At 39.4% G+C, this 576,716-nt stretch overlaps 30 protein-coding genes and 2 long non-coding RNA genes across 57 annotated transcripts; 20 read left to right on the top strand and 12 right to left on the bottom strand.

Moving 5' to 3' along the window:
* Positions 1-2,248: 2,248 nt before the first annotated feature.
* Positions 2,249-14,857, bottom strand: aldh18a1 (aldehyde dehydrogenase 18 family, member A1). Of its 2 annotated transcripts, none has more exons than XM_051417309.1 (18): positions 14,466-14,857; positions 14,149-14,253; positions 12,503-12,654; positions 11,565-11,714; positions 11,136-11,240; positions 10,841-10,999; positions 10,022-10,112; positions 9,172-9,296; positions 8,491-8,635; positions 7,899-7,972; positions 7,554-7,653; positions 6,919-7,139; positions 6,664-6,801; positions 6,293-6,488; positions 5,961-6,082; positions 5,612-5,798; positions 4,267-4,362; positions 2,249-4,103 (listed from the first exon to the last, which is right to left on the bottom strand). In XM_051417309.1, exons 2-18 carry the CDS (start codon positions 14,237-14,239, stop codon positions 3,907-3,909), a joined length of 2,349 nt encoding a protein of 782 aa, XP_051273269.1. In that variant the 5' UTR covers positions 14,240-14,253; positions 14,466-14,857; the 3' UTR covers positions 2,249-3,906. The 2 variants fall into 2 exon arrangements, with proteins under 2 accessions (XP_051273269.1, XP_051273270.1); XM_051417310.1 differs by having other exon boundaries at positions 10,847-10,999; positions 14,466-14,856.
* Positions 14,858-17,043: 2,186 nt separating this feature from the next.
* Positions 17,044-18,598, top strand: LOC127373181 (uncharacterized). The gene is made up of 3 exons (XR_007886889.1): positions 17,044-17,232; positions 17,829-17,991; positions 18,217-18,598. It is a non-coding gene; the product is annotated as an uncharacterized LOC127373181 (long non-coding RNA).
* Positions 18,599-20,520: 1,922 nt separating this feature from the next.
* Positions 20,521-23,415, top strand: LOC127373171 (phenylethanolamine N-methyltransferase). 2 transcript variants are annotated; one of them, XM_051417363.1, is made up of 3 exons: positions 20,521-20,726; positions 21,353-21,563; positions 22,368-23,415. In XM_051417363.1, the coding sequence occupies exons 1-3, from the start codon at positions 20,555-20,557 to the stop codon at positions 22,804-22,806; spliced, it is 822 nt and encodes a 273-aa protein (XP_051273323.1). In that variant the 5' UTR covers positions 20,521-20,554; the 3' UTR covers positions 22,807-23,415. The 2 variants fall into 2 exon arrangements, with proteins under 2 accessions (XP_051273323.1, XP_051273322.1); XM_051417362.1 differs by having other exon boundaries at positions 22,365-23,415.
* A 622-nt stretch (positions 23,416-24,037) lies between these two features.
* Positions 24,038-37,306, bottom strand: LOC127373178 (protein phosphatase 1 regulatory subunit 1B). Its single transcript, XM_051417376.1, has 5 exons — positions 36,814-37,306; positions 29,643-29,726; positions 28,473-28,548; positions 25,375-25,503; positions 24,038-25,276 (listed from the first exon to the last, which is right to left on the bottom strand). The coding sequence occupies exons 1-5, from the start codon at positions 36,940-36,942 to the stop codon at positions 25,143-25,145; spliced, it is 552 nt and encodes a 183-aa protein (XP_051273336.1). The 5' UTR covers positions 36,943-37,306; the 3' UTR covers positions 24,038-25,142.
* A 4,266-nt stretch (positions 37,307-41,572) lies between these two features.
* LOC127373169 (neurogenic differentiation factor 2-like) lies at positions 41,573-45,160 on the top strand. 2 transcript variants are annotated; one of them, XM_051417358.1, is made up of 2 exons: positions 41,573-41,871; positions 43,803-45,160. In XM_051417358.1, exon 2 carries the CDS (start codon positions 43,816-43,818, stop codon positions 44,884-44,886), a length of 1,071 nt encoding a protein of 356 aa, XP_051273318.1. In that variant the 5' UTR covers positions 41,573-41,871; positions 43,803-43,815; the 3' UTR covers positions 44,887-45,160. The 2 variants fall into 2 exon arrangements, with proteins under 2 accessions (XP_051273318.1, XP_051273319.1); XM_051417359.1 differs by lacking the exon at positions 41,573-41,871 and adding an exon at positions 42,372-42,434.
* A 21,356-nt stretch (positions 45,161-66,516) lies between these two features.
* On the top strand, positions 66,517-77,814 carry med1 (mediator complex subunit 1). The gene is made up of 16 exons (XM_051417301.1): positions 66,517-66,701; positions 67,679-67,785; positions 68,721-68,799; positions 69,061-69,115; positions 69,459-69,591; positions 69,818-69,846; positions 69,961-70,032; positions 70,323-70,397; positions 70,779-70,942; positions 71,054-71,165; positions 71,351-71,475; positions 71,564-71,691; positions 72,495-72,696; positions 72,813-72,908; positions 73,075-73,180; positions 73,263-77,814. The coding sequence occupies exons 1-16, from the start codon at positions 66,581-66,583 to the stop codon at positions 77,092-77,094; spliced, it is 5,436 nt and encodes a 1,811-aa protein (XP_051273261.1). The 5' UTR covers positions 66,517-66,580; the 3' UTR covers positions 77,095-77,814.
* A 17,567-nt stretch (positions 77,815-95,381) lies between these two features.
* On the top strand, positions 95,382-121,720 carry LOC127373167 (SH3 and cysteine-rich domain-containing protein 2-like). The gene is made up of 11 exons (XM_051417354.1): positions 95,382-95,901; positions 107,296-107,671; positions 109,210-109,304; positions 115,039-115,123; positions 115,368-115,480; positions 115,600-115,663; positions 116,668-116,723; positions 116,923-117,011; positions 117,690-117,741; positions 119,121-119,258; positions 119,508-121,720. Exons 1-11 carry the CDS (start codon positions 95,812-95,814, stop codon positions 119,604-119,606), a joined length of 1,257 nt encoding a protein of 418 aa, XP_051273314.1. The 5' UTR covers positions 95,382-95,811; the 3' UTR covers positions 119,607-121,720.
* Positions 121,721-137,308: 15,588 nt separating this feature from the next.
* On the bottom strand, positions 137,309-139,871 carry LOC127373176 (60S ribosomal protein L19). The gene is made up of 6 exons (XM_051417373.1): positions 139,800-139,871; positions 138,503-138,609; positions 138,280-138,402; positions 137,887-138,007; positions 137,660-137,770; positions 137,309-137,501 (listed from the first exon to the last, which is right to left on the bottom strand). The coding sequence occupies exons 1-6, from the start codon at positions 139,802-139,804 to the stop codon at positions 137,375-137,377; spliced, it is 594 nt and encodes a 197-aa protein (XP_051273333.1). The 5' UTR covers positions 139,805-139,871; the 3' UTR covers positions 137,309-137,374.
* Positions 139,872-140,476: 605 nt separating this feature from the next.
* On the top strand, positions 140,477-158,979 carry gpam (glycerol-3-phosphate acyltransferase, mitochondrial). The gene is made up of 21 exons (XM_051417308.1): positions 140,477-140,687; positions 144,153-144,289; positions 144,481-144,600; positions 145,112-145,185; positions 146,220-146,333; positions 146,527-146,676; positions 146,935-147,034; positions 147,348-147,484; positions 147,996-148,095; positions 150,031-150,243; positions 150,470-150,583; positions 150,808-150,893; positions 151,792-151,904; positions 153,104-153,174; positions 153,666-153,933; positions 154,050-154,207; positions 154,420-154,497; positions 154,643-154,780; positions 154,913-155,102; positions 155,538-155,596; positions 155,727-158,979. Exons 2-21 carry the CDS (start codon positions 144,206-144,208, stop codon positions 155,841-155,843), a joined length of 2,484 nt encoding a protein of 827 aa, XP_051273268.1. The 5' UTR covers positions 140,477-140,687; positions 144,153-144,205; the 3' UTR covers positions 155,844-158,979.
* A 746-nt stretch (positions 158,980-159,725) lies between these two features.
* LOC127373850 (FERM domain-containing protein 6-like) lies at positions 159,726-164,729 on the top strand. The gene is made up of 13 exons (XM_051418690.1): positions 159,726-159,797; positions 160,441-160,531; positions 160,671-160,750; positions 161,004-161,062; positions 161,191-161,368; positions 161,698-161,853; positions 162,007-162,072; positions 162,171-162,239; positions 162,675-162,849; positions 163,458-163,619; positions 163,808-163,939; positions 164,031-164,053; positions 164,136-164,729. The coding sequence occupies exons 1-13, from the start codon at positions 159,726-159,728 to the stop codon at positions 164,175-164,177; spliced, it is 1,305 nt and encodes a 434-aa protein (XP_051274650.1). The 3' UTR covers positions 164,178-164,729.
* A 60-nt stretch (positions 164,730-164,789) lies between these two features.
* ghdc (GH3 domain containing) lies at positions 164,790-170,005 on the top strand. Its single transcript, XM_051417344.1, has 11 exons — positions 164,790-165,020; positions 165,222-165,512; positions 166,511-166,707; positions 166,810-167,004; positions 167,150-167,269; positions 167,751-168,048; positions 168,158-168,347; positions 168,836-168,907; positions 169,033-169,166; positions 169,266-169,354; positions 169,439-170,005. Exons 1-11 carry the CDS (start codon positions 164,936-164,938, stop codon positions 169,658-169,660), a joined length of 1,893 nt encoding a protein of 630 aa, XP_051273304.1. The 5' UTR covers positions 164,790-164,935; the 3' UTR covers positions 169,661-170,005.
* A 1,737-nt stretch (positions 170,006-171,742) lies between these two features.
* Positions 171,743-212,724, top strand: LOC127373153 (potassium voltage-gated channel subfamily H member 4-like). Its single transcript, XM_051417302.1, has 17 exons — positions 171,743-173,708; positions 175,243-175,775; positions 185,220-185,453; positions 187,067-187,198; positions 187,616-187,749; positions 197,009-197,249; positions 198,411-198,568; positions 198,907-199,108; positions 200,302-200,496; positions 200,991-201,190; positions 201,489-201,738; positions 201,830-202,044; positions 206,987-207,025; positions 207,716-208,098; positions 208,852-208,943; positions 209,722-209,798; positions 210,672-212,724. The coding sequence occupies exons 2-17, from the start codon at positions 175,700-175,702 to the stop codon at positions 211,692-211,694; spliced, it is 3,651 nt and encodes a 1,216-aa protein (XP_051273262.1). The 5' UTR covers positions 171,743-173,708; positions 175,243-175,699; the 3' UTR covers positions 211,695-212,724.
* A 4,748-nt stretch (positions 212,725-217,472) lies between these two features.
* Positions 217,473-218,451, top strand: LOC127373180 (uncharacterized). Its single transcript, XR_007886888.1, has 3 exons — positions 217,473-217,639; positions 217,835-217,893; positions 218,056-218,451. It is a non-coding gene; the product is annotated as an uncharacterized LOC127373180 (long non-coding RNA).
* Positions 218,452-220,163: 1,712 nt separating this feature from the next.
* On the top strand, positions 220,164-225,401 carry LOC127373173 (ras-related protein Rab-5C). 3 transcript variants are annotated; one of them, XM_051417372.1, is made up of 6 exons: positions 220,164-220,308; positions 221,399-221,739; positions 222,723-222,874; positions 223,327-223,449; positions 223,604-223,697; positions 224,391-225,401. In XM_051417372.1, the coding sequence occupies exons 2-6, from the start codon at positions 221,571-221,573 to the stop codon at positions 224,516-224,518; spliced, it is 666 nt and encodes a 221-aa protein (XP_051273332.1). In that variant the 5' UTR covers positions 220,164-220,308; positions 221,399-221,570; the 3' UTR covers positions 224,519-225,401. The 3 variants fall into 3 exon arrangements, with proteins under 3 accessions (XP_051273332.1, XP_051273330.1, XP_051273331.1); XM_051417370.1 differs by having other exon boundaries at positions 221,395-221,739; XM_051417371.1 differs by lacking the exon at positions 220,164-220,308 and adding an exon at positions 220,323-220,481 and having other exon boundaries at positions 221,395-221,739.
* Positions 225,402-233,421: 8,020 nt separating this feature from the next.
* On the top strand, positions 233,422-306,020 carry LOC127373163 (zinc finger protein 385B-like). 5 transcript variants are annotated; one of them, XM_051417349.1, is made up of 10 exons: positions 233,438-233,561; positions 234,463-234,573; positions 263,993-264,268; positions 294,441-294,595; positions 296,911-297,018; positions 301,302-301,485; positions 303,064-303,438; positions 303,548-303,750; positions 303,935-304,033; positions 304,564-306,020. In XM_051417349.1, exons 3-10 carry the CDS (start codon positions 263,995-263,997, stop codon positions 304,792-304,794), a joined length of 1,629 nt encoding a protein of 542 aa, XP_051273309.1. In that variant the 5' UTR covers positions 233,438-233,561; positions 234,463-234,573; positions 263,993-263,994; the 3' UTR covers positions 304,795-306,020. The 5 variants fall into 5 exon arrangements, with proteins under 5 accessions (XP_051273306.1, XP_051273309.1, XP_051273308.1 ...); XM_051417346.1 differs by lacking the exon at positions 234,463-234,573 and having other exon boundaries at positions 233,422-233,561; XM_051417348.1 differs by lacking the exons at positions 233,438-233,561; positions 234,463-234,573 and adding an exon at positions 241,924-242,026.
* A 2,032-nt stretch (positions 306,021-308,052) lies between these two features.
* On the top strand, positions 308,053-316,210 carry LOC127373165 (dnaJ homolog subfamily C member 7). Its single transcript, XM_051417351.1, has 14 exons — positions 308,053-308,153; positions 310,990-311,078; positions 311,486-311,610; positions 311,764-311,877; positions 312,060-312,134; positions 312,478-312,596; positions 313,164-313,317; positions 313,765-313,929; positions 314,112-314,203; positions 314,302-314,375; positions 314,477-314,623; positions 314,718-314,873; positions 315,284-315,358; positions 315,476-316,210. The coding sequence occupies exons 1-14, from the start codon at positions 308,083-308,085 to the stop codon at positions 315,511-315,513; spliced, it is 1,494 nt and encodes a 497-aa protein (XP_051273311.1). The 5' UTR covers positions 308,053-308,082; the 3' UTR covers positions 315,514-316,210.
* Positions 316,211-319,439: 3,229 nt separating this feature from the next.
* aclyb (ATP citrate lyase b) lies at positions 319,440-338,637 on the top strand. Of its 4 annotated transcripts, XM_051417304.1 has the most exons (30): positions 319,440-319,597; positions 322,217-322,398; positions 323,311-323,433; positions 324,620-324,682; positions 325,048-325,238; positions 326,082-326,161; positions 326,424-326,554; positions 326,946-327,064; positions 327,315-327,451; positions 327,635-327,696; positions 328,207-328,324; positions 328,555-328,709; positions 329,119-329,212; positions 329,460-329,516; positions 330,141-330,170; positions 332,131-332,272; positions 333,579-333,747; positions 333,861-333,965; positions 334,085-334,281; positions 334,413-334,494; positions 334,633-334,743; positions 334,851-334,978; positions 335,072-335,165; positions 335,468-335,622; positions 335,732-335,882; positions 335,990-336,133; positions 336,371-336,484; positions 336,625-336,707; positions 337,023-337,099; positions 337,183-338,637. In XM_051417304.1, the coding sequence occupies exons 2-30, from the start codon at positions 322,240-322,242 to the stop codon at positions 337,275-337,277; spliced, it is 3,366 nt and encodes a 1,121-aa protein (XP_051273264.1). In that variant the 5' UTR covers positions 319,440-319,597; positions 322,217-322,239; the 3' UTR covers positions 337,278-338,637. The 4 variants fall into 4 exon arrangements, with proteins under 4 accessions (XP_051273264.1, XP_051273266.1, XP_051273265.1 ...); XM_051417306.1 differs by lacking the exon at positions 329,460-329,516; XM_051417305.1 differs by lacking the exon at positions 330,141-330,170.
* Positions 338,638-339,558: 921 nt separating this feature from the next.
* Positions 339,559-345,224, top strand: klhl11 (kelch-like family member 11). Its single transcript, XM_051417312.1, has 2 exons — positions 339,559-340,135; positions 341,636-345,224. Exons 1-2 carry the CDS (start codon positions 339,582-339,584, stop codon positions 343,218-343,220), a joined length of 2,139 nt encoding a protein of 712 aa, XP_051273272.1. The 5' UTR covers positions 339,559-339,581; the 3' UTR covers positions 343,221-345,224.
* A 402-nt stretch (positions 345,225-345,626) lies between these two features.
* Positions 345,627-351,266, top strand: LOC127373170 (7-methylguanosine phosphate-specific 5'-nucleotidase-like). The gene is made up of 10 exons (XM_051417360.1): positions 345,627-345,828; positions 346,414-346,488; positions 346,693-346,791; positions 347,245-347,314; positions 347,430-347,476; positions 347,662-347,747; positions 347,960-348,049; positions 348,395-348,557; positions 349,270-349,470; positions 349,561-351,266. Exons 1-10 carry the CDS (start codon positions 345,826-345,828, stop codon positions 349,678-349,680), a joined length of 954 nt encoding a protein of 317 aa, XP_051273320.1. The 5' UTR covers positions 345,627-345,825; the 3' UTR covers positions 349,681-351,266.
* Positions 351,267-351,452: 186 nt separating this feature from the next.
* fkbp10b (FKBP prolyl isomerase 10b) lies at positions 351,453-358,397 on the bottom strand. Its single transcript, XM_051417345.1, has 10 exons — positions 357,993-358,397; positions 357,541-357,686; positions 356,643-356,832; positions 356,250-356,395; positions 355,209-355,398; positions 354,798-354,943; positions 353,986-354,175; positions 353,749-353,891; positions 353,298-353,461; positions 351,453-352,250 (listed from the first exon to the last, which is right to left on the bottom strand). The coding sequence occupies exons 1-10, from the start codon at positions 358,187-358,189 to the stop codon at positions 352,056-352,058; spliced, it is 1,707 nt and encodes a 568-aa protein (XP_051273305.1). The 5' UTR covers positions 358,190-358,397; the 3' UTR covers positions 351,453-352,055.
* Positions 358,398-358,527: 130 nt separating this feature from the next.
* Positions 358,528-363,140, top strand: LOC127373166 (endoplasmic reticulum protein SC65-like). The gene is made up of 7 exons (XM_051417353.1): positions 358,528-359,812; positions 360,272-360,421; positions 360,819-360,990; positions 361,397-361,525; positions 361,620-361,765; positions 362,083-362,166; positions 362,473-363,140. The coding sequence occupies exons 1-7, from the start codon at positions 359,351-359,353 to the stop codon at positions 362,626-362,628; spliced, it is 1,299 nt and encodes a 432-aa protein (XP_051273313.1). The 5' UTR covers positions 358,528-359,350; the 3' UTR covers positions 362,629-363,140.
* Positions 363,141-366,821: 3,681 nt separating this feature from the next.
* adam11 (ADAM metallopeptidase domain 11) lies at positions 366,822-394,677 on the bottom strand. Its single transcript, XM_051417311.1, is given in 27 exon segments — positions 366,822-367,332; positions 368,969-369,059; positions 370,168-370,282; positions 370,455-370,629; positions 371,273-371,386; positions 371,560-371,665; positions 371,859-371,922; positions 372,057-372,107; positions 372,221-372,301; positions 372,466-372,558; positions 373,073-373,144; positions 373,310-373,409; positions 373,610-373,661; positions 374,018-374,108; positions 374,224-374,308; positions 374,970-375,013; positions 375,015-375,137; positions 377,093-377,164; positions 377,365-377,439; positions 379,083-379,222; positions 380,071-380,134; positions 381,198-381,255; positions 381,998-382,080; positions 387,900-387,966; positions 388,534-388,610; positions 393,884-394,035; positions 394,336-394,677. Coding segments are annotated over 27 exon segments (2,346 nt in total). The 5' UTR covers positions 394,394-394,677; the 3' UTR covers positions 366,822-367,289.
* Positions 394,678-396,332: 1,655 nt separating this feature from the next.
* Positions 396,333-403,976, bottom strand: dbf4b (DBF4 zinc finger B). Of its 5 annotated transcripts, none has more exons than XM_051418335.1 (12): positions 403,835-403,976; positions 402,666-402,867; positions 401,845-402,036; positions 401,516-401,566; positions 401,336-401,405; positions 401,035-401,099; positions 400,752-400,788; positions 400,558-400,603; positions 399,353-399,481; positions 399,059-399,197; positions 398,829-398,962; positions 396,333-398,696 (listed from the first exon to the last, which is right to left on the bottom strand). In XM_051418335.1, exons 2-12 carry the CDS (start codon positions 402,813-402,815, stop codon positions 397,154-397,156), a joined length of 2,556 nt encoding a protein of 851 aa, XP_051274295.1. In that variant the 5' UTR covers positions 402,816-402,867; positions 403,835-403,976; the 3' UTR covers positions 396,333-397,153. The 5 variants fall into 5 exon arrangements, with proteins under 5 accessions (XP_051274295.1, XP_051274298.1, XP_051274297.1 ...); XM_051418338.1 differs by having other exon boundaries at positions 403,959-403,974; XM_051418337.1 differs by having other exon boundaries at positions 402,666-402,864; positions 403,835-403,950.
* Positions 403,977-404,306: 330 nt separating this feature from the next.
* Positions 404,307-412,862, bottom strand: LOC127373661 (gap junction gamma-1 protein-like). Of its 2 annotated transcripts, none has more exons than XM_051418324.1 (3): positions 412,584-412,862; positions 411,486-411,556; positions 404,307-407,363 (listed from the first exon to the last, which is right to left on the bottom strand). In XM_051418324.1, the coding sequence occupies exon 3, from the start codon at positions 407,308-407,310 to the stop codon at positions 405,934-405,936; it is 1,377 nt and encodes a 458-aa protein (XP_051274284.1). In that variant the 5' UTR covers positions 407,311-407,363; positions 411,486-411,556; positions 412,584-412,862; the 3' UTR covers positions 404,307-405,933. The 2 variants fall into 2 exon arrangements, with proteins under 2 accessions (XP_051274284.1, XP_051274285.1); XM_051418325.1 differs by having other exon boundaries at positions 404,307-407,210.
* Positions 412,863-418,533: 5,671 nt separating this feature from the next.
* LOC127373687 (probable phosphatase phospho1) lies at positions 418,534-423,882 on the bottom strand. 4 transcript variants are annotated; one of them, XM_051418376.1, is made up of 3 exons: positions 423,408-423,716; positions 422,899-422,939; positions 418,534-422,022 (listed from the first exon to the last, which is right to left on the bottom strand). In XM_051418376.1, the coding sequence occupies exon 3, from the start codon at positions 421,984-421,986 to the stop codon at positions 421,219-421,221; it is 768 nt and encodes a 255-aa protein (XP_051274336.1). In that variant the 5' UTR covers positions 421,987-422,022; positions 422,899-422,939; positions 423,408-423,716; the 3' UTR covers positions 418,534-421,218. The 4 variants fall into 4 exon arrangements, with proteins under 4 accessions (XP_051274336.1, XP_051274334.1, XP_051274335.1 ...); XM_051418374.1 differs by lacking the exons at positions 422,899-422,939; positions 423,408-423,716 and adding an exon at positions 423,787-423,882; XM_051418375.1 differs by lacking the exons at positions 422,899-422,939; positions 423,408-423,716 and adding an exon at positions 423,802-423,882.
* A 3,832-nt stretch (positions 423,883-427,714) lies between these two features.
* On the bottom strand, positions 427,715-445,881 carry LOC127373262 (synaptic vesicle membrane protein VAT-1 homolog). Its single transcript, XM_051417590.1, has 6 exons — positions 445,237-445,881; positions 438,067-438,274; positions 434,416-434,586; positions 434,097-434,186; positions 433,149-433,387; positions 427,715-430,756 (listed from the first exon to the last, which is right to left on the bottom strand). Exons 1-6 carry the CDS (start codon positions 445,633-445,635, stop codon positions 430,565-430,567), a joined length of 1,299 nt encoding a protein of 432 aa, XP_051273550.1. The 5' UTR covers positions 445,636-445,881; the 3' UTR covers positions 427,715-430,564.
* Positions 445,882-450,718: 4,837 nt separating this feature from the next.
* LOC127373261 (rho-related GTP-binding protein RhoN) lies at positions 450,719-479,133 on the top strand. The gene is made up of 5 exons (XM_051417588.1): positions 450,719-451,054; positions 452,177-452,264; positions 470,183-470,292; positions 474,795-474,929; positions 478,038-479,133. Exons 1-5 carry the CDS (start codon positions 450,950-450,952, stop codon positions 478,290-478,292), a joined length of 693 nt encoding a protein of 230 aa, XP_051273548.1. The 5' UTR covers positions 450,719-450,949; the 3' UTR covers positions 478,293-479,133.
* Positions 479,134-491,098: 11,965 nt separating this feature from the next.
* Positions 491,099-512,393, bottom strand: LOC127373594 (breast cancer type 1 susceptibility protein homolog). 5 transcript variants are annotated; one of them, XM_051418206.1, is made up of 21 exons: positions 512,326-512,393; positions 511,271-511,359; positions 511,093-511,146; positions 510,909-510,989; positions 510,738-510,826; positions 510,613-510,649; positions 510,385-510,512; positions 507,452-510,190; positions 507,170-507,243; positions 506,100-506,235; positions 505,688-505,745; positions 502,237-502,340; positions 501,865-502,070; positions 501,688-501,775; positions 500,327-500,404; positions 500,093-500,133; positions 499,459-499,542; positions 496,050-496,107; positions 494,272-494,345; positions 493,450-493,510; positions 491,099-491,359 (listed from the first exon to the last, which is right to left on the bottom strand). In XM_051418206.1, exons 2-21 carry the CDS (start codon positions 511,342-511,344, stop codon positions 491,265-491,267), a joined length of 4,359 nt encoding a protein of 1,452 aa, XP_051274166.1. In that variant the 5' UTR covers positions 511,345-511,359; positions 512,326-512,393; the 3' UTR covers positions 491,099-491,264. The 5 variants fall into 5 exon arrangements, with proteins under 5 accessions (XP_051274166.1, XP_051274167.1, XP_051274168.1 ...); XM_051418207.1 differs by having other exon boundaries at positions 501,865-502,067; XM_051418208.1 differs by having other exon boundaries at positions 502,270-502,340.
* Positions 512,394-513,568: 1,175 nt separating this feature from the next.
* Positions 513,569-519,558, top strand: becn1 (beclin 1, autophagy related). The gene is made up of 12 exons (XM_051417217.1): positions 513,569-513,728; positions 513,910-514,042; positions 514,158-514,222; positions 514,724-514,782; positions 514,876-514,966; positions 515,112-515,248; positions 515,401-515,595; positions 515,688-515,834; positions 516,026-516,175; positions 516,591-516,651; positions 516,757-516,899; positions 518,306-519,558. Exons 1-12 carry the CDS (start codon positions 513,726-513,728, stop codon positions 518,472-518,474), a joined length of 1,353 nt encoding a protein of 450 aa, XP_051273177.1. The 5' UTR covers positions 513,569-513,725; the 3' UTR covers positions 518,475-519,558.
* A 10-nt stretch (positions 519,559-519,568) lies between these two features.
* LOC127373114 (serine/threonine-protein kinase tousled-like 2) lies at positions 519,569-532,079 on the bottom strand. Of its 2 annotated transcripts, XM_051417215.1 has the most exons (21): positions 531,323-532,079; positions 529,817-529,911; positions 528,418-528,489; positions 527,961-528,033; positions 527,770-527,807; positions 527,447-527,539; positions 525,554-525,661; positions 524,948-525,040; positions 524,352-524,462; positions 523,962-524,098; positions 523,718-523,870; positions 523,274-523,340; positions 523,013-523,110; positions 522,817-522,898; positions 522,521-522,612; positions 522,260-522,349; positions 521,924-522,093; positions 521,525-521,663; positions 521,201-521,312; positions 520,979-521,086; positions 519,569-520,615 (listed from the first exon to the last, which is right to left on the bottom strand). In XM_051417215.1, the coding sequence occupies exons 2-21, from the start codon at positions 529,907-529,909 to the stop codon at positions 520,442-520,444; spliced, it is 2,103 nt and encodes a 700-aa protein (XP_051273175.1). In that variant the 5' UTR covers positions 529,910-529,911; positions 531,323-532,079; the 3' UTR covers positions 519,569-520,441. The 2 variants fall into 2 exon arrangements, with proteins under 2 accessions (XP_051273175.1, XP_051273176.1); XM_051417216.1 differs by lacking the exon at positions 527,447-527,539 and having other exon boundaries at positions 531,323-532,075.
* A 1,146-nt stretch (positions 532,080-533,225) lies between these two features.
* LOC127373113 (integrin beta-3) lies at positions 533,226-552,648 on the bottom strand. The gene is made up of 15 exons (XM_051417214.1): positions 552,424-552,648; positions 551,824-551,909; positions 550,980-551,184; positions 550,545-550,797; positions 548,354-548,516; positions 547,968-548,129; positions 547,749-547,844; positions 546,811-546,900; positions 546,055-546,189; positions 544,266-544,710; positions 538,655-538,877; positions 538,471-538,571; positions 538,067-538,186; positions 534,866-535,032; positions 533,226-534,283 (listed from the first exon to the last, which is right to left on the bottom strand). Exons 1-15 carry the CDS (start codon positions 552,572-552,574, stop codon positions 534,215-534,217), a joined length of 2,466 nt encoding a protein of 821 aa, XP_051273174.1. The 5' UTR covers positions 552,575-552,648; the 3' UTR covers positions 533,226-534,214.
* Positions 552,649-555,614: 2,966 nt separating this feature from the next.
* cpn1 (carboxypeptidase N, polypeptide 1) lies at positions 555,615-571,989 on the top strand. The gene is made up of 9 exons (XM_051418116.1): positions 555,615-556,079; positions 559,118-559,314; positions 561,128-561,283; positions 565,758-565,934; positions 566,086-566,197; positions 568,832-568,971; positions 569,947-570,046; positions 571,180-571,298; positions 571,510-571,989. Exons 1-9 carry the CDS (start codon positions 555,845-555,847, stop codon positions 571,618-571,620), a joined length of 1,347 nt encoding a protein of 448 aa, XP_051274076.1. The 5' UTR covers positions 555,615-555,844; the 3' UTR covers positions 571,621-571,989.
* Positions 571,990-576,716: the final 4,727 nt, after the last annotated feature.

The raw sequence follows: 576,716 nt of genomic DNA, 5'->3' as shown, positions 1-576,716 counted from the left end.
ACCAAAAAAGGGTATCTGAGGATGAGCATGTAGGAGTCTTTATGAGATCACATGGTACAGAGTAAGCGCGTTGGGTCCATGAAAGATGCCCATATTAGATCCACATCACAGGGCCAGTGCCAACTCAAAGAGTTGGAGTCAAAGTGGCCTGGTATTAGCCCCGAGCATCAAGCTCTCTCAGAACAAAAAACAAAACCCAGTCCACATCCCCGCTCATGCATTTTTCATCAGCCCAAGACACTGAACCCTTTCAGAAATAAATATCAATTATTGAAATTGTTAATTAGATGCTGCGTAATTGGCAAAGATACACATGAATAAATAACTTTGACCATTAATTATTGATTCAAAAAAATTTGAAGCCCAGTGGGGAGTGCATTTGAGAGTCTGTTAAGATCAAGCACAACAAGAAATATGAGTTTTGGCCTTGAGTAATGTCCAATTAAAGGACTGTCAGCTTTGCTGTACAAGTCCAGTGATTTGCCCTCATCATCCTTTTTATATCTGTGGACAACAATACACAGCAGACAACACAACATCAACAGGGTGTACGTAGGATCTGATCAGCTGGGGTCTGGGGGCAATGTCAGATAGGAGATGAGAGGAAATTCACAGGCTGCCAGGCCTCAGCCATAACTGGAAGTTAATTTAAGGTCATGAAGGGGCAGCAGCTTCAAATATTAACCAAATCCAGGAGGTAAGCACTTTAGACTTGCAGAGAACTACAGAAAACAAGTCTATGGTCATTTGTGGTTTAAAGTTTATGGTTAAAACCTTGCAAACTTCACATAAAAAGAACAGTAAAAGCAAAGAACCTGAAAACTCTGCAACTCAGCCTTGCTTAAATATTCAGTACAGTCACGTTGCAAAATCTACTGAGTTTTTCTTATGAGATCATTGAAATCTACCCTTAGTTCAGTTTTTAGGAGCCATAAAGTTGAGGAGAGAACTGGGGTCATCAAAACACTACGGCAATATAAAATATATTTCTTATGGACATGGTCAGCCTTCCTCAACTAAGATCATCAGTTTGTAACATTTTAGTGGAGCATGAGCATGAGACACTTTGCAAATGATTTCTCTGGGCATTCTGAGAATCGTATATACAGAGTTGTCGCAGTTCATTACCAGAATATGATTATTTCAATTCAGATTCTGAGTCCTGAGGAATTTCAGTCAGTAACCTGCCTATGGAAGCTTTACATTTCACAACAAAGCACTTATCGGTGTTCCGTTATTACTTAAAGGACCAATGGATTTACTGGCATATGGCAGTGAAGTTGTAGATTGCAACCATTTGAATACAAGAATCCAAGGGTGTAGAAGAAACTACAGTGGCCATGACACTCGCAGAAAGCCCTATCTAGAGCCACTGTTTGTCCATTCTGGGCTACTGTAGAAACCGGGCAGTTCAACATTGCAGCCTACATGGAAGCTCCCTCTGCAGATAAAAACGGCTCAATCTAAGGTAACAACTTTTTTAAGTAATTATACACTGATGAAAACATACCTATGAATACTAATACCAATAGATCCACCTAAATGTTACACACTGGAACTTTAAGTAGAAAACTGGTGTAAATACAGCATCTGGGTATAACACACTTGCACCTGAATAGCTATTGTTCGTAACAAACAACTTTGATGCATGTTATATTGTAAAATAAAATTCTATGCATCAAACAGGCAACACTCAATGTCCCAAGATTGTTCCATTTCTACCTCAAGTCATTTAGATGATATTTTCAATCGCTTCATACATAAAAAAGACTAAAGAGTGAGATCCGAGTTTTGTCTCCCTCTTCATCTCTGAACCCTTTGGACTTGGTGATGGGAAGCTGATTGAAGGGTAAGTAGTGCGTTTTGGAGAATGAATTCTTTAGATGCTAGAAAAGAGAAAGAAAACGAAAGAAAGAGAAACCAAGAACATAAGCCTGTGATTCCATTATTAGTCTCAGTTCTCCTTCTCCCTCTTTTCATTTCTGATGGCTGGATAATTAAACCTCTATAGTATTGTCTTCCATCTTCCTTGCCCCACTTCCAGCAATGCGAATTCCCCTATGGGCAACTTTAAAAAGGCCCTTTTTAGACATCTGTTTTTCAGATCAGTACGACTTTTTTTCCCCTATTAATTTGTGTTCTTTGTGAAAGTAGAAACACAAGTGCCAGGACAGAGATGAACATATGTGTGAAAATCTTCAACAATTCAACTGCAAAAATCAAAGAAAGTAAGGAATATATCCAAAAAAACCTTTTCAACCAATTTTTTTTATTCTACAATACTGCTATTAAACAACCCAAACCAATCCTTAAGTGTGCATTGCAAGACATCAGATAGGAGCTCAGAGGCTGGAATGTTACAGAGCTTAATTTAAAAGCAGTCGCACTCACCCCTCCAGCTTGAAGGAGGCAGCTTGTCAATTACTGTTCCTGCTCTGACAGGGGCTTTGGGCGCCACAAGGAACAAGCAGGAAAGCAGCAAAGCATAGAAAAATGAGCACAACTTGTAACAGTGATCAAATAAATAAAAAATAGTAAATAAAATGCATACAAGTTGGAGTGTATTTTAAAATACAAGAGTACATTTCTGACACTATGGCATTAATCTCATATTCTTTTTTATACCATGTAGTTTAATCATGTAATTTAGTTTCCTGGAAGCAGGACATTTTAAAATCTCTAATAAAGCAGGATTTGGTAAAACTAAGAAAAAGTAAAAATGTCTTCCATCAAATGCAAACTTGCAGTGACACCAGCACCACATCTAATCAAAATAACTGTACATTCAGAAACACAGAAAATTCAATCTGGAATTACAGCAAGAAAAGAAAAAAAACTGATGTTACATAAACAAAGAAAGCACTTACAGTACAATCAGTATGAATCTTGTGGGTAATGAGCCAATGCAATCAGATGAAACCAAATTGGGCCTTCGGTTATGTATAATTATATCTGAAACTTGATTTTCTGAGAGAATAGACCACGATTTACAATATCAAACAAATAAAATATATTTTTGATAAAGATAAACAAGCCCATCATCACAATATTTCAATATTTTGGGTGGCTTTACACAATAAAATTGGCAAAGTAAGCACATTTTGGTAATAAGGTTTCTCATTCACATTTTATGATGAAATAAAATAATGTTTGTGTGAATTAGTGTCAGTTTCAAAATCTTGTCCTGAGATTGCATTATTAGACAAGCACTTTGATCTCCTTGGATAACAATTGTAAGTAACAATTTACTGGCATTCATTGTCATTGTCCCAAATGGTGGCCTAAGCCCTTGCCGATTTTCTCTAGAGTTGCATTTGCAGATCAATTAACTGGTTTGATAAATTGATAAGGCGAGCTTAGTAAATTGACTCTCAGTCCTCATCAGCAGATTTGTCATAAGACCTTTGAGTGTTAATACCACGAACAGAAAAAACTACTTCCACACCCGCAATTCCAAATCAAATTGGTTCAACTTTGTACATGAAAATGACTAAAGGGGCAAATACACACCGCTATGTTATTCTATTGAAAGTGTCAATTTAACATGGATGTTCGTCAAGTATACAGAGTAGCCTTCTGGATAATTCTCTCCCTTTAGGTAGCCCTCACTCTCAAAACGGTGGAGACCCTGACCTAACTCATATAAAAATATCATAAGCTGAGGTAGAATTTAAAACATTTGTAAACTCTTGATCCCTGAACAAAAGTACAGTCTGAATAGGGACAACTTCCGATTATGCGAACCAATTGGTGTATTAAGCATCTCTCTCCATGCTTTGTGCTTCAGAGGTTTAAAAAAGTGACATCAGCCATTATCTGCACAAGACCCCGGTGGAGCTGCTGGTGGGAAATGCAAACCAGTTTGACCAATGTTAAGGCTAGATGAATGTTGTCAAAGTCTGTGGTCTAATTGCTATCCCTCTGTCCAGCAAGAGGCTGCCCAACAGGCTGGTTTTCATGGAGGTACTTCATGGTACCATGCTCAGAGAAGTCGGCTACAGTGTGCCCGTCACCTCTCAGGACCCACTTTGTGGTAAGCAGCCCCTCCAGGCCAACAGGGCCCCGGGCGTGGATACGAGCCGTGCTAATACCTACCTCTGCTCCTAAAGACAAAAGGCAAAGACAGAGGAAGAAAGTGAGGATTGTAAACATTATATCACATGCTCAAAGAGAGAGCGCAGTTCCCTGAGAGAAAATAACAAATTAATATGAGAATAAAAAGAGGCAATAAAAGACAAATGATATGCCAATAAGACTACCACATACCCAGTCCAAAGCGGTAGCCATCAGCGAAACGTGAGCTTGCGTTCCAGAAAACACAGGCGCTGTCCAGCTGCTGCAGGAACTGTTCTGCTGTGTCCTCTGTAAGAGAAAGACAGCTTATTAGTGCTACTACCTCACAACCTCGTATCTCTGATCCAACAGCCTTTCAGGCATTAACATGAGGTATGTGACAACAACAGCTATTTATTGTAGTTGTGCTTAAAGACCTAAATCTGCAGTTCTGAGGATGTCATAACATAATTACGGGTATTCGTTGCTGCCACTGCGGTTACAAATATGTCTGCCGACATACCCAGTGCTATAAGCTCTTTAATCATGTGAACCATGAACATCCACAGACAAAAGCACAATCTATCTATCTATCTATCTATCTATCTACTATCTATCTATCTATCTATCTATCTCGATACAAATAACTCAATTTTATGTACATTTTATTTAATTGAGGTACCTTCTGTGGTCACCAGATGGCAGCAGCACATCCTCCACTGCAGGTGAGAATAATCCTCAAAGTAGAAAAGTGAACTGCACACTTTCTCTTGCATTTTAAAATACTACTGTTTTATCCTGATCAGATGACCTAATATTGTGCACATTTGTATTTCAAGCTTTCACATTGAACTTGTACCACAGGATTGGTTCCTTTTTTATATCCATATTACAAACGCTACTATTTATGTGAGCAAAGAAAGTTAATAAAAAGTGATACCATTAGATAGACACTGTTAAAAAAATACCTTACAAATGAACATGTTGTAAAAATGGCAATGTGTTCACATGCAATATGACCAAAGCCTTTAAGTCAGGAAATACTACTGAAACTGGAGAGAATTGATTCAATCAACATGAGTTAGAGAGATGCAATGTGATGGCTCACTTGAAAGACAAAAACGTGTTTAAACATGATCCAAAGTCTTTTAAACTGTGTTTTAGCATCTGCTCTACATTTTAAACAAGCTCTGCCCCCTACATTGGAGTCACAGAGGGAGGCTGTGCACTCATCCTGACAACAAAGTATCACTACTCATTAGTCACTGTGGCAGAAAGTGAGATAGACAGGGACACAGCAATCAGGAGAGTGGGAAGGACAACTTAATGAATATCAGACACCTACATGAAGAGGTGTAGAAAAGGACAAGATTGACTAAGACTGACCAGTGCTGTTTAAGCCACAGTGGTATGGTATGAAGATATGGCCAAAATAAAAGAGAGATGGCACCTGTCAGGCATGAATTTTTAAAATAGAAATTAAAAATACAAAATAAATGTTTGAAAACGAAAAAAAGACAGCAATAAAACACTTTCTCTAGTACATTAGGCCACTTACCATTCTCTGTAATGATAACGTCAGTGTGGGAACTGCCATACTTGTGAATATGGTCCACAGCCTCCTGCATGCTGTCCACCACCTCCATACAGCACTCCAGGTCACCGTACTCTGTCCGCAGGGACTTTGCCTCTGATGGGCTGAACGTAAGGTAGGAGGCGAATCGAGGGCCTGCATGAATCCTTACCTAGACACACCACAAGGATTTTTTTTTTAAAAAAGAAAAGAAAAATAAGATAACAAGTCCTCCTGTTAAAATATATTTATTCAAATTCAGTATATATATTTTAATAATTCAGCTTATTTTGGATGACTAGTAAAATCAACTATAATGCATTCAGTGCTTTACCCGCTCAGTGCGCAACATGTCAATGATCTGGTCAAACAGTGGAGTTCTGAGGATGTCCCTGTGAATCAGTAGAGTTTCCATGGCATTACACGCAGCAGGGTAGTCACACTTGGAGTCTCTGACTAGAATGGGAAAATATCAGGCAATTACTGATACATTCATAGTAGGTTGTAATCTAACATAAATGTCTAGCAGAACCGGCCTGCCAGTACCACAACCATAATTTACTAACATTTTAGTAGTCATTAGCAGTCATGTTACTTTACTAAAACAGTATGTACACATAAACATCTACAGTATAACTCAGCAGGGAGATTTGTAAGTATGCTGACCAATTTTGAGGACTTTGTCGATGCTGGCATTTGCATCGACGTAGACGTGACAGATTCCTTCGCTGTGACCAAGCACCGGGATGCCCTTTGCCGCCCGCTGAATGTCGCGCACCAGCTGGGAGGAACCTCGAGGGACAATCAAGTCGATCATCTTGTCCAGTCGGCACAGATCCTCCACCTCCTCACGAGTGCTCACCTTGTAACGAATACATGTTTGTCAAAAACACACAAAAGGTTTTCTCAGGCTAATTTCTGATCAACCGATTGAGGTGATGCATTTTCATCAAGACTTCTGAGCTCCTATTGTCTATGAAAGGTGCTATATAAGGTTTGTATTGCCTTGTAATAAATGTGTAGGAAAACATTTTTACCAGCTGTACAGCCTCTTTGACTCCGTGCATGGAAAGGGCTTCCTGGGTGAGCTTGTGGAGGACATGGTTGGTGTTGGCTGCCTCCTTGCCTCCCTTCAGCAGGAGGGCATTGCCACTGGCTATGGCCAATGCTGACACCTGGAGAAAAACACGCAGGGTTTGTGATATTCCTGCAGTCATTTCAAGAAAGTCAAAGGTAAAAATGAATGAGAATCAAGAGGAGTTGTCTGTATTATGGCAGCTCTGCCTAAATACCTGTGGCAGGCAGTCAGGTCGAGCCTCAAAGATAACCAGAAGAACGCCAATGGGCACAGTGACCTGCTCCAACTCCAGGTTGTGAGCCACTCTGGTCCTGCGAAGCACACGACCCACACTGTCCTGGGCAGCCACAGATATCTGGCGCAGACCTATGGCCAAGCTGTTAAGTTTGGCTGGTGACAAGCTTAGACGGTTTAGCATGGCTGGTGGCAAATGGCCTGTAGAAAGGAGCGAGAGCTGGGTTACATTTTGTTATTAGGATTCAATACAGGACTTAACTTATTAACTGAGGCAATCTATAGAGAGGGAATGTGATAGAGCTGCCCTCTGGTGGTGACACACAATTTGTACAAAATTATCTCTTTCTCTTGCAATATTAAGAAAGCAACAATCAGATTTGACTATTTCCTGCAAGAAAAATCTGTTTATACATGAGATTATATTTCTCAGGGGGGACCAAAAACATCAGTCAGTCCACACTTTCCTCTGCAAAAGAATATGAGAACATAAAAAATATATTCCTAAGTAAATATTATGGACTGACTTAAAACAGTGCAGAAAACTTTGCTGGGTTCTACACTGTTACATCCTCTCTAAACCTGACAAACTGAGTTAATGTGACACTTTGTTACCTGCATTTACTGCCAGGTCCATGTCCATCTTGTTGGCAGCCAGAATCTCTTCCTGCCTCTCAGTCAACAGCTCTGCTAGATGGCAGATGATCTCACTCCTCTGACAACACAGTCAACCAAAATACAGACAGAATGAGCAAATAGCACATCTACCCACAAGAGGTCAGTGTTTCTCTTTATCTGATAAAGGTAAGCTTAGGCATAACCTTTCAATTTGTTTATAACCTATATTAACATATTTTTACAAATAAACTGAAGCACTTAACCAGCTAGTGACGTTGATTTAATAATGTTAACAGAAGGCAAGATTAGACATTTTTGTTCTTATTTAAAACAATGTGCCACCTGGTCTGGGTGCAGAGATGCAAGGGTTCTTCCAGAGTTGCGTGACATTTCTGTCTGCTGCTCCACAGTTGGGCCTGGAGAAGGGTCAAGGACCGGACAGACATCACTTAATATACACTCAGTTGCCAGTTTATTAGGTACACCTAACTAAAGTCATGTTGTCTGATACAACAGACTCTGAACAGATCCCACCCTCATGAAGGTTCTTGATTCAACTGTATGATCATTTTGGAGGTTGTAGTTAGTGGCGTTGATGAACTGTATTGTGTTATAATGTGAGGTGTTTCTAATCCTCATTGAGACTAACACGGTGGACAAAATATTACAAAAACTTCTCAGTATAATGCAAAACAACTCAACAGCACCACAAACTACAGTTTTAAAATGACCATAAAATTGAATCAACATCTCTTCACTGAATAGTTTCAACTAAACTGGACATTCTAAGATAAGATTCATTGCAGGACTTTTTATTTTAGCTAGCTGTACCTAATCAATTTGTGAATGATGCAGCTTTAGTATCTCTGCAATAATAATAACAATAATGTGAGAAGATGTTGAGAGAGAAAGCATGCAGACCAGGTGAACTCACCAGCAGGTTTGATCTCAGAGAAGAAGGTTCCCACCTTCTTGCCCTCCACAATGTCAGTGATGACATGACCTGTCACTTTGGGGTTGGTGCCATTTGCAATGACCACTGAAGTGCCACCTTGCAGGGCCCATAGGGCAGCCTTGACCTGCAGAAAAACAAGGATTTTTTTTAACATGGCAACTGTAACAAACCGGGCACATGAACACATGAACATTTGGCTACAATATAGGTTCACTTCATGTGGTGCAACAATGGTTAGTTGGTAGTGGCCAAGTAATTCTGACAATTAAAAATGGTAGGCAGTGTGGGAATACATGCTCAGATCTGTTACTTAGGTTAAAGTACCAGTTTAACGATGTAAAAATACCCCCTTACAAGTAACAACTTAATTAAAATGACATAAGTAATATAATCAAAATGTACTGAAAGTAAGAAAAGTAAAAGTACTTGTTCTGCAGAAAAATAGCCCCTGTGGCAGATATAATGTGTCTGTTTGACATTATTAGATTGTTAATACTGATGCATCAATGTGTAAGCAGCAACTAAACATTATTCGAAAAAAAATCCATAACACAATAAGCTTGCACTTTGCCCATGTGATGAATGTCTACTAAGATAAGGCTTTTAACTTGAATGTAAATAAACAGTTTTTAACAGATTGACTGAGGACATTTGACATACTTTTGCCTCCATGCCTCCAATCCCAACTCTGGACTTTGTACCATAGGTGATGGACTGCTGGTCTCCAGGGTAGAATATATCAATGAACTTGGCATCATCTGTTCCAGGGGGGCTGTCGTACAGTCCTAAGAAATCAACAATTCTTACACAACTTACTTGCTCATACATGTGTCTAAAATACACTAAGCAGCATGACAAAGAAGCCTAAATGACAATGTTAGCACTCCCCCTTGTGAGTTTTGGGAAGGTGGAAAAAAAGTTTTGAGCCCTGTACTATAACTCTCATGCATCATTCTGTAAACATTTGCTTAAAAATGTTCTTAATGTTAACACATTTATCCAATCCTAATGACAAATCTAGTCTAAAACTGTTATCGGTTTACATAAAATATACATTATGTTATAATGTATGGAATAATGCAGTTGAACGACATTGCATACATACTGTAGCCACATCTCCCTTTTAACATTCTGAAATCTACAGCATAACCCAATGTATTTTTCTATTCCATTAATGAATTTAAATTCCATCTAAACAACATTTTACTGGCTTAAATATCCATGTGTATTAGATTTTAATGTACTTGGAATAATACGTGACTTTCTTTTTGCTTTGATACTGACACAATATATCAGCATCAGCGATTAAAAAACCCATTTCAGTCGACAACTTGCGGCAACCCCATCAGCATCAATTTCAAACATAAAGGCAGAAGGTCCATGTTTGTCTCTCTCATATGACTCTCAGATGACCCTGACAGTGGTGTTTTTTTTCCTCTGTGAAGAGCTCAGACAGATGGTGTTGTTTCCTAACAGCTGACCCAGACTGTTGTTGCGGTAACACACATACCTTCCACGTCAGACAGTGCGATGAGCAGGTCAGCCTTCATCTCCACAGCTAGCCGCGCTGCCAGACTGTCGTTGTCCTTAATGCTGATCACCTACAGAACCAGAAAATTGCTGATGTAAGCGACGGCAAAAAGTCAAACGTCTGCCATTTACCCATTTGAGCCTTTTCTTAAGGGCTAGAGGCAAGCTGTTAAATTGAAACAAATACCTGAACACTTACATACTTTAAAACTGTGCAGAATGTTCTTCTATTACTGAACTGTCCCTCTGCAGGACATCAGGGCAAATTTTAGGGACCCCGCTGAAAAAATGAATTTATCAAGGGCCACAGGTCGGAATTCAACCCAGCTCTTACAGGTGAGCTACCAGGGCGCCCCATTTGAAAATAATTATATACAGCACATAACTCGAGCTGGCCCAAAAATTAAAAAGGAAATGATTGACTGAGAGTGAGAGTGGAATTATCTCTGAGAGAAAGATGGGTTAGTTATTTCTGCGGGAGAACAGGTAGTGGCGGCGTCTACCTACAGAAGTTAGTCAGGGCCCCTTTCGACAGCTCCTCATCCTAGTGACTTCATGCACCGCCATCCATCCCCTCACTGCATGCACATGCCTTAATGGTTGAGAGCAGAGCTGATGATGTGAGGCAGGGTGGCAGAGGTGCTTCAGCGTATGTGTGTGGATGACAGAAAATACTGTAGCTAATGAACAGTAACAGTCGACACTATATAAACACTGTCTCTACCAACTCCTTCAGAACCCCTGCTGCCATCGCCACCATCACTACTATCAGCGTCGCCCCCATGCTATCTATACCCACATTTACCCCCTGCAGGTCGCTGTTGGGCTCCGGTGGGGGCACCACAGCGTCATTGGTGTTGATGATGGGCACAATGTTCATGCGCAGCAGCTCCTGCAGTGTGCTATTCAAGTTCTGCCTCTTTTCATCATCATGGAAATCCAGATTTGTCACCAGGACCTGAGAGCACAGGAGGGAGACGAGAACAGAGAATTAAGCAGTGAGAGAGACAAAGATCAAAATATGTTATTCTGTATAAAACATACGCTTGTTGAGCGTTTCAATGGGATTATTTTCCTATGAAGTATGTAAGTACCTGTGCAGTGCAAGTGCTGTATTGGGTGAACATGGCCTCATACAGCGCCATCAGGCCACTCTGTCCAGCCGCAGCACAGGCCCGGGCTTCCAGCACTGGCAAAGACTGCAACACAAATGCAGTAGACGTCTGGTCACATTGATTCTCTGAATAAAGACATGACCTGTACAGCTTTTTGGCCGCTCAGAGACACACTAGAGGAGGTTACACCCGGCTTATCCAGGAAGATCAACTGTACATGTGAATAGGAAAAAAAAGCAGAAGAGCAGAACTGCTTGTTGACCGGTGTATGCTATTGTATTGTATTGACTTATATTGGACAGATGCCACCAGCACTGTGTAAAACCCACAAGTAGCAGCAGCAATTTCTTCTTTCTCTGTGCTTTAACATTCGAGGAAGCCGTAACACATTCCTCCACCTTTTCTTACCATGTCTTTGAGCTGATTGTGTCCTGAGTGCAGCGCCTGCCGGACACTCTGGGACAGCAGGATCTCATGTCTTAATCTTTGCTTGCCAAAGGCCACAGCTCCACTGGTGACAATCATCATCTCCCTGCCTTGATTCTGCAGCATGGCCACCTGGACAACAACACACCCAATTAGGACTCATACACACAGCTGGGCCCACAGATTTTCTTTTTCAGTTCAGCTTTAAAGGTTGGTTTACCCAATGTATAAAAAACTAACAAGCCACGATGTTAGTTGTTATTTTGTCGGTGTTTTTGAGATTTCTCTCTCTAACCCAATATAATAGGGTGAATGGAATTATGTTCTCAAAGCAAAAAAAGTTACATTTTAAAATTAAATGCAACTTGTCTTTGGAGAAACAGTGCAAATGTTTTTTTTTTTAATTGGGGCTAATTTCTACCAAAGCAACAATCCCTATGAAAACTGTTCCCATAATGTTTGGTGGATTATCCACACAGACAAGAATTAGGGTTTATTACTCATTGACAACAAAGGTCCAGTACTTACTGTTTTGTTATGGAAAAAAATCTCAAAACCTGGAAGAATAAAACTAAAACTATCTGCATGACCAGACACTACTGCAGGTAACAGAGTAAAATGGCTTTTTCGTTGAGATTGAGACCTTTTTCTAATCATGAAAAGTCACAGTGTCCCAAAGCATTTCATGGATGGGTAGTAAAGGAGAAGTAGGAGGGGAAAAAAAGACAAAATCACAAAAAATGAAATAAAATACAATCAGAAAAAAGTATATTGAAAAGTATATTGAAAAGAAAACCCCCACTCATGGGTTTATATATCACAGAACTTCTGATTTTCCTCCCTATCAAACCTTCTACGGGTCCCCAAATCCATTTTATACTTCATTCAAGTACAGATTGTCCCAGTACTTGGCCTCTCACCTGCTCCACAATGGAGGCCAGCCTCCCCAGAGCCAGGCCACATTCATCGCCACGGGTGACGACAGCACTGCCAAGCTTGACTACAATCCTCTTGGCCTGACGCAGTTCGCTGCGGTGTGCAAAGGAGCTGCCATGGGACCCAACCTGGGAAACTGTATAGTAGAAGAAGAAGTTTTATATCAAGTATTTCAATGTTAGTCGTCGGCAAAACACAAGGAGAACTAACTTTGACCAACAATGGCATGATACCCAAATAGAAAAAGATAATTTCACTGAGGTGAATTACAAAGCAGACTATTTTTTTGTAACTAATTAATCAACAGTTCCTAAAGAGTTAACTTTCCTCAGGTTCTGTAAAACTTTACCATGAAATTCACCCTCTCTTTCATCTAATTTACATGGGGAACTTAGTTAGGAGATCCATTTTTAATAAAAACCCAACTGAAAATGGAATCAGAAAGTAAAATAAGTAGAAATAAACAATGTGGTAGTGTAGACACCTTCAACTGTGCTTACAAATTAGCTGACGTATCAATATATTGGTTTATACATTTCCACACAGCCAACATTACATAACTGTGCAAACAAGAATGTTTTTCTGGCTTTTCGTTTCATTGATTATACGAGTGAGACAAAGTAAAAGCCCTCCCCAACATCCATCTGTAACCTGGGAAACTAGATAATCACAGCCTTTAAACTGCCACATCAGCAGTGCAAGCAGAAAAGCCCGTGCTGACATTACACATCTCTCTGGAGCAATGAGGCGCATGAGAGAGACAGGCAGAGACAGACGGGCAGAGAAAGAGATAGAGGGGCAAATCTCATCTCAGGCAAAGTTTGCACAGTACGTTACAACAGCAGTCTATCAGGTGTACCACAGCGGCCTGCAGATACTGTATTGACTATGCTGATACAATCAAAACACAATCCCGGATTCTTTCGAACTTTTAAACAATTACTTATTCTATTAGCACAAAGTAATTATTTACATTATTGGTGAATCTTTCTGTAATGTTTTTCTTTCTTTTCTCATTTATTCAATAAATCATGTGGCCATATATAAAGTGACAAAACTGTAAAAAAAAAAGTGCCCATTAACGTTTCCCCTAGCCTGAGGTGACCTCTTCTAATTGTTTATTTTCTCAGAGCAGTAAAAAACAAATGTTTTAATTTATAGAAACATAAAAAATAAATTAACTAACTTACTTAATTATTGTTTAATCTATCTTTTTTCAACAAATCAATGAATTGTTGGGTCAATAAAATGTCGGAAAACAGAGAATAACTTCCATCAAAGTTTGCTAAAGCCCCAAGGTGATTTTGTTTTGTCAAAAACAACAACAAAGATATTCAGAATAATGTCATAGAACATAAACAAATGCAGAAAATCTTCTAAAACGGAGACGCTACAACTGGAAAACTGTTGGTATTTTTTGTTTGTAACATGATGACATATCAAAACAGTTTAATATTGTGTCAACTGGCTAATCAAAGATCATTTCAGCAACAGAGACTTTATATTACATCAGAATCCATTTTATCTAAAAGATCTTGGTTAACAAATTTGCTGTTTTTTTGTAATCCTGGCTGCTGGATGACGGCATAATCTACAGTGTTTACATGGGAATTACTGCAGCATAGCTTGCCTTGTGTCAGTGGCCTGGTGAACAACCGGCATACGTGTCTCTGGAAATCCAGTGGGCTCCTTGAACACAGGGTCAGCCTTTGCAGCAGCATGGTTTGTTTAATGCCTTTACAAGCACAAAGAGACGCACAGAGAGTGAGGAAAAACACACACACAACATCAGCCAAGACCTTAAACTGTGGTATTTACCTGAAATATTAGAGATTATTATTATATTTAAAGGGCAACATAAAGGGTGATCCTTGTATCCCCATGCACAGTTGAAGTTTTTTACTGGTTTCCTTGATGGTAAAGTAATTAAAAGCCTTTTTTTCTTACTTGACCTGCTGAAGTCCCAGTTTAGCTTCTCCTGTGTGTGTACCTGGCCTTTCTAACGTCTTCTATTGAGTCTCCTTCATCTTCTTTAACCCGTTATTCTTTCATTTATCACACAAATACTTGAACAGAGGTGGTCTCTGCATGTGTACGACTCCTCCCCTCACTGAGAGAGCTGCTGATGAAACTGTCTCTGCAGTTTGCACCCGGCCGTCTCGCTAACGTTACCAAAGCGTCCGTAAATTACAGATAAAGTGGTTTAATGCGGATAAAATACAAAACAGTTAATTGCACACACTCGGTGAACGTTGACATACAAATTAAAAGTTGTTTTAATACAGATAAAGCCTCGTGGTGAAGTGGCAGGATGTGGCGTCAGGCCGGCCGGCGAAATGCGGAAAGGGGAACGGAAGTGTCGTTTAAAGTCTCATATTTCAGAATAAAATGAATTACATTCTTTGGTTGCATCATCTTTTTTAACCAACGATAACCAAACAAAATCCGTTAATAATTATAATGATGGACATATTATTTTCAATGTTTATTTCAATTTGTAATCATTTATAATTTACAGAAACACTCTTTCTTTTTTTTCACCCTATTGTATGGTAATAATAGTTTTATATTTATTTGACCTATCATTGTTCAGCTAGGTTGTCGGACTATTTCTATCTTTGTGTAAATATTTTTTGGAGCTGTGTATATGTAGTTTTAATTCTAATTTATAGTTTAAAATATAATTTGCAAAACACAATATTCTATATTAACATCACAGTACTTTTCTTCCTACTGTATTATTTATTTATTTTATAATATTCCTGAGTGGAAATTGTTGGTGTTTTGCAGGAACACTGATACACACAATGCTTGCAGCATGCAATAAGCAATGAGGCATGGTACTTAGCAAATTGAATGTACATTAACAAACAATACAATAGGGGCACACAACTCATGTTTAATCAATGCATAAAAAATCCTGACTCTGGTATCAGTGGTTATTGATAGCCATAATACATTTCACATTGCTTTTTACACAACAAGCTCCATATTTTACAGTATGTAGCACTATACAGCCACCATAGTTTAAAATAAAATGTTTTCCATAAAATTCTTAACTCTTTATTGGTAATTATTCTCAGTTTATTAATCTGAAACAAACAGGACGACATGGTTGTATCAAAGTTTCCGAATTAGTTCTTTAATTAAATTTCATTTGCACCATGTGGTGGGAAAATCACAAGGTTGCAATAGTGATGAAAGTTCTCTGTACCTGTACTGTCCTGCTGTGACAAAATGAAAAGTAACCCAGAGCAGAGTTGACTGACACTGTCGGACTCCCACTGCCCCTAGGACCGATAGATAACTAAATTGGCTCCTGTAGCTCTGGCTAAATGCGTATTATTCTATTAAATCTGTCCTGTTCTTTTCTCTGTTGTCCGCTTTTGCCCTTTATCTGTTCTTCTGTGTTCCTCCTCCTCTTCGCTCTTTTATCTGTCCATCTGACTCTGGGGAAGGAACTGACCCTTACCTTACTCCTGGCTCCACTAATCTACTGTGTGTGTGTGTGTGTGTGTGTGTGTGTGTGTGTGTGTGTGTGTGTGTGTGTGTGTGTGTGTGTGCACAACCTTTTAACTATTTGCAAGTCTGTTCATTTTGATCCCTTTGAATTGGTGGAAATATTGATTTTTATTACTGAAACAAACAGTGTAATTGGTAAAACTGAACCCCATATTAATTTACAAACCGAAACATGTTTTATATTCTGGTCATCATGACCAAAACAACATTCACAGAAGACATTTTATTAGGCAAGAACATTTCACAATTACATTCTAACAAACAGTACTGCACCTGAAATCAATATAACATTGCAATATCACTTTAAAAGTAACATATCCCTAAAACCTTAAAAAAAAAACAGCAGCATCTTATCTTGATGGAGTAAACAAATATAAATAATAATAAATAATATGAATATTTCAGTCCCACTAACGGTAATCTGTTGGTTGCTCCACCACTTTGGTCCAGGCTGAAATATCCCAACAGCAATTGGATGGATTGTCGTGAAATGAAACTTTAATTATCCCCTAATTTTACATCTATTGTATTACCACCATCTGTTCAAAATTGCACTTTGTCCAGTACGTTGGTTTCTGACTAAACACCCCCAAAGCTACTGATATTTACATCATCCTCAGCTGTACTTTGTTTTTGTTGCTAAATAGTGAATTTTACATGCTAACATGTTAAAATGTTAACATGGTATCCATTATACCTGCTCAACATCAGCATGTTAGCCTGCAAAGTTTAGCATTTAGCTCCAAGTACCTGTACTGTTCATTGTTGTTGTCATATATGTTTCTAAATGATAAAAATAGAGCTTGAGAACTTTATACAGTAATATATTAATCAGGTTGTGTTGCACTTCCTTCATTGTGTCTCAACTCATTATCTCCCTGGTCAAAGTGGCATCATGTGGATTGTTTCTAATATAAGCATGTCTAGATGGCAGCAGAGCCACTCTAAAATAGCTGCAGATACACAACTGTTTAAACCCAGATATTCAACCCCCACAGTCAAGCTGAGCAGTTATCCACTGGACAAAAAGCCGAAAAGATCAGAGGTGCTGTACTGTCTCCACTGAAGATTACATTTTATCAGTGGAAAAGACTAACTTCAAAGGTAAAGATTGCCAGAAGTAAACAGAAAAGTTGCAGCATAAAGAGTAAGTGGAAAGAAGGTTTGTTAGAAGAAAGGATCAGCGGAAAAAGTAAGTGCATGTTGTTTTATTATCCAGAAATTCAATTATTGTACTTATACATTATATGTGCAATTTCTTTCTTTTTTTCACCATAAAGACTGTCAGCAACATGAAATGACTTGTAGCCTCAAGACTTCACATTTTATATCACATGTAAATGGACTAAATTCACATGAAGTCTGTTGGATTCCTTTAAGGCAGAAAGGGAGATTTTCAGCAGAAGAACAAAGGAAAACAAGAACAGAGGAGGAATACTGTCAAAAAGGATAATCTTATGGCAAATTAGAATGGAAGTAAAGTATATTGGACTAATTTACTGATGAGCACAATAACTAATGTTGCCACATTTCATCCAAATTAACTGGGCAGTGATATATTAATGGTACAATCACCTCTCAGCTACAGTCCATATTTTTCAGTTCTCAGTTATTTCTAAGCACAAAAATACGCACAAAAGTAATGTCCAAGATGTTAAGTACGATTGATAAGAACACCAAACGCTGCTGTGTCCTCAACTTAGAACCACCACACAGTGTAGGAGCTTCTCTTTCTACATTTTATCTAAGAATTTTCTGACCTCTCTCATCCATACTGATCCAATCCAGACAGGATTGGTGGTTGGTTGGTGGAGGCAGCAGGGATGTGCAGTGTGGGTGGTACACGTAGAGCTGAGCTGGACTGTAGCGTCCTGGAGGAGGACTGGCAGCGAGGACAGAGCTACACGGCTCACTGGCACAGCCTCACCCTCTACCCACAGCATCACTGCAGGTTAGTGAAAATGTTCTCCATTTCAACAGATTTACACACTTTAACTGAATAATATTTAAACATGAAGAACGGGTGTAAATGTAGTGATAGAGGCAAACATGTTAGTGGTGGTATTTAACCAACATGCTGAGAAAGAAATGTCAAAATACTGTTACAGTTAGAGGCATTTTCATATAGGTTTTTTTGTGTGTGTGTGTGTGTGTGTGGCTTCTGACCCTTTTACAGGCCAACAGTGATAGAGGCAGAGTGCTCAACAAGGTACTGGGAGGCCAGGAGGCTCCTCCAGCGGTTCCTCTCAGGAGTCATCAGCAAGAATTACCCAAAGCCCAAAACACACTTAACCAGACGACCCCAGCAGCCCATCTCCGACCCCTTTGCCAAAGGGCCAAAAGTGCAACAAGGCCCAGTTCATATGCAGAAGGAAGTATGCTGTGTGACCATGAGACCGGATAGCACTGTGGTGAAGATAACAAAGTTGCCGAGGTTTCTGGGCTGAAACGTTTGTTGTCTCTTTAAACATGCAAGCACCATCTGTATTTTTCTTTGCAGCTTAATTAATTGTGATTGTTTGTGTTTGAAATAAAACTAGATTCTTGTTACAATGTAACTGTCTTGGCTAAATGGTTGTCATTAAAATATATTTAATTTTCATGAAAAAAAAAGTATTTTCATTGCAGACAGATTTCATCATTAGCATGAAAAGCTTTTTAGATTAATGCTCACAAAGGGTTATGTTGTTGGTTCTTTCAGGATATAGTTGTGACAGTTGTGTTTTCATTTTATCTGGAAAGAACAAAAATGATAACAGATTTTGTACAAATAATTGGACACTTTTAGAGACTGAGGCGTTAATTCTAATTCATATTTTATCTGTTAATCTAAACAAACATTTATAAATTCAAGTATTTCTTACAACAGCCGATTTGTGTACTCTAAATGCATTATAATCTGAAAATATATTGCATGCTTATATTTCTAGATGAAGCAGCTTCAGCCCTTCCGGAGTTTTATTTGCAAATGTGAAACTTCTCCAGCGTTTATAATCACATTTCTGTCCAAATACCATAAACACTGAATGTTTGAAGACTCAGAGGTAATGCCAAAAGTAAAGTATGCTTAAATAAAGAAAACTCTTAACCCCTTTTACTTAATCTACCTCTCACTGTAATCTCCAAATATCCTAATTTTAACTAATCACTTGGCAGAATTCCACATTGTAAATAACTTGTCTCCCTTGGACACTGTAATATTTTGGATGTCTGAAAAGGGGTCAGTGTGTGTGTGTGTGTGTGTGTGTGTGTGTGTGTGTGTGTGTGTGTGTGTGTGTGTCTGTTCTGGATTCAGGTTCAGCTGCCAGGGATGAGCGAGGTGTTAAGAGACTCCTGGGGAGAATACGTTTGATTACTACATGGCCATGTTCCACATTGGTTCAGCTGCTGCTTTGGGATTCACTGGGAATAGATGGAAAATGAATTCAATCAGGGGATGAAGCTCCCTGTTTTGTCAGCTGGCCACTGTGACTAGTGGTTTCAACATTTAGAAAGTCATTTTAATGGAGCGATAAAGAAGATTTGTGTCATTCCCTGGCACAAAATAAATGTATTGCTGAACATACAGTAAAGTGAGGAGATTTTTAGTCTGTTAAAACTGAAAATAAATGTGAGGAACTAATTTAATGTCATAGAGCACACTGTTAACACTGTCTATACATACATTTTAAATGTTAACCAGCATCAAATCAGTGTGAAGGTCTTTATTATTTTCACACATTTCCGTGATTTAAGTCAACAACAAGGCCATAAAATATGTTTGTTATATGTTCAAATTATTTAAATTTAAAAACTTTAATCTGTGTGTCAGTTCTTATACTTAATCTCCAATATACAAATATGCAGTTACACCAAAAAATTGTGTTTTTACTACCAAAAGATATCATTGCTCATTTTTCCTCTTGGCTATCATCTTGCTCGTCTTTGATGGACTTTATGAAACATTTATACTTTGAAAGTTGTTGCACAAAATAATAATAATAATAAACCTCTTCCTGTGCACCCTATGACAACCTCTAATTCTGTAATGATCTAATATTGCCTGTCGTCAATACAAACATCAGCAAAGTGAAATGTTTGTCCCAGAGATAGACCTGTTTGTGCCTTTCAAACAGGGTTGCCTGAGACCAAATCTGGTCTTTTGTTTGTGTGTAAAAGGCCCTGTAGAATGATTTTGGAGATATGGAAGGCCTTTGAGAGGTGGGTGAAAGACCTGAAAGCCATGTGAGGAGTCCATTAGTGGGTCTAGTGTTGGAGGAAGCCCCCTGATCTGATGGTATCAGTGCCTCAGGGCAGGGAGCATGAACAGAACAAATGCTATCAGGCAGCAACACGGGCCCAAAAATAGGATTGCTATCTCTTCTCAGGAAACTCAGAGTAGCCAAAGCACAGACACACACATAATGACACAGACGCACCCACATACATACACAGGTATATAAGGTGGTTGATGAGGTAGCAGTGCACCTGAAGGCTGACCAACAAACAGAGGTATTACATAAGTAAACGGGAGGATGGAAGAAAAGAGAACAGCGAGTGGAGTAGCGGCCATGGCAGCCTACTACCAGAGATTTGATCCCGCAGCATATCTACAGTATAACTACACGCCACCACGGGCTGATTTTGAAAGAAAGGACAGCATTGTGCCATGGAAACTGGCATGCCTGCATAGGGCTTTCAATGAAGGTAAGGAGAGTGATGGATCATATAAACTTTATTCCTTTGTTTTTTCTCTGTTTTTCTCTCTCACACAACTCTCTGAAATCTAATATAACAACTCCCTATTTCTCTTTTATTCTCAGTTGCTCTCATCTTGTTTGTGTAATTTTTTCTATCTAGATCTCAAGGTTTCCAAACACACCAAATACATCAATTTGAAACAAAAGAGAGAACTGTAAAAAATATATATATATTTTGCATTTTTATCAACAGATGTGATTTGAAACAAGCATTTCCAGAATATGTGACGGTTTATCAAAATTAGGTAAAATATAGGATTAGGCTTAACTGAAACTAATGCTGGAGTTTTCAGATTTGCTCGATCTAAAAAACATTTTTTAGGCCCATATTCCTCTTTTTAATTTATCTTTCTTCATATTCCACACATTATTCCTCAAAACTAAACATATTTTTCTTATATTCTTTCTTTGGATTTAGTTATCATTTAATAATGATAATAATAATAATAAATAATAAATATTGTGTCTCTCTATTGTCAATATATTTGAATAGGAGCTGCATATTAATCAAGATATTTGGGCAAAGAACACTTAATTAGGTCTTTCTCAGAGTGTCGCTTCTCCTCTTTCCAGGCGATGTGAGTGGAGAGCTGCTGGTGGACATAGGTTCGGGTCCCACCCTGTACCAGGTGCTGAGTGGCTGTGAGGTTTTCAGCAAGGTGCTCCTCACAGACTTCCTGGAGGTCAACAGGGAGGAGCTGAAGCACTGGCTCCAAGATGATGGAGGCTGCAACCTGGACTGGACTCCGTACCTGCAGCACGTCTGCAAGCTGGAGGGACGACGGTATGACCAGGTCCATTCAAACTCTGTTTGAAGACCTCAAATATCTGGAAATCTCAGTCACTAATGATTTACATTTGTAATGGACAGTATGTTCTAGAGATAATTACTCTTTATTGTGAAACAATAAAGACAATCATATACTTTTCAATAGCACTCTACACTACCTTCGTCTCTTTCCTTGTGGTAACATTTTTAGCTCATTCACTGACTTCTTTAAAGAGCCATAATTGTTTCATATTTTATTCTGGCACTCTCATTGAGCACAACTAATCCTTATACTGTCCCTATTGTGATAATAAAAGTGCCTTGATTTGGAGAGTCAGTTTGACAAGAAGGCATATAAAGGCATATTCATAAACCAAAAAATAATGTGTAGTTAGGGTCTACAGCTTTGTGAAGTTGAGCTACCGTTGGCATGCCAACATGCTTGCAGCAATGTTGAGCAAATAAAATGTTCACCATCTTAGTTTAACTTATTAGCATGCTAACATTTGATGATCAACACTAAACACAAAAGTGGAGCTGCGGCTGATGGGAATGTCATTAGTTCTGCAATTATTTGGTCATAAACCAAAGTAACACAAATTAACCAATAAAAGATAACCAAGCTGATTATAATCTATCCTGAGGGGGAGAAGAATGAATGAAAGTTTCACTCACTGCCAGCCTCATAGTGGGACCAAAATTAATGTCTGTACCAAATCTTGTGTAGAGTATAGTGTAGTTTAGATTAATGCTGTGTTGTGCATTTACAGTAGCTGTTTCATATGTAATGTGGCGAGTCATTTATATTGTTTCCAGCAGGCCCTCAGCATGGACAGAGAAAGCTGCTAAGCTACGTCAGGTCATCACCGACATCCTCCCCATTGACGTGCACCGCCCTCAGCCTCTGGCCCATGATGCCCTTCCTTCAGCAGGTGCCGACTGCCTCGTGTCCTGCTTCTGTTTGGAGAGCGTCAGCCCTGATTTGGCTGCTTTCACCAGGGCCTTGGGCCACATTGGTAGGCTTCTGCGGCCTGGTGGCCACCTCCTGCTCATCGGAGCCCTGGGAGAGAGTTACTATTTTGGAGGGCCTGGCGTAAAGATCCCTGTGGTCCCACTGACTGAGGCCCAGGTCTGTGATAGTTTGAAGGAGAGCGGCTACACCCTGATCAGGCTGGAGGTTTACACACTGCCTCAGGACATGAGGGTGGGGGTCGATGATGTGACTGGGGTGTTTTTTGCGAAGGCAAGAAAGGATTAAAAGATAAAGAGGGAGAAAAGGCAAAGGGTGAAGGGTATTAAAGTTAAAAGCGAAGAAATAGCTATCCAGATGAAAGTATTATAGATTAAGCCGAGGTAAATGCATGCTTAAGCACAGCAAACAATTGTTGGTAATGCTTTTATATTTTTTTACCAATCATTTTTTATTATTGGTAAAAATAATACCCACCAATATTTTTATTTTTTGTTTTGTTTTGGGCTAGAAGATGCTTTGTGATACTCAATAATTTTGCTAATATTGCTGATTCTCGTAGGAAAAGATTATTAGATGTGTTTTCTGAGGGTGAATAGTACTGACATTCCCTTTTGTTGCCAGAGGAGCTCTCAGTGTTAGAAATGTAATCACACATTGCCTCCTGCAGTTCAAACACAGCAACTACAGCATCAAGAATGTAATGCTTCAATTTTTGGTTTTCAGCACATCATATAAAATCATAACATAGCAATTTCCCAGCCGTTTATAAACAGTATATTTTGATATACTATATACTTCTTTTCAATTAACTGTTATTCAATTAAGAGGTTGATGAGTGGCCTATTGTGTTTTGTAATTTGTGATAAAGTGAATAAAGAAGCAAGGCTAAAACAATGCTTATTTCATTATGTTTTCTTATCTCAGAATGGTAACATCATGTTGATGTCAACCTGTTGTCGATATTGAAATATATGGAGGCCGAGATGGGTGGAAGCAGTGTAAATGTGATAGTAACGGTGTGTTAGAAAACATCATTGCAGTTTCATGGGTTAATCTTAATATTTGCTATATTATCAATCTTCTAAGAATGGGATTGTGTAATTAGAAGTATTGAACACTGGGCATCAGTACTTGGCCATCTTGAGTTGCTCACGAGATATCGACCGTGGACCCCAAAACAGAACTAAACTTGGATAATCTTGAAGGATATTAACAGTCTTTGGTACATCTAATCCGAGGCTGTTCACAAATGAACAAGAACAAAGATCATAAAAGTGCCAAAATGTGTTCAGGGCTCCTCGTTTAATAAAACTCTGCTGTCATTTGCTATATTCAAATGCATGCATTAAAGTATTTCTGATTCTGATACACTTTGTCACATGTTCAAATTACATGTTGACTCCAAGTGTTAACTGAAATGGCAAATAAAGCCTTTTATTTTCCTGTCCAAAATGGTTGGAGCATTGTACATTCCTACAGATTAATTCTACAGACACAATCACACAAACGCCAACGGTCCATTATGATTGTTTTATTAGCAACCAACACAAAACATAATTTATATACAAGGTTCACACTTGTTGTATATATATTGTTTTAGAAAAAATAGGTCTTCTTTCAGTTGCCATCTTTTATCTCTGCCATCCCAAAACAGATCATGTTTGCTAATCGCCCTGTTACAAAAAGCCTGTTCATAATATTAAACCAGAAAAACTGTCCTGCATTATCATGATTAGTTGGATTAGTCTGATATGATGTAATCTGACCTGCTATGGCTGTGACTGCGCTCAAACTGTTGGTAATCCATCCTACTTTGATTTCCTTGACCTTGCATGCGTATGTCTACAAGGCTGAAGAAAGCAAACTGAAAGCGTCGTTTTTTGGGTTAAATTCCAACAGGGATTGGCTCTCCACCTGTTTACTGTGTACTGTATATTCATCAGGTATATCATGTAATATAGTGTATTATATACTATAATAATCCACAACCTCTGGCCAAATTCTATGAGACATGCTATAAAATAACAACCTCATCAGGGCCCTCAAACATCACTGCAGACTACAGATAAAATTGAATCTTACATGTAAAATATGCATAAGATTGTGTATATGTGAACTGTAAATGTAAGTTTGTTACCTCTTGTAACACATGGAAGTCTTATCTTGAGCTGTGTGTTTCAGCACCAGTATCACTCAGTGACATAGGCAAGCCAAAATCAGATTCTTCACACATGGATATAGTTTTCTGGGAAAAACTACCCAAAGAGAAAGTCGAATCCTGTTGAACCTAAACAGCAACATATTTCTTGTACAGTGTCCTTGGCTGATTGGGATTTAGCCTTGGCTTCCTTGGCCGACCAAGACGTGACTTCCTTCACAAGTCTCAGGTTAAACTTTTCCTTATACCTGCTCATTAATATTCTGACCTTCCTCAAGGCCCGTCTGTTTTCCTCTCCCCCTTTTTTTCCACATTAAACTCTTCTGTCACATGCATGCACACACTCACAGACCCAAATAACACACACTCATACGTACACCCGTGCACACACACGTATGGCCCATATGTGCACTATGCAAGTCTGTTCCTCACTAACACTCTCCATCTGAGTCCTCTTCTTTTGTCATTCTCCTTTTCCTTCATCTCTTTCTTTGGCCTCCTCTTCATCTCCGTGGTGACTGCTGAGATCAGCACTTCCTGTAAAACTGGCCGGTGGAGCACACTGATCCCTGACTGGTTTGCTTTCTTCTCTTAGATCTGACAAGAAAGGTTTTTTTTAAGCAGTGTCTATGTGTGGTACAAATGCCAGCATAAGATAGATAAATGGCTTAATGTGAAAGATCTTTCTGACCCACTTGTGTCTGATGCTGTCTGCTGGATCTCCTTCTCACGTTCTTCCTCTTCCTCCCCAGAAGAGGGTTCCTCTTTGTCCACAGAAGACATATCTAGGGAGGACAGGTGGGCCTGGGCCATCCTCTGGACAGCTGAAAATAAAAATAAGGACATAGAGATGATCAGTTAACCCTTAAATGGCCATATGATGGATGGGTTACGATAAATATGGGGATGGAAGAGATTATGTATGTTTTGATTTACTTTCTTGCTATTTATTACATATTTAATGGAAACAAGTCGTTAACACAACATTGACATATCAACACCTTTGAAGTTGATATGGCAAACCTGTTAACAAACATTGCTTTTTTACACACCCAGTTAGTTACGGAGCATCATTATCATTCATTTAGAGTCATGCTTCTCGTCACCTGATAAATATGAGTCCAATATTCACTCTGTTTTAGCTCAGTTTTTGGTCTCTATCAACCCCTTAGAAAAATATCTGAATCTTCAGGTGCTAAATGTTCCACTATATCCGCCAACTAGTTGCTCACCTTTTGGTGCGAAGCTGGTAACGTTACATAATAATAACGTGGATATTTTTTGGTAGAAACAGCTACCTGCTATGGCCGAAAGAAACACTATCAGAGCAGTTGCTAGACAACAATGAGCTGAAACTTTCTCTACATTTCTGTAAGAATGATTGGATACACATGCATGTGCGGTATTTGGTTTGTTTGTCCATTAGTCCAGTGCAGTTTCACATACATATATTTATATAACTTCCTACATGCACTTTATTAGTATTAGACATGCACTGTATATTCATAGTAGCAGTAGTCGCAATTGTTTATTTTTATACCATGCCACTACCTCCTGCTGTGACCTGTACAATGTTCAATATCAATCACATCTGTATAAAAAAGCGTTATATAATCTCTCATATTCTATTTCCCCCCCTATTTTCATTATATCTTGTATTTTTCTGTTTAATTTTTATTTAATGTGTATTTTCTTATCGGTTGTGTTGTATATGGAGCTGCTGTAGCGAATTAATTTCTTCAGTGTGGGATCAATAAAGTCTGTCTTATGTTATCTTATGTTAGCTTTAAAGAGTTACCTATCACCTGGGTGATGTTTCACTGCCTCTCTGGTTGGCAGTTGTTTTAACTTTGACCACACCCAGCAACACCCTTTCAGACTAATAAAGACCACCAACTTTCTTCCTTAAGCAACCTGTTTTTTATCACTGGGTAAACTGACAAGCCCTGACTGATATATTTAATGGATGTTATTATTATATTATATTCAAGGGATAACAATAACAGTACAGAATAACTGATAAACTGTCAATTAACCCAAATAGTGATCATAATAACTGCAGGAAGTTTGTGTAAAATGAGTGATTTGGGTGAATTTTGAGCAGATTATTTCCTCCAAATACTGAATATTTTAAGGACATTTTTATACAGTCCTCTTTAGGGTATATATAAACTTTTCTTTTTACAATCATACATTGTCTTTTTGGACAAATTCAGTGTTTTCTTCACCCTGATGCTTGGCCATTGTTCTATTAGCTCTTTGGTTGTTTTATCTGAGTAGTTTTCTAATGCACAATGAGGCTGTTTGCACCTGTAACACCCTACCAACAGGGATGTTATGGGGTCGAGGAGTAAACTTATACGTCTCTGCTGCAAGGTGAGAAGTTAAAACAAGGTCAGCAAAAACAAAATGTTCTGGGGGTGTTATGGCAGTCTGTTGAAAGGCAAAAGAACAAACAAATGACGAGCTTAATTACCATGAATATGAATTATGTGCAGTAGTGCTGGGAGGTATGGCCAAAAAGTCCTTGGTGGAGGTCCTGGCAATTTCACTGTATATCATGGTATTTTTTTATATGAAGACTTTATGTAAGTTTATAGTGGTTTATTCTACTGTCAGGCGTACATAGTATATAAAAACAATTAAATGTCATTCTGTAAATGCTGAAATCTTTGAGTACTACAGGGATTGCTTGGCCCCACGAAATGATACAATATATGAAGGAATCTGAATGTAAACAATTTTTATTGTTCATTTTTACATTAAAAAAACATTTTTTTAAAAGTATTTAATGAGATATTTCTCAAATGTTCTATTGCACAAGAAACAAATGAGTAACAGCAGTATATGAGCAGTGGTATATAACAAATTCATGTCATACGGAAGATTTAAACCGGTATATCCGGTCATCTGGTAAATCGCCAGACACTAATGTGCAGTAATAATAATTCCTTTCAGTGAAAATAATCCAACCCTTCCTTTGTGCAATAAGGCAAAGCCATATGGATAGATTCTTTTCTTACTGGTCCTTTTTAATTTGGGCCACACTTGAGGTGAGAAACTCTCCTTGCCAGACAGACCAACAGTGTTTTACTACTGATTATTAAGATCTGGTTAAACAAAATAAGATGCCCCAGTGAAAAATGCATCATAAATAGATAGATGTCAGGAATCTGGAGGATTATAAGGTCGCATTTTTAGGTATTTCTGGTATTGCAGTATTTCATTTCACTGATCTGGAATGGATTGTGTTTATGTAAAACAAAAATATAGGCCTGTTGTCATGATGATGTTAAAGGCAATTTATAACACAATACATTTTCAGTAAAACAGTGTAGACATTTTAAGCAGCAACAGTTATGATTATGTCAAATTCACAACTGCCACAACACAGTAGATGAATAATAATATACTATATGTATATTTATATCAAATAGAAATGTTTTGTGTTTATATGTTTGTGACTCTGGGTGTATGTGTGTGAGACCAGGTTGCAGCTGTGAGCCCATCCTATAATCCAGGATGATCCAGAACAGACTCACAGCTGTCTCTGCTCCTAATCTCACATAACACACACACACACATACACACATACACACACAGACAGACACACAGACACACACCTCTCACTGTGTTTTTTGGATATGCACGTATTCCAAACAGATATAGACCACATGGCAGTTGCCACTGCAGAATTAAGTCTCACAAATTCTTTCTTTCTGTGTCATTTGTTATGTAAATAAAAACATATATGTGAAACACACACAAACTCATTCAAGACAGTTGCATTTACCTTTAAGTGAGGGTGGCTGGTAGGTCGATGCATGAACCAGTTTGGCTTTCAAGGCTCTGTTTTCTCCCAGAACCCACTGCAGAAGTCAAACATCCAAATCATTGTATATAACATACAGTAACAACATGTTTTAACATGTTTGTATGTTTTAATGTTATATCTGTGGATTCTGTACCCAAAGTGTTAAATCACAAAATATAGCATATTGCTATTATTTAGTTATTTTTTAACTCCTAGCATTATAGAAGAAAAGCAGCAGACATTCATTAAAGATGAAAAAGTCTAATACAAGAGAGATTCTAGAGAGAAACAATTACAGTCAGTCGTATTTAAAGGAAAGAGTCAAAATTAGGTTTTGGAGTCAATGAATACATTACTTACATGGGAAACTCCATTGCTGGTATTGAGATACTGTCATAATAGAGGGCTAAGTTTGTCTGTCTGTCTCTATGTCCTGGTCTCTAGGCCCTTCTCATTTTCCCAGGCCCATACATTTTCTAGACCTGCCATTCTCCACCTATCCACCAGATGCCCTCAGACTCTCCCACCAATCCTGTTCACCCCACTCCCACATCCACCTGCTCACCTGTTCACATTTCTAAAACATCCCCACCTGTGAACACACCTGCCTCTCATTATCTCAGTCCATTAGTGTGTAAAACAAGCTCACCAGCCCAGTTTGTAATTTTGTCATCTGTATCTGTTCTTTCTTGTTGCCTGTTCCTGACTTCTCACCAGTCGTGCCATCTTGGATTTGTTTGACAGTTTGGACTGTCATCTCATTGCCAGTTGTAAGCCTGTTCCTGACCATTTCTTTTAGCACACTTCCATCCACTACCTCCTTGACTTGTTTGTGTGTTTGTCCGCATTTAGGCCCTCAATCCTCTTGCTTTGTCATCCATGATACATACAGAATTGGCTCCGACAGGAATGTATTATTTTGGTGTGCACCCACGCACTTGCATCCCACAGAATATACAGCTCTAATGCAAATTTGCAACATTTTCCAGAATCCCCTTCGCCTAGAGAACAAGCTACACTTTGTATACATATAGAGCTTGATAGCAAAATGAGAATAAAAACTCACACGCCTTACTCAGAACATGCAAACCTGTCATTGCATTATTTTGTGATTTTTAAGTCCCAAATAGTGCACACCAGCTGATCTACCTGGTGAGGGCCAATGTCTTCCTCTGGTGACGGTGGGTCTGTCAATCTGAAGAGTGTGGCTGGTGTCGGCCTTCGACGTCGAATCTTAGCAAAGAGAGAAAAAGAGAGTCTTAGCTTGTATGAAACCGTGCAGTGTGTGTGAATTTGTGTATATTTGCATATGTGTGTGCTATGCAAAACATTATACAAACAGCCCCATCCATAAGAACAAGGTGTCACTGATATCCATTTCATCATCTACACACCTGTTCCCATTTCTCATGAGTCCTACAGTTACCTGGCCCACTCCATCATCATCATCATCATACCATCATCAGCTGTTGTTGTGTTACCTTGTGCATCACATTCATGTCTTTGCTTTGCAGCTTTTGTATCTGTATTGTGTTTCATGTGTTTTACCTAAGACCTGTTATTTTTGGACTTGAATTTTCTGCCTGTCCCCTTGGATTTGTTAGCCCGCATTGTACTGCTCTTCTGGTTTAGACCCATGTCAACATCCTGTAAGCCATTGTACCTCCATTTTGGTACAAATCAAATCATTGAACTGCATCAAACTCTGCTTCAGTTGTCTGCATTTGGGTCCTTCCTCTGTATACTTGTTATCTTGCTTGCACCAGCCGTGACATTTATTCAGCCATGCAGCTGTTATGTCTGCAGAGGTTTTTCTTTTTTCGCAACGAGACAATGCATATTGTTACATAACAACATTGAAAAGATTGTTGTCCTGAATGAGGATTACATCTTGTTATAGATGGCGACTGGATTACTTAAATTTGCTTACTATTTTACTGCGTGTTCCCATCACTTGGTTGTAATCATGTAGGCTTTTCAATTCCTTTGTCCGATGTGTAATTTTAGCAGTTTACCATCAGATGCATGACAACTTCGACTTAACACTCTTGAACATAGTACCAAATAATAGCCCTCTTACATTCTTTGATTGGTGCTGGGTGGTGGTTTGTTTAAATCTTGGTGTTCGGTTTCTTAGGTTTCATGCCTTTCAAACATCACTTCATTATCGAAGACTGTTTTTCTGTCCAGTAAATGTTGCAATCTTTCAGTTATGATTTCAGTGAAATTAGCATAAAGCAGTTAAAAATGTATCATAGCTCTGGCTGTTATTGCAGTTATGTTTTCTACAGATGTATTATACTAGTATACTTACAACCTGCTGTCTCGTCTCAGGTCACAAACTGTGGACTTTAAAGCAAATATTCTACATCTGCATTTCTGTTGATTCTTCATCTCTGTGTGAAGCAGAGTGAGTCATAGAAACCAACAGTTATGCAACTGACATGAAATGTTCTGAAATATAACCTTAAAATATCTTATGTAACACAACTTTAAAATAATATGTAATAAAAAATTAGATGATTCAAAATTTAGTAATTCAATCTGAATAGTTAAAGTTTAAATTGCACCTGAACACATTTTGAGGTACTTTGAGTATTTTCATTTTATGTTTCTACTTCTACTCCACTACATTTCAGAAGGAAATATTACTTTTTTACTACACAACATTTCACAGCTATAGTCCTAAAAGATATATGATTATTTTATAGAATATAATGCATTCCTACTGATTAAACTACCCAAACGTGTTAAAAGTAGTTAAAAATTTAGTCCACCTCAACCAACTAGAGCGTTGAAGTTTCCTACAAGGGGCCAATCAGTATTCTAAGTACTGACACTAGAACATTTTGTTTCCAATGCGTTTCTCCCCTGAAAATTTTATTTTCACCTATTCTATTCATGATTTAAGTCCAAGCTACACTAACCTTTGATTATTCATAGTAAAATAATAAACAATAATAAAACACCTTCTTGTGGATAACAATAACAAAACGTGTCATGAAATATACAATAGATTCATCACTCTCTCTGTTTTGTAACGTGTTTGGTAATAAGATTGTTTGGAGATACAAGTTGTGAAATACCAGTGGCTGCCAAGCCAATCACAGCTGAGAGTGTAGGCATGAAATGTGTGGGCAGCTTTCACTCTGGAGTAACTCTTACTGCTGCTGCTTCACTCTGTGTGCTGGATTCATAAATATTCATCATTCAGACACAAGAATTAAATATGCTGCCGTTGTGGGGGAGCAAATTTAAATATGAATTACAAGGCATTCAATTAGAGGTCAAAAATGTCTCAACATGAAAATCTGAATGTGGTAATCTAACAAACAAGAGCGCTTTCCACACAAATTGACATATACACATCTCTCAGCCAAAAAGCATGTGCAGTCAAAGGACCAAACCACAGGTTAAGCACCTGTCTGAGAGCCTTTTCAGACGCTGACCTTTTCTGAGTGTTTTGTTAACATGGTTGCCAGACGGTCAAGCACCTAGAGGGAACATAGTATTTTCATCCGATCCTTGTTGTGCATCTTTGAATTGTCTGTAAATACCTGTGGTAGCTCAGTGGACCTGCAATGCAAGACCGATTTGATTTGTTTGACATTCCTCAGCACATGCAGATATTTGGTAGTAGATTAATTTCCCCGGTTTTGTAAGGGAAATTTTAAGCGTATGTGAGCTGTATGTAACCTACTGGATTGTAGAATTTGGCTTCTATTGGGAGTTTATTTAGATTTTTGCTTTATCATTGTAGGGTTAGGGTTGCCAACTGCTCTTTCAGTACAATGCTGAATTGTTTTCATTAATTTTTAAACATTTATTGAAGCCGTCATCCTGATTTGCTAGACATATTTTCACTGACCCAATAATGTTTCAATAATTTAGTTTTCGTTCGGATGACAGCACACAAACATTGAATGAGACATCCCTTTAAGACATAATTTGATTCCTGGTTCTCAAACACAGTCAAAGTGGATGGACAGTTTATTTTTAGTGAAACCATATTATCATCACTATCTTGCTGCTGCTGTTGACATTTCCCCAGATGCAAATTCAAACGATGCACTTCAAAATTATTTCCTGGTTGTATAGGTGTATATATATAAATAACAGCAAATATTGTTGTTTTACTTTTTGTGTTATTCTATGAATTTGATTATCTTTCTCTATGTGTGTAGCATGAGGGAACTACAAACTTTTATTTCATTAAACAAACTTAGACTGCAATCTGAAGTTTACAGAAACATTTTTTTCAAGTTTCTCAATGACAACTGTCCTTTACTCAAAACTGGCTGTTTCAGTGGCCATAAACATCCAACTGTCTTCAAGCACCCAATTGACAGTGTGGTGTGTTTTGAAAACCAATGTAATCACAATGAAACCCACGAAAAACACCTATTCATACAGCTTAAAAACACTGAATTTTAAAAACAGACCTAATGCATTACTTTGTTACATGCCAAAATAGCAAATGTATGTATGTGAATTTACTGAACTATTGCTCAAGGTTTTATACACCAACACTTTGTTGTTACAGGTTCTATAACAAAAAATATCTGGTTAATAAAACTTGATGTGAAGTTAGCTGTATCAAAAAACAGCAAAGTACGTCATTCATTTTGGTGCGACCACTCACATAACACCATGCCGTGACCAGTGAAAGTGAGGACAGCTGGACCAAACACTCTACACCAACTGTGCATGTCTGATGTGTGTGTGTACATTTTCTGTTCTGATTCTTTGCATGTGCAGGACTTAAAGCAGCACAGGACTTCAGTATAGTGATCACATAGTAAATCTTTAATCCCCCACCTCATTTTTGGTAGGTGTGACCTTCATGGTTACCTAACATTCAGTTTCAATGCATTAATCTGGATGTTTATAATGCACAATGGCAGCACTGGGTGGGCACAATGTCCCAAAGAGCCGTTTATACAGAAATAACCTATCCACTTAACAATTAAGACCATGCAGTGAAAGCATAAATCCCTAGCTTTTGTTCATACAATGCTTTCAATTTATTCTGTGAATAATCCTGTGTAGAGCTTGATTTGATGTTCAAGAAAAGATAAATGGAACCCGCTACTGCCGTTTGACCTTTTGTTTTCCACTGAAGAATTTCTAAAATAAGATGAGAGTTGATTAAAGAACATCACATCAGAATTCTAACCCTTATAAACCAGGCAGCTTGACTGTAAATACAATCTTGTTGCAGCAATTGTCTCAACAGTCATTGATGGGATGGGAGGTCCACACACACACACACACACACACACACACACACACACACACACACACATACACACACACATACTGCACACATATGCACTTGAAACTGAAAACTTCCCATTGCAAACCCTCTACATTTAACTAGAGTTCCTGTCTCCCTAAATGGCAAGTAAATGTGTTTTTTTCCCCTGCTACTTGCTACCCAGACATATATTCTGATATCACCTTCTGTGTATAGGAATAATGTGTTAACAGGAGCAGAAGGGACTATGCTGAGTTTGTTGAATAAGACTCAGAAGTTCAGAGCTCTTGGCTGTCCTGCGGTAAAAATTTGTTCTTCGCATTAGCTGTCCTTGCCCTTGATTCAGGCCTCGGTCATCCACAGCTAATCTCTTTGGTTTTAATCAGTCATCTCCTTGGCTGATGATATTTTTTCTCTCTTTTCCTTTCTTACATGCCTTCTGTCAGTCTTCTTTCTCTTTTTTCCTCCCTCTTGTCCTTATCAACCCAGCACTTTGTTTTATTCATTCCCTCCTACTCTTTCTTCGTATCTCTACCTGTCTCCTTTTCCATGTTTTCCATTTAAATGCTAATGTTATTGCTGTGTTTTGGAAATGTTGTACATAAGAACTCACATATACCCCCTCTTTGTGTGGGCTGGTCCCACTTAAACTCACACAGGTTTTAGTCACTATCAGTGGGGAAGGGGCAGCATGGTCAGCCTTTAATGAGAGCAACAAAGGGATGAGATACCCTTGACCAATCCTCCCAGGGCTGTTGATGTGACTATGACCTTGATGAGCAACAACTTTCCAGACTCTTGAGCAGTCATGCTTTGGTAAATAATTCATTAACCAAATCCTCAGAATCTAAGCAGGGCAGTGGCAGATTACAGGGCAGGTGTCAAGTGACAAGTGCATTTGTGAAAGTTAAATCTCCAGTGTGGTTTGGGGAAAAAGAAATGCTCCTGGCCAGCTACCGTTAAAGTCCTCTGAATAAGAGTTGTTTCCCAGAAGCAACATGCTGGGGTCAATTATCCAGGAAGGAGGGTTGTGGTTTGCAGCATTCAGACATGTCTCAAGTACAGTTGAGTATTATCCCACATGACATGACCAGTAGGCAGTTTTACTAATCACCAGCGTGGCAGAAAAGGGCTGTTTTTGGGGGGGGGATTCTCATGCTCAGGCTGCCTAAATTAACAATTATAAAACTTATTCTGCAGCTGAATGACCCCTCAGTTGGATTGCTGGTATGTTAAGCATGAAGAAATTCCTCAAACTGTCCAGCTGTATTTCCTCCACTATGATTTTCAGCAACAGGTGATCCTATAAGTATTTTCCGTTCATTGCAACACAAGGGTTGCTTCAGTGGCTATAAGAAGACAAATCCTAAAACATATTATGACCTAAGAACCTTTGTAGCCTTTTGCATGCTTTACCAGGAAATGCTGCTGCTTTGATTCCCCTTAGATCTATGGAAGAAGATTTGCAGTAATCTTACTGGATCCTGATCTGGCAAAATGCCAGAGCATCTTATAGGGAAAAAACTGACTCAGCTGGTGCTTTCAATGAGCTATTACAGGTTGAAATGTATGTTGGAAAGGAGAGAACTGAATACTATATGGAAATAATGAGCTGCACTAGTAATGTGAACCTTTCCTGGATAGTTGTAACAAATTTGCATAAGGAAGTATTTAACTTAACAGAGCACGAAAAGTGGGTTTAACCCACATAGTGTTCAGAAGTGTTTCAGTTTTAATATGCTGAGATTTGACATGAAATCAACATGGGATTGGTTCAAAAACGCAAATGAAGGCTTAAAGAAAGTAAAGTAGCGCAAACCCTTTGAGACTGCAAGTTGGGCTGTAAACAACAGATGTGTGAGAAATATTTGAGTGCCTGAATATTATTGATTTATTAGTTTACATTCCAGACTGAAAAAGCTGTCCAAGCAGAAGCCCCATGAAATCTCAAAATCTTTTACTGGGAAGAGGATTACGGATATTGCACCTGCTCAGGGAGCAGCCGGTCATTAAGATGTTTTTTTGTCTCAAAAGCGGAAGTAATGGATAAACCTACATCTGGCTGTTATCCAAATGTTACTCAGTGTTACCTTGATGACCTTTATGGGCTGTCATTGCCAGACTAAATGCTGGTCTGCATCCATATTGCACAGGCCAACATTATTCCTGTTCACACTGCACTATTTCAGTAACACAATGTCTATACTACCAGGTCAGCATGTTTCACCTGCATTTGCTTTGGGACAATTCAGCATAAGCTACAGATAACCGAGTTATGCTTTATTTATTTTACATAACACACTCACCCACCTCCTTGTAACGTATGACTAACAATGTGACCTTTCTTTTTTTGTTTCACAGATGTGGTAAGGGTATTATTACTCAAGCACATAATCTCATTTTTTAATATTACTACAACAGTGCTTTATCTCTCACTTCCTTCTCCTCCTCCTCCTCCTCCTCCTCCTCCTCCTCCTCCTCCTGCACTCCTTTTGAAGGGCAGAGATGCCTCATCACTTTTAAGGGCTCCAGAAAACTGAGGCTGCACAGCTCAGCTTAATCCCAGTGCTGCCCATACCCTGCTGCCCACAGAGAAATATCCAACGTCAAAACATAGTTCTGTAAAGTCGTGCTAGACTGGTTATGTAACTGTCTGTCAACCTCAATGGTAAGACCGGATGCTTCAGATGCCACAGAAGAGGGCAACACTCACTTTTGTGTACTTAAACATCAGGATGAAAGTTAGTGTTTCAGATTTTTATCTTCACTTTTACTCATTTTACAAGTCAAACCATTGTACTTCCACTCCATATATCTACTGAAAACGTTCATAAAATAAAGCTGACAATGTTATTCTCACAGTCTAAAAGTGGTCTTTGTGAGATTAGATATCAGTTTTTAGGATGCATAAAAAAGGACACAAAGCAGCACTGGTGATCCAATGTGACCCAAGTTTGACCTCATTCTTCCACACACACACACACACACACACACACACACACACACACACACACACACACACACACACCACTACTGTCACCATCCATGTAGGCACTCCCTCACCATCTCCACCTGTCGCGGGTCCAGCTGGGTGGGCACGGAGGAAGGCACGGAGAACTGGATCTTCCTCCTCGCGTCCTTGTCCGCCTCTCGCTCCATCACCTCCGTCTCTGCGGGCAGCAGCGGGTCCATGGCATCCAGCCTGTCACCTCCACGCAGCCGAGCGCACGGGTGTCCAAAAGTCCAGGGTCCGATTCAAGTGCCTGTGAACTGTTAAGTGCGAACTGTGTGCCTCTGCAATACAAGTATAGATAGCTATATATATTCAAAACAATTCCGCTGTTAGTGACCAGCGGCATCCATCTGTCCCTCCGGTCCTCTTGAGTTGCGTTTGACAGCTTTGCGTGCTTCCTCCTCTCTCACGCCTCTTTCTGCCTCCCTCCCTCTTTCACACACTGTCCGTTTGTCTCTCTCTCCCACTGTGCCCGTACGGACCTGTGCTGTGTGATGAGGAAGAGAGAGAGGAGAGGAGAGGAGGTGGGGAGAGCGTGCTGAAGCTTTTACGATGCCTTCACTTACCGTCGGAAATGTGCAGCAAAAAGTGGCCCAGAAAGCATATTTCCCTTGAGATGGGATGGAAATAAGACGTTTCCAAAACTGCCGATATTCCTTTAATGTCACACAAGTTCAAAACATTTCGTGAGGATTATGTAGCCTATTTTAGAAAGTTCAACATTCACAGGGGAACTGCAGATGAAAGGATACTAAAACATACTCAAAAAAGATACTGAAAATAATACTTAAAAAACTAAAGAACAGAACAACTGAGTGCAGCATTGAGTCAAATTGAATCACCAAGTATTGTAATAATATCAGCACCTACTTCATAACTTTAATTATAAAGGCAAATTCAAAGAGATTATTACAATCTTCACAACTTTCTGACTAATATCGTGAACAAGACATCATTGAACATTTTGAGATTTGATAATGTACATACACATCTACAACTCATCAAGAAACAATTTATGAACCATACCAGTAACCAATTATGGCATTGTGTAGGCTATATTTAGAATTTTGTGGTTATCTGTTTATTGCTATTTTTTTATTCACACTCTTTATATTCAAACTCTGTCCTACTTTGTACAGCACCTGTTGCTAGACTATTTCTCCCTGAATAAATGAAGTTATATCTTGTCTTAAAAGAAATATTTAGAGATATCATTGCTACTGTTGACTGTTCTTGATTTTCTTGGCACAAGTGAACTGGATCTGAGATCTGAGAACATAGCAGACCAAATATCCTTTCTGTCAGTAGATCACAATTGTGAGGTATTGTATATGCACAATGTGTTCATTTGTATTCATTTGTAGTTGTCATGAAATCCCTGTTTTTTTCTTAAATGTTTCTCAGTTTCTACTATAGGTCAAAACTGCTCTTTTCCCAGTGGCTACCTATAGGCTACTATATATATATGAATAAATATAAAGGGTATTCAGTTGGGAAATTCATTGCCATGGCAACCAGTTTCTCTCCATGGTGTTGCGTGTTGGCAGTCAGTAAGTGTAGTATGCACTTTGTGTGAGTGCATTCAGATTAAGTTTGAGAAGAATAGAAATTTACATGCAAATGTATGACAAAAAGAAAAATCAGGGACAGAGAAAGGTGACAACAATGTATTGCTTTGACATGTGGCTGACAAATTCCTGCTTTTTATTTAATGTGAGATTATATGATGGAGGTTCCTAGCCAAATGTACACACACATAATGCTTCAGGGTGAATTTATTGTGCATTTAAAGATATGAATTCATAGAGGAGAGAATGAGAGAGAGAGAGGTAAGAGATGACACAAAGATGGAAAGGAAGAGAAACATAGAAGGCAAAACGTCTGTGTGAGAAGAAGGTGGCTTTCATTTGTGGGTATGATCTTAGCTCACTGAGTGTTTCACACATTTTTCTAATGGCTTGGTAAGTACATTGTCTTAGATCAAATACTTGTTAGACAGAAGAAGTAGCAGGCCGTCCTGTGTTCCCACGAGCTGCCCACAGGTTCACCCTGGACTGAAGTGAACTCAAGAAAGGCCTCTGGATCTCTGCCAGCTCTGGGGAGAGTTGCTGCTGACAGCAAACGCTGACCTGCTGCGTGAGGTCTTCAGATGAAAAGTAAAACTTCCACCTTGGATATTTAGAAACAGCCCATCTGTGGCTCAGTTCACTTCCAGTTCAACTGTTGTCCTTGAAAAATGAACATATGGAGTATTGATGAGCATTTGCAACGCTGTGTGACACACCTGAAACAAGGTGTGATATGAAGAGTTTGGCATCTAATGTTTAAAACAAAGGAACTATTTCCAAAGACAGGTGATATTTGCATATATGTAAATACACAACAACCTATGTTAAAATCAATCACTCGGATAACATTAGAAAGCAGAGAGAGCTGCAGATAGATAATCTATAGGATTACAGTATTATGACCACAAAAGATACAGTATAATCCATCATTGTCACTATATCAGTAATGTGCTGAGTATTGCTGTACAGAACAGTGTATTTTTTCACACCACCACTAGGAGCCACCAATTTACTTGCATAAATCCTTTATGACTAACTGTTGTATTAAACAGCCAATCACTGGTATCTGAACTCTGCAAAAGGCCATGATCAAAACATCTGAATTTTATGGAGGATAAAATGTGATTAACAATAAACATCAAAATTCAAATAATAAATGTCATCCTGAGTGAAAGTATGAACCATTCAGGTAATTTAAACCAATTAAAAAACATCAACTTTAGCACTACATCAAACCTGCTGGAATAAAATGAAGACAGACCAAACATTTTAAACAATATCATAATATTAAAAAAAAAATGTCTCCACAGACATTAGAAAAACAACAAAAAAACATCTTTGGAAGATGGACATATTGACATATTTCTGTCACACACTCATTACTAGAAAATGATAAACTATCATTAGCAAAATGTCTACAACCCATTCGTAAAGGCTTCACCCAGTATCTCGATTATTATTGAGCTAAAGGAATGACATCACTTCCAGTATTTTATTTCCCAGACATGCACTAGCTTTTAATTACCAGCAGATGTCACCCATATGTAGTCTGAGATAGCAGATAAAGCGAGAGTTCCTGCTCATGTGTGAACTCACTGTGCACAGAACATTATTATTTTAAGGTAACTTATAAAGCCCCAAAACCAAGAATTTATGACAGAAGGTTTAGTTTCACACTTGTTTTTAACCTAAAAAAACCTCTTGACCTTTAAGTGTTCCCCTTTAAATTAGATTACTCAAAGCCAGTCTGAATAAAACAACACAATAAACTCTCATCTCAGTTTTATTTGTTAAATTTAAAACTAAGTTTTTGTTATTCATGGCTGGGGAAAAAAGAGCACTCATCTGCAGATTCACACTGAGCTGTGGGAGCAATTGTATAACACGTTGTAACAGACGACATAAAGAAAACCTCAAAATTATAGAAGAAATTAATCATAATCAAATCCTAATTTTATTGGGGAACAGATATGAATCTGAAGCTCCTCATTAGCCTAGTGTCAATTTGATGTACAAAATCAGTCATGATGTCATGTTAAATGCAATTAAATTCCAACTTTTTTGTCTTTATATTGTTATTTAAAAAAGAAAACATGACTCTGGAAATACATTTTATTACAGCATGGAAAAATACTAGAGGAACTACATTTGAAACGAATAATGGACACAGAATTAGTCCAACTGAATAAGCAGTTCCTTACATTTATGTCCTTTAGGATGATAACACAGGGGCACCATGTTGAGGTGTGCCGTGCCTGTACAGTAAGTCTTCTTCAGCAGAGGATGGGACTGGACAGTCATGACCAGAAACACTTTGATCTCATTCAAGCATGTTGGTTGTTTCACTGAATAAAAAGGAAAAAAAGAAAAAGTGAGCCAATAAACTGAACCCCAACAACATTTTGGTGATGATAAAGCCTTACCCCTTTCTATTTTCTCATTCTTATTTTCTCTCTCTCTCTCTCTCTCTCTCTCTCTCTCTCTCTCTCTCTCGCTCTCTTGTCCTGCCCCATCTTCTGGCCCCTCTCTGCAATCTGTGCCTCTGCCACCTTTGGCACCAGCCCGCCCACCGGCACCTGTGCCAAGCCTGGCAACCCAAACCAAGACGCTCTGCTTGGCTCAGTTCAATTGACTCGTTTAGGCAATTGCACCCTGACTCTGATCTTTATGGCGGGTCCCTTATTTATCCCAGGCCTTTGTGTCTTCCTGTCTTATGAATTTCCTGTTGCAGGAAACTCGACTTCGCCTTGTAACATTTCTATAGGGATTTAGCTGTTCCTATTGGCCCTCTTCTAATTGTATCACTAAAACATTCAATAAATTGTGCGGATTATGTGTCGGTTCATTCATCAGCTTTTTCCTTATCCAACACAATCAGTAGCCTGTAAGTAATCCTATAACAATCCAATAATGTGTGAACGATAGCATTGTAAAATTGATAATTATAAGGATTGCTTTAATTATTTCTCGTAAGGGGATTGTTTTCCTAAACCTTCTATATGAGATTAACCCCGTTTTTTCCCAAAGATGGAGGCTAACAGAAGCTGTTTGAATCCAGTGCGTTTTTTTTTTTTCTGTGTGTGCCATTCACTCCTTATTCCATTTTCTCTTTCAGCTCAGTGACAGATGGCGAGTCCCTCTCCCCCAGGGGGAAGCCAGTCTCTGTGAATGCGGCCGCATGTCAATCACCGACTCTCATGTGATGGCTCTTGCCAATGACGTGCCAGCCATATGGGCCTGGCATCAGAGCTGGTATGTAACCCACCCAGTCCTGCCTCTGAGGTGCCACACGGCTCCCTCCACGCGTTTGGGCTCGGGATAGCAAGGAGCAGCAGCAGCAGCAGAGAGAGAGAGAGAGAAAGAGAGAGAGAGAGACAGAGCAGGGTGGCAGGAGAGGAGAGAGAGAGAGAGGTGTGAGAGCAGGAACACAGCGCCTCGCCTGCACAAGCATCCGTGCAGGGCGTGTGGATGTGATGCCCACCCGGAGAGAAATGGTGTAAACAAACCCGCTTTGCCCCGTCACTGAGCTCCACCGCGGAGGTAGGTTGCACGTTTCCAATCAATATCAGACTGATCGGAATGGATCAAGATTTGTTTTTTTTGTTTTCTTGTCTTTGTGTTAACGCCTGTTGTGTTGTGAGGGAGGAATTAGAGGCAGAGCTAATTGCATTTATCTAAATTAGGGGCTCCGATCTCTCCCATCTTTTTTTTTCCAGGCATGCTACGTGATCAGATAGATTTTAGTCTCTCTATCGCTTCTCTTATCGAAGATATTGATCCAGCTACGTTTAATTAGATAGATTTTGTCTAAATGAAACTACAGATCCATATTTATTCCTAAGAGATGGCAGTTTTGCATCCACAATTTGCTTTGTATTGCCTTAGAAAATGAGCACTGGAGAGTGTATTTTATCATATTTTATTTAGAAAATCGTATCTAAAGATGTTTGTGTGTTTGTGTGTGTGTGTGTGTGTGTGTGTGTGTGTGTGTGTGTGTGTGTGTGTGTGTGTGTGTGTGTGTGTGTGTGTGTGTCCTTCACGACGCGCGTCAGAGCACTGTGGGGGTAGAATTCTCCATAGAGATACACAGGCTAATTGACAAGGTATTGGTTGGCATTAATTACATTGTGCTTACAAGATTAGGAAAAAAAAATGCGTCCTTGGACTCCACACACACAGCTGAGCTCAGATTACTGGAGAGAGAAAAATCTGCGAAGATTTTGGGAATGTTACAGCTTTTATATTGGTTTTAAATTTCGCTTTAATAAATAACTTTAGTCTGTTTTTCCCCGAATTATTATTAGATTCGACACCAGGAATCTAAAGGGGTAAAGATCTCCAAAAAGTCAGCTTTCATACAAATTATGGTTCAAATATTTCATTAAAACATGGTCATGTGTCCGTTTAAATAAGGCTTTCATTAATCTAAAACCTGAATTTTTAATTAAGGGAAAGGATTGTCCAGGTCTACGTCTAAAGGCACACTCCACCGCTTTCTCCCAGACATGTAACTACTTTTTAGACTAAAGTTCAGAAAAGGAAATTGTAAGATAAAATGTTTTTTCTTGTGGCCTGTGTGGAAAATGGTCTGGTCCCGAATACATATTACAACAGTTATTGTTCCACTTTATGAAATATCTTTTGTCCCCTTAAAGCGCATTGTACAAAAAAAAAAAAAAAAAAAGAAACCTGTTAATTCAGAGACTTAAAAAAAATGTTTGGGATTCTGTGGTCCAGTGTGCGGCCTGGCTGCGCTGGAATTCCTCCAGGTTGGTAATTTATAGGACAGAGGAGGGACCCGCACTCTTAATGCGTCCCTGGGGGGCCATCTGAAGAAGGCCAGCACCGCTCCCTGGGCCGGAGCTGGAGTGCACAGACCGAGGCACATGTGGAGGCCGAAGGGTGGCCCAGGCTGTTGCTTTATGCCATTAAAATAATCTGATTTTAACGCACACAAAAAAGAAATAAAGAAAAAAGAAAAGACTTTTCACTCTTTCTGGACTCCTATAACAAAATAAAAAGGTCGAAAAAGATACCCACATTATTCACAAACCCTTGAGACGGAGATTTATACACATACAGACGGAGCATGAAAACCGGGGTTTACATTTTTCCACATTAATAAAAAAACATATTTCATACAGCCGTTTGTTGCCTGGATGTTGGGTTTACTAAATCTTATTCACTATAAGATAAGAGAAACAGGATGTAGTTTAAGATCTAAAAGCTGGTCTTGGTAAACTTATAAAAGGGAACTGGAAGGAGGTCTAAATAAGTATTGACCCTCATTAAAAAATGTTAAACTGAACTGAAACTGATAAAGATTATTAAAGATAACTGCAGTCTATTTCCCCCTGGGTACGGGGCATATATACAGCCTACGGCCTTGCAGAAACTCAGAGTCAGATTCTCTTGCTTTGACTGCGTAAACAACAGCAAAGCAGTCCAGCTAAACATTGTGTCTCTTGCAGGTTGCTTGCCACGATGTTGAGCCGTCTGTTCAGCGAGGTGCTGCCGGACGTCCAGAGGCTCGCGGCTGAATGGGTGGATGACAACGAGACCGACGACTGCAAGGACAAGGACGATGATGAACACGATCACCTCGGCGACGACGACCTGGACGAGCCACTGGAAGGCAGCAGTCGAGCTGAGTCTGAGATGGCCGGCGACGATGACGAGGATGATGATGCCGAGGAAGAGGAGTGCGAGGATGAGAACGGCGGAGACAAGCCCAAGAAGCGCGGCCCAAAGAAACGCAAGATGACGGCGGCGCGCGTGGAGCGCTCCAAGGTGCGTCGAATGAAGGCAAACGCGCGGGAGCGCACGCGCATGCACGACTTGAATTCAGCGCTGGACAATCTGCGCAAAGTGGTGCCGTGCTACTCCAAAACCCAGAAACTCTCCAAGATAGAGACTTTGAGGCTGGCCAAGAATTATATATTGGCCCTTGGGGAGATTTTACGCAACGGGAAACGTCCAGATGTGGTGACCTACGTGCAGATGTTGTGTAAAGGCCTGTCCCAGCCCACCACCAATCTGGTGGCTGGCTGTCTGCAGCTCAACACCAGGAACTTCCTGACTGAACAGTGTTCAGATGGATCCCGCTTCCACATGCCCAGCTCTCCTTTCTCCGTCCATCCCTACTCCTACCGGTGTTCCCGCCTCTCCAGCCCTCATTACCAGCCCGGATCCGGTGCGATTAACTTGCGGAGCCATTCCTACGGTCCTGGGTACGAGGGCGTGTACCCGCCGGGCGGAACGTCTCCTGATTATAACAGCCCGGACTACGAAGGCCAGCACAGCCCGCCCGTCTGCCTGAACGGCGGACTGTCCGGGAGACAGCAGGAGACTTCTGAGACAGACAGGAACTATCATTACTCTATGCATTATTCCGGACTGGCCACGTCTCGACCCAGCCACAGCATCCCTTTTGGGCCCTCGGGAGCGCGCAGCGGAGCTGCGCACTCTGAAAACATTCCACCTTTCCACGATGTGCACTTGCACCATGACAGGGCGCCCCCGTATGAGGATCTCAATGCTTTTTTCCACAACTGAGCCCTTTCAATCAGACGTATTGACCTTACAATGACAATCCTATAATGTGTAATATTGTTTGGGAAACAAGAGCTTCAGAAAGGATGAGAGACAGAAAGAGTCCCCTGATTACCTTCTGTATTCTACTGATGTCATCCCTATACTGTTACTGTACTTCCTATCAAAGTGTGTCCAGTAATATCCTGTATGCAGAATGAGTGCAACTGACATAAAAGATGTATAGGCCTAAACATGTTATGACACAAAGAACAGAAATAAAAAAAATGTTTTATAATTGTCTGATATGATTGAACAGATCTTCTGAACATGAGGGGGACATTCACTCTTGGGCTGTGTGAACATGTAGGCCTCAACCAGTGGCTCAGTCTTTTTCATCTATTAATCATAGATCAAAAACAAACAAAGAAATCCTTCTTTTTAAAAAAAAAAAAAAAAGAAGAAGCCTTCACACAAATGAAAACCTCCTCTGAAATAATATCGTCAGGAATCTTTGGCTTCAAAGGGGATTTATCCCAAAAAATCAAATAACAAATGTAGACAGTGGTTTCAACAGGCACATCTATTTTTAAAAACCTTTTTTCCCTTTAAATTAAACATCAAAATGGGTTTTTGTGCAGTTTTCCTTGTTAATAAATTTCACTAATATGATAAAAGTAATTTTACTTCACTTGATTTTCTGGTGAGGGTATTTTAATTCAATCTAAAAGAATATAAATGTGAAATTTGTCTTAATTCTAGCTTTACAAATTAAGAATTTATAGGCTTCTTCAAACTATAAGAAATAAAATGGATGATAGGAGGCACATAACACACAACACTATCATTTTTAAATTGATTATGGATAAGCTATAAATAAGTGCCTTGGCCTGTCGCAGCTAAGAACAGGACAAAAAAACAACCACTTATATTTGAAGGTAAATTTGGACAGTTAAAGTACAGAAATCAAACAAACATGTTAAAGAAATTGACAGAATTAGCACAATGCACATTAAAAATGATACCAACTTTAATATGTCTGTGACAAAAGAATCAGACTATATGTTTTACACCAAATATTTGCACTTTGTGTTTTAATCTCACACTCAGGCTTGGACATTAATGTTGGTTTGAACTCTGAAGTGGCCTTAATTAGACTTTACCACTCCTAAAGACCGTATCTGGCCAAATGTGCAAAAGGTATGCTTCCTTAGACGTCACGTTGTGTGACATTACAGTGAGACTGTACATGTTGTGCAACCTTTGGTTATGCACAGCAACAAGGAAGTATTGGAATAAACACACATGCATTAAAACAACAAATTATGTTCATGTAAAGTAATTTGAAATTCCATACCTGTTAATGAGCGAGTTAAGAAACTGAAATATATTTTTCTTGTTTTAATAGAAAACATTTCTGTGGATGATCATTTTGAAGCACTGATACATTCATCAAAACAACTGATGCTATGTAGCAGAAACGGACCGGCTCACATAAATGATTTTAAATCAGAATGAGCTCTTTAAAACCTGATCAAAAGCAAAAAGACATGTTCCTTGTGTGTTCTTTGACGTTAAGCCATCAGATATATTCAACAATATAATTAAAGTAAGTTAGAGACTGGTCAAAAGGCCTCCGTCACTCAGAGCAGGAGACAAAAAGCACCAACGCTTGACACACAAAGTGTATTTTTAGATTTGTTCTCCAGCACAGTGGAAGTGGATCTGGGCCTGCTCACAGCAGCATGGTTTGATTCAGACCTCTCAGACTTCCCAGGTGAGTGTAAATAATACAACGATCTGGTTAACGAATCACAGCACTCACATATGTTCATAATAATTAATTAAAATACCAACATTAACCAAAAAGGACTAAATGAGTAACAGCTTGATACACCTTTTATTTTATTTTTTTTAAAACCTGGTTGCAAAAACTAATATTTTCACTCAACCTGCAGCATTAAATACAAGAGTTTTGCAGATTCCTGGTATTCAAACAATTATTTACATTAAATCTTTGACCATTTATGTAGGCTTGATCACATCATTGGTGATTTCTCAAATCAATAGTGGGAGCAGGCTCCATCCTTGGACCACTGCCCTGGGTCCCATATGTTGTTGCGGACGTCCAGGGGAAATCAGCACCGGGCACCGCGGGGTGGAAACTGTCCCATCCAGCACTGACCCAGGCAAAAAAAAAAAAAAAGATGCAAGCAAATGCTACATGGCAAGGAGTTACACTGAAAAATATGCATTTCTTACAGTGAGAATAATAATACATATATTTTTAACATTTTTAATTTGATTTAATTTTTGCTTCAAAGGCCCATCTGACTCACCAGTCGGGCAGGTGCAAAATCAGGTAAATCAATGGCCCGTTGGTTTGAAATAAAGAAACCCAGGGATGGCATAATGGACACACACGTGCACATTATAACACAGACACACACCCACACACACTCATCTCTCACCACAGATTATATACACAGTCCAAATGGTTACTAGCAGCACCAATAATAAATGAATAGATAAATAAATAAACACATTTGAGTGCCTCATGTAATAATTGGACAGGCTGCAATTTTGTTGATAATCAAGGGCAAACAAGCAGGAAGCTGATTTCTTATTTTTAGATTATATATTTTTCTCCTAAAATAACAGGTTTGCTTTTCCGTATCAATAACAGGACAACCTTCATCAGTGTGTTATGAAAGATTCAGAGCCTAGTTAGCTTTTGTTTAAAATAAATTAGCTCACTTTATAGCTGAGACCCAATGAAATTAGGCATTTTGCATCAGACTACAAAAAAATAGTGTCTTCACTTTGTGCTAGTCCAAATGAACGAACATTAATAATTGTGAGGAAATTAACAATCTATGTATCCTGCAAACTGCTGCGAGGGTTCTTACTTTGCCTCATTCATTATAAAGGTAAGGTAATAAACTGAAGTTTATAATTTTGGCTATAGGCTACATCTTATTTTGAAAATTAACTTAACTTTGATATTTATTTCCCTAGATAGATAGACAGGTTTCTAGTTTTTAAAAAAAGAGCTCATCCATCCATCGACCCGCAGGTTGATTAAATAATAAGACACTTGTATGAGTGGTTGAATGCCTCAAAGCAAAGTGCAGTCATTTAAATATTTAAACATTTCGGTGTTTTGTACAGAATTAGGTCATCGAATAATCCTCTATATGACACCGAAAAGAGTCCGTCTGTGATATTTGCAGGATCCCTCTGTGTCACGTTTAGTCTACTTAAGTTCCCAGTCCCATGTGAAGGGCAGGCCTCGGAGGACAAGGTGAGAGGCACATTTCTGATTTTATTTTCTAACCTCTCAGTTAGACTGTGGAGTTTTTTTTTTTTTTTTTTTTTGTTTTAGTGAGGAGGGGCGGCGGCTGGCAGAGGATTTGATAGCGGTGCGCAGTGCCAAGTCGCTAAATGTCTGAGCACCAGTAAAGCCAGAGACCAGTAAAGCCCACCATCACCAACCCGGTGCCAGCTGCGCCACGTGGCAGCCAGGCGGCCCCTGCCAAAGTGGCCCTTGTGGGAGGGACCCAGTATTTCTTTCCTAATTCACTCAGCATCTGTTCATTATTCTCCACCGTTAGAGGAGGCTGAGTGTCCGCACGCGGCCCCCCGGACCAAAAAGAGACCTTTTTTTCCCCCGGTCACGCACTTTTGCGTTAGACCTCAGACAGACCCACGCGTGAAACTAATCGGACATTACATGCGGGGTTAAAGAGGTGTTCTTCAGATCCTGTCAGGCAGCTTCTGCAGCAAACTTTGAGACTGTGTCGGCGACTTTTAGGCTAAACTCACCTGTGGGTGCAACCTCATTTAGAAAATTACATTTTATCCAAAAACCCTACATCAGTAAAAACGCATAGTAATATTAAAGCTATTAGATTGATAATTATTATCATTACTACACATATAAAACCACGTGAAAGCGTGAATTAAAGTGAATTAACCTTTGTTAACCCTTAAAGACCTGCACAGATCTCGGACTAAACGAATAATCATATTAATTCCTTATTATGATGGAGGCTACTTTTACTCATATTTTTCTGAGCTTGGATTTACATGTCACATCCCAAGTGGGCTGTCACCGTCATAATGTAATGGTCAGTCAAAATATCTATAACAAATAGGCTTAACTGACGCAACTAAAGTCCATAAAATCAATTAATTGGGACTCCATTCAAGCGTAATTGTCCGAATGAATGTTTATAAAATAGCATGTAATTACTATAATTAAATAATCCAGCACAGGGCTCCATTTAACTGCTTTAAAACTGATCTGCTAAACTCGCAGCAGAAACAACACAAAGTAGGCCCAGGCCTACAGTAGCGTAAATCTCCATCTGGAGAGTTTTACTCCCATTTGTCAGATTAGGTACACATTTATCGGATTAATTATTTTGGGATTAATCTGAAAAAAATATTTCACGGCACTAATCAGTGTCATAATCATAACATAGAGCATGATGTTGTTGTGGGAGAGAGGACAGTGACTGAGGTGGGAAACCAGAAATAGACCAACCTCAAAATAACAATTTAAATATTAAAAGATGTGTGACAAAGTGCAGTGTTTGTGTTTGTGTGTCTGTGTGTGTGTGTGTGTGAGTGAGAGAGAGAGAGAGAGAGAGAGAGAGAGAGAGAGAGAGAGAAAAGCTCTATGATGTATATGCAACATGTTTTATTTGTCACATTCTCCCCTTTTTTTCCCACACACCAGTTGAAGAGAGGGCACAAGAACAAAAAACACCACTTAGATGAGCTTGTCTGGCTGCACACGGTACTAAATTTGGGAGTCACCTCCACCGCAACGGGCATTCGGTGCCACTGCATCATGCTCACCTACCCTGCACCCTCCCACCAACACCACCACTACCACCACCACCCTGCCAGCCTGAGCGCCACGCCCAGCTCTGTGAAGAGAGATGAAGCTGGCATAGGGTGAAATTCCACTGCATCTGTGGAACAATGGTAGTAGTGTGTGATTGTATACTCCCTGAATGCCCATCCCTGCTTGTGGCTAACTGTCTTTGTGTGTTAGAAGGAGAAAAAACATGCAGAAGGTGTGAAAGTATCAGACCTCATTGTGGTTTTTTGGTCATAAAAACAGTGAAACCGAACCGCTTGCAGACTTGCTGTCGAGTATAAAAGCACACAGAGCAGAGTGAGGATTTGTCATGTTTGATGTGTGTGTTTGCCCCAAGTGTGTGTGTGTGTGTGCAGTGTACAGTCTGTGTTGTGCATGGTAGGGTATAGAGGTTGTTGTCACTCTGCACAGATGGTGGGAGTGTTTTTTATTTATTTTTTTGGAGGGGGGGTGAGGAAATGAGAAGGGGAGGGGAGGAGGGGAGGCAGAGGAAAAGGGAAAGGAGAGGCGAGGCGAGGAGGAGGGTTGCATCTCTGATGCTGCCATGCCACGGTCACGCGGGCAGCAGTAATTGGCCTCCATATTGAGGGGTTTTGCGGTGCTGCGGGGTGGGCAAACTCCCAGCTGGACCTGTCAGATGGTATTCAATCCAGCTCATTGCCCTCGCATCCTCTGCTCCTTTCTCCTCTCTTTCCCTCTGTCTCCTCTCCTTCTCTGGCATGTTTGCTTCTTTTTGTTCCCCCTCCTCTCCATGCCCTTTTCCCATCTTTACCGTCTCGGCTTCATCCCACACACAAAACTTGCATTATAACTCCCTCTCTTCTTTAATCACACACCCATCGCTTCTCTCTTTTTCCACACAGCACTTTCCAATCCCAGCATATCACTTTTTTCCTCACCTTTTCTCTCCTCTTTACTTTCTTCTCTCCAGTTTTTCTCACCAATGGCACATGGTCACTTCTATCTAACACGTTCAACTTCTTAAAGTACATCACACCCTCGCCTAGCTCCTCCATCGCTGGTCACCCACATCACGTACACACACACACACACACACACACACACACACACACACACACACACACTCTCGCTCTCTCTCTTCACATAAACACACCCCATGCAATTGGTTCTCCCAAGAAACAGAACACCCCTGAAATTGTGTCTCTCTCTGTCCTCTTAGAGTAATATTTTACTGATCATTAACCAAGATACTGTCAAGAAAACGGTTGCTTTCTTTTTTTCAAGCATGATGAGGTAGAGATGTCTTGCCAGATGCTGATGCAGGTCAAGTTAGAGGGCAGGAAAAAACAGCTGGGTAGCTCGTATAAATTTTCATCCAGGTATTTAACATGTAATATCATGAACTGACGTTAACTGAGAAGACATTAGCTAAGAAAAAGTGGGGTTGCATTGCAGAACAAAACTTACTTGGATATGTGAGATGGTGAGTTTTTTGTTTGGTGCTGCCCTCATGTTTTTTTTTTTTTCAGGAAACAGTAAGAAATAAGCACCATATACTAGATTTCCAGGCTCCCTGCCAAAACTGCAAGGGTGGCATTATCAGGACATACAGATGGAAGCACGGACAAGATATTCTCAAAGAGCTTTAGGTGAAGCACAGAGGTGATAGCTGTAAGGCTAGAGGGGTGATCTGGTGACTGAGGGTTTTAATCTGTGAACGTCGATTAACATCTTCTCTGAATTCATCAAATAGCATCACAGCATCCTAACCTGACCTGCTCCTGCATCTCCCACATCAAACAATGATGTACAATATGACTTGCAAAGTGATTGCTGGACATACAATAACTAAAGAGGCTTAAAAAACAATAAGACTAGGTTTGTTGTTTACAGTAACAGTGGATGTGGCAGAAACCATTTCTCTGCCGATAATGATGATAATGAGGAATATATGCATCAAATACACCACTGCTGCTGTTAGCTGTCAACATGGTTAAATACAGTTATTTTCAAATAGTAAAATGTAGGGAAATTAAATTAAAAATACCTCAAACATACAGTAGATGTACTGTGTTCACAGGTATTGTGTCTTTGCTCTGCAGATTTTTCTTATAGGAATTTCATGGAGGGGAAAGGTAAAGAAAAATGAAGACAAGAGCTTGAATATCTCTATAAATTGTGCTTCTTCTATACATTTTTGTGTTGGATCAACTATAATATTCTTTTCCTCTGTTGGCTCACACTTCACACTACCTCTTATGAATGTATTTTTACATTATTGCATGTTTTCTGTGTCCAACCTTTTCATGAAATGAGCAATATGTGGAATCAAATGTAAAATAGGATAGAATTTTTTTTCCCCCAATGTACTTAAAGCAGAAAATTCCCATATATGAAAACATTTAGGTGCAACTACTGAAAAAACCTTTACTCTAAGTACAGTAAAACAGGTATCTGCCAGGTGTGTAGATTTAATTTAAAGTTCAGTGAAATAGACCCATGCTGGCCACTATCCATATGTTTCCATAATGTCCCACTCACACGCCACAGACAGCCCCCAGATGTAGCTACACACTGCACAGCGAATACAACATAGCATAACAGCAAATGGAAGAAAAATAAGAATAACAGGAGAAGAAGGTCCGTTATAGCTTCCAATTAAGACTGAGCAGAGGAACAAAGAGCACCACCTACAGAAAAGTGCAAGTGATACCACCATCCTGACCAGACAGATGCGGTGCCTTGTCAGTGAGATAATAAAATGTAAAAAATAAAATAAAATAAAAAGATATCAAGGTGCACATTTACAATTTGCCACTAAATTCTAGCCCCTTTTCCGACGCCACATCTCATAGAATTAAACTTCATCTTTCTCATAAATACATGTGAAAATCTGCAGAATAGAGACAAAACAAAACATAGCAACCAGTTTTTTCTGCGACTATGAACTGTGTCTTGCCCTTCCTGTAGAGATCGTGCCGTCATCACCATCGTCTCTTTCTGCTGGTGTCTGCTGCTTCGAGGAATCAGCAGTGTGGGGTTGTAATGGACTAATGAACAGCTGTCACTGAATTTAAACACTCTCTCACACATACAGAGACTACCACAGTGTCCCTCACACATGCAGATGCTCACAACACACACACACACACACACACACAGACACACACACACGCATCTACGCATCTCTTTAGTCGCTGGCCTTGACTTAGCAGCACACCCACAGGTTTTGACTTTGTGTGGATCTGACCTCTAAGTGTGCATATGTAACACTTGTTTGCCCAGTTAATATTGTCTTTGATCAAAAAGGGGGTCAGGGAATGTAGTAATTTACTACTGTTTTATTACATAGATCTATTCCTGCACATTCACATAGTTTTTTTGGGCACATTTACAGTAATATCTGTTATTATTATTAGGCTATAATTTAATTTTCTGCCTATTTTTGCCCTAGTTTTGTAGTTGTGACAAAGTCATGTTACAATCTGATTTTATTTAGTCAATTTCTAAGAGCTTTAGCTAATTTTGGTCACTTTGAAAACAATTTCCAAAAATCAAAGCAAAATTCAAAATCAAAAGAAGACACAACATCATAAAAACATAAAACTGACATGAGTTAAGACTAAGAAAGCAATGGACTTTATATTTTGGTAATCCAATTACAAATTACCAAGAGATTTGTAAGCTTAACTGTAGTCTACTTGTATCCAAACGACAAAACGGGAGGACTCATTTTGTAACTTCAGCTTTAAATAATTGACCGTATCTCCTCATTCTGCACTGACTTTAAAGACATATTGTGGTATCTATTCTAAACCTGTCTATAATACATGTATATACGTCTATCACAGCAAAATATTGCAAAAAGAACAATCTATTAAGTTATTAAGGAAAAATATGACAGCGTATTATTAACATACATTAAATATATCAATGTCACCATTTGTATATCTCATGTTCTGCTCCTTCTCCTCAGAATCGGATAAATTGTACAGGATGTCAAACAGGCTCTCGCTGTAGTGAAGTAATTAACAACAATTGCAGTGCTGTTAATCTTAATAGGCCTACATGTTTGGAGATATATGCTGAGTTGGTTTGTGATTTACAGGTTGAGTATTTTGTCTAACTGTGATTTTTACATGAGGTCTTCAGAGATTTTAATGTGTTTTGAAAGTGTATTAATGTATGTGAAATGAGAAATGTTTCCTCATGGTCATGATTTTCATTACATGATCCTGCATATAGGACATTCTGAGTTAACGGCTGTTGATTGTCACTATTTATCCTAATTACCCTGAGTTTGCCAAAGCTTGATAATTGGATGCAAAGTGGCAACTGACAAACAACTGGCAATCATGTTCTGGTAATTAGTTGGTATTGTTATTAGCAGAAGATCAACTCTCAGGCAGAAGTCAAACCTATATGTGACTGCCACTCTCATCCATACGTACATTTCCCGTGGGTTAATGCCCACTTTCTCCACTTTCTCCTCTTCTTTCACATCCCTCTCTCTCCACCTTATGCTCTGCCTCTCTTCCTCTATTTGTCTGCCGATCCGTCTCCCTCGACCCCTCCTTAGATGCTGAAAAGAAGTAAACAAAATGGAGTGTGTGTCCCGGTGGCAGCCTTGAGACGAGGTATTGACATAGCAGCCCACGCCTGCTTTCTCAGACTGAAAGAGATTATCAGAAGAGGAATGAAGAGAGGAGCTCTCTTCCCGTCACCGCATGGGGGGGGGAGGAGAGGACGGGGGGTCATCCATTGAATTAAAGAGAGACTTGAGGGTCGCATAGAGACATGATGGTATTGAACACATGCTCATACATATGCACACATGGATGCATCAATGTGTATGCGAACATACCGTAATTACTAGCACAGGAATGTTACCACTCAGCTGCAAGTGATGTATCAAGTTCTCTTAAACAAAAACATATTTATCGGAGTTGTGTAATAAGTGGTGAAGCCGGGTAAATTAACATGAGTGTTACAATTGATTTTAACTAGCAGAGTCATTGCACCTGCACTGAGCACCAGGAATAAATGTAAACACAAAAACTAAATAATGATTTTATTTGTACTACTACTACTTAAGAAACACTGAATACCTCGTATTGATGTCTTTAAAGGATATACGGCTTGTGATAGTGTACTATTTTCCTAATGTCAACAAATTCCATGAAAGGATCAAAGCCTACAATGCTTTTCTGACTTCCCTGTGACACTCAGCCCATTAATTTCAATTAAAGACATAAATCTATAAAAATGGGTCACAAATATATTCTTATAAGGTCCCTAACTATTGCTGACTGATACAGGAGTATTGAGGCTAATACCGATATTAATATATGACAGTTTATTCCGATAATGATACGTTCTTAATACAATTAATAGTGACATTTTTGATATCGGTCCCTTAAATTTGTTTTAAAAAGAAAGAAATCTCACAAACTACAGAATAAAGACACCGGTTAAAATCTCCGTAATTCAATATCTTGAATCATTTCATCATTTGAGTCATTTATTGGCTGACATATATAGGCCCATATTGATATATCTGCAATGAGCTAATATTGGCTAATATATTGGCTCTACCCTTAATCTTAAGAATTTTAAACCAAATCACAATTATTTTTAACCAAAACAACAATCTATACCCTAGCAAAGTTTTTATTTTTGTAATGAAACCTAACCAAACACTAACCACAGGACAGGTCACATCATAGACAGATTTATTCATCAACAGTGATTTGTAATGATTCAAGAAGGCACGGGCAAATGATTAGAAATCACTGTGTCGTTCTAGAAGATACAGACAACTTGGTTGTTTTTTTTTTAGAGGAGGTGATTGGTGTTATAGCAGCAGGGTGGTGTACGTGGGATTGACTCAAACTATGTTCAACATGTTCTTTGTAATGAAAGATAATATCATCCAGTGCAATGTTGTGGTTCACTAATGTGTTTTTAGGTAGATAATAAATAATAGTTTTTAGAGCTCTATGCGCTATATGAAGCTCTGGATAGATACGGACTAGATTTTCCTAGTCAACTAGTAGTTGTTAGTTAAAACCATTAGTTGACTAGTGATTGCATGTTTATGATATTAATTCAATTATTTTATTACATATATATCTATATTTTTAACAACCACCTGTTATGGAAAACGTGGAGACAGAACGTTTACATAGTATAACATCACTAGTCACGCTGATCAAAACACAGAACAAAAAATTTACAACTCGCAGACTTATCAGTTCGATGGATGATATATAACATTAACAGTTACTTACAAATTTGCTCCTATGCCATTTCATGCCTTTCCCGTCTCTTTCCCGGTGTAAATCAGCTGGCCTCTGTTTGTCTCAGGGGCTGTGAACCCGATTCCGTTGCCCGCTCGCTCGGCTCCAGTTCTGGTGCTCATTCGCCTATGCTAGTTTATATGCTAATAGTGTAAACAAACCTTCCCCGGTCCTTCGAGTTAAGTAGCTAATATGGCAACTAGTACACTTAACACATGCACAGTGCAGTGTTACAAGAGAAAACATTGATGTTGCAACAGTCCCCTGATACTTTAGTCCCGCTGAGAAGGCACAGTTCGAACATAGATTGACGTAAATTTTATTCTGCGACTATCCAACTAATAAAAAGTGGGTCGACTAAGACTCTAACAATAGTTTAGTCTACTATTAGGGGATAGCCAGACAGACAGACAGACAGACAGCTAGTAGGATCAATTCATTGTGGGTCTTTTCATGGGATTTGTTGACTGTAAGAAAAATGTAGCATATCACTAGACTGAAACTTATCCTGGGACAAAGACAGAAAAGGACAGCAGCAGCCACATTTCAACAGTGACATGGGTTGAAAAATGAAAACCAGTCAGCGAATGGGCAGCCATCACAGTTAGACATCAGAGCGAATGAGGAAGTGCATCAGTATCCACCAGGATGAATAAATCAACACTTTCCCCTGAATTAATCTCTCTCAAGTTGAAATTTTATTACAGATGAGCTTGGACATCTCCATGGAAACAGGAATTCCACAGCCATTCCCAAGTGAATTCACGACCAGCATGTACGGACTGACAGCGTGACATGCTGTGCACACTGCATACACTGTACACCTGCGCAGACATACAAAAAGGTACACACACACACACACACACACACACACACACACACACACACACACACAACACACACACACACACACACACACACATATATATATATTCCCATCTTCCACCGCACCATACGGGACATTTTAGTAGTTTTTCATGCTGGAAAATAAAATGTCAGATTCTCCTCTCTTAAGTTCTACATAAATAACAGTTACAATGACTGACAGCTCAAGTTTTACACCTTTGTGCTTCTTCAGGTACACACACACTTCTAGACACACAAAGAAACAGTCCACTTTGAGTCTGCTGCTTTCTTGGTCTTTCCAGTTGGCGGCGGCCAGACGCGGCAGAGTTGGCACAGCCAGAGTCGAAGTGCCAGGGGGAATGGAGCGCCACATGGCACGTTCATGGCAGGGCCAGCTGGGGGGGAGGGAGACAGTGAGGGTTTGTGTGTGTGTGTATATATATATGTGTGTGTGTGTGTGTGTTGGACAGGGGGGTGGTGGAGGGGTGCTTTTGCATCTTAAATTCCACAACATCTGTTCAATAGGCAGCACCATATATACCACTGAAGCTGGTGTGTTTACAGGCAGCCACTGTAATTGGGGGTTGGTGTGTGCATTTATGTGCATGTGTGTGAGCATGTGTGCCGTCTGTCTGTGCGTGCATAGGTGTTGTAGAAGAGAGGTGATGAGGGGAGGGTGTCGGGGGTAGTTCATCACAACAACTGGGTTACGAGTAATTTCAGCATCATCTTCATACAGTCTTGATGCCTGTGAACTAGCTGTGTACTGGTGCGTGGGGAGTCATCACTCTGTTCTCAAATGCTGGAAGTCCACAGACAGACAGACACTGAGTGGGCATGAAGCACTGGGGCAAAGGCTTCTCACCTCACTTGATGAGAAACTCAAGTCTGAATATGGCTCTTTCTTCACACATGCAAGCACACGCAGGGAGACGCAGGCATGCTACAAACACGCGAACACACACTCATACAGCTTGTCCCCCTCCTCGTCATCCCTGCTGGCACTTTGGGGAAAAGTACCCCCTCCCACCCCCATTTATCTGCCCCCACTCCACCTCCCCCCCCCACCCGTGGCAGCCGACGTCCCTCGCAGCGTGGCGTACCATCTGTTGCCCCCCCCCCCATTCCACCCTTCTCCCCCAAACCTCCTCCGCCTTCCTGCGCCATCCTACCCATACGACACCTCTCTAGGCCGGCTCTGGGCACCACTGAACAGGATTTTAAGATTCACATACACAACACTTTTAATGAAATTATGCATCCTTAAATAACACTTCAATATACTATGTTTCACAGGAAAACAGTTTGCTATTGCATCAGCATTGGCAAGTGGCAGTAAATTAAAAAGTGCATACTACATAAGTGCACCATTCAACAACATAAACCCACACGAACGTGACGCTACACACAAACTGCAGATGAAGTTGTACAGCAGGAGAGAACACATAGGGTCGACTGATTGCTCCCATGAATGTTTAATCTGCTCAGCTCTAAAAGGGATGAAGTCTGTAAAACCTCCTCCAACACCTCCAGGCTAAAAGTGAAGCCATGCCAAAAGCCTAATTAAATGTTTTTTAAACCTTCCCCCTTGGAGAGGACACAGAGTAGTTTCACCCTAAAGTGTCTTTGCCACTGAGAGGTTGGTTGATATGGACTGTACGTATCTCTCTCTCTTCATAAGGGCCATTTGTGATATTCTGTGTGTATTTGGAAACTTCCTTATAGCAACATGCCAAAGATCCTCTTTATCAGCATTTTTTTTTTTTAAACCAGGGGCAAAATGCAGTGAGTAGTCTTTTCAGGATGCAAACATCCAAAATCATATCAGTAAATCAAAAATGTTCCATTTTCCACCAACAAAAACAAGGCAGAGGACACTGATCACTTGCCTATTCACAAAAACAAGCCTATATTATTCGTAACACACTAACCAATTGTTCATGGGTTCTTTTGTGGTTGCTTTTTAAAGGAATGTAGTAAACACAATATGTTAAATGCATGGACTTAAGTCAGCATTTTTAATAATGCGTTAAATCAATTACCTTAATAATAATCTTACATATTCACCTAATTTCTTTCACTTGATACTCAACCACCATAAATCTTTAGATTAATTCCCCTTAACTGATATAACAACAAGATATTAAATTGAGGAAAACATTTCCAGGGTTTTAGCAGCTAATTCACCCCATTAGAACTTAAAAAAAAAAAAGGAAATCCATGCCTTATTATGGAGTCCTGCAACTTGTTTGTAATTTCCATAGAGTCGTGGCCTGAACAATATGCCAAGAAAACTAAAATCTGCAAAAAGATGCTGGCAATCAGGCTCAGGGTCATTCCAGTTGATTCAACTGATTAAAGCAACAAATTAAATTTTATACGCTGCATTTGCCAAATTAAAAAGTGGAGTGACTCCTGACCTTAATGACCAATCTTCCCTATTTCTGCTTTTAAAAAAGATATGAGCGAGCTGGAAATATGGACTGGAAGAGTTTGCTTGCAAGACATTCAAATATGCATGTTTGGGTGTAAAATGTAGACTGCCATATTGATTTGGTACTGATCTGATACTGGTCTTTTACCAGATATTGTCTAGTCAGTGATATCCATCTGAATTATTTTTGTACAATTTGTACAAATTAATTCTGCGTTTGAAGTCCGTATGTGTGTTCTTTGGTTGGTTGTCCCGCTGCCAACATACATCTCATTGGTTTCCTATGGTGTAAATGTATTTTTTTCATTCCATACAAATCTTGAAGAAACACTGAATCCTTGCCAGGTTTTGGCATTAAATGGTCAAATTAAAAGTGCAGTTAATGGCAGAAAATATTGGTTACTAGCAACTTTAGGCTAAAAATAACAGTATTAGTCTTCAAAAACTCACATCTGATGAGCCCCTTGTGTGTGTGGGTGGGGGACAAGTGTGGACAGCAGAATGTATCTAAACAGAGGAAGATGGATAGACAGCGAAAGGGCCACTGCTGTTTGTCCATTCATCTCAGGTGTACATGGAAGAGCTCAACAATGACAGCTCATCCATCAGCCACAGGGGTACTACTGAGTCTCCTGGAACAGAACCAAAAACCATCTCTCTCCATCATGCATCACTTCTCTCTTCTGTTCTGTTCTGTTCTTTCTTCTCTTCAGTTTCATATTTTTGTCTACAGCTTTTTGTTGAAAATTAAATTTTTCTGGGTAGGTTTTGGCTTTGCGTGTGTGTTTGAGTGTGTGTTCAGTGCTGACAAGTGGCCAAAGCTCAGCTCTCATGTTCTAGGGAAAAAAGATGGTTATGGAAACAGAGCCCAGTAGATAGTGCTAGTAGACGGGGAAACAAAAAAGGGGCAACCCAGGGGGCACAACAAAGATAGTGCAGTTTAAGAAAAAGGTGGAGGGTGAAAGAGTGAAATAAAAAAGAATCTCTATGAGAGTGTGTGAAGAACATGTGTGTATATGAGGAAGGGAGAGAGTGAGAGCAAGGTAAGCAGCGACACAGCAGCTGTCGACCTAATTCCTTCTTAACGCAGTGCTTGTGCTCTGATTAAGAAAGCGATCTGGCCTTTAATTTCCTCCTGACACCGGCTAATGCTCTGTATCTCAATCGCCTTTCCTAGCTCTTCCTCTCCCGACGGCTACACAACAACAACCTGCATCGGCCTGAGCTCGGCCAATCAGCATGGCCAAGGCTGACCTAAGAAGTGTAAGAGACACATGAGAAATTATTATTATAGAATAATAATCCAAAATAGTTTTTTGCAAGCACAGAGAAGGCCATCTTCTGAGTGACATAATCTGGATTGATGTCAAAACTGAACTCTTGCATTTAATCTCAGGGGAAGGCAGATGCCCTTAAGCCCCAGAGAAGAATGATGTTATTATGGTGAAGGAAATAATGTGGGAAACAACACACAAAATAAAATGATCCCAACCAATTTTAACCTGGAGTGTGTCAAAATATCTCATGGAGGGATGATTTGTGATCTTGTGTGAGTAGAATTTTTTCACTTTGGCATGAATAAAACTAAGCAAAACCTAAGAAAGACTTTTGAATTTCATGGTCATCATCTGGTTATCAGTGTCAAACCATTAGCTGATGCCCGATGAAAGTTCCCTCCACCAATCCAGTTACACAGACAGCCAGACAGAAATCATAGTGTGGGTGGGCAAAGAGAAAATAATTTAGATCAAACCCATTCAGGATCTTTAGATTCTCAAATGCTTGCAAAAAGTGGCCCATCGACCAACATGCTTACACCACAGTTTACTAAAGCAATGATTCACTATGTAGTTTTGAGCCTATATGTGTTGAATACTTCTGACTGGTTTGCACAACCCCTACCTTGACCCACCCATAACTATAATTATACACCAAGGTAAAAGAAACACTGTGCATAAAGTAACCTACTCTAACAACACTCTGAGAGAGGCCAGCAAGTGTTGCTATAACCAGCAAAATCCCAGCAAGTGACATCAAACTCAAACAGACTTGAGATGCCACAGCTGATGAGCAAATGCTCGGGTTGGCTCGCCACACGGCAGCGAGTCATTCAGCTTGGTTAGCCAAAATCCAAAGAGTTTGTCCAACTTGTGTTTCTCACCACACTGAAGAACATTGTTTCAGTGCAAGAAAATCCATACGGCACACACGCATTTAGACGGGAAATGTCTACCCACAACTCACAAGAAACACGTTGGTTTGTATGGGGAAAATGGTTAGTTAGGATTCATACTTTATCCACGTTCCTTCCATATAAATAGCAAAAGCAAGGTTGAAAGAACAGTTCAAAGAGTGGAAAAGATGGAGAAAATGCCTAATAAATAGGAAAAAATTGATTTTCAAGTGATTTTCAAGTACTCTTCATGCTGGACAACACTAATTGCCTCATTACAGACAGGGAGGTCTTGTTTTGTTCAAACAGTAGAGGAAACTTGTAGTCCATTAAGCCAATCGCTAATATTTGCATCCTCAAACGAATGCGAAGGATCTGATCAAGGCTGGGCCGACAGGAAAAAACAGAAAGCTCACAAGTTAACTGGAGAAACAACAGATCGTGTCCAATTCTATAATGGTTGTTTGTGGAATGCCTGGTTGTTGTTGTTGTTGACATTAAGAAAGAGGGAACTACATAATGTGATACCACAGATTAAATTCTCTTGTGTGTTAATATGTGAAATCAGCTGCTTTAGACTGGTTTGGAATAAAAACCTGTACATGAACGTGTATGTCTGGTTCTGTAAGGAACGATTTGTACACTGCAAAGACGTAGTCTAATTTGCAGATAATGCAAAGACAAAGAGGTAACATATAATCCCACTTCGCCCAGGCAAAAATATCAAGCTAAAATACTTATTTACTTATTTTAAGAGAGGATACCACAGTATGCAAAGCAACATCCCAGTAAGCCTCTCAAAACAGGACAAACATAGCAAAAAAGTCTATTTTGAGAGCTAAAACATAAAGGAATTGTAGAAAACTCATTCCAAATGCATAAAGCAATATTCTGAAAATGTGTAATGTATTTTGTGATGATAGAGGTAAAACTGTTGTGATTATGGAGTAATAAAGGGAATAAAGTGCAATAGAATTGTCTCACTTAACCTAGTAAATTATATTGTTCTGGCTGACACACGCTTAAAACAAAAGTAGAAAATATTCTATTATGGCTCAGTTATTCCAAACTAGAACAGACAGAAGTATTGACAGCACGCAGGGTTTATTGATTTTGACATTTTTCTTTTGTTTTCAGAATAAACATTCAGCTTATGCGCTGTAGACCAAGGATTTATGTTAGCACAGACACAAATATAAGAGTGGCAATAAACCTACGGTAAATATGAGGTGTGTGTGTTTAGTAAACACACACATGCGGCATTCGGACCGCCATGTGGAGTGTATGTGAGAGAGGTGGCGTTGCTAGGAGCACCAGGTTGTGTGCAGACAGTGGTAACAGAGTAGAGACGGCAGCAGCAGCCTGGCAGTAGAGAAGAAAGGAGTGGAGCAATGCCAAGAAGATTCCCCCTGAGAGACTGTAGGAAGGGGAGAGAGAGAGAGACAGACAGACAGAGAGGGAGAGAAACATGGAGAGGGCACGCTGATATGATCATGTGTTTGCCACTGAACGGTATAGGAACAATTTACCAAGGCAAACGTCTGAGGGGCGATATCACTGTACTCTGACTTGGATGTGACTCTAAAATGGTCATTAAAAAGCAAAAAATAAATAAAAAAAACAACAACACAGCTTTTAAGAAATATTATGGCGTGGATGCACGGAAATGGTGATGATGGAACAGCAGGAGGGGGAAGATGGTTTACAAGGTTGACTGGAGGGATGAGAAAGAGAGAGATGGAGTCAATCTGTTGGGGCTCATGTTTGCCGTCCCTCCTCATGTCACCCATCCGTCAGATAAACTGTTAGCCTATTTCCAACCAGCCCACGTCACTTCCTCACCTCTGCGTGTTACCCCGCTGCGCCTCTCCCTTGTTTTCTATTTGTTGTCTCCTTTTCCAATTTCTCTCTTCCTTCTTCTTCCTGTGCTCTTCCTTCCCTTATTTTGTCTTTAAACGGGGAGTCGTGTGAACAGGCTATGCAAATGAGATGGTTATTACCCCACTGCTCATCAAGCCGCGCAGAGGAGACATTAATAGGCTGATGAATATGCATGTGAATTTGTTAATTAAGTTAATTATTCTGCTGAAAATGCATTCGTCTTCCAAGGACATCTTCCCCAGGATTTCAACCTGCTCCACTCATTAGTCATGCGATATTTCATACACAGAGTGAGAAAGAGAGAGGGAGGCAGACAGTGGGAGGGAGAATGAAGGGGAGAGGAGACAATGCTGTTTTTGGAAAGTGGGTGCCATGAACAGTTGGGGTTGTAAAAGTATGGGGTAAAAATAATGTATCTTAATGTCATCAGTGCTCACAATGGGATGTGCAGTAACTACCCATAATAGCAAACCACATCCTGCTTTCCAGATATGGCACATTATTCCCAAAGAGTCCTAGCTGGAGTTTATACTTTCAGAGTTTTCAGCATCTTTTTTTTTTGTGGTTGCTTCTACCTCACTGGTTACTTCTCCCTAATTGCTTATTAAAACCCTCTTAAATTAACTTTTTGTGCCAACTTTCCAACACATTAATTAATTGTTGTAGCCAATTAAGTGCCGTTGTGCAAATGAGCCTCATCACAAATGGTCCTATAGGGCCGACCCCTCCTTTCTCTCTCCCCTCTCCCTCTGTCTCTTGCTCTCCCCTCCCTCTACCACCCTCCCAGCTAGTCTTCCCAGCTGCCCTTGCACTTCAAGGCACTCGGTGCCAAAGAAGCAGAAACTGTGTCCTGATAATGCTTCACTGTTTTCTGGACCGTTTCCAGCCTTCAGGCTCACTGATCTTAAACTTGTATGATAGGTGAAAAGCAAAATGCTCAGTCTATTCCTTTTGTTTGGCACGTTTGTACAAGACTCGACTTAATAAAACTGCTTGTGAACCAACCACAACAGCCATATTGCATTGTCTGATTAGTTTTCCTGGTAGAACGGTGAACTGTCAAGCAGGCACGCATGCACCAAAAAGGCTATCGTTATTCACGGCAGGTAAAATGTGAGTTCACCTAGAGAGATGATGAAAAAAGGAGGGTAGTCAACTTCAAAGCACTCGATAAGGTTGCCAAGCTGTTCACGCATCTCCATCCCCTGTGTTAAAACTGGAAACATGCAGAAGAAATGAAATACATGTGTTTATAGAGATGTTACAGCTCATTCATCACCATAAGATTTTAACAATATAAGAAAAGTAGGAAAAACGGCACGAGTATGATCAGTTTCTATGGTATCTATGTCCTGTATCTAGGTGTGTATACACTATTCACCACATCACATTTATATGTAGTGTGTATGTAGTATGTTATATGTGTATATGACTATGCAGATCTGTATATTCACTGTTTTACACTCAACAACAGGGGTTTTTTGTGTTTTGGTATCAGCCATCCACATTCGTTTGTTACAAAAGTCGTTTTTATGAGGAATAAATTTATTACATAAAATGAAAATGCAAAAATTACAGACTCTATACAACATATGGCGCAACATCTAATGAACAGATCGGTCTAATTTAGTTGAAGTCTTTCCAAAACTATTGACAAGAGAGTACTAAGAATGTCAAAGTAACAGAGTGGGCAAGATACCCTTTCTGGTCAATGTGACAATCCCTAAACTGCTTTTTTTATTACAAGCTGTGGCATTTTTCAGTCCTTCGTTTGAAATGACATTAACATTTACACATCAGGATGTTAACAACATGCAGTGACACCTCTTTCAGAATGGGGGCTGAACTTTCTTTTATTTTCCACGTGTCTGGCTCCGTCCACTCCACTGCCATTCGGACGCGGCACTGATACACCCACCAGGAGGATTAGGGAAGGTTTAGCAACTGTGCCAGCCTCACTCCCTGTGCCACCCCTTCCCTCGGCACAGAGGGGGGTCCCGCTTGGCATGGCAAGGTGAACTAGCCTCTGATTGATGGGCATGGTTTCAGCCCGCTACTGTGCTCCCCAAGGCCCGTGCCTCCCTTTCCTTTCTCCTACTGCTGTCTTGGCAGCGGTGCCCACCTCCTCTTCCATGCCAGGCAGCCAGCTAAAGCTCCTGGTGGGCACATCAATTACATAGCGGCACCTCCCCTCTTTTCTCATGTCTATCTGTGGGTCTGTCTACTGTCTCAGACGATGCCAATCTGCTCCCTCTCCATCTCCACTGCTGTCTATAGCTATCTCGTGTGTGTGTGTGTGTGTGTGTGTGTGTGTGTGTGTGGGAGTGTGTGGTTTTTATACTCATGTTCACAAATATATCTTTGCATATGCACAAATGCACATGTATTCATGCACACACTCCTGCTCCCTCTCTTAGGCAGGTCATAATGGTTGGTGGGAAAATCCTCCCCAGAGAGCACTCATTGCCACAGGCTCAGCTGTACAATAGGCTCAGGTGTGTGTGTGTGTGTGTGTGTGTGTGTGTGGTGTGTGTGTGTGTGTGTGTGTGTGTGTGGTTGCCTGTGCAGGGCATGGCTGCTTTTGCTGTTTAAAATGTCTTTATCTACTGCTTAATTATCTATTGCTTCGTGTGACTGCTTTATAAATGAGGGTATAGAAAGTACAAATTGTAGAGGGGAAGGAAAAAAAAAAACAATAAACATGTTTAGACTCTTCATTCTTCTGTTTCTTAAGTCGATTAACATGAATATTTCAACCTTCCTTTTGGATTTGGCTTTTAGCAGCTCTTGGCAAATCATGAATCATTTACTTGCAGCAATCGTACGCCATCTGGAGTCTTTATCAGACATTGTTTTTTGTTTTTTAAGCACGGATTTGAATTTTGCTTGAGAGGAAATAAAGGCAATGACACTCTTCCTCCTTAAATTGTGTCGATAAATAATCAGAAATAATTAGAAAAATGCTGCAAATTAGAAAAATCCGTCTGAAATTAACTTTTGTGTGTGTGTGTGTGTCCTGCTAAATTAGTTACATCAACAAATAACTGCACAACACATTTTATTCTGAAGCTACAGACGAAGTCAGCTTCATGTAAGTTTTGAAGTGTAAACAAATCACCGACGAGAAAAAAAAGGGGAAAAAAGCGTTTACCACTCACCAGGGTGCAGTACGGAAACTCGGATGGGTGTAGCGGGGAAAGGCGAAGCCGGGAAACTGTAACCGGGGAGAGACAATGGCGGCGGGGCCCGGTGTTTCTATGCAGAGCGGCAGCCCTGCGAGAGAATTGACTCTCTCGGTTCAGCAAGGAGTGAATCAGACTCATGGAGATCGGACCAAACCCGAAGAGGCAACAGGTGAAAACGAGACCGCGAGGTTTTATTTCCGTTTGACTTCTGGCTAACGGCCGGCTAACGGCTGGCTAACGGCTGGCTAACGGCTAACTTAGCCGAATATGTGACGTTATAGATTTTCATTCTCACGTTTTTTTTTTTTGTTGACATTTTAATTATGTTAATGTACGTGTCTTTGGGTTAAACAGACTCATATTTACTGGTGAATTGCGAGTCGATGTTGTGTTTGTGTCAGCTTGCAGAAAGCTTAATGTTAGCAACTCGCTAACATCAACTTTGTAGAAACACAAACACGACAGCGTCAGGGGCCTTTTGGAAGTCATTCACTGGCATCACACAATTGAGTTTATTTTTAATTAGTAATGTTGGCCCACCTACCTATTATAACTAACATACTGTAGCTCTGTAACTAGCTCGTTATGACAGATAATGTTAACAGGAGATTAGCCTCTGTTTGTGTTGACACCATTATGTCTCGACCCAGACTGACACAGTAGTTTGTGGTGCTGATTTTCTCTTTTGTTGTAGTTTGGATTCACTGAGTATGACAGGGATTATTGCTCTCAGGTTCACCAGAAGAAAAAGAAGAAGAAGTTTTTTTAATCCCCAGTGAGGAAATTCTTCTTTTTCCACTCAAATGTTTACACCGAAGACACAATTACAATCTGTAATCTATCTGTAAATAATACAAGAAACCACCCTTTTCTGTGCTAATTCTCTAAGTAATACAGTATACACTGAATTGCCAGTGTAATAGGTACACCTAGTTAAAATTGGCCTTAATTGTGTTTAAACGCAGGCAGGGAAACACGCAAATCATCTCCCATATTAAGATAAATTAGTTCTCTAAAAAGGACTGAAATGTGATGGAATCAGTGTGATGAGACTTTCAATATATTTAAACAAAACAGGACGAAACATATATGTAACTTGCATTTTTGTTTAACTGTTATATCTAATGTATATTGCATTTTTTTCAGAGTCAGAGAAGCAGAGTCGCATGGCTGCCTTGTTGGAGAAGCTTCATGCCAAACACAACGCTTCACGGCCATGGCAAGAGACCTGCAAGGTTGTGCGTCAAGCCATGGTGAGACGGAGAAAACTTAAGTTGTTTGAATTTACAAACCACGTTTTTAAACCTGTGACAAGTTTCAGTATTGGAGATTGCCTGAATGTCTGGAACCAGTAGACATGGGCCCAGTGAATAAGTGTTACTCTTCTTGGTTGGGCTTTTACAAACCAAACGAACTGGATGCCTCTGCTCAGACCTGAACTAACAAGGAGAAATTTAACAAACATTCGGTAGGGCAGGGAAAAATGTCAGCAGGTTTGCAAGAACAAGCTGCTAAGGTAGCTTGCTTCTTATTTTATTTTATTGTGAAAAGTCAACAATCAATACTTGATGAAGAAGACGTCACTCTGACATCTCACTCATACATTAGTGAGAGTGAGTATCTCGAGACGGGATAGAAATGCAGTTTCCCCCCTTCATTAAAATAGATGGGTTCCATCTGCAACTTTTAATTGGTAACGTGGTGGCACTACAGGTCGGTTGCAATACTGAAAGTAAAAAGGTTTTTGTCAGTACTTATGTGCACATTGCCTGCACTAAAAATAATGGATCCGTTCTGTACCTTTTTTAGGTGAGTGATAACATTGGAACCAGCAATTTTTAAAGACCTTGTATATAATTTACCATACAATGTTCATCTGCACCCAGCAGTGCAAGACTTGCATCTTGGAACAACCCCTCCTCATATCTTATTAAAGTACCCACAAGAGACTCTCACTACCAACATGCTCTTTTTACATTTGTAGCAATTAATCACTTACATTTTTTTTACTTTAATAACTTACCTGTTGGGCCAATGAAACTATAGTAGTGACATTTAAATGTCTGACCTATCGTGCTGACTAAGCCAATGAAAAGCAAACCTGAACACCAAATCTTGTTTATAAAGCACTTTTATCTTTTCCCAACTATTCTCTAATATCTCTGTTTTTCTTCACGCTGTGTCCCAGGAGAAACGCGGTGTGATGAATGCTACAGGTCACCAGCTCCTCCTCACCTGCTTGGAGACCCTGCAGAGAGCGCTGAAAGGTGAGACTGTCAACTTCAAGGACAGAAACACAAGGGAGAGCAGAGCAATATTTTCCATAGGAATGTGTTAGTTTCTATCAATAGACAGGGGAAACCGCTGTTATAGAGCAAACTAATAATGTAAAGGTATTTTCTTATAGCCAATCATTAATTGAAGCAGCAGGCCTCACATAGGCAGTAGTAACATTGTTCGACACTGTTATAACATAGTCACATTACATGATGGTACAGTTCTCCATTCTTCACTGCTTTCTTTTTCAGTCTCATCTCTGCCCTCCATGACGGATCGTCTGGAATCCATCGCTCGGCAAAACATGTGAGTTGTTTCCCTTCTTCTTGTGTTTTCTCACCCTCTCACCTGGTAACTCCCAACTAGGACTGATTCAGAAGGTAACCCTCAGTTTGGGAAGTAGAGGCTGATGGAGGATGAAAATGTAGTGAGGTTGATTAGAATTTTCTAAATTCAGCTGAGAATTGAAAAAGTTATTTTTTATTATTTGTACTGTTCTCTCTGTAATTAATAATTGTGGACTGGGTCATTAAGGATAATTACTAGCTTATCCAGTATACTAAAACCTTTTTTGAATTGACTTAAGTGAAACAGGTTACTTCTCTTTTGTTTCTTTCTTTCATTTTCTGTTTTTGTATTGTCTGAACAGGCTGGGCTCTCACCTCAGCCCATCAGGGACAGAGTGTTACATCACATCAGACATGTTTTATGTGGAGGTGCAGCTGGACACCAGTGGCCAGCTAGTGGACGTCAAGGTGGCTCATCAGGGAGAAAACCCTACGGTCAGTTTACTTCAACTTCCACATGACTCCATAAAGCTGAGTCAAATAAGGATCAAGTTGGTAATCAATCCTATACTTGTCTACTCCAATTTAAGAATCTCTTCACATGGTTCTCCAAAAGAAGCTACATACCTTTTTTTCCCTTTATTAATTTGATTCATGCACCTTGGTGAAGTTTTCCCAAAATCTGTATTATAATATTATTTTCTTGATTTCTTTGTTATAGAGTTGTCCTGAGCTGATTCAGCATCTAAGGTGAGTAGAAACACAAAGTGTAGGGTTTCTTATTTGTGATGCAGGCACCTTTTGAGAGATTCTTGTATTGGTCTGAAAGCTGTCTCAACCAACTCTTTTCCTGCTTTATATCAGAGAGAAGAACTTTGAAGAGTTTTCCAAACATCTAAAGGGACTGGTCGAACTATACAAGCTCCCTGGGGACAAGTAAGAAGACTTGTGCATTACAAATCGATAATTTCATTCCATTAATTTTGTGTTGTGGAGCCAAACTGTCTCTGTTCTGTTCTCCCAATTATCTGATTAACTGAATACAGTATATTTTCTAAAAAATAACAGTTTCCATATGTACTTAAGTATCAGGCTATGGTAAAGGGCCAAAATTGTTAATCCCAGCATTATGATTAGAGACAGTTATTTTATAAGATACATATACCACAAGTCTTTTATGATTGTTATTGTTTTCAGTTATGTATCATTTTGTTTCTGTGTTCCAGTAAGCTGAAGACCAAGATGTATATAGCACTGCAGTCTTTGGAGCTTGATCTCACCAAGATGATGCACATGTTTAGGTAAGATCACAAAATCTGTTTTTTTGTTACCTTGTACATCATCCTTAGTATCTTTAGTTCACTAGCGTTTTGCAAATGCTGGGGTGTCGTGATATATTGCGATGGCCTAATTAGGCTAAATTAGATAGCGCTTGGTTTTAATGTAATTGTATTATTTAAGTTGCACTGTGATCAATCAGAGTCATACAGCAGAGGGAGACCTATTCAGAAGGTATCAAGGGTACAATTTGTGTAATGTTAATAGACTGTAACCTAATAAATCAGTGCAACTGGTAAAATATACATCTACTAGTAGCATGAATGAATAATAATTAGGAGTAAAAAGCCTAATATGAGCATCTCTTTTTTTAATGCATACATTTTTGGTTGTGTGTTTTCTAGGTTGGCAACCAATGCTAATACAGTGGAGACTATTCTTCATGGCAGCGTGGGCTTGCTGACAGCCAGGAGTGGTGGCCATCTTGTTTCTCTTCAGTGTTACGTGTCCCCTTACGACATATTTGAGGAAGGAACGGGCACACAGCTCAACTTAACAGACAGCAATGGTAAGTGCAAAGAGGAATTAATAAATGTACATAAGAAGGAGAAAGTTACCCCAGCCCCAATCCATTTTCTAAATGATTGCAACTTTCTCCTTGTGTGGATAATCTTTGCAGTTCCACGTTCTCTGGGCGTCAGTGTTTCCGTGACAATCGAGGGAACCTCTGCCGTCTACAAGCTCCCAATCGCTCCACTCATCACTGGATCCCACCCAGTGGACAACAAGGGGTAAGCGAGTATACCGCATTTTATATGGGGGACTTATAAAGTTCTTCAAAGAGCAACTTCTAAATCTGAAAATCTAGATTTATTAAACGCTTTGCAGTCATCTGCGGGTTATTTTAGTATCCCAGTCCAGCGCTAGTAGAAAACAGAGAGAAAACGCTGATTAATTTATTTTTGGTGTATTTCAGGACACCTTCCTTTTCCACTGTGACCAACTCCAACTGTGTGGACCTGCCAGCTTGTTTTTTCCTCAAGATGAACCGCCCCATGCCTTTCTCGCTGTCCTTTATTCAAAAGATGGGCAGTGCTACTTGTGAGTTTACCTCATGAACATTGTATTCTTGAAGATGCTCCTTTTGTTTGATAAGTTGGACTTCAACCTCTCTCCATTTTGTTCACAGCAATCCCAGTGTTTGAGAGCCCCCCCAGCCTCTCGCCTCTCTACCAGTTAATCGTCAAGAGCCAACGTCAGCTCCTGGAAGAGGGCAGTTCCACGCCACCGCCCTCGCACAACATGCACTTCTATTCTGTGAGCAGACTCACACAATACCTCCACACACACGATTAATATGTTGAATCTCTCTTCTTACCTTTTAATTCAATTTCGTTAAACATACAGCCTGTTCTTTATGGTTTCTTGATTGTTCTTTGCTTACAGCAATATTGGTTGCTTGTAATTTTGGTTACCTATTTGAATTCAAGCCTGCTCTATTTTGGGTTATTGTGAGCTGCAATTAATGATTATTTCCATTAACAATTAATCTGTCAATCATTTTGTAGATTAATTGATTAGGTGTTCAGTTGATAAAGCCCAAACTCAAAAGTCTTGTTTTGTCCACAACTCAAAGATATTCAGTTTATTGTCATAAAGGACTAAAGAAACCAGAAAATATTAACATTTGAGAAATTAAATCCAGTAATTTCTTTCTTAAAAAATGACTCAAAAATGATTAATCAATTATCAAAATAGTTGGCTATTAATTTTGTCTGTGACAACTAACCGGTTAATCGGCTAAGTTAACGCATAATCATCAACATTACATTGTTACAGAGCTGTTCTTACAGGTATTTTGATTGTTTCTCTCTGTCACGATTACTGTTACAGGTGACGTTTAGTAAAATCTAACTTCTTGTCAATCTGCAACTAAATCTGTGACTTTAGATGGCACTTTGCTGCTCACGAAAGACACCTACATTTATGGTCTGGAAAGGGAAAAAAATGTATAGATAGAAAATAAAGATGAACAGCCAATACAAAAGCAACATTTTAGATTGTTAATCCACACAAATCACTGTTTGAGTAAGAAAACCGCTGTCTTTTTGCTTTCACAGGTGTTGCCAGATCAGCAGCACTGTTACTTCCTGAATGGTGATGCCCCGGTACAAGATGGTCATTCTCTTCAAGGAGCACTGGTGTCCAAGATCCCCTTCCGCCACCCAGCACAAGTGCCACCCTTGTTGGATATCATCCGGCACCAGGCAGCCTGTAACAACTTAATTGGCAGCTGTGTAAAACGAACTTCCATCAAAGAAGGTAGTCATCTGGATTCTGACTTACTGTATTTGGGGAATCAACAACATGTACTTTGTTGTGTTTCATGTGTCAAATTACTTTTGATGAGTGTAGCATTTTTGCTGTTGTTCCCTCAGACAGTTCAGGCCTCCTGCAGTTTGAAGTATGTCCTCTTACCGACTCCAGTTTCAGTGTGTCTTTCCAGCATCCAGTCAATGAGTCATTAGTCTGTGGTAAGCACTCAATTTTACAGAATTGTAATAAGCCATTATGTATTGATATTACTTAAACATCTTTGAATAACAGTGAAACCACAATGTATAAATTGTGGAATCACTTGCAATTCTGTTCTTTTGCTTATCTGAGTCGTCTTTACTATCTTACTTATCCTTCCTCTAGTGGTAATGGAGGTGATTGACTCCAGACAGGTATCCTGCAAATTATATAAAGGACTGTCAGATGCTCTGATCTGCACTGATGAATTCATCACCAAAGTTGTCCAGAGGTGAGATTCATAATTCCTCCTGAATGCATAAATTTGGACAGGATTTTTTTTATTAATAGTAATTGTTTTCTCCTCCTCGTAGATGCATGTCCATACCTGTAACCATGTGGGCCATTCGGAGGAAAGCAGAGACCATCCAGGCAGACACTCCAGCCCTCTCACTAATTGCACAAACAGTGGAGACCATGGTGAAGAATAACCTGCCACCCTCCAGTAGTCCCACCTACATGGCAACAGGCGATGGAACTAACCCCATGGGATTGCCTGGGCTTACAGGGGGTAACACACCTACTGGAGGAGGACCCCCTGGGGGACCTAATTTTACAGGTCCAATTACCTCTCTGTTTGGGATTTCCCGAACAGACAGGCAATCCCAAGGAGGAGAGTGCCCACCCCAAGGAGGCGTGCCTGGCCAGCAACAGTTGCAGCAACAACAACAGGCCGGTCAAGGCCATACAGATGACTACAACAAAGTCACCCAGAATCCTATACTGACAAGTCTATTACAGATAACTGGAAGTGTGGGTTCTAGTCCAAACTCCCAGAATGCACCACCACCCCACCAAACTCCACCTCCAACGTCTTCCCCTGCCAGCAACACAAAGAATCATCCTATGTTGATGAATTTGTTGAAAGAAAACCCCACACAAGATTTTGCCGCACTGTATGGTTCTAGTCCATTAGAGAGGCAGAATTCTTCATCTGGGTCTCCACGGACAGAAAGCATTAGTGGAACCTGCCCTGGAGGTAACGCGAAAGGCAAGAAGAAGCGCCCACGGGGTACAGAAAAGGGTGGCATGTTGCCAGGCACTGCTCCGGGTGGTGGAAGTGGTGGTTTAGGTATGAAATCACAACAAGGATCTTCAATGCCCCAGCACCATCAGCACCATCCAGTCACACATGAGGATGACTTTCACCGTGAGCTCCTCTCTATGGATGTGGACGCATCTCAGAATTCTATCTTTGATGTTAACCTGACTGGTGATGGCCTAGACACACCCCATAGCATCACTCCAGCACCTAGCCAGTGTGGAACACCGCCCTCTGGCCCCAGCATGCCTTATTCACAGTCTCATGGTCAGTCTCAGCAACAGCAACCACCAGGGACTGTACCGCCTCGTATGGTCCGTCTCTCTAGCTCTGACAGCATCGGGCCTGATATCACAGAAATCTTGTCAGATTTGCCTGAGCAGACAGGCAAAGGCAGCTGTGGGAGCCATGGGCAGCACCCCATGGGCAGTGGTGGGGAGGATGGAGGGCCCCTAGGTACCCCCATCCGTGACTCCTCCAGCTCTGGTCAGGGCAGCGCAGTGTTTGATTCAGCAGACATTTTCAATACCAATAGCAATGAAAATCCTTTTCCTGATGCCGCTGACCTGATTGCTGAGGCAACTGCAACTGCCGCCACTCCCACCAGTGATTCTTCTTCCACAAACTTCTTCCCTGATGCTGCTGACTTCAACCCCGATCTCCTGACCTCAGGCCATGGCTTCTCCCAGAACTACTTTGATGACAGCTCTCCAAGTGCCGATGGAGACATGGACCTGGTCAAGGGTTTTGGGGGAAGTAGCCAGCAGAATACCCCATCAGGAACACCTCAGAATCCAACTCCACATGGACAGAGCACCCCAGAGCCCTCACTGAAGGACCCTTTTGATATGGGTATAGTTTTTGGAGGCAGTGGTGGTGGTAAACCACTTCTAGGGCAAGCTCCTGATTTGGGAGACACACATGGTGGAGGGTCCCAGAGTCCCCTCATAATGGGACTTGGACCGGCATGTGGTGACTTTAAAAGTGCAGAACCCAAAGTTAAACAGTCACAGGGACTTATGCGGCCAAAGGATGAGAATGGGGGTAGCGGAGGGAGCAGTTCAACCGAGGGTAAACAAGTCAAACGTAGCAGGACCCCTTCTAGTGAGGGAAAGTCCAAAGAAAAGCCTCCTAAACGCAAAAAGCTGGACCCTGATGGGAAGTCCCCCTCTCACAGCTCAGGTGGACGACCATATACACCTCCAAGTGGTGGCTCAGGCTCTGGGGGAAGCATAAGTGGAGGAGGCTCCAAGTCTCCTGGTAGTTCAGGACGCTCGCAAACTCCTCCTGGTGGTGCCACACCCCCAATTCCCAAAATCACTATTCAGATCGCCAAAGGGACCATAACTGGGGGGAAAACATCATCCCATAGTGGATACACCTCCAGCAGCTCAGCCACAAGCAGCACAGGAGGAGCAGGGGGAACCAGCAGCAGCAAAAGCCATCATTCTCACTCATCTTCCTCTGGGAAGATCAAGTCCAAGGAAAGCTCCACGACACAAGGCAGCAGCTCCAAACCAGGGAGTGCAGGAATAGGGGGAGGAGGTGGGCCATCCCAGTCTAAAGGCTCCTCCCAAGGAATAGGTATTGGTAAACCAGGATCGTCCCCAATCACCAAACATGGGCTGTCAGGGCCTGGAGGTAGTGGGGGTGGAATGGGAAGTAGTAGTAAAATAAAGCCTCAGGGGGGCAAGCCTCCTGGGTCTCTAATGAATCCCAACATAAAGCCCAATATTTCCCCTTCTCACTCCCGCTCCAGTAGCTCTGGTGACAAATTGTCCTCTCCTATGAAAATCCAGCAGTCCCAGGTTCCAGGAACACCTCCTTCTTCTAAGGCTAAATCGCCAATGGGCTCAGGAGGTGGCAGCTCTGGAGGGTCCAAGTCTTCTTCAGGTGGAGGCATGAGCTCCCAGAAGCCAATGGGTGGGAGCTCTTCCTCTGGTTCCGCATCTTCCTCATCATCCTCTAGCTCCTCCTCATCCTCTGGCTCCATGGCCTTCTCAGGAGGCTCCCAGTCTCAGTATGGGGGTGGTGGAGGGGGAGGAGGGGCAGGTGGAGGGGGGGGAGGTGGAGGAAGTGGTGGTGGAGGGGCTGGACAGAACAATGCAAATAACCCCAATGCTAAAGGGAAATCTCCAAGTCGAAACAAGAAACCCTCTCTTACGGCAGTCATAGACAAACTGAAGAGTGTAGGTGGAGGAGGAGTTGGGGAGGATGGTTGTGAGATAGGTCCACCAGTAGGGGGAACTGGTTCAGGATCTGCTCCTGGTGGTGGAGGTCCTGGAAATGTTCCCAGCAGTGGACCTTCAAACATGGGTCCTTCCAAGCATGCCTCTTCCTCCCAAAGCGTGGAGTATAAGCGGGAAAAGTCTGACAAAGAGGCAAAAGCAAAAGTGTCTGTTTCAGGTGGGAACAGTGGGGATAAAAAGCTCATGGACCCAAAAACAGGAGGGGTGAGTACGACCGGTCTGGCCAAGATTATCATTAGCAAACCCGATGGTGGCTCACCAAGCATCAAGGCCAAAGTGACCCTTCAGAAAGCAGGGGAAGGATCTGGTGACTCTATGCGTCCTCAGATTTCTAGCCTCAAAGCTTCCCCCCTCTTCAGTGGCTCCACTCCCAAGCATGACCGCTCCTCCCCGAGCCACAGTCGCTCGCCAGGATACACCCCGCTCAACCATGACAGTGAGAGTGAGTCAGGCAGCAGCTCAGTGGCTGAGAAGTCCCACCAGAACAGCCCCAGCTCAGACGACGACCAGGCCATTCGCCCGCTTCCCCCCCAGGACTACATGAGCTCCATTTCCCTGAGCTCAGGGGAGAAGCACAAGAAGCACAAGAAGGAGAAGAAGAAGCAGAAAGAAAAGGAACGGGAACGGGACAGAGACCGAGAACGGGAAAGGGATAAAGAGAAGAAGAAGTCGTCTATGTCCATGGGTCCATCCTCGCATCCAATAAAAGCAGACAGTTGGTCTCGGTCGCCCATCGCAGCTTCAGATTCATCTTTGTCCATGCTGGGTTCAGAGCGTACATCCCGATCCAGTCCACTGTATATGAGAAATGAAGATGATGACCTTATGGACTCAGCCCTCACTGGCAACCTTTGATTTTATTTAGAAAGTCTCTTTATTTTACTTCAAATTTAACTTTTCTCACACATTTTAAACAAATGCCTTTTATCATATACATTTGTTTGTCTATTTATTTAATTCATGCCTCAAATTGGGATACAAGGATATTGTGGCGCTCTGTCTTGTTAAAGCTGTATTTTAATGTCATATTTTACTGCCTATCAGCATATGATATCCAGGGATTAGGATGCTGATTTTATTTTTCAAAGTGGTTGGTTCACTGTCATCTAAATCCACCCCCAGAATACCAACTTCCTTATGCTTCATTAAGGAAATGGCTTTATACAGTATATTTTCAGAGGAATTTACATCGTCTTTCCTGTGATTTCAAAAGGTCTTTACTGTCAGTAAATTTTATTTCATTTTCTTTTCATATGTAAAAGATCTGCGGCTGTTCGTATGTCATTGCTGTTAAAACAAACCAGACTGCCACAATAGTGTAAGTATGACATCTGTTAAAAAAAAGAAAAGTATTGTAAAGAAGAAGAAGGGTTCAGTGTTCAGTTGCCTTGTTTTCCAGATACAACTGGGAATGTTTAGATTTTGATACATTTTAAACTGTTGATGTGTAAATTAGTGTAGGTAAAGACTGCAAATGATGATGATGATGGAGAAAAAGTGAAATTCTGGTCATATGGATTTTAACTGTAGAAGTTTTAGAAGATTGAAATAAACATTTCACTTCTGGAAAAGTCACTGCCATATTTCTGTATCTTAAGTTTGTCGGGCAAGATGAAAGTAAAGTAAGTAAAAGTTTTATATAGCACTTTTTAAAATACAGTTTACACTTCACAAACAAATGAATATATATAATAGATACAGATACACATGCAAACAACTAATACTAACATAGATGAATAAATGAGGAAAAGAGTAACAAAAATAAGTAAAGTAACACTGGAAAGGAGATCTGTAAGTGATTGAGGTGGATGGTTCCTGAGGGTTGGGGCTACAACGGGCACGGTCACCTTTAATTTTGCAGTTGAAGTGGGGGATGGATAAAAGGCCAAGATTTTAGGAGCAGAGTGGTCGAGGAGTGGAATGAGGAACAAGGAGATCTGAATGTAACTGGGGGCAAGGTCACAAAGTGCTTTTATATTCAATCAGCAGAATCTTGTAAGTAATTCAGAATTTAACAGGAAACCAATGGAGGGAGGTGAGAACGGGGGTAATGTGGGACAGACAGCTGGTTCTGGTTAGAAGTCTGGCGGCTGCATTTTGGACTAATTGTAAACAATTCAAGGAAGCTTGACTGAGGCACATGTGGAGGGAATTGCAGTAATCTAGACGGGAGAAAATAAAGGTGTGAATTAATAGTTTGAGATCTCTGGAAGACAAGAAGCATCTGATTTTTGGAATATTTCGTAAGTTTTGTAACATGATGGTCAAAAGTCACGTACTGGTCAAAGATGATACCAAGATTCTTCATCGTCATCAGTCCAATGAACTGATCAGCTGCAGTGACAAAATTGTCAGGTCCAATTAAAAGAATTTCAGTTTTGTCAGGATTTAGGTGGAGGAAATTAAGAGACATCCAGAAGGGGAATATAAAGAGCAACAGTAGCAGCACATTCCTTGTAACATCTATTTCCCATATTAATTTAAAGTAAAAGTCATTGTAAATACTATATTTAAATTATTTTTTTAGTATATTTTTTCCTTGTGCAAGAGTCAATGGCTCAGCTACAAAGGTACACTAGATGGCAGCAGTGGATCAGGCTGCTCAATAGCAAAATTACATGTTACATGCAATGAGTTACCCACTCCCTGAGGTTAAAAAAATGTCACGCCTTTATTCACAGGTATTACTGAAGAAGATTTGAAATTGTGATGCAACCAGAGGGACTAAAAAGGGACAAAACAAATCAGTTAGGGCGGTCACAAGGATTCTTGTAATAAAAAAAAAGATACATTTAAAAAAATAATCTTACCTGCTTAAGGCATCATCTAGAGGACTTTTCTGTTCACTGAGACCAAGATATAACAGGACAGACAAATGTCTTCTCAAACTTAAAGCATGAAGAAATGTGGCTCAGGTGAAAAGGATGTCTGGCACTCAGTATTTGGATATGTGAGTTTTTAACTAACAGGCCTCAGATACTAAAATAAATTGCATGTGCTGACATTAAAAGGAGCTAAATTATTTACGTTGAACAGTCAAGAAAATCTAAATAGTTGAGGCTAACCAATGAGGATATGATGGTTGTATTATTACATGAAACCTAATGCGACAGCTTTGTAGTAGTTTCAATGGTAAGGTTTTCCTGCACATTGCAAAGAAGTAGAATAAAGATACACAAAGTCTTTCAGTATGAACACAAGTAGATGTAACACAAGTACATATTTTCTTTCTTATTCTGTTCATCATCTGGATTTCTGGTTTGGAGGGTAATGTCTGTTCCTTTTCGATGTATAGAAAATACAAACGTACAATATAGAAATAAATCAATAAAATATGTTCCGGAAAAGAAATACATGGTGACCTTTGTTGCCCTTCTCGTCCCAAGTGGCATCACATGAAACCAAAGGAGACGCAGAGGCTCCCAGTCAGCTGATCTTCTGACCCATCACCTCACTTTTCACCAGCTTTGCTGACTGGGCTGTATTTTTTGCCCCCAGAAGCCCCTGCTCAACTGCTTAGCTGACACAAACAAATGGAGTCTCTTTATATTAAAACAATCTCTTATTATGGAGTCAGTTACTTGGAAGAAACATGACACTCAGCTCAAACGGCACAAGTGTATCATCAACGATGTGCACTTTAATGGGCAGCAGCTTGCTCAGGGCAGCTGCTTAGCAGTTGGTCGACTTCCCATTCCTGTCAGTGTCCCAAAGAGCCCAGCTGAAGGGCCCCTGAGGGAGGTCATCTAACCCTTTGTACTGTATGTGTACTAACTCGCCCCAAGGATGGATGCCGAAAAGTGTCATATTCAGCTAAATACTATACAACATCAGTGCAGGAGGTTGCTTGAATGTCATCCCTGCCACTGTGGTTTTGTTTGTCCTTGTGAAAATTCCTGATATATTGAGCTGCAGTACAGTCTGCTCCTCAACTGCCTTGACTCTTGTGTTTTCTTGACATTGGCTTTACTTTCTCTATCTTATCTTATTCTAACATTTAGAAAAGTATTACAAAATAACTTTTCCGTTTGCCTTAAATTGAGCTTGCACATTTGAAAACTAGTGACAAAAATATTTGCTTAAATGTAAAGTATGACCTCAAAGTATTGTTATTCAGATCAGAATCAGAATCAGAAATACTTTAACATAGTGATAATATTTAAGTTTCGGGTCAATTTGAACAAACTGTTATCTTACTTTGGATTTCTGTTTCTTCCCAAATGCATCAATTTCAGTGAGTATCACATTGATAAAACAATATTTAACATGTTTCTTTAAAAAGAGGAGTTAAAATGAACGTTAATAAGAGAATCCAATAGACTTCAGCTCACTGGTATAAAAATATTGTGTATGTATTTACCCCATCCTGACCTCCGACAAAAGGTAGCAATAAACTTTTTTCCTGCTAGTGGACAACCCGGTTTTACAGTGGTGCGTGAAAAGGATGAAACAAAGCAACTCACAGTGAAATTGACACGGTGGTTTGAATTTGTCAACTTCATTCAGCCACATGAGTACAATCATAGCAGACAAGGCCTTGGAGGAAAAAAATATGCAAGACAGATAGAGGTGCCCCACTGAAAATGCTTGCATACTGCATAGAACTGGCTCAACTTTGGTATGTTGAAATGACACCAGGAAGTAGCCTTTAGCCGTGGACGCTTATTCACTTATTAAAATGTGATTTTGAGGCCATTTTTACCCGTCACACTGTAAAAAGAACAGGTATAAATAATAAAATTAGTGATGTCTGAATTCCATTTACCTGCACGCTCTCAGATAATACCGAGCACTTCATTACAGTCAATGGACTCATTTCTGCCAGACCTTCCAACCAATTTGTCAACTTCCAGGAAAATAAAAGAAAGCTTGAGACTGCAAGCTCCTCTCCTCTTTCCCCCCTTCCGCAGCTCCTTGACTCTCTATTCCCTGTCAACCTTTTCAAACTGCTGATCTGCGCTTTTCTTCAGCACGGCTAATTTCTCTATTGTAGACCCTGCCACTCAAACTTTCTGCCTGGCTTTACACTCAGTCTTACTGCTTGGAATATATCCACATTATTCCTTTTTTTCCCCCTCCTCATCCTTTCATCCTGTGCGCACTCTTTCATCGTTTCTCACACACAAGCCCGAGGCCCACTACAGGTCTCTGTGATGTTACTGAGCAGTTTCCGATCTGCTCGGCTGACATGAATACTGCTTATGACAATAATTTCCTCTATTTTAAGTCCTGTTATTTTCATAGTCACGTGCACAGAGTACATTGCAGCCAAGGTGGATTGGCACAGAAATGACAGGAAATGTCTTTGGAGATCCAATGATTCTTTTTATCTAGCGCCATCATCAGGTCAAAGCTTTGTTTTATGACCAAATACGTGCAAAACACCCTCGGCTGCAGTTTGTGTTTAGTTTGCGAATTGCTAAATGTTAGCATGCTAACAGGCTAAACTAAACATTAAACCTACTAAACGTCATGTTAGCTTGTTGTCATTATGTTGATGGTGGCGTTAGCAATTTAATTAAGCGCCACTGTGCCTAAGTACAGCCTCATAGGGCCGTTAGCATGGCTGAAGACTCTTACTCCCTCTGTTTTACCCCAAACTTACTGGTTGCGATTAAAACCAACCACAACTTGCCATGAGTTATCATTGCAACAACTAGTCTGTTCATTTTCATTTGTCACTTGTCTCTAGTTACTCCTTCTGTGGCAGCAGAGAAAAAAATGTTGGCCAAATTTCTTGTGCAGCTGATTCTCTTTAGTCCGATCTTGTAGTTCTCAAAGGTCCAATATCAATTCTCATGCCAGCTGTTGTGTGTTTAAAATTTCAACTCCACTTTAATCGAACTGACAGTTCCCCCTTTTCTCCTCTCACATACTATACTATATTCAGTTCTTTCTTCTTCTGCTATCTCAGCTTTACCATTAAGTCTCTCTCTCTCTCTCTCTCTCTCTCTCTCTCTCTCTCTCTCTCCATCGACAGCTCAAGTTTCAGTCCACAGGTTACTTCTGAACTCCTTTTCTATCCTTTTGCATTAAAGAGGTAGAGTTAGCAGTAATAACTAGATAGTGTGTGTGACAATCTCATCACTTTTCCAATCATTGAGTTACTGCGATGTACACATTTATCACATTTCGGGGATGTGAGATACAAAAGATGCAAACAGTGAGTTGAGTTCAGCAATTCGCCGTCTCCCCTTCAGCACATAAGGAAGGGCTGCAGTTCATGAGCTGTTGATGAGCTGTATAGCATGGAAATAACCTCCTCGCTTATCCTGTAGATAAGCAAGCAAGAGGAGGCAGTCATTTGCCAGTTAGTTAAGCTTTATAGCTGCACACTGCTTTGGGAGGCAACGGAGGGAGAGAAGGGGGGGGAAGAAGAGGAAGTAAGAATAAAGGCAAAAGAAGGAGGGAGGAGAAGAGAGATGTATTTTCAGCCTGAGAGTGCTACATCCTGAACTAAGGATATTATTATAGCAAGAGAGCCACAGAGAAACTCCAGCTATGCTCTCTGGAGTAAGGCTGCAGCTTACAGCATGAAGGCAGTGGAAAATTTTGTCTGTACTCAAAGGTTGCAGTTTGAGCAAATTGAGCTTTAATTTAATAATAAAGTTTTACTCAATAGTGGTAGAAATGTAACAGTGTCACTGTGTCACTTGTTTGTATTTGTCTATGTGCGTAGTCATGTAGATCAGCACCAGGCCCTGAATCATTATTGTTCAGACAAGAAATAGCAACCACAGCTGAATGGACTGTGACTGAAATTTAATTTAACTCACTTTTTCATTTACAAGTTCCTGCACCATGAAAATCCTTGATTAATTTGTTGACATCAAATTGATTTGCTTTTGCAAGTTCATCAGCAGTTTGCATTTTCTTTTTTCTTTTTTAAATCTGATATTAAAGTATTAAAATAATTCTGGCTTAAACTGGAAAGAACCAAGAAGCAAAAGCTCATTTTTCCTTTGTGACCTTACGTGCTTTGTGGGAACGGGTTATGGTTTTGTGGCTTTGCAGATCTTTTAAAATGCTGTGCTGAGGCAAGTTTCCCTGACTGTATCAAGCTGTAGAGTTATGCTGAGGCAAACTGAAGTAAGTGGCTGTAAAACTGTATTGCTTGCGACACATCAGCAAAACTGAAGGAAGTGAAGGTACACCTAGGTTCATGGGGCATGGATATGGAATTAAAAGCACTGCAAGAATTGTTTAACATATCATAAAAATGTAGCCCAAACGTGTGATATAAATAGACACATATGCTTGATAATGTTATGGTATTCTTCATGTAAAATGTTGTAAATATACGACTTGTACTTTGCAGGACTATGGCAAGATTTCAGCACCATGGAGAGTTACACACTGCACTCACTAACTGTATGCTACTGTGACAATATACACCGATCAGCCATAACATTAACACATGGGCAGCCTGGTGGTCATAATGTTAATAATGCAGCCCCATATGCAACAAATTATAATGCACTGTGTGTTCTGACACCTTTCTATCAGAACCAGTATTAACTTTTTTAGCAGTTTGAGCTACAGTAGCTCGTCTGTTGGATCGGACCACACGGGTCAGCCTTCGCTCCCCACATGCATCAGTGAGCCTTGGCCCCCCATGACCCTATCTCCAGTTAACCATTTTTCCTCCTTTGGACCACTGCAGACTGGGAACACACCACAAGAGCTACAGTTTTGGAGACCCAGTCGTCTAGCCATGACAGTTTGGCCCTTGTCAAAGTCGCTCAAATCCTCACGCAGCCCATTTTTCCTGCTTCTAACACTTCAACTTTGAGGACAAAATGTTCACTTGCTGCCTGATATATCCCACCCACTGACAGGTGCCATGATAACCAGATAATCAGTGTTATTCACTTCACCTGTCAGTGGTCATAATGTTGTGGCTGATCGGTATATACAGTATATTGAATTGGCAGATAAAAACTAATTCAGACACATTTTCTCCTATTTAATCAAAAAATAAATAAAACCAATAGAAAATGTTGAGCTTGACACTTTTATTCCATAGCATTTCTTACCAGAAGTCTTGTCGGCCCAGGGGCCTCAAACTGCCAGCCTGGGGGTCATTTCCAACCCTCCAGCCTACGTCATGATGTCAAATATATATATATAGCGCAGTCCGGCCCACAAGATTATTTTATTTCATAATTCAATTTAAATTCATATTCATATTAGACATTTATAAAAACATAATTACGTCAAAAGTGTCCACTAATGAATGCAAAGGGTTGATAAGAAGAAAGCAGGGCCTTCATTTGTTGTTTGGCTGCAAACATAGATGATATTTTACAGAAATATTTGTAGTACTTGAATGTTGAAGTGGCCCTCCTTTGAATATCAACCAATTTGAGTTTGAGACCCCTGGCATACTTGGTTTCTCCAGAGCTTTCAGCCACATCTCATGGCCTTCATACGTGCTTAGCTTCACAAACAGGCAAGCTGACCTTGTGATAAGAAAAAAATATATATTTTGACAAAAAATATAAAAATGGGTTTTTATTCATGTCAGGTCATGTCAATTTTATTCACCCCTCATCATTTCCTACAAGTGCCCCCCTAGATGAGCTACTTGAGTCGAGGCCACCTGACATACAGTGAGTGCTGGTAAAAGCTTAAGCCATGAAGAAAATCCATAATTTTGTGTTTTATTGGTTTAGTAATTCTTCACTGATTTCTAAGCAGGAAATATTTTTTTTCACCTCTTCAGGGGAAAGTCAGTGAGCAGAATCTAAATAACAATTAATTCGCCATTTCAAGTCACAAGATATATATTCCCTAAGCTGTGGCAATGAGGTGTCCCTCCATTGCATGCACCACATAAACCACACATGATTGTGGGCAACAGTTTAAAATGAAGGGCTTTAGTATCCGTGCTGGAGTGGGTCATTTGGCCTGTGTCCTCCACTCGTTTCTCCTGTCAGCAGCTGTATTTCTACACGATGATATGTCTGTAAGGCTATCTGTAGCACTCATTAAAAAGGAATGGAAGTCTATTGTCCTTATAATCCCTGTGGGGCCGGGGTGTGAGTCAGCAAATGGTAGTGCCAACCCCTTTTGGCATGTCCAACACAAACCCCAATGTCATTCTGGCCACCTGCCCACCCTCTCTGCGTGTCCCTACCTCTTCCCCCCCACCCTTCTCTCTCCCACAGACTCACTGCTGCTGCTGATAATCTTTTTTCCAACGTCTCTTTCTGAAAAGATATCACTGTATTACTCCTGTGGACACTTATAGGGCTGTACTGTGAGTGTGCTGATCCATTGTGGGTTTATAGACTCTATTGTTCTTTATAGCATGAGTCTCTTCTATTACTCTTAAGAGGATTTTAGTTCTGCTGTAACTTTTTAAATGTAGGCTACTACTATTATGCTAAAACTGATTAAAAAATTTAATTATTTTCTTTAAAGGCATATTAATGTCCCTGATCTTTCCTGCCCTAGAATAATTTCTGTGAGTGTAACACATCCTTTGTTAGGTGTAAATGTTACTATTTTAGTCTATTAATTATAAACTATTTATTTATTTAATACTAACTAACTATGTTGTTCTTTTAACTAAAGGCTTAGTACTTTTGCCACTACCTTTTATTAAATTAAATTCAGGACTGTTAATTCATATTTGGCACTGCGCTGTAAATTGTATTCTCTCTGTAATCAGTTTTATTCTATTCTAGCTTTTTTTTTTAATCTTATCATCTATTTCACCTCAATTCAATTGAAATGTTTCTTATATTATCTTGTGTTTCTTTAATATCTTGTCTTAATGCCTTTTTATGACTTGTAAAGCACTTAATTGCCTATAAAGTGCAGTAAATGTAAGTATTTAAATAGAGTTCCTTGTCACAACTACATCCAGAATCTTACTATTCATGCAGTTGTTTGCTTGGTTTTTCCCTGCCATCTTTTAACTTTCAAGTTGTTTCAGATCCAGCCGCTTCCTCCTGCCTTGCGGTAACCCTCTTCCCGCCATTCCCATCACCTGACCTTCCCCGCCCACCTGCTCACCCGTTCCCCATTTCCCTCATTAGTCTTGCAGTATACCGTCTCCTTTCAACTCATCCTTTGCCAGATTGTCTAGTTGGCATCTGTCCTAGCTTTCCAGCTTTTACCTGCCTGACCTGGCTCAGGATACGTTGGCCTGTTTTGACATCCTGGTTTTGAGTTTTGACCCTTGCTCGCCTTTTGACAAAGTAAATGTAAACGTTTTTGGGTTCAAGTGTGCTGTTTCACGGTGAAATTACATTCCTACGCCCCAGGTAGCCAGTGGCTTGCATTCATTTTACTGCAATATGAAAATTGATTTACATACCAATAAAGAAATTATTGGCATTGGCCTGACATCATCCTAAAACGTGAGGGAGTGAAAACTTTTTCCATCTTGAATTCTGGATGGTTAGTTTATTTATTTATTCTAAATCTTCCAAGCTCGTTTAGAGGATAGAAAAACGGATAAATATGTACATCAACATAGAAAATACACTTAATTCCTACAAGAATAAGGGGGTAATGTGGCAGTGATAAAAATTAATCAGGCACCTAAAGTTGGTGCTGTTACAGTATGAACTGTCTAAATAATGACAATAGAGAAACTCAAAATATGAAAAGGGAACACTCTCAGCATTGGCAGTTCATAAATGACTTGCTGCTATATAAGCCTATGATAATAGCTGGTCTTGTGACATCTGGTCTTGTCTTTCTCAGTCTGCTTCTCACTTACCAACACATGTAAATCCACTCACATTCCCATCCACTCATACACATTGTTTTCCACAAATGAAATACGTACCTTATCACATTTATTCACAAGTCGCTGTGAAGTATAAACACATAGGAGTAAAATGTGAGAATGACTTCAGGGCTAACAGATTTACTGCTAAATTCTGTTTTGTAAATGGAGTTTGCTCTTGTATGTCCAAAATCAGAGAGAGAGAGAGAGAGAGAGAGAGAGAGAGAGAGAGAGAGAGAGAGAGAGAGAGAGAGTGGTTGTAATTGTAAATGGTCAATGTTCACTTAAATATGGCCTTGTGTAGTATGAATAGATGGCATTTGGCTATTGTGAGTGCACACATATACCCAACATTCATTCAATAACCTTGACCCTAAAACGAGGTCCTCGTCCAAAACCCTTAAAGCTGTATAAGTACCAAACCAAATATCCTACCAAAAGGGTTGAATTTTAAACTGGGTCTCAAGGAGAAAAGAACAGCAACACATGTTGTCATTGGTCTGTGATGGTTGTAATTTAAGCTCATAGCGTCTAACAAAATATGACAAACAGCCATATATGATCAGGCACACACATCATCAGACACCAACAGTGTGTGAACCACTTGGCACAGTGAATCTGCCTCTGGAGTTAAATATATCTGTCATGTTTGCTGAGCAAATTATTTTGACTTTGGTTCTACAAGTGAATCTGACTTTCTGTCGCATGTGTGTCAAAATCAGCTAAATATTTACCTCCATTAGTAAACTATATAAACTAAACTATATCTCCTTTGGAAATGTAGCAGAGTGACACAAAATGGAAACATTAACTACTATCTGTTGTTTCCATGATAATAACACTGGCACTGTCTGCTTTGTGCAAGGTGTGCAAGTAGTTTGTTTTTTGTTACGGGACTCACTTCTAGCCATGCTAGAAGCATAGGATGACCATGTTGGTCAGTCCATGGAACAACTACTTGAAAGATATTCATGGTTCCCAGAGGTGATCCCTGACTTTTCCTATAAATCTCCCATGAGGTTCATTTTCAGTGAATCTCAAAAACTTTGAGATGGATCATCATAATATTTTGTTATGATTCCCAGAAGATGAATCTTAATGACTGCTTTTTCCTCTAGCGCCCCCATAAGGTTTGTTTTCAGTGAAATACCTCAACAGCTAATGGTTGGCGTTCATGTTGCCCTCCGGATGAATTGCACTGACTGCGACTTTTCATCGCCAGCGCCACCACCGGGTCATATTTCTAAATACTTGCTAAGCATTCTTAGTGCTTATTAGCACTAACCTGTGTAACATCAGCATGTTAGCACTGACACTGTGAGCATGTTAGCTTTTTGCTCAAAGCACCACTGTGCCGCAGAGCCACTAGAATGGCTGTAGACTCTCAGGCTTGTAAGGCTACATCTAAAGAGTGTTTTGTTGTAAATAACACTGAACCTCATGGCACAGTTTCCCCTGTCACAGTAACCTAAATATGGGAGAGAAAAATCTACATCATGATAGTGTTTCCTGCTACTTGTAAACTAACATACAGTATAGCAGCAATACAAACCCTCTCCAGATAGAAACAAGTATTTTTTCCCATACATTGTTTTATGTACATTATAAATACTTAGTGTAAGAGGAAGTGTATCTTAATCTCAGTGCTACCACATGTTCTCTTGGTTAACTGCATTATATTCATCTTCCTGGTACTGCCCTATTGAGCATGTAATGATCCATGTTATTTAGAGTGTGAGGCAGCACGTAATATGTTTTCTTACTATAATTAGGCCAGAATCATTTTGATATAATCAGGTTAAGGCCAGGCAATTTGATTTCTTGTTGTTATTAAGTTATAATCATTTTATTTTCTTATGATGAGGTTAAAGTCTGGGTTGTGATTGCTTCACCTGTCACTGCGTCTCACTGTTTGCTCCTGCGTCATAACACAAACACACAGATATAACTGAATCTCACGACATTCCTTGTGTTATGATGCCTATTCTGGTTTGCAAGTATTACATAACACACTGTGGTAATATCTGATGTCAGTATATATCGCTGTTTTGATGGCTGATGAAAAAAAAGCTTCGAGACTCTCTTTCTGTTCGGTCTATCGTTCTCTTTCTTTACTCTCTCCTCACATCTAATTTCCCTGACACCCTAAAAGCCTCACTTGTGCAGTTTTCTTTTTTTTGTGATATCTTACACCTTCATATATTTTATAATCAACAGCTAACCTGATGGAAAGGGTCTAACGTCAGTGCAACAGGGAATCAGTTTTCACATTGTCATCAGATTCTGACACAGTGTAAATGTTTTTTTTTTCTTGTCACATGCACATGATGCACATGTTAATGTCTATAAAAGCAACATAGATCCACCACATATACAAGACAAATCCACGCAGAAAAAAAGTGGGCCGTGTATTCCGCAAGGAGCTGGCTTACAGTGAAAAACCCTTCAAAGTGATAAATAAAAAACAAAGCAGTTTCGCACATGAGCAAACGTTTGCTTGTTACATCATGAAAGAGATTTGTCTCCTATCTGGAATTAGTAGGTTCACGTTTGACCCAGATAGAGCAGGGATCTCTGGATGTTCATTACATCAAAGAGTTTAAATTAAGCTTTCTCATTTAAATAGAAAAGAATCTTTAAAATAACACAATTTCTTCACCTGGGTTTACAGCTTCAAGTAAGGCTGAGTGATTTTTTTTGCTCTTTTCTGCTGTCATGAGACAACTAATAGTTTTCTCTGTGTTCAAATTTTTAGTAATTTTTTAATTCATGCTGTCCTTGAAACCTACTGAGCCACAATGTTATTTCCATCTCTGAACATTGTGCAAAGACAAAAAGAGGGACATTATAAGGGCATGTCAGCTTTTCTTTCAGAGGATGACAGCGGTCTAAGTACATATATACATCCCTAACCATGATGGCTGTGACTGCTACAAGGCTCAGTTGGGAGACAAGAAGAGATTTGCAGCCTAAACCCTAATGCACACGACAAGATAACATGACCTCTGGGACCTATCAGATATTGCACAGAAAAGAGCACACTCTCCAAGATCTTGAAAAACTCTGTTGTTATGGCCTGAGCCTGAGTTGGCCATAAGTGACATTTGTGACATATGGAAAATGTGGCAGCTGAAAGCATCTGGAACACTTGGCCGGAGATTCAGGTTACGCTAGTAGCCTCCAGCTGCAGCAGGCCACAGAGGTCTGGTAAGCTCACTTCTTTCTAATACAACACTCTCAGCTGTTTTTCAATTTCAAACATTAAGTCTTCAGCCCCCACCGACTCACCGTAACATCAGATTTATCAGTTTATCAGGCTGTTCACTACTATTTTTATATATGCAGTTTTACAACCTGTAAACAGACTTTACAGAGTGTAAAATCCGACCGGTGGATTTTCCCTTTCACCAACACAACCAGTCCTGAAGACTGCCTCTACTTACTACTCCTCTTGTCAGTCCCTTTTCCCTCCAAGCTATTGCAGAGTGCTGAACAAAGAAACAACCAATGTAAGTTTAAATTTCACTCTTACAATCGTATTATAGTTGGTTAATAGTGTTACATGGTGTTGTTTGAGTGTGTAAAGGATTGTTTCGTATTGCATTTACACTAGATAATTATGTTTAGTTTGGCCTAAGGAAGTATCTAAAAGCCAAGATTGTGGGTGAGGTAAGTGATATAAGCTAGGGTAATGACGGCTTGTTGATTCAATCTTTTGTTTACTGCTAGTGTTCTCATGTGTAATGTTTCCTCTGTAATATTTCCTATTATTGATATTTTCACAAAAAAACACCCATCTATCCAATCAGTTTGTTCTCCGAGCCACCCTTACTAAAGTGTTTTTGGTCTCAGTATATGAAAATAAGCACATTATGAATGAGCATTACTTACTCACTATAACATTTTTTTATTTTCACAGTTATTACCTTGAATCTACCACTATTTCATTTGCATATGACTTTTTTACTTTTAAGATGCTGGGCCCTCTGAGATCAATAAAGTATTTAGGTTGACAAGGTCAGTAGCTGACTAATGCATTTGTTACAACTTAATGTTACCCATATGAACTCTCTGGTATAATATAGTTTAATAAAATCTGCAGGCACCATGCAGGGAACATCACTGAGCCCGGCCTTAGATGTGTACATACTTCATTTACTTCCCTGCACTTCCTTTTGAAGTTAGGGATAAGATAATAGAGAGATAACATTTGAATTAGCAAGGTCATTTCCCAGTATAATGTTCTCATTATGGCCAAGATGTCCCCTTTAGTGGAATGTTAATGCACATAATGAAGAAGAATAAAGCATTTGGATGTGCTGCAGCAGGAAAGCAACCCACCAAAGTTACTCAAGGGATGATATGGTTTGTTTTATATAATAGTTTAAGGATTATGATAATGGTAGAGCTGTACACTCATCATACATTGAAATAAGGGCAGAATCATTTATTTATATGCAGTTACAGCATAGATTTCACAAAAGACCACACATCCAAGACAGTCAGCATCATAAGTACTTTCTCTGTTATTGTTGAGAAGGATCTGTGCTGAATTGTGGCCAAACAGCACCACATGGGAACCTGTCAGACACCAGATAAACCACAAACCAAGCAGAGCCTAACCATAGCCTCCCACAGCAAAAACTAAAATCTCTGACGGTCCTGCACTGAGAAACAGCTGACGTCAGCTGTCTCACTAGACTGCCTGCTGAGAGATGGCTCCTTTTCCACTGGAAATAGATGAGAAACAAAGTTGGCATAGATGACGAGTGATAACGAGCAAACATGGGGGAGTATTTGAATGCTGGATTTTAAAATGAGAGAGGAGAAGAAGAAATAGACAGGAAGCACAGAAAGAATAGGGTTATGCTAATTTGAGTGGATGGGGAGATTAAATAGAGTCATATCAGGTCGTGTGCCTTCCAGAGACGGTACCATAATCCCCTTGCTTGCTCCTTGCAGCTCCACTTTACACACATACAGTACAAACAGACACACTCACACACAAATGCATGTCGCTGCACTGTAGATGGTGAAATGGTGCAAGGTATATTTTAGGTGGCAGATGTGGAAATGCAGTCAGACACTTGGAGCTGCAAGGGGAAAGAACATGACTGGAGGTATACTTGGACCAATATAAGTTGTCTTTTCTCTGTGTTATACTTTTTTTGTTAAAAGTCTTGTGTGGAAGTGACAAGACATCAATGTGTTAAGTACTGCCCTTCAAACAGAGTTATATGTGATGTCAAATGTCCAGGGTGTACAAGCTTTAGCATATATGTGTGTGTGCGTGCATGTGTGTGTGTGTGTGTGTGTGTGTGTGTGTAAAAAAGACAGAGAGGGAGTGAGTGGATGGAGGGTGGCGTACCGTAAGTAGAGCGAAAAAAGTTCCCCTGAGCGGTTAATAAAAGATGATGCTGCAAAATGGATACCAGCTAGAGCAAAGGATATGGCTGTTTTTTTTCCTCTTTTATTTGTCTACCATGTGTGCCGTTGTGAAAGATTGATGCTGTCATTGATGTATTTCAGTGGCCAGCAGTTATGAAACTTGCATACATAATATATAAATGACCATGCGGGCATTGAGATCCAATAAAAAACACTAAAACTTTGTGTGGTATCTGCCTGACTGATAGAAATTGCATAAGAGGGACGGAAAATGAACATAAATCCGATCTGGGACATGTGAACACAGACGTAGCACCTTAAAGCATTAGGAAGTTACTGTGTGTAAAGTGCGATAACAAAATCATAAAGGGTATGGATAATAAAATGTGCACTACAATATATGCAGTAAGGTCACACTCTTAATACACAGTTTTAAAGCTGATACTAGCTCTGTCACTGGCACACACAATTACACGAGAAGCCCTTGAGAAGTCCTTATCAGCTTTTTTCATGCATTCATGATAAAATAATATGGTCTTTCATTTGCATAATTACCTGCTTGCACCACAACACAATATTGTTTCAGCGATGGAGAATGGCAGGGGCTTTTTTAGTGCACTGACAAGCTGCTGAAGGCCAGCCATGATTGTGTCAGACAACTGCCACTAAAAAAACTGGGACATGGTGTACAGACCTCCTCTGCCTCTGAGAGAATATCTTGCTCCACAGAAAAAGAAAGATGAGCTCTCATTTTACTTTATGACATTCACATCATAATTAGATTAGATTAGATTAGATTAGATAGATAGATAGATAGATAGATAGATAGATAGATAGATAGATAGATAGATAGATAGATAGATAGATAGATAGATAGATAGATAGATAGATAGATAGACAGATAGATAGATAGATGCTGAAGGATGAATTAACTGGTTTGTTTGAGAATATTATCTAAATATTAATGAAATCCAGCGCTAACGGCAGAATTGTAATGGACATTAATTATCATGCCACAATTGTCCTGTTAACGTCACATATCTGCTTGCGTGAGAAGCAGAAATTATTAGTAGTCAGTGCCACTCCTTAGTTCCAAGTTGTTTCTATACTTAGCCCAGAGTGGTGGGATACGCCGCACATACTGTACACAGGCTGTTAATGCAACACCCAAAACTGAACTGGCTCGATAACAGACGTTCAATGAGTATCCAGAATTAGAAATAGAAATAGAAATAAACATAATTTGGTGGGTATGAAACCATGCAGTTGTTCATGCAGGGAAGGCTGGTAATTAGTGACACACACACACACACACACACACACACAGAGGCAGGCAGAGAGGAGCTGTCCTTGGTGCTGAATCAGCCACCCATGCTTGGCTGCCGGTGCTCTCTGTAGACTGCTGTGTCTGTCTGGTGGCCTGTGGCTCTCAGCCATTGTGTTACCACCCTGACGTTGTTAGCTTGTAATGCTTTACCGTGTACTTTTAACTACTTTTAGATACATTCCAGCACTGGTATCAAAACTTAAAATGTGTTATATTCATGCTTGATTTTGATTGTTTTGTAAGAATTAGGTAGAAGGTTCATATAGGCAGAGAAAGAGAGGCAGCAGGAGCCACGATTTCCTTCTATTGTTTTCTTGCTTGCCAAGGATGAATAAACTAAAACAAGAAAACACATGTAAGGACAATCTTCCCATGTGCAATTCATCATTGGCCTTTTGATTTCCAGTTTGTTTCAAGATTTATTTTGGTTATGCATAAACAGGCTTCACATACATACTTATTTTTCTTACCACATCCTCTAAAATGATCCAGGTGGGTTCCTGCAGTTGTTGCAGTTACACAGGTCTTTGAAAGCAGTAAAAGTTCAAGAGCTTCAGATGTTTGGTAAATGAAAGGACAAACCCAAATAAATTTATTAAAGTAACTATAGGTGTCGAATCAATGTAGAAGAGTGAATAATAATATGTATCTCTGAAATGTAGTGAAGTATATAGTAGCATAAAATGGAAGTAAAGTGACTCAATCTCAAAATTTTGTTTAAGTACAAAGCAGTTCCACCACTGGATGCTTCTATGCCACTAGTGGTGTTAAGCACAAATTGGAGGTACTTTACTTGAGTATTTCCATTTTATGCTACCATATGGGCTACTACTTATCCTCCTTTTTTACTCCACTACAATTATTTGACAACATTAGTTACTGTAGTAATTTTACAGATTCAGATTATTAACACAAACTATGAACTAACTAATGAATTTAGATGTATTATTATGGATTAAACTACCAGGCAGTTGAAATTGGCTCTACCTTTACCAGCTGCAACATTAATGCATCAATAATCATAATCCAGTGATATACATTATCTGAAATGGGCTTTTTCTGTAATAAGTTCATTTAAATGGCAATACTTACTTACTTGAAACTGAGTATTTAACACAGTGGTATTGCAACTTATTGAGAACTTCTTCGAAATAAAGGAACATCATTCAACCTTCCATATTTATTTTTAGCATCCTTTGCACTCTGCACTATTGTCTACTGTTTGTTTATAGATATGTATAACTGCACATATAAGTCTATGTCTTTTTTGTTGAACTTGTTCTGTTTATTTATGCTGTTATTCTGTGGTTGTACATTGAGAGCACCATAAAACCAGAGTTAAACTCCTTGTAAGTGCACACATACCTGGCCAATAAACGTGATTCTGACAGTGACTGGTACACTAAAGACACTTTATGACTATGTTTCACCCATAACTATATTTAGTTGATGACAATCTCATTATATACCGTAAACAATGGCGTTTACTAAGCTGTGTCACCAAAGTTAAATACTGTAGAATTCATGCACGAATCTGGCACCGCCCACTTCCCCGCGCGTCATTACCTCCCAGCCAATCCCGACGCGCTCCACCTGTCCCCCCCTCCCCCAACCTACCTATGGCGTATATTTTGAGAAGCCTGGACCAATCAGATCGCGCGAACGGCGAAATCAAAGTTGTTGTAAGAGCACGTGTATGTGTGTGCGTGTGTGTGTGTGTGTATGTATGTATGTGTGTGCGTGCGTGCGCAGGGGGTGGATAACTGGCCAGTGGATGAGAGAGGAGGCAGCGGAGAGAAGTGGACCTGTACCGGCTGCTGGATATATCTCCTTCCACCGGATAAGTCATTATCGGGTCTTTCTGCTCCGGTTTAAGGTCTTAAAAGAAAGAAACACCGTGTTATCAGCTACTTAAACGCTAAATTCCCTGATGGATGCTGCCGGTGAAAGATGACTTGACAGTTAAAACTCGCTCTACCTCTTTGCATGAGACACCGTAGCGATGTTTAAACCCCTGTGCGCATAGCTCTCTCCCCTCGTTGCTCTGCCACCGTGGACTTACCGATTGCTTTCAGTTTTTGCCGTTGAAGGAGCTGTTGTCTCTGAGACCGAGATGACGGAAATCAGCGAAAAGGAGAACGAACCACAAAACCGGGACCTGCACCGATCGCATGCTACAGTTCCCTGCCAGCCCGAATCAAAGGTAACAGCACACCTGTGTACACACAGGCATGTATTGTGTTTGTGCATTTTAAAACAGAGAGAAACAAGGAGATTGTTTAGTTGTTAAAAGTTGGAGTGCGCTCTTTACGCACGTAGAACATTTTGAAGCGTTTAAAACCAAATATAACTTTTATTTATGCCTTTTAAATTTAAAGTGTGGCTTTGTTGTTGTCTGTATTTGCGAGGCTAATAATCTGTGGAGGCTGCAGGTCTTGCATAAGAACTTTAAGCCGCTTTAATTCTTGTAACTACTCTGACCTCAAAGTTAGAGGGCAGAGATTACAAGAAGGTGCGTGCTTTTCTGTGGCATGTGTAGTGAAATGCACGCAAAATAGGAAGGGAAAGATTTGTGAACTGCAGCGAGGAAATGAAAACCAGGTTGAGACTCTTACTGACTTCCCTTGATGCAGGTAGAGGCAGGCGAGTTCAGAGAGATGCTTTGGTGTTTTTGTTTGGTTTCAGTTGAGTTTTAAAGGAAGGTTTCGGAATATTTTGCACATGCAGTGAATGTGGGAGGTGCAGCATCCAAGCAGAGGAGTTATAAGCATCTACCTTTGCATCATTCCTCTTGCAAAAACCAGTGGGACCATCACAAAGGCTCACATTCCTCCCCTTTTCTGTGCAATATACAATATATTCTTTGCTAGACTATTACCTGGCACCAGATTGGCTGCAGAGGTAATCTGAGTAGATATAATGTTACTGTATAATGTTGCATTTTGGGTTTATCTTGCCATCATTATCTCAGATCATATCAATCTTTAATCTGTGGACAGATACAGGAAAGAAATGTTTTCTGCTCCAGGATTTTTTTTTTGTCTTGGCCACTTTTTTATTGACTAAAAATATGGGCAAAATACAGGTTAAATCACATTAAATAAGCACAAAACAAGGTTTAAAACCAGATTTTGGTCCTCTTCACAGAGCCACCTCAAGATAAGGAAGTAAAGTATGACCCAGCTCAAGGCATTTATCATGTCAGTAGATGTTTTGCTTTGGTTGTGCGTACTCCCAAACACATTTTCAGTTGAATAAATTCAAGCAAGTAAACGCAGTACACCTGAAGCTCTCGGGGGCCCCTGGAGGTTTTGGGCCCCTGAGCAGTTGCCTGCTTTTCAATCTTGTCTTTTTCTGTTGCTGATTGATTCTCCCTTTACTGACTTGACCTCAATCTCCTGCATCCCGTTTTAACATGTTACAAAATGAGCTTCAAGAACCAAGAATTGCAGCAGCAATCACAGCCACTAAAGAAAAAAACACATTAAGGCTGACTGTTGTTGGTCATCGCCACAGGGAACGAGCCCCTGGCAGGATGGGTCTCTTGTTGTTTCTATTTGACTACAGACAACACAATGGATGGTGGGCGTCGAGGTGCTGCGTGAATTTATGAGCCAATCAGCTAGCACATGTTTGCTGTGTCTCGCTAGGGGCCGGGTCATAATTCACACAAATGGCCGTCCAGACAAAACAGAACTGGGAGGAAACAATCCTCCGAGCTGCGTCAGCCGCGGAGCTCTGTGTTTGCCAAGCCCCTGCTGGCAGCCGGGGACCAGAAGAATGAAGAGGAGAGAAGAGGGGGAAAGATTAAATGTGTGTTACAACCAGGGTCTCTTTTAGAGAAGTCTGCTCGAGATTATCTCTAGAGCTTCACTTGTCTCTTTCTGCCACTCTCAATCTTCTCACTTCTCCTTTTTGCGCTATTCGTTTCATAACAATTTCCACCTTTTGCTTTCCATCTTCTGCTTCCATGTCTTTCCCTATTCACAGTTCCTCTTACCGCCTCTGTGTGTCTGCAATCGTTTCTCATCCCCTCATCAGCTCTTCCTCCTTCATCTCTCACTCTCCATTCCCTCTCTGTCTCCACTGTCCCTCGGCTCTCAGTATTTATTACAGTGCTAAGTGGGCCCACCAGCTTTCGAGAGTGCTTCTAATAGAGGCTGTGACAGACAATGAATAGTTATTCCACCTCCTCCACCTACGGGCAAGGTGATGGCTCCAAAAATATTATTTTCTAATCACTTGGAGCACACGCCATTCAAGTGTGTCGCGCTTAGTGAGGTACAGCCACGGGTAAGTGGATGACGTGGAAAGTTATGCGTTTGGAAAGACAAAGCAATGGTTAAAGGAATTATTAAAGATTTTGGGAGTGTAAGTATATTATTATACGCTTTCTTGCCGAGTTAAATGAGAAGATCAATAGCATTCATGTCTAGACGTTTAATATTAGGTTACAGCCAGCAGCCCGTTAGCTTAGCCTAGAATAAGTACTGGAAATAAGAGGGAAACAACTAGTGTGGCTCTGTCCAAAGGAAAACAAAATACACCCACGGCGACCTCCAAAGCTCAGTAATTATCACATTGTATCACATTTACTTAATCCATACAAAAACCTGAGCGTTAAAACAACATTTTCTTTGGGGGTTATGTGCCAGACTATTTTCTTGGCAGGGAGCAGTTGCCAGGCAACCAGCAGTGACTCCAGGAAAGTTACGGGTCTTGGCCAAGAAATAGTCCGGCACATAACCCCCAAGAAATGGCTAAGTGTCATTGGCTAGCTGTTTTCCCATGCTTCCAGTCTTTAGGTTACACGCTAACCAGCTGTAGCTTCATATGTGGCTTACTAACATGAGAGTGGCGTTGTGCATATTTCCCAAAATGTTGAACTATTCCTTTTTAAAGTCTAAATTGTTTATTAGTGGAGGAAATGAGCGTCAGAATCAGCTGCTTCATAAAGTTTAATATTCACAAAAGACAGTGGGTGTAAATGCTGATAATGCAAGGTGGTGCTGCGCCCGTGTCCGCAGGGCCTTCACACGGCTCATCGCTTTCTCAGCCAACACAAAGACGTTTTTATGAGGTAAAATAATGACGACGGTTTCTCGCCGACTTTGCCCTTCACACTTACTTTCTCAGAGATCTTCTCCTTCTGCTGTTCTTCCCAGTGATTTCCTTATCAGCCATTTTTTCCCTCCCCTCTTCATTAAATACATTTCTTGGTCTCCTCTTAGTATGTATTTCCTTTCTCTTTCTATTGACTGTGGACCCTTGAAATGAAACCCAAACATGTCTTTTTTTTCCACCTGCACTACACCTCTCTTCATATTTCTCGAGTTATGTCTCTCTTCTTACATTCCTCCCTCCTTTCCTACATTGACTTATTTCTCCATAGCTCTGAGTGGCTGGCTGGTGATGGTTGCCTGAGTGCCTGAGAGGATATGGATGATTTAAGAATAGGATAGCCAGCCAGAGATCCTGCCAGGAATGAGAGAAACAGTGAGAAATAGGAGATGAGTGAAGTACAAGTATCAGGAGAAAAGCGGGAAGAGAAGACAAGAAACAGCAGTGAGCAGATGTGTCTCTTCATTAGTATTTGCATTATAAGACTATGTGGTGGCCAGTTCAGTCAGAAAAACTAAACTACTATATATTCTTTATTGATTAAGACTTCTCCATTTCACACCTTTCTTATCTTCTTTCAGAAAAATTTCAGAAATGTGCAAATATGAAAACAGTCAAATTCCAACAAATGCGTAGCTGTAAATTGAAAAACGATTTGTTTTGACAGTGGTGACATTTAATTTCCCCTTCTGAATTCCTCCGTCAGTAGGTAATTAAACCTTTTTAATGAGCAAATACACCTTTTCTTCTGTGTATCAGCCTCAGTCTCTGTGCCATTCACATGTGTAGATGACATTTCTGAACAAAGCATATTCTGCCTTGTTGTGTTTGTTTCTTTGGTATCGCAGTTAGAAGGAGGATACATCACTCCCCCGCCTAACTTCTGACAGATGATGATATGTTTGTGTTTCTCCTGCCAGAATGATTGACTCGTACTGCTGACCTTTGGTTACAAACTATAGGTCTGCCCAGAGAACACAGATACACAGTGAGAGAGACGGGAAGAGACGGATATTCAGGCAGAAAACACACTAAGAATAGGACATCAGCACCGTCTTATCCATTAATGCGTGCAAACCAACATGTTCGTACTTGACAGTGTCACTGTGATGCTTGTGTATCCAATGTTGACCCAGCACTGTTGTGATTAGTGATGAAGTCATTGAATTACTGTCCTTGATTGAGTTCTAAAATGCTGCTGATCCAGCAGAGTCCCATGTGCGGTGTCAGGGTTAGAGCGGAGTCACTTGGGAATAAATACTGACTTTATTTAGTCCTTTTGTTTAGTACTGACCTTAGGCTGCTGCTTCAGTGAGTTAACTTCTGAGGTTATTCTGTCTCTAAAAGGCAAAGCTGTTGATGTAATGGAAAAAAAAAAAGTTTTATAATGGATAGTTCTGATCTTCAGCTTTGAATGGCAGACTCACCTTGAAAAACCTGATAAAAAAAAAAAGTCCACTTTTGACTGTAAGACTGATGGGACACTCATTCATATAGAGCTTGGGTTGCTTAGCAACTATGATGTAACTTTATTATAAATTCTTAAAGAGCATAGTGCTAGTAAGTTACTGGCACTGAAATAACATTTTAATTATTAAAGTTAAAATAAAATAAAAAACGGAGACTTTTAAAACTTGCAGTTTATCAGCTGAATAATTAATCCGCTGCATAGAAGGATTTCCACTTTTACATTTATCCCACATTTATCTGAAAGATTGCTGAAAGTACCTAAAAGTCAATAAAGAAGGTTATGCTGTGAATAAATATAATGATATTGTCCTGTCCCCTGCACATCTCATTGTCTCTCTCACAAAGACTTATGAAGGTGTTCAGTTCAGTGTGGGACTATGTAGCAAAAACCTACAGGGAAACAAATTGACTTACAGTTAGAGCCTGACTGAGTTTTTTGAGACCAATTATATGGGGGTAATAATTTAGTGATTACTGATACGGTGGTCTATATAGTGTATTTTAGAGCTAGAATGAAAGTAGACCTTTTCTATGTGCATTTTGCACCAATATTGAAAGGTACTAGAAGGCTGCTTTCTTAAACAAATAACTTTTATTACAGAATATTTAAGTTGAATATACTTGTTAAATAATTTTAGTTAACATTGCAGAGAACTGCTTCTTCTCTTTTACTCGGAGCAACTTGTGGCAGCAAATCACAGTGCACTCTGCTGGATAACCAATATTTTATCACAAGCATTTTATTCTGCATCATATACTGGGAAAATAACTGTTTTCACATTGGTGCATACCGGACAATACCTGTACAACACATGTATGTCTGAGATATATCTATAACAATATTGGACGGGCTCTGCCTGCAGTACTGACTCATTTAGATGTATACTAATACAGACAAAACAGGATGACATGAGTCATTTTATCTTTTTGTGTGTGTGTGTGTGTGTAAGTAAAACATTTAAGATAATGCAGACTTGTAGGTAATCAAACGGTAAACAATGTTATGTTATGAGCACCACAGCAGCTGTTGTTCTCTCAACCATTGCGTGGAAATCGGAGATCAGTTGTGGCAGTCACCTAATGCTAACTACAAAAGCTCCTTGTGTAGTTAAGCCTTTTGAATGGCTGGATTTGGAAATGAAAGCTTCTTTTGCTGCACACTCAGGCAGACAGCCTGTGAGCTGGCAACGTCTTTGCTAGCAAGAGTCTCTTGGATCCCTAAGAAACAGCCCTTCAAACAAGAGCCAGGTATTTAAGAGCCACACACAGAGCTGTGAAGGTGACAATGATAAGGGGATAGGAGAATAATTTATCTTCATTCGCCACCTTTTTCTTTCACCTAAGATATTAACATATACTATAATTGGTCACAGAGACACCTCTGGTTCACTTTAGGTTCCCTTCCCCATCTGAAAAATCCTTAAAAAAGAAGCCTTATTTTAGCCTGTCCTCCAATCTCTGAGTAATTGCCTCAATCTATAATCTCTTGAGTTATAAAGTTTTGACAGTAATTTGGTAAGAAATACTGTGGCAATCAAGGAAGCCATATGTCTGTAACAGATCAAATGAACCTCCCAAATGGCTTAAAACTGTTATACAAAGTTAATGTCATGACATGTGAGTATGATTTTCAGGATTAGTTTTTCAAACAAAGCAACATTACCAAGAACAACTTGCCCTCTCAGAAGTGCTTTTTGGATTCTATTTAAAATCCTTTAACTAGAGATGGAAATCTTTTTTCTGTACTGACAAACTGTAGTCAAACTGTCAGTTGTGCACAGTTTTAGGAAGTTTTCAGTTTGTTCCAAGCCCAATGACCAGCGATGCAGTGTGTGCAGTGAGGCATCACAACTTTCCATTCTCACAAAAGGTCATTTCAGTATGTGCACTTTTACCTAACCAGGTCCAGCTGGAACAATTCCTAATGAGGTCATCTTTAATTCAAAGCCCAGATCACTGCCAGAAGAATGCCAAACTTGATCAGGTTGCTGTGTGTTCAGTAATGCTTTGAATATCATCAGCAGCTAGAGATGTCCTGAGAAAAACACTGCAGTGGGCGTGTTATATTAAGAGTTGGCAAGACATTGGGGAGTAAGTTGCTCAACCATGTCCCAACTGCAGATAAGGATTTAAAAAAACAAACTGGTGGTTATTTAAAAGTGCATCACTGTGTCTACATTTACATACTAGCATCTTAACTGTTCAGTAAGTTGGTATTAAGAGTAATAAACGTGGTAATAACATGTACAATCACTGCACATTATTGTATTAATATTGTAGGAATTAGAGTAATGAATTTCACAGCTTTCAACATAATGTATACTGCGGTGCCACAAGGACACAAAGGCAGCTCTGGCACTGTGCAAGGGTAATACTGGTGCCAGACTATGGATAAACGAGCATTTCATATCCAAATTAGGCTTATAAACCAGTTGCAATAAGTGCTTATGGATATTTTTATGGCCTAAAGCATTTTATGTATCTGCATAATCCATCCCCAGCAGTTACAGTTGACCTGGCATTGTAACATCCAGCCTTTTGTCAGATCAAAGCAAATGTTAACAAGCATCTTTTATGTACTCTCCAAATGCTTTTATTGGTGCATTATCTGTAGCTACTCTATTTTACTATGGTTGTTTTATGATTGTTAACCAAGCTAGCCATTATACTGGCTGTCTGTGGCTAATGTGTCGCGAATACAACATTTCAATGTAGATTAACTGTTAATTGCTGTAATTTACTCTTTAATGTAGATTTTTCACTGGTGATACTTGAATGACTTACTTGAATCCCATTACTATGCTATAATTTTTTTTTTTATAAAACCTTCGGTTTAACTGCTGTTTATGATATTTAATCTTTTTTTCTGATTTGTAATCACTGTCGTCACATTTGTTGTGGGGTTTTCATAGTTTCACAGTTGGTTCCAGTGTATACTTCAAAGGAAATCTCCTGTCTTCAATCTTTTATTGGAAACATTTTTAGCTCGCTGCATAGCTGTGTATTAGTGGTGTACCTTGGTTTCGGTGACGCTGTTCGCCATGTTTTAGTGCAGCAGGGAAAACAAAACAATGTAGGAAAAAAACAAACCTTTTTGTCATTTATTTTGAAAATGTAAACATTTAGCAGTAGGTCATTAGTGGTGTTCAATTCTTACTGTAACAGTTAATGCACTAAATAATAGTATAGTGTCAATAAACAAACAACTGGTGCACTTCCAAAACTTTCCAGATAAAACTCACGCTCTTGGATTTCTGGTCCACGATTAGTAGACGTACATAGACAATTATGACAGAATCTGTCACAGGGTGTACCAAACTGAGGCAGTCACATACTGAACCGAACTTGCTGTACCAAACGACTCAGGACGAACACACGTATTGTTACGACCCTACTGTGCATCCACAGTACACACATTGTGAGGGCAGAAGACCATGTTTACAGATTGATCCAAAAATGGAAGACATTGTGTTCAGTTTTAGTTTCTTTCCTGAAGATTGCTAGTTAAACACCCAACTGAAAACCACTTGCCTTCCAAGCGTGTAGGAGAAATTACTGTGGCGACAAACCTTTGCGAAAAAGCTAAAGGCCCTATCTAGAGCCAGTGTACAGAACAGTCTGTTCTGGGCTATTGGTAGACCAGGTAATGAAAACACAACAAAAAATAAGTAAAAAAAAAAAGAAAGAAGACAACACAGAGAAAACATAGGAGATGCAACTGCATCGTAGTAGCAGCAGGATGACTCTTGTGTGAACACACACCCCTCCTACCACCCCCACTTCTTAATCATTAATTTAACCAGGCGTTCTTCACAACAGCCTATTTATAGAAGCCTTCACCTAACATCTCTGCGCTCTGTGCTCATTTCTAAACGGCCGAAGAACAAGGCTGAGACGTCGGCTCTGTCTTTCTACTGTACTGTTCGTCTGTCAGAGGTGTGATAGAGAAAGGCCCTGGTGCATTGTCGGGCTTTCAAAGACGACGGGGGTTGATGGTGGTGGTGTGATATTTTGAGTCTATCTATCTCACTATGCAGTTTTTCCCATTTCTTCCCTCTGTTTAACTCATTGTTTTCTTCACTTTCTTTGACTGCCTTCATACTTTTCTTTTATTCTTTGCTTCATTTCCTTCTTCAAACCACAATCTGTTCTAGTACACTACTCGCACTGTGATGAGCTAATTGCTGTCAGTAGTTCAGAGAGTGATGGGTCCCCAGTTCTGTGATCCATAAATAGACTTTTCAAAACCTTACAGAGAGACACAAGAGCTCCATGGAGAAACGTAGAGATTTGCATTCATTAGAACTCTGCTTTTGATTTCTGTTCTGTTTTTCAGGGGAGGATGTTATGGAAAATAAGAAAGCACAGTGAAGCTGGTTTATCTTGTGTTTATGCACACACAATATGTCTCATACTAGCAGCTATCCTACACATTATAACACAAAGCAACACATTGGAGTAACCATTAAGGATGGGAGTTAATCACGATAATGGTGTGAAGCGTGATGCCCTGCAGCTCCCAAATTTAAGAAGCTCAGGCAGCTGCGATTATGTTTTTGTTGTATTACTACTAATAGCCACTGATAATACATTAAATAACTGGATTTTATTGAGTGCTTCCTCGCAACTAACTTGCCTAGAGATGTTAAAGACCACAGGTTATTGTTCTCTGTTGTTATGTCCCTCTAACAGGAATTATTGGCTCTGAATGCTGCACCACACTCATACTAGTTTATCCAATCAGAATGAGCCGAACAGAGCCCTCATATACTTGCATACTGCAGTGCACAGTTACAGAGGACAAAACATTTGTGAAATAGAACTGTCCTTGGTCCTGAATGTGAAATCATCAGAGCAGATACACTGCTGTACATGGCCGTACATGTTCAAATAAAGCATGTGGATACCTGAATATTCAAACTTTTTTTTGTGATTGTTGAACGGTTCACTCCAAAACCAACAGCCCCAACATCAAGATTGCTTTCCTTAAGAGTTTTAGAACCAGCTGCAGGGATTTGCTCCCATTAACACAAGAGAATGCAGTGGGCATTGCAGTTCATCCCAAAAGTGTTGGATGAGGTTGAGGTCTTGGCTTTGTGCAAGCCCACAAAATTCAACCTGTGTATGCAGACATTATCATTTGAAACAAGAAATGGCCTTTCCCAAACTGTTGCCACACAGTTGGAAGCACACCCTTGTTTGAAATATCACACTAATATTTCCCTTAATTGTAAGTTAACAAAAACTTAAACAACCCCCGGACCAAAAGTACACACATGGTCATCTTTCTTCAGCTAATGATAAGCTGTAAAAGTGCCCAGAGCACTTGCAGAGCTTCAAAAACTACATTGCATCTTTTAACATTTTGAGACCAGTCATAAAACACTTTTATTTCTTCGACTGTGCTTAAACTTTATAGTATAGGACAAATGGGATAATGTAGATGTAGAAACTGCTGAATAATGGATCCACTGTATAAAACCACCCGATAAAACTTTATACATTCAACAATTATTTATTGTTTTCAACAAAGCAGGTCTGTGGACAATATAGATTTTAATGGGAGTTAAATTCTGAAGCACTGGCTCATGTCAATATGAAAGCTCAGGGACCCTGTAAAATGACTTAAATACATTCTATTCCTTTATCTTCAGATGAGTCCTGTTTCTTTAATCTTTGTAAAAGCTCAGGGATGTATATTAAGCTATTGATTATCAGTCATGTGTTTCCTAGTTTGTGCCTTAAAAGAAATTGTTCCCTTTCCCCTGGAACTGGAGCAAAGGCCGGCCTTCACCACAGAGAAGATTAACAAAGTCAGACAAGTTAAAAATCTAATAGAGAGGAACATCCATTACTGAATGGGCCACCAGTCGAGCCAAGAAAAGGCCATTAAGGAAAGCTTGGACTCAGCTCCCTGTAGAAAACATTCACAAGAGGCACTCACTAATGAGTCAACAGAGAGGACTCTTTTCATCACTCAAACTAATTGGCATCTGTGAATCTGTAGCTTAAAGAAGAAAAAGAGGAACCTGCTCAATGCTATTGATTGAATTTTCTGCGAAGGAGTGCGATGGGCTTTCAAAGCTCAAAGGTGCAATAGACATGATGAGGATGCTACCATCTCACACATAAACATATGAAAACATACATAACAGTTTCTGGGGTTTTGTAGGAGACATCGCTACGAGTAGAAACATGGTGATGCCCAAAAAGGAACAATTAAGATAAAAATCTGTATAAACTTTTTGAATTTTGAGGCAGGAGTCAACCCAGTCGCTAACATAGACGGTTAATGAGCTCTGTGCAAAATGACGAGGTACTCTTTAGTCTCAGGGACCTATTACATCCTTGCCCTCATTCTCCAGGCCATTGTCTTGATCTACGAGTCCACAGCAGTTATTATTATCCATATATTGGATCCCTTCACACCTAAGTCCCTGTAATTGTTTGCCTTTATCAGTTCCCCTTAATTGTAACCAAAAGCAGTGGATGGCGAGCGCGTGGGAAATGGAGGCAGACAGAGTCAAAGATAAACACAGTGTTTGCCGTGCTTCACTGACTGCATCAAATGCGAAGGTGCAGGCCGCTCAATAAAACTAATCAAACGTGAATTTTAAGGGCTATTGACCTGGTGGATTCGCAGGGGATCGCAAATTTGTGATCTAAGGAAAAGAGGGGAAAAAGCTGAAGATGGAAGATCAGAAGCCAGCCTGGCAGGGCAAGGACAGTCAGAGGGTAGAGCTAGCTGTTGAACAGAACGACTGTTCGTGCTTTCAAATTTCACCCATTGCTTTATATAATGTCACAATTAAAAGAAAAGGTGGGTAATTTAGGTTAAGCTTGTGAAATAACAGAATTGTTCTGACTTAGTAAATGTGTTCTTGTGTACTCTCACTTCCCTAGTCTGGTATATTTAGCAGTTTTTAGTTAAATTATCTGCATTCGTCTGGAACGAAATAAGTTGTAGTTGTAATTGTTGTTGTTTGTCTTGTTTTTTGTCTTTCAGTTGCAGCGGTTGAAGCGCTCCCTGTCCTTTAAATCAGTCATGCGCAGCAAGAGTGTGGACAACTTTTTCCAGCGCAGTAACGGCGAATCCCGCCCTCCCTCGGCCCTCATCACCACGCCCCCTCCCCCGCCGTCACCTCCCCCCTTCTCTGAATCCCCCCTGGCCTACGAGCGCTCTCCCTCCCATTCCCCGTCTGTCAGTCCAAACCCCTCATTGTCATCACACTCGCCTTCTGTCAGTCCCTCGCTGTCTGTGACTTCCAAAACCCAGCTAAAGTCTCAGGCCCAGCCGGTGCAGCCGGTCAAGACCCACTGTTTCCAAGAGCACGTCTTCCGTAGGCCTACCAGCTGCCAGCAGTGCAAACACATGATCCAAGGTAGGTCAGTTGTGCCAGTTACTTCTAAAACACTGCATTCATGGTGTAGTAGTATGCAGCCATGTTGGAGTGTGTGATCAGAATCAAGTTCACCATACCTTTATGGTTTCTGGTTTTTGTTACTCTCATCACTCCCATGGAGGAAATAAATGTGTTCCGAGAGGTGAACGTCCCCCACTGTGCAGAAATAAGCATGTCCGTGGATACTGCTGAATGCTCAATGTTCTGTACCTGGCTCAGTCAAGGAGCTCCGCAGCTTGTGAACATGTATCGGTTAAAAATGAGCTTGATGATCAGCTTTAAAGAGTCAATCCTCCCACATCACAAACATATTTTCTCATTTACTACCTATTAGCTTTTTTTTTTTTTTTTTCCACTGGGAATTCTGACAATTCCACAAATCTCACTGTGGACTGTTTGCAATGGCTCTGTTTCATCAGCAGGAAATTGTACCAATGAAAATCATTGATGGCAAGCTCTGTTGTCCAATCTTGTTTACATGCCTCCTCTGAGAGGTGTATTGCCTTTTCTTTCAATTGGTATTCTGCCGTTTCTCAGCTGCAGCTTTCACGTAAGCCAAGTCAGGTGGACAGGTCAGCTGTCTTGCCCAGAATACTCTCCTACGTTAAAAATGGGATGGCCAGCAACTAAGCCTTGGCAGCTAACAGCTGAACTTAAGAGTTTATTAATAAGTTTGATAAACCGAAAATGAATCGTCAACTCACAGCTTGGAAATATTTCCAAATCACAGTTTATTATGTCTCTAGTCCAGCTTGCTCCTGTTATGATTTAACTGTCTTTTACCCACTTTTGACGCCAGAGAAATTGCTCCTGATTCATAATCTGCTGTAGAAGGAACCAAGTTTAGGACCTGGTTTCTGTCCTCTGGCTCCTTGCGGATCAGGATTCAGGATTGTGATGGTTGTGTACACATTTGTTAACTGTGAGTGCTGGTACAACTATCTTAAGAGCACAATGATCAGTCACAATTCAAGACCTCATATGCTTTAGATGAGACTTTTTATTTAAATGAGTACAGTCAGAGGAGAGGAACGTTTTAAACTTTCTCAATTTAGGCCATTTCTTAACTAATATAGCACTTTGTGACATTTGCTCAACGGAGGAGCATTAATACATTAAACAAATACATATATTATATATTAACAAATACATTAAACATACTGTAGTTTACCTTGTGACATACAGGCTAGTACACTGAAATATTTAGTATGCAAACTAAAGTCTTTGGGCACCTGGGGTGTGGGTTCCACATGTGAGGCACACATCGGGTGAACCTAATGTTTTGCTAAAATGAAGTTTGAGCAAATTCAAAATTCTGTTACACAGCCTTTCTGGAGAGTTGAGCAAATCCTTTGAATTTGTTTGACACCTACAAGTGCAAACTTTACAATCCAAAACATCTGATACTGCAGTGTGCGGTGGCCTTAACCTGTTGCTGATAACAGAAATATTGACAGCTGTTACTGTTACTCTAACAACATGGCTGTCTGTTAAAGTGAATTGTTTGGTCTATGCAGGGAACTCCAAGCAGGGGCTGCGTTGTAAAGCCTGTAAGATGGCGGCCCACCTCTGGTGCTCGTCCGAGCTCTCCCAGCAGCCCTGTAATGGCAAGGTAAGAACACTTCAGACTGCCTGAACATTACATCTCACTACCACACATTATGCAACTTCATGAAGCCAACAGTTACACCTTAATCCCCACATAAAATGTACAGTGACACAAAGTGTCTCTACAAGTGTCTGGCTGAGATTTGACACCCAGATATGTGGTCATCCAGTGTGAGTTTTATTTTTATGAATGTTTTTATTCTTTATGAAACGTCTTTATGGTGGAACTGGAAGACAATGTCCACATTGTGCATAATAAAGTTTTCCTATTCATATTACTCCTAATAGTATTTTATAACATTATAGCTCTAAGCTAACTTATTTAGTTACATTGTTTAAAAAGTGACAATCTAATTAATAAGATATTATTATGTTTTATTATTGTAGTTTCATTGTGTTTTCTCATGACACCTGTTCTGACTTGGAAGGGAACAATGCCACCCTTGAAGGGACAACTTCGATTAGCATAAAATGATTAATCACTGGTCAGGGTGGCTTTGTATTAATTAATAATATTAAATTCAATGTTCCTGTGTTGCTTTGCTCATTTGCTGCAGTTATCTCCCCGTAGCCCAGCTTACCATGGGCAAAAATGTTTCTTACATAGTAATTACATTTTTATATGCTGTGTAGTTGTTTCGCAAAATTGACTGGAAACGCATTGTCTCTGTAGGCCAAAGACTAACCCAGAATGCTTTGTGTCAGCAGAATTAAACAGCATCTGCATGCTGTAATTGTCTCTCTCAGTCAGTTGGCATAGCCTTTAGTCCTGGTAATATGCTTAGCCTCAAAGCCCCCGTCTTGTTAAAAGAGGATAAAGCCCTTTTCAAACCAGCAGAGACAAAAATGTCGAGGTTATAAATGGTATGTGGATTGACCAGAGCTTTGCAAAGTAGACTAAGACACTGGAAATGTGTGGAAGGGTAGCTGCGGGATAAATTTATCTCCCAACCATAAATGCCATAAGAGGAACAAAAGCAGAGGAGGATGACACTGATAAAGTTTCAGTGGCCAGGTCCCAACATTTCTTCACTCAGCCTTTTTGTCCTTCCTCCCTGCATGTGCTGCTCTTCTCACATAACGCCCTCCTCTCTTCCTCTCTCTTGTCTGGATGCTACATTTCCTTCCTCCCCTCTCAACTCTGTTGGAAAATCAATATCTCCCTGTACCAGCTGGTCTGGCTAATTCAGTGTGAAATTCAGTGTTTTTGAGGCGCACACAATCCCTCGAGGATATGACACGGCAGGCTCTCGCCAAGCCTTCGGCAGTGTCCTTTTCGATCACTGCACACTCATCAAAGCAAGGATTAGGCATTTTACTGAAACTGGATGGCGTTCGAGGCTACTTCTTATACATCTACGTAACTTAAGGTCCGGGGGTTAGCTGACTCAACCAACATGCGTCATCCAAAGCTTTTGTGTACAAATAGATTGCTCTTAAGAGCTGTAATTGCTCAGGTGGAATGTAGACAAGATTTTGGTCAAAAATCGTTCCTATTGATCTGAAAAAAAAGTTAAAACTAACTGGACAAACAGACACAGTGATGAAAGGTAACTAAGTAGACTCACTCAAGTACTGTACTATTACAGTATTTAGTATACAGTATTATTATAGTATTTCTATTTCATGTTACTTCTCCTTCTACTCCTTTATGTTTCAGAGGACGTTATTGAACTTTTTATTACTACTATATTTATGTGTGAGCTACAGCTATTAGTTTTACATACCGTACTGTATAATTAGTTCATAATGACTAAAAAAGTCAATGACCATCATATAAAATTGTTTCTGTAAAATGAGCTTCACTTTCATCAGTTACATTATTTAAATGCCCTTTACCTGGGGCTATCTTGCAATAAATAATAGGTCAACAGAATCATTACACACATTATATTCAAACCGCCATGAAAGCACATAAGGACTACATATCATAGCCCTTAATGGAGCTAGCGAAGAGTGAATAACCAAAACAGCTTCCACACTTTTGTGTACGCAACGTGTCATCAGTCGCAACCTTATATCTGTTACATCTCAAGAAACAATCCACAGGTACAGGTACAAGTACTCGGCAACAATACTGTATGAGGAAAAAATTGTTACCTGTGTGCCTTGCTAAATAATGTGATTAAATTAAAAAAGTAAGGTGGTAAAATTAAATACTTTTTCAGCTGTTTCGCCCAGCCTTAGAGGTATTGTTACTTTAACTTGAGTCAAAGATTAAAGGAGTACTTCTTCCACCACTGGTCATTTGTAACAAACAATACAAACACCAAATTGAGCAGGAACAACTTCCACAAGCAAGTGTTTATGTAAAGTGAAGTGTAATTAAAAATGAAAAAGGAATATCGATGGCTGCAGTTCCTCTGGCTCACCCTCACTCCATTTGGTGAGTGCACCCGTATTTAAGATATCTTCACAATCAAGCAGCTTTAAATTACTTTGGAATCGTGACATTTTGCCAATCGATGTTAATTGAATTTAAAGATGTATTACAGTTTGATTGAAGAAATAAGCCTGCTGAGCACTGCACAAAATAATGGCTTGTGCAGGCAAGCTTTACACACACACACACACACACACACACACACACACACATTACTCACCCAAATTTGAGTCTCCTCTATTATATTCCAGTGGTCAGAGTCCAGTCTTGCTTTCTGTGGCTCTCAACTGAGCAAAGTGTGAAATTTCAGCTTGTTTGCTCACTTAAACTTCAACAAGTCCAAGACTGTCCAGTCATGCTCCACAGTTACTATGACTGATATGTTGATATGTGATTGTACGGGTCGTGTTTTGCTGTTGGTTGTGAAAGGGAAGATTCAAGGTTTCTAATGCTGAGGAAATCATTTATCTACTTCCAGTTCTGAGCACATCAGTACTGGCAGAGTAGATGAGGCCAATTGCCACTCATTAATCAGCGTAATTCAACAGTAAGTGAAGCATATGCCAAGTTTATTTACAGAGAGCTCCTTTGTTTTGTTTGTGTGAAGCACTTTGTGACAAATGGATTCAAACAGGAATAATTAAAACAATAAGAAACGCATCACAAACTCCAAGAAACTTTGCCAGAGCTGCATGTCTCTCTATTACTATTTTAATAATTATTTGATATTATTTAATGTTGCTGCCTTTGTCTGGTTCATTTAATTATACATTAAATATAATACTGTTGGTTGGACAATGATGGATTTAAAGGACCAGTGTGTCGGATTTAGTGGCATCTAGCGGTGTAGTTGCAGAGAAGCGTGAAACAGAAAGTATTGTGGCAAAAATTGTTCCTATCTAGAGCCAGTGTTTGGTTTGTCTATTCTGGGCTACTGTAGAAACCATGGCAGCTCAACATGACAGCCTCCACAGCGTCTGTAGATATAAAAGGTTCATTCTAAGGTCACAAAAACAAAAATTCTTATTTTCTGGTGATTTTACACAAACGAAAACATAGTTATGAATATTAGATTCCATTTCTGTCAATAGATCATCCTAAATGTTACACACTGGTCGATTAATTGTTTAAAGAATTGAAAAAATCCTATATATCATCTTGTCTTTACTGGTAGAATTAAATATTATTATAATCGCATCATTAGATAAAAATAGATACAAACTACTGTGAAATCACAGTGTTTCAGCACAGAGTTTCCTGCTGATATTTCAGTAAGGAGGTGAAGTTTGTGTTCTGTGAACGAAGAGATAAAGAAGAGATTCTTGGCAGATTCTTGGCAAATTCTTGTCTGTCAGTCCTGAGAGCAGCCATCACACTCCCCTCAGAACCTTTTTAAAGCAGTGTTTCACTTCTGGGTGACTTCTGTACCTTTCAGAGCTCCGCACTCACAAGATCTGTCAAAACTGTCACGGCACGTCATTCTGATTCGTTTCTTTTATATAAAGATATTCTTTTGCTTTGACTCTCAGACACTTTCAGACAGAAGCATACAAAATATTGAAAACCCTCAAACCAGAGTGAAATATTTCCTGAAATCATTGACAGTCAATATGTAAATTATTTTAACAGCGAATTCATACTCGATGCATCATGACACAGCGTATGCATGTGGAATATTTATTTAAATAATAAAAACAACAAACTGTGTACACTGAATGTACCAGGACGGCAGAAGAACAACTCAAAGATTAAATCCATTTTTCTGACAGCATGTGGCTTTCAGCATACATCACTTACTTTAAATCCGATGACAAGAGACACAGAGATTGAAGGATGATATACTATCTTTACCGACTGTTTCTATTTTAAGAGCACAGAACAGATTCTTCACAGCCTCCGTCAAAAGAAGGACTTTCTAATTTTAACTCTTAGACTGATGAGTCATGTACTGTGGCTAAACATATTTCTCCGGCTAAATAAAGAAACACAATCAGATATTTTACAGTACCAGATCCGCGCTGGTTCATCTACAGTTCGACAGAGACAAATCTTAGTGGTGCCTCAATGAACATGTGGGTATAAATTAGCTTGAAGGCAGATGAGACAAAAGCCATACTCATACTCCATTAGGCAGTGCTGGGGGACATTTCTTTACAAACTCCATGTTAAAACTAATGGTGAGTATTATTGCCACCATCAGAGGTCAATAATAGAGTTAGTGCAAAAATGTAGTCGTAGATCATTTTAGCTGGTCTAACCTACATGTGTCAAGATGGAAGGGCATGTCAAAGATATGCTGTTTGAATCAATGTGATTTTCTCTGTAGACAAATTCTGACTGAAAAAGATCGCTTTATTTATTTTCTTTTATACTTCTTTAGCAAATTAAAGTATAATTTTTTATTTCTGAGTTAAGGTACAAGCTGACTATAACTGACTGGCCGCCATGTCTTTGCTCCTTGATACAGCTACTGACACGAGTGACGAGTCGGATGTTGAGCAAGCGAAGTCAAAAGTAGATAGCGCCCTCTGTTGTTCATAGAGTGTATCACGATTCATTATTCAACTCACCGATTTGAATCTTCACATATTTGTATCACAATTTAACTGTCTGGCAGTTTCAATGTAAATATCAGGTCATCAGAAGTTGGCTAATACTGTAACTGTCAGGTTCATGTTTTCGGTCAAACTGATATACTGATAATGTTTTTAGATGTCACCCACAAAAGAAACTACTTTCGTATGCAACTTTTCTGCATTAGAGATTTACTTTCAATGCAAAATGTATTAAGCTCCACAAGCTAAGTGTAGCTTAAGACTTATGCTTGTTTCACAACCTGTCTTTTTGTCAGCATCGACTTTTGGTTTAAGTTTAACCTTCACTGTATATAAATCATAATTCTGTGCACTGACATTGTAGCTGAAAAGCTTCAAAATGTTGGCTGGCAAAGTATTAAAGATATGTTCACAAAGAGCAGACCCTCCCCTTTTAGTGTGCAGTGTGGATATGTAGGTGTTATTTGTGTCTTTTATATTACTTATTTGTTTAATATTTAGACAAATACAATTAATACAACCAACATAATCCAGGTGCCTCCACATTCTTCCCAAAAATATCTGCATCAAAGTCATTTATAAGAGATTTCATTTGAGCTGAACTACTGAAAGAACACACACAGCTTCAGATACTCAGCTTTCATCGCACATACTGTTCTGTGCCCACCTTTCCCAGAAAAAACCACACAGGTATTGTCTTACATCAAAATATTACATCTGCCCTTTTTCCGCCTCAAGTAACGTTTCTCCTTCCCTCGTCCTTCCTCTCCTGTCTCCCCGTCTCTCTGCCGGCATCTCAGACGGGAGCTTTCAAGAGAAACTTCAGCTCTCCTCTGCTAACCACTGAAGTGTTGGGTGTGGTCAGAGAGGCTCCTGCTGCCCAGGGTGAGTGATGGAAACGCTGGCTGATTTGTCACGGCACCAAACAACTGTGTGTGTGTGTGTGTGTGTGTGTGTGTGTGTGTGTGTGTGTGTGTGTGTGTGTGTGTGTGTGTGTGTGTGTGTGTGTGTGTGTGTGTGTGTGTGTGTGTGTGTGTGTGTGTGTGTGTGTGTGTGTGTGTGTGTGTGTCAGTATAGTGTCAGCTATAAAACTGGACACGTGTTGCTTTGTTCCATGTTGGCTGTGTAGAGGCAGATAATGGCATTGTTGACCCCGTGTATGAAGCACTGCGCTATGGGACATCGCTGGCTCAGATGAGTCGCTCCAGCTTCAGCAGTATCTCAGAGTCACCGTGTCATGAGGTATAAAAATACACATAAAATACACAGACAACCCCAGTTGTTCATATATATTCATGTTGACATTTATCATACCAAGAATAACAATGACTTTGCTGCCTGCAACTTTTTCTTTATTGCAGGTGGAAAAACTACAAGACAAACTAGAAAACCAGCCAATAGCTGAAGAGGAGCACATCCCAGGCAGTGAGTCCAATCATTTTCTATAGACTTTCTGACTGATAATTTGGAAACTTTCAGGATAAATACTGAAAATCCTCAAAGGAATAGTTTGGGAAATACTCATTTTCTTTACGAGAGGTAGAAGATTGATGCTGCTCTCATCTCTACTTCCCAGCAGCAGCAGGTTAGCTTAGTCTAACACAAAGACTGGGATACACCATAGGATACAGCTAGCCTGGCTCTGTTCAAAGGTTACAGAACCCACCTACCAACACCTCTAAGGTCACTGTAATGAACACATTATATGTCATTTGTGTCATTGGTAACTGACGAACTTTAAAGGTGCCGGTTGTCAGATTTTGTGATCTTTTTTCAGAGCCAGGCTAGCTGTTTCTTCCTGTTTCCAGATACTTTATTATCTAGTGATCCACTCATTTAACTCACTGCAAGAAAAATAAATATCCCAAAATGTTGAACTATTCCTTTTAAAATGTCGCTGTATTTGAGTTCTCATATCCTGTGATGTAGATTTGGCCACTTTTTGACAGAAATAAATAAATGTACACAATAACTAAAACAATGCCATGTTCCTAGGAAAGGAGGGTCATCAATAGAAGTTATTGTCAATGTTTCCTTTCCTTTTTTAACATTTCAGTGCTGAGAGCAAAAAAGCAGACTATAATTTTTTAAGGTGTATGATGTAATAAATGTTGCGATTCGTTCGACAATGTTACATTAATGCGGCCGGGGAACGTGGTGGGCTAGATGTCAGAATGACAGAACTACATTAACACAAGATACATTAGACTGTAGAGGTGCTGTGTGTGTTCTTTCCACAGTACTGTAACCTCTCTGTCTTTAGTCCCAGGAGAAGGGCTCATGTCTGTTTGTACTGCTGCCACTTTACAGTAAATGACCTTGGCTTCTGCCTTCCTTTCTCTTGCACCCACACTCTTTCCCTGTTCCTCCTCACACATATTGCCCCCCCCAACTCGCCTCTCTTTGTGTTTATATGTCTGTCTCTCCAGTGCTCACCCCTCCTGAAAGCGAGAAGGCTGATTCAGAAGACAGGGTCAGCCTGAAGGTGTGTAGTCAGCAATTCCTCTCTTCTTTCAGCTTGTTTTTCTGGGTGAAAATGCACTCTGTCAACCCCCTTCAAACTCTTCATCCTTTTCACTCAGTTTCAGACTTCCACACGAGGAACAAATAGATAACAACCTTTATCTATCTCTTTCTCTTCTCTCTCTCTCTATCTATCTTTTGATACTCCTTCTTTTTGTCAGACTCCAAAGAGAGTAGAAGTTCACTCCGTCCACACCTATGTGGCTCTCTACAAGTTCCTGCCTCAGGAGAAGAACGACTTGGAGCTACAGTCAGTCCAATTTCTTTGTATAATGTACTGTGTGTGTGTGTGTGTGTGTGTGTGTGTGTGTGTGTGTGTGTGTGTGTGTGTGTGTGTGTGTGTGTGTGTGTGTGTGTGTGTGGAGTGTGTGAGTGTGTGTGTGATTAATCAGATGAATGAGGAGTGTACCTGGCCAGAATTTGATAACATTCACACGCCATCTGCCTCCTCAACGGGACGATCACAGGGGGCTGCAGGGTTCAGATTGGGAGGGAGGGGAGCGTGCTGGGAGGCCGGGAAGGACAAACAGCTGCGTTGAGTGTGTGACATAATAAAAAAAAAGAAAAAGAGTCTTTGTATGTTAGTAGGTGCAGGAAACTGCTGAGTGTGGTATGACACCCACCACTAATCTGGTGAATGCGTCTGTGCAAGAAGACAGCACACGAGGCGTTTCTTCACATGGACAGAGCAGTCTGTAATCTTTTAATTTATATGTGGGACCCAAGTGTAAAAAAACAGTTTCCTTTTTAGCATACAGACATCCAAGTCGGCAAGAAAGTGAATAAGCGTAATGCATTTCCATAAAGGTCCAACTATTGTGCTGCACATTTTTAGATGATGTCATTTTTAAATGACGGTAAATGCTTTAAAAATTCCGTACGAGTCTTCCCATCGAGCACTTTGTTTGTCTGTCTGTTTTCCCTGCAGGCCTGGTGACAGAGTTCAAGTCACAGATGACGCCAATGAGGACTGGTGGAAGGTGGGCTATTAAAAATAACTTCCTATTCAAATGCCCTGAAGTCCTGTTTGACCATTCAGAAGCATCACATTTATCTCTTTCTAAGCCAGTGCGTAGATGGAAAAAAGATTATCACCACAGATATCAGGATTGCCTTTGAATAGATAAAACATTAATGCACACAACTGCAGCTAGACAGTCGTAGAATTAGTTGAAGTTCCTCCATTCAAAGCAGAGCTGTTCAGAGACGGTAAGATTAAAGAGCTGGTGGCTGTGCCTGAAGGACAGCAGGTGTGGGTGTTAGCAAAGCTAGTTAGCATGAAGAGGAAAGGAGGAAGAAGACAGATTGCAGTTCCTGTTTAATGAGGCAGCTGAAGATCTTAACCTTCAACTGCCGAAGGACAGGTAGGTCTTTACATAAACGAAACACCACAATAAAATGGCAGCAGAGTAACCGTATTTATATAATTTATATTACTGGTATAAATAGCCACAGAAGTCAACAAGCTATAAGTGGTTCATTCAGTTACCTAGAGATTGTCTTTGCTTCAAGCTGAAAAGACTGATTTCCAGTCAGATTACAGGACAGAACAAAACTGACTGTCCAGTTCATACAGGAATGTTTATAGTGAGGCAACCGAATCTGTACTTTGTAATGTATGTGATTTAAATGTGGTGCAATATTTACATCAAAATACATGTAAGTAGATGTAAAATGGTACAATTATACCAAACACTTAATTATAATAAGAGTAATTTCCACCCATGCAAACCACATTCCACAGACAATTAACCCCCCATGCTGTCATTTTAGTGTAAATATGCCTTAGTGCAAAAATGGCTAAGTGCACCCATGTGCTTTGTACGCCTGTTTGTGTGTGTGCCAGTCTCTGAAGAGAAAAGTGGGGGATTAAAGCTCCACAAATACAGATGCTTTTGGTCTATACTGATGTTGTTAATTAGGGAACAAAAACATCTCTTTAAATTATTTCTGCTAATTGTGATGGTTTATTCAAATTCCAGTGTGTTTATAAATGTGATATAAATATGATGCACATTTAGGCAAGTAAACACAAATGAAAACACAAAGAATCTAATTGTGTATACTCAGCCAAGGACTGTCGAGGACTGTACTGGGAGCTGCTGTTTGCGTTGAAACGTAAGCCAGCAGATGATTGACGTGCTGCACTTCCTTTTTTGTCAACAAGGCGCCAAATTGTGGCTTTTTGTGTAGAGGAGGAATTTAACTAAAATCAAGAGAAGTCAGCATCATAGGTTCTTGTACAACAAGCACTTGTTCTAGTCCTCAAAACAAGACAGGAAATATTTATTTCTATCTGTCAATGACTAACAGACTGTCTGTGTCCACGTGTGTGTCCATGTTTCGGTGTGTTTACCAGGGGAAAAGCAGAGACAAGGTGGGATTGTTCCCGGCCAACTTTGTGCAGCGGGTCCGCCCTGGTGAGCGGGTGTGGAAGGTCACCGCTGGTTTCCACGGCAACCGAGACAAAGGCCAGATGACTGTAAAAGAGGGCCAGGTGAACACGCACATTAAATACACACAATTTTGCTTGCGCGTGCACACACACACACTGAACAAATGTATGTAAATTCATGCACAAAACTGCTGAGATTACAGAGGACAGCATGCTATGGCTTCCAGTGCAGCTCACTTTTTTTCCCCCCTCAGTCCACAAACCTCCCTCATATTAGTGAATGTCATTCGCTCCTCCTCCTGCTCCATAACGCTCTCCTCCCTCCCTCCCTCACCCACTCTCCCTGTGCAGATCTGTGTGGGGAAGAACGAGGAGATTGACGGTTTCCTCCGGCTGAGCAGCGGGAAGAAGAGAGGCTTGGTCCCTGTGACGTGTCTGCTAGAAATATGATGGCGGCGCTCTTCTCTTTGACCCTCAGTTTGACAAAGAAGTTCACTACGATGGAGGAATACTCAGGAGTGTTTACCCAACACCTCACTGACCGCCAACCACCCACCTCCACCCCCTCCCGAAAAGTTGCAGTGATTTAGCAGCTTGACGTGGACGACGACCCACAACTTTGCTTTTAACTGCAGACGATTTTAAGAGGTTAAGACTTAAAAGATGGGACGGGGAGGGGGCTCCTTCAGAGTCCTTTTAGAGCTACTTTTTCCTGTAGCACAACTTTACTTTGTGTGGTTTTATACACACACACAACAGAAATGTAGCATCGTGTTGAAGAGGATAGTGTGCAGGAAGTCTGGCTACCTCACTAGCCATTTCCATTGGCCACCTGTCTGCGAAAAAAAGGGAAAGGACTACCTTACTATGATGTCAAGGCGTGTCCAAGCCTAAGGGACTTCGTGACTGTCTTCATTTCATTGTTTGTGTGTTAGAGAAAAACAAGACATAAGAGATTGTGACAGAGTGTAGCTGTTTATCATAGTGGCTTGTGCAAACACTTTTTGGTTGGTTGTTCAAAACCCTAAAAGAGATTTGGTTTAGTGGATTCAGATGACGGTGACGATCCGGTTTTATATGTGCAAACATGCACCCCACAAAGTGCACACGTCCGCTGTTGTAATATGGATTCATGATGTGCATATGTGTCACAAAATGATTCAGGTATTACATTGTGTGTATGTAAAAACAACAACAACAACAAAAACAAAGTCTCTCTCTGCTACATCTTGGTCAAATGAAAGTCACAATCACACACACACACACACACACACACACACACACACACACACACACACACACACACACACACACACACACACACACACAAACATAGTGAGGTTTCTGTATTTCAGACTGCTCTCCAGTGATTAGATTACTGTACATTTGTGCTCTTCACAGTTCTGATGTGACAAATGCTTTCCATGCACCTTGGGGAGCCTCTTTCTCAGTATGCCCTTCAATCACTCTTTACACACACTAACACAAATATTTTTATAGTCCACTCCGTTCCACTCTAAAATCCACCACTGGAATCTGCTTCCTGTCATTATATTCTCAGCAGTGTTTATCTGTATGTAATGTCCTGTAATATTCGCTGTCACATCTGGTTGTGTACTACGACATGAGGATGGTGCGCTGTCTTTGACTTTCTAATGTGTTTTCTTTTTCTTGCATGAAGGAGTAGAGCAAAGAAATACTGTAATTCAGGATGATGGATAAAAAAACCAAACTCAGTGTTGTTTGTCAAAAACAGTGGTGAAGGCTGTCAAACTTTCGGTCTCTCAGAGGGTCATGTTCCAAACTTAAGCTGTCAGAAATTTGATGACTGGCTAATGTTTCTCCCAGCACACATGATTCATTTTGAGTAACTCTGAGGGACTGTTATTTGAGGCGATACAAGGCAAAATCACCACACCATTTGATTTATTGCTCTGTCATTAAAAACCATAAGGCAGTGACAAACTGCCTTTGTTGTGGCAATAACTGTAAATAAAAATATGACAGTATTTGTAAATATCCTTATAAAGATACTGTATATATTGGCTCTGAATAGCACTCTGACCAAGAGGTTTGCAGCTATCCAGGAGCCAACAAAGGGCATTAACTTCACAGTAATAAATTACAGGAGATTATTGTTTATTGTCCCAATTACCAATGTATGCATCATTTTGCTCAATTAACATCTAGCCCTGTCAGCACAAATCTTTTCAAATACTATGCACAACAGTTCTAGTCACTCACTTTATTTTGTACTCCGCTTATTTCCAGCGTAGCCACAAACACACACGTGTCAGTGTATACCTGTGCTTTTGCAAAGATTTGAATTTGGACTCCAGCTTTGGGAGTACTGCAGCTTTTACAGAGCATCCATCTTGGATCAGTCTGCACCATACTAATCCTAAACATTACCTTCACTGGCTAGAACCATGATTGGCTCAGGATCAGTATTACCCAGGAGAAATACCTTTCTCACCTCAGTGCACACTACCAGGCTAGTTCTTTGCATGGCTAGCTGCCCTTTGATCCTCACATCTCTCAATAAAGTCAGATGAACTGTCCAATTGCGTGGTCTTTTATTTGAGAAATAATTCATACTTTGCTCCTCGGTTGTGTGCTTTGGTTCCTCTGTCAAAAAAGGAAAAGCAGGGTGAAATGGAGATTTGGTTTGCAAAGAACTTGTGGCATTATCAATAAAGGCAGTATATCGCAGCTTTAATTCAGTGCTGCTATTGTAAGACTGCATTAATTAGGGACCAGCCCTGGAGGCCCTATTGTTTTGCTCGATTTCTACCTATTATTATTATTATTTTTAGGCCACTTCGACTGCGTTTTCCCCCTGAATATATACGAAAACCAATTTTATTTGGCAAAGTTGTCAGGCCTGGTGAAAAATTTGATATTCTATGTGTCTTTTCAGGTCGCCACTAGGTGGCGCTACTATTTAGGAAAGTATTTTCACTTTTGGTTACTTAATAACTTCTGCATATTTTGTCGCACATTCAAAAACTTATATCCACGCGTTCAGTGAATGGAGCTGAATCTCTCCATATAGGCCCCGCCCACTTCCGCCTATAATTTTTTCCGCTAGAGTGCGAAAAGTCCTTAAAGTACGTTTTCGTGGTCCTCCTACACGCTTTGTCCAATTCCCACGAAATTTTCACCTAGCACCTGGGGACCGCCCTGGCAAAAAAGTAATTGAACCTTTTGAAATTTCAAAAAATAAGCGCGCTGTAAAATTAAGACTTCCTGTAGATTTTCGTCAAAAAGAAAGAGGACCATTTCTTAACATTGGTATGTTTGATTCACATCAAACTTGGGTCCATAGTTCCTCATGTCCCCTTAGGCACCGTGCACAATTTCAGACCATAACCACTAGGTGGCGCTCTTTAAAAGAAGACGTTTATATCTCTGCAACGGCACGTGTGATTAAAAGAAACTTGGTAGGATGCTTGCCCATGGCTCACTGAGGCTCCCCAAAAAAGGAAAAAAACAGGCCACTGGGTGGCGCTCTGGTGGCAGGATAAATCACTGTGCGGAGACCGTAATAGTTATGAATAGAAATTCACAGGGCACGTGTAGAGTAGTGCCTGAAGCTCACATACCAAAAACGTGTTTGTCGTGTGTGGCGCCCCCTACAGGATAAAAAAACAGCAGCCCCGGCGCCACGTTTCACCGATATGTACGAAACTTGGTAGGCACGCTAACATGCCGGGATGTACAAAAAGCCTCTTGGACCCAACCCCAAACCCCACAGGAAGTCGGCCATTTGATTTAAAGTTCGATTTCGGCGAACTTTCGCGTTGTATTTGAACGAACCCTCCTAGGGAATTTATCGGATATGCTTCAAAATTTGTGAGTACACCAAAAAATGGTCCTGATTAAAAGTTGTGCTATTTGTGCATGTACGTTGAAGGGCGTGTCCGTGGCGTGCCCTCAAAGTTGGCCATAGTGAATTCCGTGCGCATTTTCGGTGAATTTTCGCCTTGTATTTGAACGAACTCCTCCTAGGGAATTTATCGGATCAACTTCAAATTTAATCAGCGCAATCTAAAGACATTCATGATTAAAAGTTGTGCTATTTACGACATTCCGTCAAACGGCGTGTCCGTGGCTTGCCATCAAAGTCAGCCATTTTGCATTCTGTGCTCATTTTCTGTGATTTTTCGCTTTGTATTTGAACGAACTCCTCCTAGGGAATTTATCGGATCTACTTCAGATTTAATCAGCGCAATCTAAAGACATTCATGATTAAAAGTTGTGCTATTTACGACATTCCATCAAACGGCGTGTCCGTGGCTTGGCATCAAACTCAGCCATTTTAAATTCTGTGCTCATTTTCTGTGATTTTTCGCCTTGTATTTGAACGAACTCCTCCTAGGGAATTTATCGGATCTACTTCAAATTTTATCAGCGCAATCTAAAGACATTCATGATTTAAAGTTGTGCTATTTACGACATTCCGTCAAACGGCGTGCCCGTGGCATTGCATTAATTTCGACCAGTCACCATAAACAGATAGTACCAACTTCAGTGTACATGATCCAATTTCAATGAAACTTCACGTGTTTGATAAGTCCCACCCTGAACATGTCTACATGACAATATTCAGACATAGTGATAGCGCCACCTACTGGCAACAGGAAGTAAGCGTTGCGTGGCGATTTGAGCTGCGTTACGTGAAATGACGTTGCCAGTAACGACTTGTCAAATTCAGTGGATTCGCCATGAAATGCCACTCATAACTTCAGTGTGCAATGTCCAATCTCCAGTGAACTTCATATATTCTGTAACAGTCTCGCCCTGAACACGTCCCGTAACTTCAGCGTAAGTGGTCCAATCCAAGACACTTCACGTGTGTACAACAGTCCCGCCCGAACTTGTCTACATGACAATATTAAGACATAGTGATAGCGCCACCTTCCGGCAACAGGTGGTAAGCGCTGCGTGGCGATTTTGAGCTGATTTACGTGACATTTTCATGTTGTGGTCCCCAAGTGTTACGACGCCACGCGACGCGGCCGCAGCACGCCCCGAGTTGGGTGGGGTGCGAGGTCCCGCTCAACGCTGCTTGCAGCTTTAATTTGTATTTATTTTTGCCAAATACAAAAAGAAAAATAATCTTTTTCCTTCTTAAAAGTCACTCCAGTGTTAACTCTAAAGATGAAGAAAAGAGCACTTGCTGCAATGTTCAAATGACAACAACATTTTTAAACTGTGTTTTTTACCTCATAGTCCTGCATTTAAAAGTATCACATCAGTAAAAGTGAACAACTTAGTATACTATTGGTTACTTTATAACAATGCACCATATTTTATAAATCTATGGTGTTTTGTAAAATCTTAATCTGTGACTACAGTGGTGATATAAATGTGTGTGGAGTAAATAGCACAGTATGTCCCTGTAAGTACAGTACTTGAGTAAATGTTGTTAGTGACTTTCCACCACTGTATAAAACATACATGGCTGAGATCACTCTGGCACATACAGGGAGACTGGAGTGCCTCTTTCATCTGTGTTCTTCACTGCTTCAACACTATTATTTTTTTTTTCAAGTTTGACAGTCCCTCATATGGTCAAATTATGTTCTGTCCAGTCAGTCAGACAGTGACCCTGACATAAATTAGTAATGCTGTCACTTCTTCACGAGTTGATGTGATAAGTGGCAGGAAGATTGGGTGACATATTTCACTGTGTTCAAACAGTTTGTTGAAGACATTTTTCCCACCACTTTTTAAAGGGTAATACCCCTCACAGGGCAACTGGCAACGACCAATGCCACAACTAGATTATGTTAATAAAACACTAAGCACATTTTTAGGAGTATACAGCCGTGCTAGCAGTTCTGTGAGGCATGCTCACAATGCTACAATGCTGATGTTTGGCAAGTGTAATGTTTACCATGTTTAGCATCTTAGTTTACCATGCTAAAGTTACCAGTTAGCACAAAACACAAAGCTGGGGCTGAAGGAAATGTCATGCAGGGATTTGGACTCACTTTTGACTTGATGGTGGAGCTAGATGAAAAATCAGGGGTTTGCCAAAATTACAAAATGTTGAACCAGATTTCATGGCAGTCCATTCAGTAGTTGTTGAGATATTTCAGTCTGGAACCAAATTAGTGGGCTGACTGACAGAGACAGACAGACAGACCAACACTGCCATTCACGCAGTAGCAGGACTGAAAACACTCTTAATTTTCATCCACCCATGTTTGTCTAAATAAAGTAATAAAAAGCACAACACTCTGCACTTTAACCTCATATTAAGCGTGTAATTTCACACCTAAATTCATAGCTACGGAATGACTCACAAAATCACTCCCTTCATGGCCACAGAAATACACTGAGATCTTTCATTTGAGTTGACAGTGCAGAGTCTGAGAGGACTTCTTGTTCTTAATGACCATAAATAATATGATTAACTCCCAATAAAATTAATTGGCAACGGAGGAGCTTCTGGCAGGCCATAGACTAAGCTGGCAAAGAGAGTGTTGTGTGTGTGTGTGTGTGTGTGTGTGTGTGTGTGTGTGTGTGTGTGTGTGTCCCTGCTGTGGTGTGAGGAACATTTCTCAAATCCTGACCCAGTTCTGCTATCAAATTGGATCAAATGTGATTTTCGTCTCCGTAGAGAGAGAGAGAGAGAGAGAGAGAGAGAGAGAGAGAGAGAGAGAGAGAGAGAGAGAGAGAGAGAGAGAGAGAGAGAGAAATGTGTGCAACTGGCAGTACATCAAGCTACTTGTACATTTTATAAAATTGCTGACTTTGGAGCTCAAGATGGCATGATGCTCTCCACTTACTGTACCTTTCATGACAATGAGCAGTGGAAGTTGAAATCTGTCTCTGAAATTTTTCTTTCTGCAGCTCAAACGGCAGTGATAAGCAGAGAATGTAAGACTAAGTAATGGTCTTTCCCTTAGCAAATCATTTTCACTCTTCTTTCACACTACATCCATCAACATCACCACAAGACACTCAAGTGTTTAGTTTGGGGCAACAAATCCTGACCGAGACTATCACAGAGACCTTAGCGTGTCGCGCCCGCTCCAGAAAACCAAGTAAAATGGCTCATTAAATGTGTGATTTGTTACACAATCATCCCCCTGTCCTATAATGTTCTCACTTCTTTGCATCTTTTAAAACTGAGCAGCAGTTGCTGGACAGACTCACAGTAGGGGTGATGATCGCTGCACCAGGGCGTTAACAGGCAGCAGGAATAAAGCAAAAAATGCAAATTCTAGAAGAAAATCCGTGCTCAAAATAGCACACTTGATTATATAGGCAGGCAGAAGGAGAGGAAAGCACTGTCAGTGGAAAATAAAGCTTTCTGGTGCTTGGCAGACAAAAAGAAAAAACACCTTATAGACTCCTGCATCAAACACCAGCAAATAAAAATAATCTCCTATCCCTCACATCCTTTTACCGTCTGTTTTATTCAGTGTACGTGAGAGAATATTACCCACCAATCTATACATGGTTTGAAATGTGAAAATCTTGCTTCAGTTTGTGGAATACGCACTGTAATATCATACTTTGTGGATGCTTCCTTCTGTCAGTCAGCTCACTCTATCTCCCCTTAAGGATAAAATTGGCCCTACAGGTGGAGTATTCGGTTGGAGATTGGGTTCATGAAATTCTATATGGGAGCAGCAGTGTTTGCAAATCATGAGCACAGAAGTAGTCTATCCAAGCAAAAGAGTGGGCAGAGCACTGACACCTTAAAATTACCGTATTGCAAAGTGTGCATTGGATATATGTTGCAATGAGGCGTTGCTCCATTTGCTTCAATTCAGAGGCTATGAAACCCAAATCCTAAAATCTACAGTCATCAGAACTGAAATAGAGTTTAGATAAATGTGCTGTTTCAGTAGAAATAACCAGATTCAATAGCTTTGCTTTCATTTAAAAACTGTATTAATATTTTTTTGTCCACTCAAGGGCAGCAAAAACAAGCTATGAACGCAACACTGACATATTGGTATCTTTTAAATGGATACGGAAAACTTGTTGCCTATTTACACATCCAGCGGATACAGAGTATCCACTTGAAGAATATTTATATAAGTCCAATATACGCTTTAGTTTTTGCTCTTCAGCAAGTCCTAAAGAAAAATATGTTCCACCATGTTCACCAAGAAAAATAGCTGCCAGCTGCACGTGGCCAAAAACTATTATGCTGATGAGAGTGGTGACACTGAACCAAAGCAGTGAAGTTGCAGCCTGTTAAACCAAAACAATGAGCAGCTGAAACACTCTGTAGCCTGAAATGGGCCAGTACTCAAAGGTTTTTGTCCACATGAGTACTCTTACTTCATACTGCGTAATACCACCTCCTGCCGAGTCTAGCTACGCACCCCTAAACACCTGCCCTTAATTTTTACCCCTGCTGGCTTTCCACAAAGACCTGCCCTTCTCTACATCTGATTGGCCTTCGTTGGTTAGGGTCAAAGCCGGACTAGAGACAGAATACAGGAGGGGAAAAAGTATGACTGCGTAAAACCTGTAATCACATAGGTAACTTAACGCAGGTTATCATTAGGTTGTGATAAGGTAGGCCACTGGCACCTTAATTGGTCCAATTGAAGCCCTGCTATAGACCGGAGGAGAGCTGCAGGGTTTGGTGATAATTCTCTGTTGCCACACCTTTTCTGTTTCTATTCTAGAAAAAAAAAGAAATGGAGGTGTCTTTTCCTCCTCCCTGTCTTATGTTCTCCCCATCCTCAGGTTCCAGTCATGTTTACATTCTTCCAGACCCCTGGCCAACTGGACCATTAAAAATGAAGAAGGTACACGGAGATTGCATGTTTAATGCATGGTCTCATCTCCTGCCACTGAGGCTACCTCCGCTTTCTCAGGATGTTGCTTGCACAAACACACTCTCAGTGACAGCAATGAGCACCACATGGCAGAGTCCAGAGGTAAAAGATGGCACACCGAGTTCCAGTGCTTTGAGTCTGAATTGTGAAAAGTAAGCACACATTCTCTGAGTTGATCTTAGAGGTGGAACAGGACAGAGAAAATAAGCCCCTGGGGTTGACACATGAAAGCTGTCTTTGAAGCATGCTACACTGGGAATGATAGATTTGAGGAATCACATGTGCTTCCTTGCTTCTATAGAGTCAGTATTTTAGTGGGGAGGCCCAGGGTGATTTACTGTTTATTGTCACACATAATAAAAAGAGATCAAGAGAGTTTTATTTATGAGGATGGATTAGCCTCAAACCATTGTCATCTGAATAGTTTCCAAAATCATCTTTCTGTCATAAAAAGCATTGTCTTACAGATAAAACATTCATGAAAAAGAGTGGCGTTGCTCTGAATAGGAACAGACTGAACAATTCCTGATTCTTCTCGGTTTTCAGTCAGAAGTACAGCTCAAATCAAGGTAATAACAGGGTAAAATAACAATATATTTATGGCTCCATTAGAAATAGATTTATAACACAATGTCATGTCACATTGGAAATTTGTGTATGTGTTGTTGCCAAATTAGCTCTTTTGCCAACAGGATGGGCCGGCTGCTGCACTATATTCAGCATTACTGCAATTACCAGAAAAATCTGACAATATTTTTTTACAGCTTGTATCCAGTCCCAAAAAAAATCACATTTGTGTTGCAAGAAATAATACACTAATTTACTAAATGACTCTTTAAATCATGTGATTGGTGAAATTGCTGCTCCATTATCTTTAAAGTTGTTTTTGACCTTTATTTAGATTCATGTTATTTTGGTTTGATTGCTCCTGAGCAATCATAAACAACAAGCACCTCTTTAACTTACATAAGTACAAAAACATAAGCTAACAGCATTCGTCCTGCAAATCAGAGCATCCAATCAATGGGCCCTTGAACCGACCCTTCTCACCTCCTCAGTAGACCACTACTGTCAGTCATTTGATTCATGGATTTGAAGTTACATCTCAATACATAAGTTGCTTAACTTGACCCTACTGTACCCACTGTACCTTATCCTGATAAACTGAGGTGACTGTCTAGAAGCCAGATGGCTGTTTCATTGGTGATCACAGATGTTTCTCTGAATTAAGCCCAGGACACCTTACGAAAACACAACACTAAGTTCCAGTCTTGTGGATCCACTCCACCTCCCCACCTGCTCTTGGTGCTTTCACTCCACAACTCCACACTGCAACAGGATTAAACTCCCCGAAGCTTCACCCAACACACCCTTTCATCAGTAATGACCACTTATATGCAGTTCCTCTTCATCTTTAACCTTTACCATTATGTAGCTTTGATGTTGTTGTTTGCCTCTTGACTCTGACGCAAAAAGGAAAATCAAGGAAGGTCAAGCAGCACAATTAAAGAACAAGGTCACGAAGACTCGGCTCTTAGCCGGAGAGGAGAGTGTTTTTAATGTGTGTAAGTTTCCCAGCTTGTTTTCATCCATTGCTTTGATCAGGGAGGTTTAAATAAGGTTAGGTTGCTTGTTAATGACTGGGAGACCGCTGGTAATTTATCTCTACACTAAGCTAAAAGACAGAGTTTCTATCTCCCTAATTAAAAGGTAAACACACTCTTTTTGTGACGTAAGTGTCCTGGTTTCCTAGTTACTCACTGTTTTGTTGTTACACATTTACTAAATCTGGCATATAATACTCTACCACCCTCTTAGGACGGTATGCTTAACATATAGCCAATCATGATTTAATGAAATTGAGGTAAAAATAAAAGCCATGAGGCCTAAAATCTATGGACAATCTCAAGAGGGCAGGGAGAAATGGGTTCTGTTATCTTTCTTATCCTTTAACTAATTAACTAATAACCCAATCTATAATTTAATACATTTACATACATGCTAGGGTAATTCTAAAAAAAATCCAATACCATGGCAAACACCTGGGTGAACAACGACACAGCAAGTAATGTAACTAACATAAGCTATGTTGTGGGTTTGCAAACTATCTCTAAAGTTGCTGCGAGACAGCTTACCAGAGCAGCTCCAGACAGATTCTCACAACTCTCCTGCTACTTAACACCACAACAACAGCATATCTTGGCAAACTAGAAAGTAAGCTGAATGTACACACACAAATCCTGGCTGGAATAACAAGTTGTGTGTCCCATCCACTTTGTTTGTTTCCCACTGACAGAGCCGGGGCTGTGTACAAACTCCGGAATTGTTTTCAGCACACTCTGAGTAAAACGCTAGCAGACCATGGTGAGATATTTGATGAATTTAAAAAAAAAAGTATTGTATTAGAATCGCTACCTCACCTTTAATACACATAATTAAAATGTACCTTAACGGGGCACCAGGATGGCTCGCCTGGTGCTCGAGCCCCATGTACCAAGGCTGAGCACCTGCTGCAGAGGCTCAGGGTTCGAATCCGACCTACCTTTACCACATCAAATAACATTAATATCTCAAGGCCCAAAAGCTAACAATCTGTGCTATACTGGTTACCTTTTAGCATGACTAGTGTTTTATTAATTGTGCTTGAATTTAGCTACTGCTGAATTTATGTGGAATAAATGATTAAAGGTCTAACATATTGGATTATCGCTATAGATTTTAGAGTTACAGGGAACAGTAGTAGGTACATACATTTTTATCTCTGGGTAAGGCTTGCTGTGTCCATTTCACCAGCTAGTCTTAGCTTTTGTTCATTTGAATTCCTGAATTTAGTACTGCCTCATTTATGTGGAATAACAAATTGAAGTAGGCCTACTGACATATTGGATCCTTACAATAGATTTTTGACTCACAAGAAAGAGTGAAGAAGTTGGTTATAAGTAAGGCTTTAACTTCATGTAGCCTTGCTTTGGCTGTTTTGTGGGTTTTGTGTTGGGCATAATCAAAAAGTCCCATTTTGGTCTTAACTCAGTTTTGATCAAATAGGTAACTGTGTTTTGGCTTATAGGGAAATACACAAACAACACAGAGATCAATTGAAGATTAAACAGAAGCACTTTGCTCTTTCTGCAGCATCCTCACCTCAGCCAGACAGTGTTTCTTCTCAGACATACGATCATACATGATCAGAGAGTGTGTTGCCACAGGTCCTCTTCATGGCTCACCTCCCCATACTACCTCAGCCCTCTGTGCCCTTAAATGGTTTCCAAATCCAACATGCTCTAAAATCTTGAAAGCGAACCTCAAAATCCATTAAGTCGCTAAGAAAAGGATTTGAAATCCACAGGACAGGTTTTTCTTTGCGCTCTCTCTCCCTGAAGCTCATACTACAGTACATTTGAGGATCTGAAGATATTAATTTTTCACCTACTCCGCCTCAGCTCTTTTCTCTGCCTATATATAAATATATATGTAGATACACTTCAGTCCAACAGTACATTGTTTTCCTTACGATAGGCTCAATTCAGTCAAGCCCCTCAATTTAGTCATGTTCCCACAAAGGACCCTTTCAAATGTCCTGTCCTGGTATGAAGAGGCAAAGCAAATCTATTCAATTTGAAGTGTGTCACAGACTTTAGGGTTTCTGCCTTCAAGGTGCAGAGATTAGAGGATAATTGGGGCTGTTCTGTTTTGCTAAAGATGCTTTGCTTGCTATCAGCTGTAGCTACTTTTTCTTCTCGTCGCCCAAGTCAACAACTCTGTTATGACAAATAGAAAGATTGAAAAAAGGCAGAATATTCTACATACTGAGGAATCAGCAAGACAGAGAAAGGAGCTGGTAGCCTAATAAGTCTTAGCTTTGCCTGGTATGTTTTTACAAAGGAAAGTGCAAGCGTTTGAGAAAGAGGTAGAGGAGGGCAGTAAGGGAGAATAAAAAAGAATAACAAGAGAGAGCAGAACGATAAAGACATTGTGAAATACTGCATTGTTAATGAAACTGCGATTACAAAATGCCCAAACCACTGACAGTACATGACAAGATTTATAGCTGAAAGGGCACATGCATCATCTCGAGCCTAAATTATTTTTTGATCTATTCCAAACAACAAAGGTCTCAAAATTGCATCTGTATTGTTGACATTTTTTTTACCCTTGCTGCCCCCTCACCTTCAAGAGACTTTGTTCAGCGTAATTAAAATGTGGTATTTCACTTGCATGACTCGGCATGTTCTCTAATGATCAAAAAATTGGTTTCTTCCATCGATTAGACACGAGAAATTACTAATGTCATCCAGATGGCCCTCTCTGAATCAGGTTGTTTTGCTTGCTTTAATGAGGGAATCCATCTGGCTTTAGTAGCTCAACAACAGACACGGTTAAGATAAACATGTGTGTTTAGATGGGAGGACAACTTTCACTCGTGATTTTCACACTTTTCTTATAGGTATTTAGGTTTGGGAAGAGTGTGTGAGTTTTCACAGCTAGTATCTGACAAGGTGAAGAATTCCAAATATAATTATTGTTTCTAATCTTTAAATTGTGATGGATTTCACGTTTAAAGTAAACCTGGGTTGATGATGTACAGAGTGATGTCTTCTCCTTCAACTCCACTGAGCCTGGGTTTTTCTTCAGCTCTCACTCCTGATCTCTCCTCAAAGGCTTGTTTCTCTTTTCAACCTTGTTGTGTTGATATTTTAAACTGCGTCTGAAACACCAAACGCTGAATATATTAATTAAATTTCACACACTTCTTGCAAAAAAAGTGACAAAATGAATCATCATCTGATCGTGCAGCAGAAAACAGATTTATTTAGCATTTTAATCAGCTATTGATGAATGAGCATAGCTGACTCATTAATTATTAAATGAAGCATTTAGTTTACTTTGCTGTATCTGGCGCTGCCTATAGCTGTATTGATCCATTTCGCTTGGTTTGCTGTTAAGCTCTATTTGCTTTTGATGTAAGCTGTGGCAGTACTTTCCCAAGCATAACTGACAACTATTTGTAGTGCTTTAACAGTCTTTTACGAGTGAAATTCAAATGTTAAATGTGACCCCTTAGCAGAGATAGAGGGTGGGATTCTGAATTGCAAAGCCATGCCATTCTGACTGTGACAGCCAGCTTGCATCCATACAAATATGCAGCTTTGAAGAATGACACTGTACATTAACCCAAATTACCCAGAATTGTAATGAAAGTCTAATGAAAAGACCTGAGACTCTGTATTTTTTATTCAATCGCATGTGCTGGGTGGATGTTGACATCATTTTTCAGCTTTTACATCTGGAAAATAAGTTGTTTTATAGCAGCAGCTTTGTTGACTATAATGTCACTGTTTGCTTTGAATAAGCTGATATTTTAGCCGGTGATCATTACAAAGCTATTTGACAGCAAAAACTGTAAAAGATATTCCAAAGCACATGCTTGCTCCCTGTAATTACCACTGTGATATCTTTCTCATGTTTACATCAAGTCTTACATTAGATTAAAGTCCAGTCTGCACCATGTGATGCATTCTGACCTCTAAGGGACACCTGAGCACCCACTAACCACACCTAACCACACGTCATCCTACAGCAAGACTGAGACAGCAGGAAAAGCATTACACTCATGTTTTGAAAGACGAGTACAATAAAACAAGCCTCCACATCTTTAGACAAAAAACCCCAAAGCTTCATTGTGTGAAAATAGTTCCATTAACGGTTCAGTGTGTAACATTTAGAGGATGGAGTACCTATTAGCAAAAACTAAATATAATATTTGTGTTATAAGTATGTTTTCATCAGTGTATAATCACCTGAAAATGAGAATCGTTTTGTTTCTTATTACCTGAGAATGGGATGGTTTTATCCAGGGAGGGGGCAGGTCCACTTCCACAGGAACTGCCATATTTCTACAGTAGCCCTGAACGGACAAACCAAACACTGGCTATAGATAGGACCTTTTGTGATCATCACAGGCGGTTCTCATTCCCGGTTTGTCAAGTAGAAACTCAGTTTGTTGTAATCTGTAACTTTAAGTTGCTTACATTAGCAATCCATTTTCTAATCAGAGTACCTGCAGTGTTTGTGGCAAAGGTTAGAGTAGCACTGAGTGTCAAGGTAATGAAAACATAAAACTGGCATAATTGCTCTTGTACACATATTAAGAATCTATTTTCAATATTGGCATATTTCTGTTTTTTAAAGCGGAAGGCAATAAATAAATAAATATATATAGCAATTATGTAGTTGACAATTTCACAATAAAATAATTTACTGTAGAACTGCTTACTGAATGGTCTTAGTGTCAGTATACATGGTACAAGAGAACATAAAAGCAATGACAGTGTTTCAAGGGCAGCAGGTGACAGGTAGTATATATAAGTATGAAGCAGTGTAAAAGCACAAGACCTGGGTTTAAGAAGACAGTGCTGAGGCGTTTATCTGGACTAAAGATCTGACAGCACTGATAGATCTGTGATCCGAATCACTGAGCGCTCAATCCTTTGAAAGAGACAAATATGAGAGAGAGAATTAAACCTCCTGAAACCTCCCCATGCTCTCTGATGGTATTATATCTCTACACATACATATAAACCAAAGCAATTAGGTCACAGAGGTGGAAATAAAAAAATAAGCAATTGTGTTGCAGATATGAACGCCTGACAGTGCGGGATGAGGTTAATAATGTCACTCCATAGGCAGGGTGTTTGTGTTGTCAGGTGATGATTACAGCTGGATCCCGTGCACATTCCTCTTGACGTTTATCAATCCATCCTGTGAATCCAAAAAAGTTGATGACATTTTGTACATTTGGATGTACGTTGGATTCAAAGGTAATAAGCAAAGAAGATAGACAGCTCAACACACAGTGTAAAATGGGTCAAACGGGAAGTGCAGGGTAATACTTTTAGATGTTAGATAATGTTGTTAGATATGTTTTCATATTTAAAAATAATCTTCCTTCAATTACTTTCATCTCCTCATCTCAATTGTTATTAAAAGATCCCCTGAACTCTTGAGTGTGCTCCATTTGTTTTGCCTGGGTTGAAGGCCAACTGTAATAAAGAGCACTGCTCCGTTTCATCTCATATTCCTCTCCTTATCTAATCCCATTAAGGCTCACGCTTCAGGAAATAGGAGTGCCTCCTGGTAATGAAGAAATACATTAACTGAGCTACAAAATGGCTTTGCTGCACAAAGCCTGTTTTCTCCTTCAGCAAACCCTATGACATATCTCTGTAGATCTGACATTTTGTATATGGATTATTTTGTCTTAATATATCACAGATCCATTTAGTAATCATTACATTTAAATCACATTTTAGTAAAAGTATGTCAAGCTAGGGAGCATCAGAATTAAATCAGGATGTCAAGGTAAGCAGATGCATTATGCTGCGTAAGCCTTCACCCCAGCTCCTCAAGGCCTTTGAAATCCAGATTTTTAAATGAGGGTTCTTCACTGCCAGCCTCTAAAGCTCTGGGTTGTTCTATTGTTAATGTTTGATGGGACCTGATCCACAAACAGAAGCTGCTACAACCCAGATTTAAAACATCTGGCAGTCAACAGGAAGTGAACTCTCCAGAGCAAGTTGTAGAAATTAAAGGAGTTCTAAAAAAAAGTCATCCTAGATTCCTGGTATTAGTATATGGAAGTCATTAAAACAGCAGTAGCATTCACGTATGATGATTTGAATTGTTGAATATAATCTGATTTGCATGGACCTGAAGAGAATCCCCCTAATTCTCTTCCTCACATCCACAAACAGCAGCCTGCCTGTCCTGGTTAGAGACGGCTGCATTTGCAAACACTTCAGTCACACCTTCTCCAGGGAGCATAACAGAAGGAATCCTTCAAGGCCCGAGCAAGAAGCGAAAAACAACTGGATGACTGGAGCGTCAGCAGCACAGGTTTAATGTGGCTGACAGTGGTTGTAAGATGGAGCACGGCCAATGTTTCTTATGAAGGTGCGATACAGTCGTCGCTGTCGCTTTGTTACTTGCCTTCAGGAAGAGTGAGGCTGAGAAAATTATTTATGAGGAAAATCATTTATTAATAGCTAAATTATTTATTAATAAAACTTGGGCAGTCATAATTGTTTGGGTTCATCTGTATGTCAGCATGGGACAATTATCTACTGAAAACTAAATTTGTTGTGTTCTTCAATTCTCTCTGAGGTTTTGCCTCAATGTCAATTTCAATCAGCTCAAGCTGAATTCAAAGTGACTGATACCAAATGACTGCTCACACAGCTAAGTGGATAAATTGATAAGTCATGGATAAAATGCATCACTGACACACACACAAAGACCAACAAGCACACAACCAAACACGCAAAGAGGCAGAGGAAGACCTAGAATGAGTGCTGAGGCATTTGAAGGGAACATTTTGGAAATTCCTTCCATGAATGCTCAGACAGTGACGGCCAAATGCTGCAAAACGCTATGTTATCCTCTGTTAAAGTAAAAGGCCAATAGCGGGTAGTGCAAATACACTGACAAATAATCCTTAGAAAGACAGCATGAGGAGGAGTTTCTGTATACTGCTAACACCACCCTTCCTTATTAGCAGAGTAGACACACCCAGGGCCCCACTAGCAGCATTTACAGGGTCCGACCCTGGCTTGTTCCTATCTTTGAAGGGTGTATGTTGAATTAAAATAGTGAGTTTGATAGGTAGAAAGTGCAGGTCCAAAATAAAATTGAGTATAAATAAACTGTGTTCTATAAACTTCCAAACTCCCTCCACTCAGCAAGGGAGTAACCATTAAATATATGGATGTTTCTGAAAGGGCTTCATAAAATATGCATTTCAACAGAGTGCCCAAACTGTAACACATAGAGGCTTAATATAGAGTAATATAAAGTAACCAGTAAACACCAACTAAGGTTTTCCTTGGGCTGTACCAGGGTCAGTAGTCAGAATCAAATCATTTAGGAATGTAATCATGTTCAATATGAGATTAATATGGTATATCCTGTGTATGAGATATTATTATGTACCATACTCTGTTTTTTTTGTGGTCCAAAAACTGTCCATATTTGAGTCTGACAGCAGTCTGTTGCTGTAGTTATTTTACTAAAATGTGATTAAATACTGTTGGTGAAACTGATGAAGCCTCTGGGATGAGTAGTAAAATAGCTTAGGTAATCAATGATTAAAATAAATCAATACATATTTAGTGTTTAAAACATTTGTAGGACTAAAATGAATGTAGACATGATGTTATGGTAGAATGGATACTGGTGCTTTGCTGCCTCCTGTTGGACTGCTGAGAACACTAACCCAAAATGCAGCTTAAAAAGACTTTTCTTAGCCTCAGGCAGACAATAATAATCACCAAACACTGACAGTCTCTTTTATCCAAATTTATTAACAAGAAAAAGGGGAGTTTAAGAAGAAAGATTTTTAGTTTAGATTCACTTTTTTGCAGATTCCTCCTCCTTTGACAAGTTCTTGATGATCTCTTCTTTCTTAGCCAGGAGACGCTCTTCTCTGCGTTTGCGGGCCTCCTTTGTCTTTGAGCGGCGAGCTTCAGCCTGGTCACTGGGTGGGTTAAGAGAGGTGGAGACAGAAGAAAATTAATTCGACATACCACAGAGAACTAATGGAAAAAATGTCAATATATATGGACGCTGCCAGAAAGACCAACTAATAATATAGGTTATTAAGTATGGCAGGACAATAAAGAAAGAGCAACTTACGCCAGAAGCTTCTTGCGAGCCTTATCTGCCTTCAGTTTGTGGATGTGCTCCATCAGGATGCGTTTGTTTTTGAAGACATTACCCTTGGCCCTCAGATAGAGACTGTGGTACCTGGAGGAAACAGAAAACACCTCAGAGCGCCTCAAAGCAAAATGCCTCTTCCTGAAACTGAAATTAAAACGGCACTGGCTTTTTCACCAGCAAAGAACGCTGACATTCACACTTACATGTGCCTGTCAATTTTCTTCGACTCCCTGTAGCGACGAAGAAGACGACGTAGGATTCTCATGCGTCGCATCCATGACAACTTCTCTGGCATACGAGCATTGGCTGTACCCTTTCTCTTACCTGGGCAGGAGAAAAATGGTAAATTATATTTATTATAAACAAAAATAAAACTGCTGTGTGCTGGACAGTGTTTCCTCAAAATGTTCAGACATAAGTAACCAAATAATCAAAACTAAAAATTAGGAATGATGTGCATAAATTATTACTTTCATTTTGTCCACTGGGCAACTACAATTCTGGAATAAATGCTAGTATAGCATACACTATACGTAAAATCTGTGAAAGGAAATACGGAAAAGGAAAAAGACATTACTTGTAAATCAATTACCCACCATAACCCATGTGACGTCCCTTGCGGCGTGCCAAAGTGTTCTTGCGGCAGCGAGCGCGGGAATGAACCGTCACAGGTTTTCTGATGATCAGTCCATCCTTCACCAGTTTACGGATCTGCTGGCCTGTGGTACAAATACAGCACAATAAAGATGCTGGCCTACGGGGACGAGACAGCACACATCTACAGAGAAAGAACCTTCTATTGAAAAGTAAACTACTCACGAGAATTTGCGTTGGCAATCTCATTGGTCTCATTGGGGTCAAGCCACACCTTCTTCTTGCCACAGCGCAAGACGCTGGACGCCAAGCGCTTCTGGAGCCTGAGCATGCTGCATAAATGACGAGGAACATATTAGTTTTGCAGGATGTGAGATACAAACAGTGCTAGGTAGCGTTTAAGATTCTTATACTTTAAAAAAGGGGGATGTGTATCAAAGCAAGTAGCAGTGTGTCACCTCATACGTTTTTATATTTTCAACCCTGTGCATGAAACACTGCTCTCAGCATCGAGATTTATGTAGTATTGTACTGACTGAAACTGCAAAAGAATACCATAGGTATAATTCAAATTTCTATTTGATCTTAAAGTATGTTAATGTTGTAGCTAAATACTTCTTTCACTTTATCACTACTAACCAAAATCATTTTATTGGCCCTTTAATAGTCCCTTGATTTTTGATTCTGGACTACATAAACAAGATTTGCTTGACAAAACCTGGATTACAAATAAAAAACATGCAAAAAAAGAAATCAATCAAAAAAGATACAAAAGACAAGAGTATTCTCATACTCTGCAATTCAAGGTATACTACTACTGTAAAACTTTATTCCTGGGACTACCAGTAATTGTTACGCCTTTGCCATCCCCTGATGCCGATGTGACAGCGCACCTGGAATTTAATTACCATTATTTCCTCTACTTTTTAATCCTATAACTTTAACCAGTAACATAAACGAACTAAAAGGTTGCCAGCTGCCCATAAGAGGGGGCAGACTGAGGGATGTTATATATATTTATCTTCTTTACTTGTTGAATAACATCCCTGGGAATGTCATCGGGTTTGCCTTTAACTACCAGGCGTAAAAAAGGAAAAGCACAAAACAAAAATGCCTGACACAAAGCAATACTAACATTAGCCCCTTATTAACCCCCAATATTTATAAAGTGTGAGGACCAACTATACGCTACACGAGACCTAACCAAATTACTATATAGTTAACTATCTTAGTTTGTTTATTTAACTGACTTTATTGAGCAGATTGTTCCACAAACACATTAAAATACTGTTGCCAGCTGATCCGCCGCTGACATGTTGTGACATGTCTTGTTGAACTTAGCTAGGTTAGCTCTCCAACATAGGCCCTAACGCTACGTGGATTCTCGCAGAAATAGGCGATTTCACTCCAAGCCGAACCGAGTGCGAGTACTCTTACTTGTCTGAAATAACAAAGCCAACAACCCTATATGTAGTTTGCTTAGAATAAAAAGATATATTTAAATATCAAATGTCTAGCTTACCTCATGGCTCCCGCTAGCTTGATAGAAACGAAGGAAATAGAACGTCCAAGTCCCTACCATTATAGCTATCGTCATAGGTGACACAATTGTTGGCAGTCTCAGAAAATCGTAAATATAGCTACTGGTTGAGTAATGACAGTAAGTATTCAAATGTTGTGAGAACTTTTTATATTTTATGTTATATCTATAGTTTACTGTGCCCCAAAAGTCATACTGTCATACTGAGTTTAATAATCGACCCCCGCTATCATAGCACAGTGGTACGCTCCAAGAAAATGCATTATAAATATCCGACCACTGGAGGACGCAATACGTCCATGTTTTTTGATTAACTGTAATTTTTTTGTTTGTTTTTAAAGCTTTGTTCTTTTCTGTGTAAGACTATGTTTTATTGTCTTTTATGATATGTTGTGATGTTTACTTTCTTGAAACAAGAATAACATTTTATTTATTTTTAATCACAAAGCCCAAACGAATGACAGGACTTCAAAATAAAAGCCCAATTTTATTTATTTTTTTAAAAAGCGTCAAACCAGTTATTCGAAACACACACTGTCATATAACGTTATATGCCTTATAGAACAAAAAACAAAAAACAAAAAGAAAAACATTATTTCAGTGCCGCAGCTGATGCAGTGTGGTCGGATTAGCGGAGTGCTGCCCTCTCCAGGCATCCGCCATAACGACAGCGGGCAGTTCGGCGCTGTACCACCACAACAACAGCGGTCCTGTCACAGAGCTGCATGACAGAGCCGTCCAGTCCTCTGAGGAGTGGGAGCTCTTACAGGGAGACACCGGACCTCTAAAGGACCCCGACGGCTGGCTGCAGTTGAGTTTTGTCGACGGGTTTATTTCTGAGATATGAGTCAGCGTAACACAACATTCAAGGTAAGGGAGGTTTCGTTCTCGCGAGCCCGGCTAGCGAGCTAGTGCTAGCTACATCGTCGGCAGTTGAAGTAACTGCCACTAAATGCCTCGTGCGTAATTGTCATGGAAACAATAACTCCGTTGCGACGTTAGCCCACACGTTGGTGATCGATAAATACAAATCTAAGACACATTTAGGGCCGATTTTTAGTGGCATGACCTCACGTTAGCCGGTTAACTTTACGTTGACATTGAGTTCAAAGGGGACCCTTGCTCAGAATAGGATTTTTATTTTATTTTTTTTACATCTAAGTTAACCTTGGCTTGTTATGTCACCCCCAGAGACATTAGCTAATCCATTTAACGTTAAAAGCACGTCACGCTAATTGTACTCCATTTCCAGGAATCGCGAGTCCCCTTAAAACCCCCTCACATCAAGGTTTGCCTCATGAGGCTCGACAGCATGCCAGGCAATGTGCAACACAAACTGCACAAGTCATCGGTTTAATAGCTTAATACGAACCTCCAAATGGAGCTACAAGAGCCATTTAACCAGGAGATTGCAGCTTTAGCCAATTAAAACGGTGGGTTTTTTTTGTTGTTTTTTTTTTCTTAACCTTGTGGCCAAGCTCGCCAGACATCAGACTGCCTGGTTTGTGCCATTGTTGTCTGCACGGCTAGTTATCTGCACCCCATCTGTCACGAGACTTCTCCTGTTTGACCTGCTTATTTCTTGCAGATTACAGCTTGGAGCTTGTGAGATGGATTAACGCAGTCATGTACAGTGTGCAACAACAGGGATGTTTTTAAAGATAGATATAATGTGGTACAGTGGGGGGGTTGAGCTGGCTCTCCTGAAACGTGCTTTATACATTAATGCTGATATATGTCCAGTGTAATTTGACAAGATTTGGCAGATTGTGGTGTTAATTGTAAAATTACTAACGGAATAAAATAATAAAGAAAACTTACTTTATATGTCTGTTTGTATTGTAAAGATCCAAGCCTGCATTGGCTGATATGGGTGAAATATTACTGCTTTTTTATTACTACTTGTATGTGCTTCCTGGTGCATTCCTAAAGAGTATCAACATATGTCATCTGAACTCTTATGTTGACACTTGATCAGGATTATTTGAAGGATAAGCAGGATATTACATACAGATATATTTTTCTTATTTGAAGACTAATAAAGTTACAATCTAGCCTAGTCTAATGTTACATTAGTCAATATATTAACTTGCATGGAAACTTTAATGTTTCATTATGGCTACCTTCACCTGTTACCTAACCCCCACAGCTCCTCATTCCTCAACTTCTTTGTTTTGCTTCCAACAAAGTCACCCCATCAAGTGGAGTACTCTCGGTCATTGACCCTTTTGAAAACCCAGTTCCCCCTCATCAGTGTGCGTATCGCCTACAACAGGACGTTGGCTCAAAGTGCATTCATTCTCCGCTGGATACTAGTTAGGCAGGAACATTTTGCCCTCACGTCTGCCGTCTCCGTCAGACTTATTATTCACAGAAAGATAGATGTACACTGTCGCTTAACTGACACACATTATGATGTTTTGTCTGAAAGCATTCATTCATAAAGTGACTCACTAACCTATTTCCAAACTAATGAGAGGCACTGGCCATGGTGTTTTTCTGTTAATTACCATTGGACTATTTTGCACTTTGTGTCAGAAAAGCAGTTCATTGGTAAATAATATCACAATTTACATTTTAGAGGATTTTAGTTATGGTCTGTTGCTCCCATTTGCAGTTAGTGAACAGGGCTCCAGTCAAGTGTCTTTCAGCCAGCACTGCAATGTTCAGAATGTGGGAACAAACAAGCCGAACTGCAGTGGCCACCTCATTCACCTGCTAATAAGCAGACAGAAAACAATTGGGGAAACAAGAGGCAGACTGGGGCAAAAGTCTTTGTAGGTATTTGGGGCCCAGATGCAGAACACCTCCATTGTATAAAAGGTTAACAAGACAGTAACCAGTTAAGTGTCGGATCATAATGTTTATGTGGTTTTTTCAGGTCAAATAATGGTTCATCTTTAGAGCTACATCATCACATACTATCAGTCAAATAAATCAATTATACAAACATCTAAAAACATTTAGTCTACAGATAATTTTCAACAAAGACAAAGTGACAAATTAGAGGGATATACAAATTAATTAAACTAATTAATTCTCTTTTAAACATTTAGCCTCCCTCTATGTTAATTCTGTTTTGATTGCTACTTCATTTAGTGTATCTGAAGTTGAGAGTTGAATACTTTTTAAGTATGTTTCTTTGACAAATATTCAAAAAATATCCATCTTTTCAGGGCAAACACTCCTGTTATAAACTTTGAGAAGCCATTTAGAAATTGTTAACTAGTAGTTGGGTGGTACACAGCAAGGATGTATCCGTTGGCATATTTGTATTTCGTACGCACAAATCAACTGCAGAAAAATAATGATTACATAGTTAACTAACCTGTGACACATATTTATAGAGCTACAGCAAATACAATAGTGACTCATCCTAAACCTCCTCATTGTAATAGTCCAGGTTTTTCTAATACAATGTTTTGTTGAGCTGTACAACTTGATTGGTGTGTGTTTGACATTTTGGATTCAGAGTACGGGCTCTAGTCCATCAGATCAAGTGCTGTGTACTCAGGAAAACTGTCTTGTGATTAACTGATGACTGCGTGTGATGTAACTCCAGTTTCTATAGATTAGATTATTTATTAATTTAGATGTATTAATATTTATCTTAAATAAAGAGCAGTACAGTTTGATGAAGTTCATTTGAACTTGAAGCAAGTTTATTGAAACTGAAAAGATGTCTGAAGATGCTTGAGTGGCTCTTAAAATGAGGAAGGCTTTGCCAAACTTGTGAACTGTAACATACCAGTACTAATAATAGCTCATTAGCAGAAGTATCACTCATGAAACAAGTACAAGTATTGACCCAATGATAAGATGTTAGTTGGCAGGAAGGAAGTTAAACTAAAAGTGCTAAATAAATCCAGTCATTTAATTTGCATAATAGACTTTTATTTTGAGTAGAGCTATAACCTGTTCTCATTCAGTCTCAGATGTTTCAGCGTGCAATGCACAATACTTTCTGCTGTCAAGTTATTCAAACCTCAGACCAATCCCTGAATTGTATTCTGGGGACAAGTGGAACAACGTAACCTTAACATTAGTCAGAAAATCTGGCCTAACTGGAGCAAACAGGTGTTAAGTGAGCCAAACTCATACTAGCAGGGTGATGAATCATGTGGGAGGGATCTTCTTCATCTTTACTGTGGAAGTGAGACGTGACATCTAGTTCATGCTCAGTTCTCCTGCGCTCAAAATGCTTAAAGGCAGATGTATGATCTGACTGACTTGTGATGCCACACACAAAAAGTGAATTAAAATATTGTAATAGGCCATGCTCTAGCTAAGAAAACTTGCTATATGATATGATATGATATCCCTTTGTCTTGCCAGCTTACCAGCTAGTGGTGTGTGATCTGGAGGGAGAGGAAAGGACAGCAGAGAATATGGAGGTGTCAGATGGTTTGTTGCTGCAGGTCAATAATGGAGAGCAGTGGTGTAACCGCTGGAAACATCCCAATGATGACTCGGTAAGCCACGAACTCAGATCAACAATTTATGTTTGTAATGCCATTATACATTATCATCGGCATGATATATCTTGTCAGATCCTAGGTGTTTAATCTTGTCTTAGCATGCATGTGTTCCACAGAACAGGTTGTGTTATGTGTATAATGTTATTCCTGTATCTTTGTAATGATGTTTTTGGATGTGTTTCAAGGACCGCAGCACCAGCCCCTCGGTCCTGCGCTGCGTTGCCAGCACGTGGAAGGAGGGTCTTCTGAACAGAAAGAGGCCCTTTGTGGGCCGTTGCTGTCACTCCTGTACACCACAGAGCTGGGTAATGTTACACCACAGCTAATTAACTTTCCTTTTCTAAAGTCTAGTCTGATCAATATGCAGTGTACAGCACCCGCCAAAAACAATTTATTGTGGTTTTTGAAGACATGTGAAGTGCAATCCTATTTGGTATGTCTCTAAAAGATGCTACAAACATTGGCCAACAGGCATTTTTAACATGTTTCTTTCAAAATGAGTAGTACATTAATGTGTAACAAACTAAATGAAATGGCAGCAGAAAGGCAATTTCTTCCAGCACAGACCAGACTTACTTTGAACCTTTAGTCCACTCTTATCTCAGTCAGTATCTCAAGATCAGCTAAACAAGCTCCGGCTTGCTCATCTAGAATGCAGAGACTTGCTTGCAAGACTCGTTTCGTCAAAAGACAACAAGATACAATTCTGTCTACCTTATGTGTTCATTCCTTAAATTTACAAACCCATCTGTGTCTCTAAGGCTCTAAGTTGAAGTTATGTTGTTGATTCAATAATCATTGTGCTTTTGGTCACAGGAGAGACTGTTCAACACCAGTATTCCATCTCTGGGACTGCGTAACGTCATCTATATCAATGAGACCCACACCAGGTAAACAAAGGAAAATCTGCTCCATTACAGTATCACTTCCTTACACTTTATTTGTGTTTGAACAGTCCATTGGACCGACAAAAGGGAACATATTCAACTTTCAAAACTACACATTGTGCTGGTTGGCTTTCACATGTGGCTTTGGCATCTGATTAACCCTTAAATTGCACGCTGCACCAAAGAGCTCCTCCTGTATAGTACAATCAATACAGTGCAGTCAGGTACTGGCCTCCCTAACAACCTGCGTTTAATAGATGGCTTTAAGTCAGGAGGACCGTGGAAGCAGTGGAAAGATGGACAGATGAATAATTTAAACTGTTTGTCTGTGGACACCGGACACATGCATCCAGTGACTGACCTTAGCAGTAAGACACCTTTATACCTCAACACCAAGCAATATAAACACGAGCAAGTCAAAGGCAGTCCTTTGGATAGAGTTACTTTAATGAAGGCTATTTGCTATCATGCCCTGAACTTCATGGGAAATACTGAAAGAAGTTTATATCTAGTTTTATTCTGCAGTGTATTAGCATGTAGACAGAGATGTCGTGCAACCAGGATGAGCTAAATTCACTATTAACAAGTTAGTATTGTTAATTTTTATCTAACACAGTGAGTATTGTGTTGATTATAAGCTCAGCAAGGTGTAACAAAACTGCCATTGTCGTTGGAGAAAGCTCTGTGTAATGGATATGTGAGCCACAGCTGATCTCTGATTCTTGAAAATGTGTTAAATTACCAGTAAATCAGTGTAACCAACAATGGCCAAGTTTTTTTCTGACCGTCCTTCAACTGATCAGTCAAACTATACCTTTTTATATTGTGAGAGATTGTATGTATGAGAGATTTTGATCAAATGTTGATCACAGATATTTATATCACATATTTATATCACATATTCTACAGATTAAATCTGTTAAAGCATTAATTAGTGTATCCATTCATATGTTATTTTTGAGAATGTGTTCTCTTCAGTACATGTTTTTGTGTATACATTGCTGTACATGTGTATCTGTGTGTGTGTCCTCATGCAGACAGCGGGGCTGGCTGGCGCGCAGGCTAAGTTATGTGCTGTTTGTCATGGAAAGAGATGTCAACAAGGACATGTTCACCAGGAATGTAGTGGACAATGTGCTCAACAACAGCCGGTGAGAGTTAATGTAACATGAGACATTTACACATTTAGAGCATCATGAGAGTATGTAGTGACCCCTTAAGCAACATTAGTACCGTATTATTAAATTATACAGGGAGTGGAAACACTCAACTAATAGCTTTTGGGGATAAAGTGTACAAAAAATTGTATGCCTCACGTATGTGCTGTGCTTTTGCCCATGGCAGGGTGGAGAGTGCTATTGTGAAGGTAGCCACAGATGTGGACACTGCAGCCAGCCAGCCTGGCCAGGACCACAAAGCTGTCAGTAAAGTGAAGCAGAAAGCCAGGGCCTTCCTCCAGGAGATGGTGGCCAACATTTCACCAGCCTTTATCAGGTATATACTGTGTACCAGAAATCTCACGTCAGTTGCTTTTCAGCCGGGTTTATAGGAATATTGTAACACATTAACACAATGTTTCTGGAAGACCTTAGAAGAGACTCTTTCATTGTACTGCAGTTTTATTTTACTGTGGATTAGTACACTGAATATGTGCATGGCTCCATTATGTTTAATTTCACTAAAATGGACTAGATTCTGCCAAAGCTAGACTCTTTGTTTCTGTTCCACATCTTCATTTTCATTTTCTTTCAGGCTGACGGGGTGGGTCCTCCTGAGGCTCTTTAACGGGTTCTTCTGGAGCATCCAGATCCACAAGGGCCAGCTGGAAATGGTCAAGAAAGCAGCTACGGAGGTCAGCAGCAACTACACACAAAGAAAAATGGATTATACTGTCACAACATGATCTGATGAGTGACAGTTAAACACAAGCAGTACACAAATACATTTCACAAACTGACACAATAACGTGCTAATACTGCTTTTTGTGTTTCATGTACACAGTCTTACTTTGTGTATTTATTACCATTTTTATTATCAGTGCAGTCTTGAACGGCAGTCATCATAATACATTTCTGATGGGCTAAAGTTTGCTCCTAAAGTACATATCCATATGCATATCAGTGGTCTGTGTTTATTTTAAAATGATCTATGTCTTGTCTTTACAGCAAAATGTGCCCATGGTCTTCCTCCCTGTTCATAAATCCCACATTGACTACCTGCTCATCACGTTGATCCTGTTCTGTCACAACATCAAAGCCCCACACATTGCTGCTGGAAACAACCTAAGCATCCCTATCCTCAGGTAAAAGGCCCATGAAGGCTCATGTCAAGTTTGATGTGGCAATAAAGTGAATTTCTCCCCTCTGTGAGTGAAAACAGATCAGTTTGATAATAGAAGAAAGGGAAATTGATCAGAGAGGAATGAAAGCTGAACTAAAGAGTGAGACTAAAGACTGACACTGTTTTTACCTTAAGGGAATATAACCTCCCTGACAACAGGTTGTAAACCTGTTTTATCCTAACTTGCTTCAAATAGGTTAGTAGGTCCAGTACAAACAAAACAGTCTATAAGTAAATGCTACATACTGGCTTATTCCAAATTGTATGAAACCATCCATGTTCATCTGTCAGCAACATGTTGTCAAATCATATTTAATACTCACAATAATCACAGTTTCTAAAGAGGAATCACTATAGTACAGTGATTCCTCTTTAATCATAGTGACACCATAACCAAATTGCAGCCAACTAAAAATGATAAAGACATCACTGCTGCCAGTGTACAACGTTTTTTCGACTTTATGTGTTTTCAGCACCCTTATCCGTAAACTTGGAGGGTTCTTCATACGACGGAAAATGGAGGAGACCGGGGATGGGAAGAAAGACATTCTGTATAGATCACTCTTGCAAGCAGTAAGTCCCAATAGTCTATTTATCTTCTACAGGAAAGGCTGGTTTAACATGCAGTTCTTAAATTCAGTGTTCAATTCATGTGTGTGGTGTGTGTGTGGGTTTTTGTCTTAGCATGATTTATTATGTAACTGCAGGAGGTCTTCATACTTTTTTGCTCTGTGCGCTTTTTATTCCCTGAGTGATAGAGCGCTAAAAGCCTTTGTTACATAATGTTAGCCCACCTCCTTCTTTTTTCTCTGTCTGTTCTTTAGTCATACTGTAAAATCAGTCTTTGCAAAAATCTGACTCAATTTAACAAGATAGCATTTTACTTTTTAAAAGTTATTCAGACACTACTACTATCCTGTAGCAGTGTTTAAGAAACTTCTGTAAACTTTTCTAAAACTTCTGCTGTAGAAGTAAGATATGATCATACTGTATGCTGTTAATTTTACTTGTTTTACTCAGTTTAAATATCTAACATACTTGGACATATTGCTATTAATTACATTTACAGTATTACATGAAGAGTAGTAGTGTAACCCAGTGGTTATATCTATTTGTAATTGCAGTACAGAGGGGTTTGAGTCCTGTGACTGGTAAAAGTGAGAAGGGATAATAATTTTAGTGATGTATTATTTTGCTTTTCAAATAACCCAGAAATATCTGTACAATGTAAAATGGCTGACATATTGTTTATGGGCATTTGTAAATGTAGAGTAAAAAGTTATTGTTTTGGTAAATCATTTAAGTCTTTCCAACTATGGCACTGGGTAGAGTTTATTTCCCTCCTAATGTGAGCATTGTGCATCTCAAGAAAGTTACAGGGACAAAAACTGACTGAGTGAAACTTTCGAGGCTGATTAAAACTGGAATCTGCATTTGTGCAGCTCTAGTATTTGGATAATGTGGCTTAACAAGCTTCTCCTAATGAGAAAACCTGAAGTATAACTAATGTGGATGACTACTATTGTTGATATGAATGCTTTGTCATCATAAGCTACTTGTAGCATGAAGTTTCTAAATGTGCTTTCCACTAAATAGCTTGGCTGCTTAGTGGATTAACTTAATTGCACCAGTCTATCAGAGTTGGTAATGGCTGTTAATTTGTATGTTTGGAGTTTGTGGAAGAGAGTTAAGAGTAATGATGAGTGAAAATGAGTTGGCAGTAATGAAACCAACAAAGGCTGTGTATTGTACGGCTAAGATAAGTGTGTATCGTGTCCCTCAGATAAGAGTTATCAGCTGAAGACATGAGCAACTGTTGGAAGTGATGACCTGCATTTCATCCCTTTGTACCTCTGATATTTTTTTCTACACATCCCACTAAACAGAGTGTACAATTCTGCCATTGTAACTGTAAATTGTAAAATTTTGGAGGAGATAAGACTTTAATCTGGCATGGGCATGTCTCTCACAGAAACGTAATTAGCCGAACTCCTTCACAGGCAGAAGTGCAGGCAATAGAATAAGAAACCTTGTGCTGCTCTAATTTCAGTCGCTCCTGTGAAAGCCGAACCTGGATGTCTGTTCTTATCACGGCTTACTCTAAATGCCACAGGCTAGAGTCCATTTCAGTATAAAGCCTCTCTTCTCAAAAGTGTCTGCATAGCAAGAGGCAGCTGCGTGCATACTGTGCTCAGCATATCATGACACAACATGGCTTCCTTGGCACGTGCCCAGTTCTCTGCGGTGTATTTGGGGGTCAAACTATTGTTGACCACGCTCATTTTAACTCTTATTCAGAATGCACACTTTACGTGACACATCCACCTCGTGATGGAGTCACTGTCTTTGCAGCAAATTGTATTTTCATCGAAAGTATTATGACCTTTACACACTGTATATGCATATTTGTCTCACATTTGACATCCTGTGCAACCTTTTTTTCATTCATCTTCATCCCACCATTTTCACTTCAACCTTTGCCTCTGTGTTTCATCCATCTTCCCTCAGTATACAGAGGAGTTGTTGCGTCAGCAGCAGTTTTTGGAGGTCTACCTAGAGGGTACCCGCTCCCGCAGCGGTAAGCCATCTACAGCGCGTGCAGGCATGCTGTCCCTCGTGGTAGACACACTGTGCACTGGGTCCATCCCAGACGTACTGGTGGTGCCAGTTGGCATCTCTTACGATCGTATAATTGAGGGCAACTACAATAGCGAGCAGCTGGTAAGTGTTTAGATCATCTTGGTTGGATGTTTGTGTACTTTTTCCTCTGGCAACAAAGCTGTTTTCCTCCACTAAAAACAGAATAGATATTGTAGTATTTTGGAAATTAGGCGATGAAAGGCTTTGTTTCTTTGTGGGATAGATGACTTTAACTGCATCATCATACAGTATATGTTGTTATTATTAAGTTGTTGTTGTAACCATCTAAACTCCTCAATACCACCAGGGAAAGCCCAAGAAGAATGAGAGTTTGTGGGGAATAGCATGTGGAGTGTTCAGGATGCTGAGGAAGAACTACGGTTGCGTCCGAGTTGACTTCAACCAGCCCTTCTCCCTCAAGGTGACTGATCAGAGATGACATCAGCTTTTATACAAATAGAACTACAGCTGTTATGGCCACATGTAGCCAGAGACGCTATTACAGTAATAGATTTCAGGTATCACTCTTTTATTGCAAAAAAAAGTGAGAAAATAATAAATGTGGCTTATATGGAGTTTAACGTTTGATGTTTCCATCTGGCTGTCTGTGTGATTTTGTATTTTAATTAACCCTTTGTTTGTCAGGAGTACCTGGACTCCCAGAGAAGCCGCCATATTCCACCACCAGTGTCCCTGGAACACACCTTGATGCCCACCATTATTTCTGCTCAGTAAGGGCACACACACACACACACACACACACACACACACACACACACACACACACACACCCACTCTGACAGGCAGATATACTCTTCTGGGACAAGTGCACATGCACACACCAGAAGTCCCACCTGTAATATCATGAACCCTCATGTCAAAAACTTGACTTCTCCTTCCTGCTTCGTCACAGCAGGGTCTGTTATCTGACATCTGAGCACAGCTCTTGAGTTAGCATTGGCAGGGGTCACTTCAGTTCAGCACTGTCGCTTCATAATAACACTGATACAGTCATAGAGGACGTTCACATGGACAGCAACGTTTCATTCCAGCTGGTCTGGAGTCGCAAGTTTAGATTTCATGCCAGAAGAGCCGAGTGAAAACTATCTGGACAAACATTACAAATACTATTTCATAAAAAGAGCCCTACAGAATGTATAGTAACACTCACAGACTAAATAGTAGCCTGTCCTGTCTTGAAAATATATGGCACAGTTGGCTGAGGTGGTTAATGACTGCGCTGTAAGCCTGGAAATAAAAGGAGTGAGCAGAGACAGCCACAGGTTCATAAGGGTAATCGTAAACTAATAATCACATTTGGCAAGATTAAGTTTACTTTAGGTCTTTAGTGGTGCTTCTTTAAAACACAATGGGCAGTTTGTTTGCAGCATAAAGCAATTATGCGGAACAGTAGAACACATTGCAGGGGGTCAATACTATCATCTAAATATTAAATTAAAATGTATATTGCTTCAATCATTTGCTATAGTGCTTATGTTTTCACACCTATTAAGTGGTATATTTTGTGAATTGAACACCATCTTTTTAAATTGTGCATACCACATCAAGCTGGCATACTAAGACAGTGGTCAAACTATATGTTTATATGTTGGGTTACTATTCTTTCAGACCTGATGCTCAGCTGTTTGAGGGGCAGGAGGAGGAGCAGATGAACAGAGAGCTGCCTGATGATATCTTGAGACGACAGCTCATTAACAACCTGGCCAAGCACGTCCTCTTCAGTAAGGAACTCACAACACCTCAGCCAGTGGATTTGCTACACCCTAACTACAGCCCTGTTGCTTATATTATTTAGGGATCGTTATCAGCCCTTTTTATATTTTTAGTTTGTAGCATAGAAAGACATGTGACAGAGGTCATGAATCCTCACAGTGCTCTTCCTATTCAGAGTTTTCCATCACGGATGCCACATTAAGCTAAATGTCATATGGCACTATTTGTCCCGTCACATCTAATTTATTTTAAATATTGGAGCACATTTTCTGCTTAATTAATTAATCCTACCCTCTTTTATATTCTTTTCCACTTGCATGTCCTTTTCATCCTGTGTTTTAAGCTGCACCTGCTTGCAGGAGCTGAAGCAGAATTCATAAAAATACTACTCATTCTACTGCCTTTATTAATTTAAATCCTACACAGCATCAGTCCATCCATTTCACATCACTCGGGGCTTTTTGCCCCAGGGTAGCACTACAGAAACCGGTTCTCCCTAGTTCATTCAGCTGCATTCTCCTACCCTAGGCCTGGTCGCTTTTCACTCTCAGCCAATCACAAAGCCTCCAGCTGGATGGCATGTTGTTTTCAGCCAATAGGATAAAGGGGAGGATAGAGAAGCAGAAGAAGGGAGGAATGCAGTACCAGTGCTCACAAATGTTTTACACCCCTGAACTATGCTCAAGATGACCACTAGTAACCTTTGTCCCATGACATGTGCGAACACACACAGACACACCATTATTGTCTTTGTCTGTCTTATATGTTATCATTATAATAAACTCTTTTTAACCTTTTGTTTATTAAAAGAAAGCATTATATCTAATTAGACAAACCTGGTACATTGGATATTTTCATATGCTTGAGAACTTTATTTAAAGACCGTAAGATGTATTATTTAAAATATGGGTTACAACATATGGTTAGTCATAGATTGTCAGTGAGTCCCATCTGTACGTACTCTTTTAGTTGTTGTCATAACCCCCACCTCTGTCTGACATAAGAGACTTCCAACTCAGATGCTTAACAGCGGTATAGCATTCATATGTGTTTTGTCTTGTAAATGAAAAAGAATAAATATTTAGGAATATTGCAGCAGTTACTCTTAGAGTGGAAACATATTGGTCAATACCAGACGTCTCTGCTTTGATATTGTCGTCAGTCTGTTTTGCTCATTATGGTATCTTCTTTGTATCGCCCCTCACAGCGGCTAATAAGTCCTCAGCAATCATGTCTACCCACATTGTAGCCTGTCTGCTGCTCTACAGACACAGACAGGTAAGTCTGGCTGTTTTTCATGTCCTCTATATAACCTCCACTCCTGGCACTTAGTTACTATATATACTGCACCCTCTTCCCTTTTCCAATTTTTCTTCAACCATCTGTTCCTCAGTCTTTTTTTGTCTTTTTTTGCCCGTCATACTCCCTCCCTTACACAGGGGTGATCCAAATGTCAGAAACCTCTGCATGGTAGCAATGAATGTGTCTCTCTGTTCTGTCTTTCTCTCCCTGCATCTTCTCTCCACCACCTCTGTACATTAGCGGTGGGCCTCTGCCCTCTGCAGGCACACTGATGTACTGTAAGTGGGTGACAGTGGAGAACAGTTACTGAAATTGTCTTTCTGTCTTGAGGAATTGGCCTGTGCTGCATTTGACAGACTCAAGCCAAGTCTAGTGTTTTGTTGTACCGAGTCACCAAATTCTGGACATGAGCCACGTTTTTTTCTTCAAATATCTGGAGCTTGTGTTTTTCCTCCACTTTGCTCCAGGGGGTGGTGCTGTCCAAGCTGGTGGAAGACTTCTTCAACATGAAGGAGGAGATCCTGTCACGGGACTTTGATCTGGGCTTTTCTGGGAACTCCGAGGATGTGGTCATGCGTGCACTCCACCTGCTGGGAAACTGCGTCAACGTGACCAGCAGTGCGAATCGCAATGGAGAGTTCACTGTTGCACCCAGCCAAACTGTACAAGCGCTTTTTGAGCTCAACTTCTACAGCAATGGCCTTTTCCATGTCTTCATTTCTGATGCAATCATTGGTATGTTGAGCCGAGAGGTTGATCTTGTGTTGTGCGCTCAATCTGGTGTGTCACTGATCTTTGCCTAGATGTTAGAATATTTCCCTATTTCTAATTTCTTTATGATTTATCTCCAGCCTGCAGCATCCTGTCGCTGCAGCGGGAGCTGGTCGCAGAATCAGACACTGATCACCAGCCCGGTTGTCTCAGTAGCCTCCCTCTCAGTCAAGAGAGACTCATCCGCAAGGCTGCTATGCTCTCCCACTTCCTTATCAATGAGGTGGCTGTGGCGCCAGTAAGTCCTGTGCATTGTCACTAGCTTTCTAAACTTTGAACTGTACAAAATGAGTCCAAAGATTTGGAAGTAAAACACCAACATGTCTCTATTTGCTCAATTGAACTGTTTGGTTGTTGTTCCTATTGATGTTTGGTTTTAAATTGATTTTAAACACAACTCCACATGGTTTGTTTCATGTTCCTCTCCCTCTCCTCCTCTCTGTCCCACAGCCCTGTCAGACTATTTACCAGGTTTTTCACGATGCAGTGACCCGGCTGATCCAGTATGGAGTTCTCTACGTAGCAGAGGTCAGTTTACAGACATGAAGTAACCACTGTGATCAGTTGACCAATGGTGAACATCTTGGGTTAACTATAATTGTTTACTGTATATGTATGGCCCAGATGGTCTAATTTGTGTGTGTCTGTGTGTGTGTGTGTGTGTGTGTGCCAGGAGGACCAGGAGGAACTGAGTCCCAGCCCCACAGAGGAACCATGGCCCAAAAAGTTCCCCGAGCCCCTTTCCTGGAGAAGTGACGAGGAGGATGAGGACAGTGACTTCGGCGAGGAGCAGAGGGATCGCTACCTAAAGGTCGAGATAATAATGCGTATTTAAAAAGACAATTTCAAACAGTTTTATTTAAGCCAACAGAACCACCACAGTACTTCTAGACTAACTGGCTTCTCTCCCTGATTTTTTATTTTTTGTTTATTTTTTGATCAGGTGAGCGTTTCTGCAGAACACCAGGAGTTCTTCGTCTTCCTACAGCGACTTGTGAGCCCCGTGCTGGAGGCCTACAGTGGGGCCGCCATCTTCGTCCACAGTCTGAGTCAGCCCATGGCTGAGTCTGACTACACCCAGAGGCTCTTCAGATACCTGCTCACCCGCACAGAGAGAGGAGTAGCTGCTTATGGTAATACTGCAATATTTCTCCCACATACTGTATGTCCACAAAATATTTTGGAATTAGAAATGAAGGTCCATTGTGTAATTATTCCATACAGTATCCTTTGATAATTCAAAGAAAAGTCATTATTTAACCATAAAAGTTACTGGAACTAATGTCCTAGCACTAGATTTATGCCATGGACACACAAGTCTTGGCTGTTTCTTTATAGTTATTCTTAATGCCTGCCACCCGGTCAGATTCCCTTTGAAATCAATGAAACAAGGTGTAGAAACACTTCTGCTTTTTTCCACAAGAGCCACCAGAATCAACACAAAATGAACACCCTTGTAGGGGCTTTAGCTATGAATTAACTAGTAACATTAAAAAAAAATAAAACGTCAGTCACAATCAGGTTTAATTAGTATTTCTGACTCCTTATGTAATCTCTTTTTTTTACAGGTGAAAGTGCAACTCATTACTTGGTTAAGAACACAGTGAGGACATTCAAAGAGCTTGGGGTAAGTTTAAATTGTGGATTTATTATAGGTATTAAAATACAATACGGTTTATATTCAGACAGTAGTCTTTGATGTTCAGGTCCCTCCAGCTGGAGTTAAGATGTTCCACCTTTGTTGCAATTTTCTGTAGGTCCTGAAGGAGAGAAGAGAGAACCGGGTGACAACTCTGGAGCTGAGCAGCACTTTTCTACCTCAGGCCAATCGGAACAAACTCCTGCAGTACATCTTAGGTTACACCCTGCTGTAACAGAGACACCCTTCAGCCCAGCTCAGACCCCAGGCTCCTTCCAATAAAGGGCTTCTACTGGTTACTTCTAAACAATCCCAGGTGCTACTCTGTGGAAAGCTTTACCAGGAAGTGCCTTCACGTAACAGCCGCTAACTGTTAGCTGTTAGCCGGAAGAGACTTGAAGCCAGTCTTCCCTTTTTGTTCCAGTCTATGACTCCCTGTCTTAGAACTGTGCAGCTGATAAAACACATGTATTGTTCTTTGAAGAGGTACCTCTAGGAATCATCCTGTCTTTGAGAACATTGCCAGTGAAGTCTTGAGGTTTTAATATGATCAAGATTTTATCAGAAAATATACTCAAGCAGGTTAGTGAATAAGAATCACTTTTACAGCAATCCGAACAAAGCAAGCTGCCTTTAGTCTATACAAGTGAACAAGCAAAATATGCATAGAAAATAATGGTAAACATTACCAACAACAAAGGCATTTTTATGTTTAACTCTTTCTGCTTGTTTGTAGAACTGTTGTATTCTCTCCAGTGCGCTCCACTATCATACCGTAGAAAACATGTAAAAGTGTATTTTTAAAACTAATTCCTGTACATAGGCCACAAGATCAGTGTCTCTCATTTGTAGTCCATTTAAATGCGTGCTCGCTGCTGACATCAAATTTAACAGATTTGAAAGATTTGCCCCTGCAAAATGCGTACATATCTTAAATTTCCATTAAAAAATTAATACATGTAAAAATCTAATCCTTAGAGACAGCTTTGGTCAGTTATACTGCACAGATACTGGTTAAAGTTATCAAAAACATAAGCGGCAAATCAGCTCAGCCATGCAACAATATCTACTTGGCAAACAACAACAAACAAAATGTACCTGTTGAAAATCCAGCGCAGCTGCAGCCTCAAATCACATGCATCTACAGTTAAGTGCATTCAAACCACTAATATCTAAGTGCATTCAGTTACACTTTTTGTCATGGGTATTGATGAAAAGTGACTTTGATCTCTGTGTTAGTGTACCACTGTTCTCACTTTTCAATGAATGTGACATAGCACAGCACCTAAAATGCTTACTACCAGCCATCACATCCACTTCAGTTTAAGTGTAACAAGCTCAGAAGCTCTTCGGTCATGCCTTTCAGGGAAAGCAGAGATTTGGGAGAACCACCTTTTTTTTTTCTTTCTGTATTATAATCACACTTTACAAAAGCTGTTATGGCATCACTGCTGAGTGAGCTATTTTGCTCCAATGGTTGGGCATTCGCAAGTCAGAGGAACTACATAGTGTGGTAAAAATAAATGGTACATATCCACCGTGTAATCCATCTGAACAAAAGGTCAAGTCTGTAAAAGTTAGCCGTTTGTGAGAATAGTGTCTTTGTTGTACGTTCAAGAAACTCTCGATGAAAGGAGAGGATGTCTTTCTCCTTTGTTTACTTTTAAACGCAGACTGCTGTGAGGAGCAGTGATGTTTCTGTAAATGAAATGATAGTTCTTAACTGGGTCAGGTTTACCTGTTCTTTATTTTTCTTGGTTATAGCTTCACTTCAGATTTTCAGCACCACTGTCTTACTTTCACAAAATCACAGTCTAAAAATGTCCTTAAAACACACTTTCTCAACTACCAGTAAGTGTATCCTGATCATTTCCGTTTTTGTTTCTAAATGCATGTGTCAAAAAGAATCTAAACATCAGACAGGTTGGGAATAAAAACTCTGTGGCAACAGATTGTGTTGATAATGAAAATCTAAAACATACCAAAACTACATGCGTTAAATTAAAACTTGATAGTGAAACCTCACTGCACTATATCTGTGCATTTAGCTAGAAAACATTAACCAGCTTTTAATTATTTTATTGTAAAACGACCGGACTCAATATTTAGGTCTTGTCCTACGTATGTAATTCTAAAAAATAAATACATTTTTGCATTAAACGTGAACATAAACGTTGGTGTACGAGTGCTCACCAACTGACAGGAAAAAGAAGGAGTGTGTTGGGAAAGGGGAGAGTAAGTCTGAATAATTGTGGGCATTAGAGGGGATGCGAACCCAAATCTCAGATTGATAATGTGAAGACAGTGTGAATGTTAGAATTTGACATTCTTGATCTGTCGGGGCAATAAGGTAAATGGGAATCGGGTGTCTAATGGTATACACTGAATGAATATTTATATTGAAAGTCTAGTCTGCACCACTGCTTGGTACAATTAACTTAAATGCTTTTTCAAATCTATGTAAGGAAATATCCCTGAAATTGGGGGAAAAAAAGGTTACTTGTTGAGGATCAGTGAATGACACCCATAGCATGTTGAAGAACAGAGAAGTATGTTATTTGAATAGGAATGTGATCAGAGTGCCCCCCCCCCAAAAAAAAATAGTCCCTGCTCAAGTTCAGCGGGGAACATTTTGACATTCAAAGCATTTCTGAGCCCACAATCCTGTAAAAGTCCCCACTCCGGGGGACCCCTCCGCCAAGATAAAAACCACTTCACGTACTGTACTGCATGTTTCCTCTGGTCGCCTTTAATCATCGACACTTCAATGTGAATTCTACTTAACCTGAGAATTGTATTTTACAGTTTAGTGTGTGAATTATGTTGCAGAGAAAGGTGTGTGTGTGTGTGTGTGTGTGTGTGTGTGTGTGTAGGGGATGAAATTTGTTACCTCTTGAATGTATCTCATCTGTCCCCAAAAAGGTCAATGTGATAATTATAGAATACTCAATGGGAGTCGGTACAGATGTGATGATCATGGGGATTGTTGAGAACCCGTCGCTACTGAAGCTGCATTAACAACATCCCTCTACGATTATGTAACTTTGTAGGATTAAATAAAAAAAAAAAAAAAAAAAGCCTGTATCTGGGGAGCAGGTGCCTTTTTAATGCACTGTAGTGTTCTTTGGTTGTGTTTTTTGTTCTGTTTTTGTGCATGTTAACAAAGGTTATTTCGTGTGGGAAAAGAACACTGTAGATTGTAACTCTAAAAAACAAACACACAAGAGCAGAGAACGTGTGGTTACTATAAGCAGAATCACCAGCTACTAAAAAAAAAAAAGTGTCACTTTTTTTCTTGCTTTCTCAGAGCAAAGCACAATTGGCATTATTGGATTTTGTTTTTAAATAAATTAATGATAGATTAACAATGATCTCTTGTCTGTCTTTTTATTGATTTATTGATTTATTTCCAGCAGGGGATGGGACAGTAAATGTTTGGGTATCCATGTCAGTGTCTTCTTTTGCTAAATTTTGATGTTATCCATATCTTCAATCCAAAAACAACTGTAATTGTCCAGTTGGTGAAAAGGTCAGCTCCACAGACACATATTGATATAAATAAACAGAGTTTAGTTTACTTCAGGTACAGGTGGTAGGATATTGTTCATCACTGCATGTTGATGTGTGTTGAATTTGCATCATGTGTCTCCAATTTTGACAGATTTGGTCAGGCTTCTTGCAGCCAATTAAGTAATTTATTTAAAAGCAGTTAAAATGTTCTTATTTCTCTTGCCATAATGTTTGTACATTTTTCAGTTTTTAGTTCAGAGTCCAGCATGTCCACCAACACCTCAGCTTTTATTCCTGTTTTCCTCCCGTAGCGCCTTTAAAAATAGATTACTAGAATGTTTTAAGTGCCCAAACAGAAGCTACAAACACATTTCTGCATTAAGAATCTGTGATAATTTGGGGAAAAGGATAAACCATACTAGAGCTGATTCTTAAAGCAAAAAGGCCAAACAGTCTCTGATAAGGATTTGATGCTTTTCTGAGTCAGAAGTCATTACGTGCCAGGTTAGGGAGGAAGGCTGACCTAAGAAGGCTGTTTTGGTCAGCACATGGGAGGACAGGAGGAGGATATATGAAGGCCTGAGACGAGCCCGAGGCTTCTGTGACCATGAGGACGCTGCAGAAACGACAGGTGTGCATCCTTCTACCAAACAAGCAGCACCTGGACTGTACTGTCAGGGTGAGTGGCCTCAAGGTCCCTTTCAATGTCTTATTCATTTATTTGTTATTTATTTATTTTATTTTAGTCTTTGATTCTAATGCGTCACAAATATACAAACCTCAGGTTTAATTTGACATTAACATTATAAATATTTATCACTGATGTATTGCACAGGGGCTATACTGATTATTTTATTATAGTAATATAGAAATATAAAGTAATCATTTCTCTTATTTATTTGAAAGCTTCTGAAACTGCATTTTATCATAATGGGACTTATTTTATCCCCAAAATTTCTGGATAAGAAAGATGTTTAAGGGAAGATGGTTTTTATTGTTTCAATACAGTAAGTCCTTTAAATTCTGAGTTACCTTAACTTCAAAATGCACGACTAAATAAAATGATAATGAAACAAAATTATTATTTCATGAAAGTCATTTCATTGCAGCCTTTACAGTATGTATCTGTTTTCAGGAAGGGATCTCCATCATATCAGCTTTGGACCAAACAACAGTCTAATACACATTAATAACTAAATGATTTGCTGATCATCACAAAGCAAATGTATCAATGTGAACCCAAAGCTCACAGGATGGACCCTGAATATGCCCATGTACTCTTACGTACTTGTACATGTGTGTGTTATAATGTGTGTCTTCAGGTGAGAGCCCGAGGCCACGAGGTGTTGAATAGTGTGTTGAAGCAGCTCGGCATCGGTGAGCTGCAGGTCTTTGGTCTGGCTGTTCTCAGAGGTCAGTTAGTGTCTGTGTGGGAGTTCAAAAAAGGAATGTTTTGAATTCATTTATCGAGGGATGCTGGCATTTAGGGAGGCAGCTGCAACTGAATGAACTCAAGAGGGTGTCGTGGGCTTGTTTTCTCTATGTTCCTCAGATAATGAATACCTCTTTCTTGATTTGGAGCAAAAGCTGAGCAAGTACTTTGGCAAAAGATGGAAGAGAGGATCCTCAACAGTGAGTTGTTCTTGTATTTAAGCTCTCTGAAGACTTACCTACAGTCCTGCATGCATCAGTGTGCCTCAGTAAACTCATGGTGTGATAATGCATAATGTATTGCTTTGTATCTGGGGAGATGTTCTGTACAAACCTGTACATCAGGTCTTTGTTACATGATTCCTGTTTGTTTCTTCAAATGTTAACTAGACTGTGTAGACAATAGACAATATTACTCTTTCACTCTGTTTAAATATTTATTCTTCATCTCTAGGTCCCATTCATCTTGTTCCTGAGAGTACAGTATTATGTTGAGAGTGGGTGGCTAATATTGTAAGTTGGTCACCCATCAGCAAACCATGAATGTTCTGCCCAATCAAGTAAAAATAAAAAGAAATGGCAAAAAAACTCCCATAATACAGAGACAAACTGTAATTTATTGTCCTATTTGGTTGTTTAAGGAGCAGCAAAGTGCAGCAGCTCTACTACACTGAGCTCAGGCAGAAAGTGCTGCAATCACAGAGCCGCCATCAGGAAGCTTTGTACTTCCAGCTGGCAGCCTCTGCACTTCAAGCTGATGTCGGAGATCTGGACGAGGACAGACATTACTTTCTTCCTGAAGACTACTTCCCCTCATGGGTAAAGAAAATAAATAAATATATATTTTGCATTATGTATTTTTAATATTGTTATATTTAAGTACACTATTATATATTGCATTATATCTACAGTATATTTGTTCATATTTGATCAATTGTAGTTAGTAATTTTGACTTGAGGGGTTAATAAATGTGTTTTAATCCACGTAAATGGTGAAATGGCTGAATGTTTGTTGACATTCAACCTTATGTGGTATAGTCTGTTTCTGAGCCAAAGTGACTCAAAATGATGGAGGTCGCATTAAGATCTAAACCTTGAACATTTTAACAGTTTTTACATGTGTGTATGTAACATGCTTGTGTCCTCAGCTGATAAAGCGTCGTGGAAGAGACTTCCTGCTTCAGCACTGCCCGGTGTTGCACGTGGAGCTGAGAGGTGTATCTCGCAACCAAGCCATCCTGCAGTTTATAAAAGAGGCCAGCAGTTTACAGGATGGACCAGTCACCTTCTACAGGATGAGACAGGCCAGTCAGACGCAGACACAGACTGTTTCAGTTAACCAAAGAAATCCTCCAGAATACTGTAACTGTAATGAAGCAGACAGTCAGGAGGTTGTGAGTCTGTTTGCTGTTTTATATTCTGAACTCTGCCTTCTTCATCTGTTCTTTTATGTGCAGGACAAAAAAAAGCTGAGAAGTTCCACCCTTCTCGGTGTAGCACCTAAAGGAGTCCATATTTATCAGGTGGGTCCTCCACATTATTGAAGCATTTTGACTTGTAGATATAGATAAACTTCTTGGAACATGTGTTATGAGTGTAAACTGATTGGATTTTTCTTAAGGAGGTGGAAGGGAAGCAGTGTCTGTTGTATGAGTTCTCCTGGACGGATATTGATCGCTTCACTTTCCAGGTTCGTCTTAAAGAGTCACGACTTGAATATTGCCACTTATACAACATCGACTCTTCTTCCACCTCTCTGTTCGGCATTGATATGCTACTTCTGCTTTACTTCATTTCAGAGGGAAACCCTGTATTTTACAGTCCGCTAATTACCTGGTGTTTTCTATGTTCAGTGGTTTTTTTTTCCCAAACCAAACGATAAATCAATTGATGGAGAGAATTAGTAGCAGTTAAGACCTTTAAGTTATAGACCTATACAACATTGTTAAAAGCACCATTTCAACCAACTACAACAGTAAAATCCTGCTTTTACATGAATGCATGAGTCATAATAATCTAATGATAGTAGATGATTAGTTCTTTTACTTAATTTAAGGATTAGAATACTTCCTCCACTACTGATATTTGGATTATACAGCACTTCTCCCTCTCTCTCGCTCTTCAGGGCAGCAGGTTTGAAATCTCTGCAGTGGGCTCTCTGTGCCTCCCTAAACTGGTGTATTACACTCCTTCAACCTTTCACTCCAAACACGTCCTGAGGCACCTCAGCGACAGTCACCGGCTCCACATCAACAACAGAGATGCGGTCAGCTACATCCAACACCTGGAAGACATGCAGGGTCAGCAATCTCCTCTTCATGCTCGTCCTTTACTAGAACTCGTTTGTGAATTAAAATCTTTCATAGAGGGGTGCTTTGGTAGCTTACCTGGTAGAGCTGGTGCCCCATGTACCAAGGCTGAGTCCCTGCTGCAGTGGACATGGGTTTAAGTCCAACCTGTGGCCCTTTGCTGTGTGTTATTCCCTCTCTATCTCCCCCTTTCCTGTTTGTCTTGAGTTGTCCTGTCAATAAAAAAGGCAACAAAAGCCCCCAAATATGTATATTTAAAAAATCATTTTACATCAGTATACCCTAAATGTGTCTGCAATTTAAAAAATATACATTGTTTTGTCATCATTATTTCATCTCAAACTCATCACAACTAGACTTTCTTTTGATTGGGTCCTTTCAATAAAGTGCGGTTAAAGTCATTTAATAGAACATCAGGTACCATCAGCCAACCAAGGTCTAATATTGTGACTTTTGTCCTGTGAGAACTGATTCTTCACAATCAATGGTCTATTATTCTCATCCTCACACCATGATAACAACACATATTATGGGACTTTTAAAACCAGTTTCTTACACAATCACAATCCAAATGAGTGTTTTTCTCTGTCTCTCTGCAGCCAGTCGGCTCTACAGAGAGGCCTACATCTGTGACACAACACGTCTAACACACAGACTCCAGAGCAACAGCCTCACATCGTCCATGTCCAGCTGCAGCGTCGCTAATGAAACAACCACAGCTTGGACCATAAAGGAGGATTATGAGGAAGATAAAGTCACAGGTTGGCTGAAAGGAAGAGAAAGTCAATTTGTACTTCCCATCTTGTGTACTCTATTCCACTAAAGGTTTCTTGGAATACAAAACAAATGATAATGGAGATAAATATAAATACATATACAGAACATAACATAAAAGCTAACTTGATCTAAATCAAGAAGATACATTGAGTGTTTCCGTTGACTGTGGCAGAGTTTGAACTGTATGTGGACGAACCAGAGGAGTTTCTTGTTGACAACCCAGCAGAGGTGCCGTGGCTGGCTGAGCTGCTCCACGGCGCGTCGGCCGATGGACCTTTGATGTTACCCTCTTCTTATTGGGCAGGTTAGTCCACAAAGACATAGCCTATCTAAAATCAGCTTGATCATCTGTTTATCATTTCATAATTTTCTGTGTAAATTCTTTTCATTATCAGCTGTCACGGTGGAAATGAAACAGGTGAGCAAACTGTAGAGCTGTCTGATTGATCCAGCACAGTCCTTCTTCAAAGGTTTCAGTGTTTTCTCTGATCTTTGTGCAGGTTCTGAAGAGGAAAGCAGATGAAGGGGTTTCTGTGGACTAATGTACAGCCAGAGGCAAGAGGGATTCATTACGTGTTCTGCAGCTCAGGACAAGACCCCTTATGTCGCTGCTCTGATGCTTACATTGCTTTTTAAATTAGTAATCATAGACCTAATAAATTATGTACTTGCCTAATAATATCCGTATGTTTCCAGTGCAACATAAGCTTTAGTTTGAGCATGAAAAATCTCTATTTTTGTTTATTCAAGTACAATTAATACATTTATATTAGAACAAAAAGAGTAAACACATTAAATTATAACAATGTAAAATTTGAACATTAGATATAAGGATAATGAGAGGAGCTCTGAACATTTAGAAGAAATAAATGAATATGTAGGAGAAGGGAAAAGATGTACATTCAAGTAATTTTAGTCTCTCTATTTTGAAACTTTAATCGAGTTTAAATGTATCTGAATATTAAGAAAGTGAATAAAGTGGAGAATTCTATCTTTTGATTTTATGTATCTGGAATTTGCTGGAAAATTATAAACACTTGAATTTGAAAACATTTCTCACATAAAAAGTTTTTGGGTTTTTTTTGTTTTTTGTGTGCGTGTGGTTTAAATCAGTAAAAATACGTCATCCTGTAGTCAGCCAATCAGAGCGACAGGCTGCGACCCAAACACGGAAGTAGCCCAAACGGCTTCAAAAGCAAAAGTTCAGGGTCTTCTGTTGTCGCATTAATGCGAGTTAAACGTTATTATTAATGTGAACAGTTTAAACCATATAAAAGTCAGGTCACATTGTTTGTACTGGATGGCTTTCTCTTGGTTTCGGGCGGCTGTTCCGCTTTGTTTTGCGGTTTTCTCTCTTGCTGTCGCCATCTTCGGACAAAATCAGGGTAAGTAAGCTGAACTATGATGGATGCTGAATGTGTGAAACGATGGGAGAGGGTCGCTGTAATGGTAACCCACCGATGGGACAACAGCGCAGTTGGCAGCCTTTTTAAAGTGTCACATGAAACAGGTAAGGGTGGTAGAGTCGGCTAACAGCGCCCCCGTCTGGCTCATCTGCCTCCTTATGTTTCCTTGTGTAACACCAGCGATGCCGCCTCCTTTGCCCACTGCCCTCGGTGTCTGCTCTCTGGTCGGGATGGCGCTCGTTTGGAGGGACATTAGCTCCAAGATGAAAGGTGAAAACCGGGCGTTAAGCAGTCTGCTCAGTCAGTATCTGGCGGGGAAGGGAGTGGGCTGGCTGGGCCGGCGGCAGAGGAGGAAACTTGAAGCCGACACACTCAATGTGAAACAAGTCCAGGAGGAGACTCTCCTGAAGCGCCTGCGCAAGAACGCAAACACATGTTATGGAAGAGAGTATGACTTCAGCTCAATAAAAGGTAAGGAAACAGTAATATAGTGCTAATTAACTGTTTTGAGGTGGTGTTTGAGATTAAGCCAAACTCCTCCACAGGATAACCTGCAGCTGGAGTAAACCAGCAGTGACACACTGATTTGTCCTCTGTCTTGCTGTGATGTAAGTCTGCACACCAGGCACTGACAGCAGGGCCGTAAACAGGATTTTACTGAGCTCAGGAGTCTTAAAAATATTCCTGACAAGACATCAAACTCAACTGTGCACTCATTTTCTTCACATTTGTTCCCCCCATATTATTTATAACGATTTAACTGTTCAATTATTTTTTTTTATTTCTGTAATAACAATAAAAAACAAATCAATATACACTAATCTAGTCTATTAATCTATCTTTTAATAGTTTGGTCTATAAAAATTGTGAAAAAATTCCATCACAATTGGCTGAAACCAGGGTTGATGCCTTAAAATCACTTTGTTTTACCAAAACCCAAATATATTAAATCATTTAAGACAGACAAATGCAGCAAATCCTCATGTTTGCAAAGCTTAAACTAGACACTGTTTAAATCTTTGCTTGAAAAGTTACTTAGATAGATGGCAATAGTTTTTCTCTCGGCTGAGATCTAAGTGCTGTTTCAAGAAGTACTTAGATCTTTTAGCAATACCACTGTGTAGAAATACTCTGTTATAAGTAAAAGTAATGTTTTAAAGTGTTAGTAACTAAAGTCTTATGAAGTAAAACTGACAATATTTCTCTCTGAATTGAAGTGAAGTAGCAGCATAAAGTATAAAAAAAATGGAAATAGTCATGCAAAGTACCTCAAAAAAGTACAAAAATGTACATATATATTATGTATGTATAAAATCCCTCTATTTTAATCTACTTTTTGGGGTCTAAAATAATAAACTGTATAGCTATGAATGAGCATGACTCGTCTGAGCTATCAACCCCATCTCATCACCTTCATCAGTGAAATGAAGACTTCAGACAGTTTTAACTCATAAACTATTATTTTTCAGACAGCGATGGCTTCCGAGCACGACACCCCATCACCACATACGAGCACTACCGTGAGCTCATCAGACGCATCGCGGCGGGTGAGGAGAAGGTGATCATCGCGGAGAAGCCGTTGATCCTGGCCATGACTTCCGGGACGTCAGGAGCCAGCGCCATGCTGCTCAGCACCCAGGACACCAACACTGAGTTCTTCTTGCAGGTGAAGCTTGGTGATGATGTGTTTGCACAGTCGTAGCCTGTGCTGTGTTGTTGTGCATGTAAAACTCTTACTGTCAGTAATCGTATTTATTTATCCACCAAGGGGGTGACTGTGTGTTTGGATGCCATGCGAAGAGCGTTTCCTGCAACCGACAGCCTCCAGCGCACCACCAAGTTCTTCTACACGCCTACTTTTCGCCAGTCTGAGGCCGGTATTCCCATTGGACCAAACTCCTCCACACCAGCCTCCTCTCGCCACATGCTCAACCTCTACACCACCCCAGCACCCGCCTTCGAGGTACAGTTTACGAGATGTATTGGTCACGATGCTGAGTACTTATTGGTTTCTAAATATTATTTTTCTTTTGGATTTTATGCAGAATTTGTTAATTGTTTATAATTTTTTAATCGTTTTCATGAGATTGTACTGTGCTCTCTTTCAGGTCCCCAGTGAGAAAGACACCCTTTACCTGCATCTCCTGTTTGCTCTCAAAGATCCGAGTGTGGGAACACTGGAGTCCAACTTTGCTTCCACAGTCTACTATGCTTTCAGTGCTTTGCAGGTACAGTATAGCTTATGTCATGATTTATTATACAGATAATGGTAAATGGACTATACTTGTATAGGGCCTTTACACTACATTTACTCCACATTCGCCCATTCATATAGCCCATTCACAAACAGAAACTAATCCATTCTAGGAAAATATTCAAAAATATTTTTTTATATTTCAGAAATTGCATGTTTTTTTTTAACAATAAATAACATCTTAATTCTTAAAAAGGTGTCTGATATTTTGAAGAGACAAAATTTTTCCACCAACAGCAGCACTCTGTAGTTGATTTGATAGAAATGTCTCCTAGTGCTGTATCCTTCATGCATGCCTGGTTTGAGCCCCAATGGTACATTTTCTAGTAAAATGGGATGAAATCTTGAGTCAGGAGTCAGACTCCCACTGACTGAAAGAAAAGCTGTGGTAATTTGTTTGATGTGCTAAGGATTAGAAAAAGTAATTTCCATCCGATCTCCTCTCCATCCCACAGGATCGCTGGCAGGAGCTTGTGGAGGACATTGAACGTGGGAAGGTCAGCAGCGCTCTGGCTCTGGAGCCCAAAGTGAGGTTAAGGCTCGAGGCTCTGATGAAGCCAGACCCAGAGAGGGCCGCTCAGCTCCGGGTCCACTTCCAAGACGGTTTCCGTGGCATCGCCAAGCGGCTGTGGCCTCACCTCCACCTGGTGCTGGCAGTGGACAGTGGCTCCAATCAGATCTATGGGGAAATGTTGAGGGGGAACTACTGCCAGGGAGTGCCTTTCTATTCGCCGTTCTACGCTGCTACTGAAGGTAGGAACTTGCATGTGATCACATCTGATCCCACACACTAATAAAAGGTTTTTAAGGTGCTTGGATGTATTACTGTATTAGTTCTTATTGTTTGAATTGCCCTCTGCAGGTCTAATAGGAGTGAACCTGTGGCCACAGGAGCCAAACAGACGCTATATGCTCTGTCCACGTTCAATGTTCTGCGAGTTTCTGCCAGAGAGCCGCCTGGAGGAGGAGACGCCTCACACTCTGCTAATGGAGGAGGTGAAGGAGGGACAAAACTACGAGCTTGTTATTACAAACGCTTCAGGACTCTTCAGGTCTGATTTCATTTACAACCAAAAATGATCTAATGATGAATTTAACTGTATTCTTGCAGGATCTGTCAGTTGAATGTAGACAGTCTTACGTCTGTTATGTTTTTAGGGAGTAAATGCTTGAAATGTAGGCCAATTTTAAGTATATTTGTATCTTGCTGTCAACCAGAGGGTTCAGTTAACTGCCACTTTGTTAAATCATAGGCTAGAAAGAGTGCAGAATTACATCCGATAATTGCTTTGTGTCATTGCCGTTGTGATGTGGTTGCACTTGAATGCACTCAATCAAGATAAAATGGGCATCTCAAGTCTGATAATGCTACGTTATATCAAGATTCGTGTTCAGACTCAGTAAGACAATCTGACACGCAATTAAAATTTAAAGATGCTCAGAAACGTGCACAAGCTTTAATCCCAGGTATTTCACAAATAATACTTGTATAGGACTGTTGCATAATAGACACTTTTTATTTGTATGCTGTGTGTTACAGATATCGCATTGGAGACATTGTGAAAGTAGTTGGATTCCACAACCAGTGCCCCATTGTTGAGTTTCAATACAGGTACACAATTGTTCAAATACTGCACATCATCTCATGCTGCATGTAATATACTGTATGTATGTAGATTTTTAATATATACCACATAGAAAAATGCTTCCTCCTGGCTTCCCTCCCTCTTCTGTCAGACGGGGTCAAATGTTGAACGTACGAGGGGAGAAAGTGTCCGAGGCGTTGTTCCTTGACGCTCTGAAGAAAGCTGTTTCTCAGTGGCCGGGGGCTCAGCTGGTCGACTACTGCTGCGTTGAGAGTGGCATCATGGGTAAGACGCCTTGCTCATACCCCTTCAGTCGACACCTCTGAGTGGTTAGTCAGGTTCAGTTTGCACTATAATGAATTTTACTTTACTGTGGTGTTGCAGGAGATTCGATAGGTGGCTCAGATCCTCATTACCAGGTTTTTATAGAGCTGAAAGGTGTGAGGAACCTCACAGAGGAGCAACGTTACAAGGTAAGACAAACCTTGTTTTTTCCTCATCGTGTAACTGACCTTTATTTACTTTATTTATGTGCCCTCTGCTCTCCTTCCCTCCAGTTGGACATCAGTCTCCAGCAGGACTCAGCCGTCTACAAGTCTTTCCGTATCAAAGGCAGCATCGGACCAATGAGGGTGCAGCTCGTGGCAGACGGCGCGTTCGGGGAACTTCGCAAGCACATGATGGCCTTCTCCAACACCTCACCCAACACCTTCAAAATGCACCGAGTGCTACGCAGGAAAGAATACGCTGACTTTCTCTTGGGGAAAACCGTTTCCTAAAAGGGAGACAAAGCTTGTGGACTGACTGTGGTGAGCGCTGACTGAATCAAATGTCTCCAGTTTTTTTTATGAATTGTGCCTCTGGGAACACAAAAACTCCTGGGAACACAGTTTTCATTTGATTGATTTATTTGCTCGACTATATTTATAATTTTATTAAAGTGAACTGTTAAACAGTCTGTTCTGTTTTTATGAAGTGTTTCAGGACCTTGTCTGGTTTCCATTTCAATCAAAGATGAACCATATGCAGTGTATATACTATCGCTCAAATGTTTTGGGGTTAGCTGTTATATTGGTGTATCTTTTGGCCCCATAAGAATAATAAAGAAATGATTAAAACTTCTATTTAGTTGATGTCCCCACAGTGTTGAATGACAGGGGAGAATACTGTGAAACAAGATACCCTTTTTTGAAGAGGATTTTTTTGGGCTTTTATCTGATAGTCAGTCTCCAGTCTCTTTATCTAACCAGGGTTTCATTTTGTTCTGTTTTAGAGGTTTTTTTTATGACAGCTGAAGATGAAGCAAAGTAACACCTAGCTTATAAAATGTTTGTATTGATACACATTTATCTGGTGTTATTGAATGTTGCACTACCACCGCATTCCCATTGTCCCATAAATGCAGTCACCTGTGAAGGTTTGGCAAGATTTATATCTAAAAATAAATGCCATCTTGTATGCCTAAGTCATGGAGTGGGGCTGAGATACAACAGAGAAAAGCATCCTAAACCCTCTTATTTATAAACTATAAATGTATTCTAGTGTCTACCTTTAAGTGACAAAGTGACTCAATAGCAGTAGATGTTTGGCCTCTGTTATGCTTTTAATATCCTCTAGTACACCACAGTTACAGACTGGATGTGTTGGTAAAGGTAAATATGCAATTTGTAGCTTCAGTTGATCGTGTTACATTTTTCATTTCTTGCAGCTGAAATTTTTAATTTTTTCCCACTTACTTTTGACACTTGTTTCCAGAACTGGTATTACATCTCAGCAAGCTTTCCCATCTAAATGACCACCATCTGACTGACTCAGTGCATACATTACCAGTGGCAAGACTTCATTGTCACCACTAGAGGGGGATAGCCATATGTAATGTGTTATTCCCGCTATCTACTTGAATTACTACCCTCTCACTTTAAGTGTGTAACAGTTTTCTAAAGTGTAAATGCAAGAGAGTCATTTTTGCAGGCAGATCAGAGTAGAGACTCCAATCTCATTATTTAATTACCTGTATATGAGATATTTTGTATTACTAAAGTTGAGTCATGTGTTATGTCGTGGAAGCTGAAGAAAATAGCAGCTGAAACAAGCCCACATCTCAAAGCCCTTTACTCTCGTGTGTTGTTGTATGGCACGATTCTCTCCCGCAGGTCTCTCCGTTCACAAAGTGGGCTAATATTTATAGTAACGTCCCATTTCACCATGAGATTTCACACTGCTCTCGCTTTATTTTGGCTCCGTAGTGAGATCAGACCAAAACAGGAGTCAAATAACCACATTTTACTTTAGGATTTTGTTTTCCTCTCTAGAGGTTTCAAACAGTTAAACAGTAGTTATGAAAGTCTGTCATCTTCTTCTGTTATCCAGGACATTAGAGGTTACCGATGTTTATTAATGACTTGCACAGCCAGGATTTGTGCATCCTCGCCGCTCTACTGCCCTTGAGTTAGAAACAAACCAGCGTCGACCTTGTAATACTCGTCTGGTGCTGGAGTAGCTCCATATTTTGGGAAATACACAAATGTGCTTTCTGGTGGAGCGTTAGGTTAGATGAGCTCTCATGTCTGTTAAATATGTACCTGGAGACAGCAGCTGACTCTGCTGGTTAACAACATCTTACCTCTTTTACCAGCACCTCAAGAGAACTCTATATAATATATTTTATCTATTTTAATTAGTACAAACACTGTCAAAACGGCACACGATTGTTTTTACTCTTACACTTGTTTGTGTACGGATTAAACAATCCAGATATAACACATTAATTAGTGAGCTTTAGAGGTGCTGGTAGGTGGATTTAGTCACAGGCTAGCTGTTTCCCCCTATTTCAAGTCTTGCCAAAGCTAAGCTGACTGGTTGCTGGCTGTAGCAAATCTGCAGTAGGCAACTTTTATTAAAAAAAATAACATTGGGTCCCAAAGCTTCAAGCCACCGACCCAAAACATTGGTATTTGACGACCTGGGAATGAGACTCATCTTTCAAATATCTTTTCTCGGCTCTGATTGGTTGTTTTGTGTTTAGGCTCGGGGGATTCTCGGAAACGCCATTAAAGAGAACGAGGACGAGCCAGAGGAACCAGTCTTTTTCACATGTACCAGGATATAGCGAAGTTTTCAGCACATATAACAAAAAGTTATTTTGATAAAAGAGAGTGGTATTAATCTTCTATTTAATTAATTAAAGTAATTAATGTTCTTTGGATCTTACAAAAGCTGGCACATGTAGGCTACTGTACCCTTAAACATCCACAGGGGTCAAATTAGAAGTTTTGTTTCCTAAGTATTCACTCAACAAGTTATAGTTTTTGTGCATACGTTGTTGTGAATGGATTAATACCGAGTAAGGACAGCAGTTTCCCAGAATTGTCCAGTTCAAGCCACAACAATAACAACAATAATTTTCTGAAAGTCTCATTTTCATCAGATTACTATATAATGACAGCATGGTGGGTAAATGAAGGATGATTCCAGTATTTTCACTGCTTTTGTTTATTCATTACAGATCATCGTCTTTCTCTGGTTGGTGTCTAGTGAGATGATGTGTCTCTTCCTTCATCTGTCATCCGCACGTGCCTTGAGGATTTACACATACATAAACACACAGAGCCTCTAAGCACATCTGCTCAGTCACAAGTTAATTCAATGTAAACAGCCGAGATCTGAGAATGACAGGCCTGATTTCTCAATGGGGTTTTGCTGAGGGGAAGAACGATGCATTTAATTGAGAGAAGGGATGTTGCATGTGGAGTGAATGATGCCGGCTGTAGAGCTTATCTATCTTACAGTTTAAGTCAGGATTAAGGCGGCGGATTTCCATTGAAGTTTAAAATGGTAAATAAAGAGTCCTTTGTGTAAATATTAACAAACATTTGATCCAAATTTTGTGCAGCTTTCACCAAAAAACAAAGCAAAAATAAAGAAAATCAGGGTAAATGCCAGAAGTCCACTCTGAGCTGAGAAATGTGGGAAATGTAGTAATGTATGTATGTATTTCACCTGGCCGCCTGTGCGTCACTCAGTCGTATTAGACTGCGGAGTAGATAGTGAGCATGTTTAATGGATCAGGCTCTTTATTAGTGACAAGCAGAGATGGATGGACTACATGAAGAAAGCACAATGAGAAGCTATTAAAAATAGATAGCAGTGAAGGGCTGCCAGGGATTGAATAGGATCCCAGAGGGGGAACAATACTTTCTTACAGTCTGAGAGCCAGTCTTTTACTTTCACTAGTTGTCTTGTTTTCCCCCCTTTTTCTTCAATTGCGGTGCACCTGTGCTGCCTGCTGGATGGGTTAATTGTGCATTTTTAATCACCCTTTCTCTCCAGCATTTTTTGACTGACAGTATAACAATAATCATGTCTTCTCTCCCAAATAAGAATTTATCAGAATTAACACTCCAATCAACAGTCCCCTGTGTTGTTCTTGTTCTCTGCTTTTTGAAAACAAATCACTTCATGCGTACAGTAGAAAACAAGGGGCCGTGATGTGGTTACTCTTATTTCAGAGATCTGCAGTTGCTGCCCTGCCAGGACTGCTGATCAAGATCAAAACCAAATGTATTTTTTACCCTAAAGATTACAAACTTCATTTGTGGCTTGGGGCGACGCCCACACAGCTGCCGAATCAGCTCAACATTTCCAAGATTACTAATGCCCCCGCAAATATATTTCTATTTCTTTCCTCATCCATTTTTGTTTACTCGACTCTCTGTTTGCCTAAAGTTACACTTGATGCATGGTCGGGGAAATATATTGTGAAGATTTGATTTTTCTTTTCTTTTTCTTTTTGACAGGCATAGAAAGACTAAAAATGGCCCATGACAGGTAGGTTATATGTTCCTAAAACACCACTAAAACCTATTACGCTTGACCACCATAGTTACTAATTTAAACATGGAGTTGAGGGTGCTGAAAGGTATTAAAAAGCATCTAAATGAATTGTTGTTTCAGGACCTCTTCTAGGTTTTCTTCCGCGTCTGGGTAAACAACTCAAGCACCATAGTTGGTTCCATCCTCAAGCTCCACATAAACCTCTGTGACAAAAAAGAAACAATTTGACCTCAAAATTTAATAAAACCCAGACCCTTCCTCTTACTGAAAACCTCTCAGTGCTCACTTTAAAATATACAGAATCCACTCAGTCTTCTGCCTGCTTGCTAACACCTGTAAAAAACTGTGGACATTTTATAATGGTCAAATTATATTAATGCATTGCATCTGAACCTTTTCTCAATCAACACACACACCATACTTACTGATTCAGTAAGGAGATGTCATCTCCTTAAAAATCATCCCCTAATTATCGGGTTTCTTAATGTGGTTCAAAAGAATAAATATTTAATGACAGTTACATTAATTAGATTAATTGTAGGATCATCTTTCCCTGATTACTGTCAAATCTAATGAGATTGCTGTTGACAAAATTCATTATAAATGATATGATTTAAGATAAACGAGTGTTCCTGTTAAGCACCTTCACTACCCAGAGGTATTTCCCTCGTCAGCTAAGCTGTGCTATTTGCTCGGGTCAAAGTGAGTTAAGACGCAACGTTATTTTGGTGTGTTTAGCATCAAGTCCTCATGAAAAACATCTCCAGGCTTATCCTTTTAATCCGCTCTTAGCCGCTTTTATATCCGAGAGCCTTAATTCTCTGATGAGGATACTGTAGGGGCTGGGAGGCCAGCGGGGGCCAGCGGGGGCCAGCGGGGGCCAGCTCCATCCAGAAGAGACAAGTTTGAAACAACAATACTCTAGGAATGAGAAAGAAAAATGAATCTGAATATTTCTCCCCCCACACACACACGCACACACTTTCACAATGTCCCTTGAGTCAGACTCCCATGACAAAACAGCACAATAGCACACAGTCTAACTGAATACAATAGCCTGCATTGACCGACATGCAGGTAATCCATCTTTCCTTGATTTGCAGACATGCACACAAAAGCCATGTGCTGATAGTAGCACCATGGGCTGTAATGGTACTGTCAGCTGCATCCTCCTTTCCTCCCTCCCTCTTTCCTCCACCTCCGCTCTTACTCCCTCTCTCTCTCTCTCTCTTTTTCTCTTTCTCTCTCTCTCTCTCTCTCTCTATGCTGCCCCCACCACAGATGAAAACAGGTCCCCACAGAGGATGCCAGCATCTCATTGGCTGGGATATCACAGGAGTGGATGAGAGAGAGAGAGAGAGAGAGAGAGAGAGAGAGAGAGAGAGAGAGAGAGAGAGAGGTAGCGAGGAAGGGAGAAAGGTAGAAAGCTCAAGAAGATGCAACTACTCTGCCACAGCATCCCGGCGGGGCACTGAGCCGAGGGATGCGAGAGGTTTTAGACACATGCGCTGTCATTTTTGTCTTGCAGATTCTCGGTCCTCCTATTGATGGAAAGCGCGGTGGACTTAAAGGATAACTTCCTCCACGTTGCTGCTGGAATGAGCTGTCCGGCTGAGAGGTTCAGACAAGCAACAGCTGGGTTGAGTGATCTGAAGCTCTTTGGATCTCAGCGTCACCTGGACTTGATCCCTCCTTGCTGACTGAGCAGCTGCTGGTGATTGCTACTTTTAATTTTGACCTATCTAGGCTACACACACCTGAGGCTCTGCATTTGCTGGAGTGAGCTCTTCCCAGACTGCACTTACTGTCTTTGGGAGAGGCATCGTTTGGAGAAGGGTGGCTGTAAATGTGTGTCCCCGCGCTGGCACTGGACTGTCACCCTCCAAGTCTCCTGCACCCTGTGAGAGCCCCTGGAAGCCACCTGCTGTGCCTCTGGGATGGTGTGACCTCCAGCCAGCTGTTGGACATCCCACATCTGGGTCAAGATGCCGGTGATGAAGGGCCTCCTGGCCCCACAGAACACCTTTCTGGACACCATTGCTACACGCTTCGATGGCACCCGTAAGTATAAAGGAAACACTCTGACGATGAGTTGTTTTGGTACTTTGGCATCTTATCTAACGAAGGCAAAAATGTTTTAAAAAATAAGGTAGGTAGTTAGAGGATGGCTGTCATCACAGGGAATAAGAAAGAGTTCTTGGTTCCAGCATACTTTAAAAAAATTATTTGTTTTAATCACCTGCTTGAATTTGAATATCAGCAAGATACATCTGTTCCCAGGTCAGCCTCTGGTGCTCTGTGAATTAAAAAACAACAACATAAAAAACCTGATTGGCTAAAGCAGCATCTGCTGTTGGGATGCAGAGAAAAGTTTGTTTTACAGTAATTGGGTTAGGGTTAGATTGACCTTAAGAAATCATGTGTCTTTTATAGATTTGTTTCACACAGTTAGTTCCAAACTAGCTGCTCCAGCCACTGGGCAACCATTTCTGCTTGGCTTGTGTCTCTTGTTTTGTACCTTGTGCCACCTCAGGGGAGATTGTGGCTCGTTGTAAACAAATACCGTGGGGACGTCTTTGTTTTGCTCATGCTTGTCAATTCAGCCTGTCCTCCCTCGGCTACAGCAGCCTGAATGAAAGGCGGGCTTGAGGATCTTCTTTGAGCTGGGTTCTCGGTTCGACTTGGGGAAATAAACACAGTGAAACAGGTGACATTACTGTGTAATTGATGTGTATGGTGTGCAATTATAGCTTTGACTTGTGAGTTAGGCATTCTAATGAGGCGTTAGGGGATCCCTCAAGATTTTAAAGCACACTGACACATTGCTCATCAGGAATTGTACTTTAACACTGATGGTAGTTTTAAATACAAAATGAAGAGGTTTGTGAGATGAGAAGATACAAACAAGAGATGATGTGGGTAGTGGAAATTTCAGCTGGAGGGGCAGAGGTCATGCCCCCATGTTGTATCTTCCCTGCTGAAGAGTCTTTCTCCCTGCCGAACTCCAGAGGGCTGCTCCCTGGTTGGACCTCCTCTCTGACCTCCTAGTGGAAGGGACCAAAAAAAATGCTTTTGGGCTCACTGTCTTTTCAAATTAGTCACATCATTTCTCAACAAACTGCAGAACCTATTCAGTCTACTCAGTCTCTTAATATTAATTTATGACCTTAAACGCATGAGAAAATCCTTCCTGATCTGCTATTTTCTCTTTATATTTATTCATTATCGATTGTAAAGTCTGGAAACTGGTAGTGCCGCAGGAACCTTCCTGTTTCATACGTTGTGGCATTTCATTCCTCAGCATCAACCATCCCGCAGCACTATTGTAGCTCCGGACAGGACAGCTGAGCCCACATCGACCCATTACAGCAAATTTACACTATTGCAAACTACCATCAACCCGCTTTGTATCTGTGTTTATCTTATCTCCTGCATGCTGGTGGATAAATAACCAAATAATAGCCATTTAGAGCAACATGAGGCCGAAATAAAAGCGTGCTGCTAGCAGCAGGATACACGTCTTTGCAACGACATGCCAGTTTTTGCCACTTCCAAGCCATTTTCAAAGCCACCATAAGGCTGTGGCTCCTAGAGGAGTGGCAGAGTGCCCGCGGCTCAAAATAGCTTCCTTCCTGTTGCCGGGGCGACAGGGTCCCGCCACTTGACATGGATGATGCTTGAACACTTTGGTCTTTGAGAAAAAGATGGTCCGCTAAAGAGAAAACACTTGAACTTGCTGTCCAATCAAGGACTTTTAGAATGCAGCTGGTCTTTTGTTTTCGGAAAGACACGTGTTTAAAACAAGTGGCATTGTGGGTCGCACAGCTGCGATCCATTTTCAGTGTCACCTCAAACAAGTTACAGGACTTGTTAAAGTCCGCCTTGACTCAAAAACGTGTTTTGCTTCTTGTTACAGCACTGGGATATTGGAGTGATGAGCAGAGTTTTCACATTTATCTGCTGAAGGAATAAATTTTCTCGACTTAAATTTGAGTTTTTTAGGCGTTTACGTACACATAATTTGTGACGTCACAAAGTTCGGAAGCCAATCATGGTTCAGTATTTAATTTCCACAAACGTAATTGACCTTTTTTAGTCAATAAAACAATTATTGTTTTAACATTATGAGATTTAAAACAAACAGTTATTTGCTATGTAATATAGTGGAGTCACAGCATCCTGACCAGAGAATTATGTTACACTCCCTTTGCCTGTGTTGCTATGCCAGCATTTCTCTGCTATCTCTGGCCGCATGTCCCTCATTGTGCAACTGAGTAGAGCGACTGAAATGGCAGTTTTTGTCATCTAGGTCGGTAAATTAAAGATTTTTTCCGCCCATACCATAGTTGGTGATTGCTGGAACAGTGGAAAGATGGTTTTGGTGGGTTTTATTTTGTTTCTGTCCACTCTGAATAAAGTTATGATGGCAAGATGGTCTGCGAGGTAAAATTACTGTTTTTATCTCTGGAGTCTGGTGCAAGCAATAGTCATTTCTGGTCTGGCAAATGGCTGTTAAATAAAGGGAAAAAGGTCTATCTTCAGAGGGATCCTTTACATAATGTTATGTACATACATTATAATAGATTAATAATCTGAGCCTGTCGGTGGCAGAAACAGGCACTTTTTCTGGCACTTCGACAGAACACTGTAACTCATTTTACAAATATTTTAACCAAATTAGCTTTGGTGAATGTTAGAAAGACTGTGTAAAGACTAAAAAAGACAGTTTGGTGAGTTTTAATTTAAATTCTGTCCAGTTTAAAATGTATTATTACGATTATGTGTGAGGTAAAATGACTGGTTCTGTCAGTGGAGGCTGGTTGGCCTCAGCACTCATTTGTTTTGGTCTGAGATGCTGTGCTCTAGAGCGACAACTAGTGGCAGTGAATTTTAATATATAACACTGAAAACATGTTTGGAGGGTCTCTTTAATTACTCTGTTAAATCTTATTTTAAATCAGGTGTAACACATTGATTGTGCCTTTCACCTTCAGTTAAATCACAAAACATACATTTCCTGCTGTGTGTGGTTTTGACCATTATAATTTACATTCTAAACAAGTATACCATCATTATTTGTGAGAAGCTGATAATTAATATTCAATACAGACTTAAAGGAAGAAGACAAATTAATTCAACCATAATAAAACTGTATCACTTATGATTTACCTATGGAACATTATTTTATTCACAACAAATTTGACACATGATAACAGAATGTATGCATATGTACATACAAAAACAAACATTTTCCAGCCATAACAGGTAACACATGATGCATTTTTATAAACTGTGCACTATTCAGCACAACCAAAAATAAGCAGCAATGCTGACTGAGCAGTCACACAGTCAAACATTTTTATCTACTGTGTCACTCCAACACAGTCCCTGTCTAGACTGCTGCTAACAGTATGATTTATAGCAGCAAACTGTTCATGTTAGCCTCATTATATACATGTTTCAATAAATTATATACAATATTCAATAAAGGCTTGAGGTAAAGTTAATTACACTATATCAAATCTTTTGTATATGTTTCTGTATGTATGAAAGTATGGTGTGTATTCGTAAATGCATCAGTGTGACCAGAGGAATGCGGAGAAATTATAGAAATTGTGATAAATAAATGTATATCAAATCTTTATGCTGACATTATTTAATGATGCTCATGTAATAAGCATTTCTTCAAACACATCAAAACTAAATTTACAGATAATACATAACAAACCGTATGTATTGTGTATTAAAATGTAAAAAATAGAACTTAAAAGACTTAAAAGATAGTAAAAAAGATCAGCAAAACTAAAAAAAGCAACACTGCTGACTGAGCAGCTACACAGTCAGAGTTTTTATCTAATGTGTCACTCCAACACAGCCTTTTGCCAAGTCTGCAATTAAACAATGAGTACAATTTATATCAGACAATTATTTATGTAAACATTATTATCCTATTACATTTATTCTGCATCATGTCCATATAATTAATCAGACTGCCTCCTGTATGCAAAACAACCCCGCACTGTGCCTTTGTGCACAGCATAACCACTTGTAAACTGCACTGGGACAGAAAATAGAACAGTTTGGTATTAAAAGCTCTCCCAGTCATTATGCATTGTGCAGCTTCATATTCCACATTTTTATGCCATCAGGGGGGTTTCAGTGCAGTTTCTCCAGCTTGAGCGAGAGTTATTAATTCTCACAAATATTGATTAGACTGTGATGACCTTAGGAAAGACCTTTAGAAAACTGAAAGCAATTTTATGTTGATTTTAATTTAACAGTTCCTAAAATGTCAGAACAGGTTAAGTCAGTAACCTTTGGCACAGCACAGCACAGCATTTGGCTCATGGCAATGTCAGCGTTCCTGTTCCCCAAGGATACGTGTGCATGTGTGTGTTTGTTCGTGTGTATGTACGCTCCTGGTCTCAGGGCTGTGAGTTTGTCATATATGTTGATTTTATATGTGTCTGTATGTTTGTCTATTGATCCCTGGAGGGTAATTCTTTAAGGTCAAAGGTGAGAGTCATGTTACAGAAAATCACCTCTGGAGATATCATTTGCTCTGGGAAACTTCAGAAGGGCAGATGTTTGTTGTCACATCATCCAGTACTTGCACCACCAGCGTGCTGTGCCTTTCGCGTGTGTTTTATAGCATCCACGCCTGTCCTTTACACCCATCCCCACTTCCCCCAACTTCTTTACACGACCTCCCCGGCGGTGTTTTTACATTGACAGCAGCGCTCGCCCTGTGGGGCAGCGTAACCACAGGGCAGCTGCAGGCAGAGATAAGAACCGGGTTTATTTTCCCCCTAAACACTTTTCCGTTAGAAGGCGACCGAAGAACCAAAGAGGAGACAGGGAGCCAGGACTGTCAGACTGAACCTTATGGAGCTCATTGTTACCCAGCTGATGAACGGGTCTTAATAGGCAGCTGCAAGAGGCCAGAATACTGCAGACAGGAGCGGAGTGGATAGCTATTGTGTGCCCTCATCCTTTGGTGCTTCTTTTGAAGCTCCTGGTATTTAGTTTTACAGGTTTGATCTTAGCATTGATTTTGCATCGTCAGAGTCTTTAACTGAGATCATTCAGTGATCGCAGGATTTGTGGTTCAATTCCTGGCTTCTCCTAAATATATAAATAAGACACTGAAATCTAAATCGACTCCTGATATGCAGGTCTGCACTTTGCGTGGCAGCTCTGCCTCCATCGGTGTGTGAATGTAGGTGTGAGTGGGTGTGCACCATTCTCAGAATAAAGGCACAACATAAATGTAGTCCCTTGGGGTTTGGGTTTTTTTATGGTTCATAACAACAGAACAAACAAGCTCTCAATAATCATTATTTGGACTAGATGTTGCCTATGTATGTCATTCTAAAGCCCAGAAAATGTTTTTTATTAATGACTGACATCAAAAATACACAACAGTTGATTGATGATTTCCACTGACTCTCCTCATGCCTCTTTACCAGACCAGTGACCTTTTCCCCCGCAAGTCCACCTCTCTTTGCACTCTCTCCCTTCTGCCCCAATAAGTAATTACATGCTGCTGGGTGGTAATTAGCTGATGAGGCAGTGGCCAAGCCTCATGGGTTTCATCTGTCTTTAAGACACAGAGGAACTCCTGCAACACGGACGTGATTCAGGCTGCTTGTTGTTAGCTGTAGCATGTAGCGTCATCATGTCAGATTACAGTTGTAGCAAGTCAGCACAGATGTGTAATTAAGGAAGCTGGTGCAGCAGAGCGGCCACTCAAAGCAATATCCCTCAGAGGATTACGGCCTAAGAATTGAGGCATTGTCACAATCCTACACGCGCACACACGCGCACACACACACACACACACACACACACACTCAAAGAAATGGTTTGTCAAGTGGGGTTCATGTGGCCGCCGGATTGCTTGAGTACAGTGTTGCCAGAGAAGAAATAAGTATGCAATTGTAGAAGCTGAAGTGAATGAAGTGAGATCCTTGAGTAAATGTTTGTTTCCAGGTAATACAATTGTCCACTCATAAACAAGATATGCATCAATATCTTAAAGATAATTTGGTGTATTTGCTTTCTTTTCAGGAGTTAGATGAGAAGATTATTATACCATGTCATGTCTGTATGGTAAATATGTAGTTGGGGCCCGCAGCCAGTTAGCTTAACTTAGCATAAAAGCTTGAAACAGAGGGGAAATGGCTAGCCTGACTCTGAACTAAAACTCACTGATTATGTAAAAAAAAGTTTACGAACTAATTCATTTTACTGGCCGCTTTGTGCAAACCGTTTCTTGGTTGGAGGCAAGCTGTTTCCACCTGTTTCCAGTCTTTTTCTGCTAAGCTAACTGGCTTCTGGCTTCATATTACCATAGTACATGTGAATGGTATTGACCTCCTCGTCTTACTCTTTGCAAGAAAGAGAATAAGTGTATTTCCTGAAATCTCAGACTATTGCTTGAAATGCATTTTACTCAAGCTAAAAACTGTAAAATTATGAAACATCCTAACTTCAATAAAACTACCCGGAACCATGCAGGTAACTTACAGATAACACCGTTTGCATACTGCCAAACGCAGCATAAAATGTTTTTTTTTCCCATTGTGGCTGGTTGGTTTTAATACATCCTCACAAAGTGATTTATGACTACACCTGCCCTTGACCTATTTGAAGGACCGATTTAGGGATGCTGAGTAGAGAATGTACCTATTCTTAGGTAACATTACATAAACCAGAGATGAATGCGGTTGCTATCCAACACTTGCTGGCTCACTGAGTTTGGGTGTTAGAAATTTATAGCACATGAAAAAGAGGTCATGTTTGTTTTTGATTTTTTACCTAGATAGGCAATCACATCGTGTTCAGCCATTGTTTCTAAGGAGATTTTTTTTAGATGTGAAAAGGCAGAGACTGCGTTCCAGAGCATTTTGTCTTCAGAGTTATGATTTAATGTGCAAAAAAAAAAGGCTTCCACATGATCGAAAGCAACTGTTACCAGTCTCTCTTCACGAAATCAGTAAACACAAAGATGCGCAGCCGACTATAGAACAGAAATATCTCAGCAACAGCAGCAATGCATAGCACAGACATAAGACCTCTGCCTGTTGATGGATCCAACTAATGCCTGTCTCTTTATATAATTCCACAGTGACAGTTTAGTTGCTGCTCACTGCACACCCAAGAAAGGTTGTCACCGCTCAGAGAAGACATCCCCTATGGACTGCTTTCTGCTTAGTCTGGCCAATTAAAGTGCTAGATTGTGTAGTGCGCTGCAGCAGCTGCTTAATACTCCTCCTTCTTGGGCTCTGTGGAATCTGGAGAATTCAGACCGGTCTCTCTGTATGTACTGTATGCATGCTGCTGCTCTGATGGGCATTCAGAAAATGTGCAGTCTGATGTTTACAGTAAAAGAAGTCTGATGCCTTATTACTGAAAGAATAAACAAACAGATATGCATAAATATTTCCATAAGTATGTATTTATGCCTGATCAATAGATATATAAGTGTGGTATTCTCACCCAAGTATTTCTGCAGTAAATAGAGGGTAATTTCCAAGACCTAGAAGAAAAGTTGAAATGCATAACTAAAAGTGATGGATATAGGTCTGTGTATGGGACGGAGCGGGCAGGCATGAGGAGGTAGATTTTCAAATAAAGTAATTTTATTCACCAAAAAATATGAAAATAACCAATTTACAAAATATACAATAAAGTTATGGGTCCATAAAAGAGGTCAACTAACCCAAACTTAACGCTACATTAACTTAACAAACTGAACAGAACCAACCTACTAAACTGAGACGTGGGGAAACCTAAATAGTGGCTGATCAGGCCACTCTGAGACACAGGGTAAATAGACTAAAACATAACATTTAAATAAACTAGACAAACTAAGATAACACAGCCTAATATTAACTAAGGAAAAATAAAAGTCCAAACATCAACATTGTCTTGTATGGATTCACATGTGCAGCCGTGGATGCACCACAGCCACTTCTGTTTCCATGCTGTATCTGCAGAGAATGGACTAAATAACAGGACAACATACTGCACTCCAAAGTTCAAAGCTCATGTTTCTGTCGAGAGGTGTTGCTTCAGCTGAAGCACGTGGTCATTTTTCAAGCTGTCGGCTATTAATCTGTCTGTAGAGGTTGTGTTCCATTTGTCAAATAGCGCAAAAGTGGAAGTCCCTTAATTAGTTTTTATCTTGTTTTAGCACCACTGTGTATGTTGCTGTGTATTCTGTTTTGAAATGTTAAAGAACTGAACAGGTTGTATTGTATTTTATTTTTTTAAAGCTACTTCCACTGGTGACTCTGGCAGACAACATAGCCAAATTGTTTGCCTAACAAAGAAGCACACACTGCAGCAAGAACCAGCTTCAGCTTATCAAGGTCACTTGAGTCTAGCAACTGAGGGAAAAGTGTGACGTCAAACTATCACCAAGATTAATATATATGTAGGTATGCAGAACAGAGGGCTGCCTGGTGCTGTGTTTATGTCCTGCAGACAAAAATACAGCAAGAAAAACAGCACAAGTTACAGGCCTGCTGCTGGAGAACTGTCCTTGGTGCTGATAGCACGGCAAGAAGCAAAGCAGAGACGTTTTGGTGCTGAGTGCAATATTTGCATCCTATGATTGGTGTGATGTAAAAGCCAGCACACCACCACTTCAATTTGACATTTAGACGTGTGGATCTTATGGATCTTCCTCAGGTCATGGAGGCACACAGCATTTTTTTATCTGACCCTCTACAAGCACAGCATAATCTGCAACAGCAACATCCAAATACATGATGAATTTAATAATAAATTAACCCTAAAGTCTAAAATTGTTGTCTAAAGTCTAAGGTGATTTTTCAGCCATTCCTAAAAATTTCGCCTCCTCTCGTTTATTCAGATATATTCCTCTGTCTCTATTGCGCTTTCATGCTCTCTCTATTATGCAATAATTTTTTTTAATTAGTACAGAGTCTGGTCATTTAAGGGTCCACATCACCCAATCAGTTACATGGGAATCAATCACTAACCTTTGTGCTCCTTTTAATCTCCAGTCAGCTGTTTTTATATCTCGCCGTCTGCAGTCCAGGACGGTGATTCCTTCAACTGCCTACATCAGAAGTCCTGACCACCACCAGGCGATCAGACCCGGGGGAAATTAATTTAGCCCTAAATTGAGTCTACACCAAAGTCTGATTCATGTTTACTTTGAACTTGTAAACTGGTGTTGAACTAAACCTACAAAAAAAGGCTTTGACATGAGTTCAAACAACTAAACAGGCTTTGATTCTAGTGCAAAGAACAAATTTGGAGTCAAACTTCAGACTAAAGCACGATGCACCCGACTGTTCATGATTTCTTACTCAGTGGCATTCAGATTTATTTGAGCAAAAAAACTCAAAAAATTCTAAATTTGCAGCTCCTCACGTTGGCCTTGAACCTTAACTCAAATACCTTTTTCTGCCTCCATGATGCTCCACTTCTTCTAACACTTTTTCCTGTCCCCCGCTCCTCCTCTCACAGACAGTAACTTCCTGTTGGGCAACGCCCAGGGCCACCGCGGCTACCCCATCGTCTACTGCTCGGACGGCTTTTGCGAACTGACGGGCTTCACAAGAACTGAGGTGATGCAGAAGAACTGCAGCTGCCACTTCCTGTACGGGGCCGACACCAGCGAGCACGTGGCCCAGCAGATGGAGAAGGCTCTGGAGGGCCGAGAGGAGTACCAGGCTGAGGTCCACTTCTACAAGAAGAATGGTTGGTGTATTGTAAAGAAAGAAAAAGCCTATTTCTACATAACTTGTAGAGCTCAGCACTTTGTTTCATTTAGAAGTAAAGAGGTCATCAGGCAATTAACTTTCCTGTCATCTTTTGTTCAGTTGATCAAATTCTCCTATTAACAGGGGAAATGGTGAGACTTTTAGATGCTGTTCTGCTGTGATCAGGCTGTGATCATCTGTTCAGTTTTCAGAGTGAAATTTAAATTGTGAGATTTATTTTTTTCTTTTTTGTTCTCGACATCATGTAGAGCGCATTTATTTTTAGACGAGAGCTGGTAGAATTATCATCTCCGCAGTGATGCAGAATTTTAAACAGAGCTTCTTTTGTTGGAGTTTGTTAGCTTATTATTTGTAATACAAATAACATCAGATGAAGTGAAAATTTGCTGTCAGCACATCTTAGTAACCCGTTTAACATAGGTGGAAAAAGGTGCTGAATGGAGAAAACTTGGGTGCTGGAATTAACAGGCTTAAAGTCAGTCAAAAAGCAGGACACAGTACTGTGCAGGCTGTCTCTGTGTGAGTTTATTAAAGTAGCTTAGATCCAGAATTTAACTAATTCCTTCTGACTTCTAGATAATCCTTCTCACGTAGTTGGACCAAAAATACGATGTCATGTACGAAAAGAGAGCATACAACAATGTTTAAGCCCCTCTGATTGGCGCACAGGGATTAAACTTGCTCAAGAGAGACTGCAAACCTACAACCTCAAAGTGTGTGAACCGCTAATTATACTGATGGATTACCAAATCTGTACTGTGGCCAAAAAAAAAAAAATGCATTTTTCTTACTTCTTCTGTAACAGTAAAGCAAAGCCACTGCAACTAATGAGGTGAAAGACACGAGCATTTGTATATGACCAAAAATAATACAATGAGCGATAGAAAAGCAAAAGAGAACAAAGATAGTGAAAATGAAAGAGAAGCAGTAAGATTTTAAAGCTAGAATCCAACAGGCAGATATTCATGACTGGTACAATATTTTCATGATAAAGTCAGACATTAAAAGAAATTCAGTAGACACACACACACACACACACACACACACAATCCTATCGAGTGTGTGCCTGCTGCTTTGCGAGCACAAAACGCACACAAATAGCTTTTCTGTATTTGTATTTACACCCACAGCCTTGTGCTAAAACACCACCATCTACACTGTTCTCTTACCCTCTATCCTTGTCTGTGCACACACACACACACACACACACTGGGGACACTGTAGGAGATGTGAAACATCTGTTTGTTGGCAGAGTACAGTTTCTGCAGAGTTGCTAATGAGCATACTGGGTTATGGCAAGGTCTTGGATCTATGGTGCGCCTTCACTGCCTGACTTGTTATAACCATCCCTCTCGCTTGCTCTTTCTCTTTCTCCCGAACATTATCCATATCCAGTTTGTGGTGTATTTTTAGAAAGGCTATGCCATACTTGACAATTATCCATGGCTCAGACATGGTGGGAGCTGACATGACATGGGAAAAATCACAGTCCTGGATGTGCCTGTTGAGGATTTGCATTAATTCACCAAATGAGGAGAGAAAAAAATAAATAAATCCTGCACTAAACGAACATTTCTGATTTTGTTCCAGGTGTGGCCTTCTGGTGTCTCTTAGACATCGTGCCCATAAAGAACGAGAAGGGCGAAATGGTCCTCTTCCTCTTCTCGTTCAAGGACATCACTGACACCTATGGAAGGAGCCACCACAACAGCAAGAAGGACGGTAGGCTACAAGCCCTGTTTACAAAAAAAACCCCTCCCATTATTTGCCTACGTTGAGCATGATTTACGAGTGGGCCATCCTCCGGCCCCCGGCTTTCATTTTCCCCGTGCACTCTTGTTCATCACTGTCACATTTCACCCGGCAGTTTCGTTTGGGCTGGCATTTGTTCACCGAACTCAGACAATGTTTTTGCAATGGGGAGTTTGATTTGGGCTGCGGTGTGTCTTCAAGTGGAACCTGGGCACAGTCTGCCGCACATGCCAAGCTCTGTGCCAGGGGAAACAATATTCAGCACATAAAACCTGGCAGAGTTCAGGCGTTGCATTAAATAAAGTGTTATGTGTTCTTTGTCAAATTTCTTGTGACACAATCTTGTGATCTAAATGACATGCGCTGATCTGAGTGACTGTGTGACAGGCTCAGAGGACAAGAGGCGCAGGAGGAAGAGCGGCTCTCACTTCAGCGAGGCCAGGAAGCGTGGACGCACCATGTTGTACCACCTGACCAGCCAGTTCTCGAGGGGAGGCAAAAGAGAGGTCAACCTGGGTGGCGTGAGTACTTGTACCACTCTCACATACATCCTGAGCTGGCTTTGATGGTCTTTGCATGTGCCCCTTAATATACCCTCTGTGAGATTAAACAGTCAGGAGTTACTCAGACATGCAGCTCCCTCAATCTCGAGCTTGAATTATTAATGCTGATATCTAAAAGATGAGTTTTTAGGAAGACAATGTGAGGGAAGTCTTGACCCAGATTCCCAGTGTAGCTTATCTCAGTGGAAATTTCATCAAATGGGTTTGCTATTTTAAGTCTCCTGAATAGTTTTAATCTTGCTTCTGTTGCATTTTTTTTTTTTTTTTTGCATGATAGTTGTTTGGTGGCTTTAAATAGACAAATAGCAAAGGCACTGAGAGAGAAGTGGTACGAGATGTATGTTACAGACAGTGAGGTGTTACTGGTTAAACGGGAAGCTGGATGCATCATTATCATCACTTTCTTTTGGGACTGTCTGGACATTTTAACACCTCACCAGAAGGAGCTCCAGGATATAGGTCATTATGTCACCAGCATGTTCCCTTAAATTACCTTTACCCTTAGGTCCAGCTAAAGCTGCTGTGTCTAATGCTTCAGTATCATATATATGTACAATCTGTAGGATAACGTATAGTTGTAAGAAGAAATAGACTTCACAAGTGTCTCATTTTGCCCATGCAGTTCCCTTCATGTGTCTTTCAAGTGTGTTTGTGTTTCAAGTGCCTTAAGAGGCTATTTGTTTTGGTAAAATAGACCCATAGCTACGGTCTGTTTCATTCCCATGTGTCTTGTTTCTACAGAACAATGGCCTTTGTAGGCTTTGAATAATAAAGTTACACTCCAAGCAATGTTATTCATGAGAAACAGGTCCTGTTTTGCTCTCAGATACAAACGGGAACAGTTTTTCTAGCGGAGCACCGTTTTGAGATAATCCCGCTGCCTCCCTGCAGAGGCTCAGTTACCAACTGGGTCTGCACTCAAACCTGTCCTTCACAATGTGGCGTTTGATCCCAGGGGGCTAAAAGCAATTCAGAACTTTTCAGGGGTAAATTAAAATGTAAAAAAAAAAAAAAAAGGATGTTGAAAGCCTGTGAGACATGTGTGATTCAGGAGGCTAATATTAGCATTTGAAAATGAAAAACGTGTGGGAGGGGCGGAAAGACTGTTGTGTAGTTTTGGAGATTCATTTACCTTTTATGTGCCTGAAGCACTGAAAGCACTTGTTCATTTTCGCACTAAAATTGAGAAGCCCAATAAAAATGTTACCAGAATAGCACTCTTTTTTTTAAAGTGCCTCTTTCATGGTATGCCCCTTACCTGACACCAAATTCTGACTTCCCCATAGTCAGTGCTGTTAAAACCTACAAAACATGAGAGAATCTGACATGAAAATTGCCTTTTAGACACTTCACACTTTTTGCAATTTTGCAGTGACTGGTCAAACTGTGTTTGCCAACTGATATGTTAAAGACTAACCAACCATTCATAACAAAATAAAGAAGCAAGCACTGAAGAAGTACTGTACTTAACTGTTAGGGGCCCAAAGGAAATTACCTTTACTTTAAACTATACATTTAAATTGCTAGTGCTGACATGATTAGGCAATGAATCAAATAGTTGAATTAAATCAAATGAATTAATTGAGGAGGTTAATGTTCGACCTCATCAACCAAGTGAGAATTTGTTGCTTTCTTTATATCATTGTAACCTTGCAATTTGCAAGCAATAGCTCTGTGAAACTGTGATCTCCAGTTTGTTTTACCGTTTTGTGACATTTTGTAAACCAAATTATTAAATATGTAATTGGAAAAAAAGCATTAGCTAACTCCACAGTTAAAATAATTATTAGTTACAGCCCTTTAAAATACCCCAATTGTTCAACTAAAATTGCAAAGTTTTCTGAAAAGCCAGTGGTAACATGCCCTCACATGAACCTGTACGCCGCTGACCCGCATCCTGTTAACACCTCCAGAAACAAAAGCTCTGCTGTTGTTTTCAGATCCAACCTGTAGGTGCTTTCATGGGAATCAATGTACTAAACCACCACCCCCCCACCTCTGTTTGCCAAACCTCCTGCTGCCATGCTTCCAATCCCACCTACTTACAGATGACTCTGTTCACTGACACCTTACAGAACATGCACCGTACACACACACACTCCACAAAAACATTCACACATATAACAGCAGACGCGTAAACGACGGCTCGCCCTCTGAGGAGAGAGCGGAGACAAACATATGGCAAAACATCAACACACTCGGATGAATCAGAATCAGATGCACAGTATTTATCATTCAAATTTTATTCCGGCACTCTCAGCATGAGACTGTATTTACACACAAACACAGTTTCTCTCTCACGTATAAATGTAGAGAAAATAATAAGGGAATAAGAAATCCAGCAATCAGAGTTAATGCTTTCTGTCTCTCCTCTTCATCACAGATGCACAAAGTTACACTCTTCCATAACCTCCACTGGTCCTCCATTCATCCTACCTCCACCACTAGCAGAACATTTTAAAGTGTTTATTAATCGCCACATCAGCAGGTCCTGGCTTCTAGTTCTGACTAACTTCTTCAACTTTTGAGTCACTTTCCAGTTAATTCCAGGCAGAAGAATACAAGACAGCACTTATGCCTAATTTATTTGTAACCTTAGGGGAACAACAGTAGCATACAGTACGACCATAAAGAGTCATTTCCAGCATAAGCACACATTTAGAACAAGGCTATGTTGATGCAGCATATTAAAAATGTATGAAACCAAAACCAAAACATCTACACATTAGAATACAAATCAGATGTGTTTCTGTAAGGTGTTGTTTTTGTTTCTCTGGGTCTTTGACAGCTCATTTGACTCCGTCTTTTGATTCTATCAGTGACTCTGGAAAACCTTTTACCTTGCAGACCTGTCACCAGCATTAAACAGATACAAGGCAGTGTGCATGGGAATCAGATGCAAAGCTATAATAATGCAACATGCTCGGGATTAAACAGTTTGCTTGTTTGTATGCATGGGTTTTTACCAAACCCTCTGCATTGTGTTCTGTCTTTTTTTTTATCTCTTACCCTCATCCTTTCCAGTGCCCTCAGTTTCCCTGTTTTTAGCTTTAACCACCCTCCTCTTTCTCTGCTGCTTTCATACATTTTCTCTCCCTCTCCATCTGTCACTCTACCCTCATCTCATTTCAGCATTATCCGTCTGGATCCTGCTGTTTCCCCCCGTATTGTATCTGTCACTCTGTAGCCCCCCACTTTCTTTCTACTTTTAAATCATTTCTCCTTTCTTCTTTCCTACTGCAGCTCAAATATTGAAGCTCTCCATCCACTCCAATACTTAATTTTTAAATTAGTACAAAGTAAGTACAAGTATACACATACTGAACTTGAGGCCGTTTTAATCACAGATAATACTTGGACACTCAGAGGGAAAAATACTGTTCTTTTTGTTATAAGGATTTTATATAAAATTGTCACGTAAAACAACTAAAATATGAGGCATTGAAGCCACAATATTAACTGTAGATAACATAGCAACAGCACTCAACCGGTTAAAAGTAATGTAGCATTAGCTTAACAATAACGGTAAATTAAACTCACGTTAGAGAAGAGAAAGTATGAAAAAACTTGTTGAACGTTGCAAAGGTTGGTAATCTAATATTGTAAAGCAAGACTACGCAGTGTCGAAGGTACACGGATAAAGAAAGTCACAGCCATACTAACGTCCAAAGTCTTTTGCTACAACTGAGACGGCGTACCTGCTAAAAAGATTGACCACGACTACAACGTGGCAGCTCTCCAAGCAATATCGAAGATATTGAAGTGGAGGAACAAACGTCCAAGGAACACAGAATTAATTTGACCCACACATTGATAAAAAAAAAAAAAAAAAATGAAAGCTAAGAGCTACAAAAGACAGGATGACGGTACCAACACTGTGATTCTTCACGCAGAGCGAGCTCTAAACCGTAAGATGGATGAACTAACTGAACTCTTTAAAGGTTTAGTGAAGCCAATACAACGGCAATTAAAGAAAACAAGGAGGAAATCACTGTGTTTCAGAAGAAAATTGGTGATATTCAGAAAGAAAACAACTCACTAAGAAATTCATGTGAGGAACAAGCCCACGCTACAAAAGGAGATGGATCTCGAGAATGATTGGTCTTCCTGAAAAAGATGGAGAAGACACACAAGGGAAATTGGGGATACTCACAAGAGTTGGGCCTCTGTCTGTGGATCAGCTGCGAGAGACTGTGGATACGGGAAGGAAGGGCAACGCTGCAACCTCAAACAACAGAGAACCCGCTCAGGAGGACGTCTGGAAGAGGTCAAGAGGTGTGAGAGTCCACTAATTGTAAGTTTGTTGGTTTGATCCCGGGGCTCCTCCCGCCACATGTTGAGGTATCCTTGAGCGAGATACTGAACCCCAAATTGCTCCCGATGTGTGAATGTGTAAGAGTGAGTTAGTTTCTGTTCGATGGGCTTGAGTGAATGTGTGTGAAAGGGCGAATGTGGCATGTAGTGTAAAAGTGATTTGAGTGGTCAGAAGACTAGAAAGGTGCTATACAAGTACAGGTCCATTTACCATTTACCATTAGGATGATGGACGTTGAATTCATCCAACATTTGGAAGATGTCTTTAAAATCGAAGAAGTCACCAGGACATGACAGGTTAACCGGGAAGTTTTACACAGTTTTTTGGACTGTATAAGTCTTTTTTACGATGTATTTCAGAAGGAAACATTTTCCCACTATGAAGCAAAGTCTTCTCATCCCAAAACCCAACAGGGGTAAATTTCATTGTATAACTGGAGACCAATAACATTATTATGTAATGACTGACGGGTTTAACACAAACATATTAACACAAACATATATTTCTTCCCTTTATAAAGGGAAGAAATATACACAATCATACGATACTGATTTTTGATGTGCTCGATTAACTGGATTTAATTAATACTGATTTTTATAAGGTGTTTTAATACGTTAATCTATCTCTGACATGATTTATATGATCGTTCTTATGGGTAAATTTCATATTACACTAAAATAGCAAGCCTTCCTTTGTATGAATTACTTTAAATAATTTTTTATCCACCAAAATAGCACAGAAGATTTGGGAGGATATTTCACGCTTTTTGCTGTCTTCATTTATTCCCTCTTCTGTTTTATTTGCTCCTCATGGGTTTATTTTGTTTCTTATTTATTCCCGCAGATCGATTTACTGTCTAGTTTCTATGTTTCCATATGTTGTTACGCTTATAAATCCCCCTGTTTTGTTTCTTGTTGTATTTTAATAATGTGTTCTCCACAAGTTCCTGTATCTTTGTTATTGTGTGTTTAATAAATAAAATAAAAAGTGAGACATATAACATTAATGCAATAAAAAACCCACGTTGTTTAACGATAATATGTTTTCACATACACCAGTCAGCTAACATAAACCCTAAAACAGACATTTTCCTCAATAATTTTAGTTTTTTCTGACACAATTTTACTATTTCTTCATGCAGTCGTCACTTTAATTTCCTTAAACTGCCTTAAAACATAATAATATAAATACTGAGTGAAGCTATTAGGCAGGCACAGATGCCCCCCCAAAAAACACATATTCTTCATGTTGTTTTTGGCACCAGTTACTGCAGCCTGGCCATCTTTATATATTCATCTTCACAACAGTGTCAAACAAAGGAGAGTAATGTACATTCATATCCGGGAAGAAAATATGATAATAAAAGAAAGGGTTGAAGCAGAATAGGAGATTAAAGTTTACATATTCAAAAAAAAAAAAAAAAAAAGCACTAATATTCGCTAAATTAAACTCACTACAAAAAAAAAAAGGTGTGGGAAGAATTATTGAGTGTTGTGAAGGTTGGTTTCGAGTAATTAAGACATATAATGCAAGTACTTTCTGAGTCATCCTGATGTTTAAAATAGTATATAATTAGTTAACGTTAATGAGCTAACGTTAACTAATTCTAGCCATAGCTCTCCAGCAGGGCTGTGAGCCACTGCTGGAGAGTCATTAGCATTCATTAAGTTGTTATTTATTATTGCAAATCGGGATAAACGTGTGGTAAAGCTAAGCTAGGCTCTGTATTTTTTTATCTCTTACCCTCATCCTTTCCAGTGCCCTCAGTTTCCCTCCTCTTTCTCTGCTGCTTTCACACGTTTTCTCTCCCTCTCCATCTGTCACTCTACCCTCCTCTCATGTTGGCTTCATCCCTCTGGATCCTGCTGTTTCCCCCCCATATTGTCTATCTGTCACTCTGTAGTCACTCTTCCTTTCCTTTCCTACTGCAGCTCAAATATTAAAGCTCTCCATCCACTCCAATACTTAATTTTTAATAAGTTCAATTAAGTAAGTACAAGTATACATGTACTGAACTTGAGGACTTAAATACTGTTCTTCTGCGCCAATGCTGTAAGGATTTTATATAAAATCAGTTTATATAATATGATGTATTGATTGATCCAACAGCTCCACCTCAGCAATAATAAAATGCTGTTTGCACAATAATGCATCTGTAATAATAACCAAGTAATATAATTTATAATATAACACTGAAATGTGCAGTTTTCTGCATTATAAGTATTTTTACATTTGATACTTTAGGTATTTTGTAATGATAATTTTACTGAGATTGTAAATGCAGAGCTTTAATTTATAATAGAATATTTTACTTTATGTAAAATATAGATTTTTTTTTTACTTAAGTAAAATGGATCAAAGTACTTCTACCATACTTCTGCTCACTGCAATCCTCCCACTCTGACTATATTTTTCCCATTCTGTTTTCCATCTTTCGTTCACTTTGTCTGTTCCTTTCTGTCTGTCTCTCAGTTGCAGTTAGCTAACAATGTGATCCTCTGCCTCCACACCACAGCCAGCCAGATCCACTCTGACTAGATCTCTATTTGTAGCCCATCGGCCTGCCAGGCAAAAAAGGAAAGGGGGGGGTGCTGTTTTGTTTTGCTGGGAAAACATAGACACATGCATATATCTTTAAATAGGAGCACAGCCACACAAACATAGACAGAGATATCATTTACAAGTGAAAATCTGTTCCCTGATTTTCAGAAGTTGCACATTTCTCACTACAATTATTTTTTTAAATGGTCTACCACACGCTACATCACCTCCTTGAATAACATGTTCAGCTTGAATTTTTCTCTTTCTCTAAAGGCTCCTTACCAACACACAAACACCGACTAAGATGTTGTTTTGTCTGTTCTGGCAGTTTAGATGCTGTCAGCCCATGAGTGTATCAGCTACTGTAACCAATCCGTGGCATGCTGACAAGTCGCTCAGACTTGATTTCAAATATTTCCCAGGGGAGAGCTACTCTTGCCTCTTTTCACTTTAATGCACTTGTCAAAGGGCTATGAAAGAAAAAAAAGTAGTGCAGTCTGGAGGCGGTTTTTATGTTACTTTACTTTCTCTCAGTTTGTGTTTTGAGTGACTGTTTATCTTTAGTCTTAATCTAACACAGTTTAGTGTGGGAGACAACTGGACTGTGGGAATTGAAGATTATACTGTAAAACCTAGTAAGTGTAGTGATAATCACGTGTTGTACACCTGCTGCTTTGTTGCTCAAGAATAATTACCTGGAGAAAAGTTAAGTTATATTTTGTGGTACACATTAAAGGTTGAAGGATCCTCTGCAATAGTTTAGATTCTTTTGTCACATGGCAATCCATGTGTATCCTCTTCCCCATCAAGGACAGGCTTTTATCAGCGCTAAAGCCCAAAGGATGCTGGGAGATGTAGTTGGAACAGTAAGCTCTGGGCTGCAGCTTGAGTTAATGAAGTGCGAAGACCAGCTGTAGCTGTGTGACATGCACGCCCATGTGTCCCTGCAGTGCTGGGCTTTTCTTTTCTAATCATTTGGATGTGCTCAGCTGACCGCCTCGAGTACCAAAGGTCGGGTGGGCGTCCTGACCTCGGTGATGTAAGGCAAATTAAAAAAACAGCCTGGCTTTTGCTGACATTACTTGAACTATCATCATGGCGGTCACAGCTGTTGATGACTGTCAGCAAGGTTCTTCCTCTAGTTTTACCACTGTGGTTACAAACGAAAGCCACAAAAACCAACTGACTGATGGATACCGTGGTAAACCAAGTATCTTTTGACAAGAAATTGTCCAGTGTCAAGCAGCCATAATCAAATTGAACAGTTTGCTCCCAGTATAACACAAGATACTAACAGACATTTCACTGGGAACAATTTGAACATGTTTCTTTTCCTTCATTCACACAGTGCAGTGGGTCATTCTGCTCTGGCATTTCTCTTCTTTCGGAAAAGGTTGTCAATTGTCTCCCAATTACTTTCAAATAGTCAGTCTATTCTCTTCGAGTCAACCAGGCAGCTTTGGACTCAGAGCCTTTGCAAGGAAATCTCCTGTTAAGACTTCATTAACCAGCCTCCTTGTTGCTTGCCCACACCTGTTTGTGAAGTGGCCACATTGTTCTCGGATGGATTACTGCTCATTTATCACCCCTTTCTGTTTCCCTCTCACCACTGACAAAGATAATAGCTTCTCCTCCTGTCTCCTAAACATGGTTAAGGCTATTATGCGCCAAGTGCATGGCCCCATTTGGAGAGCTGCAGTCTCATTATGTGCCGAAATGGACTCCCCACCTCATCAGCAATAGCAATTCATACTTTCTGCAATTGGATTTTCTCAATAAAAAAAATAAATGAGTGGAATGAATAAGTGACTTTCAAAAATAAAAGCAGCTCATGACTCCAGTTCCCCTCATTTCCTTATAATGGCTCAACTGCCATTGTACTGTACCACCTGAGACTTACAGCACTAATGGCATTTGGAGCGATGAACTCAAGCCAAGGCCAAGTCATGTATGAAATTATCAGGGATCATTGTTGGTTATAAGTTTCTCCCTCACTGACCACAGACCTATTTCTGTCATTTTTTATTGTTAATGCATGGCCATTTAAAAGGTTTATCACTGTCTATAGTAGGCTGTCAAGAACAGATAACCAGCAGTCTGTTACACTTGAGTTGCCTACCATACTGAATCATCAGCGGTCAGAGCACTAGAGAGGGTGTTGACATTTACATTGTCTGTTTCTGCAAAATCTTTGGCACTGCAATGACCATCTGATTATCATTTATTTTCACAGCACTCCACCTCGTGACCATCTGGTTATCAAGTTATTCATTTATGCAGCTTCTCTAACGTGTTTTGTATATTTATCAACGTATGGCTTTAAGTATGTGATCGACACTTAGTCTACCTGTTCTCTTACAGAGTATCATTGAGAAGCCTGTGATACCTGAGTACAAGGTGGCAGCAGTGCAGAAGTCGCGCTTCATTCTGCTCCACTACAGCGTGTCCAAAGCCCTCTGGGACTGGCTCATTCTGCTGGCCACCTTCTACGTGGCTGTCACCGTGCCCTACAACGTCAGCTTCACGCCGTACGATGACACTGTCACAGCTGCACGCTCCACCATCGTTAGCGACATTGTAGTGGAAATGCTCTTCATTATAGGTGAGGGTTGAAACAAGTTACTGTGCTCAACTAATTACTAGTTATGACCATCATCAAGCCAATTCTATCCACTGATTTAGAGGCTGATAATAATACTGTTGTGCATTCATTACATTTTCTATGCTGTGACATGAGATTTTTTATCCAACATCTGTCCACTTTCTTACCACTCTTGCCACCTATGGCAACAGGGCAACAAGAGCAACCCAGGCGTTCTTTTCCCCAGAAAGTTCCCCCAGTTCCAGGCAACCTCTTGTGGTCCCTTCAAGATGTCTTGTGTCTCTGCAGGGACTCCACCCAGGTGGTAATGCCTGGTTAACCTCCAAAGGGAAGCACCCAAGGGATGAACTGTGGTGGCTCAACCTCAACGTGCTGCAGTGTAGTGTAGTGTAGATAAACAGTGGTTTAATTTGGAGTCAGATTGCTGAGTACCTACACTTGAGGATGAAGAAGGAGGCCACCAGCCAGGGAGCTAGGGAGAAACCGATTTTTTCCTGCTTGTTTCCGTAAGCTCATTAACTTGGTCACTACCCAGACTTCTCAGAGTTTATTGTAGTTCTTATTTCTCTTTTGAAATCATGATTAATCGTTAATTGAAACATCTCAAAATAAGACATGCCAGCAAAAAGCATTCAGATAATTTGATATATCGGAGAGGAGGTGTCCAACATTTAGAATTTTAATGATTTATACAGCTAACACTGCTCTGCACATTGCTATGTACGCTTTCTCAAATTTGGAAATACACTTTTGCCACCATCATTTTCATCATCTTAGCTTCTGTTAACTTCTCCTAACTGAAATTCATAATGTCATCATCTCTGCAAATATTGACAGCTTGGATGACAGATGAGGATTTGCTTCATCAGACACACACCCAGAGGTCTGCCTGTTATGTGCTGGCAACAGTCTGACACTGGGGTTAGATGATTTGTCAAACAAACTCAATGATCCATATGGATACCTTAAAACAATGACATATTCCAGCTGTGTACATCACATACAGGTGAACCACTGGGATTGAATCTGAGCTTGTGACACTTCTTTCCTTACTGTATACAATCTGTTTCATTTTATCAGCCAGCTTAATGAATATGAAAATGGCTATGCCTTCTTTCAGTCACTGAGAAAAATAATTACCTTCAACCTTTGTATTTGCAGACATTATCCTGAACTTCCGCACCACCTTCGTGAGCCAGTCGGGGCAGGTGGTGTATGAGTCGCGCCCCATTTGCATTCACTACGCCACCACCTGGTTCTTTGTGGACCTGGTGGCCGCCCTGCCCTTTGACCTGCTGTATGCCTTCAACATCACAGTGGTGAGTACAATTGGCCAATAACATGTTCAAAGGGCCCTGCCATCCATGAGTGCTGACATAAGCAGTAAATCAATATAGTAAATATAGTAAATTGCATCCGTTGCCACTTCCTGCCTGCCTGTGTGACGAGTGCTCTCTCAATAGTGAATTTTACACAGGATAAGCACGTTTGTTTGAGCATAAAAAGTCACTGCTTGTCCAAGCTGTGATATTCAGCTGTGTATATTTAGTATATGTAAAGTCAAAGTGTGTTTCTAGATATAACAAAGCAGAGGGATTCACTTTCTCACTCCTTTTCCCCATCAATATGCCCCCCATACTTGCCTTTTCCTCTTCAGACCTCCTTGGTCCACCTGCTCAAGACTGTACGCCTGCTGCGCCTCCTTCGTCTTCTCCAGAAGCTGGATCGCTACTCCCAGTACAGCGCCATGGTGCTGACCTTGCTTATGTCTGTGTTTGCCCTGCTGGCACACTGGATGGCCTGCATCTGGTATATGATTGGACGCAAGGAGCTGGAGACCAATGAGACCTGGGACATTGGTGAGTCTGACTTTGATCAAGCGTTGCGGAAGCTGTTGAAGTATGAAGGTCAGGTCGTGTGTTTCATCTAGCAAGAGCAAGAAAATATTCTTTCCTGTCAGTGTAAAGGATATATGAAGTAATAGTTCCAACAGATTTTTACCATGTGCCATCATAAATCTAATATTTTATTTAACTGCTCATTTCAAAACATAAGCACAGTGCTGACTATATAGATTTGATTCAGTTTCCATAGGTGCTGTGTAAGTCAGTTGTTTCCTTGTTTAAAAAGGCAAATATTCCAACTAATAAGACCGTACACTAGATTTGGCCAACACACTGAGTAGACATTTGTTGTGTCCCCACTCAGCTATAAATAGTCATGTCTCACCTATTGGGATGTCTAGCTCTGCTCAGTGGTGAGATGCTGGCGAACACCATACTCTGGCACTCTAATGAGGACTGTCTGCAACCAGATCAGAAGCTGATATAAAAAATGTCTGGTAGGAAGCTGCACACTAATGCTGATAATGCTAATACTAATGTTTATGTCACTGCTTTAAAATGGTTCGACATGGAGAACAATAAAAAAACGTGATCAAAAACTATTCTATAAATGATCTGAGTAATCAGATCAAAAACCATAAACAGCAACACACATATTGTGATATACAGGAAGATTAAACATCTGGTCCAGTCTGCTGTGCAATGTGTGTGTGTGTGTGTGTGTGTGTGTGTGTGTGTGTGTGTGTGTGTGTGTGTGTGTGTGTGTGTGTGTATGTGTGAGTGTGCATAATTTTCAGTCAGTGTGTTCTGTGTATAAGGAGGTTAGGTCATACCTGCTAATTAACACTCTGCCTTATTTATCCCTGGAGGAACCAATATAATTCTGCCCTGTCCCGCACCGACATGTCAGCCTCCTGACACTGCTGAAAGTCTTCACACACACACACACACACACACACACACACACACACACACACACACACACACACACACACACACACACACACATACACACACATTGCACAGCAGACTGGACCAGATGTTTAATCTTCCTGTATATCACAATATCTGTCTCTCTTAGACCAGCACTGCAGTACAATCCTGCCACTACCACCTTGCACTGTGCTGACAGCAGACACACAGGCATAAAGATAACTAAATAAGATCTTTTTGACATTGTTCTCTTCTGCTCTACCTTCTCATTCAAGGGTGGCTCCATGAGCTGGGCAAACGTCTGGAGACACCCTACATCAACAGCACGGTGGGCGGCCCGACAGTACACAGCTCCTACATCGCTGCCCTTTACTTTACCCTCAGCAGCCTGACCAGTGTGGGCTTTGGCAATGTCTGCGCCAACACCGATGCTGAGAAGATCTTCTCCATCTGCACCATGCTCGTTGGCGGTATGTCTGACACCAGGGTACATTCTCCCTCTGGTGTCCTGGCATAACAGTGCCTCTCTTCGGCACGCCAGGGCAAGAAATTCAGCAGGAAGTGGGTTGGATGGTTTGGCTGGCCTTTAGGACGCAGCTTGTTGCCATCTTTATGAACCAATAAACAGATTATTTTAGCTGAGGTGGCAATTATTGGTTCAACAACCCAGAAGATAATTATTGTGTTTAATGTAGATTAAATTTTTTTCAGACTGCTTGTCAGAACAGGATCTGTAAATTACTATTGTCTCCGTATGGATCAATAAGTAAATTATCATTAACAAGTGTAGATGATTGGGTAGTTATCAATATAGAATTATTATTTTAAGTAAGAAAAGTAATTTTTTCTTTTGTTACAGTTTAACCCATTCAAATGAAAGAAACAGAATATCTTATTTTTAAAATATTCAGGCTATAAACTATAATTTACTGTCTTCCATGCTGTTTGTTTCTGTCTCACACAGCGCTGATGCACGCCCTGGTTTTCGGTAATGTGACGGCCATCATCCAGCGTATGTACTCACGACGTTCTCTCTACCACACACGCATGAAGGACCTGAAGGACTTCATCCGTGTCCACCGTCTGTCCCAGCAGCTCAAACAACGTATGCTGGAGTACTTCCAGACCACGTGGTCTGTCAACAATGGTATAGATGCCAATGAGGTAGGGGACCCTTTCATTGTTGTTGTCATGTAATACTTTAGTAATGGTGCTCTCTGCCCTCTGTAAACTTCAGGGCAATGTTTGAATAACATTTGAGCACATTTGAAATCTGTTCTACAATCCACTCACAACCCTTTGCAGCTGTAGTTGTTTATGATCGTTCACAAACACTTGGCCGCCTGAACACCAGCAATTGACATCCTATTGAAATTCAAAAGAGGGTAACTGGTGGCGACACAGTCCATTCCCTAATTACCAATCAGTGTCACACCTCATTACATCTGTCACACATCCCCAGCTCCTACACGACTTCCCTGACGAGCTGCGGGCCGACATCGCCATGCATCTGAATAAGGACATCCTCCAGCTGCCGGTCTTTAAGGGGGCCAGTCGTGGCTGCCTGCGCTCGCTCTCCCTCCATATAAAAACCTCCTTCTGCGTCCCTGGGGAGTACCTCATCCGTCAAGGCGATGCACTGCATGCCAACTACTTCGTCTGCTCCGGGTCTCTGGAGGTGCTGAAAGACTGCATGGTGCTGGCAATATTAGGTTTGTGTGGACTTGTTTTAGCATCATATTTAAGGTTTTAATGTAACATAATAGGGAGCTAGAAAGTTAATATTTATTGTTTTGATTTCAGGAAAAGGGGACCTGATTGGGTCTGACCTGCCTGGAACAGACCAGGTGATCAAGACCAATGCTGATGTGAAGGCGCTGACCTACTGTGACCTCCAGTATATCAATGTGCGTGGCCTGAGAGAAGTGCTGGAACTCTACCCTGAGTACGCCAGTGTGTTCGCCTCCGACATCCACAACAACCTCACCTACAACCTGCGGGAGGGCAGCCAGGACGAGGTACTAAATACATACACTTGCATACAAAAAAACGTTGGCATTGGTTAGGGTTCCTTTTTTTACAGTCATCTATTTAAAATGTTATATACTTTACAAAAACTTTGATTCAGTATGCTTAAAACTACCAACCCACAAACCTTCACCCACTGTCTTACTCAGTAAATAAGAATAAAATGATGAAGAAAGTGGTAGTGATGCTTTCTAGCCAAATGGGGCTGTTATTAGTGGAGAAACTAGAATTTTTTCCACTTCTACAATGGATATCAACCTCTATGATAGTTAATCTTTGGTGCAAAAGAGTCAAGAAATAGTCATTCCACACATTGGTCCTTTAAAATCTTCTCTTATTATACATATATCTGTTGATCCTGTTTACTCCCTAAAATGGACCCAGATATCTGATTGTTTTAACATTGTTGTTGCATCATTTGACATCAATAAATGTATGTGTTTTAGATTGTTCCATTTTACGTTGCATCTCAGAAGAACCTCACCGTTTCCCCCTACATTTGTCTGACCGTGGAATAGAGCAGATAACACATTTGTGCCCCCTAAGGTGCCTTTGTCACTCTCCTTGACACTTGTTCTACCACAGTGACCAAAGGGCTGTTGGTGGCTTGATTGTCACACCAATTACCATGCGTGGGTGCCACTGTCAGGCAGCCGTATCGCTTGCCTGTTGCCACCCCAAAGCACAGCAGGATGACATTACACCCAGACACTGACCTCCTCTCAGTGCTGCCTGTTACCCCTAACAGTTATTTAAGAAAGCATTACGTAAGGCAAGACAATCCTCCATCTGTGGGGAAAATGCACCTGTTGATGTCGCACATATAGGCATGTTTTCAGGTTATAAAATCTGTTTAAAGATGCACCTTGAAATCTAAAATTGATTAATGTAATTAATTACAGAAACAGTGCAACACAAGTTCAATGGCTGTTTAGCATGGCATTGTGTTGAACCGTATGATCAAAACAAATCAATGCCAAGATGTCTTTGATGTGTGACTGACAAAACTGACAAAGCTCCCGAAGGACTTTCCCAATCTTATTCTTATTGTCAGTCTCAAACATTTTGTACTTGCTTCAAGCATTCCTCTTGGTTCCCACAGGCCTCTCCTATTGTTTGAAGGTTTTGGTTGCTCATTAGTTTGGTTCGTTTGGTTTGGAACATGAAGGACAGGACATCTGTGCTGGCCGTGTTAATTACCGGATGTCTTTTTGTCAGTCATGCTGCAGGAAAACGGCTTCAACTGTATTAATGAGGGATTCAAAAACAGAATCCTTGTGTTTGAGGAATTTCATTCCATAAAGAGACATCACAGATCAAATTTGGCTCCTTAATGAATCCCTAAAAGCTAAGTTAACTATTGTGATTGTGTCTGTGAACAAAGAATTTGAAAATAAATATAGTCATATACATACTTACATTAAAACAGTTGCTACAGTCTTTAATGCTGAAACAAGTTGTCTCTGGGGTGTGGCTGATCACAAGTACTTGCTCTCTACTTCTCTCACACCATCTGTTCAGAGTTTATGCTCAAGCACAAAGCCGGAGCACTGGCTCCCCCCTGACAGGATGAAGGAGTGCTCAGCTACCTGGCCGAGCTGCCAGGTCCCCTGACACTCTCTCTCTCTCTCACACACACACACACACACACACACACACACACACACACACACACACACACACACAACCCATACAGTCGTACTGGTCTCATCCACATCCTCACAGTGGGTGGTTTGAGGTGGGAGTTGTTGTACGATTGGAGGTCCATTTACACATGAGAGATACTTGAGAATTATGCTGACTCTACAGCAATCAGTCGGTTTAAATACTGCCAAAGAAACAGATTGTGGGAATGCCTATTACAGTATAAGGTATCCAAATGGGACTAATTTATCTTGTCTAAAAGGGAAAATCCCAGACTGCCAGATGGAAAATGAGGATTTTTTGTTGTCAACTCTGTAATTCAATTTAAACTTTTATTGCAGTGGTGTCAATTAAATTCTTTTTAATAACTTTTGGGAGGGAAGATACACATTTTAATGCTTTGTTTTTGTAAACACACAGACAGAGACAGATTTTTTTTTACACTGTAATATTAGAAGAACCCTTTATTTCACTTTGAAGTTGATTTTTAAGCTTTCAATTTATGATTGTAGCTTAGTGTCTCATTTGGACGGCTCAAATAAATTGAAAACCTTCTAATAATGCAAGAAACACTACACATTGGTATTGTTTTTTAAAGCAGCTATAATCAATAATTTAAAATGACATTATTATTTATTTATTATTTATTATGAATTATCAGCTGAATTTGCATCTCCCCTCTGCTTCATGGAGCTTTACAGTGAGCTGTGAAAATGCACTATAAACCCACTGAACATCACTTCCACTGGCACCAGCACCAAACATCAGGCAAACACAGTTAGCACCTGGCTGGTGAACATAGTTGAGCATTTAGCAGCTAAAGAGTCACATATTTCTATCAGGGATTGGTAAAGACCAAGATAAATGCTAATGTTGCTCTGCTCTGGTGACTGCTGGATGTGTAAATACCTGTTTGCTATCAAGTTCCATATATTTTATTCCAAAATAATGATATGTCAATGTTGTATGCACTCGTGCAAAAACCTGTTAGGAGCATGGCTTAGTTGTTAATGTAGGTGAGTTTTGAGAGATAAAGAGAGACTGTACTGTCCTGGGCAGGGTGGGAAGGTCATTCCACCACCAGGGAGCCAGCGCTGAGTCCAAATATGTTGGACTATAATGACCATGTCGCCACAGGGAGTGTTAAGTAGTCAGTAGTCATGGAGTGTGAAGAACAAGCTGGTCAGTCAGGAGTTATTGGAATGAAACCCCCTTCGGAGCCTCATATGACAACAGTTGAACAAAGTTGATGAAGGCAGCCGCTGGTAACCAGTGGTGGGAGTGCACAAAAACAAAAAGCCAGGGACAGGATGAGCTCAGTGTGTTTTGACATGTTGGATGGGATAACAATACCAACCAGGAGTGGGCTGAAGGAGAACAGAGAAAAGATGACAAAAAAATGTCACATCAACTGTTCCAGGTGGGTTTTCTCCCAAATTTACCCACCAGCATCACTTTCTAAATACATTTGTGGTAAGGAACAAAACCAAGCGTTTGCTCAACTACACTTCTTTTTCTACCTATAACGGTTGGTTTTAGGAGGTTGTTCATATGGTTTGGGGGTTTTGTGAGGCCACAAGTCGTGTCATCACGTAAAACATCCCCCATAGTTGGTGTAAAGTGCACTTTATACAAAAACCAAACATACTGTATAGAGTCCTACCGGTATATTGTTCGGCCTAAATCCTCACGCTGCCCATTTTTCCTGCTTCTAACACATCAGCTTTGAGGAAAAAATGTTCAGTTGCTGCCTAATATATTCCACCCGCTGACAGGTGTCATGATAACCAGATAATCAGTCTTATTCATTTCACCTGTCAGTGATCATAATGTTATGGCTGATCAGGGTATTATGCAAATAGTCTTATAGTTTGTACAGTACTGATTTATTTATTTCAGGGTTCCTTTGTAGAAGTTGACAATGTAGCCTATATGTTAAATTTTATTTATATTTTTAACATTCAACATGTTTAAAATATTTCACTTAAAAGTTATTTGTTTAAGAAAGCAGCGTTCTGGGTAGCTTTGCATAGTGGTATCAGTGCAGTCTATTTTCATTACAGCTCGAAAATTCACTGTATCAGCCACCATATCGGTAATCTCTGGTTTTGGTCTCAAACAACCCATATCGGTCGGGCTCTAATACTCTACTCATTACTAACATATATTAAACACTTCATTTGTGACTCAAGTGAATACAATGACCTTGTAAGAAACGTCTGTTCTTGTAAAAAGACAAACATGCAACGTGCAAACAGCACAAGCACACTAGTGAGTGAAAGGAAAAAGTCTCTCATTTAAGTCCCTCCAAACCCACTTTATTATGTGGGACACTTGTGGCATCAGTGCCCCATTAATTGATATTGATGTTCAATTAACGTCACTTGGCACTAATATTTCTCACTCGCTAGTTAATCATTCCATGTTGCTCCAGGGTTAGTTTTCCTTATGAGGAGGATTTATCCCTTGAATAGACTCCGAGATCTTCACATCTAGGGTTATATTTTTGCTTTAATTGCCTTTTAGGGGGGATGATCATCGTATTGTGCTTCAATGAAGGATTAAATTTAATGCGTAGTCTCAGTGAATTGGCTTCATGTGTCAAAAAGCATTACTGGCACTATACCGGTATGTGACAGACTGTGGCTTGCATTGTCACATTAAGCCATGTTGTCAGGAGCACATTTTTCACACATGAGACTTCAAGACTTCACACTACCACAGTTTTATTTTCATTCCAGCTGGTGATTATGGCAAATTGCTATTCACACACCAGCAGAAAGAAAAACTTTTGCTGGAATCTGTGTGCAATCAAGTGTAAAAAAGGGACTTTAAAAAATACTTTATTACTCGCCAAGGTCATTTAGAATAGAAGCAAAAGGGGAAAGAGTTCGTGTGGATAGAAGAGTGAATAACAAATTAGAATTTTGCACAGTTTTGTAAATGCAAAGCCAGAAATGAAATTAATTAAAGGTTCCCTGTGGAGGATTTGACCTCTATGGAGCAAGGAAGGAAAATTGGCTTTGCAAATGTTTCGTGAGGAAGTAAATGCACTCAATACGTTTGTCAGTCCTCATGGATACACTTGATGCATTTGGATGAGTAACACTAAATGTAAACATAATTGTTTGTTTACAGGAAAACTTCACAGGACACTTCTTATTTCCAAAGGTGTCATTGCCGGGGTTCATTTTCATTTTTCAAGGTTTAATAAGGAGGATATAAAGTAGAATAAATACACGAGTCTGTGTCTTTTGTAATCCCTGTTGCTTGTTTTTGTTCCTGCAGGGCCACAGCAGGTTCTCAAGGTCCCCCAGGCTTTCTCACGTGAGTTCAGTTCAGCCTTCTTCTTTCAGAGGTGGTGTTATTCATTTTCTTTCACATTCTTGTAAGTTATAATAAAAGTCTGTTTTTGAATGCCATTAGAGCAGGCAGGGCCACAACACAGTTGCTGTAAGAGGTGTTTATTTGTATCATTCATATCAGTTCCTGGTTTTTAGCGGGCTTGTGTCTGATTTTTCAAGGTAAAACCCCCGTGTTTTTCTGGGACATACTGTATTGCTAGTGAGTACCATGGGAGGGTTTGTGCAAGGACTTCCCCTACAGGTTGAAACTCATTTGGAACAGAGAGAGCAGCTCAGTCCCCGGAGTTAGCTCGCTAACTGGGTCAGTAGCTCTCCTAATGGGAAACCTTATGAGCCACTTGTCTCACTATGTACTGTATGCTGTATGCCCCACCTTATTTTTCTACTATTAAAATACTGTGTACAGTGCTCGCTTGGTCTGATATTAAAAGTTACATTTAATGTAAAACCAGTGGTTTTTACTCACACACAGGCAGCTTGTGGTTAGAGCGTTAAATATTTGCGACAGGATTAAAGTAATGTAATTAAAATACCATCAAGAGCTTTTAAAGTAAATAAGGTTATTATGTGCTAGATTACTCATAAAATCACCCTTCATTAGAGAAAACTTGTACAGTTTTAAACGCTGCATGTTGTATTTGCTGTGTTGTAGGAACCCAGGCTCCCCTCCATCGTGGAAACAAAGGGGGACGACCCTGATGACACCTTCCACCTCTCTCCAGCGACCCGCTCCCGTCGCAACCTCCTGCTGCCCAGCTTCAGCAGCCCAGTTCGCCGTACCTCCCTGGGAAACCTGCTAGGGGATGAGCTGCGGCAGTTCAACGCCCTGCGACGCTGCCGTTCACCAAACCTCAGTCGTGGCCTCCACGGGCAGAGCTCATCTCCTCAGGCACCATCAAAAAAAGAGCATGGCACCCCTACAGCCACCCGAGCCTCAACGTCTTCAGCCCAGGGAGAGTCAGGGGCTGAGCAAAAGCCTTCAAAGCTGCTCATCCCAACTGTCACCTGTTTTGGACCCCCAGATCTTAGTCCCAGGTATTGTGAACCCTATTATCAAATACAATGTCTAAATTAAATAATTGAATGAACCCCCCACCCAATTAAATACTGTGTAGTTTTTGATAGAGGAAGCAGTACCTTCACACTATTGTCTCGAAATGTTCATACAGTAACTTCAACATCTGGCACAGCCCCTAAAATGTGTATCCACTGTAGAACTACTCTACTATTGGCTTTCATGCCACTTTTTCTGTGTTTGTTATGGTCCAATCTGCCCGTAGTCAAACAGTCCGCCTTCTACTTCATGTCTTTCTTTTCATTTCAGCCTGACAGACATATCATTTTGTCAACCATCCTAGTTATGATAGCCATAAAGCGTTTGAGATTATGTAATTTGGGTGCTGCAGTAATAGACACTTTAAGTCATGCTACAAAAACCTGCATCATCCACTTAATGTAAATGGAGTGTATTTGCATTGCATATTTCAACAATATGTCACTGCATTTCATTACCACAGCACCTTATCCTTCTGCCCCAACCATCTGTATTCATAATGTATCCCTAAGTCATCCAGTAAGTTCTAGATATGGGTAAGTGCTGGTTCATAGAGCTCAGGTGTCAACCCCTCCAGACTGGGCTCTTCTCCTCATGTTCAAACCCACACGGGCCTCTGCCAGCAGCAGCTCTCATGGCACATTCCTGGGTCGTCTGCTGGCTCCGATGATAATTGAAAAAGCTCTACTGTTACATTAACTCCAGCTTCCCTCCTCTTCACCCCTCCCCACCAGGGTTGTAGACGGCATCGAAGACAATGGGCACACGTTCCATTTCAACGTGGAGCACAGCGGGCCTAAGGCCAGTACAGGAGGCACCACCCAAGGTAAGCCAAACCGCCACCAGCTGCGAGAGTCACCTGGGTGCCAGATGGCTGGAGGTCAACTCAAGAGTTCAAACAGCGGCTACAACAATGCAGCGCTGCCTCCTTCTGGGGAAATATGAGAGCGCACGGGAGTGAAATGACAGCCAGGTGTCTGAAGAGTCAGAGAACATGTTAAGAGACTGCAGAGGTCAAAGCAGGGAACAGATCATCTGACCTGAGCTTTCACTGACGATTATTCTGGGATGAGTATCCAATTCAGTTCAGCTGAAGTCCTACTAATTTACTTTAGTATAATGAGTGATTTGACAACAGAGATGCACAACACAGAAGTTTTTTCGTTGTTCTGGCCATCCTACAGCACCTCCTAGAGGGTTCCTTGTGTTTTGCTTATCTCGTTTCATGTTTGTGCCTAATTGATTCCACACAGTTGCTCCTGTGGTCCATTTACTGTCATATTGCTCCAGTTTAAAGTCACCACAAGCTTCCCTCTTATGGATTAACATACTGGAGCAGCATCATAGAGTCAAGACCGTTTCCTAAGATAGATAGACATAAGCATAGACATAATATTATGTATTATATATTCACATTATTCAATGCAATAGCTCTTCAATATCTTACATAATATTTTATGAAATATATCATAGTAAATTAATTTGGTGTCCTCTGAACTCATGATTTTGTTTCATATTAATATTGATAAATCCTCTCAGTGGTGTTCCTGAGTTGTGTGTTACTGAATCAGCTACTTAATGTTTTCTCCTCCTCATTTCTCCAGACTCCACACAGGCTAATGCCACTCTGCTGCGGGAGACGGAGGAGGTCAGACAGAGCATCAGTCAACTCAACCAAAAGGTAAGGTACAGCCCCTCAACCCAAATTAAGACAGATTGGACCAAATATAATGTAGAATCAGCTCTGTGTCCTTCTCATCATTCCTTCTGGCTCCTGTCTGTTAAGTATTTCAGAGAGACTGAATATGAAATACAGGAAGTAAATAAACCAAAATTCATATGCTTTCTTCATAGATGCATTTCTGGCACTCTCATTTAATAATCAGCCATGGTTGTAGATCTACAGGAAGAAACATCCACTTAGATCTAGTAGACTCATTTTCTGCCATGTATCTGTCCCTGCACTATAAATTTGAATGCAAATAGAGCGAAAGCAGGTGCAGCAAGAGGATCCAGATGGGCCCAGGTAGGTGCTGTCTGACGTCGATATTAATTATCAGCAGGGCACTCTCTGCAATGCAGAGGATAGTCGGGAGTGCTGACTCGACAAAAGAAAAAAAAAAATTTGATGACAACTCTAACAGCTCTACTTGGGGATCTTCTCTGGCCCCCTTTGCCTCTTGTTTCGCTCCCTTCTTCCCAGTTTCTGTCTACTTTCTTGCCTATTTGCGTCAGTTACCTCAGTGTGTGTCCCTCTGGATTTCAGTACTGCATAAGAAGCTATTTCTTAGAGTCACAGAAGGGATTATGAATTGTTTGGTTCTCCTTTGGGAGGTCATCAGAAAATTATATCTGAACACAGGTCCGAGATTAAACCTTAAGATAGAAGCTGATTAATTTGTCACTCTGTGCTGGGGACTTAATTGGGCAGAACTGGTTTTTATTTAAGCTGGAAAACGTTTGTTCAGTGTAATAACAGAATATGCAAGGTAGACTAGAATATGCTCCAAGTCTTTTAAATGTCATGACTAAACTGTGTGCACTCTCTACCCAGATGGGCACATTAAACCAGGAAGTATCTGAGCTCACCAAGGGCCTGCACCACATGATGCACCTCCTCCAGGCCCACGTATCTGTACAACACTACAAAGCCTCCCTTCCCTCATACCCATATGGCATCCAAATGGTGTCCAGCCCTCCCACAGCCCCCAACACTGGTATGCCCTTTAACCTAGCTTCAACCTACCACCTCCACAACGATCCTGGGAGCCATGAAGGCCACGGCCACCAAAGCGTCCCACATGCTAATCACTGGAGCTACAGCGCAGCTGCTGAAACCCAGACAGAGATCCACCACCAGCCTCAGTCCTCTAGTCCACCTGCTAACTCCTGTCCGCCCCTGTCTGTAAACTCTACACCCAGGTTAGGCCCGTGTCATGGCTCTGAGAGCGTGACCGCACATCTGTGGAGCAGCTCGTCTCTACTTAACGTCAGCCCAGGCTTCCAGGGTGGAAGTCCAGGCCTTGCACCTCATGCTGGACATGAAGACTCTGACTTCAGACCTCTCAGTGCTAGCCCAACCGCCATCAGCCAGTCCCAGCCCACTTTGTGCCTGCAGCCTCCCAGCGATAGTGATGAATACTCTTGCCTTTTGTCCAGTGCCCCTACAAGTACGTCCACACACAGCCTGCTGGACTCGCCACCCAGTTCCTACCCTGAGGACATTTGTGTGCTTATGTCCACCACAGCATCTCATAATCTTCTCCAGGACACCTCCATCTTCCAAATCGAGGACTCACACTCCTCAATCCACCCTTTGTCTGCCTCTCCACCCACATTGACAGGCCAACCTCTCGGATCCTCCCTGGATTCGGGATCACTTCGATCAGAAGCTCTGGACCCCCACCTTCCACTGGGCGACCCATCGGCCATAGAACACACCAGTCTAGAGTGCCTACTGGGGAACGGGGGCTCTATGGAGAGCAGGGACAGTGAAAGCGCATCATCGCGAAGGTCCAGCATTGGCGTCCAGACTCAGAGCTCAGAGCAGTCGTGGTGTCTGGACCTCACAGATTAAACTGTGTGTGTTGCAGGGGCAGACTCACTGACTCTACTTAATAACTCTAGTTATTAACTAACATGCAACTTCTGACAGTATTTAAAGAGATTCAGCTGGAGATTGTCAATGTGTGCTGTATTTACCCCTCTTAAGTCCTGGGCTCTCATATTTGTCAAACTCCATGCAATTTTCACCATTTCTATGCAAGAGCATGTAATTTGTGCATTATTTTGGCTTTATTGAAGTGTGTCTTTTTAAAGAAAAAAAAAGTTCCACATCTGTGGCTTCCAGTATATACTGTATATTTTTTCCAACATCCTCAGAGCAATTTGCAGTTGATAATACCTGTTACCTCCTTGCATGGTAAAGTTGTTTATTCTTTTTCCTAAGGAAAAGGTTTTCAAATCAATGTGTAAGCATTCTACATGACAACCTGTTGATTGTGTACACAGATACTGTATTTGTAAGGCAGACAGGTCAGAGTAGCTGGATGTTTAAATGTACCGAGGAACAGAAATGACACATGCTTCACCTTGCATATAGGGAATAGAGTATGTGCATCACACAGCATAGATTGTTTATTGTTTTTAATTGAATGTTTTTCTCAGTTCAGCATTTTTGATTTATAATTCCACTGAGCATCTGCAGTTGTATGCTCTCTTAAAGAACCTCCAGGAGATGTGGATAAATTTCCTATTTTTCCTTCACCAAGGCATTAAAGGTAGCGCTGTGAAATAGGTTTAATTGCTCTCTCCACAAAAAAACATTTAATAAATAAATAAAAGCTTTAACAATTATTTCTCAAGGATTTACAATTCTATAAACACGACATAGCTGCTGATAAATTAAACATGAATAAATATACATATTAAGATGACAAGTGGGTCCCATGAAATATTTAGTATTGTGATTAATTTACAAAATATAAATGCCTCCTTGGAAAAAAACATTAACTCATGATACTCGTACAATATTCCGAGTATTCAGGAACTTTGTTCTTTTTGAATGATTTCTTCTTGGCTGATAAAATAAAGTATGCAGAAATATACTATGTGTCTTTACTGTGGTGTCACACTTATCACACTTGATGTATGATCATTTTTTTCTGGAAAAGAAACAGAATAGAGTAACATATTCTATGAATGACTGCTTAATTGCAATAGAACATCTCTTGTCAGTCAGAAATCCAGCTTAAATGTCTAATAATTTAATATCAAACTCCAATTTAAGCTAAGGAACTTTGTGTTAAAGCTTCAGAAAAACTGGACTTGACCTGTTTCTGTATTCAGGAGGTCAGGCTTTGTGTTTGACACGTGGTTATGTCATAGGACTTAAATGTTTCATACGGTGGGTTATTTAAGTTTCATAGCCCAAGAAAAGCGGACATAGTTGTAGTTTTTAAGTATAAACATGAGTCCATTAGTTCACACTCTCACTGGGTGGCTGGTGTGCAGTACTCTGACACTTGGAGAAGATAAAGACTTAAATAAATACAGTTAAATAAAAGTATAATTTCTTGGTATTGTCCTCCATTTGTAGTAATTTTGTCATTTTACAGTAAATCTAAAACGTTTATTCCTGATTATAACAGTTACTGTCACTGTTGTGGCTAAAATGGTAAAATCAAGTGATTAATCAATATGATGTCCCAAATTTATCATGGTTTGATTTTTGCATGATTTTTGTATAGTTTTTATTGTAGATGGGTAAAGTTTCTTTTGTTTATACTTCATAAAAATGGTTAAAATATGTCCTCTGATCTGTTTTAGATGATTAAAAAACATTCATGATGCCCCCTCATATTTTCTCTTATTTGTGACTAAAAACATCAGAACAAAGAGCTGCAGAACCAACAAGAAACTTTGTTAATCAATAATTAGTGCAATCCACCTAAAATCAACAAATACAGATTAATCAACTGTTCTAGGAGCTACAGGAGCCTCATATTTGGTTAAACATTGAAGGTATTTAAGGACAGATTTAAGAAGATTGGTGCTGAGATGGTTTTCAGGGTTATGTCGAATTGACATTCATATTGTGTTGAGCTCCAGTTAAATCTGGTTTTGAAGTTTCGTCCACTGCACCCAACTCACTTACACTGAAAACCTTAGTTTACCCCAAGCTTTTACAGCGAAAGAGGATTTGCGGCTGTTGTTTCTCTCATTAGTGGCTGTGGATTCAATGAGTTTCTGATCTATCTCGACTCTTTATCCGATTATATAAGTGAACATACAGTATCTTTCATGTATTTGTGGAGAGGGAACTTGAGTGTGCTCGGACAAGAACTTTAGCAGCAGCAGCTTCAGCATTCCTGATCATAGTTTAAAACAGCTATATTCATCAATGTTAGCTCTTTATATTTCTATGGACATTTCATTCAAACTGTTTCACTTTCTGTATGCAAAGACGTAAACTCCCCTCAAACGTTGATTATTCGTGTTTATTTTCAGTTTCATTTTGAGTTTCCCTGGCTCAGTTTCAACAGGTCTCTTCTGTCAACAACACAGTATCCTGTCAGAAAACAGAGTACAGCGTCAAAACAAATAAAGTCATGTTTTATCTTTATGTCGGTGTTTTGATGATAATGACAACATTTGATTTAGCAAGAAACACGTCAAACAAACCGATACTGTCTGGCAAGAAAAGCTCTCAACATCTCAATTTTACATCGAATTTTCAAATCTCTGCTTGAACAGGTTATTATCACTTATTACAATATTGAGAACATTATTATTAGTATTCTTAATATGTCTTATTTGAGTGGTTATGGTGTTAACAGTGCATGCCCTGTAACTCAAGGGTCTAAGAGGGTGTTTTCCCAGCAACCATGTCTGTCCTCAGTGAGTCACTCTGTGAGAAAAACCCAGATGAACAATAGTGAAAAGATTGCTCAACAAAAGAGGATAAAAAGGAAGCCAGGGTATCAACTCTCCACAAGGACAATCACATTCATTCAGGTAGGTTATCTTCAAGGTTTTGAATAAGTGTTCTTGCATTTAATTGGTGTCTGATCTTCTCACACTTTCCCACCTTTTTTTAAAACAGAGACTTCTGCGCAGAGACGTGACATTGTGAAAACATGAAGACTGTGATTCTTGCTCTGTTTGTATTGTTGGCTGTCAGCCAGAGTGAGTTGACGTGCAACATGCAGTCTATTTTACCTAAATTAAAATGAAATTGCAGAGGTAGTTTGATTAGGATGTTGAAAACCTGTTTCTTTCCCAGGTGAAGCCTTGAAGTGTAACTGTGGAGGCCTGAATAAATGCTCAAGCCCCGTGGAGACCTGCTACCGTTCAAGCGATTCCTGTGTCACCGTCATCATGTATGATGAATCCCGTGAGTGTTTTAGTCTTCACTCAGCTGGAGAAGCAGTAACAGGAGATGGTCACAATAAAGTGACTAATAATAAGAAGAAAGTAATACTTTCTATGATAATTTATCCTGTCTTTTTCCATGTTTTTTCAAAGGTCCCAACTTCTTCAAGGGTTGCATTAGCTCAGATTTGTGCACGTTTATGAATCGTCCAGGGAAATCTTCTTCCTCTTGCTGCAGGGGAGATCAGTGCAACTGATAAATGAACGTCATCATGACTATCAACTCTGATAAATTGTTATTCTGCTGTCATTCTGGTATTATAACATTAAAGAGCAATGTATTTCAAATTAATCTGTTTTTGACTTTTTATTTCTCATTATTCTTAACCCTCTACTTTTTTTTGGCATCACTGCTAAAGCTCAAACTGACCAAATCTACAGTTTTAGAGTAAATTAATCAATCAGTTAATCAAATGGTGTTAATATAAAGTAGACAGTGTTGTGTATAATAATGACAAAGGTTTGTTCTTAGAAAAGGCAACATCACTTTTTTTTACAGTCTTTTTCCACCTTGGCCTGATGTTCAGAAGTGCACATCACAACCTGTACTGTTGTACAGTGTGTTGTTTCAATAAAGAGAGAGATGTCAAGTTTATTTAAAAATCTGATTGTCTACCTTGTGTGCGAATAACAGCAGTTCTTCCTGCAACCCAAGCCAAAAAATAAGACATAAAAACCCTAAAAAACTTAGAGAATTAGGGGAAAAATCTAATTTATTAATCCTTAATTTATGGTTATGGTGCAATAAAGTAAGTTGCAGGAATGGATATAGTGTTATAGATAAAAATAATAATAACCTTCAGTATACACAAATTATATTTCATTTCAATTATATTTTAGTTTATTGTCTTTATAAATCATCTCATAATACTAATATCCACTCCAGGTGAAGAAGAAATAAAAAGATAAAAGCTTTCATTTATTTACTATTGAACCACACTTACAGAATACATCTAAACTCAGGCTCATCATTGGTTAGGAGCATATTTTGTCCAGATTCCTCAGCTTTGAAAGGAGGGTGTTTTCCCAGCATCCATGTCTGTCCTTGATGAGTCACTCAGTGAGGAGAACCCAGATGACAGTTTCCAAAGTTTAAAATACACTGAATATGTAACAATAATGAGATATAAGGATAATGAAATTGCAGAGTTAGTTTAATTAGGATGAATAAAACCTATTTTTTCTTCCAGGTGAAGCCTTATAGTTTAACTGTGGATGCCTGAAGCAGAGCTCAAGCAAAGCCACATCTGACAATTTCAATAAGGCACACTGTCCTCTAACTGGTAGTGTGCCAACTTTCACTTGTTGGAAAACTGTTGTGAAACCAGCCACTTAGAATGGACTTTACAGTGAACCAGCAGGATATGAAGAACATTTGCATATCCATAGATTCTTGAATCTTTAATGAGGTAAAAGGAGAAGATACCATTTTTAAAGATTGTTATGTGGAAAATATACTTTTTTTTTGCAGAAGAAATCAAACAGCCACACATTGTTATAAGCAGACTATTTGTGTAGTATGTCTTAGTGCATGTCTGGAGGGGATCTTAAAGTTTTTTAAAGTGGATTGTGACAGTGAGAAAATATAAATCTGGCATTATATTTCTCTTGTGTTATTCGTAGAGAGATTGGTGCAACAGAGACATTGTGAAAAAAACAAAGACAGTGATTCTTGCTATTGTGGTATTGTTTGGTTGTTTGTCAGTGTTATTTAATGGATAAAGAAATCATCTAATACAGAGATGTAGAGAGATTTAAAATCAGATTCTCAGATCCAGGCTCGTCACTGGTTAGGGTTGAAGCAGTGTTTCGTTCATTACAAATATTGATATTCTTTTGATTCCTCAGCTCTGGATCTCTGTTTGTCTCAGTTTGTCAGCCTGACTAAATCAAAATCCTCCTTTTCCAACACTTCATAAAACTCTACATGTTTTATTGCATCCTGCTTTACATTACATCATTGTCACATCTCTGTTTTATGTATTTTGCTTCGTTTGTATTTGTTTTGTTTATCTGGTCATTCCCTTTAAAGATTGTTTAAGTTACAAAACAGTTCTCTGACTTTGACAAAAAACAATCTTGGCACAAGGTCCACTTATTGGAAATGTCCATTTCTAATGTCAACAATGCACCGTCAACCTAAACCTGTCTTACATTTGAAGATCTTCTTCTAATTTTTCAGTGATGTGTTGTTGTAATTATCATAAAATGACGAGGACTGAAATAAACATAAAAGTCCATAAAAGTCACAGTTTGTCAAGCAAAGCCATGGTGAGATTTTAACATTGCACACTGCTCTCCACATCACACAGTATATTGGAGGACAATTTTACAGTTAATGATACACTGGATTTGCACTGATTGCTCAACATATCCAGATAAAACTGGCAGTCTGACAACAAACAGTTAAGGTATAAAAACTCAGCAGGAGGACAGTTTATCAGTCAGATACCTTTACATGTGTTCCCAGCTAAATACAGCAAATTGATTTCTCTTACTCTTCCATACAGACATTGGTACAACCGAGACATTGTGAAAACATGAAGACGGTGATTCTTGCTTTTCTGGTACTGCTGGTTGTCAGCCAGGGTGAGTTTATGTACAGGGAACACAAAAACCTGCAGTCTATTTGACCAAAACGGAACAATATCCTTCTAAAAACCAGCCAGGTGGCACAAGTAAACTGTTGTGTTCCCATGTCTGTTATGAGCAGGTTTTATAACTAAAGGATAGTAATCAGTCAATATTCACAGTTGAATGTGATTTTCTCTTTTCTTTTTCCAGGTGAAGCCTTGATATGTAAGTGTGGAGGCCAGCGGTACTGTTCACATGCGAGGGAGCCTGTAAGTGTACACTGTTTCTTGTAGGCCAACTGTTACAGCCACAACAAACAATAAGGGGGAAAATATACATCAGCTCGACCAATTCAGAGTACTTTTTCTAAAAAGAAAAAAAAACTTGTAGAAGTCTGATATTCCATCCTGTCATTTTCCATGTTTTCACAGGTCCCGCCTTCTACCAGGGTTGTATGAGAGCTGTTGACTGCATGGCCATGATTCGTCCCGGTATATCAAATGCCCATTGCTGCAGTACTGATCTGTGCAACGTAATTCAGCAATGAGGATGTTTTACAGCTTAATTCAATTCTCATTCTCATTTGCCATCATAACGTTGTCTGGTTCATGCCAAACCTCAACACATGGTCCTTAAAAAATGAGTTTTAAGCTTGGAATATTTACAGTAATTAGACTTTGTGCAAGAAATGAATTGTCAAACTACAATTTCCAAGGTCAATAATGGACTTGTAAGGATTTCATTTTTTCATTTGAAGATATTTTATTAATTGTAATCTGTTGTTATTATAATAAAATGTTAATAAATGCAAAACTTTTCAACATTTACCATTGACCTCTAATTTGTAGTGTGCCAAATTTCACTTTACAATCAGGAGAGACTTCATTTTGAATAAGCAAATATATTTAATTGACATTTGCACAATAAAGACGAGTCTTTGGCAATTAGACCCCACTGAAGTGGTTGGTGTAGCTGTGATTATTCAGTCCCTGCAGGATTTCGAGGGCTATATTTTGGATTGTTGTGGTCTAAAATGCCTGATTTCACAGCAGCTGCTGCTTTTTCTACAAAGAAAGTGAGTTTGGTAAATGTATGCCTCAATGTTTTGTGCAGGATTGATGCAAATTGTAAGTTTGCATATAATTCACAGGGATTGGTTGAAATTATTGTTGCAATGGCAACTTCACAACTCCCTGGAGGGACTAATTAGTCTAGGAATCCCCCCCAATGGAGTCTAGACAGACTGGTCTAGAGATTGGCTGAAGATCTGGATGAGGAGTGGACTTCTGGTGAACTAATGGGCTGGATATGATGAACTTGTATATTATTGTAGGTTATAGGACTGCTGAGCACACAAGTTTTGTCTTTCTCTATCACATTGCACCACCTTGTGGTAGATTGCTGAAGTGAGCACTCATGTATTTCCTTATGTGGTGCTTCAGTAAATCCCACTTTATCGAGTAGGTGATAATGTAATAATGATAAATTACTAATATTATTAACAATACATAAAACTATGAATTTAAAAATGTAAAATGTAGTCCAAATAATAATTTACATAAAAATTAAATTCTCCAATAGGAGATTAATAAAATAAATCTTAAATCTTACATCTTACAAAATAAAGTCTAAACAAAGATATTCTACATGAAAGATCCAAAATTACTGTGATCATATTAAACATAAGGGATTTTTATTTTTGGTGGCAGAAAACATATATTATTATTATGATTATTATTATGATTATTACTATTATTATTAGTATTACGATTATTATGATTATTATTATGATTATTATTATTATTATTATGATTATTATTACTATTATTATGATTATTATTATGATTATTATTATTACTATTATTATTATTATTATTATTATTATTATTATTATTACTATTATTATTATTACTATTATTATTATTACTATTATTATTATTACGATTATTATTGATTATTATTATTATTATGATTATTATTATTATTAGTAGTAGTAGTATTATTATTATTAGTAGTAGTAGTATTATTATTATTAGTAGTAGTAGTAGTATTATTGTTATTAGTATTATTATTATTTTATTATTATTACTATTATTATTATTATTACTATTATTATTATTATTATTGTTATTGTTATTGATTGTTATTGTTATTGTTATTGTTATTATTATTATTATTATTATTATTATTATTATTATTATTATTTTTATTATTATTATTGTTATTATTATTACTATTATTATTATTATTATTATTATTATTAGTTATTATTATTATTATTATTGTTGTTGTTATTAGTATTATTACTATTTTATTATTATTACTGATTATTATTATTATTATTATTATTATTATTATTATTATTATTATTATTATTATTATTATTATTATTATTATTACTATTATTATTAATATTATTATTATTATGTGCAATATGTTCTAGTTGTTTTCTTCTGGCCAGAGCTGATTGGCTCTGCTTCTGACGCCTCACAATCCGGACATTTGATTGGTTGTCGTGTTGCGTCACATGACGCAGGAATCCAGGAAGTATTTTGGTCCCACAAGGCGGAAGCGTACAATCTACTGAACCCAAAAGTGTTTTAGGAGAAAACGTTGTTAACGAGGAGCAACACGGTTACAACTCACCACTCACAAGGCGGAGCGGTTGTTGTTTGTCGTTGTCGGTGAGAACACTAACATGTTATCTGTTTCCTTTTGGTGTTTTCTCTCTTGTTAGCTCGACATTAGCGTCGCTAACTCGCCTCGTCGTTGGCACAGATGAGCTCGTTAGCCTCGGAGCTAACCTCCAGCTGGTTGTGTTTCTGTCTGGATGTACGGTCGAAGTGAAGATCGGCAGGTGTGGCCGGTTTTTTGCGATGTAATCTGTTTATTTTGGAGGTTGTTATTGTTGTGTTTTAACCTATTGTTTATGAGAATGTGGTGTTGACTGGAAAAAAAAGATTACAATTTAAAGCTGTGTGTCATTTAAGTTCATCTTTATTAAATATAATCAACTTTTAAACTGGGGTTTCAGTCTGTGTAGTGCGGGGACGACCTATCACATCTTGTGTCATTATTAGTAACAGTGACATGATGTTTATGTTTTTGGATTAATGTCTTTATAAAGTGAAAGCAGATTTTTTTAAAAGGGTTGCTGTAATGAAATAAAAATGAAAAACGACTTTTTTCCATACAACTAGTCTGCAGATTATTTTTTAGATTGATTAATTGATTGTTTTCTCCTTACATTTTTAGAAAATAGTGACCCCAAAAAGGACTTTTTAAGAGGTTTTGTTTTATACATCAGTCCAAAAATCCCCCGAACTACAATACACCTATTTTCAATTTCAATCCTCACATTTTTTTAATTAAAAAATAAAATAAAATGACTATTAATCAGTTGGCAAAAAAGTTGTCAATCGACTAATCAATTAACTAATCCTTTCGCCTCGGCTCTAAAGATAAATTATCATTATTTTTTTATAATAAAATTACAAATGAGCTTTTCTTTGTCTTACATGGCAAACTGAATATCTTTCCGGTTAGAGCTGTTGTTCAAAGAAAACAACATTTAGGAGATTATTTGTTATATTCACAAATATTTAGCGGATTAATTCAACTTCTATAATCGGTAAAGACACAAGGAATTGTTCCTAGATGAGACTGTTTGTTTTATCAAATTGAATCAGATCTTTGTTTGAAAGCAGATTTTTCTGTGCAGGTGTTCTCAGAAGTACATCCACTGATTTTACCTGTTCTTATTTTTAAAGGTAGACCGGGTCACTGCCCATCCAATCCAGTTCTTCCTCCCGGGAGTTTGCTTTCTGACCTCGCTCACCATCAGTGCCTGTTTTTCCAGACTCGCCCCCCCGTCTTCACACCTCGTTAACCTGAAGTTTCAGCCCATCTCAGGCCGTCTCATCTGTAACTGTCTCTGTCTCTGTCAATGGCTGGGCGCGGTGGAGGAGCAACCAGGCCTAATGGTGCCGCAGTAGCAAACAAAATCTGCCAGTTCAAACTGGTGCTGCTGGGGGAGTCAGCGGTGGGCAAGTCCAGCTTAGTGCTGCGCTTTGTCAAAGGCCAGTTTCATGAATTCCAGGAGAGCACTATTGGAGGTAAGAGACAAAACGTCTACACCTTTTTGAAGGAGGGGATTTTGTTCAAAAAGGGCTTTGAGTGTCTTAGTAGGTAGATTGTGTATATAAGGGATACATCTAATATATAAACATGTTCATTTACCAAAATACGATCTCAAATGTTAAGCAGCTGTACATTTAAATCAGGAACTATTCAATCAAAGAATAAGTGAAAGTGATTATAGATTTGACAAGTGTCTGTGCCAGTTGTTGAAACTTGTTGGTCCCTAAAAAGTAAATAAAGCATTGGACCAGTATTTTTCCTGTTAGGGGGCTTTGTTCCATTTCTAGCAGGGACACACGATAATTTTATTTATGTTATTATACATTATCCCAATAATTAAATTACAGTAAACTTATTGATCCATGATGATTATCTGTTAAGAATAGTGATGGCTGTTAGATCTGGTTCTGTCAGAGCTGTGGGATATTAAATCATCCATCTTTACTCATTATATATTAGCCTTTCTTACCATCAACTGTGTAAAAATTACAGGTTATGAACCTTTTTTTTGGAAGACGAATATGTGAAATTATTGTTTATCTAATCGGTATGAGCCATGAGAAGCAGGTATTTATCATTTAGTGTATTGGCTGTATTTCGCATCCCTAATTTCTAGTTCAATAAGTTCAACATTGCACTAATGATAAAAAATGTTAGTCCTAAAAATGGCTTTTGAATCAAGTCATTTATCAATTGGGCACTTGTGATAAAGTAATCTCAAATTGTGGACTCAAGAATGCTTTAAACTAGTAGCCTGTTTCATTGAATGATCTGAGTCAGATTCATACTTCATTTCAGCAAATGTAACAGGACAGATATGTTTATGTGGCATGGAGCTTGTGTCCCAGCTAATGTGAAGTGATACGAGTACAGCCTTAATGAATATGAACATGAACATAAACAGGAGGGTGGACTCTAATGCTTTATCATCTCACTGATCTCGTCCTCCTCTCCTCAGCTGCCTTCCTCACTCAGACTGTCTGTCTGGACGACACCACTGTGAAGTTTGAGATCTGGGACACAGCAGGTCAGGAGCGCTACCACAGCCTGGCTCCAATGTACTACAGAGGCGCTCAGGCGGCCATTGTGGTCTACGACATTACCAACACAGTAGGTTTCACATGCAGAGTAACAAGGGGGGCAGTCTTACCAGTCAGTAGCAACATGATGAACCCTTGTTTAAGCTGTTTTAGTTGTACTTTACTTTAATGTTTTTTTCTGTATTTTTGTTTGTGACAGTAAAAGGAAGCTATTTTCAAAAGTTTACAGAGTTACAAAGTCGAGCAATACTCCAAGAATTACGAGGATACGAGTCACTCTCCAATTTTGGGCTCTGTGTTAAAAATCATATGACATCTAATCTAAAATTAGACCTGTACGTGTTCAGACATGTGGGTGTTTTGTGGTCACGTCTTCAGGTCGGGTGTCGGTCAGCCTCTTGTAGATGTATGCAGAAGTGTAAATGATGTAAAAGTAAAAATGTTCCACTCACGTTAAATATAATTGTAATGTGAATACACACCACATGAGAGCAATGTTGATAAAGTTTGTTGCTCGATTAGGATACTTTTGCACGAGCAAAAAACTGGGTGAAGGAGCTGCAGAGACAAGCCAGTCCCAACATAGTGATCGCTCTGGCCGGAAACAAGGCGGATATTGCAAACAAGAGAGCTGTGGAGCTTCAGGTATGAAGATGCAAAAATATAAATTAACTTTGCATGTATAGGAAAATGATTTCAGATATTCAAAGCCTTCTCCTTAATTTATTATATCATAAAATTGTAATAAACTTATCAGTACAGTAAATGTATAATATTATCCTCCATATTATATTCTTAGGAGGCACAAACATACGCCGATGACAACAGTCTACTCTTCATGGAGACCTCAGCCAAGACTGCCATGAATGTCAATGAAATTTTCATGGCTATTGGTAAGTGCATCATTCTGTTGAGTCAGATCTTCCTTCCCACTCCTCCCACGGATGGATGGATGTCAGACAACACTTCAGTTTGCCACCCCCTTACTTCTGCAGAAAAGTTGACTTGACCACATATTTCAAACCAGAAAAACTGACACAGCTTTCTTGAACCTGAATTGAATCGAAGATTTAATGTTAGATGGCTGGATTTTAATTGTACTTTTAGAAAAGACAGCTGATAAACAATGAAAACAATGCGGTGTCTAGTGGATGTCATTGGGAGAATAAAAAGTGTTTATTAGTAATTTGTGCTCTTAAATAATTAATCATGTGCACAGTTTACATATCTGTGTGCAGCAGGCTGAATCTGACATATGTCCACAATGCTTCATCCAAAATCAACAGAAACTACATTACTCAGATACAATCTGAAAGAGCTGCTGGTGCTTTCAGAAATTTCAAGTGGAGAGATCTGTAACTTTAGTAAACATCTTAACCATTACACCATCAGTTAATTCACTAATTCAACAGCACAAATTACTAATTAGTTCATTTTTTTTCCAATGACACCATCTGGATTTTATTTTGAACAACACTTTTGTTGTTTCTTGTTTTTTTCCCCAGCAGTACCTTTTTGTTTTGTGTGTTAAAACTCTAAACTTAGAACATTTCTGTATTTAAACATCTGTGATCCTGTCCCTGTAGCGAAGAAGCTACCGAAGAACGATCCTCAGGCTGGAGCTGGACAAGGAGGGCGGACCAGGACAGGAGTGGATCTACAAGAAGCCGCTCCCCAGAGCCGCAGCAGCCAGTGCTGCGGCGGGGGCAACTAGCAAGTACGAAATAATGAACTTAGTGAGCGAGCCCTGAACATCGTTTAAGGACAGCACGTAGCTAAAACCCAGAGAGGCAGGAGAGGGCAGAGCCACTCGCCACCCCTGCACTTAAACTGAGATTACAGATGAGATTATCTGGATCCTCTTTGATTTAAGGAACTTTTTTTTTTAAAGAATCATAAGCTAGAGGGAATTACCAAGATCCCTCACTACTTCTCTTCTGTCTCCCCCCCCCGTGTATCTATCTACCTCCCTGTTCATCTTCAGCCTCTGTCTCAGTTGATTGAATTCTGTATTAAATGAATTTTTTTTTTTTTTTTTTTTGAAGGGTGATGCTGAGGTTGTTTGCCATTTTCCCTTTTTGTTTGAGTGTGTTTGTGTGTGGGTGTGGGTGTGTGTGTGTGTGTGTGTCTATGTCATGTATGTGTATGTATATACTACATACACATGCAGTATGTGTATATTGGCAGTTGACTTTTCTACTCTTGTCATTTCCCTCAACATTGATCATCATCATGACAGATACAAATACCCAACTATTGAGGATGAAATTGCAAATGACAGGAATGAATATTTCGGATTTTTGTCTCATTGCAGTTTAGATCACAGCAATTTGTTCTTTTTTTAGGGACCTGAACATGACACAGTCACAAGGAAAGCTCCAGACTTTGCTTATTAAAGCTGGTCATGATTTAATAGGCTATACATCTAAAGTCTAAAGATGTTTCTGAACTGTGCAACAAAATGCAGTTGTTTGCACTCATTGTCTATTGATACCTGTAACACCAGAGAGTTGTTAGCCTTTTTTTTTTTTTTTTTAAATGTGAAATGTGAAAATAACTTGTAAATCTAAAAGGTAATAAATAACATGCAAGATTCACTTTGTTTTGGCTTGTTTTGCATTGTATGGCTTTGGAAAGCACTTCCAATGATTATTTGCATGTGTGAATTTAAAGTCTGTTGGCAGTGCAGATTGGCCGCCTGGTGGGTTCAAACCTCTCTGGCCTGGTTTGCTGTAAGAATCAGTACAGCCTCTAAGGCCACAGGCAGGGATTTTAGATTCGTAAGATAGAGATAGAGAGGCATGACTCATTCACATTAATAAACTGCGCTATCCAAAATCTAAAATAAAGTTGTCGTGGGATCAACTTATAATCAGGACTGACTTAAAATTGTGTCCAAATTCTTCATATAACATGCTGGTGGTTTGCAAATGTCACTATGTGCAATGGCATTATGCGCGTTTAAAGTATCAGTGTGCATGCAGCAATGAAAGGTATTAAGTATTTGGTCATTAGAGTTTCACCTTGTTCCCTGTAAACTAAAGACATAAAAATATAGCACGCGTTGCCTCAATAAATCACCTGAATGGCTTCTGCAGGGTTAATTCTGGCACATACAGTAGCGAGCAGGCTACTTTAATATATGTTTTTATGCTATATACATATTTCATTGTATATAATGTTCTTGTTAGGTGGCTGATTCAGACATGTCAAGGTGTGTCCCTGCCTTCTCCTCAAGGCTAGTCTTCAGTGTCCTTCAGTGTCTCTTGGCAGTATCTGCCTCACCTTTCCTGAATCGCCAGAAGCACAAAAGGGATTGAATGCACTGATCTGGAGCAAAGACATTCCTGTCTGTTTTAAATCAGTGTTATTCATAAAGCTTTGTTAAATAAAAAAAATCAGCATCATTAAATGGACAAATGTTGAGAACAGATGTCTAAATCAGATTTTTTGCCAATTCAAAAACAGTTTTAGAATGATTAGAAGTCTAAAATGTACATTTGCAAGCACCTGAAACAGTTTGAACACCATCAGTAAATGTTTCCAACCACTAGATGGCAGCATCACGCTTGAATCCAGACTCATAAACACAAATGGGTCCTCTTAAATGCACATATATAGCTGATTGAATGTCATTTTTCAAGCATAAAAAGTCAAACTGTGCGTGTGTGTATTTGTTTGTGGTAGAGCTGTTATTTAAAATATTAAATATTAATATAAAAAGGAGAAACTCTCGCCCACAATTTAATGGCTTGAAGAAATCTAGTACACAGTCGGTTTTTGCATTAGCATGCATACCCAGCCGTGTGAATGTGTGAAAGTGTACAGTGTGTGGATTGACTATGCAAAAACCCATTACTGGCAGAGAGAAAAATAATGCTGGCGTGGTAGTGGTGTGCTTCAACGTGTGCTCACCTACAGCTCAGTTAAAAAGCGATGTCTCTGGGTTAATGCAGCAGGTCACTTTGTTGTGGAGAACGGTGACCTTTTAATAGAGGTGCTTGAGGCTCTTTGAAGTTTTAAGTCTATTATTTAAAGAAACTGTTTAAATGGAATCCATGCATCGGAGGTATCTGTTAAGGTTTTAGAAATGTATTTGTAGCAGCGGTCTGAGCATTTGAATGCGGACTACGTATCAAATAGTGAAAATATTGTGAACATACTCTCATTTTAAAGAGAGACAGTAGCTGAGTTTCTATCCACATTCAGCACAAAACTTCCAGAAACAAAGCGTCAAAAGAAAATGTGAATTAATGAGTGTTTTCCATCCACTACTGTCATGCAAATATTAGGAATTGTGCGTATCAAGAAAAACAATTAATTCTCGAGTCAAGTGAACCGTTTCAGAAGAAGAGGGGGTGACAAAATAATGTAATTAAAATAGCACCAGTCAAACCTCAAATTGTTTGTTTCATGTATTAGTTAGAGATTTAGGCTTATCATTGCTCCACACAGATTGGATATTTTAAGTTACTGACAATTTTCTTCTCTCCAGTGGAAGATCAGTGTCATGTGTTTACATTACGCTTTTTTTCGATACACCAACTTTTTCACCTTTTTTTGCATATTTTTTGCAATACTGCTGACTTTTTATGAATTTCTGGTGTTTCCACTCAGATTTCTTTTAAGGGCAAATTGAAACTGCACATAAAAGTTGGGTGGAAATGCACTTTATGTAACTTTTGAGAGAAGAAATAACATTAATTATTCACTATAAATGAAGAAAGATGTGAAATGTACCCCCCTTAATTCAATACACTCACTCACTTTCCAGTAATGGCAGCTAATGTTAACAAAATGAATTTAGGTATTGCTGCATAACTTTTTTAAATATACATATTTTAACATTTACTATTATATTGTAACTACTTGTGGCCACAGTGGCTCCTGTTCAGTAAATGTTACACAAGGGCATTTCCAGAGGGGAGAGGCCTTTATCCCCACCTCTTCCGCTCAAACTTTAGATTTTAAATATGATGGTGGGACATGTTTGTTTGTGTACCGACCTCACAAGCTATGCTGCACTAACGTTACTGTCGTTGCTCTTTTCTCAAGACCTTCACTTTGACCTTTTAACTTTCACAAGAGTGGAGTCGCTGTTAGAAGCAAAGCTTCAGTCAAGTTTGGACAAGCAATCAGACCATCGACCGGTTCATGGTACATTAAGATTGATCCACGGGTTTGTGTGCTGTTGTTGTTGCCTATAATGTTAAAACCAATTTCCGACTCATACTGGTAAATCTTTACACTCCAACCTCTGACCTCTAGATATGTGAATGAAAATGGGTTTTATAGATACCCACGAGTCGCCCTTTTGTTGACAGTTTTGGGATGAAGCCTTGCAGTTTTCATGTGGTATAAATGTGTTAGTTTCACCTAGTCTACGTGAATATTTCTGCATTCTGGGGTCCAACAGTGTTGAAATTGCATAGTTTGGGAATGACTGGAAAGCTGAGACCTCATGCCACCCCTGCATAAGTCAGTGCCCTACTTGTGCCACCCCGGTCAGAAAAGTCTGGAACCGCCCCTGCCTCTGGAAAACAAGCTTGTCTTTATGCGTCACTCTGAATGTGAATCATTTCTACATACACCCGACTAAATCCACACAAGAAGTCAAGTATGTGATTTCTTTTGAATTTTGTGTTCATGAATGGACTCATTCATGTTTTTTCCCAGAGACAGGAAGTACTAATGAAGGAATATGTTTGCTTTTTAAAGGTTTCTCAGTGTTCCACTCACAGGTACAGCTGATTTAAGTCTGTTCTGTTGGTCTGACTCTCCACGTAAACACATAAAAATAAAACTACAACCATGTAAAGGTTTTTACACCGGAAATGGTGTAAACTGGGTTTTTTTTTTTTTAAAGCTGACAGCCCTGCTATTGTGGTTTTGATGCCTCAGACCTAACATTAAATCCGCTTTTAAAGCCATTTGAATACACATAGGCACACACTCGCCTCAGAGACAGGCAGCATCTCTGCCAAAAGCAGGCGACCACTCTGTTCACAGTAAATGATTTCTCATTTGTTGAGCTGTCAATCAAGACGTGTTCTGTCAAAAAAGAAACTAATTTCATACTTGGCCTGTGTGAATCATAATGGTGTGAGAGCTGGACAGAAATTGCCTGCGTTCAGAGGAGGAGGTTTGCAGAATAGAGGAAATGTGCCCTGCAAATAAATGCAACCTTTTACACACTTACATTATTTGTTGATTCGTACAACAAATGAAACAGGTAAAACGGCCAAAACCTAGCTTTAGTATTGGTGGTTGTCATAACAACAAGGATTTTCGGATTAGCTTTAGTGCTGTAGATGTGTTTTTGCTTGAGGAACCAGTGGCCCAGTTCAAATAGACAGAAAACAGTCAAACATTTCCGAATGCTCGCTCTGATGGATTCCTTCTATCTTCCTGGACAGAATGAAATGTCATTAAATACCAAGGGCACAGGGACACGGTATCTGGATTGTATTCTGTCATTTGAGATTGCCACTGATAGTATGTGTGATGTGCTACAATAATTGTCTCTTATCTAAAATGAAACATCTAACTGTGTCACCACGTGATAGGATGCTGGTGAGGAAGGAACCAAACTAACAGTTGTAGAGAGGAGACTGATTCTTTTAAATATCTGGCATTATGTTGCATTGTATGTGCTGAACATTCGCGCTGTCTCAGACTACTTTGAGTCAAGCAGTTGAAAACCAAGTGGATTGTCCAGTTGTATACTGACTAAAGGAATAGTTTTACATTTTGGGAAATAAATAAAACAGATAATTTATATAATGTATATTTTAACAAGATATGCTTCCATACACACTCATCAGGTTACAATACTATTTATGTTGTTATATCGTGCAACGTTTCCTGTTATAACGTGATCATTTATTTTGATATTTTGACCAAAACATAAAAAAAGAAATCTGAATGACTCCAGCAGTGAATTTCAATAGTTTCAAGCTCTCAGCATCCTCCCTTTGGCACTTCCTCTTTAGGGAATTGTTGCCATCTCGAGCTTCCATTACTGAGAAAACTCAAGTGGACTTAAGTGACGTTGACCCTCAAGGACAGAGGGGGCTGATAGAACAATGATGTTCACTCGAGGAGCACATCTCACCCCGAATACATTCTGATCTTTTCACAATTTTTATCAGTCGTTTTCTGAGATGTTTTCATCACAATCGTTCGGCCCTGCCAAAGAGTAATTGTGTTGTTTGTTAAATGCTCCGTGCTCCCTCTGAAAACGTCCACGTATGATGTGTGTTCGCATTGCTCTGTGTGAAAGAGAAGTGAAGTAATGCATGCTAAATGAGCACTGGGACACACGGCATGTCTGGTCCTTAATGACTTCATAAGGGTTTTTCAAAGTGAAAAGAGTGAAATAGAAATAAGGTCAGGTTAAAGTCATGTAGATAAACAAGCCAAATAATTTGAATAAATGTGTCCTGATGTAATATAATTTAAATGTTTATGTCATCATTTCATACATTGTTGAATCAGTGGGACATGAAGAAGTTCACAAAAACCAAGATTTTTGCTAATTAACCACTTGGATTAAATTAATTGTGGACTGTTAAGTTAAATTAAACATTTTTCATATCTTTCATGTGTTACACATCTATGTGAGATGTTGCTACTCTTCACAGGTCATTAGAGGACACAGATTTCTAAAACTAAAACTCACATCTTGTTTGATAATTTTCCATATCATTATTTATTCCATTCGTGTTGTATTTTTACATCAGATTTCAGACACAAAATGATCTCTTCAGCAACAATGAACTTTCAATTTTTATTAATTCTGGCGGCCCCTGTGAACAAAAGAGGTTTCCACCCCCTTGTTTCATTGATTTCAAAAGGGATATCTTGCTTCTTGTTTGTTTATGTAGTCATAAGAAGGAAACTCTGTCACCTCTCTCTGACAAATAAATGATCAAAATGGTACTTGCTGCAGCTGCTGCGGTGGACCAAATTGTGTCAGAAGTTGATTATTGTATTCACGCTCAAACACTCCTTTCTGCTGAGGGTTACACTGTTCCAAGCTGTGAAGTGCAGTCATCATTGGGCTCCGTACACAATGGTGCAATTCTTCTCCTCCACATTCTCGCTCCATCGTTTTGAATGAACCACCCTTATCCTTCAAGTGCCACCTCAATCAAACTTTGAAGTCATAAGACAAAGTGAATATGTTATTTTTTTTTGTTTTGTTTTTTTAAATAACGCCGTTGCCATAGTAACCAGGTTAAACTGAAATGTGCTGGGTTCATGATAATTCTGGGACCAGAGGAATAAAAATGTCCCCTTTAATGAAAGCACTCGAGATGATGATGGAGCCAAGCGCTGGTGCAGACTTTGATGCTGGGAACACGATGATTGGACTTCTTCACTTCATGGAAACGGAGCAACCAAGTATACCCAATAAATCCTCATCCAACCTCAACAACAGGAGGCTGATTCTATTATTGTGGGCGCATCCAGTTCGAGCTAGCTATGTGTGCGTGTGTTTCTGCATATGTGTGTTGTTTTCTTTTGTATCCACACAAACACACCATCAAGAGCACTTGATGAGCAGTGATATCTTACACCCTTGTCTCTGCTTGCATGTGCACACAAGCACATGTGCGCCTTTATTTTTAGGGTGACTGCCTTGTGGCGGGGTCAAGCAGGGTGCCAAAGGACTTCCATGCGAAGGACATAGCTCAAACTCCAAGTATGTTTCCACCGTGCATCCATCACTGTGCAGCTGACAGCTGACCCAGACGCACACCACCACGTTGACCACAGCACATACAGGCATTTGCCCGCGTTACTGTACTCCCAAATTCATCTGCAGGCATCTGCTTTTGAACAGAGCCCAACAATGTTAATGAGGGGGCCTAAAGGGGGTGGGATTAGTGAATGATGGCTGGTGATAGGCCACGCAAGCACACAAACAAGACCCAAAGGCAGAGAGGATTTGACATGTCAGAGCGATACAACATTTTCCTTTGACCTCTCCACCAATTTATCTTACTCCAACTGGCTGTTATGTGGTAATAGGTTTTAACAGAACTGTTTATGGATGTACATTAGCATTGTTTCAAGTCTGTAAAAATGCCAGTAGGTGTTTTACAAAGACTTTAAGTGAGGTCATGCAAAAATGTACTTTCACTGGACAAAAGGAGCAAATAATAGAACAGCAAGATCTTTTCTTTACACTGTAGGCTCAAGTCTTACAGTCTTAGGACGACAAAAGCAGGCAAATTTTAAAGGGTTATCCACTGATTTCTAATATACATAACCCTGATGATGTATTTGAGGTTTTGATTTAGGAGTTTGACCTATAATGGGGACTAAACGCTGCTTTAATTTTGAGTGTACTTTTTAAAACATATCTTTTGCAAATATCCCAGTTTTTAATCTAACTGCAATACTAAATCTCTGGACTATCCCTTTAAGATCTTCTCTGTTGTTACACTATTAAGTAGAGCCAAATTCGACCAGGCAGATTGGCTGATATTAACTTATCATAGATATTTTGGTGTTGGCGTATAAGTTGTCTGATTCATGACAAGAAGCTGCAGTACAGAAATGCCTAATAGACTAGTATGTTTTCAGGAAGTTTAGAAACAGTGTTAAAGGTCCAGTGTGTCACATTTAGGAGGCTCTATTGGCAGAAATGGAATATAATAGTCATAGGTATGTTTTCATCAGTTTATAATCACCTGAATATAGGACTTTGTTTGTTACCTTAGAATGAGCTGTTTTTTATCTACAGAGGGAGCGGGTCGTCTGCATTGAGGCAGCCTTGTTGAACCGCCGTGTTTCCACATCAGCCCAGAACAGACAGATCATGGGTCTGGCTCTAGATAGGGGCGTTTTTCACAGGTTTTGCAGCCGGAGTCTCAATCTGCAACTACACCGCTAGTACCTCCTAAATCACACTGGTCCTTTAAAAAGTAGGTTCATAAGAAGTTACTTCCAACTCAGACGCTACATATTGTCGTCACAAATTGAGAAATCCTTTATGTCATGTATTAATATTATATTAATATTAATATTTTTGGAGCATTTATCAGTATTGGTATTGGCCTCAAAAAGCCAGTGTATTGTATAGACTGACAACAACTTGATTCAAGAACTAAAGTATCACATTATTGAAGAAAAACAAAGCAAAAAACAAGTCTAGACTCTGGGAATTGAGGAAATATTGTGTTAATATTACAAAAATAGTAAGAAACTTAGGTTTTAAAGGTAATATTAAAGTGGTTTCTCCTTATCCTATTTCCTAGTTTGTGACAGCTTTAGCCAAAATAACCTGCCTTTTCAGTATACTAGATTTAGTATATCAAATTTACTGGACAAAAAGTTTAACACCGTTAGAAATGCTGCATTATGCTCATCACATAAAGCCAGTTCTCCACACAGTGAGTGGCTTTTAAAAAAAGTTAGTCCTGTTTGTTTTTAAGCAAATCCAGTCTTCTTCTTTTTTGTTTTTAAATGTTTACCTCACACTGTTTCACACCGTGTAACCGTCTACACCGATTGATTTCATTTGTCCTTTCCCTCTCTCGCTCTCTCTCTCATCCTTTGCGCGCAGTGATTTTGGTATCTCGGTAGTGCAGGCGGCATTGGCACAGCGCGCGCACAGCACCCGCGTGGTTTATCTTTTCTTGACTCGCTCGCGGGACTGAAACGCCTGCAGCTGAGCTCGCGCTGTAATCTGTGACAGCTGGAAATGGACAGTAGCGACGGAGGAGCCGTGAAACCGTCTTACACAGGTAGGAAAACGTTTTTAATTTCTACATTTCGAAGCTGTTTTTTTCTGTCCGAGTGTCATTTTGGACGCATGGAGACTGCTTCTCGTCTGTCGACTAAATGTTTCTACAATATGTGTCTGTGTCAGGAGGTGAAAAGGCAGGTTATGTTGGCTTAAGCTGTCACAAAAAACAGCAAATAGGATACACTAAGGAGAAACCACTTTAATATCAGCTACATTAATCCCATAAGGACGACAGTGTCTTACTTTGTTTGGGTAATATTAACACAATATTTCCTCAGTTCCCAAAGTCTATACTTGTTTTTTGCTTTGTTTTTGTTTTTTATAATGTGATACTGTAGTTCTTGAATCAACTTGTTGTGTTTGAGAAACCAAGATGCAAACATTATGCTCTTTAAAGATAGAATATATATATATATGAAATAGTTTCTAGGGTAGAAAAAAAATACTACTAAAGTTATTCTACTGTTTTTATCATTAGTTCTGGTTTATTTAAAAAAAAAAAGATAATTTCTTAACTGCTGTGGTTGATGAAGGTCAAGTGTTGTTGAGCAGGTTAATGAATGGAGCGATTATTTAAACCTTGGGAGTTGAAGGATCTGTCTCTGCCCATAAAAGTCTCAGTCAAGGTGTGACTGCCTGTTTGTGTTCCCTTGCACATTTTCACACTGTAGCCCTGTGTGTGTGTGTGACTGTGTGTGTGTGTGTGTGTGTGTGTGTGTGTGTGTGTGTGTGTGCAGATGATGTGCAGATGATGTGCAGATGCCTGAGGTTTTCTGTGGAAGAAGCTGGAAATTAGACGAACGGTCAGAGATAGAAAATAGAGACTTTTAACTGTACAAAATACAAGCACTACGGTTTTCATTGTTTTTTTTTGTCCATTACAACTTCTCCCCTTAAAGGACAAGACATATCCAGGGCAGCTGTGGCTCAGGTAGAGCGTGTTGCTCATTAATCGCATGGGTTGGATGTTCGATCCGCTTTGAGCCAGACTGAACCCCAAATTACTCCCTGTGAGTATAAGTGGAGGGGAAGCAGAGAAAAGACTTCAGGCACAACTTCTCCTACTTTCAAGGTTCACAGAGAAGGGAAAAAGTCTGAAGAGGTTCAAACTCCAGCAACACGTAGTATAAAGAACAACTTTATTGTCAGACCAACATGTTTCGTCTATGTGTAGGTTCCCCATTGGATGATATGTGTGTTAATGTATTTGATTGGTGTCCTTCCAAGAAGAAAAAGAGTGAGATCAGTGGTTATTTTCTCTATAAAATGTAAGAAAATAGACCAACAGTCCAGGAACACTGAATATTTTTTTTACTACCTAAAAATGACTCAAACGCTTAATTAATTATTAAAATTAATAAAATTGAAGACTAGAACTAATCGAATAATCGACTTACAGCCTCGATAACGCACACATGCATACTCGCCCACATCATTCAGTATGTTGAAACACCTTATGTGTCAGCCTTGCTTGTGATATTTCAGTTCAGTCTGTGCTTCTTCCTATAGGCGTGTGTGTGTCTCACACTGTCATTACTGTGAGTGTTGCCATGGCATACTCAGCTGCTGCTCAATTCAAGCAGAGTAGACCCACTTAAACACCCAGCACTGGCCACATCATCATCTTCTGCATCCTCTTTAAATGACCTTGCTCTCCTCCGTTCCCCTCTGCGTCAGCTCCAAACCTAAATGGCTCCAAATGACGCCCGCCTGCCTGCCAAGCACCGCCGCATCGCTGAAGAGATGTTCTTTCCAACTGCATGCAAGCAGTCATTTTCGCTGTGAACAAAAGGTCCTTGATTCATCAAATCCTGCACCTCCTACTGCCCACTCTCCAGAGTGATGCTGTAATTTTCACCAGCACTCCCCCCCCTGTGTGAGGCTGGGTGAGTTCGTAGTGTTTTTTTTTCTGTACCTTGTGTGATTCTTAGGTGTGTTCACAGCTGGGCCAGACTCACACTCTCCAAGCAGCATAAAGACTTAAATTCACAAAACAGGCTTCATGAAGACAAAGCTGGCTATTAATTTGTATGGTATATTTAATGCATATGATAAACGTATAGTGCCTTATGTTAAAAAAAAACATTTTTTTATTAAAAATGTTAAGGAAACAAGCTGATAAGATGTAATTGTTTTGAAGCCTCTTTTTTTAAAAAACATGACAGTCAGAGCACATCTCATGTCCTCAGACAGGCACTTTCAAAGGAGCATTGAAAAAAATAAAATAAATGAGTTTCACCAGACCAGTGCTGATTGACCTGAGAGGTCTGGTTAGCTCATAGTGTTTAAGCAGGCACAGCATATTATGATGCAAAGCCACCCAGTGCTTTGTGGACAAAAAAAATATTCTTAAAGGCAATTATAGGGAGTACTAGAGAGCAAGAGCTGCCTAGAAATGAGCCAACTTTACCTGTCATACCTGTCCCCGTGCCCAGAGCTTCATATTCACTCCGGTGGGGTTCGGTGGATCGTTTCACAAGTGATTTGTGAGCTTTGCTTACACGGAGATTGCAAATGGGCGTTCTTGCATGTAGAGCTGAGACTGCTGGTTAATGAATCAATTAGTTTATCAGCTGAAAATGAATGCCGACTATTTTGATAATCAAACCAAACATTCCCTAATGTTCCAGCTTCTCAATTTTAAGGATTTGCTTCTTTTCTTTGTGTTATGTGATGGTAAACTGAATGTGTGTTTTTAGGACTGTTGGTTGGATGCTAATGGTTAGTTTCAGCCCTACTCAGATGTCTATTGATTAGTCAAATGTGTCAAAATGTCTAAATGAGGGAGAGGAAATCATCTCGTATTGCAAACTGCATCTTGCATAATTTGGTGAAAGAAATATTATTTATTAATTTTAACTGTTGTTGGAGTCTGTGTCTTTAAGTCTGCTTTGGCTCTTAAAGAATAAGGCTGTTGATAGACTATAATTGTAAAAAAGGAAGGTTTTAGTCCATCTCTCAAAAATATTCCTACTGTAGAAGTAAATCTTTAAAATTAGGTAAGGAATATATATTTGAAACAGCTGGACAATGTATTTTTTAACCAACATTAGAGATGTATCTGTTAGGGACTGTTTTCAGCTGCAGGACGGTGTATGAGGGACTGATACATCAATATATCTACGTGCAGGACTAAAACTTCATTAGTCTGCTTACGTTTGCATTTTCCTTCAGTTCTTCAGGTGTCACCGGTGGAAGGCAACTAAGTACATGTACTCAAGTTTTGATGTACTGGTACCTAACTTGAGTGTTTTCATTGTATGCTACTTTAAAGCACTTTAAAAGACTAAACCGGTAGCTCTCAACCTTTATGGTGACCTTCTCTTACATAAAATCAGCGTGTTGCTGTTCCCTGTTGTCATGTTTCAGATGTTGTTAGCAGCTCCACCAGACGAACATTTCCCCTTTAAACTGTTCAGATATTTTCATTTAAATAATTGTTCAAGTCTCAAAGAGGTAACAAAGACCAAGTACTTTTAGTTTTGATACTTTAATTACATTGTACTGATAACACTTGAATTTGAGACTGATGATTTTACTTGCATTGTAGTATTTTGTCACAGTTGTACTGATACTTGTACTACGTTTCCACTTCCTTGTTTTGTCTGATTTCGAGGCGCATCCTCTCCTCACCTCCGTGGGTATGGGGGACTTGGAACAGAGATGGAGAGCATTTATGACAACAAATATGGTGTTTCTTACAGACTGACAGTAAACAGCGAGCTGCTCTTTAGCACAGAGAAAGTAAGAGGTCTCACTCTGCAGCTATTTCCCATCACCTGTACTCACAGCCTCCCTTCTTCTTCTTGTTTGGATTAGGTAGACTGACGTTTGTTATTAATTAATTAATTAATAGTCCAATACTGTTCCATCAGTTTCTTCTTTTCCTAGGTCTTTGAACAGCTTCCTCCTTTGAATTAGTTCATTGTAGCGTAATGTGTAATGTACATTTGTACTGTATAAAATTGGTATCAAAAAAGTTCATCATTCAGGAACCAATACTGAAGTCAAGGTTTTGGTACTAGGGCTGTCCACGACTAAAGATTTTTCTAGTTGACTAGTAGTTGTTAGATTAAGCCAATAGCCGACTAGTATGATATTAATTAAATTATTTAAATATAATAAATGTATATTTTAACAGCTGCCTGTTAAATGATAACAGAAAAAGCGGCAATGAACCTGAATGTGTCAGAACAACCAGCGAGGAGACTGAACATTTAATAAATTTATTTAAACACAGTATAACATCACACAAGTCTCGTTGTTCAAAACTACTTCCAACTTCACAAAAACAAAAACTCTGAGACTTTAATATATGCCGAATGATGTAAAACATTAACAGTAGTTACAAATTAACCTGCTACATCCTCACTTCATTCCTCTCCTGTCCCTGCCTGGTTCAGAGTTCCGCCATGTCCTCATCCCCAGAGTCATCAATGTGAGTGGTTGCCCCCAGCTCCTACACTAGTAGTGTTTAAACTCCCCGCCTTCAAGCTCGCAGCCCGGATACAGACAGCTAATAGGACCTCTAACTAGCTAATGGGAGCAGCTAGAACAGTTAGCATATACAACAATGCACCGATAAGTGACTCCCGGACGGAGTTTGACGTTGTTTTTGTTTTACTATCCGACTAATGAGATGTGTGTCAACCAAAACTCTTCTCAGCGACTAATTATCAAGTCGACTATTAGTGAGCAGCCCTAATTGGTACTGCAAAATTTTAAAAGCTACCCAGCTCTAGAATCTGAATACTTCTTCCACCACTGTCAGATTCACAATAAGCTCTGCTAGATAAAGATCTAGCAGTGCCCCACATCCCTTACCATCCTGCACCTGGCAATAGGTCACACTTGGAGATTACTTCTATCCCAAACACTGGTGATGAAGCTGAAACTTTCTCTCCCACCTCGGAGCGTTCTGCTCTGTACTTTGGCATTTGGCTTCTGCCGTCTGTCTCAGTAAAAACCATCAGCTGTGAAATTGAGAATAATCATGTGGAACGAGATTGGGATGGGAGCAGCTTGAGCTCCAGCCCTTCACTGTCAATGGACTCCTGCTGATAAAGTCCACCAAGGATGGAACAATCACCCACGATACTTTTTTTTTTTGCTGACGTGTGAGGAATGTTACTTTTTGTCATCAGCATGACCTAGCTAAGATTTTTTTTTACAAGACTCAACAATCTCAGGCTTTTAGTGTCACGGTGGTAAAATGGCCTGAAATTACCCAGAGCTGTGTTTTCTCTTAAGATATCCCATTGGCCCTCCCAAATACTATTTAGCTGCCATCGGGTGTGGCATTCCTAATGTGTGTGTGTTGTTATTCCCCTGAAAATATTAAAGTTTGACTAATGTATTACTACCACTGACAGCCAACTGGCACAGAAATCTCTCTTTATCTAAAAAGCCTCTGGATAGTTGGCAAGATACAATGCATTTAAATCAGCTGCACTTACAGAGAAACATCATTGTACGCTAGCTTGAAATATTACTATGATATTACAAATTGTACATAATTTGATAGGGTAGGCCAAATTAAATGTGATGAGAAACAAAACACGTCACAAATATGTAACCATTCCTGTTGAAATGATATGTAATAATAATATATAGTGATATTGTCTTGAAATGCTAATGTGATTTAATGCATTGCTCAGAAACTGTAGCAGTATAGTTTGTCAAGTTTATTTATCAAACGAAACCTCTTATTTTGTCTCCTTTATAACCTTTTCTTTACATCCTGAATAATGCAAACCAAATTACAGAGAGCAGACTACATGAAGGTCATAGTTCAGTAGCGCTGAATAAAATTACAGTTTTAATTCAGTTCCACTAGCGCACATACATCTAGTGCTGCCCTCTAAATACAGAAGTCAGTTTGAAGTTGTTAAAAAAATGCAGAGAAATAAACCTGATTTATTCTGTATGAAGTATACGGTGAACCTTTACTGAAGTGAGGTAACTTTATGTTAAGATTTACAGTACAGTAGATTATATGGCTGTATTAAAACCCAGGTGTTATTATTTTAAACTAAACCCATTGTTTTAGGGCGTAGAAAGCTGCCAACTTAACCCAAACGTTTTGCTCTGTACATACTCTGTACAACATAGTTTTAAAACTACTTTTAATCACTTAAAAATAAACATATTATACAACATATCACACTGAAATCTCAGTCAATGTCATGGTCTTGAACGCAGCTTTTCTTGGCAAACCTAGGAATTATGTACATGTTTTATTAATTTCATCATCATCTATTACACTTTACACTTTCTTAAATTAAAAATAAATAACAAATACTGCAATAATTATACTGTAATATAAATAATTGTCAATGAAAATAGGTTGAAATCTGTGAAATGTGAAACAACTTGTCAGACATTTCTCCTGTTTCTTTTTCTCTTTGTCTTACGTGACCCCCTGTGAGGTTGCAGCTGCTTATTTCTTTCAGACAATATACGTGACGATAAAACACGCTCAGTCTTAGTTAGGATAATGATGGTGTTTGTTTTTCACTGTAGCTGCGGGACTCCTTGGTTTCCCAGAGGACGGGCTACATCAAGAACAGCAATGCGTTATACTTCATCATGTTTTACCTCCTTTGCAGTGAATTGCTTTTCTACACTTTTTACTTAATGCAGGCTTGTTTCCAGCATGTTAAAAGGTGCAGATGGAGTTTACCACCTGCTCTGTAGCATCTAGGACCACAGGTCTTAAATCAGTCAGAGCGATCCACCAATAGGAGGCAGAGACACTCCTCTCACCATGGTAACCTCAGTCTGCTGGATGTATCAGGGGTTTAATTTCTCTAATTTCACAATACATCCTCATTAATACACATTTAATGTGATTTTTGATCTTTTGCTTGCCGAAATTAAGGATTATATGGTTATTTTCTGAGCTACGGCTGATTATTGTCAAAGCAAGTTAGATAAACAAAAATCCTGTGGTTATTATAAATTATCAACTATATTTTGACGTTAAAAGACCAGTATGTAGGATTTAGTGACATCTAGTGTCAACCAACTGTATACACATTTCCTTCTAAGCATGTAGGAGAAACAAGTAGAGCACTGTGGTCTCACATTCACCAGAGTGCTACATGGCGGCCATTTTCTGCTCAGGAGTGTAGTTTAGCACCCCTTGCTTGTGTAGTCAACACACATTTTCTCAGCAGATGTCTGAAAGTTGCATGAAAAAAGTGACAATTAAATATTTAGACAAAACTCTTCTGTCTTCCTTCTGTGTGACTAATCTGGCAAAAAAAACAAACAAACAAAGAAAAACTCGTATCTATGATCAATAATAATTTGGAATGGACTGTCCATGAAATTACAAACCACTGTCACCCTCAGAGGAAACTTCCACCAGTAAATGAGCTGCGTACACATTATTACAACAGACTCACAACAGATTGCTCTTCCCAAACCTTCCCCTCTGAGCCTGCCTCACCTCAGACACACTGAAATGGATTTCTGCTTAAGTCTCCATCAAAGATTGAATGGCTCTCGGGCTGTGTCATTACAAGTCAGATGACAGTCTCCTTCACACAGTGGCAGCTTGAATCTGCCTCTGGACTGATAACTGCGATCTTTATTTGGCTGCTTAGAAGGGCAGAGGCAGGGCAAAGCCACCTCCCTGACTCTCTACTGATCCCCCCCTAACAAATGTCTGTCAGCCAGAGCTAAGGGCAGAAAAACAATCCTTCAAGGTGCTGCAAAATGGCTACTGAAGATCAATATAAGACATGTAGTGGCAACGCAAGCAGGTCAATACTGGGCTGTAATAAACTGAAAACTGAAGAGAGACAGGCTTTCTGTCTATAAGTTAAATGTTTAGTCACACCTACTATAAGTGCCTTGTATATCACTACACTGACAGCATGAATCATCTCCCCTGAGGTAGGAGTTGAGTTTTTCTGTCAGCTGCTTGATTCGTGTGAAGGAATCTGAATCTACCTGAAAATAAAACAATATAAATGCGGGCTGTCAGGACACATACACACAAAGATATAGTAATCCTTAGAGGCACAAACTCAAACTTTCTTCTTCCTCACACACAACAAGCTCTTGAGAAGAAAAAAAAGGCCTCCTGTGATCACGTCATGTAATATCAACGTAAAAGGTGCTAAAGTATACATATATACACATAGCACACAGAGTCTCTTGATTTCACTGTCTCTCTCAAACGGCAGTCACATGCTGCTGCCGGAGTATTTTTCCAAAATGCTGGCGGTCTGGTCTTTTGGACGTCTCATTTCAATCTCTAAAAAAATAAGGTTTATGTTGGTTTTGATGTCTTGCAGAAAGAGCCAAATGTATACATAGCAGCTCTGATGGATAGTTGCTCTTTGAGTCCCCGTCATATGGACCAAGGGACGGGCAGACACCTTGAGAGCCGCGTGGGAAGCTGAATTTTCGTATGGTCCATTACCTCTCCGTTCCCCTGTGGCTGTATTGCAGGTACAGATTGAACACAGCAGGCAGCAGTGTGAAAAATGTTCCTCTTTGTGTGTGTGTGTGTGTGTGTGTGTGTGTGTGTGTGTATACCTATATATGTGTGAGTGTTGTCTGTACATGCACATATATCTGTGTGTACAGTTGTACAGATGCATGGCTTTGACAAGGCCACAGAGAAAATGATCATGAACAGAATTCTTTAGGTTGTATTTGTATGATTTTGCTCCATTTTAATCTATGAGAAAAGTTGATCACAATATAATAATATTGATTATCAATTAAAAATGAATTCTTGGTTCAATAAATAGAAGGGGAGGCACAATATCAGGCTGCTTAAATCCAGTATGAAACATAACTAGGGGTTAACTAGGCTATGAATGTACCAGTGACACTTGTGGTAGCGCTGTGTGGATGCTGGTTCTCTGAAACGAAACAGACTGTGGAAGTTATTTTCTTCACCCGACCTAAGTTTCTGAAGTTTTGTTGTCTGAGGTGGTTCAGTGTGTGTTGGTTGGTCCATCAGCTTGTTTGCTACTCCTAGAGTTTGGTCCCCTACTCCACTAAAATGTGTGTGTGGCTTCACCTTCGTTTTCAGTAATTTGGCCTCAACAGAGAACCGCCTACATATGACCATGCATGATCTGCCACACCAGTGTTGGTGTCCCATGCCCTCCTACAGTCCCTAAAGCGCAGTGCAGAGAAAATAACCTCATCCAGAAGTGGCACCTTGACAGTATTTTGCAGCAGATGAGTTGTTTTTTTTCTCCCTACTACAAATGCCACCATGTCCAGAGAGGACAATAAGTGTAATATAATAAGTTTTGAGAGAGTTGGCACACTTTACTTTCAAATAGAAATGCACAAGACAACTCATCTGTCTTTTATAAATGTCCTCCAGAAAAGGAGCACCCTGGCCATTTTGAAACAGTTTCTGTCCTACTGGTTTTTCCTCAGATCAAATAGCTCGGTTTGCACCTGATTTGTCATGCAGCCTCTTATTCTGAAATAATTTTGCTTTTTGTTCCTCCATTAAATGGTGTGTTATATTCCCTCTAATGGCTATTACTGCTGAACACAAAAGGCCAGTCAAGCAGGCCAAATTAAATGGTCGTTAATTGAAGGAGCCATTATAGCTTGGCTCTGCTGCTTGTCTGTTTTAGTCATGACTGAATCACAGGGAGCTACTGGCGAAGCCTCTAGACTGTTATGTCCACTAACAAGTTATGGTCATCTGTCACTGAAATCATTTCTTTTTTTTTTAAATCTCAACAATATCATTCTCATTTTCAGTAGGATAACGTGCTGTTGTATACAGGCCGTATTAGATTACAAGGCCTGATAATAAATTTTTTGTTATATTTTCTTTCAAGCAGAGAAAATGTTTTTGTGTATATTCTGCAAGATGTGAAGTCTGCTGCTACTCCATTCCCTGTGGAGCATTTAACTCAGGGGATAGATGATCACTCTTCAGGGCTACAGCTGCTGAGAGCTCCATGTTGTCTCATAATGCAAAAATACTTCAGTTAAACATGTTTTTGTTCAGCATTGTGCAGGAATTGTCTCAATTTCAAGACTTGCTTTTGATATTTGGTCACATTATTTCACTGCCAAAGCCATTTTTATTGATAAAGTCAAAGATTCAGATGACACACAGGCTAATTCAGAGGTAAAACTACACCACCAATATTACGTTTTCACAATGATGGTGAGTGTTAAGATTTAATTGTGACATTTGTTGTTGACATATAGTTTTAGCAGTAGCAGTTACAGTAAGAAGCTCAACCTTTTTCTTTATGGTAATCATTGAGAAAACTGATGCCCCCTGACTATGTATGTATATATATATATATATATATATATATATATATAACGGGTAAACTGTAAAATAACTGCAGGAAGTTTGTTTAAAACAAGCTATTTAGATTCAATTTGAGAAGATTATTTGCTGTGAGCATCAGAGATGAGCTTTCCTGATATTTTTAGGAACTTTTAATACAACTATCTGTCTGTATTAACAGTCATAAATACTTAAAAGGCTTCTTTTTTTGTCAAATGCAGTGTTTTCCTCTCATTCTTCTCATTCTTCTATTAGCTCTTTGGCTGTTTTACCTGCATTCAGGACGAGCCTATTTAGCAGAGACTGAAGGCTCTGACTATTGCTTGTGTTCAGGTCTTCACTGTGCCCTTATCCTGTGAGATATTTCTTTTCTCCGGACATTTAAACAATGAGTTGGAGCTCTGTGGAGCAGTGGCACATTGTTTTCACATCATCATTAATACATACATACATTGTTGTTATATAAGTATAAATTATAGCTGCTTTAAGCAATCTGAAGAAAGACTCAGTAATCCCTTTCAGTAACACACATCCAACAAAGCTGTTTCTATTGCCTGGAGGTATTGTCACACTATAGAACAGAAGTACAAATGACAGAATGTAAACACAATTACTGTGGGGAATATAATTAGAGCACGATAAGGCCTCATCACATATGATTCATCCATCTAGTGTTGTGGTGGTTCTATAATCCAATTATCATCTATAAATCAAATAGGTGTCTGTGGCAGAACCGCCATTAACTTCTTGCATCAAGAAATCTGAACAATAATTAAATTCACACTTGTCAGCATTAACTGCCTTTTAATTATCAGTTTCTATTATAAGAATCTGATTCGACTTAACTAACAGTTTATTTACTGAAAAAGCTATCCAGGTACTTCTCCTTGCCCTACCACCTTAAGGGACCAGTGAGATAATTCAGGCAATTAAACCCATTTTACCTAGGGAGTGCACCTAATTAAAAGTCAATCCAATTTAGCCTGTCAGGTTTCCAATACGAGTCAGCACAGATAAGAACTTGGAGGATGAATGATTAGGAGAATGGGAACGAGAAAGAGCAGTGATCTTATCTGCAGTCATCTGTCAACGTTGCTCCAAAAATAAAACACCATTGAATTTTTCAACCATGTGATTAGATACCTCAGCAATTCTCATTCAAGTGAAAAGTAATTTAATCTAAAGTCTGTTTGGATAATTACTAATGCAGGTTGGCAAGAGTCAACATTACAATAATATTGTATGCATGACACATTGGAAGCATTATTACGACTGTGTACTGTTACTACTGCCATAGGGTTTAATTGGCACTGGGACTGTCCACGTTGTTTTAAATTCACTTTCTGTGAAGTTATTGAAGGCATATAACTTTTCTTATTTACAATATGAGGTAAATTGCTGCAGTTTAACACAAATTAATCTCCAACCTCAAACAACCAAACACCAGTGGACACATTAAGCAGCCAATATTTGTCAGTTTTTGCTTGAAAAATGAAACAAGTAATAAAGCAATATACTAAATTGTCCAAATAGTTGCCAGTTAATTTCCTCTTAATCGGCTATTCAATTAATCACCTCAGCCTTAGATGGTGATCGTGTTTGGTGAAACCCATTTAACTTACTTATTTACTTATTATTTGTTCTTATATGTTAATAAGGCCCAATGGAGATTTTTTGAGCGCTGACCCTGATCTGATAGCTTTAGAGTCTTAAATTCTTTTCTTTTTCTAATTCTTTTCTTAAATATTAATGAAATATGTATCTTAAACATTAAAATAACATCTGAAGACTCTACACATTGACACATTATACACAAGCTGCTTGATCCAAATACTGGATGCACAGCATGACACAGAGTGGAGGTTCTTCCTTCACAAATGATCTTTGGTTGAGCACAGACACCGGCTGCAAAGAGAGCTCTTCAGCCAGACAACAGACAGTTGTCCTGTTATCAAGTTACTCACGAAAATAAAGTTAATTAGTGACAACTGGCATGATGTTGATGGTCTATGTTTTTCACTCTGCTGTTTGCAAATGATAATCGTTGCTAGGAGTGACTGATTGGTTCATACACTCAATTTCTTGGGCTGTCATGCAATATTCAGATCACTGACGCTGCAATTGTTTGATAAAAGGTAACATATGTAACAAAACATAATTATAATGACGTACGGTATTGCTGCACAGATGCCATGACCTACAAATCTTGTTCTCCAGGTGTAAGAAAACATGTTTGTTTGGTACAGACCCCAACAAATGTGTCATAATCATTATTATAGGCTTTTTTCCAGTGAAAATGAATACTGTGCTGTATTGCAGTCACAATATCTGTCAAAATAATCACAATATGATTTTTTATTACCATATCGTGCAGCCCGACTAATTTACACTCACATATGTAGCGAAATGCTTGCACCCGACTGTCATTTAGGAGAACATAAAACAGAAAGTACAGTACAGAAAGAATGAGCCTTCGATCTGCTTTATTTTAGCCAAGACCGATTCATTAAAATATGCCTGGATGGGCCCTGTTACCGATCTTTAGTATCAGCTCAGGACATCTTAAGTAATGTGGTGGTTGTTTTGACTGATCAACTTAATATTAGATGTAATGGGTTAAAATATATATGTATCATATGTTTATGCCACCCTGAGTGTAACAAAAATACTTGGTACCTGCATCCAGTATCGCCTATTACTTATTCTTTAAACACTCAATGCCGTCTATATAAAGAGCTAGCAGTTACACAGGAGTCTCACTACCAACTCCACACAATGTGTATTTATCAACTGATGAGCTAGACATGGGCTAGACAAATGACACAGAAAACCACCCTGAACACATCTCTTAGTCATCCTCATTAGTCATCCGTGCCTCCAGGCTTCCCTCCTCCCACCTCCTGCTATCACTCCACATGGAAAGCATACGTTTCCCCTCCAAATGGAAGGATTTTCTACTTGGCACGCAATTTAGTTAGCATTAAACATATTTAGCATTGTGCTGAAGTTCTAAAAACAGTGAGGCTGTAACTTAGAGAGCTAAAGATGCATTTAAAGAGGCAGACAGATTGAGATAGTGTGCGTGTCTCTGTGACTGAGATGTCACGAGTCCCTGCTTCAGCCTCTATTATCAGTGTCGTGCAGTTACTGATCTGAAGGCTGTCAGGAGCACGAAGCCCAAAGGGAAAGCAGGCAGGAAGTGGCTTAACCCTGCTCTGCCCTGGGGTCCTCTCCAAATGTAAACACGTGTTCACACCCATGTGTCGGTGCCAGGAGAATTTAATCGTCCCTTGCTGAAATTCCTCAAATAGCTACCCAGGTTGTTTTCATGCCAAGTTTGTATTCACTGTTAGTTATTATTGAGTGTAATAATGGACCAGACAGCCCACTACCTTCAAAATAGACATTTGGCAAGCTGTTGAAGTTAAAGGTGGAACAGCTATTTATAAACGAGATATACTTGTAGGAGTTGTTCAGTCAGGCAGCAGATAGAGCCTGAAGACAACTGTCAGAAACTGAAACCTTTGACAATTGACTTTTTTAAAATGGTCACTTGACCCTGACATTGTCCTAGAAGATACTTCTGAAAGTCACTGAGATGTAAAGCTCCCCCCAAACACACACACATAAACAAAGTGAGAGAATAAAGTGTGCAATGTTGTTGAACAAATCTGTTAATAGCCTAAATTTAGGTACTAAATGTATTATGTGTTTTTGTGTAGCTCATTTGGGATGATTGCCTATTTTATATGGTGTGATCTTCTTATAGTAGATGGCACTTTCCTTTTTGCTTGTATATACTTATTGTCTGCTTTTCTCTCACATGGATATTGAACTTCAAGGTCAAAATGCTGCCTCATTAAGTGAGTGAAAAGTGGTGAGTTTGCAGTGTGCAGTCTACCACTTTTTCTCTTGTAAATAAAACCCTGTCCGTTACAGTTTGCTTAACAGGACCCAAGTGCAGAGAACGCCCCACACAAGTGATTTAAAAAACTAACTGTACTGACCTCAAACATTAGTCAATGAACTGTGTAACATTTGGGAGGATCTATTGTCAGAAATTGAATATAATATTCATAGGTATGTTTTTAGTTGGTGTATAATCACCTGAATATAAGGCTGCCATCTTGAGTTTTGCAGCCACTATACATGTTTCTCCTACACGTTTAGAAGAGGAGGGCGAGGTGAGTTGATTGCAATCTGCAACTAAACTGCTAGATGACACTAAATCTTACTCACTGGTCCTTTAAATTTCATCTTCAACATATTATATAGCATCTTCTGAATCTCCAAACAACCAGTATTTTTTTTTTTTTTTTTTTTTTGGGGGGGGGGGAAGGATCGGACGCATAAACACCACACACTGTATGATTTCACACATTTTTTTGGCACCACTTAGCCATGCTAATTCTTGCAATATCCCCCCTTTGTTAAATGTATCTAAAACTATTAAAAGGAATTTAGGTCAAGTCTTGTTTTGAGCGTGAAAGGAAGGAAGAGGAGGATTACAGCTGACTGCAGGCCCGATCCCTTCACCAGCCCACATCTTCCTGTCAGTAAAGGAGAACACAGTTGTCTCAACTAATCCATCTTATTATAATCAGCACTTCCTCGGCACATTTTTATGTTCCTCAACCTGCCTGGAAGATCTCTGAAACCAGCAATATTTAGTCAATGTAAAGCATATGCTGACTTATTTTAGTTGGTTTCAGGAGTGAGCAATTAAAAAAGAGGTAATTTTTTTAAAACGCTTGATTATCCAGCACGAAATGACTTTATTTTTTATCACATCATATCCTTGTTGATAAATCAGTCTTAGGTATTTTTAGGGATCTTAAGTTTCACAAAATTCAGAGTTGTTTGAGTGCACACTGCTGGCTGGATGTTGGCTCATGTCATCATTTCCTCTTTCTTCCCTATCCCGTTTGTGACTGTGACACTATTAAATAAAAACATTTATAATGGAACATTTCATCATTTGAAATAGATGAGCCTGTCCCATTCGGAGTTGTTTCTTAGCAGTGTAACACATAATCAAAGCAGCAGGTTATAAAAATATTACAGGCTAATGCGGTGCCAGGATGAGATATCATCTTGGCTTAAAGGAATATTTCTAGCTGGAGCCAACAGCCGGTTAGCTTAGCTCAGCACAAAGACTACGAACAGGGGTAGACAGCTAGCCTGGCTCTGTCCAAAGTGAGAGAGTGTACCTTGGCTGGACCAATTGCCAGGAAACCAGTGGAGACCCCGGGAAGTTACTGCTCCTGGCCAAGAAATAGTCCAACACATAACTTTCTACTTCAGTTTAGGCACTGATTTAAACAAATGAGATATAATATGTTAAATATTGAGTTTTAGAAGTGCTGGTGGCCGGATTTAGTTATATTTGGAAAACGCCAGTTAGCCAGTTCCCCCTTATAAAAACTGGAAGTCTTTAAAAAAGTAAAGCAAATAAGCGTATTTCTAAAACGAGTTATTTGATTCACCAGGTGTATTAAATAGAAAGTCTTTGATTTTAATGCTGTGGCGTATTTTTGCATCCATTGTATTTACACTAATTTCAAAAACTAAAACCGAGGCACTTTCCTCTTTTCCTGTTTTTTCCTGCTGTTTGCGTGTGGCTATAAGCGCTGTAAGCGTTCCAGTATACTACTGTCATTCAAGCGCAGGTCACATTTGCTTTGGTCCCCACTGCCCCGCCTTAGGGCTCTCCCAGATGGCCGATGACAGATGCCTACAATTGCTGTTGCCCTTGGTTGGAGTGCAGTTCCTCCCTCCAGATAAAAAATAAAGCTGTCCTTCCCAAGTTCTCCCAAACGTCCCAGTTTTCCCTACCCTGACTTTTGCTTATAATTTATTTTCCATCATCTTTTGCCCCTCTTGTGTTTCACTCTGTATACCTACTGCCTTTTCTTTGGTGATATATATATAAATATAAATATGGCTCAGTTTGTTTGAGCTCCTCTATCCCAGTTTGCTTTTCCCAGCATCCTCTCCTCTCTTTCGTCCTTGGCTTGATCCCATGTCCTCTGCTCCTTTTTTTTTATCATGGAGCTGGATGCTTAGCAAGGGTTTTTACCCACAATGAGATGTCCTCCCTTATATCCTTATGTTTGTTGTCTATTTGTGTAAGTATGTGTGACACATACCACACACCCAACATTTATATCTAATATTGTAAGCTAATTTGCTACTCACTATTGTAGATGACATTTCAAGAATAAATATAAAAAGCCAAATAGTTCCAATATTTTTGATTGTCCAGTACAAATTCTGCTCACTGTGGATTTATTTTTTTTTGTCCCATATGTAAATGTGGTCTGTCTGCCTGGCCATATGCTAGAAAACACTTCAGTTTAAGAGCCTCCACCTGGGGGAAGGAGATTACATTTAGTCAATTCTGACTGTGGCTTACCTCAGCTGTGTTTACGCAGAACTATCTTAAATTTGTTGAGGTTTGTGCTAAAAGACATGCAAGGACAGGGATTTCTTCTCAAGTAGGTGACCACTTTGTTTCTTCGATTATGAAACAGCTTGTGCCTAAATGTGCCATATGTTTAGATTACTTCTAATTGTCTCCACCAAACAAGGCCATTTAAGAACACAGTTGCAATATTTGGATAATTTAAAAGATGACCTTTTACTGCATTATGTTATAGTAATTGTAATGTAGTATTGCATGTGATAATGATTACATCAAGCACAGTTTATCAGTAGGATTCTTTATGGTGGTTGCATGGATCTGAAAATGTGAAAAAAGGAATTATTTCTATTTAAAAACATTAATAATAATGTCTAAGACATTATATATACAAAGTACATTTGTAAAAGTTCATACAAAACCAAAAATAACTAATAACAGGCTTTCAAACATTGCATCACTATTGCACCATTATCTCGTTGAATGCAGGGTCCCGATCAGGTTATTTTGCCTCCGATCCGAGTCATTTAATATTGAGTATCTGCCGATACCGAGTCTCAATCCAGTACTTAGACTTTCCTACATAAAACAAGTGAATAGCAGCTGCGTTTTTGCAGCGGGTGGCGCAGTGCTCCTGCACACAGAGCTCAGTGGCGTGGAGAGACAGACAGGCTGCACTGTGCATGAAAACTGACAGCTGACATAAAAACAAAGGATCAGATTTGGTCAGTGGAGCTCAATATAGCCAGATCAGTAGTAGTCGATGTCGGCACGGTGAGAGACACAGTGGCTTATACATATAACTTAACCAGAAACCTTCACAAATTTCACATATGTTGTAAATCTTTGACAAAAATACAAATCATGGACTTCATCTCTGGTATTTGGGGGAGAAGACAACCTTCCCTGTTTAAAGAATATTTTGTCCAGCTGACTGTGATTCCAGCATGGACACATAGGGTCTAACAGCAGCGACTAATGGCTGGTCAGCTCGGTTAGCTCTGACTGTATTCCTGCTGCACTGAGCGGTGGTCAATATGTCACTCTGGTCATTGTTACCTCCCGCGTCACACACACACACTCTATAGCCACAAGGTCACTACCCCTATACGATTCTCCAGTGCAGTCCTTTGCTGCATTTTTGCTGTGAGGGAGGGAGAAAGCAGAATTTAGGGGTTTCGCTACCCCCTCCACAAGACCACTCTGCAACAAAGTTGCTGTCTGAAATCCTTGATCCAAATTATTTCACTGACAAGGGTTTGCTTTCCTCTAGATGCCCCTGCACAGAGGACAGAATCTATAACTCAAACATTTAATAAGGAAAGAAAATTGGAGCACAGTTTTCAGCTTTAGGTGACATGCCCTGGTGTTTAAAACAATGACAGTGCTTTAAACATTGCATTATTCATTTGTCTAGTGATCATCTAATGGATTTTAATGTTCAGTAAGCCTGTTCATTTGGTTGAGCAGTCTTTATTGGCAAATACTGTACAATACTTAGCCAAAGAGGTGGCATGCAGGGCTGTCTGGTCCTGGGGAGCCTCACAACACATCAGAAAAGGTGACAGCTGATTGGCTGCTTCACCTCATATCTGGCTTACTGTGACACTAGACAGACAAACAACTGGGATTACATACACTTAGCTAGAGCAGGTTTGAGTGTGTGTGTGTGTGTGTGTGTGTGTGTGTGTGTGTGTGTGTGTGTGTGTGTGTGTGTGTGGGGGGGCGTGCGTGTGTGTTTTTCCAAAATGAGAAGGCTTGACACAGTTTATTTGCTTATTGTTCTTGACAAATCCTGTCGTTCTTCTGAAAGCTACAGTGTGTGTGTGTGTGTGTGTGTGTGTGTGTGTGTGTGTGTGTGTGTGTGTGTGTGTGTGTGTGTGTGGGGGGGGGGGTGGGGGGGGGGCCCCTCAGATACCAGTGGTCTAATTAAAGAGCTGGCATGTCAGAAACCTGCTCTCCCTCTTTGTTTAACATTGGATCTAATCTCCTGCTACAGAGAGCAGTGTGTGTGCTCATGTGTGTGCGTGAGTGTGTGCGCGTGTGTGTTATCTGGTGATGGCTGCGAGGTGTGTACAACACGGATGCCAAACCAGTGCAGACATTTGTTGGGAACCTGGCCAAGCTACCTCAGAGGAGTGTTTTGTGTATGCGCGCGTGTGCGTGCGTGCGTGCGTGCGTTTGGCGCGTGTGTGTGTGTGTGTGTGTGTGTGTGTGTGTGTGTGTGTGTGTGTGTGTGTGTGTGTGTGTACATGGTTGTGCATTTTCACATGAATTACTTGTGCTACTGTGGTTTCCACAGCATCTTGTGTTGCCATCATTTTGTTTGTGCTTATTGGAAAACATTGATGATCACCTCTCGAATGTTACAATAGCATAAGGTTTCTTCTCGTAAAAAGAAGCACAAATTACTTATTTAATTGTTGCCATAATCATAATTTATCCCAATCACCCACTTAAAGTCTATCATTAACATGTCATCTATTAAATTCATGCAGATAATAGCTTGAGTGAGTAATGCAGAGGTATTTTCTTTATGTGTTTAAGTGTTAAGTGACATTATGTTAGGTTATTGAATTTCAGAGGAGGAATACAGTCAGGATTTAGTGGCACCTGGAAGTGTAGTTGCAGATGACAACCTCCTCACCTCATCCTCCTATTCCAAGCGTGTAGGAGAAAGTACTGTGGCAAAAGTTGCAAAAAATGCCAGCGTTTGTTTGTTTCGGGCTGTAGAAACAGGGTGGACTCCATAGAAAAGACCCCGCTCCCTCTGTCGATAAAAATGTTTTATTCTAAGATAACAAAGACACAGATTCTTATTTTCAGGTGATTAAAACATACCTATGAATATTATATTCCATCTCTGCCAATAGATCCTCCTAAATGTTACACACTGAACCTTTAGCTACTTTTGAATTACTATCTGAATTTGGAAACAAAATTAAAAATCTAAACAAAATTCAAATTCTTTTACACCATATAAACCCTTTAATTATCTTTTTTGCACCATATAAACGCATTTATTGCCTTACTAAGTTAAAAGTTGAATGTGTTTTATTATTTCAGGGCTTATTCAAGGCTATACATGGTCTATAAAAGTGTGTCACTGCCTTCATGTTACGTACAACCATACGCACATACAGTGTCATCCCATGTTCCCAGTACCAGTTGAGTTCAAGGGAAATGTAGAGACTAAAAATATGCACCCTCTTAACAGCTCCCACTCACTTACCTAACAGAGTGAATCACTGCATTATATGAGTGGAACATTTGCAAATGACCTTGTCATAGAGATCTGACACACAAAATACCACTCATGCTGTGGGATTAAGTATGCCAACAAAGTTACGTCTATATGGCATGCATATACGACAGTGTCTAAAGTGTGGATGTGTCTTTTTGTGTTGTTCTGAGGATCAACGTGCGTGTGTGTGTGTGTGTGTGTGTGTGTGTGTTTGTGAATGTTAATGTCTTGATTGCACCCTGTGTGTCCCTGTTGTGTGCATTCATACTCCATTGAGCCCTCCAGGTGAGTCATGTTTTTCCTTGAGCTCCTTTAGTAATAAAGAGCTCTTCGTCACTCTTATTTTAAATACATCGCGGAGAGGAACATGTTCACACAAATAAGAAAAGCTTTTACTTTAACTTAGCCATTTATAGTCCATGAGCCAGGGTGGTTGATCGGTATTATCCGGGGGACAAATGCTATCATTGTTTTTTGGCAAGGTATACACCCCTAGTACTAGAAAAATCACGATAGCAGTGCAGGGGTGGTAGCGAAATCACTTTTTTCAGCTCATGAAGTTACTAACCCCCTAAGATAAATTCCGTTTTTGAAATCTGGTGTATATCTGGTATAAATTTGGGGCCCTGGCTCATGGACTATTAATCAGTTTATAACTTATAGCACACCTGCTCCTCATAGCCACATCAAGCTACACCTAATAGATTCAGTGTGTATATTAGGGCAGCAACAAAACATTATTTTAATTGTCAAATATTCTGCAGATTATTTTAATAATTTCAAGTATTATCTAGATAAATTGTTTTGTCTGTAAAATGTCAGAAAATAGTGAAAAATGTCCATTATATTCTTTGTAATTTTTTTTAATTAACATCTTCCAGTTCTTTGTTTTATACAACCAACGCTCCTAAATCCAAAGACTTACCACTAAAGACAAAGAAAAGCAGCAAATCCTCATTGGAGAAGAACAAAATGACTAAAACAAAGAATTGATTATTAAAATAATTGCAGGTTTATCTAATCAATTAATATAATTGCTTCAGCTCTAACAAATACTACCTAACCACCAATAACTATAGCAACCAGCCTCTGTTCTTGTTTCCCATCTTAATTTATAATTCCTACCTTTTTGTTTTTCTCTGCTACTTTTGGGGATTTTTTAAAATCCTAAATCAACACAACCCTCTTTTTAAGCCTACTTGCTCTGTACATAAAATTGGGACTTCCTACACAACAACATTTTTTTTCTGTGGAACATAATCCAGGCAGGAATTACATTTCCCATGCAAAATTGGAAAATAAATCAGTTGTATATAAATGTATTTTCCAGGAGGGTTGATTGTTGAGTCCTGCTTTTGAGTCCACATTACACTCACCAGAAACAGTTGACAGCATATACCCAGTGTCACCATCAGAGCGACCTAGAATCACCATCATCTCCAATAAATAGATTCAGTGCCCAGAGCAACAACACAATGCAGAATGTAACATATAACTTCCTTGCAGCCTTAGGGGACAGACACATTGGTCTACATGCTAGATAAATTATTCTATAATGGTGTTCATCCATGTTTCAGTGCAGAGATGAATGTGTCTTATGTCATCAGACATAAATCAACCAGAGTTCACTCACCTTCAGCTCTCTGCACACTCTACAGTCCGCGTTGCCCACGTTTCCTCATCGACCATTCAGTAAAATGTGCCTTTTTGTCCATTTCTTTGCCTTCTCTGCACAAATTACAGCATAATTGAGCTGCAATTTGTGTGGAAAAGGTTCAAATTCATATGTCCACTGGATGTGCGGGGTTGCCTAGCAACACAGCTGTAATTGTAGTCCACCTGTCGTTCAGTTGTTCAATATTCATTTTGACTGTCCAGGCTAAAAAGAACTGTTGGTGTTGGCGTTTTGTGCGGGGTGTCTCTGTAAATAATCTTCATGTGAATTTACTGCACTTAGACACACACATCACTCAGTAAATATATCCGACGTAGTGAAACAACAAGATTATTACTCATATTCCTCCACCGTCCAGTTTTTCCATGCCGGGCCAATCTGCTGTCGTCTGTTGTCGACGTAATGGAACAGTTATGACAGGTGTGGTAGCGAGGGAACTCATCTTGACCTTAGTGTCTGGAACGATGCCATTTTTAAAAGAGCATATGCCGAACATTCAGATAACAGCTGTCTTGTGTATGAATGCTGAAGGCCTTGGTCCACCTCTTAACACATCTGGATTAGACCTGCTCGTTCCAGGAAGTTTCCTAGATCGCAGATCAGAAAGAGCTGCAAAAGTTCACAGGTTCAGGTGGATTAAAGGCCTGGAGGGGTGTTCGATTTGTTCTGTCTTGATTCTTAAAGGCCAGTCCAAACAGAGGACCTTGGTTCTCTGAAATATATTACAGATATATTAGCAGAGGCCATCTTGTAGTTGTGTGTGATTATTATAGATTCAACAGGCTTTGGCTGTATAGAGACAAATGGGCAGAGTGTACAGTCAAGGAACAAAAAAAACATTACACAGCCAAGTCGCCGTTATAGTGTAATAGATATACAGTTGCAGGGAATTAAGTGTAGCTATATATAGAGAAGTGCCATGCTCTACTATGTCTCCTTGAGAAAATATAGGACAATGATCCACATGCTGACAAGTGATTTAATCATATAATTAGTCATTTAAAAATGGAAGCTGAACAAAGCACCTGTTCATTTTGTAATTTTTTTTTTAAAATATAGATTTGTATATTCTCAGAGAAAAATAGTGTATTATTCCCAATAACTCTTATAGACTTCACAGTGCCAAAGCTTTTCTTGCAGCAGTCCCTCATTTGTCAAAGCTCTGTGATAAACAAGTTCACCCCCGGTGTGAAACCATCATGCAGGCAGCACATCATACAGATGGGGAGAGCAGCTTGCTGGAAACAAGCTGAACAGGTTGCCAGTTTTATTTGCAGCCTCACAGCCGAGTGCCCACCTGGCTGAACTGTTAGCCTCTATCCACCATACCACGGTGACAGATTAGCATTAAGAAGACCCTCATGGAAACACTGATAAAGAGGTGGTATAGCTGATATTAGCAGTTACAGATGAAACAAGATCTTTAAGTAGTGGCTATAACATCTTGTTTTCTTCTCATGACAGTCAAACACAGTGTCTCTAAACCATAGAATAAGACATGAAGTGAATCCATCCAATAGCTGTTGAGATATTTAAGTCGGGACCGAAACGGTGGACCGACCGACCGACCGACCGACCGTTGCCATCCATAAAGCCAAGCCATTAGTACGGCCAAAAAACACTGTAAAAAACCCATGCTTTTATTTATTTTGGATGATTAGAGCTCCTCTCATGAGTGTGCTAAATGTGTTTGATTGACATCCTCCTCAGTCTATTAGCTTTATTGCGCTTGCCCAGATTGAACAAATTACACCTTTATCATTCTTATTGGTGCACGGAGTCCGGCGCCCTCATGTCATGCCAAACATATCTCTGCACACCTTCAACCTGAGCACAACTTTAATCAGGATAAGTGAAAACACATGCATTAGATATAGTTTTGACCAAAAAACAGGTTCTACACATGTCAAAGAGCAAAATGAATGATTCCTCATTTATGAAAGCACCCCATGTGGAGAACATTACGCTGTAGCTATAAGAGAGTCCCTTGATAGAGTGGTTTATGAGGTTGACAGGTCATTTCCATGCAGCTGCCTCAGGCCATAAAGCAAAGATGTTGAGCACGCTGTTGGCAGGGGAAGTTAGTAGAGTGCTACACAAAGAGATGAGATTTACCAGCAGCAGGTGAATTATTATTATTTATTTTTTTACATATATCTGCTGTCTTGATTGGCTGGTGACATGAATCATTAGTTGGAATCCTTTTATAAGATGCAGACACAGGATGTCGTAGTACTGAATATCTTGGACATTTTGGGCAGAGTTGTGATAAAAGCATTAAATAACAATAGTTTTGGTGCTCAGGTGGAGTTATAGTGTCACAGGGGAAGAAACAAGAAATCTGTCTATTGCATGTTTTGGAATAACCTTAGAGACTTGCAGTTAACATACAGGTAGTATTAAGATTTCCCTCCTTTCATCTTGTATATTTTTTAACTGAAATCTTCCTATTTTAAGCATATTAAATCAACAAAACCTTTTTAGTGTTTTCATATACATAGATGGATAGAAACCAGCCTCTTTTTCTCTTCAAGACCAATAAGGGATGGTCAGAAATCAAAAATTAAAACCAAGTCTTGTTGTGTTTTTATTTTGCCAATGGGCAGTTATGGAAATCTGCAGTATATTGTGTGATTTCTTTAGCTATATTTACATAAAGACTGCAGGGATTTGCTCAGTGATTTTTAAGACATTATGATGAATAAGAAGTGGCCTCATGCTTATTCTATCTGGACAAGCCTCGAAGTACCTTGTGTCATGCTGATTTGTTTATGATTCTGACTTTGTAAGGGCCATCAGGTCAGAGAGAGACAAAGAGGGAGTACATAAAGCAGCATTTATGACCTGTGCTTTATGTTCTTGGCTTTGATGTAGTCTTTCCTCATCCTGGACCAACGGCCAGACAGGCTGATGAGTGCTGGTATTTAAAGAGCTGCCGGGGCCAGATAGCTTCACTGCTAAAAGGACAGCACAGCCGATACTGCATTTACAGTTAAAGCTACTGTGTTTCTGATGCGTGAGCTATCTCTATCATGAAGCTGTTCATCGAACAAAATAGTTCCATTATACATAGAGATCACACTGTCGGCTCGCTGGGATTCATCTCCAACCACAAGGTCCGTAGACTGAGGTAATGCATGGATAATGCTACCAGTAAGTAACTCATACTGCTGTGCTGTTAGACAAGATGTTCTAGAGACTTTCTGCAAGCCATTATGATTTGCATGGGATATTACAGTAGCAGAGTGCAATATAAATTCACTTTGAGTAACATTTTTTAAATCTTTTGCAGTTTTTACATATAGAACATGTAGTATATGTTAGTCCCCCTGTATATTTGCTCATTGTCACACTTTCTTTACGAGCACATTTATCCTTTGTCATGTATTTTATTTATTTCTTTTTCCTTATTTAGTCTTCATAAATATTGTTTAATTTCTTTTTTGCAGTCCAGTTGTGCTCTTGAATTCTTCATTTCTTTGTTTTCTTTGGTTCTTTAAAATATTAGTCTCACCTGCACATAATGGAATTATTTTTACTTTCTGAATTGAAATTAAATCAACACAACTTATTAAACATAACGTTATGGTGCCTGTCGCATGCACACTTTAAAGGATCCAAGTTAAGCCTGTTTAAATTGTCAATTTGTCCAATTTATTGTTATCATTACAACATCCACAGAAGTTAATTAATTAGTTAATTTAAAACTCACACCTGCCCCCTATGAGGTGTTAGGTCTCCTGTAAAAACAGTTTCGATGACACATCAAATTAATCAATGGAGGAGCCAGAGGAACAGCATCTTATCTTTTTTATAGCTTGGAAATATTGTTGGTTAGAGTGGGAATTCAATAACACAACATACTCTAACATACCTTTTTATTCTTTTCAAATTAAGAAATGAAAAGTGTCATGGGACTTGTTGTGATGCACTATGTCTGTGATGACTGTATTTAATCATACTGTGTACAATAATTGGTTGAGTAGTTGTTATGGGACACACATTTGTACATTTTTTTATTATTTCTATAATTCTGGATTGTAAAAATTGTACTTCCATAGAGAAAACATTACAGAGATCATTGTTTTGGTTTTCATTTTCCATGTTATGATCAACCTTAAAGCTCTTTGTGGTAACTTGGCACAATCACGAGATCAGAATATAAAAAACAACTGTGTGCTGCCTAATGCTCGCAGATTACAATGAACTCATATACAAAATTGTAACATTGACTTTTTTGTTCATCATAATTGAAAGAACAAAGTCAGAGTTTGCAAGAACTTTTCCACCAGTGTATCATCCACTACGTCACTGATCTAAATAGGACATTTTGAAGGACATTATGTTAAGCTGGTGAATTGAAAAGCTAATATTTATTTTATTTTTTTTGTGAAATGTTTTGTTTCCTCTCTAAGTGACCACTCTATGCACTTTCAGCTGCAGGCGCCACAGCTTGCTCTGTGGAGCACCAGTAACTTTAGCCATTTGGTGCATAGCAGAGGACTGGGCTGTTTCCAGTTGCTCATTCAGGTGCCAGTTAGGCAGAGAAGCCCTGGCTGTGGTACAGAGTGCCAGCAGAAACCAGCAGCTGCTGGCAACCTGTTAAAAGTTGTTTTGTAATGGGGCTGTCAGGTGCCAACTCCAGCTGACCACATAAAGATGAGTGAGTGGAGCAGCTTGGGTGGTTCCAGTGTAATAGAGGGTTTACACTTGCGGCATCAGTGTACAGTTATATGCATTAGCATAAAAATCTGCTGAACAGTGCTTGACTTGGAATAAAAACAGTGCCAGTACTTTGGACCAGCTGCCTGAAGAGCATACACATTCAACATTTAGATAAATAACCAAATCGGGGGCTATTAATTTCAAGATAATTTGCAAACACATTTTTCTCAGGAGACAAATGAGTTTAGATTTCACAATATAGAAATCACAAATAAAATACACAAAAGTAAAGTAAGCACACACGTTAACACAGGAAGTAAACTATACTTTATATCACTAATAAGATTTTACTTTTTCATCATTTAGGACAATTTTCTTCTTCATAAGGCCCCAGAATCTGACATGTATGTATGTCTACAGTTAATGTCAATAACATTTTAGCTAATCTGCCAATGGCAGGTAAACTGAGAAAAATTTACTGGCCAAAAATATTGTTTACTGGCAATAAAGCTGCAACATCTGGTTTTGAGCTCAATATTGGAGCTCCTGCTTCATTCAGACGTCACCTCCCACAAAAACACTGACCTCCAGGCCTTTTCTCTTCGTCTTTATGTTTTCTTTTTGGTGGCTTAACACCAGTATCATCGCCACATCTCTACTAACATGTAAGCATTCAAATGATTCTTAAGGCAAAAATATAGCAAGGGCCAAATAGTAGTAAGCTGCTTTGATGTGATTCAGATCACGATAGGTCAGACGGACGGTGAGCGTCACATTAGTCTCAGCCGGTGCACAGAATAAACACAGCGATGTAAACTTTGCCCTACGCTTTCACCCCAAATTATTGGCCATCTGTCTGTTGACCCCAGTTTATTTTTTGGCCAAACCCAGACTGGCATTTGGCACTGGTGTTAATTTTGGACCCTGGTTGGCAAGCTATTTTAACAGTTACTGTTATGTGGTTGAATCAATGTTTGTCATTGAGCAAACACTAAAAACAGTGGATAAAATGTTTAATATATGTTTATTTTTCTGTTATATTCACTGTAAATTTCTCGAGAGACCATTTGTCAATCTAGAAGGTTGTGGTATTCATTTTGTTTTTATTGATAGGGGACAGTGCATACTAATCAACATTGATAACTTTAAAAAAAAATTTACAAAAAGAGACAAAACAGATAAAATATTTATATATTGCAAGAATTTACAGTACAGCCTCAAAAGGTGAGTAAACTGACTTCTGGCAGTTTTATCCTCCATTTCATCCCTAAATAGAAGAACCATGTCAATGCAAACCACCTTAAAGCGAGTTAGACAGCCCACACCTCCCTCTAACTGACCCTGTCTGCTGTCTACTCATCAATACTGTTCTGAGACAGCAGACCATTTACTGACAAAAGACTTTGGATGCAAGAGCAAAAGTCTGAGCTCTTATCCGCTGTCTGACAGAACTGAGAAACATTTTCCAACTCAAGCCAGAGAGCAGCAGCATATTTCTGCCTCGGCCTGGGCAGCAACACCATCAGTGTATCGTAATTAAAAAATGACATGCACTATTCATTGGTGATGAACAGTAATAATAGCCCAGTTCTGAAAAGATCAACAACAAACTGAATTTGTTTGGACTGTTGGACAAAAAAAGCAATTTATCAACTTTATTATAACAATCTATGGCTGCTAATTTACTCAAGCAACAAAAATTGCACTGAAATAATTATATGATATACTTTTATTATACACAATAAAATAAAAAATAATTTAATTTGCCAGTTAAAGATTATTATTTTTTGAATTATGACTAAATATGAAATAAATTAATCAGCCGTCCAGGCCACAGAGCAACAGCAGGAGCTCTGATTGATTTTTTTTTTTTGGCAGGACTTGTCCTTTAAACACATAGTTCAATTATTATTCACATTAGTCTGAAAAAAAAAATTAAAATCTCCTTTACCCCTCCATGTCTTGTTCTTATGTTTGGAACCTATTGTCACACCTCCTTCATTGTTTACAACCCACTCACCAGAAGAAATCATCATTATTAGATGATTCAGCAAACCCAGGATTTTTTCCAATGCCAGTATTTTTTCATTTGTTATACCATAAATAGCCTCGCCGAGTGTTGCTGGCACCCAGAGAAAGCACAGCCGAGCATAGATGTTATCCATGTGATAAAAAAAGAAAATGTTTTAATCGTCCAATGTTGACGTTTTCCTCTGCAGTCTCCCCCTGTATCTCCTGTCTCCAAGAAATTATGTGTATAAATTACTAAATTGGTTTACGTTTAGTCACAGGGAGGTGGTCTGAGTGGACATTGACTACAGAGAGTTTGCATCCTGAGTCCTCTCTGTTGTTACTTTGGCTAAAGTTCAGGAAAGATTTTGGTTAAATGTTAATAATAACGTTGTGTGTCACAACCAAGACCATGAACCTTAACCAAAGTGCTTTTGTTGTTTAAACAAAAAAAAATACATAAAATGCTCAATAATGCTGTAGTCAGTACGAATGGGTACTCTATGGCAGGATCAGATATTTTGGTAGAAAATGAAAGAAAAATACATTCTTTAGTTGTATATAAACGTATTCCCCAAGAGAAAGTATTGATTGATTAACATTAAGTGTTACTGAACCTGATTTGCACAATAGATCTTCTTTACAGCAGCCATTTTGACATGGACTAGTAGGGTAAACACAGGCATTACCAATTATACTAATTAAGGTCCATTCAGTGAGTCCAGTGAGCCAACATGCACAACAGCAGCACCCTGACTCTGTTGGACCTGAATGAAACCTTAATTAGTTTCATTGGTAACACCTGTGTTTACCCTACTATTTCATTTCAAAATGGCTGCTGGGAAAAAGGTCTATTACCTGTGTAGCCTTAAAATGCATCTTCTATTAAGAAGCCAGGGGCCGCTTGGTATTTGTGTGCTGTATGTGTTAGGCTTCACTGGGTTAAACTCCAGGGCTGTTTGTCATGTTGTAGTCTGTCCCTGGCTTTTGGAAATGGTGGTGGACGTTAATAACTATTTTAAGAAGACTTTGTATGTTTTAGCATGTGTTTGTTGTGGTCAAGGCCGGGGGGGACAGTGGACACCTGTTTGTGTTGAAGCAGTTACTCATGTCCCCATCCACCAGCCAGACTGTAGTAAAACATCATTCACATAATCATGGCGATGGGCTGCAGCTTTGAAGTCCATGTTGCTGGTTGGAGGCTGATGAATTCCAGCGAACAAATTTCCATTTCACTTTCATCTCACCACCAGTCAAATTGAATTTTTACAACCGCAAAGATTTTACAAATGATGGTTTCTGTTTGGTGAAGGGGGAGAGTAGGGGGGGGGAGATAGCATTCAGCGAGGCGGAGGATAAAATGTCCAACACCATGAGGACTTAATTGGATCCATTATCATATGAACAGCACCAAAACAAAGAATTCAGTTAGACTTCGGGTGACATTTCCACATTCACAGCAGAGCTCGCGTTTAGCTGCAGCTTGATTTATGCTGTCAGTCTGCCACAATCACTCAGCCATTACAGGTATTAAGGCTGTGTGCTCTCACAAAGAAACATGTCGGTCTGTGTACCCCAGGAATCGGCTTTTATTATCCAATAAATAGAGAGAAGCTGGAACAAGATGCTTATCTACAGACTGTACACGTCTCTGTTGTAATGCTGTGATGTGTAGCAGAGACAGGCCTTTCTTTCTTTTCAGCTAATGGATGTCTAAGCTATACTAGAAAATAAATGTTTATACCTTCTGACCGAGTATACTGTCCTCTTAATTCAAGGCTTTTAATGGGATGTTGAAGAATCTTAACAATTCTTATATATTGATATTTGTACATACTGATCGATAAATCTAAGTGAGAAGCATCGTTTGTCTGCCTATGATCTGTTTGGTACAATGAACTATAATGATGGTGCACTTTAAAATTGCAGTTTGAATCACACTGAAGAAAAAGACCAATACTGCTCTGCTCTGAATGGAGTCATGTTGCTCTGTTGCCCCCCTGTGGAGGCTTTAACAACACACATACCAAACATTTACAATGAAATGTCTCATAAGAGGAGTTTTCAACACTTCTGATTAACAACCTCCGTGACCTTTCCGTGATATTTTTCCCCAGATATGAAGCGTCCAAAGAGCCCCAACTGGCTGGACGGCAGCCCTCCTCCCAAGAGTCAGGGGGAACAGGAGGAGGAAGAAGACGAGGAAGACGAAGAGGAGAAGAGGGTGTCGACAGGGCACAGGGCCAAACGAGAGCGCCGTCAAAGCAGCAGCAGTGCCACTATGTGCCAGGTGTGCAACATACAGCTGAACTCCAGCGCCCAGGCCCAGATCCACTACAGAGGGAAGACGCACCAGAGGAGGCTGCGCCGACTGGCAAAGGCTGTCAGCACAGGTAGAGATTTTATGTTCTCAATACTAAAAAATAAATTGATACCTGCTGATTTAATCTAACTGAACCTGAAAAGACTGTTTTCTTTATATTATATATAGATAACATTTTTACCATATAAATTGACACAAATGACTCATCAAAACATGTCATCCCCTTGTAGGAATTTACTTATAATTCACTTCTGCTGTATTATGGTCTCTCAAAATCTATATACAATCTTATACAACTCCTTTCATACATTTATGAAGCTTATAATGGCTTATTATTATTATTAATTGACAAGTGAGCTCAGCTGCTGTTGTGATCTCATCTATAGCACATTTCAAGTCAAATTAAGGCAACTTAAAGAGACAGAAGTAGGGCAAGTAGTCCCTACACAAAATGACCTTTGCCACCCCACATTTTGACTCGTCAATGCACAGATGTAACTAATAACATTAATGAAGTGTCCCAGTAAGCTGTGCCAGTGAGACATCACGCACAATGCCAGAGCCCTGGAACTGGAGCACCTAAATGGACCAGAGCCATAATTTACCTTATTAATTACACCTTTCTTTTAGTTAAAAATTGTGACAAAGAAAGTTTCATTACCAGAGAAGAAGAACATGTAGACCCTAACTAACGTTGACTGAAAGACTCATAACTCTATATTTGCGTGATAAAACTATAAACTGCTTCAAAATGAACAAACAAAAAGTCTGAACAAAAACAGAACATTATGAACTTCTTCAAATTGATATTTACTGTAGGGCTGTTGTATTGTCAGTGGTTCTGTTATTGTCATCTGCAGTATTTTAATCAATTTTTCCTCCACAGAGGGTCTGTTTACAAGTGGTAGAACAAGCTGCTTTGTTTCTGAGCCTCATGCTTTCTTTGTGCTGCAGTTTTGCCCCAATACCTGCTGTTGTTGTTGTTGTGTTGTTACATGTCACAGTGAAGTTACTGGGTCTTGCTTTTAGACTGCTATTGTTTTTTTGTGCTGCAAAAAGCAAAAAATATAAGGTTTGGAGCCACCGCAACCTGTCAGAAAAGCTTTGTTTCTCCTCTGCACTGACGCTGCAAGTTCTGGAAAAACAGGGTTCCCAATAGAAGAACTAGAAGGAAAAAAAAGTCTTTCAATAGACTGAAACTGTACCCTGATACCTAATACACCTCGTTTGGTCAGGTGTTCATTTATTTTCACTTGTTGTATACTCTCTCTGTCACGATGCTGCAAATGTTCACATCTGCAAACCATGAGCAGGTTTTATGCATTCAGTATATATTTACTATTCCAGAGGAGCCCCTCGCCATTTTCCAAGCATTTTTCTACACACCTGTTTTGACGAGGGGCCATTAATCACCTTCACTCACCACCACCTGTGTCACTCTGCCACGCTGACCGGCTTGATCAATCAGCACTCCAAAAAAAAAAAAAAAAGCCTCTAATGAACAACTGGCCAATAAGATGGCACTTTTTAATGTTGATTTATGAGGCTGTTTCTCTATGTAGGCTTACCACACATATTTAGCTGCTCCATTCTAACACAGTGCATGAAATTAAATTATAACTATATCCATTTTTTTAATTTCTCCTTCACTTCAACCTCATTTTGTTATCATCAGAATGTTATTGACTTTTTCTGTGTCAGATAATAGCCTTTGCAGATCATCATTCATACTTAAATGTGTGAGACTGATCCAGAGCATAAAAAACTGAATGTGTGTGTGTGTGTGTGTGTGTGTGTGTGTGATCTTCCTATTTATGACTTTCCAGTATCCAGCAACAAACCTTTAGCTCCTGACTCACCGATCAGTGACGTTAGTTGCGGTAACTTTTATAGAAATCCGGGTCAATAGACAATTTTTTTTCCAGCTTATTGGTGCGGACACAGTTTTGTGATTTTTTTTTTTTGTGAACTTTCTAAAAGTTGAAAATAAACAACTTGTGACTGCATATGGGAGCAGACACATGGCTACATATCCTCAACAGGTTTACAGAGGGAGTTAGCAGAGACAAGAGCTTTTCAGTACATCCTGTTATAAAGGTCTTTATAGTTATCAGTAAATTGATATTTCAGACACTTAAAAATCATCTTAATTCTGCATTGTTACTGACAGGTTTAGTGTCGCACAACTATAATTTTTGCATCTATAAAATGTGAGGCATTGTATTGGGTGATTTATAGCAGAAAAAGTAGCGTACATGGCATAGACACTACTTACTCTACACTCTATAAATCTTGTGTAAATACTTAGATTTCTGACAATTAAATGTCAGACAGTAAGTTTAGTTCACTTAATAGTTCACATGGTACGATTTGGTACAGTTTATTTATCAGTTGAGATGTCTTATGGTTAGACTTACTTCATGCTGCCTGTTTAAATAACCCATAAGAAAAGCAAACAGCTGAAAGAACAGTTTAACCTATGGTTTATGTGTTGTTTTGCAAAATCACCCACAACACAACTAGTGTTATTTTGTCATTGAGAAGCAGACTCGGGCCGTACTCCACATCCCATCCACATTTTTGATATGCATACGGCATCACCATGCAGACTCTGTGCAGTGCTCTGCAGTGACTTCCTCTGTGATGCAGACTCAAGAGTGTTGACAGACTTGACACAATTTATTGATCGTTTTTCATACTAAAGATATGGTGATAAGATTGGCAGCAGAGTAACAGTGTCCTTTTGAACTTCCCTGTTGCACATTCAACAATTCTTTTTCGACCCGACACATCTGAGCCACCACAGATCAGTTGACCAACTTAACACACTAGGTACAACTTACTGTTACATTTTTAGGAGTACACCTCTTTCAACATGTCACAATCAGAAGTAATAAAAAATAAAATGAATGTTTCACCAGGTCTTTTACACCTGGTATTAACAAGTGATCTGTGTTAGGATACATTATCTGGATAATGACGTCCCATCTGTGGCTCTTTGGATTCATACACATTTATAATGTGTTCTTATTATCTTGACTTAATAAGTTGTATTTTTCCAGCTGTAAACAGCTCCTCCATTTTCTTTATGCAGTTCATTGTGGGACAATATTGCCTATCAAGTATTTTTAGTCATTGCGTTAAGCATAATTTATTTTGTTCCTTTTACATCCTCAAAAACCTGCTTCGATTTAGTTTAGTGCGGTATAAAATTGGGTCACAGCTTATGTCTGATTGTGGATAGCTGTAGCCCGTCATTTAGACTGTGTTGGCATATTTATTTGACTGAAGAGATTTATTATCTAGAGAATGAAACGAGTGCCACAACCCACTGAGAACGTGTGTATGGTCTTTTGAATGTGACCTCTATTCTGCTCCAGTTTGTTGGCAAGACAGCAGGGAGTGATTTGTTCTCTCAGATGAAGTGCTTCCCTTACTGACACATTTCTCTAAAACAAGGGGAAAACTGTGCAGGAAATAATTCCCTACCACCATGAACACTCACACACAAACACTGTTTTACTGCAAACAAAGTGGTGTTGACGTGTTTAGACTTACACAAATAATCATCACCACTGCAACTGTTTTAAAATGATTAGATTTTTGTTCATCACTCATCATGGAATGCTTTTCATAATGTGCCATGTGTTGAGATTAGACGTGTACATCAATAGCATCAGCACTGACAGAGTTTAAACACCCGACCTGCTGCAGGCCACAGTGTCAGGGCCATCTCATCCATTAATTGATTGTTAAGATGAGACTCACTCATGGGCAGCTTGTGTCAGTCCCGCAGGGTGAAGGGCCTCTCGTTTTTCCCACACGGGGCACAGAGTAATTTCACACCTGCCATGTTTGAACCGGTTAAATGAACCCTACAGCGTTTGATTCCTTTTGTTTGGGTTGTTGTGAAATTGACAATACCACAGTCTAATTGAACAGCGCACCAACAAAGTAAACTAACTAAGAATAGCCATGAAATTGTGTATGTATATGTAGATGGCCTAATTTTATATGTCGGCCTGCAACTAATATATTTTTCAGTATTGATTAACCTAACAATTTCTCTCGCAAGTAATTGATATTGTTTGGCCTATCAAAAGTTGCAAATAAACTCCTCTCTTGTCTAACTTGCAATAATACATACATCTGACGTTTTGGTGCTAGACCTTCCTCAGGCAAATGGTTTGTGACAATGAGAAGCCATCTTTAATAGGGAGTGGCTGTACGTCTGCAATCAATTCCCCAGTGCAGTAGGAAGGCATAAGTACAAAACGCAATGCAATTTGCTATGTGACAGTCTCAAAATCAAATACATGGTGCTGGAAAAGTATAAGAAATAGTTACAATAAATGGATAGATTACTATAAAATGAAAGCTTAAAGTCCCAAAAGTTAACTGCATTCCCAAATATTGTAGGTTGCAGGCAAGTGAACATTCTCCATAAATAAATATACTCTTTCATAATTAAAATAACATGGTCTGATGAGAAAACACTACACCAAAATATACATGTGTTAAGTACCGATAATCACATTTCCCTGTATTTTATCAGGCTGCATTTGTTCCATTTAAGTAGGTCCCTATAAATAGATCGTACATGCTTCAAGAGGTAATTGCAGTCAGAAAAGGTACAAATTTAGCTGGTTGTATTTGTGGATGAACCTAACATGGCATATCTAAAACATGTAAAAAAAAAAAATAATGAAAAATACCCATCAGTGTTTGGAAATGTTTCTTTGTTTGACAATTTTGCTTGAAAAATAACTTAAATGATCAATCAACTATCAAAATAATTGCATATTATTTTCTGTCAATCGAGTAATAGTTTCAGTTCCAGCTCTAGTTATATTTACATCAAATAACTCTTTTGATTCTTGTGTCTATTATGTCACTTTATTGTTATTGGATACCAGAAATAATACATTACTGCAGCATAAATTATAAAAAGTTGTGTTAACTCATTACATGTACATGTTTGTATTTAGTTTATTAGTGACATTTATCAATTAACTTATAAAAACCTTAATGTTTCATACCTAACCACCATGGATAAGTGAGCTGTAGTGCGGAGGATTGTTTTTTCATATAAAGCACCAAGCATCCTTTAATGTGGTAGCTGATGTACAAGATAATTTTATAAAAGCAACATGACTCATTACTGGATACGACAATGGTTGTCAGGCAGAAAATAGCAGCCAAGCAGATTTTCCGTTAAATTTTATGAACAAATAAGGACGTTTTATGTCTTATAAGCCTTTCTGTTGCCTATTTCACAGTAAATAGGGGGAAAAAAGCCAAGTAAATTAAGGTGACTGTTGGTATAATTCAGTCTGTCCTGCAATGAAACCAGCCTAATAATACCCATTGACTTCCCACAGCTGAACTAGCACTCCCTTTATTTAGCCTTGTGAAGTGATTGCTCAAATGAAAAGAGATTTTAATAGGATGGTTCTCACTGGGAGCCTTTCGAGAAGGGAACAGACCAAAGCACTTTCCACTTCCTACGCACCACAATAACCATCTAAACCACTGTGGAGTCGTTTCAGTTCAGGGGTTACACTCAAAAATAGAGGTGCGGGAGAAGAATGTATATTGCTTTTAAGGCAAATTTGCACACTTTAGCTTGAACTAGACCTTAAAGGGCAGCACAAGGTTAAACATGCAGAGAGAGAATTGCATTTCTTGCCCTCTAAGATCACTAAATACATTTATTATCTCAACGATTGTCTTTTACGTACAAAATCAGTTTAATAAACTAGGAAAAACAGTGTAAGAGCCAGTTTTAAGTTGTAGCGGTGCAACCAGAGCGGACAAGGTTAAAAGGCCCTGTAAAAACAGTACTAATCAAACCAGCACTGTCTCCCCATATTTTCAATCAATCAATAAATATCTAGCTAAACACTTTATATACATAAACATGTAAGCAGAGTCCCGACTTGTCATCCTGTCATTCAATGCTTGTGCATGTTGTGTCGGATATTTAAAAAACAGGCAGCAGAATCTCACTCTTCAATAAATGAATGATAAAATTGATGATTGAATGTATTCCTGGGTTCACTGTGAGAAGCTGGGGTGAGGATCGACAGTCATTAAGGCTTCAACAGCAAAATAAGTTTGAAAATCCAAACAGTGATGCAGAAAAAACTTCCTTGCTGTCATAATATTTACACTTCAATGCTGTTCTGTCTCTTTCTGCAACCTCTTGAGCACCAAATAGCACGCCAGCACGTGGCTCCTTCCCTAAATAGCCTCTCATGTCTTAATGAAGGGACATTAACGTAAAACGAAGAAGAGGCAATCTCTTAAAGGCAGAGATGAAGATGAAGCCAGAAATGTTACAGCACATATCCCATGTCTAAATATTCACTACACATACTAAATACAGTTTATCCATCAAACACAAAAGGCAGTGTTTACAGGTGGGAAGACAGCAAGGGATCATATAAAACACTTCCGTCTACATCTTCCTGGTGCCGACAGTAGAGGTTTACACAGGTCCACCCTGTTTCTAGTAACTGAGACCTGATCCAGGACCAGCTTCAAGCCATTACAGCAGTCTAATCGGGTCTGGTAGGACTCATACGTACTGACATCGGTCTCAGGTCATTGTGGTGCCAAGAGGACTTGCTTTCAGCTCTTAAATGTCCAGTGTGTAACATTTAAGAGGATCTATTGGCAGAAATAGAATATAAAACTCATAGGTATGTTTTTATTCGTGTGTAATCACCTGAATGTAGGAATCGTGTTTTTGTTACCTTTGAATGTTGAGTACTAGGGATATGGGCCATTCCAACTATATTTCAGTCCAACAATTGTACCATTTGGTGAGTTCATATAATTGTAACTTTGAATGAGGTTGGGGGCAATACTTAGAACCGTAAGAGTTCTGCTATTCACTGCCTATTCAAGCTTTTTCGACTCCAACATGCATTATGCTACTTTTATCTTTTTCAACACACAAGAGTTTGATGGTTGGTCACTTTGTCAATATGTGTCTTTTGACATTGCATTCATTCAGTTTGAACAACTGTGGCACACTGATGTGACCTTATAGGAAGCTAAAATGCTCCTGTAGCCCTTTTCTTATTTTTCTTTTCAACCAGTGGAATCAACGGGGTGCAGGTACCTTTTATTTATCTCCAACAGGATTCAGAGAGGGGTGGACAGAATAATGTACTGAGTGACGGATAAATAAAGCGGCTTTGGGAAAAGGACAGTTATAAGAACACAGAAGAATCTGTTTGGGGGAGATTTTTCTTTTATTCTACTCCTCCACTGTCACTTCCCACATATACAGTATTCCCAAATATATATCACATACATCTAAGAGAGTGCACATAATGTGTTAATACCTTCGTTATATGAATGTAATAATAAAGAAAAACATCTTTTGAAGGGGGATGGGGTTTCTAGTACAACATTTGCCCTTAATTTCTACATAATAGGCCAAAGATTTGCTAATACTTTTGTGGTGTACCACAGATTTAGTGTAAACTCTATGGCAGGTTAATATACCGTATTACTTTTGATACTTGAACTCCCTTTTGCCGACATTTTCAATGCATAACATTTATTTTATTATTTTTATATTGTAACATTGCTTTCAGAAACAAACACCCCTGCGATGCCACCGGTGTCTCGTCCTTATCCGTCCTTCAGGAGATACTCCTCCCTCTAAGCTGCTAACTCTTCAGTGTCGTCGTTAACAGACGGTTTTAATATGCGCTGTAGTTGTGTGTGTCCGATATGAAGCAGCGTTTTTGCGTGAGTTTTTCCTTAAAGCAGCACTTCTCCTTAGGCTTGGTGCCATTTTACGGGGTATTATGGTGCCTGGGAGGAGGTATTGCCTTAAAGGATAAAGTCAGGGATTACATGAAAGACTGTAACAACGGTGCCTGCAGGCTTACTCTGCAGGATGTGCACTGATATGTATCTTTGGCTATTTTTAGGTAGCTATACGGTTGTTACACATCCATATACCCGTTTACACATACTACACTTTTAGTTTCAGAGTACCCTAATGTGAGTGTACTTTCCCGTCTTCATTGATTAGATTTTTCAAAGTAAAACTGCTAAAACACACATCCTAAATCAAACCTGGAAAATAATGTCAGTCAGAGAGGTGACCTACAACATTTCCTGCTCCATTTATAACAATTTTCCCACTGAAAGGCAAATTAAGCCTTTCTTGAACAAGGCTACCCCTCACTAATGGAAAATCTCTAAACTTCTCAAATAGAGCAGTGCAGATTGACTTGGCTTAGTGCTTTTCTGAAGGTTGAATCGTTCCCTCTCCTGCACCAACACACAGTAGACACATGGTATCACAAAAACAACCATGAAGGCAGCATGTCTGCAGGCACATATGCACACAGACACGCACGCACATGCTGAAATACAATGTGTGAGCTGTGAAATGGGACATTTATCAGCTGGAGTTTTCGTGCTGCTTGGCCTCGTTTCATACGGCAAAAGGCAAAAGCAGCCATTTTTAAGACGCTCCTTAATCTGTCATCAATGGCCATTCTGCACAGTCTGAAGACCTGCAGGAAGGAGCGTAATCTGCAGGCAGAGATGCAAAGACAGAATAAAGGGGTTAATATTGGCTTGTTCACCATTTCCCAATTTCTTTTTTTTGACTCAGTGGCTGACAGATATGGCACTAACACCCTCACAGAGTCATAGCGTTAAAGCAGACACCTGTTTTATAGTATGCACTATGGCTGTGTCATCTATGGTAGCAGGATTTTAGAAATACAACAAGTAAATAGTTCCTTTTTGGCATTTTAGATGGCAGTGTATTGGAGTTGTGTTTGTGAGAACATGAGTCATTATCCGGCATGCGAAGCAGAGTCACGTGGGCTGAAGAGTCAATGAGTATATTTGAATACTTGAAAACAAAACAAACTTGTGAACACTTTCTGACATGTTTTTCAACATAAAGTAAGTACATATCAGTATATAGTTGCATTTCTTATGTATATTTAGGAAGTAATTCTAAATAATTAATTAAAAACTGTGAATTAATGGTGTCGCCTGTGTTGCCTTTAAAATACAGACAAAAATGTTGGGGGGGGTTAAATTTCAGTTGGTTGAGGGGAAAAAAGGCTTTTTAATTTTCCTCTCTGTTTCTGGCCCCCTGTTCCTTCCCTCACAAATAAGTTACATGGCAAGTCAATCATCCACACATACATAGTCTATATAAACGGAGGTATGCGGAGCCAATGTTTCCTAGGTCCGTGGCTAGATGAAAGCATGCCGTGTGTAGCCGACACACAACAGTTCTGCTCGAGGCCATCTCCTTGCACTTTCATTTGAATGCAGCAGCCTGAAATCAAGTGTAAAACTGTCAGGATTTGTCAGTGTTGTGCTTCCACACCACACTTATTCAAGTGGACAAGGAGCCAGCGAGGGGTACACGGGGCAGACACAAGCTGTGTGTGTGTGTGTGTGTGTGTGTGTGTGTGTGTCTGTGTGTTTGTGTCTTGTATATGACATTTGAGGCCAGGGTTTCAGAGTACAGACTGTGAGAATAATTGTGTTTATTTGAAGTGATTATAGTGACTGCGGAATGAATAACAATGCATGGAAGGCCTCCCCTTCCCAGTGGTGCATACAAGTCTCTGTGTTGCCTCTACAAATATCTTCAGTAACTAATATATACTCTGTAAAGAGGAAATCATATTTTTTTAAACATATATTTATTAATTTTCCACATTTAACACAATTAACCCACATACTGTACATACCGAAGCTTCTCCCAATTTGAACATGCGGCAGTATATAAAATAATAATCACAAAACATTACAATAAATAAAAGTTAGCTTGTTCATAGTGAAAATGGTTAGGCATCAGATTTACACCTGAATCATAAGCACCAACTTTATAGGAGCGAGTTGTTGGTCGACAGGCGTCTTCTTTTCTACTGCTGAATGAAAAACACAACCCTTATACAACATTGTTATTGTACAAAAAGTAAAACCTGTTTCTGCAAACTGGTACAGATCAACTAAAATTACTTTGGGAGGGAATATTCCCATCATGCATCAGATCATTTCCCCGACGGTAATGCTAAAACCATTGCTGTGGTTAATACATTGCAACACAAAGCTGTAAAAGGCTTTATTCAGAATAAAATGGCTTGTTAGCAACACAGAACCCAGAATCAAACTATGCTCTGCAGCGTGTCAATAGAGTAATCATCGAAAAAGATTAGTCAGGAAAATGAGCGAGCAATTAAATAAACAATAATATCTCCCACCTGCTCATTAGAATAAGCACTTTGTTAGAGCTACACACTGTTGGTTGCTTAATCTCAAATAGTTTAAATTAGCGTTGAGTGGGGAAAGAGCTGAACTATCAATCTGCTGAGCTTCCATGATTTAGATTTTTGCAACTCATTACAGAGTGTTAACCCTCTTCTTCAGAAATCATGTTTTATTATTTTGGAAAATTGGGCTGTTCTGGTAATGTGTCAAAAAATGTACGCAAATTATTTATCTTATTCTCTCCTAATATTCTCCTAAAACTTCATGCATTCCATCATAAATGGCAAATAGAGATTATTCTTGGTTAAAGAAATAGCATATCAATGTACATGCTTGTATTTTCCCAATAAGTTATCTTGATTTAAAAGGTGTTAAAGTGAGACTATGTAACTTTTGAAAGAAGAAATAAACGCAGTTTAATCTTACAAAGGAAATTCTAATCTAATTAATATGAAATCAAACACACCCTTGCTCAATTCAGTAGAATTCAGTACACCAGTGGATTTTGGTGGCTAATTCTAGCTACCCTTTGATAGATATCGCCATTCTGTTTGCTGAGTTTGAGTCATCTCTGCTTGTGCTACTGTTACACTCTGTGTGTAATTGTTACTGTTACTGGTGTCCACAGCGGTCGCTGTTCAGCAAAAGATGCAGAACAATGACATTTATTTCTCTTTTCTGGCACTGTGCCATGTGTGGCTCTACTTCCTGTTCCACCACAAAATGTAACATTATAGCCACTTTATGTGTCATTGACAGATATTACAATGTGATTTTTAAAGGCCGATTATAATAACGATAGTTTGGAGCGGAAAAAAGCAGATAGCCGATTAATCGGCAGGTACCATCATACCATACCATAATAATCTTCTTTAACCTTTATCATCGCGACAGCACTTTACTTCTGAAAGCAGCCTGTTCTGCCACGTTTTGCCGTTTTTTGTCACTCCAAATTTATATTTGAAAAATGTAAAATGTTTGTTTGATTTGGTAGGTTACATTGTTGCAACGTACCTATTTATACAGTCGACATCTAGTAAAAATGTAAATATTTACAAATGAGAGGTTGAGGGGTCGTGCAGTAAAACAATAAGACTAAGATTTTATGAAAGAAAACTGTAGAACAAACAGTTAATTTAAATTATTATTATTATTTAAATTAGCCTGACTTGCACACTAAAGCACTGCTGTTTAATTATGGTAGCGATTATACCCCTCACACTGAAGTGGTGGTGAAAAAAATAATGACTTCATGCTGCATGAGTGACTCAGGTATTTTGATCGAAACCTCTGCGACCTTTTGGAAAATGTAAGCAGGAGTGTAGAAATAATTGATTCTGATCAAATAGGACTTTGCAATCCATCATCACAAACACCAGACTGCAGTATGAATCACAACAATATCTGTTATGCTGATGATGTCAACGTATAAAGTGTATCATTTGGATGCGGTTTGAAAGCTTTTAAATGTGTGTGCCCACGGTGGTTGATAACTACGTAGCACAGCTGCATTTTAAGCAGGACTGTAAGTAGAATAGAAACAGATTTATAAATGATACCTATTGTTGTAATGCCAGGAAGGAAATTACATTTGAGTGTCCTTAAGGGAGCATGCAGGTGTGAACCCTGAATAGAAAATGGTGCTGGGAAGAAGAAGAAGAAGAAGAAGAAGAAGAAGAAGAAGAAGAAGAAGAAGTAGAAGAAGGGAGGTGGGGTGTTCGTGTTGTTAATAGCCAGTCCTCTGCCAGCTCTCTCTCTCTCTCTCTCTCTCTCTCTCTCTCCTCCCCCCTCTTTTTCACTCACTCACTCGCTCTCTCTCACATACTCACACTGAGAAGAATACACACTTGCTCTTCAGACTCTTACCATCACACTCTCAGCCTCTTTGCCTTCTCCGCTGCTTTTCAATCCGCCTCACCCTTTCTCTCCTCCGCCTCAATAAAGGGCAGCGTGAGCGGCAGAGCACAGAGCTTTTTTTTTAATTGACGCACATATGTATCGTTCTTTAGCTGCGGCAGTTTGGATCGCAGCCAAGATGTGTCATTGACCGAAAAGAAAAGGACTGCCGTTTCAACCATCAGTTTAGAGGATCAAAGTGGAAAAAGGAAAAGAGAGACACAGTAAAAAGAAGATTGTCTGCGAGGAGACACTTTTTATTGGTTGGTTGTTCAAGTTCTCTGATGGGAGATAAACTGGAAGGAGAAGCCTGAGTCAAACACAGAAGAGAGCGGCAAGAAGAGGAATCATAAAACACGTGGAGATGCTGTTTGGTAAGACTGTTTGTTTTTAGTAGATGTACGTGTCAGTACTACTTATATATGGGAATGCAATGCTCTAAAGTAGCTGAGGTTTTATCAGCTTTTATTTGTCATGAGACACGATGTTATTGTGGATCCATCTGCCTGAATGCATGTGAGTTCTCCCCTGTCAGTGTGTGTTTTCCAACAATGACTTTACATCATTGCTCAAGGGCAGGCTCAGTCTCCTGCCTACCATCTGCCCTCTTTCAGTTCCTCTGCATCCAAAATGAGTCCCGGGTCTGTTTGTTTTTCTAATTGACCCCTTTTGATGAAGCCAAGTGTGGAGTTCAGACCAATACAACACTGTCACTCCCAGATGTGTCAAGTCATTTTAAAGCCACACAAGAACAGCGCTGATATCACTGTGCAGATTGTTGGCAATTATGTCTTTGCCTCCCGAGGGAAATATGCCCAGATTAGCTTGTATAATTGGAGCCTGTTAAAGATAAAGGCAGTTTGGGGATTTTTAGTCATTTGTGTTTATGTTTCTCTCAGCTAAGGGAGCAAAATGCTGATTGCATTTAGGGATTTTAAATTTGGAACCAGTTTAGAGTTTGCAAGTTAAACACTTTCATTTTACCAGCTTGTGGTTATAACACATGCAGAAGATTCACCAGAATGAGTCTGTCGCTGGGCAGCGTCTCTAACTCGGCAGACCATTAAATAGGCAAAATATCACCCAAAAAAACAAAAGAGAACAAGATATACTCGTCCAATTGCCCAACCGTATCACCCTCGCCTCTGGGAAGTTGTGATGGCTAGTTTTCACTATTATTTCTACATTTTATAGACAAAACAATTAACCCAAAAAATTATCAGATCAGCAGATTAATTGGTAATGAAAATACTTGTTAGATGTATGTTTCTGTTTTCTGTTTTGGATGCAAACTGAGGCATATTCTTACTGCCTTTTATCTGATAAGGAACAGAATGTAATTTCTCATTTAAACAATGTTTACATAAACGCGTAGGTTTATATAATGTGTATACATATGCATATTTTGTGATCTACTTGAGTAGCTCATGGACACATACACACTAAGCTGTGTGTGCCTGGATAGAAATACCAAGAAGTGTCTGTGTGGTGGCTTTCTTCTTTAAATGGAAGATTAGAGAGATCAAAGGGAAACAGTTGGAGAAGAGATAACTGTAGAGTTTTGCCTGGTGGCCATGCTGCAGCTGTCCCCACCCCTCCACCCCTCGTCAAGAGCTCCGTTCTGAGGCTGCAGTGACAGCCTATGTGTATAAATCTCTTTCTCTGTTCTCAGTATGACATGCAAGAGATGCTATGTTGTGTAGAAATCCTGGATGAAGAACTCAGTAGTAGATGATATGTAGCACAGCAGAAACTGGAGGAGTTACAGTGGCATTCTGTTGGCAGTACTTTGCTTTGTACTTTGGATAAAACCTTTATAAGCTCACCAGGAGCACACATCAAGAGCTCTGTATTATACCACATGACATTAGCGAGGCACATCGCAGTCACCTACAGTACGACACAGTGACTGGTTTTGGTAATTATGTGTTCAGAGGTGCACAGAACAATTGCACCACAAATGGAAAATTAACTGCGGCCAGTGGTGTAAGACATCTAAGAAGTGATTGCCACATGGTTGGTTCAAAAACAATCCAAATCGCTCTACAATGCAGTAGAAAACATGAAACAGAGAGCTGATAAGATAATGCTAACCAGGCAATAGAACAAAACATAGTGTGATAAAAGTGTAAACCTTTGATAGAAACAAGTAAAACAATAGACACAATAAAATGGAAAACCCTATAAAAATTAGTCTTAAACCAAGATTTTAAAATGTTCACAAATTAATTCAAGACATTGCAAAATAATTTATTCCAGAGCTTTGGGGCATTTTCTCCTTTTAGTTTTGAGCTCAATCAGCAGCCCCCCTCCTACAAACATTTTTGTTCTCTACTGGCAACCAAGTGTGAACCTATCGTGCCGTCGCCCATTGGTTTGTGGAGTATCTTTTGAAGCCTTGATTTTGGCGCTATGGCTGTCACCACAACGTACTGCGAGTTGAGCTGCTTTCATTGGCTGCGCAGACCTTAAACTCATTAGGAAACTGTTTACTGAGCTGGTAAATCAAGTGAAAAATCTGGTAATTTCGAAAATAAGACTACATAGTTGTTTATTGCAGCCAGTGGCGCTCCCCCTGCTGGCCATTACACAGAATGCAGGTTTAAGACACTTCACAGACCCGGAAGCTAAATGGTAAATGGTAAATGGACCTGTACTTGTATAGTGCCTTTCTAGTCTTCCGACCACTCAAAGCGCTTTTACACTATGTGTCACATTCACCCTTTCACACACATTCACTCAGTGATGGCAAAGTCCATCGAACAGAAACTAACATTCATAAATTCATAAATTAAAATAACATAAATTGTTACTGAATTTGTATGAATGTTACTGAATTTGGGATTCAGTATTTCGCTCAAGGATACTTCGACATGTGGCACCAGGGGCTGGGGATCGAACCCACAACCTTCCGATTTAGGAACGACCCGCTCTGCCTCTGAGCCACAGCTCTGTCCATTATGTATACTTATGCTTGCAACTAATACATGCTGGAAAATGTGTACATATTCATTTAATACAGTTGAATTTAACAAATAAATACAGGAAATGTTGATTAGAATGAATTCTGAAGTGCAACACAGGCTGGCTTGGGTTGTGTCGTTTAACATCCTCATTCCCTTTGAAAGCCAGTGAAACAGAAGTCTGAACTTGATTACAATTATATTTGTGCTTGTGCAAAACCCAACTGTGCATTGTCATAGAAATAAAACCCTGTAATGCATTCTACCACCCACACATAAATGATTTACTATAGTGCATTATCAGGGGTTAAAAACACCACAGAATGACAGTTATGCCCAAAATAACCTATTGCAGGTTACAAATTACCTGAATGATTGCTTGCTATCATGAAATGTATTTGTGTTTCAGCTGTGCTTTGTTTATCCACCGTCAGATCTCACTTTTACCAGTCAGAAATCTTCCTTTTAAAACCTTTAAAACTGATTAAATGTATCTTGATGTATGTATTATGATCACCTTATCCAAAGCGGTTAAATATTGTATCAACGCACAAGTTGAATATTTACAAAAGACATCATTAGCTACCAGAAGAACATTTATTTTTAAAAACCTGGTAGCTTGCCTGGTTGAGCTGGTACCCCATGAGTCCTTGCTGCAGCGGCCATGAGTTTGACTCAAACCTGTGGCCCTTTACTGCATGTCCTCCCCCCTTTTTTTTTTCCTGTCACTCTTCAGCTGTCTCTATCAAATAAAGGCAATAAAAGCCCAAAATATATATATTCTACGACAGATCCTCTCCCAGAGCCGTGTTAGTCAGTTAATTTCCTACATTTTAAATATTAACTTGAGCTTGAAAAGGAAAACCTTAAAAAGCATGAAGCTGTTTAATGGATTATCTTTATCCGAAGACATCAAAGTAATGTACTCTGTGTGACAAAGTAAAAAAATAGCAATTCATAATCAATTACAGTTGAAAAAATAAAAGCTTCCTGTGCACAAAGTTATTAATTTTACTCTTACTCTGAATCATATATTAGGAGCCTATAAAAAACTAAGTGGGATATTATGACCTACCATATTAGCTATGAGACATTAAGCTGTGTTCTGTGGGATGGAGGGAGTCCTTGTTTACTTGAATGAAAAAGTTTTTAAAAATGTTTGAGGAGACAGAAGTTCATGAGTCGGTTTAGATGGGACCATTAATTTTCCTGTTGGGGCTCGAATTCACTATCCAGCAGCGTTAATGACTCATTATTCTAATTGTAGGGTAATGAGTATGGCGCAGTATGGTTTTAATTGCAGTACTGATAGTGTAGATTATCATAGAGAACAAATTTAATTAGGTTACTGTACTCTGCCTTGGTGTTGGTGAGAGCATTTTAATTTATTTGTGCCACAGCAGTATCTGAAACACCCGTCATCAGTGTGGAGACAGGTTCAGTGCAGTATGATATGTCGACATTGATATCAGATGCTTATTTGTCTCTGGGAATATACCAACTTATATGTACATAGAAGCAGAGGGCTCAACTAGCCGCTTTTCCTGACCTTAAGATTTGCTGTGGTTTCGGTGCTCAGTGCAAAGCTCACCGTGCACAGGTGGGAAGAGATGCAAACAGGTGGGAGGTTCATTCAAATGAGTCAGCGCTAAGAAAATGTGTCTTAGACATTGGCACTTGATTTTGTATTAATAATAATAATAATAACAACAAACTATATACTTGAAGCCAATGCACAAAAATAAGACATGAATGCTTAAAATGTAAATGAACTGTTTTAATTAAACACTCTCCAGCCAGTAGATGCATTTAAATCACAAAGAAACAAAAGTTTTATCTGGTTGAAGATCAATAATAGTTGATAAATCAGCTTCTCATGTCGCTGTCTCTTGGCCAAGTCATCATTGTAAATGAGAATTGATTCTCAATTGACTTGTCTGTTTAAATAAAGGTTAAATAAATAAAATAGATAAACTCTGTAGTTCAGTAAATCCTCAGTACAATGGTTGATAAATCGCAACGCCATTACAAGCACCCATCCACAAAAATTAAATCACATGCAAATGACACCAGGCTGCTACAAAATAACCCCACACAATTACTTCACAAAGCTATTTTTTATTATTTGTTTCTGTCATCATTGCATCAGTTAACTTAAAAAACCCACAGCTTCTGCCTCTGGGCGCACATATGTGATGCTGTTTGTTCACATTTGCCACTTTGCACCATACAAACAACAACATGATTTTTTCTTCTGTTGAGCTGTTCGTCACGCTTCACTGTGATTGGCACAGATGTTTCACAGCTATGAGACCAGTGATGTGACTGGATGAGAGCATATTTATTAATCACCACAACCTCTGATCTATATTCACCTTCCGCCAACCCTTTCACACTTGGCGCTGCTGCACATGCAGTCTGTGTGCAGACTTACTGCTTTGTGTTTGTCATGATGCTGGCGTTATAAATACAAGGCCCAGAGTCTCATAACACCATTATGTGTCTGTAATCATGAATTATGTGAACTCCATTAAACTAAAAGTTACAGTATGTGACAATAACACAAAGTTAATTTCACAGATTTCATATATAACAGAAAAAAATTAGACTGTTTTCTTGTGTTAAAATAAATCAAATTCTACAAAGAAATTTAGTAAAAGTAAGGGTTACATTTGCATGGATAACCATAATACTTTTCTCTGTCATCTTTCACATAACACTATATTCCTGGTGTAGTTACGTCTCTATAACTGTATCCTTTCTTGTTAGGGAAACATCTTTCTGGCACTTGCACATAGCACATCATGCTCATTTCACTTTTTTTTTTAATTTCAGGAATAAAATAGTATGTATACACTCTGAATTAATACATGTGGCAACCTCTTTAAATGTGTGTGTGTGTTATTCCAAATATTAGGCTGATGCTTGTTGAGATTTGCATCAAAATCCTCCCTTACTTCAACCCTGCTAACAGAGATTGACAGCCCCAATCAGTCATTGTAGAGTGTTGTGAGTTTGATTAGGCTGACTACTAATGGGTTTAGGCACACACACACACACACACACACACACACACACACACACACACACACACAGAGGACAAGAGGACATTGCATTGATTTAAATTCTTTGAATACTTACCCCTATCCAAAGAATGTGCTATATGGTGAACCCCAACCCCACAATTTCATGTTAACACTTAAGTTTTGTCCCCAGATGGGAGGAGAGTTGCTGCAGTGTGACTGTGTTAGCAGATTACTGTCTCCACAATGTGATTATTACAAGTATTCACATGTACAAACAAACAAAAGCATTTCACTTCACCTGGTAGTGTCACTATTTTTAATTGGGTAGAGTTTGTGTTGTTCAGCAGGCATACTTTTATTAGCATGATTAGTCTTAAGTTTTAGGTCTCTTTGCATTTATAATTGATGAATCAGTAAAACCTGACTTTTCATAATGAAAATTTTTTTGTTTTAATCTGTACAGTAATACGATGTGGCATACATCTCACACTTGATGACTTGAAATGACCCTGAAAGTATTCTGATAGTGGCAAAATTGAGTTTAAAAACATCAAAAGATGCAATGATTTTCTCTTCCAAATCATATCAAACTTCTGGTTGTACATGTAGAAGCTTAGAGTGACTCATATCCTGCATCGAAACGAGGGGAATTTTGTTTTCCAAATGTATCCTGGGAGTGGAGCTGCATGCCAAGGCCAACTGTATTAAGTCATTTTAATGGTTTAGACACATGCCATGGATTTCTATTACACTCTGGATTTGCCAAGAGCTCATGCAGCCTCAAAGATATCTGGTAACCAGGGATCTGCTGCAGTTCGGCATCAGACCACTGTCGCCAGGACTGTGAGAACGTGATCTCAGGGGTCTGTGGAGGCCATGTGAGACTGACTGTTGGGCACATAGTTAGGACAACCAGGGCTTTTCCTCCAATGCATTACAGATTACATCACCTGCTGTGTGGCCTAAATGATTGAAGTAAAATCGGATTTCTTTTATTTTTCCAAATAATAACCCTTACATTCAATGGCACATGAAATCATTGTCATTAAAGGGATGTGAGAAATTTGACAACACAGTACATACATACATAGTGACTATCAGGGAAATACTGGGGAAGAATTAGGACAGGGTAAATTGATTAAACTGGTTTTTCATCAGATTTGACTCAGGGACCCGAGGCCTGCTTCCCCTATCACCCTCATCACCCTGACCCATCGAAGATAAGATACAATAAAATATACTTTATTGATTCCACACTGGAAAGATTTGCTTGTTACAGCAGCTCAAGATAGAACACAAATTAAGTAAAAAATAAAAAAAAATCAGATATGATATAAAATATCCATCACTCCAGTGGTCAGTCATGATGCAAAGCAAGAAACCATCCACATGTCACCATTAAGTGTAAATACCCTGACAAGTTTGTCAATGTAGAAGTTATACAGAAGAGATATGATTGTATATTGTTCGTGTATAATCTAAGGGTCCTTTTTCACTGCCACCTACTTGATCAACTTGTCACTGAATTACTTTTCTCTGAAATGTCTCTGTGGAACTGCACCGCTCACTGATGGTACACTGGTTAATACCTGAATCCCTTACACCCCAGACGCATGATTAGCATGACAGCCGTTAGCCAGTAGCTGATTAAAGTCTTTAAAAGTTTTCCATTGATGCTAATATTAATGAACTGTTTCAGACAGACAGTCTGAAAAATGTCACTTAGAGAACAGTTTCTTCTCTTGTTGGAATCAGTAATAAGTGAATTTAAATGAATTTTTAGAGTTTGGGTATGTTGGCAGTACCGGCAGCAGCAATTTCACATAATATAATAACACAGAAACACCTGTAAATTATTCGCATTTGGACGTTAGATGTAAGCTAGTTAGCAATGGATGCACCGACCTTGTGTGTGGTAGTGTTTCTTTGTGTGTGTTTGAGTTAATCTGAGCAGCTGACTGATCTCAGAACTCTCCAGAAGCTTTCCCTCCAGTCTCTCTCTCTTTTTTCCTCTAGTCTTTGTGCATTTATGAAGATTCAAAGAAGTCCCTGGAAAGTTTTTCACTCAAGTTGACACATTTTCAACTCACGTATAACTCATTCTTTCCATCTAACCCAAGTGAATTTATAGCCATTTGCATCTTTCTTCTGACTTTATATGCAATTACGGCACCTCTACATTTCGCTTTGTATTCTGTCTAAACACACAGTAACGACTTTCAGTACATGCAACCGACTGCTTAACATACTCTTAACAGTTGTGGCCTGTGACCTATTCTTTGCTGTGGTATGCTGGAGAGCAAGCATCAGTGTTGGAAAAAACAAAAAAGATTAGCCTGCACACCATGGAGTTAGAAACAGAAGGGAGGATAAACTGAAGTCTAAACAATCATCCACATCCTCTCAAGGTGCAAGATGGGGTGTCTGAGGCGCTCTTTTGTGTCAACAGCCATCAGACTGTGTAATGCTACCTGTCCAATCCTGCCTCCACTAACTAGGAGAGTACTGAAGAACGCTGCCGGCACTGTGAACGCAAACTTCACCAGATTGCTATTCGCATGTCTAATTATGCTTTTTGTTTGCATAGTTTTGTGTCTTGTATTTGTTTCTTAAGTTTCTCTGTGTATGAGTTGGCACGCTGTAGTACTGTTGTATGATCATAATATATATAACCTGATAACTCTGTATGTATGTATGTATGTATGTATGTATGTATGTATGTCTTTTTGGTTTTGTTATGTTTTGTTTGGGTGGTTATGTATGGGTGTTATTGTGCTACTATATCATATCTCTGTTTGGTTTTCATTTGCACTTAGCTGACAGAGTCCTCCTGGGACAGAGTTCTGTCATGTGAAGAAAGGATATGCAGTTCAACAACAAAATTAAACAGTCAGTCTAAATGGGATCCAGCACTCTGGCAAAATGACAATTTGTTCTGTTGAAGCAGTATTTTCTGTGTCACCACCTTTGGGGAATGGACTCTCGGCGACTCTGGCACTGATATACCTTCCATGTCCTTCAAGCAGGAGTTGTTAGCCTGTGGCTCTGCCTCTGTCTGAACCCCACTGTCTACATAAACTCTGAAAAAAAGTGCAGTGGTTACTCAAAAAACTGCTCCTTCTAACTTTTGACATGCTCAAAGTTGGATTTGCAGCACTTCTACCTCAAGCTGGCTATTGTACATGACCGGCTGCTGACTTGAGGACATTTTCTCTTTTCTTGAGAATTAATCTCCCTTTGGAGTGATGACAAACGATTGAGGTCGATTGTTAGAGAAACCCTTAAATGGCTCAAATGTTTGCCATGCTTCAATTTAAGATACACACGTGAATCCGCACACACTCTGAGACACACACATAGCAGGCACACACACACACGCACACACTCAGACTACACGTTCTGTCAGCAAAATGCATTCACGTTTTGGTATTTGCTGAAATGCTGACTTGAATGAAAATATTGTGCTTCTAAAATCCGGCGACGTGCTTCAAAAATCAAGCTGAAAATGCAAACCTGCTGAAATATGCAGCTGCCAGGAAACATGACATTGCCCAAAACTGTTGACTGCAAATTCAGGTGCTCTCTATTAGGATTCATGCAATACACTGTCAATATGTGTGCATGATTAGCTCACACAGCCTTTTTCCTTGAGATGGTTAAGTTAACCAACATGATACATTAAGAGAATCTAAATTTCTCCTGCTAGCATTTCATGCAGTGAACAGACGTATAACACGTCAGCGTCCGTAAGAAAAGATGCTTTAAGATTATAGCTTGCATACTGTTGTTTTGTGTTGTTTTGAGTATGTTTTTACTTTTAGAATAGCATCCAACTCAGGCTTTCACACAGTTGGGAAACATTACACAGGGCTTTTTTCAGAGCTAACCCTCCACCTTGGAAGTAGTAAGCTACTTAGCCTGGCTAGCGACTGCTGTTCAGACAGCAGATAAAGACACAATTGTTTTTATTTTTGGAAAGCCTAAAAAACAGACAACATTCTCCAAACATTTTTTATGTTTAATATCCCTCTTTCTACAGCCATTGCCATCCTGGGGAGCAGTTTAGCGAAAAGGTAATTGGACTAAATTTGCACCATTATTCTCCATAATTTCAGTTTTGGCAAACTTTACTTCCCTTCAAAGGTCCAATATGTAGAATTTAGTGGCATCTAGCGGTGTAGTTGCAGATTGCTACTCCCTCGCTTCACCCTCCCTTGCACAAAGGAACAACAGTGGTCCCAAAATATACAAAAAATGTGAACAGCCCTATCTAGAGCCAGTGTTTGGTTTGTCTGTTCTGGACTACTGTAGAAACATGGCAGCTTAACATGGTGGACTCCATGGAAGGTGACCCACGGTGTAAAAATACACTTTACACTAATGAAAACATATCTAAACGTATTATATTCCAACAAACAAACTGAATTCGAAAGAACCCTAGAACGTGCTCTGTCTGACTTCTTTAATAAATCTGCTGATGCTACCTTGTCTTCTTTATTGTATCCCCGATAAACATCTTAAGAGATGCACCAGTAAGCAGAGATCCTGTGATTCTCATCTCTGAAGCCGCTAATGTACGATCCTTCAAGCTCACTCCACCAGGCAGGCAGCCAGAGAGGAGCATCGAGACAGAAAGCTGCTAATTACTAAGTTCATGGGGCGGATAAAGCTGCGACAGACTTTAAATATCAATAAGTATGTGCTGCACATCTGCTGACTGCCTTTCAGCGGGTCTGATTGGACTCAGCCTTATCTCAATTCAAGCAGATGGTGGCAGTTTATTTTAAGTGCGCTTGATACAGACGTGCAGAACGCTATGGAAGGGCACAGGGTCGGTGAAAGAAACAAAACACAACAAATACTGCTCCAACTGTGCTGCACTGATAGCGCATTCATGCTTATTTCCCAGAAGATCAACGTTATCTCTTAGTGTTTGTTTATCCTTTATGGCCACGGTGCAAAAACTGATCAGAATCAACAATGTTAATGGACAAGTACATCATTAAATTTGAATTTTGTCTTCTTGTCATCAGATACAAAAGATCATAGATAGAGCAACTCCAGTGGTGCTTCACCAGAACATAGGAAGAATATTACTTCTTAATGTACCAGACAGGGTAGTTATTAAATATAATTTGGTGCCAGGGTTAACATTAGAATAAACATAACGCATTGTGGAAATAATGTTAATAAAAAGTCTCAGCAATCCAATGGTCTCCTGTTAAGTTCTGGTTAAAGAGATATACATTACATGTGTTAGCTGATCGGCTTTTTTGTGCCAGTATTTTGACTCACTTTGTTTTTAATTCAATTCTCCTGCGTGGACATTAAAAGCTACTGTAGCTTGTGTCCTTTTGAGTAATCACAGTATCCTGTGATTTTTCTTTGACCAGAGGACACTAGTCCTGGATTTCACCTTGAACAAATTCAATAGAAGTTTATGGACCCCGGGGTGAAAATGGGCCCACAGTGCTCCAGTTGAAAGTAGGACAGATTACCGCAGGGAGCCTGATCTGGGCTGGATGGTGCCCCGCAGGTAGAAATTCTCATGAAGCCGCTGGCTCTGCCAGCTGCGGCTGTGTGAGTTTTAATAGACAGTGACAGCCAGCGGGAGAATTTGCCTGTTGGGCCGCCAGTCGTGGCCTAAATGTACTTTGTCACAATAAAGATGATTTATTTAAAGACCACACAGTGCAAGGCGGGGGCAGCATTTTAAGCCATCATGGAAATTAGGCCTTCACTCTCCACCGTTTTGTTTCCAGTGGAGGGAGCTAAGCGGAGCTGTCAATGGCAGTTTTAATGGATGCTAATTCATCCTCCAGAGCTCATCATAAATGCCTCGTTCTTCTGCCTGTTGTGTAAGCAATGAATGGCATCATCATTACTGCAAAAGCACAGTGCAGTAACCACTTCTGTTTTATGACTCAGAAAGCTGTGTGCTCCATGCTATTATGGAGTGGAAAACGTACCATTCAGTTTTCATTATTTGACAATGTGTTTTGCAGGCTTAACAGCAAAACCCAGTCGGAAAACAGTTTTTAGCATTGCTTTGCTTAATCCTGCCTATTTGATTAAACAGTTTCCTCTGACTGATTGCTATTCTACAAATAGAAAGATTACTGTTGGTTAAAGATAGAGTGAGTGGGATTTTGTGATTTGCACCTAGTATATAATACTCTGGGCAGTGCTGACAGTAGTGAATTCAAATGGAAAAACAGTTCATTATGTAATATGAATATGAACAGTATACCGGGAGTTGTGTTGGTTTAATATGTCGTCTGCTCTTGTAATTGTAATAACACTACATATATTATCAGTGGTAGTAACACAATACCCTAAGTGCCCAAAATACTCATTATATCTTATATAATAGAATGTTTTTACAAGGGTGTGTTGTAAAATGTAATGTAATAGAAGCTTATTAGTCAGTGCTTACTCAGATTGTTAGAATTACACTATAGGCTCAGATTCAGATGTATGATGTGTAGATGCCCTGATGTCAACACCAGACATTATATAAACACATTAGCAGATTTGTGGTTTCCCAAAGGGCGGACATTCAATTTTTAACTCTACACAAGTCTGGACCGCTGGAGCATTTCATGAGCTGGAAACCTCCCAAAACAAATCACACTATTACAGTGGCTTTTTATTAAAATGAAAGTTAAATAACTCACACAATCATTCTTTCCCCTTCCCTAAAATCAAGACAATCCTTTGATGAGGGGCTCTCAACACAATATAGTAACATTAAACACAAAGGAAAATAATGTTTGTACCTGTATACATTTACAGTTACATATGAATTTAAAGCCTATCTAGAGTCTGGGTTTGGTTTGTCCGTCCTGGGCTACTGTATCAACATGGCGGACTCTGTAGAAGAGTTTGGGCTGAGAATCAAAGCTCTAATGTAATGTAAAGTGTATGACCTATAATAATGTGAAAAATATTCCCTCAGAATCAAAACAGTCTTCATTTTCCTCCAGTTTTTTGTCTGCATTTTGTCTCACTATACATTGTGCTTACACCACAATGTCTCTCACCGACTGAATTCCCTCCCATGCCTAAATAAGTCTCCAGTGATGCATAATTCATTAAACATATTTTGATGGTAATAGTATAGCAAAATATTTTGAATGCTTTTCACATTTAAATCAGTGAAAAGAAAAAAAAAAAAATTCAGTTGTTAATGTCACAAAGCATTAACACCAAACAGGGATAGCTCATCAGGGGATGTTGGTAGGTGTCAGAAATGAGAGCGTGCCTCCACACCGCCCAGACTGAAGACAGAGAATTTGGCTCAGAAAGATCATCCCGGGGAAATGCATTCACCATGAAAGGAGCCACAGCAGCCTTTCCTCTGATGCTTTCGCCCCGATTCGCCGCTATGAAAGCTTCTCATTCCCCCCCTTTTTTAACCACCCTTTATGAAAAGATGCCATTTCCTTCACTCTGCGATTGCTCTGATGTTGAGTCACCCAGAGACTAATCCTGGAAATAATAGAGATTAAGCTTCCCCCCAGTTTTTTCAAGGTGCTATAATTTCTGCAGCTCATAATCTTTTATCCCTTCTCAATATGGGAAGGTTGGCTGCTATGACCTACACTCCCAGCCTCCATGGCGGAGCTATCTTCCTGCATAGAAAAGACACAGTACACAATACAGATTAGAGAGCAGGAACTGGCTTGTTTTTAAAAGGTGGAATTACTTTCATAGCAGCAAGAATGAAGAGAAAATCAAAAGTGACATGAGCACAACTCCCGGCTCAGTTGACTGTTTGCTGAACCCCCCGCCAAGAGCAAAAGTGTAATGGATTAACCAGTGTCTGTCTGCTCTAACCTGCTATACTTACCGTGTCCGGCTTATTGGCTTACCTACAGTAGTAACTGTGTGGGGTTTTTTTGGCAAATGAATTATACTTAACATTAACGCTGGCAACCAACATTAAGGGTCTGGTGTGTAGGATTTAGTGGCATCTAGCAGTGTAGTTGCAGATTGCTACTCCCTCGCTTCACCCTCTCAAGCACAAACGAACTACAGTGATCCCAAAATACGCAAAAAAAAACGCCCCTATCTACAGTCAGTGTTTGGTTCGTCCAAACCCCCCTTTGTATGTGAGGTTATCTTCTTAAATGGTAAACTAAATCCCTCTACTCAACCTTTGTATTTTAGGTTATGGGTACAGTAATTGAGTTCATGAGTTCGAGTTCATGCAGCTCTAAAAGTGATGAGTGACTATTTATAAAAACTAATCAAGGCCTGCTGGTTAACACATTCCCAGCATGATTTGATGAATCCAATATAACCAGAGCTTTAGTCCGTCTTGAAGCTTTTGTGACACCAGACGGATAACTTGAAAGGGAAAGTCTCGTCAGAGCCATGTTCCTCTTGTCGCCTGGTGTTGTTCAAATTCTCACAGATGATGGCAGTTTCTAGTTTGTTCAGCGCAAAATGCAGTTAATTAAACGTCTCGCCTTGCTGTGTTTTGTGAATATATGCGTAGGAGATTAATGAGATCAATTTCAGATTTGTGTAGGAGAGGGAATCAATGTCCCCAAAAGTCATACTGACAGGCAGATTAAGCACATCAGCCTGGCGGAGAGAGAAAAAAACAACCTCTCATCTGCCTGTGGTTGTCTCTCTCTGTCTCTCTTTTCATTTATTCGCTACTCTGTCGTTCGCTCTCCATTCAGTGTAACGCAATTCAATACACTTTATTGGCATCAGTGGTACATGAACGGTCCTGGTGGAGCATTTAAATGAAATTGGAATTCATCAAAAAGAAAATCAAATAAGTAAACACATTATTTCCGCGTGTTTGCTGTGCATGTGTGTTTTTTTCCAGGGAGATCTGTGGTGCACATTACATATTCAGGATCAAATAAACAGTAATAATCAGCTTTAATCCCTCCTCTCATTTCAAATTCTACTCTAAATAGTGCATGGTATGCTGGAGTGCCTGTAAATCACTGAATAAACACAATATAAACAGTGCTAAAACAAGACAAGACAGCAAGTAATACAATGTGTATTTGATAAAGATTAGGTAACCACTTGTTTTTATTAGGTTTCTGACATTTTTGGATGTTTTTCAGTGATTTAATACTAATAGGCCGTCCTGTTTTTACTCCGCTCAACATTGGACTTTTCAAGCCTGCCTGTAGCCTTCCTTCTTTTGGTAGCCAGGACTTGTTTGTCCTTTCTCTGAAGTGATTCTGGCTGTATGTTTTGGTCACATCAGTCTCTCTGTAGTGAAGGGGTATAACTGCCAATTTTGATTCATGGCTTTCAATCAGATAGAAATTCAGTTTTCATTGTGTTTGCTATTCAGTGTTCCAGACAGGTAGTTTAAGTTTGTTCAATTTTGTATCTCTCTGGTTTGAGATTGTGCTGCAAGTGCTTGTCTGAGTTGAATCCCTCAATGGCGCGTTGGAGCCATTTGGTTGGTCAGTCTGTTGACCAGCCGAGGGAATGAGGTCTTTTAGTGGTTCATCTTTTTTATTGGTACGATTCCCAGAAGGGAAAATTTCAGTTTGACGGATCCACAACCGTAGGTTAGCAGTGTGGCTCTAGGTATGGCAACATGGTCCACCACTTTGGTTCAGACTTAAATATCTCAACTATCAGATGGATTGGCATTCATGCCCCCCTCAGAAGGAGCGTAATAACTTTGGTTGTTCCTTGACTTTCCATCTAACGCGAGTGAACATGATGATTTGTCCAATAGTTTGGTTTATGACCAATCATATTCCCATCATCTCCAGCTGTACTTTGTATTTGGCGCTTATGAAGAAATGTTAAGGTCATGGTAAAGATTATACCTACTAAACATTAGCTACTTGTTAGTATGCTGGTGTTAGCATTTAGCTACAGCCTCACAGAGCTGCTACCATGTCTGTAGTCGTGTATAATATTTAAAAATACATTTTCATCTTTCACTTCCATATAAGGCATCTGTTTGGATGACTTTGGATCTGATTTTAAAACAAATTCTGGCAAGCTTTTATCTTTTGCCATATTTGCTGCCAGAAAAAAAGTAACCTGCAGCATTTGTAGCTGCAGGCAATAATAAAACAAGATATGCTGCGGTGTGTTACTTCCACTGTTTCCCAAAGTAAGCACCGGGTCACCTGCATGGAACAACTCAACATCTTTGATCGCTCTCTAGCACTTTCTTTTTTATATGATTCCTAAAATCATTAGCCTGTTTGTGAGCATGTTTTGAATCTGCAAAGGTTTTTCCTTTCCCCTTCCCCTCCCACTGTTATGGCTCTCTGCTGTGCACAGGCTTTAAGACGTGCCTCATCTCCAGAGATTAAACCTGAAATCCAGGGGTGAAAGAAGCAGGAAATTGGGGAAATTTGCTTACTTGTTGCTCTGCTTTTCAGTACTATGAAATAACATCATCAGACTCCAAGACTGACTGCATTCACTCCCATTAGTATTTAGAGAAAATGTTCAGGAGCTCATGAACAATTCACTTTATGATAATCTGTTATGTTTTGGTGATGTGATAAAAATGTATTTATTTTTCTTCTTCAGTATGGGTAAACATGTACATTCCTCGCATATCTTTCCTAAATCCAAAGTTAGTGAGTCATCTCTCTTCATCCTCCAGTTGTCATCTGGTATGTTAATACCTCTGGCATCATCAGTCAATTTCATTCAGTTTTTCTATGCAGAAGGTTACTCCTACCAGCCAATGATCCCTTCAGCCCTCATCAAACTCCTCTTGACATTTTCCATCCCGCTAAGGCCAAACCTCCCCTCCACCCCCAATAACAGCAATTTTAAATCCATACCAACTCAAGGTCTGTCTTTCAAATGGAAGAAAAGCACTTGATATTGTATTGTAGTGAAAAGACAGCTATTTGCAATGTGCCATCGCACATTTTGGTGTTTTTTGACCTCAAGATATTTTGATAAAATTAATGTGGAGTTTTATCAGTAAAATACTAAAAAATACTTCACTGTCAACTTGGAGGAAAGTTTGCTTTTTAGCTGAAAATTTCCTTTGTAACCAACAGGTATTCAAGTGAAATCCTTATAATTTAGTTTAGTTATCGAATGTCATTCAGGAAAATGTAAGAAGCAGATACTGTATGTTGTCATGTTTTGATATGGACTTACTGGAAATAACTATAAAGAGAATCTACACAGTTATGTACAGGCCTGTAAAAACGAATAGTATATGTATAAGTATATAAGATACTGAATAATAGTAGTAAAAATGAAACAATTTAAAGTTATGATTTGACATGGCAAGTTCAAAAAACACCAAAAACTCCAGCTCCATTTCTTACTTATATTCATTTTAACTTGTCATTTACACATGACCTTTTCACTTAACAGACCTCAGGACTTTCAGCATACAGGCATTACAAACATTCTGTAATCGCCATGTTTATGTAAGACACTGCATTTTAATGTGAGCACACTGATGTTTACTTTGGGTCTAGACAAAGGTCAGTGCCGCGGTGTTCTTTAAAGCATGAGCAGTCTGAACGCATTCAACCAAAATTAACCATGATGAGATGAGAGGTCATGTGGAGGGAGATTTCAGAGGAGAATGTGATGGTGAAATTTCTGTGGGATTCATCAAAACAAACACTGCGGAGCTAAAGTATGCAAGAAGACAGAACATTGGTGAGCAACAAAAGGCGAATCTCTCACCTCCGGCTGTAAAAACCTTACAATCCTTTTCTCTTTATGCTGACTGACCCATTTGCAGGATCTGAGAAGGAACAAAACCACACAATTACACACACTATTGGTGGGTTTAAAGGCTAGAGACATTTGTCAAGATAAACTATGGACTTGTAAAACAGGAAAGGCCACACAAAGCCTCTCATCATTCATCCCCTGCTATTACTGAAGTCATTAAAGCTTTACTGAGTGAATCATTCACTGTGGGAATGGGTCTTGGTGTCATATGGCGTGTGCTAAACTCTGTCTTTAACCTTGTGTGTGCATAAGGTTGTGCAGTTTTGATGGCCTCAAATGAAAATGAAGGCTCTCCACAACAGAATTACAACAGGAGTAAAAGAAAACAGTTGTGACAATGATGTGTTCATCCCTGCTGTAGGTGCCCTCTCCCAGAGCCAGGTCCACCCACTCCTGGGCTCCCTGCCTCTGCCAGGTCGACCCCTCCAGCCGCCGACTCACGCCCAGCTGGAGCACTTCCTGCCGCTTAGGGTCAACAGCTCCTCGCCTCTCAGCCTCTTCCCCAATTTCAACACGGTAAGATATATTACACCTCTTATATACGCACATGAGGCTAGTGAGAACTCTAGCCCAAAACACAAGCTTAAAATCTGTTCTGCAAACCCAAGGAAAGATTGACAAATGTTTTGGTTACATCCAATAAACTTTAAGAAGTTTAAGGTGCTAACCATAAATGCCAGTGTCCCTGGTTTGACCACGCTGGAAAATATATAAATATAAATAATTAAAAAATAGATATAAATACATAAAAAACTTGTATTAAGGTCTGAAATTACAATAATTTAATTTTACACTCAACTAAATGTTACTGTAAAGTCAGACTTGACCAAACTGTGTCAGTTGCAGTCAGGTCCACTTGGGGTCAGACATCATTTTGAACATGTTATGGCTTCAGACTAATTAAGTCCAGTTAAGGACACATTAGAACAGACCAACATGCTGTCTGGTCCACTTACTTTGTTGATGGGGTTGATTAAAGGTCTATAGCTCGTTAAAATTGACTAGATAACAAGAACACAAGGCTAAATTAGTGTGTGTGAGTATGTGAAAAGGTAATTGTTCTAAATTTGCAAAATACTAATCAAAGCTCAAAAGGTTTCTAGTCTCTAGTCTATTTAAAAAAGCAACTACAACAGAAATGAAGCTCAAAAAAAGTGATTGTAATCAGCAGTTACCTTGCTTATGTATTTATTATCCTTTGGTCCTCACAGTCCTTTAAATTCTTTATCTGTCGTGGAAACAGACATTCACAACTTGGTTAATGTCCAAGTTGTCCAGAACTTGGCAGCAGAATCACATATATTTTATAAAAAGTCAAAGAGAAGCTAAAATGTGGCATTGCATGCATTTTAAACTGGAAATCTGCCAGTTGTGATGTCTGCCATACCAGCTTAAACAATATGAAAAGTCATGAGATTATTGTCCAAGTTATTTATTGAGGTTGCTCAAAATATATCTTTAAGACAGACTTCTGGCACTTTTTCATAAAGCAAGAATGTCTTACATAAAAAATGTTACTTGAAATCTGCACTTTGTTGCCATGTCATATGGAAAAATAATATCACATCAGGACTGCATTGACAGATTCTGAATATTACTTGGTTCCAGTCAATGGTAGAAATATTGATTTAGACATTTCAAATATTACACTCTCTCACACACACACACACACACACACACACACACACACACACTGTATATATATATATATATATATATATATATATATGTCTGGTCTTCCTCTAAATGATAAAGCTGCAGGCTTTCATCGTCTGCATGTAGCTTTAACCCTTAATGAGACAAGTCAGAGGAACGTGCTAAATGTATCAGGCATTTGAGAGGCTGTGAAAAGATTCCTGTCTGACACCTAATGCTAAAAATATGACTCAACTAACGCAGCTGCACTGGGATTAAAAATATATACAGAAGATTATTTTAAAAGTGTGAATTCAGGACTGTAATTTGACAGTTAGTCACACAAATCAGTGACCTGCAAGGTGGATAATTTGTCTGCATTCAGGGGCTGATCATCAATGGAAAGATACAACTCTATGCTACTAGGAACACAACATGACAACAAAGTCAAATAAACTGTATTTAATTAAAAAGACCATTATGGTACCCACATCGGGTTACATATCCTTACAAGTGGTGTGAGTGACCAGGTATAGAATGCTATTCACCTAAAATATGAATGGTAAAACAAATGTATCAGGATTTATACTAAACAAAGGATTTATTGGGTTTTTTTTAATACTCTAATTGAATAATTTACTTAAATGATTTAATTGGGACATTATGGAAAGGACATTTTTTTTAAGTACTGTACTTAAGTATAACTTCGAGGTACTTGTACTTTACCTGAGTATTGCCATTTTCTGCTACTTTATACATGATGTACACATTAATGCATCAATAATTATTATCCAATAATATAATTTATATTGTTCTGGGCCATGAGTACTTTTATTTTTGCCCCTTAAGTATATTTTGATGCTTTTGTATTTTCACTAGCAAAACATCTCAAATTTGAATGCAGGATTTCTACTTGTAACAGAGTATTTCTGTACTGTGGTATTGCTACTTTTACTCGAGCAGTTTCTAACTGCTTAAAATGTTCTACATATTAGTGTGTTGAATATTGTGAGTGTCAAACATACCTACAATCAATTTTTGGAGAGATCACAGAAAATGAGGGCAGTGTAGAGAGGAGGGATGACACGAAAAACCCCAAATCCTTATTATACTGTAAGGTCAACTAGAGACAGCATGAAGCAGGACTAACATGTTCATGTACGTGCATGTGTGCTTGTGTGTGTTTCTCGTCGTAGATGGACCCAGTGCAGAAGGCAGTGATCAACCACACGTTTGGCGTGGCTCCACCTAAGAAGAAACCCATCATCTCCTGTAACATCTGTCACCTGCGCTTCAACTCCACTGTAAGTCAGACACTCGTTGGGTCGTTCCCCCTGTTATCACTGAGGAAAAATGTTTTGGTTTTCATCTGGTAGAACAAAATTTAGTTTAATTTAATTTCAGTTTTATTTCGATAGAGCCAAATCACAACAGAGTCCTTATAAAATAATTTGCAGAGACCCAACAATTCCCACTGTGAGCAAGCATTTGGCAACACTGGCAGTAAAAACCTTGAGCAGACTCAAACAAAAGCTCAAATAAAGTCTGCAGGAAAGTGGTAAAATACCTTTAACCACTCAGCTATTATCTGCAGAATGTAGTCATTAGTTAAATCACATCAACCTGTGAGGCATTTTTATATGATAAAGTGAAAAGAGAGTGTTGAATCAACATTATCTCACTTTACTCACTGTGAGACCCTCTAACCCTCTTTGAAAGTAAGGTTCATAACCTGTCATCTATAGCTCATCTTTTGATTATTTTTGCAGTCAAGCGTCCACATATTTGCATCACTTTTCATATTTTTGCATCCTATCTGTACAAAAACAATCTTGAAGCGGGGCCATTCTTCATATCAGTCCAATCAGTATATTTATACAGCTTCCTTTTTTTTTCAATCGACCAGTGGCTTCTTAAAAGGGAACCAGTGAGCTAGTTCTGTTGCTTTTTTCTTTTATCACACCTCCCTATTCATATTCATTTGGCTCCCATTCCTATGGAGTTCGTTTATACATATTTGCATTTATATTGTTAGGGGGAACCTGGTGGAATGACAATGACTCTTTTCTGTGTGAATTGTGAAACTTGAAGGAAGCAGGACACTAACGCGAGCCCTTTATGCTACCCTTACTTCCTCATCTGTGTCTTCCGTGCTCTGTCTGTCTTTTCCTCTCTCTGCTCTGTACTTTTGGACATTCAGTGATGTTGTCAGGAGTTTTCTAGCTAACAGGCTCTCTCCTCCTCCCCTCTGTGTTACTTGCAGCTGAACTGAGAGTGCTGGTTGACCCAGGAGTTGGATGCCGGGTTACAGGCAGGTACCAGGTCCCATCAGGGGACTTTCACTGCGCGGCTGGAATTTGCACTTGACAAAGAAAAATTCACTAAAGGAATAGTTCAGAATATTTCAAGTCTTTTCATATTTTATACTCACTTAGTACTTTCTCACTTGCCTGTGTAATACATACAGTAGGTTTCATTTTCACAGAAATGTATATTTATTTGCTTTTTATATTGGACTCAGCTTGCCATTCAAAGATCAACACAATTATGAATACACAGTTCTTATTTAATACAAAGTAAAGTTCAACCAAAGATAACTTGATTTTTAACATGATTTAACAGTAATCTATCATGCTTCATTTCAGTGGTTATTTAAAACATTTACCATGTTACTGTGATTAAGATATATGGTCATAAGTTATAATCATTTTAGGATTTATTCTCTAGGAACCATGAGGTTCTGGACAAACACTGGACAAAAAGGACCTGTATCCGGTAAGATCCAATGGTATACAGGTTTATGGATCTGTACCCAGATCTGTACATCACATCATATTATATAATATCATATCATATAAGGGTAAAAATAAAATCTGTCAAAGATCCAATCTGTGATCTTCTGCATACTGTCCGTATCTTTGACAAATAAAAACATATCCCCACCTTTGATAGTAACCATGTCTCTAGCTAGACTAATAAAAGAAATCGAGTCTGTGAAATGCTAAACTTTATATTTTAAACAGCTGAAACAAATAGAAATTTCAAGACGTTTTTCAATGCTGTAAATTCAGTGGTAATTGAATTTCAGTAGTAAAGTAATATACTACTAATATAGTAGTGTTTAAATTCCTGAATTTGGTATTTAGTTGCACATGAAATTTTAATTATTATGACCATTCTTTGTTTCCACAGTAGAGTGCTTTATTGCACTGAATGTGGACCTAAAAATTGGAAAGCTGGAGCTGTTTGTTCAGCATGAAGACAAAGATGGATGACTGTGAAAATGGGATCTACTGTATATACTACATGACCAGTGTGCATAAAAAAGGAATAGACTTGAACAATTTTCAAATTATTCCTTTAAGGCTGCTAAACTCACTGAAAAAGCATGAAAGATTCAAGCCTGAAGGATAACACATGATATTCTAATTTTGCTGCCCTGGGGAGGACAGTTGTTGCTCACTATGTATGAAGAGTTTGGGCATCAGTGGTGTGAGAATGCATAAAGCTGCTTGAATCAAGGTCAGCGGAGGTCAAGCAGTGCTGACAGTCTCCTCAAGGTGTCTTTAACTGAGGTTTTTTTTTTTTTTTTTGCTGCCCTGGGACACTTATTCTACATGTTATTTTCTCTGTAAGTTACTATGGTGGAACATAGTGAACTCATACTACACTCGTAGTATGCAGATGGGAGCAGATTCCTCCCTCTGACTCAGTTGAAAATCACGCTGAATGGTTAGTGTGCACTGACATTCAACGTAGCCAAAGGCGTTGTACACCCTTTGCTCAGCCTTGTATTTTTGACCCACAGTGGTTACCCTTTCTGTTTGTGTAGCAGCCCAAGCTTTATGCAAAGTGTTGACGGGGGGGGGACTCGTACCCCACCACTCTATGCACAGAGTCGCTAAAAGATCACCTCTGCACATTGAGCTCAGAGGCTGTACTGTGTACAGTGTGTGCCTGGAAACTGGTACGGATAATTTGAGCAATGACAAATTATCTAACAGCCTCGAGTGAAGCGAGATACTTGAACTCAGACTTTCTGTGGATTTAGTGTGTGCATTTGTGTCTTTTAATATACAGAAAGGCACTAGTTTTGCAAAATAAATAAAAATGTTTGCTCTTAAAGGATAAGGCTGGTTATGTTTAATATTTTTCTGATTGTTGACAAATCCCACGAAAAGAACAAAATCAACTTCCCAACCTTGTCTGTTTCCCATTCATACCTATGTAAATATATGAAACATGTTAGAAATACTGTATGTAGTTTCATTTTAAAGGGGCTTAATAACTTCCTAAAACATCTAGGCAGTGTTATTTGTAGCACATTTTACTCAAACAGGAGTAAATAGACCATTTGTTATGGACTACTTTCAGTGAAGGTTTAGTTTTTCACATTTGGTGCTCTAGTGAGTATTTACTAGTATAAGTTTATGTGGTATTATTAAAAATAAATTACAGTGCCCATATTCATTGTAATGAAGGAACAAGAGCAGCAGTGTGGCTCATTTGTGTATTTTAATAGCGTTTGGGAAACAATGGATGCTCTGAGGCACAGGAATGATATATATCAGGCTTTGGCAACACAGACAATACTTTTTAGTACGATCAATTAATTGTTGTTTTTGGTGTTTTCGTGGAATTGGTTGACAATAAGAAAAATATAGAATATCACCGCATCTATCCTTTATGACTTCTGCTTGTTCTGTACTCTTGATATACTGTAAATAGTTTTCTCAAGTTGCTTAAGCTATTTGAACTTTTCACCTTCTGAGAGTAAACCTAACTCAAGGTTCACTCCACAGCTTTTTCTTGAGCTTTCAGCCATCTCTCAGGTCTTCATCTGCAGATGAAGTTTGGTCATTTGAATATTAAACACAATATCTATATAACATCTTGTGTTGTTAAACTGTATTTTATAAGAAAATGAGAAATAAAATAAACGTTATTGCTGTTTGTAGCCTAAAACTAAGTAGTGCATGTCAAATGGAGCAATTTGATATGTGTATGGATTACCTGATAAATGCGTTTCAGTTGTTCTGCTGGTGCACTTCTACTTGCTGGAAGCTTATCTTCGTCTGTAGAGCACATCTCGCTTTATCAACTCCCATCCAGAGCCATTTTGGGATCCCAAATCTGCATGCATCTGTTATCGCACTGCTACAAATGTGTTTTTCTCTCATGGAGGAAGGCGCAGAGGTCATTATGTGTTGCAGAATAACGGACACGGGCCATTTTATGTCAGAACGAATTAGTGGAAAGATGAGCCAGTGTGCTCAGAGGATGGTCATGAGACGCCACGAGTCCAACTGATCCTCATTTGTGCACAACCATGACGACGATGATGATCAAAATGGTGATGTGGCTCTTCTTCCGAGTCAAATGCTCAATCGCACAATTTCTCCCCAACTCCATGGAAGCATGTGAAGCCAAAGAGATGGAGCAGATGGAAAGATTACAGTTTACTGATTTCATGCTGTCCTTCACTAATTTAATCATGTCAGAATTTCTTTTCATATACTATACACTGACTTCCTTCTCTGTTTGTTCTGCTCGTGTGTGCGTATTTATTTGTGTGTGTCATGGTCAGACCCAGGCTGAGGCCCACTACAAAGGTCACAAACATGCTCGCAAGCTAAAGGCCTTGGAGACCCAGAGGAACCGGCAGAAGAGTGGACGCAGTCCGTCCACAACAGGAAAAGACAGAGACCGAGAGAGGGCGATGATGGAAGGAGGAACTGTGCCCACAGACTCGATTTTGAAAGACATAACAGGTATAAATCTTTCTTTTTTTAAAGGCACCCGTCTCTCTCCATCCTCTGAATAATTAGTGGTAATTTGAGAGACATAAGCACTAAGGCTTGGTTGCTGCCACTCAGCTGGCTAATTACCAGCTATTACCTGTCCTGCTATCATTGGCTCTGTCAGATAGGTAATTACACCCATCAAGCAAAGACATTCTGCATGATGAGGAGCCTTAAAGCTCTTAAGAGGAGATGCTATCTGAAGAGGGATGTAGTAGTGTTACTTTCTTTAAAATTGATATTGGTTGTAAATCTGCAGTGACTCAACACAACTCCCACTGAAGTTTCTTTGCTAAATGACATGTCAAAGGGTGTACATTTTCAAAATCAGCGAGGGATCGACCGATGTGCTTTTTTCAGGGCCCATACGGATAACCGATTATTAGTAATCAAGGAAACTGATATTTGGAACCTATATATATTTGCAGTAAAAATACAAATCTTAGTGTCAAAACATAGTTTAACCAGTATTAAGGACATTTACTTAATCACTGTATGCAAGTACAATTTATATTTGATAACTTTAGTAACTAGTTACATAGCATATTCACATTATTTATAAATTATGATATATTATTATAGATTAAGCTACCCAGGAGTATGGAGCAATAGCTCCACATTAGCACTGTCCTTGTGCAGATGATCCAGCTTTTTACTTGTACTGGTGTCAAATATCATTGATGTCAGCCTTTAAAACCTTTCTATTGCAGATATAAACTGCACTGCAGCTTGTTAAAATCCCCAAATTTCCAGACAAAATACCGAGGACATGAGTGACCTTACAGCCCTGGATCCTTTCCATATTCTTAATGTTAAAGCTTTCGCTTCTTCAGCAACACTGCCTACAAAAGAGCTGCTGTAAGAGTAATAACTTTGCTGTCTTTTGCTGTCTTTCACTCATTTGTCACTCGGCTTCTCATTCTGCCAGAGTAAAAAAATTCACCATCTTCCTTTGGCTACTCTGTCTAGCTTTCCTTTTCATTATTGATCTTACTCCTCCTATTTTATTCCAGCACCCATCAATTTCCCTCTAACCACACAATGATAAGCTTGTTACATTCAGTGGTTGCCATGGTTGTTGATTGATGGTGACAGAGGGAGAACAAATGACAGAGAGACAGAGGGAGGAAGAATGATTGAGACGGCATAAAAAATGAGGGAAAAGATATGAAAATGAAGTAATGATAGAGCAGAAAGGAAAAGCAGGTTGATGAGGATAAGGAAAAGTATGACAAGGGAAAAAGAGGTCACACTTTTCATTATGGTATAATAAAAGTAGCTAAACTGAACTTTCTAGCAGAACTGTTACATTTTCAATTTATTTCAACACAACTTTATTTATATAAAAAGTCTGCTATATTACTTAAGCTTAACATTATTTTTTGGTTTGGTCAACATATCCACATTGCTGTTTTTGTCTGCAAATGTGTTTTGAGAGCACAAGTTGTCATATCAATTGTTAAATAACATTAGATAAATATCATATTGTAAAACCAAGTGTAAATGCGTTCATAGTGCAGCTTCTATGTTTACTCATCGTATCCACAGGCCCAAGTACTTCTTCCCAACCTGCACAGCAGCAACCAGAAAACGGCCAGGGAAACTTGCTGGCACCCACTCCTTTCTCGCAGGCTTCATCCACAGACTCCTCCTCCCTCCGCTCACCTCAGCTGTCCCCACAAATCTCCCCTGGCCCTCAGCTTTCTGATCTACCATCAGACAGTTCTTATGTGGAGGTGGGCAGCCCGTCCACTGGTTCAGCCCCACACTCTGACCCTCAGGGGAGCCCCACAGGAGGTGAGGAGGAGGTGGTGAAGGTAGAGGAGGCTAAGGAGGCCAAAAGCAACAAAAAACAACTTCTCCACTGTCCCACGTGCAAAGTGACGGTCAATTCCAGCTCCCAGTTGGAGGCCCACTGTAGTGGTGTGTACCACAATACTATTGATAGTACTATAGTTAACATTAAAGTCATTTGCTATTTGATCCTTGTAACAATCTAACAATAGATTATTGTGATGGTCCTCTAAATCAGGCTCTAAGCACAAACAGATGCTTGATGGTCAGAACAGCAGCCATTCACAACGCAGGGTCAAGATGACGTCATCGCCAAGACCCACCTGCCGAATTAAGCAGCGAATGGGCAGCAAGACCAGAGCGGTTGTGGGTGTATCCAGTCAGCCCTTTCACTGTGAAATGTGCCAGGTGTCCGTCAACTCAGAGACACAGCTGAAGCAGGTATGTGGGTTTACACTAATGAAATAAATGTGACTAATTTTACTACTGACCACTGTATAAAAACTAAAAAAATGCCTAACCTTTGTATTCTACAAGGTAAAACTACCCAATTTGTTGGCTCTTCAGTGTTAGTCAGAGCTGTCCTGACTGAATCACTCTTCTGTATATGTCTGTCCACTTTTAGCACATGAACAGCAGGAGACACAAAGAGCGCTTGGCTGGGAAGCCTGTCAAGGTTAAGTTCACCCCCTATAATAAACTACAGCCCAGCGCTATCTTAGCGGTAAGAATTTGTCAAACACCCACTTGACTACTTTTTCTTTGTCTACATCCCACATGGTCATTAAATAACAATACATAGACATACTCAATAGATGCCTCAGAATGGATCTTATTCAAGCTTGTTACAAGTTTACAAAATAAATAAAGAATTAACTTTTCTTTTCCAAAGAACAAAGGAGTAGATCTAATGTGACAGCACTACAGTTGGTGCACATACTATATGAATAACAATGCTGATTTCTAAATGTTATTTCTTGTAGGCATTAAATGCATTTATTTAGTCACGCTAGCAGCACTGCTCTGGGGTTGGCAGTGTTGCTTGGTCGGTCCACTACTTTACAGACATGCATGGTCCCCAGACAATGAATCCTAATGACTCTGACTGTTTATGTCAGTGTTAGTCAGCATTTTAGTATGCTTATTGTTCATTTAACTCTAAGCTCTGTTGTGTCTATGTACAGCTTCAAAGAGCTGCTAGAATGACTTTAGGGTCTTGTTTAGACTGAACATGTCTCTTGTCTTTGGTTTCAGACTAAACTGGCTCTGCAGAAACAGCTATCCAAGGCCCTGCCGGCAGGGTTCCTGACCAGTCCCCTCAATCCAGCTGCCTTGTGCACCATGGCGTCTGGACCATTGGCCCTACGGCTGCCACCGGGTCCCGCGGCCTTCATCCAGGGTCCCCTGATCAGCCCCACGCTCTTCAGGCCTGCCCCAGGACCTCTGAGGGCCACACATACGCCTATTATCTTCTCTCCTTACTAGCAAAGAGTCAAGCTAGACTGGAGGGCCTAACCTTAGCCACAACTGGACTAACAGAAAAGTTTATCTTGAACCAGTGAGGACAAAGCATGGGACCCCCCTGAGGGACACTAGGACACTATGCAGCGACCGCAAGGCCAGCATATCATCATGTCAAGTTTGGCAGGTTCAAGTCATAAGACCAGTATCCACAATCCCCTGGTGTGGATTGAGATTTCAGTGCTGACTGACCAGTGTCTCCTCCCCTCTTAAAAATGGACTATCACTCAGCTGTTTCCCCTCAACAAACTGTTGAGTGCATGTTCCCCGGGGTCTGGACCCCTCTGGAAGCCATAATGACAAGCATCCTGTAGTTTTATTTATAAGACAATAATAGACTAATACACTAGGGTGTGTAGATGTTGCTAAGTGTTAGTTGCCAAAATTCTTTAAATTTGAGAGCTTTTTAGTCGTACTCTGGGAGAACAAGTACAATACTTCATTCCTGCTTTATTTTTCATAACCAAATCGAAATCAAGAAAATCCATGAAACTGATTACTTTCATATCACCGACCTCCACCTATGAAAAGACAAAGGAGATCTATAACTTGAATTGCTGAGGATATTGCATCTCAACAAAGTTATACCTTTACAGCCATTGTCTGATGTGTATGCTTTTGAATTTAGAATTCATTTTAGATAAATACATACATTCATTTTGTCTCTTAGTCTGTGTCTTGAGGTGACAATCAACTACCACCCTGATATAAGATATATAGAATACTTGCTATGTTGAACACAATATAATGAGATGGTTAAATATAAAGCTATACAATTTGAAAATTGTATTTCTTTGACATGAGCCATTACAACAAGCTCTTCAGGTGATGGTTAGGTCAATAAGTTATGATTTTGCAGCAGCTTGATGCTGTTTGTGCAATATGAACAGGCTGATGTGTGCTGTTCCCCAAAAATGATTTATCCACAAGTTTTTAAATGTCTTTAAATGTGTTTATCAAACATGTTATTTTTTTTATAGAGTTGTATTTAAAAAAAAGTTAATTTACTTTAGAAATCCCCTCCCACCTTATTGTGCTGAATCATCCTAAGCAATATGTATTTTTGAAGTGTCACCTGGTGAAATTAATGACTATTGTAACTGTGCATCAATTGCAATAATGTAAATTATTATGTGCTAAAAACTGTCGATAATGTATTCTATATGAACTTATAAATAGTACTGTTTTTACACACTTGTGGTGGTTTCTTTCTTCATGTGGAAACGGTCATTCTGACCTGCATAGGTGAAGTACAGGTAGATGTATGCATTATCTGCAGCCAGTAGAGGGCGCTGTTGCATTTACAAAATAGACTGAGTACATGGTTTAGTCAGACCCAGAGATTTCAATCCAGCTTGGTAAACCCTGCCGCTGTAGGCCTACAAGCCATTAATGCAACAGGTTGTGTGATTTGATTAAAGGTCTAGATTATGAAATAGCCTGTCTGGCAACTAGAGTTGCTTTATTTTTTTTTAGGTTTGGCAGGGTGTTAATGTAACTTAGTGTTTTTAAAGGTTATTTGGGCTTTTACTGCCTTTATTTAATAGGACCAGCTGGACAGAGACAGGAAACTGGAGATGGCATGCAGCAAAGGGCTGAAAATTGAAACCTGGCCACTGCAGTAAAAATTTATTTAATAATGTTTAAACTTACTGTAGAGGTCATATATGGACAGAAGTGGAGACATGAAAAAAAATCTGATGTAAAAGCTAAAGGTCTTTAATCAAAGCACACTCTTGCACATTTGCATCATCAGTACGGTACTGTTCTGATTAATGAATGTACAAAATGAATGCACCTGTGTACTGCATTGTACTTACATATGTGGTGAATTACTGCTGAGGTTTTTAAAACACTGAAGTACTTAGAAAAAACAACATAAACACAACATCATAGTTGAAGATAAAAAAAAAAAGCAAAATACAAAGTTATTGCCGATGTGGTGTATGTGGCCCCAATACAGTACCTTTATACTTTATGACACTCTAGTGCCCTCTAGCCATATTTCTCATACAGGCTCACAGAGGTAGGAAGATGTCTGTCCTATTTCCTACACTTATTTGGCCCCACTTAAAATCATGTTTAGTTTCATTGATAGAGACATCCTTAAAGGATAGATAATGTTGTGTCTCCATGTTTACAAAGAGATTAACTGTAAATAAAAAAACAGATTTAATGGAAGGTGAGAGTGCTTTTTTCCCCCAGCTCTTAACATGGACATTATTTATTTGCAAAATTATCCACAGCATGTCTAACTGTTCATTTGTGAATAATTTTATTCAGAAGAATCTGGTAGCTGTAGCCTCTCAGGTGAGGTCTGATATCATAGTGAAATGACTGGATGTAAGTTCATGAGTTTATTGAAAAATGTATATAAGTAGAAGTAAGTAAGTAAAATTTATTTATATTGCGCTTTTCACAGACATAAGTCACAACAGGCAATATACAACAAAAGGCCATAACAACAACAAGGAAGGAACAATGCATAATAGAATAAAACAGTGTATAAATAAATAGACACATACACACACGTACATAGACAACATATGCACGCATAAAAACTAGATAGATAGATAGATAGATAGATAGATAGATAGATAGATAGATAGATAGATAGATAGATAGATAGATACTTTATTTATCCAGAGGGAAATTCAAGTATCCAGTAGCATACAAAATACAAAACATACATTAAACATACATTAGACTAAAATTTAAATTCCTAACCTTAAGAATAGAATTAAAAACTAAAATAGAAGATAAAATATAAAGTATACATTAAACATACATTAGACTAAAATTAAAATCCCTAACCTTAAGAATAGAATTAAAAATTAAAATAGAAGATAAAGTAAAATAAAAAATATATGTATGTATGATATGTATAATATATACATACGTATATATACAGTATATACAGTTGCACAATATTGTTATTTATTTAAGTTTTTGTAACTTTTATTTTGAAACGCTCATGTATGTAGGTTATAAACATCAATCAATAAAATAATATCTAAGAAAAAAAAAAAACATTCATATGATACAAATCCTGCTTTAGGAAAATAGATGTTGTAATTCTGATGCTATTGTTTCGGTTTTTTTTTTCCTTTCTTGTAGTGGCCTAGTTTCTCATGACCTCAATTGAAATAAATAAATAAATAAATAAATAAATAAATAAAAAAAAAAAAAACGAAGCCATCAGTACCCGGAAATGACGTCAGTTCGTGGTCGTCCTTTCCAGAAAAAAAAAAGATGGCAGCTGTTGACATCGACGTGCCGGTGGACGCCGAACCCCAGATCCACAATCCGGACGACCTGGAGCGGTAAACGTCACAGTTGACCTCCGAGTTTAACGGCGCCGCGCGTCTAACGGGAAAATAACCGAAGATTTTCCAACTGAAATCAACCGTCGTTAGCCGAGGCTCGCGTGACCAGCCCGGAGACATGCTAACCAGGCTAGCTCGCTAGCAGTGTGGTACCACTTTTGGCTAAATCTTAGATTTTTTTAAATTTCTTTTTTTTAATCGGTTTTCATTCATTACAGCCATTGGCGTTATTTCTAGTTTCGATTGCTTTAAATTTAACAACTTGTTTATTTTTTTCAAATTAATTCGCTTTGCCTCCTTTAACGTCATTGTCGGGAAAGAGACGTGAATTAGCGTCTCCTGACACATGCTCAGGTAAAAGGTGTCCCGGCCGGGAACTACCGTTACCGTTATTGTCTGTGGAGACTCGTCGTTTTATGGACACTTGTTAAAATGTTAGCACGGTAAATAAATAAATTAATTAATTAATTAGTAGAGTCTCTTTTTGGACTCTGGTAGCAGGCAATGCTTTTGTCTATCGAGAAAGTTCCGTACGAGGCAGGCGGATAGCTTTGGGTAGACTTGGGGACGTATAAAAGTGAAGGTGATTAATTTAAGAAACTTACTAAAAACTCCTAAAACTGTCCGTCATTTAATTATATCATTTCTTGATATAACTTTTAAATAGTTAAAGCAAATCAAAAAAAGCTAGCTTCCGGTGGTTTTTAGCTCATTTTAATTGAGCTATCCGGATGAATCATCACTGACACAGCACACTTTTATTGATGTGCTGTAATGTAATGTAATGTTATATTATGGGACCTTGGTTAAATATTTATAATCACTACAAGCACAATACCTATTAATATGAGACCTTACCCGGCTCATAACATGCCACATGTTAAAGACAGACTATAGGAATATGTAGGTTGTCACATTAAGTGCTTTATCCAGTATTTAAATAATCCAAGATACCCTTACAGGTGTTAAAAATAAACTTTATTTATACTAGGGGTGCACCATATGGTAAAAATAAAATCATATTGCAATTATTTTGACAGATACTGCGACTGCGATTACAATTATTGTCATTTTTGCAATCATAATTTTAATTTTCTTTGAAAAAAAACGATTTGGGGTCTGTAGCAAACACACGTTTGAATGTTTTTAGGTCAGGGAATGTCTGCAGCACTACAGTACTTTGTTATAATGCCGTTTCGTCACACATTTTACCTCTGTGATTTGAGTATTGCACTTGGCCATTTTGCTATTTCAGTAATATTGCGATTAATTGTGCAGCCCTAATTTATACAGCACTTTTCAGACAAAAATTACGGCGTTAATCCTGGGTTAACCAGGATTAAAACATATCACGACTGCAGTGAGGCAAATGAAATCAACCAAATACAAATTGGGGGGGGGGAGCCCTAACAATGATATAAGATAAAAACAATAATAATAATAAAATAGTTTAGACGTGTGGGAAATAAAACTCTGTGCTAGCATTAATAAAAAGCTTTAAGAAGTGATTTTAAAAGATGTCACTGATTCTGACGAGTGAGTTGCCAGTGTGTGAAAAGGGATCACCAAGCTGTAGTTATGGGCTTTAAATACAGACAGGAAAATGACTAAGATCAATTTTAACTGCTGTTGTCAGTGTCACATTTAAGTTACACCAAACGGTAAGATGCAAATAGTTTGGTAACATTAATGGACTCTTTCATAAGTCTGAAATTATATTTTGGGAATCCTGAAATGGAGGGAACATGTTTATTAGACTTCTAACACACATTTCATCTTTGGTGGTGCCTCTTCATTGTCTTTGGGTTTATTCGCTCTTAAGGTAAACCACTGTATGTGCCTTACAGGCACTGCTGGACTGATAGTGCTGTACACTTGCCAACTAAAGTTGCATGTATTTGCATAACTTTGTATAAAACAAAATGTTGTCTCTTATTAAATTACAATTACCTGTTACCATACAAAGAAAATAATTAGTTTAGAAGATTAGATTGGAATATTCAGAATAACGAGGTTTTTTCCCTTTTTTCCCTGTTTCGTTAAGATGGCTGTATTGTCTCAAACTTGGTAGCGTGCCACTACGTTTTGCTCGCAATTTTTTGAATTATCAGCTGCGGTTGGCTTATCGCAGCTGTAATATATTGATATCATCCTTTATTTGTATTTGTTTTGTTTTTTTTCAGTTATGCTCTTGGACACCATTTTGAGTCTCTCAATAGCACATGTTGGGCCAAAGCCCATTTTTTTAATATCAAACACTGACACTTACCTGGGCATGTTTTGGCCTTTGGGAATTGCAACTGGACCCTAAATTAAAATCTAACTGGGGTTTAATTTTTCTCTTCTGCACCCAACTTTAGTTTGTGATCTTAAAGTTGTTTTTTAATTAAATTTTTTGACTGATTGAAAACAATTACCTTGATGTAACTGTCGACTGATTAGCATGAATAGCAACATGCTTAAACCCACAGTAGCAGCAGCAGCAGCAGCAGTAGTAGTAGTAGTTCTGTGAATCAGTGCAGATTTACCCTTTAGCACCCTGTACATTTGACAGGACTGCAGCAGGTGAATTTCACTGCTATGTTTAGTACCGGAGCTATTAGGACTGTGTGTACCCTACTCTGCTGTCCCAGTTCCAGGTGTAACACACTCGCGCCTCGTTTGCAAGAAATTCTCGTCTGGTCTGGATTTGATGACAGTGCCTGAAGTCTTTCACTCTCAGTATATTCCCGCTAGTCTATTGCTTGTCTTTGTTTTACGTTGTATCAACTGATTTCTCTTATTTTCGCACCTTTTCCCCCTTGACGTTGGCTTCTTTTTCTCCCCTTTCCAGTCAGGCTGAAGGCTTCAAAGAGCAAGGAAATGCATTCTACAGCCAGAAGGATTACTCTGAGGCTTTCAACTATTACACTAGGGCCATTGGTGAGATTACCACAGACATACTATCATCGCTGCTGTAATTTAAGTTTTGGCAATGTGAATGTACACAGCACCCATTGACCAATCGTAGTTCATACTCTCCTGTTGAGTAATGCTGATGATCTCTTCTAGCCGCACCTTTCCCAGCAACAAAACAAAATGAACAATAAAACATTGCTATTGCCAACTGAGTCATTGCCCCTGCGTGACGACAACACATGCTCCTTCCATGTACATTAAAACAGTATCAGGAGTATCTTAACTTCTGTCATTTGTCTGGACTTCAAAATATATTTTCAGTAAACTCTATATTGTGAAGATATGGGCCCATATATTCTCAGATATATATATAATTTGTACCAACATCTAAGTTTGCCCGTGTGACATGTTTTTCTTCCTTTAATCTCAAGATGCATCCCCTAGAACTGCCAGTTATTATGGCAACAGGGCAGCCACCCTCATGATGCTCCGTCGCTTTCGAGAGGCCCTAGAAGATTCCCAGCAGGCCGTGCGGCTGGATGACTGTTTCATGAAGGTCAGTTTGAACAGACTCTTGAATTGAAAAACATCATCTTGATTGTCAACTTTGCTCACCACTTTTTGTCTCAAAACTCCAGTTGCACTTGCAGAATAGTGAGCAAGTTTTTACACAGTCCTAAGCAGGAATTATGCCCCTCCTGTCATACAGGGTCATCTACGTGAGGGCAAGTGCCACCTGTTGTTGGGAAATGCCATGGCCGCTAGTCGCTCCTTTCAGAAGGTTTTGGAGCTGGAGCCCGCCAACAGAGAGGCCCAGCAGGAGGTGGGGATCACCAGAACTTTTTACATTTTATTTACTGTATTATTATATTACTGTATAAGTATGCATTGAATTGATTTACAATCTAAGCACACGCTTTGAGCCAAAGACTGAATCATGCCACTCAAACTCGTCTATTACTGTTGTGAAGAAAGTGATGATTGATGACTGCTGTTTTATTTTAGAATAAGACTGCAGAGACTCTACTGGAGTTCGAACGAATGGCGGATTTTGGCTTCGAAAAGCGGGATTTCAGAAAGGTACTTTACACCCACTCTGTTTTTTGACTAATCTCACAAAGTAATGCCCATTCTTAGTTGATTTGTCATGTAATCAGTTGTTAGTGTGGTCTAACTTGGACTTGGAAAATATAAGCAACATCCGTGGCATCACAATATAATTTATGTCCAAATTTAAGCACAAATATGCTGGAAAAACAATCAGATACATTTTCCAGTCATCTACATGAAGAACTTAAGGAACTTTTCTTTAGTGGTTGACAGCCTGTTTACAGAAACCTTCTGTTTTGATGTTAACACTTTGAACAGCTTGTTGGAAATGCAACATTTTTTACATTAGTGTTTGGCATTTGTCCTGATCCAGGTGGTGTTCTGTATGGACCGGGCCTTAGCTGTGGCTTCTGCCTGCCACCGCTTCAAGATCCTCAAGGCTGAGTGTCTTGCTCTGCTGGGACGCTATCCAGAAGCCCAGTCAGTAGCAAGGTAGGTACAACTGGTGCTAGGTTCACGGTCAGGGCTCGAAACTAAGTATGTCCCTTTGTCCCGGGAACAGTAAAAAATAGCACCTGGGACACAAAGATACAGTGTTTGGGACAATTCTGGGACAGTAGAGAAATGTATCTTTAGAAATAAAATTATTACGTTTATGAGTAATGGAATATATATTGTTTCATTTGTTAATTGCTGTGCACAAGCAGTCAGTGGTGTGTTGTGTGGAGGATGTATGATCTTCTCTCTCACTCTGTTGCTCCGGATCTCTGGATTAGGGTGTTCCTACAGTTTGTAAATATTTAAATTGTTTGTTAAACAGGTTTGCATTTGCACTGCAGTTTGCTGTGACGCTTTTATTGATCAGTTTGGTCTGCGACAGTTGAAATTAGACAGTGGGGGGGGGACATTTCAAGCCCTTTTTTGTTGTAATGATGCAATTTTATAGTTCTAGCTTCTCTGATTCCCGAGAATAGGACCTGCTTCATTAGTTTGGCAATAAAAAGGGTGCTGTTGAGGTTATAACAGCAGATGTTTCATTTACAAACATTTATTTTACAGTGATATCCTGCGAATGGATTCCACGAACGCAGACGCTCTTTACGTTCGAGGTCTGTGCCTCTACTATGAAGACTGCATCGACAAAGCTGTCCAGTTCTTTGTCCAGGCTCTACGTATGGCACCTGACCATGAAAAGGCCCGGCTAGCCTGCAGGGTAAGATTGTCATTTTGTCTATCTATAATTTTGTTTTAAAACTAAAAGCAACAAATGTGTATAAAAATAGATAATAACTGTAATTGCACGACTAATTCTGCCATTGTAAAGGCTTTTATGTTTGGGTGCAGTGCAACACATTTGCAATTACAAAGACTACACTTACTGATGATGGTGGGGGTTTTACACCTTGGTGTAAGAACAGCCAAGATGTAGTTACAAAGATAGACGGTTCACTATTTCATACCGTAACTACTGTTAACACAACAAGAACAAAGAACTGTTGTGACTCTTAAAATTTTCATTTTTTTTGTACAAGTACATTAATCTACTTTTGTTTTCATTGAACGTAAGTCCTATTAGACATTTTGCACCCATTAAATTTCACTGCAAATCTGAGTAAATGTTTTAAAAGAAACATGAGGACTTGTTTTCTTCCAAAATCAGAATGCCAAAGCCTTGAAAGCCAAGAAAGACGAGGGCAACCAGGCGTTCAAGAACAACAACTATGATGCTGCCTACCAGCTGTATACAGAGGCTCTGACGATAGACCCCAACAACATCAAGACCAACGCTAAACTCTACTGCAACAGAGCCACAGCAGGAGCAAAGGTAAAGGCACCCGATGTTTGGGTGTAAATTTGGCAGATGCTGCTGTCCAATTACTGGTCACAGGCATTTCATTCATAATGATGTCTGATTATTGGCCTAAAAATAGCAACCTTGCATAGTGCTCGGGCTCTTCCAGCTCTTTGTCTCCAGTCCACTGTAATTAACTTCCTCCTCCTCAACAGCTGAAGAAACTCAATGAGGCCATTGATGACTGCACCAATGCAATAAAACTAGATGACACTTACATCAAGGCCTACTTAAGAAGAGCTCAGTGGTATGCTATACAGTCAATATGACAATTTTATTCCTCATTTGTGTGTTTTTGTTGTTTGGCATTGTCCAGTTTTTGAGTGACTTTGTGTGAACCCGTAGTTACATGAACACAGAGCAGTATGAGGAAGCCGTACGGGACTATGAAAAAGTTTACCAGACAGAAAAAACATCAGGTAAGTTGTTTTTTGTGTTGTTTTTTTTACTAACCGTATATACTAACTGGTCAGGTTTTCATGCACTCACATGACTTACATTTTTAATCTTATCCTTCTAGATCACAAGCACTTGCTGAAGACGGCACAGCTGGAGCTAAAGAAGAGTAAGAGGAAAGATTACTATAAGGTGCTGGGGATCGGCAAGAACGCCACCGAGGATGAGATCAAGAAGGCATATCGCAAACGAGCCCTTATGCACCACCCAGGTAGCCATCCAGGTGTTTGCACAGGCATGCAAGATACTGACGTTGATTATATTTGTTTATCTTATCTCTGTTGTGTTGTATCATTGTCTTGCAGATCGCCACAGCGCAGCAACTCCAGAGGTGCAAAAGGAAGAGGAAAAGAAATTCAAGGAGGTGGGGGAGGCCTTCACTGTGCTCTCCGACCCAAAGAAGAAGGTCCGCTATGACAACGGACACGACCTGGATGATGATGGCTGCTGTGATGGGAGAGGTATGTGCTTAGTTTATTCTTAACTCTGGCTAGATTTACATTCAACCTGCTGGACTTGAGTTGGATCACAGGTGTAAACAATGAATTTAGTCAGGCTGAATTCCATTTGACTGTTTAAATTGTGAATGGCTTACTGGCCCCCTCGGATAGGACAGATCCATCTAATGTTATTAGTAACGTCTGTGATTTTCCTACAATAGTCAGGCGACCTGTTTCTCTCTGTTGTCAATACAGTGTGTATATACACAACAACCTGGGTTTTGAAAGTTGTAAAATATGCGTACAGTATGTAAAACAGCTCAGTTCACCTCCATTATATGTTTAGTTTAGCAAATGACGTCATTTATTTTTACATCCTTCCTGAAGGTTGTCAGCTGATCCCGCTATATTTGCCTTTACGTTCTCTTTAGATTTCGATGCAAACAACATCTTCAGAGCTTTCTTTGGTGGCCATGGTGGAGGATACAGTTTCGATTCCAGTCCAGGTGTGTTTTTCTTTTCCAGTTTTGACATCCTCAACCTTATTGAAACACGATATTATTAATCAGCGTAAGTGCATCCTCTTAACTAACTTCTTTTTTCTTCTTTTTTTTTTTTTCTAGAATCCGCACCTGGAAATTTCTTTTTCCAATTTGGCTAAAGTGGAGGAGCATGTGGGAAAATGCAGCCCTGCAGTGGACAAAATGAAGTTGGACTCAGTCACCTCCCAATGCTCATTCTCCTGAGTGACTTGCAAAAACCTCCTCACTTTTCTTTTTAAAGAGGTTTTTGCATTCACTCCTAAATTTACTCCTTGCGTTGATGCTAACAAAGCATGGGAAGGATAATTCAGAGGCTTTAGGTATGAGTTAACACTGTAAATAAACAGGTGTTTAAGATTATTTTTTTTTTGTTTTTTTTAAGAGGTTTGGATCAGCTGATTGGAGCATGTCCCTATTGCCAAAATCAAAATGATATTAAATTAAATCTAATCTTGTAAAACTGCCTCAACCTTCGTAAAGGTGATCAGTAGTAAGAAATAAATTGAAAGTGTAAGCATCATGGTGGAATAGTTTTAGAAGACATAACATGATATACGTTTTTAAGATTCTCCTGGGATAGCATGTCTATAAAGCAAGAGGCATTGTACTGTGGAAGTTCAATGTCAAAACTGACCTCAGGACAGCCTGTTAAGGACAACACTCGTCCCTTGAGGGTGTGTGTCCAGGTTTTATTGGCTCACTTGCCAAATATAGAATCGACTTGCAGGGTTTTTGTTTCCTCTCCTTTTCTTCATGCTGCATTGTATATTTGACTTGAATGTAAATCGTTTTTTGTCCATAAATTTTTCTTCTTCATTCTTCCCTCGGTCTATTTATATTTATTGTACTGTACATTATAACCTGTATACAGCACAGTGCCAGTGTTCCATGTCATCCTCAATTTTTTAAGAGACTGGTTTGTAAATGTTTCCATCCTCTTCGCTCTTGGATTGTGAGGCCAAAATCAGCATACATACCTGTACACCTAAAGATTTTCTTCTGTTTAAAGCACCAACCACACATCTGTCCTAACTGTCCCATTCAAATTCAAGTGGTGCCTTACAAGAATGAGCAGATCCATGAACCTTCTTCGAGTAAAACCTACATCAAAAGCTGCAGAGCAAGCACATCCTATTTGCAAAAGGCAACAGTTATGTATAGCATGTTTTTATTTTATTTTATTTTTTTTGTGCTCTTTCATATGAAAACCTTTTTTTCATATTTGGCCAGTAAACAAAATTGCAAGTGAATTCATCATCATGTCAAATATGAAGACTTAACATTTCCTTTCATGCACCATCACTCACACCTAGCTGTCACCCACCTAGTCTTGTCATGCACGTTGGGTCAGTACAGCCCTTCCCCGACTTGTTCCGCCTGTTTTAAAAGGGGCACTGATAGCAGGTTGGAAGCTCCTGTTGTTAATAGTTGTGTCACTGATCTATGTATCATTTTTAAAACTTGTCACAGTATTAACAAGACATGCTTTTCTTATTACAAAAATAAAGGCTCGTCTTTTACTGTAATGCTGGACTTTTTCACTTAAATTTCTTTTTGGATTAATTTGATCTAATCTTTTTCTAGATTCAGATTTTGAGTATTTTCCATTTTATGCTACTTCAGTACATTTCAGAGGAAGATCTTGTGCTTTTTAATCCACTGCATTTGTTTGACAGCCGTGGTTATTAGTTTTCAGATTTAGATTTTACATACAGAAACATGATGCATTGCTACAGATAAAACTACATAACATAATATACTGTAAAGTAAATGAGCTCCTCCGTAATTATTGTTATATGATCCAATAATGTATAATGTATAGCTCTGAAAGAGGGCACTTTTTTTGTTATTTAGGTTTTTATTAAAATAGATATTTAAAACAAAACCAAACAATACACTAAAATAAAACAGTCAATTACAAAACTTTACAAATGTTCCCATATTATTACATCATATCTAGCCATTGATTTTCTTATAACCTTTGATGCAATAAGCCCTTAATGTACAGGAAGAAATATTCCCAGACCTTTTTTATTGCTCATCCTAGCTTGTGAATATTCAAAGGAAGCTGTTTCAGTCACAGGTTTAACCTATTTATTTCTAGTGTTTTTCTTCCAGTTTTTGCAAACAAATCTTGCTGCAATGATGAAACCTGACAGTATTAATCAAAATTTTGCTTTGGTGACACCCTGTGGTAAAAGTGTTTTTAACCAGAAAGACTTACGGTAAGGGCTTTCTATCCAAGTTTCACCAGCGCTTCCTTTCCTGAAGGAAGAACCACGCAGCATTCCCATAACATGTAGTGCCAATAGCCTACATTCCAACATCTATCTATACTTACTGTACTCTATATTCTAACCTCTATATAGCAGAGTGCCAATGTTTATCATCCTCTTTGCTCTCAGATTGTGAGGTCAAAATCAGCATACATACACATTCATATTTAAAATTCTTCTGTTGAAAGCATCAGCCACACATCTGTCCTACTGTTCATATTCAGGTGGTGCCTTTCAAAGACTGAGCAGATCAGTTATCTTCTGACAGTAAAATCTGCACCAAAAGCTGGAAAACATTTTCATATCTGACCAGTAGACGAATTGAAAGTGAACTACTTGCCCTGTTAAAGATGAAAAACTTAAATTAAGTTTCAGTCACACCTAGATGTCATCCACCTAATCTTGTCGTGCACGTTGGGTCGGTACAGCCATTCCCCTACTTGTTCCACCTGTTTTAAAGGGGCACTGATAGCAGATTGAAAGCTCCTGTTGCTTATTGTTTTCTCACTGATCTATGAATCATTGTATTATCTCTCGTGGCCCAACCTGGGTATCATATCATGTCATGTCTCCTCCACCATACCACCACATACTTAAAATTCTTGCACTTCTCATTTTGCATGTGTATGATGTTTTTGTAGAACACTGGAGCACTGTGCATTATGTTCAGTAAATCAAACAGCTTCTGCATCATATTACGTTTCTCTAAACTCCTGTTAAGTTTGAACACACTCCCTATACTGCTCCTTAACTGGAGATATTTCCAGAATTCTCCCTTTGCTTTCATGTTTCAAGAGCAGGGTCAACATGCTCCTAGTATGTGTTAAATGTTGCATAAGTCATGAATCACACATATACCACTCCCATGCCAACCATCCAAACAAAATTAATGTTTCCTTATCCAGACTTATTTAGTACATCTGCGCTTTAAAATTAAGATTTGTATGAATGTAAGTACTACTTTTACTTCAAACTTGAAACTTATGTTTACAGGAGTAATGTTTCAGCTGGAAATTAACACAATTTTCCATTTGTCCCTGAAATTTCTTCTTTGAAGAATATATTTATTGCAATTTTTCACATACAACATAGAACAAAACAGACTAGGCATGACAAGTAATATGAGTGTAAGATTAAGAAATAAAGCTAAGAATAATAGGCATTATATCCATCCCCAACCCTCACCTCCCTCGACTACAGAGAAAGGCAAAATCAAATAAGTATGTAAACAAAGGTTACAGGAAAACTTTTACATAGTTTAGCAAACACTTGAAAAAAGGAAAATGACAGTGTGAGTTCCACGCTTTATAGAAAACGTGCACGAGGTGTATTCATTAGGAATACAGTGCATTATAAGATTGTGCCACACCTTTTCTGCTGGAGCAAAATATTCTTCCTACCGGCATAAGTCAGCAGATTGAGTAACCCACCCACACTTCCATTTTAAAAACAAAATATATGTGTGTTTTTTAAACTACAAGTTACAACTTTAAATTATTATTTTCTTATTAATCTGCACTGTACATACATATATTTTAACACTCAATTGAATTGAATTGAATGTAATCACTAGAGGCTAAAAAAAAAAAATAAATCCATCCATTGTTAGTGAGTCATTTTGACCAATGGCTATTTTAAATGTAATGGTTTTATAGTGATTTATTATAGTGGGAGTGGGAGTGAGTGGGGGGGTAGCTCATTATAAAGAAGTGGGCGTGGCCGACATCACCATGTGACCACGTTTCAACCAATCAGGCGCCGGCAGCGACGTGTAATCGCTCGGCAGATTATGGTGCGACAGGACGGGAGTGAGGTGGCAGCTGGCAGGAGAGGACTCCGGTACAAGAAGTAGTGACTCTCTAGCCGTGTCGTTTGTGAGCAGGACACGCTGCCTGTACTTCGAGGAGGTGCTACTTTCATTGACAAGGTAAGTGTTTTTCGCTCGCTGTTTTTTTTTTTTCTGAACACCGCTACCGTTAGTTAGCTTCTCTTATTACCAATGAGCTAGTAGCTGACTCTGCTGCAGTTAGCTTGTCCGATGTTAGGTTTAAGCGGATGTGAGATGCTGGGAGGTTTGTCTGCAGTCACTTTCATCCTGTCAGAGATTGCTTTTTTTATTTTTAAGCCTTTTAAAATATAGTTAATGCGCCGGTAAAATGATTTAACTGACTGGATACTCACCTGGGGGGGCAGCAGTGCTCGTATTATATCAACACATGCTAACTTCACCAATCTCCCTGCCTTGACAAGCTTGTTATTTTCTCTCGTGTCTCCACTTACATCCGCCTCCTCTCCTGAAGTTGTTCTTTATTTACACACACTGCGAGCCAAGCTGAAGTTATAAAACTTGCTTGGCCATCTAGCTCTGTGTGTGTGTGTATATGTATATATGTTTATGTGTGTGTGTGTGTGGAGTGGGTGTGGTAGCTGGTACAGGAGCTTCATTCACTTGTGTTCAGCCACATGATGTAAGTTAGCATGGGAGAAGTGATGTTTCTGCACCGCCAAGCTCATCAGACAGCAGCTGCGTTTGAAGCAGTGTGCCCACTTTCTGGAGCCTGTGATGCCGCTGCTGCCTCCAAAATCCAGTGTCTCAGGAGTCTGCACAGTGGCACAAATTTCACGGCTTGATGGCTTCAAACAATGGGCTGGACCCGTGGATTATGGCAGGCTAAATACGGGGACATCTGCCCCCCTGAAAGCATGACAGGAAAGTCAGCTAAGCTAAATCCTAGCCAGACTCCTCCAGGTTAGATATCACAGACAACCTTGCAGACTGACTTTATGTGAAGAATGCAGAAGCTCGCTACAACAAAGGTTTCTTGCATTTCAGAAGCTGAAATAAACCCACCATAAACTGTTATCAGTAACACAGAGACAGATGAGATAGGATGCATGTTATCAAGGCTCGCTGCGTATCACTGTTTGGTTTGTGGTGGTGGTGGTGGTGGTAAATGTACTTTATGGACCAGTTTAGGCTGTTTTGTGCACCAGCTGCTTCAGAGTTGTCTCCTTTTTTAAAAAGAAATTAGAGCTGAAACATGGCCAGTAAATGCACGGGTGTGTGACATTACGGCTTTGACAGCAGTAAGTTGGCTGAGCAGGTCTGACAACATGCGGGGATGTTTTGAAACAGGAATGTCAAGACCATCAGTGCAACCTGTTGTCTCTGTGTAGGCTCATCTCTTTCCTCAGATAAACATACGGTGTTGTGCAATTTCCAAACATTTTGGATGGCCTGTTAAACTACAGATTACTATAGAATGTATTTTATTTATTTTTCAGTGGTTTAATCTAGGGCTTCCCATTAAAATTGTGCGGTTTAAAACCCAAAGATACTTAAATTAGGTTGATATGAAACAGAAAAAAACAACATTTGAGAAGCTGGAACCAGAAAATTATAGTTATTTTTGTTTGGAAAATTACTGAAACAAAGAACCAATATTTGCAGATGAATTTCCCCTTGATTGGAGAATCATTTAAGCTCTAGCTGTGTCTTTGCTCTCGATACTAACATCGCGTATATCCACCCACATGTTAGATAAAGGCTGGTTTGTTGATTAAAGGAAGGGGACTACATCTAACTGTGTATGCACTATTTAAAGGCCCTGTGTGTTACATTTAGGAGGATCTACCGGCAAATGGAACATAATATTCATGGCTATGTTTTCATTTAGTGTACGATCATCTGAAAATAAGAATCATTGTGTTACCTTTTTAGAATGAGTATGACAGTTTGACACCAATCTTTAGCTCAACAGAGAAAGTACAAAAGGATTTATTTTCAGTGAGGATCCAAGGTTTCTAAGTTTAGAACAAAGAGTAATTCAGCTGTCACCAGTCATGTACGAGAACCTTAAAAATCTGCATTATTACTGTTTGATCTGTGGTTATTCCAGTGGCTTGCTGTGTTAGCCTAAACAGAGAGAGATATCTTTCAGTTGAATTACAACATTTATGCACAGCACAAACAAAATAAGCAGAGAGGAAGTATGAGTTGGTATGTGTAGGATTCCTTATTGTGCCCAGGGATACTAGTTCATGAAGGTTTTTAAGACAAGCTCATTTTCAGCATTTCTAAGTACTGGTGCACAGAATAATCTTTATTAATCGTTTATTTTGGTAGTTATCTTCATTGCCAGTCGAGCATTCGATCCGTACAGCAGATGGGGAATACTTTTACAGTTTTATCTCAGTTAGAGCACAGATTGTAGCAAACAATTTGTCACTGTGAAAATCAACAAGGCCACTTGAATTCAATAAAACATGTGCCCAATTAGATTGAGGCTAGTAAATATGACTTTTCAAAGCATTATTGTGTGACTGTTTAAACAATGTCATCATGTGCATAAAACCTGGATTTATTTTCTGGGATTTCAGATTTTTCGACAGGCATGCAACTCCAATGAATGTCAAAAAAATCTGAATTGACTTGACCTGTAGTTTCTAGTTGCTCAAAATATATCTATGCCTTGTTTTTTGTTTGTTTTAGCCACATGATGTTGTTGCAACCATTAAATTAACTGCTGGCCTCCCTTTCCTAAAGGTCTTGTGCTATCCAGCGCTGCCATGTCGGCGAAAGCCATCTCAGAGCAGACAGGAAAAGAGTTCTTGTATAAGCATGTCTGCACCTCCGCGGCCGTGCAGAACCGCTTCCGCTACGCCAGTGTCACTGCTGAGACCGACTGGGACCGCCTCGCACAGGATCATCCATGGCTGCTAACAGAGGTAAGGAGCCTTCTGATAAATAGCCTGTCTTGGTTTTAAGTTGTTTCCTCCGCTGGAAGAGGAATATTGAAATCTTGAGGCTAATTACAAACTGCATGTCACTGAAACTCCTTCTGCACGACTTGCAGAACATTATGTCATTACCGTCACAGTAGCATGTGACTGTGCATTTAGATGCATTGACTGACTGGTAGGGTTTTGTGTGTACTTATTTTTAAAGAAATTAGTGCTTGCTTGCAAGGGCGAATTCTTCAACTTATAATGTTGGACAAGTAACTCCTTACAACCTGGCACAACTGAAAGTGATCTCGGTGATATAAGAAGATGGTTTAAGTAGGACATTGGACAAATTGTGCTTCATATTATATTATAAGATAAGATAAGATAGACTTTATTGATCCCACACTGGGGAAATTCACTTGTTACAGCAGCTCCAGATATAACACAGCAGAAAGAAATACACATTAAATCACAAAATATAATAGAGAAATACAAGATATCAAGAAATGTGTAATATTTTTATACAGCTGTGATTTAAGTTAAAATAGAATACAGCACAGGTTATAGAAGTAGGTAATGGCATGTTGTAGATCAGTTTTAGTAGCATAAGCAGGTAGGCAGAATGTTGTCAACTAAACTAGAGTGAATGAATGGGTAAAGAGTGATCTCACCATTAACATACAGTTGAAACAAGGATATTTTCCTCCCTAGTTTGAGCCATCATTGTGCGCATGCTTTTATTCAAATTAACTGGAAATATGTAAAGCTCGTCATTCATAATGGCGGAAATTATGTGATACCTGTATCATATTTTAGCCTGGTATCCGTTTTGTTTGTCACACCAGTATTGAAGCAACTCTGTGACTTTGTGTAATACGTGGCTGATTTGTCTTTCACTTGCTTCTACTCTAGCGGCTCGTGGTAAAGCCAGATCAACTAATCAAGCGACGTGGGAAGCTCGGGCTGGTGGGCATCAACCTGGACCTGGAGGGTGTCCGAGAGTGGCTCAGCGGCCACCTCATGAGAGAGACCACAGTAAGTTGACTGTAATCTTTGTCTGTCTTAGTGAGCGTTTAGACCAAAAGAAGCCCAGCATTACCTTTTGAGACATATGAAGTATGATCCATATTATCAGACACCAAAACAAGTCACAGTTGTTTGTAAAGCCACAAGGAAAGATTCTCTTCTTCTCAAGAAAGTTATTGTTTGTTGTGACAATCGACAGGTTAAACAGTAGAAATATGATATTTACGTTATAAGTAATTTACCAGAAATATGTTCTTGCAGTCAGACAAAAGCTGGTTCAGCTTTTTTTTGCCGGGTGACCCTGCATTTATTTACCCTCTACGTTTCCTCCCCGTTGTATCAGTGGAGTGATGCCATTTAAATGCACTGCATTTTTTCACGCAGGTCTGAATGCAGTCTTTACTGGTCACTTAGCTGTCTTGTTGTCCAGACAAAGAACAGCCAGTCTTTTAATGGATCCACATTAAAAATGACATAATTTCATTTGCTCAGAATCTGCTCCGATAAATATTCAGTGGTTACTTTTCCAGTTTACCATTTCACCAATAACTTTATTTTTATTCTTTGATAGAGCTAGATTTACCACATGGTCCCTGCTTCTCATTCCGACTAATTAGGTCGTAAATGAAGCTAATGCAGCATAACAGTGTTAACCATGTAGTAAATCACATGACTGCCACATTGTGTTTTGCACGACATCTGAAGAGAATGTTAGCTACAGTTCCTTGTCCATTAGTCCCAGCATATGGACCTGATGTGTAGAAGGTTCCTGTTTCCAGTGCCAGAGGCCATTGACTTATGTTTAGATTGGCCAGGTCAGAGGTTATGTAATGCAGTAGAGGAGGGTGGTCTATTCTGGTCCACTGTACATACACGATTAGATCCAGCTAGGGTGAGGCAGTGTTAAAAACAAATTTACACAGCTAGATGGGCAGCATCTTAAGCCATTATACTGTGCTTTCCCCTTAATAAATGATGGTATATGCACATATAATAACTCCTATGAACAAAACTGGGTGTGTAAAGATGACAGAACATTGTAAATTAAACCCAGGACTCCACTTCTACTTACAGTCTTTTTTATTTAAATGTACCTACAGGAAAGGAGTGTAGGGGGTAAAATTCATTCACAGTCTATAACTAGGTTAGACTAACATGCTTGTGGGTTGTGACATGAACTGTTTATCTTAAATAGGTGGGAAAGGCGAAGGGTGTGCTGAAGAACTTCCTCATTGAGCCTTTTGTTCCACACACACAGGTAATGTATATAATTTTCTTGTGTTTCGTCATTCCACATCCTGTTCCTTATGTTTGAAAACCGAATACAATGTCACTAGCCAAGGAAACAACTTATTAACCCTCCCAGCAGGACAATGGGGGCTAGAATACAAACGTTATTTTGTGTGTTCTGTATTTAGGTCAGTTTGCATGTGATTAGTTGATTTCTTCAGTTTTGGGAAGGTCAGTTCTGTCGAAACAGGGAACTGTGGAACTTCAAGTCTGTTGTTGAAAGAGCTTGTCAGCCTTTTGTAAATAAGTGAGAATGCACACTCTGCTGTTTGCAAACTAAATATGTGAAAATGTTTGTGTATCCTTGTGTTTGACCTCTGCTGGTCCACCCAGGAGGAGGAGTTTTACGTGTGTATTTATGCCACGCGGGAGGGCGACCATGTGCTCTTCCACCATGAGGGAGGAGTGGAGGTGGGCGATGTGGACGCCAAGGCCCAGAGGCTGATGGTTGCAGTGGATGAAAAGCTGAGTGAGGACCAAGTCACAGAGCAGCTCCTCACACAGGTTCCTGATGATAAGAAAGAGTACGGACACATCATTTTTTTATTCATTTATTTATTTAGTTTTATCGACTAGATCTACAGCAGTTAAACAAACTTAGTGAAAATAAGACAAAATGTATCTGGATGTTAAAATGCAATAGTATAGCATCAATAGATATCACAGTTTATGAGACAGACTGGTTCTGAGTCTCTCTAATGGAAAAAAAGTATACAGTATCTGAATCACTGAATCATCAAACCCAACGAGGAGGTCATTTTATATTCTTTAGGTGGGGGACACGAATTAAAAGGCACCTTGTGATGTGATACTATAGCAATTATGGGATTCCAGTTTGATATATATTACAACTCTTTGTTAATGGGATACTTTTACTGCACAGAGAGTTGATACTTTCCATGCTATTCTGTATCCAGAGCTGCTACCAAGTACTCTGCTGATTCAACTTTATTCAACACTTGAAAGTGCTCCCCTTTGTGTGTTTAGCCAGTTATTGCCACAGATGCAATACAGTGATAACCAGCCATGTTTTAATCCTGACATTTAGTTACTCTCCCACATACTGCTGTCCATTTGTTGCAGTTTGTTCTTCAGCATAGTTCCTGTGCCCTTTTGCTATTGTGTGACCTTGAGCAATGTGTTTTTAGTTGGATTATTACCACCTTTTCTAAATACCATCCCCAGGGTTTAGAGAATGTATTTACAATTGTTTGTGTTTAGGACTAGTTTCTCACAAGCTCTGCTCTTGGTCATTGCTGCACTGTTTGAACAGCAGCATTTAGGATAATTGTTTGTATTATTTTATGTTGTTTTATAGCAGTGTATGATGATTTTTAATCTGCTTTTTGTTTGTTTCCTTCTTTAAGAGTCCTGGCCAGTTTTATAGTGGGTCTCTTCAACTTATATGAGGACCTCTACTTCACCTACCTTGAGATCAACCCTCTTGGTATGTTTTTCTTTACATGCATATCTATCTAATTCATTCTTATTGTAGGACTCTCAGAAGCAATATGCACTGTAATTAAGTTTGGGAAGATACGAGCTGATTTATTACTATAACCACTTTATTTGTGCATTAGGATTCCTTATTAATTTATAATAAGTTACTAATTGGTGCACATTAATGATGTGTTCTGCCTCATCTTTATTTGAGTAAGACATGAAAATATCAAATGAATAGATAACACAACTTTTATTCTCTTAACCAGTCGTCACCCAAGATGGAGTGTACGTCCTCGACATGGCAGCCAAGATTGATGCCACAGCAGATTACATCTGCAAGGCTAAATGGGGTGATGTTGAGTTTCCACCACCCTTTGGCAGAGAAGCATATCCAGAGGTAAGATCTGAAGGACAATAAAGCAGGATTTGTGTATTATGACCAATTGGGTTATGATACTGCAGCATTTTTAAGTAAATGGGTCTTTGGGTCACAGTTTAATCGTAGGAGATCTACAACTTTAGTGTTTTAGGGGAGTTACTTTTTTCTTTTGCATCGGCACACCTTCAGTTACATTCAGTCATTTCATCTTCAGGTATTTAAAAAATTTGTTATTTTTGCGTCTGAGAGCAAATATACCAAATGTAGTCCCAGCCAAAGCTTTCAAACGGCATCTTTAATCTTGCATGTACTTACACTGACATTAGTTAGCAACTGAAGTGCACAAGTATCTTGAATCTCAGCTCTATTCTCTAATGTTTTGCCACTATATCATTTTCTTTCATTGTAGGAGGCATACATAGCTGATCTGGATGCAAAGAGTGGTGCCAGTCTGAAGCTGACCCTGCTGAACCCTCGTGGCAGGATCTGGACCATGGTGGCTGGAGGAGGGGCTTCAGTAGTGTACAGGTACTCCATTTGTTTAAAATGGTTAATATGAAGCCTTTTTAGCTGACAGAAGCTGTTCAAAGTGATTTGGTGGATGAAAGGTGGACTATCTCCGTGCTACTTGCCTGGCTCTGTGCCTTCAAATATAAAAGTCTGTTACACTTTGACTCACATGGCGCAGTCACTGATGCAAAGCAAGTTTTTGCCTGTACCAACTAACCAACTAGAATCAGGACACAGTACTTAACAGTCCATCTTCTGTCTTCTTTAGCGATACCATCTGTGACCTAGGAGGGGTGGATGAATTGGCCAACTATGGCGAGTACTCTGGTGCACCCAGTGAACAGCAGACCTACGACTACGCTAAAACCATCCTCTCTCTTATGACCCGGGAGAAACATTCTCAAGGTGAGCACAGCCAACTGTTAATTAGGGTGTGTTTTCCCAAACGGGGTCCAAAAAAGTAGGCCAAAGGTGAAAGTGGGTGGAGGGAGTTACCAGTACAAACATGAGTACCAAACTATGTTACTGGGGTGTCAAATTTCAGTCATGAACATGTTCTTAACATATCTCCCCTCTCGTCTGCTGCAGGGAAAGTGCTGATAATCGGAGGAAGTATCGCCAACTTCACCAATGTAGCAGCCACGTTCAAGGTGAAACACGTCTTTATCTGAAACACCTTGAAAAGTAAACTGTCAGCTCTGAATGTTATCACAAGCCTTCACAGAGTGATTAAATGAAATGTGTAAAAATAATTTTAGAAAAACTAACTCCAACATAATATTTAGTTCTTTCTGAAGCTATTGAAGTAATCAGTCTTGGGTGAGGCTGATGCAGAGTTTCTGCATCTTCATTCCTTGAGACACCCAGTGTACACCTGGTAGACTCTCTCTGTGTGTGTCCGTGTGTGTGTGTGTGTGTGTGTGTCTGTCCGTGTGTGTGTGTGTGTGTCTGTCCGTGTGTGTGTGTGTGTGTCTGTCCGTGTGTGTGTGTGTGTGTGTCCGTGTGTGTGTGTCCGTGTCCGTACATTACACAGAGTGTAATAAAATGTCATTTTTAAGCACATGATATTTTGCATCTTGCTTTCTGACACGCCTATGCAGGCATTGGAAGAATCTAGGGTCTGCGATCCACAGAGCTGACCTCTCTGTGTCTCTCCTCAGGGCATTGTCAGGGCCATCAAAGACTACCAAGGTCCTCTGAAAGAGCATGAAGTCACCATCTTTGTTCGACGTGGTGGGCCCAACTACCAGGAGGGGCTCCGGGTGATGGGGGAAGTAGGTAAGTCGGATGAAGGTCATGGGAAAGACTGAGAACAAGGAATTAGTAGACTGTAGTATGCAATTTGTTATTTAGAAGTGCTTGGTGTCGAGCAATTTTCAGTTATGTTATTGGACTACACAAGGCCAAAAAGAAGGAAATTATGTTTTTTGAATGCATGCACAGGTGATAAGAGAGCCATGGATGCCAGTTAAACTTTTTTTTTTTTTTAATTGTTTTTCTTTCTGTAGGGAAGACCACAGGTATTCCTATCCATGTGTTTGGGACAGAGACCCATATGACAGCCATTGTAGGAATGGCTCTGGGCCACCGGCCAATCCCTAACCAGCCCCCGATGGACGCACATACCGCCAACTTCCTCCTCAATGCCAGCAACAGTGCAATGGTATTTTCATTCAGTAACACACTGAGGGAAAATTAGAATGGTCTGCAGGTGTATTGATGTTGTATAAGAAAGGCACAACATTTCCATGTGCTAATTGTCCAGTGAGTTAAATGGACATTTAAATTGTGTCTTTATATAAATCCACTGAAGGGCATTCATTTACATGTTCAAATGCTATTTGAGTTTTGAAAACTTTGGACTTTGGAACTGGTGTGAGTAGGTCTATTATATATTGTTACATGATTTTCTTTTCATGTAGTCAATGTGCTCCTCAGCCTCTTTATGTGTTAGCTGTGGTCATCAAAGGTCATATATCACAATTTCCTAAATAATTGATGATGGGAAATTGTTTCTCCTTGGAAGCTTCTGTAAAGCTTTGAATAACCTTAATGTCAACTTTCTGTACCAGACTCCAGCTACAACAAGGACAGCTTCTTTCTCTGAACCAAGGACTTCTAATGATGTCACCCCAGCCAAAAAGTCTAAAGCAGGTCTTCCAGCAGGTAACTAACGCAGACGCGCTCACCTCTCCACAGCTTCTTATCAGCAAGACTCCATATGTACTCATACACTTCTGCTTTTTCATTTCTTTTATCCTTGCGTCCTGAATTTCTCTCTTCCTCCCTGCAAATGCCTTCACTGCGATTCTGCATTTTAATTTTCTTTCTATTTCTCCCTCCTCCTCCTCTTGTTTTGCTGCACAAACCTTGTCCACTCACTTTCATCTTCTTTCATGCTTGTTTCTCTAAGACTGTCTTCATTCTATACTGTGGCCTCTGAAGAATGTGGTCACAGGCGATTGGAAAGGTAAGTGATAGGTGTGCCATGTCTACACTGCGTTCGGCTGCCTACACACTACTGGTTTGCCCCCTTTTCTTCTTAGCCCTCACCCTCCTCATCTTGGTAGAAAGGAGTGTTTCTGTGTGTGACACATACATGTTTGCATTTCCAGTAGTTCACTAGTATATTCTTCAGCAATACATTTTTGTATAATTTTTAGAATAAGTCATCCTTTGGAATACATAAAAGCTGTAGAAAAGTGTAGATAATTCACAAAGACTCATAAAAACAAAGATCCTTGGAAGAGATTTGTCTTAAGACTGAGTTGTGTGTTGTGTACCCCACACTTCTTGTGTTAGAAGTCAAATGTTCAGTACAGGTTATGTTGAAATAAGATTACAATTGTGGCTAGATTATACTTCTGAGATGGCTTTTCACACCAGCACAGTAAAGGCATGCTCTGTAGCGGCTTAGCTTTGCATGGTCTTTCCTCTGGCGTGCTATTTAAGGAGTGTTTTCAGAGACAACACACAGTTTTTCCGAATACACTGAAGTCTGTTTGATGAATAAGCTGAAGATGCACTCATTCTTTTCTCTTTTTTTTTGTGCTCATTTTGTCGTATTTTGTGTTCCCGTCCCGTGGGGTCACAGAAGCGCAAGCCTCTTCAGGCTGCAGCGGAGGTATGGAAGGGTGTCAAAAAAACCCGTCTTCCTGCCCTCTCCGCTCTCTGTTCACTTCCCCCGCCTTCCCATTTTGCCTTCCCAGTCTGTCCTTCTTTTTCGCGTTCTTATGGTGGCTTACTCATCTTAAGAGCTGCTGTTTTACATCTCTGAACTTAAATATGTGGATCAAGCATTTACATCCAAATTGACATTGTTGAATGATCTGGAATTTCTCTGGTATGACAACCATGGCAGACGTTTCTTTAATATTAAACCATGACCCACCAAACCCGAAAGAAATTCATCATTTCAACGTTTGTGTTTTCCCTTCAAGACCAACTTCATTCTAAAACCAGGGTATCTGCAGGTCTTCAAATGTTTTAAGAAGTACTTAATTCAGTTTTTTGCCTGCTGTAGGCAGTAATATTATGTTTTCTTTGTATCTGAGTGTGGGCGTTGGGTCGTGAAACTGTAAGCCCATTAACTAAAACTGGGATTGTTTTTCAGTCATTTTTGTGGAGCTTCATCAGCACCATCAGACCTGTAGCAAACACTGTCACTATTAATTAATCATTTAACATCCAAGTCCAGGTCGCATTATATCTGTGGGAATTAATGTTACACACTGGTGCACAAATTTGATAAAATAATAATAAATAATTCTAGGCAATCTCATCCCTGTTGGTTTTTCTTCACACAGGTATTAAATTGCATTCTGTGTGTTAATCTCTTAAATGTAACATGGTGAAACCTGCAGAAACCCTGTAAAATATTTACTTGTCACTCTACAGCCCTCAGTTAAAGAGGCAGTGATAGTGCTGGACACTTGATAGCTTTCTTTGGATCAGATCAACAGAAGGCAGTGAGCCTGGACAAAGAAGAGACATGGGAGGAATAGAACAAATGTGTGTGGCAAGATGGTGATTAACTTAACAGCAAATGCTTCAAACCCCATTTTAAAGTAACTGACATTCTGCCTTCAAATGATCTGTTGCAGAGTTTTTACTATGCTTCAGCTCAGTCTGGACAGACACTTTTTTCTTGCACTATTGCTGGGTTGCTGTGGTATCTGGGACTCGCCTTGAAATGTATTAATTAAATTACTAGTAGACAGCTGTAATCACACAGCATACCTTAGACAAGCTTACGTGGTGTTCTCGCTTAGTAAAGGGCAAGTGGGGTAATGTCTCTTAAGAGCACACAGCAGCTTTTACAAACTTACAGTAAAAAAAAAAAATCTTGAAAACCTGTTTTCATTCAGAAACAATGGAAGTAAAACCAAAAAAAATAAATTTGGTCTGAAAAAATTTTAAGAATACATTGGCAAATTAGTTCCTTTATGGTCAAAACAAGTTGTCAGGTCTCTATCTGAGACAAACTGCATAGGCCTTGTGCAGAACTTACGTTTTTAGTAGCATGTGAAGATTTTTTTGAATCTAACTTCAAACAATCTTCCAACTTAATTCAAAATCTTCTCCATTTTCATTTTAACATTGTGAGACCCCAAATTAATCTTTTTGATATGGAGGTGGACAAAATAACAGACTCTTGGAGTAACTTGATTACACAAACATGAGTTAAATCAGGTTTGATGCAACAGCAGCATTTGTCTAAGTTAAAAACGGATGTGTGGTGGCTGAACAATACATCTGTGAAAACCTTAGTCAGTATGTCAAGGGGGGAAGTGTGTTGGTGCAGTGTGCCTTAGGAGTATGTTGTCATTTTTTCTTGAAGAGAAACATGACCTTCCTTTTGTGGTAGTGTTTGCTGTGGTGATTGGGTAACTACAAAGTTTTTGATCTTCAGGACTTATTTTCTCTACCTCCTGTATCTCTGTCCTCAGAGTGAGTTCTCTCTGTAGTCTGCTTGTTACCATCCCCATTCCTGCTGTTTTCCTGACCCCCCCCCGGCCTGTGGTGTATATGTTTTTTTTGTCCCAGCTCTGACTTCTTCTCTCTCTGCCTTGTTGTTCCTTCAGCCAAAGCCACCACACTCTTCAGAAAGCAGACCAAAGCCATGGTCTGGGGCATGCAGACACGTGCCGTGCAAGGCATGCTGGACTTCGACTATGTATGCTCCCGGGACGGACCCTCTGTGGCAGCCATGGTGTACCCCTTCACGTAGGTTTCCCAAGATAAAGGACAAACTTGATACTCCACTGACTAAAGACATCTCTATCTCTATTATATAATATTATATTATATTATATATTGCCTCATTTCCGGTTCTAAAACTGTACTCTGCTCAACTGTCTTACTTTTATTAGGAAAACAAACCTAAATGTTCTCAAGTAAGCAGAGTCTGACCGATATTGGTTTTTTGAGGCCGATAACAATTCTCAGAAGTGTAGTAGTGAATTTCTGAGCTGGAATGAAATTGACTATTTACTGCTACTTTTCTATGTGGGTTGTGCACTGATTTTGCACCATTATGACTTCTAAGTACCTTTTACATAAACAATCAACTTTATTAAAGAATACCTAAATAATTTAACATGTACATTGTAAATCAGTTCTAGCTGCTGCTGCTTCTCTCTTGCTCTGTGCCGCTTTTTGTAAACTGCAGCGCACTCTGCTGGATAAACTTTGCAGTGACACCAACATATTACCATGAGCATTTTGTCTGCATTATACACCAGGGAAAAAAAGAGCATATTGCATAACGTGTATGTACGGATGTACGGAGCCCCTAAAGGGACATGGGGGGGATAGTTTCTAGTGCGCACTAGATACTATCTAGTACTGTCTTGTGCGCACTAGATCACTGTCTTGTGCGCACTAGATCACTATCTAGTACTGTCTTGTGCGCACTAGATCACTATCTAGTACTATCTTGTGCGCACTAGATCACTATCTAGTACTATCTTGTGCGCACTAGATACTTTCTTGTGAGCACTAGATACGATCTGTGTTGTGGTGAATTAACACATGGCTAATTTTAATATTCAAGTGAGTATTAAACTAATAAATAAATGTAAAATAATCTGTAACCTTTTTTGTTACAGTCCGCATTTAAATGCCCGGACACTCATTTGTCCTCCTTTTGAGAAAATAACAAAAACGGTCCGCCTTTTGACACACTACCTTGTTAGATTAATACTTATTGGCTTAAAATGTGTGTCAAAATAAGTAATTTCATTGGTTGCATTTTCGTATGGTGACCTATCAACACATGGCTTCAAATCTAGTGCGCACTAGATACTTTTCTTTTTTTTCCCCATGTCCCTTTAGGGGCTCCGTATATATGTCTGTGATAGGCCAGTGGCGGCCAATGATATCGGGCAACTAATATATTCTTGAAGAAAGTAATAATTTTGCTGGGAATAATGTAATATCAGTGGCAACAGTACCTTCCCAACTGCTCCAGTGTAGTTAAAAAAATGTATTTATATTTATATTCTTCAACCTTATATTCTGTGTTGCGCAGTGGGGATCACAAGCAGAAATTCTACTGGGGACACAAAGAGATCCTGCTGCCGGTCTATAAGAACATGGCCGATGCCATGAAGAAGCACCCTGAGGTGGACGTCCTGATCAGCTTTGCTTCACTGCGCTCAGCCTTCGACAGCACAGTGGAGGCCATGCAGTACCCACAGGTAGAAATGTGACGCTGTGTAATCACATTTACATATTATCATGTGCTTTACTGCATAAACATGTGATATTCAGCCAGACATGTAAGTGCTCTCTTAATTAATTGTGTTTTCAGATCCACACTATCGCCATCATAGCTGAGGGCATCCCTGAAGCTCAGACAAGAAAGATGATCAAGATGGCTGATGAAAAAGGCGTCACTATCATCGGCCCCGCAACGGTATACAGCCGTATTACACCAACAGTACTTCAAGTACTGCAGTACACTCACTGTGAATGTAGTGGTCATTTCAAATGGCACATAAGTTAATTTGACACCCCTTGTTTTCTGTCTTGCAGGTTGGAGGCATCAAGCCGGGCTGTTTTAAGATCGGCAACACAGGTGGCATGCTGGACAACATTCTGGCTTCTAAACTTTATCGTCCCGGCAGCGTGGCATATGTGTCGCGCTCTGGGGGCATGTCCAACGAGCTGAACAACATCATCTCCCGCACCACAGATGGCGTCTATGAAGGTGTGGCCATTGGAGGAGACAGGTACGCAAAATGATTTGCTAATTATTTGCTATTTGATATTTTTTATATATTTTTTTTGGTTCATTTTGCTCCACAAAAATAAATTGTTTTAAGACTTTTTAAGTCCTTGTGTTTTGGTCCTTTTTGTCCAGATATCCAGGCTCCACCTTTATGGACCATGTCCTTCGTTACCAGGACACTCCAGGGATCCAGATGATAGTGGTGCTGGGAGAGGTGGGAGTAGCTCTGAATGATATATTGATATACAGATTAACATTAACATAATACGTTGGTTGCTACTTTAATTTGAGGCATTGTTCCATGTGAATTTATATGTATTTAATGGAATTAATTATCAACTCTTTCACCCAGATTGGAGGCACAGAGGAGTACAAGATCTGCCAAGGCATCAGAGAGGGCAGGATAACCAAGCCCGTGGTGTGCTGGTGTATTGGAACCTGCGCCACCATGTTCACTTCAGAGGTCCGGTGGCTTTATCGAAATAACTTGCTTTGGATTTTGTTGTTGTTGTTGTTGTCACCTGGGAAGTCAGAATATTTCAGCTCAACCTGTAATTTTGTCATCTTCAGGTTCAGTTTGGCCATGCAGGGGCTTGTGCCAACCAGGCCTCAGAGACAGCAGTAGCCAAAAACCAGGCTCTGAGGGACGCTGGAGCTTACGTACCAAAAAGCTTTGATGAGCTGGGCGATGTCATCAAGTGAGAATTTCGTCACATGGTCATACCAGAGTTTGTCACTGATTTATTTTTTCAGGGGTTTTCACTGATTGTTGTTTATATATGATTAAACAGGACTGTTTATGATGAACTGGTGGCCAATGGTACCATCATTCCTGCTCAGGAGGTGCCTCCCCCAACAGTACCTATGGATTACTCTTGGGCCAGGGTAAGGACCTTCATCATTACTCCCTTATAAACTCGAAAGTTTATTTAATTTTTCACAGCATCTGTCTTAGCAACTGGAAAATATATGATTCAGTCTGGTAGTTACAATTTAGAACTCATTATTGGACACGCTATAAAATGGTATAACACCTATCCGTGACATTTCTGAACTGCTGTTTGCTGTCATTTATCAACTGACATATACACCGATACTGATCTTTGCTTCACACTGTACAAACATTTTCACTCTTTTTGTTAGAACACGTCTAATATTTGTTTTACTCTCCACTGGATTTCCTCCAGGAGTTGGGCCTGATCCGTAAGCCAGCCTCATTCATGACGAGCATCTGTGATGAGAGAGGCCAGGAGCTCATCTACGCTGGCATGCCCATCACTGAGGTCTTTAAGGAGGAGATGGGTTTAGGAGGAGTGCTTGGCTTGCTTTGGTTCCAACGCAGGTTGGTATGACAACTGAACTGCAACTGGTGGTAATCAGTTACTGTTGGCTGATTCACATTTTTACAATTATATTTTCAGTTAAATGAGCCAGGCTGTGTTTCTGTCTAGGTTGCCGCGCTATGCCTGCCAGTTCATTGAGATGTGCCTGATGGTGACTGCTGATCACGGGCCTGCCGTCTCTGGTGCACACAACACCATTGTCTGTGCTCGTGCTGGCAAGGATCTTATTTCAAGCCTCACCTCTGGCCTGCTCACCATTGTCAGTACTGCTCACACAATGTGCTACCATCTTTGATTTAGGAAATAATGAACACTTGTCTTTTACATTTGTTTTGCACTGAAACCTGATTTATTCATAAATACCAGGGAGATCGCTTTGGAGGTGCTCTGGATGCAGCTGCAAAGCAGTTCAGCAAGGCATTCGACAGTGGCATGCTGCCCATGGAGTTTGTCAACAAGATGAAGAAGGATGGCAAGCTCATAATGGGCATCGGCCACAGAGTCAAATCAGTATGTGGCTTTTTCACACTACTTCAAGTTTAATTATCAAGATCCCTAAACAATGTGGCATTTTTAGATTATAATACAACACTGCTAAGATTATATTGTCTGAATAATTCTTCTTTAGATTATAATTAAAATACCTTACAGTTTCAGTTAAGAGATTCTTCTGATTTCTATTAGGTGAATTCATTGAGACAAGACACAAAGCCATAAAAGTAAAACACAGTTTGCCTCTGTTTTCAGATCAACAATCCAGACATGCGGGTGCAGATTCTGAAGGACTTTGTTAAGCAGCATTTTCCTTCAACCCAGCTACTTGACTATGCCCTAGATGTAGAGAAGATCACCACTTCCAAGGTACTTGTCAGCTGAATTGACAAAAGTGAAGCAAAATATGTGAAGGCCCTTAGAAAATCAAATGGTCAGTCAGCAGAGGTTGGCTGACTTACTGATATTCCTCTTTAGATTTAGATTAACTGATTTATCTTTCTTGTCAGAAACCCAACCTGATCCTCAATGTAGATGGTTTTATTGGTGTTGCCTTTGTGGACCTGCTTAGGACGTGTGGAGGCTTTACACGGTAAGAAAACTGCTATACCTCGTAGGGACTGGTGAGGTGCAAGTGTCATTGCATTAAGATAGTTTTTTGTGCTTTAAAGGGATCCATTATTTTTAGTAATTATGAAAAAGATCATTATTAGCTTTTTTGGTTTATTCTTTAAGAAATTTCCCATTGTAATGTCATCTGGTCAATTTGCCATTTATTAAAGTGTTAACAAAAGGTATTCTTCATAGATCAGATCATGCCAAAAGTCCATTGTCTGTATTGTTGCTTTCTGTGTTGATGGCACAATATCCAGTATTGTTTCTCACATGAATGTTGAACTGGTTCCAGAGACGAAGCTGACGAGTTTGTGGAGATCGGTGCACTAAATGGGATCTTTGTCCTTGGACGTAGTATGGGCTTTATTGGTGAGACCCGTTCAGACACAGCCACAACACTAACTTTAAAAGTATTAGAACAAGACGTCTAACTTGTGTCTGTCTTACATTAGGACATTACCTGGACCAGAAGAGGCTGAAACAGGGTTTGTACCGCCACCCCTGGGATGACATCTCCTACGTGCTCCCTGAACATATGTCCATGTAGTCCCCACAACACAGAATGGGACGCACTTCCAGATGTGACTGCCCTAACGGGTCAGGCAGCATTACACATCACACTTAACGTATATATGTACTCTCCGGTTATGACAACAGCTGCCTTGGGAAAACAGGGCAGGATGATTCTGGAAAGTAGCAGCACTGTTAGACTGAGGGGTCTGGGTAGAACTTTTGCGCTCTAGTTTCTACGGAGAAAAAAGGGGAAGTATTTTTTCAGAATTTGTTTTTCGGCAAACTATTAGTAAGAGATGTAACTTATTCCGTTTTTACAGCCAAACCAATGCAAGCTGCAGCAGTTGCAGGAGCACAAAATTAGTTGGTACTTAAAAATAGCAAATAAAACCTGTTTTGCGTAGTTGGTACGGCGGCAGGATTCAAAGCACATTTCAATCCTGACTCCTGCGTTACGCCAGTCTGATTAGTTTAATCTACAGTAATTTGTTCAGTAATATGTTTTTTTTTTTTATACGACTCACAATGATGAACAGAAATTGATTCATTTAATCAGCATTTGCCTGTTTTAGGCCACAAGGAAGTGTGTTTAAGTATGCTTTCTGGCTTTCTGAGTATTGCACCTTAGTTATAAACACTAGATGTAATATCTGTTTTAAATTCCTTGTCCAAGTTTCACTCCCACTAAGAAAGATTTTTGTTTTTTTGTCACCACAAGAGAAACCAAAGTTATTTTTAGGATTTTCCTTTTTGTCTTTGTCAAAAGAAATTTTTTTTTTTAAGGGTCCGGTGGTTGATATAACAGAGCTTATCCAGATCTTATGTTTTTGGAAAGGAGGCATCATAATGGGAAAAAGAAATTAAACAGATGATGTAGTAAGTGTCGTTCCACCATTGCCTTTCCTAGACCAACCCTGGTTCTAAACTAGTGGTTGAAAGTCATCAGCTACTGTAAATTTAGGTACAGTTTTGAGGTGTTCAAGTCTTTCACATCAAGTATGAATTGAACTACTTGTGTTGCTATTCTGAATAACTGTCAGAAAACAGGAAAATGTAGAAGCATCAAAAGGGGACAAACAAAATGCTTCATGAATGAGCCCTGTGAGTCTTTGAAAGCATCTTTTGGCGAGGGACCATGAAAGCAAGTTTGCTTTACTTGGAAAAAGTCATTGCACATAATACGGATGTTGGCTCTGAGAAATGATTTCCAACTTTCACTTAAGACTTGACACTCAAAACACTTAGTAACCGCCCACTGTACGGCCTGCTGTGTTTGATCTTTGTTTTGCTGTTTTAATTTAACTGTGAAAAAAAGCTTTGTTTTTTGTAATATGCTGTCATATAATGGTATAATAATAATAATAATAATAAAGAACTTCTTGTTTTACTTTTAATTTTGGCTCAAGTGTTTAATGTCAAGTATTTGTTGTAGTTGAAGAAGTGATTCTGTGATGTAAGATATCTGCAACCTCTCTTTCAATCAACATAAAGTTTTAAAGGAATTATTCTTTATTAAAAATGTTATGAGAGGTTAGTTCACACTGATTTCAAAGATGGAGACATGCATACGCACTTTAGAAAGCTTTAAAGAAATAAAGAATAATGGTAAATATTGTATTGTAAATGGCTTACTCTGGTATGACTCAAATTAGGTTTAGTATATTACAGTTTTACATCTTATCCATGTATTACTAACTATGCTACAATAACTACAAATACTAACTGTGGGAACAGACTTCTAAGGGACATTGAATTCAGACTAAAGTCAATATGAAAATGAATAAAACCCAAACATTTTAATCCATTAAAACAGTCTACTGTGCTTCTCCTCCACAGAGATTTATTTTTTTGTTGCACCCAAATTCAACACAAGGGCAAAGACTAACTTAACAACTTACTCGTGTTTCCTCCACATTAACCCGTTGTTAGTCTGTTCAATATAAAACTACTATAATTAAAAACAGGCACTGGATATGACTCATTGCTGAATGTATGATTTATGCTGTAAGTTATCACAGCTGATGTTGGTCTAATCATGGGACGCAACAACCCAAGAGCACACCAACGCGCATGCGCGGCAACGGTGCATCCCTTAAAACAAAGTTAAATTTCACTAAAATAAGGACGCGTAAATGCGTTATAACGACCTCAAAAACCCGTTAACATCTCGGACTTTTCTGTGTATGTTTTTATTGTGTGGACATGGATATGAGCTTGAATCTGAGAGCCTCCCAGTCCAGCAAAATAAATAAATAAATAATAAAAATGAGTAGGTTTGGAATAAAGACGGAAGTGAGCACTCCTGTTTCCAGAGCTCGGCCGTGAACGCTGCGCATGCATGTCAGTGTTTGAATGTCTGTTTGCGTGTGTTATATATGCCTATGAGTTATTGCCCAAGATAGTTCAGCGCTTTCATTCGCCTCCGAGTCTGTCCCGCTGCGACATGGCAGCGGCGGCAGCAGAAGGGCCGGAGGACTGGAGCCGGAGCGGCGGCGCACCGGGGGCTCGAACAGGTGACGGGGAACCTGAGGAGGCCGAGGAGTTCACCTGCTCGGCCTACTGCTCGGAGCTCTCCCGGCGGCAGAACCAGCAGAGGAAGGCGGGGCTGTTCTGCGACGTGACGCTGGTCTTCAGCTCCGGCGGGGTGTCTGAGGAAGAGGAGAGGGTCCAGACCTTATCCGCCCACCGCTCCGTGTTATCCGCGGCGTCGCAGTACTTCACGCTGCTGCTGGGGGGGCAGTTTTCAGAGTCCGTGTCCGGGCGAGTGGACCTGAAAGAATGGAGCTCGGGACCAGACCCAGAAACAGTGGAGAGTGTCATTCAGTTCATGTACACAGGGGAGATCAGGGTGACCACTGCCAGTGTGCATGAGGTGTTGGAACTTGCTGACAGGTATTTATTTTATCTATTAATTTATTTATTTATTTTTTCACATTTAATCAGAATAATAACTCCCCACTTGCTCATACACGGAAGTGTTAGATAGTTGTCCTACAGGCTTCCGAGGGACTGAATTAGCCACACCTTGTCTGCGTCCTCATTATACCACAAAGTGTGACTTGTTTGGAGTTCACACACCTGTGGAACTTGGCACTACATGGTTGTTATAGTTGTTTTAAGTCTGCATGTTTTTATTATAAGAACAGTCAATAAACTGCATTAGGCAGGAAGATGAGCCAAATTATTAGCCAAAGCGATATATTTTGGGATAAATGATGGCCCAGGTGTTTACCTATAGTATGTGTATTGTACATTAATCCATAAAAAGAAATGGCAAAAAGAAAATGCCTGTTACAATTTCCCAAAAAGCCAAATTTAAATAGCTTGTTTTCAACATTCACAGTAGAGACTAGGGGATGTTGTGGTATTGTTTATTAACAAATTAATTGATTCATTTATTTTCTGTCTTGGCTAATGGATTAATTGAGTTATCGTCTCAATTATGAACTATTACATAGGCAGAGGGAGTCTGTCGGGAATAGATATTATGCATTTTGTTTGTTGTTTGTTTGCAACCTCATTTGATTCCCATTATATTTATACTCATCTTCAACCTAGGCTAATCAGCCAGAGTAATAAATGAAGTCAGCTAAATTAAAATGTCTAATAGGAAAAGGCCTATTATAAATGATTCATAGATCCTTATTATATATCAAGGATTACAACATCAACACAATTTGATAATACTATAGTTTTTAATGAGATTTTTAAGCAGCAGTTTTAGGTGACCTATAAAAATCTAGGGATGGCTCGATGCTACTCTTTCATGTCTGATACAGACTGTGAAATAAATATTTTACTCCCATGAAGGAAGACATTCATAGCCCAAACTTTAGTGGAGTTTTTATGTAATAGTTTAGACTAATCATGTATCGGATTATTAGTTTTTTTTTCTCCCACATTGGAGGCAACACTGAATGGATACCGATACTGAGCTGCAGATTGGCACTTTCCTATGAGAAACTGCCACATAGTGACCCAAACCTATGTGCTGTTTAATAAGTAGGGTTTAATAAGCACTGAAGAAACAAGATATTCTTGGCAATCCAAGTAAAAACAGCTACAGACTTGTATTCAAGGTAGTTAAGCGTGGTAATTAAAAAGATTACTAAATAAAAGGTTTTCTAGCCGACAGTGTCTTGGTTTGCCTGTTTCTACACAGTTTATTATATAACATTTTACTTTAAATTGCTTTTGTTCCATCCACCAATCTGCTCAATTCATCCTGTCTGAAGGTTTACTAATCACTGAACTCACCTGCTGGAGTCTTTGCATACAGTTATAATACATGAGAAGTTATACTTAGTACTGCACTAACTGACAGGCATCACTACATGTCCAAACTCCACTTTTCTACATGGATAATCTCATAATTATGACATGTTCACACAGGTTCCTGTTGACGCAGCTGAAGAATTTCTGTGCAGAGTTTCTGATGAAGAAGGTGAGCTTGTCCAACTGTGTAGCAGTGCACAGCCTCGCCCACATGTACACCCTGGACCAGCTGGCCAAGGGAGCCGCTGAGATGATTAGAAGAAACTTCCACAAAATTATCCGCAGCGAGGAGTTCAACACGCTGCCATTTCACCTGCTGCGGGACTGGCTGTCAGACTCGGAAATCACCGTGGATTCGGAACAGGAGTTGTTCGAGGCCATCGTAAAATGGGTGCACCAAAGCACAGAGGAACGAGAGAAGCATTTTGAGGAGCTGTTCAAGCTTTTAAGGCTGCCTCAGATTGCTCCTACATACCTGACACGGGTGGTGAGAAAGGAGCTCTTAGTGGCAAACAATGCAACTTGTCAGCAGCTGGTGTCTGACGCTCTTGAGGTCCACGCTGTTCGTCTCGAGAGCCTCAAGTCATCTGATTTAGAGCCTGGTGCCTCCTACATGGCAGCACTCCAGCCACGATTTGGCCAGAACATGGATGTAATCTTGGTAGTGGGTGGTGTTTCAGAAGGTGGAGACTATTTGAGTGAGTGTGTGGGCTACTTTGTTGCTGAGGACCGTTGGGTCAACCTGCCACACATTCACAACCACCTTGACGGACATGCCATCGCAGTCACCGACAGCCATGTTTATGTAGCGGGCTCCATGGAGCCGGGCTTCGCCAAGACGGTGGAGCGCTTCAACCCCAACCTCAACACATGGGAGCAGGTCAACAGCCTGACCACCCGCAAGCACTCCTTCGGCCTCACTTGCGTCAAAGACATTCTCTACAGCATTGGTGGCCATGGCAACTTCAGTCCAGGCTTTAAGGATGTTACTGTCTACGAGCCTGAGCAGGACCGGTGGCAAAATCTCGAGCCAGCACCAAAGATACTACGAGATGTAAAAACACTGAGCGTGGACGACCGCTACGTGTACGTGATGGCCAGGACCCCTGTAGACATGGACAGTGATGATGGACTGAGCACTATGACCACTTGCTATGACACAGAGAGTCACAAGTGGCAGGAAGTGGACTCCCTACCGCTCATCGATAATTACTGTAGTTTTCAAATGGCTGTTGCAACCACCAACTTCTACCACACTGCTTCCTGTTGCTCCAAGAGCTACAAGGTAACGGTTGAAGCCGCTCAGCAGAAAATAAGCAGAAACATCTCTGACGACATCCTCGACAGCCTTCCTCCGGAGGTCCTCGGCATGGAGGGTGCTGCAATTTGCTACCTGGGTGACGACATCTTCATCATCGGCGGGTGGAGGAACAGCAACAACATGGACAAGCAGTATCGCAAGGAAGCCTACCGTTACTGTGCTGAGAGGAAGCGCTGGATGCTGCTGCCGCCGTTACCTCAGCCACGCTGCCGAGCTGCAGCCTGCCACGTTCGCATCCCGTACCAGTATCTTTATGGCTGCCAGCACTACCCCATGCCCCAGAACCTGGCTCGCCAGCGAGACCGCATGCAACAGATGCAGCAGCTCCATCGCCGCACCCTCACTCTGCGCAGACAGCTGCAGTCTCAGATTGAATGTTGAGATGGAAAGCTGCACGGATGTGACTTCCTGCACTTAATCTGCTGATAATTGCCTTGTTTTCAACCACAATTTTATCTTGTGTTTTGCTTTTATTGAGGGGAAATGTCTGCATGGGGCTGCTTCAAAAAAGATTAAAGATTACAATGTTGTTGAAAAAACTAAGATTTAGACAGGCTACTTTTTATCAGTCTTCATTTTGGCCTTATCTTATGCCTTACTTTTATTCTGCTAGTAAATGATACTGTGATTGCTGTGGCATTTTCAGAAAAGATTGATGATTTCATTGCTTAGCAGAAAAAAAGCTCAGCTTTTATGTGGTCCGGGTTAAGAGACTAGTGTTAGGATTCAGTGGCATCTAGTGGTGAAGTTGCAGATTGCACCCATTTGAATACAACTCAGGCTTTTAAGCGTGTCGGAGTAAGTATGATGACTGCAAAACTTGCAAAAAGTCCTATTTAGAGACAGTGATTGGTTTGTCCGTTCGGGGTTACTGTAGAAACATGTTGGTTCAACATGGCTTCCTCCATGGAGAAGACGCGCTCCCTCTGTAGATAGAAGCGGCTTATTCTAAGGTAACCAAATCACAATTTTCGTTTTCAGGTGATTATACACTAATAAAAATATAGTTATGGGTCTTACATTCCATTTCTGCTAATATATGCTCCTACCTATTACTCACTGGACCGTTTAGCAACTACTGTAAATGATGATAAATAAAACAATGACAGTTCAGTGACACTTTTCTGTGAAATTGTTGAGTTGGTTGAAGTGTCAAGATGTAAACTTAGCAAAGTAAATGATGTCTACATTAATTGTGATGTAAGAAAACGACAAACTGTCGGTGTGGGGATAAAAAGTCAGCTTCAACTTTTTACTCCTCTCTACTATAATTTCTCTTCTACCTCCTATTTCCATCTTGGTTTTGCCTTTTTTGCACTGTAGGGATTGTTGATCGTATATAGTGTGTGTGTGGTGTGTGCCCTACTTGAAGTAGACAATCGTTTATCATAATTTTGGGAGCAAGAAAGGTATTGAGTAAAGCACATATTGGGGAACAGGGTGTTCAGCCTGCTTAATACACTAAAATATGTGCACTAAAACAGTTTTTACAGATTGTATAGTACCTTTTTTGCCATTCCAGTAATGTCCTATTTCTTTTATTTAATTTGATTTCCCAGTTTGTTGCATAGCTTGAAGGACCAAATACCAGGAGTCATTTTTGACGGTCACAAAAAAAGCTCTATTTCTTTTATAGATTTGGTTTGTTGGGTTTTAGTGGACTTGTTTGGTTTGTTCTGCCTTTGTGCTTCTGGCAGAATTTGTGTTGCCTCTTTCTTTATCTCTGTGAATTAGAGCTCATGTTCACATGTGCACACTCCACTGTGGAAAGACTATGAAAACACATTAAACCAGGAGGCTAAATGTCCCCAGTTGTGCCAAAAAATCCTAACTGCCCCTTAATACAGTTGAAATAATTGTATTTCCTGCACTAAAGGACCTTGAATGTTAACTTGAACATTGTACAGTGTTGTGTGGACCAGTTACTGAGCTCCCTGTTAATATTTAATGCCTGTGATATCCCCAGCCAAGCTGTTTATAAATATGATCGAATTAAGATTTCTGAGCCTGCCACGTTTCCACTGTACATATTGTGGACAGTATTAATTGATTAATCAAATTCATTTGATCCGTTTTATGTGGAGTTTTTGAATTTTCAAGAATTAGTTTCAAGACACACAACCACAGGATTACTGCAAAATGCAATAGAGCAGACATATCCATATTTTAGTGATTAGCTGTGGTATATCAATATCAGATTTGAGGCTGAGTTTGAAATTCAGGTTTTTTGTCCACTTTGAACACTGGAGATGGTGATTTTTCCAGTACCATATGTACAGATTTCATGCAACCACATGCACTGTGTTACATATTGTGTCATTTCATTTGTATGTGCAAGAGCTGCAAGTGTACAGACATGTGCAATAAACAATCAAACCATCATAAGTTTGTCGTCATCTCTAAAGATATCTTTTTATCCTTTCATTTTCAAATATGAAATGTCTCACAATACACCTGTAGAGGGTTAGAGATACAAAGAGCCACTAAACATGTATTGATTGCGACTGTTATATATGTCTCTGTGTGTGTAAAATGCTAAATTACTTGAATGTGTTTGTGTAATTTATAATTTAATTCAATATTTTAAATGTTTTATTTCATTAAACATTTATTTAAATCGATGCAAAATAAATATTTTTGTATTTAATTTAATCAATAATTTAAATGTATAAATTTAATGCAGTATGTGCCGTCAGTGGTCAATGGTGCCACAGTGAAACTGTCCTCAGTGAAGTAGGAACTAAAGTGCGCCGGAACCTTTATGTTTATCACGTTTAAGTGGGGGAATGCTGCGAGTGAAACAAAAATAATGTAAACAAATCATTCAAACCCCTAGTCTACTGTAAATAGTTACATTATTGTTTAATTTGTTTATATTTTTAGATGTATAAGTCACAGTTTGTCTTTTAGCATTATGTACTTTTAACGGTTGTTGAAACGAATAGCCGTTGACACGTCGCTGACGCGTCAGATTCTCCGTTTGAAAATGGTAAGTTGTAACGGCCAACGGTTAACGGTTAACGGTTAATTAAGCCAAACAGGTTGTTAAAGTTAAACTATTTTAAGACTTTTAGATGGAAAAACAATGAAATACGATGAGCTTTCATTCAAATATAGACTACTTTTATGTAAGTAGAGAGTTGGAGCAGTGTCAGTTTGTTATTAACGTTAACTTAACATAGTAACTGTAAATAGCACTGTGGTTTAATGCCAGTAAAATAGGCCTCATTAAAGGTGTTTATGTTGGAAAACAAGTGTATAATATGTAAATTGTAATAAATTATAGGTAAAATATGTTAGTTCTTTTTTTTACTTTCACCATTGGAAACCTTATTCTCCATATATATTGAATTATATGCTTGCCTGTGAACAAATGTCACATTTCTATGTCCATCTAGCCTGACTAAAAGACTCCTCTGGGTCACACTAGGAATTAATTTAGTGGGACTGTACCAATTGCACACTGCTTTAGTTTAGTGTCAGATTATCAGTGTTTGTCCAGGAGGGAAAAAAAAGAGAGACCTGTGAAAGAAAGCATTACCTAAATGTGTTTTCCCTTTGGCTTTACATGCAGGTATATTATATTCCCTGGATCTACACACCAGTGCGGACTGTCCTTGCAATCTGGCACCAGCTGACCAAGACCGAGGTGAGGAAGCCCACTTGAATAAAAGTTTAATTTCAGAAACTTTACATAGCCAAGTAAACATAATTCTGGTTTGTGCATGCGTGCTGGGTTTTCAGTGAATTTATGTGCACACATTAAAGAAAAACATCTGCTCTCTTCCTTTTCCGTGGGACTGTGTCAGGATATACATACTATATAATAAGACTAAACTCTTCTTTTGCTCAGATCCCGGAGTTGGCCAAGTGCTCAGTGCTGATGAGGGAGCGCAGCCGAGTGGAGGAGACGATCCACGCCATGCAGCGAGCAGGTGCCGGCAACCTGCAGGTGAGTGAACTGTGATACATTTCACCGGGAGTGAGGAATATATTCTGAAATACAGAGAATGACACCAAAACACAAGGCTTTTCTGGATATAAGGAGGTGGATGGTGATACTACAGCCAGCAGTTACTCATACCAATATTCACCTAATTACATACTACTTATATAAACACCACAGAAGGTAGTCTATGGTGGAGAGTCCTTTAAAATGAAGGTTAAAATTAAAGACTGACATTAAACTTGCACCGTCTTGGAACTCACAGGAAGACAGTTACTGATTATCTGTCCTGTCAGTCCTCTTGTTTGTCCATGTGATTTTCATTCATAAACCTCGGTCCAGTAATAACTGAGAGTTGTGAGCTTTTTACAAATAAATACAAAAACGCAAATGTACCTTGCCCTTCTAAATTGGAGAAAATTGTACTGTATCTGTGTTTGCTGTGTACTGTTTCCTCAGGTAATCTCAGACTTCGATATGACACTGACCAAATTCGCCCACAACGGCAAGAGAGTGCCCACCACGCACAGTAAGCACACAGGCCACAGATGTCTGACTCTTCTTAAAAGATTATATGCATCTTGGACAAACAGTCTGACTATCTGAATGTCTTGCTCCTTTCTGAACATGTTTTCTTCTTCCAGATATCCTTGACACCCGGTTGTTGATCAATGAAGACTGTACTAAAAAGGTAAATGTGCTACAGTCACAGGATAAAAGTTGATGGATTGATTTTATTTAATTGTTTCCACTGCAGTAACTGTAGCTGACCATGAACTGCAAGATGAACTTATGTTCTCTGGTCTGTAAGCAGCAAGTAATGGTGCAAGGTGTTCTGTAAACATATGACGGGTATGTTTTGTTGGTCCACTGTAGATGAGGGAGTTGTTGAACACCTACTATCCCATAGAGATTGACCCTGGCAGGAGTGCTGAAGAGAAGCTGCCTCTCATGGTGGAATGGTAAGAAATAAACAGACTGATCTAAATAATAAACCCGTCTATTAATCTAATCTAATTTTCTTTCAGCACATACTGAAATGAAATTGTATTTTGACAATGACAAATCACACACTTGTGTTTAAACTGTTCCAGTTCCTGAAAGTACCAAAGAAAAATGACTCAAACCCAACCCTGATGGAAATATGACTCTTGTCTTGTGCTGCTCTCTACAGGTGGACTAAAGTCCACGAGTTGCTGATTCAGCAGAGGATCAGGAAGGACAGGCTGGCCCAGGCTGTCAAGGAGTCCAGTGCTATGCTCAGGTTCACACTATGCTCACATTTCATAATAACAAACACTGGTTCTAGAGAGAATAAATAAGAACGTTTATTCCATTGCCATGCAGGTGCTCTCCAATGAAAACATCACAATAACTTTATTGTAGTGGATTAGTAAAATCAAATATCTGACTTTAGATGTTTGTCCAGCAGATTGAACATAGATTACACCACTATAACTTCTTGTTTTACTATTTGACAACAGATTACGGAAGAATCTACAACACTTGCTCAGGATTATTAAACATTCTTGGCATGCATAAACGAGTGCATAATCGTTGGTTCTTGTGTCTAATGGGTGGTGTGTGTGTGTGTGTGTGATTTCTTTAGGGACGGCTACAAAGTGTTTTTTGACCATCTGGAGGAGCAACAGGTGCCTCTGTTGATCTTCTCGGCTGGTGTTGGAGACGTCCTGGAGGAGGTGATTCAGCAGAATAACGTCTTCCATCCCAACGTCCACATAATCTCAAACTACATGGACTTTGACCAGACTGTGAGTTTGCCCACCCCTGGCCTTTCCAATAATTTTATATCATGTGCTTTATTATATTTAAATAGTTGAGAAGATCTTCCACTATTAGTTTTTTTGCTGGCCTTCAGCAATACACAGTATCAGTGGAGGCTTCATTGGTTTGTTAATCAATGATACCGACACCATTTCCCATAATTTATCTCTGTTGTTTAATGTATCATGTTATAATGTCTATTTGTTGCTAATAGATCAGTAAACATTTTATTTAAAAGGACCAGTGTGTAGGATTTAGTGGCATCTAGTTCTGAAGTTGCAGATTGCAACTAACTGAACACTGCTCACGTCTCTGGGAATGAGAACTGGCTGGGAAGTGTGTAGGAGGAACTACGGTGGCTGAAAAACGACGCTTAAAAGTCCCCATCTACAGCTACCGTTCTGGGCTACTCTAGAAACAGTGGTTCAACATGGCGGGCTACAGGGAAGGCAACCCACCTTAGATAAAAACAGTTCAGTCTAAGATAACAAAAACATAACGATTTCTATATTTAGGTGGTTATATACTAATAAATAACAATAAAACAAACCTCAACAATCTATTTCTGCCAATAGATCCTCCTAAATGTTACACACTGGACCTTTTAATGTACCTTTAGTGCAACACTATCATATATTTTAATACAAGAATCAACATTATTTTAATGCACCTGTAACTGAACGTTGTCTTCTTATTTAGGGGGTCCTTCGAGCCTTCAAAGGCCAGCTGATCCACACCTTCAACAAGAGGGAAGGTGCTCTGACACATGCAGCTGGCCTCAGAGAGCTGCAGGGTCGACCCAACGTGCTGCTGCTGGGGGACTCTTTAGGAGACCTGACCATGGCCGACGGGGTGCCCGAGCACCAGAACATCCTCACCATCGGCTTCCTCAACGACCAGGTCAGACTAACGGACAGTGTTATCCCGGGATTCATTATATCAGCACGTAACGTTTTAGAAATTGCGTCCTAATTGTTCTGTTTGTCTCAGGTTGAAGAGAGAAAGGAGTTGTACATCAACTCCTTTGACATCGTACTGGTCAAAGACGAGACGATGGACGTTCCGAACGCCGTCCTCAGATACATTACCTCATCAAGAGACAACAAGTAAGATGCACAAGGAGGAGCCGCACACTTTATGAGCACATACACACAGATGGGCTTGTTCACTCCGTTCACCACTTACCTCAGACCAGACCTTGACTGGACTTCTACACAGCCGCATCCACTGGCCTCTTTACTCTGAAGTCTTTTTATTTTTACACTCTGTGTTCTGACCTGTATTTGCTGTATATCAAAGGTTTAAAAGATCTAAATTAGGTCATGCATTTGCAATTCAGAAGAATTTGTGATTTATGCCAGAAACTTAACAGACTATTTAAGGGCTGGGCTTTGAGTAAAACTCTGTTCTCCCTGCTGTTTAATTAACCGTAGCACAAGAATAACAATGTTCCACCTCAACAGAACTCAGTTAAGTGAGAATTTATATTGTCTTGTTTAAAATGCATAAAGTATACATCAGCAGCACTCCCTCTGAAAACAAATCAGCAACCTCTTGAAAGTGTCAGTACAAACTATGACAAAGTGTATTTGTAATTTTGTCCTCTTCACCTTTTTAGAACAAAAATTTTTCACATTTTTGTATTTTTACTTGCAAAATGTTACATTATTTACAGTATGAGGATGGGCTGCTTAAACATGAACATTGTGTATGAGAGCGAAGATTTGTAAATGTCTCTTTATCTGCGGTCTTCTACTTTGTATTGACACTGGTGTGCTTCGTGTGTACTGTATATTACCTCTGTGTACGCTGCCAGTACTTGATGCTCATGTTGAGTTTACTTGCAGGGTACAGTTTACGGTCTTTAAGCTGTTAAAGCTGCTGTTAACTGAGTTATTTTAACCTTTTTTTTTTTTTTAACCTGTAACAGTGAAGACAAACATGTTATGGCAGTATTCCCAAGAAGGGAATATACAATCTGGAATGAGTATTTTGTCTTTCAAATGAAACACTGTGGCTGCTATAAATTAGGATTTAACAATAAGCTAGTTACACTTATATATAGGTGTGTTAGAAGAAAAGAAGTGGCCTAATTTAGATTTTACTAACTAACTTGTAATGTGTAGTCCACATTTGTTAAAATGGTATTTTATTTATCATACGTTGGGATTTTTTCCCAGTAAAATGCAAGAAGTTTCAGGAAAATAATGACGAATTCCTTTACTAATGTTAATACCTTTTAAGTCTTGTTAAGTTAAATGGGATTTTAAAAAATGTGAAGTATCCCTTTAATCAATAACAGTAAGTGGTCACTAGATTGACAGATGGCCACCAATCATGTTATAGCTTTTAAATTCTATTAGAGATGCATCAATATTAATAATACCTATATTCTCATTTTTTATAAGTTGATACCAGTATGCAATAGTTTTCCCACAATATCAGCTGAAACCAATGCATATTTTTAGTTATTAGACATGCAAGTGTACAATATGTTGATTTTAAGTAACTGTTTTTTAAAATGACTAATACTTTTACTCTGTTACTAATTTGACCCTAAATGACACATCATGCATCATTTAAAATGCTGCTGCTGAAAAACCATTTATTTCCAATGATGCAATCGCCACTAAGCTTTGTGTTTTTTTAAAGCTTTTTAAAAGTTATTTTATTAAAGAACATCTGGTGCAGCAACATTTCTACTTTACAAAGTCACTTTTGTGTGATCACCTTCATAAAAAAAACCCACTAATATGGCAAATATCTGTGATTAAACCCAAACTTATATTGTGTTTTTATCAGACAGGTGGTAATGTTGGGTATAGTATTATGTTTTTGTTACTCCGTCAATTTAGTGTTGCACTAAAATGTATCAAAATCGATTCAGGAGAACAAGACATATCATCTTTTTTATTCCACACTTCTTCCTACAATGCAACTCAACCTCCAACACTTTGTTTGGAGACAAAACCCGTAAAACGACTGGTTTACAAGACTTGTCAAATTGGCGCACTTCTCCATTAAGTGTAACTTTGAGAAATGTTGCAACTCTGTATCTCGCACCAAAAATGCAGCTTTAAAAAACATTCTTTTTTTAAAGGTGATATCAGCCTCTAACAACAGTTAATTAATATATTGGTGCTAATCTCTTTCTGTCATAAATACAGGTACAGTTGTGTCAGACGATTTCTTTAGCTGGGATACGTCCTAGAAAAAAAAATGAAATTGTCTTTTTCTTAAAAACATTTTAATCAATGTGACTTTCAGGGAAAAATAAAAAAAAGGTGCTTGTTTGTTTTTTCTGAAATGCAATAATCAAAATCAAACATAAAACACAAAACTCCACAAAAAGACCATTTGCACTATTTTCTTGTCATTGTGGTACAGAAAGTAATAAACCATGATGGCGTATAGGAAAAGTCTCTTGTTGCTTGTTTTTAAGATGCCGGGGTTCATCCCTGAGAGAATGAAAACATTTGTCCTCATCACAACTCCTCATGCCTCGCCGCTTCCCTTTCCTTGTCCTCCTCTACCTTCAGTTTGAGTTCTTCGGCCGTGATCACTCCATCTTTATTTCGGTCCTGGTTGTTGAACATGTCGGCAATAACCTGCTCCATGATCAGTCCGGGCTTAACGCGACCTTTGCCCTCTGCCACCTGCAGCTTGATGAACTCGCCGAACTAGAGTGTGTCGAGAGATAAAAGTTAAAAAGGTTGAACGAGACTTTTCCAGTGATAGGTCTGAGATGTTAGCAGTGAGAAAACACTGTCTCACCGGTTGTGTCCACAGGAGGTCATGGAATTAACTCGTCATCATGTGATGAAGAGTCAGTGACAGCCTAATATTTTACTATTGTTCATAATCAGTGATCTTTTCACTTAGTTTAGACTGACACGTTAAAGGGGTGCATGTCTGTAAAGGGGCTCAACCGTACAACTTTTATGTCTTTTAAATGGCTGACTAAACATTCTCTCTTCAAGCAAGATGGAAGATCATGTAATGTGATTGAAAGCTCCAGAATGGCCACTAGATGGACCTTTCAGGATGTTTCTAAGGTCAAGAATGTACTTTTAATCTCTCTCTTAAATTATTCTGATATCATATTAAGTATGATATGTTTTTGTAAATCAATGAAACAAACAGCAGAATCATTCTTGGTATGACCCCCAGATGGAGCCAAAGTTTCTATTTTCAAATCTTAGTGGGTTTAATCATAGGCTCCACCAATTTTACTCAAGTACTGTACTTTAGTATACATTTAAGTACCTTTACTTCTGTAAAAGTACTTAATACATACTGCTTTATACAAAATGTTTTACTTTTTACTCCATTACATCTCTATGTGTAGTGTAGTTAATATTTACTTTTTAGATTTACATAAAAAGATCAGAAATACTACACAACTCAAATAAGTCAAATTATTGATTTTACATACAAGAAATGTGTTCATCTTGTAAAATATTTGTTTGTAACCTCGACCAACAACAATAGTAAAATTATACTACACATGAAAGCATCAATTAAAGATAATAAATCAAAAATATAATGTATATAATGAATACTTTTCTGCATAAGAAGTATTTTTACAGTTAATTTTTCCACTAATACTTTTGTATTTTTACTTCAGTCAAATTATAAATGGAGGACTCGTAATGGAGTATTTTAACACAGTGGTACGGCCATGTGAAATAATGTAGGTGTTGGTTTCACCGTCAGCAGTAACATACCTCCTCCTCAGGCACCTCTTTGTTCTTGTTGGTGTCCAGGGCTTCGAACAGGTCTGCAGGAGTGTCCTGGAGCCACACAAACAGGTAACCAGGTGGCACTCCCTTCTCAAAGCTCACCAGTTCAATATCAAAGACCAACACAGCACTGCTCGGCACACCAGTGGCTGACGGATAAAAAGTGAGAAAAACACTGTTAGTATCTTTGGGAAGTGTACTTGTGCATATGTAGAACTACCCGACTTCTAAAGTCTGACATCAGAATTAACATAACTTCAAAAAACTGTTCAAATGTTTTAATTGTAGATTGATTAGAATTATTGGAGAATCATAAATCAGAGGAGTTATTTCTTTGACAATAAAGCAACCCATCTTGCTCCTGATAAAGAATAAAGAGTACAGTGTGGTAGTGTCTCATGCTCTCGGTTGTTATGAGACAAAGCGGGAGTCTCACCTCCTTTTTCTCCGTGGCCGAGGTGAGGAGGCACCGTCACCAACCTCTTCTCTCCCACGCACATGCCTCGCAAGCCCTGGTCCAGACCGTCGATCACCTTGTCCGCCCCCAGCACCGCATCCTGAAGGTTGTCATAGTCGTGTCTGGGAACGGGGGTTGAAATCAAATTTAAAAGTGGTAATTGATTGTTTATTTTTATCGATCCAAAATAAATACAGGACGTCCGGTGTGACTCACGAAGAGAAGAGCGGCGTGCCGTCCACCAGGGTGCAGTTGTAGTGGTAGCGGACGAGGTCGTTCTCCCCGGTGGTCTCGTTACAGTCCTCGGGTCTGTAGTTGATCTTTATCTCCACTGTGTCGTTGGGGTTGTGGAAGTCGATGACGTGAATGTCGAACACCACGACAGCTGAAGGGGGGATGACGTCACCTGGAAAGACCACACATAGACGATATTTAATCATTATGGTAACTCACAGTTCAGATACACTGAGATCTGCTTATAACCTCATTTAACATCAGTGTTTTTAACTTTATACACAACCTGTGACCATGAAAATATGTGACTGTGACCTGGGTTATGTTATCTGATTATCAGGCCAACACATTATAGTTTAATCTCTCAATTAATTCTTCAGTTAATCTTTCAGTCTATAACACTGTAAAAGAAACGCCGATCAGTTTCCCAAAGTGACATTAAATAGTTTGTTTTGTCCGACGAACAGTCCAAAATCCAAAAGGTATTTAATTTATAGTCACATTTAGATTTTCCAACCAGTAAATGTTTGAATTAAATGAATGATCTGAGTCAATTATCTAATCATTTTAGCACCTATCTTTACTGAACAATAACTAAAAATATGTCATATATATATATTCATATTACTTCACTGTAAGATGTCCTCTCTATATCTTTTGGTCATTATCTATTTGGTTTATATTCTACACCAAAATGCTAATGGGTTATTTTTCCAGAACCTTAACTCTGTGTCAACACTGATTGTATTAAATCAATTTTAAATCAATTCAGTCTGACAGTAACAGCGACTTACCTGCTCCTTGCTCTCCATACGCCAGGTGTGGGGGGATGATGACTCTCCTCCTCTCTCCAATGCAGACTCCCAGCAGGGCCAGATCCATGCCTGCAATCACATACCCCATACCGATGTAGGTGTTGTATGTGCTATTCCTCTGGTAGCTGTTGGCAGTAACAGACGAGCACGGTTTAATTTCCAGAAGGGTAGCTTTTACTAGAATTATACTTAAAGGGAAATTCTACTGAACTGATGGGTTGACATTTAGAGAAGGGTTTAAAAATAGGATTGCATGTTTATGATTACAGTTCTCAGGAATTAGGTTCTCTATATACCCACAATAAACCGAAAGAAAAGACACAACAGAGAACAAGCAGCAGAATAATCCCCCAAATGATGCATTATAACTGCAGTGTGACCTGAGCTCACCTGGTGTCAAAGGTGCCTCCGTTCAGGAAGGTACCGTTGTAGTGATACCGGATGTAATCCCCAACCACAGACCTGCGTGTGCATGACTCAGGCACCACCTGGTTGTCAACAGTGATGTTATCCTTTGGGTTGTGAATGTCCACCAACAGGACATCAAACACAAGGGTTGCCTGGGAGGGAATCTCTGTACCTGGTGATCAAAGGGTGGAGAATTTCAGACCATACACCTACCAACATCTGGCAACATTAACATAAAAGAAAAGTGGTTTTATAAAGAGGGGAGTTTTATTTTGGTGATTTTTTTAATATATTGTTTTGACCAGATTTATATGACCTATCAATTACTAGTCGGATCTTGTTGGATGCTTGGAAGTGAACAGTGATGCCAGAGAGCTGCAATCTGCAACTACACCACCTAGATACCACAAAATCCTACACACAGGTCCTTTAGCTGATTAAGTATAACTGGAAATGATAAAATATATAAATTAAAATATTGGGGGAAAATCCCTGCTCATTACAGTGTACGAGCATGCTGTATTATTACTTGTTATATTTCTAAATCAGCAGTTTATGGGATTATTTTGCTTATCTTCAGCCTTAGTTTACTGTTTTTCTAACTGTGGAGTTTTCTTGTACATAAAAAAAGTTATGTTTACATTCTCAGTTCGTCACCTCCAAACAAACTGTATATCCTCCCAAACATGATGAATGCATTTCCTCCCTCAATCATAATTTGCCAACTTTTTGTTGTGCAATGTTTACATCCATGTTCACGTACATGAGCCTCTTGTACATGTAAACAAACAGGGACCAGTTCCTATAAACATTATAGCATTAGTAATAAAACAACAACTCCAGACTGGAGAACTGGTTTAAGTTCCATGAAGAAAAAGTATTTGTATATCTGTGTATATGCATTTTATTGAGAAGATGTTATTTTAGGGATTCAAATGTAAACAATCACCTCTTTTTTTTCCCCAGCCCCTTTAGTTTGACCCTCAATTACTCTCTCTCTCTTCTGATGTCATTTGTACTCACCTGATCCTTTTTCTCCGTAGGCTTTGAAGGGTGGGATGATGATATTTCTGATTTCTCCCACACACATGCCCAGCAGGCCTTCATCCATGCCCTTAATCAGCCAACCCTCACCCACTAAGGAGTCATGGGTCTGCTTCCTTGTGTAGCTACGTAGGGCTCATACAAGCGCAAAGTCAAAACACACAACATACCTGGATGACACACAAGAGCTGTCATTTGGACAGGGCTTCACATAAGAATGACATTAAGCTTATTCACTGTTTATTTACATTTTTTTAAGGCTGCAATTGCTAATCACTTTCTGTACTGTTTCATGCAAAAGTCAGCACAAGATCACTTTGGACAGGAAACCTTTCTACCAAACGCCAACAGTCGTCCACGCCAAGAATTCACCTCGAGTCAAAGACGCTGCCGTCGAGCAGAGTGCCGTTGAAATGGTAGCGCACAAAGTCAGTGCGCATCACAGACCGCTTGCAGTCTTTGGGAGTGGTGATGGTTTTGGTAACAACTAGGTCGGCTTTGTTCCACAGATCCAACAGATGGATGTCAAACACCAGGGTGGTTTCTGGAGGAATCACATCCCCTGCAAATGTGGTTGGAGGACGGTTAGATAGATTTACACAGTAAAGACAGTAAAGACTAAAGTGTTCAGAACTATTCAGAAGAACTATAATCCACACCCGTTCCAATTGAAGGCCTCTGTGGAATGAGACCTTAAAGGTCCAGTGTGTGACATTTAGGAGGATCTATTGGGAGAAATATAATATTCATAGGTATGTTTTCATTAGTGTATAAACACCTGAATATAGGAAACATTTTGTTTTTGTTACCTTTAAATAAGATGTTTTTATCTACAGATGCTGCTTGTTACCTTCCATGGAGTCCATGTTGAACCGCCATGTTTCTATAGTAGCCCAAAACGGACAAACCAAACACTGGCTCTAGATTTTTGTTTTTTTTGCAAGTTTGGCACCCTCCTTTAGTTCCTCCTACACACTTCACAGATCATTCTCCTTCCCAGGTCATCAAATACAGACGTGAGAGGTGTTCAGTTAATTGCAATCTGCAACTTCACCACTAGATGCCACTAAATCCTTCACACTGGTCCTTTAAACAAATAACCACAAAGTAAGTGCCACATAGACACCACAAAACCTTCCCCCTGAGGGTCTGGGGCCAACCTGAAATCTCAGATGTTAACTCCTGATTAGTCTGACAAATCTACCAGAAACTAAATCATCTCATTCATTGGTCTTCATTTTTTAAAGAATTTCAAGACATTTCCATTTACCTGCACCGGCGTCCCCATAGGCCAGGTGAGGTGGGACCGTGATCTTTCTGCGCTCATTCACACACATGCCCTGCAGACCTTTGTCAATGCCAGCGAGGAGGCGGCCCTCCCCCAGCAGGCCCACCTTGGCGTCTCCTCTCTCATGGCTGTGTGAAGGAAGCAAAAAGTTTAAAAACAGACAAAACGACGTAAACTCTGGAGAAAGAAGGACTGCATCTTTAGGACATGCATCTAGATGTTTATTATTATACTATTGCAAACTTATTTCGACATATAAATCTTAAGTTTTTTGCTTTTTTTTACTTTTCTGAAATGACACTGCTTCTAAACCCTAACCAAACTTAGCATCCGATTTTATGGCCTCTGCAGAATAATGACCAACTTTGAAAGCAAAGACACAAAACTTCAAATAAATGCATTCAGAAAAGTTCGCATAATGCGGATAAACTTACCTCGAATCAAATGTTTTCCCGTCGATAAATGTTGCGTTATAGTGATAGCGAACGTAATCTCCAGTTTTCGATTCTCTGGCACAGACTTCGGGGATGGAGTATCTGTCCACGACTACATCTCCTAACACTGGACTGGGGTTGCACTCCACGGAAGACCACGCAGTGAGGAGGAAAACGACAACGCAGCAAGAAAACATCTTTGCAGAATCACGTCAAATAATTTAAAGGGATTCAAATCTAATTCTAATTTTTTTTTTTTAAATGCCGGAAAATGGGTAAATTTGAGGCCTACGATCGTGTGCGCAATTTCTGCAGAGGGCCGAGGCTGCAGATGTGGAGCAGGGCAGCGGAGTGAATGCTGTAAACGTGGACAATCTCCAGGTTGGTGAGCAGAGTTTGTTACCAGAGGGAAGGAATGTCGGAGTTGGGAGGGGGAAGCGCCCCATAGCAAGTTAACAACAATGAGAAAAGATCACTTGGTACTTCCTTTAGAAAATAAAAGAACATCAAACTAGATGGGAGGTTTTGTAGCTGAAACGACACGAATAAAGGAAATTAAAGAAGATATGATATAACTTCAATATTCTCCCACCTTAGAAATAAAATAAGCGAGACAGTCCTTTTTAAAATGGGCAATTTCCGCTTTTATTTTGAAAGAAAAGTCGCTATTGTTCTGTTTGGTTTGATTCTTCATCACCACTGTACAGCTGCAGACCGCAAAGAGGTCCGCCTCTCTGGATCAGCGTCTCGGAGCCGTAAAGTGGCCCGAGAGCCCCCAAAGTTGAAGCTTTTTCATTAATGCTGTGAAAAGAGGCGACGAAACGTCAAAAGAGGGATAAACATGCCAGGTCAAGTCTGGGAAGGAATTCGTTTTCCTGCCCAATATCCCCAGGGCACCTCAGTGAATGACTAAGAGAACAACTAGGTCAAATTATCCCAAACTGTTTTGGGCAAAACCTCTACTGTCGAAAATAAAATAAACCTTCTGATCCGCAAATTTACACCACAGACCACATAAATATTATGTCCTAAAACCCGAAAGAATTTCCTTTGTCATGCAGTTTTTATCCATCTCATTTTATTTATTCACGTGTGAGCAACGGACAACACCAGAACAAACAGGATACAAACAGAAACACTAACTTTTACGCACGACTATTATTCTTGTGCCAAATAAAGAAACGCATGTGACAGCTGTAGGCCTGCACTGAGAAACCCGAGACATTAACCTCTGAAAGGCCCAATCCCGGAATTCCCACAGACCCCTAAGCACTTCAGCAGACCCCCACACAGACAGAGAGAGTTACCAGCAGCAGAGGACAGAAGAAGCGAACTAATATGTTGGATATCATCTTATCATGGTTGTGTTTTGCGCAAAAGGAGACGCATTGTTGGCGTTGCTTTGTTTGACCTTTGTTTTTATGACAGCCGCACAATATGAAAACTACAAATTCAAAAATTTCCCCAAAGAGGAGCTCATGCCCCTCAACACTGCGTATGGATTGGCTTTGGATCATTACGCAGCAGAGAAGTGGACGGAATCGATCAAATACTTGGAACTGAGTTTGCGTTTGCACCGGCTTCTTAAAGACAGCGTGAGATACTGCGTGCTGCTCTGTAACAGCAGCAAACATGAAGAACCGTCGTTCACAGGAAGCCGGGACCTCCGCGTCTACTGGCTCGTTATGATGAGGGCGTCCTGTCAGAAGAAGTGCAGGGCGCATTTCCCCGCGCTGCAGCTGCCTCCCCCCGGCAGAGAGATCCTGGAGGACTTCAGAAGAAGATCTCCGTACAGATATCTGCACTTTGCGCACTCCAGGGTGAGACACTGTGGGACACTTCACATCAACACATCACAGCCATGATTTCATTAGTACCAATCAAACATGTTCAACTTTAAAAGGGCTTATAAACATCCTCTTTACTCTAACATGTCTTTATTGAGATCTGAGTTGTTCCATTAAACAAGTGGATTTGAAAGTTTGGTTCTAGTATGCCAGCGGCTCTTGGAAATGAGCAATGGTACAGTTTCATTAAAATTCAGCTGGCTGCAGATCAATAGAATAAATAGGGATTACAGTTATAAATAAAACAAAAAAATAAAATCTAGGCAAAGGTTGAAGACTGCATCCTCAGTTGTGACTTGGAGATACCTGACACAAAGGCAAAATAACCATTAACAAATAGAATGTTTTTTTTTTTTTTTTTTGCTAAAATCTGCATCACTTATCAACCATCTTCCTAACAAGGTAATTGTGAGGTAATTCTGTACCCCCCAGTTGAATGACCTGCAGAGGGCTATCCCATGTGCCTACACCTTCCTCCAGAAGAACCCTGAGGACCAGGAGATGCATCTACTGATGGAAGAGTACAAGAGCCAGTACAACCTGAGCGGCTACCTCACAGACCACGAAGAACAACCATATGAGGTGAGGACACGCTAGTCTCTGTACTTTATAAAACATATCTGTATAGTATACACAGCGTGATAGAGTTACAGTTAAATACGACATCAACAGCAACAAAAAACAACAAATCCAAATCAGTTTCTGAAATGAAAAAGTGGAATGAAATAGTACCAAAAGTATCCAACAAAATAGTCACATTAAAGTGCAAAAAAACATCCCACTCCCTCTCTAGATCACTGCGTTTTCAACTGTACAGACATTTTAAATTCATTTGTTGTCAATCATTAAAAAGCTGTACAACAAAGGGTTCCTTTGTCAACACCACTGCTCGAGTAATGAAAGACTGAAAAGAACTGTTCCCATGAGACTCTTCCTCTCCTGCCAGCTGTTTCCTGAGTATCAATCATTTCCTCTCCAGCCCTCCTTCCTAAGAGGAGTAAATCTCATCAATTCAGGTGACTACAGCGGCAGTGTTGAATACATGGAGGAAACGCTGAGGCTCTATCTGCATGAGTACGACATCTGTCAGGCAGACTGTGAAGGGATCGTTCAACTTTCACCAGACAGTGATTTCTACGCAGTCGTGGCAGGTTAGTTTAAAAATGGCTGACATGAACAGATAACACTACTACTACAGAGCATCACACATAAAACAGGCTTAAAAGGTCCAGTGTGCAACATTTAGGATGATCTATTGTCAGAAATATATGTTTTTATTAGTGTATAATCACCTTAAATTCATCCTTTAACAAGAAATTGACTGTTTTCAGAAAGATGGATAAATTTGAATGCAGAACTTTTATTTGTAATGGAGTACTTTCACAATAATATAACAGTACTTTCACCTGAAAGACCAGAGCGTAGGATTTAGTGGCATCTAGCAGTGTAATTGCAGATTACAACCCCCTCACCTCACCGTCTTCCGTCTTTCCAAGCATGTAGGAGAAACTGAAAACACAAGAGAGTCTTTATAATCTCTGCTCTGCTCTTCCACAGATGTCTACACTGACGTATTACAGTGTAAGCTGAAGTGTGAAGAACACTTGATGCCTAATGTTGGGGGATATTTTGTGGTGAAATTTGTGGCCACTATTTACCACTACCTCCAATACGCCTATTACAAGTGTAAGTTTACTGTCGCCAACTGAGCTTTCCATCACTGAATAATATTCCTCAACAACATTCATCTGTGTATCTGCTGGTTTTTCTCTCTGACCAGTGAACGAGGGCCGCAGCGCGGTGCCCTGTGCATACAGCTACTTCCTTTTTGAACCCGAAGACCAGGTCATGAAGCAGAATCTGGTGTATTATAAAGCCTACAGTGAACAGTGGGGCCTTCAGTCCGACCACTTCACACCCAGGATGGTGAGAGGGAAACCAGATATCACTATCAAATCTGTAATCTGTCTCAACTGTCTGAAAATACAAATAAATACATAAAAAGATGCCAAAACAAGCATGAAAATGTCAGTACTGTAGAGTTAAAGGAGAAATAAGCAGTTCAACCCAATTGTTTATTATGCTCCATCAGTAATTAATAGAAATACTGTATCTGCTGGAAGCCACTAACCAACCACTTGGTTCTCAGCTGATCTGAAGCAGAAACTGGAACGGGTGCAGATGATTAGTTTGTTCTTCTCACACTCCTGTCGTGTGTTGTTGATCTGTTCCTATTTACACAGGAGGCTCTCAAACACTATAACCAGACGCTCGCTCAAAAGCAGATGCTGACATTAGCAGAGAAGTACTCTCAGTTGGACGATGAGGTGAGATTAAAAGCAACAAACAACAAGCACATGTGGTTTCCCAAAACATCAGGAAGAAGAAACGTTGAAGCTATTTAAGACAGAATTACTTTCAGTCGCTCTTCAGTGATGTGAAAACAAAAAGTTGTTTGTTAAATGTTGGAATATAGAAAACTTAAATGTTATCAAGAGAAATCCTTTAAAAATATTGATTTGTAGTTCCTTATGTAGTCATCTACAGAGTGTGATGCAATCTGTATTAAACATTTATGGGTTCAAAAACACCTCTAAATGTCGTCAAAAATAATTCTTGTTTTGTTATTTGAGGATTTTCTTGGACCAGAGGAAGCTGCACTTTTGGCCTCTGAGTCTCCCGATGTGGAGTTTGAAGGGATGGGAGACTACGAGGAATCCATCTATGCTGACTGGAGCCAGCCGAAGGGCAAAGGAGACACTGGGGAGTCTGAAGAGAGCCGAGAGTGAGGATTTTACACAGCAGTAGATCTAAATATGTCATTTATATCCTTAATTAGTCGGTCATTTTAGAGTCATTAGTCAGATAAATAAGGTAGTTTTACACACAGTGTGGTTTAATTATCCTTGTTTATATTCATCTACTCTGTTTTTAAGAAATAAAAGAAAGTCAATAACTGTTTTCACTTTCCTACTAGTTCCTACTTCCTCACTAGAGTCAACATTTTATTGTCTAGATTGAGTAAAATACTGTATATTACAGTCAATGATGAATATCATAGTGTGCATGTCACCTACTTAAAGGTCTAAGCATTGATTCATGACTTAGCTTAATGACAATAAAGTTAAGAACTACATAAAGCTATCACTGTATTTACTAGTCTTTATCTTTGAGCTGTTAATTGTTACATACAGTATATTACTTTATTAAAAAGTATGTTTAACCCCTGAACTGCTATGATTAATACGTCTGTATGGAAAACTTCTTCTTTGTACTTATATTAAAAAAACGTTTGATTGTATTGATTGACAGAGAAATGTTGTCTGTGCTCAGACCTGTTGTTATGTAAAAGGTACAGACACACAGATTTAATTCAGTCCTCAACAAACACGCAGGAGCATCACTGACTTCCTGCGAGTATTTAAAAATATTTACAAATCAAAGTAGGACGAAATACAAACTCTTCACCACCACAGGTTTATACTGATAACCACTACTGTACTTTATATCTGTTATTATAGTAGCACTGATTCTTAGATATACACATGTTATTTAGTATTTTAGTAACATTTATAAATGGCTTTAAAATGAGAGCTGTAAACATCATAATTTACCATTAATGTAATGCAAATACATTTCCTAATAAAGTAATAAAAGTTTCATATTTTTACAAATATTACAGTTGTGGATTTACTATATTCACAAAACATGAGCATTTCATAATTGCTTCATATACATTATCAAACTCTTCTCCATACATACACTTTTCACATATGGCAGAAGTCTGTTAATATATTGAATATTTTGTAACATCACCAGATTATCATTATATTCATTTTTGTAGTTAACTGTGACAATGCCATAATAATTGCTATGTAAGCAGGGAATTAATTAAAATGTTAATGTGATTATATTATTGGGAAAATTACATTTTAATGAAAAAGAAATTGCTCAGTGCAACTCAAGCTCGTTGAACATTATGAAAACAGATCTTATGAGTCTATGCTAACAGCTTTGTGATGCTCAAAGTACATCTGAAGCTTTGCAGATATTTGGCTATTTAATTAAAAATATTGGCTATTCATGGCGCTAGATGAAAAATTAGGGGATCAGAGTTTTTATATTTCATCCTCTGGGTGCTATCGATGAAAAAGTGTATTTGTTAGAGAATAATGTGAAAAGTTGATTGTTATGTTAGATGTTTTTTTTTTTTTGTATATAAAAAAGGACAAGGAGATAAGTAAGTAGTATTTTTAAGGAAAAAAGTTGACTAAAGTTTTGTACACAATGTATCAATAGTGACATATTGATCACAACAGATCAATGTGTTGTATGTGAGGAAAACCCCTCAGGTTTTGGCATTAGTGAATAAAGCAGGGCGCACTGGAGAAAAGTTGTGGCATGTTTTATCTTACTGGACCTACCAGGGATATCTGTACCTCATTTCATAGAAACAAATAAAAAAAATTTAAAAAAAAAATATCAACCTCATTTCCATAAGCTGACACTAACAGCCAACACACATAACAAACCTCCAACAAATTAGAAGAACTAACAGAAAGAGGAGAGAACTACTACTTAAACAGCACACACACGTCCAATGGAACACACAGTCAGTTATTCAGATATGTTTTAATATTTATTTTTATAATATACAGTAATATGAGTATTTACATTGAAAGCTAATACTGGTTACCCTTCTGTAAGACTAAACAATGCTGACTTCCATGTGCGAATTGCGCCAAGATCCTTTGATGAATCAAACTACGACGTGTGATCACAAACAGTGGCAGTAAACACAGTGTGACCTGAGCTTTCGGCCAAGTCTGTCCTTGAGTATTAGATTTGATACAGTGTGTATAAGGAATAAAGAGTTCAAGTATGTTTACAGGGATGGATTGACATTTTAAATTTAGTCTGTGTTGACAAATTCTGAGAAATTATTAACTTCACCTGAATAAAGTTAGCAGCTTGTCTAAAAAAAAAAACTGTTTCTATGACTAACTGCTAATTTTTGTCAATTAGGAATGTCATTTAGCCTTTTTATTGATCAACCCGACTTCCACTCAAAATGTCAACATATTTCTTTAATGCTACTGTAGGTTGGCTGGCAGTGTAACTTGGACTATCTCTTCTGGCACCCGTGCAACTGCACAGATTGTCATCATGTTATTGGTGAAACGAAGCTTCTCCAGCAGTCTTTGTATATAACTAACAACCACAGGAGGACAACTTTTAAACCTGATTGAAGACTGATGTCCAGAGAGGATAAATGGAGAGTGATGCACATAAAAGTCGTAGAATTTGACTCTTTGTTTCTCACAATACATGTTGTAATGTTTGTTTTAACTTTTGTAATTATATATTATTTATTGCTTATTATATGGATCTAATCAGTTAGAATTAAATTATCTTGGAGCCATTTTGACATAAAGCATATTATAAAGCAATCGAATGTTTTGCTTCTATTACCTCAGCTTGACTGAGCACATAGAAATTATAATTTATATACTATAAGAGTGAGATCCTGTGTTAAATCTGCACTTGCAAACTGTGATCTAGGTCATAATTTTGCAGCTTGAAACTTGTAAATCTCTCCGAGGCATGTACGAAACATACAACACTCACACAAGAGGAGCTCAGACTTCCCTGAATCGTACAAACTGCAAAGATTTGAATCCTCTCTTGCTAGATAAATCTTCAAAATGAGCAGTTTTAGGCTGAGAGGCAGGAAGAGTCTTCTCTCTCCAGACTTGTGCTTCAGTTCAGAGCGGCAGTGAGTCACTGCTGTCTAAATGGGTCAACCTTATGATACACTATGTACATCAGCACCCATGTTCAGCATACTTGTATGCATATTGGTTGTTATATGGATTACATATCATACAGCAGGGGTAAAACATTCGGTGTGTACATGTGCAACTATCTATCCTGCTTGGCGGCAGGAAAGTAGAGACACAACTAGCTTCCTTGCAGGCCTGAACTATACATTCATACATTTATGCATATTATGTAGAAGCATTGATTTAGGATGGACTACTGTTTTATAATGAAACGCAGCATACAAGGAGAAAGTATGGCTATTACTGTGGAATGTAAAAGCCTAGCACATAAAAATAACCCTCATCTAGACAGATAAAATGTCAATATTCACTATTTGGTGATATTTATACACTTCTATTGCAGTTAAAGTCACACCACTGAAAGGAGGTGGTTGTGTTCTCCATGAGGTTAAATATGTTAACTGTGTATTAACAGAAGGCTTCCCAAAAATGTCCAGACTAGTAGAAGTACATTGCCTTCTTCCATGAAATCATTTAAAGGGGTAAAAAGCATAATAACAGTCGATATGGCAGAAGAACAGCTGTAACCAGTGGAAGGGAAAACTGAAAACACACTTCAGTTAAGGGCTCTGTGTGTGTGTGTGGGTGTCCTGGGTGGAAAAACAAAAACAGAGGCGATACCGACTACTTGGACATTTGTAACCAGACAATCCCTGACAGCCGTGTAGATCTGGTGGGAATGTGTTCTCAGGGCTTCAATACCGCAGTTAAAAAAAATTGATAATTTGACTTTCCAGGAGGAGAACAGCAATGAAATCAGAAAAAAGGAAACAGAAAAGGTCTGAGGGTTCGTAAGTGGAAGACATCTTTGTTTTGTCTCCTCAGAGCGGACTGGACACAGTGTAAGGTAGACAGGACAGCACAGAGATACGACTCAACCACCCGAAGATCTGAAAAGAGAAGAGGAAGGAAGTGGAGAAAGAAGATGAGGAGGAGGAGAAGATAAAGAGGTAGAGGGAAGAGAAAAACATTGAGGAATCTGACATAAACTGACAGTGCAGCAAAGATGAATTAAAAGGTGAAAAATTACCTTAACAATTAACCCAGTTTCAAACTAGTTACTAATTCTTTGTTGACTGATAAATCGCCTAATTGTCGCAACTTTAATGCAGATAAAAAATGTAAAATAATAAGAAAAATAACCCAAAAAACACCTTTTATTATTGAAAGTCTTACGAAATGAACATTACAAAGTCAACACCGCAGCTAATTCTAGAAATGGCAGCAAGGGTATTGAGGGGACATGCAGTACAAATGATAATGAAGCAAACTGAGAGTATAGATTATTATGTTTCCTAATATTGTTCATGAGTTTTTTTGCACCAAATAAAATATGATTAAGTTAAATTAAGTGTATTTTAAGTAGAAGTATTACTGCAAAATAGCACAGGGTATATAAATGCTGTGGTATGTGGCATTGGTTCATGCTATATACTAGTCCCTATATAAATAAACATTAGATTAAAAAAAAGGTCAAAAGGCCACAGAAGCAGGTGACAGATACATGTGTGCGGGCTTAGAAATATCTTTGAGTCATATTTGATATCATAGAGGATTCTTATAAAACAGATGGCTTTATATTGACATAATGAACGGTGATTCAGGACTCAGCACTGAAAGGCGGGGTCGTACCTTCCTCTTCGGATGTTCCTGGATCCGCGGCGAGGCGGGAACAAGATGGACAGAGCAGATAAAAAAACAAAGAACAAGTAAAATAGAGAGACTATCAACTGCTGTTTCATATGAGCAAGAAGCAAAGTGTGTGTGTGTGGGGGGAAGAAAACATGCAATGAACCCAAGGCCTTAACAGCAAAGCATCAAACATAATTGAAAGTCCCATCTGTACCTTTGGTTATTCAGAAAGTAATCTCTACTTCTAAGGAACTTGCAACTGCAGATTTGATGCTATCACACAGCTACAGTCACAAGATTAAGGCAAAAGATTACAGCCTGAGACAAGCATTTTTTAGTTCCTTGCACGCTGCAGGCATGTCACATCACAGCTAGCATAGGCAGCATTGTTGAGTGTGAACAAAAGAAACGACAGAAAGATGACTCCTGTCGTGCAGAGATGAAACATAGAAAGAGCTTGTTAATCTATCTATCTATCTATCTATCTATGGTCTATATCTATCACAGTAGGAAATCTGCATCACTGCTTCAGTGCCAAACTTAACCTCCCTCCTCCATCGGTTTAGCATTGCAGGCTCACGAGGGACCGACTGAAAACGCGATATTTAAATCATCTTTTTATGCCACACATTCTTCTTCCTTGTCATACCTGGCAGAAATGAGGAGCAGGCTATTGAGGCCTGCTAATCCCCCGTCTTTCTCACTCCACACCAAAAGATTTTTTTATTTATTTTTTCAATTTCCTCAACCTCGACCAACTCAAGTGACATCACTTAAGGCAATTTATCTGACTTCTCGCAGCTCCCTCTCGAACCATAAAAGTTCCCCTTCAGAGGATACGCAGTATGCAAACACTTTGATTTATTGAGTTCTGTGTGGCGTGAGAGTTTAAAGCAGTTTCACTCTCTGTGTCCACTAAAGGACAGCAACTAATAATTATTTACACTATTTACACAATTGATGCATTGATTGTATTTTGGATTAAACAATCATTTGGTCCATAAAATGTCAGCAAATAGTGAAAAATTACAATCGCAGGTTTCCCCAGACCCAATGATAACGTCTTCAGATGTCTAGTTTTGTCTGACTGACAGACCAAAACCAAGGATACACAATTTACTATCATAGAAGACAATAAAACCAGATAATATGAATGTTGCCAAATATGGAGCCAGTGAAGTTTTGCCAATTTTGCTTAAAATTACTCAGATTCATCTATTTCTGTTCATTAACTATTGATTATTTGACAAACTCTTCATTACAAATGATACAAATTCAGCTTCCTCATCACACTAAACAAAGTGCTACAGTTTTTTTTTTAATCAAATTAAATAAATATTGCAAAGTGTTGACACTCCTGCCACTCATCTCATGCCATGATGGAAATGTCATCAAAGAGCTTACGAGCCAAGAGGACTAATGAAGATTTCTGAATGCCATCATTCATGCTCCCTCTCTCTTAACAAAACCCGCAGATGGAAAACCATCTACTGCACGTCCACCATCTTCAATAATAAACCCACATGGTCTCTGGTTGTGAGTATGGATCAGACAGCAAGCAGAGGGGCATTCAGCAGCGAGCCGCAGGCATGTGTGTTAGCTGACAGAGGAACACAGCAGGCACACACAGATGGAGGCATGCCAGAGCTCTTACTTAAATCCCCAGCCAGTTCCCCCCAGGACTATCGCTGCCACCAGAATTGCACCAGCAACCGAACCTATTATGATATTGGTACCACTGGGACCTGTGGGAGTGAAGCCAGTGAGGGAACAAAAATAAAGAAAAAAACAGAATGTGAGAGTGCCGGGGAACCAAAATTTAAATACGTTTGGTTATCTTTTTTTTTTTTCTTACATTTTGTAAAGCAACTGTAAAGCATCGAAAAGCTGCTAAGATCTATAAAATATTAGATTTTCAATATCAAAGCACTTTCAGCCAACATGGAAAAGTAGAAGAACAAGTTATGATAACTGCCTCTCATTAAAAGGCTGTGATGACTGAAGGTCCCACAGCTGGAAATATAATGTTATATAATATAATAAATGGGCACACGTATTTGTGTGCATACATTTATTTCTTCTGTAAAGCATTTTAGTTCATGCTTGTTTTGTTTTTGTAGAGATATATATAAATAAAAAGATACTAAAACAATTTTAAAATATTTTTTTATTTAACCTTTATTTAACCAGGTAACAAATCAGTTGAGATAAAATCTTTTTCAATGGTGTCCTGGCCAAAAAGTGCACGTCAATCACAGTATAAAAAATATAAAAACAATACATTACAAATAATACAGGATAAGAGCTAAATGTGCAACCGTGACAGTTAGAAAAATGCTGCAATGCATGTCACAAAACATGTCTCTTTTTTCACGATACTCCCTTTAGTCATAATTGTTTATTAATATGCTTTGCTAGTTGCCATTAGTTTTTATGCAGCAATTTATACTTTTATGTTACTTTATCTCTTATTTTGTGTCTCATTAAATCCTAAAGCCCACACCATTTAAAAATGCTGTAATTCATGTTTCGAATCATTTTTATTCACATACTTTTGTGTTTTAATCATTCTTTGAGTCGCATTCAGTCGTGCCAATAGTAAATTCTAATCGTAACTAAGAAAATAAAATGCTATTAGATTAACTTTAACTACTACCTTGTAAAATGTATTAGTTTAATAAATAATAAATTGTTTTTGAGTGAGATATTCAGACCATGTATGTACTTGGAATTATTTTAGAAAAACTGAAGACATAAATTACTCATAGTTTGGGTTATTTTGAGGAGACACTATAACAGCACTGTGGCTGCCTGATGAAAGGACTACATGGAGGTAATCTGCTCAGTGGTTACCTTTGTATTTCTCTGGGCCCTCTGGAGGGGTGGGGATGGGGATCGGGTCAAACACGCTGCAGTCCTTCCCAGTGTAGTCCGGATCGCAGATACACTTCACCTCGTTACTGCAAGTCTGTGGGACGAAGAGGAGAAACTTAAGTGGAAATATTCTACATTTTATCTTGTTTACCACCCCCTGAAACCTTTTCACCAGCAAAACTCTAACTAATGTTGTGCTGCTGTAAAGCTCCACTAAACAAACAAACAATACAATCTTGAGTTGGGACCTGCCAGCAGTGACTCACCCCGTGGTGGGAGCAGATGCGTGAGGGCGAGGAGCCCGGGCAGGTGCTGAGGTTGAAGGTGGTGACAGGGAGGCAGCGACGCTCCAAACACATCATGTTGGGCCCACATGGCGCCCCATCCTCCACGTAGCCAAGATCCAAGCCGTCATCCAGCACCGCATGGCCGCCCCTGCAGGTCAGATGGTCACATTAAATCCTGGTTATTTTATTCTGCTTCTCTCACTCGGTACCTGTATTTGATCGTCAGTGCATGCCATAGATCTTTCTCTTTCTATTTCTCTCACATACTCGCGTTTACATTTAAATGCGCTGATGGTACCAAAAAAGTGACTGCACACTGCTTTGTAATGATACAGTGAAAAGGAATTTATTATAGTGGCTACATGATTAAAAACAAACAAATAAAGCATATTGGACACACACTGGTGTTCAGTTTGACTCTAACAAACTCAGAAATGTCTAACAAATATGTTGAGTACATTTTCTTCCTCAAAAAACATTTGCATAGTAAATTTGTACACATGCGTCCTCACGAGAGAAACAGCTCCATAGCACTTTCTTGTGAACATTGTGCAGCAGAATCACCTGCTTTGTGTTACAGCGCTGTCAGATACAAGCAGGGCTTCCTCATTTGTTTTTCAGAGGCTGATTGTACCGTTTGATCAGTATCAAAAGGTGTCAGGTTCGCTTCAAGGCTCAATTATCCTTCCTAGATCAGTGCTTTCTCTAAATGCTGTTTGGCATGCTTTTCTCTCCCATCCCGCTTTCCCTTGAAGGATCCTCTTTTACCAAAATAAACAAAGCTGCCTCACCTGCAGTCCATGTATCTGTTCTGATGGTGGATGGTCAGACTGATGAGCTTCCCCTGCAGTTCACCAAACCTCGGCCTGGCTGTCAGATTGGTGCAAAGCAGCAAACCACACAGAACGTCTCTGAAGGAGATGAGCAAGAAAGAAAACAATAAAATAATGACAAAAGGCTCATATGAGATTTTATGCAACAAAACCAATTCAGGCTTTTCTCAGCAACATCCTCCGTCAATCTAAGTTGTTTTTGATTAAAATTATGTGTGGTAACACATGTATCTAATGAGCTGCTCACTCACTGTTTGTTGCACTGCACCCATCCCTGACCACTGGTGTCTGGCCCACAGTTTCCTTTCTCTGTGCCCTCAGAGTTCAGCTTTTCATAGCAGAACCTGTCGGCTGAGTCTGGGAGGAGATAACAGAGTCTGTCACTGAACTCTGACACACAGCATTGTTTTAATTGGTACTTGTCAGAAAAGATTTTAAAATGTGAGTGGATGACTTTATCCTTCACCGTAACAAAAAACCCCACACATTTTAACCATCTGAGGGTCATGCAACATGGAGAAATAAACCTCAGTATCCAATCCAAACCTACTGTAGCCCCACAGAGTCCTGCACTGGCCATCTCTGGTCTTACAGCGCCCTCCATAACAGCGACCCTGGGGGGGAGGAGGAGGAGGATGGAAATGATGATGAAAAGAAGACAGACAGAAAGAGATACGTTTTACTGAATGTAACAAGAGAAGCAGTTACAAATATTTTTTTTATTTATATTTAACAGCATTGACTTTACCTGTCCAGCATCACACATGTAGCCATCCAGTTTGTGGACATTATGAGGACACTGCAGGAGAGAGAACGTTATCTGTCTGCTCAGCATCACATATGGTATCAGATTTAAATTAATAAGAGTCATAGAAATTTTTAAGCATCAGATGTGTTGGGGGCTTCTTTTACCTGGCTGGAGTCTCCTGTGCAGGTCTCAGGAATGTCACAGTCGTTAACAGCGTTGCGGCACGTCGCCCCTCTCAGCTCGTACTGTCACAAAGCAACCACAGAAGAAGACGGAAAGATAGGGAGATGAAAGAAAGAAGAGCGTGAAAAATAAAGATGTGGGGGATGTGAGTAAGAGTCAATGAGAGCCTTAATAGACGACAACAAACTGTCCAGTTAAGGCAGTGGTGTGTATTACAGCAGCTCACCTTGCAGTCCCTGCAGCAGAGACCGTTGCTGCACATGGCATTGTGGGTAAGGGTGCACTTCTTACAACAGTTGGCTCCACTCCGTGCACACTCCTGCAGATCAGAGAGGGTTTATCGTACATGTGTAGATCATGAGGGTCAGGGCTTTGGCTCAAGGCTTTCATAACTTCCTAAACTTACATAACTGACCACATTTACACTCCAACACAAAGGTAAGAGGGGTTCTGGGGTAAATATAGTTCCCACTTTAGCCGTTTGTTCAATGAAAAGCCTATAAATTCCTATAAATACAAACTGTACTTAATTAAACTGTATGATACCCTATGTATCTGTACGGTAGTATACTGTATGATACCTCCATGGGAGGGATAAATACCCTACTGTATTTGCAGTTTGAATAAAATATTCTGGAAAGATTGGAAAAGATGTAACCACTCATTTACATGTGCGTGACCACCTTTCACACTTTGCATATTGTGCATGGCTGCCTGACGGGATAAAACTGCAGAAACAAGCTGATACGTTCAAAAGGCTGAACAGGTGAAAATGATTTTAGTAAAATCAGTCCTCTTTGTGTACAAGATGAGAAATTAAGAAATGTGCTCACCACTAGTGATCCACAGTCACATTCCTCTCCCAGCTCCACATATCCATTCCCACACTCTGGTGGGTCTAACAACTACAGGAAAAAGACAAAATAAGTTCAGTAACTATAGAGGCAAAATGAAAATAAATTAAAACCAATTTAACCAAATGATATTTTGTAAAAGCTGAAAATAGAAGAAGCCTCAGTGTGAATCTATTCATATTTCAGTAAGAAATGTTGAGATCAACCATGTCTCACCTTGTTGGGCTTGTTGAAGAGACAGCTGCCTCCTCCCTGTTGGAGGAAGCGCAGGTACTCGTCTATACTGCAGCGAGAGAACTTCCTGGGCAGGTAGTAGCTAATTGATACAAAACAAAACACACTGTGATACAAGTATGATAACCTGTCAACCAAAAAAAACACAACATATATAAATATTTGACAAGAAATAAAAGTGACTGGGTGTGGAATATAGCCTGGTTTCCTCAGGCTCCTGCTTTCATTCTTTCTCAATGTACAAGAGGTCACTGATTAATTTATTGTAAATGGAGTGCATACCCTGTGTCCTCCATGATACAGCCCAGCCATGGGTCTGGACACCTGCAGTCCTCTGGACACACACACAAAACATTTATGTGATCAAGACAGGTCAAGATGTGACTGCACACAACAAAACATTTAGAAAAAACCTTTGAAATTTTGCTCTGCGCTGCTACAATCTCACCACTTGAGGGAGCTGTTACAGCAGAGGTTTTCTCTTAGATACATTGGACACATTGAGCATGTTCTCAGTGGAAAATTCAAATGAGTGCTGAATCACAGGTTTAAACTACTTGAGCTTGTTTAGAATTTTATCCAAGACAACTTGAAGACACTTCGAAACATTGCAGAAAAGAATAGAAGAAAAAAGAGAGACTGTCCTTGAGCAAGATCCCAACCAATGTCTGCAATGTATGTTAGTCTTACCGGCAGCCGGTCGCTCTTTGTTTCTCAGCATGCCAATGTTCTGGCCAAGACTCTGACACAATGTGATGGCCATGGGGCCCACACTGCCAAACTGAAGACACACATATAACATCAAGTTACACAATTTTTATAAAGTTCACTGGACAAGTGCTGTGATTTGTAGCCAGTCTCTCTGATATTTACAGTGTGAGGGACACAAGTCTCACCTCATTGATGCCTCCACCCCTGGTGAGCGAGCAAATGCCCCCGATGTAGGCCGCCTCGCTGCGGCTGCTCATGAACGTCTTCCCACTGTAGTAAAGACAGGGAGACTGCTGTAATAATAATAATAATAATAATAATAATAATAAATAGGAGGAAGAAGAAGGAGAGGGAGAAGAAGGACAAGGAGAAGAAAGAGAAAGTGAAGGAGAAGAAGGAGTAGGAGTAGGAGAAGGAGGAGAAGAAGGAGGGGAGAAGGAGAAGGAGAAGAAGAAGTAGGAGAAGAAGGAGAAGGAGATGAAGGAGAAAGACAAGGAGAAGAAGGGGTAGGAGAAGAAGGAGAAGGAGTAGGAAAAGGAGAAGGAGAAGAAGGAGAAGGAGAACAAGAACAAGAACGAGAACGAGAAGGAGAAGGAGAAGAAAGAGAAAGAGAAAGAGAAAGAGAAAGAGAACAAGAACAAGAACAAGAACGAGAAGGAGAAGGAGAAGAAGGAGAAGGGTGGGGTTGGAGGAGAAAGGAAATGAAGAAACAGGAGGAGAAAGAGGAAAAGAAGGAGCAGGGGAAGAAGGATGAGACAACGAAAAAGAAAGGGTAGAAGGTGGAAGAGGAGAAGCAGGAACAGGTAGGAGGAGAAGGAGGAGGAGGAAAAGCTGGGAGGGGAAGGAGATGAAATAGGAGAAGAGGAAGATGGAGGGAGAAGCAGGAGGATGATAACAACAACACTAATTAAAATCAGGAGATTGAACCAACGAGAAGAGGTGAACAGCGTCGCAGCGTTCCTTGATGCTCTCCTTTCCTGTACTTCATGAAGTCACGCAGGGTGAGCAAGGCGTCGTTGTTCACGTAGACCTTGTTCTCCGAAGACCAGGTTTCCATGGCCACCAGGACGATGCGAGTGTTGAGCTGCTCCTTGTAGATCTGGACACATCAAACGGGAAATCACGAGCAAGAATTATGCAACAGCAAACACACTCAGAGAATTCCTCTTTTGTCCTGTTGGCAGTTATCAGCCAAGCAACAAGATTCAGGACTGCAGCCTGAACATGAAAACGTGTGAAAGTGAATATTATTATGATCAAAAATGTCACATCAATTAAAATCAGAGAAGTCTGAATGTCTTGGAGGATAACAGATGTCTAAACTGCCTCAAAAAACAACAGAAAAACAACGAATAGGAAGGATACATGAATCGTTAAAACAACCGCTAAAAGTCGAAAAATGTCTGATATATTAAGTATTAAGAAATATAATAAAATGTTGAGATTACATATGTTTTTTTATTTAGCCCAATTTCTACATGAGGAAAAGGTAAAAATAAACTTAAACTAATAATTTCCTGTAAGTCGAAAAATGTCTTATCTTAGTGGGTTAAGTGACTGTAAGATTTGTGGTTGAAATAGTCTTCTTCAAAGGGAAGGGGGCGCTGTTGGACATGGCTCTTCTCTCATCTCTGATTTATGTGGAATAGTAACAAAGAAAACTGCATCCTTTAAGAAGAACACTTAAGCTGAATCTTTTGCTTTAGAAGCGAGAGCTGTAGCCAAAGACACGTCAAACTGCATAGAAGTTAGAAAGGTTCTCATTTCACAGAAAAAAGGCAGGCAGCAGTTGGTTGCCGTGGGAAACCGCCATCACTGCGTTTGTCCCCAGCCAGTGGAGGGTTTTTCCCATGCTGAGCGTGAGTGAATTTTCTGCACTTCATTTGACTGTTGGGAAGGTAATCACATCCAATCAGCTTCAGGCATACCCAGAAATATCATCACTGTATATATGATGAAGGAGTTAACACTGAGAGGTGTAAAGCCCCAGCTCCTCACTGTACTGTAGTGTCAGACATTTATTTATATATTCATAAAGCTATTCCTGGTAAACCTCTCGCCTCTGCTGTAAAGATCAGATGTATATTTGTCGTCTGTTCCTAATGCTCTGATCAGATACATACATACATGAACATTAATGTTTGCCGTTATAATAATCTGCAAATTAAAGGAGTTGCGACGTGCAAGAATTCAAAATACAAGATCAGTGCTGAACTACTGCTACTCTGTTCTTAGTGAAGAGGTTTACAGCAATGTTATGTACTTAATTCCTTCTCTTTTTTGCACTAATTCTAATCTAATACCTAACCCTAACCTTTTTTTAGCATAAATGAGTGAATGATTTAATAAAGATTAAATAAAAATAATAATCATAAATCTAAATATACACTAATCATACTTCTCTTTGAGAATGCAGGAACAATCTGATTTACCTGTAGGTTTTTCAGCAGAATGGGGAGCGTAGTCATCCTGTTATATAAGCTGGCAACCTACTATATACTCTAGACAATCAACCTTAGCAGCTAAATTGTGCTTCAACCTCCCTTAATTTTTCATCCTTTTATATAAGTTGCTCCCAAAGTGGGCGCCACAGCACCAAAGAGAGCTTTAAGAACAGACTAGGGATGCTGCAAAAGATGTTCTTTTTCTAGTGCCTATCTAGAAACATCTCTTGTTGTTTGTTCGGTTGATTATATTGTGTTGAAAGTGATGCAACTCACGCTGAAAATATATAAAGAAATGGTAAAAATAACTGTACTTAATCTATATTAACCACATTCTTGTACATTTAAATGTTATTACATGTTTATTTATTTCTAAATGTTTTCATACATATAAAAATAGACTAAATTAACCCTTCATAACTACTAAAAGACCCTGTTAAATGAGGATGAGGATTCAAGAGATAATAGTAAATATTTGCTATTTGATAAGGTAATGTAACAAATTCTGGTACAGCCTTTAACACAATCTGACCCTGAATAAACCCTGAGATGGTGAAAAAAAATGACATCAGACAATGATATAGCTTATGGCAACAGTATTTCAACTCACCGCATCGGCCATGTTCACCACTGCTTTGGCAAAGTTCTTCGTCTGAGTGGCCGACCGACGGAGCTGCACAAACTTACAAGAGGAGAAAAACACTGTTACTCCCTTTCATCTATTTTCTGTGCTGATTATAAAGTCTTATCAACAGAGCACCACTTGATTAAATCCTTACTTTAATGAGAGTAACACTCACTTCTTATTATTACCTTCACGCAGCAGTTAAGAGAGATAAGGTAAAAGGAAAAACACCTTGGAGCTGTCAGCTTCACACCTACCAGTTCATGGTCGTTGACCACCATCAGCTCGATGTACTTGGTCTCAGTCTGGACGGTGCGCTGGCCTCGCCGCACCTGGAGGGGGCAAAAGACATCAACACAGCCAGACAGTTTGAGTCCACTGTCATAATCACCTTCACACAGGACAAACAACACGCACACACACGAACTTAGCAGGTGAAACCATTACGCACACAGAGCACACACTCAAACTCACACACACACACACACACACACACACACACACACACACACACACACACACACACACACACACACACACACACACACACACACACACACACACACACACACACACACACACACACACACTTGCTGGTGAAACTCTAGTCTTTGTCCTTGAGAGGGCAACTACTTGGAGAGCAACAACCATTCACTCATTAAGCAGAATATTTGCTCTGCGTCTGAAAAGATAAACTGCAGCTTCTGTATGCAATTAGTGCAGCAGTGGAACAAGAAAGAAAAAGTACTTTTTTGTAACTTCATTCCTAAAAATAAAAATAGATTCTAAATTAATGGATGAGATCTGGGAAAACGTCTGTGTGCTAAAAAAGACAGTCAGACACGGCAAAAAACACAAGTAGTCAGTCAATCATATAGGTTTAAAACACACCTCCTGGTTAGTCAAACTGGAAGAGAAAGCTGTGATAACCTTAGCAATGAACTTGGTGAGGACAATGTTATCATGTATAATCAATAGAAACAATGAACAAAAGTAGAATAATAAGTTCTGTAATAGGTATCGCAGTGCTTTGAGCTAAATGCTACTGTCAGCTTACTAACATGCTCAAAATGACAAAGCTAACATGCTGATGGTTAACAGGTCTTATTAGCATTAAACACAAAGTACAGCTGAGGCTCATGGGAATGTTGTTTAGTCATAAAACAATGTGTTGGACACATTTTGACCTGATGCTGGACGATAAGTCAGGAAATCAACAAAGTTATCACAATTCACCCAGAAGGGAACAATTGCTTGTACCAAATTTCAGGCAATCCAAAGTTAACATTTCAAAACTAAAGTGTGCCTGATGAAACCCAAATCTGTCGAACTTCACTCCTCAGTTTGTAATTAAGGCTTTCTGGGTGGGGTTTTTTGGTTGTAGTCCAAGCAGTGGCAGATTCAGGCTGTTAAAGGGGCAGGGGCAAAAAACATAAGAACACCAGTGGACAGAAAGTTGTGATGCATTTACAGTAAAACTGCTTAGTCAGGGTTAGGATTAGCACCCTATATGGCACTTCATCATGTTTTCTCCACTAGAAGAGCACCATAAAGGGAAATTGATCATGTTTTCTCTACTGGAAAGGCACCCTAGAGGGCATTTTATAGTTTTTTTCCACTGGAAGAGCATCGTAAAGGGCACTTTATCATGTTTTATCTATCTACCATAGGATAATCCAAAAGTAATCAAGTGGCATCACTTGAGTCATTTTCTCAGATTTTAGAAATCTCCTCCAGACATATGAGACTTCTATTTTCATTAGCATGAAAGCTGAGACAAGCTATCAGTCTGTGTGTGGAAATTTGGCATCATCTGACAGACTGTAAAATATTAATTGTGTTTGCATATCTCAACTCTGATGTTTCCCTCATGCTGACACTTGTTGCAATACATGCAACACGTTCCTGGGAAACCATCTGTGTGTGTGTACACGGAGGTGTGTGCTGGGAAGAAAGAGACTGTCTGAAAACTGACATGTCTTTTTGAGCGTCTCAAGCCTTCTGTAAAGACGAGCTTCTCCTCTTCAGACCTGTCGTCTCCATCCTGCAGCTCACCGTCTCCTTCACTGTGGACGTCTGTCTGCCCCTCAGGCTCTGTGCTGTTCGTGGAGCATCCTGGGAAACACACACACACACACACACACACACACACACACACACACACACACACACACACACACACACACACACACACACACACACAGGGATAAGGGAGAGTAAGAGAGAAAAGTGGCTAGTCATCAGTCCAGGGACGGATGTAACCATGTATTTTAGTCCGCTGATCTGTAGGAGAAATCAATATCACACAGCCAGCGGAGGAGAGGGGAGGCAAGGGGAGAGTATAACTGGCCAAATGGGAAGGGGGAGAGGGTGGGAGGAACGGCAGGGGTTGGGTGACAGGAAGGAGTGGGGGAGATGAATCCAGAGAGGCGGAGGAGTGTCAGGGACAAAAAGGAGAGGCGGAGGAGAGGAAGCCAAATTAGACATTTAGCAAGGGCGAGGAGGGCAGCTGGACAACCTGAGGAGGACACTGTACGCTGCAGAGTGTGTGTGTGTGTGTGTGTGTGTGTTGTGTGTGTGTGTGTGTGTGTCTCAAGAAAGCAAGAAAGGCAGCCAAAATACAGACTTGCATTACATTTGATTGTTTTAGCTCATCCAATGTCAGGGACAAAGCTGAATGTGATGTCTCCAAACAACAGCAAGCTACTTTTGGTGTTTATCAATAAAAAGTTGCATCCTGTCACGTTTCATCCAACTCTCATCTTTTGGATTTGTGCAGCAGATATTGTGTCACTAAGGCTTGTGCTTTAGAAAGGGGGGGGCAGACAAAGAGACAGGAATTTTGTATCCATCAAACTTTTATCATTGCATCAGGAAAGACTGAAATAGTTTCAGTTACAGAGGAAAGTAACTGTGTCGAGTCTCTGTGAGGAGTTTCTCTGTAAGCCGGACGGTGGTCCTACCTGGACAGGGAAGTGGAAAGAGGTCGATGTCCGGCATACGATACACAATGTGGTCCTTCTGCTCCTGAAACGCAGGACAAACAGAGTGACGGAAAAAGAGAGAGGAGGGAGGAATTAGTCTTTTTTTTCTGTAGCTGAAAAGCTAAAAGTAATGTTGGCACTGAGTGTAGAGTAAAAAGTAAAGTTTTATGTTAAGTAGAACTCCTTTCCTGAGCTACTTGTTTTAAAGTTATGACTTAAACCTGAACAAAATATGGTTATAACTTTAGATGTATTAACACCAAATGCAGCTCTATATTGGTGATGACGTCCCCCCAAACAAAAGAAAAACATGCTTTTAAAATCAGTCAAGCTTTGAACTGACTTCTTCTCTTCCTGAACTTTAGTCCAAACCTTTTCTGCGTGAGAAAGCGCTGCCGTGTCCTTTGAGGTAGAGAAGGTTCAACGGGAAGGAAAGTGCTCTGATGCATAATTAATCAGTCACTGGGCTGTCATAATGGCAATAACACTACTGGACACTGTGGTACACTTGAGCTGGGGATAAATACTTTATGAAAATGACCCATCTGAGATGGAGAACCGAGGAGAGAGAAAGAGAGTGAGGGAGTTTGAAGATGAGCTGGGAGGCCATTGATCCATCTCTCCGGTCTATGTAATTGAGCTGTACTTCGATTACTGTGGGCCTTAATGGAAAAAAAAAGCTCAGCTTCTTCCACTCTAAACACTTTCCTCCAACTCCCTCCAGTCACTCTGTTATACATCCATTTCTTTTTAATACGACATCTATTCTAAAATCAAACACAAGTATTTTTTTGAAAGCTCTAAAAAGCCTCTTAAACTTTCTGTTTGCGAGGATTAACTTTAAATTTCTCCCCTCTCTCCCTCCCGTCTCCGTCTCTGTGAGATGATGTCTCCCTCCGATATGAGACAGGAGATGTGTTTCAGTGGTGGTGGATTGTGTATCAACTCAATACTTTCCATACAGCAACTCAGAGATAGAGTAACACTGTCTGGACTGATGGTAAGTCACGGTGAGATATGGAGACAGAGAAACATAGTGATACTGTGGGGCGCCCTCACTATAAAGACTTCAACCATATTTTTCACCTCCTAACGTCCTGACTCACCTCGCCGCTGTCAACAGGTTCAATCCCGTACGAGAAGTTCCCGTCAGAAAACATCCCCCTGAAACCAACGAAACACAGCAGTATGTTACTGTATGTTTGGGGATGTTTGTGTTGATCTTACACTCACAAAAATAAAAATTCTTACCACCTAAATGCACAATGGTTCCTTTAAATGATGAGTATTTTTTCCCTTTTTTCTTTAATTTGGTCTAGCAAATGTTTTGTAAGTATTTTGTTGATATTTTTAAATCTTGCTGCAGTATATGTATTGTAAAGGGAAAGCTATAGACAGCACCTAGTTAGCTTAGCTTAGCACAAAGACTGGAACCGGAGGCAAACAGCTAGCCTGGCTCTGTATCAGGTAACAAAATCAACTTAGTATCTTCACTAAGGAAGAAAAAAGCATAAAAACAACAATTCACCATTTTACAAGGGGATATGTGTCAGACTATTTATTGACTTTTTGTACGGATTAATTAATCAAATGTATATTAATTAGTGAGCTTTAGAGGTTCTTGTAGGCAGATTTTACCTTTGGACAGAGCATGGCAAGCTGTTTCTCCCTGTTTACAGTCTTTGAGCTAAGCTAAACCAAGCAGCTGCTGGCTCCAGCTAGATACTTTGAGATTTAAGACTAAAAACTAATTGATTTCCTACTTGAGGACTTTAGAAAATCGACACTGAGCCCCTAAATTTACAGCTTTGAACATTTGAATCACAGACAAACACCAAACTTTGGGTCCTGACTGAGTGTATATTCGTGGTGAAACGACAATATTTACTCAAAGTATTAGACTCACTGTAGGCCATGGCAGGTGGACAAAGCGGCCCAGGAGCCCGGCAGCCTGCGCACACGCCCATGATAGTAGCAGTGCTCGCCTCCCTGGAAATAAATAGTTTACAGTGAGACACTGAACCCTCCATCCAACTCAGAAAATGAAACCAACGCCGACTGCGAAAGCCCTCCTGGCCCCTAAATACACAGAGGGCAAGTATTTACTGTCAGCCTGGAGCCTACAGCCACGGGTCAGCTGAAGGATATCGGTGACTCCTGTACGACTCAGGGTCCGGAAAAACTACACCTACAGAAGCTGCAGCTGAGTTAAGTTTCACCAAGGAAAAACTGTGTGCATACAGTGTGTGTGCTTGAGTGATGGAGAGAGCAATTAAAGTGCCAGAAGAACGGGGGGGAATGTGAATTAAATTCAGATTTTTCCTTCAAGAGCACAGTTTTTAATAAGAAAGCTGGTTTTGTGCATGCATTGACCTTGACCTTGTGAGTCTTAAAACTCGTGTTGATTTAATTTAACAGCAAACCACATGATGGCAACAATTTCAGTTTCCTGCAGCACAAACTTGGGAGAGTAACAGCCAGAAAACAACCCAGCTCAAGTTTACTGTGTGTGTAAATTGACGCACTGGTGGCTGTGAAACATCTAGAGGCAGTGTTTGGTTTGTATGTATTGTATGTTCTGGGTCTTCAAAACCGCATGCCCCCAGTTTGTAACTCAGGCCATATCTCCAAGCTCAAGCCAAAATGACTTAAGTGACATCCCTTGATCTGTTTAGTCAGATTTTAGAAAGATACAGAAGACATTGCATTAGTTAATTGACTTTGACATGTAAAATCGGCGCAGTGCCCCTTTAAAAGTAGGATCATTTTGTCAGAGACTGTGCCAGTTTCAGCTGATACTTTCAGTTTGGAAGAACTGCAGGAAGGTGTTAGCTGTACAACCCGCTTCCAGATACCTTCATCTGATTATTCATAATCCCCTGGAAGGCTCCAACTGGATGATCGTGTTTGGAATATAGTGTTTCTACGCTGCCTCTCACAGTACAGGAATGATCAGATTACGACAATCGGAGAGCAGACTTGCCACTGTCTGTCAAGCAACATGTGCATGTGTAAAAATGTGTGAGAAAGAGTAGTTGAGAAGAAAAACAACTGTGCAGGGCAGGGGAGGATTTCTTTTTAAATAATCAAGCTGGCTTCATCTAAGTGGACGGAGATTACAGTCACATGTCTTTGTTTGTAGCTACTTAAAACTATGAAGTACATGCGTGTGTGTGTGAAAGAGAGGGTCAGTGTCAGGTGTTTGTAATGAACCCCAATAAGTCATGTCTGCCACCTGAGCCTGCTGTTGTCTGGCATGGCTGATAGACCCAAAAGAAAAGAGGCAACGTGGAGCTGCCACTCTCTATGCTTGGTCAACCTTTACTCCGAGCTGCACCTCAAACCAGAAAAATCTCTCGGACATCCTGTCAAGTCAGGTACGAACTTGCAAAACAATATTTTCCATTACAAATAAAACTTCAGCGATGTTAAATCAATAACAAGGAGATGTGGGCTTCATCACTGGATATGAACATGGGCTTCTGTATGGCTGAAAAGTGCAATATCCAAAATTCAGAAGCTGTAATTTTTTGATAGAAGCTCAAATGTGTGACAAGGCAGCATTATAATGAAACAAACGCAGCAAATGGCATTATGCTGCAAAAATGATAACTCTATTGTGAATATAACACAATCATATCTGTAAAAATCATTCTACCACATTGTACAGCTCTAAACTTTACCCAAAATATCTAAATCACACAAAGTCAGCCAGGTTCCTGTTGATAAGAAATCAATGCCTGACCGGGTTTGTCTGTCAACTCCTTATCCCGCCTCATGTCAGTCTCTTCTAGAACGCTATAACTAGAGTCTTTTATTTTCCTCACCAGGTGTGAGAGTCCAGCATGGGGGAGCTTTAGGTGAGTCTGTCCATGTCCTGTCAAACACAATGTCTCAGACCTCAGAGGACACACAGTGCTGGTTTGTGTTTGATGAAATGTGGAGGAGGGGGTGTTAATGCATTCTGTCTGTCTTGTTCTCTCTGTTTTGTTGTTTTTTTTCACTGATCTGATTACACTAAGGCAGCTGTTAACATTTTCGAACCTTAAAAGGCTGTAATTGCTTTACCACCAGTTCCATGTGACAAAACTAAAAGGATGAAGCTTCCACTCAAAGACTGGAAAAAATTAGTGTCTGCTTCATTCTTGCATGACAACATCAAAATGCATCTTAATCACTACAACTCACTCCTCTACTGTAATTCTAGTTGGTTGGAAATTCATCACAATTCCTCTGATCAAAAGCAATATCTCAAAACACTGAATGCAAATGAACAAAGTTGTTCCAATATTTTTCATACAGCTTATTTAGATTCATCATCAGGTCATCTGTTGAGGAAGAAAAGGACTTTAATCATTCATACCAAATAGTGAGACAGCCCCACAGCACTTAGTCCAGGGTAATATAATAAATAAATAAAAGGTAGGATTACAAGGCTAAATGGAGGAAATCAAATTGCCAAACACAGCAGACACACACACCGACTTTGAGGCACTGAGTGGGCTTTTCAGGATATAGATGCAAGAGCTTCCCATAATGGCCACTCACACAGTCAAATAAATAATTTTTGTATAAGAAAACATGGATTAATCGTGAAATATCATCAGTGCTGGGAGGACCGGGACAGGTAAGCAGGACACTAGACACAAGTCATAAAGAGTGACTGACAATATGGGTGAAATTAAAACTGCTTGCACACACAAATGGAGCCAAATAAACAGTTACGTCCCTCCAATAAGATAATTAAATTTGACATTATAAACCAACTAAATTAGAAAAGCTGGACTCAGCATTGTTGAGCTGAAAGGAGCGGAGGAAAGTTAATGAAACAATAGGAGCTAATGTAAAGTGAAAGGAAGACAAGACAGAACAAAAGCATCAATTGGGAATATTAGACTCCCTCAGTGAGCAAGAGAAGCATGTTTACTCCCAAATGAGTTTTTTTTAGATACAATAAGCTTTATTGCACTGGCAGGCAGAAGACAAAGTGAATAATTTAACAGTGAAACTATTTAGGGAGAAATATTAAGAGACTTAAATTAATGAGAACAGTGAACACAAACACTTTCCCCGCGTCTCTCTCCGTGTTTGATTGCAGCTAATTCATCATCAATGCCCAGGTACTGAGATAAATATTTAATATGCAGTGATGCAAGCACTGTCTATCAATGCATTAGTCTGTAAATATTATAATCGCTACTGAGCTCAAGCTCTGTATTTTATCAATCAGAGTGCCAAGAATTCAAACAAAGATGTTTTCCCCATTGACATCCCATATGTTTTCAAGCAATCACTATATGCCAAAAAAACTTGTTGGTACTCAGGCTCAAATATCAGTCTAAACTGATTTTGAAATCCAAGAAAATAAAAATACACTTATTTTCAGCAATAATTCAGCAGGACCCTGACAAATACATAAACCAGCTCCCATCGATTCCCTCCTCATCCCTAATTCTGTTCCTCTTTTAGTCGTGTGTCACTGAGATTCAATTCCAACAAGCCCACTCAATGCAATAGCACAGATGCACAGGGACCAATAAAAAAGTGACACACAAAAGGCAGGAGCAATTTATTGGCACTTCAATAAAACTAAATAAATCAAGATGAAGATGGTGGCGACGGGGGATGGGGCTGCAAACACAAGGTTCTTAGTCCTGCATGCAGAAAAGACGACGTAAGCACATTTGTGGTGTCTATTGTGTAATTTCTCTGTAGACGAATGTGGGTGTTTGCATGTGTATGAGAACATTTTCAGGTATTTGGATATGTTATGTATAGTACTGTTAACTGAAATCTGCCAACCATTTTATGGTCATATGGGTAAATGGGTTTAAATGTGCTATTCATCCAACAATGGTATACTAATAAATAGCCATTCAGACATAACAACTAAGATAATTCAATATTTTAAAAGCAGATGAATAAAATGTTAACATTTCCCTTCTACTGATTTCACTAACTAAAGACTACTATTGATCATACTATATTCATCTAAATGTAATCTTTATTCTTTAGAAATGTCTGCCTGGTCTTTTTAAAGACTGTATTTGCACCATATACCTAATTCTGTCAAAAGCTTTTGATACATAGACACTTAATTGTGTAAATAAACTAGATTAAAATCATTTTTATGTGTATATTTTTGGCTAAAAATGAAAACTTCCAACACTAACTACCTTAGATTAATAAACTGCCAGTCTCACAACATGCGATTACCCCATGGTGTGCCTCTCGGATCCCTTCTTGGGCTACTATCATTTCTAACTTATATAAATGAATTATAAACATGTCCATCTTCCATGTTCCACCAAACATTGGAAACTAATTATTTAGAACGTTACTATTTTAAGTGGGAAAAGGACATTTTGCAAACATACAGAGCTCAACAAATAGTGGATTTTAGATCAACACAAAAGTTTTTTGAGAATTAAAAAAAAATCTGGTTTGATTTATTGGTTTATATTTGTTTTTCACACAATACGCAACACAATTTTGACCAAGACATTGAATGTCTTTGCGCTCTGGTGAAGAAACTATCTAAGAGAGACACTAAATTACTGTGCCACATTTGGCAGATTTATCAATCAGGGTCTAAATCAATGATCTTTCTTGAGAATGATAAAATGGTCTTAGCTTAACATCTTGCTAAATTGCAGAGCTCTTTTCTCAAATGTAAATCTTCCTTTAACACTTACAAAACATGTATGAACATGTATTATAAAATTAAATGTTTATGTTTTTAAATACATCTTTGATGTTGTTGTGATTGTTTTATGTTATATTGATTGATAATGAATAAATCCATCCTCTCCTTGCACTCAATATCCCATATTATTTATGTATTTATTTCATTTGTTTGATTTTAACCTGTGCAAATAATCCTCTAACTCAATGACTGGCTCCACATCTGGTTCCAAAGGTCAAGTCAGACGGTGGTTGTAAGATTTGGTTTAGCTGGTTCTGTCAATCAATGTATGTGATTTGAATTCCCCTCACGACACGACAAAATAGACCCTCGCTTCTGCTGCTGACTGCAGGTACCCATGGCAACCATCTGCTGATTGGTCAGGTGGTCTTTGGCAGAGAGAAAGAGGGAGAAAGAGGGAGAAAGAGAGATAGCAGGAAAGGGACAGAAAAGAGGGAGGGACAGATGCTAAAATGAAGCAGAGGATGCAGACAGAAAGAGAGCGTCTCTCAGATGATGTTGAGAGTCGAGCTGTCTGCGTTAAGCGCCTGTCTCTCAGACTGTGTAAACAAACTGAACTCAGAACATTATTATACGCCACTCTGCTTAGATTTATAATGCGTGACAGACGACAACATCAACAATTCAATCATGTGTCCGTGTGCAACTGCAGGTAGAAGAGCTGTTTTTGTATATTCCTTCCAAAACACATGAGTCAGCTTATACACACCAGGTCCAACAGTTTACAGAAGCCTCAAAACATTTGCATTTCCTATGAACTTCTTCCCAAGGGCGAGATAAACAAGCACTGCTATTGTTGTTAATGAGTATGTTCAATTTCACTCAGGGGGAATACACCTATTGGAAACCTGCTCTAATAGATACTGGACATAAAAGCTATACTGGTGTCGGCATTGGCACAAAATCAATTTCTTTCAAATTGGCTATGATGGAAAACTCTCTCACTGACTTCTGTTCAATTCTGATAGATTCTGATAGAAATGAGGATGCCTCCTATAAAAGGCTATAACCAGCAGCCACTTGATTAGTCATTTTATCTAAATCTCAATAAGAAAGCGGACAAGTGTATTTCTGAAAATGTCAAACTATTTCTGTTACTTACCATATTCTGTGACAGCTGCCCATCCTCCTCATAGTGACGCTCCACATAGTCTGTAGACAGGAGATTGCTGGTGAGGAGAAGAAGAAGAAAGAAGTGAGAACAACCATAATGAGTAGTAATAGTAGTAATAAGTTTTAATTTCAACACTTCTGTAATTGTTTGACAAAGCAAGATTGTAGCATTGTGTGACTATTAAAAGGCCATTATGTGTCATTATTCTGGAGGGTTATTTAAGAGAAAGATCATTTGTATTATAATCTAGATAAACAAATTGCCTGATTTGTACGTAAAACCAAAAAGTATGAAGATCAATTTATTGTAAATGCTTAGAAGGTCAGTGAAAGGTATTGCATAAATGCAGTCCATTAGAGCCAAACGTGCGTCAAGCAAGATGAGGGGGAAGGGAGGTGTACATTTAGAGTGTTGTTTAGCCCGGAGCCAGCCTGTATAATGCATACACACAGGACATAAAGTACAATACTGTAGGTGGGCGGAAGAGACGGATAAAGAAAGATAGACCGTGAGCATGTGAGTTCAGCGATGTAAGTGACTGCTGTAAACAAAGCACTGAGACATTGTTTTGTGCATCTGTGGTGTGGATGTGGGAATGCTTTGCAGGCATGTGTTGACATACTGGTTGAGTTCCAGGTCAAGGATGAAGGATTTGTCGAAGGCCTCCACCAAGAAGCTGCTCTGGGCCAGATGGACGGGCTGAGGGAAGGAAGGAGGGAGGGAGGGCGAGGTTGGGAGAAGGAGGCGTAAGAGATAGAGAACAAAAAAAGAGCTGAGATTTACATATACATTTTAGATACTGATTTAAGTAGCAACAAAAACTCAGCGAAATTTAATCTGAATCTGATTTATGAATGTCCGCTGTCCACTTTCCTTCTCAATCTCAATATGCAAGTTATATTAGTTAGGCAGAGCTGGCGGACTTATCAACAAGGCAAGAGGGAGGCATGCATGGTGAGAAAGGGACATGGCCCAAAGCATTCCTTTATTTCACAAAGAAACTCTTTTTCGCTATCAGACGCCAATCAAACTGTGACCTTAAAATTCCACTGGCCATTAAACTTTCAAAATGTTTTCCCCAAATCCAATCATTACATTTTTTTATTACAATTTGTTGTTCCTGGAGCTATTTTTGCCCATTGTATTGTTTGAGGAAGTGTCTAGTAACAGCACACTCAAAAAGGGTTTTTTAGTTCCCTTGCTGATTGTTTTGAGTATACTTTATGTCACTTTTCTAGTCTAAACACACTACATACTTAAAACCTGCTTGGGATTAGTTAGTCATAAGGAGTTAGCACAGAGCTTTGGTGTTTGTGCATTAATATTTGTGTAGTGTACAGTGTTATTTGCATTTATTCTTCTTCAAAGGCTTCATGTCAGAGTTTTATACTGCAACATGGCACTCCAATGCCTCAAGTCAATTTGAAGTTACTCCATTTATATATAAGTCCACAGTCACATATTTCTATCAGAGGGCTTTGCCAATCCGTACACACCCTCTATCCTTAGGCTGTCAACTTGGACAAAAAAAACCTTTAACTGAGAAACCACAGGAGGATCAAAAGGAGGAGGGATCCCGCCTCCAGGACGAAGACATGCAGTAGTCAAATTACAATCCGGAAAAAGTCTCTTTAAGTCAAGGTCATCAATTCATTTTTGTGCTACGGTTCCTAGTTCGTGTTTCATGCTCAGGGGCTTCATATAGGGGTGAAAAGTTAGGACAATTCCAAGGGCCGATGACTGACAGGGGCCCCAAAAAATAGGTAAAAACTAATATACAATTATTAAACCATCATCATCCAGTATGTATATTTCAAATATAATAATAAAATTAATGATCTCTTTGTTTTTACTTGTTTTTGGCAGTAAAAGTTAAATATCCCCACTGACCAAAAAGTAAACATCCATATTGACCGCCCACCCCCCTGTATCTGCATGAAATGGTTTGGTCCTGCCTTAGTGCACTTATCAGTGAAGGTGTTTATTGCAGTCAGTAGATGGCCAGAACTACAGTGATCACAATGTTAACTAGTAAATCAAAATCTGGTTTTCAAAAAAGGAAAGAGAGAAAAGAGAGAGAGGAAAGACAAAGTAAATGATGTCAATCTGTAACCCAGTGTTTCAATAAGAAAGGAGCCTATAGTCTGTGAGCGGTATTAACCTGTTGGCTTAATGTCCATAGGGAAATAAGATAGCCAGCTACAGACTAGTGTTAGCCTACATTTAATCACCATTTAATCAGTTCAGGGAAACGTTTAGCAACATATTCATATTAAATCATTGTCCCTGCCCCTTGTAATAGACTTAACAAGCGATGAGTCAGCAGCACCCCAGTCTCCCCATCACTGTACCCCTCCCTGTCCCAGTGAAGAAGCTGAGCACCATTGTGTTCAATGACAGGCCAGTTAGCATCATTGCAGGGAGTCTGTGGGGATTTCGCTCTTGCTCTTTTTACCATTACAAAAAAGAAAATGAAATATTTATTAATGACAGAAATTCAAACACATTAATAACAATTATTTTCTCACATAATGATAATTATGAAATAAAATAAAAGAACAACAACCTACTGGCTGTACTGGATGCTGGACAGTTGGAAACAGTGAGTAACTTACCTGAGCCTACATGTAAGATACAGACAGTATTAAAATAATCCAGTTTGATACGTTCATTTAGATTGAATTATGGAATGACATCTGTAGATACAGACTTTATTATAATAATAATTAATAATAATAATTAATAATTGATTTCGTTAAGAGAATTTTCCATTTTTAAATTTTACAATAAAAATACATTGAGACTGTTAAAGATGGCCTTTAGCAAATTTTTTATGGTTGCTTTTAATCAAATAGTGAACGGCATACTGTATGCAGACTTGCATGCATGTACAAATCACCAGCAGTAAATATTATGCTAGTAGCCTACTAGTGTTGAACTACAAGAAGCAAGACAGTTGCAAGCCTTTAATTAGAGTTATGTAAAGCTTTTGATGGGACAGTTAGGTCCTAGAGATGTGGTGACAACAGCTGCGCAGAGGGGGCCCAATTAGATTTTTTTGTCATGGGGCCCAAAATTCCTGGCTGCGCCCCTGTTCATGGTTCTGCAAGGAGGGCAACAGTCAGTACACTAAGCATAAATAACTACTTAAAGCTTACTTTTAGATGAATAAACCATGCATCTTTTATTCACATCCCTGCATTGTGTTGGTTCCAGACACTGACTCAAACAAATGAGTCACTAATTTGTCACTAATTTGTATTTCATGCTTTCAGGGACATTTTGTGAAAAAATGTGACAGAATATGACAAAGGGAGAGTTGAGGAGGGAAGAAGATTGATGGAATATGAAATTATTTAACTGAAGCAACAAAAGACGCCGTCCTCCAGTAACCTCTCCGTGAAGGCGAGACAGCCTCATCCATCCCCGAGGCTTTTTGGACAAAGACTGTTGGGGCTCATCAGCTCTGTCTAACCTTGCTCCAAGGTGAACCCCATATCCAGAGTCAAAGCTCTGTGGTGGCTCCCATCAGTACTTACTGGCCAGCTGCAAGGCCGGTCTCATTAGTATTACAATGCACCGTCTGCAAACCACTTAGTATCAGTCTAACTCTCCACTGGGTCCATATACTGTACAATAGAAAGCCCACAATGGTGTCTGTGAGCAGAGATAAGAAAACTGCTGCAGAGCCCTGACTGAAGATTTTTTATTGTATTTTTTATTTTAACATAAAATCCCAAATATAAAATTTTGACACACCATACAGTATCTCAGCTCAAGACACTGAGTTCTATGGTTGAAAGCGACACATAGGGTGACACATTTTCAAATATTATTTGCTTCTAAACTCTATCTTAAAGTATAAATAGACAAGATTTGCTGGTTACAACTTCTAAAGTAATAAGCTAACACAGATCTTTTTCACAGCAGCCATGCTGACATTAAATAGTAGGGTAATCACAGGTGTTACCAGTGATACTAATTACAGTTCTGTTCCACTTAGTGTATCAGAGCCTTTTCTAGTGAGACAACATACATAATAGCAGCACACTGACTCTGTTTGACCTGAATGGAACTGAGCCTTCATTAGTATCACTGTAACACCTGTGTTTACCCTACTATTACATGCCAAAACGGCTGCTGTGAAGAAGGTCTATTGCTGCTGGTAAGATTTGTTTTAACATTTTAAAGACTAAAAGTCAGGGATAGATTAAGCTAAAGTTGAAGCCCTCCTTATTTTGAGGGAAGAGATTAATCTTAGTTTATAGTAGCACTTCTTGTTTGATACCAAACAGCGTGATCGTCTTCATTTTTGCTCTGTTTTACACCCGAAAGAGGTCACAAGAAAGAAATTTAACTTCACGTCATTGTATCTTTTAGTCGTATCACTAACTGACTTTTTAAAGCTGAAATTTTGAACTTGTTAGCAACTAATTATGTATTAACACATCAGAGACACGGAGCAACATTAACGTTTCATTAGAGTCATATTTCTAGAAACCTGACAAAGATACATTCACCATTCACTCTACTTTTAGCTCTGTTTTTGGAAAGATCTGGCTCTTTAGCAGCTAAATGCTCCACTACGTTCACCAGTTAGTTGCTAACATTGAAAACAACTTCCCACTGCTAGAGACAAGGTTGATGTGAACAGTGGAAGTAAAAGAGTGACATTGTGGGTCGTAAAACCAAAAACAAGAAGCTGAAACACTGAAACAACTATTATCTTTTAATTATTTGAGGTATCGCTAATATAAAAATATTGATTAAAGCAGCTTTAAGTCTAGCCAAGAGCACTAGACTTTTTACTGGATCCAACAAAACCACTGACACTTTGAAGTTTTTAAAAAAGCATCACGAAGATGCAAGCAAGTAATGTTTTAAACACTTTTTTATGTACAATTCACACAAAAGATTAACATTACATTAGGATTAACTTTCTCCCTCACATCTATATTCACACTCTTTTAATGTTTGCAGCACTCAGACTTCTCCAAAGTAAACAACAGAACACATCTTTCAGAGGGCCGATCATGAGACGCTGACCACAGAGGGTAGCCCAAGGTCAGACCTGTGTCATATCCCCTGACCGGCCAGCTGCTGACAGACAGTGTTCATAGCGAAAGGTAACGAGAGAGGACAGGTAGAGGTGTGAAATATTATCTAATGGACTTGAAAGGAGGAGGCAGTGAGGGGGGGGGGGTGTCACAGGGTGGGGTAAGAGTGACAGACACATGACCTCCAAAGAGAGGACAAACAGGTGAATCAAATGAGGGTTAAAGGTTTTAGAAATCAGCTGTCTTCTTGTACTTGTGTGAATATATAATGAATAATTGAATATATGTTAATAATGTAAATTTATTTATGAATTAATGTTATCTCCCAGCTAGTGTTTGTTTTATTTTTAGGTTATAGGGTTGGGTAATGCTGTTGGAAAAGAGGAGGCATGCTGTACAGACTGGGGATATATAATATACAGTATATGTTGATATGTGGCTATACTATATCGAAAATAATAAAGTTTGATCACAAAAAAACAGCTGATGTAAGACAAAATTTCTAAAACATTAACATTTTAAATGGAAACCGTGTCTGTTTGGCACAAATAAAAGGATGTGAAAGGATAAATATAGTGAATATCTGAATAACAATATCCTCAAATCATTCATGCTTACATAAAAGTATAAACTGGCACTTTTTCTAAAATCTATCAATTTAAATTCCTCCTTTATCTTTTGATTTTTAATAGAATTCCTTAGTTAGAGATCATCTCATTTTGTTTGGAGGAACTCATTCCTCACAGGATGAATGAACCTACTCCTTCACATGAGCAACGCATGAATAACACCCATTTATTAAACTACTCTTTAGACTATGTAGAAACTAAGAGAGGGGAATAAAACACGTGTGCTCGGCTCTGGTAGTTTGGGTGGAAGGGTGCAAAACAAGTTACGGGTGCAGACTAAACTCACCTGCACTCCGGCTGTGTCATTTTTGACCCGAGTGTCCAGGCGGCTGTGGAGCAGCTCCTCCCGGGAGTGGATCTGTTGCAGGAGCCGCTTGGGCTGAACCACCTCTTCTGCAGGCGGCAGCCTTCCCTCCACATTCGCCCATCCCCTCAGACCTGCCGAGGACACAAGAGGAGGCTCAGTGCACAGGCAGGATGAGATCCCAGAGAGAGAAGAAGCTGTATGGAGCTCTAAATGCAAGGTTGTTAACGCTGAATGTCTTATTTCTGCAGCCCTCTTATGGGATTAAACAGCTGGTGTCGAGCTGCTTGTTGACACCGATGCAACAATTACATGGTGCTTGTTGTTAGAGGTTCAGTGGAAACAGTACTGGACTAAAAACCATCCGCTTCTTCTAATCACTAAACATAACCTGCCTCTAAAACACTAAACGACAAGGTAAAAGGAAAGCTTACCTGTCACGGAGCACCGTGCACACACTGCAGCGAACAGCAGGCATCTCACAGCGAGCATGATGCTCACATAGTCCTAGTGATTTCCCCGTTACAGCGCCGTTAAATGAGCTGAAAAGAGGCGTGAGCGGATCTGCAGCGGAACTGTTGTTGACAGTGAAGACGAACACAACAGCGGGGGTTCCTTTAAACGCGGCGCCCACATCTCTCACCTCCCTCTCCGCCTCTGGTGAGTTAAAAGCCCCCCGACGAGGCTCCTCCGCTCGGCTCCAGCAGCATGGTGTCCGTCGGTGTCGCCGAGCTCCACGGCACGATCTCTCTCTCTCTTTCTCTCTCACATACACACCCTCTCTCTCCCTCTCTCTCTCTCTCTCTCTCTCTCTCTCTCCCTCTCTCTCTCTCACATACACACACTCTCTCTCTCCCTCTCTCTCTCTCTCTCCCTCTCTCTCTCTCACATACACACACTCTCTCCCTCTCTCTCTCTCTCACATACACACACTCTCTCTCTCTCTCTCTCTCTCTCTCGGCCCTGACGTTACCGGTGGACCTGGAAACAGGCAGCACGTGGGGCTTTACGGGGCTGACCCACGCGCTTTGATGAGACCTGAGGGGCACCAAAACTCGGGTCCGGGGTCCCAATAGTTAAACACCTGATGGTACATCCAGTAAAAGACTATAAAGTATAATATTGATAATAAAAGATTGTATTTGTTTCAGCATTAGGATGCATTTTAATTATTAAAAGATGAATTAGTTTCTTATTTGTAACAGGTTTAAAAGTGGTTTTATTTTTAATAATAATTGGCTTTTTGGCATATTTTGTTGTCTGTTCATTAGTAATGAATCATAAGTAAATCTGATAAAAAAATATGTGCAGTTCAACTAAAAATCAATGATCTGGATCCCAAAAAAGGAGTCCCAGGATAAAATTTGAGGGTTACAATGTAAGAAAATGTATATTTCTATTACACTATAGGCTGCTAACCCCAAAACTAACCCTGTGTTTGCCTGTCTAATTGTGTCAGTCAACCTCAATCAAACCAGTCCTGAAGTAGATTAATTGAGCTTTTTTTTGTTAAACTCTTCAAATAATACCTATGGATGTTGTTTTTCCGAACATGAAATTCAACTATTACTTGTTTAGTCATGACGATTTAACTTTGTTTGATGTTTTTTTGATGCCTTTGGTCCCCTGAAGTTCACATTATTTTGCTAATCCCTTATTAGAAATCACACAGGATGTAAAACCTCTGGTTATTTGCAATTCTGGCTGAATGTCTGATATTTTAAATATAAAATACTTTTCTTCTAATTAGTACACTTTTATATTTGGACTCAACCTTAATTCTTGACCATGGAAACAGCAGCTGAATTGAGTTTGTTACATAATCTAACATTAAAATATAACTTTAATGATCAAACATGACTACTATCCATCAACCTTGCACACAGAATCTTGTGAACTGGGAGTGCCAAGTACTTTGACCAGAACATTTTGGATTTCTCACTTGAACCTCAGCTTCCTGTTGGAAATTACACCCACACAAGACACAATTCCCACATTCCTACATTCCTTTCCCCTTTCCAAAAAGTCCATACAGGTCACAACAACCGAAAAGATATCCAAGTTCAAAGATAAGACTGTTTTCCCCTTCTTAGTCGACAAGCTGCTGTGGTTTTAGCCAGGGCACCCATACAAAGGATGTCTTCATCCCAACATATCTGGATGGTTATGGGTTACGTAACAAGGCTTGGAGATTAGATATCAAATATTGTTTGTGTCAGCTGAATGCTGGACTGATGAGCCAAAGAGGACACATCGACCCACTGTTGTCCTTGCCTCATCCTTCCCCTCCTCATTTAGCTCTGTTAGCCCACGAGCAAAGTCAGCATTTAATAAGACAATGGGGGGAAACTTAGCTTCAGTATACCCCAACGGTTCTTAACTTTGCTTTACCTGAGCAACAGTTATTTAATAGACTATGCAACAGGAAATGTTTATGATTAAAAACATTTATTTAAAAACACTGTACAAGAGTTAACTTCACAGAACTGCTGAAATCATGTGCGGCTTCTCTCTGCATCTGTTTTAAATGACCATGCAAGATGTTCAGAAGAAGGTGCAATTTTTGGACATTTTGGTAGTTTTGTCTGTTGTGATGAGCAATGACAAGTCTTTAATGGTAGGTGACCTTACACTTCAAAAACAGACATGTGAAGATAATAAACATCCCTGTAGCTGCGGTCGTCTCTCCTTGACAAAGAAGTCCGCTGGCCAACCTTCAAAAGGCAGGAAAAGCCCTTTGACATTAATCAGTTTTCTGTCTCACAGGTTGTGTGCGAGTTCTCCACTCTACTTACGCCTCACCAACATCGGCGCAAGTGGGATCTGATCCAGACGCAGCACTTACAGTAATTGAGTAATGCCCCCCCTTCAGAAAAGCCTCATTAAATTCTCAATACCACCACGTGCTCCCGGACAGTGCTGCTCAAAGACCCAAGTCAGCAAGACATACAGGAAACTGCTGAGGGTTCTGTGCACGAGGGGGATTAGGGGGTTGATAATGAGAATGGACACTTCAAATTCATGGGAAGCAGCATCCATTAAGTAATGTCTACTACCACAAAAAATAAAAGTAAAAATAAAAATCTTCACCTCTAAAAAGGAGCAAAACTTTGCACCAATTTTTAAATATTTATTCTTATTTTGAAGAGCTTAAGTGCTGCCCATTGTTTCCTGCGGTTGGATATGCAGCTGCAAAGTCAAAGTCTTACTAGTGGTTCTTCCAGTTCTTTAAAACAATCGAGAAAAGAAACATCAGTGCTGAACCTCGACAATCTGTACCACAGTCCTGGAAAAAGCAGAGGGGTCCATTTCTTCCCCACACAGTGATGTCGGCGGGGTTGACGGCTGAAGTACAGTGTGTAGACGTGACTCATAGCTGGTGTCGTGCGTCCAGGTGCACGGCCTGTGGAGGAGTTCCTTGTCGAGCTCGCAGTTCTGCTCAGTGGGCAACAGCGTATTCGTCGAGGTCGGTCCCAGCCGTGACAGCAGGTCACATTCCCAGTCAGAGTCTGATGATGATGGCGTGGCTAAGTCTGGGATGAGGGCTGATTCGATGCACACCGAAGTGGAGTGGGATAATGAGCGTTGAGAGTCTTGGCTGGAAAATGCGCTGAGAGTTTTATCATTCGGGGACTGAAGTGGAGGATCAAAAGTCTTTGCTTTTGAGAGTGGCCGTGATGGCTGATCTGCAACAGAAGTGCTACCGTGACCTAAAATGTCCATTTGATTTGATGTCTGTGTGAAGTTATGTACAGTAGGAACGCAAAACATGGTAAACGTCTGTTTTAAATCACTCGTTTCCACAGTGCATGTTGAAGAGACCTTTGTATTAGGACAGGACTGTATTATCTGACAAGGTTTCCTGTCAGATAATACAGTCCTGGTAAATAAACAGCCCTCTGGTTTTGTCAGAGTGGCACTTTCTGGTTTTGCAGATTGATCCCCGTGTTCAGTCCAGCTACCCCTGTGGTCAAATTTCGCTGTAACCCTCCTCCTTTTGCTCCGGCTGTGTTGGGGGCTGGCTGACCTACAGCGCTTTTTGGGGTTTGGTGTCGTTGCTGACTGTCGAGGGAGGGAACGAGCTCTACGTGAAAACAGTGTAGCGCACGCCAAACCACTGGTGGAACATATGACGCCACTAAATCCTAAAAGATTGTCTTGGTTTGATCCCTTTACTCCTTCTGTATTTGTTAAAGCCATAGAGGGACAACGTGGGAATGTGACCGCTGGGAGAAACTGAGACACACTTTCTGCAGTGTCCATTTCATAAGTGTGTCCTCCCACAGCCTCCTCTGCAGTGGTCAGTTGAGGACTGAGAACAGGAGGGTCTGAGTATGGGCAGTGTGGCTCCATAATGCAGGAGGGATAAGGAACTTGTGGGCTGAGGACAGGAGGCAGGGAGTAAGGGTCAGGGGATGGACATGGCGTGTCAGGGCAGGGGAAGAAATGGTGAGTATTAGGCTGCTGGCTAGCTGAGTCGTGGGCTCGGGGTTCAACGTTCAATACAGGCATGACTGGGCTTGAAGCGCGAGGGTGGCTGTCGAGGATCTGGCAGTCTGTGTTTGTGGTGAAAGGCTGGATGTCAGCAGGTGGAGTGGCTGGATTTGGGAAGGGAAACTGAACTCCTGGTGATGGGTTAGCTGGGTCACAGGAAACAGGACCCACAGTAGGGCTGGAGATGTGAGCATTGAATGATGAACCGTGTCTCTGCAGAGCTTGAACAGCATGCTCCGCCTCAACATCGGTGAGAGGCTCCAGTTCACAGACATCTTGGATGAGCAAGGGAGTTGGTGGTCTAGGAGGAGGACACAGAAAATACAAAAGTTCTCCACTTAAAAACACAGAAAACCCATTGTGGTCAAGTTAAAAAGCAAATTACAGGAATTTCACAACATCAGGACATTGCTAGGTATTAATAAAAACACACCGGGTCAGCGTTTCTTCTGATTGTTGAGGTGGATCGGGGTCGAATCCCGGAAGCATTTCAGCCACGAGTTGGTCCATCGCTCGATAGTTCGAGAGATCCAGCACAAACGCACGGTGCTGATCAGACTGCAAGTGCTGCAAAGGTCAGGAAAGACCACACGCCACATATGTAAATATAAGACCAACAATGAAGGCAAATAAATTAATTAAGTAATTCTTAAAGATACTCACCTCCTCCAGATTAGTGAAGGGTTGATGGCAGCATTCACAGTAAGACAGGTCCTTTTTCCGCGGCCGCCAAGGTGAAGGGTTACAGCTGAGTGGCGTTGGAGGTTTGTCCTGAATGCTGCTTTCAACTTTTTTCTTCTCCCTAATTAGGAATGAATCACAATTATGATAAACAATCAAGCAAACTTTCTAAATAGTTTATTTCCTGTTGCATGATTCTTACGTCAGTGCAAGACAGGAAATAAACTTTAACCCAAACAATGGTCTACTGCATATCCTTCAAATAGTTCAACAAACCTTCTTTTACTTTCTTCTTGCTCTGTCCACTTTTCCAACTGAGGAGGAGGAGATTCAAAGGGACTAAATCGGCCCTTGTACCACAGAGTGGGGAAGGCCATAGAGTGCATGTACAAGGGCTTGTATTTCCTGGTTAGATAACAAAACAACATACATTAATACACATGTAATTAAATAAAAAAATAAAACAAAATAAAGGAGTAACATTGAACATCTAAATGCATATAAAAGAATATTACATAAAGTAAATATCACATTTCCAAATAGAAAATATTTTCAATCCATGTTGCTAAACTGAATGTGAGATAACACATCTGAGATCAACTCCTGCTAGGCTAATATTTAAATGTTTCAGGTGTCATGGGTTCAATTTCTCTTAGCCATGGCCAATGCACTAGCCAGAGCACTTCAATTAACTGAAATGAGAGGGCAAATGAAAAGACCTGTTAGCACATAGAGATCCTCTGCAGGAACACGCAGTGGAGCTTGCAAAGCCTCATCGAATAGAAATCGTATCCGTTTGAGCTCTGGGCTCCTGGGGAGCCGCATCACTGGGGGGGCTTGTCACATTACACGATGGGACTCCTTAACAGGTTCAATTAAGAAAATCATCTGGGCTGAAATGCAAACCTCCAAAGCTAGCGCCCAGTGGGGTAGGAAGGGCAGAAACACAGGGACGAGTCACTGCCATCCATTGTTGTTTCACTGTCATTATGCTTGTACTGCAAAAAAGGATCTAATCTGATACTAAACAACCATTACATGAACCTGGGCAGGCCTAAAAAATTTATTTCCCCTTGCTTTGCTAAATTCTAGCCTGTCTTTCTTGATTAACTGGAATCAACAACAGAGGAATAAAGAACCAGTGTGTAGGATTTAGTGGCATCTACAGGTGAAGTTGCAGATTGCAACAATTTGAATGCAGCTCAGCCAGCGTATAGGAGAAACTATGGCGGCCACAAAACTCCCGAAACATGAAAAGCCCCATCTACAGCCAGTGTTCTGAGCTACTGTAGAAACGTGGCAGTTCAACATACCGGCCTCCATGGAAGAGGACCCGTTCCCTATGTAGATGAGAGTGTCTTATTGTCTCCAAGGCTCGAGGTGGTTAAAAAAATGATTGCGTGTTCAAGAAAGAAGCAGTCAAACCCACCCTGCTAGAGCGAAAACAGTGCAACGTGCAGTGAATGAGGGATGAAACTCACCTGCACAAGTCTTCAATTTTAAGATAGGGAGCCCTCAAAGCTGCAGCTGTAGATCAGGAGAAGTGAAGAGTAACAAAAAAAACAACTAAATTAGCCCACATTCAAACTGTATTTTTGGTAAATAAACATTAGCAGCACATATATATATATATATATATATATATATATATACATATACACACACATAAACTCACCTTTAACAACATGACAACCTTGTTTGGTGTAAGTCCTCTGCATTAAAAAAAAAGTTTAAAATAAGATTCATTAATATTAAAGCAAATGTACATTACATTACAGCAGTCTCAATGGTTCTTATATTTGTTCTTCATAAACCTTAGCTTCTTTAATTGACCTCCTATGTTACCATTCCTCTAAAAATGTCTTTTCAGAACAGTTTTTTACTAGTTCATTCATAAATGATTCTTTTATGTAAAGCTTCTACAGTTGGATATCTTGAGAAGTGTAAAGACAGCTTACCTCGGGCCTCTTGTGTGTCACACTGAAGCTCTCTCGGGTCAACTGTTTCAAATATAAAAGGACATCTGATACTACATTAAGGAACAATACAAGACTTTCACACTGTTCTGTGATATTTCTTTACTGGTTAACAGCAAATTCTAATTCAGCATGTATCTATAGGAAACAGCTGCACAGAACAAAACATAGGAGCTCGCGTGGCGCCATCTGCTGTAAGCAAAGGTTCACTGTACTATAGATGTAAACACACCAGCATTGTGGAATTCCTTCTAATTTTCACTCTAGTTAGTCAAAAGGATACCATCCACGTACAAAATCTTCACTCCCCATGATCGGGCATTAGCCAAAACACTGCTTCTCCGCAGTCCTTCCTACAAGACAGCATGAAGTCAACATAAGAAACCAAGCAAGTCAGTATATCTCCAATACGCAGAGTCCACAGATAAGTAAGATAGACCATATTTTGTAGGTGAAGACTTACATTATTGCGAATGGCTTTTTCAAGCAGGGCCTTCCCACGGCTGCCACAAGCCTGCAGGGAAAAATAGCACAGATATAAGTTTTTCATTCTAGCTTATACTTTATACAGTAACAGCCAGAGGGATATTGTCCAAAGTTAGTGATGAAAATAAGATTCAATACAAAGTCAGAATATGTTTTTGAATGGTTATATGTAGCATTTCTCATATAAACATATGAGAATTTACACTATTCACAATAACATTAATTTGTATCGAGGCATATTTCTTTAATACCAACACACTTGTACACTGTAAAAGGTTTTAGAACAGCATGAGTGATGCTCAGTACCACTGGTCGAGGAGTTCCTGGTCGTCGTTTGTCATTGCTGAGGATAATCTCTCTTGTCATTATAGGACGTTGGGCTTCTTCACTTGTCCCTTTTGTTGCTGCTTTGCCATCTGTACACTTCTGGTCCTTCAGGCACTCTTGGCTTCCAGTCACAACAAAGCTCACATCCTTGTGCAGGAAACTCTCGATCCTCTTCAGAAAGGAAAGACAAAAAAGACATTAGGTGCTTATTAGTTTCTGCTTAGAGACATCCATCATAGTCAGACATTTACATGTCCTTGGACAAACTAACTTGAACTTGAGTAGGTGCATAATTCACCAAGATGACAGTCTTAGTGTTGTTTATGTTGTCAATTTGGCTACTCCTTCAATGCATTGTTCACTGAAATGATCAGAAATCGATAGTAAATCATTAATAGTACAAACATTTTCTTTGTTGTAGAATATTATTTACTTATTTCCAATCAGTACTTTACTCCATATTCCTTATATAGACAGAGCAATTTAGTGTCTTATTCTAGTTCACAATCAATCAGTACTATAAAGAGACACAGAATTGTCATATTTTATGTTCAAATGTTATTTCTATCTATCTATCTATCATTAGTAGTGGTTTTAACTACTAGATCTTCTTCAAAACACAGCCAAAACACCACATTTCTGCTGATGAAGCAAAAAGGTTTTGAAGGAAGCAAAGCAGACAACTGGATGGTGTAGCCAAATTCTCGCATGATATTATATACCTAAAATGTCAGTGCCTGGATCAAAACCTGATTACAATCATATTATAAAAACAATAACCAATCTTCACACAGGCTTACCCCTCCTAGAAGAGATATGGTCTCCAAAAGCAGGGTGGTTGAGCGTTTCTTCACACTGTCCAGGTAGAAGGTCTTCCCCTCCAGCTTCTTCTGCCCAGGACACAGTGAGCCCAGAAGGCCTCTCTCCTCTGCATACTGCTGGTGCTGCATGATCCTGGTGCAGTAAAGAAGCTTCACTTCACAGAAAAACACCAGGATCCTACTTTAAAACCAAAGACAACAAAAACACCGGTGTTAAGTAAATATAGGCACTTGTGTTGACTGAATACAAATATAATTAAAAACATTTGACAGAGAGCAAATTTAAAAAACAAAACCCAAAACATAAAAAGTAACAATGTGGTTTTCTTCTCTATGGTCTTAAGTAAACTACCAAACTACAACAGAGCAGCGCACGCACCTACTGCTACAACGGTTAGCAACGAGCTAAAGTGTGATTAGGTAGCTCTCCTGTAAAATAAGCAACGTCTGAACAACAAAAGGAGTTTTTAATGTGGATGAATCGTCTCTTCGACCGTTTCCCGCGGCATCGGGGACGAAATACAGACAAACTTACGTGTTGTAACTGCGCTGGATAACTGCGATAAATGAATTGTTGCTATGGATTCAACCAAAAGGTGGCCGAGGAGCAACCGCCGCTTTTTTAAAAAAAACACTGGCAGAGACGTGAACGTGCAGTCGACGTCACGTCCGGTAAAACGCTGCGTTCACGTGTAGACCACATCTGATGGTTTTTTTCTTGTCAGCGATTTAAATAGTATTGTTTTGTACTTTAGTACTGAAGTGAAACACAGTTATAATTCAGTTTTATTATCAGGCAGCTCCGTACAAATAATCCTCTAGTATCAACGTACTTCTTTCTCTAAATCGATAACACATATTTATACATTTACGCAAGGCTCCGACAGTATCCTAAACGCAACACGAAGGATGTACTTTATTACTTTTATCCTATTTTCTGGAAATAATTTCCATAATAATACAAATAGCCCAGTTGGCGACAAGCGTGTAACTGTATACATATGTACATGTATGCTTTTTGTAGTTTGGACAGCGAAAAGAGCGCAAACACAAAATGAGAAGAAGTAACATCAGCTAAAACAGTAAATTTGTGAATTAAAGAGGTGGAAGTAGTGCAATATACCAGGTAGAAAGTAAACATGACTCACCTCTAATCAATAGTGTCTGTTTGTGTGTGCAGGAGCACATCTCTGGAGTACCAGCTGAGCGTATCAGTATTATTTATTATCAGTTCATTAATTATCAGACTTGTACATTTAAACCATTGCTCACCATCAGTTTATGTTGACTACCCAGCAGTTTCATCCAGCTGCTCATGTGCTCAAGTTTCGACATAAAAATGAAACCTAATTGAAGGGGGAAATTGTTCATATTTTATCCTTTCCTGCCCAGCAGGGGGCATCGTTCCTTTTAATGCAGTAATCTCAGTGAGCAAAAAAGAACAAACTGTAACCCATATGTTTTACATGTATATATATATATATATATATATATATATATATATATATATAAAAAAAATATATATATATATAAAATATATATATACTGTGTATACACTGTGTTTTATACTGTCATGACACCAAAACTGTTAAATGTAAGACAAAGACCAGTAGACAAATAAAGCTTTCCAATTAGTAACAATTCTTTATTCAAAACATGCACTTTTTGGTTAGAAAAATATTTTTCACAAAAACACTGGCACACCGCAAAGGGCTAACCTTAATGACATTTCGTTTTGAAAATAAAAGTATGTATTAATGACATTGAACTCTTCATACCAGGCCTGGAAATGTAAATCTAGATTATGTAAAACTGGTTGAGAAAACCTCCATAGCATGAACTTCAAACAAACAAAACAAGTGTCAACAATTGTAACAGCTTGACAATAAGAGGCTAACAATTTCGCCAAATACTTCCACTGACCAATATATTTCCAAATCTGTAGACACCTGTCTCTCTCTCCAAAAGAAATGACACAGAAACACTGTAACCTTACCTACTGAAAACATATTCTATTTCTTTCTTTATGGCTGGTAAACAAACCTGGTTTGATGAAAATATCAATGAAATTTAGCATATTCAGAAACAATATTCAAAGGTTAACCACTGGATGGTAATGAAACTAGTCACATAGACAGTAGGATGTCTTTTTTTTCAGCCCATAGTGATGAGGAGAGTTTGTAGAAAACAATGACTTAATCAACAGCTGTACTTAAAATGATGCAGAATCAATGAGAAGCGAGACTTTGACTTTTATAAGTAAGGCACCTTAGGTAATAGCGTGGAAGCGTCTGCATATTCTCAGGGAAACAAAGACAGCACCAGCATCTTCTTGCAAAATCGATTAAACAAAATATACAAAGTTATTATGATACTTTTACTCCACTGTCATATAATGTTGAACACAGCGACAACAAACAGTTTTCCAGGTTTGTCACACACTTAAAGGGTTACATCTTTTCTCATCCCCTTTACATTATCTTCAGTGTCATTTACATATTACTAGCAGAATCTATCTTGTACTGATGAGGTTTAAGGCTACTTAAACTTGAATACTTACGGTGTATATACTATGTTAAAACCTTAGTCTCAGTCACAAGCTGACGCTCAACATAAATAAATATTTTTTCCATTTTCCCCAATGCTTTTAGACCAAATTTGTATTGTAATACAGGATAAACATATTATTTATTATATTTATTGATAAAAAACCAAACATTTGTGCATACTTGTGTAAACTGTAATCAGAATAGGGCTGCAACTATTGAATTTATCGATTCATTGTTTAGTTTATGTAAGAAAAATGCCCATAAATCCCAATGTCCCATTAGTGATGAATGTTGAAATGTGGAATGAAATGACTTAAACAATTAACTAATCAGTGAGTTGTTTAAGCCCTAAATCAATATGTTGCATTAGAATCACTGTAATACTGTATATCTGTAATATATCTGCATTAACATGTACCATTCATTATCTCTGGGACTGTTTAGGTTTTTAATTTTGTGGGTAATTTCCATTCATTGCTAGATCCTCAGAGGAGAGAGCTATCAGTGGACTGGTACAAGGTAGATCCTGACACTAACAATCACTTACAACTATTTAAATCATATGAATACTAGACCACTACTAGAATGTAAACTGGGTGCCGTATCCACAGTATGAACACACATAAACGTAAATACTGTGTGTCTGAGAAGGATCTACGTTGTTTAAAAAAAAAAAAAAACACAAGTCACAGTTTATTTCAGATCCACTCTGAACCTTTTATGACTCCATATTTGCTGCTACTGCTGGTGCTCCTGCTGCCTCTGTCTGTGTCTGCCTTGCTGGAGGTGTGTTTGGAGGCCTGCCGGTGTTTACGTTCACGGTGAGGCTTGCTGTGGTTATTACTGTGGCTCTGTGGCTGGCTGTAGGCTTGACTGTCAGGCTCCAGCCTGTTCTGAGCCTGACAAGTGTCCTTATGAACACATCTGGGGGCATCTCCCATCCCTGCTCTGCACAGGTTTTCATCATTACTGGTGTACTGCTGCCGCTCCTCTTGGGCAATGTTCACGTGGTTCTGCTGGCACGCCATCTTGGCATTAGTGAGATCAGTGATGGGTAGTGGTTGCTCGTGGTGCCCTGTAGATACCAGAGGAGGCTTGATGGCGATGTTGTACCCAGGTGGAGCTGACGGTGCATTCCAAGAAAAAGGGTAGCTGCTGTAATCCTCTCCGCTCAACCCTGCCTCATTAAGAGCGCCTTGTCCTCGCGTCAACCCGTACAGCTCATCGTCGGGGAGCTGCACGTGGCGGGAGCGTACGATGTCACAGATGGTTCCTATGCCCAGGTGAAGCATTTCCCATATATTTAGTGCCAGACAGAGCAGAGAGACTGTGTACATGATGAGGAGGAAGATACTTTTCTCAGTGGGACGTGACACAAAGCAGTCCACACTGTGAGGACAGGGCAGGGTTGAGCAGGAGTAGCTGGCGGGCACAGCAAATCCATACAGGGCATACTGTCCACACAAGAAAGCCACCTCCAGCAAGGAGCGGGCCAAGAGCTGTAGGACATATATCCGCATCAGTCCATCCTCTTTGATACGTTGGCGCCCATCATGGCGCACCTTGACCTTCGTTCGTCCATCACCCCTGTTTCCTTTTGCTGTTCCACCATCATCACTCTCCTCCGCCACTTCATAGATCATTGGGTCTTCTTCTTGGTCGTCCTCGGCCTCTTCAATGCCCCTGTGCTGCTTTCTGCCAGCAAGATAGTGCTTCTTGGGTTTCTTCTGTGAAAAGCCCCTCCCCCCGCCACTGTCTGCCTGCTCCTCTGCATGAGCAATTTTGTTGACAGCGTAGCCCAGGTACATGAGTGAAGGAGTGGCGACCAGAATGATTTGGAAAACCCAAAAGCGGACGTGGGAGAGTGGAGCGAAGGCGTCATAGCAGACATTCTCGCAGCCTGGCTGGCCTGTGTTGCAGACAAACTTGCTCTGCTCATCGTAGTAGATGGACTCACCTCCTACGGCCGTCAGCACTATGCGGAAAACAATGAGAACAGTGAGCCAGATCTTGCCCACAAATGTGGAATGGTTGTGGATTTCTTCCAGCAGCCGAGTCAGGAAACTCCAACTCATGGTAGTGGCAGGGAAACTACAGTGAGAGGCAACATACACCTCCTGTTACTCCCCTGTGGAGAGAGCAGAAATGGTTAACCTCTCTGCCATGCATGCAACACTTCAAGGAACATATCTACATTTGTAATAATAATTGCTTATATTATAGTATAGACCTCCTTATGGTTAAATATTTATGCCATTTAAAGACAAGCAAAATATCTGCCAAGAACATCTTAACAGTATTAGATATGTGGAGAGAAAAACGAAAAAAAAAGAATATTTATTAACCTGTCTTTCTGTGTGTGTCTCTGAATTTGTCTCTCTTTCCCACACTCAGAAGAAATATGCACGTTTTAATTCTACAAATAAAGACATCATACACTCTTCTGCTGTATTCACAAAGTATTTCAGCTCCAAGCACTTTGTCTTTAGCGAAAGTATACACGGTTATCAAATAGTGCATTTCTCCACAATAACAACACGTTTATCCTTGATTCTTTTAATAGCTGTGCCCTAAAGCTCATGTCTAAACATACCCTTGGCATTGGTACACACAGGGAAGAGTAACGACAACAATGGAATGTCTAACCATAATTGCTATTGTTAACTGAATGACCCTGCATTTGAATTAACTTTAAATGTGGCTACCACTCTCTACCCCTCCTGAATGTGTCAGGAACTCACAGGAAAAAATAGAGTAAAGCCATTTGCTGATTATATATAATGACACATTAATGCATTAATATAAGACAATGTTAGTATTTTCATAATATGACATTAACAGCTTCTTAACATTACACTCCTGTGATAGGATATAAGTACTACACTGACAGTGTGTAAGCTTTCATTGGTACTAATTTAAGGGATTTGTGGAGATTAAGCTGTTTTAGTTTTAAATGTGTCTTTACTTACATATTGGTCTTCACATAAAATGCAGACAAAGAACATTAACACAACAATATGGGCTACCAATAGCTTTAAATATGGCTCAGCTCCAGCCTAACACACACTCTTTGTGCTGTAATTAGGCTGGGGTACAGGGATGCTCAGAGGCAGCAGAACACTAAATGGCTCGCAAAGAATGAAATGACTGCATAATTGAAATTAGAGTAGAGAGTATATTTTCCTCTCAGTCCAATTTAGATGATAAAATCCTTTTTTTCCTCGAGTTAACTAGACTATCTCATACTGTATCTAACCCTGAAAGAACTCTGTTTAACCTGCAGACATCCATCTGCCCAAACCTTACGCTGCAGACATCCCAACGAGTGTGATATGTGTGTGTGTCTACGTTTGATGATCGACATTTTCTTTGGATAGTTTTTAAGATGAAGTGCTTTTTATTATAAGCAACCATGCAGAACATGGTTGCTTATAATAAAAAGCACTGGATATCCATCTACCAGTAGGGGACAGAGACTGAGCCAAACGAGGTCAGGTGTTAAAGGAACAACCTTGAGGTTGTTCTGAGACTGTATGAAGTCAGTTATGTTGTTATACTGTTTTTAGCTAAATATGTGTGTTTATTAAGTCTAAAATCAAAAGCTATTCTTTCAATCAGCTTGCAGTTTTTATTTTAGTGTGATACACAATTTGGCAAATTTTTATTATTCTGGTTATTTCCATAGGTCTGAACACATGAAAACGTAACACGGGCTTTACTGTTCTGACTGAAATGATTAATCAATTAGTAATCGGCAGAAAATGAAAAACTTTTATAATTAGTATTTTCTGGAAAATCTTTCAATAATAAAAACGTTTCAAATGTGAGATTTTATTTTCTCTGTTTTATATCTTAAAACTGAATATATCTTTTGTTTTGGACTGTTCGAACAAAACAACACATCTGCATTTGTTCCTGTGGGCTCTGAGAATTTGTGATGCTTTTTTCAATTTTATGACATTTTATAAAAATAAACAAATTAACTGAGTAATCAAAACAATAATTGATAATGAAAATAACTGTTAATTGCTGCCCTAATTTGTTTTGATTATTTATTATAAATTACAAGGTGACTTTATCTTTCATATGCAAAACTACAAACCCAAAATTAAAATGTATATATAAAAGTGTAAATGCAATTTTAAAGTGCACAATATACAAGTGTGCCCTCACTTTTATTGATGCCATGCAACTGACTATATCTCTCACTGACACTTTGTTCATTATAGGCATACTGACACACTGTCACATTGAGTCAGTGTGTGACATTCTTTATCAAAAAACAAAACCCCTATGAAACCAGCTGCTGTTAACATGCTTCCTCATGTCTCACTCTGTCTCATTAACAGTCACATGCCCTCTAAAACCGCACATCTGGCAATGTTGTGTAATGTACTATTTAGAGGCCCAGTAGCCCAGCTATCACCACCCAAACACTGGTCTCGCAGATTGCAAGAAACTGGGAAAAAATCATTCAAGATTTCTAATTTTTCAGCTCAGCTCATCAACAAAGCAAATCATGCTGCTAGAGATAATCCCTCGTCAAAGTCAAACAATCCTATGTAACACAAAACAGATTCAGGTCTAACGGATAATTTTGAAATAAAGTAATAACTCAAAAATAAAAACTTTGCTCATGTTTTTACTAAATCTTAATGTACCCTGTGGAGATTTTGACAACTAGTGTAGTGTATTAAACATGTTCACTACAGCTCGATGGCCCAAGTTGCTAGTATTGCTACATCGAATGCCTGAAGGTGATGCAGTATATTTTCCCCAGATGTCTTCCAGCCCCAGACCAACAGCCTCCAGTTTCCTACAGTGCCAGTAAAAGAACTATTTGAGGAGTGCAACTTTAAAGAGCAGACAGCCTTGTACATGCCTATCTAAGAAGGCTTCAGGCTGTGAATGTGAAGGTTCGTGGTTTCCTTCAGAGCAGTTAAAGTGATGCTACACCCAAAATCTATCGTTTGAGTATGAAACACTCACCCACTATTAACGTAAATGGGTGACTGTAAAGTTTGTAGTTTGCTAACACTGCACTTCCTTTTTTAAAGTATAGTTTAGGGGGTATTTCTTTATTTAAGTAGATTTTTTTCGGGTTATTTCTAGAAGGCTGACTGAGTAGAGGAAATGACATTCAAGAAAGGTCCCTGGATGGACTCAAAACAGACACACTGCAACCACATGGTCAGCATCTTGAATGTAAGAAAACGCCTGTCATGTCAAGATAACAAAAGGAAATAGCTTTGACGTGCTGATCCAGGGACACACATTAATCCATGACGCGCATTAAGATGGCGCTAGTATGTGGGCTTGCATATACAAAATTGGTGCGAGCACTTAAACGTGCAGCATACACGTCTAGGCCACAAAGATGCCCCAACACTGGATTTACTATATTGTTGTGCATTTAGTGCAGATGAAGAGAGGGGAACAAAAGTAAAATCTGGTGGTAATAACTAGCAGACCTAAAGGAAGTTCCATGTTGTGCCTGGGAGCCGGCCAATCAGTCAACTACAACAGGAATTCAGACCAACAAGCAAGCTGGGGGCAGGATTGTCAGGCTACCCAATGAGTAGCAATAAAGACCGAAAATAAAGAACAAAGGCAGGCAGATAAAAAATTTGTTTGCTTACAATGCCTTCATTACCATGTTACATAAGTCTAGGCAAACTAACTCGAATAAAACAATGGTGTGTCCTGAGGAAAAGCTACAACGAAGGACTGCAAGTGTAATTATCCAAACTTCAGACTCAGCATCAGCCAGTACAGGGGCCATCTACTCAAAGATGTCAAACCACACACAGAAGATGCATAACATAACGTGATCTAGACACAAGCCCCTAGTGTGGGGCTAGGGGCTAATCTGTCATGCCCAAGAAGCCAATTCAAGTACACTATGCTTACATAAGTAATCAATCATCCAGCTAAAAAGAGCTGATAACTACTCACTATTACTACAACAACTGAAGAACTTTGTACAAGGGCATCTTACTTATTATAGTAATTAAGTTGATTCTAAACCATCTTTGACAGATTCCAGCAGGTTTTTAGAGTTTATCTTAACCAAGTGGTTAAATTAAACTGATCCTCCTCCTCCTCCTCCTCCTCCTCCTCCTCGTCAACTACTATAATCAAAAGATAATTTAAAAAATAGCATGTTCTAAATCTGGGTGTCCTTACAGCACAAGGTCTTATACATTTAAATCATATTTCTATATATTTTGCGTACTGACGTTATCATCACCTCTTTTTGTTTTATTCTTCTTATCCTCGTTTTCCCGACCAGAATTCAGAGATACTTCAAACTCCATGTGCCTGCAAAGTGAACAGAGATAACACGGCTAAATCCGATTCCTCATTAGTATATTTGACAGACTTGTTAATTGACCATTTCATGGTGATTTCCAATAGCACATATATGTTTTAACTTAATAACTCTGCTTTTGCCTCTAGTTTAAAATCGTTACAGTTGGCAAAGTTTAAGCCTATAAATTCTTCCAATTACTAATCATTTATTTTTCATTAGCTGCTGAAAAAACACTGTAAAGGTTTAACAGCTTTTTAAATCAAATACCCAAAAAAAGAAACTACAATAATAATAATTATTATACAAACAGAAACATATATGGACTGACAGGATACATACAATTCACTAAATGATAAATAGATGATGATATAGGAAATACAATGAATAATCAATGAATCAACTGGACATAAAGTTAATAGCCACCTATTCTAATAATTGATTGATTAATTGCCTTTTTCTGTTTTATAACACTGATTTGCTTCGGACTCCTGGTCAAATAAAACAAGACATTGGACATTTTATTGTGGTTTTTCCACTTTATTTAGGTAATTTTATGGACTAAACAACTAATTTAAAAAGATTAAAGGTTAGTTTCAGACACTGGACCGAAACCACATCTGGAGGGACATCATTGTGGATGCTAGCAAAGTTAAGCTAATGTTAAGCTACCGATAAGGAAAAGCTATCCAAACGTTTATAGAGGAGGTTCTTTTGTTTAAATCTTCTAAATCTAAAATATGTTGTAGCTATAATGCGTATTAATGCCTATCAAATATTACCAAGTACATTTATCATGTTATAGTAACTCTAAAAGCCTGTAAAATAAAATATAAATACACAAAGTGAATCTAATCTGCAGGTAACTAAGTAACCGAACCACAGTTTTGTTTGGTCAAAATTAATCGGAATTGACCTGGAAAACAGGCAAACCCCAATTTTCCCTACAATCTATTAGTATTTATTTACCTCAAACATACTTTTACAAGTTACAGGAGACCGACATACATTTGTGTGAATTCACCACAGCATCCTCACCTTATGAGAGGCACATTTGGCGCCGTTCCCCTCCGTCTGAAAGCTGGATCAACGTTAACACTTCACAAAATCAACCGGCTGTGTTGCAGAGGTAACAACAGTCTTCATCGCCGAATTACAGCAAACAGTTCAGTATTGACGTTCACTCGTAAAAATGTAGTCAAAGTTTTAAGTGAGTGTAGTTCTCACTAATTAGACTGTTAAAATTGACTTTTTTATCCTGGAGTCTGGGCTGGAGAGAGAGAGAGAGAGCTTGATTCTGAGAGCAGAGGAAGACAAACGGGCTGGTGAAAGGCAAGGAGGGGCTTCTGTGTGTGTGTGTGTGTGTGTGTGTGTGTGTGAGAGAGAGAGAGAGAGAGAGAGAGAGAGAGAGAGAGAGAGAGAGAGAGAGGCAGAAAGACAACGAATGAGAAAGTTTATTCAACATTATAAATAAGGTTTTCCATATTGACATTGTTATAAAATAATTTTAAAATATATATATAACTCTCCAGTCTCCATTGTGCAAAACTCACAACTTTCTATATCAAATTAATCTAAAATATGGGGATATATGGTCTTTTTTTTTTTTTTAAAGAATGCACTGTCATGGTCAAATACAGGCGAACTGGCACACCTGCATTTCTTTCTCATTGCATCCCTGACCACATACCTCACCCTTTTGTATCTGCAGTGCCAAAGGAGTCTTAATCATGTGGGAAATACCAGTTCTACTAGTACTGTTTAAAAGCACTGCACAGATGCATTCCATTATTCTGTTGCCACATAAGGTTACAACCTATCTCTTCCTCCATGTCTATCTGTCCTTGAGAACATGTGGAAGATTATCTAGTGACAAATGAAGACTTTTATCTTTAGATGGCAGATTTATCCACTCCAGACAGGGTACATACACCGGTGCTACTTTATCAACAGTGCACAGAGATGGTATGATTAGCTTAGTGCAGCAGAGCATGTACAAAAATGTGTTGTTAATCATATAAATACTCCTACACCCTTTTGCAAAGAATGCTAAGGTTCCAGTTCCTTGTAGTTCTCTGGCTGCACAAACGGTCGATCATGATTCAAGGCTTTATGAGAACGGCAAAATTGTCAGACAACACATATATTTACCACACTGTTGTCTTTAGACAGAGTCTGAGACTGAGCAGACACCAACAGTTTGTTTCATCTTCTTCCATCGGGCTTTGGATACAAATCGTGGATCCCTGACATTTGTTTTCATCAGGAGCCTTTTTACCTTCTATCAAGTCTTCAGCAAGCTGCCTTAAAGGGGCACCCCATGAATGTTACACATAAAGGTCAGTTTACTCGTCATGGAGAATACTACTCAGTATGCTAAAATAAAAACAGCCGTATAATGTCATCTGCAGTTCTTATGGAAGATTTCTAAAGTGCTAATAAAATAATCCTGATGATTTGATCAACCTGTGTACAAACTTGGGAGTGTGAAGGGTTAAAGATGAGGGCCCAGTTAACAAAGAGGTGCCCCAACTCCATCATTTTGTATTTTAACTTTTGCGTTGTGTTGTGTAGTTAGGTGTGAACGCTCAACGACATGGGCTTGTTATTACAAATTATAATATTGTCATTGCAGTTACATCAATGTATTGATAAGTTAGCGTGAGAGCTCTGGAAATATTTCAACATAAATACGACAACAGTTAGTTGTTAGCTAGTTAATGTCGAATGTAATTTTGATCAGATTATTTTGTTAATCTGATATCTGTGGTGGCAGATATCTAGAAAAGATAACACCGGAAATGGAACAAGGCAAGCAGATTAAAAGTTAGGATATCTCGGCCTCTGCAGCTTCAATTTTGACCAATCTTTTAAAAAATATGTATCTGTAAGTCCCTTAACTTCATGTAGGTGGGATACTAAAGTGCCGCTTTACCAAAAAAAGGTTAAAGGAACTTTTTGCATTTTTTGTGAGTTTCCTACAAACTTCAGAACTCGTGAAAATTCAGAAAATTCACCGCCTGAGGCCACTAAATCCTTCACACTGGCCCTAATTTGTATGCCCCACAAGATAAAGTATTTTATTATACCGCACACTGCATGGGCTCCCCTCAGTTTTCCTCAACTGTTTCAGCTTCAGCAGATAACTCATGGATACACAAAAGCTTCTCACACTGCAGTGAGGCTCATATTCTTGTATTTAACATCCTCAAGGACATGCCAATACAATTCAGACATTGTATTTCCCTGTGGCTGATGACCTACAAGGGAAAGAATCTTAAAGTTTTATCTCTAGCGTTGATTTCAAGGACATAGACAAACGTCAGCGGAGGCAGCCCACGCGTCCCTCTTCTTTCCATCTCCCCTTGTTGGTCTCTGACTGTTTCTCTCTTTGGGAGGCCCACTGCTCAAAGCCATTAGCTTGACTTTTGGCTGGCATTGTATTCTTACACTATCAGCAGAAGAATCAAACACAGAGCAGTGGAAACACTTACAACCCTAATCAACCTGATAGCGTTTTGGCATCGGAAGTCCACATCCTAATTCAGAGCAACCTCTTACAAGGCTCAAGTCCCTTAACTGAGTTATCTTTCACCTCAGAGGGAGTAATTGAATGGAGAGAAATCAATGAGGGTATCAATAAAAGCAATCATCAGATAGCCCTGCCAATTTAAAGCATTTTAACAGTTGAGTGTCTTCTGTTATTGGAGGGGGGGGCTGTATCAGCTGGTATGTGGATATTGACATGGAGGTACAACAGGAGGCGGTGAGGCTGTCATTGACGAGTTCAAGATCTTCAAATACGATTTGTCATCATTCTCCACAGATTGATGTTAATTGGGTTTTCTGTCCATCCACTTACCGCTGGAGGTCATTGAAAATTGGGTTGGACAGCAAGTTATCTTTTGCCTATTTAATCATAATAGACACAGCATGTACTCTTTCCCTAACAATGTCAGCCTCAATATGACCTAAATAGAAGGATCAATTGCGGTAGGATCGATTGAGCTGAGAGTTGCAAAAGTCCAGAGCCAACAGAGAGGCTTTCCAAAGACTGATGGCTAAATCATATTGGAAAAAGAAGGCAAGACATAAGTACCAAAAGCAAAGTAAGTGTGGGCTACAAGTGTTTTGCACAGTCAGTTCTTTGCTGGTGACGTTATCATTAGGGGGTCCAGGACTGACAACAGAAAATATAATGGTAGACAACAACAATGACATGAAATCACCCAGAGGGACAGAGTGACAGAATAGATCAGAGAGAAGGAATCAGATGTGGAGAGAGATCAACGATGGAGAGATTGGATCCAAGGATAGATACACGAAATGTCTTTATCTCATCTGACAAAGGTCAAACTAGAAGAGAAGGGCAGTAGGGGAATAGCTAAATATAAGGGTTAAATGGAGAAATGCAGAAACAAGGTTATGGGAGGCAAAGGGGACAGAAAATACATTAAATTCCACAGAGCTGAATCAACAAATGACTTGGCTGACTTCAGCAGCATTTCAACCTCACATGGTGACGACATGGAGCACGCACAAACAACACATGTCATCTCCACATCTCATCTCTCTCACCACAGCCTTGAGCCTTTGCTGTCATGTTCTTTGAGAGTTGTTTCATGAATTCACATCAGCGCTACCGCCGAAGGAAGCCTCATTCTTCTGTCACGTGGTTTTATCATTAATCCAGTGTAACCCCCCCCAACTTGGTCTAAGTGTATTGTAACTGACAGAATCATGTTTCTGTACAGTGTACAGGACACTGCCAAGCAGTTTTGATAGAGTTATGTTGACTTGGCGCCATCTTCTGGTCAAGAGATGCATACAGAAGTTCTGCACATAGTAAACCAGTTGTTCCCAACCTTTTTTGCTTCGTCACCGCTTAATCCTTTGTCACAGGCTTTGACCTTTGTGTGGATATGAGTTAAGCCTGAGGAACTGAAAGTATGACATTTTTGCTTTATTTAAGGGGCAGTGTGCAACATTTAGGAGGATCTATATGTTTTCAGTAGTGTATAATCAGACGTTTTTTAGTCCGCCATGTTGAACCAAATTGTTTCTACAGTTGCCAAGAATGGACAAACCAAATACTGGCTCGAGGTCTTGTGTTTTTCGCTGCCTCTGTAATTTGTCCTACACCCTGGGAAGGCTGAAGGGTATTCAGTTGGTTAAAATTTGCCACTTTCCTCCCTAGAGGCCCCTAATTCCTACACACTGGTGCTTTAAGTGACATCAGACTTCTAGAGCAACAAAAGTCTTTATACAACCTTTTCCACATACTCAGGAGTACTCCCCACGACCTGTGAACAGACTTTAAAGGGTAAAATCAGTGGAGTTCCTCTTTAATGTAGTCTCTCTGCCTCCAGTGAAGGTCACTCCTGGCCACATGTTTATGCATCTCACTGCTGCTGTCCATCTTTGTTCTCCACCCTCCATACTGCTGATTGTTTCAACTGATCTCCGCTCTTCTGTCTGCGCTCTCATCCACTCTCCTCTAATCCTGCCTTTCTGTCTTCACCTCGTCCTTTAGCTGTCTGAAGTTGTGCAAGTTGAGAAAGTGTTTCGGATGACTCCTCTCACTCCGGGTCTCTTCTGTCCTCCTTTGTCTGCTTCTGCCTCTGCAACTAAATCAACATGTCAGCTACTTCAAGAGGACACACTGCATCATGTGAGGTTTCTTCTCCTTGTCCCCTTCCCCTAAATCACTCCCCCATTCTCTTATAAATTCTTTGACACCAGCTTGAATTACTCTTCCAAAACATTAAATTAGAACCAGTGAACAAATGCAAAGCAGTTAAACTGTCAAATTGTTGATCCTAACTCATTTAGGAATGTTTCTCTCTATTGAGACTTTATTTGGCTGTTGGAAGCTTTTTAATGACGTCCTCCTTCTTTAAACCCAACTTTTAAAAGACATATCCAACACCATTTTCAAGATTACATTTCCCACAACACAATTTTTTGGTTTTAAATTAATATATATCTATCTGCCCTTAATTGACAGTGACAACTGAAGATTGACAGGAAAGAGGGAGAGAGAGAGGAGATCACTCATGGCTGCTGCACTAAGGCCTGTACCAGGGCGCCACAGTTTTAATTTTAAGTTTATGCTTGACCTTGGGAGCAGCTGCTGACAAAACAATCAGAACTTTAGGTCTAATAGCTGCACAAAATCGTCTGATGATATCACATAATCTTTTCATTTGTTTAGACAGTTAATTGTCAAACAAAAGTAAAATATCCATCCCAGTTTCCCCGGAGTCCAAGGTGACATCTTCAAAAGTGCAACAGTCCACAACCCAAATAAAGTCCGCTTACAATGATATAAAACAGAGGAAAGTAGCAAATACTGACAATTAAGAGGTTTTTGGATTATTTTTGCTTTAAAAATAATGTCTGATAGAACAATTAATCAGGCCGATTATTTGGCATTTTGAGATACTCAGCATCGACTGGTGTCTGTGCTCGTGAGGCTGATAAACAAAAACTGTCTTCAGACACATCTGAAGGCAGACTTGTCGGTGTGCCTGTGGTGAAATAGTTACTTTTGAGCCCTGTACTATATTGTGCAGTGTGGTAAACATATGCCTGAATTTCCTATAGGACAGAATTATACATAACGTTTCTTTATTTTGATATCAGTACCCTGCTCTCTAAATATCAGGAACGAATAGTCAATGATCAAAATAGTTATTATTCGGACAATTGACTCATGTCAGGTTAGTCAGGTTAATATAAGTAATAATGAATATTTCAAAAGGCATATTTTAATAATTAATATTTTGATGGAAATGTAAGAATGTATATTTTTATATATTTCATTTATATTTCATTTGTGAAGACATTTGATGATTTTGCATTTCTGTGAACTCAAGACCGATACAGATCATGTGATATGATATGAAAGCTTCATAAATGCTACTTAATGGATCTTGAAGTGAGATCATAGCAGTTTATCGTTCATGGAACACACCACAGAAACAGATTAATCAGATAATGGCTTTATATTCCTGTTACACTGATGCATTACACACATAAACTGATCTTGGATTAAAAACACACACCCAAGTCACAGAAAACCACAAAAAAAGAAGAAAAAAAAATCAGCACATTAGCTGAGCAGAGTCCATACAACACATACTTTTATTTGGTTGTTGTGAAGCCATATTACCATTTTAAAGTTTCATTAAAAACACTTTAGCTTGGTGATCTGGGATCATTTCACATCCCTGAAAATGTCAAGTTTTTCTTTCTGTTTGACCATAAATCTCTTTTACATCATATCAAGTATTCATCATTTAATTATTGCACAAACTCCATGGAAGTTTTACAGGTACACAGACAGTTAAAGCAAATCAAAATACCCCTACCTCTAGCATCAGAAGAAGTAAAGCTCACAGAACTTTAGCCTCCTAATCACAAATAAAGGATTAGGTTTTAATCTCAAACTATTTCAGGATCAAACTCCAGCTGCATTGATTATGTCTCATAAACATCTATACTTTTTGAATCACTCATTTTGTTCTTAGAGCAGCAGATCTTTATAAACATATATTAGTATACTTGTTAAAACTTTTTTTCTCTACTCCCTGAGAAACTAAAACACTGGTTAAACGACATCTCCAGCACTAATACAGAATAATTTAGTTTTTTAAGGCTAGTATTTCATCTTTAAATCTTTCAACTTTCTTATTGTTCACTGTAATGGCTTGAAAAAGATGTACAGTATATGGATTAATTATTTGTAATATTTAAAATACAAAATTAATGCAAATATACACTCATGTATTGATACTAACTCTGGCCTAAAGTTACTAGACAGGACCTTTGTTCAGTGAGTGTGCATACTAACATGGAAACCTTAAATAGGCTTCAAAGATCAACATACAGTATACATGCCCCATTTGTATCGTAATTTAGACAGCTTATTGAATGGCAAAACAAAAAGTTTCACTTACAAGATTGAAGACATATTTCAAATTTTTCTGAAGTTAAACAGAATATGAATGTCCCTGTAAATCATTTCAATCCATACATAAGCTCCTATTGATCATTAAAATACATTTTATAGTCCCTGTCGTGAATTTAGTGAGTCAAAATGAGGTTATGTTAGGTTATGCAAATATACAGCGGATTATAAAAGAGGATAAAACCCTCATAATCATTCACTCATAACACTGCTGTTTACTGGTGATGCATTCAAACATAAAGACAGTATTGGACTTTTCAAAGAATATAAATCCCCCCTGACCTAAATACTAATATTCATTGGGGGCTTTGATAGGGTACAAGTACAGTGCTAGCTAATGACTACACAAATAGAATTTAAAATCTTCAATTGATACTGTGCATTACACTATTTTCATTGTTTCAGAGTCACAGGGTGTAATGCTGGGCCAAAGTACAGGCGAATGGCTACAGGGATCCCTTTAGATCTCATGCTGGTGTAGGTTACCATTGTATAATCAAGCCCTAGATTAGGTATCAGTAATGAGTGGTGGAGAGAGCACAGGTACTGTCACCTTATCCCCGTTCTATGCCGTACTTGTCCCTGCCTGACACGACATGTGTGGTCTTTTGTCTCAAGTAGTGCTATAAGACCTGATCCTACTTATGTGTCCATCATTGAGGCCTTGAATGCAGCATTAAGTGTTCTAAAAAGAAGCCTGTCAGCACAGAGGTCCCCATGAATGGATTACTTTTTAAGCTGTTTTTCTTGGTCACTAAAATCTCTACACTATAACAGTTTCACAGCTAAGATTGCTCAAAAATGTCACATAGAGTGAGATATTCAGATGTAAAGTAAATTGCATTCACATTGAGGGGGATGGTGTGTTTATTGAGCTGACTGCTGATTGACTGTAGTGCACGCCGGAGATCACTAGACACGACTTTGGTTGAGATCTTCAGCATCTTGATCGGACTAAAAAAAAACAGAACTTAGTGCATCATCAATGCTGCGTATCTCCATTATTGATCATGATAATCTCGACCAGTGAGCTTGTTTATTTGCATTTCAATGAGAGTCCGTTTCTCATACTGCATACCGACTTTAAATCTATGAATAAAAATTGCCTTTTATACCAGGCTAGCATTAAAGGAATAGTTTGACATTTTGGGAAATTTGCTTTCTTGCCGCGAGTTAGATGAGAAGATTCCACTCTCTCATATGTTGTGGTAAATATACTGCTGATTATGTTAGCTTAGCATTTATACTGAAAACAAGGGGAACAGCTAGCCTGACGATGTCCAAAGGTGAAAAAATTCACCTTTCATCGTCTCTGAAACTCCCTAATTAACATATCTCGATTGTGTAATCCAAACAAAACATTTTTCCATTCTTTATGCTAAGCTAAGCTAATTTGCTTATGGCTCCAGCCACATGTTTACTGTACAAACATCACCGTGAAATCAATTTTCTATATCTAACTCTTCACAAAAAGTATTTCCAAAACTTATTCCTTTAAAACAGGTGATTCAAATAGACACTTATCAGCTACATCTTAACAGGTTGTACCAAGTGTGGCTGGGGTAAAATCATGCATATTCTGCTGCTCACTAGGACTGGGGTTGGTATACTTTTGCTATATTTGCCCCCCTCTTTCTCGCTCTCTCTCTCTCTCACACACACACACACACACACACACAGTGTAATACACACACGCTGATCTCATCTCTCCTCCATTATTTTCTTCAGGCAGTCCACTATGTCCTCGCCACTGACCCAAGGAACTATGTTTGCTTTAAACTTGGCTTCCTCGGCCAGCAGCAGCCTGTGCATGGGGAAGTCCCTCCTGGGGAAGGCTGTGTCCCGGGGCCCCAGAGCCAAAGAGGGACAGATATCATTGGCCCCATCTCCGATATAGAATACCCTCTGGAAGGGAGCACCACCGCGCTCCTTTTGCCGGCCTGCCAAATACTCCCGAAGGATCACCTGCTTGCACATGTTGTCAGGACAACAGGAGCACGAGTGGGAGTGGAAAGGGAGCAGCACAAGACGGCCAGTCGCATCAAAACTGGCCGGGTTTGTGAAAATCTTCCGGAAAAGGTGACGCACCCCGGCACGCTCCAACCACGTCTCGATGAAGTACATGTTGGCGTCTGAGGCCACCGCCAGCTCAAAGTCCTGCTGGTGGTTCTGCAGATACTGGAAGAGGTTCAAGAGGCCAGGTGTGGGTGGGATCTTCTCCACTGCTGACTGTATGGAGTCCTTAGACACACCCTGCTCCGCCATATAAACCAAGACCTTCTGCATGTGCTCGTTGTAGTGCCCCTCCCTGTAGCTGTTTTTCAGCCAGTCAGGAAGCTGCTGGCCTGGCAGAGCACTTATCACAGCGTCATCACTGCTCTCATTGATGATGGTCTCATCAAAGTCGAACAACACCAAAAAGCGTTGTTGCTGTGGTGCTGCATGGGTTAGGTTTGATGGAGCTGTCATCTTTGGTGTGTGGAGGAAATGGTGAGTGGTCCCTCTCTAAGAAAAGGAGATAGAGAGAATGAAAATGGTCAGTATGTTTTTTTTTTTCTTTCTCAAGGACAACAGATTATGAGGAGCCCTCTACTGTTTTATTACAGCGTACTCTAAAAATAAAATGTCAATGGCAGGATGCCAGTTTGACATCACACTGTGTCCATGGTTCAATTAAACTGCAGACCACACCGGGCTGAGGAAACATCAAAACGTATAAATACTCTTAATGAGGCTGTAAGGGAAACATATGTTTACAAGAGGAAAGTAAGGGAGCAGAGTATAAATTAAACAACACGTAAACAGGATGTTCATCTTCGTGAAAGAAAACAACCTTGAGGTAACCGATGTTCATTTTCAGGAAATATCAAACCACTGCAAATGACTGCAATAGCCTCCGATATGTAACACACTTCCTGATCCCATTGCAGTTTTCAACACAGACATTCCTTCATTCCTTTAGGGTTGTGGGAAAAAAAACTCACTCAGACATATTTATACATGCCAGATCTCAGACCAGAGCCAATTCCATACATAGCTGATATATTTGCAGTACAAGGCTTTCACTGTTGCTGGCATGTGGTAACTTGAGTCGAGAGAGATACAGCATACCTTTACCATAAAGGGAACAAATGTGAGCGGTAATGACGAAACAGCATGTGGACAGATGTAAAAACGGAAATCTACTCGAGTACTGTAAGAATTTCTGATTTTGATGCATTTATTATACTAACTACATTGATTTGATAGCTATTGTTACTGCCCTGCAAAGCCAAAATGCTTAATATTTTGGTCAAAATATAGTTAATTCAATTAATTATGGGGTGAACAAATGTCCAAGATCTAGGAAAACAGTAACAGACTGCAGTGAGCTTTACTCACCTGCTAGTCATGATGGTAATTTACCCGCGTTTTACTGTTTCCTGAATGAAAAATCAATAGTTTAGCATATCAAAAATTGCATATATTTAAATATATATTCAGAGCAATACAATGTGTAGTAATAATAATAGAGAAGGAACATGCACTACATGCAAGTTTAAGATTATGATTTAGGTCATGTGCCAGAATAGCCATGCCCAGTATTTAACTGGCAGCTTGTGTATGCAAACTGTCTAAATCCACATACCACCGTTTTAATAATAGCCTAATCTAAAAACTTAAATGCTTAAACGAACAACTTATACAACTAATACAGGCAACCACAAAGTAAAACAGCAGCAATTGTCCTTTTTTATATATAAATATATATATTAAGAGTTTATATATTATAATTACAACATGTTACACCCAAACATATAAATAACATCCTAAATAGTAGTATTTAATATAATATTCTGGGTCTGCAGGGAAGCTTAGCCTGACGGAAACATGATGAAATGCATACATACCATTTTATTTTAACGACAATGTCAGCTCACTGACAGAGTAACAACATCGGACCAGCTGGTTTGGTGGTGCTGAGTCCGGTAACCTGCAGGTTGGCTGCACCGACGCATTGTGCCAAGTGAGCGTACGCCTAGTCTCTTCCCTTCGGCAGCTCCATTATTAATAGGGCATATTTACACACTAAGCTATCTAATTTTAAACCCCGGGAGCGCTATTCCTGTATGAGAGGTTACCACTGAAAGTCATTAGCGCGGCTCTGTCAGGAGTCATTAGGCTGAGTGGCTATGTGTCCGAGCGGCATTAGATTTTGAAGGCAAATTTTTGAAAACAGTGAAATTATACACAGAGACAAAACGACAGGAGAAAGAAAAAATAAGAAACCTTAATAAGGCCTACCGGCGGTGGGCATGTACGCGGGGATTGTAGGCGAGGTGCCCGGCTCCGGCGACCGCATCCCAGTGACGCGGCAAGATTTTTTAAAGGAGACTCCCACCGCAGCACAGAGGGTATTCCCATTTAAAGCCAATGCGTAAAGCCAGCCAGCGTAAACACAGAACTTCCGACGCGACCTTTCAAATTAAAACATTCTTTTGATAGAACAGTTTTAGAAACGGCTAAATGAAGTAGGTGTAAAGAGGAAGTAAACAATGTAGGCAAAGTTCACTCTGGATGCCCCTGTGGTAGATAAAAACATGATAAAAGTGACCTCTAAGGTGGCCTATGTGTGCAGGAAAATGCATGTAGTTCCCTCCAGGGGGCCCTAGTGGAAGAAATGTCATATAGGTAAGAAATTAGTTGACCTCTAAATGGTTAAATAGTTAATAGTTCTCTTTTATTAGAGGTGTATCAATTTATACTTTAAGTCTGAGTCACAAAATAAAACAATTTTAACCATGGTTTGGAACTGTTTCACCATAAATCTTCAGCATCATATCTTTGTATGTTTAAAGATATAAAGTAGTACGTTCCTGCTAGTGTAAAAGCGGAAAAAGTTCCCTCTGGAGGCCCTTATTGTAGATAAAAACATGATAAAAGTGCCCTCTAAGGTGGCCCATGTGTGCAGGAAAATGCATGTAGTTCCCTGTAAGGCGCCCTAGCAGAAAAAATGTGATACATTTCCTACATGTTAGGAAATTAGTTGGCCTCTATTTGCCTCTAAATGGTTAAATACTTAATAGTTCCTTGTGTGTTCTTCAATCGGAGTCACACAATAACACAATTTTAATCAGGGTTGGGAACTGTTTCACCATAGATCTTCAACATCCTGTCTTTGTGTGTTTAAAAATATAAAGTAGTAGGTTCCTACTAGTGTGAAAGGGGCAAAAGTTCCCTCTGTATGCCCCTAAGGTAGATAAAAACATGATAAATTGCCCTCTAAGGTGGCCCATGTGTGCAGGAAAACACATGTAGTTCCCTCTAGGGCACCCTAGTGGAAAAAATTTGAAATTACTTGGCCTCTATCTGTCTCTAAATGGTTAAATAGTTAATAGTTCCTTGTGTAATCTCTTGTATTAGAGGTTTATCAGTTTATACTTTAAATCTGTCTCACAATAAAACAATTTTAACGAGGGTTGGGAACTGTTTCACCATAAATCTTCAACATCATGTCTTTGCGTGTTTAAATATATAAAGTAATGGGTTCTTATTACATTTAAGGGGCATTTTATTTAGTATATTTTTGCATTACTAATGAGCTATTGTCGTATCAAATGACTTTTTATAATTAGTGACTCTTGGGGTATACTGGTAAATAACTACTGCTATCATGAAGCTATTGAATATAAAAGAGAACAATGTGTTATCATCGTTTGAGTGTAGTAATGAGCTTTAAAGCATTTAATTCAATCTAAAGCAGTACATTTTAATCACAATAAATGTACTTAACATTATTCCCTTTTAACACAACTAAGTGCATTCAAATCTAGTGTGATTAACTTTAAGTCGGGTTTAGCATGTAATTAATATAGCATTAAGTGATAAGTACATTGACAAAAAGCACAACCTAAATATGTTTTTCAGCTGGGATTTCTACGCTAGGAAATTACTCGAGCTAGGGTTGCATTTCCATATTAAGCATAATAAATATTAGCATATTAGATATTTGCAAGTTACATTACAACCAGTTATATTCTGCTCTGTATGGGTTTTTGTCGACAAAAGCTTCAGTAAATATTCAAAAGCTTCTATAAACCAGAGACTTCCAGCTGTCTACGTTGTTCCTTTTTGACCTTTCGGTTCCTGTAATTGGACACCATAAATCTGAAGCAGTCCTGTATATGCCATAATGTACAGGGCTGTGTATTGTCTGGGGAAATTTTATTCAAAGAACAATTCATGCTGATACTATAGCAACAATATTCACAACCTAATAACTGCTGCTACTTCAAACAGCTGTTACACTGCGGTAGAGACACGTGTTTTAGTTCTGTAAAACACAAGTTGTCCGTTTGTCGTGTGCTTGAAATGTCCATCTAAAAATAAATGGAGGCATTTCTGGGGGCCTGAGTCAGCTGCAGTTACAAGTGTAAGACAGTCATCCGCTGCAGACAGTTGAGGGTTAAACAAAGGACATCCTCTAATTTCCCAAGACAGTGTAAAGTATCTGATCTTCAAACTCTGAGCTAAGAACAAGATAAATATCCAGAATTACAGTCTTTGCTGATAGGGAAAGGGGACAATAAGCATTATGTTATCACTGAATCAGAACATATCCCCACCCTTTGTAGACATACTCTGGCCCATATGTTGAGTTCAGTGCCTTTCATCTTTTAGTATAATGTTTACATGTTATGGCTCGTGTACTTTTGATCTTTGCATATCATTTTTCTCCTCCTTGTTAATCTAACCCCTTCATTAGATGCAGATTTTTACCCTTAAATGTCTGGAAAAAGGCCATTTGTGCCTTATTGTATAACATCAAGAAGCAGAAGCTCTGTGTTTGATGATGTTATTGTTGCTGGCTTTGGTAAAAAGCTAAGTTACCGTGTTTTACATTAACCAATAAATCTTAAACTGTAATGCTGCAGACTTAATAAATATAATAAAGGATTTTTGAGCTATTTCTGGCATTCAAATTGGCCAACTTAAAGACAGTTTACATTAACATGTTCAGCCTTTTTCGAACACGAATAACAGAGTAATCCATATAAGTCTGATAAAATTCACCTGGTGCAACAAGTTCTTAAACCCAAACCTACAAAAGTTCAGGCTTATCGACCAAGATGTTTTAGGGTGAACCTGATACATGATTTGATATGAAAACATATTGTGATCCGTTGGTATAACATCACAATACATTTTTCATAATGAAAGACTGCCTTCACTTTAACATGATAAGATACACAACAAAATAAAAGTCTGACTGTTGAAAAACCAATGGAGCCAAAGCATAATATGACATTTAATTTAACAAATTTAAATTAGAATTTTGCTGAAAATTGAAGCTGCTTTTTGAGAGATTGTGATGTAAGTTTTCATTTTCAAAGACGGATAAAAATTATCCCTATAAAAAGCCCTCTTTTAAACCAATTTATGAAAACCTCATCAATAACACACTGGTTTAAACTTTCTGCTCACCCTATCTTTGTTTCAGGATACATTTCAAGATAACCTCATCCAGGATTAACAAATCAATCCTCACACTGTATTCAAAGAACCAAATTAGCTGAGTGAGCATTCACTGGATTATTTTAGCCTGATAACAGCATGTTAGCCTGGATTAGTTCAACCACATTTGGAACAGAGCCCTGGCCGCTATAAGAATCCCACAACAGTCATCCATGATCATGAGATGGTCATGGGAACTTCCTCACAGGTTTTGGTTTCTTGGACACAACAGGAAGCTGAATCAGAAGAAAAGCAGACATGCTGGAATTAGATGTGAAGCCTTAGACCCTCCATTTTCTCAGAATGGTTCAGACCGGTTTGGTTTTTCTGTACTGACAACACAGACACACTGTTTTATATATGTAAGGCCCAAATTACTACAGCTTATTCTTTTAATGCTAACATATAACTTCAATAGTTTTCATCTGGTTCTGTTTCTTTAAATTTAAGTTAAAAGATAATGCTGATGGTTGTGTTTGGTCTGCTCTATATAAACTGTGTCATTCATACTAAATGAGTTATAACATGCAAAAACACAGTTGTGGTAGACATTAGTTTTCTGAGTTTTCTGTACCAGATGAGGACCTCTGCTGTTTGCTATGCAGTCTAAGAATATTATTTAACCAAATAAAAACAGGTAAATACACATTAATAAATGGCAAATTTGTCCCTTTAACCATTACAAAATCAATGTAGTCATTCACAAGCTTAAAGGAACACTTTAATAATACAGACAGGTTAGTGCCATATGAACACAGAAGGCAAGTGTGTATAAAAAATTAAAAGCAAAACATCATGATTGCAATAACACTCCTTCAGTAACAGCACACATTGACATAATCATATTTTTTATGTTGCAAATTATATGCAATGGTTATTGTAGACATGTTAAGCACAAATGAGCGATAAAGTGTGCTTGAATCGGCTCAGGTCATTATTATAATGGGTTATGATAAGAGTATTTTAACAGCTATAATATTATTTAAAATCTTATAATCAATAGAGCAGAATATGAAGTTTTTGATTGTTTTGAATGGCTTAATATTTTCTTTTTACTTGAAACACTAAAACATTTGTTGAACTGAGGAGGATCAGTTGTAATTAGGTAACTCTCCATTCTAGCATTTATTGAATGATGTTTTATGTTTGATAAGGCAGGCTACAGTACATTTTGTACATAGGCAACATTATGGAGAGTATTGAAAGGCACAATATTTCCCTGACCACTAGATGTCACTCACTGCACGTGTGAATACTGAGTTTATGTATACTATTGTGCAATGATTATAGGAAATATGACACTTTTCTTACGTTCAACTTTTCAATGTTACACATTAACACAATATAGTTTTGTTGTTATATTCACTGCAACTGCAGTTAAATGTGTCAAATCTTTCAGCATTACATATTTGCAAAGAGGCTTCAATGTGTTTTTATATATCTTATCTTTACCAACTACTCTTTAAAATCTGGGGACTAATCTGCTCACTTTTCATATTAAAAACTCAACATGCTTATTGGTTAAACACCTCTACCATTTGGTTCAGTAGTTGAAATGTAAGTCTTGGTTGGTCCATGTACCATGCAGGCAAACATCAGGCTCGTGGGCTCATCAATAAGGACAGCAACACCTCCAAAATAAAGAAGAACTCACAATGGGACGACTCCAGTTCCCACTCAAAATCCACATCAGATCTTACTTCACACTCTGAATGGAAACCTGGCCAAACTTAACAATACTTCCAAGTCCAAGTGGCCAAAATAAAAAACACAAATGTCACAAATGTAAATAACATAAAGCATTATCTGTGATACTTTGTTACAAGTGCTTTTTAGAAATCAAAACAATGTTTGCTGGAGAGGTTTAAGAGAGTTCAGCTGCAGAGAGAGACAGAAAGCAGGACTGAGAGGGTGGGGAGAGGAATGTGAGAAGCTGCTCTGCTGTGGATGGAGGGAAAACTCTTTCTCTTGTGCTTTGGTAGCGTCTTCTGCGTCACAGCATTGAATTACACCCACAGCTGGACAAAGCATCTGTATAACTGAGCCCAAACTCCGCTATTTAAGGCCAGTCATTCAAAGGAACAGATATGCAAACAATAAAAATAAAATCATAAACGTTATCACTGTGAAGACAATGGAAGCTTAATAATTCATCATTATACCGTAAGAGCTTCAACATGAATATGTATTGAGCACAGTAATACAAAGTGCATAAAAGCAAAGCATCATCCCATTAACACACTGTAGTTCTGTAAACATGGCAATACTAACATTGATTTTTCGAATGTAGGATTTAAGAAAGCAGCTAAATCACAGGACAAAAATCAAGGCGAGAAAACCTGCATTCACATGGCTTGCCAAACAGTTTTACCTTGAGTTCAGCATGACATTGTTTGGAAGAAAACCCACGAGTGATGAGTGCCAAGGCAGGGGCAGGGAAGTCCCGCTAATTGTTATTCACAGTTGGCTTTGACGGCAGTGGTTAAAGCTGGCTTTTAAACTTGGCACATATATGCGAGAAAAATATAACAATTAAACTAGAATACAATAGTGACCTGGGCTTTTGTCTCACAACATTCATCAAAGAGGCGAGAATGTAAAAACACACTTTCATCTCATAATTACACTTAAATTTGAGTAGTGCATCACAATGCATGAAACTAGACCACTGATCACTACGCTGATATTTACTGATAGAACAGGCTGGGGTTAGCACATTTGATTAATCATCACATCATCAAATTAATAATCTGTAACAGGATTCAAAGAATTACCAAAGCTCAGTAATGTATTCTGATTACATTCAAATTATGCTGCCAGATTTTATGGTACTTTTTCTGGACAGAATCAGAGCCGGTATGTACAGTTAAGAATAAGTGTCTTTCATTAGATCCCAAATTAATTAAGAAAGCTATGAAATATCACAATTTTGTTTTGACACAAGACACTATTAAGCATATCATTCAATAACATACAAACATTTTATAGAAACTGACTATATTCGTCTTTAACTCATTTAAGATATTTTATGAATAATATCTCAAATGACTGTACGGGAAATTTCTTATTTAAGCTTTCCTCTTGCGTGCTGCAATATAATGAAGTACATATAATGTTGGCTACAATGCATGATGTGTAATCTTAATCATGACAAGGTGTGATGGCTGCATTCATTTTAACTTCTTTATACAACGCTTCTTCTACTGTCCATGCTGATTCGTTAGCACTGTTGCCATGTGGACCCTAACATTTTGAAGCCAGAAACCCATCGTTTTGTCATTTTTAACAACCATATGTAATCAGAATACATTATTTCTCATGTGATGTAACAGAATACAGATCATTTTTATTTCAAACACAAGTATCCTCCAACATAGACACTACACTGCAGACATATTGCACAAAAAAAATTATCATAAACATTTGAAAACACTGACACAGTCAAAGAATTTATGGCATCTTGCTTTTCTTTTCTTTTCTTTCTTTTTTTTTTTAATAACAGGGAACTCACTGCGGACTTGCTTGAAAATATCATTCAGATAAACACTCTTACTCAATCTTTCTCTGCTTTAACTTCCTCCGTGGCCTCTTCTTTCTTCTCGTTGACGGCAGCTTCAGTTTTTTCCACATTTTCAACCGGCTCAGGGTCGGACTTTGGCTTCTCTTCCTCTTTCTTAGGTTCAGGAAGAAGGATGACTTTCCCGATGTTTTGGCGTTCGTGCATACGCCTCATGGCATCCACCACCTGAGAAAAGACAGAGACGAATCAGAACGGATGTGCACAATAGGTTTTTGTCTGTCATTTAAACCCCTCCAAAAATCTCTGTTAATGTGAGTCACTAAAACCCTGAAAAAAAATCAGTAGCTGCAGTTGAGACAAGTGGTAAAGACAACACTGACATATATTCACCTTATAAAGTCAATATGTCCACCTGATGAAGTCTAATATTCACTCTCGTTTTAGCTCCGTTTTGGTCTCCACCCACTCCTGAGGGCAATATCTGACTCTTTAGCTGATACATCCTTGCTACGTTCACCAGCTAGTCAGAGAGTTTTTTCACCTGCTTGATCAGTCTGCAAATTATGCTGATGAGATGATCTATTGTTAATGTGAAAGTATTGATTAGAGGAGCTTTAAGTGTGAACAAAAACAGGTTATTTAAGTGATCAATTAGATCACTTAGAGAATAAGTTTATTATTGTTGTGTTTTAGCATTTTGAGATCCATGTTCATCTTTGTGTTAAATTTTTATTGCTTAATTTGAATTTTGTACATTTCTTACTGTCTTTTTAACATCTTAGTGTTATGTATTTTATACAATATGCGGGTATCTCTTGGATTTAATGTGTCTTGTAGATCCATAAATCAATCAAATCAAAAACAGCGGCGTGTTTCCTTAGTTAACAAAAGCTGAAAAATAATCTCCTGAAGACTGTTTTAATTGGGCCAGTTTCACAGTGACACTAATGACCAATCAGTTAAAATGAGGAGGAAGATTAAGGTAAACAATGGCTATCTATGCTATGAATCTTGGCCATAAATCATCTGCACTTCCTATCATTTCCTGCCTCAGCTATTGTCTGTTTCCTGCTTGCTAACTCACTGCCAGGATAATCACACTCTTGTCCATCCTTGAAGCCAGCCAGAGAAACTCAAAACAAAGACATCCCCGTAAGTAGTGGATGCCACGGCAACAATTTAGACCATCACCTAGCAACGGCCCTTAAGTACCAACTCATCTGATGGGGGGACGGAGGTTGGCTCGTCTACCATAACATGAGTGATGGAAAAGAGGAAAACACCAGAGGGAGTTTTTCTCAGGCTGTGACGCAGAAGAAGCTTCAGTGGAGCTCCTGTTTCACTCCCACGGTGGAGCCACATTCATTTTAATGTCTTTCTGTGAAAACTTTGCAACTTTGCAGCTGAGAAAACATTAAAGACTTTTTTTTGCATTCAAATCATAAGGGACATTTTCTACATGTTGGGAAATACTCTTATTCCCTTTGTTGCAGAGGGTTTCATGAGAATACCGCTCTCATGTCTGTACAACAAATATGTCAATATATGTCGTAGTGACTGCTGCGTGACAGCAGCATGGGTAGTTGGACTGACGACGTTAGGCAGTGGCCCCCAGTTACTGATGAAGGTGACTTATCAAATTGTACCTGTTAGTTTAACATTTGTTGCGACAATAGCCAGAAATAGTAATAGTACTGTACTAGATAGCTAGCTCAGTCAATCAATCAAAAGTTCAATTTAATCATCACAGAAAAGTTAAATTAAAACTTTTTCTTTTCTTTTCCAATTCATAAATTCATGTTGTTCATAGGTAATCAAGATTAATTAATTTATCACCTGGCCTGCAAACATCTTGCACAGCCAGGTAATCTATGTAAAGTGTATGGTCTCAGACAGGAGCACTCTTCATGAAGTAAAAGCTTGTGTGTTTAACATTCAGTTAATTTCCAACGTTTGCCACTACTGTTGGAGCAGCTGAAAACTGCACAGGTTCTTCCAGATTTCCTAGACCTTGTTGTAAAAGTAGTGTTACATACAAACTAAAAAAGTAAAAAATGTTACACTTTCTTGAACAGCTTGCATTGAAACATGCACGTACTGTAGGGAGACGCCACCGCAGAAATGGCTCAAAATCTACCAGCACCACCTGTTACTTCTCCTTTGTTTAATCCATTAAAAAAAAAAAGACAAGTTAAGATTATATGTGCTGGACTATGTCTTGGCCTGGAGCAGTTTCCAGGAACCAGTGGAGACTAATTAACTATCTAAGAAATAGCCCAGTAAATAACCACCCATAAAACAGCAAATTAATTAATTATTAACTACGTTTTTTGTATAGCTGAAACAAATGAGATCACGCATTAGGGAGTTTTAGGGGTGCTGAAATGGAGATTTCTACCTTTGAACATAGACAGATTAGCTGTTTCCCCTTATTTCCAGACTTTGTGCTAAGCCAAGCTAACTGTCTCCTGGCCATAGCCTCGTATTTAGCTTACAGACATGACAGTGGTATTGATCTTCTCATCTAACTCTGAGGTTCAGTTTTCAGTGCTACCATGTATGCCCCAAAAAGTAATACCTCTTTCACATTTTTATACTTAAAAACAATCAAACCAACCTCCTCAAAGTGGTAGCGCGAGTCAATGCAGGGCTTGATCTTCCCCTGCTCGTAGAGCTCCAGCAGCTTCAACATAGTTCTGCTCAAGAGCTCCTCTTCAGTGATGTAGCCCAGGTGGAAGCCACAGACGGCCTTGTTGCTCTGCATCAGCTTCAGCGTGGTGAGAGAGAGCTGGTGGTACCAGGTCTTTGCCATGGCCAACAGGTTCTTCTTCTGGCCTGTCACACAATTGGCTGCACCTACAATGGCGGACAAAATAAATTATTTTTTCAATATTACAGATAAGGAAAAGGTCTCTAATTAAGCTGTTTTCCAATTTAATTTTGAATATAGGAATGTATGAGGCACGAAAAAAATAACAAATGACATTGCTTGTCACGGTGGAGTAAGGTAATACTGTTACATTTTTAAGAAAGAAGATTTCTTTGGGAGGTGTGAGTGTGAGAGATGTAGGCTACTACATCAAATCTCACACCTGAGTCACACACACTGAGTCATTTTCAAGTCTGCATTGAAAATGTCATTTAAAAGTACTGAAAAAATGGACTCTACAATGCCATATGATCTATCTGATGTTGCTGATTTGCCCCGTTTGAAAATAATAACACATAAAAATAGCCCCTGTGAGTGTACTATTACAGTATATATTACAGTATACTATTGGATTATTATAACTGATGCATTAGTGTATAAATAGTATTTTACTTTTGTAGCTGGTAGATAGTCTAAACTACCTTTTATACAGTTTTATAGTTTAATCTGCAAAAGTGCATATTTTCTATAAATATATCACATATAAGATTTTTTTTTTATGTACTTGAGTAAATGTAAATGTTTCTGTTAGCCACCATTTAAGTCAAGTAAGTTCAAATTAAATAGAGATAAAATGAGCAAGATCAGACTCAACAAATGCATATAAAACATCTTTTTTGTTTCCAAATGTCTTACCAAAGACTATAAGCGTGCCCATAGGTTTCAACAAACTAAAACCTTTCTGGGTGTCTGAACCACCAAGAGGGTCGAGGACGATGTCCACTCCTGCAGAGAGACACAATGAAGAAAAGGGGCATAGATGAGACAGAAAAATAAATATAAGGAGCTGTTTTATGTCTCTATATCAACTTCATATTCAGGAAACAAAAAGACACTGAAATATTATTAACAGGAAATAAGAAAATATGAACTTCTTCATCGTGGTCAGGCAAGAAAAGGGAAGGATTTGTGTTTTCGTTCTCAAACACGACAATGTTGTGGGTGTTTTTTTTACCCTTTGGGCTGATTTTGCGGATTTCTTCCACGTAGTCTTTGGTGCGGTAGTCGATGGGGTGAGTTACCCCACCTTGGGCAATGGTCTCATGTTTGGAGGCTGATGCTGTGCCAAAAACAGTCACATCCTGCACAGTCCGACACAGCTGGGTAGCAGCGATACCAACACCACCTACAGATGTGCAGACCAGCAGCACAAAGAAAAATGAGAATAGCAGCAACTGCAGGAGTTCATGCTAAAGCTTTTCAAGCTCTGTGTGAGCCCTCTCTGAAACACTATGTGATTTAATCATCAAACAGTGAAGGGCTTTAAGTGCTGTAATAGCACAGTGCTGATCTAATAAAAATAATCGATGAATAAAGCTACTTCCTGGATGACTCATATCTGCTTTACTAAGCTAAAAAATACCAGAGTTGATTGAACATACTCATTCACTCATAATACCTTATTCACAAAGCTATGATCAGGTGATTTGCCACTAAAACACCAACATATGCATTCAGATTTAAATAAAATCTTCTGTTATTATTTATTCATTTTTGTTGTGCCCTTTTGTAACAAACTGACACAGAGCAGTATAGTTATACATACTATACATGCAAGGCCATTAACAGTCAGTGTCTGACAGGAGTAGCTTTTGTACCTGCACACCAACTCGATTAAATCCAAATAATTATTATCCTTATACTGATATTTGTGGATTGGATTTAAATTCAATTACATCTTGCTGAATTTAAAAATTGTGAATAAACAAATTTACATTTGATTGAATGATGAAAAAACACAGTGTAAATGCCATAATGATGTAGTGTTGGAACAAACCAAAACAGAATATGCAGTATATGTGTTACTGTCAGACAGTCAGAAAAAGATTATCTTTCAACCTTTGGGGGGAATTGATCGGAGAAAACTGGATTTCAGGGGGTTAAAAGATAATACATGTACATCAGATTGAATTTAAAGAGTGGTGGATTTAGATTAATCTCTAATAACAACAACTCAGTTCTACCGTGGTGATGTGATTTTCATAGTGTCTGAAACTTTCAGAGGAACAAACAAAAGCTGCAACAGCTGACAGTGATTTCTGCTCTCTATGGCCTTGTACTGTTTACTATGAAAGGTTTTTCATCATGTCTGCCTGGGTGTGCAAGCACACCAGTAATCCTCCCTGCCCTTTTCATCACCCAGGCCTCATGTGGCTGATTCATACAGGTCAGCTGACAGCCACCCGCCCACTCAACACTGAAGCATGGCCTTTGAGAGGGGGGGATGTAGAAGAGCACTGGACCATGATGGTGGATGCTGACAGACACTTGGAATCGAGAGTGGTTGACAAACACTGAGCTATCTCATTTACTGCGGCTTTGACATCGAATTCAACATTTAATGTTGAATTCAGACTTTAATAAATAACAAAACTAAAGGTGAAAAAAATGGCATGAAGAATTGTAAGTCTTTAAAAAGGTGAAAGAGTCATTTGAGTTGATATGCAAATCTCTAGCAAGCTGAATACATAGTAAATCGTTCCAATATAGATGCTGCGAATAATAAAACAACAACAACACAAACAATCTAGGTTAAGATAACAAAACATTCTTCTACCCATTACCACCTAACGTACTGAGAAATTATTCGGGCACAAAAATTCCCAGCACTCTGATGTTCTCATAATTACCATTATTAAACAAATGAGCTGGAAAAAAATGCTCTCTTGAAAATGTTTCACCACCCATCTGAAAAGGTTTTGTAGTCGTCACACCCTCAAGAGAGGAACAACAAACAGCCACCACATCGAGGGTGTGTCTCTACCGCTCAGGTTACAATGTTGATCAGATATAGCACCATGAGGCACGGTTACTGTGCGATCAATCAGAAAATTAAATCAGATTTTCAGCTAAAATAAGAATGCGAGTTCACCACAGTTTATAAAACAATCTCAATACAAAGTCCATTTAGTAGCTGTTTATTAGCTTTCAACTTTTCAGCTTGAACTCTGAACCTCAGTTGTTAAGCTGACATAGACGAGAGGTCCTTAGAGTAATGAAAAAAATAATAGATAATTAAACTCCACCTGGTGATGAAGGATATGTGATATGATTAAAAGCATCAGAGAGGCTACTAAATAGATCTTGTGATGAGATGGTTTTCATAAATTATAGCATGACAACATGACGCAGGTTGAATTCAAAGGAAAGTCATGACATTTACTTGGCACAGGATGTTTCTGACGTCACTGACCCAGCAGGATGCCCCGGTACAAACTCAGAATTTAAAAATTGTTGTTTTTTAACGGAACCTTTAAGAGGATTTATCAATTTATGTATATTTTGAAGTATAACTCAACACCAGAAACAAGCTGATTACTCCCTGTGGACACTGTGTCATTGTTTAAAGCTTTTGTAAACATGCCATCAAAGTGTTTTCTCTATGACATTTCATATTCATGAAAAAAATAAGTGTGGGTGTGCTCTGATGATGAGAAATACACCTTTTATGTGAAATAATCACAACTGTTCTAACTCCAGCAGATAGAAGGTTCATGTTGGATCCCATCGTTCACGGCGAGAAGCCGATTGAGAAAATGTGTTTTCAGGGCCTTTAAAAGATACAAATGAACTATCTCACTATATCACTGCGACTGATGTAATACTACCAGGACTGGTGGGTTTAAACACCTGGACACACAATCCTCTACAGTAAATGAGACATAATTGCTTGTTACGCTGTTGGACCTTCATTTTTGAAATGTCAAGTGTTGCCAAAGCAACCATGCCTGATAATGATCCTGTTTGTTATGAATACTCTTTTATGAGACCATCTCACACACACACACACACACACACACTATTACTTTACCTATGACCCACAGTCACATGGCTGATTTTCAGCACAGAAATGTGGCTGCATTCAGAGAAGTGATTAGTGACCTGGAGTGAACGAGCTGTGCGACTCTTCACAGGTTACCCCGGAGACTGCGGGAGATGTTTGTTATATTTCATAATTAAATCAGCAGGGGAGACTCTATGTCCAACCATCCAATATGGTGGAGCCCACTGATGTAGGCTGAGGAGATGACTCATGTTTTGATTCATTTCTCGTAATTGTTTGGTATATGAAAATGTCAGAAATACAGTTTTCGTGCGTCAAAGGTGTCACCTTGACATTGTATTCAAGTAACAGTCCAAAATTAAAACACATTCAATTTACATGGATTCAAAACAGAGAGAAGTGGCACGTCACCACATTCAAGAAGCTATAACTAGCAAAGGTTTTGCATTTTTGCTTGATAAATAACTTAAACCCATTAAAGGATTGCTCTTGTTGTCAGTTTGTTGTTTTCTGTGGATCATCTTTTTGATTAAATGGTTAATGGCTTCAGCATTGCATTGCATCATAACATTTAAAAACCACAAGAAAAGAGAAGCAGAACTTTTGTTGCAGTTTGCAACTTGAATTTAACTGCAGAAATGATGAATCTCATTATTATACTGTCATATTTGACACTGATTAAGCCAAAGGAAGGGGCATTTCAACACATGTTTGCTCATCAATGTGTCAGACACCGCAGACTCCGTTTGGACTCATCTGGGGGAAATGATCCAGTATTCAAAATAGCCCTCACTGCATTAGTATGTACGGTGTGTGCCTCACCTGCTGCCATGTGAATAAGAACACTCTTGCCCGGCCTCAAATTGGCCATCTCAAACAGCATCATGTAGGCGGTCAGGTAGTTAATGGAAAGAGCAGCACCCTCCTCAAAGCTCATCTGCTCGGGCATGGGGAAGGTGTGGTTAGCGGACACAACAACCACTTCCTGCCACATGCCACTGCGGTTCATCACAATGACGCGATCTCCCACCTGAAGGAGGAAAAAAAGGAAGAGAGTGAGGGAGGAGGCACAGGACCAAGTTACTGAGGGAAACAGTCAAACTAAAACAGTGCAGCAGCAGAAATGTGTGTTTCCTAATGTTTATTAAGTTCTTGACATCAGCTTACAGATAGATTTTGGTTTAATTTGTCCAGAGATATCTAGCTGTGAGATTTATGTCTTCACTCCAACTCGATGGAGGTAAAATGCAATTTCACTGCTCACAATAGTGAAAAATGATATTTAAACATTTAATTCAATATCATGTGGTTTAGGGGAACTGACTCTCTGAGTGAAGGAAAGAGTTTAATACAGATCTTGTGCACTGCCTTTTCCAGGAGCTCAGTTTCCTCTGTCTGCACATCCTCTCTCTTGTCTTGAGTTTAAAGGCACACTATGCAAGATTTTTACCTTAATATAACAGCTTCGAAGTCATTTCGATGGTAAACGAACTCGTAGTATATTGAATCATCCTGATAGCAAAGCAGGAGAGGGACGCCGCTGGCAGAACCAGCAATGCAAGTCTGAAAGGTGGCGTCCCGCCAAATCTCGCGAGAATCAGCGACATAAGAAGCAGCCTCAATGGAAGACACTAGCAGGCATTCACTCAGACGTTACCTGGTAAGTAGACATCTTCGGAGTCTATCTTTGCCTGTTCGATGTCCGACGCTTCCATACTGAACATGTACCGGTATACAGGGGGGAGGGGATCAGGCCGTGAGTGCAGAGACGCAGAGCCGTATATAGAGATGGCTCTGGTGAGTGGTATTTATGACAGTTACCGTTAAATACAAGTACTCCGCAGCGACTCTAGGGCTAGCTGTTTGACAAAACCGGAAAACTGCATAGTATGCCTTTAAGACACTGGAGCTGAGTTTTTTTTTTTTTTTTTTTTTCACACAGTGCATCCGATAGGAAATTGAGGTCAAATGACACGAAGGCCAGTTATTACACTACTGCTCTGCTCTGTCAACATACACATTCATCCATAGAAAAGAATGATTTTACAGCAGTCACCTTGTCATAACAACTAAACTCAAATTTCTTGAAATGTTTAATGGGTTCATTTGGACGACATTTGAACTACTTAAATTAAATAAATAAATAAATAATTGTTCGTCTTATAAAATGCCCATTGCAATTTCCCAGTGCCCAACGTAATGTCTTCACATTCACGTCATTTGTTCGTCTGACGAACATTTTATGTAAACACTGTTTATTAGTTTTCTTTTACCAGTACAAATGACAAGGACAAGAACATTGTCTCCGACCCCCCCACCCCACTTTCCCAAATCCTTCCCAATAATAACATTGTATAAAACAGGACAGGAAACTGATAATAATGTCTAACAAGCAAAACCAAAATAGCAGTACCAAAACTAGCGAACATTTTAAAACCAAAAGATATTTGATTTACTGTCATATATAGGGCTGCACCATATGGTAAGAACATCATATTAATATTACATCTGGAGAACAAGATTTGTAGGCAAGGGCGTCTCTGCAGCACTACAGTACAACATTATAATGCTATTTTGTCACATTTTCTGTTATATTTTATAATATTCTTATTTTGTTATTCTTTATTGTACTTTTACACTTCTGCTGTGTCTAATTTGAATTTCTCCAACGGGGGATCAGTAAAGAAACAGCTTATCTTATCTTTGTCACATATGATGCAGAAAAGCAGAAAATCCTTACATATCAGGAGCTGGAACCAACATATGTTTTTCCTTACAAAATGACGGAAACAATGAAAATAGTTTTCCTTTGACTGACTAACAGAAATATATCACTTTGGTTGCATATTGAGAATTAAATATTATTTGCACAGGTATCGCTTTTGTGAAATTTCTACATTTCTACTTTCCTGTTTTAGAAAACACAAATCCAAAAATGTTGTCTTCACACATACCGTCCTCAGAACAATATAACATAGAACCTGCTGCATGTGCCTGAACTGGTTCTATTCGTATGAGCTCTGACAAGGCAGCTTATGGGAAATCTTGTTCCCGCTTTGTGTGCTGCTGTCTTCCACAGAGAAGTGCTATTATTAAAGTATCACCGGTGTTGCGAAACTTGCCAAAAAAAGTGAAGGGCACAGGAAAGAAGCCTGATCTGATTGTGAATGCTGCAGTGCTTCCTGTTAAAACAGCCTCAAGAGCTCTGATCCACACCCACTTCCTGCTGCACACAACCCCTCGACAATAGACAGATGACACACACATAAAAATATTTACACACACATTCGCACACACACACACACACACACACACACACACACACACACACACACACACACACACACACACACACACTTTTCATGTCTGTTGCAGTGAGATAATGGAAATATCTCCAGTTTTTATGCTTCAACTTTCACCTCAGATGACATGCTCCTTTTTGGGTTGATTAAGTTTCTCAACCCTCGGTCTTATGAAACACTTTCAAACCCCCACTGGATGACCTCAAAACTGTAAGAGGCCAATTTAAAAAAGCTGAGCTCAGTTCCTGGACAGCTGACATAAACTGAGGTAACTGAAATGATGTTTGAAGTAGAACAGCGAACACTTCTCCAAAGCAGAAAGAGAACAAACATACAGATGGACATTGCTGGAAAAAGTACTGTGTCTAACATTTAGGAAGATCTATTGGCAGAAATGGAATATAATATGTATAGGTACGTTTTATTTAGTGTATAATCACCTGAAAATAAGAAATGTTGTGTTTTCGTTACCTTAGATTGAAACTTTTTTATCTACAGAGGAACTGGGGCCATGTTGAACTGCCATGTTTCTACAGTAGCCCAGAAAGGACAAACCGAACAATGGCAATTTTCAGGAAATATTGGTTGCAATTGCAATCACGGCATTCCTTTTTTAATTAAAAATTAAACCCCCATACTCCTTCTTTTTATAATTTTAATATAAACATGTGTGTACGCACCATTAAGGGACTGCTACTATTTTACATACAGGTAGCCAGTGTAGTCCAGTGGTTCAGTGTCAGACCACTCCAAAGGGTCAGAAGATAAATCTGAGGGTTTCGGGAGATGATTAATGAGGTTGAAAAGGAAAATATTTTTATTACATTTTTGGACTGTTATTTGTAAAATATTGGATAATTTGACCTCTTTGGGCCTCAGGCGGTTATTAAATGAAACCAAGAGCTTCAGACATCTGAAAGTTGTTGGGGGCCCCTGAATACACAGTTTTTTTCTTTATTAATAATAAAAATAAAAAACATCAAAGCCACCTGCTTTAATTAACCAAATAGCGTGTAATGTACTGAGCTCATTACGCAGCAGATTGCCACACATCCTCTCATCTACATTAAAGTTGATTAAAGAGTTTATTTACAGAACAGATGGTGTATTTCTTTCAAATCGGCCAGTTGGAACCGTTTCACACAGAAATGACTGCTCCCACCTTTCCAAAATATCAATCAAGTGAGCCATAATCATTGAGCGTCAATGCATTTTTTCTAGAAACATCTGTGACAAGGTAATGCTGGATCTGGAATCTGAAAAAGACGAGTCGCAAATGGGATCCTACATAACACATCTGCTCTGTCTGCCTTCCAGCACGTCTTATGAAATAACCACACCCTCCTGTCCTCATGTGTTCCCTTTATGTTATTATCCACTGCGCTCTGTGCCTATGTACACTGCAGTCCCACCCAGATTCTTACACTAACCTCACCAACCACCTTTTTCCCCCACTTGCCACATCATTTCAGTGCTTGTTACATTTTAAATTTTTTGCTCTATCCTTGCTGGGATCCTTAATTTCACACACACTCACACTCACACTCACACACACACACACACACACACACAGCTTACTGCGCTTACTGCATCTGGGGTTTTGTGGTGTCTTGTGTTTTGCTGCTTCCTTCCAGAAAGGAGGTGTTGGAACGCACCACTCCCCCCTATAGGATTCCTGCTCTCCGAAAATGGAGAAAAAGGATGCAGGGAGGAATGAGATCAGGGTGGGATAGGAGTGTAGCAAGTGGAGGAGGAAGAAGAGGAGGGGGAGGGAAATTCCATACTGTCACAGAGGGACAGGGAGGAGCTTCAGTAATAATATAAAACACATGTAAAACTCAACCTAGAAAATATGTGTCTGATTAAAAGAAGACTGATGTCTGACCCCAAAGTATCTCATTTAGATTGACACCAAGTTAAAGGAGTTTGAGTACTTCGAGGCCTTGTTCACACTACATCTAAATATGGTTATTGTGTCTCATGATAATGCTTAATATGGTCAAGTTCACACTCAGAGGACTTATAAAAGGCAGCTACAACTAGCAGTGAAACATCCTCTTTCAAACAAGTCACACCAACTGACTGAAGTACTGTGAAAACGAGCTTGGGTGCTGCATGTGTGGATGCACATATCACCAGTTTTGTGACATTCGAGTCACAGAGCTAAGCATCCGCTCGTGTGGATAATATATACCGCATAATCAAAAACTTAGAAGATCATCTAACAAGACTTGACACTGTTCTGAAGGTATTTCCACAATCCTTTAAAGATTCTTTCAACTATCTGGATGAAATAATATTCCCTATGTTTACCTGTTTCTCAAGTCGCAACTGCATTTCCTATCCAGGTAGCTGGAAATTACAGCCTACACACCTACACAAACACAAAATGTCTTGTATGAAACTATAAAATTCTGGAAAGTAACATCAATTTAAACCAATATAATCGATAATAAAATATTATGGTTTTGATTCAAGGTTTACAAATTGAGCAAGGAGATAGGGAGTCATTTCCAGGTGGCAAACTAAGCCACTAAGGAAACTAGTTAAAAAAAATAAAATAATTCATCAAGCAAAAGAGATCCATCCATATGGTAAGCTCTGTAACTCAAATCTAATGTTAATATATGAGAGGCACAAACTTTGGTCAAGGATACTCAATGATTAACTGCGCAGAGCTTCCTGAATGATTCATTTCTCTTGAAAAACACTGGCAGGAATAACAAATCACTGGCTCAACTTATTCAATTCCTCAACCAAAAATGCTGCAGTTTGATGAAATTATTTAAAAAAATTATAGAGGAGAGTGAGAGAAAAACTGCCTGAGTTAGTTCTGCCTGGAAGTCATCTGTTTATGAGATTTACATACAAATGCATCTCTTATGAACCCAATGACACAGCTGAGAAGTCAACTGAATGAAATATGCGTGTTTTCCAGCTTCCACATGCATGATTACACGCACACAGAACACAAGTGACTCCAGTTGAAGACCAACAATGATGGCGGAAAAAAACATTTTGCAGCTTGGATTCTTTGCACCAGTGGAGGTAAATAAATCGGAATCTCAAATTGAAACCTGGAGTCTTTAAATAAAGCTGTGTTATGAAGTCGCAGTGAGTCAATATGGTTTCAGCCTCGATATGCTGTAAAAAAATAAATGCGGTGTAACCAACGGAGCCTTTGGCCTCTGGGATCAGCTCTGCAGTATGTCAAGAAAATGTGCTTTACCTGCAGGGAACAGGTAGGCTTCAAATAGATTTAAAACCACAAGCACTACACAACTAGCAGGTGTTACTACCTGTTTCCACTTGCAAAAAGCAGGAATAGCATGAAAACCTGAGGCTTTTACATCTGGGTTTATAAATTTAAAGGAGGCACAGACACATAACATACAAATATTCTATTATCTAAACTTAATAAAACTCGACCTTTGGAAAGCTCTTATCAAACAGAGGGTAAATATTTTCTTGTGCCAATAAGAAGAATGTTAAACACGTCAAGGACAAACTAAATCAAACATTGTAACTATTCATAAAGCCAGAATGTTACATCTTGCTGACAGAAAGCATCTTTTCACACAGTTTTTTTTTTAAATGAAGACACCACAATGGACTGATGGAGGTTATTTATCAAAAGGGTTCTGCTTTTTCATTCTGCATATACAACGTACAGCACAGAACTGCTTTAAAACATAGATAAAAGACAAAAAAATGCCTTTGTGCAAATAGATGGAATTAATTATTAAATATTAGAGATGTACATCTGCATCAGTGAGGCTGATGCAATATGCATCACGACGCATTGGCAACAATCTGATTAATTAAAGACAGATATGAAGCAAATACCAATGCAATATGATACAGTTCACACTTACTGAGATTTGATTTAATGGAAAAGAATATGATGCTAAGATGAGCAATAAGAAGATGTTAGAAACAGTGCATCCTGATTTCATCCCAATCTCTTTGGTGCAATCACATCCTGAAGTTCTACTACATACAGAGCTGAAACAACTATTTTGATGATGAATACATTGTTGAAGGTATCTTTTTTGCCAAGCTTTTATTGGTTCCAGCCTCTCAACTGTGAGGATTTTATGCTTTTCTGTGTGTTATCTCATGGAAATCTTGAATATTTTGGGGTTTTGTTGGACTGACAAAACAAACAATTTGAAGACATCATCTTGGTCTTTAGGGGAAAAAAAGTGTTTTTCACCATTTTCAGAAGAATAATCTTTAGTTAAAGGCCCATTTAGATCATTTGGCCATTTTCCCCCACTTTTTTTCATTATGGCCCAACAAAGAGATTAGAGGAACTTTTTAATTGACCTTTCTTCAAATAAACAGTGAAGTATAGGCTAACGGATTTGTCTGTTTTCTGCCATTAAAGGCCATTGATTAACAGGTTTTCTTGATTTCTCTACGACTTTCACAAAAGAAACAGGGGGAGCACTAATCTGGTTTAGTGTTTGGAAAAGATTACTCGCATGTCTTGGCCAGGAAGGAGAACCCATGTGCCACTGAGGACCAATAGGGTGCGGATCTCCAGTCCACAAACACTTGTCAGTGAACTCAGCTGATGTAGGTTTAAATCAAAATCCCCAGCAGCTCCACAGCACATGACTGCACATTGTTTACGCGCACAGTGGTATTTAGTGGGTGTGAATGCACTCAGCAGGCCTTTACTCACTTTCCGGTCCTTCACATCCTCCGCGACCGCTTCAATGACCCCGGAGCCCTCCATTCCCATCGTGACAGGCGGGGCGGGCAGCAGCTCGTACAGCCCCTGTCTGCCGAGCAGCTCGGCGAAGTTCAGCCCGCACGCCTTGACGCGCACCAGGATCTCTCCCGCTTGCAGCTGCGGCTGGCTCTGCGCCTTCACCTGCAGCTTGACTTTGTCGTAGCCCCCGTACCCCGTCAGGACCAGAGCCCGGCAGGAGAGAGGCTTCTCCTCGGCCGCAGGGCTGCTCCCTCCCGCTGCTGCAGCCTCCTGCTGCGGTGCGTCTGAGGCTGCAGCCGGCGGAGGCTCGTCGGGTTTCTTCTCCTGCTCAGGTTGTTGCTGCGGAGTTGGAGCCTCTTCGCCAGACATGATAACCACTTGTGATGTGCGCCCTTCTCTAGGCTTTCAGTGCAGAGCGGCAGTTCAGCCTGTAGGGCGTTTCTTTTGGAAAAAAAAAATTAAAACAAATATTTCTGGTGAAAAGTGAAATGAGTGTCCGTCACCACAGACGGTCCGAGCCTTTGTAAAAAACGATTATTGCTGCGTGGTTTCCTCTGTCTGTGTGTGTGTGTGTGTGTGTGTGTATGCGCTCCGCTCAACAAGTGACCAATGTCAGAACAGACACAATTAAAACCTTGATTCCGGTTAGGATTTTCACAATAAAACATTTGAGAGTTTGAGCATTTTAGGTTTTTTGGGGCTGTGACTCAAAAGCAATTAGATTTATCAAAAATAAAACAAAACAAACAAAAAAAGGAGTTGATTTCACAATAAAAACCGATCTAGATTTTGCTGGTGATTTTAAAAATAAAGTTAAATTTAAAGAAAGAAAAAACAGTAACAAGTCATAGCAATGCCATTAGGTTATCCTGACCCAAGAAATCATGGCTTTTTGCTTTTAAACAATTATATAGAAGAAATATGTGTTAAAAAGTGCATAAAATGCTAAATAAGATTTGAATAATTACATTTTGTCTCTGTGTGGGTGAAATTCTTCCACATTACCAACATTAACCTAAGTATTAAAGCAATATTTCTGTGAATGTAACTGAATATGTTCTTTTAAATCTGAAATAGACAACAAGGATCACATTTAGATGTCACTTAAACAGCTAATAAACTTCTATCTAGTTGCAGATGTACTCAGTATTTGTTGGGGGTATTTTAAAAATGTAATCCGATACAATTACCCATTACCTATTAAAATGTAGTCATTAACCTAATCTAGGGATCACAATATTAACATTACTCCCTGAGCCTGGTTGTGGTTAAGATTCCAGTTTGAAGTGATTTTTTTATAACTTGAGATGGCTTTTATTTAAATGCAAAGTCTTGTAACTTCCGGTGTTTCTCTACCTGTTTGTGGCTGACTTGACGCAGCTGAAAAAGTGACCGATCCGTCTTGTTGGCCAAATGTGAGTCAGAGAGCTGCGGAGAGCTTCAAACCCCGGATACTGGAGTACTGGGAGGAAGACAGGGGAGGTCGCAGCTGGAGGAAATACATGCAGCTACAGTTCAGCTCCCACCTGCTGTTCAGGAGGGAATCTGGTGCATGTGGATGAACAATGTTCTCCAGTTGTTGACCATTATAGTAAAATAATCAAAAGAGTCTAAAAACTTACATAGGGTTATACTGTAGAGGGTTTACCCCCTACAGCAGTGGTGGTTGGGACCCCCAATAGGGTTTGCCCAAGCTTCACAGGAGGTTGCAAGGCCTTCTTTTTATTTTTAAGGGTTTTAAGGGGTGTAAGGAAACTTTTTTTTTTTTTTTTTTTTTACAAATAAACATAGTACAGCTCTGCATTTCATTCAGTTTTGTGAATAAAACTAAATGAAACGATTATTTTTAAAGTTTAGATTGTTATTTAAGATGACGTGAGCACAAGTTATATTCACAGAGCCTCCACCCGTTGACCCTGCATTAACAAATTTAAGATTACCAAAGAGTTAATAGAACAATAAGAAGAAACACATTGTCAAAAAAGACACCTATTAAGTATGTATGAAAATAAAAATTCAAAACATTACACATTTCAGACAGAATTAATAAAGTATGTCTGTTCACTTAATGATAGGAAATGGGTCCCTTCAGGAAAAACGTTGCTCTACAGTAAATCCCCGTGTAAGTTTGTAACATTTGATCATTTATGCGAACCTCATTCCCCAAAGAGTAGAAGTGCAAGAATCACCAACATCTACAACCTGACACTACAATTTAGTAATATATAAATATAAAGAAAACCCTTATTTAAGGCCTTTACAGACTTGATTTTTAAAAAACAGACACAGCTTTACAATTTTATTAGGATGCAATTAAGCAAAAAAAAGTTAGACAATTACTTGTTTCTGTACCCACCCACAGTCTGTGCACACTTACAGATTCTTGCACCCTGCAAATGAAGCTGCTTTCTCATCTTGTGGTGGTTGAGTCTGTCAGACAGGAAGCGAAGGCTGGCGAGAAATACAGACACAGGTTTTTAAAAAGCAGGTATTTCCTCTTTTGATATGAGGACACAGGTAAGGTCATAAGTTGCCGCTTTAAACTTCCTTTCCCCCTGTTCAAGTTCAGAGGAGACTGTCGTTGAGACATCTGCACACATATCTGCAGTACAGTGCAGCTGGTAAACACGCAACCACACTGCCACACTGGCATCCACGTAAACACACTTAATAAATACAGAGTCATCGCACAGTTTCCGCAAACATGGTGTTTGTTGGGTCTGAGGGAAATGTGGTAAGTGTTCTGAGATGCTCTATATTTTAAACACACACACACACACACACACACACACACACACACACACACACACACACACACACACACACACACACCAATCACAGTTTTTCAATTGCACATGATGTGACCACTTGTTGTTAAATAGATTTTTTTTACATCCTGTTAAAGTTGCTCTCAGCCACATTATTGTCTCTAAAGCTTGTTGTTGTAATTGTCCCAGCCTATAACACTGTGTGTTCAAGATAAGGCCAAACTACAGCGAATGATGAATGACAGCGAGCAGGATCATTAGGGCTGGATCGGGTGTCTTCTGTGTAACAACCATATTTTAAATCAGTTCCTCAGTGATCCCGAACATCCTTCACTTCAGTTATCGAGCCACTTGTTACTTTGCAGATTAAGATTTTACTAACAAAAACCTGAGATGACTTTATAAACTATTTAAGCCCCCACACCCTAACATGTATTTATACTGTCCTTCTGTATATATCTATAGTGTGTTCACTTGCCTCTGTCTATACTGTACATATCTACCTATAGTGTAGTCATATCTAGCTGTCTGTATATAATGTCAACCAATTTAATTACTTGTACTTATATCCACACTATATAATTTACTGCTGATCTGTTGTAAATTTCTTAATTTAAGAGCTGTATCTTTTATCTTAGTGTATTCACTTCTGTTCACTCTGTTAATGCTGTTCATACTGTAAATATCCTGCTAGTATATTCATATATGTTATTGTTTTATATCCCTGTACATATGCACAGTGGCGTGCACAGACGTTTTGAAGGGCAGGGGCGGAAAGAAAAAAAAGAGCACATATAGCGCGTCCTCACAACTGTAGAGGCCACTTTAGACACGTTTTATTTGTTATATAAATGGCACATTATATAGCCTTAAAACAGACTAACAGACTAACACAGACAGACTACTCAGGTTAGCCTGCTGTTAGGATCAGCATCCACGAGAACTGTGTGGATTTCAACGTTGGACTGTGAAGAACACACAGCGACATGGATGTATGAAGGAAATAAATCCCTAGGGCGTCTGGGGGTGTTCCCCCAGAACATTTTCAATTAAGTAGATGCCATTTCCTGTATTCTAGTGCATTTTAACACCATATTAGCACCAGATAATCCAGACTGGTTCTGTGAGATATACTTCTGGCTCAACTTAACTTTACTGGCTAGCTTTGAAAAGCTATTCCCACAAGACGTAGTGAGGTAGCTCCTCCTTAAACATGCAATAGGCATCTCTACCTAATAATAGAACTTAGAAGAGGGCAGTTGAGTGTTTTTTCCACCCAAGAGGGCAATTTAGTGTATTTTGCAAACCAGGAGGGCACTTTAGCACGCGTTTTTGCCTCCCAATAGGACACTTTAGCGAGTTTTGGCTCCCAAGAGCGCACTTGAGAGCACTTTAGCACGCATTTTGGCTCCCAAGAGGGCACTTTAGCACACGTTTTGGCTCCCAAGAGGGCACTTTAACACACGTTTTGGCTCCCAAGAGGGCACTTCAGCACGCGTTTTTCAACAATTGGGCCACATGGGGGGCGACCCCCCTGTGCACACCACTGCATATGCACATTACTCTGCACTTTACTGCTTTTTGCACTTCTAGTTAGATGCTTAACTGCATTTCGTTGTCTTAGTACTGTATGTATGTTGAGTTAAAACTTTACTTAATCTATTACTAAAATTCTGCTTACATATACAGGGCAGTAATAAAGTGTTACAGTATTATGACATGGACGGGAGACATTCTGCTGCATTACCAGTAAAATGAATACATTTTGTTCATTATACACCTGTGTTTTTATTTTGGAAGGATTTTAAAAATGAGATTATTGGCAATTAGTATTTCTACTCTAAACCTTCTACTTTTACTGCAGTAAATAAAGAAGAGAAATGTCAGGTCTTAAACTGTGAAAAGGGGAAAACCAACCTGACTTTGGAAAATGAACTGCCTACCTCAGTTTGACCAGAAGATGGAGCTAAAAGACTGAATCAGAGGTTAGTTATTCTGCTCAGAGCCTGCTCTTTTCATACACAATCTATGACAATAACCTATAGTAAAGTGAATAATATAGTTTAATGAGAAATGAAAGTACGCGAAACTCATTGTATGTATAAAGTATACATGTTTAGCCTATTGCACTGCCTGACACTTGGATAATTGTGATAATAAAGCACGGCAAAACATACAGTTTAATAGAATCTCACAAAGGTTTCAATAAATTGAAAATATGTTCATTTGGTTCATTATAATTTCACTTACAAAAGAGGGATAATGAATTTGCATTTAAGTAAACAAAAAAACATTCACATTTCACCAAGACAGCCAGAGGAAGACCGGAAAAAGGAAGATTTTAGCTTCAAAATAATAGCACAATAAATAATAATATATTATATATAAATTATACAATAGTCGCTTTCTTAAGGACACTTTGGCCCCTGGCTGTGGGGTTAGAGTATGGTTATTATGGTTAACTCAAGTACTATAAATTAGTTAGAATATAGTTTGAATTTTATTTTTTAACATGGCAAAAACTGGGCATACCTCTAATCTACCATGTAGTGGATGACAATGTTTCATTCATCTATATGGATACATTTACAGATACCTTTACAGTACTCTGTAGACTTTTATTCTGAAAGATCCTACAGGAAACCGGTTTTTAGAGACGCACAGGTGTTGTCAGTGTGCCTCACTTCACCGGTGGAGCAGAGGAGCTCGGCACTGCGCAGAGCATGTAGTCGGAACTACTTCACACTGTGGCACTGAAGTTTGTATCTGTTTTGGATCTGAAGTCATTTTGTTCTTCGGGGGAAACATTTACAAAATTTACAACATTTAAGAGCTGCTCTTCGACTCTCAACTAGTTTGGAGCTAAATGAGAAGTAGGCAGCGGAACAGGAGCACTCAGTGATACTCGGAGCGCGATGGAGAGCAAGGGATTACTTCGCTGTAAGATTGTGGTGGTCGGCGATGCGCAGTGTGGCAAGACGGCTCTCCTTCACGTTTTTGCCAAAGACTCGTACCCAGAGGTAAGAGGCTGTATTTCATAAAGATGGACACATGAGTGATTACTGCAGCACGGGTGCGTAAAGTCCCTGAAACCATGCGGAACGACAAAGTCTCCATCCAGCCTGACCTCTGAAGTAGAACTTGAAAACATTTTTATGCTGTCTCAGTTATGGGGACTGACTGATGACACACAAGATGTTATTTATTTATTTTAATGCGGTTTTGCTCTTTTCTTATTGGCGTACTGTAAATTAGACCGGGACGCTGCCTTAAGGTTCTGTAGACAGGTTATGTCTATGTTTTTTGGTCTAATATAATGAAAAAAGTACATTAATTGAACATAATGTCAGGATTTGATCAGACTAAGTGCTCATTCAGTTCCCATTTGCCACAGAAATTTGGGCTCTGTGCGCTGCAGCGCATTGCGCGCGTCAACAGCTGTAAGCGCCGCTCGCTGTTGGAGCAATCTGGTCTGTAAATACTGAAACATCACTGGTTTGACCACAGCAACGACCAGTGAGCCGAACTGCCTCTGAGCAACACACTGAATCACCATCTCTCTTTCTGGATGTTGTGTTGTGAGACATGAAGAGTTTAAATGTGCAGTTATGATATTTCCATATAAAACCTCTGAATGATATTAATCAAGAAAATCAGTTGTTGTTATTCAAGTTATGGTTTTGCCCATGCTTACAGTATGTTGATGACATTTTCAATACATTAACAACAACGGAAAATGTAATTAATTGTCAGATATTGAATTGAAAAGAACAAAAAACACCTGCCATGTTACCCAAAAGAAGAAACACAGATGTGATGGACTGAAATATCCTTTTTACTTGTAGAGTTTATTTTTCAGTTGAAACTCTTGAACTGTTGAGAATAATGAAATCAAAGCTTGTTGACTTAAATTTCTGAATTTGGAAATAGGTCAAAGCTCAGAATTGGCCTCATCTACTTTCCACACACGCTATCTCATGCTTCTGATGTTCAAGAGTGCACTATCATCTGCGCTACAGCTGCTTGAAATAACTGAGATTTCTCTTGTACCTTATGTTATCTTGATTTAAATCAAATCTTATAATGTACACAACACCCCTCTGAGCTTTCATCTAATCTTTGCCGCACATGTCTCATTTCAGAATTATGTTCCCACGGTGTTCGAGAATTACACAGCCAGCTTCGAGATCGACAAACAGAGGATCGAGCTCAACATGTGGGACACTTCAGGTTGGTTTTCATCCTTTGTGTGTGGCAAGATTATCATGCCAGTGTTATGAGGGGTGCTCCGCAATTGTCAGCCCACGAAGAAGTTACTGCAGCAGGCCGTGCAGATTGGCAAACAGCTGACTCCTTGGAGTGTTCAACAAAATCCAGGCTGTGGGCCAAAAAACATTAGCAGCCACAGCTAGAGTGTGTCAGGATAATCTGTTGAGAGTACTACTGTATGTTTTTAACTAATATAATTTTGTTTTAGATTCAGATTCACTTTTAGCAGACACAGACGTCGTCTTTGTTCATACAGTGTTTATAGAACTTCAGTCCTGTCGTCACCTTTAGAGTTAGAGTTGTAGTTTGTTTTCAGAGTTAAGTCATCCCCTTGTGTGGATAAACAACTTGTCATTCAACACTTGCCTGCTTCAAGTATCTGTCACAGGATAATCATCACTTATGAACACTCTAAAATTGGCTGCATGCACGACTTTATTACACTTATAATTTGGCATTGTCACCAGTTTAATGCAACATGACAGGCTTTCCACTGTTAAAACAAGTTCATTTGGTTTGAGTTAACAAATGTTGATCAAGACTTGTTTGTCCACTCGTAGTGCTGATATGGCTTTAGGGCAGCTGTTCAAAACTGTGAAGTCAACTCTTAATATGTGAGGACTGATGTCCTGATGTGGATTTTTAGACCCGCAAAGTTTATGTTTTCATACATTTTTAGTCATTTTGCATTTTTCAGACTAGACTCAAACACGATGAGAGTTTGTGGAGCGGTCAGATTCCTCAGAGCTGTCAGCCTTCAGGCCCTTTCACATTTCTTTTCCACTTACATAACAACACCCAAAAACTTGTTCCCACACAAGCATAGAGTGCAGCTTTAATGTGCAGCATTCCATTAACCTCCACCCATACAGATACACAGAAAGACCAGCTAGACAAGCTGGAGATTAAGAGCTGCAGCTGCTGAGGCTGATGTTGCCTGTTGGTTTGCAGTGGGTGAGGCCACTCCGCTGTGTTTGAACAACACCCTCTGAAATTGCTGGTTGTTCCACACACAAACACACACACAACACACACCTTTCTCTCAATGAGCTGCATAATGGATATCAATTACAAAGGGAAGGCAGTAATTTACTCCACCAAACAAAAAAATTCAGTTCACCTTTTTGTGCCATTCAGGACTTGATTATGTCATATTAATGGCATCTCACTGCATACAATAGAGGCTGAACATAGTGGACATAGTGCTCCCAGGTGTGAATGTGTGTATGAGGTGTTTTCTCAGCAACGCTTTGCTAAACCGTCTCCATAAATACGTTTAACAAAAATCTATTTCTATCTGAGCGTGTACTATTGTGGAAGAAAAATAGGTATTACTTTTTAATAAGTAATCCTTTAAAAAGGGTTTATGGGAGGATACACACCACCCAAAGGGGTGTTTTACAATCTGGCAGCCCAAACACTGAATTTATTTACTGAAAGAAATAATAACTGATTTATTAGTGTTTATATAACCATTCGCTATTACTTAGAAAGTATGATAAATTATACTGATAGTTGTGGAGATAAGAGTAAAGAAAGGATGTTGGCGGCACTAGGGCTTCAAGGAATAGTTCATTTAGTAAAATATGCTTACTCACTTTCCATGAGAAAATCGATATCACTCTCACATCTGTACAATAAATATGAAGCTACAGGCAGCAGCCAGTTAGGTCTAGCATAAAGACAGGAAACAAGCGGAAACAGCTTAGCCTGGCACTGTGTGTAATATGGACAGAAACCAAAGTTTAAGAATGACTTAAGCTTCATGCAGAGCTAAGCAAGCTGGCTGTTGGCTGTAGCTTCATATTTACTATACAGACGCACAAGTGGTGTCAAACTTCTTATATAACTCTCGACAAGAAAAGCAAATAAGCCAATTTCCCCAAATATCAAACAGTTTCTTTTTTACGATTAATTGGATATAGTCAAAAACTTGACTCTGAATTATCTAGATTATGGCAGGTGATCCATGTCTGACCTGAGCCGGCTTCTTGCAGCTCTCCGTAAGCAGCTGAGAGGAGACGAGCGCGTTGCCTCGCAGCGCCCCTGCAAGCTATTCTGGGTCTGTCTCAGGAGACAGGTGCATCGGCACCTACATCAGTATTACCGCAATTCCCCCTGGTATCTGCCTCTTCTTACTAATGACTGAATAGGAGGGATTACAGTCACTTGGCGTGCATACAAGGATGGTTTTGTGTGTGTGTTGCTGTAACAGTGGTTGTAATACCCTTGAGTTTTTAACTTCTGTTCTTACTTACATTTGCTTTTACACTTACATTTCATATGCAGTCACAAACAGTTTTGTTTGAATGTATACATACTTCTGCTGATGTGTGCATTCATGGGCATGTGCAGGCATGCGTTAAGAGACAGCCAAGGCTAATGTTTGTTAACGTTCAGTTTGTCTGCATATGTGCTGGTGTATGGCTTGCCAGCGTGTGCAGTTTGCATGACAGCAGTAACCAGTGGGAGTGAGGACGTGGCTGACATCAAACACGCTTTATGGAAAAATCTGTTGTGTTTTCATCACCAAGTATCGTGACAATTTCATTTTGAGTTCTTGAAATGACAGTAGCTGGGGAGAAGACAGCTTATGAAGCCACAATAACAGGCTACATTCAGCATAAAGCTTCAGACGTATATAATTAAATTACTTTAACTAAGAATGTTGGATTCATATTGCAGGCAAAGTAGTACTAATTGAGTGTCAAATTCAATCAGAAAATTCCTTTTAATAAAACAAGATTTGTTGTGGGTGGCTTCAGAGCACCAAAGGACGCAAATACAGATGATAACAAAACACAAACTCATCACAGATTTTAAGATATATGGCCGGAGCTCCTGTGTGGATAACAGATAAGAAGAGAAGGAGCAGGACTGCTGTTCAGCAGCGAGAGTTAGGCAAGGTGCCAGAACGAGCCTCCGAGCTGCCCTCTCATTGTGCAGAAACAAACAGTGGATTTAATTAATCAGGCACTTGCTGTGTGACCAAACACTTGCCCCCTGTCTCCCTCATTCTTCATCTTGCTACACCACCCACTGCCTCTTCAACATCCCGCCTCTTTCCTCTACATCCTTGTATGCTTTTTTTTCAGTCTCCCTGCCAAACTAAATCCCCCCCTCAGTCGGTTCAGTGTACGTCTCTGTTAGCTTTCACTCTTTGTTCAATCTTTGTGCCATCTTAATCTCTTTCCTTTTCTGTCTTTCATGCTGTGTTGTATGTGACGCTGAATCAAGATTAGGATCAGAACAATGTGAGTCAAGTTGAGATTCAGTGTGTTTCATTTGCCTTGTAAACAGCAGTTGACAACCCACCCTCACCTCAAGGTCCAGTAAGAAGCTGTTCTGGAGCTTTTTGATCATATCACATGATCTACCTCGGCAGATAGAGTTTGCACAGCTGTCACAGAATTGTAGACGTTCAAATGTTCATTTCTTAAGAGACTCAAGTAAGAGAATTACTGTGTCTGTGGTCAGTCATTGCAACAAGGGGTAAAATAATGTCACACAAATAAAAATATCATAAAATATATAATTTTGCAAATATAAAACCATGGTTTAAACATTCATAAAAGAATAGAGAGTTATAATTTACATTAAATTTGTCCTGTCAAAGGCAAGGCTGAGCGGTGGCACTGTATCCAGCTCACTTAAAGGACCAGTGTATAAGATTTAGTAGCATCTGGTGAAGTTGCACATTCCAACTACGTAACATACAGTCTGTATTTGACAACCTGGAAATGCGAATGGGCTGTGAAGTGTGTAGGGGAAACTACGATGGCCACGAAACTCGTAAAAAAAAACCAGGCATCTTCTTCCCAAAGTACACCCATCAAACACATCATCCATTTTACTTTGTTTTGCGTTTACATAGGTTTATAAGTATATATTGCTGATGTTGAGAAAAAGTGTACTTGAAATCAAAAGCCTGTTGGGAAACAGTAAAAATGAACAAAATAATTTTGGCTCCAAACAAATTAGTAAAGTAATAAGTAAAATTCTCTTTTGTAAGAAGCTTCTGCAATATTTTAATGTGCAGTGGACCTTGTGGAGTCATCAAAATGCAATTCACCAACAAATTAGTCTCAAATTACAAGCATTGTTGTTGTTGTTGTCATTATGATGACACAGCAGTTGTCTAGTGAGGGGTCTTTGGTCTCCAAAGGAAAATGAAAACAAGATCAAGAACTTAAAATCTGATCCCAGCCTAACTCGTGTGCTATTACACAGTTTTCCTGTCTGGTTTTGCCCTTCTCTGCACTTTCTCCTCTTCCTCTCCTTAATTTCATCATTCTAATATCCACTCTGGCTGCCAACCCCTCGCCAGTCTCTTCTTCTTCTCTCACTGTTTCCAACAAGTCAAGGTCAGGAGTCCCACTGTATTAGGGCACTGCCCTCTCAGCACTCTTCCACTTGATTAGCTTACCTTGCGTTTTCTTTGTCCGTCTCTCCATCTGTCTTTATGTCTCTCCTCCACTTCTCACTCAATCTTTTTCTCATTTCCTCTGTGACAAAAAGGAAAAGGAGTATAATTTTGCCGTTGATTGATCTGTTTCTAGCAGACCGTCCTGCAACTTAGCAACAAATGATCTTTATCCAGCATGCACGTATGAGGTGATTTGCGGACAGCCGCGTGCCACCGGTTCTGTTAGGTCTGCCAGTGTGATTTATTTATTTATTTATTTCCTTTCCTCTTGCATTGATTGCCCTCGGTGGCTGTTAGAATCAGAGCTGAGTTGAATTTTGTGCCCTAAGAAATTTGCTGTTCACAAGCATCTGCTCAATTATCACCCAATTTGCTAATGTAAGGCTTAAAAAGGTCATAAATTAGATTAATATGTAGACTCCAGGGGTGACCTTTATGTTCTTAATTAATCGTCTGGTGCTAATTATGAAAATGCCCTAAAATCACCTTTTTCTAAAATCCAGGGTAATTACATATCATTTTTATAATATTAAACTTGGCATTAAAGCAGACTGTGTCCTGGTTCACCTTTTGCACATGAAAACAACTTGTAGAGGCGGTATAACAAGTTTTTTTACATTGCTCAATAAAAGGACTAGGAGTATATTTTAAAACGTGGTGAAATGGAGCCATAGTGTGAGGTTATTTCTAAATGGATGACATGTCGGTGGGTATATTGTAGCTTTTATACCACCCACAAGTCGAGTAGATTTTAACTGTACATTTGAACACTGTGGAGCATTTAGCAGCTAAAGAGCTGGATAATTTCCTCAGGGGTTGGCAGAGTACAAAACAGAGCAAAAGGACAGTGAATATTTGACTTACGATCATTAGAAACACGACTCCAGACAGATGCTAATGTTGCTCTTTCTGCCTGATTTGTAAATAGGCAGCTGTTCACCATGTAATATGTTTCCCCAAGGAAACTAAAAATGAGTTATTACAGGTTTAAAGGACTACTCTTAATTAAGCTGGTTTTAGAAACATAATTCACATTTTAATTGTAATCACATAGTCACTGATTATGCAGAATAATTACAAACTTTGTTTCATTTATGAGGCGGTAACACACATATCAAGGTTTGAAATTAGGGTTTGAAGTTAAGTTGTCTTGGCTGGATTCATAAAGAACCTGTGCCTTTTGCTGTTGCTGCAAAGGAACACATTTTTGATTGAATTCTGAGTTTATTTTCCTCTGTGGCTGGCTGACGACAAGAAGTTGTTGTTGCCTTCAGGGTACTCTTGCTACGAAAACACAAGCCTCCCAAACACACAGGTATCACAACTGAGAAAGTGTGAGGTAAGAGTCGATAAAGCAACCGGTTCAACCTGCAGTGTCACACACACACAAAACAATGAGCAATGGAGGAATGCATTGAGGTTTGCGCCTTGAACTCCTGTTCAGGAGCATGTAACCTGAATTGTATGATACTTCCTTGAAGTTCTGACAAGTCAATATGAGCATCTCCACTTTTAAACACACACGGATGCTTGCTTTTTTCCACACACACTATACACATGCTACTTTTTCTGTCACTACTGAGCAAACATCGCCGGCACTGTAAGCCCTTTAAAGGCCCTGTTGCATCCATCCTTTCATCCCAGATCGACGGAGTCTGTGGCTGAGATTGCCTCAACAATCCATCATTCATTCATGAACAGCTTTTATGACCCCAATTACAGGTTGGCTCCTTGAAAGCACTACCCAGATGTGCTCTGAGCAAGCATCTGTGTGTGAGTGGCACAGGGCTCCATGACAGAAATGAGTGGAGAAAATAGCTTGATGTGTTGAAGCGTTTCAGAGGCTTTTTGGATAGTAGTGCAGATAGTGGGGGGAAACTGGGTTTTTAGTCCAAGTGCTGTTGTTTTTTGTTTTTTTTTCTACTAAACATGTGCAGTATGTTTGTGTGTATGAGTGTAAGTATGAATAAGTGCTCTGAGAGATTAGAGGAGTGGGAAAATATATAAATAGAGACTCTGAAGAGAGAGATAGTGTCAGAGTGGGGTGCTGAGTTTTAAGTGCGCATAGTCATGTATAGGAGAAAGCAGGCTGAGTGTGGGCTAAATGAGTGTCAGTAGGTTTTCATGGAGCGAGCTTGTGCCCCAGTGATCCTGGTCTGATTCTCCTCCGCTCATGCAGCCCATTAGACGACCAAGGGTACATTGAAAATCAATGGCCTAGATGCATCTCCACTCTCATTCCCAGGGCACAACCGGTCTGCCTCTCAGCTACTGGTGCATGTGTAACTGAGCAGTCTTTCTAAGAGAGACAGCAAGTCTGGCCAGACACAGTAACGCTAACTTTTAGATGTGACTTTTGCACATTCAGAGACTCTTTAGCAATCGACAAAATACAGACTTGTGTATTTTTTCTTAAAACTACTTTCAGAACTTGTTCAAGTTTTTACCCAGACTCTACCAGGCAGTCTAAGCATCTTCATCTTTCATGTTCTAAAAATGCTCATTTCTATTTTTATGTCTATTTTATGTAAAACTAAAAGAGAGAGTTAGGCCATGACAAAAGACAAAAAACCCAAGCAAAACTCGCTATAGCTCTTTTGCTAATGCTAACATTTGCTTTAAGACTTTATTAACAGGAATGAAATATTTTCGACAGCCCAACAGGAACAGGCATTTTGAAATGTTATCGGGCCATGGAGATATTTTAGACACGCACTTGTTATTATGTGACTGGAAAAAAGTAATTAGATTTTGTAGTGCACTTTGTTTAGACGCACCAGCACACACAGAGGGCACTCAAGGGGTCTATCCATCCACTTAAGACCCTCTCTATCCCTTATCTATAATGCAAGACGTAGCTATGACCACTACATTCAACCCCCAACACCTCAGCCATTATTGAGACAGCTAGATGGTGGTGACCCTATTTCTACTGCATTGCGATATACTATCATTTCAGCTGTACAAGACTAGTGTCTCCTGGTTTTATGCTTCTTTATTTTTGTTTTAGTAAATGGTTTCCATTCATCACAAAGGTGAGAATGGGTTTGCTGATCACGAATGAAAACACATTGCAGGCAGGGACTGGATTGATAATGGTTCATAACAGTGGATCAGATCCTGGAAACACTGAAGTGCTGATAAAAATGTTACTTTACAAGGATGATCACCTGAAATGGTACGTCATATACTGTAGATCAGTGGCTCTCAACCTTTTTGTCTGCACCCCCACAACACTATCAGACTAGCTCAAGTACCCCTTCATCGGCACCACTCGTCATGTTCCGAAACATGTTCATATAAAGGGGTTCGAAACTGGGTGTTATTTAACACAGTTGATTACATTAAGGTGGATGTTGAGACAATACAGTGATGATGATCCTAGAATTGTTTTGTCTTGGTCTCTTTTTTTCCCCTTTTCGCATTCATACTATGTAGAGTGGCAGAAGCTGGACATTTCAATATTATTTAGGTAGTTTTCACAAATTCTCAATTGCAACTCGTGATGTTATGTCGTTTGATACTCCTGGTTGGGAATCACTGCATTTTCATTGATCGACAAGTATAAAATCGGTATTGGAACTTTTACATTTAGTATGAACTTACAAAACTGACATTAAGTGATTGCAAATTTTCTGAAATTGTCCTTGTGTCAAGTGACTTTGACCCAAAGTAAACCATAAGAATTTTCTCAATAATAAATGTTAATTTGTAGGTTAATATACTGTTGCCATAACTCTCTCTTACATTGGAAACTCCTATATAGCTGTGTTTGTAAAAAAAAGTTAGCCGTATGGATGAGAGGTTCATGCATTCTCTGCATTTAAAGCTCAGAATCAGGGCTGCATACAGGAACATAAGGCTGCTCAGACAGCATATAAAATCACAACAGGAGCTGGGAGGTTTAATGTGAAGGGGAGATGCCCAGATGTCAGTCTCTTCCCTCTGTCATTAATTTTAAGGAATCCTGCAGGATTACTGCTGATTTCAGGCAAAACTCTGCTCACTGGTGGCACTCTCCCTCTGTGTTCACTGAATTAGAAACATCACGTAGAATTTTTCACTGAAATCCAGCCAGGTTTTCTGTTACTAGTCTGACTCGGAATTAAAAAAAACCTTTAAACAAGACTGGCTTAGACAGAGCCTGAGTGAACGTCAGCCCAATTGTTCCGCCTGATACTTCAAAACTTTTAGGAAACACATTTCATTACCAGTTTAGTGAATGGTTAAACAACAGTATCATAACTAGAATATTCCCAACAAAGGTCTGTACAGAGAGGTGTACTAAATAGCGAGATTAATGTGTGAGTGAGGTATGTTTTATGTTTTATGCTGCACACCTATCCTGCTCTGAGGGAGGTTGTGTTCACAGTTTTTGGATTTAAATAGGCTGTAAAAAATAGTCTTTTAATAGTAATATTATAATATTATAAAATGTTACACAGCATGTCATCCATACACTAAAAGAATAATGAAAGCAGCAGAACACTTTGGATGATGTTGTTATGCTTGGTCGTGATTTTTACACTGCTGGTATTGAAGCTAATAGAACACTGATTATTATTACTGATTAGCATTTATCACAGATAATATTAAATCAATAAAATTAATTTCACTTTCATTTAGCCAAAAACGAAAGTTCCATGTATTCTTCATTATGGGACTGTGTCGGAGCGTAATGTTTAAATATGCTGTATTACTGTAAGTTTAAAGTTTAAGAGCTCTACAATGTGCAGCTCTCACATTAGAAATAAATGGAAGGTATTGAGAGTGCATTGAGTTGAATAGTAATTTTCTCCCAGCATTCCTCCCTCGCCTTATGCTGCTTTTTGCTGTATTTTTTAGAATAACAATATTTTTCATTGCTCTCCATTACAACGAAGAAGGCAGGCATGCAATTGGTCCGTATTTAGTATTTCACAGAAAACACGCACATAGAAGTATGTGTGTGGTATAGGAAATCAGACTCTGTTGTCACATTGTTGACAAGGACATTGTGCAAAGAAAGCGCCAGCAACACTCATTCCTCCACCCTGCTTTTCAGACTATTGTCTGGTATTCAAGCAGAGCGTGACAACATGCAGCACGTACTCCAGTTACATGAATCGATCATGTAGGTGCAGCTTAAATGGATCACGCTTAACATTGTGTTTTAATGTCATAGTTCATTAATAACTACTACTTTTTATCAATAAACTTGATCAATTGAAAGTGAATATTTCTATGATATTATCTAATGGATTTTAACCTCATAATACTGCATTGAAAAGCTCCTCCAGAGGCAAAGAAGACATGGCACATCTGTTTTTACAGCCTCTTGCATAGTAAACTGATGTTCATGTATAAAATTGGTGGTGTCCCTTTAACTTTTAGTTCCACTGAGACATCACTCCTGAGAAGAGACATCAAGACACTCATTACCTCAAATAAGCTTAACCGTCCCATTGCATTTAACAAATAATTCAATCAAAATTGACATTGTTAGAAATCCATTATATGATCAGGGGATCAGATTTCTAAAACACTGCAATCAATTTTGATCTTTAAGTATGACTTTTTATTTATAAAACCTTACTTTGACATGGAAATGAGCTATGTTAGGGGTATTGCAGTTTGAATGTGCGAGAAAGCCTGTGGTGAACCTTGTATTAGCAACAAATGCTAATGAACAATGTGATATGAAAGATCAATTAAAGATATGAGGAATTAGCAGACGCAAGGTATTTTAAATTAAAAACAAGATAAAGTGTTCTACAAATAGTGTGTCAATTTGGAAAGAAGTAACCTATTCCTGATGGAAACCCTCATTTGTGCTAGCATTATAAATGGGGGAATTGCTGATTATAAGGCAGGTGGCGTCAATTGTAAGTTAATGTGAGATTTTAATCACAGGTGCTTAAGTAACAAATGGCCTTCTTACAACCTGCGTAATCAAAGAAATTATATTATTACAAAGTTCAAGTATAAATCTATGAGGCCAGCTGATGAGACACATGGCAAACATATATGAGGCATAATACCACGTTAAAATTACGTGAAACCTAAATCCAATTCTGTACAGGGAGAGAGAGACAGCACAGTCTGCTCTGCAGGGTGTCTCAAAGTATTTATACATATACGCTGAGTGATTATCCCTGTGTGTGTGTGTGTGTGTGTGTGTGTGTGTGTGTGTGTGTGTGTATCAGTGGTCTCTATCACTGTATGATAATCATCTGAACGTACAGACTGATTTCTCTACTGTTATTTAACAGTGAGTCAGTTGTATTGTCCCCACATTGCACACAGCATGAGTGTGTAGCAGTAATGCTTCATCTCTGTGGGTGGTGTTACTTATGTTCAGGTGGTGGAAGAAAAATACATTAATCAATAGCATTGAATTTTCCTCTCTGGATGTATTTAAAGAATTCAGGCCTGGATGAAACCCCCCAAATAAGGTAATATTTCTTCAGAAGGGCATGACTGGAACAAACAAGATTTTAAAATTAAAGAACATTACTGTTTCGTAATGGAAGCTGGCAGACAAAAATGTTATACACAAGGATTAATAATGATTTTCTGTGTAAACATCTCAAGTTGCATGTGTGTTCTTTTCTGAATCATGCAGAGCCATGAATAGCGAAAAATACCACATGCGGTCTGATTGCCTCTTATCAGTCTCTTTACAGCTTTGAGCTTGACTAACCAAAGACATTTCCAAAAATACAACAGTGGATGTTTAATAATGACTTTCACAAGTTCAGACAAAATGAGAAAAAGGAGATATCTCCGGAGCATTAAAAAAATTACTAACAAGATTTACCATATTTAACATTGAATAGATAATATGCCTCCCTTCGTTTCATAATTAAGAAACCTGCCCAGTGGGTCTCATTAAAGGTCGCTCATCAAGAAACTTCACTTCATAAAAAGCTTTTGTTCCTCTAAGCTGAACTTTTACAGTACAGTCTGTAATATACAGATGGGTGAAAGAAAAAAAAACCTGAATAAATGAATTGAGAAACATAACAAATGCTGATGCTTCAAGCCGTGAGGTGTCACTGAAAGGTTTAGAGAAAATGATGGGAATCAAATGACCCTCACAGTCACCAGAGCTGAACCAAGCTGAATACCTATGGAAGGTTATGTAGGTTGTTTTGGTTGTTTCTCCTGGTTATTTGTGTCTTGAATTTATAATGAGTACTTGCCTGCACCCATTTAGTGCTGAATAATTACTTTCTTTTGTATTACAGATGCTCTGATGTTTGAAGAGTGTCTATTTGCCGTGCATAAAACCCTGAAATATTGAAGTGTATCAGTTGTTTAAAGTTTAAAGTTTTTGTGAAGTGTTTAAGTTGGATACATTTGTTTGTTAAAAGCCTGCATAAGAGGGAAAAAGTGGGAGATTCACAGTGTTGATAATTTGAGCAACACACCGGAAATGTATGGTGTGTGTCAAAATACTCACATTTATTTCTATGTGCTGCCCATGTTATTCCACAATGTCGGGTTAGGGTTAGGGTTACGTCCCAGCATCGTTACACCTTAACACTCCATTAGGGGTAAAACGATTAGTCAATCAATCAGTAATTTGTCAGAAAATAAATCTATTCAAACTATTTTGTTGAAACTAGATAATTCGGCTTTTTTTGTCTTGTATGACGTGTTTTTGGATTGTTGGTCATAAAAAATAAGCAATTTGAATATATGCCACTTTCAGCTCTAGAGTTGTGATAATGAAAAAGAACCGTAAATTGCAGCCCTACTCCTCAGAAAAGTAGCAATTTCATCACATTTGCATTTCCTGGATCGGCACATTGTGCAAAATTAAAGGATCTCCCTGAAGGGATCATATGTTAGTAACAGGAAGAGGATATACAAACCTGGCCACTCCTGCGATGCAGCCCAGTGTTATGTCATTAAAGGTGGATTACATACCGGCCTCTATGCTTTTACATGTTCAAAGCATGTGGTTACATTTAGCTTGACGTTACTGTAAAAAACTTTGGTGTGGCCTCTAAAAGATATCAAACAGGAAAACCTCTCTAAGAGATATAACTGTCAAAAACAGCACACAAGTGGATAACACATAATAGGTATGGACAGTACATGCTTACCAGTGTGTTGTTGCAAGCAACATAAAACAGACAAGTGAAAAACACAGCTTTTTGTAAGCATCAAAACCTCAAAAGCATGACAACCCCATGTGGAGTCACAGCATGGTTTTGCTTTTTTCCCAGACCATTGTGCGTCACTGTGCCAAACGTTGTACGGCAGCCACACATCTTACACACATTTGACGTTTGGTTGGCTCTTTTTAAGTGAAGCTTGAATTTATACCAGTATGTAATCTGCAATCTGTGTGTGTCAAAGTGTTTTTTCCTTGAACTATTTCAAAAATTGATGTAAAAAAAGGTGTAAAACCATTTAAATTACCCTTTTTTTGTCCTTTGAGACAGCTGAATATATGAAATACTCCAGTAGCTGAGTGTCTTTTGGAGTTTGTATTTGATCAGAGGGTTTTAGACAGAGACAGATGGGCTGATGTTTCTTTATGCTGCTGCTACAACAGCAGGAATCTTCCCATGAGGGGCATCATACTACAGGTCCCATAGTGGGTCAAAAAAGCTCACAGATCAATACACATTAGCTGACGCTCGAGTGCTGAACATGGATTAGTTGACATCATGGAGCCTTGAGGTTTGCAGTCTATATATGTGTGTGTGTGTGTGTGTGTGTGTGTGTCAGTGTGAATTTGTTCTTATCATGAAGAGTAAGCACTATCATTAACTACGATTATGCTAATACCAGTTTTATGAAGAATAGTGCAGGAGAATTCATCTATAAGGTTGAATAATTTCTTGATTTCCTACATCTGATAATGAAAATGAGGATCCCTCGTTATATTCTGCACATGATAGACCTTCAATGAAATAATTCAACACTTTTAACATTAAATTAATAGTTCTGCATTTTTGGAAAATATACTTTCTTTCCAAGAAATTGATGAGAATATTTAGAACACTCTCATGTCTGTGCATTAAGTCTGAAGCAAGAGTAAGGAGGTGATTAGCTTAGTTTAGCTTGAATACTGGGAGCAGGGGTAAACAGCTTGCCTGGCTCTCTCTAAAGTTCAAGAATATTCCCACCAGTAGCTCTAAAGCTTTACTAACTACACGTTGTACATATCTTGTTGATTTTACGTTACTGTTGTGTACAGACTGAATGAACAAGATAAAATGCATTGGTACTGAACTTCAGGCATTGACAGATTTTTAACTTTGGATCTAGCCATGCTAGCTGTTCCCAGTCTTTATGCTAAGCTAAGTGAATCACCGGCTGGATCCAACTTTTAAACCTGCAATAACTTAATTTTTGGCCACTTTTGGCTGCAGAAACAAGCTGTAACTTGTTTATTTACACCTGCAGCAAATACAGTAACAGTGATGTTTCTGGGCACCTGATGAATGCAAGTCCAATATGCACTCTATTATCTTTATTTTGGTCTCCACCAACTCCTCAGGGAAATATCTGGCTCTTTAGCTGCTAATTGCCCCACTATGTTCACCAGGCAGTTGCTTACTGTTTGTAGCATAAACATCTGCCTTCTGCAGCTGAAAATGCTGATGAGAGTGGTGAGAGTGAACCCAAACACTGAAGTCAGGGGTCAGAAAACCAAAGCACCAAAAGACACTAAAACACTCTACGCGCAGGTTCATCACTATGAGCGAACACTTTCACATACAAGTAGACATGTTTAACCGCAGCCATGAAAGTGGTATAAAACTATTCCTTTAAGAGACATTTGTAACATCTGTACAACCTCTCGTCTGTTGTCGGGATGCTTGATGACACAAACCAAAAGCCTTTGACAGTTTAATTTAATGAGTCTTTTATTCAAAGCTGGCTTTGGAAAGCATTTTTTGGAACCACTCATGAGAGGAGAAGGATTCAAGTGCAGAGCGACTTGAATCTCAGGAGAGTCTTGATGCTTGTTTATTCTGGCAGGGGTATGTAGACTGAACAGAGGAAGACTTGGCAGAACAACAAACAACTATATTACTGCTGAAGGAGTACAAACTAACTGAATCCGCCAGAGAGAAGCAATCTCGATAGACAGGCTACTAAATAAACAGCTCACGTTGTCTTAATGGGCGGCCAGTCCCAAAATGAAGTAAACTGAAGAGTGTGTACCACTCAGCTGCATTAGACAACACTGGGAGATGTATCTGTTGATTAGACTGATCCCTGGTTACCTGCCTGCAGGACATTACGTTCCCTTGATGCAGTGACTTGAGTGCATCGCCTGATCAGCTCCCTGGACAGTTCTTGTAAATAATTTTATTTGGAAACATTCGTGATCTAATTTACCAGCCATGTTGTTGTCTAACTCTGTTATGTGTCCCAGCCTTTAAAATGGAGAATAGATTTCCACCTCCATTATTTCCGTTTGAAAAATGTAGAAGGGTAGAACGAGGTTGTGTAAAACACTTTTTAAAATCACATTAAAGCATAATGGAGTTCCATTATGTTATTATTCTGCATCTGCTATGTTCTTTTTTTACTCCTTCTTGCCTTAGGAAAAGTTTGGGAGAAATTGAATTGTCTGGATCTGAGGTTTTATACTGACAATGCTGAAAAGTGATGGCGAACCGGGTATGAAACATTTCATACTTTACTTTTTAGCCTTTTGTCTGGAAATACAGCAAATATACATAAGAATGTAAATGTATGGCAAGAATGTAAAAATAAACTCTTTTTATTTACAAGACAATTCCACTGAGCACCTTTAAATTGTTGTTATTATATCCCGAACAACTGAGCTTCAAATCAGGTACTGATAAGAAATCGGCCAATTTAGTTTTTACATTCTTGAAAAGGACACTTTTTCTAAATTATGCCTTACCGTCAAACATATTTCTGGACTGAAATTTCTTACCAGCTGACACTGATACTACAATAATCTAATATAGGTTTTATTGGTCGGGCTCGAACTGTTACAGGAGTATTTTTCTCTGTGATAGCTGACAAAAGTCTCTGTTGTCCATCCTTGATGTTCACCCAGTGAGAGATATTCTGGTGCACTGCAATAAATCAGTCAGTCATATAATAGATTTAAAGGAAAATAAAATGTTTACATGTGGAAATTGTAACCAACTAACATATATCTTGTGTTGGTTGTCTATGTACGCACATATATTAACTTGAGGTGTGCTGGGAAATACATCATTTGTTCAAGTATTTTGCAATGGTCGGCACGAGTTCTAATGATAGCAGCTGACCAAAAGGCATTACTCTGCATAGCTGTAGCCTATATAGGCCCGGTGTACTTGCAAAAGTGCTAACTAAGCAGTTCTGCAAATTACTTCTTTTACAGCGTCCCATCTTACTGCCCAGATTAGGCCGGCAGTATTTCATAAATACAGTTTGCATGGCTTTAGGTGAGCTGAGACAGAGATTTCTTGTTGGTTTACACAAAGGCGGAGACAGACTTAAAGGATGAGTTTTTTCCCAAAGTAATTTTCATATGAAATATGATTTTACTCCAGGTATTTCCTCCAATTTGTCTGGCCGGTACAAACAAATGAAAAAAAAGAAACACTGTAACATTCAAAAAGAAATGTCAGAAAATAGCTGCTTTTTCTGAACTTTTGTTCACTCGCAGAGGAGGAACTGCACTGGATTTTATGGAGTCAAAGACTCAAACACCACAGCTGAATGCAGCTGCCATCTGACGCAGAGATGGAGCTGACAGTGTGAAGCTGAGCTACAGCTGTCTGTTCACTGAAGGAGACCTACGGGTGGTTTATGGAGACTGTCGGATACACTTTCACTCTCCCCTGCTCCCTTTGCCTTTTTATTGAATTAATCATCCTCATTTTCTGTGGACTTGATCTGGACCTAGAAAATGCTAAAACATGGTGAAATTAGGTAGTGTGTGTGTGTGTGTGTGTGTGTGTGTGTGTGTGTGTGTGTGTGTGTGTGTGTGTGTGTGTGTGAAACCCAGGAGCAGAAATTAGTCAGAGAGACAGGGGAAAAATGGTAGTGGCCTTTAGTTTGACATTTTTGACCACAGCAACACACATGCACAAACACGTGTTCTGCTTTGGGGCTAGACACAAATCAGGGTAAATATGGCAGCTTTTTTGGGCAAGCGTACTATACCTGTATATTGCGGTGTGTAGAATAAAAAATTCAAAACGACTTAGTGGCTTTAGGAAGTTTTAGGCCATCCGTATTATCGGAACATTTCATTTTGCTCCCTGATTTAACTGCTAAAATACAATTTTATACAGTTAATCAATTTTAATTGGGGATTTGTTTACAACTTGGGCGTTTTTTGTAAAGTTGTGCCAGAGAGCAGCAGTTTCATTGGTAAGTAAATAATCACAACAGATAAAAGGTGGTAAAAAATAAGGTTGTAACAAACAACACAGTGAAATGTTAAGAGCATTTTTAGAGTCTATAATGTGATTTATTTCAAATTTAAAGGTCTAAGCGAGCATGGAGTGTCTGCAAAACCAGTAATTTGGAGCTGTAGGTCTCTGTTTATCTCCACCCACCTCCCTCATAGTTAATTAAGTTGTCCACAAGCAAAGTTTTTGCCAACTAATAAACTAACTAGCTAATATTAAAGTGCTTATTTATATGAGTTTTATTGGATACATTTATTTATTCGTCTCTGAGTGCAGGGTGAGTCATTAAAACATTAAAATATAACTAACTGAGAGGAGAGAGGTATTTTTATGCACATTTTTTAAAACCTATTTTTGACAGCTATCAAGAGGTAACTGAACAATTAATCCTGAACAATTAAGAACTTGGAACATTTATTTTTTTAAAGACTTCTTCAGTGTTTTTTGTTGGGTTATTTTGAAAACATGTGAGACACGTAAAAATTATGAATCGTTTGTGCTATATGTGTGGCAGCGACGTCGGATTCTATGAGAATTTTCTGTCGAACACATTTTTGTGAAGTTGCCAAAGCCCTGTGTGTGGTGACAAAAGCACGTATAGTGTTGAAGACAATGAGGGAAATGCAGTGGGAATGTTGTCCCCTCTGGATAGGAATGTGTCCCCTTGCCCAGGTCACAATGCTCAATTCAGCCTGGGCCCCCGGCAAAAAAACATGCCATTCTGACATACCAGGTGACGCTTTGTGTGAGCCATTCATTATATCACTGTCACACGTCTGTCTATTCGCTTATTCAAGACTGTCAGACGCACAGACCAGAGGTTGTGGACGAGGCCCCTCTGTTCGTTTCGAAAGCAATGAATCACACCCACTCATTGTCATCTGCAGAGTGGCTTAGTTCATGGTAATTACATTTAATCATAGTTATTATTGCCGAACGTGCTCTATAATGACTCACTTTGTGATATAAAAGTTAACTCTTAAGCAAAGTAACAAAATTACATATTATCCACCTGGAAACGTTGGTCATGTCTGTGTTTTTTGCTTTTTCTTCGCCCACAGGTTCAGCCTACTACGACAATGTGCGGCCCCTAGCCTATCCTGACTCAGACGCTGTACTCATCTGCTTTGACATCAGCCGTCCAGAAACGCTGGACAGCGTGCTGAAAAAGGTCAGTATCACATTAACAGAAGTGTGAATTTGTCCTGATTAATTGTTTTTAAGGTAAATTTGGTCTCTCATCAGGACAGCAGGCAACAGAGCAGCTTTAAAGGACAGATTCTAATATGTTCAAGTCAATCATTTCCTCTCTATACTGACCATTAAGTGATTCCTTTGTAGCACAACTACACAATAAGAAATGGACTACAAAATATCATATAATAAGGATCTATAATCCTGTATTTCAACTTGATATGGTGAACCTGTTAGCAAACAAATTCTTATTTACACATCCAGCAGTTATGGAGCAACATTTTCATTCATTTGAAGTGGTTTTTCTGACCACCTGGCAAATATAAGTCCAATATTCATTCTCTTTTACCTCTGTTTTTGCCTCCACCAACTCCTGAGGGAAATATCTGACTGTGTAGCTGCTACAAACTCTGTTTTGGCTGTTTGGTGCTGAGTGGGTAGTGTGAGACAAACACTATACGAGCAGTGAGAATAAACCAAAACAGTAATGTTTGAGAAAGCTGAGGGGAGCTACAGATTTGGGTGATAATTTACTACCAGAAACCCTTTTCACACTGTCATTTGATTTAAACTTTAAACTAGCATGAGGCTGTAGCAGTCCGTGTTTGCCAAAACAAGTCGGTATCTTCATCCTGGTAGCGTAGCCATCCACCGGAGCTCTGCAAGGAATCACTGTACATGGAAACACAAACAGGGAATTTGTACTAAATAGACTGTAACTTTAGAAAATGTCAACTCAGTTTGGTAACTCAGACTGCTGAAGCTTCAAATTAGCTTTGGCTAAACTGTAGAAGACATTTTTTGCACAAGCAAGGACTGTGGATTTCATCCCATCCCATTTCTTTCAATGTAGTCACACCTAGAAGGAATCGCCTCATGGCCAGTATGGAGAGGAGAAATTAGTACAGAAACCAATAACTTAATTCTATAAAGATTAAAAATACAAACCTATCCTTTTAGGCTGTAATTTTCTCATATCAAAAGAAGTGTTGAGTACTTTGATCTGCATGGAACACAAACTAGTAGCATTTTAGTCATTGATAAAGCAATTTGACCTTTCAGTCCACAGACATTCCTGCAGTCATCACCATCACTCATTAATGACATGATCAATACAAGACAAAACACTTTTATGTTGAACAAATTCTCACATCTACAGGGGGTCCACTTGAGAACTAACTTGAACTTTGACCTTATAAGATGACCTTAGTTTGCCTTCGTAATAGTGGTGAATGAACTGACCTCACAATGCATGCGCAGGATGCCAAAGTGCCAAATGTTGAGGGGTCACCCTATTCGAAGTTTACAGAGAAAACTTACATGGACTTTCTAACATAAGTGCTTAAGTGTGGCAATGTGCCGTCATGTCTTGTTTCCATTTACTTTCCATTTGCAATCTTCTATTCTCAAATAACGCCCTTGCAATTCATAGCACTTTTTCTTCTGTCATTTCTGACAGCTTTCCGCCTAACCAGTTCTTGTGCCCTCCAATTTTCCTTGTAGAGGGACTAATCTTTCTCAGCATTGCTAAGCTATAAAAATACCCCTTGATTCCTTATCACTTCCCTTTTTATACCCTTTGTTCTCTTTAGCCCAATCTCTCTTCAAATGCTCATTCAAATCTCCCACGTTAGAGCATTACCCAACCTGAGATGTTATCCCAATCTCAACCCGTCTATCACCTTTTTTCTAACGCTTCAACCTTTTGGAACTTTTTCATTTTTGTCCTAACTTTCTGACTAGCAGACTGCCACTCTTCCCTAATCTCCTGCTTTCTATCTCTTTTCTGTCTTTCTATCCTCCTGCCTGTTTGGAAATATCAGGCTATTTTGTCAAAGAAATGTTGGAGATTACGAAAGCTCATCCAAACTTCAAGGCTGCAACATACGGCATTCTCAACTTGTACATACCGGGTCTTTCATTATGAAGGCCAGAAGGTGTACAAAAACAAGTTCAATAGCAGAGACACAAACACAAACTCAAAATAACAGCACTGTCTGATGACATAAGGGTCTGTAATTGTAGTCACAGGTTTTGCCAACCACTGTTTCAGTGTAGCTGAATAAAGCACCCCAGGGTCAGTCAGTATAACAGTACATTATTAACCGTTATACATAACATACTCACACACTAGTTACTGTTTTTTATGAGCTTAGAAACCTGGGGGGAACTCATTCCACCTCAGAAATTTTTTACTTGATGCCAAAAAACTCATGAATTTAAACAAATTGTTTAGAGATTTAACAAATATCCAACTTTCATTTTTAAATTATGTTTTTCTGCAAATGTTTTCCCTCTGGTCTAGACATTCTTTTAAAGCCTCCTCCACACTGCCATTTACAGTGTCGTATGTAATTGTGGCAACGAGTATAACATTTCTCTTATTTATTTCAATTAAATGTTTGCCTTAACTCTGTCTAAACCAGACTAATAAACATCATAAACCAAAGTGTTGGATAAAGGGTAATTACCGACTAATGGTGTTAAATGAGGGTTGACCAAATTTTATCTGATTGAATAGACATTTTACTTAAAACCACAAGTGTGAACCTCGTGGTGGCACTAGAGGAAAAGTGAGGGGGGTCACCGAAGTCCTTAGGATTCATCGTTTTGGTAATTCCAGTAATCCATCAAATAGTTGTTGAGATATTGCCATCCCAAGAGCGACGCTGCTAGCATGTCTAAAAATATCACAACCCAACCTTCTGGCCCAGACATATTGCTGAGGACGTGCCCTCAATGATAGCCACAGCATTTCCTGGTGGTTTTGATATGTGTACTTTAAGAGTGCAGTTACCTGAGTTGCACATATATTTTCAAACTGAATTGTCGCCTGAAGTTATCAGAAATACCCAGCCTCCATTTTCATCCTTTGATGAACCAGACGCTCTGAACAATTCACATTCTGCTCTTTATCCGGGACAAAAACTCTCACCAATTCTTAACATTAACACAAACAATAAGCCACTCTTCCTATGGGTCCTTTGTGACTCATCTAAATTGCTGCCATTCACCAGTTGCACACTGTTCATTGGAAGGGCCTATTGAAAGGCGACAGCCCACTCTGCACAACAGCACAACACACTGGAGCCCGCAACTGCAGCGACACAGACATCCAGGAGAAAAGATCTCTTTTGTGAGGAAGAACAAATAGAGCAACTGTGCGAACTTAGAAGTGGTTGCCTGTGCCATGGTGTGAGGAGATAATGACTGGAGTCACAGAGAGAAAGACAGTGGTAGAGAGAAATAATTTAATAGTTTGAGTCATGAACGTGGTCTGTAATGAGTATTGTCAGTTTCTGTCTTCTTCTAGCGTTCATGACTATGAGCATCATACTGTTGTGAGCTCATGTAGCAGCTAAAAAAGCAACTCTATTGTTTCAGTATTTGTGTCTCATCTGTCCTACTGTGGTCTATTAAGGCTGGTTTTCATGTCTGATGATTGTTATATCAAATTACCATTTCAGAATGTAATCTGCTGCAAGTTCAGGTCGTCTAGTCGAGGCAGACGACCACCCATCTAGAGCCAAAGGGTCTGTCCTAGGTTTCTGCCTCTTAACAGGCAGTGTTTCCTTGTCCCCGTCACCAAGTGCTTGCTCATGGTGGTACTGTAGGGTCTCTGTATATGTTATAAGGAGTTCGGTCTAAACCTGCTCTATTTGAAAAGTGTCCTGAGATAACTTCTGTTATGAATTGGCGCTATACAAATAAAATTGAATTGAATTGAATTGAACTCAGGGCCTAAAGGTTGTGTTCATACAGGCAAAAATAAAAAATGCAAAAGGTTGAATATAAAGGTTGGGTTTTAATGTTGTAAGATGCTTGCTGTTAATGGTTGTAGGTGCAAGAACTCTGACTACATATTCCTATATATGCAGCATCATTATACTGGTGCCAAATATGATACCAGGAGTTGGGTATTGACCCCAAAACAACACTTTTTTGTGATACATTACACTGAGGAATATAAACATGTTTTTCAACTTCAACAAAATAAGCCAGAGCCTTTAAATGCTTCAGAATTTAATTCTGTATATTGACACAAAGCAGCTGTAAAATCACTTAACCTAAATAAAATATTAAAATTACCAAAGATCAAAGTATAATTAAATGACAGTTTTTGATCCTGGATGTCACATTTTGGTCAATATTCAAAAAGTATTGAGGTTCGACACCCGGCCCAATTTATAACACAAGATACTAGTGACAACACCTTCTAACAGTAACTTAACACCAAGCTGAGAAACAGTCTTTCACATCCCTCTCTGGTTAAAGGTGTTTTTCCACCTCAGACTGCACCCAACATCACAGATCAATGCCCATGTTTTTTTTTAAAAATGAGATGTTCAACATGTGAATGTAACGTTCAGGTGACCACATACTTTCAGCCACACAGTGTATTATCCTCAGTTCAACCCATATTGGATTTATAATTGCCCAGTGCACTCATATGTACTGTATTTGTCTGTTGATACACAGTGGCAGGGTGAGACGCAGGAGTTCTGTCCCAATGCCAAAGTGGTGCTGGTCGGCTGCAAGTTGGACATGAGGACGGACCTCAACGTCATGAGAGAGCTTTCCAAACACAGACTCATTCCCGTCACCCACGAACAGGTGAGGAGTGCAGGGAAAATGCCACACATCTTCTGGATTTGTTTGTATCCTTCTTTTCTGTGAAAGCTCAGAAAGAAGCAGTGAGCATCAACAGTGTGAAACCTAGCTTGAAATTAACTGCTGTTCCCGATACCATAGCTGAACAACGCAACAGTAATTTTGCATGTGTGAACTGAGTTGGATTTATTTAATTTATCTGACATTGTTATATTTGGAACATGCATGGCATACAGTTTTAAATGTACAGTCTTCAGTAATTTTCTGCTGCAGTGATTTTCATTTGCTTATAGTTACACTGATTTACGTACAAATTTAATAGCATCATCCCAGACAAACGACACCCATTACTTTGTTCCCTTGTGCCCATAAACAAAACTTCTGAAAATGAATTCGGAGGATGACATTTGCTTCAGATCATAACTTCCACAAATATAGAAACACAAGGAGTATAAAAGAGCTGGGGCTGAGCAAAGGAGGAGACAAACAGCAGGATGTGCGATAATACAATTGTTTTGTTTGTGTCTTGGAGCGATGAACAGTGGCATGCATGAATTTTAATAGCCTATTTTCATGTAAATTTGAATTCCCACTTCTTGGCAGCCCTTTGTCAACATATTAATATTTTCTCATATCTCCAACAAAGCAAAGGTAACCACCCTCATTTTCCTGTCAGTAATGGCATCAAAATTGGTCCATCAAGATCACAGATTAGTTTCTCTTCATAAAGTCATTTATCTCCAAATTAATAGAAACCTTTGATCAAACCAAATGTTTTCCTGAGACTCTACCAGCAGCAACGTTGAAACTCTTTCTTTCTTTACTGTTAGGCTACTACTTTTACCTTGTTTGGCTGGATGTAATCTGTAGTTTTTTTTGCAATCCTAATTGTCCAATGTAGTTGCATCAGAACTGTGTGAAAACCATCATTTTAATTTCCTGTGTTGGCCAAAATGTGTGATTACAGGGAACTGTGTGTCGATTGTCTATTATGGTATTGTACAAGAGAAGCACAGTATTTCTTTGGTCAAACAATTGGAGACATTGTGGTCAGACTTGATCAATATAGAAGCAAAAAAAATGGCTCGAGTTGTACTTAAAAGTGTAGCCATAGAGCTTTTCTGAATGGGAGCCATACAAAAGGCTGCTTTGCAAACCACAAACTGGGATCTTTACATTTCAGCCACTTGACCAACTGCTGTGATCCCAAGGGGGAAGTGCATTCACCAGAATGAACCGCATGCCAACTGTGGGATTACTGCTTTAATCGGTTTAATGGCGTCAAAATATAGACTTGAAGTGCTGGATCGTTTCCATTAATGCACAAATAATGCAGCCTCCCTGCAAGCAGAGCTCAAGTCTTTAATATATTTCATAGAGGAGGCATTATATTAAAACATCCTGCTGCTAGATACTCCCTCAATATGGAATATGTCTAACAATGATGGCAGTCAACACCTACGCAGTCACACAGTGTAGATGTTTCATTGCCAAAGAAGTCAGCTAATTTCAACTAATTATACACTACAAAAGGTAAGAATGAAATAAAGTGGCAAACTTGAGAGATATTCAGAGTAAGGTGCTATTAATAAGACCTGGAAGGATTGATTAAAGCAATACATAATTTAGGTTATTACATGATACACCAAGTGATGTAGTAGAGCAGGTAAGCAAAATGAAAGCGCCTTATACATATCAGTTCAACCAGTCCAGATTTAAGATGGTGCCAACCACTACTGGGAATAAGCTCAGCTTTCACGCTTGAGTTTTACAGTTGCACAGATAGGCCTTGAATATTTCATAACTGTGTCGGGGACCTTAGCTTTCTGTATGCCCCAGCAAGCTATTATGCCTCTGAGTGGGTTGGCTTTTATTAAGTGGGGAGTCTTTACTGTACATGACCAAGACTTAGTGTCTGATATTCACAAAAGGATAAAGCAATGAACAGCACAGGGAAAAAATGGTGGTAATAAGAAACATCCAGAGAAACATTGTAAAAGTCCACTGAACTCCCCCCTGTACTGTATGACTTTCAAAATCCAAGTGTAATTTTGTGCAAAGGCTTAATTTTGACTAATTACATGAGTCGTCCAACAGTATTGCAGAGGTTCAACATGATATTTAAGCAATACAAAAAGCATCATTTTCACCACACGTCCCCTCTGTTTCTCTCACACACATACACACAATTTGTTTGCCATAGCTCTGAGTACTAGCTCTCAGCAGCTCTCTGGGTGAGTCACCTACTTTTGAACTACAAACAAGCCCAAACTGAAGCATATAGCTGGATGAATGTTTGATTTTTAAAGCTGCACTTATGTTTTTTATAGTAACAACTGAAAAGGTGGTCATATACAGAATTACTAAAGGACTGCAGTTTCCCTCCACTGTGCATTTTAGGGTTGTTAAGCTAATTGTTTTGGTTTTACAACCCACAAACTTACTGTTTACAGTCCGTCCATCAAGTTGTGATGGATTCCAATCCTTGTGAATTCTGCGTGACCTTGCAGTTTTGTCCAATCACTGCACCTTTTCAATTGTAGTTTCACCAATCATAGCAGTCCCCTACGCTATACATTTAGTCATACGTCACCAAACTGTTAAGGGTTTTATTTTTTATAGGAAAAAGCTTCCTTAATTCCCTTTAATGAGTATTTTTGTAATTTTCACTTTCTCACGCAATTTTATTGCGAAGAAATCACAACAAACCCAAAATAAGCCCACAAAATCCTGGAGGGACTGTATTTTATTTCAGTTTTATTATTCTAATCAACCTTGTGTTCAGCAGCATACAGCTTTATGCTACCTGCCCTGCACCAAATGGCAGACTAGCAACTAGCTAGTCAGATATTTCCCTCTGGAGTTGGTGGAGATCAACAACTTACATTTTTCAGGTGAAACATGGCTCCAAATAAATGTTAATTTTGCAAATTGTCTGCTGGATGTGTAAACAAGCATTTTTTCTATTGCTTTTGCTAGCCGTATTTATGTTAAGTAAGGGGTTAGGGTTGATCAGCCAACTTCATCCACTGCTCAAAGTGGCAAAATGCAGGTTCAAGTTCTCACTGTTTATAAATCCTCTTAACTGTCTGTGATTTTCTGTGTTTTTAGGGCACTAATTTGGCAAGGCAGATTGGTGCCGTGGCCTACGCAGAGTGCACCTCAAAGTATTCGGAGAACAGCGTCCGTGATGTTTTCCACGTCACCACCCTGTCGTCTGTGTCCCGCATCCATCGGCCTCAGCTCAAACGTGCTGGCTCACGTCGCGGCCTCAAGCGGGTCTCCCAGCAACCGCCCCGGACTGAGATTCATGAGCACCCACCTGCCATTAGAAAGGACCGGGCCAAAAGCTGTGTGCTCATGTAGGACCAGAGTCTACCAGCCACCTGACCTGCGCGTGTTGATGGACAAGAAACCATACTGCACATGAACTTAATTTATTGGTGATTTTTTTGTCAGATCTTTGCACTGCATAAAGGACAATAGAATGAAAACAAGAACGAATGCTATCCTGTGGCATTTCTTGCAGGAATTGTTTGTCCATCTTAAGCAAAACTCTCCTTGTTATTTTTTCTCTGTGGCCGTGTTCTCATCAGGGGAGGTCATTGTTGTGGCAAAAGCAATTTTTTCTTTAACGCTTTTATTCAAACAAGTGGACAAAAACAGTCATGGACACAAACAGGCTGGTTAGCAAATAAAACACACAAGGACAGAAAAAAGTCAGTATGGAGATTAAAGGGAAAAAATAATAACTGGAAAGATCATGGAGAACCAGCAGTAACAGTGCTGGGCTTGACCTCTGTTGTGTTGTTTCCTGTTTTGAAATGCTATTCTCTCTTTAAGTGTTTAAGTAAATGAAGCACAATACGATGCACGCAAACTGTTCGGAGTCATTCGTAAATGCCAGGGAATGAACTCCTCTGTTCCACTTCATATGACAAGTTGAAAAGAAAATCTGGACAGACAAAAGAAAAAACAACAACTCGTGGGCTGAGATGACACTAATTTTCTTAAACCACAAGTGCTTTTAATATTGAAAACTGAATAATCACTCACCACATAATACTGAAGTGTTGTGAAATTAATATTGTTCTATTAATCCACACTGGGAAGGAAAGTCACAAAGGGAGTAAAGAGGGTGACTGTTACAGTTTGTTGTACATGTGATAATGAAATAATAAAAACTTGCTCTGCTGAACATCTTTAATATGTATTTTTATTCATTTGAAAATTGGTCTTGACCCTGAATTATTATGCTTGGAAAGGTTAAGTGTATAAATGTGAAATCTTTGATTTATAGTTTGTCTTGGTCAGAAGTGTTCTCATTGCATCTCAGTTCATTGGAGCAGAGAGCACAGCCGTTTCTAGCTCTGAACATTTTGTCTCAGGAAGACAAAAACACTTTTATCTTTGAAAAAGCTTCTTCTGTTGGGGATGATGGAACTCTTTATTTAAAAAGGAAATGATTTTCAACTCAAATACAGCAAATAACTTTGAAGAAAAAATGCATAAAGCAATAAGTCTACACTATGCACAAGGCAGTTGTTCGGCAACTTGAGATAAAATTATATCGTAAATTAATTTAATGGTAAATAGCACACGTAACAGTAAACTACAAACACACACCCTTAAAACTTAAATCATACATGTCCATGAGCTTGTTTGTTTAACAAGATTAATAGAACAGCCATGTTTTTGTCACATTTAACTGTTTATCGATAACTGTCTCTCTCACCTGCAACTGTTGGCTGTATAACAGTGTTAACAGTATAATGAGCAGCATTTTTTATTATTATCAAGCTGTACTTTAAATCAAACCTCTGAAGTCTTCTATAGGACTGGGCTTATGATACGATGCAACGCTGTAGCTGGCATCTCTCCTGACCTATTCTCTTTCACCGTTCAGAGGATCATCTGACTGATTGCTTTTGAAAGGGTGGTGGCTAGAATATATACTGCACACAACATTGTGAGAGAATCCATTCTAACCATGCCTTTTCAAAAAAGGTTTAGTTTGCGCTACTGTTTTTGATGTTGACAAAACCAGCCAACATTTCTCAGTACTGGAATCAAAATGATCATTTTCATACTGCCATTGTTTTCACACTCACAGATATATTTAAAAACTATTCAGTAACATCATATAAAATATGAATATACGTATTCCCCTCATATTTAAAATGAATATTTCATGAGCCTTATAGACTGACCTTTAACTGTGACTCTTGTTCCATTTGTTTCCCCACCACCATGGATAAGGCCCTGCAGCAACTCGCTGCCTTTGTGAGCAACGGCAAAGTGACATTTCACAGCATCGCTGCCATGCAGGGAGCGTGAGGTCGCACCACATGCCCGAGGTGAGACCAACGCAGGCCTCTAGTCAGAGGGGAGAGGACGTCCACATAGAGCGAGTAGCAATATACACAGTATATGACAACGTCTGCATAGTAATTGTATTGCTAGTGGCGGTTAATATTAGCTGGTCAGACTCATGGGTAATAGTTCTAGTTTATTACATACAAAGTCATGTTCTCTATTATCATTATCATAGAAAGAATAAGCCTGCTGGCTGGCTTTGCTGACATAATAGGACCTTATTAGATTTGAATTTCCACCTTACAGCTCGGATACTCTACACTTTAGTTGTGCAAACTAGCTGCAGACCTGTGAAGGACCAGTAAAATCAAGTTAGGGGAGAAACTTGCAGGCTAGCACGACCTCAGCCTCAGGCAGTGGGTCAGTCCCTGCTTTGGTGGAAGAAATGTTTGTTGATGCTACAGAGAATGTGAAACAAGTCACTTTGCAGTCTCTTTGGCCTCTGGCTGAAGTGAGCAAACATATTTGGCAAACACTCGCCGCTCTTGTCCTTGCAGCCTCACCTGGCTCAATGACATTACACTCAACAGCTAAGTAACACAGTGGAGCGACTGCAGAACATACCGTGGCTTAAGGTTTCTAGTGTATTAATGGCAACAATTTTTCAGCAGTTGTCAAATGCTTCCCACTTAGTCGAGGGAATTTGTGTGAGAAAAGCTGCCGAAATAAGTAGGTATGTGGAAAAATGAACTCCAAATGGGCCAGAAGGTTTAACAAGTAAGACCACATAGAAAAAAGAGCATTAGACTCACACATAGACAATGTTCTGATAACTTTTAAATTTTTTTCCATTGTCAAAGACCATAAAGGACCTCCAGCTTTACATTTGAGCTTTGTGTAATGTGTCTAGGCAATGTGTCAGCATATAAGTATTATAACGAAAAGTACAGCCAAGTGTGTTCAAAGTTACAGTGGTCAGTTTAAATAGGATGGAATAGGCTATAGTGTTTATCACATTTAGCTAATGCTCTTAGCCAGAGGCACTTACAATAAGTAGAATATAATGTAGTTTCTGGCATGAAAGCACCCAGAGATGAGTCCTTGGTGGAGTGGAGAATCAGAGTGGATTTAGTATAAGAGCAAATGGAGGAGGAAGATGGAACAAGTTGCAGCTCTCAAGAAGTTGTTTGCTTGCGATGTAGTTCTTGAAAAGTTTTTAGTCAATAAAGGAGGATGGATGGGTGACATCACTTTTATTATCTTTATTGTGAGACAACAATTCAAAAGAATGGTGGGCAGAAGAATGGCATGACCATCGGCTTGACCATGACCTGGAGATATTGGGTTGTAGAGTTTTTAGCCGGGCAAGCAGTGTGGCTCTCTCACTTTGGTCCACACTAAAATATCTCAACAACAATTGGATGGCTTGCTATGAAAGTTTGTACATATATTCATGGTTCCCAGAGGATGAATCCTACTGATTGTGGTGATCCCCTGACTTTTCTTTAACCAACATGAGGTTTGATTTTTTTGTGAAATATCCCGACAACTATTGGACAAATTGCCATGACATTTGTTGCAGAAATTCCTGTTCCTGGATGAATTGTTAAAACTTTGGGGATGCCTTAATTTTTCCAGCATCGTCAGGTCAAAATTTTTATATGTCCCATTGAGATATTCACAAAACCCCCAAAATGTCAACCTTGTGGTACAAAATGTGGAGGAAAAGTCATGATATCACTAAAATCAGTATACTTCATCCTCTGGGAAACATGAATGTCTACACATGCTGCTAACATGGCTAAAAATTGTGCCTGTCTTAGGTGAGATTTAGTTTGAGGCAGCATGGAGACATTTGACTCAAAATATCAGCTAGGCAAATTGAGATGCATGCCTCAATCTGAATGTAAAACTATGAATCCATAGCTGTTCTTACAGACATACATGTTTCAAGGTGACGTAACAGCACACCTATCAAAAGTGGTGTCCAAGGTGTGCCACAAAGGTTTAAGAGCCCCAAAGATTTTCCATTTAACTGTCTGTATACATGCAGCAAATGACTTGTAACCTTGAATGTACCTAATTCATTTATGTCTTATTCCCCCAGGGGGAAATTTCCCTTTTTGTCTGTAGTTGAGATATGAGACCTAGCTCTGTCAGGGACACTTCAGTAGTTAGGGCAGCAGGATTTGAATCACTGTTCTCAGGTAGGAAGACAACGACTAGACAAGTAGATCCTCGGTCTTGTTCCTTAGGATTCAGAGCCCTGCTGGTTTTCAATCTAACCATCTAATCACAAAGCATTTACCTGGAATGTGAAATGAATGTTACAGAGAAGCAACAATTAACTCTAACAACTTTCAGGTTTCAAATCAAGTCGACCTGCATGTGTGAGAGGAGCCAGCCACATGAAAAATGATGTGAAGTCACAAGTGGTCCTGTTAAAAGTTCACATCTAATTATGGCAATTTTTACATGTAAAATATATTATGTTTTTTTCTGCAAAGGATGGAAGTTTATTTGGAGCAAGACAGGGATCTATCTAGATGCATTGCTTTTCCAGCATTATTATTATATGCACCATTATCTTGATACAAACACACTTTGCAGGGGGTCCATTTTTCATTTTAATTCCACCATAAAGTAGCACTGATCAGTGATCACCGAGGCTCAACCCTTCTGCATCTTTAATGCCCTTCCTGCTTACACAGTGTCAGTATCCATCCAAAACTACAACCTAATGCTCTGAGGGTGGAAGATGGCTGACAGCATTGCTCTATTATGAGTTCAGTTTTACTCAAATTCACGCTTTTAACATCACAAGGAAAGGCAATAAGGTAAAATAAGGCTGGCAATAAGCATCAACCACCCGATATAAGCAACACAATAGCAATGCAAGGATAATGGTTGCCGTGTCAGTGGGAGAGAGTGAGTCATTAAAAATGCAGGACCCATTTAAACAGTATGTAAAATTGAGCAGATTAAAAATATATGTGCCCTGTGTCCATGAGGGCTACGGCTTCTCCTTCTGTTCTCTCTGCGCAACAACGAAGGCGGCAAATTTGTGGAGTCAAGATGAGGAAAACCAAATAAACAATACAAAATGCAGTTGCACATACAAGCATGCATACAGCATGCACACACACAAAATAAATAAGGGTGATGTTTCTGAAATTGGATTTTTACTATGGTGGAACTCTTGCAAATTTAACCTGGAGAAAACAAAGCCTGTTAAAAAACAGTTTGTTCCAACTATGTAAATTCAGCGCTGTTCTTTCTACAAGGGAGAACATTTTGGAGGCAGTATGGACTGGCTTGCAAAGAAACCGAACCAGTTGGTGTTCTAGATATTTTCTCAGTTGATGACCTGGCTTTAAGGACTTAGTTGAAGAGACACTTGGAGACAGTGTTTGAGTTGCAGCCAAAGGGTGCGACCAAAATACTGTTAAAATACTTTGGGAGGCTTCAGGCGGCAACTAATGAGGATCACAGCAACAAAGTGTGAGAGCAGTCAGGGTCATCATAGACAAGTGCACTCATTATTCACCACAACTTGACTATGGAGAGCCGATGTGCACGTAATGACCTTCTTAACAAATGTGCCAACACCTACTCAACTTTTAGTTTAACACTATGTTTTGCTTGTGTAAGAAATACACATGACTCTGCATTTATAAAAAAAAGACTGTTGATGGGGTCACTGTTGGCACCATGCGTTGTAATACTGATCCTTGATCATTAATGTATAAATAAACTGTAGGGTTGTGACGCATCACATACAAAAACATACACTATAAGAGTTGAAAAGTAAGATTAGAATTACTACTATGACTATTATTTCCATTATCAATAAATCTTTTTTTTTATTATTTGATCAGTCTTTTGGCCCCTAAAAAGTCAGAAGATAGTAATAAATGATGATCCCAGAGCCCACGTTGAAATCTTTTTTTATTTTTTTACTATATTAGATACAGTATTTGCCTCCTGTCACAGAAGATAAAGAATAGCATCCAAATCTTCACATTAATGATACTGGAAGCAGGGACTTTTTGGCATTTTCTACATCCACGTTAGCAGCTCTGTGAGGCACAGTACTAAGGCACAATGGCCCTTTGAGATAAATATCAATGTAAGCATGATAATATGCTCACAATGCCAGTGTTAACATGCTCATGTTTAGCAGGTTTAACCTTTACCATGGTCACCATCTTATTTTAGCATGTTAGCATGCAAACTAGCTTTCTAATTAGCACAAAATAAGAAGTACAGCTGTGGCTAATGGGAATATCATCAGCTTTGCAGGTATGTGGTTGGAAATGTGACCAATGATGGTGCCAGATGAGAAGTTAAAGGATCACTAGGTTATTAAAATTCATCCCAAAGGGATGCCAATCCATCCAACACTGTCAACCCTAGAGCCACACCATTAATGTGGTTAAAAATGATTTACGCAATGAATCGATAATTAGTGTTGCACCCTCACTGTCTGTCTAATGTACTTATTATGCTAAGAAGATAAATGACAGCACAACATCTGGGTCTTTCCTGTGGTTCTGCTCATGTTCAGAGCAATCCCAGGCAAACGCATTGTTGTGTCACGGTAAAAAAAACACAGGACCGATCACTCTGCATGTGCTGAATTTAGCCGGGGGGTAAATCACTGCCCTCCGGTGTTCGAAGCAAATGCCAGTCTTCTTATACATGTTTGCATACATGTACACAGATGCACAACTTCACAAACAAACAAGTGCACTGAAACATTCCAGATGGCCAAGCAGATTGGTTTGTGCTAATTTCCCCAGTGAAACGTTACAGAAATATCATCCACAACGGGATACCGCAGTCCATGCTGAGGCATTAAGACTTAACAACTGCAGACATCCAATAAGTAACCTACTTTTTACCCACAATCATGCAGCCATAACTCAGTTACTGTTGAAGAGGCTCTGACACAGAACTGAGTAACTACACCTTGTGACCACCATGGGTTTTATATCTATGGTTTTTTTTTTTAAATGTCTTTGCAACTCTTGGATGAATTGCCATGAATATTGGTACAAACTTTCATTGTGGCCATAGGTCACAACTGAATGACTTTGGTGATTCCCTGACTTTTCATCATATGCAATTACCAGCTCAAAGTTAATGGCTGAACAACAATTGGATTGCTTGCTTTTATGATCCCTAAACTTGTCACCTAGCACCGTCACCAGGTCGAAATTTTACTCTGTGAAATACTTTGGTTGAAGGACCAGTGTGTAAGATTTAGTGGCGTCTAGCGGTGTAGCTGCAGTTTGCAACTTCCTTGCTTTACCCTTCACTTCCAAATGCGTTGGCTGCAAGAAGTGTGAACCGCTCTATGTGGAGCCAGTATTTGGTTTGTCGGTTTTGGGCTACAGTAAGAAACAATGGCGGGTTAACATGGCTGACTGAATAGAAGGCCACAGCTCATTCTAAGGTAAAAAACCCACAATGATTCCTAGTTTCAAGTGATTATACACCAATGAAAACATACCTATGGATATTATATTCTATTTCTACCAATATATCCTCCTAAATGTTACACATTTATGTTGGAACACATGTTGGAATTTAGCTCATAGCGCTGCTGTACAGCATCACATAGTTGGATGCATGGTTGTGGAGTTTTAGTCGTGTTCTTACATGCCTGGAATAAACTGAATAAATGTATTGTCCTGTGAACAAAAGTCTGATTTTCAGTGACAGAATTTCCGTCAATGACATGGGTTCTGGTTATTGCTGACACTATGTTTAGAAAAAACTACCTTTTGAAATCAGGATTGGACTCAGACCCTGTGTCTTTATTAAACTAACAAAGCACCTAGGCAAAAAAAAAAAACATTCAGCTAACTGTACAGTACAAGAAAGCAAACAGTGTTGCATTGTGAGCTTTTGCTCCGTGTCATGCTGTAACCACAGCTCCCATACAGAGTAACTGAGCTGAATACGCTCCGCTGCAGCTCAGCACTGAAAAATCAGCTGACTGGAGGAAAGCAGCGTCCTGGCACTCTGGCGTCTGGCACCGCACATCTGGCATTCAAAAGGCCTCGGAGCAAACGTGCTGACATTACTGTTTCGTGTGTGCTCTCTCTCTTTTTTCAGCCACCTGCTTTTTGATATCTATTGTTGTCATAGCAATGAATGACACTGGATGCTGCATATGAAATTATCCTGCAACCAAATGCCACTGCTCAATTTACAAAACAGTTATTGATATTAATTTGAAGAATAATTTAAAATGCTCTCTCTGGATTATTTTAATATGCTGTAGAAGTTCAAATGAATAAAATCTGCAGCTGAAGAACAGCGTCTTGAAATGTGGGTTTATGTGTCTGGAGGCACATTTTTGCCACGTAAAGTATGCTTTCTTCAGCAGATGTATTTAAAATAACCAACTCTTTCAGCACTAAAAACACTAACAAAACACAAGATCTTATAATCGCCACTTTGGCCTTCAAGCCAACATCTATATAGGGTTGATATAGCGTGCAGTCATTCAAGTTGACTCATGTCCTTGAGGCATAATTGTTCTAAGCTCATTCTGCTAGAAAAGTTGAGAGTGGCAGCAGGAGCAATATGTTTTCCTGCAATATCCCTGCCCTTCAAACAGTCACTTACTCAATTCCACATTGTGGGTTATAATCTTGCGGGTTATTATATAGATAGTCATCACCATTGTGCAGACCACCAACATTTCCTGAGGGATATTGAGTTAGCGCTATAGCCTGAAAAGAAACATACATTATTAAGGTGGTATGCTTTCCATATGCAAAGAATGTGAATAAATGTGAGAGACTTGAAGTCATGAATGAAACACGGTTTCATTTGAAGAATTTTTAAATTTATCAGAAAAATGTAGGTTTTGGAAAATGATTGACTTTCTTGCTGAGAGTTAGCCGGTTAGCTTAGCACAAAGAGCACAAAGACTTAAAACAGGGGGAAACTGCTATCTTGGCAGTCTAAAAGTAACAAAATCTGCCATTTTCTCATCTTATTTTCGCCTACAGTGCAAAGAAGCCCTTTTCAAAATGTCGAACAAATTTGAGCTCTTGAGTAAAGAATGCATAACTGGCAAATCAACTACATTTTATATGTATTAACACACTGTCTCAAGGTGTTACAGGTATAAGTAAATATCTTCACATTACAACATCAAGCGAGCCAAGAGTCGTTGGTCATTAGGGTGCTATTTTGGTATACACAGACAAGTAATAATATCTAAAACCCTGATAGTCTTTGTGTATAATGAACTCTGCTCATACAGTATGAGGCCACAATTCGCTGACATTACTACCCAATGTCAGAGAGCTTGACCCTTGCCCCTGGAAAATGGTCCTCGAATAAAATATAGAAGACAGAGGCGGGCAGGAGCAGTGAGGGGTCGATGAGGAGGCAGTGAAACTTACACACACTGGGTTTACAATGGGAAGAGGTGTGTAGATTGTCTCAGAACTATATCTGTGCTGCATTCAGTATTTTGTCAGTGGAATAAATGTATGGTAAGAAACCATTATGTTTATTACTTTATTATGTCTTGCAAAACTTCATCGCCAGGCCAGCTGTTGATTTCTTACTAATACTTTAAAAGCCGGAGCAATCATGTATCAACGAAAGCAGGCATTTAATGAACCTGAATTATTATTTTTACCCTTTCCAAAAACAAAACTTCACACTTTGTTGTGAAAGTACTTTTTCCACATTTGTTGTTTGTAACATTTTGAGAGAGACACAGCATGTGGATTCAGTTTTTGGTGTGCTTTTGGTCCAACACTATTTTTGCATAAATCTTGTTAAGTTAATCACCATCACAAAAAAACAACAAAATTGTTTGATTAGATTTGCAGTAGCAACAATTGGTCAAGACACGCTGTGTGCCTCACTGAATACTAGATGGCAAATTAACAGATAAGAATGTGGCCTTGTAAAACGGGGTCAGATGTAGAAGTTTCATTTACTGCAGCAATGAAATTTAGTTTGTTCATTTGAGTACTTTTAGCATACTAACAACATCAAATTGTTAAACCTAAGCTTAGTGTTGTTAGTAAGCCAATCCGATAAAGGAACTCTTGCTTGGGAAGTTTTCACTAAAGATATAAAACTTTTATTATAATATGCAAAACTACATAACAAACTCTGAAGAGCTCCAGCACAGATTTCTATAGTGTAATGTGAGGGTTTCTTTTCTAACTGTACATTTCAAGGAGATAGTGTGGGTGATACAGGAGTTGTCACATTTCACAACCACTGCCCTCTGCAGTAAAAGGGACAGTGTGTCTTGTGGTAGTGCTTCTTCTGCAGAGTGGTGGCACAGTCTAATTTAATTTACATTATAAAGACATAATCCACATACTGTGAGCACATGGAAACCACATTGAACTGCAAAATTAGTGCTGATTGCTCCCTAAAATGTCACCTAGTTCTGAAACAATTATAGTCAATAGCCTGAAAATTAGCAATTATTTTCACACACATTTGACAAATATTACTCAGTTTCAACTTTACTTTCTTTATTGTGTGTTATAGCAAACTGAATATATTTTGGTTTTAGGCTGTTGGTAGGAGAATTTCTTTTCTCACACTTCTTGACATTTTATTGACCAAACGATTAATAAATAATGAAAATAATCATTCGACTCGCAGCCGTAACTTCAACACTATCACATTTTATTAAAAAAAGAGGGATTTCAATCTATATTCCCAAAGAGAAAATGTATTGGATTGTACCTTTTCCAAATAATATTTACCTACAAATCACTGCAGGAACGAACACACACACAGACACACAGACACACACAGACACACACACACACACAGACACACACACACACACACACACACACACACACACACACACACACACACTACAGCAGTGTTAACTTCTATAGCAATGTTTTAATTTGGCCTAATCATGCACATTTTATCTTTTCAAGGTTACATGAAACCATGCAGACTGCACACACAGATGGGTCATTTTCTGCCCACATATGGCCCATTCCTGTAAATCCCTTCTATCTCATTTATTCCCACACAATGGCTATTCAATAATTCAAGAAATCTCTGTGCAGAACATGTTGCAACATACAGGCCATGTTCAGGAGAGCTACAGGCTTTTTCAGAAAGGTGGAATACACCAGGGATTCGCAAACAACAGCCGCAGAACCATGAAACAGCAGTGGGATCACTGGAGAACATTGCCGACAAGATCTTATTAAAATACATCAGAACTGACAGGAGACATTAAGCACTAAACACTGTAAAGGGTTCTTTCTAAAACCCCAAGGATGATATTGAGCATGGTGAGTACTTTTATGTTTAGCATTTGCTTAGCGTTGGTCTTCAAGGCAGCTTGCCTTCAGAAATATCCTCTTAAACACTCACACAGATATTATATCATCATTATATATCACCATAACAAAGTTCCTGAGTTCACTCAGTTACATTAGATGACATATATTTGAACTGTCATACTTTCCATGCTGTTTACATTATCTGTCCTTTCGTTCGGGTAGGGAGGCTCTTTAAAAACCTTAGGTATGTTTCTTAGTTAAAGAGAGAGACAAGTGAGCTCAATATTAAATCCCAATATACTCTTAATGGCGACCTGAACATCAAGGTGTGCACATTGTCTCCAGCATTGATTCTGAAGTCCAGTTTATTTTGGTTTTATTTTTTGGGGTTATGAAAAACCTAACACAGCTCTTCCAGCATGGATGATGCAAGTCCATCCCTGCAGAGAAATTTCAACATCCAATTCTTTTTCCCACTTTTGCTTCCTATAGTCTGTTGAGTTGCTCTTCAACAATACTATTCTTAGATACAGGCTCCCAATAAACCATGTTTTTTTAAGCTGGCATCATATTCAGGATTACACCAAAGAATCAATGGTCTTAATTGTGCTGCTACATAATCCCTCAGGCACAGAAAGCCAGCCCTCCGCCTCCTCTGGCAACGGCAGCGTAGTATATTATTTGTGGTTTTCTGCTGTCCTATATAAACATTGATATTTGCTTGTCTCGTGCTCTAAATTGTGTCAGGAATTTGGACTGGTAATGATTAAAACAGATTTAATAATCTGGGCAATATGTTCATTTTGATGGTCGTTATCTGGATGCCAAAGTCAAGGGGGAGCTCCATCTGTTAAGATCGCTGCACATCTTTTGGTATGTATAGAAATCATTTTAGAGGGGAGATGTGTCCTTTTTCAGCTTTATTCCAAAATATTTAATACTTTTAGAACTGTTTTCAAGTTCCTGTGGGGGGTTAAAATGAAAGACTAAGGCTTGGACAAGGACATTGTGTTAATAGAGACATTGCGTTTTGTGCCTTTTATCATAATACCCTCAAGGGCTGTCTCTTGTTTTATTAATAGAATGGTTCAATGAATAGGTTGAAGAGTCCTGGGCTAACCCCGTCAGCATCCTCATTGTCGGTCCATAGTCTTGGACAGATGGCCGTCTTTATTCTAGCAGTTTGGTATATATGTACAAGTTTCTTGCAGACATGTCTGTGGCATTTGGATAATTACTGGTGTACATGCTGTATTTCTCTACTTTATGGAGATTTAAAAAAAAGATTTTTGTGTTAAACATGATGTGTGTGTGTGTGTGTATTTTTCCTGGCCCTAAGACCATTTCATTAAATTATACAACTATTGACTAAGGTCATATATTTGAAAGTAATTCAAATTTTTTCTTCTACAGATATTGGTCAATTAACAGTAAAGGTTGTCTGTTATCTTCAGATTTGCTATCACGGGCACATTATGTTTATTTATATATAAAGTTTCTGTGGGTAACAGTCATTTCTGTGCTATAAAAAGACTCAATTCAAGGATCTTCTGTTGATTAAACTTTATATACATGGTGTCATCCGCACACACGATACAAAGAGATTGAGTACTATCAATAAGACAGATGGGTGAAAGTTTGGTTATAGTAGTAGACATTTAAAAAAAAAGGTGTAAAATGGGTGATGAGAAAATGATGCACCTTGTTCCCTAACTCATGTTGTATAACTCATGTAGTTTTGGAGGGTGTAGGTTGCCACGGTATCCAACAGCCAACCACGTGTCACAACTGTAGCTTGTTTAGAGAGACCTGTTGGGAAGACAATAGAGGATTTTTGAGAAAGTCTACAAATGACAAAATTATATGTATGTACAGTACATCCATAATATTTGGAATTGGTATAATGTAAGGATCAGAGCATCTAAATTAGCCACAAATGGGAGACTGTTTTTCTTGTTGTTGTCAGGCCACCAACTAACCCTTCTAGGTAAAACTAACATCAATACAGAATCAGATGTTCTTGCCCCTTTGTAGCCATCAATCTTATAACACTAGAGAGCCTGTAAACGTATATTTAAGCTTTAACTCTGAAATAACATTAAGAACCAGACAGCATGTCAATATTCCCAGAAACTCTGTGCTGAACCTTTTCTGTTCATTTGACCTGAAAAACAGTTCCTTGCCTATCATCACAGATCATGCAAATTTAGTAAAATATGCATTACGTTCCTTTAATGCAATAACTGACTTTACATGTCCAGAATATGTCATGTAAAACAAAATCTGGAGTGTGTGCACACATACTCGAACATTTCGATTACATCAGAGGGATGGTTGAGAGAAAAAGAGAGATGTGTGTGATTTCAATCAATGATGCAGAAGAAGAGGATAAAGGGGGAGTGAGAGAGAGAAAGGGAGGGCGATAGGCTACTCGATTACCTGGGCTATGAGTGCCAGAGGACGTGGCAGAGGCAAAGCTGCATTAAATATGCAGCAGTACAAATTAGGATGCCAGGAGAAGGGGGGGGGGACTCAGCCACTTGCTCCCTCTCTGTTTCAAACTGTCAGCTCTCCTGTTGCAATGGCAGCCTCTCTCTTCTGTGGCCAACTTGTTTTGACATTTCCCCCAGCTCCAATCTGACATTTTCTCTTGGCCATTTCTCTGCTGCCTAACTTGCTTCACACTCGTTTTCCTGGCAAGTCACTCCCCTCCCCTCCCCTCTTGTTGGGAACCTGTCTCATTTTGGCTGGCAGTGTCTGCCGTTTCACCGTTCTGTCACTCTCGAACCGTTCCTCGCACGGGCACAAACACAAACACATTCAAATCCACGTACTAATGGACACACAGGTGCACAGTCCTGCACACCACCCAGAATATCTATGTTTGTGGGGACCATCGGCTTATTCAAATTAAAAAATGTGACTGTAAACAATATTTCAACCAATACAGTAAATTAATGTTTAGTTGGCTTATTATGTATTCACATATTTACTGACTTTAGCCCAAAACCTCGCACTTATCAGCCCCTTTAAAAAAGGTTGATAGTCAAAATATGATCATGTGTTATTATAGGATCTTTTTATAGGTAAAAATATAATGTATTTTTATTATTATTATTATTATTACATCCTAAACATAATTAACTAACTAATTAGTTTATTTATTTGCTTCATGACAGAAAACACTATAAAAAGGAGAAAATAACAAACTAAGTAACGACCATTTGCATACCCTCATGCTCTAGCTAGGTCGAGCAGAAAGTCTTCAATAAATTGCCTCAATTATTAGCCTTGAATTAATTAAAAATAGCTAGCTCTCTGGTTGGTGCCTTCTCAAGTGACAGAAAAACAAAAGACTTGGTGGCACAAATGCTAATGTTGCATCATGGAAATCTGCTCTTATCTGTTATTCCCCTGTGATGTAATACCTCATCATGTGTTATCACTTCTCTTTAAAGAAAATCGCATTTCATGTATTCTCAATATTAACTAATTTTCTCTGTAAACTTACTTAACTCATGCTAGCAACCGCCTGAGGGATGACTGAAATGTTAAGACTATGAAAACAATTATATTTTATCAAAATTACTGACAACCTATGTTATATATATATATATATATATATATATATATATATATATATATATATATACATAATATTAATATGTTTAGGCATTTAGTCCAACACTGTCTGACTTTCCACAGGTCTGTGCTTGTGCCCCCGCTCGAACCCCCAGGGGTTATGTCATGTATGAATAATGTAATCAGTTCCCGCAGCTTCTGTCAGTCTAATCTCTATCTTTATGAACTCTGTATGTGAGTGAGAGAGAATGAAGATTGAAAGTGTGTTATAAAAGTAGCAGGTGATAATGACATTTTTATTTTCAGATGAGACTCACTGCTGTATGTAGACGATGAGGACTCCGATCCAGGCTGTACAATGACCAGCTGAAGCGACTTCTGTGCAACAAAAAGATAGAAAATGATGTCTAATTTAGAAATACAAAATCATCAATAAGTAGAACACATATAGCCAATTTTACAGCCAGCCAAATAGGAAGGAAATTATCTTTTCCCTTCTGCTTGTTGGATTATCTATTAGCAACATAAAGTTTCTTGGCTGAAACTAGCTGGCTTTTATTCAAAAATGAAATCAAACCAGGAGACAAACATTAAGCATTAACTGTTGTGGAGGCTGCAGCTTTGTGAGTCAAATAATTGTTCAGTGGGGGAGGCATGCATTTTATTGACTGCCACGCAGTCCCTGTAGGTAACAGTTTACTTATATTGCTTTTAATATATGAATCATAGGAATCTTAAGTGAGCTGGAATCAGGGGATCACCAAAGTTATCACAATTTATTCTGAGAGGGGAAGTGAATGTGTGTCCAAAAATTTAATGGCAATTCGTTTTCAGATTTAAGTTTGGACCAAAGTGGTGGAGCAGCGGCCAGGCCAACATTGCCATCCCCATAGCCCTGCTGCTATCATGGCTAAAACCTTTAGTCAAATAATAAAAGAGTATCAAGGAGACAGATCTCCTTCCGTTCTTTTTGTTAATCCATCATCCACAAACTCTCACCACTGATCTGATTTAAAAACAATTATCTCTGCATTTCAGCATTTTTTAAATGATACCGACCAATGGGAATGCAGCGCGGCACAATAACTGATATTTTTCATTTTATTTTTTTCCAAGTAGGGGAGTGTGGACACTCTTACCTGAGTATTGTCGAGGAGAAGTGGATCTTTGACTACAGCTGCTCCACAGAGCTCCACCATCCACTCCATTTCGTCTGCAATAAACACGCGTGCACACAAATGTTTACTGTTTTGGGCAAGCCCCGTTTGATCAAGTATCTTTTGGTCACACCTTAATGCAATTCTCTCTGCTTTCACCTCTCTGCCCCCCAAGGGGATACTGAGCAGACTCATTTCAAGCTCAGACTTCCTTTGTTTGCTGGGATGGAAAACAGGTCAATACTTAAGTCTCCCCTCAAATCAATATGTGCATCTCAGTCAATCAGTCAACAGACATTTAACTTGGTTTAGGAAAAAATCTGTTTATAATTCAACATACATCAGACAAGCCTTAAAACAATCCAAATCGACAGGTTCCCTTGCTTGTTGCCGTTAAAATGAGAACAAACAATCAACTTGCAGTATATGCTGTAGATAACCTCATCACTTAACATGCACAAACGTGAGCAATTAAATAATGGATGGGTGGGCAAAAGAAAACAGACTCCATCCTCATATTTATGCCATGTTAAAGAAAGTCTTTAAACTCCTCACGCAAACTAGCAGATGTCGAGCCATTAGCAATGCTTCATCGATCCAGCAGGCAGCGGGAGGATGCTGCAGGAGCACTTTAAGAGCCCCAGGAAGAAGGGAACTGAAGAATGCTGCCTGGTGGGTTTTTAAGCAATGTGCCCCCTAAGACCTTCACCCATGATCTATCTGTCAATGTCAAATGTTGGAAGGGTAAATCCAAAAAAAAAAATTGCATAAAGGGGCAACCAAACTCCTTTCTACCTTGAACTTGGAGGTCATTAACAGTTTAAATCACGAGGAGCAAGGTTGCCAAACTAGTGTTGCAAGACACTGCGAGACCGGGTTATCTTTAAAAGATGAGAGCAGCAAAATAACTTTGGCCACGACTGAGGGCTCATTTCTATTTTCTTCACGGAAAAATCCAAGCAGCTATACTGACGCCATAGCAACCGCTGTGCAACATGACAACATCACAGCAAAAATCTCATATAACTCCATAGTCCATATTCAATCCATCCACACTCTGGAGGTACTTGTCATTCATTCTCCAGTGCTGAAATGACAGGGGTTAAATAACACACACAGTTCTCAAGTTGTTTTGAAATCTGTGTGAGATACTTTAACTGTCCTTTTATTGTTATTGTTCGCCGTCTCTGTAAAGCAAGGTGGGTGTCTACCAAAGTCCTGCAGGACATTGACATCAAAAGCACTGAAAGAAATGTGGTTGAGCAAAGTATTTCATGATTGATACTGAACAGTGCAAACAACATGACGGCTGGTGGAAAAAGGCAACAATTTCACAAAAGTGAAATAACACAGTAGTTTTTTTCTTTTGACAACATGTGCAAATAAAAGTGCAAAAATCCTTGGTTTTCTGGTTAGTTGTCAGAAACATTACTTAGGTGAGTGCTGTGTTTCTCAGATAAGCAAGAAAACTACAGGCAAACAGAAAAAGTAATTAGAGATAGCTATAAAGTGCATGACAGACATATTTTATGATATATCTGATTATATTGAAGCACAATGAGCAACCTTAGCTAGTCTCTCATTACATACATTATATGGTGCCATATTCAACAAATTCACATGCTGGCAGGTAAATGAAATAAAAAAAATAAAAAAAATCTCTGCTAAGCATGTAAATATGTAAATATGAACACTGAGATCCATACTTTACATGCTGACTGGACACTACTTGGACATGTCATGTTGCTGATGTGATTTACCTGTAGTCATGTCTGTAAAAGGCCCTTGGAAGCAGATCTTGTAGCCTTTCATGAGCAACTAAAGAGAAAAAGAAGATACAAAGTGAGGACAAAATAATCTACAGTGGGTTGTCTGCAGAAATTCTCTAATCGAGCAAAAGAGGACATTTTACTGACAATATTCAATATTATTATTATCCGAGTATGTTTCTGAACTCTTCACCTGTCTTAATTGTTACACTGGTAGCACTAAAACATTTCACAATTTATAACAGGTATTCTTCACTTACAGTGTAAAAAAAACCCTCAAGACCTTGCTCCTTTTTTGCTCTCGCTGTAATACTGTAAATTCAGGGATGAGTCGAATAGAAAAAAGCAAACAGAGCCACCTTCACTGAGGTAATATCACGCTTTAAGCACGCAAAGAAAAACGACTTGCCCGACACCGGGGACACATTGTTTTATTGCACTCCGGGTCAATAAGCTTGCTTGAAATGGGAATGTAAAACTGTTTCCTTGAACCATGGTAACCACCCGAAAGGAAATGTGGAACTCACATCACAGTCTCATATACAGTGAGTGGCTGGATGAAAGTGTTTGGAAGATAAATGTCCGAGCAGCTGGAGAGAGAAATACAAATTTCTCACACCTCCCTGTCTGTCCATAATGATCATTAGCCAGAGGTGCTTGGTGAGATGAAAAAGTGTTTCTGTTACAGATTTTTAATTTAGACAACACCTAATGTCCTTCAGGAGGTATTAAAGTGTGTGATGTGATAACATGCAAACACACGCACAAAACACACACACACACACACACACACACACACACACACACACACACACACACACACACACACACACACACACACACACACACACACACACACACACACACACACACACACACACACACACACACACTCAGAGTTTCTGATTTCCTGGGCATCAACATTCTGGTGACAGACTCCTGAGTCCTGGCACTTCATTTAATCTGTTAGTCTGTTTGTCACAGTGGTTGCAGGTAACAGAAGGTTCGTATGAACAGGACAATCTGTCTGGCTCCATCAAAGTGCCTGCGCTGAGTTGAAGCCACTTAAATAAGCCTGAAATTACTAGCTAATTCAATTAGTGGAGGTTCTTCAAAGGCAGCGATACGGCCAACATGACATCTAGCCGTTTCTAATTTTCCCCCTCAGTGGCAACAGAACTGGTCCTGCTGGCCTGACACCAAGAGGAAAATTACAATTAGCTTTTTTACAACAGGTCCTGAGCTAAGAGGCTGGTGCAACAGGAAGAAACCAGTTAAATTGCCGCTTGTTATTAGAAAACTTTACTTGATTTTCTTCATAGAATCAGAATATTCTTTGTCGGCGGACATTGTGCTTTCATAAACAATACAGATGGCAATAATTGTCAATAATAGCAACAGTCAATGTGCTGATTTGTGTTTTTCTTTCTTTCTTTCTTTCTTTCTTTCTTTCTTTCCCTTACAGGAAAAAGGTGTTGGAAGTGATATTTTTTTGTTAAAATAAGTGTTAAATAGCTCTCCATTCTAACAGCAGTGTCCAACAGGAGTGTTCAGTAAGTAACTTGGGTCTCCCAGTCCCTATTTTCTGCAGTAAACAGATAATACATTTTCTTGTATCCCGTTCCCACTTTATCCAATCAGGAGAGAGAACTCCATAAAGAGGCGGTCCTTTCTATGTCTTTAAAGGCAGGCAGCAGAATTTCAGTGTGGTGATGTGGGGAGGAGGGAGGGGACTGCTAACGACAAGAACGGACAGGAAATTAGCCAGAATTTCGCTTACAGCACCTTTAAGATGAGCGTTGTTCCGTTTGTCAGTTCTTTTAGGAACACAGATGTCTGCTGCTGACAGTGTATCAGGTGTTGAGATCGTGAGTGAGTGAGTGAGTGGCTGACTTCTCACTCGAGAGGAATCGAGAGGAAGCAGCTTTCATGCATTTAAGAATTAAAGATTTACTTTATTAATCCCCTATTGGAGAAATGTTTTCACTCTTTTTTTATTTTTATACACACACAGGCTGAAAGGCACACAGTCATGCACATGCAGGGCTTGTGGACATGCAAACATGGAGAGAGATGGTGGAGTAATGGGCTGCCACGTTAGCAGTGCCCCAGGAGCCGTTTTGGGATAAGGTGCCTTGCTCAAGGGCAGCTCTCCAGCTACCAGTCCACATTGTACAATTTTATATTGTGAGAAAGAGAAAGGTCTCTTCACTAGATACTAGATGCTATTTTTGGCTGATAGCCCTGCTTTCAGTTTGCTTCCCCGACTGTTGAATTACTGTAGTCTTTAACGGGGGTATCCTGGTAGTCCAGTGGGCTCAGAAGCAAATAATCATTTCAAAAATGTCTCTTTCCTATAGATCAAGAACATCATCTGCCTACAGGATAGGCGAACTTTGTCTTAGCTGCAGTGAAATGCTAGTTTAGTTTTTGTAATTTGACTTTAACAAATGCTACTGCTTCTTATTTAAGGTCACAGTTGTCTCAGACCCTGTGGCTAGCCTTGCCTAGCAGCCTAGCAATGCCATCCCACAGTTTTTTTTTTTCTTGACTCATTGTGGTCTAGCCGCACCAAGGATGAATTAGCATGCGCCAGATATCATTACGAGTTCACTCTAAAAGAGATGACAGATCCTTCACTCAGACAAGAACATAAACTCTTTCTCCACCTGATTGAGTTTACCAGCCCAGGGACACGCTGCAATGTAAAGAGCAAGTAGCTACATCTTTAATTCTGGAGATTAATGTTTTTTTGTACAAGGTCCTTGACAAACAAGTTTTATGAATATATGAATATAAAATAAAAATTAAATGAATGCACCGATAGCTGGACCCAGAGATCTATGATACTATAAAGAGACCGGACCAAATGGAGATTGCTTGGAGAAAAGTAAGCCAGGGAACTGGGCTGCCTGGTAAGTTCTGAAAATATGTGTCTGTTACTTGATTCCAGTTATTGGTTTTACTTGACTATGTTAGCATAGTCCTGATCGATCTAAACTCCGTTCAGACAACAAGCATTTTGAAAGTTCCTTGCTTGTCTTCTTGTGGACAGACGTGACAAAATATGGATTTAGACTTTTATAAATCAGCATCATGATATAGTTGTTTCAGCATCCTTTTAATCTGTTGATTCATAGCAATATCTGTTTCTTTCTGAGCCTCACATTGCTGTACTAAGCCAGATTAATGGGCAAATATTTACTTGTGCAATTAAACATGATCCCGCGAGGAATGAGGCAAAAATGTGCGACGTGTTTGGTGTGAACACACCATTACAGCTGCAGGTGGAAGAGAAGAGCCACTCTTCAATTCCCTCATGACTTGTACTTTGAGAGGCTATTTAGATCAAATAAACACTATATAACAGCCATCCGGTGTAAGTGTGTAAGGGACTCACGTTATTGTCTTGAGTGGTACGAGCTCTCATGGGGCCCTGGTGGTTGGGTCCATTCACCACATCACCTCTCACTTCAAAGAGAGACTGTTGGAAGACAATGCAAAATGACTTTGGCGTATGTGCATCAAGCAGGTGAACCTAAATCACAATGGTATAAAACCTTTCCTGTTGCTATTAGCTTTTAAATAAGCGATACAATGATTCACTCTCATCTGATAAAAGGACTGCTGACAGACAGCTAATATTATTTGATTTATTTCAAGGGTCAGGTGCGCTCCTAAAAGTACACTAAATATTCTTCAGTTTGACAGAACTCATCTTATAATTGTATGGAGTCCATCTCTACATACACTATATGATGCATAAAAATTATTCTAAACTAGCCTGGACGATGGAGAAATAGTTTTAAATTAATGGGGATATTAAACAAAGCTTGGCAAAGGGACTATACTTGCATAGCATAGAACCAGATGCGGGAATTGCTAAAGCAAATGGATGACAAATAATTTATGAGGTATCACAGTGAACCGCATGGAGAGATTCATCATGCAGCCTTAATTCAACATCGAGACATGAAGACAAGTAACAGGAAATCAGCACCGAGCAAATTCAAGGAGCACACAGACGAGCATACCTCATCTAAGAGTTTCATTTGTTTGAAGCACTCTGAAATCCCTGCGGAGAGGAAATAAGAACAAAAACTTAAGAGCTTATTGTCAGAAGCACAAACACTGCACTGGTGGTTACTGTATTATGTAACACTTTTATTCCAGCCTATCTCTCCACATCATGCTGTTTTGTATTTAGTATTAAATTGTTGTAAACCCATCAGTAATGGAACTTGACGATAAAGGGAGTCAGGACTTACACTGGAAGCTCACCACCCACTTCCTGCCTGCAATGCCAAGGAAGTACTTCAGCGTGCGCTCGCACACCAATTGTTCATCTGGCAGAGAAGCGAGAAGAAACAGAGATGTGTGAAAAGATGTGAAAGATTGTACGTAAATAAACACACATACTATGAGGTGTAGAAACAAACAGACAATATATGTAGCAAAAGACTACCTGTGTGCTCTTAGAAACCATGCTGAAAGCTTTGAGGCGATGCAAAATGAAGCACAATATATGACTATAACTAGTGCCCACTCTTCCCAGAAATTGCTTTTTTATTATGTTATCATTTATGCTGCTTAAATTTTAATTACTTTTGTAAATCCTGGTGTTAAGGTTTTATGCCTGTGAAGCTATTCGCTGTTCATTCAAACTGTCCGACATATAAATAACTGTATGCTTCTTCCAGCAACAATCTTTGCAGTGATACAGTGAGTGATTCCTAAAAAGTTACTTTGCAGTTACCACAAATACAAAATGGATCTCTATGATACAACCAGAAAGATTAAAAATCGCATGTTGACAAATCTCTATCATTTTTAATTTCCATATTGTCGGAAAAATGAATACAGAGAACAATGTCTTCTCTGTAGAAATGACATTCGAATTGCAGTATTTTCACCAGGCACTGCGCCAAACAGTTGGAATGAACAGTGAATAGCTTTCACAGGCATAAACCATGGTTGATCAGCAGGGTCAGGGGTTATTCTTCCTTCCAAAAAAGATATTAATTATCTAGGCAAGAGTGAAGTGCAAATTACTGACACCCCTTAAACATAACTCCATTTCAAATGATTAGTATTTGCTGCTAATGGTCAGAATGGGACACCTTTCCAACCTTTAAACCACAAACATCAAGAGGCCGAGTGTTCCCATTTTTTGGTTACCTGGGAAACAGCTGCCATTAAAAAAAAAAAAAAAAAAAAAAGGCTTCTTAAACAGTGACAGTTAATATGGTGCTTTGGAGACAGCAAGCTCTGAAATTAAAAATAATCTATCAGAGAGGGTAATTAGCAACAAGCGGATGAATGGAGGAGAGAGTGAGTGGGTGAGAGAGAAACAGAGAGCTTATCTCTAAGGAGCTCTTTCAAAAGACGCACAAAACAAGCTGTAACTACATGTGAAAAGAAAAATGTACTTCAGGAAATGCAAATGTTCCTACTTAAGAAAATATTTAGTGCGATTTAAAGTGGACTTTTCAATAGCTGATTTAATTGCTCTTCTGTGTATCAACCATGAATTGAAGGCCACTACACTTACAATGATAGAGTCATCATAGAGTCTCTGCTAAATGAACAGTGTTATAAAAACACGCTGCCAGCATGTGAGCAGACTTACCTGTGTGCATTATGATGTGGGTCACCTCTGGCGTTACTTGGGAGACAACACGGGCACCGACTCGCTTGGCAAACTTTTTCACCACAATCTACAGGCGAAACATCTGATTGGTTAAAGCATCCTACTATAGAAAGAGCTAGACAAACACATTTACTGGCTGAATGGGTGAATGGGCACCTGTTCACTGGGGCCTAATCCAGATGACACTAGCACCATCTTGGCTTTACTTCTATCTTTCGGAGGAGTGTTATTTTCTTTGTCTTCTTGCCCATCTGATGGTGAACCATTGCTCTTTAGTGTTTTGGCTGCTGAACCTGAACTAACTGTTTTGGAGGCTCCGGTACCTTTTACACTCGTTCCTGTGTGTGTGGAGCGCTGCGCTGCTGATGAGAGAGAAAAATAACAAATAAAAAGTCATCAAAAGTTAGACAGAACTTAATCTGCTCAAACCCAACCCAGTTCATGTGCTACTGGAAGACTGAAACACATTTTATCTTTCTTAGAAAAACATGTGTCACAGTCTTTCCAACTCTACACCAGTCACCGTACCCATCTCTGCAGTGCTGCCATGCTTTGACATACCGGGCTGTGTGACCCCTTTGCCATCAGATGGTCTCGTGTTGGGCTCTTGTTCTGCTTCTGCAACAGACTTCCTGCAAAAATACGAGTACATAAACTTTTGTAGAACACTGAAGGAAATTAGACAACATGGTGCAGAGGGTAGCGACTGCAGCAAATTTGTATATTTATTAATATTACGCTTGATCTATTTCTGATTGTTCACGTATTTGCATTTGCAGGGTGACCATTGCTTTAAAATTCTGCTATTGTCTTTGAACTTTAGTACTTTGTTCATGCTGGAGATAAAAGAAGTCTGACCAATTTACATCCAACATTTCTGCAACAACTCCCACAACTCCTCTCTTAATGGACATTAAACAGAACAATAAACAACAGTGCAAAACCCTACTTAAACCCAAGAAACAAAAGGGTATATTTTACTTAATGAAGCTATCAAACATAGCTAAAGATTGTAGATTCACACTGGGATACAGTGCAGTCACAAAGTATTAGGACAGGGACACACTCCTGCTGTGTTGGCTCCAGCATATAAAATGTGAAATAAACACACAATCGCTATGGGGGTGCTGATTGTCAGCTTTAATTTGAAGGTGTTTGCATCCACAATATGTATCGCTGCCTTTTTATACAGGACAGAAAGTAACTGCTCAAGTTAACATACACTTAAAAAGGTTCAGTGTGTAACATTTAGGCGAATCAATTAGCAAAAATTGAATATAATACTCGTAGGTATGTTTTTATTAGTGTATAATCACCTGAAAACAAGAATGGTCATGTTTTCATTACCTTACAATGAGCTATTTTTGTTTACAGAGGGAACGGTTCTGCCATGTTGAACTGCCACGTTTCTACAGTGGCCCAGAATGGACAAGCCAAACAGTGGCTCTAGATAGAGCCTGTCACATTTTTCATATTTCGAAGAAACTATAGACCCGCAACGTCTGTAGCTCATTCTAAGGTAACGAAAACAGAATTCCTATATTCAGGTGATTATACACTAATGGAAACATATTGTTTCTATGAATATTATGTTCCATTTCTGCCAAAAGATCCTTCTAAATGTAACAAACCAGACCTTAAAATAAAGTCACTATTTAGTTGCAAATCCTTTGTTGTCAATAATTGTCAAACATGAGCAGATACTTGCTTTCTTCCCTGATGATGTTCCAACTGGTCTGATCCCTTTGATCCATGTCAAGTGACTGACTTAGCCAATCAAGAATATTACACTTGGCAGCCTGGAGTCTGGCATGCTGCATTATGTACCTCTAAAGCTGAACAGCAGCAATTTAAGTTCATAGTCATTGTTTCACTTCAAATAAAATATGCTGGAGTAGAGCCGAAGTAATAAAGACCAAAACATTGTCCTTACACTCTCTGACTGTGCTGTGCAGTTGTATTAAGTAGGAAGATGTAAAGGTTGGATCAGACCTCAGTATTGACAGAAACTCAATATCCAATTACTCATGTCTTTTGTTATCAGGAGATTACAAGCTATTGTATAACTCATATGAATAAAGTTTTCTTTTGGGTTCATTTATTCACTCAAAGACACACGAAATACTGACAACTGGCAGCGAGCCTACATTTAAATTACCTGCACCAAAGTGATAATGGCTCATTGAAAACTTGTCATATACTCTCTAATGCCAACTATTCTTTCCCATTTCTTTTCCCAGTGCGCTCATGGAGTGTACGCCTTTTTAATTTAGAACTTGTATAGTTAAGGCCCTCTGTGTTTTCATCTTCTGCTTTTTTTTTCTCCATCTTTCCCTCTCTCTTGCCTGGAGGACAGCACTTAGAACCCTGCAAGGCGAGAGGTTGGGGGGAAGCAGTCAAGCAGGAGAGATAAATTACTGTGGCAACACAAGTTTCCCTCTAAGTGCTCTAAATGACATATAAGATGCAGTCAGTAATGACTTTTTTATTCTCCACAGCATAAGCAGATTCTGGGTTCATTAGTGAGATTATCCGCCTGTCCTCTTGAGATGCATCACCCTCTGAGAACCAGACTAGCAACACACACAGACACACACACACACACACACACACAGACACACACACACACACACACACAGACACACACACACACACACACACACACACACACACACACACACACACACACACACACACACACACACACACACAAACACACACACACACGCTAAGTTTCTCCTTCAGTTAAAGAGTGAAAGAGACCAATTACATGCCACTTGCTCCAGTTATTGTTCTGCTTAATATGGCAGTGTTGAAATATAGCTCCATTTAAAATGTATTAACAATGTATACAACCCTCTGAGGAGAGAAATACAACACACCAAGGCAGATATTATTTCATTATATTTGTTACTGAAGTCAGATTTGACTTTAAAGATTGTCACAGCGGATTAGATAACTGGCATAGTGACAAACCCAAAAAACGTCCTGCTAACCAGGCTAGCTAGCTAAGCATTCCTTTAAAGTTACATGTACTTTGTAGGCACTGATTATTACCACATATATAAAACTAAATAAGACCAGAAAGATCAAAAGTCACATGTTGACAGATCTACCTATATTATCAGATGGATGAATACACAGAATAGTCAATCTTAAGAATGTCCTCTCTGTAGGAATTACCAAGAAGAACCAGTTTCAAACTGTCCCAATTCCTGAGAATCATTTAACTGCGTTATCTACTTCTCAAATCATTTCCTGAAAACAACAAACAATGGCATAATGTCGCGAGGGAAACTTTTTGGTCTTCATGTTAGACAGGCAGTGTTTATTTATAGTTTGACTGGTTGTACGTGATGCTTGCTGTTTCAGTAAGACAGTTTTGTTTTTCCGCAACAGAGATTAAACGTCCTGTGTGTAAGAGCTATTGGCAGAAATGGAATATAATATTCATTAGTGTATAATCACCTGAAAATAAGAGGAAGAGGTCCTGTTCTACAGAGTCAGCCATGTTGAACTTCCATAACAAAACAGACAAACCAAACATTGGCTCTAGATAGGGCCTTCTGCGTTTTTCACAGCCACCATAGTTTATCCTACACGCTTAGAAAGGGAGGGCAATGCGAGGGGCATTCAGTTGGTTGCAATCTGCAACTTCACAGCTAGATGCCACTAAATCCTACACACTAGTCCTTTAATTATTAAAGCTAAACTTAAGCACATATGCACTATTTTTGTGCACTTTTTCCTTCCTAAATATTGTGTTTTTATTTTCACTAAACTTTAACTTCTTGTGATTAAAAACGTCCTTACAAAAATGTTGTAGTTAATAGTAATAAAGTACTAATTTACAATAACAATAAATACGTATAATTTATTTATGTATTTTCTTTCACGGTACATTTTTTTCAATCAGGGAAATCATATCAGGAGAGATGAAAAACAGTAGCACTAGTCCACTCTACCATGCTTTACTCACCGGTCTGAACTTTGGCCTAGGTTCTGATCACATGGGAGGGGTCTGTGAGCGTCTGGGCCTGGGGACACAAAACAACCACCAGCTCTCAATATTTTAACTAAAAAGAAAGGCTTCAGTTTGGGGTCACTAGGTATGCTTCTTAAAAAAAAGAAGATAAGATAGAAATCACGTATCTTTGCTTTGATCTGCACTTCATATTAAATTTTAAAACTGGGTAAAGTTTCATGTTCAATACCACAAATTTCAACATTGTACTTCAGCCTTCTTTATATACAAAATCACTAAACTATTTACCTTAAAAATGCAGGAGTGGGTGATTTCTTGGCATTTCTGCTTAAGAAATGTCATAAAAAATAATAATCTACAAAGCAGTTAATTACCTAATCATGTCAGCTTTTCCTTATCTGCTCACCTGTGCTTTTGCCACTCTGATTTGTTTTTGAGGGGACTTCTTTTGTGGGACTGTCTTCCTTCTCCTGAAGCACCTCTGACACCAGAGCCATCAGCTTCTCCAACCTCACCAGCTCCTTCTGCATCTCTATCTTTTGCTGAATGAGGAGAAAACAAAGTAAAGTAGAACACCTTATAATTACAAATGAGTCATACATTTGAATAAAATGCAAGGCGGGGAATAAGAGGAAAAAAGAAAGTCGCAATGCAACATTTACGACAAAAAATAAATAAATGAAGGGAAACATAGGGGCTGCATATTTGATGTCTTGCACTTGACGTATGAAAACAATAAGAACTGTCAATCAGTGAGGAGGGAACCACACTCAGTTAGAGCCAGTTAGTCATTATTGGAAGGGAATGGGTGCTTTTCCAGCCAGACAGCACTTAGTGAGGAGAAAACATGGCAGAATAAGAGACAAGGAAGGTGATTATATGAAGTGACAACAGCTTTTCAACTGGTGGTTATTTGGAAGAACAGAGTGTATTGGTTTAAAAGTCTGTCTCTTTCAATGCTTCACCGAACTAATACTTTGAATTTCACCCTATCATCCAGCGCGAGTGCATTGATTATGTATACAGGCACACAAACACGCAGCGCAATAATACGAAACCTCTGTATTTTCAGATGTGTGTAATCCAGGGCCCCTTTCTAAACCCCAGGGCGTGAAACTTGAACTCCCCAGTCAAATACAGTCGACAGATAAAAGTGAGAGCGCTGGAAGATGGATGAGGTAGAAAACAAGAATCATCTCCTAGGCGGCATTTCCTCTAACGTAAATGAAATGCAATTTAGAAAGCTGCTGAGGGGGACATTTTTTACTGAGCGAGGTAGTCTGTCATCCAGAAGCTGACAGTTTGGTTTGGGAAAAGTGCGGTGGCTGCCCTCTCTGGGGCGTAACGTGACAGTGCATCACTGGGTGCACAAAGCAACCACGTAACTGATATACTGAATTAGATGTTATTTTTCTAAAACAATGTATTTCTTACAGCTGTGAATAAAAAAGTAATTGAATACATAATCACATTTACCTGCGTAACAAGGACTCCGCTTGAAAATTGTGATGATTCCATGGAAACAATGGGGTCATTTACTGGAACATCACCTGCAGAGAGCAAAAAATCAAACTGATTTGTCTAAATGCTTTTTTTCCCCTCCCACCGACACACAAATTGTAACAGTGGGAAACAACACAGTAAGCACATCTTTGGCAGAGTTATTGTATTGCTTAATCTCAGCAGGCTGCAAATCTAAACACGAAGCCTTAAAAAAATAAAAAAAGAGGCTATTTTGGTTACTGAGAATCAACTTACATTCATCTGGTGTGCCAAACAAGTCCACAGATGCTTGGCTGGAATTAACGCAGTCAGGGCTCGGGCACGCAGGTGGATGGCTCGACTGTTGTGCCCCATCAGCTGTAACACCCCCACATCTATTAGCCTCACTGGAGTCGCCCTGTTCCTGGGTCACAGCAGCGGGAGGAGCAGATGTTCCGAAGATTTTAGTCAAAGTTGGTAATTCCTCTTCACTACAATCTGACGAATCGGATGACGACTCGAGCCTCTGGGCCCGCGTCCTCTTCCTGGGCATGCTCTTGATGGAGGAATGGGCGCTGAGCTCTCCACTACCCCAGCTGTGTGACCCTGCTTCATGGACAGCTGGCATTCCAAGGCCATCAGGAGTTAAAGAGGACTCTGCATTTAAAACACTTTCAGCAGTGTGGACTGTATGTTTTTCACTGGCAGATGAACTGTGCACCAATATGCTGTCTCCTGTCTCCTCCACTTTGTTGGCCTCGTACAACGTACAATCAAGCTGATTCTCTGTAATTTGAGAACAATTTGAGGGTTCGTTTAGCTCCTCGTGTTCAACGGCTGTGAAGCAGAGCCCAGAATCTACGACTTGAGGTACAGCAGAAAGATGAGGACTTTCTATTTCACGTTTTGACACTTTATTAGGAGTAAGGGTGCTACTAACACTATTCCTGGAGAGACAGTTACCATCAGCACGGTCCTGATCTGAACAACTACTATCAGAGAAAGAGGCTTCTACCACCACTTGATCTGGTTTCTCGACAACTGTTCTTCTTGTCAGGCCAGGTGAGTTAGAAGGGGAGATCAAATCACTACAAGATGAGTTCTCATTGACTCTTAATGCCTCTTGGCTGGGAATTTCAGATACCTTTGTGGAAATCAGATTTTCTGCAGATTCAGCATCAGACCAGTTCTCCTCTGCTTCAGCACTCTGCATGTATTCTCGGTCTGAACTACAGCTCCTTTTCACTTTTGGACCACCAAGATGGAAAGATTTCCTTTTAGTGGCTTTGAAGCTCCTGAGCAGCTGCTCTGTGTCCAGTTCGCTGTCATTCTTATCCTCCTCGTTTTCTATAACAACACGTTTAGTCTCGCAAGCTGAAGCCTCAAACTGAAGATTTTTTGGGAAAGGATTTGTTGGATTGTCACTTTCAAGTGTTGGATCTATCACAGCAGCAGCAGTTGGACTTATAGAGCTTGGGACGACAGGGACATAACAAGCAACACCAGCTTCAGACAAAGTTTCAGAATTTGGCACTTCAGCAACGGACTCTTCAGCATCTTGTGTTGGTCTCACATAAGACGTTTTCTCACCAGACTCAATGTTTTCTATTTCTCCTAAATCTTGATCATAAATACATCCATTTCTTTCAGCCACCTTTGTTGTTGGTCCACTCTTAGGTGATGCCGTATTATCCAATGTTCCCCCTTTAGCATCCTCAGATTGCTTTGCAGAATCTTTGTCTTTTTCAAGTATTTTGGCTTTAAAGTGTGCTTTCTTGTGACCTTCCTGGACTTCCTCAGTGAAGACTTGAAGTCTCCTACTTCTCCTGGTGCTCCTCATGAGAGGGGTTTCTTGGTCCTCGCTGCTAGGGTAATTCTCAATATGAACTTGAACTTCTTCTGACCTTGGTCTAGTCTTAGGACTGGTTTCTCCATTTTGAACTCCAACCAGAACAAGGGGTTTCGGCACTCTTGCGGGCTTGCCTTTTTCTGACCTTATGTTTTTACCTTGCCTCTTGTCTGTTTTCTTTTGCTCAATACTTTCTGACTTTGCCTTAGTTTGCTCTAGCAAATCACTGTCAACTTGCTGCAGAGTGTTTCGTGACCTTTTCTTTGACTTACTTTCTGGTTGCTGTTGTCCAATATCAGATACAGGATCGGGAACCTCATGTTTGCCATTATTTTTGTCACTTTCTGACAAGTTGTTGAACATTTCCCCATGTTTGTCTATACCACTTTCCTCCATCTGTTCTGCTTCTTTAAAAATGTCACTACTGGTGTCCTTTACTTCTTCTATCGTTTGTTGCTCTTCCTCCATATCGCCTTCACTTTTATCTTCAGAGTTTGTTTTCTTGACAAAATCCGCAGGAGTGAGAGTGTTCTTCCTTCTTCTAGAGACTGTGTCGGGCACTGTTTCTTTAGGTGTTGGTGGTTCAACAAAAACATTAGGTGGCGGGGAGATGAGCCTGTTCCCTCTTCGCTCTCGTCTGTAGACGGCCCCAAACACCTGCTCTTCAAGGGCTTTAGCACGATCCGACCTCCTAGGATTCACATCACTATTTTGTTGCTGGACATCTATTGTTGAAGTGGAAGAACAGCTGTCAGAGTCATCTGTGTCTTCGTTGGGTTTCTCCAACTCAAGACTTCCTTCAGCTGGAACTTTCATGAGCCACTCAGCAACTTTCTCTAAACTTTTCTTCCGTTTCTGATCAAGAATCTTGTCAGGCTCCAAATTCTTTTTCTGCTTCTTCCTTGAGGACTTTCTTAAAGGTTGGTTTTCAGTCTCGTCTGGAATTATTATTTTCCCCAATTTGGGAACCGTTTTGCGTGTTGATGTTGCCTTTTCCACAACTTCTGACATTTCTGTTTCCATTGGTTCGAAATTATCAGTAGGGCTGTGCATTTTCTTGTCAGAAGTTGGTGGGGCCTCCCCGAGGCCACTGTCCAGGCCTTCATTTTCTTCTGTCGTCAAAGGACTATTGTTAAGTCCCATAAGTCTTGCAAATCCATTCTGGGCTAAAGAAAAATGGGAAATGTCAAATAATTAACCTTTTGGAAGACAAAACACTTTTGAAATGAATAATTTGTAACCTCAAGTGTTGTCTACCACTGCCTACTACTACTAGCTTTTAAATAAATAAATAAAAAACAATCTGCAAATGAATATGAGGTGAAAAGATGCACCACCATACAAGGTCTCATGATTGTACCTGCTATAGTTGAAGAGTGAGACCTTGGAAGATCATTGTCGGCATTTTCCACATTGTCACAGTCAGTGCCAGGTGTATCTCTAGATGACACATCATGGTGATATTTAGTAGCATCAGAATTTGTGACTCTGGGCAGAGGGAAAATACAAGGTGAGCTAATATTGTGAATCAATTAGCATCTGCATTATTTAAAACGAGAAGTTAAATGTTAATGTCCAAATTTCTTACCCTGATTGTCCATTCTGCTGCGACATTCCAGTAAAGTCTGAAAACATGAACATAATGTTATTAGGTAATGCAACGCAAGTTAATTTTACAAAGTCATTTTTTAGAAGTTTGTGATGTAGTCTTACAGTTTGTGCCAGTGTCGTGTTCATATGCCTGTATCATGTCCTGCAAACCTGCTACAAGTCTCTGAAACCCAGGACTCTCCTGCAGGCTCCTGTATGAGTAAGGAAAATGCATGTGTTATGATAATGCAAAAGTATTAAAAAATAATTAAAATCTTATTAAATTCATCCAACCTTTTGGTTATCTTGGCTTTACACACTGGACAGTTAGCCCTGTTTTGTTTGGTGTTGTCCAAAAGTTTCATCATACAAAATCTGGTGAAAAAGAAAAACACATATATTGTTTGTAAGCCATGTAAAAAAAATATTAAAATGTCACTTTATTTAGCAAAATGAGGAGTAATGGAACATTAATTACTTGCAAAACTGGTGGTCACACTTTGTGGATACAGGTGCAGTCATTAAATCCAAGCTAAAGTTGAAAGAAAGTATGAAGTGAGTAAAGAGCATGAACTTTTAATTCACCAAAAATAGTTAAAATAGTATAAATGCAGTAGATTTTGTTTATTTAACTTCTTGCTGAGAATGACACTCACCATATGGGACACTGTAGAGTCTCCCAAAGGACTGAAATGCCTTGTTTGACATCTGTGGCCTTTGGGGTTTTCATTGTGATGTTTAAAAACTACAAATGAAAAACAAAGCAGACACATAGAGACTGTAAACAATACACTCCTTTCAAAACTATTAGACATAAACTAAACAGTGAGCATGTCAATGGTAGAGCTGGTATTTGATGCCATTTAGCCATCCTTATAGCAAACACAGCTTAATTCAGTGATGGGGAAGGTAGGAGCATGGATAAACAGTGCATGAGTGTTGTTGTTGTGCTGCACAATTGTGTTGTCTAAACTACCAAAAACAAAATATTTACTCTGACAGATTTCTCCCAAATTTTCAAAAATTGAATACCAGCTGAAACTGTAGTTATACTTTCTATTATCATGCATGGCACTGACAGGAATGAACTGGACCACAGGGTTTACACACACATGAGCAGATACTAAAATATATATCAAAACTTGTATTTTTTGTTATTGTTATATAAAAAACTTGCATGGCTTTCGTTAGGTTATGACAATTGTATAACTGTGCACTTTGATCATGCCACATTTACTGCACATATAGACTTTATTGTTATGCAGATAGCAGGTTATAATGCGTTATTTATTAAAAGTTACTAAGGCTACTGCAGTATATATTGGCTGGCTTATATACATGCTCAAAACTTGGTTTTGAAGCACGAAATCAGACTTGTAAAGCAGCAAAACGTTAAAAACAGCAAACAGGTGATAAAACACGATATTCCAGTAACATCAGTCACAATTCACACTCAGTGGAAATGTTCAGTAAGCATATTGTAACGTTATAAAAACCTAATTTCATGTTTATATACAGTGTCATTAGCTTAAATTGGCAGCTAATCATTTGCTGCTATGGTTTATTGTGAGAGGTTCACTTAAACAACTAACGCTAATACTTCTGGGATAAAAAACAATCGACGCGAATATGTCGACAGACCAATGAGTAACTCACTGAGCACATCACAGTTTGTGAAATGCCACTGGTTCGTTGTAAATAAAATGTTTACCTTGTTGTCTAACAGGTCAGAGTTGTCAACACAGGAACCACCCGCTTCAGTTTTCCCGCAACTAGCGTCTTCTTCTGCTTTTGTTTTTACTGGTGGTTTGCGGGTGATGTTACAGCGCCGCCCACTGGTCCGGACGGTGAACTGCAGCCTCAGAGAGTGTGTGTGTGAGAGAGCAGTGTTTTATCATTCAGGTGTCTGTGACATTTACAGGAAAAATAAATGTGTTGTTCATAGGCAACAGCGGTTTCAACAGCCTATGGATTCAGGGAGTTTGTTTGTTAAAATCAATGTAATGGAATATCTTCCAGCTGCTGAATGTCAGCGTTTCCATCTTTTAAACTAGTTTCCTCCATGGTTACAAAAATGTATCCAAGGATGTGATTTCTACGGTGGCTCTGAGGTGCAAATCACAACGGCAAATCAGAAAACACAACACAAAAAGAGAAAACACAACGGCAAATCAGAAAACACAACGACATTAACCAAACCAGAAAAGGTAGGTACCCTCGGGCGACATGAGTCGTCACTGATTGGACAAAAGAACTGGTCCATCCTTTGAACCGGAAACACAACACCGCCAGACCTATGCATTCAAGTTGCCAAATCTGAAAATTCAAACCACTAAATAAGGAAAATATTGTATTAATACGTCCATGTTAATGTGGGATACCTAAGAGAGGTAGAAACAGGGGTTCCAATAGTCCATATCGTTGTGTTTTCTCTTTTTGTGTTGTGTTTTCTCTTTTTGTGTTGTGTTTTCTGATTTGCTGTTGTGATTTGCACCTCAGGGCCACCGTAGATTTCACATCAGTAGAGGGACAACAAAAGTAATATTGTGACTGAAATTTATTAGTAATTAGTACACTACTAGTTACTGGGAAAAGTAATTTTATTACTGTGATATTATGAGTTACTGCCCAACACTGGTTGTCAATATAGCTGGATGTATTCTCACCATTATTTTCTTTTGTGTAATGTTCTGTGATTTGATTTAACTACACTTTTGTTTGTATTTATTTATTTTAGCTATACTGCCTCTTAATGTTTAAATCAAACTTTAGCTAATATTGGATTTTGATCATATAGTTTAGGTAGGGTCACACATGTTGATAACTGTGTGCCTTTGACCTTTTAGCCTCTGTTTTCTTTATATTTGTATCAATTCTTTATTAACAACAGAACAATGAACACACTGTCAGGTTGACGCGATCCCACGTCACTTGCACACGTTTGATCACACGTCACGTCCGCCGTAAACAACAATAAGGAAGTGGAGAGAGAAGTCCGAGGCGCAAAAAGCAGCGGTCACGCTAAACATATTAGTGGCGATTTGTTGTTGTTGTGCGCAAGTCAGGATTATTATGCAATAGTTTTTATTCTTCGCAAGCGACAGTGAGTCTATGGTATGTTTATAAACTCTTGATTGGAAGTTACATACGAGCCAGCGGCACAGCTAATGTCAGCTAGCCTGCTGTCTAGCAGTTCAACCTCCTTACGCCAATCTTACGTCGAGCTGCAATCAATCTAAACACCACTCGATCATATTTACAATGTGCTTTTATTTCCCTACACGTCTTCCTGTAGCTAGCGATGGAGGGCTCCAAGTCGTCGAGTACAACCATGCAGGTCAGCTTCGTGTGTCAGCGGTGCTGTCAGCCGCTCAAACTGGACACATCCTTCAATGTGCTCGACCGAGTCACAATCCAGGAACTTATTGGTTTGTATACCTGTAAATGTAATCAATTATCGGTGTTGTGGTACGGAAACGTGAGTCGAAAGTGCTCCGTTTGTCGTGTAGTGACTGTATGTGTGTGTCCCTCTGTCCTCCTCAGCTCCGTTGGTCACAGTGACTCCCAGCAAGCCGGCTGACAGCACCGAGGGAGGGGCAGCACCAGAGGTAGACACAGCATCTTAAGATGTGAAGATATATACACACACACACACACACACACACACACACACACACTCACACACGTACTTCAGTAGACTGTTCAGGATGAGTGTGACCCCAAATGACTGGAATTCATCTGTGCTATTGTGTTATGCAGCTGTTCTCCACCATTATTGTTCAGCTCCTGTATCCACTCTGTATGAGCAGTCCCTCGGCCCAAAATCACAGAGCGATGGGATAAAACCGAGGTGTCAGGGAAACTGTTCACATGTGGATCTTTATGCCAACTGCATTTGTGACTACAATCTTTACTTATATAGCCACAGAAAGCGCAATAAAAACATATAATTAAGTGTTCTGGCTCTAGTACTGGATTGTTTTTGTTACTCCAGTTCAGTGTGTGTGTGTGTGTGTGTGTGTGTGTGTGTGTGTGTGTGTGTGTGTGTGTGTGTGAAAATAGTTTGTTAGCAAGCATTTCTAAGCTTCAGAATTACATTTCCCTTCCAGGAGACCTTTGTAGAAAACAAGCAAGATGGAGTGTCAAGAAAATACATCCCTCCTGCACGGTGAGTTTTTTATGATTACAGTTTATAGCTGTTGATTCTCTTTTAGTTGGATGTTTGACAAAATTGACTGAACTGCTGAATCTTGCCCTACAGGATGATGTCCACAGAGAGCGCAAACAGCTTCACACTGATTGGAGAAGCATCTGATGGTGGCACCATGGAAAACCTTAGTCGTAGGCTGAAGGTAAACTCCTACAGCTGAAAAATACAAACATAAACAGTTTGTTTGGATGAACTAATGGTTGTGATCTATGTCAGGGAACTGTTCTCATCTGACTATCCGTTAGTGACCAGATGAACACTTTTGTCTGTGATCCTACCCCACCCAGGTGACCAGTGACCTGTTTGACATCATGTCGGGCCAGACAGATGTGGACCACCCGCTATGTGAAGAATGTACTGACACCCTGCTGGACCACCTGGACACACAGCTCAACATCACAGAGAACGAATGCCAAAATTACAAGTGAGTTAAATCCTTTATGTGTCAGTTTTCAATTAAAGAGATTTCAAAGAGATGGAAAATGCTGTTTGTGTCACTCCCTACAACCCTGGTTTGGTTAAGGAGCTGATTCCAAAATGCTTACGTGTATGTTATAACATATACCGTATTTTCAGGCAATGTCTGGAGCTGCTGTCACACCTGCAGGTGGAGGAAGAGGAGACCCTGCTGGCAGAGCTGCAGCAGCTGAAGGAGGAGGAGGAGGCTCTGGTCCAGGAGCTGGAGGCAGTGGAGGACCAGAGGGCTGCTGTGGCCCAAGAACTAACCCAGAGCAGGACGCACTCTCAGCAGCTGGACACAGAGGAGCTACAGTGAGTGACCCGTAGACAGGTGACGTGTTCTGGACGCTAAATGATGCAGCAGCTAACAGCTCCGTCTTTTTCCACTGACTTTGTGCTAAAAGGTACCAAAAGGAGTACAGCGAGTTTAAACGGCAGCAGCTGGAGCTGGACGACGAGCTGAAGAGTGTTGACAACCAGATGCGTTACTGCCAGATTCAGCTAGATCGCCTTAAAAAGACCAACGTCTTCAATGCCACATTTCACATCTGGTAAACACACACACACACACACACACACACACACACACACACACACACACACACACATATTGTGTATGCTAAGAATAAATAACTTATTTTTCTGACAACCAATCACTTAGCAAATAGTTATTATAGGCCTCCGGGACAAAATAGAATCAATGCCCATTGACGGAGAATCTGAATTGTTTGTTTCTGTTCAGGCACAGCGGCCAGTTTGGTACAATCAACAACTTCCGTCTGGGTCGGCTCCCCAGCGTCCCAGTGGAGTGGAATGAGATTAACGCAGCCTGGGGGCAGACGGTGCTGCTGCTGCACGCTTTGGCCAACAAGATGGGGCTGCGCTTCCAGAGGTATACACACACACACACACACACACACACACACACACACACACACACACACACACACACACATTTCAGTTTGTTTGCAATTTGCATTGTATTAGCCAACTGATTAAGTTTAAAATGTGTTTTTCAGTTGAATCTCATCTGCAATACATATTCATAATAATAATTTTAACTCCTCTTCCATTTCAGTTTACAGGTTTTGTTTGTGTTCTTCGGCTCTCCTCCATGTTCTGTCTATCTCAGCATATAATCTTCATTTTCTTTCTGTTGCTTTGTTCTTTCTTTTACCTCAGTTGCTCAGAATTAATGGATCCTTAAGTTTTATTACAAATATCATGTATTTTTTACCATTACAATAATGTTATTCCTCAAATCAACATTAAATTAAGATTATTCAACATTTCTCCTCTCTCTTCAGATACTGTCTTGTCCCATATGGAAACCACTCATACTTAGAGTCACTGACAGACAAGTCCAAGGTAATACATAACAGTATTCTCAAGCCCAGCTCTCCCATCATCATTTATACACTCCTCCAGGCTCAAATCCTGCCCTTTCTTCCTTTTTGTCTCATGTTTGTCAAGGAACTTCCTCTGTACTGCTCAGGTGGCCTGAGGTTCTTCTGGGACAATAAATTCGACCATGCCATGGTGGCCTTTCTGGACTGTGTCCAGCAGTTCAAAGAGGAGGTGGAAAAAGGAGACACAGGATTCTGCCTTCCATACAGGTCAGATACCTGAAGGCCAGCACGATGTGTACATTTGTCCTCATGCTCATTAACCAGGGCATTATAGCAGCCATTTAAGATGAAGCTGTAAATATTTATGAAGTTTGAATAGAAATTCTAAACTATTACCTCAACTTATTCTTGAGGGGCTGGAGAACTGTCTGCTGTGATTATTCTGCTGAGGCAAATAAGGGACATTTGGGGAAGCTTTGGCTGAATAACCCTTTCAATTATTAAAGCTAAGCCTCCATTACAACTTTTACTAATATATTTACTACTGTAACTAGCCTTATAAAAGCTCCCAGTACCTCCAGCAATCTCCTCTGATAGCCCAACAAAGTCCAACAAATCGTTATCGTTATATTTTTGTATGGCACAATTTATTATGTTCATTAACTATGCTGATAATACTGTATGGCATTTAGTTAAACCCTGTAATACAGTGAGTACCACAGACTTTAAGGCTTGACATAATAACAAGGTTATTAGTTAGAGGGATGTCTGATCTAGATGGCAGCCATCAAACCTTGGATCATAATGTGATATTCCTTTATAATCTAGTGCACATTTCCTGGTCTGTCCAAAGTTTTGATCCAGATGAATGTTTGTCAACAATTACTGGTTGGTTTGCCATTATCATATGATATAAATATTCCTATAGATTGTGGCGAGTGTTACTCATTACATGGATGGATCAATTTCTAATCAAACAAAGTCTCAAAGTCAGAACATGCAGCAACTAGGGGGGCTAGCAGACAGACTGCAAAAAAAAGAGAAGAAAGGTACAAGATAAAGCAATAATTTTTTTTTTTACCTATCAATCACTCTCCTCCAACACTCTCTTATTGTCTGTGTCTTGCCGGAGTGGCTCCCATGGAAAAAAAAAAAGTGTCGGCCACTGCTTCAGAGCAATCATCAGAAATGTCTAATGGAATTAAATACACCAAACACAGTACATCCTTTTCACGTTGGACTCGGGTCTAAATGTCATCTTATGTCAATGTCAAGTATTTCCTTATCTAATTGGCAAATTTGTTTATTGAGGTAGCACCTGCTGTTGCTTAAGTAGTAATCTCCATTCAGTCTTTTCTTCCTCCACCAACAAGATCTTTTAAACCCTGTTATTTTGTCAGTTATAAGGATATGTCAACATTTAAACAGATTTTGACACAAATCTGGTGGACACAGACTTGTGGTTGAGGAGTATTTGGTCAAATTTAGATGTGATCAAGACTTTCTTATGAAATGAGATCACCACAGCTACAAAACAGAAATTCAGACTTCTACATTATTGGGGTCAACTGGTCAAAAACATTCTTACACTATATAATGCCAGATTATAATATTGATACCAGTACATCCACCAGGCCTTATGTGATGACTCTGATTGATGTTTCATTTCTCAGGATGGACGTGGAGAAGGGCAAGATTGAGGATACGGGAGGCAGCGGTGGTTCCTACTCCATCAAAACCCAATTCAACTCTGAGGAGCAGTGGACAAAGGCGCTCAAGTTTATGCTCACCAACCTGAAGTGGGGACTGGCCTGGGTCACCTCACAGTTCTACAACAGATAAACCTGCTGGACAGTGCCTTGTAATGTTTAGTTTTGGAAAGTCATGTACCCCTCCGATAAATGGATTTCGAGTGATTCTTATTTGGATACTTGGCCAAAGGAAATGGTTGTGTCTGCACCATTTTGCAAGTATTTTTTTAGGATTTCTAGTACAAAAATGCATGGAGCAATAGCTAGATCTTCAGTCCAGATTGTCTGTTTGTACATGTAACAAAGTGGAAATAATTTCTATCTATTTTGCTGCACAATGGAGATTAGAAATTGTGGGACAACGGTGGAAGCGTTGAAGACAGGCAAGGATCGTAGTCACGTCCCTCAAAGTGAGCAGCATAAGATGACTACACGTCTGTCTTTGAGGGTTTTTTTTTACCGTTTTATTGGCTAATTAATATCTGGCTTTTTCTCAAAAGCTGACGTTGCATTAACACAATTTCACACTTCCTCAGCTTTGAATGTAACTTAAAAGAAATCAAACACTTCTTACCACTTCATCAAGGTATCCTTGCTCTCCTGCACTGCACACCTTTGAAATCACTGTGAGAGGGAAAATCTTTTTGTCATCGTCCCAATTATATAAGCTGTAAGAGCATGATGTGATAATTATGGTCAAGGTAGGATATTTTTAATAGATTAAAAAGGTTTAGTATTCAACGGGTATGTCAGTATTTCTTTAACCTTGAATGCAGTTATCACATTTGCCAGTTACACACTTTACAGGTAAACTGTTGTATTTAGAGGTACACTGATGCAGCTTCTTTGTGTTCATACTCTGCACCATCACATGAATTTGTATGTTTTAGATATGAAGGATACTATTAGTGGTTGGATTTTAGTTAATAAACATGTCATGCTGTGTAAAAAAAAAAAAATCTGGTGTGGAGATTTTCTTATAGATTAAATGTATTTATGTAATTACAAACATTGAGACACATTCATGTAACTGCATCATGGTATCCTACTGAAAACAGTGTGGATGATTAAATTCATAAATACCCAGAATGAAAGTTGATAAAAAAAATAAAACATCTGTAAAAGTATTTTTGTGTGATTTACAATAAATGTGTATTATTTCCCAAATCAAGTAAGACACTGCAGTTAACCAAATGTTTTTTAATGGTTTCATAATTATTTCTGTTGAATCTTAACTCTCATCACAACACTCACTCATAGTCAGCCCCCCTATAAGGTTAACAAAAACATTACAGGGGGTACATTTCTTGGAAAAATATGGACTTAACAATTAAAATAATAAGCTGACTTCCAGTTATCCAGTAAAATATTCAAAATAGGTCAAAACCAGTTACTCTTTCCAGAATCAGCCCTCTTCTGTGTCAAGACGTGAACCTCGAATGGTGCCATGTCAACAAGGCAGGCCTTGAACTTTGGTCATCAGTCATTCCTTATTACTTATAGAAGCCCTTCCTAAAAGTCCCAGATTCAAACCTTATAGGGATACATATTTAAAAGTGACCACTAGTTCTGAAAAATAGTTTGTTAGATGATATATTTCAAGCAGAATGCAATGAAATTTCAACAATGCTTCTAAACCTTCCAGAGGACAGGCAGGTGGTCTTCCACATATGGCATACTTCTCAGCCTGTCACTTGTGCAATTTTTTGGGTGCTTTTACTATTCATCATGTAAAAAAGCCCCTTGAAATGAGCCAAAGTTTTTGTGTTAGTGCATGCATATGGGCAAATCTTTGGGTTCTACTGAGCCCACAGCCAGAGAATGGCCCTTCATTTTAACCACTTGGATGATGGTGGTGGGCCCGTTGACTACTACATCACCACGCCATCCATCATTTTGGTTCCATTCACACTTTTAGGATCCCTACACCCCATCATGCTCTTTGCTCCCCTCTCTCGCAATCGAGAGCAAAAGAGGAATTTCATCAAGTGTGTAAATGTCTCCGCGTGGCTTTGTCCTTGCTGGGGTTTTATTCCAGTTTCTTTTTTTCAGCTCGCTTCAATCGGAGGCACTGCTGCTGTAGCAGCTGGAGGTGGAGGGAAGAGGAGCTGCCAGTGGTGTGTTGCTGCCCAGGGCTTTTCGAATATGGGGCATTAGGAAGGGGTCACTGGCCAACTGCAGCACATCAACGCGGTCCTCCTTGTGATAAGCCAGGCAACGTCGAATGAAAGCCTGTGAAAGGAAAGGGGGGAAAAACGGACTCATTATTTCTGGAACTACTTGCATTTCTTTGGTCTTCTTGCTGACACCATTTTGTTTTCAAACATTTTGCATAATAAAATTTTAAGTACTTTTGTGCTCTGCCTATTACAACAATCTAAACTACCCCTCTGCTCCTTCTATCAAATCAAACAGACTCTTAAAATATCCCATTGGTTTCAATCCAAACATCCTTTTTGAGCGAGAATTGTATCACACTGAGGAGAAAAAATTTAATTTCCTGTGGGCTTTAAAACTTAGCACGTGATACTGTGTAAGGTTTGATGGGAACGGTGCATTGAATTTATAGCTTAAAAAAATAAATGAGTACCCCACCTTTGCTTCTGTGGTGACCACAGGTTTGGGGGGAAACTGCACCTCAGTGGCTTTTAATATGGTGTTTTCTTGAAGGATATCCTGCTGCGACTGGTTATGACCGAACGGCTGGAGAAAAGACAAAAGATAGACCGTTAACAGACAGATTACTTTCATTTTTCACATTGATTTAACCCAATCTGACAACAAGAGACCTGTTTAAGAATGCAAATTACAAGTTACCTTTCGTCCATATAAGCACTGGTAGAAGATGACCCCTACTGACCAAACATCTACTTTGTTGGATATTTTGGGGGGCTCCTTACCCACCACAAAGCACTCTGGAGGCAAATACCTGTAAACCACATAATAACATGAGATTGAAACAGGTTTTCCCTTTATAGAAGTTCTATCGACACTGTATCCCTTTACACAATTTTCTTACTGAAGACGAGATGTGAAGTCAATTAGCAACATTTCTCTCAAAGAACGGGGCCTCTGCTACAAACTTGTGAAGCCATATTGGTTTCTTGGTTACTAAATGCAGTGAAATATGTCTCTGTGTACCAGTAGGTCCCTGCTCCTTGTGAGGTCAGCTCCATGCCATCTGCAGAGTTGTAGCTGTCATCATCCATGATCTTAGACAGGCCAAAGTCAGTGATCTTAATCTCTCCACAAGCTGTGCCATTCACCAACAGGATGTTTCCTAAAATCAGAACAGTAAAAGTAAAATTACAACCAAATGACTGTAAAAAGCCTTTTTTGAGGAATATACACAATATATAATATTCATATATGCATACATTTATCTTAATTATAATCTAACCCAGATGCTTGTGGTGTTGCCTTTCCTGAAAGATCACAGCAAATTGTCCAAAAGCACCAAATTCAGTTTAGCAGTGCTGTTTTTCATGATTCTTTAACTAAAGAGGACTACAACATGACAAGCTAAAACTGTGAGCATACCGGGCTTGAGGTCGTAGTGGATGATGGGCGGGCGAATCTGGTTGAGGTACTTGAGGGCGTTGACAATCTGCATGACAATAGAGCGGCCCTCCTTCTCGGTCATCAGCTTATTCTGCTTCAAGTAGAAGTCCAGATCATTGCCTTCGCAGTACTCCAGCACTGTGCAGAACCTGCCAGATATACATACAGCAGATCATTGGGAAAGTTTTCACTACTGATCACTGCAAATAATTCTCTGTAGGTTCATCGCTACAGCATTATATGATGTTTAGCACTTAACATACACTTATGTTTGTATTACACCTTCATGAGCTTCATGCAGATCGATTCACTTACGAGTCTGTGTCAAGAGAGAAATAGTCATAGAGTTTGACTATTCTAGGGTGGTCAAGTTCTTTGTGGATTCTGTACTCTCTACAGGCATGTCTGAAAAAACATTAAATATTAAGTGATGTTTAAAAAAACATTACAAACAAGAACAGTCAAAGACAGTGGAAAGCTTGAAGGTCCACCATATAAAATTTCATTATAGATCAAAACATTCCCAACCACACAAAGAAGGAAGAGTAGGAACAGTGAACAGAGGTTCGGACTCACTTGTGGTAGTTTTGCTTCTTTTCTTCCCTCCAGTTCTTGTTGAGTTGATGGATTTTAATGGCAACATACCTTTGCTCCGTCAAATCAAAAGCCTACAAAAAAATTAAAATTACACATCAACAGCGTACAATAACCAGAAAGTTACACTGTTTACTGGATAAGGGACTGTTCCACCGTCGTCTTAGTTTATTGAAAAAGCATACTTAAAAAAAAAAAAAAAAAAAAAAAAAAAAAAAATAATACATATATATAAACTGGTACTTTGGTAAATAATGGAAGACAACAAAATGGCTTACCTTGAAAACTTCACTAAAGCCACCTCTTCCAAGCAAGTGTAATAGCAGATATCGGTCGTTCAGTGTGGGGTGGTCTTTAAATCTACAGAAGAAGACTTTCTTAAATCATCTGGCTTTTTCATTAAATTAAAAAAAAAAAAAGTTTAAGCAGACCACAGAACTTGTGTGAGGTGTGTTTCACTGAGATGATACGTACTGCGAGTTGTCCTCGTTATGGATTCTCTTCAGCTCTCGAATGTGTAGATTTCTCACTCGTTCCAAATGCTCCAGCTCTGCCTGGATCTCTGCTTCTTCCTACATACAACCACACAAATCTATCATCTATTTCAAGTTCAACCCTCAATAAATAGGAACAAGAAACAGTGGTACTAGGTCTTTAGGTTACTATGTAGTAACAGGTTGCAAACAAAACAACAAATCCCAAAACAAGAAAAAGCTTTAGGTGGTGAACTGGTACCTTTTTTAGATGACCAATTCGAAGTTTGAAAATCTCCTCTTGCTCATGATATTCTGCCAGTGACAACCTGTGTGGGGTAAAAAGTACCAACAGTTTGTAATGTGTATTATATTTTTGGAATATACCTAGGTCAGCTTGTGAGAAAAAAGCATAAATAAATTAATTACACACCTACTTTAGATAAAATGACAGAAAAAAGGCGACACAAAAACCTCATAATGAATTTCACACCAAGGGTTATTACAGATCTATCTTTACAAGTCTCAATATTCAATACTCAAAATAAGGATCAGATTTTGCATCAATTTGATATTCTACAGTTATAATAGTTTGCAAATAATATTGCTATTCATCACTCTCATGACATATTTTAGAATAATTGTTTTATATGGTCCATGTAAAAGTAAATGTGTGACGTAATTCAGCTATTGTATGTAACCTTACGCTTCATTCTCCTGGCCGTTGCTCCTGCTCTTTCGTTTGTTCTGTTCAAGGCTGGGCGGAGGCGTCTGGGCCATGGAGGGAGGTTTCCTCTTTCCCAGCAGCTTTCTCTGCCTCTCAATGTCCTCTCGCTGCGAGTTGATTCGCTCTTGCTGCCTAAAACATGTAAGAACAATCTGGTGTGAACACTCCTGTACGCATAATGGACAAAATGCGAGCATATGGTTGTGCCTATTTGCATGCTGACTTGATGAGGTTCTGGAAGGCATATCCATCTGTCCACTGCTCAGTGAAGGAGGCTCCGTGCCGTACAGTCGTGAAATGGCCCAGACGCAGGCGGTCCTGCATGCTCTTGTCCCTGCAAGCCATCTTCTCCTGCTTTGACTACAAAAAAAAAAAAAAAATAAAAAAGATGATAATTGAATGTATACACACTCAAAAAACAGATGAACCAAGAGGATGCAAAAATGTATTGCTGTTGAGTTCCACCATAATCATCATGAAACAGTTAAAAAGTTAGATGAGTCAAGTGTTCGGATGTATAAATAATAAAAAGAAAACAAATGTTTTGGGTTTTCATGTTGTTGACAACAATGACCACTTAGCTCTAACAGGTAAGACGCACATGTACACCCACCTTCTCGATTAGGAGCTTCTTGCTCATGGTCACACACTTGTTAAGTCGTTCCTTGTGGCGCTCCAGCATCTTCTGCTGCTCATCTACCTGCCGCCTCAAGTCACAGTTAGCCTGCCAAAACAAACATCATCACTCTGACAATAAGTGTTGTAAACAAGGATTTAAGGCAGTTTTGTTTGTTAAACCGACATGATGGAACAACTATCGGTGTGTCAGCTTGGTTTGCTGAGATTTACACTAAACGTTTAACAATGGCAAGTTAATGAGCACATTATTCATGATGAGCTACAACCAGACTGGTGGAGGTTAATTACTGGGCTTGTTGAGACAAACAGTAGCACATTTGTCTAGATTGTGAAGTGATTAATAAGGACATTTGTGAGTAGGCCTGACATACAACTATATATTTACATATATTGTTGAAAGCGTGTGACGTTAATCATTGTTAGTCAACCGAAATATTAACTTGTGTATGTGGAATTCGTAAGTATAAGTTTTTGTTAGGAATAATACAATTAGAACTTGTTTCCACCGTCCATATCTACTCTGAAACTCTTCAAACGTATTTTAAAACCTTATCCTTATCCGTATCTTACCCTCAGCAGGTCGTCTATCCTCCCCTCTTTCTTCTCCAAGTCAGAGTTCTTGTCCTTCTCCAGTGCTGTCAGTTTCAGCAGCGTCAGTTCTGACTGAGGAACGAGGGCAAAGACGACAACAAGCCAACAGTTAACATGTCATCCCACTCTAATGATGCAGACAGCCCTTGGGCCTGACAGTAACAAAACACACCATCTCTTCAAATTTATCAAAGTCAGACGTTGGTGTCTTGGATATTAGACATGAATTTTACAAAAAATGACCTTTAATTAGGCCAATTAGTGTCATTTGCAAGAATAGCTGGATATTTTTGCAAGTATTGTGTCACATGAACTGCAGTGTGGGTGGCAGGGCATTTTGAAGTCTGACCTTTAATTCTAACATCCACATCTTTCCCATCTCTTATTTTTTTAAATGGCAAAACAAGGTGTGAAGATGTGTCATCTCTACAAGTTTTGTCAAACTCAGTTAATGGTGTCTGAGATGCCACTTTTTCTAAAGATGATAGAGTTTATGAAACAAAAACACTTTTTTATTCAATACAACAACAAAAAAAATCAGAAAGGTTAGTGTTAAGTGGAGACCAAGGTCTGTCAGTCATTCACCTGGATGGCTTTGTGTGAGTAGGAGTGTGTCGGGGCTGTCTTAACAGAGCTGCAAGATGAAGAGTCTGTGTGGGCTGAGCCTGTGGACGAAGGACTGCCGTGCTGAAACTGCATTCCAGAGAGACAGAAGGAGAAAGGTAAATCAACATAGGTTAAAATATAACAATACAGACAGAATAACAAGATTATAAAATAGCCCTAAAGGGATAAAAACTAAAGGAACAAATACAGCTATTATAGGTGCAGCTATTAAGGTGGGAGAGAATTTAAACTGTAAAAATATCTACAGAATCTGATGTTAAATTTTCCATTCCAATGAATCTGAATTGAATAAAGAAATACTGGAGTCTATTCTCAAAGGTATCTTTGTTTTTGGCTATTAGTAATAAAAACAAACTGCATACAATAGTTGATATTTCCTATAAGATTTCAGGACAACAACAAAATGATATAACATAGCTTTATGAGACCTGAGTGATAGGAAAAGGCAGGTAATTATAAAGTGCTTTAAAATCTCCCATTTTAGTGAATATATGTTGTTGGCAGCAAGTGAACAGGAAATAGCCTTTCTGAAATAAACCTGCCAATACATCTTTCACTATGCAAGTCTTTCAAAAACCAAATTCTGTTTCCCAAGGAAATTCTGGAAAAACTACTTACAACTGATTGACTACTATACTACTACACAAAATTCCTTTACTACTACTACTACTACTACTACTACTACTACTACATCTGCACACAAAAGGAAGCTTGCTGATTAGAGATCGGTCAGAAACAAAAATCATCAAAAACACCACCAATAACGTCCTTTTCATGGCAACAAAATGTAGTTTGGAGTATCTGGGAACAAAATGGATAGACATAGTTTGCTAATTTGTTGCACTATTAACCAAAAGCTATGTCATTCATTGCAATGGGATCACTGTGTTGACCCTGGCTAGAGGGCTGCAGCTTTTTTTTTTGTTTATTTATTTTTTTAAACACAGTGCTCTTTTTGGTCTGGATGCCCAGTAGCAATTCAAATGGGGCACAGAGTTTGAAACAGAAAGTAAGTTCTGAAAGTCAGAAATTTCCAATCAGTCTCCCTCCTTGTATAGTCCTTTTGTGGTTTGGGACACCAGACGTCACTCATTACACTTTTAATTTAGAGCCCTGCTGCTGTAAGAAACAGTTTACATGCTGTTTAGTAGTTAGTGAACAAGGATTTGTAGTTGTGATGAGGAACGATGTTATCTTAACATAAGATGAATGCAAATGGTAGGTGAAGAGATTCTAAATACAGGACACAGTGATGAAAAACCACTACAAATTTCAAAGTGCAGGCACCAATTTTACATGATGTACACAAGTCCTGCTGTACTACTCTCCCTGCCTTAGATGCCAGATTTTTTTTTTAAATACACTAGCAGTGAAAACATTAGCTACAGTTTCTCTGGCTAAAGGTTAAAGTGTATCCTACATTTGATCCTCAATAAACACAACACACTCAGCTGTTCTGTTATAGGTACAACTAACCCACACTATCAGACTCCATTCTGTGCTTGTTTTCAATTTCCATTTTAGTTTAACTAAATCTTTAAAAAAATCACTAGGGAATGTTTTGTCACTTTGACTGGCTGAAATGATCCAGACATCCAGATGTGTCTATTAGACCCGAAATTGATTAGACTATGGTAAAATAAACAAAACTAAATCTTACCAACACATGCAATATAACTCTGTCCGATTGAGAGAATACTGATGCTAAGACAATATAGACAAATACCCACATAACCAACAAATAAATTATACACTTGCTACAGATCAAATAGCAAGTGACCCAACGGTAAAACAATTGAAGAAAGAGAGCCAAAGCAGGAGAGAGCTATGGAGATGGATGCTGGTGCTCACCAGAGGATTAGACAGTGAGTGCTGTGGAGAGGAGCGCACCAGCATGGGGATGCCCCGGGCAGGACTGGTGCCAGAGCCACTGCTACCAGCAAACTGGCCACAGGGCAGTTGACAAACAAGTGTACAAACAAGACAGAAAGAAAGAAGACAGAGTTGTTATTTAGGAAGAACTTGATGCAGGGCCATACTGGCACAGTTGGAAAATGAGGGTGAAGACATCACACTAAAGTTTGAGAGTGATTTGAAACAAGGCACAGCAAAGTGGCGAGAATCCCAAATTCATCCACCAGGACTAACACATATGACGTTTAGTTTGTACTCACCTCAAAATAATCACTTATTTTATGCCCTCTCCCTTTTCCTAAACAAAAAAACGAAGTGTAAGAGACAAGAAAAATAAATTGTTTGATCCAATACTATGTTCCAAAGCATATACTTATTAGAGCATAACAATAACAACAACCATTAATTAACAGCTGAACATTTCTGAATGTTTCTGTTAGGACGGACTTACCCTGACTGTTGCTGTCATAGATGTCTCCTTTTCTCTTCCTGCTTCTCTGGTCATTGGCCTTCTTCTCAGGTGTCTTACATGAGCAGAAAAGCAGCACAGCTTAGATTTAAATTTGACTCTAGTAAATGTATTCCATTACCACATTAACATAACGAAAATTAATGAAAATGAAGTCTTGCCCTTTCATGTTATACGGGTAATTTCCTGTCTTGCTAAAAAAACTAAAATGTTTGACTATAAGATTAATAGCAGCTTCTTTTATGTGTTCAATATTTAGTGAACTATTTTATATATTCATGCCTCACCCTTCTGTGTGAGAAGGAACAGAAAGTGTTAGCATGCACCAATGTATAGAAAATACTTGACCACTTGTCCACATCACTAACAATCACTAGGGATACCACTGAAAGTCAGGAAATGCTCGCTCATCATTTTTATTGACTCTTCCTCAACCAACCTCCAGTTCCTTGTCACTGAGAGATCCCGCGCTGCACAGAGACTGGTTGGATGATTCACTGTTGGCTGAACTCTGGGAAACACAACATGTGTATCAGACCTGATTGATTAGTCATGTGCTACTCTTGTAAGTAGGTTCTTGTGAGTAGAACTGGAACTTAGATTTTACAGATATATATATTTACATGACAATTTCTTGTAAAATAAAACCTATTCTGTTATATATGGACTGTGTGCTCATATAAATCACAGAAGGATGACAGCTGTTGGCAAATATTTGCAAGTAAACTCAGAAATGTAAGTGCAGATTTCGACACATCTGTTCTATCTGATACCAGTTGGCATTTATTTGCATTTGACTGGCATCATTTGTTTTCCACTCTGTGTATCTAAAATAACTGTCACTAAACTAAGATGCTAAGCTAGAATGCTACAATGGGAGTATAATATACATAACCTGTTAATATGCAAATCTTCAGTTCACATTCACTTGGTAAAATCAGTCGGTGTCATGCACAGCATTGATGGCCAACTGCACAGCGTGGTGAGACTAAGAAGAAACAGCAGGCTAATTGGAGCAGGAGGCTAATGCTTTTTAAGGCTTGCTGGCTCAAGGTCACCCATACAGCCAAGAACATTTTTCTCTCAACATGTACACTACACATGGTCATTATAATGTATTGAATGGTACCTTAAATCATGCCTTAAATAATTCACACTCCAATACCACAGCGAGCAGGCCTGATAATTCATTTCAGAGCACACGCTATAGGCCGGAGCATGAGTGATAGTGATTGGCTTTTCAGGGGTTGCCATTTTCTCAAATGTGCACCCACACACAGTAATACCCAGTTCAGCAGCAGGGTTGCAGCATAGCACGCAGCCTATGCTGTGAGCTTCAGCTGCAGTGCCATTTCAGTGTCACTAGCCTCCACTGAAACAAAGAGCTGCTGGCCAGCTCCCATGTCAGCCAAAACAGAGCTTGTCTTGTTTTAGCTTTAGCTCAGGGAGACAGGATAATTCCACTGAGAAAACTCCTGAACACAGAGCATCAGTCAATACTGGAAATAGAGAAGACTTCCAAGTGTTTCTAAACTAAAAAGGACTAACATAAGAGAGCTCACCAACTGCTCATGTTTGCATTCACACACAAACCAAAGTAGGGTTGTGGGATGTTTGCCTGCAGGAAAACTGGGAGCTACTGTTTTGTATCTCCAAATTTATTTCAGCAGGTATCAAAAGGAACATTCATTTAGTTTTCCAGACAAAATTTCTCAACAATAAAATGCAACTCTCATTAAATTGTATCTAAAATGCAACATCTGCTCAAACAATCTCTACTTACAACAGCTGATCCTTTTGATCAACAAACGACCATTATGCCATTAAGATATACCAACCTTGGTCACACCAACTCCAGTGAAGCGAGCCTCAAGCAGCTCCTGCCTGCGTGGGTCCAGGCTTAAAGCCTGGCTGTGAAGTCCTTCCATCATGCCTAGAAAAAGAGACACAAACTGTGAATGAAATTGTAACTTATGTGGACTAGCTGGCCTTGGTTATTGTCACACAAGAGAAGACTGCTATGAACAGGAAGAATAGCACACTGGCTACCACTACCATGAAGGTAATATATTCTTTATAACTATGGCAGGTGCCCTAACAGTCTGATCAATCCTACGGTCTGACCGGCAAAATCTATTCAAAACCTTTAAAAACGGCTGCCTGGGAGCCTGGGCCTATGTTGGATCAGCCCACTGTCCAAAGTGAACCAGTGCTCAAACATCTGACACAAAGCAAACGTTGACAGGCAAGTTGACAGGCAAGATGGACACCCAACAGAATTTTGTACGGTTACAGTAGTAGCTCGATGGTTAACTTAACCTATTGGACCTGCAGTACAAAACTGCTAAAGGACACTGAACCCTGAAAAAAAGAATAAGGAAAAGACTATCAGACTCTGGTGTATATGTAACATTAGGCCATTAATGTCTAGTCTCTCCAGTGAAGTTCATATTGTGTAGCAGTTAAACTCCTAAGGTTGCCTGTCCTGAACTGGTATGCAAAGTGGATACTCAAAGATCATAGAAGAAAGTGAATGATCAAGGAGAGCCACTGAATATAGACATTACTGGTGGGGGCGGTAATTCCCCACTGTCATTAAGGTTACATTACTAATTTTACAGTTAAATCAGAGAGACAGTAAGGCCAAATGGACCAAAAATAATCTCTCAATTTCCCCTTCCTTGTAAATGGCTATCATAACCATATGAAATGGGCTCGACTTCCTTCTCCCACTGGCTACTCCTACCTGAGAGGGTATCCATCAACTAGTGATGGATTTATCTTAGGGGGGGTACATAAGCGACGTTTGATCACTCAAAAACAACACAAATAAACAAACAAATAATCCAACATTACACTTTTTTTTTCCCCCACCCAGGACGGCCAACGTTAGTTCATTTTTGCCCCTTTTTTTTTAAAACAATGGTGATCAGCAAAGGTTACTATAAAGAATGTGCCATCTTAACTTTAATGACAAACCACAGGCTCAACTTTATTCAGCAGTTCCGTTAAACTGACGTTATTGGCAGTTGGTGGAACAACCGTTACGATATTGGCGTTTAACTGACCAGAGGATGTTGACTAGCTAATGCTAAACCTGGCTAACGCTAACTAGCTATAGTTAACACTGACACAGGCTGCTTGTCAAAATCTTGCGAGCATTTTAATGAACATAAGACACGCTGTCACTCACTGTCAAGTTATTATCAATTCACTGTGTCATTTTGGTCACTGTTAATAGCAGCTGTGATGCTACTGGTGACTGGCTAAATAGCAGCTAAGGCTAGATGGTAAGTTACCTAAACTAGCTAGCGTTCGTTACCTAGCAGCAAGAGGAGTCTCACCTGGAGAACCTTTCGCAGTTTTCACCGTCCTAGAAAGGATGTTGTCCGTCCATCCGGTGACAGCAAACTCCTTAACAAGTCCCAGTCCCACACACCTCAAATAAAGTTGTTTGAAACAAGATATCCATTTAAAATTATTTCGAATTCAGGGAAGACATTTGTTAGCTTAGCCAATGCTAGCTATGGAGAGCGGTGTGGCTGTCTCCTGCTGGTGTCATCCGGACAGGAGGCCCTGATCCTCGGGGTTTCCTCCTCCGTCCTGGTGCCCCTGCACGGGCAAACCTGGAGCTGTCACTGCTCTGAAGCCTCTTAACAAAGTGTTGTCACATTTCTGCTTCACTCGGTCTCTTTATTGTCATTATCGAGCGATGAGAGGTTTACACCGGGAGGAGTAGTTCAGCCACCTTGTTAGAGTCCATTCTTTCACAGTTAATAAAAGATCATTACCCCCTGCAGCAAGGCCGCACAGGGCTCCAGGGAGAGCTTTATGTGATGCTTCCCATTCGCTTGTTTAACAGATAATGTAAGCTCCCCTTGTCAGAACCACCCGAAAACAGACAGCATACTGTTGGCAGGAGTTGATTACCAGCCTTAATTGCAAATCTGGCAACTGTCCGAGGCCCCAGACCTCTAGGGGCCCCAAAAAGTCCCTGGTTCATTGTGTGCCAGTTGTTTTTGGAGGTTATTTGACAGATTTCGTTTGGGAATGTGCACCTTTAAAGTACTAGTTTAGTTTTTGCAATTTTCCATTTGGATGAATCAAATATTTCTAAAACATGTTCCTAAAAAAAAGTTGCCAAACTTAACAGTTTCCAAATTTTATCACAGATACTGGACCATGAACAGCACATATAAGCTACATTAAAAAACTTTTAATTTGCGTTGAGTTTTGCTTCTGTTCTCTTTTTTCCTCTGCGTTAAAACTTTGCGTCTATTACAGATTAAAGTTTCTATTAAAATGCAACATTTAATGCGATTAGAAGATGGTCAGTCTTACAGTTTTACAGAAACCTCACTCTGTAAATATCCTGTACGATGCCCACAACTGTTTATGTGTAGTATATTTTCTCTTTTTGTATGAATGTAATGCATGTAGCCCTCACACAGCTGCAGGGATTATAAATGCGTCTCCAAAAAAGGCGCTGCGCCATTTACGCACAAAACACCGACTTCATTACTTCTGGTGTGTGCAGAGCTTTTTGTCTGCACTGCTTGGGCCCAATGCATTGCATATGCAAATATACTGCTCTCTGTAACCTGTATAATTCATCTGAGATAATTTATCTTCTATCTTGAATAACGTAATTTGTATATACTGCGCACAAGGACCAGTCAGTGATTTATACTTGCAGTTTAAGTCCAGGAGATGGAAGCAGAGCATTGCAGACCATACGCTCTGCACGCTTGTCGTGGGGATGCAGCACTATAATTTAATTGTGTTCATAATCTATCTGTGTCTTTAGTAAATTCGTGTAGTGTAATGTGCTAATTTGGAATATTTAAATGTGGTCATTAACTTAAAAATCCTTGTTGCCTTTGTTCCCCAACTTTTCCCTCATGCATCAGTTATTTTAGCCCTCTATGTTTAATGATGTGTATCCTGAGTAGGCGGATTGTTTAACAAATCACCAACAAAATGTATGTCTACATGAAGTAATACGAGTGTAATAAAAGCTTATTAAAGGCAACACTGCCACTGCAGACTGTAAAGACAATGCATATTGTAGGAAGTCACAACTCTGCTTGTCTGTCTTGGTGAAATGGAGTTTCAGGATGCTCACATTATCAAGCATTGAACTTTTAACACAAAAACAGTAGGAATCAGTCCCTGCTGTAACTTAAACATCAGTAATTTATAATTTACATTTACTTATCATATAAAAAACTATTAATACTCATAAAGCGTCATTCATTTGTCATTTTAATTGTTAATCACCCTTGTAATAAAGTTCTTAAATTATCTTTTAAACTAGCTTTGGTCTTACATATCTGAAAACTGGATACCTCATGTTGTTGCAAAGTTCACCACAATAAAAAAAAAAGTCACAAATTCTTATGTTGGGAGAAAAAAAACATTTGTAAAGATTTCATACATGGGAGAAAACACTACACAGGAAGCTGCAGTTTTCAGTAAATTAACAGTTTACTCCAAACCACATATCTCCAGCATGTCACTTGACTTAATTATAGACAGTTTATCTTGTCATAGTTCCACTGAATACCACAAACAGGAAATCCCATCATTGTGGTAAGGAAATTATTATTTTTTTTCCTTTTACGTTTATCTGCCCTTTTGTTCTTCCACTTACCAAAAGTGTAAGTTTAGTCACATCACTTTTTAATATGCTGTCCTACTTAGCCTCAGTGATATCCAGCCATGTGGATAGTTTTGGTTTTATCTGCCTCTGAAACAGATATTCAGAGTAATCGACAGATCTTGAGTTTCCTTTTGATACTATTTTCCAGCAAAGGTATAAAAATAATGAAACTGTCCACAGCAAGGTCTGTGCGTTAACCAGAATATTTGTTACTTAAAAGAGACGTTACAGTTGCCCCAAAGATATCTAAATGTGTGGGCAAATAAATAAAAACTAATATACATGGCAGGACTTTGTGGGTAGGGGAGAATGTTTTTTGTGATTTGGGTAAACCTACATTTTTTTGTCAATCACAGAAAATGAAAACAATTATATTTATTTATCAGTTTAGTATAAGAGGGTGTTTATGACAAATCCCTGATAAAAATGTGTCCTCAGAATTTCTACATATTTACAAACACAAATAATTATTAATTATTGTCTTGTGACAGTAGAGACCTGCACATGATTCGGTGCCTTCTCACAAAGGAGTGTGAAAGTCCATTATTTCATCCTTCTCTCTTGTTCAGTAGCATCAGTCTTTTCCTCTGTATGTGATGTTCGTAAAGGTAGATGTGGCTCCTTTGTAGAGAGGATTGTGTCCCTGTTAACGAAATACACATAGAGACGTAAGTTAAGGTTAGGTTCACAGACACAAAATAAATTCAAGTTGTGTAACAGAAAATTAAAGTTAAAAAATAAATACTCCATTTAATGACCTACCTCCTATTCTGGGATCTTATATTTTAGAGACATATTAACTTGAATTGCTTATGTTTTCACTTCTGTTACTCACTGAGCATTCTGTTACTCACTGAGCAAAACTACCGTGATTATTTGCGGTTTCAGGCCTTCGGGATTCGGGTGTGTTTTTGAGGCCTATTACCAGTAAAGGCTAATTAGCGTTAGCTAATTGAAACCCAGCCCTTCCGTTGGCTGCCTTTTGTTCTGCTGAGAGTAACAGCATGCTACAAAAATAATAAAAAACATCTTCAGAAAATGAGAGCGAGAGACTGCGTGTGTGGCCTTTCTGTGTGTGAGTGTGTGTGTGTGTATGAAGGGGCAGGCGTGATTGTGTGTGTGAGTCCAAGGAAGGGGGTTTTGGTGAAACCACTGCCTCAAAAAGAGTATCTTTATTTTAGCGTGTTAACAAGCACACACGCCGCCTCGTGCTAAATTCACTGACCGTGTCCCACTTGGCACGAGCGCGTTCTTCCTCAAATTTGGCGAACTCCCGTCTGTCGTGGATGGTGACCAGCAGTTTCCAGATAAGCAGAGCCGCCAAGCCAAGGAACAAGATGGCTCCTGCCACCGACATAAGCACCACCAAAATGTCTGGACCCTTGGGGCAGTCTGGATGGAAGGAGGAAGAGATAAAGCAATGAGTAAAATGCACACATAGAGGAAGATAAGCTGGGAGCTAGGCCAGAGGAAGTGTGATTCCTTAATGCTTTTTCCTCCTCATCTCCTCTTTCACTCACACGGGTTTGATGGTTCTTTGACTGCAGCCCACTCCTCTGCTAAATGCTATGACTTTTGAGTTTGAGAAGACACCGTCATGCTGGTAATATGGCATAAAACCTGCTGGTATGGTTCAGGAATGCTTTCTTAAAGTAATCAGATTATTTGAAGTGATGCAAGAGAATGACAGTGGCAGTGGTGATACCAAAGAGCAAAGAGGAGGATGGGCCGAAGTGGAAAATAGTACAGTACAACCTCACACAGCCAGGCCACAAATCTCCCTGCCCTCGTTGTGGTCTGGCAAAACTAAATAGGAATTTGATTTGTACAGTTTCAAGAAGGCTGTACAAAAGATGACTGACAGTACTCACTTTCAAAGAGTCAGACTGGAATAACACATTACTTGTTCTCCTCAGCCATTTTTCCCGTCATTAGCTGTTCCGGAAAACTCTCTCCTAAATTAGTCATCCAATACGTTTCTGAATAAACTTGTGTGTAAAGAGGCTATGCCCTACTGAATCACTCTTCATGTTTTGTCTGCAACATCTAGTTTAAATAGTTGTTTGCAAGGTTCAAGAGTTTCAAGAGGAAACAAGGCCCTTCGTCTTCTCAACACTCTCATTAGTTCAGTGATTAGTTTGGCCTCTAGTTTCCAGGCTTAACTGATTCTCAACAGATGTTTTCTAAGCTAAAATCTTTTCAAAGTATTTTCTCAGTCAGCATCTTACTAGGAATAATTGAGTCTACATTTTCAGTGTTTTTCTTTTCTGTGCTTATTGTGTTTCTTGTTCCTGCTTATTGTTTTGCAGTGTAGTCAGTTGACATTTTTCAATCGGAATTTAGAAATACTTGAGTCCAAGTGGGATGGTAGTGGGTTGATAAAACCACACTCACGCAGCCAAGATGAAGCAGATTAACAGAGTTTTAAGCTTTAAAATAAAATTCTTCCTGAAGAAATATTGGGCTCTAAATGCAACACTTTGTTCACCTGCTAGTTGATAACTGTGCTCATCTGAGTTTTGACGCCGGGTGGCTTACAGAAAGCTTTTAACGCTGGCTGAAAAAGACACAAGAGCGGTGAGAGTGAACTAAAATTGTAAAATTGTAGGCTAGAAGCCGAAACAATTTGCTGAAGGTCACTATTAATCTCAGTAGAGCTGATAGAGTTGAGAATAGTCTGTGGATCACTACCAGCAACTTCTTTCACATAAGTCATGTGATCTGTTGTTAATATAAAAATATTCACCATAGCCGCTTCAATTGTGATTGCTGCACATTTCGTAATGCATATTTATAAATATATATATGTTTTAAAATCATATTTTCAGGAGCTAGACTTGCCTTTAATATCATTGCACCACTTTTATATTTGTGTTCTTGGTCGCAGGGAGCTTGAACCGAAGTCTGGCAACAATTTTCTCACTGTTGGCAAAAATGTCTTACCTTTACACTTCTAGCCACCAGTGATAAGAGCCATCTGGTCTATATGTGTGTGTACTTGTGGGCGGGCTGGATGTATACATCTAGTGTGCGTGCTTGCATGCAAATATATACAGCGTGTGTAGTGTTGGGTAACAAAGTGGTGCAACCAAGGTGAACTTTTACAGCCGACATCAAAGCTTCACCCCTCTTCCTCTATCCTCCTTCCTATTTCCCTCTATTTCCTGCTCTTCAGCTGACCCTTTTGATCCCTACAGCGGCTACCCTTATGGCTTATATACAAATCATGTAAAGCTTATTTCTCCAACATTATTAGGTAACTTCTGAAGTACAAAAATGCTTAGTCAACTTTGGTTTGGGGTGTTTACCATTTTCTCCGCCTCTTTCTCCTTCGTAACACAGCTTCATGTTTCCTTTTTAAAATGTTCTCTATCCCTCTCTTTTGCTTACTTAGTCTCCTCTCTCTCCCTCTCCTGCTTTGCTCTTGAGAATATGTAGAGTCAGCGGGTTCCAAGAGGACCTGGGCAGCTGTTTACGACCCTCTTTGACACGGCGGGGTGCACTGTGTTCAAGGCAAATTTTGGTGTACTTCTCTGCTATCCAGTTGTGCCTAAATTAAACACACACATTCATTAAAGGCATACCCAGGGACAGACTTTCTCTGCGGGCACTGGTGGTCATTAAAGGCTGTTTTACCGCCCCACACTTTTTCTATTTGGCCACTTAACAAGCAGATGAAGGGCATGCAGGAGGGAAGTGACAACTTGTACTCTGGTTTTATCCTTGTTATCTATTCAGTACGTGCATTTACTGTCTATCTTTTCCACATATAATTGTAACCATATTTATAAGTTACAGTACAATAACAACTCTCCGCTCTGCCCAGGACAGTTACTTAATTTTTTGGCTACTACAATTGTCTGATTACACCATGGGTGTATTATACAGTGTTGGAGGCAGGGCTCCATTCCTTGTTATGGAAGCTGCTCAGTGGAGCATGAAGCCCAAAAAGTTTTTCCAGTATAAAATTACCCAGATCTTCCGCATATGCCGCCACATTGTGGGGCCCATAGAGCAAGCACACTAGAGACTTCTGCTGGCCGATTTATACTCCTCTGTGTTCACCAGCTATTTGCTAACTTCATCTGTTCCGCCTGGTGTTATTCATGTATTGACATTTATTGGAAGGATAAACCCCTTGAGGTGAACCATCTCGTTTTCAAGTGGGTCCTTGGGTAGTGCTGTGAAAAAGCTGTCTGAAAAAGAGGTTCATGAAAACCGGAAGAGGCAGTACAACCAAAATAATGAGCTCACTGGAAAAATGCAGAGTTTGGTGCTAATTGTCTGTGGGTTCATCACTAAGAGCAGCTCTTTTCAAATTACACCTTATAGTTAGTTGATCCCTTATTAAAATCAAAAATATTCAGTTTAGCTTCAAATATTTGTTTGTTAGCTCAGGTATCCTTGTATGATGGATATGTCTTACCTGGCTCTTTGACGACATACAAGATGGATTTGCCGCTGGCGTCCTCATAATACTGGAAACGCTGAACGCAATCATCCTCATCTTTGTAAGTGCAGTTCACAGCATTTGTATCATGGAGCACTGGAAAATCAGGAGAAAATGGTTCATAAGTTACTTATGACGTGTCATTTTTCACGTGTGTAAAATCTGTAGAAAGCAGTGTAACACACACATTTTTTGGTTTGTAATTCTATAAAAGGGAGGACTATAATGGCTTCTCACACATCTATAAAGCATTAGTAAATTATTTATTAATCATTAATAATGCCTTAGTTACTACTTAAAAACCCTGTATAAACTGTGCCTTATTAGAAAGTCGTACCAAAATGTTTCTGTCTGGAATTTGGATCAGCTGGGTTTCTCACCTAATTCATCCACAAGCACAATCTCATCTTTGCAGATTCGAGAGCAGGTATTGTCCTCAAACAGTCTGCCCCTCTTGAAGTACTTACACTCCACACACTCCCTTTAAGAAGAAAAACAACAATCGGCTCATTTTAAGTAACTCTCTGGACACAGAATATGAGAAGTCTCTGTGTGCAGACTCACTTTTTCATGGTGCAGGCATCAGGGCAGGTGGGGCACTTGTCACACGTGGCTCCGTAGGCACCAGGCTGTGTGCACTCACAGGCCCCGCACACACACTGGCCCCTCCCGCTGCACAGCAAGCCCAGGTTGGACATACAGGTGTCAGTACGTCTGGAGCAGTTACAGTTCTCGCCCTGCCAGTCTGGTGCACACTGACAGAATCCACAGTTACAGACGCCATGGCCTGAGCGGGAAGGAAAGATAAAAAAACACCATTTATAACTTGAACAATGTTTTGTGGCTACTGTCTCTCCTTCTCACTTGGAAGGGGATGGTGAAACGAGGGAGCTCCTGTCTGCAACTATACCACTAGGTGCCACTGAATCCTACACACTGGTCCTTTTATTGAAATTATATAATACTTACATTGAGCAAAGTATGCAATTCAAGCTGCCATTCCTTTAAACTGGATGTGTGTGATATGATATATACACATTTTCATACAGTTCATCCTAAAATTTTTGTTATCTTTATAGTCCTTATTGTAGGTGTGACGTGAGAATATGTGGTGACAAAGCCGCCAAAATGTTTGTGGTTTAGTTTGGAGTTTAACATATTTTAACATTGTTTACTAGTATAATTTTGGAAGAGTGAAAAAGAGTAAGCAAATAAACAATAAATAGGAGCAGGACAATGTGACCAAGTGAGATTGTGTGTGAAACTGAGGGTGTGGCAGGAGTTGGGAAAGAGGGAGGAAAAAGGCTGGAGTGCTTAGTGGTTAACATGGTTGTAATTTCAATTGTTGTGCAATAAATAAAAAAACAACGTGAGTTTAACAGGCTAATATGAGTTTATATTAAGTTTTTAATAACATGATAAGCAAGTGTGAGCTCCTTAACATACAACTGTATGTTAGGGTAGGGTCAGTTTTTCCATATATATTCAGTATCAGCCTGTTCTAACTGTTCATTACAGCTCAATGATGAGTGAGTTGTGTTTTTATGGCTTCATGACTCCATAAAATGGAAATATTATGCAGCATTTGACACATATTTCCCCCAAATTCAGCCTGACACATGGGATATCTTTAGACATTTTGGGAAGAATTTGGGTCTGCCCCCACCCTTACAGTCTGTGGTTTTCTGTAGATTCCTGAAGACACAAAACAGAAGTTTGGGTAACATACAAGCATCACGTCTGCATTTTATGTATTTATGGTGTATTTGTTTATTGTGTTTTATGTGTGTGTGTGTGTGTGTATATATATATTTATATATGTTTTATGCTTTGTCTATGTTTGTCTGTGTAAGTATGTGTATACATGTGCGCACGTATACACACAGATATATATATGATATATTTACACCGCTTTACTCTATTATGCATTGTGCCTCCCTTTGTTGTTTATTGCCTTTTGTTGTACATTGCCTCTGTAAAGCTCTATAAAAATAAATTTTAGTTACTGATTTACTCAATTACTTAGAATTTAAAAAAAGTTCTATGGGTTTGAACAATGTTAGGTTGGTCAGCATGAGTTTGTAATGACATAGGTCATAGCTTGTTAAGTGGTTATGAGTGTATTTACCACAAGCCTGTGTCATACTTTGTTATACTCTGCCTGTTACCATGACATGCTTGAACTTTTTGAACATTTTAAAAACCTCTCTAAAGAAATTTTCCACCTTTGCCTTGTCATTAATGCTTCCATATTCAAGGCCATTGTTCTGATGGCTCATTATACCGAAATACACTAAGATATTAAGTGAATAACACATCAGGGTGTATTTTGGTTATTTTCGGCTGCAGGACAGTCTCTTATTGAATAACCATGCTGGCTAGAGTCAAGCCAACATTACACAGTACCAGGTTTGTATTTACGGGTGGCAAGTATAATTATTAATTAATTCAATTATTCATTATGAAAAATGAGTGTTATGTCTTGCTAAGACATTTTGTATTTCTGGAAGTCTGGCTCTCCTGACTTTTAGTCCCAAATACTGGAAAGCAGAAGTGACAAGTCATATTTCTGCAACTGTTAGAGACCTAAAACTCATTTCATTGTGTGCCCTGTGGTGTCTGGAATGCTTTTATTTTTGGCTGGATGATCCACTGTGTGTGTGCGAGTGCAGTTTTTTTGTTATTATTGTTGTTGCACGTATGTGTGATGTGTGTGGGTGCATTCCAATAAGTAAATGACAATGCAGAAAACATTGTGGTCTATCGCTGCAAAACAATGCCCAGATAAACAATGAGACAGGAAGCTGTTTGTAACAGTCTGACTGGATAAAAGATGAACCATGGACAAACTGTCATTACCACTTGACCACAAGACGGCTGGCTTTAAATTAGACCATCCTGTGGGGGAAGAACATAAGACTATTTTCCTCGCACTGAATAAGGTATTGCAAGACAACAGCAGACCATGTTTTACACACACGAGCACACAGAACATTTCCAGTTCTCTCCCACTTGGCCCTTTTCTGACCAAACATGGGTTTATTTTTAGCCTCATTACACCACACTAGCCAATGAGTAAGCTGTAAGGTATTTTCATGTTAATCTATGGGCTGTTGGGACTACAGCAAAACATTTTTCTGTGAGTGCAACAGAGGGGGGGGTTTGAGTGATATATGAGATCTGTTAATGTGATGAAGCTTGAGGCAGCGAGCGACCTGTGCCAAAACTGTGCTCAATGCAATTAACGCTGTTCAATTGAAATAGGAATCGAACAATGTAACATTCTGTAAATTTTTATCCGTGATCCCTCTTTCTGGTCATTTTCTTTCAATTCTTTCTTTGTGTCTCTCTTTCTGTCATTTGAATCCTGACATTATTACCAGAATAGTTTAAGATTTAGGGAAGTACACTTATTCAGTATCTTTTTTAGAGTTACACAAGAGTAATAATGCCACTCTTATGTCCTTACGTGCTTCTTGTATAGCCTTCTTGTGCTACATCCATGCAAAATGGGCAGAATGGGAAAAACAGGAATGCCTTCCTTTATTCCGACTTGGGAGCATCCACGCATTATTCCAAGATGGTTACCACACTGCTAACACTGTAGTCACACCAGGTGGTTGGTGCGTTACGTATTTGTAATGGTTAATTACTGAGTGAAAGCAGGTACAAACAAACAATGTATAGCAACTTTAAATATGTTAATATTCGGGTTTTGAAGGTCCATTATGGTGGCTCCATGTTGATAGCAGTTTTAGCACTTCAGTAGTTCTTTTTGCCAAGTGGGAGATATTGTAGCTGTTAGAAAACCCTGATATTTCCAACCACAACTGACATGATGCTGACGGGAACAGTTTTTCCCACTTGGCTGCTCATAATTAGGGTTTGAACGATATGACACGAAGGAATTATCTGAAAATGATAAATGGTGCTGAATCCAAAAAAGTCTGTTCTGCTTGAGCAGACTTGTATAACTTTTGTCAGTACTGAGAGCAAATAACTGCTATTAGAAAAAGACTGACAACATGATTATGTATGGTCTATCACCTACTTTAAACAGGTAATCCCAGACTGAAAAGTTGCTCATAATAACTTAATTACAAACATCCTCTGGGTAACATCATGTGTTTGGACTTTATGACATACGGTCTCTTAAACACTAGAAGAGGAGGAGGGGGAACATGAGGCCCTGAGTTAAAGCCCTTAACAACTACTAAACACAAACTCATTCCCACTGTTTAAAAATCTTCACCACAATAAAGAAACTTTCAGAAAAGCAAGAGTCTGCTCTGACTGGAGGAGGCTACCGTCAAACTTGCAAAAGTTTTCTTTGTGCACGAATCCTGTTGAACTCTGTGGTACAAAAGCTTGGCATGGCTGACACAAACATACAACCCGAGCTTACACTCACACATGGTGCACACAGCACACCATATGTTTATTGTGAATGGAGCCCATGTCCTGGGCGTTTCTCTGAAAGTCTACCACAGACATGCACAATGTTCATGATGGTCATTTTGACCTCCCTCACCTTTAAATTGTACCCATATTGCTGGTATGAGGTGTAAAAATAATGTTAAAGGAATAGTTTAACATTTTGGGAAATATGCTTATTCTTGCTAAAAGCCTCATGTCTCTTTTACATATAAATCTACAACAGGCAGCAGGTTAGCTTAGCTTAGTGTAAAAAAACTGGAGATGGTGAAACAGCTATTTGTGGTGTACTGTTTGCCTAGCTGGCAACCTCACACAGCCAAAGAATAGCCACAACATGTCAATTTTAAACTTTGTGCAGATTAAAAAGTTATAGCATGTTGATTAGTGAGCTTTAGAGGTGTTGCTTGGCAAGTTTTGACAGAACCAGGCCAGCTGTTTACAGTCTTAACGTTAAGTTAAGCTAAGCTAAGCTAAGCTAAGCTAAGCTAAGCTAACGAATAGCTGGCTCCAGCTTTATGGTTAAGAGTTAGAGTCTTATAAATCTGCTTATCAAACTCTTGGCAAGGAAGCAAATAAGAAAATGCCCAAAGTTATGTTTTCTAATTCCTTGTTTTGTCCTATGAACAGTCCACAACACAAAAATATTCAATGCTGAATGGTAAAAAAAAAAAAAAAGAAAAAGCAGCAAATGCTGAGAAGAACCCATGAATGTTGCTTCATAATTGACTTCTGGCTTAGGTCATATCTTACAAACAGACAACAGTTCATCAGTAAGAACAAGTGCACATCCTCCACTGCTCCCCTGTCCCAAGGTGTCCCCCAGAGTTGGGTGCTAGGTCGTCTCCTGTTCATCCTGTACATGCCCCCCCTAGGTAACCTCACGGTCTCCACTTCCACTGCTATGCTGATAATGTCCAGCTCTGCATCTCTACCAAATCACCACTACGACCCACTCCACTCTGACAAACTTCATCACTGAAATCAAATTATGGATGCATGCCAACTTCCTAAAACTCATCAGACATGATCATCATCAGTCCCAAATTCCTTCACCAAAACCCCAAACAACCTCTGCCTCACCACTGACAACACCACTCTGTCTCCCACCCCATACATCCGCAACATCTGAGTCACTTTCGACAGCAACCCCTCCTGTGAACACCACGTCAACCAAATCACCAGAACTGCCTTTTTCCAGCCATCACTCACCTTTCCTGCTGCAGAAACTCTCATCCACACTTCAGAATCCATCCATTCATCCAGAATTGACTAATGCAACATAATCTTACACGGCACATCATCCAAAATCCTAAATAAACTACAATATAGCCACAACTCTGCTGTTCACCCATACCCACTCCCATGACCACATCACCCCTGTCCTCCAGAACCTTCACGGATCCAAGCCTCCTCCTACCTCACTGACCTGCTTCAACCTTCCCGAAACCTCTGCTCTTCTCATGCCGACCTCCTGTCTCCACCACTCACCTTGGACTCTGGGTTGTGATATGATGTGATTCACTATTTTCTAACATTTTATAGACAAAACAATCAATCAAGTAATATAAAAGTTTAGCGTTCATTAATAATGAAAATAATCGTAACTTGCAGCCCCATGTCTCTAATCTATCATTCCTCGTAGTGTTTCAGCACCACTCATTCAGCTTAAGATGCTCACATAAATTAATTACACAAGAGATATAATAATTATATTATTAAAAATAATTTTAGCTCTTACCTGAGCACAGTTCCCCCTTGTAGCGCAGACAGTTGAAGTCATCACACTCACACAGCTTTCCCCAGACTTTTCCAAAGTCACTACTGTGGCACACACACTGGCCACACACACAGTCTCCACGGCCACTGCAGATGGCAGACTGAGGTCCTCTAGAGCCTGCGGGTCCGCTGCAGCGGTCCTGCTCTGTGGGGTTATAGTCACCCTCTGCACACTCGCAATGTGGCCCTAAGCGACCTGGGTGGCACAGGCAGATGCCACACTCGTAGGTGCCATTGCCGTGGTTACATTTGGGACTATTGGGCTGGGCTTTGGTCTGGCATTTGCAGTCACACTCAAAGGTGACAGTGATGGAGAGGGAGTCCTTGAAGCCCACCGGCTTAATGATGAAGGTTTTCTTCTTTTGTTTGGGGCAACCACGAGCTCTGGCCTCCACACTGAAAGAAACCTGGATGAGAGGAGGGAATTTACATTTAAAAATCAAATCAAGTCATGCAAAGAGATTCTGCATCCAGATGCAATTAAATTTGCCAAGAAAGATCTGTTTTTCTGACAGCAACAAGATGTTTGTGACACTATCTACACACTCACACACAGACGCACTTTGTATAAAACAACCATGCTACTCTATCACCCTGCTCTTAATTATGTAACATGTAACAGCACTTTAATGGTTCAGTTAATGTTCATTTAATAGCCACTCAAATTGTGAACATTGTCTAATTGCTATCGGTGGAAACCACACAAAGAAGTGACACAGGGAATGCCTACATGTGTATTTAGTCAAAGTAATTGTTCATTCAGCATTGTATCCAAATCTGGTAAATGTCCAAAAGTGGGCAGTTACTACATCTGGAGAGACAGCCATATAAGGCAAAAATAAGGGGAGCTGAGGCAGAGAGAAAGAAATGTGTGGAGGCCAAAACATGTCACCTGGAGTGAGGAGAGAACAGGGAATAGAGCCAAAGAGGCTGTGATAAAGAAAAAATGCTAAATAAAGAAACTTTAGGCAGGCGATTTTGCTCTGTATGGAGTTGGCAGAAGAAGTACGGAAAGAGAAGAAAACAAGACAAAATCAGAGACAGTGCTGATCCACTTTTTTCCATCATCTGCTCTTTGACACCACAAGGAAATGGGGAAAATCTGACTTTAGATAAGATAGCAGCAAGAAAGGAAATGGAAAGAGACCAAAACAAAGGTGAAAAATAGTATATGGAACTATATAACATGTTATTTTTAGTCATTTTAAACCCCTAGAGATAGGACATGTTGGCTGATGGTAAAGAATGTTTTTTATAGGATTTTATAGTACCGTTTTCTTGCAATACAAAAAAAACATGCCCTACATCTGCTCAGCTTAATGATTATTCCTTATTTCTTATGAAAGCTAATATAATAATAATATAAAATTACATTTAATCATATTTTATACTTTAACTTATCATTGGAGACGTGTCTTATTGAGAAGAATGCCTTTTGCCATGCATCTCTAAGTGTGCAACAGTGAAATAGAAGTAAGAATGAGAGTATTAACACTATTAAATATGGATACAACAACCATTTTATAACACTGGTTTGGAGTTCTTCGACAAACACAATATGGGCATACATTTTTTTTCCAGCCTTTTTTATCAGCCCACTGAAAATCCTTCAAATGAAACAATCCATGAAGGCAAAATCAGTCTTTGTTTGAACTGCCTACAAGTTTTCATTTCCACATGTTTGTAGAACTGTGAGAGCCAAAAGTAGACTAAACAAAATAAACAACAATAAAAAGGGAATATGGTCTGACCGTGTCTCCTATCTTGAGCCCAGAACAGGATTTGAGGCCAGGGATGAGCTCTCCATTCAGACAGGTGGCGTTGAAGGACAGGGACAGCTCCTCTGGGACACCTTGAAGCTCCAGCTCCACCTTGGAACGAATTTTCTGGCAACAGCAATGAAGGAAAACAATGGGGAATACATACACATGGAAGCATGAGTATATAGACTTTCATCATGAGGCCAGAATTGCATGTCAGGTTTCAAATCCAGTCATTGCTGAGCCAAAAGCTCATCATCGGATCAGTAAAATCTAATCACATTGAAGACTGTTATAAATTATGAGTATAAGTCAATTCAAGTAGTCTTCTTCTCCTTCTCTACATACATGACACTTAATTCCCTGCTCTAGATACATGTAAGCCTATACATTAATTTGGGTGTGCAGACGTACGTACATAAGTGCACATATTAGTACATAAGCTTGTACATCGGTACACACATCGCCAAGCAGTAGCGAGGATTAAAGTTAAAATGAATTTTCAGCTAATTCACCTGTTCTCTGAATAATAAACCCAAATAAAACATAAACAATCAAACACAGTCAGGAGTTTCCCACATTTGGTCAACTTCACACCTCGGCCACTGTGGAATTTCTACGAAGACTTTGGCTCGACTATGTGTATGACTCAGACGCTGTGGGTGTGTCAGCAAACACATGACATCATCTGAAACACTGTCTAGTCTGAGATGTGTGTGTGCGTATGTGTGTGTGTGTAACACTTACAGCGTAGGCCTTCAGAATGAGCTGAATAACATTGCCCGAGTCATTGGACAGTGTTCCTACTGTGGTGCCAGGAATCAGCTCACTGTAGTTCTGCAAGACAGAAAGACAGACTCATCTGACACAGTGAAACTATTTATAAACCATTAATAATCACTAATGTCTCATTAGTGTCAAATACATACAAAATAAACCCCTCAGTAACTGCTAAATATTGTAAAACATTGTCAAAATGTCACATAATGGCTCTTTAAATAGATCAGAAATATTTCACATAAACAGTAAATTCCCAAATAATTTATAACTTCAAATCATTTTTTGCTGATTATAAATCAATTATTTTATTATTATTCCATTTTTTGTCTGTATGTTTTTTCAACATTTGTTCTTATACCATCAACCATCTAAGACATTGGTAGATCTGATATATTTCTGCCGGAAAGGGGATTTTTTTTTCACTTCCTTCATCTTAACCATTAAAACTGACAGTTAACGACAAGAAAAATGCAAAAAGAGAAGAGGTCACACTAACTGATTGGTTTCATGGTATGAGATAGCTGTGAAAACAAACACAAATGGAAAATACCCTGAAAAAGCGTGTGTCACTCATGCCTAGCCAATGAAATACGTTTTCCTTTATGAACTATAACGGTTCGATACATATTTCTCTAATTCTCTGTTAAGCAGTGTTTCCAATTTGGAAGTTTATATGTAACTAAGTTTGTCTGAGCAGTTTATAATTGTGTTTTTGAGTTTCCAGTCTTCCAATGAAGGATCCAAGAATCTCTGTTTAAAACCAATGAGGTTTGGAGGACTTGAGCGAAAACGCTACAGTATGTTCAAGATGAGACCAGGAAGTTGTCATCTTCTCATTTTCAGTTTAAAAACCTTTACTTAATCTACTTTTTTGAACGGACACAAATACTGAATGTGCTCCTGACCTGGTAAAGAGCAACCACAGGGTTGGTGACTGCAAAGATGAGGTTGATGTTGTTCTCTGACATCTTCTCCGTGATCAGAGCTAGAGATGGGTAATCCTGTGGGGCATAACCGGACGTTGTGGTTAGCAAATGCACACATAAACACTGAAATGTCTTTTCAGTCATACTGTTACTGTCCACTGTCTGCACACCAAACACACTCATACAGTACACACTAACCAAGGTGGTGGACATGCTGTACATATTGTCAGAGTTGAGGTGGCACTGCCCATCGTTGGGTTGCACGATTCCCGCCAGACGACCATCCAGAGCCACATGAGTCTTAGCATCTGAGGTGAATATCAGAAGGTGGGATGCACCGGGACGCCAACCGATCTGCTCCTAGTTCCCATCAAACCACGTAACAGTGAAAGGGAAAGAAGGTCAAACTATTTAATTCAACTTGTAAAGGCTAAGCTCTTTGTGATTGCTACTATTTTGAGTTGTATCATCTAGCTTTTCTTCTTTTGAAATGTTTATGAGTGTGTATCTGTGTGACCGAAGAGAAAAAGAATGTAAAACAATGTGTGTGAGACAGTGTGTCCTCATGCTGTCTGTTTGTCCACCTTGCACACAGCAGCCTGGATGATGGCATCAAAGCCTCCCTCCGGGGCATCTCGGTTCCTGGACACCATCTGCTTCTTCACTTCCTCTGTGAAGCGGCCTACCTCCTCCGTCAGAGACAGAACGTGTTTGTAGCCAAACTGGGGCAGGCAGGTAGTGTTAATGCTGTCAATGAAACAGATGATGATGAAGATGATCCAGGTTCAATTATCTGTTTATATAACATTGTAAAAAATTATCAAAGGATGGCCAATTATTGATGATATTCTTCATTATAGGGATATTTTGAGGTATGTATTTAAAGATGTCTTCCAAGGCTACATATATAATTTTAGTTGTGTGCATTTCCCAGTTTTGTTATTTGGGTTTGTAATTATCAGACCTGACTGCTTTCATTTTTAAGTTACATGCCAGGTGACATCTTGACATGTAAGCTCTTCATTTTACCGTATTTCACCAGGTCGTTGTTCCTACAATGACAATAACGAACTAGACTCTGCTGCTCTACTCTCTCGTCTATTCTACTCTGTGAGGCTATACTTAAACACAGCGGTACTTTCAATTAAATGCTAGCGTCAGTATGCTGTCATGCCCACTATGACAAGGCTAACATGCTGATGTTAGGTATAATGTTTACCACATTCACCATCTTAACTGAGAGTTAACTTTTGCTAGCACTAAATGCAAATGCTGCGTCTCATGGGGATGCCAGTTCGTTTTGGTCATAAACTAAAGTATAGGACGATTTGAAAGGTCGTCCTGTTGAACATAAATGTCTGTACCAAATTTCAAGCAATCTATCCAGTAGTTGTGGAGACATTTGACTCAAAACCTCATCAAGGATTCATCCTCTGGTCACCATGAATGCTTGTACAGAATTTCATGGCAATCCATCCAATAGTTGATAAGATATTTCAGGCTGGACCAAAGTGGTGGACCAACAGACCAACCATCTCTAGACTTGTTTCCCCCTGTTCATCAGTACAGTTACAGTTAGGGTTTGGCTCTACTGAACTGCCAATGAACCCCTCTTTTTCTCTGTATTGTACACTACTAGACTGAAATTCTCCGCTTGTCTTATCTTTTATCCAAACATTCCTGGAGTCTGGACTGTGTGTAAGTAAATGACCCCGAGAGACCTTAAACCACCAAATCAATCTCACTGGGAGCGTTTGGGTGGGGTTGTGGCCGTTTGCACTGGGACACTCTTACTCTCCGGGTAGATTATTACCTGCGGCTGATTCAGAGCAGCTGACCAAGCACTGGGGAGCCACTGTAAGCCTTTAACAAGTGCTGTGACTCTGAGTCTGCTTGCATTTTTACTGTGTAATGCTGTGTTTAATGGTGTCCTCACAAAAATGACATCATCTGCATAATGAAGCTACTTCTCAGTTCCACATGCAGACATGAACAACCACTGACATCAGCACCAGTATATATTAGGAATGTAAAACATTGTTAGAATGCAGCTGCTAAATTAAACTTTCCATTACATAGAGGTCTGGATTCAGTTTAGGTACTTATTTATAGACGAGGAAACAGGTTAAGGAGGTTAATCCTAAAGTTCTTGTTGTCATTAAGTGTGGCCAACTTTTTTTTAAAGGAAATAGTTCTACATTTTGGGTAACAGGGTTATTTGCTTATGTTAAATATAATGGACATGAAGCTTATTTTAGCATGAAGACTGGAAACAGACAAATGTAGCCTAGCTTTGTCTAAAGGTAAAAAGAAAGTCTGGCTACAAGCACCACTAAAGCTCAATAATTAACATATTATATCTAATTTGTTTAATCTCTACAAAAGCTGAAGTGTAGTCTTTATGCTGAGCTAAGCTAATTGTCTCTTGGCTGAAACCTCGCAGACAGAAAAAGTGTATTCTTTAAAATGTCAAACTATGCCTTTAAAAATCTTTTTTTTCTGTTGTTTTATGAGGTTTGAACTTATGTTTTTAAAAATAAAGGCATATACAACCAGAGCAAAATATAGATCAACCTGAATTAGCAACGAGGTCAGAGGAAGTCTGAGCAAACATAAGACATAAGATTATTAAATGAAAAAGGGAACTGCACTTAGAAATTGATGGTAAATGTCATAATAATATACTTTTTTGTCCAATAATACACCGTTGATAAAATACTGTAAGAGGATATCAGTCAATTAGGGTGCAAATACTGTATGAAGCCAATCTTTTACCTGTAGCACGGGTTCTTCACAGCCTCTGTGGGGGAGATGTACATGTAAGGCGAGATCGGCTTGTCCACAAAAGCCCCAAAGCCCATGCGGAGGTTGCTGGTGGTGCGGTTCATGGCCTCAGCAAGGCCTTTGCCCAGTGTCCTCAGGCGGAAGAGGTCATCATTCATGGAGTAAGAGAGGTCCATGAGGTAGTAGAGATCCACAGGGTAGTCCTCTACCTGACGCACCTTCACTGTGAAGCGTTTGGCATCATCTGGAAAACAGAAATATCTTTTTTAAAAGCTTTACTTTATGTTACTGGTACTGGTAGCTCTTTTGACCCAGCATAGGATAAACAACGCAGAAATAAGAGTTTGATTGTACAGCTTCCCATTCAATCAAATTTGTCTTTACTTCAGTATGTCAGAACCCACAATCACAGATTGTAAACCCTACCTGGCCTGAGGGTGATGTGTAGTTTCTGGGGCTTGATCTGAGTGACGTCTTGCGTGGCCCCCGCTGCCTTGTTGCTGAGGGGCCGGTCCTCGATCACCTGCAGTTTGCTGCTCGGAGACTCCAGAGCTGCCAGGGCACAGCCCGCCTCCACCAGGTTACTCTTCAGATCGCAACGGGAAGAACTGGCAACCCCCTGGCCAAAGTCCTGACAGAGGAGGCAACACATTTCATACAGAAAAACAGTCAGTTTCCAGCACCATTCTTGCTGGAAGCACTTCAATGAGTTAAACTGTAGTGGAATAGTTTTTTATTTACAGAATTCACATCTGTAACAAAGCTGTGTTGAAAGAGAAGGGCATGTTGGCTTAATTGTGGCAGGGGTGAGAAAGTCCAGAAATGATCAAGAACATTCTGCTTTACACTGAATTACAGGCAAATACCACCTTAAATTAAAATGTCCATCTTATCTGAACACCATCAACCGCTGTCTAAGCAGTAAACCAGTATCCGGGCTGAAGTCATCATGGGAAAATGTTGCACTTTAGTTAGTAAGGTTGAGTATGTTGGCTCCCAGTAAGAATTTTACAACATTAAATCACTGTGCTCATTAGTTGATCCAGAAAATATGACTACATCCTCATGAAGTCAATATCAGTCACTGTGTCTAAAGTGCCAGGAATCAAACAGTAAAAGCAGTGAACTCATTTTATGTTCAGGACATACATCTGCATGCATTCTTCCCAGCCAGATTACTTGGCCGATGAGGGGATCTGTACCACCCTGCACCGGTCCGGCTGGCAGAACGCTCATTGCCTAAATGAAGTGAAGTGGAAAACAAACCCACCTCCTGGAAGCACCAAGCACAGCTGGGGTGCACAGCCAGACATTGCTTGCATGTGCTGGCCCCTCTAGAGGTGCAGACGTTTGAACCTGTAACCAAAAAGGGTAGTTATTTCTCCAAAAGTTATTTTATTGGTCATGTTTACCTTATGTGGGTGTTATTTTGCACCTAGTTGTGAATTATCTTATAGTCTTAAAATAACAACTATTGGGTGAACTTTTGGTTTATTTTTCAGTAAAAAGATGAAGACCAAGGAGAACAAGTTAAATATACAGAGTGTGATTTAAAAGTTAGATCATTTTGGCCAAGTGAATCTGAGAGGTTTTCAGATGTTAAAACTATTAATAGGTACACATGGTGCGTCTTTGCGCATTACTTATCCCTCAAATGCAAGAATAAAACGTGCCAAATTACAATAAAATATCACCAACACCCTGAATTGGACATGTTTCCAGGACAGACATATTGAGAACAACCTTTCAATGTCTCTGTGGAGTTAGTCTCAAGACTGCCCAAAATGCATCGTGTGTCTTCCTCTGCAACATATTCTTGGCTACACGGGCAAAACATGAAAACAAAAAGACCAGAAAAATGACAACTTACCGCAGACTCCTGTTATTCCAGTAAAGATCAGAATCCATAATATCCTTAGCGCCGGGAGAGCACCCATCCTGGTGCGGGCTCTCTGCGAGGACGGAGCCTGCCAACGAGCTCTCTGTAGAAAAGAATCCAGAAAAAAAAAAACTTTCTTCATCTGCAATGGACACAACTCCAAATAGAGTCAAATGTCTTAAAGCCAACACCCCCTACTCTGCATCTACAGCTCTCATTATCAAACTGTTAAATGGAGGGGGGCGGGAAAAGGTGCAGCATCCAAAGCTGTGAGGTTTTATTTTGGTTGTGGGAAGGTCTGAGCATCAAGCATGTGCTAGTAGCCGCTGGCATGTTGTTCTGTACTCCGTCAAAAGTTTGTTTTACTGAATATCTCACTGGATATAATGTAAAATATCATAGAAATATCCATATTAGCACATTTTAATTAAAAGAAAAAGAGATTATATTTTGGAAAAAGTAAATCTACACAGTAAACAAACTTTATGTTAGTTCAAACACTGCATTAAAATGTGTAGGCTTTATTGTACTATGCAAATAACTAATAGGCTTACTATAAAGCGAGCATTAACTGTAGTCTATAAGAGGTAGCACTAGCTTACACTGCCCACTAGTGGAGATAAACTGTAAAGACAAATGTCACGGACACACTCTTTGGTCTACATATTTTAGCTGTAGGGTATACTAGAAAAAAATAATGACTCAAAAATGTGTTGAAGAATTAAATGAAATATTTAAACATTGCAACAGAACAGTTAAGGTTGTTCTCATTCAGTATATCTTGTTGTTTGTAAAATATATATATCAAATTCTAACAGCATTTCTTTTATTTCTTTCTAACCGCCCTGACTTAAAATGAGGACTGTTAATTGGCAAAAATGTTGCCTCAAGCAAATGTAGACTAATCAAAGTGGTAGTTTCCTACAGGCTAAATATTGTTTTTATTCACAATTTAATAATTACAGTAATTACAGCTCTTTTCTACCCCTCACAGTTTTCCTGTGCACTACAGAGGAAAGGAACAGCTGATTCATGCTCGGGTCAATTCTGGTGACATAAATGTTGCTGAACCCTTCAACCAAGGTACAGTCGACTACAACTTTTATTTAAAATAAATATTATTATTTCTTATTATTATAATATATTACTATTAGTCTGAATCTCAATGGCTGTGCAACTGATTCTATATGTTTTCATGTAATAATTGCTCAATTACACATAGTTTTTAGTTTAGAAGGATGTTATCCTGCAACAGTCCAATCACCCTGCATGACTACTGTGTTCATGGTTGTAGTAACATTTACATCCACCAGATGGCACTTTCCTACAATGTGTGGCCTCTAGAGCCTTTGGGAGTCTATGAATGATGCATCTGCATGTGTGTGTATCATATATTCTTTAAATTTGACTCATTGAAAATGTTGGCCTTGGTTAAAGATGATTATGAACACTGAAGCCTGGTTGACTGGTGCGTGAGGCTGTTGGAGGGATAAACACGTACAAGTAGTTGAGATTGTTAACAAGTAGTGAGGGAGCGCTTGTCCATTTATAGCCATGACAACAGAGTGATATAGTGGTCAATTTTATATTAATAATAGATCATCTAGAGTAATAATAGAATAACAATTTAGATAATAGGTTCAGCAAAAGTTTTCTCCGTCTTCGTTTCAATTTGGTTACACAGTCAAAGGTTAATATTCAAGTTAAATCCTCTGACCCGGACTGTATGGATGGTGTTTTGACTCCAAGGATCAAGCTGTTTTCAACAATTCAGGGCCAGTGACGGGAAAGATCCTTTTTATCTGGTTATTTGAGGGATGTTTTTCTTTGGGACGTTTAGTTTTTTGCTCAACAATCGTGTTTTATTTGCATCTTGCTGGGATTGTTTCATTGAGCTGAAAGTTGCAGCTGAGCGCTGTTGGCATGGCAGTGAGATGTGTACTAAGCCTTGAGGCGTACCAGATGTAAACAATGAAGCAGAAGAAACACAATCACCAGCAGGGATAATGAGGAATGGTCCAAAGCTGTCCCAATTTACTTTAGCCTGTCGAATAAAAAGGCCATTGATGGCATATAATGTGTAAATGTGAGAAGCACAGTTTCCGTTTGCCATTTTCAGGGAAATCAATAACAGAAAAACACATTTCCATGGAGTAAAACCACAGTGAAGCGAAGTTGGTCTTCATCTTTGTCTCAAATTCTGTCTGTGTCTCTTCTCCTGCTTGATCTCCATCTTTGTCAGTTGTTGTTCCTCTCTCTGTACCTTTTTTTAACATTTATCCTTCCTCTCGTGCCTTTGTTGCTCAATTTTCCATTCTGCAACCCTTTCTCTTGCTTCACGTTTGCCTTTCCTTCTTTCTTTTTTGAAACTTCCACTAGCAGTTGCACAACATTCTGCGAGGGAAAAGCTCCTCTTTTCACCAGCAGGTTTGATTGACAGCACCCCTTGCACACTCACCAGTAAGTGTGTGCGTTTGTGGGGGTGCATGTGTCTTGGCATCAACCTGTGTCTTTTAGAAGTGTAATTGCAGCATTTGGTCCTTCTTCCCTGGGCCATAAGCGCATTTGTGTGCATTCATACACACACACACACACACACACACACACACACACATGTTTTCCTATGTGTGTGTGTGTGAATGCTGCTTCGAGGAAACAGAGCAACAAAACCAGTCCAAAGGTTGCGAAAGAGCTCTCACACTGATTCATCAGAGGAGTGCAGGCAGACGTGCATTCACTCTCTCTCACACACACACACACACACACACACACACACACACACACACACACACACACACACACACACACACACACACACACACACACACAGGGGTTGTGTGTTGACTTAAGAGTTAATGAATGGATGATTGAGGGCTGCAGGGGTTGGGGAGACCAGTGCCGTGGAAACAACCCCTCTTTCCCAGGAAGGGAGTATAGAACAAGAGTTAGAGACAAAGAAAGGGATAGAAAATGAGTGTCTCAGAGACAGAATGAAATTCAGATTGTGTGTGCAGAGAGCCGAGGGGGCCACGGGGCGAACTACTTGAAGCAGAAGTATTCTAAGCGCCAATAAAGCAAGTAGCATGTACTTGACAAGGACCCAAAGGGAAAGAGAGAGGGAGAGAAGCAGCTGTTGGAGGAGGAGAGTAAGACAAAGAAGGAGCAGGGGGCTGTCCTTACTTGCTCTTCAGTGTGAGGACTGTATGTGGGAGGAGGCAGAGGGAGAGCAGGAGAAAGAAGAGGACAAGAAAGGAAAAGAGCAAGCAGGGAGTAAAGCAGTATGTTTGGTGTGTAAGGAGATAAACATACATCTGAAAAGTGTGTGAGTTGTTTTGCATAGTTGCAGGCAGCCTCCTCTCTTGCCTCCTCTCCTCTTTCTACTCCTGTGCTGCACAACTTGGGCTGAGGGACCATGCAGCAGGGGTTGACTCTTCCCTGGCTCACTGCTCTCCTGCTGGGGCTGATGGGGCATCTGGTGCGAGGCTCAGACTTCCAGCATCACCGCTACGAGGACATGGTGCGAGCCCTGTTTGCAGTGCAGAGCGAATGCCCCTACATCACACGCATTTACAGCATCGGGCGCAGTGTAGAGGGGCGCCACCTTTATGTGCTGGAGTTCAGTGATAACCCGGGCATCCATGAAGCATGTGAGTAACACCTGGTTCAGTGTTTGACAGTACAGTGTGGATCGGTGTCTTACATTAAAAGTCAATTAATTATGCCAATCTGTATGTCAGCAATACTAATACATTTGCACAGTAGGGATTAATTTATAATTACTTGCAAACATACAGCAAATTCCAAGTTAATATATAATATTCAATCTTAATCAAAATGTTAAAATGTGAGTTTCTACATGACAGTAAGCTCACACTCTTGTCAAATCCCACTAAGCAACTTCTGAAGCTGATAAATGAACATGGTTTAATGTTCTAGTGGTACACAAAATAGATTTTAAATGATTATGGATTTAAAATGCACAGGCCCTGTCATTGGCGGCCCATTTGTTTTGCTCTTCTTGCTTCTTCTTGGGAGTGAGAACATAGCTGGCAGGAGACAGAGCAGTCTGTGGGGGCTCTGGTGTTTTTTTTCTGGAAGAGATGAAATGCAAGCTTTCGATTTAACTGTCTGAAGCTGATTTACTGTGTGGCTTAATAGTGAAGAAGGAAAAAGAGGAGTTATCCCAAGCTGGCTTCTTTGATAAACATCAGCGACAAGAATCTGTGGAAAACTCCGAAGTGAAAGACAAAAGGCAAAAGTGAAAGAATTGAGTGAACATCTGTGATCCATTTCAATTTTGCCATCCAACCACTGAGAAAATGTGTGGTGTTATTCAAAGCTGAGCAGATGACACAGAAGTTCACTTTGAATCAACAAGGATTTAACCCTGAACCCGCTCTTTCAAAAGCTTTGCCCCCCCCTCCTAACTACTGAATCAACTCTCCAGGTGTTTATTTTGCATATCGGTTGCAAATTGGAAAATCATAACCTTGTCATAGCTTGTTTCTATTGAAAACAGGCCAAAATGTCACATTCATGTAAGTGATTTTGAAGTTTATTTTCATTCTTGAATTTTTAATGAAAACTCTTTGGTGGCGGGGGGGGGGGCTTTTTTTATCTACATTTGCACACGTAGGGGCTTCCTTCAGTAGAATAGAAGGATGTGTGACTGTTCTTTTGCAAGATGACCAATGGTGAAAAACAGGAACCGTGCACTTCACAGTGGGGAGTGACCTGAGGTCTTGTCTGGGTCAACCCTCTTGCACCCTTTAGGAAGTTCATGTCTTTCACATGCTGCTGAGTGTGTGTGTGTGTGTGTGTGTGTGTGTGTGTGTGTGTGTGTGTGTGTGTGTGTGTGTGTGTTTAAAGCAGAATGGGAGAGCCAACACTGTTTTCTGAACCTGAGGCCAGTTGGCCCTGTGTTAAAGAAAAGGAGGTGAATTGCAGCGCCCAAGCTGCCATTTGGGTGCCTGAAGCAATTAGTGAAGGGTGTTCATAAATTTGGAAGTATCTGCTCACCCACACAATACCCCACCCCCAAATAACCCACTCTTACTTCTTCTCATGAAAAGTGCAAACAAATACAATAATGCAGAGTTATGTACCAGGCACCACCTTTAGCTTAAAATCATAAAGTAAGGGCACAAGGCAGCATTATTTTAGCATTCGCCCCAGTGTTCAGCAGTAGCTCTGTCAAGCTGCACCGTTTGGGGTTCCTTAGGTCTATCAACGCTGCAGCAGTGATTAATGAAGGGACCCCTGGGAGGAGGGAACCCTATACAGAGAGGGAGACTGTTTGGATAGGTGGTTCACCCAATCAGTGACAGATACCCATAGGAATGTCAGATGAACTTATCCAAATAATTCAATCAGTCGTAATCAGACTCACTCCCCTCACCTTTGTCAGAACTTTGAGACCTACCATATCAAGAAATTAAAGAAATGTGAAAAAAATTGAGGGTTAGTAATTATTTTGAAGCGAGACTATGCGTCTTTTGAAAGACAAAAATAGCAAAATCTTCCTATTTAAAATAAAAAGTTAAAACCATAAGCAATAAAACCCTGAACATACTGAAGGGTTTTACCACTACAGCGTTACTCGGTCTGGCAGCTCATGGTGGCAAGTCATGGCGGTTAGTTAAAGGGCAACTCCACCACATCAGAGTTTGTTCACAGATCATTGGGAGTACTACTGCATATGCGAAAAAAGTCTTTCATGGGTCCAGAGGGAGCTGTGTTAAATATGGTCAATTTCCTCAAGTGATGTCACTTGAGTCAGTCTGGGGGACGTGAAGTACTAAAGAAGTAAGCTTCCCAGACCTCTGTAGCTCATTCCTCATCTCTGCTTGAGGCTAGCGGCTTGAGGTGGTAATAGCATAAGATACACAAATCTTGCGACAGAACTGTTGGTGATTGAGTTGCATTGTGGGTAATGTAGGCACCATACTTTATCAAAAAAGGCAAAAATATAGAATACAAATAAAAATAGCTCTGGTTCTGCTGTATAGATCTTGCTCCTTTTTTAACTGTCCATCGTGAGTCTGACAGCGGTATCAGAGTGCACTGTTAGATTAGTGGAGTATCCTTTTAGCTAACATTAACAAACTTTAGATAGATATTGTAGTCCGTTTGCATAATGACTCTTGTGCTATTATATCATGTTTCCGCGTGACACATTTTCAATGATTTTATCACAAAAATACATAGAGACGTAAACACAGTGTACCTAGCAAGGAGACTTTTGTTGCTCCCTGTTTGCAGTGGTGATGTATTTAAAGCTACTGATGAGAGAGAGAAGAGAACTTTGGTAAATGAGGGCAAATTGAATCTGCCATTATCTTGTAAGTGCCGTTTATGGTGGCAGTGGCTGCTGTCGACCTAAGGTTACATTGATTTAATAAGTTATAGAATTTGCTTTATAAGTTATGTGTTGATAAATTAAAATGTAAAACCTGTAACATTAAGAAACTCAATCTGCTGGCATACAGAAAAAAAACAGAGGTTCAATTAAAAACATGAAAAAGACTACCTAGTGATTCTGTGCTTTCATGCGGTGAGTGAGCGAGCTCATATGTGTGTATGTATGTGTGACCATGCTCAGGCAGTCATTTTAAATGTCACGCTTGGCAGCTCTGTGTGGCTTTTTGACCTCATGCCCCCCTCCACCTTTCTACTTCCTCCCCAGTGGAGCCAGAGTTCAAGTACGTGGGTAACATGCATGGCAACGAAGTGCTCGGCCGTGAGCTACTCATTAAGTTCTCCCAGTTTCTCTGCGAGGAGTATCGAGCCGGAAACCAGCGGATCACAAGGCTGATCCATGACACGCGCATCCACATCCTGCCCTCCATGAACCCTGATGGCTACGAGGTGGCTGCCAGACAGGTAATGTACACCCTGACATACATGTGAGCTCTGGGCTTCCACGTGCCAAAAGAAAACCAGAGAATATCACCCACTGGGATGCCTTTGGCTGTTTTTCTTCAGCAATCATTTGCCACTTGTGGAGAAAAGGTTTCCACAATTTTCCTTGATTGTGTTCTTGCCAGTGGAAATGTTAGAAATGTTAAAGTCCCTCAGGAAAACTTAACACCTGCAAGTTAAATCACAGCAAACACAACTGACTCCATCAGGTAAAATGCTGTATGTCTGAAGGTATGTGTGTCTGTTTATAGCCATTAGAGACAAACAACCAATAGCCAAAAATTTTTTTTAATTAAATCTTCCACTGTTTGCTAATATCTGTAATAATCTCATCTGTCAGCGCCCTGAGCCCCTAGCTTTCTACCGGGGGGTAATTATATGGTCCGTAAAACAACAGACACACATGTGCACAATCTCTTCGACACACTAATTGTATGTCCTGAGGAGGCCAGTTGCGAATGACAGTCCCTCTCTTTGCCACTCAAGTGCACATAGCACTATAATTTTCTGTTGTTTGGATGTAGCAGTGTCTGGACACAATGGGAAGGCTGCTTCATTTCCCAGCATCCTAGAGGGCTCCCGATGAGCTTCTAGGAAAAAAACAACACAAATATTGTCTTTCATGCTGATGGCGTTAGAAAATGTAAGATTTTGGTGGTTCCATTCATAGTTCAGTCAGGTCTTTCAGTTGTCTTGCAGCAGGTAGAAGCCTGCACGAGACATATCGTGCAAATCCAAGAAATTCCTATTTTGGAAAATATTTTGGACTTGCTCTTGATGACAAAAAAAGAAAAAAGCCAGAGTGCAGTTGCCTAAGTCTGTAAATGTATATTAAAAGTGATACTCAATGATAAAAGGTGCTATTTAGAGTCAAGTGAAAAAAGAGGCAAACACGAAAGAAAATTCCAAGGCATTCTGAGTCTTGAGTTTAATAGAAACAAGAGTCTAGAGCCATGCTAGTGGTGCAGAGCCAAGCGTTGAGCTACATCCTATCGTCAGCATAGTGACATGCTCAGAAAGACAAGGATAAGTTTATGTTTACAGTAGCAGGTATATTGTTTACCATCAGTTAGTTTACTGTGTTAGCATGCTGACATTTACTAATCAGCACTAAACAAAAAGTACTGCTGCAGCTGAGGCTGAAAGGAATGTCTTGTGTTTTTTTGGTGTTTTTCATAAACCAAAGGTATTGAACAAGTTCAAAATCCATCCTAATGGTGGCGATAGAGGAAAAAGTTAATGGACCACCAAAGTCAATATGGGGGCCGTGGCTATCTGTACCTAATTTCATAGCAATCCATCCAAAAGTTGTTGACACATTTCCCTCAAATGCACAGATGTCAACAATGATACCAATCTTTCAATATTGTATCTGCCAATAATATTATAGACGTTTTACTAGTCAGGACTCTGAGTGTCTTGGATTTTTCTCTTGTTTGTGGAGTCTAACACCCTTTAAAGGTTTTGGAAAGGATCTGAGTTTAGAGTCCTAAAAAAACAAAGAAGTCATTGTGAATTAAATGTTATATCCATAAAAAAAACCTGTTGGAAAACAACGTACTGTTGTTACACTGCAGATTGCCTGTGCAGTTTGTGGAATACACAAACTAGTTTTCCTTTGCTGCTTCCAAGCAATTTGGAATTACTTGAAAAACTGCATCTTAAAACCCAAGAAGCCAAAATAATTCACTCACTGACTCTGCTTGGAAAAAACAAGGTGACCCAACAGTATTTGCTGTTTGAGAAACTTGATATTTATTCTGTGGGTCAACAGGGTCCAGAGTTCAACGGCTACCTGGTGGGTCGAGGGAACTCCAGAGAAATCGATTTGAACCGGAACTTTCCAGACCTGAACGCACTCATGTACTACTATGAGAAGACCAACGGACGAAACCACCACCTGCCCTTGCCGGACAACTGGGAGCAACAGGTCAGAGCTACTGGATAAACACACAGGAGACACAAGACTCCGTTTATCTACGTATATGTGTCTGAAAATAAATGTATGTGCAGGTTAAAGAGAAAGAGGGAGAGAGGAACATGGATGAGTACATTTCTCGTGTGTGTGTGTGTGTGTTGATATGGAGCTGAAGAATGAGCGAGTGTTACATAGTTGAATTATCTTGGCTTTAACTTATGTTGACATAAACGAATGCATGAGATTGTATTGGATCAGATTCCACTGCCAGCTGAGCTTTTGCTAAATAAAAAGAAACTGCCCATAAATTTAAACAGTAAGTAGACCCCATAAATCTCTTGGTAGTCCGTCTGCTTGTGTGCGCCTGTATAGTCTGACCCATTTAAGTGGGTGTGTTTGCTTATCTTACTGTAAAACCTATATCTCCTCATATAAACGGTGCTTTTCTACCTCTGGGTCAGAAAGAGGCCGCTCTCCTTTGTGCAAAATGGCAGCCTTACTGGTTCTGACGCACAAAAGCACAAAAGCATCAGTGAAAATATCCCTTTCAACCTGGATAATAATATGGGTCAGAATATTTTTATGTTTGCTATTAGTTTTGTGGATTTGTGGGATACTGAGCTCATAATAAGCTTTGACATTTTTTAATGATGTCAGTTAGGACAATCGAATAAAGTTGACATACAGAAGTCCTCTAAAGCGCTCACGCTATTGGAATCATAACAACCTGACAAAGTGTATGTACTGTATATAAAGACTTTCAGCTTCAGCTAAACATTTTTGTCATTTCCTCACCACCATGAGAATTTGAACTGACCTACTCTGCCGTCTCAGAGTCTAAGTGTTACCTGCTACCTTGAGATACTGTGTGACACTCTGCATTTCACAAAGTACCAGTACCACAATGGAAAAATACTTACATTACATACAAGTAAAGATCTTGCATTTAAAGTATTATTAGCTAAATTTAGTAGGCTATTAAAAGTAAAAGTACTTGTGACCCCTCCAAAGTAATAAATAAATAAATCTGAGGGGTTGTTAGATAATTAATGAGAGAGGATTTTTTTTTTGTTTTACCTTCCTTTGGATGAAACAAATATTTAAATTGAACAGTCTGAGATGTTTGGAGTGGAACTGCAACTCACATATGTGATGCAACTAGACACAGTTTTATTGGAAGGGGTCACAAGCTAAAAACACTGAAAACCACTGGTTTAATCCTTAACAATGTGTTGTATTTTAAGGTTTGATCATGTGTTGTTTTGTGTAAAATCTTATTAAGTGAAGTAACAAACTCTGTGAAGTCGAGCAGACGTATAAAGTAGCATAAAATGGAAATACTCATGTAAAGTACAGTGCTTGAGTAAAAGTAAAATCCACCAATGGTATTTCAAAAGCACAGATGCTTATACCCATGTGCTCTCTTCCAGTGGGTCGGGAACAACTGATAAAGCCCTGGTGGATATTTTTCTTCCTACGGAAGCCCCCTTATCAAGCATTGTGCTCCTTCCTATTTTTAACTTGACAGAATTACACTACGCTCTCTGAACAGTCAGGTACTGTACATGCAACTGCATGTTCTATCCATTAAAAATGAAAAGAATTAGACTCTGTATAATTTATTTAAAAAACATGCTGATGTATTGCATTTGTGGCTCAGCTCAGATTGGTTGTATTAGAGACACAGTTCTGTTCTGGGTGACTGTATTTCACTGTGCACTTATTATCTGAGATCACTGCAGTGTAAAATGTAGAAACAAGGGAAGGATGAGAGCGTGTGCTGTCAAACTATTGCTAATAGTCGGCTGAAAAGTACATTTTAAGTATTAAGGTCAGATCCTCGGGGGTGTCTCATCTGCAGTCATCTTCGACAGACACTAAAAGAGCTACTGTTCAAGGTTAATTTCCTCAAAAGGAAATTGGCCTGCTCTTTGGTCCCTCCTGCTTTAAACCACTTTGTGTTATTACAGCTGGATTGTATAATGTCTCTGAAAATATGTAATTTATATCAAAAATCAATATCAAATATATATATAACAGTGTTTGTTTGCGTAACATTGTAACACTATTGACCAGATTAGGCTTATATGAGTGATTGTGCAATAGTAATGTTAACAATATTATTACAATGAGATCATCAATCAAAATTAATGATAATACACTTTGTAAAGAAATTAAAATGACAAGAAATAATACACCTTTAATAGAGTAAAAAAAAGGGAATTAAAACAATAATAAAATAATGTTATAACTTTACCTGAAGGAATGTATAACATTCACAGATATCTGCAGTTTTTACATTTATTCTAAACTTTTTGAAAAAGTATATAAAACACAAATCTTGGAAACAACAGAACACGGGTCTATGCTGGCTAAACATGTCTATTCACTGATAAATACTGTACACAGAGCCACTTAAATCAATGTACACTAATACGCTGCAGCTATAAACAGTAACAAAATCCCAAATCTTAACACATGTGCAGTGAGTGAGATGAGGAGTGCCTAATTGCCTCTAAGTAAAGTCAGGAAACCATCATTGAGCTACCTCTTTGAAAAAGAGGGGTGGTTGATTTTATTATTACACATCAGTAAAGTTTTTATTAAGATTTTGTTCCCAAGCAAGGGACAGCCATTGATTTCTTACTTTTTCTTACTATTTCCTAGTTCCTGGGCTGCAAATGTGTTGAGAAAACTAAAACACTGGTCTTCCCAGTGGCAGGCTGGCTGTCTACCCACATGACTGCCTCCTGAAAGGCAAACACAAAAGAGTAACTGTGCCACTGTTACAGATACTTCATTCATGCTGGTCAGGATTACATTCTCAACGGGGCTACATGAAGCCACAAACCCCTGTGCTCGCCTGCAGCCTCAGCTATGCTACATTTTAACTAGGCAACTGATGATGTTTCATCCAGGGTTTAATAAAAGAAAGAAACACTTTTTTCCTCAGGATAAGAGACTGTTCTACAAAATAATGCAAAAGTGAAAAACAATATGTTTATAGGCCGGCAGACTAAACTTAAGGTAGCTGCAATAACTGACAAATGTACAAACTCAGGTACTACTTTTGAAAACATAACTTTAATCTTCAAATCTTGCAGTAAACTGGACAAAGGGGATCGGCACCGTCTCTGGTCTCAGAGTCTCCCAGTGTAGTTGTGGTTTTTATTGGTGGAGTCCACTCAGGAATCCATTTTTATGAACCACAGACTGTCAGCAGGGTCTGAAACTTATACAGCCTCTGAATAAGAGCCCACTTCACACCATGAACTTGACAGTTGATTGGCATGCAGAGACATAATGTCATACAGTGTGAAATCTAACCTTGAATTGTCTGAATGATCCAGAATGTGTGGGTTTAAAGCATGCTATTCTTTCTGTCTGAGATATGATCATCAGTGTGCGAGTATGTCCTTCATGTGTAACCCTACACCAAGGTGACAGCTCTGACTACAAAGCACGCATGAGTGTATATAAAGATCCACAGACAATAAACACCCGCCAGTCCTGAAAACAGAAGTTTGCGCTCAAGGCCAGTAGTCCCTGATCGGCCTGATTATCCTTCAGTTGAACCAGACTGTGTTTATTGTGCTGCATACCTTATTCAGGGGGAGGTATTACTTCTTGTCTCCATGCGTGATATATGGGTAAGAGTGTGTGAGGATAGTTAACGCTGACAGAGAAAATAAATGGCATAATTTAAAGGTAGCATTGCATGAGAGATGCTTTTGAGTTACGTGCGTGGCATAGGATCCTGTGTTTTTCAGAATGAGATACATAAATTAACATGAGCAGCCTTATGTAACCTTTAAAATAACCTTGAAACTAACAGATATTTTACATTGAAGTGCATATTGTACATTTGCCCTAAAATGTAACTGTTGTGTTTTCATCCTTTCAGCTTTTACTTAAATCTTGCAAACTTGTCTTTCTGCCTGAATTCCAGACTCAGAAGAGATGCATTTTAATAAATGCAAACCATGCTTGATTCATTTAGATAAAATGAGATATACTGAAGCGGAGGATGAGGGAGAACGTGCACTGCAAGTAAAGCTGATGAATCAATTTATGGGCTTGAAAAAGGCAGAGGATACCTTGAAGGATTAATCATGGTTTCCCAAAGATAACTCTGGTTGCTTAAAAATGAAAAGAGGAAAACAAAATCACAGAGAAAATACTTGCATGTTCTAAAGCAGAGAAAACCAGGAGTTGTCCGCATAACCAGACAAGCAGAGAAGCCAGTGGTTCTGGGTGAAAAGAAAACCAGATGTCTCCAGTCCACTAATGTTGTTTGGGAAAAGAGCGGGATGAAGTGAAGGTTATGTGTAATAATATCAATAACCAGACAATATAAATATGTTTGACAGGCGCAAAGAGTGCACTGGACAGTTTAATTCATTGTATAAAAAGGTCCATATGCCGTGTACTTTGTCCTGTAACTACATCAGCCCTATAAGATACTTTCTATATAACTTTCTCACAGGTTGAACCAGAGACTTTGGCAGTCATAAAATGGATGCAAAACTACAATTTTGTCCTGTCAGCCAACCTCCACGGAGGAGCTGTGGTAGCCAACTACCCCTTCGACAAGTCGAGAGATCCTCGCATTCGAGGGAGGAATACATATGCAGCCACTCCGGATGACAAAATCTTCAGAAAGGTGTGCTGCAGATTAAAAATTCCCTCCAGATGTTACACACATCTGAACTCATCACTGTCTGTTTTGTGTGTGTGTGTGTGTGTGTGTGTCTGTCTGTGTGTGCGTGAAAACATGTGGATGATTGGGCACGTGCATTTGTGTGTGATGACAGTTGGCGAGGACCTACTCGTACGCTCACAGCTGGATGCACAAGGGTTGGAACTGTGGGGACTTCTTTGATGAGGGTATCACCAACGGGGCCAGCTGGTACTCTCTGTCCAAAGGTAAGCAGGAGAACGTCTGCTCAACAGCAGCGAGAAGACAAAGCAACCGATAAAACAAATATTAAAACTCTAGAAACTCCACTGGAATAATGAAGAGCATCATCTTTAAAGATACTCCTCCTGATTTTGTTATAGTGTCCAACATTGCCCCCTAAATTCCTTTGAGTTTCATCCATGAACTGTGTAGAGTTTCAAACAGTAAAGTGGGAGGATAAACTAAGTTGAAGAATGAATGGTCACACTGTATTTTATATACTTGATTTTCAGGATTTTAATCTTGCTGACTGTTATAAGAGAAGATTGACACATTGGCTGAATATGAAGCTACCACTAGCAGCCAGTTAGCTAAAAAAAGGAACTTGACATTTTTACACTTTAAGTTTGAAGTTAGTTAGTAAGCTTTGTAGTAATAGTGGTAATAGTAGATAGTAACTGAACTTTAGAAGTGTTGGTTAAGCCAGCCTTCCTGCGGGTGGTACTTCAAATTTAACATACAGACATGAGAGTGGATTCAATCTGCTCATCTAACTCACACTAATAAAGTGAATTCCACAAAATGTCACACTGTCTTCAAAAGGCATTCAGACCTTTTCCCTGTTTGCTTCCATAGAAGCATTGATTAATAATATAGTATGCTGCAGCACTGGATACACACATTGACTGAGTGAAAGAAAGGCAAGTGTGTAGCGCTGTGCACAGCCGTACACGCCAGATACAGAGATGGAATTTAACAGCCACAAAAAGCTCAATTTCTCTACCAGCACCATTAAGCACAATACTGACTCACTACGTACAAAACAGACTGTTCCCTGGTTAAGTGCAAAATTCCAGTGTGTTGGAGGATGTCCATTATTCTTCCCTTTCTAAAGAAAGACAAGGCCACCTGCATGAATGATGGCAGGCGCTGGCATGGACTACAGCATGAATGACATGCCTTGAGTGGCTTGCAAGGCAAGCTTTCCCAGTGTCGTCATGAACCCTCTGACTCTCTCTGAGGACTTTGTGCTCTCCTCTTGCCTTTAACCTTTTCACCCCCTGTACACCAACAGCTGCACTTCCACTGACCCCTCAGTTTAGTTGCTCAAGTTTGTAAATGACAAATTGCAACCTTAGGGACTTCACAGAAATGATTAGTTATGTCCCTGACAGTGGTAAAAACTGTTACGGGTGGGACACAACGCAACACACAGTGTGTAATGGCTGCCTCGCTGAACTGCTGCGTCTCACACACCTGTGGTGTCCACACAAAGTGTTTCTGCTGCTAGCTCTATCTTTCTACATTAAGTTTGCCTTTGATTTGAGTTAAAAAAAAAAAGTCATGTTTTTTACATGACTGTGACATATTCTACAGAAATAGACATTGAAACTGTAGTGAAAATATTTTATTGAATAATTTTCCCATAGTCCCTTACCACTGCAAATGGGAGAAATTCAAATCCACAACATCATCCCCTCTGGTATAGTATTCATCTGCCACAGTGGTTTTAATCCTGTCTGGCAAATGGATGATGAATGAAAAATTGCTGATGACACCCATCAATACAGGAAAAATCATTAATATTCCCATCAGTCATTCTAATGGTGCTGCATAACTCAAATATACTTTCACAGGGATGCACATAAACACATGCATAAGCCTTCTACACATATTTGTTTTTTTCCCCAACCTAATTTTACTATTCAAGTGCTAAAGCCAACAAATAGTGCTATACTGGAGCAATCCCTAATACTTGAACATACACTTTCAGTGTGTTGACTGTATTTTTAATCAAGTGTCATCCAATATGTCCTGTCTTGGTGCAATTAAAATGTTCTACCCTGAATCTAGTGTCAGATTTACTGTCCTCCAATTGCACCTTCAAAATAAAAACAGTGAATATTTGAGGTTTAATTTGCATTCTTGTGTACCGTGAAAGTAGCCAGAGTGCTTAGTGGAGCTGTTATTAGGGTTTGGTTTAATATAGTATTATTTACTGGCATTGGCCACCTACAGGCCATTCGGAGTTATACGAGCTTAGGTACTGGCAGGCAAGTCCTCATCCTCCCTCGTTTTGGTTTATGAGTTGTGAAACTTGTGAAACTACAGCACACCAAGTTCTTTCAACTGTCTGGGCATGTATTCGATTTCAGCTCAGTTAATCTGTAACTGCAATAATAACAATACCCACTTCTTTGATCTGTAAGTCCTCGTCTGGGCTGGCCTGGCTTATTCTTTGGAATGTGAATCTGTGGAGCTTTTTGGTTGAGTCATGCAAGCTTTTGAATTGGATGGAAACGCCTACAGTCTCATTTAGTAGCAGCATGTTATGTTTATTCTAACAAGTCCTTTTGCTCCAAGTGTTATGTAGCATGGTAAAAGTGCTGTAGATAAATGTTCTTACATGTCTGTCACAACAGCAAAATGATGTGGTTTGGAACAATTCTGCTTGACCATAAAATAAGTGTTTTTTTTTAAATGAACAGAAACGATAAATCACATCAGATCCTTACAAATCTGAACAAACCTTTTAAAAGAGAAACTAAATCCCCATGTAAACCACTCTATAAACCACACTGGGAACCACTGATATGACAAATACGTCCCGTTTCTGAGATCTTCGCCTGAAATGTAAAGAGTCTATTTCTGTGTTTTAGGCATGCAGGACTTCAACTATTTGTACAGCAACTGTTTTGAGATTACCCTGGAGCTGAGCTGTGATAAGTTTCCTCCGGCATCAGCACTGCCCAGAGAATGGCTGGGAAACCGAGAAGCACTGGTTTCATACCTTGAACAGGTCAGAACACACACACACACACACACACACACACACACACACACACACACACACACACACACACACACACACACACACACACACACACACACACTCCTTATTTGGCAAATTACTGTTAAGTCATTTACAACTTGATGCACACAGACCTACAGTTACATACAACCCCCCTGCTACCAGCCCTGAATCCAATACCCTGCTTTCTTGTAAGTATTGCCTGGGATTCCCTGAATAAAGTGACTTAAACTGAGCTGCATGAAATTCAGTGTAATTTAAGTAAACTGACTTCTGCCTTCCCGTCAAGCATGAAAAGAGACCTTGGTTTGAGGACAAAATGTCTTATCCCAGATTATCTGAGTACCAAGGGGGAATAGTGATGCATTAAGCCCTAAGGGAGAGCTCAGACACGTATACCTTATTCTGCTGCACTGATCAAACAGACCAAACTGAGACGGCCTGCAGATAGTGTTCTAGTCTTGTTTTACTGTATGTGTGTTGCAGACCACAGGGCTGAGGAAGGTTAATAAGGTCTGAGGTAAATGCAGTTTCTGACTTGAAATCAATGCAGCATTCAAACCCAAAGCTATCGATGGTCACACGTACCCGACATGCTGATATTAACATGTTTTACATATTCTGGGTGGCACAAGCGGCCGCCTTATAACTCAGCCCTAGAAAACTTATATCACGTACTAAAAATCCCATGTAAAACATACACATATTCACACACATACAGATTCAAATTATGGAAGTAATAATTGACCACAGTATATGTATGTATGTAATTTTACATTTGTAGTCCTATGATTATGTATTTCATGTTTTTGTTTGTGTTTTTTGTAGATTAAATATAAATTGTGTGTCTCTTTTAAGGCACAAATGGCATGATCTGTTAAAGAAATTAAAGTGAGAATCTGATAAAATTAAATGGAAATGTGAATATTTAAAAGTAACATAGCTGTGTTTCTACTTTTCCAGGTGCACCATGGGATAAAAGGCATGGTGTATGACGAAAACAACAACCCTATCGGCAATGCTGAGATCTCAGTGGCTGGCATCAACCACGATGTGACCTGCGGTGAGAAGGGGGTGTCAGTTCATTGTTATACACATGTGGTTGTTATTTCCTGGGAGTTGCTTACTCTTTAAAAGCAGTGTTGAAGACGTGTGTGAGTATGTGAGGTCTGTGCTAAATGATCTGCTAATGTCCAGGCTGGGGATGCAGAGTGTTCAAACTTGTTGTAAAATCTTAATCACAGATAGAGAGTGAAGTCAAAGTGTAGGGCTTTGGGCTTCTTGGAAAGAAGTCCAGCTCTCAACAATGTCAGAAAACTTTTCTTATAGCTGAATTTTATTGTATTACCACAATGAAAAGGAAAAGTGCAGTCAGTCCCCACACTGGAATGGAACAAGGCACCCTCTAGTGGTCAAAGGTGGAAATTAACTTAATATTACAGACTGCATGCACTGTATCTGCTTGTACTCAAGTACTGTACTAAGTTAATTTCTGTAGTACTTACTTACTTGAGTATTATCATTTTATGGTACTTTGTACTCTACTGCATTTTATTTTTTAAATCTGACAGCTTTAGCTACTACTTACATACATCTTTAAAAACCTGTAATGAACAATCTGATGCATTATTATACAGTCAATTGAATCAACATATACTATTTAAAATAGATAAAATCAGGTCCACCTTTTTTGACTACATTATTAAAATTTTGTTTACATATCAACGGATCCATAATATTATCCAATAGCATAATATGTAACAAAACTCTGTCATTTTACCTGAATAGTGGGTACTTTTACTTTTAGACTTTAAAGGGTGACAGGATGATGATCAACACTATTGCAAGTGTAACAGTATCACAGGTAGGTAAGAGTCATCAAGTCAGCACACTCAATATCAGTTACACAACAATATCCACTGTAACTTAGCTAACATTTGGTAACATTAATCACCATGTGCTACTGGTCAGACCAGGCCAAATAAAGCTATAGCAGTAAAACCCCAGAGTGTATGATTTTGAATTACATTTTTCATTTGTAAAAGGTAGATTGTGTTAGTTCTACTTTGTTAGAGTTACATAGTCTAAAGTAAACTCTGCTGATATAATTTTTTGAAGGCAGGGCTTGTAACTTCTACTTAAGGATCTCAATATTTCTTCCACTTCCCATTTTTTCCCATATGTGCGTCCCTCTAGGACTGGATGGCGACTATTTCAGACTTCTGTTACCGGGTACCTACACCGTGACAGCATCTGCCCCAGGTTACATCGCCTCCACCAGCACTGTCACAGTGGGACCAGCTGAAGCCATACAGGTGTGTTTCTATGTGTATGGACGGGGCATAATGTATATGGGTGCATAAGACAAGAATGTATTAGCTGATTCACACACTTCTAGTAAGTAGTTCAAATACACGTTTAGAAAACCCCAGATAGGGCTTATGTTTACTTTTGCATGTTCTTCTGGGGTGGAAATGTACTCCTTGTTGCTCACTCACACCTTGTTCTTCATCTCTTCCCTTGCAGCTTCATTTTTACTTGAAAATGGCACCAAAACAAAACCTGAAAGTGAAGCCCCACAACGGCAAGAAGAACTTCTCGTCTCCCAAGGCCCCCTTAAAACTGGGCCCTAGATGAGACATGGACAATAATTTAGACAACACACAAACGTATATCACGTACTGAAAATCCCATGTAAAACCTACACACATTCACACACATACACATACAAATTATGGAAATAATAATTGACCATAATACACCTATGTATGTAATTTTACCTTTGTAGTCCTATGATTATGTTTTATGTTTTTGTTTGTGTTTTTGTTGATAAATATAAACTGTGTGTCTGTATTAAGGAAATGTTGCAATGGTGTATTTATGTAACAGTTGTTGATTTGTATGAACACAGCTATCCTGTATTTGTAAAGGACTTTTTTGGATTTTGATTATTATAATTTGATGAAAATTGAAAGTGAAAATAAAAGGATGTTTTTGCTGTCATTACTTCCCATCTCTCTAAACTGTGCTTCTGCCTTATTTTGCCTGTTTATTGTTATTTAAGGCACTTGAATTAATAAAATATTCTTTCCTTGTTCACTATAATAACATTAATCGATAATAATATATTTTTATTTTCTAGCATTTCAATTGACCATAAAACACATAAAGACTACAGGAAGTCTGAAGATAGCAAGAATAACACAACTGGACATATGAAAGCAAATTAACAAACAAACATGAAGCATGGAGAAAATCATTGAGAAAATACACACACACACACACACACACACACACACACACACACACACACACACACACACACACACACACACACACAATAGATGCACCCTGGATGCTTGCAGCAGATTATGTGACACAGTTACACTTAATGTTGCAACTGTGACTTTTACTGTATTATTTTATGGAATACTGAGCTTCAGATCCCTTTACAACTCAAACTAACTATTGTTACTTTAACCTTAATGTTGAATGAGAGTATTAATCTTATTATATTTAAAATCAGTGAACTGTTTCAGATAGCTTCTGGTCAACTGGAAATAATTCATGGCTCGCTGGAAAAATCTATTATTTCCTGCTGACCTTTCAGGATGTGTTCTACGAACGTAGAACAGTAGATGTCACTGCTGTACAAGGAAGGAAGCAAAACATGACTGTCTCTGTCCTAAAACTGATAATCCCTGAAAAATGGAATTTCCTGACTAAATGGAAGTTATATCAGGAAAAACTGTTCTTATTTAGTCCAACCAGACAAACTTCTGCTTCTGTAACCTTTCCACTATTCACCAAAGCCACTGTCAAACTTTGTCTGCTTAAATTCTTGTCATCCCTATTCAATATTAACCTTTGTACCAGAGCTGCAAGCTGATTAATCGATTAGTCAATCTACAGAAAATGAATAAGAAACTAGTGATAATGGATTCATTCATTTGTTAAGGCAAAGATGCCTAACTTTCTCTGGTTCTGTCTTCCTTCAGTGTGAGGATTTGTGGCATGCTGTGGTTTTAAATAATAGTAAACTGAATATTCTTGGACACAAAATAAAACATTTAGTGATGGGCACCTTGGGTTCTAAGATATTGTGATGGCCATTTTTAGCTGTTTTCTGATATTTAATAGACCAAATGATTAAACGAGAAGATTAATTGATAATAAAAATAATCATTAGCTTCTTATAGCCCTGCTTTATGCACTGTGCTGATTTTCAATCTGCAGAACAATAAAGTCCAGCTGACACTTCATTTACAGTCTACAGTTTAACATGCAGAATCTTCATCTCTAGCAATGATCTAGTGTACTTTTGGACACCTTCATAATGACTATAATAATATAACAATATTTTATTGCTGTATTCCATACTGCCAGACAGCACATGGGGACCAATGTTTGGTATTTGTAGAGTTATATTATACTGCTGGCTTTATATCGTGAACTAATTTCCCCTCTGGCAGTGCTCCGTTGTCACCATAGTGAAAGTTAAATTGTAATATAAAACACATTTTAACTTCCTGCACCAGTTCCAGGGAAGAAGAAGAACAACAACAACAAGAAAAAGAAGAAGAAGACTTAGTTTATTAATACCCCTTGGGGGAAAGTCATTTTTTTTCACTCTGTTGTTATTATTACGCACACACAGGACCAATAGCTATGCAGTTGGTGGGAGAGATGTTAGAGTTACAGAGCTGCCACATATATAGTCAGGCACCCCAAGAAGTTAGGAGTTAGGTACCTTGCCCAAGGGCACTTTGGCAGCACCCACCAGCCACCCTCTGGTTTCGCAAGCCAAGTCCCTATAGACTGAACTACTACTTGTACATTAGCGCAAAAAGAGCCATATTACAGTAATTTGATTGTACTTTACAGGAGTCTCTACTGTGCATCATCACTACAGACTAACTGAAGATACAAACCGTATTTTCACTTTCCTGTATGTGCTGAGCCAGTCCCATTATACAAAGATCTGGGAACACAACCAGAACCCATTGTATCCTATTTCAGAAACAGTATTGTGTACTGCTGATCACTGCACTGCTCTCTTTTGTTAAGAGGTGGGAAGGCGGATGATACATACAGAATAAACTGAGGTAAAGGCTGAAGTTCTGTGTTGTCACAAGACTGAGCCTCTGCCCCCTGGAGGTGGCAGCAAAGGATAGGATGACGTTTATTCGAACAATGCACAATACTGTGAATGGAAATACTTGTCCTTTCCTGAACTGAAGACGCTCTTGGCTTTTAGAAGCATTGCTGTAGTATAGACATTAGTTAGTTAAAATGTCAGATCCAAAGCTAATGTATCCTTATTCCCTATTTGAACTGATTTTATTTGTTGCTATCCTTTTAGATTCCAGTACAGTTGTATTAAAGCTTTAATTTGATCTAATTTCATTTAATCTAAGTTGGTCCTTAAAGGCTGAAAATGAAAAAAATAAAAAAATAAAAAGAAAGAAATGACTGGGGGTTTCAACGGGATGATGTTATTGGTAGACAGGAAATTCATATGACCCTGTATTTTCACAGTATGGTTCCCTGCCAAGAGAGTTATCCTCCAAACCAAAAGCAAGAGGCCCTCAACAAACTAGACTCAGTTCAGAGAGGACTGGACTTGTTTTTCCTGTGCCATTCACAAACACTACAGAATAAAACAACGGCCTCTCTCTGACAAACAGGAAAGAGGAAAGGCGCACTGCACCAGGCACTCTGTGAACTTCTGACAATGACAAAGAGGTTCCCTGAAGACAAACACAAACAATGAGGTGCGAAAGGATTATTCTATAGGTGTACTGAAGAGTTTTAACACATTTTGAGCCCAAACTGTTTAGACAAGAAAATCTACCTGCACTACCAGGCAAAATACAGCTGATAGTCTCTAAGTTGCCACTGAACATAATAATATATCCAAGAATCTTTGTGTTGTTGTTTTATGTTTTATTCATCCCAATTTATGTTAAATCACAGGTACCAGAGTGGCATATCATACATTTGATAGCAGAATATAATGAATAACAGTACTAGTCATTGAAACAATATTGGTAATATTTTTAGGGGCCATTAAATGATTATGTCAGAGAACAGATTTAAAGTAGTGGATAGTGTGTTTTTTTTCTCATACAAGTTGAAAAGAAAAGAAAAACAAAAGTGTATTTATTGCACCAGAATGACAAACAATAAAACAAAAATCCAATATGAAAAGTGAGTAATTTGACATTTGTCCTGTAAAACCAAACCCACTGTTACAATAAAACTGAATCATAATCAGTTACTGACATCAGTTCAACTCAGTCCATTATGAGTACAATCAAACTTAAAATGAATGAAAATTTCCATTTTCTGCCTACTCCAACACTTTGTCACTGCAGCTGATGTTTCTCAGAGCACACACAATAGGCCGATTGTACCACAGCCAATGTATTCTCTGCCTACAAAGCATTATAGTGCCGATCAACTGGCAGCAAATATTGAAAGACAACAACAGACCCACATACTGTTGCTGAATGAAAGTAGCCACTGTGAGAGAAGACAAAGGCCAGCATTTCATACACAGTCACTGATCTGGAGTGTTCTCAGCGGTAGTATGGGCTTGTGCATGTGTGTGTGTGTGTGTGTGTGTGTGTGTGTGCGGGGGCTTGCACTTGTATTTGTGTACACTTAGGTGGCCAAATGTGGCGTCAATGAAGCCCACCAGTGGTCCTACAGAGCCAGACATCTCCTACGCAGACTAACCCACATTCATTGAGTCAGAGTTTAAGCTCTGTGACACTGGTGGACCTTATCGGAAGTTACAGAATAAACTGTGGAAAAATGAATAATCTAGTAAAGTGAATTTGGGGCTCCAACTATAGAAATGTATAATCCTCTCATTTTCCATATGTTACTTAACAAAATATATGTATTTTTCTTATAGTCAGACTTATATGGAAAATACTTTTTACACACATACTCTCATGTGTCAATGCATTCACAGTCATGTACAATACATACACGTGCAAATACAGATGCAAATAGGTGGATGTATTTGTGCTAATTTAACCTGAATGTAAATACAACTTCAATAGTTATTAATTCATTGATAAAGATTTGTTTGTCGAAATGGATTTTGATGGTTGATGAGATGACTTTCCATTAGCAAGTTTAACCCTTCCTGTTGTGAATAATATAGTATAACTACAAAGTTATATATGCAGCAGTGGTTCTCAAACTTTTTAGTGTCAAGGACTGTCAAATTGATGCCCATCAGGCCATTTGACAAGATGTAGTTATTCCATAACTGTTAATACTATAGATACAGCAGATTAACAAAGAACAACCTACAGAATAGTCATTATTATACATTATCTAACTGGGCTAACTTCCAGTCAATTAAATAGTAAATAACAATTTAAATAGTTGAATTAAAATATTCCTCATGTTTCTCGGGACTCCCTGAAACTCCCTCCAGGACCCCTGGGGGAGCCCAGGTTGAGAGCCACTGTAGTCAGTGCAGGTGTGTGTGTGTGTGTGTGTGTGTGTGTGTGTGAGCCTGTTTTCATGTGTGTTTTTGTGTGACCTCTCTTGTATCTTTTCCTTTTCCGTGCCAACGCTCGAAGGCAAAGGCATCCAAGTGACTTAGTTTCCTGCTATTGTTCTGCACATACAAAATCACATATGAGGAAGCTGTCATTACTGCAGACACAGCAAAAACTAGATTCAGTGTTTCACACCACAACGTGCAGCGG

Source organism: Dicentrarchus labrax, unplaced genomic scaffold (assembly GCF_905237075.1).
Source record: "Dicentrarchus labrax unplaced genomic scaffold, dlabrax2021, whole genome shotgun sequence".
Taxonomy (NCBI): Eukaryota; Metazoa; Chordata; class Actinopteri; family Moronidae; genus Dicentrarchus; species Dicentrarchus labrax.
The sequence above is the reverse complement of the archived record's forward strand: the minus strand, read 5'-3'. Positions and strand labels throughout refer to the sequence as shown.

Bases quoted from the DNA above. Each gene is read 5' to 3' on its own strand.
- aldh18a1 (XM_051417309.1), bottom strand. From the start codon at position 14,239: ATGCTGCTGCAAAGGCTGACCCTGTGTTCAAGGAGCCCACTGGATTTC. The intron at 6,802-6,918 runs GTATTTAGGCAG...GTTTTTCTCCAG, and splicing joins GACCTGACTGCCTGCCACAG to GTGTCAGCATTGGCCATAGC. The intron at 4,104-4,266 runs GTATGTGGTAGT...TTTTGTCTTTAG, and splicing joins TGGCTACCGCTTTGGACTGG to GAGCAGAGGTAGGTATTAGC.
- LOC127373171 (XM_051417362.1), top strand. From the start codon at position 20,555: ATGGAAGAAAAGAGAACAGCGAGTGGAGTAGCGGCCATGGCAGCCTAC. The intron at 20,727-21,352 runs GTAAGGAGAGTG...TCCTCTTTCCAG, and splicing joins GCATAGGGCTTTCAATGAAG to GCGATGTGAGTGGAGAGCTG. The intron at 21,564-22,364 runs GTATGACCAGGT...TATTGTTTCCAG, and splicing joins TGCAAGCTGGAGGGACGACG to CAGGCCCTCAGCATGGACAG.
- LOC127373178 (XM_051417376.1), bottom strand. From the start codon at position 36,942: ATGGACCCGCTGCTGCCCGCAGAGACGGAGGTGATGGAGCGAGAGGCG. The intron at 29,727-36,813 runs GTGAGGGAGTGC...CTCTTTGCTAAG, and splicing joins ACCCGCGACAGGTGGAGATG to ATTCGACGTCGAAGGCCGAC. The intron at 28,549-29,642 runs GTAGATCAGCTG...TGACTTCTGCAG, and splicing joins AAGACATTGGCCCTCACCAG to TGGGTTCTGGGAGAAAACAG.
- LOC127373169 (XM_051417358.1), top strand. From the start codon at position 43,816: ATGTTGAGCCGTCTGTTCAGCGAGGTGCTGCCGGACGTCCAGAGGCTC.
- med1 (XM_051417301.1), top strand. From the start codon at position 66,581: ATGGCGGCGGGGCCCGGTGTTTCTATGCAGAGCGGCAGCCCTGCGAGA. The intron at 66,702-67,678 runs GTGAAAACGAGA...CATTTTTTTCAG, and splicing joins CAAACCCGAAGAGGCAACAG to AGTCAGAGAAGCAGAGTCGC. The intron at 70,398-70,778 runs GTAAGATCACAA...TGTGTTTTCTAG, and splicing joins AAGATGATGCACATGTTTAG to GTTGGCAACCAATGCTAATA.
- LOC127373167 (XM_051417354.1), top strand. From the start codon at position 95,812: ATGACGGAAATCAGCGAAAAGGAGAACGAACCACAAAACCGGGACCTG. The intron at 95,902-107,295 runs GTAACAGCACAC...TTTGTCTTTCAG, and splicing joins CCTGCCAGCCCGAATCAAAG to TTGCAGCGGTTGAAGCGCTC. The intron at 107,672-109,209 runs GTAGGTCAGTTG...TGGTCTATGCAG, and splicing joins GTGCAAACACATGATCCAAG to GGAACTCCAAGCAGGGGCTG.
- LOC127373176 (XM_051417373.1), bottom strand. The intron at 137,771-137,886 runs GTAAGTGTGAAT...TGTTTCCTCCAG, and splicing joins AAGAAAATTGACAGGCACAT to GTACCACAGTCTCTATCTGA. The intron at 137,502-137,659 runs GTAAGTTGCTCT...TAACCCACCCAG, and splicing joins GCTCGCAAGAAGCTTCTGGC to TGACCAGGCTGAAGCTCGCC.
- gpam (XM_051417308.1), top strand. From the start codon at position 144,206: ATGGAGGTGTCAGATGGTTTGTTGCTGCAGGTCAATAATGGAGAGCAG. The intron at 153,175-153,665 runs GTAAGTCTGGCT...ACTTTGCTCCAG, and splicing joins TGCTCTACAGACACAGACAG to GGGGTGGTGCTGTCCAAGCT. The intron at 154,498-154,642 runs GTCAGTTTACAG...TGTGTGTGCCAG, and splicing joins GAGTTCTCTACGTAGCAGAG to GAGGACCAGGAGGAACTGAG.
- LOC127373850 (XM_051418690.1), top strand. From the start codon at position 159,726: ATGAGGACGCTGCAGAAACGACAGGTGTGCATCCTTCTACCAAACAAG. The intron at 162,073-162,170 runs GTGGGTCCTCCA...ATTTTTCTTAAG, and splicing joins AAGGAGTCCATATTTATCAG to GAGGTGGAAGGGAAGCAGTG. The intron at 162,240-162,674 runs GTTCGTCTTAAA...CTCGCTCTTCAG, and splicing joins TTGATCGCTTCACTTTCCAG to GGCAGCAGGTTTGAAATCTC.
- ghdc (XM_051417344.1), top strand. From the start codon at position 164,936: ATGGCTTTCTCTTGGTTTCGGGCGGCTGTTCCGCTTTGTTTTGCGGTT. The intron at 165,021-165,221 runs GTAAGTAAGCTG...GTGTAACACCAG, and splicing joins CATCTTCGGACAAAATCAGG to CGATGCCGCCTCCTTTGCCC. The intron at 169,167-169,265 runs GTAAGACGCCTT...GTGGTGTTGCAG, and splicing joins CGTTGAGAGTGGCATCATGG to GAGATTCGATAGGTGGCTCA.
- LOC127373153 (XM_051417302.1), top strand. From the start codon at position 175,700: ATGCCGGTGATGAAGGGCCTCCTGGCCCCACAGAACACCTTTCTGGAC. The intron at 197,250-198,410 runs GTGAGGGTTGAA...TTGTATTTGCAG, and splicing joins GGAAATGCTCTTCATTATAG to ACATTATCCTGAACTTCCGC. The intron at 207,026-207,715 runs GTGAGTTCAGTT...GCTGTGTTGTAG, and splicing joins GGTCCCCCAGGCTTTCTCAC to GAACCCAGGCTCCCCTCCAT.
- LOC127373173 (XM_051417372.1), top strand. From the start codon at position 221,571: ATGGCTGGGCGCGGTGGAGGAGCAACCAGGCCTAATGGTGCCGCAGTA. The intron at 223,450-223,603 runs GTATGAAGATGC...TTATATTCTTAG, and splicing joins AGAGAGCTGTGGAGCTTCAG to GAGGCACAAACATACGCCGA. The intron at 223,698-224,390 runs GTAAGTGCATCA...CTGTCCCTGTAG, and splicing joins TGAAATTTTCATGGCTATTG to CGAAGAAGCTACCGAAGAAC.
- LOC127373163 (XM_051417346.1), top strand. From the start codon at position 233,519: ATGGACAGTAGCGACGGAGGAGCCGTGAAACCGTCTTACACAG. The intron at 294,596-296,910 runs GTAAGATATATT...TTCTCGTCGTAG, and splicing joins TCTTCCCCAATTTCAACACG to ATGGACCCAGTGCAGAAGGC. The intron at 304,034-304,563 runs GTAAGAATTTGT...CTTTGGTTTCAG, and splicing joins AGCCCAGCGCTATCTTAGCG to ACTAAACTGGCTCTGCAGAA.
- LOC127373165 (XM_051417351.1), top strand. From the start codon at position 308,083: ATGGCAGCTGTTGACATCGACGTGCCGGTGGACGCCGAACCCCAGATC. The intron at 311,079-311,485 runs GTGAGATTACCA...TTTAATCTCAAG, and splicing joins CTATTACACTAGGGCCATTG to ATGCATCCCCTAGAACTGCC. The intron at 311,878-312,059 runs GTGGGGATCACC...GTTTTATTTTAG, and splicing joins ACAGAGAGGCCCAGCAGGAG to AATAAGACTGCAGAGACTCT.
- aclyb (XM_051417304.1), top strand. From the start codon at position 322,240: ATGTCGGCGAAAGCCATCTCAGAGCAGACAGGAAAAGAGTTCTTGTAT. The intron at 336,708-337,022 runs GTAAGAAAACTG...AACTGGTTCCAG, and splicing joins ACGTGTGGAGGCTTTACACG to AGACGAAGCTGACGAGTTTG. The intron at 337,100-337,182 runs GTGAGACCCGTT...GTCTTACATTAG, and splicing joins ACGTAGTATGGGCTTTATTG to GACATTACCTGGACCAGAAG.
- klhl11 (XM_051417312.1), top strand. From the start codon at position 339,582: ATGTCAGTGTTTGAATGTCTGTTTGCGTGTGTTATATATGCCTATGAG. The intron at 340,136-341,635 runs GTATTTATTTTA...ATGTTCACACAG, and splicing joins GTGTTGGAACTTGCTGACAG to GTTCCTGTTGACGCAGCTGA.
- LOC127373170 (XM_051417360.1), top strand. The intron at 347,748-347,959 runs GTAAGAAATAAA...TGCTCTCTACAG, and splicing joins CTGCCTCTCATGGTGGAATG to GTGGACTAAAGTCCACGAGT. The intron at 348,050-348,394 runs GTTCACACTATG...TGATTTCTTTAG, and splicing joins GAGTCCAGTGCTATGCTCAG to GGACGGCTACAAAGTGTTTT.
- fkbp10b (XM_051417345.1), bottom strand. From the start codon at position 358,189: ATGTTTTCTTGCTGCGTTGTCGTTTTCCTCCTCACTGCGTGGTCTTCC. The intron at 353,892-353,985 runs GTGAGTCACACC...CCCCGTTCCCAG, and splicing joins GGCACGCCGCTCTTCTCTTC to ACACGACTATGACAACCTTC. The intron at 353,462-353,748 runs GTGAGACTCCCG...TTTATCCGTCAG, and splicing joins CGGCCACGGAGAAAAAGGAG to CCACTGGTGTGCCGAGCAGT.
- LOC127373166 (XM_051417353.1), top strand. From the start codon at position 359,351: ATGGTTGTGTTTTGCGCAAAAGGAGACGCATTGTTGGCGTTGCTTTGT. The intron at 359,813-360,271 runs GTGAGACACTGT...TGTACCCCCCAG, and splicing joins TGCACTTTGCGCACTCCAGG to TTGAATGACCTGCAGAGGGC. The intron at 360,991-361,396 runs GTTAGTTTAAAA...GCTCTTCCACAG, and splicing joins TTTCTACGCAGTCGTGGCAG to ATGTCTACACTGACGTATTA.
- dbf4b (XM_051418335.1), bottom strand. From the start codon at position 402,815: ATGCAGCACCAGCAGTATGCAGAGGAGAGAGGCCTTCTGGGCTCACTG. The intron at 399,482-400,557 runs GTGAGTTTCATC...TTATCTAACCAG, and splicing joins AAAATTGAAGACTTGTGCAG to GAAATACAAGCCCTTGTACA. The intron at 398,697-398,828 runs GTGTGTTTTTAT...TCCTCCTCCTAG, and splicing joins TCAGAAGAAACGCTGACCCG to ACCACCAACTCCCTTGCTCA.
- LOC127373661 (XM_051418324.1), bottom strand. From the start codon at position 407,310: ATGAGTTGGAGTTTCCTGACTCGGCTGCTGGAAGAAATCCACAACCAT.
- LOC127373262 (XM_051417590.1), bottom strand. From the start codon at position 445,635: ATGTCTGGCGAAGAGGCTCCAACTCCGCAGCAACAACCTGAGCAGGAG. The intron at 434,187-434,415 runs GTAAAAAAAACA...GTCTCTCTGCAG, and splicing joins CCGCAAAATCAGCCCAAAGG to GAGTGGACATCGTCCTCGAC. The intron at 430,757-433,148 runs GTTGGTTTGATT...GTCTTTTCTCAG, and splicing joins CGCGCTACCACTTTGAGGAG to GTGGTGGATGCCATGAGGCG.
- LOC127373261 (XM_051417588.1), top strand. From the start codon at position 450,950: ATGGAGAGCAAGGGATTACTTCGCTGTAAGATTGTGGTGGTCGGCGAT. The intron at 451,055-452,176 runs GTAAGAGGCTGT...GTCTCATTTCAG, and splicing joins CCAAAGACTCGTACCCAGAG to AATTATGTTCCCACGGTGTT. The intron at 474,930-478,037 runs GTGAGGAGTGCA...CTGTGTTTTTAG, and splicing joins TTCCCGTCACCCACGAACAG to GGCACTAATTTGGCAAGGCA.
- LOC127373594 (XM_051418206.1), bottom strand. From the start codon at position 511,344: ATGAAAACCCCAAAGGCCACAGATGTCAAACAAGGCATTTCAGTCCTT. The intron at 501,776-501,864 runs GTGCCCATTCAC...TTTCGCCTGTAG, and splicing joins GATTAGGCCCCAGTGAACAG to ATTGTGGTGAAAAAGTTTGC. The intron at 491,360-493,449 runs GTGAGTCTCATC...TCTTCCCAACAG, and splicing joins CTCATCGTCTACATACAGCA to GTCTCTCTAAACAAGCTACA.
- becn1 (XM_051417217.1), top strand. The intron at 514,223-514,723 runs GTAGACACAGCA...TTTCCCTTCCAG, and splicing joins AGGGAGGGGCAGCACCAGAG to GAGACCTTTGTAGAAAACAA. The intron at 514,967-515,111 runs GTAAACTCCTAC...TACCCCACCCAG, and splicing joins ACCTTAGTCGTAGGCTGAAG to GTGACCAGTGACCTGTTTGA.
- LOC127373114 (XM_051417215.1), bottom strand. From the start codon at position 529,909: ATGATGGAAGGACTTCACAGCCAGGCTTTAAGCCTGGACCCACGCAGG. The intron at 527,540-527,769 runs GTGAGTACAAAC...CCCTGTGGCCAG, and splicing joins AAATAAGTGATTATTTTGAG to TTTGCTGGTAGCAGTGGCTC. The intron at 525,041-525,553 runs GTGAATGACTGA...CTCGTTCCTCAG, and splicing joins ACTCACACAAAGCCATCCAG to TCAGAACTGACGCTGCTGAA.
- LOC127373113 (XM_051417214.1), bottom strand. From the start codon at position 552,574: ATGAAGAAAGTTTTTTTTTTTCTGGATTCTTTTCTACAGAGAGCTCGT. The intron at 551,910-552,423 runs GTAAGTTGTCAT...TTTTGGTTACAG, and splicing joins TGGAATAACAGGAGTCTGCG to GTTCAAACGTCTGCACCTCT. The intron at 551,185-551,823 runs GTGGGTTTGTTT...CTCCTCTGTCAG, and splicing joins GTGCTTGGTGCTTCCAGGAG to GACTTTGGCCAGGGGGTTGC.
- cpn1 (XM_051418116.1), top strand. From the start codon at position 555,845: ATGCAGCAGGGGTTGACTCTTCCCTGGCTCACTGCTCTCCTGCTGGGG. The intron at 565,935-566,085 runs GTGTGCTGCAGA...GTGTGATGACAG, and splicing joins ATGACAAAATCTTCAGAAAG to TTGGCGAGGACCTACTCGTA. The intron at 568,972-569,946 runs GTCAGAACACAC...CTACTTTTCCAG, and splicing joins TGGTTTCATACCTTGAACAG to GTGCACCATGGGATAAAAGG.